This window comes from Vulpes vulpes, chromosome 12 (assembly GCF_048418805.1).
Source record: "Vulpes vulpes isolate BD-2025 chromosome 12, VulVul3, whole genome shotgun sequence".
Lineage (NCBI taxonomy): Eukaryota > Metazoa > Chordata > Mammalia > Carnivora > Canidae > Vulpes > Vulpes vulpes.
Window position 1 is genome coordinate 22,331,201 of NC_132791.1, and position 562,424 is coordinate 22,893,624.

Consider the following 562,424-nt stretch of genomic DNA (forward strand, 5'->3'; position numbering starts at 1 on the left):
CTGTTATCACGTTCAAAGTTCTGTTATCACATCCATAGAAATTCTAGAGGCAGGAAAGGACATCATTCCTTCATGTCCATCTTTCTAATTTGTCATGCTTTTTTTTTTTTTTAAGAATTTATTTATTTATTTATTTTGAATTTTATTCATGAGACACACACACACACACACACACACACACACACACACAGGCAGAGGGAGAAGCAGGCTTCATGCAGGGAGCCTGATGTGGGACTCGATCCCGGGACTCCAGGATCATGCCCTGGGCCAAAGGCAGGCACTAAACTGTGGAGCCACCCAGGGATCCCTTGTCATGGTTTTAAAAAAAAAAAAGATTTATTTATTTATTTGTCGGGGAGAGGGAGAGATAGTCTTAGGCAAACTCTGAGCTGAGCATGGAGCCTGATGCTGGGCTTGATCTCACGACCTTGAGATCATGATCTTTTTTTTTTTTTTTTTTAAAGATTTCATTTATTTTTTCATGAGAGACGCACACACAGAGAGGCAGAGACACAGGCAGAGGGAGAAGCATGCTCCACGCAGGGAAGCCGATGTGGGACTCGATCCTGGGTCTCCAGGATTAGGCCCTGGGCTGAAGGCAGCGCCAAACTGCTGAGCCACCCGGGCTGCCCTGAGATCATGATCTGAGCCAAAATCAAGTCACATGCTTGACCAAGCTGGGCCAAAGGCAGGCGCCAAACCGCTCAGCTACCCAGAGATCCCCTCATGCATCATTTTAAAGAGCATTTTAACTTGCTTACTTTTCTTAGGACCCTGTCTTATCCTGGCAGACCTCCCTTTATTGTCTGGAATGCCATAAGCCCATGCCTCATTAATCACTGGCCAGGGGAACAGGACCACTAGGGTGGGCTCAGACTAATCAATACTCATTCCCAGGGCTGGCTCCAAGCTTCCCTCAAATTCCTGGCTGCTCCATAGAACAACATTAAGGTTCTGTAGGAAGAAGGGAGATGGGGGTAGGAAATAGGCATGCTGTGTGTAACCAGCAGTGTCTGTTACAGAATCCAAAAGTCTAGCTTGTTAACCTTGACACACTGCTGCTTTTCTGTGCTCTCCCTGCAGTTCCCATCTCCATCTAGCATTTATCCCTAAGAGTGAGCCAAGTCTACAACCGTCACTCTAAATAACACATGCCAAGGCCACCCTTGGCAGAACAGTGAGGAACGTGAAATGTATTCCTTGGGGCCCAGTGCTCCTGTGCAATCTGCAGGTCAGTGACACATGCTTGGTCAGCCTGGGTATGTCACACTCAAGTGGGGAGAAGAGCAGAGGCTCTGCCTCCTGGAAAGGAGCTGGCCTTGACTCAGCCTCAGAGTTGAGTTCCAGTCATGCTCCTCCTTCTCTGAGAGCTCTTCTTTCTGGTCCGTACTTCTCTGCCCTTAGAAAAACAACTAGAATTGTTTTTTCTTTTCCTTTTTTTTTTTTTAATTAAGCTCTTGTAGCCAGTGTGGGGCTTTGGGGCTTGAACTCAAGAGTTGCATGGGCTACCAAGTGAGTCAGGCAGGCACCCCCTGAATTATTTTCTTAACAAATTCTAATTTGTCCCCTAGTCTTAAAACCCAGACCGTCTTCCTTTCCTTGAACTCTCACAGTAAGAAAATCCATATCCGCTGAATTTACTAACCATTCACAGATCTCCCATATGTGTTAGAAGCTTAGAGAAAATATTAGACAATAGGGAAGAAAACTTTAGTAGCTGAGTGCCAGGTCCTGAGTAAATTCTTTCCCATACTGACTTTATCCTTAACAGCACCCTGGTAGGTTAGGTTATTTTAATCTTATGTTCAAGTTTAGGGAAGTCACATTCAGAAGGCTTTTTGTTGTTGTTGTTGTTTGTTTAAGATTTTATTCAGGAGAGACACTTAGAGAGGCAGAGACACAGGCAGAGGGAGAAGCTGGCTTCCTGTAAGGAACCTGATGTGGGACTGGATCCTGGATTTGGGATCACGCTCTGAGCCGAAGGCAGACGCTCAACAGGTGAGTCACGCAGGCATTCCGGACATTCAGCGGAAGTTAAGTTGCCTGCTCAGAGAAGGTAAGGTTGGCTCAAGGCCACAAGCTAGTAGGAGCCCATGACGGAGTGACCTCCTGTGCTCTTTCCCCTCCAACCTCCCCTTTCTCACTTCATGGTCTTGACTGTTATAAAAACACATTTGTATATGCTAATTTGAGCCTCAGAACAGTAGTGAGATAAATCCTAGTATCTGCACTTCATAAAAAGTTCAGAGATACTACATGACTTGGCTGAAGTCATGTGGAGCTTAGCTTTTCTGCCTCGCAGAGCATGGCATTATTTGTTGGATGATAATCCAGATGATGGTGAATATTCAATAAATAATGCTTGTCAAATTAAATGATTGGAAATAAACTGAATGTCACTGCTTAAAAGTCTCTAGGTTCCTTTTTCTTCCAGTCACCTCCCTCTGGCTCCCCTCAGAGACCCGCTTTTCCCAGGAAATTTGTCACTTTCAACCAACACAAAGAGCAGCACCCATGTGTCTTCGGGAGGGGGTTTAAGAAGGAAAGGTTGTCCTCCCATCTCCCACCTTAGGACTTCCTTTGCTCCCTGGAACAGGAAGGCCACACTCAGTCTTGTCCCTGCCCCCACATGGTCGACTGCAAGTAGTTCTGGAGCTCATAAACCATTGAGCCCCCCGCCCCCCACTTCTGTTCTGCTGGCATTGGACCTGGCAGTTAGTTCACTAGCGCCTCCTCCCCTCTCTCTTCCCTTGGTACCACCTCCTGCCTCTGGCTCCGCCCCCCAGCCCTGGACACAGTACACACAGCCTACAGCTCCCGCTCCAAGGGTAACAAAGGAACTGCCTGGATTCCCATGGCTGTGGCCAGCACCTCCATACCAGGGCTGAACCCTCAGAATGCTCATTATATCCCAGGGTAAGACTTCTACCCAGAGCACACCCCTGCTTGCTTCTGGGAATAGGGGTATAAGGCCATGAGGGTTGTGCCACCCAGACCTTGGGGGCCAGTACACAAACTGGTATGGTGCACCCTGGGCTGAGATACTTATGGTGTTGGATGGAAAAGGAAGAGCAAGGGGATGGTGGTAGCTGGGCCTGCCATGAAGCTCTGTGTTGTCTTCTCCATGGTAACAGGGTGACAGCAGAGGGGAAGGGTTGAAAACCTAGAGAACTGGGAAATGGCTGCTCCACATATATGCACAGCTGAATCTTGAAAAAAATCAGGCCTTCAGAGGTTTCTGTTCCTATCTCTGGGGGTGATGGAGTAGGGGGAGTCTAGAGGTGAGTGGGTGAGTCCTGTGCCACAGGTACACTGGACACTGCCCCCTACTTCGGTTCAGCATGGGCCAGACCTATGGGCAAATGACCGGTCAGCTACTTCGAGGATTTCCTGGCCTAGCCTGGCCCCCTGCCCATCGCACACTTCTGCCTCCCATCCGGCCACCAGCGTCTCCTGAGGTTCCCAGGGGAAGGCTGCCTGTCAGGCGCCGGCATGAAAGGCTCAGCTCCGGCATGATCCCTGGATACACAGGTATGTACGGACAGTCTGAACAGGTGTTCCCAGCCCAGAATGTGCACCCCAAACACTGATCGGAATCTTCCTGGCCCCCTCCCACCTAGGTTTTGTACCCCAGGCACAGTTCATCTTTGCCAAGAACTGCAGCCAGGTCTGGGCTGAGGCTCTAAATGATTTCACACGGTGGTCTGGGGGACAAGGGAGTGCAGAGCCGCCAAGGGAGGCCAACGGTACAAAAGATGTGGAGAAAGACCAAGAGCCAAAGCTGGAGCCAGAGCAAGAGGCAGAGAAGGAGCCAGAGCTGGGGCAAGAGACAGAACAAGTGAGACCAAGAAGGCTGGAGGGAGTGCAGGGGTGGGGGTGAAGTGGGGAGCCAACCTCTGTGTGGCCAGGCCTAGGGTGGCCATGGGGCATGGCTGGGGGTAAAGGGGATGTGGGCTTGACTGCCAGCTCTACCATCCAGGGAGCTTCTGTTAGAGCAGGGGCTGGATCTGATAGCCTTATTTTTTCTCTGCCGACTTCTCACAAGGCTTCCCCCTATTCCATGGATGACAAAGATCCTCGCAAGTTCTTCATGCCAGGTGAGAAATAGGTGATGATCAAAGGCAGGGGGAGGCCCCCAGGAGGTCCTGACTCAGTGTTCCCATCCCCCCAGGCTTCACTGGTTATGTGCCCCGTGCCCGCTTCCTCTTCGGCTCCAGCTTTCCTGTGCTCACCAACCGGGCATTGCAGGAATTTGGACAGATGTACTCAGGGGACAGACCCCAGAAGGATCCCAGACATCTCCCTCCACTTTCTAGGACCTACCCTCAGGACCTGGGCCTTTTACCTAATTATGGGGGCTATGTGCCAGGTATGGATAGCCCCAGAGGGGACTGGAATATTTTTGTGTGTGGAATGGGTGGAAGTGGTTTTAGGGGCTGGAACTAATAGGTATTGGGGGGGGGGGCGGTGGCTTGGATCATGTAGTTCAGCTTTCTCACTGGGCAGAGAAAGAGCTCACACTGCAAAGTTGGGACCAGATTTCAGAGGGCTTAGGCACTAGCTGAGAAAAAAAAAATGGTTCTCCACACCACTGGCTACAAGTGACAGACTCTTGTTCATACAGGATATAAGTTCCAGTTCGGGCGCACATATGGGCATCTCACCCATGATGCACTAGGTCTCACCACCCTCCAGAAGCAGCTCCTGGTGTAGGTACCTGGACTCCAAAGTCTCTCTTCTCTTTCTTCCTATCCCAGACATCCTTTTGTAAAGAAGAGAGCTGGGCCCGAGGGTGGAGGGGGAGGCACAAAGAGAAATGGTTTGGAGGCCGAGCACCTTTTTTATTAATAGGTGTAATAAATAAATAAATAAATACATAAACAGAAGCCTGGGCTCCTCCTCCCTCTTCTGACCACCAGGCACTGGCCACAGCCTATTTACATTTGGGGGCTTAGGGAGCTGGCCCCAATACTGTCACCTTTCCTCCTCATCACCTGGCCTAGGGAACCCTGCAAATGGGTCTCTGGTCACCTCCCTCCATAGGGAAGTGCTTATCCATATCTATGGAGGGGCTGGCCCAGATGGGCCAGGGAAATCCTGGCAGCCCAGTGCTGCATCCCTTCCCTCCTTTCCTGGGTGGAGGTCTGGATGAGGTCACTGGGACAGTTAATGGGGAGTAATTAACACTGAGCACAGGGATGTATGGCCCCCAGCTCTCAGTCTACTCTCTGTGGCCAAGCCAGAGGGCTTGGGAAGGGCTCTCAGGCTCCAAGTCAGGGGTTATGAGGGTCCCTGAGGCCACCAGCATGCACAGGGCCTCAGTTTTGGCTGCTTCCAGGGGTTGGACTTGGAGTTGGGGTCAAGGTCACATAGGCCAGAGGCACCAGGCCGGTGTCAGGGCCACGGCTGCAGCGCAGCCAGTCTCCTCCAGCTGGCCCCAGCACTCGTAGGATATCTCCCTTGTGGAAGCTCAGCTGTCCAGGGCCTGTGGCAAGATGATGGCACAGGGCCTTCACCTCACTGGGGAAACAACAAATGGAGGTCAGAGAAACCCCACCCAAAGCCAAACCCAGCCCCCCAGTCCTGTCTTCCTGGGCTTACCACGGAGGCTTGGACGGCAAGACTGGAGAGTGTGGGTCCTGCAGGCTCTCCTTGGGCTCCGGCTCTCGGCGGGCACCCACTGTCTGTGCCACTAGTTGGAACATGGACTTGTCCAGGCTCAGCCAGTCGGAGGGGAGCCTAGAGGAGAGCAGCCAGGGCTCTATCTATCCGTGCCCTGGCTTAATCAGATAGGCTCCCCAAATCCCTCCATCTACACCACGGGCTGCCTCTCACCTGTTTGTGGGCCGGGTCTCCCGCTGAGCCTTTCGGGAGCCAAAGAGGTGTCCCCACTTGATGCCCCCAGGGGAAGGCTCTGAGGCTCCTTCCTCATTTTCTGCTGGGGGGGCAGTGGACCCCTCCCTCTCCCGGCTGCGCCTCAGCTCAGCCAGCACAGAATCAGGGGGGCTTCCCATCCAGAAGGGCCAGCCCCTGTCCCGGCTGAGGGTCTCCTCCGGGGCAGGGCAGGCCTCTGCCCCCTCGACGACTCCCTCTCGCGGGGGTGGTCCCCCGCCTCCGGCCCCTTTCTTTTTCTCAATGCTGCTACTGGTGCCCCCACGGGGGAATCTAGAGCCCTCAGTGGAGCCGTCGATGTAGACCTGGGAGCTCTGCATGAGCTGGTACCACCAGCCGGCCTGCCCGCCTCGGGCCCACCTGCCGCGCCCTGAGCCCCCTGCAGCCTCTGCCACCTCTTCTGTCTCGTCTTCCTCCTCGTCCTCTCCACCTTCAGGGGCGCCCACCCCCTTCACCCGCTCCCCGTGGACCACCCTGTCCACGTCTCCGGGCCCCTCCTGGCCCCTGGCCCGGGCCAGCTGCAGTGTCGAGTGTGCAGACAGCAGCAGGTCCTGGGACACCCGCAGCAGCTCCTTGTGCTGCCGCTGCTGCTGCCCACTTTGCAGGAGCCGGTGCTGGAACAGCAAGTCGAGGCTGAAGGGCAGCAGGGCCAGGGGCTGTAGCAGCAGCAGCAGCTCCTCGAAGAGGCCGGGGCACACGGTGTGCGCTGCACTCAGGAAGCCCCACGGTTGGTAGTGGGTCTGGATGATATCTAGGGGAGCAGGAGAGAGGGCCTGAGCCCCACAGAGAAGCAGACCCTGGCCTGGAACGGGCCCCCCAGAGGCCACCCTGGCAGAGCTGCTGGACACTCAGGTGTGCTCCACTGCAACGGAGGCTGCCTCGTGACCTCTGCAACCCTAAGTGGTGGCCCTAAGTTCAGGGGAGAGGTGTGGGGGGTGGTTCTGGCCACCCTGGCTTCCAGATTGCCTGAGTAGCCTGCTGACTCCAAAACTCTAACATAAGTAGAAGCTGGGGGAAGACTGGGGTGGAAGCCCATACTCTGAAGACAAAAGCTTGGGTGGTTGCCCTCCCCAGCTCTACCATCTCTACAGAGCTGTGCCTCCCTCTTCTAAGCCCCTGAAGTCTGGCCTATATTGAATTTGCAAGACAGAGCAGTGTTCCGGGCCTTACCTTCGTGGTTATAGAGGTGATTAAACCAGAACTCCAGGGACCGGATGCTGTAGGAAACAGGTAGAGAGAGCTGAATCTTGTGTGGAAACAGCCAGATGATAAGGTACAAAGGAGAAAGCGGCTCAGACACAGGGCTGAGACATAGGTGAACATTTTCTTTCAATGGCAGGGATGCTACCTGGTTCTTTTTTTTTTTTTTTTTAGTTATTTTTTTTAAGAAAATGAGTGAGAAAAATCAGAGAGGGTGGCTAAACATGAGAGACTCCTAACTCTGGGAAACGAAGAAGGGGTAGTGGAAAGGGAGGTGGGCGGGGGGATGGGGTGACTGGGTGACGGGCACTGAGTGGGGGACTTGGTGGGATGAGCACTGGGTGTTACACTATATGTTGGCAAATCGAACTCCAATAAAAAAAATACAAAAAAACAAAACAAAAAAAAAGATTTTATTTATTCATGAGAGAGAGAGAGAGAGGGGTAGAGACAGAGGCAGAGGGAGAAACAGGCTCCCTGCAGGGAGCCCGACATGGGACTCGATCCCAGGACCCCAGGATCATGCCCTGAGCCAAAGGCAGATGCTCAACCACTGAGCCACCCAGATGCTCTTTAAAAACAACAACAACAACAAAAAAAAACATTTATCTACTTATCTGACACAAAACACTGTCTTCATTAAAAATGTTTATATTTTGGGATCCCTGGGTGGTGCAGCGGTCTAGCGCCTGCCTTTGGCCCAGGGCGCGATCCTGGAGACCTGGGATCGAGTCCCGCATCGGGCTCCCTATATGGAGCCTGCTTCTCCCTCTGCCTCTCTCTCTCTCTCTCTGTGTGACTATCATGAATAAATAAATAAAATTTAAAAAAATGTTTGTAATTTTAAAAAGATTTGATGTATTTATTTGAGAGAGGAAGAGAGAGAGCACAAGCAAGTGGAGATGCAGAGGGAGAAGCAGGCTTCCCGCTGAACAGAGAGCCTGAGGGGGGTACCCTGAGATCATGACCTGAGCCAAAGGCAGATGCTTAACTGACTGAGCCACCCAGGTGCCCCTACTGGTTCATTTCATGTAAAATAGTTCTGGAAAGTCAGTGGGGGGTGGCCCAGGTGGCTCAGTGTAGCGCTGCCTTCAGCCCAGGGCCGGATCCTGGAGACCCAGGATTGAGCCCCACGTCGGCCTTCCTGCATGGAGTCTGCTTCCCGGCCCTCCCCACCCCAGTGTGTCTCTCATGAATAGATAAATAATTTTTTTTTTAAAAAAGAAAGTCAGTGGGGATGTTGTGGGGAGGGGTGGTGAACATGTGTTTCACAAGCCAATGACTTCCCTCTAGAATGGAGCTGGTTTGCATAGGACCCAAGAAGTCAGGGCAGCTACTGAGTGAGAGTGTAGAGAGTTCCGAAGGGAACGACCCAGGCCCAGACTTGAGAACAAAGGATACTATGATATGGATTTCAAGATAGACTTATGGTGGGCAAGATTTGGAAGTCATGCTGGAATTGACTGGTTCAAGGTTTACAATATCCAGAGAACCAGATTAATTTCCAAATAAACCAGAATACAGATTTATAAAAGCAAAAGACCATGTTGTTGATCAGTGCCAGAGGGTTGTGGGTGTAGTGGGAAACCAGGGATGAGAGAGGCTGTAGCTGGATGGGGAGAAAGTGAGCCTGGGCCCTGGCCGCAGATCCTGCAGGTCTGCTTTGCCACTCTTGCTGTCCCACACACTCACTTGAGTAGGCCGAGAATGAAGGCGTTGAAACGCATGGTGTGACTGGTGAGCTCTGGGAATTGGCTGACCTTGTTGTAGAGGCCATGCAGGACCTTGGTGGACGGGCCTGAGGAAGCCAGAGTACACAGTCACATGCCCCGTCTCCTGGATCCAAATCTCAGCCTAGGGTCCTCCTCTTGCCCCCCAGCATTTACCTAGCTGTGTGGAAGCCTCAACCACACTCCACGGCATGTTCTTACGTTGCCCAATGATGACATCTAGCACAAAGGCCTTGAGCCCATCCTCCAGCACAGCCTGGACTGCGGGGCACAGGTACTTCAGAACCAGGTGGCCCACGTTGGGGCTCACAGAACTGTTCCCCAGCTTTGCCTGTGGAGGCAGTAGAGAAGAACAGGGAATCATCCGAGGCCTGGCCTTGGACCTGACTTTCTTAGACCTCAGCATGCTTTTCTTGTGATTCCCTTCCCGATGTACCCAATTCTGGGTTCTAGGTGCAAGAGAGCAGAAGGTGGTAGCACAGAATGGGTGAGGATCAGCAAGGTAGACCTCAGCTCTCCACAGGTTCTTGCCTACCTTCACTCCAGGATCCCGGCTTGTGCCAAAATGGGCCACGATGAGGTCCACAGCAGTGTTAACCGCCTTCACTAGCCCTGCAAGTAAGGATTCCATGATTCGTTCCTAAGTGAGTCCCTGGGCAACTCAACTGAAACTGAGCCGTTGGTGGAAGTGGAGGGGGTGGAACGTTCACTATCTCTCTCTGTCCCTGTACATGGGTCCCCATCTTACCGAGGACTAGACCCTGGCCCCTTCCTGGTTTTGCCCAGTTCTCAAGCCTTGTAATGTTTTCCCCACCAGTGGACCCATCTCAGTGACTGCTTCTTCAAGACCCTCTCACTCTAGTCCTGGATCAAGCTAACTACCCATCTTCTCTGCTCTGAGAAACCAGGCTAGTGGCTGCCAGAGAAAGTCCAGGGCCACTCAGAGCAGTGATGGACAAGTGCATTTCTCGGATATGTGACTTGCGGTACCCTCTGCTATACTCTCACATTGCCAAATCTTCACCCCTTGTCTCAAGCCCTGGGTTCTATTTCCCCCAGAGAACAGAGGCCATTGGTCATCAATTCAACTTCCTTGTCCACCTGAAAGACATAACTACATTCTGCTCAATTCTTTCCCCATCATCTCACTGAAACAGCTCTTTCCCAGTCCAGTGGTCCCTTACTTGCTCAATATCTTAGTAGATGTTACCATCATGCTTGCCCAAGCTGTTAGGCCTCTAGTACTTGGAGCATTAGAGCACACAGCCATTTATTTGTGACATGGCAGTCTCCTCACTCAACTTAGCTCCCTGAGGTAAGAGACTGATGCCTGATTCTTAAGGATTTGATAAATGATCCTCACGCACTCATGCACGCTTGTCATACATAATGCACGGACTTCTATCTCTTGCCCCAATTCCTGTGTTAATTCCTTCCTAGCACTTGGGGTTCTAAGATAGGGAAATATTCTGGAGGGCTAGATAGCAGGGCAATAAGCATAAATAGGTACTGACAACAGAATTCCTGGCCTGAGCTGGGCTTAACATTCACCTTTTTTCTGAAGCAGGTCAATGGAAATGGCCTCTGAGTTGCCATCTGGGGACAGACAAAACTCAGCTGGAGGCTTCTCAGTCAAGGAGAAGGGGTCTTGGAAGTCAGGGCAAGTCAGTGGTAATGGCTTCACTATTTGACCTGGAAAGAAGAGAAAAATCAATCTCAAGCAACTCTCCTTCTAAGAGTTGAAGTTCAGTTCTGTGCCTCATACCCTCTGAGACATGTTCCTTTGGGACTGACCCCTTCTCTAGCCCTGCCCAGCTGTAGTAGAGCCTGCCCTGGGTACACTGGGGACCGGGCCCACACACCATTCAGCCGATAGTTCAGATGGCCAGCAGCACTGAAGGAGCCAGGGAACTCAAAGATGGGGTTCCTTCGGGCCAGCCGAGCTTCCTGTGGCCGTCGGTCTAGGCTCCCTGACAATCCAGGTGGCCCTAACGGGTTCTTTCTCCTGTATTCTCGCCACTTGAGTGCTTGAGGGGATAAGTGGTTGGCTGAAAGCAAGAGATTAGCAGAAGAGAAGGGCAAGAATTAGCAGGAGACAGCATTTCGTATCCACCCCGTGGGCCCATGTAATATACGAGGGCTGGGAGTATGTGGATATTATCCATAGATGCTGGGGAAGGATATGCAAACATGTTAACCCTTGACCCCAGGCTGGAGTATAAGACACCAATCAAGGGGGTGGAGGCTGGAAATGCCTATGGTGGAGGGTAAAGCTCATACCGTTATTGGGCCTGGAGGCCATGCTGCCTTCACCACCTCCCCGGGCTAGACTTTCTGCTCGACTGAGGCTCGATCTCCAGGAGCCCAGAGGAGGCAAGCTTCCTGTTCCATGGAGACGGTACTCAGCCAAGGTCAGTATCTTCTGATCCTCCTTCTGTGGCTGCTGGGAGGTGGCAGGCCGGGCAACAGGAGGACAGGAGTGGCTCCATGGGGGTGGGCTTTCTGTGGCTGTGGCCTGCTCTGGAGGAGGGGAGCACGAGGTGGAAGCAGAAGAGTCGGTGCTGGGCCCAAAGGGGCCAGCACTGCGGATGGGGGAGTAGCTACCCAGGGGTGACGGCCGTGAGGTTTCTGGCTCAGGCCCAGCTTTCCTGGCACCTCTGTTGGTGGGTGCCTGTGATTCCCCAGAGGAAGCTAGGGTTGGGGCTTGAGTAGTGGAGGCAGCCAGTGAGGCAGGCTGCTGTGCACGGCTGCAACCAGAGAGGCTGTAGAGCTGGGAAAGGCTGTGGAGGGCCCGGGCCTTGGCCAACTGCTTGGGGAAGTGGTGCTGGAACACAAAGGGCTGGATGGGCAGCGTGGTTGGCCTCTGTTCCTTGCTGTAGCGAAGGACTGGTCGGCTCTCCGCACCACCCCCTGTGGCAACAGTGATGGAGGAGAAATCAGACAGACAGACCCTGAGACCCCCACGAGAGGAAGCAAAGCAGCAGGCAGACGATGCTCACTGGGGAGAGGGGAAGAGATGGGCAGGACCTGGGTTGTAGGAATAGATTGGGTTAAGGGAGATCCAAGTTTGGGAATATGACAGTGCTCCTCCCATCTAAAACTTTTTCTATTGTTTTCATGATGCTGAGCTCTCTTGTACTCTTAACTATTCACCCCTTCTTCATTTTCTTGACTTCAAGGGTGGGTCTGTCTTAAGGCTCCCTTCGCCCTTTATACTTTCTCCCCTGCATTCAAGTTCAGACATTCATATGGATGACTCCTGAACCTGCAGTGTTAGCCCCAACCTTCCACCTGATCTATGGATCATTCTGCTTGAGGATTAGGCTTTCACTTAAATTTTGCTATTTTAAGGGTGCCTGGGTGGCTCAGTATGTTAAGCATCTGATTTTTGATTTTGGCTCAGTTCATGATCTCATGGGTAGAGAAATCGAGCCCCATGTTAGGCTCTGTGCTCAGCAGGGAGTCTGCTGGAGATTCTCTCTCTCCTTCTCCCCCTGCATGTGCTCTCTCTTTCTCTCAAATAAATAAAATCTAATAAAGAAAAAAAAAAAGATTCTTGCTCTCCCTCTGCCCCTCCCTGCCAATTTGCTATTTATTATTTTTAAAATATTTTATTTATTTATTCATAGAGAGAGAGAAAGGCAGAGTCACAGGCAGAGGGAGAAGCAAGGAGCCTGGCATGGGACTCGATCCCGGGTCTCCAGGATCACACCCCGGGCTGCAGGAGGCGCTAAACTGCTATGCCACGGGGGCTGCCCTTGTTATTTATTTTAAAGCAGTTCATTTATCACCTTTCCTGTGATAACTTCCATTTCGGTCAATGACAGAACTACCATATCCTTTGTTTCTAAGGTCTAAAGAGTTGGAGTTAGAGCCACAGGTTTTCAGAGTAAGATACCGTTTACTTTAAGCTTTTGCTCATCATCGCCTGTCTCCACTAAAGCCAATTCATTTCATTCTTAATCAAATCTAACTGTAATCTTTATTTGCATCTGGAATCAGCATCCCATCACCCCTATCCATCCCGTTCCCATTCTTTCATGATCCTGGCATTGGAGCCTTAGGGCTGACATTTGTTCCCTCTACACAGAGCTGTGGTCCTCAGGATTGGTCCTCTCCTGTTATTTCGGCCAGTCTTCAGGTCAGCGTCTCTCAAGACATGGGGCTTAGAACTAAACACAAAACTCCAAGATACTGCGCAGCTGGGTTGCCTGCAGGTAGGAGTTGGGTTTCTAACAAAACACTGCGCACACTGAAAACATCTGAATGACACAAGGTGGCGCTATAAGCATCTACGGAGCCAGAATCTCTGGGCGTGGCTCGCTACCACAACTCTGGCTCAACACATCAGTGAGACAGGAATTAATATCCTTACCTGACAGATAAGGTATTGGAAATTTAGAGAGATAATGTCGTTTGCCCAAGGGCACACAGGTAGATGGTGGCAGAGCTAGGCTTCTGAGTCAGAGTCTGACTTAGGGCCTAATGTTCTATCACTTTGCACTACATAGGAAATGGTATCCCTCATCTTTTCCCATTTATTTACTCCAGTGAGTTTTTTTTTTTTTTCCAGTGAGTCTTAAGGGGATGGTGATCACAACCCCGTTAGGGAGGGGCTTCACAGTCTTCCCAGGGCGCATGTTCAAACTATATCCTCCTGTCATCCCCAATCTGTGCATGGGAGCAACCTTTGTCATTCTCCCTTGCTTATTACTAGCTCCTTCAGCCACACTTCCTTCTGTTCTTGAACAAGCCAAGTTCATTAACATTCAAGGGTCTTTTGCACCTGCCATTCTGCCAGAAATCATCTCATTATTCAGGCATCAGCTCAAACATCACCTCCTCAGTGGTGCCCAACCGAGTCGTCTCACAAGTCACACTTTGTCTCACTATCCTGTTTTATTTTCTTTTTAGCATTTTATCACTGTTAGAAATGATCTTGTTTATTATCTATTATTCCTCACAAGGGCTCCAAAAAACAGAGTTTTTGAATTGTTCACTGATATATCCCCAGTGCCTAGAATAGAGGCCAGTACATAGTAGGTACTGAATAAATACTTGTTAAATGAATGAATCCTCACTGTCACCCTTGGTTCAGCCTCATCTCACTGCATCCAAATTTTCTTACATAAATCAGATTGCTTCCTAAAATACCAGTTTTATCCCCTGTGGCCCTACTGCCCACAGGATAAAGTCTAATCTTCGCAAATGGGTATCCACACCTGCCATCAGTTAGGCTGCTCTTCCCTCAAACTTCCACACCTGCCATTCTCATTGACACCATTCTTCCCACCCCATTCCCATCTTTAAGCACACAGCTTTTCCTGCTGGGAATGCCTCCTTCCCTTCCTTTCCATTTTTTTAAATATCAAATTTCAAGGCTAAACTGATCCTGGCTATCAGATTAGGCCTTCCCAGCCGTAGCTTTATTATACCCCTGATATAAAGTATCTTTGAATTGGACTGTTTATTTCTACTCTTTAGAAAATCCTCCCCAGGGCAGCCCAGGTGGCTCAGTGGTTTAACACCGCCTTCAGCCCCGGGCTGTGATCCTGGAGACCCAGGATTGAGTCCCGCATCAGGCTCCCTGCATGGAGCCTGCTTCTCCCTCTGCCTGTGTCTGTGCCTCTCTCTCTGTGTGTGTCTCATGAATAAATAAACAGAATCTTTAAAAATAAAAAAATAAAAAATCCTCCCTCAGTCCCCAGGATAGGGTTTGAGGCAGAGGAACGAGAGGAAGGAGGGGCCTTATCTGGGGAGTGGGTCTCAGTTTTGTCCCCAGGGAATACAGAGACTAAGATTTCTCACTTTTCTATGTGACAGCACTTGAGAAAATTGGAGTCAGAGACCACAGTCACCCAAGTCTACTGTTTTGTAGGTGACACAGCTCCAGTCTCTCAGTTCCTTCTTCAAATGGAGAGCCCAGAACTTGCAGGTGAGCACTAACTGAATGGTCAAGGACTATCAGCTTCTCCCTTCTGGAGTCTATCAATGAATATATCATTTTAGCTATTTGGAAGCCCTTCCAAACTGCTGCCTCATTCTGAGTGTGCAATCAATTAAATATTCCAGATCAATTCAAGTACAGCTTATCTATCAAACTTCACAGGGGTCCCTGCTTTTGTTTTTTTCCAGATTTGGTAAGATCTTTTTGAATCTTGACTCTGCTGCTCAGGATCTCAAAGAGATCTCAGCTTCTTTTGTCATTCATGAATTCATTGAATTATCACTCATTCTTTTATTTTTTAATTTTAATTTCTTAAAAAAGATTTTATTTATTTATTCTAGAGAGAGAGAGAGAGGCAGAGACACAGGCAGAGCGAGAAACAGGCCCCATGCAGGGAGCCTGATGTGGGACTCGATCCCAGGACTCTGGGATCACACCCTGAGCCAAAGGCAGATGCTCAACGGCTGAGCAACCCAGGCTTCCCTCATTCTTTAATTTTAAAAAAACATATAGAAAAGAGAGAAGAGCCCTGTGGGAGGTCACTGAAGACTTATGGAACAGAATAGCATCTCTATATGAAAAGTCTTACCCAATAAAACAACACTTTTCATACCTCTTCCATCTCTGACCAGGACTGTTCTTGCCCTCAAAATGCCTGCTACAGCATCGCCTGTGTCTAGAAACCCCCGCCAGATGATGAAGTCTAAGAAGGGAGTGGGTTCCAAAGGACTCCGGCCAATCTGCTGTTTTTGATCCCCTTTATCTCCTTTCATCTGCCACCCTGAGGGCAGCTCCTTTGTGTCTGAGTCTCCCTAATAGCAGAGGTAACACCATTTATGGTTTTTTTAAACTCACTTCCTTTGAGAGGCCAATGGACCCAACCAGAGGCTACAGCACAGCACATTTCCCTCTATCTCCCCTTCCCTCGCTTTATCTCTCCTTCCAAACCCTCTGAGATTTGGCTTCTACCCTCACTACTCCCAAATGTTACTCTCAGGATTCTTCAGCCTTCATTAATGCCAATGATTTCTCTTCAAAACTTTGTTGAACCCAAACTCTTGTTTGAAACTTCCTCTTCCTCCACTGCGTGGGCCTTCATTCTCTCCTAGTTTCCCTTTTCTTTTCCTAATTCTTCTCAGAACCTTTAGGTGTTGTTCTGCTCACCCTTCAATTACTGTATCCTCAGGGCTCTCTGTCCTGGTTCCCTTCACAACTCCATACGTTCTCCCCGGTGCTCCCATCCACTCAAAGCTTCAACTATATCTGTTATTCTGATGACTCTGATCATGGTGATCTCTGGACCCCCGGGACATCCTTTCCAATCCACCTTTCAGTGGAGTGATCTTTCTAAACAACCAGTGAGTGACCTTTCTAAAATGCAAATGAAAACATGCCATAAACTGTTAAAAACAAACAAATTTCATTTCCCTGAATAAAATAGTTCCATCCATACCACACCATGGCTAAACTAAATTATCTGCAGTTTCTGAAAAGCATCAGGTTATTCTGTACTTTGGTGGTTTTGTATAGACTTTTTCTTACAAGTCTCTACAAAGCCTATTCCTCATCATCTTTCTAGGCTGGTTTTAAATCTAAATTATGTTAGTAGTCCTTCTACATTTTAGTCTGTTTAGAGATCCTTCTCACAGACCAGTATTGTACACTGTCATCTCTGGTTTTTGTTTTTAAGTAACCTCCAACTCATGGCTTGAACTCACGATCCTGAGATTGAGACCGGAGCTGAGATCAAGAGCTGGGGGCTTAACCAACTGAGTCACCAGGGCACCCCAGTCATCTCTGTTTTAATTATGCTTCCTTTTCTGTTTTCATCCTTAGAATTCCTTGAGGGCAGAGACTGTCCCTCGTATCTCTCTTATTGCCAGCATTTCACCTAGAGTGTTTATAAAATTACTTAAATGTAATAAAATAAATAGGGAAAGGGCAGGCCCAGGCAGCTTAATGGTCAAGTGTCTGGTTTCAGGCTCTTTGAAGAGCGGCAACAATCACTGATCAAGGAATGAACTTCACTGACAGCCACTGTGGTTTGCCTATGGGACATATTCCTTAAGCGCTGCAAATACCTAAATGTCCCAGACTAAACTTGGGCCTTATCCCTTTTCTAGGAAACCTACTTTACGTTAGTGTTTGCGGTCCCTATCCACGTACCATCATCTTTCCAGTCATCCAGACTTAAAACCACAATCTTCTGTGCACTTCCTTTCCAATATGTCATTCTCTAAGTCCCGAAAATTTCAGTGTACATTTTATCCTCTATTTTTTTTTATCCACCCCCCACCCCCAACTGTATAGGACATGACCTGGACTGGAAAGATGATTGATCTAGACTGAGGAAACTTCAGTGGTTATGGATGGGGTGTTGCCAGGGCCCCAATCACTGAGGAGGCCATGCATATATCCTGGTATTCTCCAGCCTCTAGGTTCCTTACCGTCAGCTCTAGCTCTTGTATCCTTCTGGGTATGGCTGTTGGCTGGGCTCCCTGGGAAAGCAGGCCCTGGATCCATCAGCTGAGCCAGGGGGCCTTGCCCAGCAGCTCTGAGGCTAGCAGGTGGCACCTCACTGGACTGGGGGCCCTGACAGACCTGGGTAGACCAGGGCTCTGGGCCAACTAGGTCCATGCCTGGCCCCAAAGGCATGGGTGGTAGGCTGTGGCTACAGCGAGTGCCCTCATCCAGTGGGCCTACCCTATCTTGTTGGGCTTCTTGGATGGGTGAGAACTCCTGGGAGGAGTCCCCAATGCTCACTCGAAGTGGCGGGGAGCCGGAGCCTGCAACTTTCTTCCGGCCCTTGGCGAGCTCAGCAAAGGAGGTGACCCGCCGAGGCGGGGAGCCAGTCCCAGCGAGGGCTGCAGGACCCTCACTCAGGCGCACCGGGCAACTCAACATGCGTTCCAGTGAGCCCAGGCGGACTGGAGGGCTGCGCGCGAGGCTGCGATCACAGCTTCGAGAGCGCTGGCGTCCAGTGCTAAGGTTGGGGGGTGAAGTGTTAGTGTACACTTGCCCCTCAATCACAGTGGGGCCCACAGGAGTTGCTGCTTCCACTGAGGAACCCACTGCTCCTTGTTCCTCTGGCTGGACTTCTGGCCTCTGGAATAGGTAATACTCAGAGGGCTGGCTGGGGCCAGGGTCTGGGCCTGGGCCAGGTGCAGGGCTGATCTTGGTGTGTTCCTCAGAGCAGCTGGTAATGGAAGAGCCAGCTGGGCTTGGGGATGACTGAGAGGACAGGTCACAGGTGACAAGTTTATAGTAATTCTGTGTGGCCACAACAAGACGGGCCTGGCTCTGGAAGCAGGCTGTGAGGTCAGCCACAGCTGGGCAGGGCTCACAGTGTGGGCGGTAGGAGTTGCAGTTGGCATCGAGCTCAGGAGATGAGGCATGAGGACAGCCATAGCTCCCTTCCCTTCCTCCGCTGTCAGGGTGGTGGGACTCACAAGACATCTTAGACTCGGCTGGAGAGGGCTGCAGGTCCAGATAGAAGGCGCCCGGGTCTGAGTGGCTGCAGAAGGAAGAGTTGCTGCAAGACTGTGGGGCGGAGTTGAGATTGGCACGGGAGTTGCCATGCATCTTGTTGTAGAGGGTGCTGAACGTGACTAGCACACCATCTGAGCTGTTGCAGGAGGAGTCACTCACATAGCCCATGGACTGGTCAGCTGCCTCGGACTGACTAGATGTGCTACTGCAGCGGCAGTGCTGAGGTCCTGAGCCTGAGCATCCTGGGTTCCTTGGCGACTCATCTGAACTGAGCTTCCATTCCTGATCAAAGGAAAAGCCAGAGGTATCACTGGCTCCACCCCCACTGCCACTCCCACCAGGTCCCCCACACTCATCCAGCTCCATGGTCTCTGCTTCCAGGTCTGGCCGGCAGCAGTGGCTAGTGCTGCAGTGCTGGGGATCCACAGTGGCCACTGGCTCCTGTTCCTGTCCCTCCACTACTCCAGCCCGACTACGTGTTGCCCCCCATGGCCTGCCCACTCTAGGGCCAGGTGGTGGCAGCTGGAAAGGGGATAGATGGAAGGTGGGCTGACCAGCCCCATGCAAGTGGAAGGACTGCTGGGTGGCGCTATCACCAATGCTGTCATCATATAGGTCGCCAAGTCCTGGCTCAGCCACACTCTCTTGCAGCAGGAAAGGGTTGTGTCGTTTAGGGGCTCCAGGGCCTCTTCCATCCCGAACTCTACTCTTCGTGCTGTCTGCAGGCCGCGTGGATCCCCCAGGAGCAGAGTGCAGACTGTTGAAGAGCAGTGAGTCAGCTTGTCCTAGGTCTTGATCAGGCTGGGTGATGCCCAGGTCAGGAGGGCAGAAAGGATTGGGTCTTGTGCTCCCACTACCTCCACTTGCCCCTCCACAGCACTGCCTATCTGGGACTTGACAGTGCACCAGGGGGATGTGGTGGACGATGAGGGTCTCTCCAGTCAGCTTTGGGGGACTATCCATTCTGGAAATTTCGAACAAGGGCATCAACAGCACCAGACACTGCCCCCGGAGCCCAGTGGGGCAGAACACATTTCATCAGGAGAGCTTGGTACCTGGAGAGAGAGGGAAAGAAAGGGAACCTAATGTCACCTCCCTGGAAGTCAGGGACATGCCCTTTCCCATAGCATGTTCAGATGGAGAGCCCAAGAGGAAAAAGACTCAGAGTCAAAATGGAGCTTGATAACAACACAGCCTGATGGGGCAGGGCTACCCCACCATACTTTCTGTACTGCACAGGTCCGGCTCTTGAGTACCCCCTTCATTTGGCCATGCATTCACTTGTGACAAAAGGCAAACCCCTTTTTAATGCCACCTACATTGGCGATCTCAAGGACAGCACTTCTCCTTTTCTTTCAAAGACATGTTCTTAGCAGTAAACAATGACTAGTCCCAAGTACAAAAGAGTATGACTAGTACATAACTTAGAAAAATAATCTAGGATGACTGAAATGGTGCTTGGCGCTGAGGGGGATAGAGAGATGCCTTAGACACAGCTACAGCTTGCAGGCTCTCAGATAAGGGGAAAATCATGAATACCATATCATGGACTCATAGCAATATGCTATAATTTTGCAAGAAAACTATTTTAAAATATTCTGTATCATTTGCTCCTATGTCACCTCATTTTCTTTTCCTCTGAGCCCCAGAATTCCTGTCCCTCTCTGATGGCTATGGGGTAACGATGCTCACTCTCCCTACTACTGTCCTGAAGCTTTTATCTATGTTTTCTTTTTTCAAGATTCTATTTTTAAGTAATCTCTACACCCAACATGGGGCTGGAACTCACAACCCTGAGATCAGGAGTCACATGCTCCAGTGACTGAGCCAGCCAGGCATCCCTATCCCGGAGCTTCTTGAATACAGAGACTGAGTTGGGCATTAGAGTGACTACAAGTATGGCTGATGCCAACTTCTTCCTTCTAAGAGGGCCTAGGTGTCAATTTCTAACTCTTTTGTATCACTCAGGCACACAGAAGGTCTAGAAAACATGATAGACATAATATATTCTTGTCCAGCTCAGGATACAGATCTTCTGAAGTGCCCAAATTCTATCCAGTTTCAGCCCAGAACTTCCACTACAGGGGTCCCCTAGAAAGTCTTTCTTCTCAGTTTTTCCTCTGATAGGCTAAGGTAAAGTTCTCTCCTATTCAAGGTCTCCTGGCCCCAAGGACACAGAGCCCATTCTGAGCTTCTCCGGTGTGCTGGTCAGATTACGGCGGAATGGCTCCCTCAAATTCTAGTCTCCTGTGCTACCAAGTTCAAGTCCTAATAGTTCTTACTTGCTCAGACTCCTCATATCTAATTTCTGCTAATTCATTCATTTCTCTTCCTTCCCTTTTTATTCCTGTTGTTTTCTTCTACCCACTGTGAATCTAAATTCCCCACTGCCTAAGTTCTCTGTCATTTAGTTGAATGCTTAATACAACCAATTTTTAAAAATTTAACTCATTTAGATTATAGGATCACAGCTCTTTGTGTAGAGTACAGAAAAGATCTAGGCAAGTCACACATGCCCAAGGATATGAACAGGCAATATATAAATGAAAACATCCAAGTGGCTAATAAATCTGTGCGTGAGGAATACAGTTTAAAGTTTTTTTTTTTTTTTTTTATAAATTAAATTACATCAAAATGAAAAAAGCAGGTATTTATCCTCTTTTTTCCTCCTTTCCTTTCTGAGAGGAAGACTTCTTTGTTGGACTTCAAACCCTTTGTGAGTTGATGGGGGTAATGAGTTGATATGGAGAAAGGAGGAAATCAGAGAGGTAAACTGAGCTTCAAGGTTAAAGTTATAGAAAGAAAAAAACATGGGAATAAATATTTGTTATCTTGGGATTGGGTGATGGTTTCTTAGATATGACACCAAAAGCACAAGGGACAAGTAAGCAAACAGACAAGGTACACTTCAGAAAAATTAAAATCGTTTGTGCCTCAAAGGATACCATCAAGAAAAGACAACTCACAAAATGGGAGAAAATATCTGTAGAGACTTCTAATCAAAATATATGAAGAACTGTTACAACTCAACAATAAAAAGACATATAACCCAACTGAAAACTGAGCAAAGAACCTGAATAGACATTTCTCCAGAGAAAACTTACAAATGGTTTACATTTTGAAATAAAATTTATGATTCATAAAAAAAAGAAAACTTACAAATGGCCAATAAACACATGAAATGATGCTCAACATCACTAGTCATTAGAGAAATGAAAACCACATTGAGATACCACTTTACCCCCATTACGATGTCTTAAGATAAAAGACAATTACAAATGTTGATGAGGATGTGGACAAATTGAATCCTCAAACCTTCCTGGAGGCATTATAAAATGGTACAGCCACTTTGGAAAAACAGTCTGACAGTTCCTTAAAATGTTAGAGTTACCATATAACCCAGCAATTCTACTTCTAGGTATATCCCCAAGAGAAATGAAAACACATGTTCACACAAAAGCTTATATATGAATATTCACAGTAGCATTGTTCACAGTAGCCAAGAAAGTTGGAACAAGCTATTGTCCACTAACAGATGAACGGATAAACATAATGTGACATAGGGGCACCTGGATGGCTCAGTTGGTAGAACATATGACTATTGATCTCAGGGTTGTAAGTTCAAGCCCCATACTGGATATAAAGCTTACTTATTTTTTAAATTTGGTTTTCATTTTTTCTTTTCTTTTTTAAAAGAATCTATTTTATTATTTTAAAAAATATTTTATTTATTCATGAGACACACAGAGACAGGCAGAGACATAAGCAGAGGGAGAAGCATGCTCTCCGTGGGGAGCCTGATGTGGGACTTGATTCCAGGACCCTGGGATCATGCCCTGAGCCAAAGGCAGATGCTCAACCACTGAGCCACCCAGGTGCCCCTAAAGATTCTATTTTATTTCTTTAAATTTTTATTTATTTATTTTAGATTTTATTTATTTATTATGAGAGAGACAGAGAGAGGCAGAGACACAGGCAGAGAGAGAAGCAGGCTCCATGCAGGGAACCTGACATGGGACTCGATCCCGGGTCTCCAGGATCACGTCCTGGGCTGAAGGTGGCGCTAAATCGCTGAGCCACCCAGGCTGCCCAAATTTTTATTTATTTTTTAAAAAAAGATTTTATTTATTTATTCATGAGAGACAGAGAGAGAGAGAGAGAGAGAGCGCGTCAGAGACACAGCAGAGGGAGAAGCAGGCTCCGTGCAGGGAGCCCGAAGTGGGACTCAATCCTGGAAGTCCAGGATCACGCCTTGAGCTGAAGGCAGACACTTAACCGCTGAGCCACCCAGGCGTCCCTAAAGATTTAAAGTAATCTCTTCACCCAGTGCAGGACTCAAGAGTTACATGCTGTATAAACTGAGCAAATGTAGAGAGAGATAGATAGATAATAGATAGATAGATAGATAGATAGATAGATAGATATGTATAGATAGATAAAGCTTTAACAAAAAAACTGATGATAAAAAAATGTGATATATATATGCAATGGAATATTATTTAGCAATAAAAGGAATCAAGTAGTGATCCATGCTACAACATGAATGAACCTCAAAAAGCTAAGTGAAAGAAGCCAGGCATAAAAGGCTTATTTGTATAATGTATGATTCCATTTATGTGAAATGTCCAGAATAGGCAAATCCACAGAAAAAGAAAATAGATTAGTGGTTACCAGGAACTGGGGGACTAGGGAATGGGCAGTGACTTCTAATGATGGAGGTTCTTTTTGAGGTGATGAAAATATTCTGAAATTAGTGGTGTTAATTATGAAAGTCTATGAGTAAAATCAAAACTACACATTTTTATGGTATGTGAATTATATTTTAGCAAAGCTGTTATTTAAAACCTTTTCTTTTAAATAGAAAAAAAGGATTAGGATTTATGAGAAGAGGAAAAGAGAGGTGAGGAAGAGAATGGGTGTTGAACAGTGGAGGAATTTGGCATTTGCAGAGACAAGCTGAGAAAGCGAAAAGAGGGAAAGCTGCCTTAAAGTATGGGATTTTGTTGAGAGAAATAAAGAGGATTTTTAGGAAATTTAGCTATGAGGTACATGAAATAATTTCCCCTTCACTCCTCCCCATCTCTTCTCTTCCTTCACCAAGAAAACTTGGGTTCAAATATGTATGCCACAAGGAAAGTTGGAAACAACTTAAAATTCCAATAATAACAATAAAAAAAGTGCAAAGCAGAATATCATTAAAATAATGTTTAATATGATTACTGACTTGGGAAAACGTTCACAAAAATATTAAGTGAAACTGCAGATTACAAGCAGCATGTAGAGTACGACTCCATTTTTGTAAATAAATATATGTCTATTTTTGTCTTAGTTCAGGCTGCTTTCACAAAATATCTCAGATGCTTATAAACAGCAGAGATTTATTTCTCATGGTTCTGGAGACTGCAAAGTCCAAGATCAAGGTGCAGAATGACTGTATTCTGTCCTCTTCCTGGTTCACAGCTGGCACTTCCTAGCTGTGTCCTCACATTGTGTAAGGGACAAGGGATCTCTCTGGAGCCTGTTTTTAAAGAGCACTAATCCCATTCATGAGGGCTTTGCCCTCATGAGCTAATCACCTCCCAAGGCCCTAGCTCGTACTACCACTACCTTTGGGGGTTAGGATTCAACATATAAATTTTGGGAGACACAAATATTCAGACCATAGCAAATATGCATAAAAGAAAATTTGAAGGCATATACAACAAAATGTTAATAGTGCTTATCTCTGTTGAGTGATTTTTTGAATTACTTTTAATTTTACTTTCTGTTTCATCTGTATTCCCCCCCCCCCCTTTTTTTTAAAGATTTTATTTATTTATTCATGAGAGACAGAGAGAGGCAGAGACATAGGCAGAGGGAGAAGCAGGCTCCCCACAGGGGAGCGAGACTCAATCCCAGGACCTGGGATCACACCGTGAGCCAAAGGCAGATGCTCAACTGCTGAGCTACCCAGGTGTCCCTGTATTTCCTTTTAACTTAAATTCAATTTACTAACATATAATGTATTATTAGTTTCAGAGGTAGAATCAGTGATTCATTAGTTGCATATAACACCCAGTGCTCGTTACATCACGTGCCCTCCTTAATGCCCATCATCCAATTACCCCATCCCCCCCACCATTTCCCCTCCAGCAAACTTCATCAACGTATTTTCTAACTTGTATATAATAAATATCTATTATGTACATAATTTAAAGTTTTGTTCTCTCTCTTTCTTTCTTTTGGAGATGGGGCACACGGTAGAGGGAGAGTGAGAGAGAGAATCTTAAGCAGGCTCTATACCCAGCACACAGCCTGACAAGGGGCTCAATCTCACAACCCTAAGATTATGACCTGAGGTGAAACCAAGGGTCAGACGCTTAACTGATTGAACCACCCAGGTGCCCCATTTTGTTTTCTTTAAGGAATATAGATACTGTGGGTTCAGGGCTCAGAGAGGGCAGCTTCCCCTTCATATAGTACTAGGTTTCCCCAAAGTCCAGGCTATCATCTGAGGCCTGGGTTAAAAGAAGCGTAAAAAACTGTCTTGTACATATAGCAGTCATTTTAGGAGTACCTATAGGCTATAGTCATTACTTGATCTTCAATGCATATCAGCACCTCCCCCGTTTAACGCACCATTTTCTTTTCTTTTTTAAAAAAGATTTTATATATTTATTTATGAGAGACACACAGAGAGAGGCAGAGACATAGGCAGAGGGAGAGGCAGGCTCCCTGCAGCGAGCCTGATATGGGATTTGATCCCAGGACCCCAAGATCACAACGTGAGCCGAAGGCAGATGCTCAACCACTGAGCCACCCAGGTGCCCCTAAAGCACCATTTTCAAGTGGCATTCACAAATAAAGAACTTATGATTCTGATCCACAAAACTATTACTGAGTCATACATGCTTTGAAATGGAAAAACAGTGACACAGAGTCTAGAGGGTTGATCCTGTAAACCAGGGGTAGAGAATAAATGAATACGGAAGATGATGAAGAAACTTTGGCTGGAGGGTTTGGCAGACAGTTATATTATAATGTTTTGTTTATGTATCTGTCCCCCAAACTACAGTGCATTCCCTGAGATCAGAAACTGGAATATAGTCAACTTTGTGTCCCTGGAACCTATACATAGAACTGGGAACATGGTAGGTGTTTGGTCATTTGTGGACTCCTATTTTACCCATTTAAAAACTTGACTGTTTGTCTTTTTATTTTTGAGTTGTAGGAGTTTTTAATTTTTTAATTTTTTAAAGATTTTATTTATTTATTCATGAGAGACGCAGAGAGAGAGAGGCAGAGACAGGCAGAGGGAGAAGCAGACTCCATGCAGGAAGCCTGATGCAGGACTTCATCCTGGGACTCCAGGATCATGCCCTGGGCCAAAGGCAGGTGCTAAATCACTGAGCCACCCAGGGATCTCCGAGTTGTAGGAGAAATTTCCTTTGTCAAACATATCTTGAGAATATTTTCTCTCAGCCTGTGGCTTGATCATTTGTTTTCTTGATGGTGCTTTTTAATTAATGGACGTTTTTAATTTTATAAAATCCCATTTATCTGGTTTTTTCTTTTATGGTAAAAACTGTGTCCTATCTAAAAAATATTTGCATCTCAAGATCATAAAGAAAATTTTCTCCCCCCACTCCCCAAAAGCTGTATAATTTTAGCTTTTACATTTAAGTTGTGTTGAATCCTATTTTAACTGTAATGCTCTTATCGTTGGTTGATTCATTTTATATTTTTGTATCTTAGGTCTTATTCTTCCCTGATTTCCACACAACCAAGGGAAATGCCTGCCAATAGTTCCTTCACAAACAACTCTAGCTCAGTGAACTAAGGTGAAGTTTTGCAGACATCCTGAGATTTTGTACTCATGCCCCCTACCCCCTGAAACTTGCGCATTTTTTGCAAAGCACTTTTTAAAATATATGTCATCTCACTAATCCTCACAACTCACCAAAGTAGACAGAGCCACTTTCATTTTAAAAAACAAGGGAATCAAAAAATAAAAATAAAAATAAAAAAAACAAACAAACAAGGGAATCGACAACCAGAAAAACAAAAGGATTTGTCCAAGATCACGCAGTGAATAAATGACAGATTTTGACAGGACTCAGGAATCTTAACTTTGATCAGTTAAGAATGTAATGACAGTATACTGTATACGTGACTTTATTTCAAACACCACACAGAACATACCTCTTAGACTTCTTTCTTGGGAGTGACTTGTTCTAAAACAATAAAAGTTTAATACTGTGGCCCATGAGCTCTAACGAAGTAGAATAAAAAACAATGAGGTAGAAGAGCTCATTCCAGACTTATCCTGTACCCTGATTAAATGGAGAGACATGGGAGATGAAGACAGGGAAGAAATAGAGAATCCAGAATAGGAAGGAAGTGGAAGAAAGCGCTCAGAAGATGGGCCCTCTAGCTATGGTAGATAGTGGTGGGTTTAGCCAGAATAAATTTATGAAGTCTAACTCTCAGAACCAGGGAAGTTTTCCATGAGAGCCCTTTACCTGGCTGCTATCCCATATGGGTGTCTCCTGGCCTATCATAATAATACAATTTATTAGTGATCATTTATTGAGCTCTTACATGCCAGGTGACTTACATATATCATCTCTAGTTCCATGTAATTTTTTAAAGATTTATTTAAGAGAGAGAGTATGAGGAGTGGGGAGGAACAGAGGGAGAGGGAGAGAGAGAATGCCGAAGCAGACTCCCCATTGAGCACAGAACCCAATATGGGGCTTGGCAACCCTGAGATCATAACCTGAGCCAAAATCAAGAGTCAGATGCTTAGCTGACTGATGCACCCAGGTGCCCCACCACTATAATCTTTTTTTTTTTTTAATTTTTATTTATTTATTTATTTATGATAGTCGCACAGAGAGACAGAGAGAGGCAGAGACACAGGCAGAGGGAGAAGCAGGCTCCATGCACCGGAAGCCCGACGTGGGACTCGATTCCGGGTCTCCAGGATCGCGCCCTGGGCCAAAGGCTGCGCCACCCAGGGATCCCACCACTATAATCTTTTAAAGTAGGCATAATCATTCCCATTTTAACATGAGAAAACTGAAGCATAGCAGGAGTAGGCAGTTTGCCCACAAATACACAGGTGAGATGGGACACAAACTCAGGTCTGCCCTTCTGCCCAGTTCTTAATTCTTTCCACTGCAACTATCTCCCAAAGAAAATGACCAGGGCCACACCCTCTTCCCAAAGTGCCGGCATCTACCCTGCTACTAGAGCGGCTGCTTCCTTCCTTTCCTGTACAGGCCTCCACCCTGGCTTCCACTTACGTAACGTGTACTTACCCACTTCTCTATTCTTTGAACCTATCCATCCCCTCATACTACTGCCCCAGTAATGGGAGTGTTATTCAACACTCTTCAATCCACCTCCTATCCCAGCTCTCAGCCCTCACCTCCCTGCCTCACTGGTAGTCCCCATGGCCTTTCCCCTGTTCTGTAGTTCACATTCTGAGATGCTTCCTGGGAAGTAACACCCTCCCACAACTTCCCAGTGTATTCCCCAACTACACATTTGCACAATGTGGAACCACTGACACCTATTAGCAGGTTTTTGAATCATCCACCAAGGTGGTCAATGGAAATGGGAATTTAAGCAACTCTATCTGCTCAGCAATAGGGTAACTCTGGGCAGGAAAATGTTCTATACTCCAGAAGAAAGGTCTGCCCTCTCTTTGGTCATCAGCATCTGTCTGCCAGTCATAGAACACCTTTCCTCTTTTTTTTTTGGCCTCTTGAAGGAGGACTGGGAAGACAGTGGTACTCAGCTGCCATTCTTTAACAATCTGGCCTTGACCTGAGGTCTAATGAGGAGCATCAGGAGGATTGATAACCTTTTTCCTGTCTGGGTCCTCTCTGGGGCAGGACTAAAGGGAGGGGAGAAAGGGGGTGCATTTGGGAGTATCAGCTTATGCCCAAGTCCCTTCTTGTTAGGAACCTAGGTCTGTATAAGGAGACTGATTATAACAGGTCAGGTACTCTCCGCATCACAGTGATTGCCTCCCCACACTCCCCCAATAGACCAGGGAACCTCTTGGTCAACATTCTTTCTTATTCCATCCTCACCAAGAGCCTGGTGGCTCCCATGGCACCAGAATATGGTATGTGTGTCTATGGGCATGTATGTTTGTGTATGGACAAAGAAGAATGGGCTGGATGCTTCCCAGCTCCTCCTCTCGAAAGCTGCTTGAATCCCTGCATTTTCTCTATCATTAACTTATAATAGCTTTAGGGGTGTCTCCTCTCATTAAGCCTTTGTTCCTAGATCTGACCCCCTCCACTCTGGCCCACACTATAGCAGCTTCAGTAGAAACGCCCAGAACGGAAGAAGGGGATCTTTTGCTGCTTGACAAAATAGCATTGGCCCAAGCCTCTGCACCACAGCCCAAATATATGCAAGGACAAGCTCGGCTAATGTTTGCTCTCCTGCTTGCACTCTCATTCGCTCGCTCTCTCCCTCTCTTTCGGAAAGACAAAGCCAACCCTCAGAAGCCAGGGCCCAAATGTGCTGATCGGTTATCCAGCGGCTCTGCCCTGCCCCTCCCCCAGCTCCGCTGAGCCTTACCTCTGTAAGGAGCCTTGAGCTGTACCGGAGGCTTCCTTTCCGTTTGCACTCCCACCAAGCTCTACCTTGACAGTTCCTGCTGAGGCATTGTTCCACGAGATCACACAGGGGGAACTGAACCGATTTCCTAAGATCTGATTTCTGCTAATACAAGGGCATCGTTGCTAATGCAGGGAGGCTGCGCAATCCCAACCCCAATATTCTTGCTGCCGCCGCCGCCGCCGCCGCCGCCGCCGCTGCCACTGGTGCTGCGGTGACGTTGCTGCTAAGGGAAGGGGGAAGGGAGAGGAGCAGGCATGCCCACAGTACAGCCACTCAGCCTCCCTCCCCGTCAGTCCCCGTGGGCCCTTCAGCCTGGGGAAGGGGGAGGGGAGAGAACGGAGTCAGCCACAGAGGGCAGTCGGTGCTGGAAGACTGAGCACTCTCAAGGCGGCAAGGAAGATTGGGGAGAGAGCTGGGCCTAGCTTCTCTCTTGTCCTTAGGAGTCTCAGGGAAAAAGTCTGGGCAGAGGCTTAGAGCTTCCTTCCTTCCCTTAGGCCCCTCCTTTTAGATCTTAGCCAGAAACCTCTCCCTCCTCTCTTCAACCCACTCTGAATGACTTCTTGTTTTCCAGCTTTTGCCTTTCACTAAGATTCCAGACTAGCCCCAGGGTGGAGTAGCCAGCCTGGGAGGGGGTTCCTGAACCCTGAAGGGAGGTTGCAAGGACCGGTCATCATTCTACTGGCAGGTAGAGTCCTTGCGGATTCCGTTGAGGCTTAGCACTAGGCTTTTTAGGGTGTGCCTCTTCAGAGAAATGAGGTCTGTCTCAGAAAAAAGGGAGACTGGGCCATAGGCAGCCTTCTATACACAGGGTGGTGGTGAACCTTAGGACCAACCTGGCTACGGGCCCCTTCCTAACACAAGGTCCAATTCAGTGTCTGGATTTTCAGAGGGCCTGTTAGTGTGGCTGGAATAGCCACCTTCTTTCACCTACATTAGTTTTTGGACAAGTGCTGAGCGGGGTCCAGCTGGGCCTGTGTTGAGAAAGAATCCATTTGGCCAGGCTGAGGGGCCAGGAAGCTTATTTTCAGAGGGAAAGGAAGGCTAAGGAAAGGGAGTGGTCTCCCCTCAGTCAGAGAAAAATCTCGGTTCTACCTGTAGACCTACAGAGCTCTTCACCCCTTCTAAGCTCCACCATCCTCAGATTCTAGGCCAGTTCTGTGGGAATCAGTAACCAGTGGAGAAGCCATAGGCAGAGCCAGTTGTACCGCAAGCAGCAACACTTTCTGTCCACTTCATGCCACTGCCCCCTGCTTCCACCCTTGAACACAAAGACAGTCACAAGCTAGGGTTGGCCTCTAAGCACTAAACCTGTCTACAATCTCCGCTCAGTGTTGACCAGTATCTGGATTCCACAGCCAAGCCCTTGGATTTCAGGTCCCTAGAAAGAAGCCTGGGGCCCACTGGCCAGGACTATGAAACCACCACTAGGATCCAGAAGAGATATAGTTTCTTTCCCTTATTGCTTCTCCCATTCTCTATGAGACCCATGGGGCCATCGACAATCCGCTGAGATGTACAGAGTTGTAGAGAGTATAGAAGCAGGTGAAGACCCCCAAACCTACCTCCAACCTTGACCTGTTGGAGGGGCCATGGCACCTTGATCCTATAAAGCAGGAAACAGTGAGGAAGAGAAGGAAAGAGGGAGGCCGCTTCCTAAAATGGACAATTAGTGATCCTCAGAGGGAGCTGGAAAGCAGCAGATATGGTGTCACTATACATGCATACCCTTTTCATTAAGCTTCGTTTTACTATGCTTTCAATACTGTATTTAAGATTTTTTTAAGTTTTTTTTTTTTTTTTTTTTTTTTTTTTTACAAATTGAAGGTTTGTGGCAACACTGCGTGGAGCAAATCTATTGGTGCCATTTTTCAAACAGCATTTGCTCATTTTGTGTCTCTGTGTCATATTTTAGTAATTCTCACAATATTTCAAACTTTTAAATGATTATCATTTTTGTTATGGTGACTTGTGGTGAGTGATTCTTGATGTAACTATCGTTAATTGTTTTGGGGCGCCATGTAAGATAGCGAACTTAAATGTTGTATGTGTTCTGACTGCCCTACTGACTGGCCGTTCACCTGTCTCTCTCCTTTCCTGTGGGCCTCCCTCTTCCTTGAGATACAGCAATATTAAAATTAGGCCAATTAATAACCTTACAATGGCCTCAAAGTGTTCAAATGAGAGGAAGGGTTCTCTCTCTCTCATTTTAAATTAAAAGCCAGAAATGATTACGCTACTCAGGAAAATGTGTTGAAAGCTAGTCCTCTGTGCCAAACATTTATCTACATTGTATATGCAAAAGAAAGTTCTTGAAGGAAATTAAAAGTGCTACCCTGCTAAACACATGAGTCATAAGAAAGCAAAACAGCCTTATTGCTGATATGGAGAAAGTTTTAGTGGTCTGGATAGAAGATCAGCCACCACATTCCCTTAAGCAAAAACCTCATTCGGAGCAAGGCCCTAACTCTCTTCAATTCTGTGAGGGCTGACAGAGGTGAGGAAGCTACAGAAGAAAGTTGGAAGCTAGCAGAGGTTGCTTCATGAGGTTTAGGGAACGAAACTGTCTCCATGGAAGTGCTGATGTAGAGGCTGCACCAAGTTCTCAGAAGATCCAGCTAAGAGAATTCATGAAGGTGGCTGCACTAAACTACAGATTTTCAATGAAGACAAAACAGCCTTATATTGGAAGAAGATGCCTTCTAGGACTTTCATAGCTAGAGAGGAGAAGTCAATGTCTGGCTTCAAACTTCAGAAGACAGGCTGACTCTCTTGCTAAGGGCTAACGCAGCTGGTGACTTAAGTTGAAACAGTGTTTGTTACCATTCTGAAAATCCTAGAGCCCTTAAGGATTATGCTAAATCTACTCTACCTGTGCTCTGTAAATGGAACAAAGCCCGGATGACAGCACATCTGTTGACAACATGGTTTGCTGAATATTTTAAGCTTACTGTTGAGACCTACTGCTCAGAAAAAAAGATTTCTTTCAAAATATTACTGCTCATTGACAAGGCATCTGGTCACCCAAGAGCTCTGATGAAGATGTACAATGACATTAATGTTGTTTTCAAGCCTGCGAACAAAATATCCACCCTGCAGCCCATGGATGGAGGAGTCATTTCAACTTTCAAGCCTTATTGTTTAAGAAATACGTTTCGTCAGGCTATAGCTGCCACAGATGAGGATTCTTCTGATGGATCTGGGCAAAATTGATTGAAAACTTTCTGCAAAGGATTCACCATTCTGGATGCCATTAAGAACATTCGTAATTTATGAGAAGAGGTCAAAATATCAACATTACCAGGAGTTTGGAAGAAGCTCATTCCAACCCTCACAGATGACTTTGAGGGGTTCAAGACTTCAGTGGAGAAAGTAAGTGCAGATGTGATGGAAATAGCAAGGGAACTAGAATTCGAAGTGGAGCCTGAAGATGTGTCTGAATTGCTATAATCTCAGGATAAAACTTTAATGGATGAGCAGTTTCTCCTTATGGATAAGCAAAGAAAGTGGTTCTTGAGATGAAATCTACTCTTGGTGGAGATGCTGTGAAGGCTGGTGAAATGACAACAATTAATTTAGAATTTATATAAACTTAATTGATAAAGCAGCAGCAAGGTTTGAGAGAAGGGACTCCAATTTCAAAAGAAATTCTACTATGGATAAAATACTACCAAACAGCATCAAACGCAACAGTGCAATTGCTTGGAGAGGAAGAGTCAATAGATAAGGCAAACTTCATTGTCATTTTATTTATGTATTTATATTTATTTGTTTTTTAAAGATTTTATTTATTTATTTGAGAGTAAATGAGCGAGAGCATGAGCAGGGGTAGGGGTAGAGGGAGAGGGAGAAGTAGAGTCCCTGTTGAGTGGGGGAGCCTCATGTGGGGCTTGATCCCAGGACCCTGGGACCATGACCTGAGTTGAAGGCAGATGCTTAACTGAGCCACCCAGGTGCCCCTTATTTTTTTTATTTTTTAAAAAGATTTTATTTATGTATTTTTTTTGAAAGAGAGGGAGCATGAGTATGAGCACAAGTTGGGAGGGGGAGTGGGTAGAGAGACAAGCAGATTTCCTGCTGACCAGAGAGCCTGACTCAGGGTTTGATCCAGGACCCTGAAATTAGGACCTGAGCTAAAGTCTGATGCTTAACCAGACTGAGCCACCCAAGTGCCCCTTTTATTGCCTTATTTAAGAGCTTGCCACAGCTGCCTCAACCTTCAGCAACCACCACCCTGGTTAATTAGCAGCCATCAACATTGAGGGCAAGATCCTCCACCAGCAAAAAGATTACAGTTTGTTGAAAGCTCAGATGATGGCTAACATTTTTAGCAATAAAGTATTTTTTAATTAAGGTATATACATTTTTAAAGACATACTGCTATAGTATTGCTAATGCTATTACTATACTTAACAGACTATAGTATAGTATAAACATTACATATACACTGAGAAATCAAAATATTCATTTGACTTGCTTTATTGCAATATTCATTTTATTTCAACGATCTAGAACAGAATCTGCAATATCTTTGAAGTATGGCTATACTTCTCTCTCCCCTGATAGAGACCTCAAAGTGGGCTGGATAAGCAGCTTTAGGTTAGGGCAAAATATCCATGACCAAGTGCTTAGAGTTCTAGTTTCTTACTATAAAAGTTCTAGGCCCAGGGTCTTTGTCCTCAAAATTTCTGTGAGGCTAAGCCATGTATCACAGGAGAGCCACTACTTAGGAAATGTTTCTAGTTGCCTGTCGAAAGTGGCAGTTTTCATATTTTCAGTGCTTGGCTTACTTCACCACATCACCTACATTTAACCAACTACTGCCAAAGACCTATAGTGCTTTTGATGAAAGATCAAATTATTTTCTGGCTAGAAGCAATATATAAATATTTCACATTATAAACCTCAACTGGCTACTTATTAGTATTCTCACCTGCAATTTACCTTCCACTACTGCCAGATTCACCTCCTTAAAGTACCATCTTTCTTTCATATGTCACTCCTCTTGCTTCTTTTAATGGTTTCCCATTACCCAGAGAATCAAATTCAAACTCACTTTGGCTTTCAAGGTCCTCCATCTTGGCTATCTATCTAGTCACTCTCTACATAACACCCCACCATGTAGTCCCTTAAACCTATTTCATAATTTCATTTCCATTCTGCTGCCTTTGCTCACATTCTCCTACCTGTTATGCTTGGCTCTATTGAGAATTATCCAAAATCTATAAGGTCCAGATCAACTCCTCCATCAAGTCTTCACTGATTACCCCTGAACCAGAAAGAATCTCTCTGCTTTCTGAACTGTGGCTGCCAAGTTGTTGGTTTTATAGACAAGAAAAGAATCCCACAAAAACTAGTAGATCAATATGGGATTGCCAATTTCTTACATTGCCAAGTAGCATCATTAAAAAAATAGTAATAAAACTTTATATCAACTACAATCATTGCATAAGAGAAAGCATAGTCATTATTTTTCTCATTTCATTGCACATTGATGCAAACTTCATCAAAAAATAGCATCATCAGTCCATGATCAATTTTGATTAAATCATTTGATGTGTTTAAAGTTCTTTTTTCTTTTTTTTAAAAAATATTTAATTTATTTATTCATGAGGGATACAGAGAGAGGCAGAGACATAGGCAGAGGGGGAAGCAGGTTCCCTGCAGGAAGTCTGATGTGAGACTCAATCCCAGGACCCCAGGATCACAACCCGAGCCAAAGGCAGATGCTCAACCACTGAGCCACCTAGATGCCCCTGTTCTTTTTTCATATCTATCTTAATTAATGTCTCTTTTAACCGCAAAGTCCAAGTTAAATTCATCTTTGCTCAAGACAGAATCATTTTTATTGTTTCCTACAAAACCCAGCACAGTGCTTGCCAGATACAATGTGGTTAGTCAAGTCTTGTTGAACAAGAGTAATATAAAAAGGAATGGCCTTGAGAGTAAATGAGAGTGAGAGGTAGGCAGATCTGACTCAAAAAGCTTAGAAGAGAAGACCCCTGCTATTCATGTGCGGAGTGGAGGGGAGGTCTATTAAAAGAAAGCTTTAAAAAAAGGAATAACTTCATAACCTTGAGTTAGGCAATATATTCTTAGACACAATATCAAAAGTACAAGTGACAACACACACACACACACACACACACTCTCACAAAGCAGACTTAAGAATTTAAAGCATTGGGCAGCCCCGGAGGTGCAGCGGTTTAGCGCCGCCTGCAGCCCGGGGTGTGATCCTGGAGACCTGGGAGACCCAGGATCAAGTCCCACGTCGGGCTCCCTGCATGGAGCCTGCTTCTCTCTCTGCCTGTGTCTCTGCCTCTCTTTCGCTCTCTCTGAATAAATAAATAAATAAATCTTAAAAAAAAAAAAAAGAATTTAAAGCTTTGCTTCAAAGGACACAATCAAGATAGTGAAAGCACAACCCATAGGATGGGAGAAAATACTTGCAAATCATATTTCTGATAAGGGATTTCTATACAGAATATATAAAGAACTCTTACAACTCAACAGTAAAAAGACATATAACTCAATTAAAAAATAGGCAAAGTATTTGAATAGATGTTTCTCCAAAGAAGATATATTAATGGTCAATAAGCACATAAAAGAATCCCAACAGCATTTGTTAATTAAGGAAGTAGAAGTCAAAACTAAAATGAGATACTGCTTCACCCTACTAGAATAGCTAAAATCTGTAAGACAAACAGTAACAAGTGATGATGTAGAGAAATCAGAACCCTCATATGTCACTGGGAGGACTGTAAAATGGTGTAATCACATTGGAAAACAGTCTCTAAGTTCCTTAAAATGTTAAATATAGAGTTACCATATGACCCAGGAATTCTACTCCTAGATATAGACCCAAAAGAAATGAAAACATATGTTCACACAAAAGCTTACATATGAAAGTACAGAGCATTATTCATGATAGCCAAAAAGTGGAAACAACCCAGGTGTCTTTCAATACATGGATAAATAAAATGTAGTATGTTCATAAAATGGAATACTATTCAACAAAAAAAAGGAATAAAGTATTGAAACACGCTACAACATAGATAAACCCTGGAAACCTGCTAAGTGAAAGAAACCAAATACAAAAAGTCACATATGGTTTGACTGCATTTATATGAAATGTCCAGATTAGGCAAATGTATGGAGGCAAAAGTAGTTTAGTGGTTGCCAGGGGAAGGGGAAAATAGGGAGTGATTGTTCACAAGTATGGGATTTCTTTGTGGGATGATGCAAATGTGCTAAAATTAGATTGTGTGATGGTTGCTCAACTCTGAATATGCTAAAAACAACTAAATTGTATACTTTAACTGATGAAACATGGTACATCAATTATATCTCTATAAAACTGTTAAATAGAAAAAGCAGGAGCCCAGTGAATAGTGTTGCTCAGCTCCACAGAGATAGAAGTCTTCAAAGGCTCTGTAACTGGGTGGGGCTGGTGGAATTTCAGGTGTACAAAAAGCAGAGGCATTTCTGGCATCACTGGTATGCCAACCAAAGGACCTCAGACAATGCCCTCTTTCCTTTTTTGCCAAACACAATAATTTTTAAAAGAATAGACCATGTTAGCTTTACTTTCTTTTTATTTTTTTTTATTTTTTATTTTTTTGCTTTACTTTCTTTTTAGTCATTTCTTAACTACCAGAAGTGTGTCTTCTTATAATACTTGGCCTGTCTGAAATAGTTTAATTTTGAACTTACACTACTTAAATTTTCTGACACTTAGCCATCTTTTACTATTGAAACCCTTTTCTCCCTTTGGCTTCTATAACACCAATCTTCCTAGTATCTCTTCTTATATCATTTTTTCTTTATTGTTTAACAAAGCAATACCTGGCACACATTTAAATGTAGATTTATAGTAAACTATACTCAAATTTTAAGATTTTTAAAAATAACAATGAAAAAAAAAATCTAGACTTACTGCAAGGCTAAGATCTGAAGTCTTTCCAACTTGAGAAGATGTTTGGCCCTTACCATTGTGCTGCTGGTTTCCACATCTTACATTCTTCCAGAAGTTCTAGAATCAAATCTCTAACAGCCTACTAGACGCTTTTTACCATTACTTCAAGTTCAACATATCCAAAGTCAAACTGAGTTTTCTGTTTTAAATTAGCTTTCTTGGAACTATCAGTAACACAAGCCTGAAAATGCTAAGAGTCATATGGACTCTCTTTACATTCAGACAATCACCAAGTCATGCTGAGTCTTTTTTCCCAAAGTTTTAGGCATTGACCTAATAATTTATTGTACTTTTACTATATTCTAACTATTATGCTAAGCACTTACTTACAGCATCTCATTTAATCTATATAACCACTCTCTAAGCTAAGTATTATTATCTCTATTTTATGGATGAGAAATGAGGCTCAGGGATGTTAAATAATCTTCCTAATGTAACACAGTCAGTAAATATCTAATCTGGGACTCAGATACGGATCTGTCTGATTCTAAAGTCAGTGTTCTTAATCATTCATTATATTGATTTTCAAGTTCCCACCCTTACTTCTATCATTCTAATTCAGATCTGCACTAACCTCTCCTCTGAATTATTATATAGTCTTTCTACTAGTTTTATGGCTTTTATTGTGGCTCTTTCCTCCCAGCTATCCTATATAATGACCCAAGATTAATATCCCCAAAGCACTGCCTTCAATATATCACCTTATTACTAACGTCTTCAATGGCTCCCCACTGCCTACAGGATAATCCAAATTCCTTAATGTGACTTTCAAAGTTCCTTCTTATTTATTCAATCATGTTACATCACATGCCAAATTATTTAGAACTCTGAGTTGTGGCTCACTCACACTGGGAAGGTATCTGGAGTGCCCTCTCCCTATTTCCTTTGCCTTTTTTTTTTTTTTTTTTTTAAGAAGCTAGCTCAAAATCTACTATGTCTAGAAGCTTTTCTTAATCATGGAAAATTTCTTCTGAACTTCTTCAATACGAAGTCTGCATAACTCATTTGGTAACCAAATATTGGTCAGTTTATTTTATTTTTCTCTTGATGACAGTACACTTTTACAGTGTGGGGTTGTCTCATATGTTCGTAAATAATTGTTAGCACAAAGCCTTGGAACTTAGTAGGGTACCACTGATGTTTATTTAATAAAGCTACTGGATGGCAAGCCCAGCAGGCTAGCTGGATCCAAGCTCTTTGGGGAGCTTAGCTTAGCCTGAGAACAGCACATCTGATGAGAAGGGGGAGTGGAGAGGAGAGGAGAGGAGAGGAGAGGAGAGGAGAGGAAGATGAAAACCAAAAAGCTGAGCCTTAGTAAAAAAAATCCTCAATGCCAAGATCTTAAGCTCTTAACCCCTCATTTCCCTCTATTTTCATACTGAGGATGGAAAGATGATTAAGCAGCTGTGTCTCCAGTCAGCACTTCCCTACCCAGTCATGATAGAGCATGAGCTCTATCCACCCTGTCCCTAGAGCATACATTTCGAAGTGACAACCTGACAGTCACATCCTGTGTGTCAACAGGTTTTATGTGGCTTGTGCAGTAAATATGCCACCATAAAAATTTTGGAGATTTCTAAAAAATAATAATAATAAATATCTGGATCTCCTTGTCTTGCTTGAAGAATCAGAACTGACCATACCAGGCCCTCATTTCTAGATGGTAACAACTGGCTGGAGTTAAGAAGGGATGCCCTCATAAGATAGGCATGTGCCCTTCAGATTGACATGTTCCCACCACTTCTTATGGTCTTTTGTACGTAGACAGCTTCACTGGTTCACTTTATTCATTTGCATTATTTTCCAGGATCCTATAAAGCATTTGAGTTTGCAACGCCTGCCTAGAATAACAGTTCTGCTTTTTCTTAATATCCTTAACCCCCGATTTATTTTACATTTCCACAATGATGTTCACTGCAGTATTACTTGCAACAGTAAAAAAAAAAATAAAAATATTCTAAATATCCAATAGAATTGGGTTTTTATGACGGTTGATATAGAAAAAGGCTTAAAAACTAATAGAAAATTAGGATATCAAATTGTACAGAGAGACTACTTCCTGAATATGGCGAACAAGATATTAAAGGAGTCCCTTCTACTGGAAAAACCCACTAGATCTTGTAGAATATATATTTTAATGCATTTCAGGGCTCACAGTAAATAGGAGAAATCTCTAAGGCTAATCCCCCATCCCAAAAAAGGGGGAAAATCATGAGCTGTGGAGTAAGTAAGGAGGAAGGTCAGGGTTCCTTGTGGACCAATTCCCAAAACATTCTAATTGTGGTCAGAATGACAAGACAAGCTTTGGACCGCTAAAAGGTGGTGGGTTGAACTGAGACTCCCACATTAAGTTGAGACCCTTGAAGTATGTTCAAGTGATCCAGGGCTGGTGGTTCCTCCTTAGCTTTTTCATTGGAAGAAACTACCCCAGCTTAAGTAGACAGGATTCTCAAAATTAAAGAGTAAACAAAATTAATTTATATCAAAGATCACAAATACACATAGAAGCAAGACACCACGAATGAATAACAGAGAAAGCACCAAATAACAGATTTTTTTTTTTTTAAAGATTTTATTTGACAGAGAGAGAGCACAGGTAGGTGGAGTGGCAAGCAGAGGGAGAGGGAAAAGCGGGCTCAGCAGAGAGCCCGAGGGTGGGGCCTTGATCCCAAGACCCTGGGATCATGACTTGAGCTGAAGGCAGATGCTTAACTGACTGAGCCACCCAAGTGCCCTCAAATAACAGATTTAAAGGGCATTACTTTTTTTCTTTTCCTCCAAGATTTTATATATTTATTCATGAGAGACAGAGAGAGAGAGGCAGAGACACAGGCAACAGAGAGAGAGAGGCAGAGACACAGGCAGAGAGAGAAGCAGGCTCCACACAGGGAGCTCGTGATCATGGTATCTCCCCTGCCAGGTAAGTATCCACACAGGGAGCTCAATGTGGGACTCATCCAGGGACTCCAGGATCACGCCTTGGGCCAAAAGGAGGCGCTCAATCGCTGAGCCACCCAGGCGTCCCAAGGGCATTACTTTAAGTATTAAAATAGTCAGATCTAGAATACAAATCAACTATGTGTATATGTATGAAATGGTTTTTTTAAATATTTTATTTATTCATGAGAGACACAGAGAGAGAGAGGCAGAGACACAGGCAGAGAGAGAAGCAGGCTCCACACAGGGAGCTCAATGTGGGACTCATCCAGGGACTCCAGGACTCCAGGATCACGCCCTGGGCCAAAGGCAGATGCTCAACCACTGAGCCACCCAGGCGTCCCTGTATGAAATGTTTTAAATAAAAGATAAAATCTCAAAGATAATCAAATAGCAGGAGATTATTACAGAGATCTAGAGATGGTGAAAATAAAACATATGTGAATATAACCACTGGCTACTAAACATTCCTATTCCTGGACCAGGCTGTTTTATGGGGGGGGGGGGGGGGAGGGGGGTGTCACTAGGTGAAAAAAGGAATGTGAAGGTTAAAGGGGGATACATTATACTCCCAGATACAGATGTGAACACTCAAAACAGTGTGTGAAATTGCTCTAAAAATAAGTATTTTATAGAAATGTAAAGCACTGCTATTGCTCTTTAAAAATGCTAGCATTTAGGCACCTGGGTGGCTCAGTCAGTTAAGCCTCTGCCTTCACCTCAGGTCATGATTGCTAGAAGCCCCACATGGAGCCTGCTGAGTGGGGAGCCTGCTTTTCCCTCTTCTTCTGCCCCTTCCCTACCACTCCCTCGTGTATTCTTTTTCAATAAAAATCTTAAAAAATTTTTTAAAATGTTAACATCCATTGATGATTTTTGTCTGAATCAGCTATTATTCTTTCTACTTTTATTAGCTGGCATTCTAAATACAAGAAAAAATTTTCTTTCTTCTTTCTTTCTTTCCTTCTTTCTTTCTTTCTTTCTCTCTCTCTCTCTCTCCCTCTCTCCCTCCCTCCCTCCCTCCCTTCCACTTCTCTTCTTCCCTCCCTTCCTTTGGTATCAGTATAGAATCTTGGGCTTTTTAAAAAAAATTGAATGAGTTGTAACCTATTGTTGGTATTATTGATTTTGATGCTCAGATTGTCCCATATCTGGCAATAGTTGGCTTTTTTTTTTCATTGTGAAGACCTTTATTGCTGTGTATAAACGTTAACTATTTATTTTATTTCATTTTTACTTTTTTTAAAAAAAAGATTTTATTTATTCATGAGAGACAGAGAGAGAGGCAGAGACATAGGCAGAGAGAGAAGCAGGCTCCCCACTCAGCAGGCTCCATGTGGGGCTTCTAGCAATCATGACCTGAGGTGAAGGCAGGAGGCTTAATTGACTGAGCCACTCAGGCAGGAAGCCTGATGTGGGACTAGATCCTGGGACTCTCGGATCATACCCTGAGCCAAAGGCAGATGCCCAATTGCTGAGCCACCCCGGTGTTCTTTATTTTTACTTTTTAAAGTAGGCTCTAGGCCCAGCGTGGAGCCCAACATGGGGCTTGAACTCACGACCCTGAGATCAAGACCTGAGCTGAAATCAAGAGTAGGATGCTTAACTGACTGAGCCATTCACGCTCCCCCAAAATAAACTATTTATTTTTATTTTTTAAAAATATTTTATTTTATTTACTCATGAGAGATACAGAGTGTGAAAGAGAGGGGCAGAGACACAGGCAGAGGGAGAAGCAGGCTCCATGCAGGGAGCCTAATGTGGGACTAGATCCCTGGTCTCCAGGATCATGCCGTGGGCTGCAGGCGGCGCTAAACTGCTGCATCACCGGGGCTGCCCAAAACTATTTATTTTGAAATAATTTTTGAACTATCAAATATAGTTCAGAGTTCCTATATGCCCTTCAACCAGTACCCTGTTACCATTACATAATCCTCATACATTTGTCAAAACAAAGAAATTAACAACGAACATATTACTATTAACTAAACTTGCCAACTATTTAGATTTTGCTAGTCTGCCCACTAATATCTTTTTTCTATTATTTGACTTTTTAAAAAACTAAATGTATATGTAAGTTTCATAAAACATATGTCAATTAAAAACAAAATAGGGATCCCTGGGTGGCACAGCGGTTTGGCGCCTGCCTTTGGCCCAGGGCGCGATCCTGGAGACCCGGGATCGAATCCCACATCAGGCTCCCGGTGCATGGAGCCTGCTTCTCCCTCTGCCTGTGTCTCTGCCTCTCTCTCTTTCTCTCTGTATGACTATCATAAATAAATAAAAAAAAAATTAAAAAAAAAATAAAGCACAAAAAACCCCCAAAGATATTCAATTATATACTGGAGGCTGTAGATAAACAGTTTGGATGTTGTTATAAGCGTAGCTCAGTGAAAAAAAAAAAAAAAATCTGGATTTTCCACAGTCAAGATACTGAATAGTTTTGAAAACTATTTAGGCAGGTAATTTTTAGTGAAAGCAAGCAGTATTTAAACATAGATAGGACTATGCGATCTTAGAAGACCTCTGCCCCCAGCCTTTCCCAATAATACTCTGCCTACCTTTAACCTCAGGACACTCTTCTTTGGAAATTAACTTCTGCTTGTGACCTAGTCAGATATCCTGTACACCAGCAACAACCTATATTAGGTAACACCTTGGGCCATGTTTTCACCATAAACTGCATGACTGATTCCAATAGGAAAGGTCAGAAGTAGTCAAATCATACCAAATTAAATAAACTATGATATACTCTACAGTAGCCTCCCTTTATCTGCAGGGGATATGTTCTGAGACTACTAGTAGATGCCTGAAACCATAGATGGCACCAAACTATATATATATATATATATATATATATATATATATATATATATATGACAATGTGAGCATCAAAATCAGTAATACCAACCTTGTTTGCCTTACAACAACAAAATATATATATTTTCCTATACATACATACCTATGGTAGTTTAATGTACAAATTAGGCATAGCAAGAGATTAACAATAACTGATAATAAAATAGAACAATTTTAACAACACACTATAATAAAAGTTATGTGAATATGGTCTCTTTCAAAATACCTTATTGTATTGCATTTATTCTTCTTGTGAGATGACAAAATTCCTCTGTGATGATGAAGTGAGATGAAAGACATAGGCACTGTGATAAAGCACTACAGCTACTGACCTTTTGACAACTATCAGGAGGAGGACCATCTGCTTCTGGAGGGACCATGGCTAAACGTGCATGGGTTAACTGAAACCTCGGAGAGTAAAACTGTGGATGACTACTATATACTTCTCTCTGATTTAGAAGCATCTTGAAGCAATTAATTAATATCTCAGGAGTTACTCAGCCAAACAAGCAAGCAATCAAACCACAAGCATCCTACTGTGTATAAAGCTGTGCTGGATGTTCAGGGGTAAGAGCCCAACCTCAGGGGCTCATAATTTTGTTAAAATCATTACCAACATATTTCTGCAGAGGGTTAAGACAGCAAGAAAGACAGTTCAGGATGTGAGATAAGGGTTAGAACAGTGGTTTCAAACTTTTTCAGCCCTCATACGTAAAATAGAGCTACTCTGGTTGAAGCAGGGTAGGCCTGATGCCCCTTACACTCCAAATCTCTCTCTCCACTGTGGGTCCCCAACAACACTTCAGAGAACCCTAGGGCTTAGAGGGAGAAATTCTGAAAACCTCTAGGCAAAGGCAAAGGCAAGACTGACCAGCATGCTTTGTTGGGTTGGGGAAATGGAATGTGAAACAAATGATTAACTGATAGAAATCATTTCTTTTTTCTTCATGGCTCCCAAATCAAACAGGTCTGGAAAACAAGGTCTATTAGCTACATTAATAGTAGATTTACTTCTGAGTACAGAAGATAAGTACTTCTCTTTGAAATGTGTGAGAGATGTTCAGAGAATTCAGAGATTTAGGGACATCTGGGTGGCTCAGTGGTTGAGCACCTGCCTTTGGCTCAAGGCATGATCCTGGGGTCCAAGGATTGAGTCCTGCATCGGGCTCCCTGCAGGAAGTCTGCTTCTCCCTCTGCCTATGTCTCTGCCTCTCTGTCTCTCATGAATAAATAAAATCTTAAAAAAAAAAAAAAAAGAATTCAGAGATTCTGAATTGGTGGTGATAGTGATTCCTGTGGGTGTCTGTACTGAGTTACAAGCAAAGAAAAAACAGGCTGTTGGAGGCCTGAGAGCATCAGTAGTCTGATTCCACAAATGAAATAGAAATAGCAGCGAATGCCCAGAAATCATCTTTCTTCCTGGTTTCATGTAGCTACTCCTAGCTGAGGAGGCCACTGTTCTGAACTGATATTATGTTATTTTGGACTCCAAATGAGGCCAGCCAGCATGCTGGGAGCGTGCTGGAAGAGGCCTGAAGGGTTGTCCCAGACACACCCAGCTGCTTCCTTATCAGGACTCCCTAATATAGAATCCTCTTTCGAAGCACAGGGCTTGTTTTGCTTTCAGCTTCTCAAATTATGTTACAGAAAGGTTCAGCTCAAAGTCCATTCCCTAAAGTCGAATACAAACACTAGAGAAAAGGCCTGATTCTGAAATAGAATGGGCTTTTTCCTAGGACCACCTGGTGTGGGTATATCTTCTTTTCCCCAAGTCTATCTCCTCCCTTATGGACTGGAAATATGCAGACACTTTTAATGTAATAAAAATCACTGACACAATGTCCAGAGGTGGAACCTCTGGTAGGCACCAAGCCTTTTCCTTCCCAGGTTCAGCTGTGTCTGAAGCTCCCAAGGCTCCAATTCAATGAATGGAGACTGAAGCACTGGGAATTACAACCAGGAAAAGAATAAACTAGAAGCCACTGGCCCACACTGAGCTGTAAAGGGTTCCTCCTTTCCTTTATTCCATCAAAATCTGGTAATAATAAACCTAGCTTTGTCCCAGGGTCTCTCTTTGCTCAAAAGAGGTAATACCTAGAAAAAAAAATTCTTCTACTCATCCAGCCAGCAAGTGTATAACATTCTCCAGTAGGTCAACTATTTGACTCCTTCCTTAGTTCAACTCATAGCACCTATTTGGCAGAAGGTTCAATCACATGACCTCTTAAGGATCCCTTTCAGCTCTAATTACAAACGAAGCCAAATTAAAACCTTGGGCCCAAGGAAAGGTTCCTATGCAGGGTGCTAATTAATGTCCTTCAGTTCACCCTCTTGCCTTACAACAAAAATACACAGACACAGACACACACACACACACATACCCCTACCTCCAAGTGCCTGCCTTCTCATTCCTACAGTTAGAAGTCTCTAGAGATCGAGGATTTCCTATAAAACTTACCTGTTTTGAGGATGTGGGTTAGGGAGAGAGAAGAAGACTACAGAGAATTAGGAAAGATTTAGTTCCTACCTTGACAGACTAGGTTCTTCAGCTGCGGGGATGAGGATGAAGATAGGGAGATTAAACCTTCCAATTCTGGCTGTAGGTGAGCAGCAAGGGAGGAGCAAACCACCAAAACCAGAGACACTGTGTCAGAGATGGACCATCAAAGGCCCAGCTCGGGGTGCTCTGATAAGAGGACAGCTCTCAAGTGTGTATTTGCAGGAACAAGTTCAATGGGACAAAAAAGGCCCAATGTTTCTTCTTTGGCTGTTCCTTTTGGATCCTAAGCTCCAGGAAGCAAAGTCAGAGTGTTCTCTGCTCCCCCTCCCCCAAGGCAGTGGACTGAGGCACGCAGGCTGGTAAGCTGCCGTCCTATCAGTCTATCAAAAGCTGTATATAAAAGGCCACAAGTGCACAGTGGACTATGAGAAGAATCTAGATTGAATTACACAAGCCAGTTGTGGAGACAGGGTGGGGGAGATAAGAGAAAGAAGAAAAAGAAGTCTAGCTACTCTTCAAGGAAATATTACCATCCAAGAACACTCCTCCCTCAGCATGACTGCTAGAAGCCATCAAAGCCTTGCTCCCTTAGGGAACTAGGTTCCAGTCTGGCCTTTTTCTTAGTAGAGGGGTCCTAGTCCCTGAGAATTCTCTGTCAGAGTCAAAGACTTTTCCCACTTTTATCTTCTGATAGACTTTAGAAAATAGTCTCTGAGTCCAGCTCACCATGCTTGGTGAAGAGCACTGGGACTGCCTCACTAGCAGGTGGCAGCAAAGACCATTTCTGTGTATCAGATACTATATTTGCTTTAGTTAGAAGACTAAAAGGAGAGTAACTGATGTATACTTAAACAAATCTTAAAAGCAGGTTGGCTAGGGGCTGGCCTGAATCCTGAGTATTCAGGAGCGTGGGTTCTGTAATGATTCAGAGAATGGATTTTGATGTTGACAGGGCTGGATTCAAGTGTGACATACTACTTGCTAGCTATGGACTTTGAGAAGTTACTCAACTTCACTAGACTTCTGCTTCCTCATTTGTAGAGCTGTCATATCTTCCTTCAAAGGCTTGAGGTAGAATTAAATAAGATATTGCATGCAAAGTGCCCTACACAAGGTAAGCACTCAGTCATGGTCACTATTATTATACTTTTTTTTTTTTTTTACTATTATTATACTTTTAGCAGATGATCATTGGAATCCTTTCCTCTCTTCTTTCTCAATTTCCCAAAAAACCTACAGGCTCCAGATCCAGGGAACTGGTAGGCAAAACCTCTTAAAAAGACTCAAAGGAAATGGAAAGAGCTATGTTTAATTTCTCCTTCCCCTGCACTAGGACTGAATCAGTCAGCCTGTGCCGATTTCATTCTGGCAGGACTGGCAGGCTGGCCCTAAAGCCTAAAACTCTCCTAAACCAAAGATACTAATCCATCTCTAGTATTACCTGTTGTGGGGCATGCTCCCAGACTGATGGTGCTTCTCCAGGGGCCCCAGATCAGATCCCAGTAGATGTAGCAAGGAAACAGTCTGATCCCAAGCTGGCAGGATAGGTCTGTCCAGGCTGTTGTCTGCCCATCACAGCTGCCTATGAGGCCTATGGGTTAATAATAGCAACTCTGATGCCAACGGATTAAGACAGCACTGTAGGAGGTGTTTATTTTTACACTCTGGCGTCAGTATCAAGTTCTACTGGTTACTGCTCAAATCTAGGACAGCTTCCTGCTATAAGAGTGGCCTCAGGCTTCTCTAGGATGCTAAGTTGGATTCTGAGGGAAGTGAGCCTTGTTGAAAACAGTTCAGAATTCACAGAGACAAGGAAGGGAAAAGGAAACAAACAGAGCTGTCACACGTCCAGCTGTCTGGTCCAAAATTTCTGGGAGCAGGAATACTTCAACTGAGAACTGTTCTTTCTAGCAAGAGTCATACAGGCCCTGCACAAAAGACCTAATACACTGTTTTGGAAGGGTGTACACATATATACGTGATATAAACTAGCTGCACTGAAATGATCTGAATAAAGTCAAGAAAAGACTGTCACTTGGGGCGCCTGGGTGGCTCAGTTGGTTAAACATCTGTTTTCAGCTCAGGTCACGATCCTGGGGTCCTGGAATTGAGCCCCACATCAGACTTCCTGCTCAGCAGGGAACCTGCTTGTCCCTCTCCCTCTGCCCCTCCCCGTTTGTGCTTGCCCTCTCTCTGTCAAATAAAATCTAAAAAAACAAACAAACAAACAAAAAAGACTGTTACTCAACTAACCAGAAGCTCAGCCTTATCAGTCACAAGTCCCAGATAGGTGCTGATATCCGAAACAATAATTGGTTAGGCTGATCCTTAATTGGTTTGCATAGAGTTTTTAGCAGGCAGATCAAATCCCTTGAAAATTTATTTTGCCAGAGCTCTTCCTAAACATGACACAACAGGAGAGAAACACCAAGAAACCAGCCTTCACCTTTCTGGCCTGGAGCCAGTACCCAGAAAATCTTTCCTGAAAGCATTTTTATCCCTCAAGGCCTATAGATTGGGGTCTGTCTTAGGGACCTTGCACTTTGACTACAGTCTCTGGAACTCTGTGGATATCCCACTAGTCTCTCTGAAAGGCAGCTTCTAGGGATCCCTGGGTGGCGCAGCGGTTTAGCGCCTGCCTTTGGCCCAGGGTGTGATCCTGGAGACCTGGGATCGAATCCCACGTTGGGCTCCCGGTGCATGGAGCCTGCTTCTCCCTCTGCCTATGTCTCTGCCTCTCTCTCTCTGTGACTATCATAAATAAATTAAAAAAAAAAAAATTAAAAAAAAAAGAAAGGCAGCTTCTAATTCAGATTTCATCTTGCCCTATTAGGCAGATAGGGATGTGAGAAGTCTGACAGCTGGACAGCCAATGTAAATAACCTACTAAGGGGCCATGTGCACAGCAGACTGCTGTGGAATGATAAAAATGTACCACACACCAGGTAGGAATGCTGAAGTACAAAGAAAGCAGCCAAGCAGCCAAATGCACAGTAACAGTGACTCCATCATCTTCCTGCCTGTGGCTGACTCATAACCATCCTCAGTGACACAACATATTATTACCTTCGGCATCCAGGGTGCTGGCAAGAAGGTAGGCTGGTGAGCCACTCATTCAGTACATTTTTTTTTTTCCCTTTTATTCAAGGCTTATCTACCTGGTCATCAGAACAACAATGCAGTCTCAGAAACAACCAGATTTGATCACTAGAGACATGGGATTTGATCTCAGCTTTATCTGGAAGCTACTCATGCCCAGGATAGTGGCAAGATGCCCAAGGACAGGAACACTGCTTTCATTCTTGGTTTTTCTCAGACCTGCTGGGTCATCTCGGGGCAGAGCACCTATCCTCTCAAAGGTAAAGGGGCTAATTGTATCCATCTTCTGGCAGTTGTGGCAAGGCAAAATATCTAAGAAATTAAAATAATAAGTAGAGGGATGCCTGAGTGGCTCAGTGGTTGAGAATCTGCCTTTGGCTCAGGGTGTGATCCCAAGGTCCTGGGATCGAGTTCCGCATTGAGCTCCCCGCAGGGAGCCTGCTTCTCCCTCTGCCTATGTCTCTGCCTCTCCTTCTGTGTCTCTCATGAATGAATAAATAAAATCTTAAAAAAAAAAATAAGTAGCAACAGGGGCACCTGGGCGGCTTAGTTGGTTAAGCATCTGCTTTTGGCTCAGGTCATGACCCCAGGGTCCTGAGTTTGAGACCCACATCATGCTCCCTGCTCCTGTGAGGAGCCTGCTTCTTCCTTTCCTTCTGCCTGCTGCTCCCCTTGCTTGTGTATGCTCTCTTTATTTCTTTCAAATAAATAAACACATGACCCCCCCTTTTCTTTTAGATTTTATGTATTTATTCATGAGAGACAGAGAGAAAGAGAGGCAGACATAGGCAGAGGGAGAAGCAGACTCCCTGCAGGAAGCCCAATGCAGGTCTTGATCCCAGGACCCCAGGATCAAGACCTGAGCTAAAGGCAGATGCTCAACCACTGAGCCACCCAGGCACCCCAGTAAATAAAAGCTAAAAAAAAAAAAGTAGTAGCAAATGTAAATGCTGTAAATTCTCTGAACCAAAGTATTCTAGAAATATAATTGTCATTCATGCATATAGGTGTGGACCCCTGGCTTTTCAGGTCATGGTGGCCATGCTGGAAAGTGTAGTTTCTTTCCTTCAGGCCTATAACCCCTACTTCCGGTTTGAAGTACAGTTGAAATAGTTAGGAATCTGCTTACCTAGACAGAAGGTATTAATTTCCACTAATGTGTAACGGAGAAAGTAAAAACATGCAAGCAGAAAGAAACACCTAGACTCATCCACTTGCTCCATCTACAAATCTAATTCTCCCAATGCCCAAGCCCAGGATACTGATCTGAGGCTTGTATCCCAGTGAAATAGCATTTAGCAGCAGTACTTAGCAACTGGACTTAGCCTAAGGCCTGAGAAAGCAACATTAATGAAAGGATGAGTTCCACTGCTCAGTTAGAACAAAGGCAACACTATATTCCAAACCCAACACAAGCCTTCCCTCTTTCTAGCCCAGCAATCTCTAACTATGGGGTTAGTTTGCCAGGTCTCCAGAGCTCATGAACAGGAGAACTAGAAATCTGTTCTTCAATGATGCTGACACCTCTTGTTCTGCAAGTGTCTATGCTGGGATTCAAAACAAATGTTCTGACATCCTGCAGCCTCTGGTGAGACCCACCCTCTGTGTAGCACTCTATGTGCAGATATGTAAAGGGCCAAAGAGGAAATATTCAGGCTTTCATGGGCCACGTGTGTGTGTTTTGCTTTGTTTCACAGTTCTTTAAAAACGTAAAAACTATTTTCAGTTTGTGGGCCATAATATGCTGCCTCTGGACCTTAAAGGCCCATCTATTCAAGGTCTGGATCTCCAAATTCTGATCTGCTGAGCCTGCCCAGAGATCCTCTTTCCACTTCCTGCAGGGCTGATGTGTGTATTTCAGAGGCACTCCCCTCTAAGGAGCCACTGAGGAATGTGAAGGAAGAATTCTAAGGTTATTTGTATTGGAGCTAACAGACAGGCTAATTCCTTTTTTAAAAAAAAGCACCTAAAAAACATTTGTGGAATTTAGCGTGTTGCATTAGCATTCTGGAGTGCAGACAGAGCCATAAACAGTCTCATCTTTCTATTTCTGCCTAATAATACTATACCATGCCTCTGCAAGGCCTGTTTTTGTTTTTGTTTTCTTGCTCCGAGGTTACAAACCCACACTTGAATTGGCTGAGGTCCCAAGTCCTCTCCTCCCCATCCCTTCCACTTCTGTATGTGGTATGGTTGTGGATAGCAAGGAAACTATCAACAGTCAGAAGGGTGTAGACATGGTAAATATGGATGAGAGGTGGTGGTGGTGGTGGGGTAGGGGAGATGAACTCATTTTTGATCAAAAACTTAGGGATGACTGTGAATTTAGCCTCTATCACAGCTACAGGTTTTATAAACTGGTTCAAAATGCTACAGAAGCAACCTAAGGACAGTGTGCACAGGGTCAGGAATAGTTGGGAGTTATGCCTCCCCACATAAAATGGATTAGAAAGAAGTAAAAGACTTACAACTAAAGATTTTAGTATTAGTAGCTATTATTTTTTCCTTCTATGGATTTTATTTACTTATTCGAGAGACAGAGAGAGAGCAAGAGAGAGCAGGATCAGGGAGCCTGAGACCATGACCTGAGCTGAAGGCAGACATTTACCTGACTGAGCCACCCAGGCACCCCAACAAAGTAGCTATCATTTCCCCTATTCTGCAGCTGAGGAAACCAAGGCTCTGGCAGACATAACTTTATCCAATGACACTGAGCTAGAAAGTAGGGGAGTTGGGCTTGGAATTCTTGTCAGACTCGCTCCAAAGCCCTTGCTTTCTCTACTGTAATACACTCCTAATATCCTTGGTGGAGAAGAACAATAAGCAAATGTCTTCATCTGAGTCCTGTTTAGTTTTTTGTTCTAAATAGCAGCAATCTGTTGGTCTGCTCTTTTCTTTTTCTTAAAATATTTATTGATTTAAGTAATCTCTGTACCTGATGTGGGGCTTGAACTCACAACCCTGAGACCAAGAGTCTCATGCTCCTCCAACTAGGCCAGTGAGGTGTCCTGGTTGGTTCTTTTCTATAGTCTGAATACTAATGAATGACAAGGTGCTTAAAATCACAAGCATGACGATTTTGTGTGACAGTGATTCAGGTCAAATCAATATAGGTATATTCACCCGTAAACTGGGGCCTTATCTGAACTAACACTTGTTTATTCTTTGACAACAATAAATAGGATTTTACCATGTAAATCTTTGCCTAATTGCCAAATAAGTCTCTTTTCAATAGTGGTATATCTTTGTGTAATCAATGTTATCTTGTAAACAATTTGGCCGAATTGTAGTTCCCCAACTTCCGAAGCCCCAGATTGTTAGTTGCCAGTCAAATATCTATTCTCCCTTTCTCTTTCGAATTAACAGAATCCTGATATTCAGCTGGGTATAATGTTTTCCAACTGAAATTCTTCTTCTCTTAGATAGGAGTGACTATTTGACTAAGTTATGGTCAAAGTGTTGTGAGAATTCTGGGTAATCTCTTTATGATGAACAAAGTATATCCTTCTTGCCTTCCTCCATCCTGATATCAGGAAGGTAGGTATGATGGCTAGAACTATAGTAGCCATCTTGAACCACAAAGATGGCCTAGGTATATTAGAGCAAAAAAATCAGAAGGAGCCTGAGTCTCTCATTTAGACTACAGAGCTGCATACCAGCCTAGGACTGTCTACCTCTGCATTTTTGTTGTTGTTGAAAAATAAACTCTGATATTATTTAAGTCCTTAGTTTCGGGTTTCTGTTACTCCTGTCTACTTCCACTTTATATATTCTACATCCCAATAACCACTAAATCTCTATCCATCCATCTCCACCCCCAGTGCTACTACCCAAGACTAAGCTATACTTACCAATTGTCTGAACTCCTACATCAACCTCTAACCTAATCTCCTTTCCCAGCACCATCCTTTGAAAATGAAGACTATTTGTATCATCTTTTTGCTTAAAAATATTCAAAGATTTTCCAAAAAATTCAAACTCTGTACTCTGACCTTCATAATTTACCTCTCTGGTCTCATCTTTTGCCATTCCTACCTTGCCCTATAGTTACATCTAAATTTACCTCTTTATTGATTGGAACATGGCCCCTCAATTTGGCCAACTCTTATTCATCCTTCAGGTTTTAAGTTGAAACATTACACGTTCAATGGCTTTTCCTAGACCACATTATGTGCCCTGGTTACATGCTCCCAAAGCACCTTGAGCTTCTCTGTACTGTGTTTTATAATTGTTTATTTAGCTTGTAATGCTAGACAGGCAAGCTCCATAGGACAGGAACCTTGTCTATCATTATTTACTATTTTTTTAAATTTTTAAATTTATTTATTCATGAGCGATAGAGAGAGGGAGAGACACAGGCAGAGGGAGAAGCAGGCTCCATGCAGGGAGCCCGATGTGGGACTCGATCCCGGGTCTCCAGGATCACACCCTGAGCTGCAGGCAGTGCTAAACTGCTGCACCACTGGGGCTGCCCTCATTATTCACTATTATATTTCCCAAAACTATTATATCCCCAGACAGAGTCTGGCATACATAAACATTTTTGAATGAATGAAATTTTCAAGAGGGCAGCTAAGCAACATGTATCAGAATTTGAAATAAGTATTCTCCTCAGTCTACTTCTAGAAAATAAATTTAAAAGAAATAACATGATAAAAGTACATTAGGATATATACATAAGGATGATTGCTGATGCACCATTTATAGAAGCAAAAATTTAAAAAAATATTCTAAGTGCTCTGTCATTAGTGTATTGATTAGATAAATTATGAGGTAGCCATAATGAAATATTCTACAACACATTAAAAAATATTGTTTTAGAACAGTTGTTGAGAAGAAACTATGTCCATGATACAGGGTTTTTTTCAGGATTAAAAACATTTTATTTAAATTCAATTTAATTAACATATAATGTATTATTAGTTTCAGGGGTAGAATTTAGTGATTCATCAGTTGCATATAACACCCAGTGCTCATCACATCAAGTGCCCTCCTTAATGCCCATTACCCAGTTACCTCATCCCCTCACCCACCTCTCCTCCAGTGACTCTCAGTTTGTTTCTAATAGTTAAGAGTCTCTTATGGTTTTATTTATCGTCTTATTTTGTTTTTCCTTCCCTTCCCCTATGTTCCATGATATAGTTTTTAAAATTAATTATATCATGATATAGTTTTTTAATAAAGTAACTTATAAGGTACAATTCATGGTGTGATCCCATTTTTATTTTTATTTTTTTATTTTTTATTTTTTATTTTTTTCCATTTTTATTTTTTAAAAATGTATACAGATTTAGTTCTTTTTCTTTATCTGTATTTTGAGTTTTTTGGCAGTAAATGGGCTGATGATTCTTTTAGGCCAATTAGGATCCTTTTAGGCTGGAGGGTCTGCGCCTCATGGACCATATCATCATAGGAGACATGAGGGACCACCCATTTATAGCCAAAAGAGGACAGACACCTGTACTGAGGCAACAAGTATTTATTACGTGCCTAACATCTATTTCAGAGAAGAAGAAACTCTAGGCATGTTCTAGGGCAAATTATAATTCGTTGAGAAAGCTATTCGTTATTTTAGAAGATCTAAGTTATATTCAAAGTTCTAAAATGCCTTACGTTAGCTTGAGAAAATTATGGAAATAAAAACAATTAATTAAGGTGAGAATGTTCTTAAAACTTGTGCCTGCCCCTTTCATGAATAATTTGGTCACATCTTTGAAGAGGGGACATTTTCTTGTATTTTTGTTTATCTTGAATTAGCTAGTTCACAGGTAGACATAAACTTGATGGCTATCTTTACAAGAGTTAAGAACACAAGAATTACATGAAGTACAAAGAACTATAAAGCAAAGAAGTATAGGGACACTTGGGTGGCTCAATCACTTAAGTGTTTTGCTTTCGGCTCAGGCCATGATTTTGGGGTCCTAGGATTGAGCCCAGCATGGGGCTCCTTGCTTAGTGGGGAGTCTGCCCCTCCCTCTGCTCCTGCTCTCTCTCACATGCTCTCTCTCAAATAAATAAATAAAAATCTTAATAAAAAAAAAAAAGCAAAGAAGTATATTATAACTAGTATATACATTTCCTCCCTTCTTGGCTGCAGTTAAGGATAGAGTCTTGCTCATCTCAGTAGTCACTTAACCTAGTATAGAACCTGCCATGTAGCTCAACATGTTCACTGAATTGAACTAAGGAGGAACTGAATCTTCACCAAATTAAACTGGAAAAAAACTTTTTTCTCCAGAGCAGAATTTGGTTTATGACCATGGTAGACATATTTACACTAGTTCTACTTCTTTTTGGGGTGTGGGGTGCTGGGAGGACCAAGTGAGTGCAGTGGCTGGGTTCTGGAAGTGCAGGGTGAGTATGCCTAGGTATAATTCCTCTCCCAGAGCCTCCCTCACACACAGCTCTGAACTCCCTCTACTGCTAGTGAGAGCTGAAGCTACAGAACTAGTACAGCATGTTCCAGCCAGAATGACAGACCACACCCCCTCCTCTTTCTTCATCTCCCCCCTTTTAACCTCACCCGTTGGTCTTCAATTCCGTTCTATGAGCTGCCTCCAGTGGGGCTGCTGAGCATCTAGGAAAGAATGCAGGATGTATCTCTAAGAGTCCAGTGCTAGCTGAGGAACAGTTTGTTTTTTTCCTAAAAATGGTCAGTCTATAAAGTTATGTAAGACCCAGCTCTCTTTGCTGGGAGCTTTTCCAACTCCAGCTGGAGAGATTCCTCAAGCTATTTAGAGTTTCAGGAAAAGAGCTTGGAATTTCCTGACTGGCCAACCTATACTGGAGATATCTCTGGGCAGAGATGGGGAGGTTCCAGCAAAGAAAGCAGGAACTGAACTCCATTGTCCCTGAGTTGTGGACCCACTGAGTTCTCCTGGAAACAGCCTGATCTACCCGCTGTTAAAATCTCAGAACAAGGACAAGCCCCATTGCCAAAACCAGAGCCCAAACAGAATCAAGTCTTTGGGGCTCACTCAAAAGAGGCCAGGTCTGGGAAATCTAATAGCTTGACCTAGAAGCATACCAGCAGAGCTTTGGAAGGGCTTCTTTCTCTATACTTTAGGCAGATGTATAGAGGAATTTGCCTGTGGCCTGAAGAACCTCAGATGCCAAAGTCTTGCACAAGGACTAGATGAATCAGTCAATAAACACTGACTGAATACTATGAAGTGCCAGATACTGTATTATGCCATCAGAACAGACCTGGTGCTTTCCTTCATGGAGCTTATAGTTCACCTGGGGAGACTAAACAAATAACTATGACCAAATGATCTATGAAGTAGGCCTTTGGAATATGCTACATTCAAGAGAAAGACAGCTAATCCATAAAAGCAAGCTCTGTCCAGGGAGGCCAATTAACATATTTGTTAATCAGAGATCAGTTTACACTGATTTGGCAACTGAAATGATCTGTATTTGAACTGAAAACTCTAGTCCTTGAAGGAGTCACTGGACTCTATCAATACTCTGCTCCCAGTTGAACTCTACTTTTATGGCCATTCATTTTGCTAGAGTTCAGTCCCTGCTTACTTCATATTGTTTATGGAAATTAGCTAGAAAATTACTGTCCATTACAGTGAAGAAACAGAGCCCTGGTTTGCTCTTCCTAGCTATAGGCCATTCATTTTTTTTTTCTTTCTGGTCAACAGAGAGAGTTATGAAAAGGTTGGTATGTAATTCTGCTCTTAAGGACTAATTCTGCAGCATGGAGCAAGTTATTTTTTTTTTAAGATTTTATTTATTTATTTACTCATGAGAAACACACAGAGAGAGGCAGAGATATAGGCAGAGGGAGAAGCAGGATCCCTGAAGGGAGCCGGATGTGGGACTTGATCCCAGGACCATGGGATCACGACCTGAGCCAAAGGCAGACCCTCAACCTGAGCCACCCAGGTGCCCAAAGGCAAGTTATTTGATTCTCCTCAGCCTGAGTTTCTTCACTTATAAAATGGGGATAATAATACCTCTCTTATGGGGTGGTGGTGGGAGTTAGAAGTGCAGAAAACATCTGGTACAGTGACTGGTATTTAGTGAGGGCTTGGTAAATGGCAAATATAATAAATGTGAGTCAAGAATCTCTTCTTGAACCCAATCCCTCCTATTACCTTTTCGAGACCATACTACTGTTCAATTTACTAATTTACAACAGGGAATCTTGTCACCATCATACCTGTGTTTTCTTTTCAATAGGTGTAACATCTCAAATTCCTTTAACCTTTCTTCATGGCTCTGTTCTTTATCCCCTAAGTTGTAAAGTGGCTCTGTCCCACGAAACATCCCAAAGGAATACAAAGAAAGAACGTTAGAGTAAGTTTGCAACTTATCTGTGAATCAAGAATTTCCTAACCAGTGAGCACAGTGAATTCAGGCCCTGGACTACCGGAATCGCTCAGTGTCAGCAGAACATAGTGAAAGTGAGTCCTCCACATAAACTCATGGGCTGACAACAGTCTCCTAAAAAGATTTAATTATTTCCAGACATGTACCATCCCCAAGGGTGACTCTCCCCAAGCACTATAGCTTCTGTGGTAGAAAAGTCTTTCTAGTCTATCCTCTCTTTCAATTCCTATAATTATTACTTTAATTCTAGGCTCTCCTTCTACATCATTTTCAAGGGTTATATTCAATCTCTGGGCAAAGATCCCTATGGGCCAGGAATTGAGACTATTGCTAGGAATACAATGGTGAACAAAAGGGATCTTATCCCTGTCCTCACTGAGCTTACAAACTACTGAAGGAAAACAATCACACAAATAAAAATATAATTACTAAGTGTGATAAATGTCATGAAAAGTAGTATAGGGTATTAGGAGGACTTGCTTAAGACTAATTAAAGCACTGGTTAATGGGATCCCTGGGTGGCGCAGCGGTTTGGCGCCTGCCTTTGGCCCGGGGCGCGATCCTGGAGACCCGGGATCGAATCCCACGTCGGGCTCCCGGTGCATGGAGCCTGCTTCTCCCTCTGCCTATGTCTCTGCTTCTCTCTCTCTCACTGTGTGCCTATCATAAAATAAATAAAATTAAAAAAAAAAAAAATAAAGCACTGGTTAAGAAGTCAGGGAAGGCCTTTCTGATAAAACGTCTAAGTTGATCCATGAAAGGTGAGTTAAAAGGAAGTTAAACAGGTTAAGCGTGGGGGAAAAACATTCTAGGCCGAGAGAATGACATGTGTGAAAGGCTGGAGGAAGAAAATGGTTAGTACTTGGGAGTATCTTGGGAAAACTGAAAGGAAGCCACTGTGGCTGCAAGTGTTCATCATATTTGACAACCTGGATTTCACTGGTGATCTTGACATAAATCATTTCAGGGGAGTGGTGGGAAATGAAGTTAGAAGACGGTTCAAAAGTAAATGTAGGGGTGATTGGGTAACTCAGTGGGTTAAACATCTGACTCTTGATTTTGGCTCAGGTCATGATCTCAGGGTTGTGAGATCAAGCCCCATATTGGGCTTTGTGCTAGGCATGGAACCTACTTAAGATTCTCTCTCTCCTCCTTCCCTCCTCCTCCAGCCCTGCACATGCTCTCTTTCTCTCAATAAATGAATGAATGAATAAATGAATGAATGAAAAAAATTGAGTAGTGGAGACAGCACAGATGGCCAAGGAAGGTTAGCTGTTAAAGAGAGTAGAGAAGTAAAAAGTAGAGAGTAGGGAAATGGGACAGTACCACGAGGATGATGTGGGGTCAAAGGATTTTTTAAAAATTAGTATTTATTTTATCTAATTTATAGATGGATATGGTTACAAAGTTAAAGACTATTTCACACTTATAATGAAAAATAACAATCCTCTGCTCTACCTTTCTCACCTGTGTCATTCTCCAGAGACCACTACTTTCAAATCTTTTAGCTGTCTCAGCTGGCATTTATGTCCATGTTTATAAATAATATGCTTATTTAGCTATTTCTTGGTTTTAAACATTTTCTTTTGACTCCTAATATAAAAGATAAAAACTCAGCAATTTCACACCCACCTTCTTCACAATTTCTGGTTAAACTATAATAACATCTGCTTACTGTGACTTGGTAGTCAGTGGACCTCACTATTATTATATAATTTATAGTTTTTATTTTTTAAAAATCTTTATTTATTTATACATGAGAGACAGACAGAGAGAGGCAGAGATATAGGCAGAGAGAGAAGCAGGCTCCATGCAGGGAGACTGATGTGGGACTCAATCCTGGGACTCTCGGGATCATGCCCTGGGCAGAAGGCAGACGCTCAATCTCTGCATCACCTATGCATCCCCTAATTTATAGTTTTTAATACTTGAGACTCTTTTGGTTTAGTTTGGTACACATTTGTCCCTAATTCTTCCCAAATTGTATAGCAGAATAGTAAAAATCCCTCTCAATATAATTTTCCAAATGGTCAAATACAGGTTTTTTGGCTTTTTCCCTGAAAGATCCTCCAAGAACTTTCTGTTCTCCTGATGCATTCTGAATGGACTCCTTTCTGCACTTATGACACTACTATCATGCTGGGCTTCTCTTTATCATCATCCTAGGAATTTCCTTTGCCTTTCTCTTATGCTAGTTGCTCTAGGTTCTAGAACCCACAGTTTTTTTTTCTTTCTTCTTTACTCTCCCCTTTTTGCTGGAGCATATCCTTTAGTAGTAGTCTCCTAAGAAATAATACACAGAAGGAACATTTTTTAAATGAATGTCTGAAAATATATAGCTTAAACTTTCACAGATGATAATTTGGTTGTGCATAAAATCCTAGGCTAGAAATTCTTCTGGGGCACCTGGATGGTTCAGTCAGTTAAGTGTCTGACTCTTCGTTTCAGCTCAGGTCTTGATCTCAGGGTCATGAGTTCAAGCTCCATGTTGGGCATGGAGCCTAGTTTAAAAGAGAGAGAGAGAGAGAAGGGATCCCTGGGTGGCTCAGCGGTTTGGCGCCTGCCTTTCGCCCAGGGCACGATCCTGGAGACCCGGGATCGAATCCCACGTTGGGCTCCCGGTGCATGGAGCCTACTTCTGTCTCTGCCCCTCTCTCTCTCTCTCTCTCTCTCTCTGTGTGTGTGTGACTATCATAAATAAATAAAAATTAAAAAAAAATAAGAGAGAGAAATCAAATCTTTTTTCATTTTTATTTTTTAAGATTTTATTTATTTATTCATGAGAGACACACAGAGAGAAGCAGAGACATAGGCAGAGGAAGAAGCAGCCTCCCTATGGGGAGCCTGATGTGGAACTTGATTCCAGGACCCCAGGATCTCGATCTGAGCCAAAGGTGCCCCAGAAATCAATTCTTCTCAGAAATTTGAAAGCACTGCTCCATTGCTCGCTAATTAGATTCCATTATTGTTCAGCCCAATGCCATTCTGATTCCTGATATTTGTATATATTTTTTTTTTTCTAAAGAAGAGTTTTAGAATTTCTTCATATCTCCAGGGTTCCAAATTGTGATGTTGAGGTACGCTTGGGTAGGTTATTTCTATTTGTTGTATTGGGCACACAGTGGGCCCAGACTTTCAATTTGGAGTCTCATGTTCTTCAATTCCGGGAAATGCACTTATCTGCCTTCCTTCCTTCCTTTCTTTTCTTCCTTTCCTTCCTCTTCCTTCCCTCCTTTCCTTCTTTTTTCTTATTTCTTCCCCACTGATGTTGAAGATTTAAAAAAGAGAGGAATTAAATGATAAGCAATATCTTGAGAAGCAGTAGTAGCTCCAGAATTTCTAAATAGGTTGAACTTAGGATCAGCAAACAGATCAGAAAGGGTGGGCAGGAGTGGGGTGGCATTAGGTAATTGTCTTGATGTTCCATCTATATAGCAATCACACTTTTTTTTTTTACCCAGGATACAGATTTATTTGGGGTAGCTTAAACAATGTATCATTTAGGTATAATACTCTGTGTTGCATGGGCATAAAAAACAATCCCAAAACAGCTTAAACTATGGAGGAAATTTATTAGTCATATCTATCAAGAAGGCTAGAGGTAGAGTTATTGTGGGGATAGTTAACTCAGAGCCTCAGCATGTCATTCAGATATTCTATTAGGATGGCTATCACCATCTCAACCATCATATCCAGCTATGTTAACTTTCAAAGGCCAGTGGGGAAGAAGTTAGATAAACTCTCCGAAATAAACTCTGTTTGGTTTCAATGGGGGAAAGAGTCATGGGGCAGCGAATCAACTGCAAACATTTCAGGGTTCTTTTTTTTTTTTTTTTTTTTTTTTTTTTAACATTTCAGGGTTCTACAATGATTAAAAAGATAATGTAGGGGCAGTCCCCGTGGCACAGCAGTTTAGCGCCGCCTGCAGCCTGGGGTGTGATCCTGGGGACCCTAGATCGAGTCCCACATAGGGCTCCCTGCATGAAGCCTGCTTCTCCCTCTGCCGGTTCCTCTGCCCCTCTCTCTCTCTCTCTCTCTCTCTCTGTGTGTCTCTATGAATAAATAAAATCTTAAAAAAAAAAAAGATAACATAGGAGGATGTGCAATCCAGTGTATCAGGGAGGGATTAGCCTTTGCTGGGACCTGGGATATTTCCTTAATTCCAACTAGTGAAGAGAGGATGGCTGTATAGATATTTGCAGATTGGTAGTAGAAAGTCAGAGAGTTCATGTTTTAGGACTTATTTTTTCTTTCTGCAGTTCATGAGTCAAGATCATCAACTGAGAGAATGGAAAGAAAAAAGGAGGATAAGAGGTTATAAAGGTAGTGAAAGTATAAAATATTTGTTATAAAGAGTGGAGGAACCACTTAGTTAGAAAAATATAGTAAGCTCGCTGGCCAACATAAATTGGGTGATAATGAATTTAAAGTGATAGTAAATCTGCTGGGCTGTACAATTTTCTCCAGCAATGTGTGGCTATTTGAATACAGACAGAGGGAAGGTGAGGGGTTATGTTCTTTCAGGGTTAGGGTTTTACTAGACAAATATATTTTTAAGAGAATAATTGTAATGTGAATGAAATTAAAGGGCTACCATTGAGGATACTCCAACAAATGAATGGAATACACTAAGCCATAAACCATAGAGCCTACATAGCAACATGGAAAAATGCTTATGAAATAATATTAGTTAAAAGAAAGTAGAATACGGGGCACCAGGGTAGGCTCAGTCAGTTAAGAGGTTCCTGGGACTAAGCCTTGCATCGGGCTCCCTGCTCAGTGAGGAGTGTGTGTCTCCCTCTCCACTGCTTGTGCTCTCTCAATAAGCTCTCTCAAATGAATAAATAAAATCTTTTTTTAAAAGATTTTATTTATTTATTCATAGAGACAGACAGAGAGAGAGAGAGAGAGGCAGAGACACAGGCAGAGGGAGAAGCAGGCATCATACAGGATCCAGAGTCTCCAGGATCACGCCCTGGGCTGCAGGCAGCGCTAAACCACTGTGCCACCAGGGCTGCCCAATAAATAAAATCTTAAAAAAAAAAAATTAAAAATTAAAAAAAAGAAACTAGAATACAAAATAATTTGTTTTAAAGATTTATTTATTTATTCATGAGAGACAGAATGAGAGAGAGAGAGAGAGAGAGAGAGAGATTGAGGCAGAGACACAGGCAGAGGGAGAAGCAGGCTCCTCATGGGGAGCCTGATGCGGGACTTGATCCCAGATTCCGGGATCACGACCTGGGCGGAAGGCAGGCGCCCAACTGCTGAGCCACCCAGGCGTCCCTACAAAATTTTAATGCTATAATTACATTCCTAAAAAAATTTATATATGCATGTAAACAGAAAGGATAAGCAGATGGGATTACAGGTGATTTAAATTTATTTTATTATCAATTTATTTTTAAATTGTTTTAATGTATCTTATTTTTTAAAACTTCTACTTATGCTCATGTTCAGCTTGATTTATAGATCTTCTTTTTGTAAGGTCTTTATCCAGCCTACTAGTGTTAATTGACCATTCTATCTTCATTAAAACTTGTTTTATAGGGCCAAAACCAAACTCATCCTGGGGCCAGGCTAGAATTTCTGTAGATGTTTACTAAATTCATGGATCTTTGGTGAAATCAAAAAAGCCTCATGAGGGATCCCTGGGTAGCTCAGTGGTTTAGAGCCTGCCTTTGGTCCAGGGCGTGATCCTGGAGTCCCGGGATCAAGTCCCAGGATCAAGTCCCGCATCAGGCTCCCGGCATGGAGCCTGCTTCTCCCTCTGCCTGTGTCTCTGCCTCTCTCTCTCTGTGTGTCTATCATGAATAAATAAATAAAATCTTAAAAAAAAAAACCCTCAGGAATGTAGATTTGCTTAACAAGGTTTAAGTCAGTTCAGTTACCATAATTCATTCATTACATAAATATTTTTTGAGCTTATATTATTTGTCAGACATTGTGTGAGGTACATGAATATATGACAGAAAACAGCCTAAAGAACAGGGAGACCAGACCTTTGGTTCAGTCTGACATTCACAAAGGGCCTCAAACTTAGCCTTTATCCTTATGTACAAATGAATTTTTATATGTAAATTACATAAATGTAAAATTGTTTTACTGACATATAACTAACATACCATACATCTCACGTATTAAAAATGTACAATTCAATGATTTTTAGCATATTCATAGGGTTGTGCAACCATCACCACAATCTAATTTTGTAATATTTTCATCACCTCTGAAACCATTATGTTGTACACCTGAAACTAATATATAATACAACTAATGTTGTATGTCAACTACACCTCAATTTAAAAAAACGTAGCTTTCAAGAACTGTTCAGTGGTATACTTTCACTTTATACTTGTCTTTATTTTTTAGATTCTCCATGGTGAGCATATTTATCTATAATAAGAAAAAAATATAATATATTTTTCAGAAAACATTCTTAAAAATAGACAAGATTTTGCTTCAAGTTTCAAAGGGAAAATGTCACAATACCTTTCACTTCATCTTTCTCCATAAAAAGACATTTAAGCTTAAATATTTTCTAGGTTAAAGTCTGGGCAATTAATAGCATTTCCTGAGAACTGTTCTCCACAATCCTTTAATCTTGAATGAGTGAGAGATTTATAGTCCTAATCTCCAAAGGAAGAAAATCCAGTGTGGAAATGATATGCCCCAAATAACACTCTTAGACAGTGGCACTATTTGCCTTCAATTCTTGGGTCCTCTACATGGGGCTTCCCCCACCCGCACCCCCCACCTTCTAAAAAAAGCTTTTACACTTGATCAACTCTGAGAACCACTGATTAAGAGGCTGAGATTAGAGTGTGGATCTAACAGTAGTTCTCAGAGTGTGGTCGATGGACCAGTAGAATCAGCTTCATTGGGAATTTATTATTAGAAAGGTAAATACTTGGCTTCAAGCCAGACTTACTGAATCAGAATTTCAAGAGTGATTTAGGTGATTTTTATGCACACTCAAGTTTGAAAAGGACATCTAGAGGAAACTGGGCAAAGAGGCTAAGAGTACTCAAAAGGAAGGAGGTGCAGAGCTGCCCAATGTTCAGTGTATATATTTTAAAGCATATACATTATTATGAAATAGTCTAAAAAACAAAATTTTTTATATACTGGGGATCCCTGGGTGGCTGAGCGGTTTAGCGCCTGCCTTCAGCCCAGGGCGTGATCCTGGAGTCCCAGGATCGAGTCCCACATTGGGCTCTCTGCATGGAGCCTGCTTCTCCCTCTGCCTGTGTCTCTGCCTCTCTCTCTCTCTCTCTCTCTTTCTGTATCTCTCATGAATAAATAAATAAAATCTTTTTTTAAAAAAAGAAGCGGAATAAAAGATATTAAATATACTATAAACCAGAAAGTATGGCTAGAAAAATTTTCCTTGGCTTTGGGCTAAAAAGGGTCAACAAGTTAGCACAGGTCTTAGATTAAGGGGCAAAAGATATCTATAATTCATTCCTAGTTTGATGCAGTCTGTTAAAGCTATCAGTTTCATATAGGAATTTAGGAATCAAATGTGCAGAGCACATTTTGGTTACCCTTCTCTCAAACCATGATTGGCTATTGGTGGGTGGTCAATCGAAGATGATGGGAACTCCTATTCAATCATTTATTTGAACATGTTTCTACTTTGGAGACATGGCTTAGCAGGAGAAACATCTTTATCAGTGGCTTTCAAATTGTGCTTTACAAAGCTCTTTCAGGGGACTGAAAGAAAGGTAGATGAAGGGGATGGAGAGGAAAGGAGGGAAAGAGAGAACCAGGTTAGACTCTATTTCCCCAACTCCTTGCCTTCAACTAAAACAGCTCAGATTTTATCTTTTTGTCTCCACTTTCTTGTGGAATATTTAAACAAAGAACTCCCCTCTAAAACAAGATTGCGATTCTCTACTACAGATCTTCACAAACCAACACAAAGCCACAGCTGTCTTTTGTTCCCCAGAGATCAATGACCCTTGTTAACTATTACTACCACTTGGTTGTTTAGAAAGGACTCACGAATACATAATGAGGCAGGCCTCAGGCTTCCAGGCCTCCTTTTCCAATCACTATCATTAGGGATGAATAAACTAATGATGTTGTAGGTTGCTGTGTTGGATCTCAAGCAAAGCACATTACAGAAATCAGCCTATAAACTGAAATAACCACTACAGAAGTTAACTATAGCCGTAAGTAGAAAGAAAATAAAATTTTAAAAATAAAAAGAAAAAAAAAAAAAAAAAAAAAGAAAATAAAATTTTAAAGAAGTAGACTAGTAGACTAGTACAACCAAGTAAGAGACATGCTTCAAAGTAGTTACCTTAAAAGATTTAATTCATTCCTGTAGGGCTCCTATTCAAAATATTTCTAGAACTCCTGGGGTGCCTGGGTGGCTTAGTCAGTTAAGCATCCAACTCTTGATTTCAGCTCAGACCTTGATCTCAGCTCAGGGTAGTGAGTTCAAGGCCCGAGTTGGGCTCCACACTGGGTGTGGAGCCTACATTAAAAAAAAAAAAATTCTAGAACTCCTATAAAAATTTTAAAAAGTTAAAAAAATATGTTACGTTAAAAGAAGGGGGAGGGCACCTGGCTGGCTCAGTCAGGAGAGATCATGTGACTTGATCTCAGGGTCTTGCGTTCACGCCCCATGTTGAGTGTGGAGCCCACTTAAAATAAAAATTAAAAATATATATATATCAAAATATTTCTAGAACTCCCCTTTTGGAACTGCAAAAAACCCACCAAGCCAACTCACAAAATTGTGGGATGTTATCAATCATTGTTTTAAGTCACTAAGTTCTGGGGTGGTTTGTTATATAGTAATATATAAGTGAGACAGAAAAATTTAAATTATTTTGCTTTGGGGGATATTTAAAGGATATAAAAGGGGGATAATAAAAGGGAGATATTTAAAGGATTAGTCTTATAGAAAAACTCTAGCTTTACAGAACCCACAGAGAATAGGTTAGTTTGGATAAAAAGAGCTCAGCTGTATATATATTTTTTAATATTATTTATTTATTTATTGGAGAGAGAGCAAGCACAAGTAGTGGGGAGAGGCAGAGGGAGAAGCAGAGGGATGTTATCAATCATTGTTTTAAGTCACTAAGTTCTGGGGTGGTTTGTTATATAGTAATATATAAGTGAGACAGAAAAATTTAAATTATGCTTTGGGGGATATTTAAAGGAAATAAAAGGGGGATAATAAAAGGGGGATATTTAAAGGATTAGTCTTATAGAAAAACTCTAGCTTTACAGAACCCGCAGAGAATAGGTTAGTTTGGATAAAAAGAGCTCAGCTGTATATATATATATTTTAATATTATTTATTTATTTATTGGAGAGAGAGCAAGCACAAGTAGTGGGGAGAGGCAGAGGGAGAGGCAGACTCCCTGCTCAGCAGGGAGCCCAACACCAGGCTTGACCCCCAGCCCCAGATCATGACCTGAGCTGAAGGCAGGCGCTTAACTGACTGAGCCACCCAAGTGCCCCCAAACCTGGCTGTATCCTTAAGTAAATGGAACACAACACTTTAAAAAACAAGGAAATAATATTTTGTAAGAGAACTCCATAATGAATGGGATCAGCAGTAGGTCCTCAACTTTCCCTTCTTGAGTTTTTGCTTTCTTTCCTTAGGGTCACCTGAACCCTATCTATTCTGAGTTTAGGAAGACTGCTATCCTTTTTTTTTCTTTACCTGAGTATGGATAAAAATAACTTTCCATTTCTCCCTGAGTACACTAAATAAATATAAGCCTATATTTTATTTTTAAAAAGAGTTGTACAAGAAAAGAAAGTACAAAAGTATAAAAAACAATAAACAAGTTAAATATAGATTTTAGGTTACTAAGATAAGCAAGTTAAGTATAGACTTTGGATCCTAAGATAACTAAAGTCTAGCCAGAAGCTGCCTGGACCTATTTTTCTCTCTACTCAGTTATCAATCCATTGCCCTTGACTATAGGACTTCACACAAATGAAAAACAGCAGATACTTCAAAGCTTGATGTCTTATCTTCCTGGAGGAGATAAAAGACTATCCTGTTAAATCAAGAATTCTAGAGAACAGAGGATTTCTTCTTGAAGTATCAAAATTAATTTTTAAGAAACTTCAGATATTTGTGGGGTGCCTGCGTGGCTCAATTGGTTAAGTGTCTGCCTTTGGCTCAGGTCATGATCCCAGGATCCTGGGATGGAGCTCAACATTGAGGTCTCTGCTCAGCAGGGGGCCTGCTTCTTCCTCTTCCTCTGCTGTCCCCCACCCCCTTGTGCTCTCTGGCACTTTCCCCGTTCTTGAATAAGTAAATAAAGTCTTTTTTTTTTTTAAAAAAAAAACAATACCACTTTAGATATTTTGGTAAAACTCCTTTTATTTTTTTTTACTTATGATAGTCACAGAGAGAGAGAGAGAGAGAGATAGGCAGAGGGAGAAGCAGGCTCCATGCACCGGAAGCCTGATGTGGGATTCGATCCCAGGTCTCCAGGATCACGCGCTGGGCCAAAGGCAGGCGCCAAACCACTGCGCCACCCAGGGATCCCTGGTAAAACTCCTTTTAAAATACACTTTTACTGGAGCACCTGGATGGGTCAGTTGGTTAAGTGCCCGACTCTTGATTTCAGCTCAGGTCATCATCTCAGGGTCATGCAATAGAGCCCTGTGTCAGGGATCATGGTAGGGTCTGCTTGCTTCTCCCCCAGCTAGCACAAGTGCACGTCCGCACATGCGCGCAGGTTCTCTCTTTCTCTCGCAAATGAATAAATAAAATCTTTTTTTTTTAAAAAGGTACATTTTTACTTATACGCTTTGTTTTGTATACAGTATATAGGTTATAACTTAACTTTTGATTTTTTAAAACTTTTTCTTAATGATTCACTATGAATACTAACTGATATACTAGGCTAATATACAGTTTTGTTCTCAGTTTTGTTCTCTTTTGTTCTTTGTTCTCTGTTAAGGACTTGCATAACAAATCATCAAACATACTTCTATTCGAAAGGCAAGAAAAAGATGACATGATCTTACAAGGAAAAAAAACTCTTAGAACTAGTAAATTATCTGGCAGAGCTGCAGGATACAAAATCAACACATAAAAATCTGTTGTGTTTCTATACACCAGCAAAGAACAATATGAAAAGGAAATGAAAAAAACAATTCCATTTACAATAACATCAAAAAGAATAAAATACCTAGGAGTAAGTTTAATCAAAGAGGTAAAAGACTTGTACAATAAAAACTATAAAAAATTGGAGGAAGAAATGAAAGAAAACACAAATAAATAGATATCCTGTGTTCATGGATTATAAGACTTAAAACAGTTAAATGTCAGAACCTGCAATGTATGACAACATAAAGAGACATTATGCTATGTGAAATAATCTAAGTACAGAAAAGAAAACCTGATTTCACTTACATGAGGTATATACAATAGATAATTAATTAATGAAAAAGTGGAGAAAAAAAAAGTGGAATTGTGGTTGCCAAGGGCTAGGGGACAGGGAAATGCGGAGTTGCTGTTCAATAGGTATCAAGTTTCAGTCAAGTAAGATGAATAAGCTCTAGAGATCTGCTGTACAACAAAGTACCTATACAACAAAGTACCTATAGTCAACAATACATTGTTAAGTGTTCTTTCCACATTAATAATAAAAAAATCTCAATACTACCCAAAGTGATCTGCAGATTCAATGCAATCATTTTCAAAATCCTAATAGTATTTTTTGCAGAAATAGAAAAATCTATCTTAAAATTCATATGGAATCTAAGGGATCCTGAATAGCAAAACAAGCTTTTTTTTTTTTTTTTTTTTAGATTTTATTTATTTATTCACGAGAAACACATAGAGCAAAGACATAGGTAGAGGAAGAAGCAGACTTTCTGAGGGGGGCCTGATGCAGGACTTGATCCCAGGACCTCGGGATCATGGCCTGAGCCAAAGGCAGATGCTCAACCACTGAGACACCCAGGTATCCCACAAAACAATCTTTAAAAAGGAGAATAAAGTTGGAAGGCTCCCATTTCCTAATTGTGACACTTACTACAAAGCTATAGTAATCAAAAGAGTGTGGTATTGGCATAAATACAGACATATAAACCAATGGAACAGAATAGAGAGCCTGGAAATAAACTCTGGCATATCTGGTCAAATTATTTTTGATAATAATGCTAGGACTAGGGCAGCTCAGTGGTTTAGCGCCGCCTTCCGCCCCGGGCGTGATCCTGGAGACCCAGGATCGAGTCCCACGTCGGGTTCCCTGCTTGGAGCCTTCTTGTGTCTCTGCCTTTCTCTCTCTCTCTCTCTCTCTCTCTCGAATAAATAAATAAAATCTTAAAAAAATTTCTTTAAAAAAAAAAAAAGAATGCTAGGACTATTTGATGGGGAAAGGGCAGTCTTTTCAATAAATGGTATTGGAAAAATTGATATCCACATGCAAAAGAATGAAGTTGGGCTTTTGTCTTACACTATATACAAAAATTAACTCAAAATGGATCAAAGACTTAACCATAAAACATGAAACTATAAAAAACTTAGGACAAAATATAAGGGAAAAACTTTGTGACACTGAATTTGGCAATGATTTCTTATATGTTGCACCAAAAGCACAGGCAACAAAAGAAAAAACAGATAAACTGGATTTCACCAAAATTTAAAACTTTTGTGCATCAAAGGACAATCAACAAAGTGAAAAGGCAATTCACAGAATGGGAGAATATATTTGCATATGATATATCTGATAAGGACTTCTATCCAGATTATATAAAGAACCCCCACAACTCAACAATAAAGACATGTAACCCACTTAAAAAATGGGCAAAGGATTTTAAGAGACATTTCTCTAAAGAAAATATAAAAGTAGCCAATAACCCCATGAAAAGATGCTCAGCATCATTAACCATTAAAGAAGTACAAATCAAAACCACAATGAAATACCATTTCACAATCTTTTGTTACTAAAAACAAAACAAAAACAAAAACAGAAATAACAAGTGTTGGCAAGGATGTGGAAGAACTGGAACCTTTTATATTGCTGGTGGGAATGTAAAATGGTAGAGCCTTTGGAAAACAATCTGCTGGTTCTTCAAAAAAAGTGAACATAAAATGACCATATAATTCAGCAATTCCATTTTTGGGTATATACCTAAAAGAATTACAAGCAGGAATTCGAATAGATATTTGTACACTCATGTTCATAGCAGCATTATTCACAATAGCTAAAAGGTGGAAGCAACCCAAGTGTCCATTAATAAATGAATGAATAAGTAGAATGTGGTATATATATCAATGACTATTATTCAGCCTTAAAAAGGAAGGAAATTCAGATACGAGCTGCAAAATGGATGAACCCCGAAGACATTATGGTAAAAGAAATAAACTAGTCACAGAAATATAATATGGTTTAATTTATATGAAGTATCTAGAATAGTCAAATTCATAAAGAAAGAAAGCAGAATGTTGTCAGAGGCTCTGGGGAAGGGAATGAGAATTATTGTTAAATGGGTATGGAGTTTCAGTTTGAGAAGATGAAAAAGTTTTATAGATGGATAGTGGTGATGGATGGATAACAGTGTGAATATACTTAATGCCACTGAACTGTACACTTCGGAGTGGTTAAAATTTCTCCCAAGAAGATATACAGATAGCCAACAGACACGTGAAAAGATGCTCAACATCACTCATCAGGGAAATGCAAACCCAAACCACAATGAGATATCACCTCACACCTGTCAGAATGGCTAAAATCAAAACAAAAGAAACAACAAGCATTGGTAAGGATGTGGAAAAAAGGAACCCTCTTACACCGTTGATGGGAATGCAAACTGGTGCAGCCACTATGGAAAACAGTATGGGGTTTCCTCAAAAAATTAAAATTAGAACTACCCCATGATCCAGTAATTGTACTACTCGGTATTTATCCAAAAAATACAAAAACACTAATTTCATGGGATACATGCATTCTTAAGTTTTTTATTTTTATTTTTTAAAAATTTACTTATTTCAGAGAGAGAGGGAGAGCACTCATATGCACAAGCATGAGCAGGGGGAGGGGCAGAGGGAGAAGCAGATTCACAGCTGAGCAGGGAGCCCAATGTGGGGCTGGATCCCAGGACCCTAGGATCATGACCTAAGCCAAAGGCAGATGCCCAACCTACTGAGCCACTCAGGTACTCCCATTTCTATGTTTATTGCAGCATTATTTACAGTAGCCAAACTATGGAAGCAGCCTAAGTCCATCAATAGATGAATGGACAAAGAAGATGTGAGATATATATATATAACGGAATATTATTCAGTTATAAAAAAGAATGAGATCTTACCATTTGCAACAACACGGATAGAGCTAGAGAGCACAGTGCTAAGCAAAATAAGTCAGTCAGAGAAAGACAAATACCATAAGATCTTAATCATATGTGGAAGTTAAGAAATGAAACAAATGAACAAAGGGGAAAAAAAGAGACAACCATGAAACAGACTTTTTTAAGAGACCGGAGTGGGGGAGGGGCAGACGGTAAGGAAGAGAGAATAGGGGATCCCTGGGTGGCGCAGCGGTTTGGCGCCTGCCTTTGGCCCAGGGCGCGATCCTGGAGACCTGGGATCGAATCCCACATCGGGCTCCCGGTGCATGGAGCCTGCTTCTCCCTCTGCCTGTGTCTCTGCCTCTCTCTCTCTCTCTCTCTCTTTGACTATCATAAATAAATAAAAAAAAAAATTAAAATAAAAAAAAAAAAAAAAAGGAAGAGAGAATAGTAAGCAGGCACTATGCCCCCAGTGCAGAGCCTGACATGGAGCTCCATCTCACAACCCTGAGACCATGACCTGAGCCCAAATCATGCTGGACACTTAACTGACTGAGCTACCCAGGAGCCCTGAGACTCTTAACTATAGAGAACAAACTGATGGTTACCAGAGAGGAGGTGGGAAAGGGAATGGGGGGATAAGGGATGGAAATTCAAAAGTATAGTTATTATGATGAAAAAAAAGGATTAAAAAAACAGAATAGTTAAAATGGTAAATTTTATGTTGTGTGTGTGTGTGTATATATATATACATATATATATATTACCATAATTAAAAAAAAGTTAATGCAGTATGAGAGGTTCTGCTACAAGTTACACTTTTTTTGTTAGAAATCTACCCCCCCATCCCACTCTCATCTCCACTCCTAGCTATCTCTCTCAGAGCCATGTTAACATCTGGCCACTCAAAATAATATGGTCATTTTACATGACAGACTCATTTGACAAGTACTATAATATTATATGCCAGTGTCCGAGTAGGTGTTTTTCGGGTAACCCAAACATTGATCAATCATACTATCTCTATAGAGCCTGTCCTTACCTAACGTGTCATGAACCATCCCAGTCAAGTGACTTTTAATAGAGTGCTCAGTCATTGTGTATGAGTAACAGAAGGGTGAGTTATTGTCCTAAGTTTGCAGAGAGAAAATTAGAACACATAGCCTCCCCATGAACTAGGGTTGCCAGATTTAGCAAACAAAAATACAGGACACTTTATTGTTTACCTGAAATTCAAATTTAACTTGGCATCTTGTATTTTATCTGGCAACACTCTGAAGTATTGTAAGTTGAAGAGAAAATAAATTAAAAAATCCAGAGTGTTCTGGGCTGAGGTCTTACTTAATAGGGAGCCTAGACAGGTGAAAGTAAAAAAGCTCCTTAAAAATGTATTGGTTTCCGGCAGCCCAGGTGGCTCAGTGGTTTGGCGCCGCCTTGAGCCCAGGGCGTGATCCTGGAGACCCAGGATCAAGTCCCACATCAGGCTCCCTGCATGGAGCCTGCTTCTTCCTCTGCCTGTGTCTCTGCCTCTCTCTCTCTCTCTCTGTCTCTCATGAATAAATAAATAAAATCTTTAAAAAAAAAATGTATTGGTTTCACCTTCCCCACCAAAAAAGGTATTGGTCTCCAGATGCAATGCCCATGTGGACTCCAGTTTGGGAGCCCCTCCCTGCTTTGGGTTTCTATGGTCCAAGACTTACTTTATAAAAGCAGATCAGAGAGTGGGAAAAAAGAGAAAATGGAGAAGGATAAATCAAAGCTAGAAATGGGTGAGGACATACTCAGCTTCTTGTTAGTCAGGCCAGGCCTCAAAAAAGAACTTTCAACACTTAAAACAATCAGAGGAAATCCGATTTTGACCTGGCTCAAAGTGGAAGAGAAACAAAGGTGGTAAGCGTAAGTGAAAGGAGGAGCATAGGTAACAAAATAGGGATAGTGGTGGGATCTCTCTTCCTTCCCCAAAGCCGTATCACTGTCTCCTAGAAACTCCAAAAATTATTTGTACTTACTAATACTCTGAGCCCCAGTTACAATAATGCCACTACTGGTCAGGCAACTACTTTCAGCTTATCAACTCCTACAGCTTCCCAGCCATTTTTTCATCACTCTGCAGTGTCATCTACTTCCCCTACAGAACCTGGGCCAAAACTGAGGTCTCTGAACCCTGTCTCACCTTCAGGAATCTGAATCTGTTCAGGTTATCCTCCTCAGAATCAACAAAAACAGGTTTCAGGCTGTTCTTTGAGAATTCCATCTTTAAAAGGCTCACATTCTCATATATTACTGATACTGTTCACATAGTGGTGACCCCTGTCTGACTCAGGTCTACTGAGAGGCCATAAATGGCCCCATATGGCCTGATCATACTACAGTAGTATTTAGGAATATTTGATCTTAATCATATTAGGCCTGCCTGGGATGTCTACCACTCCAATCTCTCAGGGACATCGGTGGAGGTATCCAGGAGCTAAAGGGCAAAAATCAATGAGGGATTTTATTCCTCAACCTGTCCTGAAGCACCAGCTGACAGGCTACACTGAGTCAGCTTTAAAGGCTGTGGCTGACCTCCAGAATATTTCCCCACAGGGAGTAGTTAGTCTCTAGGACAAGAGTAGCAGGTCACTTGGGCAAAAGCTCTTTCAAGATTATCTGGGCAGCCTCTAAGGCACTTACCAGTAAGAATTTCTGCAGTACCCAGCCCTGAGTTTTTTTCAGTACACAGAAGGTTAGTGGAAAACATCTGATACATAGAAGGTCCTACCTGAATTAAAATTAGATTCATGAATTGAAAGACTGAGTATATTCAGTTTTAGGCTCCTGATAGGAGTAGCGCAAATAACCCTCCAGATGCTCTTCCCTTTCCCCTCTTCATGTGCCTAGAGACACCTTTCCCACCAAAGCACTCTGCCTTGTACCTTCTGCATTGGGCTCCTTCATTCATTTATCCACCCATCAAATATTAACTGAGTGCAAACGTGTGTCAGGCACAGTGCTCGGGAGCTGGGGTACAAATGAATAGAGTGTGGTCTTTGCCCCCAGGACGGCCCCCTGCTGTCTGCTGGGCCAGCCTGGCAGTCCCCAGCCAGCCCTGGGCGCGGGATCACCATGCCCTTCGAAGCTGGTAAATGCAGTGGCGGCGGGACTTGTCGGGCAAAATGTCAGGCGTTTTCCGAAGGTGAGAGTGAGAGATCTAGCCTGGCTCAGGCGGATACCCGCTAGGGAGGTCAAAGGGGCCGCGGGGGCACACAGGGCCCGGCTGGCACTGGCTGCAAGGAGGCCCCCCATCCCGTCAACAGTCCTGGGGCTCGGTGCTCAGCGCCTGCGCTCCCCCCCAGGGCTGCCACAGGAGATGTGGGTACAACGATGACGGGGGAGTCAGCTGAGGGTGCCACCGAAGGGACAGTTTGAGGAGACGGTTGGGGTGGATCTGGGGTGACGCCCAAAGGAATGTTTGGTCCTTGGTGCTTGAGGGTTCAGCGGATGGTAGAGCAGAAGGGTCAGGAGGAGGGCAGGTTTGGTCGGTCCGGAGGGTGGGAGCGGACCCGGAGGGTGCGGATGAAGGGCCAGCGCGCAGGGCTGAGGGGAAGGGCGGGGGCGCACCCAGGGCTTTCTCCTAAGGGATCACTTGGAACGTGAGGGCAACGGGTCTTCCGGACCCCGCCAACCCCAAAGAGGCGTCCCTACCTCGTTTCTCGCCTCAGCGTGATCCTAAAGTGCGGGCGGTGAGGGTGTTGGCGGCGGCGGCGGCGTCTCACGCCCTCCTGGGGTCGCGCTGCAGCCGGGACAGGCCGGCGTCCCCCTCCTCTCCAGCCGGGGTGGTAATGTCCAGTCCCCCCTGCAGCCGCGGCACCGATGGTCGGATCTGGGTTGCCCTCATGCCGCCCCCGCGGACGGCGCGTTGGTTCGGTCCTCCGGGCCGGCGGTGCTGCCCACCTCCCCCGCTTCTTGCGGCGATGGGCGCAGCGAGTCACGCGCAGTGCTTTCCCGCGAGGGGAGCGGCGAGGCTTCGGCCGCGGCCCCGCCCTCCGCGGCCCCGCCCCCGCCTCGCCCCGCCCCCCCTCGGGCTGGGGCGCCGCCTGCGCCGCTCGGGTGCCCGGGAACCCCGTGGACCGTGGGCGCGGGGCTAGTAGCTTCGGAGTTAGGTGTGTTTGCACACCCACCTTCGCCCAAAGCAGCAATTCTCAACCCTGGCACTCCAGCACAGCCTCTTCGGGAAAGCAGAAACTCACAATAGAGCAGTAAAACCAAGGCCTGACCTCAGCCGAGAAGGTCTCCGTCAGGATCACTGGGATGGGAGTGTAGTGGTCGTTGGGTGGCGCCCAAGCTTTGATGTTTTTAAAAGTACCCCGTGTAATCGCCAGGGTTTAAGAAGCCCTGGTAAAACCTGGAACTGACAAAGACACTCTCCTTGGACCAAAACTTGAGTCAGGCTCCTCTGAGTTCTCTGCTGGACTAGGCCTGACCTTGGGCTTCCCTGTAGAATCCAGTTTGAGCAAGAATCCTGCTAAGTCAGTCTGGTGAGAATCCCCCACCCAATTTGGTATCGATCACCTTCCATATCTTACCACCCTGACCTTTAGCAAGAATTCTGAGACCTTCCTAGCAATTGCTATCCGTGGTATGAATGTTTTGTGTGTCTCAGAAATTCACACACTGAAATACCTCCAGAGGTGATGGTGCTAGGAAGCGGGGCCTTTGAGAAGTGATAAATCTCTTGAGGCACATGAATTGGACTAGTGCTCTTAGGGAAGACATCTCTCAGAGGTCCCTAGCCCAATCCACATCTGGAGAAGGGAGCCTCACCATGCTGGCACTCTGATCTGGGATTTCTAGCCTCCAGAACTGTGAGAAATAAATTTCTGTTGTTTATAAGCTACAGAATCATATTTCATTATAGCTGTCTGCGAAGACTAAAGACTAATTTTGTATCCGCTGACCCCTACTCTGCCCCTTGGCTATAAAATGCCCACTGTGCTTTTTGGTGTTTGAGTTGAGCTCAGCCTCTCCCCTACTGCAAGATCCCATTGCAATGGGTCCCATACCTATTGTGATGCTCCTTAAGGTCTGCCTTACCATCTTTAACAATTGTCAAGAATTTTTTTTTTTTCTTTAAGAGAACCCATGCTCTTCTGCTTCTCATGGCAGGCAGGATGTATGTGGGACTTTGAGGATCTGTTGTCTCCTTCTTCCAGCCAAATAATTAGCTCACTTGGTTCCATGCTCAGTGAAAGAGTTAGAGACTGAGATCCTACCACTCACATAGTTTTGGGTCAAAGTCAAAATGTTATACTGTGTAATGCATCCTCAGGTTTCACAGAAGTGGTGTGAGATGAGTTTTGAAGAATGAGTAGGAGATAAAAGGTGTGGGGAAATCAGCGTGTGCAAAAGAACAGAGTAGCAAAATAACTGATATGATTGAAGTGTGGGATACAATGGAGAGAGCACAGCAGAAATGGTCAGGTGTGTGTTGAAGAACCTCCTATGACCTCCTAAAGAGTTATGGGTCATCCTGTAAGCAGTGGAGAGACACTGAGGGGCTTTACGCAGTCAGAGGAATGACAAGTCAAATTTGAATTTTAGAAATAAAATTCTGAGGGGGACGTGGAGAGGGCTAGGACTGCTAGTAGGGAGACCAGTCAAAAGCTGTATGCTTGTATAGTTAAGTGGTTCAGGGGAGGGACTTAACCCAAACTAGGCCAATTGAATCCCTTCCCTGAGAATTTGGAATTGGGGCAGAGCTACACCCTTACTCATGGTTGGACTTACAATGGAAATTTGAGAGCCGTGACCATCTTTTACTTTCCAAATGGCCTAAATAGCAAAGAAAACCAGTTTGCTGAGAACGATCAATCTGTTGCAAAGAGAGGAGCCAAGTCTAGATACAAAGAGACTACTCCTCAGGTTCTTGGGTGATCTTCTAGCAGTGGGTTCCACTTCTGAGGTTCAGCTTGATTCCTGCCTTGGGTTCATGGCACATCTTTCTATTCTTTCGTATAGTCTCATTTTTGTCTTCAGGAAGCATAGGTTACCCCTGTTATTTGTGTTAAGGGATACTTTTTAACAAGGTAAAATCATGAGTCTTATACAAAAGAAACAAACAAACAAAAAAAACCCCCCACATATTAAATTCACTAATTAGTGAGGAAGCCAGTAAGATACTAAAACTGATTCAGATGAGGATTTGACTTTTGTAAATGTGTATTTTCTACCAGACAAAATTGATTTGCATCATCAGGAACAGGAATCATTTGCATTGTCATGGGCAGAAACATTTTGCATCATTACCAGTACTCAAACAGATTTGAACTTTAGAAATCTCACTCTAGTAGGAGTGTGGATATTGAATTAGAGGAAGGTAAAGAGACCAATTAGGAGATTCTGTGGTAATTATGATGAGAAGTGAGAAGGTCTAAATTAGAGCAGTAGCTGAGGGGTTAGAAAAGAGGTAGATTTAGGATACAGAATCAATAGGACTTAACGGTTAATTAAATATGTTGTTGGAGGCAGGGGGTAAAATAGAGCAAATAGAGCAAATGACTAGGATGACTCCCAAAGTATTCCAGGGCTGAATCTTCTCAAAAACTCTGAACATATCTTAAAATATTTGGGCTAGAATTGCAGGAAAATGTTGGGGCTAAGAGTTGCTCCCTTGTTTCTCTCTTTCTGATGATGGTAAATAAGGTTATTTCCTCTTCAAATTCTTAAAGAAAAAGGTGCAGGGTGAGCCAGTTGATCCTGTGACATTTCCCCATTCCTAAGAGGCTATATAAATGAAGAGTGTAAACCTGGCCTGTGTAAACTGGAATTGTCTCTGTGATTCTGCTATTAGCAGCTATTCAATCTAGTTCAAGGAAAAAGATGACCTTACTGAACCCAACTTACTGAGCCCCTCATGTGAAAGAGTGCCTAGTCTCTCTTTGGACATCTGCTTCATTCTTCTCATACAGGCTGGGTTTTTTGGCTCACTTACCTTTATAAAGCAAATCATGGCCACTTTAAAAGTGGGAGGCCCCACTTCCTGAAACTCTATGACCTTTCAACTACTGTCCTCATCACTGACCTAGTTTCTTGGAGTTATAATTCTAATTTCTAGAGAGACAGAAGCTATAGTGAGTTATATATCCATTCTTGGCCAAGTGTGGCTAGGGGTAGTAGAGTCAACTGGCATCAAACATGACCATCTAAATTCACCCCCCCCCCCAATCAGGAGCTGTATGGGAAGGGTCAGTAATCCATGAATTTAGTACCCTAATTATCTGAGAAGAAGCCATTTCGAAAATCCATAGGATCATTTGATAAACCAGTGCTTGCATCTTTGGTAGTCAATCGATGAAATTCTTTGATTCTACCTTCAAATATATCCTCTATTCATCCACTTATTTCTCTGCTATTCTAAGACACCACCATGCCATACTTGGACAACTTTAATTGCTTCCTAGTTTTCCTGATGTCACTTTTGCACTGAGCAATCTTTCAAACTGCCTTTAAAGCCCTCCACTGTTTTCCATCATATCTATCTAACTGCCCTACTCTCTGCTCACCATGTTTTGTCTACATTGGCTTCTTTTTCATTCACACAAAGCTCCTATCTGAGGGACTTTTAACTAGCTATTTATTCTGCCTATAAGGCCTTTCCATCAGGTTTTTGCAGGGCTAGGTACTTCTAGTCATTTAGGTCTCATTTCACATGCTACTTTCCTCACAGAAAGGGCTTTTCTGATGACTAAAGTAGTGCCCCCTTCCTCTTCAAAGTCCCTCACCGTTAAAGTATCTTCATAGCACTTATTATCTGAATGATCTTGTTTACTTTGTTATTGTCTCTCTTACTAGAATGTAAGATACATGATGAAACCTTTCTGGCTTTCTTTTCTTTCTTTCTTCCTTTCTTTCTTTCTTTTTTAAAGATTTGAGCCCAAGGTGGGACTCGATCTCAGGTCTCCAGGATCAGGCCACGGGCTGAAGGCAGTGCTAAACCACTGAGCCACCCGGGCTGCCCCCTTTTTGGCTTTCACTGTATCTCCACATCTACAACAATGCCTATATCATGGTGGATGCTCAATAAATATTTGTTGTATGTATAGATGAATGTGATGAAGGGAGGGAGTAAGGGAGAGAGAGAAAGAGAGAGAGAAACTGGAACCTTGAAAGAATGGGATTTGTCGGATGACTATAAAACCATTTTATTTTGTCTTCCACTCTTTAAACCCATTTTATGAGACTGCATACTTTGAATTTTCTGGTCATTTTTAGGTAGCAACCAGTATTAATCAATTTATTTTACTTTAATAATTAAAATAGCCAGACCATGAAATAGTTTTTTAAATTTCAAACTTTAAAATTACGGTTTTTCCTATCTCTGAGCTTGGCCCTACTATAGGTGCCCATGTTAGGTGGGAAAAGGGAGTGAGGCTTAGTAGATGTCTATCTCTTCTCCCTTACCCCACTTCTTCAGAGTTTGAGCAGGGTGGAGGGAGAAGAGATAAGGAAGGTTCCTACTTGTCTAATGCTACCACAAACTAGTTTTAGTGGTTGACAGGTATCTAAAAAGCGGACTCTTTCTCAAGGAGCCCTTTTGTAGGTTCTTCAGAGATTCCTTCTCTGTTGGCGGAGATATTTCTCCTATATTCTAATCACTTTAATGTAGGTGAATTCAGCTCTAATTGGTCACTTACAACTCCTTTAGAAATCTCTAAGAATCAGCGGTGCCTGGGTGGCTCAGTCAGTTGCACATCAGATTCTTGGTAGTCTACTTCTCTCCCTCTGCCTGTCCCCTCTGCTTGTGAGCACTCGCTCTCTCTCTAAAATAAATACATGAATCTTTAAAAAAAATTCTAAGAATTAAAAAAAAATCAACTTTATTGAAGTATAATCTACATACAATAAAATTCACAGATATTAAATGTACAGTTTGATGAGTTTTGACAAATACATGTACCCATATAAACACTTCCAAAATCAAGATATAGAAAATTCACCTCAGGCCCCTTCACAGTCAATCACACCCTCAGGCAACCTTTTATCTAATCAGAAATCTCTAAGCATTTGATAGCAGATCTATTGCTTTCTTCTGCTGAGATCTCTTCAACTTTTCAGATGGTCTCTCTAACAGAATAAAGAAACCCTAATTAGGTCTGTTACATGGCCCATATGTGGTCTATGGGGAGTTCCCATTAATCCCTTTGTCCTGAAAAACAGTGGGAGTGTGGGCCAATCTCACCATAGCCACCTCTTCTATCTGGCCATGAAACAGATAGCTAATTGTTCTGCTTTTTAGATTTTCCAGGTACGAGTTAGGTATGAGTTCTCTGTATCCCCCAAACACATTTATTACATCAGTCTCTCCAAATAATATCCTTAAAACCCTCTCAACTTGAACTGAGCTGCGGGTGGGACTCAAAACCCACTAGCAATTCTCTCTAAAGATCCCTTATTAATGTCTGAATTTTTGGCTCTTTTCTCAAAGTGGGTGAGGTGATTAAAAGTTGCATACTTGTTTTTCACATTCCCCTTTTTCAAGTCTTGCATGGTCATCTCACCCCTCAGTTTGGAATGTGGCATGTTCTCCTCTGCACAGATAGAGACTCCTATCTCCTAAGATACATTTAAACCACCAGTAGAGGATGCTGATTGTTCAGGAGCTTTGGCAGATATTGTAGATTCAAACTATTTTCTTTTCCTTTTTTTTAAAAAATATTTTATTTATTTATTTATTTATTTATTTATTTATTTATTTGAAAGGGAGAGAGTGAGTGGGAGAGAGGAGTTGAGGTGGGGGATGCAGAGGGAGAAGCAACTCCCTGCCAAGCAGGGAGCCTGACTCAGGGTTCGATCCTGGAACTTCATTGTAACCTGAGCTGAAGGCAGATGCTCAACCGACTGACCCACACAGGTGCCCCTCCAAACTATTCTCTTACAAATGGCTTATAAGGGAGACCATGAGTGACCATATTTCATAAAAAGAGACCCCTAAAGTATAACTGAATACTAGATATCAAAGGATAAGATTCTTTTTGAAAGGACAGGGTAAGAGGCAAGTTTAGGACAAATGCAAGGTAGTAGATTTTATTAATTTACTATTTTCCTGAAAAACATTAAAAATCTAAATGCGAGTAGTGAATACAATAATGAAACAAAGTTCTTGTCCTTAAGGAGATGACCATGGTCTAGTAGAGAAGATGGAGAAGTAAACCACAATTAAAATAGGCATCTGAGTAATAATACATTCAAATCTTGGGAACTAAAAATAAGAAAAATGTACAAGGTGGTCCATACAAGGAAGGTCTGGAGCAAGGAAGAAGCACCCAACTCAGCATAGGAGGTTGGGTGTCAGTGAAGGCCCCCGGGGAATTGACCAAAGCTGAGAATGAAGAGCAGTTAGAATTCACTAGACAAAGGTGGGAAGCTTATTCTAAGAGGAGAGAATACAAAGAGACAAAGCATAGAGGCTTCTGAAGACAATGAAATCTTTGAAGAATTACAAATAGTTTGGGCAGAAATGAGAACATATGGAGCAGAAAGTGATGATGAAGCTGGAGAGGTAGGCAGCATAGAGGTAGGAAAGCTATGATGAGTCATTAAAGGACTTTAAACTGGCAAATGACACGATGTGATTTGTATTTTGAAAGGTCATTCTCTGTGGTATGGATAATGGATTGGAAAGAAACAGTCCGAGGCAGGAGACCAGAGAGGCAGATGTTGCCATAATCTAGACAAAAAATGATGAAAGCAGTGGGACTGGGGACAAATAGTAAGGGATTTGAAGGGATTGAAGATTTGAGGACATTTCTAAGATAGAGTATATGTAACTTGGTAAAGAATGGGCTAGATTAGAAGAAGGAAAGGGAGGAGTCCAGAAAGACTTCCAGGTTTCTGGTTTGAGCTAGTGGGAGGTGATGCTGCTCAGGAAAAGGATTAAAAAATAATAATAATAACAGGCAGAGAAGCAGATCTCAATGTCCTTTCATTTGTTCATTCATTCAACAACATTTGCTAAAGGCCTATTATATGCTGTGAACAGACAAGTATATCAATGATTCCAATGCCCTGTGATAAGTGTCACTGAGAAAGGTATGCACAGGGAAACAAGTAAATAAAAAGGATAGGTATATAAGTCACACTGAGGAATTAGAGTAAGCTCTTGGTGGAGACTGCCTAATCTGATCTTTCAAAAAAATATTGAAGGGAAATTCAATATAACATACAATTCACCATTTTAAAGTATACAACTCAGTAGCATTTAGTACATTCATTATGTTGGGGTTTGACATGATCAAGTTTGCTGTTTATAAAGATTACTCTGGAAGTAGTACTGGTGATACTTTAGACAGGGGAAAACCAGGAACATGAGTTGGGAGATTTTATGCAACAAGTCAGGTGAGAGATGATAAAAGTCTGAACAAGAGTAGTGATAATGAAGGGAATGGAAAACAAAACATAAAAAAAGATGCAAAGTTTAAATTACTTGATGACTTATTAGACATTAGAGGGAGAATATAGAATGATTTCCATCACTGCCTGGGGTGACTGGGATGATGGTGATGGCATCCTGGGTGGAGTTTTTGGGGAAAAGTGATTAATACAAGTTGGTGGATTGAGTATGAATTTCCTAAGATTCAAATAAATGAAGGATTTCAGAATCAGTTTAATAAATGGATCTGGTTCTAAGATAGAAAGCTCTAAGACAGAGAGTTGAGAATCTTCTTTCTGTTGGTAAATGAACTCATACATTCACTTGGGAAAAGCATACTAAGAAAGATAAGCAGAGAATCTAGTACTAAGCTTTGGGAACCAATATTTAAGGTGTGTAAAGGGGATAAAGCTATATGGTTAAAGGATATGGTCATACTGAGGCCGAGATAGAGTTTAGCAACAAAGGGCAGAAAAGTGAAATGGAGCTGAAGAAGGAGAAAAAGGAGGTGGGAAGGGTGGTGGGGATCTGTGGGCTAGTGATACTGCTTGGACATTATTGTCATTGAGATCCAACAGATCATACACATCTCTCCACTCCAAAATAAGCAATTTATTACTCCATAAACTTCTCTGAAACATTTCCCAAATACATACAATTTCTTTTCAAAGTAATTTTACAGGATGAAGAAAAATGTTCATCAATTGTGGCTTATACCACCCTCAAGAAAGATTTTTAAGCAGTCTCCTCCCAGTTCTGATGCCTGAAAAGGTGTCAATTCTTGGGTCAAAGAAGGGAAGAAGGCGAAATCTTGAGCTGTCTTAACAAGGCAGGAATCAGCTCCTTTTCTTGGGGGGGGGGGGGGGGTCCAGAAACTCTCCTTCAGCTTTTTATGACCAACTTGTCATAGCTGCCTCCTCCTTTTGAGATCCAAGGCCAGTAAAAGACTCACCCTGAATCCCCCAGTTAAACCTGAGAAGGGTGTCTGGGTGGGATATGTTTGTATGGGGCCCTGGCAAGGTTTATGGCTGCTCTGGGTATAGGAAACAGCACCCAAAGTAAGATTCTTAGGTCATATTTTCTTTTCTCTTTCCCACATTGCCCCCTTTACCCACCATTTCCATATTTGCTTCTGGACTAAAACTTGGAAGGGTTGGTGGGAGGCCTGACATCACTTTTTCTTGAAATTGTACAACTCTGACAGATATCTGGGGGCTCTTTCTTTACTGTTCCTTGCCTTACCTGGGCACAACCATCTAGGGAATGAAGAGGCTGAGCCTCTGGAGTGAGAGCAGAAGGGCAGGAGTGTGCTGGTTTCCCTGGGACTCTAATCCATCCTTATTAAGTTGTGTGAATACAAGGGATGAAGAGCAATGATTCCTTTGGGATTTTCCTAAGGGCCTCTACTTTTTAAAAAGATAGCTGCTTTTTTTTGAATACCTTGGACTTCATTGTCTTGCCAGAAGTGATGAGGGCCCCAAAGCCCTGTTTGTGGGAGAATGCATAGGCAGAACGTCGAGTGCTTGCATGTTTTAGCTTGGTCCGCTTAGGGAGTGGCAGTAGAGGTCTTGTGCATTGATGAATTCTGTCTATAATCTGCAGCCAGAGCAGAGAGGACAGGGTTTTTATCCACAGAGGCAAAGGCAAAGGCAAAGAAGGGCCATGAATTATATCTGGGTAGATTCCTTGTTCCACTCACCTTGTCCACGTTGGCAGGCCAGAATAGTGGTTTGAAAAACTGGTAACCAATCACGGGCAAAATACAGAGGACTACACTGAGGACAATACTCAGCCATATTTGTGGCAGGTTCAGAGTGTTTCTGGCCACACCTGTAAACAATAAGGTATGGGAGGGAGGCTGAACCAGAGCCTAGAGGAAGGGGACTGTCAGCCAGAACTTATCAATGCAGAAGAATTATAGTGAAGTCCTTTGTACAGCCAAAGTCTCTGTGAATTCACATACTTTTCTCCTTCTAAAGGCACGTGAATTCACAGAGTTCTACAGGGTTTTGGAGGGGAAAAATGAGTGGCTTGATGAGAGGTGAGAGCTAGATACATCTAATATCTACTTTCTCTATATTTTGTTCCCATCAAAGTAGAATGAAAGATAGGGAAATTAATGTGGGAGATAATAAAGCAGTATGCCACAGTAGAAAGGATATTGGACTGGGAACCAGGAGAGCTAGATTTGAGTAATTTAATTTTTAAAAACCCTCAGTCTCTAAAATGGTGCCCTTTCTACCTCAAAGGATGCTTACAAAGATTAAGTTAGATAAGAAATTTGAAAATATCTTAGAAAACCTAATAGGATAAAATATTTCTCTAGATAGATTTTGAGTCCTTTTGGGGCAGAGACAATGTCTTATTCCTATCTATGAGCCTAGCACATAGTAATAACTGCTCAGTGAACATTTATTAAACAAATATACTTGGTTCACACTTCCCAACCCTAACCCCCACCTCCTTGTCACACACTGGGTGGGCATAGCCTTACCTAGGAATTGGAAGACGTTGGGGAACATTAGGCACAAGCCATCACTGTACAGGAAGAATAAGATGCAAAAGTAGAAACCCAGGCTACCCCAGGTGAAGATGTGGCTTATTATCGTCCAATAGGTTGTATCCAAGGCAATCTGAAAAACACTCTCTTATGTGCAATACTCTACAACCTGGGATATATCAGCTACCTCCCTTCTCCAGCCTCATAGTAGAGGATGATCCCTCCTTCTTTCCCTCCCTTCCAGACAGGCGGCCCACCCAAGCCCCCTAGCCCCCTACTCCCCACTCCCCCAGCCACACCTGCATTGTGACCACCCAGAGCAAGGCGGTCTGCACTATCAGGGAGAAGGACTGGTAATCAGAGATCTCTTTCCCATCTTTGCGCACTGAGTTGTAAATGGTCCCCATAGGGATAAAGAACAGCATGAAGGAACTATAGATCCCATGCATTAAACACTTCACAAATTCCTTCTTGTTGAAATAGAGGTTGTGCTGGCCTGGATCATACAGCTCTGGGAAGCGTAGACTCCATGTTTCATTCACATCCTGGAAGTACCAGAGGGTAAGGAGGAAGGCTCAGGGTCTCTCCATAGAAGGTCCCATCTCTATCAGAGTAGAAGTTTCTCCCCTCACTGAGTCTGCTGACAGTCTGCCTAGGAACTTCCTCATGGATTACTTGAGAAGTGGAACCAGAGAACAGAGCAGTGGCCACAGACCCTTCCTGAAATCCTACACTCTAGGCAATGATCTAAGTAACAGAAGAAAGCTAGGAGAAGGTCAAGATGGTGATAAGGACCTGGAAGCAATCAGAGTTGGGGAGATAGAGGGTAATTAGGGTTGGGGGTAGCTGGAAGGGAGAATGGGAGCTTGGGATGAGGGGGCAGTTGTGACATGAGTCCCCAGTTTTAAGTGTTCCTTTTGTGGATTTTTTTTTTTTTTTTGCCTCAAAAGCCAGCAAAAGAAGAGGGGGAAGCAAATGGGGACCAGCTAATCACATGGGGGTATCCATGTTCTGTGATGCTCCTCCCATTCCCATACTACTAGTGAACTCAGATAACAGGATTCTCTATGTGGATGCCATTGGATCATCTTCATCTCCTAAATCTGAAACTTTGAATAACAAAGCTTGGGGCTTGTTTTTGAGAGGTTGTAGATCATTAGAATTAGCCAACTGAAGCTGCATAGGACACAACTTGTCCCTCTTTTTGCTCTGTGGCTAGCAGCTACCTTGTGGAGAATTTTCCTTCCTACTCTGATGGAGACCAGGAACCATGATTTCACCATGTCCTCTTTTAGCTATTTTATTCCTCTTTGGAGGTTCTTTTCTATTCATTGTGCCCAAGACTAGAGGCTGGGATAGAAAAGGAGGGAGAGGTATGGTACCAGGACCCCCAATACCCAGGAAATTTCTGACAGGGACAGATGATATCCCCTAGACTGACTCCCTATGACTCAAAATATACCCACATTCTCATGCTTGGCCTTCAGAACTCTCAACTAGGCCATCCTGCATTGGCTTATCTTATCATCTATGTATGGGTCTCTCCTTTCTTTGTTTTTGTTTTTGTTTTTGTTTTTTTGGTCTCTCCTTTCTTGAAGCATCTTGCTTTACCTAGTCTTACCCTAGTAACTCTATTTCCTTTTACTACCTTTTATTTACACTTAGTTTACTATAAAGCACAATTTCTATGTTTCTTTTTATAAAAATAAAATTGAGATAGAAAACTTGGATTTCTAAAACTGATGATTATTCTCCGGGAGGAATATTCTTTACTTTATCCCATGATACTTCTCCAGGTGATGAGCTCCCTTCCTTGCTCTATAAATTATTCCATTTACAATTGACTTTGTAGAACTCAGCTCTTGTTGTTCTCCCCACTCTTGAGAATACTCCTCAAGGGCCTAGGGGCTTAGCCCTGAAGAGAAGCTTGCTGCTGGTCTTACCTGGTCAAACAGACTCAAGCCCAGGACAGGGAGACAGGTGTAGACCAGGTTGTAGAAAGTGATAAACCAGGTATCATAAACCGTCTAAAAAAATACCAAAGAGATTTCTTAGATTCCTCTCTTTTCCAAAGTCCCAGCTCCACTTCCCAGGTTCAAGAGAGCCCCTTCTGGCCCCCACTTACTCACCACTACATTAACCTAGAGCAAGATTTGGATTTCAGGAATCTGATAAGGAGGCTGACCCCAGTCTTTATTTGGTCCTACTCTATTTAGAACCCTGGGTTCCAGGCTGGGCCAAAGCCACATCAAGCTTGTTTGTGGCCAACCCTACAAGGTTGATTTGGACCAACTCTTCCATGATCTGCACTGCCCATCCCTGCACAGAGAAGATCTACAGTGCCTGTGAGGGAATGCTAGCTGTATCCCTCCACTCTCAGGCGTATAAGCCTCTGGGTTCTTTTATCTGATTTATGGCATTCAGTAGCTTCTATAACACTGGACACTTTCAAACACAAGTAAGCATAATAGACTCAATGACTCTTTCCCAGCTGGGTGCTCCATCCTGGGGCCCAGAGAGGGCTCCTTTACTAGCCACAAGAGGTCAGCAAAACACATACATACACTTCACCTCTCACAAACTAGAATGGCTTTGTTAGACACTGGGGATATACAAGTCTACTATTTTCTGCTCAATAGTCTGTTTCCCCTGGAGCCCAAGGCAACAGAGGTAATAGGGATCTCCTAAGGTAATCATTCCTGAGGTTTTTTTTCTTGGGAATCTTTGAGAACCCCGAAAAACTTCTCATAGGAAAGAGGAATTCTTATAGAACATCAAAATCCAAGTGCCACTTCCCACGTGGGGGAGATATCATACTCAAATGTGGAGTTAACTCATTAGAGCGACAACAATGTATATTTGGGGCAGGGAGAAGGGCTGTCGGGGTGGGGAAGTAGAAGTAAGGGGAGCTGTATTCTGAAGTATGGCTACAGGTGAACACCATAGCCAGCATGTCTGGCAAGACTCAGAAGCCCTTTGAGACTTAGCCTGTTCCATAAAGATTGCTTTGGATACAAAACAAAACAAAACAAAACAAAACAAAAACAAAAACAAACCCTCCAAGATCCAAGCATTTCCCCATATTATCTATTTTTGGAAACCAGGTCTCTCTGTCAGGTAAAAGGTCAAAATATCTCATGGGAGTTTTGGAGGTAAGAGTCAAGTCTAAGTTAGAGCCAAGCCAGAAAAAGTTAAGGTTTGGAAATCTAAGGTTCAGTTTAAGGCTAGGAGATGGGATCAGCATGGGTAAGGAGTTTTGTGCTTAACCAATTGAGCCACCCAGGTGCCCCCACGTGAGGAGCTTTATGGATGGATGGCAACATGTCTCTAGAAAAGAAACATGAGCTGGCTGAAGTGGGGGTGTGTACCGAAGATCCAGTTGACCAGAGTGGGGAATGCCATCTGACCTCCTACCTGTGCAGAGAACCCGCTGAAGAAGGCATACCAGAAGTGCACCAGGGTGAAGGCAAAGTTTTTGTAAAAGAAGTAGCTGAGAAACTTGCACATGCGATTATAGGACCAGCGGCCATGGACCAAGAGTAGACGCTGAAGATAGTGGAACTGGGAGAAGGCGTAGTCACTGTTGAGCATGGCCTGCATTCCCTCCTGGCCGCTGATGCCAACTCCAATGTGAGCAGCTGAAAAGAAATCCCAGAAGCTTCTCAACCTCAGAGCTAGTCTGCTGGGCTCCCAGGCTGGGAAGTGTAAAAGAAAGGCTGAGATCATGTTGTACAAACTCCTTATTTTACATTTGGAAAACACTGTTACGCTCAGCTCAAAATGGCATTTATTTAGTGGAGCGTTTTCTCTTCAGTGGATTGCTCTTTTCCCTAATGGACTGTCAAAAACCAGCTCCTTCATCTTCACTTTGTTTTGGATGCTGCCACTCAGGAATGCCTGGCATGGCTAGTACTAGAAAGCTCTCCTGGATGGTCTTTGTGCCTACTATAGCCACCTTGGCTCTTTCCTGCTGTCCAGATGCTGAGGTAAAAACCTCTTGTTATCTCTTGAAGCCATTTACATCAATTATAGATACAGGATGGATGTCAATCTAACATAATATTTAATTACCTAAGTTTATCTAAAGAGCTAAAATCCAACTGTTAGGAGGAAATAAGTGATGTTCATACTTTGTTAGTGAGAAGCAAGTTCTCCAGGAGGCCTCACTTTTCTGAATGACTTTTCTGAATAAAACAAGGATTATACTTGATGGAAAATAAGATTGAAGTTCCTAAAAGTTTTAATTAGTATGTTGTAGTGTAGGGTACATTCATTGATCTTCTGGTATATACCTGTGGCATTGCTTAATGGAATAATTGAAGCCTCTAAGGCCCTAAAAACCAGAGAAGTTCTAGAAAGTGGGGAAGAGAGCAAGAACATTTTCTAGAACTAAAGCTGAGGCTAGAATATCTGCTAGTGTTTCCTGGATGGGGAGAAAGTTTAGATTAGAGGACCTCTAGATGTTGTCCGTATTTCACAGAACCACAAGTTGCTGGAAGCTAACAACATTCAGCTAAAATTAAAACCAGCATCAGCCATTGCTTCTATTAGTCCAGGGCATCAGTAAGTCTTCTATTCTCTTCCAGTCAGGGGAGTCAGGGGAAGTACTCATGAACATTGCCTTAGGGAAGAAGAGATCCCTACACTGTGCCTCACAGCTAATTCTCTGGTTGGGCAGTCCTGTCTTTTGCCTAACATTGCTCAGGCATACATCTATCAGAAAAGCAACAGACTGTGACTCCCCCCCAGAGGTTCTTTACGTAGGCTTTGATGCCATCTTAGAAAGATGGTATGGTAGTTGCACATCCGGTTCTGTAAATACATGCATATGATTTTATGGGAGCCATCTGTATTTGTGTGTGTTAAGTGCATGAATTTGAGTGTGTGTGTGTGTGTGTGTGTGTGTGTGTGCATATGGACTGATATATGCATGTGTAAATAAGTGGGAATGCAGGTATAGAGGAGCAAAAATGAAGTTGCAAAACATTATAAACATACAATACATATATGCAGGAGTGAACCAACAACACAATGTCACCCAGGTTGGTCTTTGCCTATAGAGAAAGGAAAGGGCAAGCTCTTGGTTGAAGGTTACTGTTCCCCCATCCCTCACATGCCTTTGATCATGCTGACATCATTGGCCCCATCCCCGATGGCCAGTGTCACCACCTTCTTGTATCTCTTCACCAGCTCTACCACCTGGGCCTTCTGAAGGGGTGTCATCCGGCAGCAGATCACCCCCTTGCACATGCACGCTGTTCTCAGCAGTTCCAACTCCAGGTTCCCTTCTAGAGCATAGGCCTGCAGCACCAGGATACATCCACATTTCAGGTTGCCCAAAAAGGCTCTCAGGACAGGATCCTCCTAAGTCCTTCCCCATCTCTATTCTCTCCTATACTATATAGGTCAGACATAGTGGCTCCCAGGTGCTCCATTCCCAAGGGAGGCCAAGTCCCCAAGTCAGTTCTAGGCATCCTTACATCTGACCCTGACTCCAGTGGGAAACTAGTCAGCCTCTCTCACTAGGTCAAATCAGTTGATTGGGCTATAAGGCCAGCTGACCTTTTTGGAGGACCTGGTTCTGTTCACTTCCCCCTTTCCCCTAAGTGACAGGCCACATCAGTAATAGAATTTGGATAAGGAAGGAACATGCCTTTGGCTTCTCTTTCCTCATTATTCCTGTCTAGAGAAGGATAGGGAAAGGTGTCTGTCAGGAAAGAACCCCAGAAGAGAGGGGAAGGGGTGACTCATGAAATAGAGAAGGGGTCTTAAAATTTCCCTGGAGTGGACTGGACCTAGGAAAAAAACTCCTTGGGAGAAGATAGAATTGTAGCTCTGTGTTGCCCACCAGACTGCAGCCATTGATGATCAAGCCATAGTTGCCATTGGGCACCTCCTCAGGTAATCTGAAGGACATTTGGGGCTTCGTGGTGAGGTAAATGTTTACTGGGTCTGATTCCAGTAGAGCCTCAGGTTTCATCTTGTCCCTTGCCGACCTGAAAGCCAAGAGGAGTGGTTAATATCTGACTGGAAGCTCCAGATTTTAGAAAGGAAAAAGTGTCCCAGAATGAAAATGGGCAAGGTGGTTACAGAACCTCTACTAAACATCAGCCAGGACCTCAAACGCAATTGCCTTCTGAGAACTGCCATTGTCTTAGGTCCCTATACCTGAGTTCTTGCCGAATGGTCTCATCATTCTTGCCTTCCACAATAAACATCCCATCCATTTCATCCTCAAATATGTTACAGGCATAAGCAATGTTCACAGCAGTCTCTGCAGGAAATGGGGAACAAACATCACATTTTGGCCAGGACAGGGACTTTATGAAAGTGTACACATATATAGGCACTAATGTGGGCAGCAGAGCCCATTTGTCCACATTTGTTATGGATGTATCCAAATGTATTTTTCATGAGTCTGTGGAGACCATATTCAAACACACAGGAGACTGTCAACCTAGTGCAGACTTGTGAGTCACTTATCAATAACTAGGATCATTCTGGCTTAGCCTTTCTTTTTCTTTCATTTTTAAATTCATTTTCATGAATTTTTATGTCATCCTTGTGTAGAGGCCATGCTAACCTTTTCTGTATCATTCCAATTTCAGGATATGTGCTCCTGAAGTGAGCATCATTCTGGCTTAGCCTTCCAACAGAGCCTTCCCTTATTTCCTAAAACAATTCCAGTCTGTGTCCACTTCTCCAAACAGTCAGGATATATTTCCCTGTGCCTGTTTTTATGACAGATTTTATGGCAGACTGAGATAAGTTTCAGTTACGGTCTTGTCTTTACATTGAGAACTCTGAAATTTGAATAAATTCATACTAAGGAAAAAATTTACAAAAATTAAATCCTGAAGCCTTGCTGCAAGTGGTATCAAAATTCAGAGGAGAAACTTCAATTGTCATAGAAACTTTCTTGGAAAAAGACTTTGAAGGATGTGTAAGACTTGTTTTGGGAAGGAAAAAACATTTCAAAGGGGAAACAACCCAAACAGAGGCTGTGGAGTAGAAGCTGGATTGTTTGGGACACACTAAAGATAACAGTCACATCAGGATGGAGATAACTATATGTAGGCAGCAACAGATTATCAAGATCTTGAAGACCAGACAGTGGAATCTGACTTTACCACATAGAGCTGCTAAAGATACCTGGGCAGAGGAATAATATATAAAAGTCGTATATTTTAGTAAGATTAAACTGATGGTTGTATGTAGGCTATATTGAAATCAATGAGGAAATGAGACAGATATCAGTTTAAAAGTTTTTGCAAAAGTACAATCAATGGGGGACAAAGGATGAATTAGGGTGATGGCATAGTCAAGGGGATCATCAGAAGATTTGGTGGGACACAGTGAGACAATTAATCTTTGGGACAACAGAGAGGGTATAGTCAGAGATAATTCCAAGGTTTTTAGCAAATGGGTTCCTGGATGACGAGGTCATGTCTGATTGAATCATCTCTATGTCCTTAATACCTAATACAGCATCCAGTATAAAGTGTACTCTTAGCAAACCATGTACAAGACTGGGAAGGAAGGTGTCCTATAAGAACTTGACCTGGGTTATAAGGTATTTGTCAAATATATGGCTAAGAAGAAAAGAATATATAAAATAAAGAAATGGCTAAAGTGGATAGGGAGGAGGATTGGTCATGTGAGAACTCCCCTTTACCTTGCTTATCTCCAGTTAGGACCCAAATTTTAATTTTGGCTTTGTTCAGGGTGGCGATTGTCTCAGGTACACCATCCTGCAGCTTGTCTTCTATGGCTGTGGCCCCTAACAGCTTTGAACAGAGAGAGCAGTGAGTGAGGAAAAGGAAGAATGTCACAGCATTTAGTGCTACCCAACAACTCGACTAGCATCTTATCATCCTCTTTAGCAAGCTGGTTCTATCCTGACATGAGGATCCAAATAGTATAAAATTCAGCATATTCTGCCTCTCAATAACTGTAGCTTTTCAACCACATAAATCAAATTTAGAAACAGAATATTAGGGGTCAAAGAGGGACAAGACTTGCCCAAGTCATACATGAAGCTGTGTGCCACTTCTAAACCATCTTTTTCTCAACACACTTTCACTTCTTTCTTGCTTCATTCACAGCATACTTCTTGGCTTCCAGTGTTGACCACAGGATGGGCATCATGACTCAGTCTGAGGAACTGACGGACAAATAACTGGCTGATTTCTGCTAGGCCTCCAGAAGGACAGACTAGAAATACTAACCACAGAACTGATTATGAAAGGAGATTGACCTTTTGGATCTCTATGTTTTCCCATTTGGTATCAGTTATTTCTCTTCTTATAGCAGATCCAGCCTGTATCAGTCTGCTCAGAAACTTTGGAGTCATCTTTAACTTCTCTCTCTCATATCCTATAATCTAATCCATTAGCAAATTCTGTTGGCTCTACCTTTAAAAAATGTACAGAATTTGACTACTCCTCACCACTTCCACTACTTCTATCTGGTCCAAGCCATCATCATCTCTCACCTGCACTATTGCAACTATCTTCTAATTTGTCTCCCTGGGTCTGTGCTTGCTCCCCTACAGTATAATCTTAACACAGCAGCCAGAGTGATTGTTTTAGAAAGCTAACTCATCGGAGTGCCTGGGTGGCTCAGTCAGGCGACTGACTCTTGATTTTGGCTCAGGTCATGATCTCAGGGTCCTGGGATTGAGCCCTGTGTCTGGCTCTGCACTCAGAGTCTGGTTGTCCCTCTCCCTCTGTTCCTCCCTCTATTTGCACTGACTCTCTCTCAAATAAATAAAATCTTTTGAAAAAAGCTATCACATCACTTTTTAAAAAAAAAATATTTTTATTTATTTATTTGAGAGAAAGAGCAAGAGGATCACAGAGGGAGAGGGAGAAGCTGACATACCATAGAGTACAATATAGGGCTCGATCCCAGGATCCTGAGATCATGACCTGAGCCAAAGGCAGATGCTTAACCACCTAAGCTACCCAGGCATGTATATCACATCACTTCTTTGGTTGAACTCTTCAATGGCTTTCCATATCTCATTGTAAGATCTTACACTGGCTCATGAAGGCACTCTACTACTTCTCTGTCTCATGTCCTTTTATTCTCTCCTCCTTACTTACACCATGCCAGCCACACTAGCTGCCTTGCTGTTCAACTAGTTAGGCCTACTCCTGTTTCAGGGCTTTCACTCATGCCATTTCTTCTGTCTGCTTAGTTTGCCAGACTATTTCCCTATTTCTTTTTTTTTTTTAAAGATTATTTATTTATTTATTCGTAGACACACACACACACAGAGAGAGAGGGAGAGAGAGAGAGAGAGAGAGAGAGGCAGAGATGTAGGCAGAGGGAGAAGCAGGCTCCATGCAGAGAGCTTGACATGGGACTCGATCCAGGGTCTCCAGGATCATGCCCTGGGCTGCAGGCGGCGCTAAACCGCTGCGCCACCGGGGCTGCCCTTTCCCTATTTCTTTAGGTCTCTACTCAGACTAAAGGAAGACTAACCATCCTATAAAAAAATACTAACTATACTCTGCCTTCTCCAAAACATACATGCATATGCTGATGCAGATACATCAGCTTTCTGATGCTTTCTCCCTAGCTTTCTTCCTGGATTTATTTCCTACCATAGCACTTTCATTATCTAACATACTATATGTGTTACTTTTTTGCCTATTTTGTCTGTTGCTGGAACATAGGAAGCACTTAATATGTTGAATGAATGAGTGAGTATTTTTGTCTTGATTATTCTTTTAGTTCATTCTGGATTATCTAATCTGTGCATTCATTATTCAGATCCTCATTTGTCCCAGGTTACTCAGCTTCTGTGAGCAGCTTTGGGATAAAATTTACAACTAGTGCATTATCCTCCCCCGCACCGCACCCCATATGGATTTCAGAAAATCCAGGACATCCTGAATCAGTTTGGATGCCAATATCCTGTATCCAGAGAGAGTCTGAACCTATTGATTTTCTGCAAGCCATTCTCAGAGACCTTGCTCAGTCTACTGACTGCCACTACCCATCCTGCTCCCAATCTGTGCCTGGCTTCCTCATACTAACCATTAAGTCTTTTTCTATCTCTTCATAGACATCTGATATCTTATCTTCCCGATTCTCCAAAGACAGGCAGGCTTCACTGTGCCTCTTGCTCCAGGCCTGGAAGAACGCATTATCCAATTCTCGGTAGGCCACCATGAGGGTGCGGAGGCCTTCAACGGCAAAATCCTAGAAGACATGTGTGTGTGCTGAGTAGGTCTGGGTGGGTTAGGGTTGAGTTTAGGGAGAAGCAGACTGATCCCACCAGCTGAATGCCTACAAAATAGGGTCTAATGGCTAGTACCATGGAGTGGGAGGAATACCTAGCCTAGCCAGAAAACAACTACAGAGCTTTCTCAGCCAAATGTCCTAATGGTGGGGCCGGCATAAGTACTTATGAAATATAACAAGTTCTAGCTTTTACCTGTAGTTAGATAATTTGCTGTATGACTCTGGGAAAAATTAAGCCTTCTAGATTTCTTTTTTTTTCTTTTTTTAAAAATTTATTTATTTATGATAGTCACAGAGAGAGAGAGGCAGAGACACAGGCAGAGGGAGAAGCAGGCTCCATACACCGGGAGCCTAATGTGGGATTCGATCCCGGGTCTCCAAGACCGGGGCCAAAGGCAGGCGCCAAACCGCTGCGCCACCCAGGAATCCCGCCTTCTAGATTTCTTTGTTGTAAAATTGGGATAAAATAATTCACTGCCTACAGAGAGGATAATGATGTCTATGAGAATGGAATACTAAAGTAAAAGGGAGTTGTTATAAAACATAAAGGAGCAACTATTTTTTATAAGCATACATTGATTTTATTTTCCTCTTTCCCTGCCTTCCTTCAAGCATCTAACAGGCACCTCAAAAGCACACACACGTGTATATTTGTCTACAGCTGATTGGCTCAATTGATTAGTCACAGCCAGTAGTGTTAATGATATTTCACTACTGAAATGCTCTCTGGGTGAATTAGTATTGTTTTGTTCTGTGTCCACCAATGTATCCTAACTAACCACAGTTAACTATCTTGCAAGTATAGTCTTGGTCATAAGGAGAACTAGATTAGAGTGAGTAGTTAAAGGGCAGAACTCTAATCCAACTGAGGGTGGGTTAGAAGATTTTATGTACTGAGAACTGCACATGAATAAAAATTCTACATGATCACTATCATAGTGAACTGCAAAATAATTCACTTTAGCATTATAAGAGCAAAGAGAAAAAGAATTTATCATCTTGATATTCTGTATTAGTTCCCTGTGAAACTCCTGAGTGACATTAGCTGTCAGGTAAAATGAACATAAAACAGTGCATGTATGGAATGCCATCCCTTAAACCTCTGTAGTGTTAGCAGATGAAGCTATGAAAAGAAGCCTGAGAGAAGATCTCAGAGACTTCTTAGAAGGAAAAAATATGGCAGAAGCTGCTCTTGCATAGGATAGTAAATGAGATCTTATAAGCTAACAACACACTAATTTTTTTTAAAGATTTTATTTACTTATTTGAGAGAGAGAGAGAGAGAGAGAACAAGCAGGGGATAGGGGCAGAGAGAGAAGCAGACTCCACTGAGCAGGGAGCCTGACACGGGGCTGGATCCCAGGACCCTCAGGTAATGATCTGAACTGAAGGCAGACACTTAACCAACTGAGCCACCCAGGAGCCCCATACAGATTCTTAATCCATTTAACAAATAATTTAGGGATCCCTGGGTGGCTCAGCGGTTTAGCTCCTGCCTTCGGCCCAGGGCATGATCCGGGAGTCCCAGGATCGAGTCCCACAAAGCTCCCTGCATGGACCCTGCTTCTCCCTCTGCCTGTGTCTCTTCCTCTCTCTCTCTGCATTTCTCATGAATAAATAAATAAAATATTTAAAAAACAAACCAAAAAAACCCACATAATTTAGCAGTCTGTGTTGAAGTTATTTCTTACTTACCCTTTACTTGTGTTTTTTTTTCTTTTCTATTATGGTGGGTAAACTAGGGCCCCTGAGGCCAAATCCTGACTGCTCCTTGCTTTTTTTTTTTTTTAAGATCTTATTTATTTTTTCATGAAAGACACACACACACACACACGCACGCACGCACACACACACACACACACACAGAGGCAGAGAGAGACACAGGCAGAGGGAGAAGCAGGCTTCCATGCCAGAAGCCTGATGTGGGACTTGATCCTGGTACTCCAGGATCACTCCCTGAGCCAAAGGCAGGCGCTAAACCTCTGAGCCACCCAGGGATCCCTGCCCCTTGTTTTTATATGAACTGTTTGGTGATTCCTGGCTTAGAGGGCTTAGAGCTGTGCTTTTGTAGGAGTTTTTGAAGCTTGACTCCTAAGTATAAGCTTCACTCTTACAAGTTTATCATCAGTAGTTAACATATTGTAGTGTAGTCAGGCTCCATTATGAGTGTCTATTAAAATGGGTGGCAGGATGTAGGTTAAAAGATCTGAAACAATTTTATGCCCCCTTTGGAGCCAGCCTGCTCTCTGAGAAGACACTCTAATTAATGTGTTGTGGAAGGTTAAGAGATAAGTTTTTCAGAGTAGCCCATAAAAAATACTGAGGCCTCTGGGAACCAGGATAGGACATAGGAACTGTCCTGTATGGAATACTCCATGGACTTTTTTTGAAAACTTGAAATATAATGTATAGATCATAAAATTCACACTTTTAAGGTATATAATTCAGTGGTTAAAAAATTATACTCATAAAGTTGTGCATCCATCACTACTATCTAATTCCAGAATACTTTGATCACTCCCAAAGGAAATCCTGTACCCATTAGCCTTCATTCCCATTTTCTTTTCCCCTAGCACTTGGCAATCACTAACCTACTTATTTCTATAGATTTGCTTATTCTGAATATTTCATATAAATTACATTATACAATATGTGGCCTTTTGTGATTCTCTCATTTCACTTAACATAATGTTTCAAGACTCATACACATGTATCAGTATGTCATTCCTTTTTGGGACTGAATAATATTTGTTGTTTAGACATACATTTTATTGATCTATTTATCCATGCCATTCATGATGGGCATTTGGGTTGTTTCTACTTTTTCACTATTATAGATAATGCTGCTCTAAACATTTGTGTACAAATTTTTGTGTGGATGTATATTTTCGTTTCTTTTGGGACTACACCTAGGACTGGAATTGCTAGGTCACATGATTACTCTATGTTTAACTTTTTCTGCCAGACTGTTTTCTAAAATGGCTGCCTCATGGAGTGCCTGGGTGGCTTAGTCCATTAAAATGGTTGCATCATTTTATATTTCCATCAGCAATGTATGAAGGTTACAATTTTTCTATATCTTTGCCATTAATTATTATTATCTGATCATCTAGCTATCCTGGCAGTTGTGAAGTAGTCTCTTGAGGTTTTGATTTGCAGTTCCCTATGGGCAAATTAAACTGGGTATCTTTTCATGCGCTTATTGACTATGTGTTCTTTGACTTCTGATTAATTGTTAATGTGGATCAAGCCAAGCATTTTCTCCAATCTATTTCTTCTTAAAAAAATTTTTTTTTTCTGATCTGCCCTCCCATCCCATCCCATCCTCGGTACTATTCCCTTAATCCTTTATATACCTAGGTTTCTACTCATGAATAGAAATCCTGGAGGGTATAGATTTAGTTTTCCTTTCCAGTGCCAGAAGGCTGGAGCCACTGTCTTTCAGATAGATCTCAAATCCTACTAACTAGATGGTGGAAGTAGGGTAGGGTAGTCAGGGCGGGAGGTGGGGGGGGGGGCAGTTACCCCTGGGGATTCTAATCTTGTGCTAACAGAAGACAGTGACAAAAAACATTTCCCTAAATAGCCCACATCTGGTGCTTTCTGCTCCATGCCTTCAAAGATGTGTATTCTTATCATAGCTGGTGAGATAGGGCCTCCCATATCAATATGCCCAATTCCAAAGCAAATTCTAGGTCTGACCATGGGACCTCTTGAGCCAGGAATCACAGAGAATACTAGTTGACTGTGGTAAGTGCTCCTACAGACACACTCCTCATCCTGTGTCATCTAACTTCTTGACACAGAAGTTGGCAATGTAGTCAGTAGGAGTACCACAGAATGAAGTAGTTTTTATTATTGTCAATTAAAGAGACATAAACACATCCATACAGAAATACATGGATGTAAAGACATATGTGAACACATAATCCATGTACAAAGAGCCACCCACAGCTTCCCTCCCCTGCAACCTTAACACTTACATCTAAATGTTCCATAGTCACATCTCTGAGGGATCTACAGGATGGATGGAGCAGCTGACAGAGGATGGTGTCTGCACCCTTGCAGAACAACATTACTCGATCTTCAGGTGTCCTCACTAAGAATAAACAAATAAAGCAGAGTAACTATATACATCCATTGTTACAAGAACTTGTTTGGGCCACTGAGGGATGGCATGAGGCTGTTCCCATGATATTTGTTTCTGATTCTTCTGGGGGCTAAGCACTCAATGAGTGGTCACAGAAGGTAAGGGCTGGTGAGAGTGGGAGGAGACCTTACAGAACCAGCTTTTCTATGGGTTTAGTATCATCTGTGGAAGTCTGATGCAGAATCACATTTAGCTTCCCAAGTCCAAGTTCCAGACCAAGGTCCATATCCAGTAAGGACCAAGAATTAAGAATGACCTTCTCCCTCTTCAGTCTGAGGCTCAAACTAATTGAGAGTAAGACAGTATGAATTTCTCTTATATTGTGTGCCCCTATCTCTACTCTAAGTTCAGGGTTTATGAATTTATTCTCTGTTCTTATCTTGGCTTTGGGGGTTCAGACAAGCCATGACTCAGGAACAATAAAGAAGTATATGGTAGCAGACTCCCAAGGAGAAAACATATAGAGTATGTGAGGGAGAAAGTAGGAATGGCTATGTGTTTGTATTTGAGGCATGATACCTTTGAGAAAGCATGTGAGTGGAAGAAAACATTTGTGTGCATATAAAAGGAAGTCTGTATATGAATGTGTATAAAAGACAAATAAGGGGAGAGGACTGACTAGGAGGGACACCTACCAATAACAGACATCCTCTTGCGCACATTGTTGAAGTCCAAAATAGCCAGCAGTTGGTAGACTTTGGTCTCACCCATTTCAACTACCATGATTGTCTCAGATGTGCGGGAACAGAACACAAAGCCAAAGTTCCTGGCTGCAGTGACAAGGGCACCTTCATCTGGGGACTGAGCCTGGTACACCAGGTTACCTGGAAGGAGAGAAGATGGCAACCAGAGCCCACAGAGATGTGCAGCTGAAATCAATCCAGAAGGGACACCAAGGGGCTTATATAAAGATAGAGCCCAAGGGGGGACATTTTTCTTTAAACTTCCTCACAAGTTTGGCTCTAAGAGGCCAGGTTGTATACAGGTCAGTTTTTTTTTTCTCCTTTCCAATATTTTCAGTGTATTTCACAGACCTGAGTCAGTATTACAGAGGTACATGGGACATGCAATATACACAAATGAACAAAAACATAGTTCATTCTCTGATTTTAATGGGTAAAGATGGGTCAGGGCGCTTGTTAAAATGCAAGTTCCTGGGCCCTACTCAAACTTACTGAATCTAGAATCATGAAATTTGGGAGGAGGGAGGAGGAAACTGAATTTTTAACAAATCTCCTGGGTGAGTTTCATGTAGGTTGTTCTGTGTAAATTGTTCCTACATAAGACTGGCTACACTTTGATGAACACTCCTATAAAATAGGACAATAAGGATAGGATATATAGAACATGACAAATGGAATGATGATAATAAGACTGAAAAAAAATATATATATGAGTATTGTGGGAGTAGGAGACCTTACTTAGTTTTGTCTGGTCCCAGGAATTCAGTTAGGTAGCTGTTAAATCATTTTAAACACCTGCAAACTCAACTGGAAATCTAAGAAAAGAATAGCTGCAACTCTACAAAGAGAAAAGCGATCACTTTCTGCAAGGTAGGAGGTGTGAAGAAGTGAATCTGAGGTGATACATGGGAAAATAAACCTTGCGGGGAGGGACTGAGGGGGAGGGATCCTCCATCAGTTAGCTACCGGGACATGACATAGCAGCTGAGTGCAAATCAGAACTTTTAGAAGTCTGCTTCGGTGAGGGACACCCGTGCCTGAAAGGTGCTCAGGAAGTGAAGCAGAGGCAGAATCCTAGGTGGGACTGTGTGTTTCAGGAAGACTGAGGGGTGCCTGAGTGCACAGAGTTCCCAGACATTGGAGCGGGGAAGCCAGCTGGAATCAGTGAGCCCAGAAGTGGGCTCTCAGCTTGTGGCTGCCATAAACCTGGAACTGTCACAGTTGGCATGACTGCTTTCAGAGCAGGGGCCTAACAAACAGCAGAACCAGTGAGACCTCCCTTCCTTCCCTGGGAAGAACGGTGCAGAAGTGTGTTGCAAGGCACACAAACAGGGTTGTGTGCCTGAGAAAGAAATGCTCAGTCATGGGTTGGGTGTGCACAGAGCGCAGACAGAAACCAGGGAGACAGGAGTGGCTGACTGCTTTTCCCTGAGGGTGCACAGAAGGGGGGGGGGGCAAGCTTCCCGCTAGAGGCTAGAGATTGGGAGGCTGCCATTTGCATTCTCATCTTTTAAAGCTACACAGAAAGCCTTTGGGAAACAAAAGCTACATAGAGCAATCTGGAGCTGATTACTTAGCCTGACACCCTAGCCAGGGCAGTGCAATCTATGCTTCCCGCCTCCTCACCCCCATCATGGGCAAAGACACTTGAGAATCAGCGCAAAAGGCCATGCCTTCAGAATATCAGTGAAAACATCCAGCCAAGACCATGTTTGCCAATCATTGAGAACTGCAAAAAACTCCAATGCCAGGGGAATATAGCATATTCATTGTTTATAGAATTCATTGTTTATTTCCCCATGATTCCTTAGTCTTTAAATTTTAATCTTTTTCTCTTTCCTCTTTCAACCAATTTCTTATTGTATCAACTTTAAAAAAAACTTTTTTAATTTCCATTTTTATAGTTATATTCTATCCTTTCATTGCATTTAATTTTATTTTTGTATATATGTAAATTTTTCTTTACAATTTTGGGATGCAGTTTCTTCTAAGAGGCCAAAATTTAACCAGAATCTATTGTATGGCTCTGTTCTCTTCACCTGTCTGATCATATTTGCTTTTTTTTCCTTTTTTTTCTCCTTTTTTTCTGTTTTGTTCAACTTTTTATTTTATTTTATTTTATTTAGATTTTATTTATTTATTCATGAGAGTCACAGAGAGGCAGAGACACAGGCAGGGGAGAAGGAGGCTCCCTGTGGGGAGCCTGATGTGGTACTTGATCACAGGATCCCGGGATCATGACCTGAGCCAAAGGCAGACTGGTCAACTGCTGAGCCACCAAGGCATCTCTAGAGTTTTTTTTTTTTTTTAAGATTTTATTTATTTATTTATTCATGATAGACAGAGAGAGAGAGAGAGAGAGAGAGAGAGGCAGAGACACAGGCAGAGGGAGAAGCAGGCTCCATGCAAGGAGCCCGACGTGGGACTTGATCCTGGGGCAGGATCCAAAGGCAGGTGCTGAACCACTGAGCCTCCCAGGGATCCCCCCTAAAGTCTTTTTTAAAAAGATTTATTCATGAGAGACACAGAGGGAGACAGGCAGAGACATAGGCAGAGGGAGAAGCAGGCTCCCTGCAGGGAGCCCCATGGGGGACTCAATCCCTGGACCCAGGATCATACCTTGAGCCGAATGCAGATGCTCAACTGCTAAGCCACCCAGGCATCCCTTTGTTAAAATCTTTTTAGATTTTCGTCTTTACAGTCACATTTTATCCTTTCAATGTATTTAATTTTATTTTTGTATATATATGTTTTCTTTCTTTACAATTTTGAGATGTAGTGTCTTCTAACAGACCAAAATACACTCAGGATATAGTATATTGCTCTGTTCTGTTCACCTATATGTTTATATTCCTTTTTTGTATTTTAATTTTCACTTTTACAGTTACACTCTATCCTTTCATTGTATTTAATTTTTACGGACATATAAAGGTTATGGACATATAAAGGTTTTGGACATATAAGATTTTCTTTCATTAAAATTTTGGGATCTGGTTTTCTAACAAATGGACCAAAATACACACAAGATCCAGTGAACTGCTCTATTGTGTTCACCTGTCTGATTATATTTTGTTTAAAAAAATTTTCTTTTCAGTTTCAAATCTCTTCTGAGTTGTTTAGTGTATATTTCTCTGAGGTCATTGTTGCCATTTTAGTATTTAAAAACATTTTTTTTATTGGAATTCAATTTGCCAACATATAGCATAACACCCAGTGCTCATCCTGTCAAGTGCCCCCCTCAGTGCCCATCACCATTTTAGTATTTTGTTATCTCATTCATCTATTCTTCTCTGGAAAGAATAAGAAGATGGAGAAACTCACCTCAAAAAAAGAGAACAAGAGGCAGTACTGACTGCCAGGGAACTAATCAATATAGACATAAGTAAGATGTCAGAACTAGAATTCAGAATAACAATTATAAAGATACTAGCTGGGCTGGAAAAAAAGCATAGATGACACTAGAGAATCCCTTTTGGGAGAAATAAAAGAATTAAAATCTAGTTAAGTTGAAATAAAAAAGGCTATTAATAAAATGCAATAAAAATGGAGGCCCTAACTGCTAGTATAAATTAGGCAGAAGAGAGAATTAGTGACATAAAAGAGAAAATGATGGAGAATAAAGAAGCTGAGAAAAAAGAGAGATAAGCAACAACTGGATAATGAGAGGAGAATTTGAGAGATAATACCATAAAGTGAAACAATATTAGAATAATTGGGATCCCAGAAGAAGAGAAGAGAGAAGAGGGAAGAAAGAAAACTGGAGCAAATTATAGCAGAAAACTTCCCTAATCTGGGGAAGGAAACAGGCATTCAAATCTGGGAGTAACAGAGAACCCCCCTCAAAATCAGTAAAAATAGGTCAACATCTCAACATATAACAGTGAAACTTGCAAATCTCAGAGACAAAGAGAAAATCCTGAAAGCAGCTAGGGACAAGAGGTCTGTAACCTACAAGGGTAGAAATAGTAGACTGGCACCTGACCTATCCATAGAGAGCTGGTAGGCCAGAAAGGACCAGTATGATATATTCAGGGTGCTAAATGAGAAAAATACACAGCCAACAATACATTATCCAGCTAGGATGTCATTCAAAATAGAAGGAGAAATAACTTCCAGAACAAACAGAAACTAAAAGAATGTGTGATAACCAAACCAGCCCTACAAGAAATATTAAAAGGAATCCTTTAAGTGAAGAGAGAGTCCTGAAGTAACACAGACCAGAAAGGAACAGAGACAATATACAGAAACAATGACTTTACAGGTAATATAATGGCACTAAATTCATATCTTTCAATAGTGACTCTGAATGTAAATGCACTAAATTCCCCAATCAAAAGACACAGGGTATCAGATTGGATAAAAATGCAAGACCCACTGATATGCTTGTCTGTAAGAGACTCATTTTAGACTCAAAGACATCTTTAGACTGAAAGTGAGGGGGTGGAGAACCATTTATCATGCTAATGGACATCAAAAGAAAGTTGGGGTGGCAATCCTTATATCAGACAAATTAGATTTTAAGCTAAAGACTATAATAAGAGATGAGGAAGGACACTATATCATAAAGGGTCTATCCAACAAGAATATCTAACAATTGTAAATATTTATGCCCTAACATGGGAACAGCCAATTATATAAGCCAATGAATAACAAAGTTAAAGAAACATATCAGTAATAATACTGTAATAGTTGAGGACTTTAACACTGCACTCACTGCAATGGACAGATAATCTAAGCAGAAGATCAACAAGGAAACAAGGGCTTTGAATAACATACTGGACCAGATGGACTTCTCAGATATATTCAGAATATTCCATTCTAAAGCAATAGAATACACATTCTTCTTGAGTGCATATGGAAAATTCTCCAAAACAGATCACATACTGGTCACAAATCAGGTCTCAACTAGTACCAAAGAATTGGAATCATTCCCTGCATATTTTCATACCACAATGGTTTGAAACTGAAAATCACAAAAGGAAATACGGAAAGCACTCAAATATATGGAGGCCAAAGAACATCCTACTAAAGAATGAAAGGGTCAACCAGGAAATTAAAGAAGAATTTAAAAAATTAACAGAAACAAATGAAAATGAAAACACAACTGTTCAAAACCTTTGGGATGCAACAATGGTGGTCCTAAGAGGGAAGTATATAGCAATACAAGCCTTTCTTAAGAAATAAGAACCTTATACCTAAAAGGGCTGGAGAAAGAACAGCAAATAAAGCCTAAACCCAGCAGAAGAGAATTAATAAAGATTTTAGAGCAGAAATCAATGAAATAGAAACCAAAAGAACAGTAGAATAGATCAATGAAACTAAGAGGTGGTTCTCTGAATGAATTGAATGAATTAATAAAATTGATAAACCCCTGGCCAAACTTATCAAAAAGAAAAGAGAAAGGACCCAAATGACCCAAATAAATAAAATCATGAATGAAAGACGGGAGATCACAACCGACAATGAAGAAGTACAAACAATTATAAAAGCATAGTATGAGTTACTATATGCCAACAAATTAGGCATTCTAAAAGGAATGGATGCAATCCTAGAGATGTATAACCACCAAAACTGAAACAGGAAGAAATAGAAAACCTGAGCAGACCTCTAACCAGAAAGGAAATTGAAGCAGTAATTAAGAGTCTTCCAACAAGAGTCCAGGGTCAGATGACTTCCCATCTTGGAATTCTACCAAAAAGGAATTCTACCCAAGGGGAATTCTACCAAACATTTAAAGAATTAATACCTATTCTTCTGAAGCTGTTTAAAAAAAATAGAAATGGAGGAAAACTTCTAAACTCATTCTATACAGCCAGCATTATCTTGATCCCCAAACCAAAGACCCCACAAAAAAGGAGAATTACAGACCAGTATCCCTGATGAACATGTATGCAAAAATTCTCACCAAAATACTAGCCAACATGATCCAACAGTTCATTAAAAGGATTTTCACCATGACCAAGTAGGATTTATTCCTGGGCTGCAAGCATGGCTCAATATCTGCAAATCAATCAATGGGATACACTACATTAATAAAAGAAAGGACAAGAACAATGTGATCCCCTCAACTGATGCAGAATAAGCATATGATAAAGTACAGCATCTTTTCCTCAGTAAAGCTCTTCATAGAAGGAACATACCTCAATATCATAAAAGCCATCTATAAAAAAAAAACCCACAGCAAATATCATTATCAATGGGGAAAAACTGAGAGCATTTCCCCTAAGATCAGGAACATGGCAGGGATGTCCACTACCACCACCACTGTTCAACATAGTACTAGAAGTCCTAGCCTCAGCAATCAGACAAAAGAAATAAAAAGCATCTGAATTAGCAAAGAAGACATGAAACTTTCACTCTCTGCAGATGATGTAATACTCTATATGGAAAACCCAAAAGACTCCACCCCCAAAATTGCTAGAACTCATGTAAGGTTCAGCAAAGTCACAGGATATAAAATCAACGCACAGAAATCAGTTGCATTTCAATACACTGACAATGAGACAGAAGAAAGAAATTACGGAGTCAATCCCAAATACAATTGCACCAAAACCCATAAGATACCTAGGAATAAACCTAACCAAAGAGGTAAAGAACCTGTACTCAGAAAACTATAGAACACTCAAGAAAGAAATTAAGGAAAACAAAAAGAAATAGAAAAACATTCTATGCTCATGGATTGGAAGAACAAACATTGTTAAAATGTCTATGCTACCTAAAGCAATCAATGCATTCAATGCAATCCCTATCAAAATTCCATCCATTTATTTCATACAGTTGGAACAAATAATTCTAAAATTTGTATGGAACCAGAGAAAGATCCCAAATAGTCAAAGGAATATTGAAAAAGAAAACCCAAACTGGTGGCATCAGCATTCTGGCCTTCAAGCTGTATTACAAAGCTATAATCATCAAGACAGTATGGTAGTGGCACAAAAACAGACACATAGATCAATGGAACAGAATAGAGAACCCGGAAATGGACCCTCAACTCTGTAGTCAACTAACCTTTGACAAAGCAGAAAAGACTATCCAATGGGAAAAAGACAGTCCCTTCAACAAATGGCGTTGGGAAAATTAGATAGCCACGTGCAGAAGGATGAAACTGGACCATTTTCTTTCACAGTACACAAAAATAAATTCAAAAGGGATGACAAACCTAAATGTGAAACAGGAATTCATCAAAATCCTAGAGGAGAACACAGGCAGCAACCTTTATGACCTTGGCTGCAGCAACATAGTACTAGGCATGTCTCCAAAGGCAAGGGAACAAAAACAAGAATGAACTATTGGAACTTCATCAAGATAAAAAGCTTTTGCACAGCAAAGGAAACAGTTGACAAAACCAAAAGGCAACCTACAGGATGGGAGAAGATATTTGCAAATGACATATCAGATAAAGGGCTAGTATCCAAAATCTATAAAGAACTTATCAAACTCAGCACCCAAAGAACAAAAAATCCAGTCAAGAAATGGGCAGAAGACATGCACAGACATTTCTCCAAAGACATACAAATAAATGGCCAACAGACACATGAAAAACTACTCCACATCACTCAGAAGCAAGGAAATACAAATGAAAACCACAATGAAATACCATTTCACACTAGTCAGAATGACTAAAATGAGGAAAAAACAGGTATTGATGAAGATGTGGAGAAAGGGGAACCCTCTTACACTGTTGGTTTGAATGCAAGCTAGAGCAGCCACTCTGGAAAACAGTACGGAAGTTCCTCAAAAAGTTGAAAGCAGCGCTACCCTATGACCCAGCAATTGCACTACTGGGTATTTATGCCAAAGATACAAATACAGTGATCTGAAGGGGCACCTGCACCCCAATGTTTATAGCAGCAATGTCCACAATAGCCAAACTACGGCAAAAGCCCAGATGTCCACCAACAGATGAATGGATAAAGAAGATGTGGTATATATATATATATATATATAATGGACTCAGCCATAAAAGAAAGAAAGAAAGAAAGAAAGAAAGAAAGAAAGAAAGAAAGAAAGAAAGAAAGAAGAAATGTTGCTATTTGCAACAATATGTTTGGAACTAGAGGATATTATGCTAAGCAAAATAAATCAATCAGAGAAATACAATTATCATATGATCTCACTCATATGTGGAACTTAAGAAACAACACAGAGGATCTAGGGGAAGCGAGGAAAAAATAAAACAAGATGAAATCCGAGAGGGAGACAAACCATGAGACTCTTAGTCATAGGAAAAAGCTGGAGTGGAGCAGGATGGGATGGCATAACTGGGTGATGGACATTAAGGAGGGCATGTGATGTAATGAGTACTGGGTATTATATAAGATTGATGAATCACTGACCTCTACGTCTGAAACCAATAATACATTATATGTTAATTACCTGAATTTAAATAGAATTTAAAAAATAAATGACTATTTTCACCTTTGAAACTCTTACCCTGGGAAGCTAAATGACTCACTCTGTTGAATCAGTCTTTCAACTTGCTGGGATGAGCACTGGGTGTTATTCTGTATGTTGGCAAATTGAACACCAATAAAAAATAAATTTATTATTAAAAAAAAAAGAATGAGTCTTTCAATCTTATGTTACTCAAGGTATTTCTGTAACTCTTCTTTAATTTTTTTTACAGCAGAGTAAATTAAAATTTATTCTTTCCCATTTTGCCATTTATAAGGTGATTTTTAACTCATAGTTTTCAGTGTCCATAGTTGAAAAAATACTTTCCTAGATTGTGAAGAAACATTTCAGAAAATTAACAACAAAAATCCTTGAATTCAATCCTCAGTTGTGACATATACTACTTTTTTCTCTCACAAACCACTGTATTCTAATAACTGCTTTAAATTATTTTGGTCAAAAAAATTATTTTGGTCATAAAGAGAATGGAATGAAAAACTGCACTGTGGGGATCCCTGGGTGGCTCAGTGGTTTAGCGCCTGCCTTTGGCCCAGGGTGCAATCCTGGAGTTCCGGGATCGAGTCTCGCGTTGGGCTCCCGGCATGGAGCCTGCTTCTCCCTCTGCCTGTGTCTCTGCCTCTCTCTCTCTTTGTCTATCATGAATAAATAAATAAAATCTTTAAAAATAAAAATAAAAGAAAAACTGCACTGATCAATGCAAACAACGTAGCACCGAAAAATGCATAACCCATCTTTTAAAATATCACCACAACCTGAGGTATATTTTGGATCATTTCTCTTCTGAAGGTTAATTTGAGTTTTAAAAACAGTTATGTATCATTATAGTCTTATAATTGTGAATAAGGCACATGGGACATATAATTTAGGTCAGACATAAGATGTATCTATGGGATAATGAGACTATTTACTTGTTTCCTACCTTGTCGCTTAAGGCAATAAACAAGGACAATTCCAAATATAATTCAAATAATAGCAACTTGTTAGACCGTCAGGTCCAGAGACACCTGTGGTGGGGTGGGATCTCATGGTGTCAAGAGACATGAGATTTGGCTTCTTATCTCTGCCTTCTTAACTATAGGATTTTAGGCAAGTCATTTAATCTCTTTTAGCTTCAGTGTCCTTCTCTATACTACTGAGGTCATTTTTCTTGTTCTGTTTACTTAAGAGGGCTGTTATGAAGATTGTGGGATATAACATAAATGCAATCAATTTGTAAAACTCTAAAGTTATATACAAATATAAGGTATTACTAAGGGTAGTATTATATTAAAGGTATATTGACTTTAAAGGATATAATTTATTTGGTTGCCTAAATTCTTATTTGTTACACACACATACACACACACACACACGTCTTCCTAATTTTTTAAAATTTTTATTTATTTATGATAGTCACACAGAGAGAGAGAGAGAGAGGCAGAGACATAGGCAGAGGGAGAAGCAGGCTCCATGCACCGGGAGCCCGACGTGGGATTTGATCCCGGGTCTCCAGGATCGCGCCCTGGGCCAAAGGCAGGCGCTAAACCGCGGCACCACCCAGGGGTCCCCAATTTTTTTTTTAAAGTAGATTCCATATCCAGTGCAGAGCTCAACCTGGGGCCTGTATCCATGACCCTGAGATCAAGACCGGAATCAAGACCAAGAGTCAGATGCTCAACTGACTGAGCCACCCAAGTGCCCCAAAAGCCTTAATTTCTAATCAGTCATTTCCCATTCATTATTTCTAAAAGAGGTTTGAGTAAATTCATGGATGTCATAGTCATATTGATTACTAAAGAAACTAGAAACTAGGATATGTGGGGATACTGTAAAATTGTGAAGCAAGAAGAGGACAACTGAACTCATCCTTTAGGAAGTCTTTCAGAGAAAATGGGGCTGATCTTGGGGACAATTCAGATAGGCTCTGTGATAGAACACTGCTGAATCTCAAGAGCAGAAGCTCTCTAGGTAGTATCAAGTTTGACTCCTATCCAATGACTGAATCTTCTTTAAGAATAAGAGGTTGTCTTCTACATGAATATTTCTAGTGACTATAAACTCACTACTTGCCTATCCGTTTCATTGCTAGACAATGTTCCCTATTAGAAAGCTCTTAGACTAAGTCATTACAAATGATATCAAACCAAGCCCCCTTTAGCCATCCTAGATTCTATGACATATGCTCAGTCAGTGAGGCCTTAGACCCCTCCTCACCTTCCACTTTTTCTTCCGACATCACAGTATGGCACAATGAGAGTGAGAGGAAAAACAGGTGCACCCAGCGGTCTCCTGTTTTCACTGCTTCCACCAAAGTCTTGTCATAAAATGAAAACTTAGGATCAGCCAGTTTGTTGTAGGAGAAGTCGACCTTTTCCCTTTCCTGGAACATAAAAGCCAGAACAAACTTCTCAGTGGCAGTCTGACACTTTACAGAAGACCGATGTGGGGACAACTTCTGTAATATAATGAGAACTCTGAACTCTTAGGAGGAGGATGGGAAGAGAAAATCAAGATAAATGGAGGAAATTCTGTGCTGGTTTCTAAGGCCTTTGTAGCTCTGACCTGGACCATCCATTCACTTGGGCCAGAAAAGATCCATCCCACAGAAGACAAACTGAGCACTGCGTGGCAGACCTTTCTGGTTCACTTTCTTCCCCAGCTACCCGGAATGATCAGTGGCCATCTTTAGGTTCTACTCTTCCAAGTCCCAAATCCATGATAATCAAACCTGAGGATATAAGGGTAGGTAATTGCTCCATAATAGTAAATGGGGTCTGGAAAAAGTTTTTTCTCTAGCTGCCCTGATTTTGGGTGCTGAAAAGGGAACAGAATTTTAAGTACAGTGATATCACTGTGTTGCACTACTTCTATTTAACTCCACGCAGGGTTAGAGAGGAATACTGTATGATAGAGGTAAGGTTGTATCATTTTACTTAACCCATCAGCATACCTGGTTCCTTATTGCTTCTAACCCTCATGGTCATTGCCCTTGTCTCAATCTTTGGACCTAATATTCACTAACATTTTCCTGGCTCCTTTAGATACAGACTCTCATTCTCCATTTCAGCTAGGCTTTTAGGCGCCTTGGGTAAATATTTTTTCTGACTCAATTTGGCCCTGAAACACTATTATCTCCATCCTGGAGTGTCATGTTAGTAACAGACTTCTCCAATCCATACCAGAACTCTCAAGGATATTTTTCCAGTTCTTTGTAGTTGTGGTGCTACCTGTGTTGGGCCCCAATATGTCAAGTACAGTCAGAACTGTCCTCATTCATGCTATGTTGGGAAAAGGGAGTTTGTATTAAGCTATATTGGCTCTTTTCTATATCCCGCCTAGAAGGAGTTTTGTCATAGCAGTGATCAAGTATGGTCAGGTTCAGAGCCAAGCCCCAGACCTGACCAATCACAGAATTGTGAGCTCTGGAAGTTTGTGAGTTCAGTAATTTAAGATAATTCATTACATAGCATCTCCTGAGGCTTTTCTAGAATTGGGCTCTTAAACTGGCATGTTCTTTGAAACTGAAGCTGGTGAGTGATGAGAGAAAAGTTGGAGAGGTAGGCATGAGGTAGATCCTGCATTGCCATTTACATGCAGTCCCTAGTCATAGCAATTTTCTGCTGGAAGTGACATAATCGATTTGTGTCAGAGAAAGTCCTCTGGTAGCAGCATGGAGAATATATTGGAACTAGCAAGATGAGAAGCAGGGAGACCAGTTAGGAGGCCATTCAGTAATTCACAAGAGAAATGATGCAGTAACAATAAATACTAAATTAAGGGGATGATTTGAAAATATAGGAAGGTAGAATTGATACAACATGGTATGAGGGGTGACAGAGGCAAAGAGTTAAGAAAAATTTTTTATTTCTAATTGGGCCCCTGGATAGATGATAACACTATTCACTGAGATAGGATACCTATCAGGAAGAAGTTTTTGACAGGCTGAATTGGAGATACTTGAAGGACTTACAGATAGCAATGAAAGTAGACGTATATAGTTTTGAAGCTTAGGTAAGATGTTTGAGCTGGTTTCTAATCTCCCCTTCCAGACAAGTAATGTTTGAGAACATTGGACTTGGCTGGATACAGGAGTGAGGCAGGGTGGGCTTGGAGCTGCAGTATAGCACAATCTGAGAGGCAGCATTTATGCATAATTCTGAAACTGAAATCAAACATCCAGTTAAGGTTGAAAGGCAAATCTAGGTACCAGACAAAAGGATGGAAACTGGGATATCAGGTGAGAGGAAGGGGATTCAGAATGGAGGGTAGAGGTGGCAACTGAGGAAACTCCTTGAGGTGCTGTGACATAGCTATAGACAGTTTTTATAAAATATTTTTAGTTTTGGCTGCGGGTGGGAGGGAGCTACATAGGATTCCTTGGATAGATGGATTTGGAGGTCATTAGTAAGTAGGTGGTAGTTAAAGCCATGTAAATACATGAGATTATTCAGGGGAATTATACAGATGGGGAAGAGGTTCAATAAGAGAGGCTTGAAGAACACCAGTACCTATGGCCAAGCTGATAGGAAAAAGCAATCAAATAGGAAGAAAAAAAACAAGCGTTATTTAACAGAAGCCAATGGACAAGAAAACTTTAAGAAAAAGTGGAGTTTAAGTGTTAAAATCTGCAGAGAAGTTGGGTAAGGACATAAGAGCAAGGTAGTCATTAGTGACCTTGGCTAGGATAGTTTCAGTGGATATGACAGGACAGAGTCTGATTACAGAGTGTATGTAGGTTGAAGAATGAAAGAAAGGTGAGGAGTTAGAGATCTCTGTAATTGCCTGTTTACTTATATGGCTCCTCCTTGAGTCAGCCAAGTCTTTGAAGGTAGGGAACAAGTCTCTTTTGTTTTTCTCCAACCATTAATATTTACTCAAAGTCTGACATATGGTTGATGCTCAGTAAGTATTTTGGACTGATGGAGACAGGTAATGGCCAGAGGGTAATGCAGGAATCGCTCTAAGTGCTTTTAAAAATATATGAATAAAGTAAAATATAAAAATTATTATTACTGGTTGCCTCTGGCTAATGGACTAAGGGTTATTTTAACTATTTTATTTTAAATTAATAGTCTTTTTATTTTTATTTATTTATTTATTTTTAAAGATTTTATTTATTTATTCATGAGAGACACAGAGAGGCAAAGACACAAGCAGAGGGACAAGCAGGCACCCTGCAGAGAGCCCACCGCAGGATTTGATCCTGGGATCGCATCCTGAGCTGAAGGCAGATGCTCAACCACTGAGCCACCCAGGCACCTCTAAGTTAAATCTTTTTAAAAATAGTCTTAGGTTATAGAAAAATTGAGAAGTACATGGAGTTTGTTATACTCTCTCTCTCCTTTCTACTCCAATATCCCACATTAGTGTAGCACATTTGTTACAATTGAGGAACCAATATTGATACATTAGTATGAACTAAAGTCTATAGTTTACATTAGAATTTATTCTGAATTGTATAATTCTATGGGTTTTGAAACATGCATATTGTAATGAATCCACCATGACAATATCACACAGAATAGTTTCACTGCCCTAAAAATCTCCTGTGCACCAATGCTTCATCTCTCTCTCCACCTCTCCCTAAACCCCTGGCAACCACTGATCTTTTTACTGTCTTTACTGTTTTACCCTTTCCAGAATGTCATATAGTTGGAATCATGCAGTATATATAGCCTTTTCAGTTTGGCTTCTTTCATTTAACAATATGCATATTTTAAAAGATTTTGTTTATTTATTCATGAGAGACACACAGAGAGAGGCAGAGACATAGGCAGAGGGAGAGAAGCAGGCTTTCGGCAGGGAGCGTGATGTGGGACTCAATCTCAGTACCCCAGGATCACAACCTGAATCAAAGGCAGATACTCAACCACTGAGCCACCCAGGCATCCCTAGCAATATGCATTCAAAGTTCTTCCTTTTGTGTCTGTGTGTGGCTTGATAGTTCATTTCTTTTTACTGCTGAATAATATTCCATTTTATGGATGTGCTAAGTATTTTTTAAAGAAAGGGAAAACTTGAACTGAGGTGAAAAAACCACATAGGAAGATAAGTTTCAGGTATTAAGAAGGAGAACATAGGAGGTTCCTGCAGAAGTAGGAAGGGATGGAATCTAGAATACAGAGATGAGTATTGAAAGAAAAAGTGATACCCTTTCTGGGGATGTAAACGTAGGCTATTTATGAATGGAAAAGGGTATTTAGCTGATAGTTGGAATTTTTCTCAGTAAAGTTGAAGACTATCATCTGCTGCATATTGAGGGTAGACGGGGGCATGGTAGAAGGCCTGAGAGTGGTGAATTCTTTAATAGTTAATGTGCAGAATTAAGTATGAAGCTGATCACAAATTAGTAAAAAATCATCCAAGTGGCACTGGAAGCCTAGAAGTTGTTGGAGTCTCCGAGTTTTTAATGAGTCTCTGACCTCCAAAAACTGCTTGGTACTCTGAGATTAGGAACAGAGGTTTGGTTACTTAAAAGATGAGATTTGCTTGGTGATTAAAGAGAACAAGGAGTAGTAAGGTATTGAGAATGTTTATGAGCTTGGTACGGACAGGGGGCAAGAAAGGAAAGGAAGTCAAGTCATGAAGGATTGACAGACTGGAGAAAAAGAGAGTTGAGGGTTTGTAAATCTTCCTAAGATGAGAAAGCAGGCATAGCAGGAGTCAAGTACCAATAGGGATGGACAAATAAAGTGTGTGATCAGAGATCATGACAAGGGAGTACCATTCTGGTAATGGGAGATTAAGGTTTTTTGAGTACAAGAGATCACCTGAAAGACATTTTTTCAGACATCTGAAATCATCCATGGTGATAGATCTTGCATAAAAGAAGCCAATACTACCTAAGATAATAGTAGGGATTGAGTGGAGAGGGAGAATAGGAGCCAAGTTTCAAAGTCCTCAGTGAATGAGGTGAAGAAGCCAGAGGCTGTGTACATGTCAACGACAAGAAGAATGAAAGAGGAGTATTGGCAGAAGTCATGAGCATCACAGGAGGAAAGACTATATGAGGAAGAAAAAGTAATGGTTTAAAAGTGGTACAGGATAATGAAGGCAGTATTTTTAGGCTTTTGGTATGTAGAATAGGAGAGATGGAGGAAAAGGGATGTTCTCAGGGAAATTCATGTTTGAATCAAGGCAGGGAGAAAAAAGCATTTTTTTAATGAAGAGCTAAGTCTATAGGTAAGCTTGTTTATAAGAGAACAAAGATTCCACTGATCCAATGGAAAACATGTTATGGTTAGTCAGTAGTGGAAAGAAGAGGTAGTGGAAAGAAACTCCAGAATAACTACTTATTCTCTACAAACTATAACTTTGTTTATATTACCAAGGTCATTATCAGAGTGGCTGGAAGAAGACTGAAGGCAAAACAAAACAAAACAAAAAAAGGATTTTCTTTCCCCTTTCCAATCTCTTTGGATAGATATGGATGAGGCAGTAGTTGGGAGCTGGAGTTAGCTATTTGGTACATAAGTCAAGTGACTGAGGGTATAGAATTGGTTCTAGAAGGAAAGGGATAGAGTGAGGAGTACCATGAAGGTAACAGAGAAAGCCCTATGAAGGGATGTTAAAATCAAATCCATAAGCAAAAGCTGAGATCCAATACTGCAGAAAATAGTCAAAATGAACTAGTTAGAAATAGAAAATAATGAATAGGAAGATATTTTTATAATTGTGTGGGTTAGGACTATTGAATATGTCACAAATCCTAAAGCTATAAATCCTTAAAAGCACAAATCCTAAAAAGACGGACAGATTCGATCACATATATTAGAAACTTCTACACAGAAAAAAAATATATAAACAAAAACCAAAAGACAAAAATGGGGAAAGTAACTGTAATGTATGTGCCAAAAGAAGAGCTATTATTTTTACTATATACAGAGTACTTTCAAATAAGAAAAAAGGGCAAAGAATATGAACAGGTGACTCACAAAATAACTATAAATAGGAAATAAAGTGGGTAGAGGAAGGAAAATAAACACAAAAAAATGATTCAACCTGATTAGTGATCAAAGAAAGGTAAGTTACATGAGATGCCATTTTGCACCAATTAAATTTCTAAAGATTAAAGGATTATTAATATCCAGTACTGATAAGGATGTGGGGAAAAAAAGAATTCTCATATATTTTTGGTGGGATTATAAATTTATGTAATCTATCTAGAGAGCAATATGGCAATATTAAGTGCATTAAAAATGCAGCTACCCTTTCACAAGTAAACGTCACTTCTAGGACTTTATTCTAAGGAAACAATTATCAGAAGAAGAGACAAAAAATGTATGTACCAGGGCTCTTTCCACAAATGGTATTTATGTTAGCAAAAGAAAATGGAACAAAAATAGGGGATTAGTTAAATAAATTAAGGTACACCAACACAACTAGATATGCCACTCTTTCAAAATGATGTTACAGACCTAAATTTTTTTTATAGACCTAAATTTACGGACATGGAAAGAAGACTACAATATATAACCAGTAAATAAAAAGGAGGCTGAAAACATGCTATAATGTTTCCTCTTCCTTCCTTTTCTTTTTTTCCCTCCTATTTTCTTTCTTCCCACCTCTCTCCCATCCTCCATATATCTATCATCAGATCTCTATGTATACGTGTATGCATATATACACATGAAAACTATCTGAAAGAATATATTCCCAAATTTTACATTGGTTTTCTACAAGGGATTGAGTAATTTAAACTTTTTCTTCATACATTTCTGTATTGTTTGGACTTACTGAGCAAAGATTTTATCTTTTAAACAGAAAAAACCAAGAACATTATTTTCTTTTCTTTTTCTTTTTCTTTTTTTAAAAGATTTTATTTATTTATTCATGAGAGACACAGAGAGAGAGAGGCTGAGACACAGGCAGAGGGAGAAGCAGGCTTCATGCAAGGAGCCTGATGTGGGACTTGATCCTGGGTCCCCAGGATCACAGTCTGGGCTGCAGGCGGCGCTAAACCACCGCACCACCGGGGCTGCCCCATTGTTTTCATTTTAAAACATGAATCCAAATACCCTCAAATAGACATAGGCCACTTAATATAATGCTTTCTGATATTTTGGGGTCAATAAAAACTTTACTATTTCAGGAGCCAAGGGACTCCCAATTTGTGTCAAAGATGCTGCTATGCAGCATGGCCTCAGCAACCACATGCATTTCACAGGGAGCTTTTTTTTTTTTTTTTTTTAAGATTTTATTCATTTATTCATGAGAGACAGAGAGAGAGAGAGAGAGAGAGAGAGAGAGAGGCAGGCAGAGACACAGGCAGAGGGAGAAGCAGGCTCCATGCAAGGAGCCCGATGTGGGACTTGATCCTGGGACTCCAGGATCATGCCTGGGCTAAAGGCAGGTGCCAAACCCCTAAGCCACCCAGGGATCCCCCTTGCAGGGAGCTTTAATCACTCACATCAGAGACATCCACATTCTGTTCATTCTTATAGACACCACCTGTTGGTAAGGAAATAGAACAGGGACTTGGCAAGGGTTTTAGAGAAAGGTTTAAATTTTGTTGTGTGGTAAAATACATATAACATAAAATTTTAATCCTTTTATAGTGTACAATTCAGTGGCATTAATTACATTCACAATGTGCAACAATCACCATTACATATTTCCAAACTTTGTTTAGCATCCTAAACAGAAAGTCTCCAATTCCTCCCAGTCCTTGGTGAACTCTACTTTTTGTCTCTGTGAATTTGTCTATTTTAGATATTTCATGTAAGTAGAATCATACAATATTTCCTTTTGTGTTTGGTTTATTTCACTTAACATAAAGTCTTCAAGAATTATTCATGTTGGAGCATGTCTCAGAACTTCATTACTTTTTATGACTGAATAATATTCCTTTGCATGGATATACTGCAATTTGTTTATCCATTCAACTGATGTTGGAAACATGGTTGTTTTTACCTTTGGGCTATTGTGAAAAATGCTGCAATGAATGTCAGCATAGATCTATCTGCTTGAATCCCTGTTTTCAATTTTTTGAGAGGAATAAACCTAGGAAACAGCTTATTTCTTCTGATTCTATCATCCTAGACTTCCAGTCAAGCTACTTCGAATACCCTCAGGCCACCTAGTCCTCTGTGCCCTGATATGATCTACTCCCCAAGCCAATGGTAAGAAAAGGTCATTTGCTTGGGCCCCAATTCTTCTATCTTTTTTTTTTTTTTTTTCAATTCTTCTATCTTAAGTGCAAGTGAGGTTAGGTTGGAAGTTATTGCTAGATCTTGGAAAGACCTTCTACCTCAGGAAGACTTCCAATCAGAAAAGTTACCTAGAAGAGATATGAAAATAGTGCAAGAATGTTTGGAATTCTTGGCTAGGAGATAATATAGACAGAATGGTGGTGGAAGACAGTCTGATGTCAACCACAGAAACACTCATGGCCCTTTCAACTTTATCCAGTATATTGTCACATCTTACAATGAGCCAAGGAATTAAGTTCCTCACTCAAATCAACTCATCTAAAAATAGGCTTTCAGACTTTATACATATGAAAACTTGTTTGGCAGGGATAACAGGAAATAGTAGAGTGCTCTAGCTTTTTTTAACCTTAAAATTTTAAGTATTTTTTTAATTGAGGTAAAATACACATAACATACAATTAGCCATTTTAAAGGGTACAATTCAGAGGCAGCTAGTGCATCCACAATATGTAACTACACATCTCTCTAGTTTCAAAGCTTTTTCATCACCCCAGAAGAATGTCCCATGTGCTTTTTAGAGGTAATCACCCTCCTCAGCTAGTTAGTGCACTGGGCATGAATGTTCACATACTAGAAGACTTAACATTGTCACAAAAATAAATTTATGCTTAAGGCATGAAATGAATATGGAATTGGTCATCAGAGACACTGACCAAAATGACTATCCTTTGATGGCTTCTCTCAAGACTGATTATTGGTCTAAAGGGGAACCAGGAGATTAGCAGCTTCAACAATATGCTGGTTTCTCTGTCTGATTTCATAAGCGAGTGAACTGATACTCTCAAGACATCAGGAATTTCTTTGAGGACAGAGATTAAGTCTTGTACATCTTGGTATTTCTAATGTCCAACATAATGGATTACTTCTATAAGGTGTTAAATAAATACTTTTTGGTAAGCAACTGAATAGAGTAGGGGATCTTTGCCTAGTGAATAGAGAAGGTTGTGAGAATAAGAGGTAAATGTGAATTTCAGAAGCATATAGATTTAGAGGTAGATTAGTCCTGAAAACAATTTGCAAAGTAGAATTTCCCCAGGACTCAGGGAAATCAGGAAGACATGCATACCGTAGAATATCCCATTAATAGAACACTTATTGAAAACCATGATGTTCTGAGTCAGGGTTCCTGTTTTGTCAGAGAACACGTATTTGACCTGGCCGAGCTCTTCATTAAGAGTGGTGGTGCGAGCCCGTGCTGGTGTGTTCTTTGGTGCATAAAACATCTTCCGATCCCAGTTGATATAGCAACTGTTGCCCAATCTTATTATCTCAACACTATAAAGCAAGCAAGAAAAGAGGGGTCCTGCATTACAACAGATCAAATACATCATCCTGGTTTCCTTCTTAATAGTCCTGTGATAGGTCAGGGTGAGCATCTGAAAATCAGAATATCTTCCTTGGGAACCTACCATGGATTTTGAAGGATCCTCCCCACCAGCCAACCCAATATAATTCTGATTTTGATCATTATTCAGGGCTTTCCTACCAGAGGCATACCTGATTACTTTTGCTGGGGCATAAGCCTCCTTTCATTCTTTCTTCTTTCAAAACATACCCAGGAAAAGTAAAATATTTTGAATTTCTACAGTAATACAAGGCCTGATAGAATTAAGAATTAACTAATAAAAGGCTGCCTAGGTCTAATTAGAGGATTACTGTGGCTGTCATGTTAATCCACTGGTGAGGAAGAGAGGGAAACTTGAAACACTTAGAAACTTCTTTGTTTCAGAAGAAGAGAAGGATCTGTGAAAATCAGAAACAGCTATGGAAGCTGACCTTCTGATAAATTTCCTGGCTGACCTAATCTGCCTGTGGGGTAGCTTCTCCCTCCCTCCCACCCTCAAAAGCATCCTCTTCACTTTATCTGAATTTTCCCTATTGTCTTTGTCAGATTCCTCATCTGTTCCAAATAAGGTACATTATAGATTTTTTATGGTTAACAAGCATTTTAATTTTAAAACAGTTAAGATTTTAAAGGGGCCTCCTTCTTATCATCATTCATGCTTAATGTGTGTTTGTTCAGGTTGCTTCTAAGAGACAGCTGCATTGAGCAACATGATTTTTTAATTTAGGGGAGGCAGGTGGGCTCTAGCCTGCATTATTGACTACTAGACCTTATGCATTGAATCTTGATCCCTCCCTTCCTTTGCTATACTAACCAACATAGCAATTTATCTAAACTCAAAAATTTAGTCATATTATTTCTTTCCTTAGAAAGATCTTTGCTGCTTTTAGGATAAAATCCAAACTGCCTGGCCTGGCATTTAAGGCCATCTAACACTTTAGCCTAGGCTACTCACTTGTTCTATGACCAGATCAAGCTTTTAAAAAATACCAGACCTTCCTACATGCTGATTTTCCTGTTTACAATATTGTTTTGTTATTTTATACTTGGTGAATTCTACTCTTTTCTCAAATACCAGTTTATTACTTTTTCTGTAAACCCCCAAGGTTCCAGGTAGAACCAACCCATTCCTTTTCTAGTCTCCCATAGCATTCCCATACATATTTCTATTACATCATTTTCCATATTGTACCATAATTATTTAAGTATTTGTTTCCATGTCTACATGTTTATCTAGAGAAACAGTTGCCTTATTATTCACATTTCTATTCTAGCACCTAATATAGTGCTTGGCACATAGTACGTGCTTAATCAATATTAAATTAATAAGATAGTCATTTAAGGTACTTTTAAGATTGGAATGTCACAGAGCAGAGTTTAAGAAACTTGGGAAGAAGGATGCAAAAACATGTCTGGGTGTGCGTATGTGAAAGGGAATGTTGAAAACAGAAAAAGGAGATCAAAGATTTCTTTTACCTATTTCAAATTTTTGCTCATGAAAAAGAGGAGGAAACATCCTTCTTTTATTCAACTATTTTTTAAAAAAAGATTTTATTTATTTATTTGAGAGAGAGAGAGAGAGAGAGAGAGAGAAAGAGCATAAGCAGAAGAAGAGGGAGAAGCAGATTCTCTCACTAAGCAGGGAGCTCGATGTGGGGCTTGATCCCGGGTCTCCGGGATCATGACCTGAGCCAAACACCTAACCAACTGAGCCACCCAGGTGCCCCTCTTCTCCAACTTTTAGAAACCAGAATTTAGGTCATAATTATACTTACCTACCATTTGCCACATTGTTTCTTCGGGAAAACAAATCGTGAGTTCTGATGAACTGATTTACAAATGAATGTTTGGAACCTATCTCACTGATTAACTAGGGGCTGCCTGGTTTGTGCTTCAACATCACCAAATTTTTGTGCATTTTTTCTAATTATTGCATATGTTTATATGTCTTATTTAGCCATTTACATTATAAGCTATTTGAGGGCAGGGACAATTTTCTTTTTGTTTAACTCACATAGTATCTAGCACAGTATTCTGGATATGGAAAGTACTTAATACAATCTCTAGACATTTTTTTTAAACCCTTGGACAAGAAGTTTGGCAGTTTCTTATTATCTTTTTTTTAAGATTTATTTATTTTATTTTGTTTTTTTTTTTTTGGAAATCTTGCATAATGGATTTTACTTTAAATCTAGACATGTGCCAGATAAGCATCAGGTAAGGAACTATGTGCACAGAATTAAATCTAGAGGAATTACAAATTTTCATTCATCCCCAAGATTTTGTCTTGGTAGTCCTTGCTTAGTTGTTGTCATATGGCTACTGTTGATGCATAGATGACATATCCCAGGAGAGCAATACAATGGAGAGGAATAACACTGAATAAATCCAGTCTAGGGTGCAGACTAACTGGCTTTATGGTAAGGAGGTCGTGCCCTGGGGAACAGAGGGAAACATCAAGTCCTTTAGGTCCCTCTGGGCTGTGGCTGCCTAGTGGTTACAGCCATCTTTCAGCCGGGCACCTATTTATTTATTTCAGAGAGAAAGAGAGTGAGAGCAAGCACAAAGCAGGAGGGAGAGAGAGAGAGAATCCCAAGTAGACTCCACACTGAGGGTGGAGCCACATGTGGGGCTCAATCTCAGGACCCTGAGATCATGACCTGAGCTGAAACCAAGAGTCAGATACTAACTGACTGTGCCACCCAGGAAACCCTATCTCTAGACATTTCTCAGAGTGTTTTGTACACTCAGCACTATGGAAAGTAAAGAGTTAAGGAGCACACCATCTATGCTTTCTTAAAAAATGTTTCTTAACGCACTCTATTTGGGGAATTAAGCAGGAAGTGTAAAGTCAGCTCCCTCCCCCTATAACACAAAGTGGTCAAAAAAAGCCTACCTGACATAAAGGGAAATGGGCACCATAGTGTTGAGAATAATGAAGTAGGACCAGAATATGAGGATGGCAGAGGCAACTGATGAAGACACATATTTTTTCCATGGCAGAAAACTCTGGAAGTAGTAGCCTTTCTTGTGCTCCCAAATGCCATGTCCAATTGCTAGGATAAAACACATGCTGCCTAAAAACAGGAAAATCTGGAAATCAAAAAAAGAATTAAATTAACATTTCATCCAAGGTATATGGTGCTTCAGATCTACCTTTGGAAACTTATCTCTCAACAAACTTCCCTCTGTTCTAGGCAGTAGTGTACTGGATGAAAAGAAAGCCTAGCAGGAGCCATCTTTGAGATCTTGAAGGGAGATAAAAGTAACTAAACTATATTAAATACCAATGAAGTATCAGGAACTGTGCTAAGAACTTTACATACATTATTTAATATTTATAATACCTATCTTTTAGTAATAGATAAAGAACTTGATATTAAGAGTAGAAAAGTATTTTGCTTCATGTCGCTTAGCTACTAACTAGGAGAGACAGGTTTGTTTGTTTGTTTATTTATTTATTTTAGTAATCTCTACACCCAATGTAGGGATTGAGCTCATGACTCCAAGAGCAAAAGTCACATGTTTCTCTGGCTGAGCCAACCAGGCACACTGAGGAGACAGGTTTTAAAACAGTTCCAGAACCCAAGCTTTCAATCATTCCATTATTGAAGTGAGGTGCAGTTTTAGCCAAAGTCTAGAATACGTAGCAATGGCTTAACAGTTGGAGGTAGGTGGGTGGTAAGGGAATGGATAAAAAGGCTGAAAATATGGCAATTATGTCTCTAGTAAAGATTTGGTAAAACTGGAGGACAGATCATGTGCTTCCTGAGCCTACAGCTCTGAAGGAAGTGGTTAGAAATAATTAGAATATTAGTGTGTGTTGGCTGCCTCTGAACAAAGGCAGTAATTGACCAGTTGATAAGCAGAAATTTTCTGAAAAGGAATAGAGAGAAATTTGGGTCATCAAAGGACTGGAAAGCCTATTGCTTTTAGACACCAAAGATGAAGAGATAAAATTGAGATCTTAAGCAAACAAGGCCTAATAATTATTTCCAATTGAATAAAGTGATTCAGCCTGGAGGCAAAGTTCAGATTAAAGATGACACCATTTTTTTTTTTTTAAGATTTACTTGAGGGAAAGAGAGAGAAGAGGAGGAACGGGAGGGGCAGAGGGAGAGGGAGAGAGAATCTCAAGCAGACTCTGCATTAAGTGCAGAACCTGATGTGGAGCTCAATCTCACGACCCTGAGATCATGACCTGAACCAAAACCAAGAGTCAGCCACTTAACTGACTGTGCTACTCAGGTGCCCCTAAACCTTCTTACCCAAGGTTATAGTCTTACCCAAGGTTATAGTCTCAATCTGCTATCAGGTTGAGAGAAAAGGACATAGAGGGACAAGGAAGCAAAAAAAGACAAATTTGAGAATGATGATTGGAAAATAAGTTTGGGAAGAGGAGATAACTTTTCTGAACTCATTTTACAAGGCCAGCATTACCCTGGTACCAAAGCCAAACAAGGATACTACAAGAAAAGAAAACTGTAAGCCAATATTCTTGATGAATATAAGATGTAAAACTTCTCAACAAAATACTAGCAAACAAATTCAACAACACATTAAAAGGATCATACACCATGATCCAGTGGGATTTAGACATTAATGAGAGAAAGTGAAGACACAAATAAATGGAAAGATATTCTATGTTCATGGATTGGAACAGTAAACATTGTTAAAATGTCCATAGTACCCACAATTATCTATAGAGTTGATGTAATCCTAATCAAGATTCCAATGGCATTTTTTTTTTTTGCAGAAACTGAAAAAATAATCCTAAAATTTCTATGGAATCCTGAAAGATCCTGAATAGCCAAAGTAATCTTGGGAAAGAAAACAAAGCTGGATGTATCACATGTCCTGATTTCAAGCTACATTACAAAGCTATACTAACCAAAATAGTACTGGTATAAACACAGGCATGTACAACAATGGAACATAATCAATCAAGAGTCCAGAAATAAACCCATGCACATATCTCCAATATTGGACAAGGGAGGTAAGAACATGCAATGGATAAAAGGCAGACTCCTCAATAAATGGTGCTGGAAAAACTAGATAATCATATGTAAAATAATGAAACTGAAACTCTATCTTATACTACTCACAAAAATTAACTCAAAATGGATTAAAGACTTAAATGTAAGACCTGAAACCACAAAACTCCTAGGTAAAAAAACAGAGCAAAGCTCTTTGATATCAGTGGCAATGATTTTATGGATGTGACAACCAAAAAGCACAAGAAACAAAAGCAAAAATAAACAAGTAGGATTACATCAAATTAAAGGCTTCTGTGCAGCAAAAGAAATAAACAAAAGGCAATTTATGGAGAGAATATATTTGCAAACCACATATCTGATAAGAGGTTAATATTAAATATATATATCGAAGTCTTACAACTCAATAGCAAATAGCAAAAAAACTCCAAATAATTTGATTTAAAAAATGGGCGAAGGACCTACACAGATAATAGATTTCAAATATTTATTTTATATTTAGATTTCAAATGCCCAATAGGTACATGAAAAGATTATCAACTAATCATCAGGGAAATGCAAATTAAAACCACAATGAGATGTCACCTTAGAAAGGTATAATCAAAGAATGTTAGAATGGGTATAATAATAATAAAAAAAAAACAAGAGATAACACTAGGGAAGATGTACACTGCTGGTGGGAATGTAAATTGGTATAGTCACTATGAAAACAGTATAGATGCTCCTGAGAAAATTAAAACCAGAACTACCATATGATCTAGTAATTCCACTTCTGAGTATATACCCAAAGGAAATTAAATCACTGCCTTGAGAAGATATCTACCTCCATGTTCACTGTGGCATTATTTACAACAGCCAAGACATGGAAGTCACCTAAGTGTCCACTGACAGATAAATAGATAAAGAAAATGTCACACACACACATACACGAACACACACATACTGGAATATTATTCAGCCATAAAAAATAAGAAAATTCAGCCATTTGTGATAACAGGGATGAACTCTGATGGCATTATGCTAAGTGGAGTAAGAGAAAAACAAATACTCTGATAGTCTATATGTGGAATCTAAAACAAAAACAAGGGCAGCCTGGGTGGCTCAGGGGTTTAGCACTGCCTTCAGCCCAGAGCATGATCCTGGAGCCCCAGGATTGGGTCCCACATCGGGTTTCCTGCGTGGAGCCTGCTTCTCCCTCTGCCTGTGTCTCTGCCTCTCTCTCTCTCCTCTCTGTATATTCTCATGAATAAATAAATAAATAAAATCTTTAAAAATAAAATAAAACAAAAACAAAACTTTGTAAAAACAGAGAGCAGACTGGTGGTTGCCAGGTGCCAAGGGTAAGTGAAGAGGAGTGGGGTGAAGATGGTCAAAGAGTATAAACTTCCAGTTTTAAGACAATTAAATTCTGGAGATGTAATGAACAGCGTGGTGACTATACCTAACAATCTATACCTAACAATTTGAAAGTCACTAAGAGAGTAGATCTTAAAAGTTCTTACCACCAAATAAACAAAAGAAATGTAACTCTGTGAGGTGATGGATGTGTTAATATATCCTTATTGTAGTAATTATTTCACTACATATTTGATATACACATATATCAAATCACAGTATGGTACACCTTAAACCTATACAATGTTATATATCAATTATATGTTAAAGATGAAAAAATATCAAAAAAATTTTATATGAATGTAATCATATAGTACATGCTCTCCTTTTGATGAGATTCATATACTCAGCATAATTATTTTGGGATTCATGTATGTTTTTACATCTACTGATGGTATTCCATTGTATGGATACTGCACAATCTGTTTACTAATTTATCTTTTGTTGGACATTTGAGTTTTTCCAGTTAATGGCTATTATAAACAGCTGCACTGAACATATGTGTACAAGATTTTGCATGGATATATTCATTTCCTTAGTGAACATCTAGAAGTGGAATTGCTGGATCCTACAGTAAATTTATATTTAACTTTTTAAGAAACTGCCAAATGCTTTCCAAAGTGGTTGTACAATTTTACATTCCACTAACATTACATGTCCACATACCGCTAGAGCAAATAGATGTGATGTTATTATTGAACCACCTCTAAGTCTAATCAATGGTCCTCACACCTGTGTTCTTTGTCACAAAGTGTGACTAGCTCAAAGCAACACATCCCCACTGTTAGATGACTGGAGTTCTCATCTTTGAGTCACTGACAGGAAAAGTGTTTTTGATGGGAAAGTCTTTGAAAAGAAGAATATAAGAGGCAGGAGGAGTAGGTCTGAGACTATTCTCAGAAAATGAGATTTAAAAAAAAACTTATTATGAAAAATTTCAAGCACATATTAAGTTATATAAATAGTATAATGAATCCCTATGTACCCATCACCCAGCTTTAACAACTATCAATTCAGGGTCAGTCTTATTTCATCCAAGCCCTCTCTTCTCCTTTTGTTTTAAGCAAATTTCTCACATTATATAATTTTTTAAAGATTTCTTTATTTATTCATGAGAGACACAGAGAGAGAAAGAGAGGCAGAGACACAGACAGTGAGAGAAGCAAAGCAGGCTCCACACAGGGAGCCCGACACGGGACTCGATCTCGTGTCTCCAGGATCACACCCTGGGCTGAAGGCAGGCACTAAACCGCTAAGCCACCAGGGATCCCCTCACATTATATAATTTTATCTGTAAACTGTTTAATATATACCTTTAAAGGATATTATTTAAATACATAGCCATGTGTTTAACATTAATTTTATCACTTAAAAAATTAAAAATAAATCTTTAGTATCATTTGATATTTGAGATTTGAGTGTGGAGTGAGTAATGGGATGGGGAAGAACAAAACAGAGGAGGGTTGAGAAAAAAACAGTAAAACCTACCTTTATTTCTAGCCAAATGCAGATTCATACTGAGTAGTTTAGCTATTTGTAATGGTCTCTCTGGGGCCATAAACCTTTCCTTCTTAATCTTATTCCTACTTCTTATCCTTTTCTTCAATGAGTCATGTGGGAGCAAGGCTATCCTCATTATTTAGATCAAACCTCAATGATGAATTTGACAATTCATCAAATTCCTTTTTGGATAGTCTATATGGCCAACATTAAATTGGGGCCCATATTTTTCTACCTGCCACTCTTCCAGGCCCTATATCATCAGCTCTAATGGGAAAAAATGGGACAGGTGAAATGATTAGAAAAAAGTATTATTTATAACTAGAAACTTATTTATAATTTATTTGTTATAAATTATTAAAATAAATTATTTATTTCAAAGTTGTGGGAAAATATTGCAGGGGGACCTTCAGCATACTCCATCTCTGTTGCCTGGATAACTGAGAATTACCCATGATTTCCAGTGATGTGTCCTGCCTTACTGTTGGACCAGATCTTTCTGCTCAGATTAAGCCACCAGAAAGGAAAATTATGTCTATCAGACCAAATCCCTTAGGGCAGGACTTGTCCATCGGTGTGAGGCTACCAGGGGCAGGACACAGTTTGCTCTTTTCTCATTCCCAGAACTTTTCCTGCCATCTCAAGGCTTTCTAAGTCCTTGTGGATGTTCTAGGTCTCTTATTATTGTGATGGAGTTTATTGGTACATAGTTTCTAAAGCTTCACCTCGCTTCCATTCTACAGTAAGAAACAAGTAAGAAATTGGTTGTGGCTACAAACCCTAGAGGTTGCTTGTTTATTATCAGAGCCAGTCAGACCCAAGAAGAGTGGACAGACTTCCATTTAGCAAAAAGTGATACCAGTAAATCACTGTTGACAAAAATGACAGTGAACTAGTAAGGCTGTCACTGTCACAGGGGAGCTCCCAGGCTTCATAGGCAGCAGGTAAAAAGAAAGTACTCCTTGATTCTTTAACTGTGCTTTTCATTGTTCTTCATCCCAAAAGTAGATCCTGGATTTCTGGCACCACTCAAATTTCAAACACTCTGCTTCTTCTTCTTTTTTTTTTTTTTTTTTTTAGATTTTTAAAAAATTTATTTATTCATGAAAGACAGAGAGAGAGAGAGGCAGAGACACAGGCAGAGGGAAAAGCAGGCTCCATGCAGGGATCCTGGGACTCCAGGATCACGCCCTGAGCCGAAGGCAGGTGCTAAACCACTGAGCCACCCAGGGATCCCTAACACTCTTCTTCTTTACCCAACAAACACACTCTTACTTAATAGACTAGGTTTCAGGAAGCATTGTCACTGTGAGCTCTGGTCACTGGGGAGAGAGAGGGGATCAAACTTCAGCTCAGCTCTGGGCTCGTCAGGAAGCAGCTTGGCTAAATACGCTTCTTGTATCTGCCAGATTTTCCCCGAAGAAACATTTCCAAAAATGCAGGAAAAAAATGAAGTGTTTAAGCCAAGAAAGATTTCTGCTGCAGCTTCAAGAAATGAAAGTGCATTACATTTAACTACATTAACAATGTTCTGGTGAAAAATAGCAAAATACTGCACCTCGCTAATTCAAGAATTTTCCTCATTTAATAACCACTCAAAAGATACTTATTGATCACTATTTTGTGTAAGACATTTCCAAGAATATAGAGATGGTTATGATCTAATTTCTACCTTAGAGGCTTATAATTTGGTAGCTCAGATTTTCATTCATTTTTTTTTTTCACTCAACAAATAATAATAAAGCTCTGTTATATGTTGGGGATAGTTCTAGGGGCTGAAGATAAAGTGGTTAAAAAAAAAGACAATGTCTTTACTCTCAAAGAATTTATAATCCTGTAGAGATAGGTGGCCAAGAGGTAAGAAATTTTTAAAAAATTAACTAGTGCTAAGTGCTGTGATGAAAATAAAATAGGTTAATAGAATAAAGAAGGTATTGGTAAGGGTGGCTACTTTAGATAGAAAAGTAGCTTCTCTGAAAATGTGGCATCGAATGACAAATAAGAAATAAGCCATGTAAAGATGTGGATCAGGCACTGTCAGCAAGGGTAAAGGTTTAAAGGTAGGAACAAGTTTGCTTTCTCACTTGATCTGTAGTTTTCCTAGGTATAGATTTCTAAGTCAAATAACTTTCACTAAGAACTCTGAAGGGATGACCTTACTAATTCCTAGGATCCAGTGGCATGGGTAAGAAGTCTAATGTCAATCTATTGTTCAATTTTTGGGTTGATATCTTATTCTTAACCCCGTGAAAATTTTGAGGGACTTCTGAATACCCTTGGAGCTCTAAAAAATCATGAATTCTGGTTGGACACGTTACATTTTCTTCAATTCTAGGAAATATTCCTCTATTTCTCTTTGACAATGTCATCCCCTCCGTTTTCTCTGGTAGATTAATTTGGGGGCTCTTTGTTTGGTTTTATATTAAAAAGAAGTATTTATCTCATATATTTTATCCTTTCATTAGAGAGTTCTTTGACTTTTTTTTCTAGTTCTTTTATTGACTTTTAAATTTCAGCTAATTTTACTTCCCCAAATTCTTTTTTTTTGTCTTTAGATTGCTTTTTTCCTTTCCATTTTTTAGCAACCCTATTCTTATTTTATTTATGCAATTGTGTCTTCTAAGAATAGTGATAAGAATTTTTGGAAGTTCTCTTCTTTTCTCTTCCCTGAATTGTATCTTTTCCTGGGTCAGTTATTCTATTTGTTCATCTTCATCCTCCTTGTTTGTGTTCCTGACTTCCCTCTGGTCCACTTAAAGATGGGAGTAAAAGAGTAGCTTAATTATTATAGGTTGGTAGTTTCCTTTGGTTAATTTTGTTTCCCCAATAGGCCACTCTCCTGAATGGGAACAAGTAAGCACGAATTTTGTATAGATAGGCAGCATGTGTCATTTGACGGGTCTCACCCTCAAGTGCGCAAGGAGCATGCAAGCACATGTGAGCCCCATAAATTAATTAATTTATGATATTATTTATTTGAGAGAGAGTGAACATGCGCGTGTGTACATGCACATGTGTGGAGGGGGGATAGAGGGAGAGGGACAGTCCAAAGCAGATTCCCACTGAGCGCGGAGCCTGATGATCCCACAATCCATGAGATTATGACCTAAGCCAAAATCACCAGTTGGATCCTCAACCAACTGAACCACCCAGGTGCTCTGCCCCTTAAATTGAAAATAAAGTGGGTTTTACTCTGAAGTGATGACACCCACATTAGAAGGCCTTGTTCTCTGAGATGTTCAGAGTCTGCTGATAGTTCATCCTCTGGCAGGACTATTAGGTATTTATTTCCTATTTGTACTTCTCTACAGTCATTTTATTAAGCTTCTCAATGTACTTCTTCTTCTTTTTTTTTTTTTTTTTAAGATTTTACTTATGTTCTTCTTAAACTGGATGCCCCAAAGTGAACACAGGTACCCCAGATAATATTTCATATTTTCTGTATATGTGCTGCCGAAGCAAGCACTATTTCATATTTTCCGAATGAAAGATTGATAACGTGAATGGCCATACAACTATAGGAATTTATAACAGCTACTCTGCCAGCTTTGTTGCCCCAGCATTTTCACTGACTCTCTGTTGCCTCTATCTTGTGAGAACCTGAGCAGAGAACTATATTCTCTCTCTGGAGACCTCCACTGCAGGTACCAGTATGTTCCTGCTCTAATCGGCATTGGAGTTCTCCAGGCCTGCTATTCAGCTATCATCCTAGGACTTCCTTTCACTTGCCCCCATGTTTCCTGGCTTCCTTATCTTCTTTCTTACTTTACTTTCTTGTTTTGCCTGAGTATACACACTAGGAGCTTCCTAAAAGAGGAGACATGATGAATAAATTTTTTTGAATCTTTACACATATGGATATTTCTTTATACTTGAATTTATTGGTAGTTTCACTACATTTAGAATTATAGGCTGCAAATAATTTTCTTGCACACTCGGCTATTCTGACTTTTGATCCTGGTATATGGATATGGAAGCTTGTGGGATTTTCTTTTTAGTCTTATAATTTCTTCATATGTGGCCAATCTGCCTTTTAAACAGGGCTTGTCATGTGTTTTAATTTTGTCCCTGCAGAGAGACAGCAAGTATAGCAGAAAGAGCATTGATTCTGAAAAGTTATGCCTAGATGGATAGATGTGATAATTAAATAAAATTATATATGTAAAGCATATGGCACAAATTAATGCCCTTTTATATAGAGGGCTACACCCAGATCTTGTAAATCTTTATGATTCTCACATCTGGCACATACTAGGCACATAATAGATTCTCAATAAATATGAGTTGATGAGTCATAGATCTGTCTCTGCCATTATTTATGATATTTATCTTTACTGTGTCTTAATTTTCTTATTTGCAAATGAGGAAAATACTTCTTGTTTATTGTCATGGATGCAGTGAGGCTCCAGTAGGTGAATGATGAATATTCTAAAAAGTTAATATCACCCTAACAGATGTCAAGTATTGTCACTGACCTTCAGATAGGTAAATAAGTACATGCACCTCCCTAGGCATATGGGAGACATCCCGTTTTGAAAACAAGCCAAGGCTAAATGACCTAACTTAGTGCTTAATGATACATGTTCCAAATACTCTCAGAGGCATATTTACCTATGTCACCTTCCTGAATTCTCAAATATGATTGTTTTCCTCATTAAGAAACCAGGAAATGTCACTTAGTTTCAATTGCTGAAAGCTATGCAGACAGTAGTAGAAAGAGAAAAAGTGGATACTAGCTTCTGGTCTCAAAGCTGAATAAACTTTCCTATTTTTCTAAAACCCCATTTACTAAATCCAAAGGATTTAGGAAAGAACTGTGATATTTCCCATAATAAATAATAGAGGAGAGGCAGTTTCTAATTCAGATATTAATGAGAGATATACAGAAAGTAAAAGTATTTTTGAAAATTTCAGAGTCTAAGCAATTGAGTAAAAATAAAAATGAAAAATCATTGAGTTAAGTATAGGAAGCCCTGAAACTGCTCAGTTATGCAAACAAGTCTGTATCTAACAAGAATAAAGATAACCTGTATAGGACAGCATGGAAATAAGTCTTCAGTTTAAACTCTTATCAAAGTTATTACTGTCTATTGAGTGCTTTTCAAATTTCATTTCTTAGCAGCGGAAGATCTATTTTCCAACTGAAATCTTATAGTACAGACAAATGTGAAGTTGCTCTTCTGGAAGTAAGAACATCAGAATGAGGGGAGCCAGAACAGAACTCACTTGATCCTCTCTATTTTCCCTACAGCCGACCTTAGACTTACTTCGCTAAGAAAACAGTTTGAAAATCACCCAGCTTAATTAAGTGAAGGTGTTATACTAGTCCAAATAAAGTTTTATTAAAGGGCTCATGGGTAAAACAGGCTATGAGGAAATAAAAATGTGTCAGTTTCTTAGGCAGGGTCCTTGATCCATTCCAGCAGCACTAATCAGAACATGAGATCTTAAACAAATTTTGACTATCCTGTACAACAGAGGTGTAAATTAGAGATTCCTTGTCAATTGGGTCTGTTCTTTTCTGCTTCTGGCATTAGTAAATAGGGTACCAAAACTGCCTGAGTTTTTCAAACAACTAAAGTCTAAGTCGGAAATGTCAGCTACTGCCATGGAGGAAGAGAAGAATGTCTATTTATAAAGAAGCAGAAAAATGACTTTAACTTACCCAGAGCACAAGGACATTCAAGAGATGGTCCATGTGTGTCCGTTTAAAGGTGGACTTTCCACAGTTCTGCATTAATTTGGTGTCTGGTCCTAAGTGAAACACAGAGGTCAGCCCTTAGAATCACTGAATATACTCAGATGATTGAAAATTGATTGAATTATACCTTTATGATCATCTAATAAAACCTCTTGCCAGGGGATAAAGCCCTGGAGAAAGGCTCATAGTTGGTGCCAATAACTCAAAATATAAAAATTTTGTTTCTAAGGATAATTCCAACTATTTACGCAAAGTGCATCAATGCTGACCCATCTTTTTGCAGCACCTTAGAGAGTCTAGTCTTTCATAGATGAGCTAAGTCAGAAGAGGAGCCCACAAGCTTCTTCTTTTTTTTAATTTTAATTTTAATTCCAGTTAGTTTAAATAGTGTCATATTAGTTTCAGGTGTACAATATAGTAATTCAACAGTAGAAGCCACAAGATTCTTTCTCATCATCATCCAGTTTATTTAGTTTAGAAAAGAGATTTTTTGATAAAGCAATCTCTACCTTCTTTTGAGGAAACTCTTTGCTGAGACAGGATCAATTTTCTAGTTTCTAATTGGGAAAGGAAGAACGGAAAAGGCAATGGCAGTGGCTTCTTCTGAGGTGGAAGCTGGGACTTTTCTGGGGCTGAGAGACAGAGGCTGTATTTCTTCATATTAGGGCAAATGGTAAGTAGAAGTAAAGAGTTCTTTTTTTTTTTTTTAGAAGTAAAGAGTTCTTAGTGGCCAATGGGACTAGAGTTGATATTACTGAACAGAGATATGGCTGTAGAGAAAATGTAAGAAGAAGTGGGCAGCCCCGGTGGTGCAGCGGTTTAGCGCCACCTTGCAGCCTAGGGCGTGATCCTGGAGGCCCTGGATCTAGTCCCGCCACCTTGCAGCCTAGGGCGTTATCCTGGAGGCCCTGGATCTAGTCCCACGTCAGGCTCTCTGCATGGTGCCTGCTTCTCCATCTGCCTGTGTCTCTGCCCCCCTCCTCCTCTGTGTGTGTCTCTATCAATAAATAAATAAATAATCTTTAAAAAAAAAGTAAGAAGTTTAGAAGAAAGTGTAAGTAGCAATTTCCTTAGTTTTTACAATCTGAATGTTACTCTTACATGTACTCTAATGAAGGAATTTCATTAATGTTTACACATGAGCGAATTGGAACTTCCCTGACAATGTGGGCAAACCCTGAGAATGGAGGGCATAGCTACACTATTCATTCCTTCTAAGGTATTTTGTGAAGGCCTGAAGTCATGAGAAGTTTGGCTCAAAGCCAGGAAGCTACAAGGGACAGAATCTTCCAGGGATCCTTAGAAAGAATGACCTACCTCATGTTTCAAGAAGAATGTGGAGCTCATGGTAGAATGTGGGTATCATGAGCAGGAAAAGCAACTAAATTCTGCACTGAATACTCAAGATGCTCTTAAATGGTGTCAGTTCTCTTCTGCCGAGTTTCCCAAAGTCCCCAAAGATTTCTCACTACCATGTAAACCAAGAGTCAGAGAGAAACCTTAACTAAGTTTGTGCTTGTTGGCAACCTCACTGCCATTGCTTAGGGAGAAAAATCTTTTGTTGAAAAATGAGCTTTTTTTGAATGGCAATGTGTAGGGGTAGCTGCCAAAGTACAGTGAAGAAAATAAATGTACTTCAAATCTTTTGAGTTTGGGACTAGAAGTTGTCACTATAGCTCAAGAACCAATGAAAAAATTCCACCAAGGCCTCCTTGGACTCTAAAACTTCTTTTTAGGGGCTTGATCCCATTAATCTCCACAGAAGTGAAGCAGCTAGGACTCCCATGTCCAGTAATGAATTCTCTAGAAAGGGAGCTCAGAGTTGGATAGTAGTCACTGTGGTAAATCTTCCCTGATGCTTTCTTCAGTGTTCCCCATCTTCTTCCTACAGTTATGTCATCAATGACCATTATCACCAAGGGCACAAGGTGGCACAGAGGCTTCCTCCATTTTCCCAAACACATAATCCCCCCCAAATCCCTCACTAAGCATAAGGGACTATGGCTCTAAATGACTTCTCAAGAGGGGCCACTGCTAATGATTCACATGTGCCTTTTCTGTGGTATGAATCCCTCACATTTTATTTTATATTTTTCTCCATAGTGAGCATTCTCACCAAGAGCATTCTATGTGTATTCTCTGCTCGAAGTAATCCACATATATATACACTCTCCTCTCATATGTTCCCCTTTCACATGTTAACTCCATGTGTACTCTTTCTATATGTATACCTTCTTTTGTGTCCAGGTATGACTGGAAAGACTCATAAGTGCCCTGTGCTCTTGGAACACAAAGACTGCCTTTAACAAAGGTAGAGCTGATAATGTTAGCAGCTCATTGCTTGGGGGGAAATGTCTTTTTTTTTTTTCTCAGAAGAAATGTTTTTCTTAAACCTTCCATCCATTCATCTATCCATCTACCTCCTTCCCTTTCTATCTGTTTCAAAGCCATAGTGTGTATATATGTGTGGTGTGGTGGTGGTGGTAGTGGTGGTGTGTGTGTGTATCTCCCATATCTACATCCTGGACACTGAGTACCCACAAATTGATCATGAATGGAATCTAGCATATTGGGGGTCTGTCACTGAAAGGAGACTCACCAGTATAAATCACCAAGCCATAGCACCAATCTGTATTCCTGATGACACAGCCTCGGAGTAGCAGCTTGTCATGGTTCAGGAGGTAGTTTTTTCCCTTATAAGTCAGTATTCCTGTGAATTTGTCCAACTTGTTATTGGGAGACTCACATTTCACTTTTCCTAAAGAAAAATGAAGGAGTGAGAATTCTGGTTCTGTAATCTTAGGCCTTTCCTAATAGGAGGCTTAACAGAAAAGAAGAAAAAATCTTCTTTCAAAATACATACACATCTTTTTCCTATCCTCTCTCAGTTGCTGCCCATTTCTCACCAGCTCCCTTTAGAAAGGCAGACAAAGGCTTCTGGGCATCAAAGAAGAGTAATTCTGTATGTGATATGGGTCATCCAGAGAGAGGAAACCCCACATGATAACTTATCACCTATCAGTACTGTCAGATCACATGAGCTCTGAATCTAAAGAAATTTAAAAAACTACTTAACTTAAAGCAAATCTAGAATTTTTTTTCAAAATGGAAATAATTTGGCTTTTTCCTAATCACTGAAGTAAAATATGTCCCTTGTAAATACATATGCAATACTAAGAGGAGAAAGTAAAATTGCCTAGAGATATATGCTATTAATCTTTTGAAGTACATCCTTCAAGTTTTTCTATACATGGATTTGTAAACATGTATGTTTCCAAAAATAAGCTCAGTTTATAGACACTATGCATAGTCGGCTGTAATCCGTTTTTTTTCACTTATTAATATGTTGTGAATATTTTTCCATGTAAATAAATATCAACTTGCATATTATTCTTAATAAGTTATGAAGGATTCACTGTATGGATGTACTATATTTAACCAGTCCTCTACTGATAAACATGTGAGTGGGCAAACTTACCATCAAAGGCAGAGAGCAGCCCCAGGTTATCTTCCAAGTTGCTGGTAACTGAGATGGCCTGCTTCACTTTCAGGTTGGTTTCGCTAGAGCAAAGGGCACACAGTCATCAAAGCATAGGAAACATGCATAATTACAACAGCACAGGGCCAGCTTCTCCCATTTCATCTTGGGATTTTAAGAATATAGATACTGCCTATAGAGCTTGGACTACAGGTTTGAGCTTTAAGAGTCACCTCCACTGTTCTCTCTCAAAGACAGTACTGAGACAGACAGCTCTACAAGGAAGCCAAGTGTTAGCCCACTTGCTCCCCTCTCTCTGCTCTCATTCCTTGAAACACACCACCACTGTTTTAACTGATCCATGAAATCTTGCTGTTCAGGTGCTCTATCTAGAGGCTGAAGAGACACCACAAAACAGCCTGAAGGTGGCACTGCTCCCTTCAAGAATAAGGAGCAGCTCTTGGTAAGAATAATAACCTTGTACACATTTCCAAGTAAAAATACTCCTCATTTCATAAATATTTATAAGACCCATGAAGGAATTCCAGTTAACCATTTGCAGATATAGGAATTCAGAGACAGAAACAAAAATGGAAGCCACATTTCAAAAAGCTTACAGGCAACCAAGAGGAATAGTTGTAAGAATGCAATTGATAGAAAACCCCAGAGGACAAGCTCTCTGAAGATGGCTTCTATTCTCCTAAGACCTTAGCTTTTGCCTGTTAATGAATTTCTACCTTAAATCCTTTATTTATTTATTTTTTTAATTTATTATTTTATGATAGTCACACAGAGAGAGAGAGAGGCGCAGAGACATAGGCAGAGAGAGAAGCAGGCTCCATGCACCGGGAGCCCGATGTGGGATTCGATCCTGGGTCTCCAGGATCACACCCTGGGCCAAAGGCAAGCGCTAAACCGCTGCGCCACCCAGGGATCCCTACCTTAAATCCTTTATAGAACATGGTATTTCATCAGTAAATAATTACCTCCATACTCATCATCCCCATGCCTTTAACCCCCACTGGAAACTTCAGAACTCTATTCTGAAATTTTACATTATATTAACCTCTTTCCTGTCACTCAACATTAGTGAATACAGCCAGAGTGTCTCCATTTTAAAGACAGAGAAAATGGAGTTTATGCGTCCAGATTCTTTACCCAGTGGATGTTTGATTATGGAATGTTAAGAGCTCAGCCTTAGACTTGAGATCCCAAGGGTCTGGCTTCCTATTTTCTCTTATCTGAATATTTCTAGCATCTTTGGCACTTCCATCTGGGAATCAAATTTATTCTCTGCATCATGCTCTCCCTCTCAGTGAGAAATTAAGCTGGATCAATGGTCTTAAATGATTATCAGGAAGAAACACTTACCCATCCAGTTCTGCTGTTTCTATGTATGTCAGACCGTATGGCTCACTGCTAGAGAGTAACAGTACATCAGCCTGTGGTCAGAAAAGCCAGAGAAGATGAGGAAAGCAGGAAAGGGAGTTTTAACATTACAGTGTGACAGAAGCAACTACCTCAGGAACAGATGTTCATCCTAAAACCTTATAGATATTTGGTTTATTTTGTCTAGGGCCCGCTGCTGCTACTACACACTAGTCATATTTTATCTGTAGCTGTGGTAAGAGGCTGGCAAAAACAAGCTTACCACATGTGCTCCTTACCACAGGAGCTGTTGATCTCCACATGTGAAGTAATGCAGATAGAGGTCACCAAAAGCAGTGGCAGCAGAAGTGCTAAAATAGTTCCTTTGTACTCACTCAAGCAAAAAAAGAAAAAAGCCACAGCCCAAAGAGGTACTCACCGTGACAGACTGATTATTTTTTAGTTTTATTATATCTCCCACTTGAATATTCATCCATTTGTCCTCCTTTATCCTGTAAGAAAATGAGCCTTGAATACCTGCTTTGAGAATTTCCCCATAGCCCTGCTTTGAAAATCTAATTAATTAATTAATTAAAATAAAAAGAAAATAAACTGAGATGAAATCAAGGCTTATAGGAAACCCAAACTGGTTTGTGAGGCATCCTTGCTATAATCAAGAATGGGGGTCATTTCTCTTGACTTCAGGTTACAAGGGTTTTCTAAAACTCTATAAAAGCATATGTAGTCATATGTGCACATAATTATTCTTTAAAAGTAATATATGCACATGGTAAAAAAATATTTCAAATAATAAAGAAGTATGAAAAGGAAAAACTCTCTCCCCATATTTTAGTTTTTCTTCTCAAGTAACAACTGTAATTTTTTTCTTTTTTTTTTAAGATTTTATTTATTTATTCATGGGACACACAGAGTGAGACAGAGAGAGAGGCAGAGACACAGGCAGAGGGAGAAGCAGGCTCCATGCAGGGAGCTGGGACATGGGACTCGATCCTGAGTCTCCAGGACTGGAGCTGAAGGCAGCGCTAAACCGCTGAGCCATCCGGGCTGCCTTTTTTTTTTTTTTTTTTTTTTTCTGTCTAGAAAATATCAATCCAAATAATATCCAAATAATACAAGACATACATTTAAAAGTTACATACTAGATACATAATTTGCTGTACTTTCCATTTTTAATGTAATAACGTATCTTGCAGAGCACTTATAGAAAATGGGGCTCATTCTTTTTGATAAATTGTATTCTATAATATGGTTGTAACCACTTTTATTTACTTATACAAAATTGGATTACTTTTTTAAAAAAAATTCAAGTAGTTAACATGTAGTTTATTACCAGTTTCAGGGTAGAGTTTAGAGATTCATCAAGTTGCATATAATGGCCAGGGCTCATTTTATCATGTGACCTCAAAATTGGATTACTTTTGCCTCCTCAAATCCTCACTTCCCACAAATGGCAGCTGGCAATAGGAGTAGATTCCACAATAATACTGGCTCTCTTCCTTTCTTTTTTTTTGTACCTCAATTTCCCCAATTGCACAGGCCATGAAGCTTTCCTTCCTGATAAAGGACTAAGCAGTGCCACAAGCATATTGGAAATATGAGCTACTTCTTTGCAACAATTCTATTATGTCAAGCACCCAAAATGCTGACATAGAGAAGGCATACCTGGACACCATTGCTTGTTTCGCATTTGAATGATGCCTTGTTATCTGTAGGCATGACACACATCACTACTTTACCAGACACAAAAAAGGCATCAGTTTTCCCAGAAAATCTTTTCTGGGAAGATGACTTCTTTAACAAGGGCCAAATTTCTTTTATCAAAAAAAAAAAATTTTTTTTTCTTTTATTTAAATTCACTTTATTTTAGATAATTTTCTTCCAATTCCTGAGCTATATTTCTTCGTGTCTTATTCAATCCAATTTTCTCTGCACATTATTATGTTTTTAAAGATATATTTATTTATTATGGGGGAGAGGGGCAGAGGGAAATCACGAGAGAGTCTTAAGCACTATCACAACCCTGACTACATGACCGGAGTAGAAACCAAGAGTCAGAGGCCCAAACAACTGCATCACCCAGGTGCCCCTTCTTGCATTTTATAATACAAAAGTCTTTCTCGTAAAACCACTATTTATATATCTTTGTATCTCCTTCCCTTGGATTCAAGTGTCATCTCTCTGCAGATAAAATCCGAATATGTTTACTAATTTTTGTCACTAATTTTCAAATCTGCTTTATAGTACTGAAAGGGAGTAGCTGCAAGACTTGAAGAAAAACATCTGAATATCTGTTTTTGCTTTGTTTTGATTCCATGTTCACTTTTGCTAGTTCTCTGGCATTCTGTCTGTCATGATTTTCATCAGTAAAATGAGGTGAGAAGGGCTACATCCTGGCTTCTCCTCAAGATTTAAAGGCTTATATTTTATTGCATAAGGAGGTGTCAAACTATTACTAATCTGTTTCTAGACATTATAATAATCATGTGTCTTAGATTTAAGAGAGGAGAAGATATTTCCTTCCGACTTAAAATATTCAATCCTGTTGTGCCATAAGCATATTTTTAATTTCCACACATTGCATTCTAACTTTTGGTTTAGAAAATACGATCAGAGAGCTAGAGAAGGCAGTCCTTTGACTCCAGAGGAAACTGTTCACAGTATATTGTTTTAATGTGAATGGTACTTCCTGGAATTCTGTAACACTGGTATTTTTCCTACTACAAACACTTAGAAATGCTAGATATACTAAGGCAAACATTCTTTCAAAGGCATGGCTACACTTACCATACAGTAAGGAGCCAGGAGGAGAAAAAAAAAGTCTGAAATCCAGAACAGTCAGCATGTTCTGAAGTTGTTCTTGCTCTGAGTGAAGGAAGGAATTACCAATCTAAATTAGTGACTTGAGTTTTAATTTAGCACACTGAGGGACAGGATATGAAGCCTTAGGATCTTGAGAGGTAGTGAGATGCAACTAAGAACCCCTCATATTGCCAGGACTCTGAAAGGGCAACACCATTAGGGAAAGGGTGATCTAAAACAAATCAACCCACTGGCAAGAAAGTTTGTCTATCTTACTCTGGAGGGCTGAGGGTTAGAGAGTAGAGAACTCTCCTCCAAGAATTTATAACCTTGTGAGGTATGGGATTCAAATTTATAACTCCTCAAAATTAGGACTCATTAGGTGATATCCTTGAGTTATCTGGCAGAAGTAAACACAAACCCCTCAAAAGGGATACAACCTCGACTCGGTACTTTTTAAAAAGATTTTATTTGAGAGAGAGAGAAAGAAAGCACAAGCAGGGGGAGAAAGAGAAGGAGAAGGAAAAGCAGACTTTCTGCTGAGCAGGGAGCCCAATGTGATGCAATGCAGGGTTCCACCCAGGACCCCAGATCATGACCTGAAAGAAGGCAGACACTTCACTGACTGAGCCACTCAGGTGCTCCCAACTCAGGGCATTTAGAATTCTCATAAAGAAAGTTCCACTAATGATATACTTGTGTGTGTGTGTGTGTGTGTGTGTGTGTGTGTTTTAAGATTTTATTTATTCATTCTTGAGAGACACGGGGCGAGAGGCAGAGACATAGGGAGAGGGAGAAGCAGGCTCCCTGCGAGCCTGATGTGGGACTCAATCCCAGGACCCTGGGATCACGCCCTGAGCTGAAAGCAGATGCTCGCTGGTTAAGCCGCCCAGGCATCCCTAATGATGCACTTGTAACCAAAATTATTGAGAAATGAAATGACAGAAATTTGAACTTGCAAAACAGACAAACCTTTTCAATAGCAGCTCTACTCAAAACCACGTGTACTAGGGGATCCCTGGGTGGCGCAGCGGTTTGGCGCCTGCCTTTGGCCCAGGGCGCGATCCCGGAGACCCGGGATCGAATCCCACATCAGGCTTCCGGTGCATGGAGCCTGCTTCTCCCTCTGCCTATGTCTCTGCCTCTCTCTCTCTCTCTCTCTCTCTCTCTCCCTCTGTCTCTCATGAATAAATAAATAAAATCTTTAAAAAAAAAAAACACCACGTGTACTAGAAAAAGAAAGCTACTGAATATGAACTATTTCAACAACAGCCTCATTGAGTATTAAATTGAACACTGGCTTATAAAGTCTAACCAGGGCCCTACTTCTGATCTCCCACCCTAAAACCACTCTATGACAAATGCTTTTCCAAGTTTTTTCAAAACCCAAGTGCTCAAACTACTTGGGGAGTTCATTCACCTAAATCCATTTGGTCAGTGACTCCCTACCCTTGCAAATTTCTAATACACTCAGTTATGTCTTTTCTTTTTCTTTCCTTTCTTCCTTTAAATTTTCTTTTTAATCACAACTGACTTTTTTGTGGTATCTTATGAGAGGCTTAAACAGACCAAAAAACACTTGAGGAAATAATTCACTACAAGTAAGAATCAGCAGCCACAATAAATAACAGGATTAGGTGCCCAAGAACCTCACATAAAAGAATTAAATATGATTAAAACTATAGCACTTGGATGTTCTGTAAGGCCACTGTGAACAAGGACTGGACTTCAATTTTGAATTCCTTCTGGTCTGTACTTATTTGCAATCATGCTACTGTATACACTGGTCATTTTTCCTGTTTTTTAATCTCTATTTGTTGAATTCTTCCCCATCCCTTAAGGCCTAGTACAGATATTACCTCCTCCAGAAAGTCTTGATTCCTTTAATCAGCCATGGTTGCTCATTTTTATTAATTCCTATAACTTTTTGTATCTCTTATGATAGTCTCCATATTTTGTTTTATATAGGAATTATGTCTGCCTCCCACATTCCTGCCAAAGGTAAATTGCTCAAATTTTGTAGGACACCATCAAATACTGATCCATTGAAAACACTTTAGACAGCATGACCAAGCACGACAGCAATGGGGTCAACACCAATACTTCATTTTATTTTATTTTTATTATTAGTTTTTAACCAATACTTTCTTTAGATTGTTAACAAAAAATAACCTGATCAAAAGTTATACAGTAGAATGGGCATAGAAGCCGTGCCAGAATTAGATGATGTTCTAAAGACAGATATCTCCATGCTGAACACTACACTAATAATAATCACTTGTATGTCATAAATTGTTAATTGCCTTAATATCTATTATTTCATTTTAACCTTTACAACATCCTCTAAGGTAAAGAATATTATCTTCAGTTTATAGATAAGAAATATGAGGATCAGAGAGGTCTGAGGTCACATGGCAAAATCAGGGTATACTAGACCTAGAAACAAATTCTTATGTTCAAACTTAAGTTCTTTTCACTTTCCTGAATTACCTTTCCAAAGCACCCAACCCCATGAAGCTTTAGCAAGGACAACCTTCTTCCAGAGCTGGTCCTATCTAAACTGGTTTCCCTATGACTTACCTGCCATTCATCACCACCATAACAGAACGGTTGTTGACTTGATTGTCATTTTGATGCCTTTTCTAAAATTACACAAAAAAATGTTAAAGAAATTGGCAAAGAGCAAATAGCATGTAAAAGGTTAATAAATACTACTCAATGTAGTTCTCTTTATTTATAATTTTCCTTTACCTTCCAAGCCTTTCTATCACTAAAACCAGGGTAAGTGGTTGGTTGTCTCAGAGAAGCTGGGAAAAGAGTTCAGAGAAAGAACCAAGAAAGAAGAGATAAAATCTTCGCTCTGAATTTCAAAAGCCAGAGCCTGGGGGAATGAGAACAAACAACTTAGTCAACACCACAGAGGAGAGAATAAAAAAAATGATAGATAGGACTAGAGTCTCACACACCTTGGTAGGAGCAGGGAAAGTTAAGAATTCTCAAGCATATGCCCATCATAGTCAACATACAGAAGCTTCTACAGTAGATTTACTAAGGAAAGAGCAACAGAGGTCTTTTATTCAAAGACCAAATAAAAGGGGGACAAATACAAGGCATGTCCTGATGCTCACATAGATCTTCTACTTCCAGTTGAGATTACTCCCTGGGAAAAAGGCAGGACTAGGAAGAGGGCAGAAAGAATCTTGAATTTGTCAGCATGTGTATCTAAAGAAATGGAGTTCTAACTCAGGAGTAACTGGGTTATTCTGAATTGGCAAATTTAGCTTTCAGCTCTCATTAGAAAGGTTTGGGAGGGTGGTGTAGTAGTTGTGAGATAGACTGAGTTTAGTTATAGAAAAATAAAGTTAACATTTTTGCACATCTGAGTTGGGACTAAAAATTTCAACCACTACATGGCTAATTCTGAATTTAAAAGAGTTGCAGAGTTAAAAAGCTAGAGGAATATCAAGCTTGTAAACTTTGATCTAAAAATCTATCCTAAAAGAAAAAAAAAAAAAACCACGGGGGAGTATCTTCTGATTCTGTATACTTTAAGTCCCTTGACTTCCCCTGGAACTTGTCCGTCTACCTGGTCTTCTACGACCCAGCAATTGCACTGTTGGGGATTTACCCCAAAGATACAGATGCAGTGAAACGCCGGGACACCTGCACCCCGATTTTTATAGCAGCAATGTCCACAATAGCCAAACTGTGGAAGGAGCCTCAGTGTCCATTGAAAGATGAATGGATAAAGAAGATGTGGTCTATGTATACAATGGGATATTACTCAGCCATTAGAAACGACAAATACCCACCATTTGCTTCGATGTGGATGGAACTGGAGGGTATTATGCTGAGTGAAATAAGTCAATCGGAGAAGGACAACATTATATGGTCTCATTCATTTGGGGAATATAAATAATAGTGAAAGGGAATAGAAGGGAAGGGAGAAGAAATGGGTAGGAAATATCAGAAAGGGAGACAGAACATAAAGACTCCTAACTCTGGGAAACGAACTAGGGGTGGTGGAAGGGGAGGAGGGCAGGGGGTGGGGGTGAATGGGTGATGGGCACTGAGGGGGGCACTTGACAGGATGAGCACTGGGTGTTATTCTGTATGTTGGCAAATTGAACACCAATAAAAAATAAATTTATTATTAAAAAAGAGAGGAAAAAAATAAAAAAAGAGGGAAACAATAAAAGTAAATGTTCTAGAAGAAAAAAAAATTGAAAAAAAAATAAAAATCTATCCTAACAAAATGAGAGGACTCTCTTAGGGAAGCGGGAGGCAGGTCAATAGGTCTGACTTCCCAAATCCCACTAGTAGGCATGGTCCTGGGGCCTCACCTGGCCTTCTATAAGGAGCAAAGGGGATGCCAAGCAGCACTCACTGGGAGCCAGTTTCTCCCTCCAAAGCCAGGAAAGGAGTTGGCCTCTGTTTATGTCCTAAGGTGTTCTAAACCCAAGGGGTTCCTACTGTACATATCTGATGGAAGTGAAAGTTGGAAATAGGGAGAGCTAGAGAGGACAAGGGGATGTGGAAAGGGAAGAAGAAAACTAAGAACAGGACAAAGAGGGAGCAGGGGACAGGAAGAGAAGAGGAATATAAAAATGGGAGAAGGGGGAATGGAGGAAGAAAGATGAGAGCAAACTCGGAGAAAGCCAAGTGAAGGAAAACATGGGTTATTAAAAAGGACCTGGAACCTGCTGGGGATTTATCCCAAAGATACAGATGCAGTGAAACGCCAGGACACCTGCACCCCAATGTTTATAGCAGCAATGTCCACAATAGCCCAACTGTGGAAGGAGCCTTGATGTCCATCGAAAAAAGAATGGATAAAGAAGATGTGGTCTATGTATACGATGGAATATTACTTAGCCATTAGAAATGGCAAATACCCACTATTTGCTTTGACGTGGATGGAACTGGAGGGTATTGCGCTGAGTGAAATAAGTCAATTGGAAAAGGACAAGCATTATTGGTCTCATTCATTTGGGGAATATAAAAATTAGTGAAAGGGAATAAAGGGAAAGGAAAGAAAATGAGTGAAAATATCAGTGAGGGTAACAAAACATGAGAGACACCTAACTCTGGGAAATGAACAAGGGGTAGTAGAAGGGGAAGTGGGCAGGGGGGTGGGGTGACTGGGTGATGGGCACTGAGGGGGGCACTTGGTGGGATGAGCACTGGGTGTTATGCTGTATGTTGGCAAATTGAACTCCAATTAAAAAAAAAAAAAAGCTGGAAGGAAGACTGGGAAAGGGAATAAACAGTGGCAATGGAAGACAGAAAGGCCTCGCACTGCCCCTTTCTGGCCATGCATAGATTACAAATCTTGAGGTTCAGGGAATTACATTTTCTTCTGGGATGGATAAGAAAGCAAGGAAAGGAAACATTCAGTGCTTCTTCCTTACACTAGTTTTGAGAAGTTCCCCCCCGCTACCCCCCACCCCAAACTAGGTAGAGTGAAGGACTAGAAGTCAAGGAAGCCATTTCACCATGTCATCGATGGCATCCTTCACTGCTGTTATGGACAGCACCACCAGCAGGGGTATCACAGTTGTGTACCATGCCAAGGAGGAGATCTGGGGAATCAACTGTGAGAGGGAAAAAGAAGAAACTTTGGTCAGAAAGTTTAAAGGACAATATATTTCCTCCCAGCATCACACCCCCCACCTCTTTCACCGCCACAGGCTCCTAATAAATTCAACTATCCTAGTTGCTTTCCATTGTTTTGGAAACATAAGCAATATAAGTAAATATATAATAGAGAAGTAAATATAGGTAAACCTCTCCAAGAAAGGACGAAAGAATAGGAGATGATAAGTTGCCATCTATCCGTCTTAAACTCCACTACTTTTGTCTTGACAGCAAAGGGCTATTTATTTCTCCTCTGATAATAAATGTTCTGGTGAAAGGTAGGGTAAGAGTGCACTTCGGAAAACCACATCCCCTCCCTCATCCCTCAGCATAAGGGAAAATGAGACAATCTTTCCCTCACTAAATTGGGCTGACCCTGCCCTGCTTCCTTGCCCTGTGCTGGTACTTTTATGTTCTAAACCACTCCCTTTCTCAGAATTCCTGCATATTAACTTTCTCTCAGGGAAGCTGGGACAATGAATGAGAAATGGAGTTGTAGTTGTGGTTGGGGTAAAGAGTCTGTGACCTCCTGTAGTCAACCTGAAGAGTGGCCATGGAGACATGATGAGGGAGCTCCACTTCCTTGGGATTCAGTGACCTTGTGTCCTTCCTCTTATAGAGATTGTTTCATCCTGCCTAATCCTGACCTATTCTATAGGACTGTCATGACACTCCAGTCCATCCACTTGCCTGTTATCTAAAGAGACATTTCTTAGTTTAGGGAGGAGAAGAATCGATTACACAATCAGATCCCAGAGGTATTGATAAAATGCTCTGTGGAAAAGATCCCCAAAGTTAATACCTGTAGGAATAGCAAAATGAGGAAATATGCATTTGCAAGTCTCTGGAATTGTTCGAATAGGTTCAGAGGCAAAAAGTTAAAGACATTATATCTTGAGGTCTTGATGGTATTGTTCTGTGAGTGAAAAAACAAACAAACAAACAAACAAACAAACAACAACAAACCCAAGCACAATTAGAAGAACAAAAGACCCCATCTCCCACTCTTAACAAAAAGCTCCAAAACCCACTCCTTGAAATAGGGAAAAGCCACAGTTCTTCCACCATGGGGTGAAGGTGGGAAGAAGTGTTTGTCCCGGACTTTTCTTGGAGACCTAAAGAATGCAAAGAAGGCAAGGCTGATAAATATGGGATTTTTTTGAGGCACAGAGTTCTTTGTTTATTGATACTATTAATAATAATGATAATAAAATCAACAATAAAAACTTACATTTATTGAATACTACATGCAAAGCATTGTTTTTTTTTTTTTTTAAGATTTTATTTATTTATTTGTGAGAGACACACAGAGAGAGACAGAGGCAGAGACACAGGTAGAGGGAGAAGCAGGCTCCATGCAGGGAGCCCAACATGGGACTCGATCCCGGGTCTCCAGGATCACGCCCAGGGCTGAAGGCGGTGCCAAACCACTGAGCCACCTGGGCTGCCCACAAAGCATTGTTCTAAAACATTTTATATGTAGCAGTTTATTTATTCCTCACAAAAACCCTATAAAGAGAAGACTATATGATTGCTTTTTAAGGATAAAGAAACTGAGGCACTGAGGTTATTTGCCAAAGACCACATAGTCAATTGCAGAGTCAGGACTGTGTTGTCCTGGGTCCAAGTTCACTTGTATAGCTATCCAAATGCCTTCTTATCATAGAATCAGAGATCTTTCAGTATTATCTTACCTCTCACCCATTAGTCCTTCTCAGTCCTAAATAGTAGGCAAGTCTGTCATTTTTATTAGCTCTTTTCCAGAGCTAAGAAGTTTTTCTAAGCCTGGCAAATTCAGTTTGGTCTGCATTTTCATACTGCTTTCAATACTGAAGGATGTCAGATGCCAAAAGCAAATTACTCTTTCAACTTTAGGCCACTGGGGGTTCCTACACTGGTCCCTATCATCACTGGGAAGTCACTTGCCTTTTAATTGTCCTGAGAAGGTCTGAATAGTTTTGGTTTACATCTGAGCTATGATTTTGTTGAGTGAAAATGGGAACTTGCTACCTCCTCAATCCTAATCTCAAGATGTTGACAGGATCATTTTACTTTCTATCCTTGAGTCTTCAATAATTTGACTTAAGACATCAGAGCTTAAATATAAGAGCTCAAGAAAAGCAAAAGAATAAGACCAAACAATTTCCTAAGGACAGGGCTTCTCCCCTACCTCCTCCATCTATAAGGCCAAAACAGAAAAACCCCACATGCAGTCCTAAAGTTTAGATACTGCTCAAGTATTAAGAATCTTGCTGGACTACCTTGGGAAAACATCAGAGACCTTCTCCTGGAGAACCAAAACCATTCAGTCTTAAGGCTAAAACTTGCCTAAGAGGGCTAGCTAGATAGGCTTTTTAGTCAAGACTTACCTGTCTATTTCCCTAAGGAAGAGAAGCTGGTCATAGAGCTTATTAGGAATTTAGAGATCCAAGCTACAACTAAGATTTCCTTGGTGTCTTCTCTATGATTTTCTAGTTAATAATCAAACACTATAGATTTCTCAAGGCTTGCTCTGCTCATAGCCCTATTCTGGGCTATATTAGTAGAGGCTGGAAACAAAATTAAACAAGGTTTCTCTCAGAGAAGCACATAGGTCTGTCTTGAATGAAGTTCTAGCTAAATGATCTCTATCGGCCCTTCTAACCCTGACAAAATGTTATCCTAACATAGAAATAGTTTTCTTTGATCATAAGATACTCTGAATTTGTCAGCTTCTAAGCCCAGATGGTTCTGATACTTGGAACCAAAGACCATTTTTGATCTTTTGCCTGACTGAAGCTCCTGGCCTTTCATTACTGATTTTCCATTTGATTTCATAACTAATTATCATATTTCAGATTTCTACTCACTTGGTAGCATTTGTTTAGCAAACAAAGGTAAAAAAGCCTTGCTGATTTTATCTCAAGATAGAAATATCAGTACTTCTTTACTAACTTGGCAACCAGAGTGCTCTGCTCTATTCTTTAATGTCAAACCAGAAACAATATCCAAAGAATGTAGAACATTCTGCTTAAGTATGAATTTCTTCAGTGTTTAGTTTATTTTTTGGCAGAGCTATAAAATGTAAGCATGATAGAGGTGGTGGATTTTGGTTTGGGCTGTTTGTTTATTTATTTAGATAGTAAAACCTGACCATTGGCTAAATGGGGGAATAGTGAAGAACATAAGGTCAAAGTCGTAATGGGAATCAGAAGTTAGGGGTTGGGAAGAGGAAAAGAAGTAGGAATGGAAAAAAGTAGAGAAATAGGAGGAAAATTAGCAATGGGCCATGGAAATTAAATGGTTGTTAAATACATAAGAAAAGGTCAGATCTGCTTATTTATTCAGGATATATTTATCAAATGTCATTTATGTGCCATATATTGTGATACAAACTATGGATACAGAGATGAACAAACTTGTACCCTTTCTTCAAGGGTCAATGGTTTCCTGGAGAAAGAGAGAGAACATTATTCACAACTATATCTAACTCCTACAACCACCATGTAAGCTGAGTTAGGTTCTTTTCATAAATGAGGAAACTCAAAGGATAGAGAAGTTAAATAAAACATGACTAAAGATGCAAGGTTAGTAAGGAGTAGAGTTGTGCTCAAATTAAGGTCTGTCTGATTGTCAAAACCTAGTTTTATTGCCCTATAGTGCCTCTCACACATGTCTAGAAGATAGAAAGAGGGAAAGAGGGAGTACCTGGGTGGCCTTCGGCTCAGGTCATCATCCCTGTAGAGTCCTGAGACTGAGCCCTGCATCAAGGCTCTCTGCTCTGCGGGGAACCTGCTTCTCCCTCTCCCTCTGTCTGCTTCTCCCTCTGTCTCTGCCTGCTTCTCTCTCTCCCTCTAGTTCTCCTTCTCTCTCTGCCTGCTTCTCCCACTCACTCTGCTTTTCCCTCTCCCTCTGTCTGCTTCTTCCTCTCCTTTTGTCTGCTTCTCCCTCTCCTTCTGCTTGCCATTCTACTTATACGTGAGCTCTCTCTGCCAAATAAATAAATAAATAAATAAATAAATAAATAAATAAATAAATAAATAAAATCTTTTGAAAAAGGAGGGGGGAGAAAATCTGTTCCCATGGCCATACCCTGAACACTGTTACTATACAGAACCTAACTCAGAAATCATAAACTAATGTCTTACAGAGACTACAAATATGTATAGTTATGTATGTATTTATATACCTATAGCTATAGATAGATAGATAGAGCTGCACATGCACAAAATAATGCATATAAAAACATTGCTTGTAATTGTAAACAACTGGAAATAACCCGAAAGTCAATTTTAAGAAACTGGTTACATAAACTATGCTATATTCTACATAGGAAATCCTATGCAGGTAAAGAAAGAAAAGAAGGAAAGACATCTATTATGAAAATATCTTCAGGAGATATTGTTAAGGTTCAGAATAGTGTAGGAAAGTGGATTTATCTGCACAAAGAAACACTGGTGAATATACAAGAAAGTAACAAAAGTAATTCCCTACAGAGAGCAGATATGGGCAAGGATGGGTGCTGGAGTATGAATTTTAAATATCTATCTTTCTTGAGTTATTAATAAAAAAGTGAAAAATAAACAATCTGAAAATGCCCAATAGAAAATGGACAAAGAGATAGTTTCCATAAGAAGAAATACAAAAGGTTAATTAACATGGAGAGATTATTGAACTGACTTGAAATTAAGGAAAGACAGATAACAAAATATCTTGGGGTCCTGAGATGGAACCCTATAATGGGCTCCCTGCTCAGCAGGGAGTCTGTTTCCCCTCCCTCACCCCACCCCCTTTTCCCACTCTTACATTCTTTCTTAAACATAAACTTATCTTAAAAAAAAAAAGGATATATTCACACAAATATGCCAAAATATATGTATAGTGGAGTTCATTCAGAAACATTTATCATAGAAAAAAAAAGGAGATTATTATTTTTTTTTGAGGGGGTGCCTAGATATGAAGGGAAGCATTTTATTTTATTAAGATTTATTTGTTTTAGAGAGAAAGAGTGTGTGCATGAGCCAGGGGAGGGGCAGAGGAAGAAGGAGAGAGAAAATCTCAAGCAGACTCCGCCCTGATGTGAGGATCAATCTCACAACCTGAAGATCATGACCTGAGCCAAAACCAAAAGTTGGACACTTAACTGACCAAGCCACCCAAGTGCCCCTGAATGGAAACATTTTAAATGTTCATCAATAGGATACTGGTAAAATAAACTAAGGTATGTTGAAAATAGTGGAAAACTATGCCACTGTTAGATCTGTATGTATTGCCATAGATGTTGAAGTGGAAAAATATTGTTGAATTATTATTTCATTTGTTCAAGAAAAAGTCACAGTATCTCTTTTCTAGAAGTTATATATGAAACTCCAAATCTGAGATATATTCTCTCATGAGCCTAGGTCACTAGAATCAATTTTGGTTTCTGATCCCTCACTATACCAGCCCCCATTGTATAGGAGCTTGAAAAAAGTAGAATCTATGTTTTAGGATCTACATATACAATGAATTCTTGTCCCAGTCAGAGAAGGGAATATTAGAGGAGAATATCAGCCTCCTTCCGAAGTAACTAGAGGCCTGATACTCACAGGATATCCAAACACAATGTTGAGTTCTCTGCTGTTGGCTTGCAGATATCTCACTTGTTCTGAAAAAGAAGAGAGAAATGATGAGAGGTTCTATAACCCTCTATAGATCAACCTGGGATGCTGGCTGCAGGACAAGAAGCTTTTGACAGGTTTTGTACCATGAATGTCTCTAGTAATCTAGATTATGTTTCCACAGAACACAGGATGGCTGTACCAATGTTACTGCTAAACATAGAAACCCAAGACCTCTTCAATTAGTCAATTCCAGCACCTTATTTTAAGGTATCTGAGGTTCTTTCCAAGGCAGCTTTTCCTAAGTCTTGCTTAATGAAATTTAAATCAATATATCATTATTAGGCATTTATTGCATAGAGGCCAGCGTGTTTGATGCTATGGGGGGATAAAAAGATGAGTAAGACACAGCCCCTGATTTCAAGGGACCTGCGGTTTTGTAGGAGTGAGCGTGATAACTATAACACATGACAAAACCATCACATCAAAATGCTTTGTTCATTCAGAACAAAAAGATCTAGTGATAGAATATATTTTAAAATATATTAGAATATATTTTAAGGTTTTTCAAAACACAATTATGGGCTCACTATTTGTAACAGTTCATAACACCTATGTGTTTTATTTTAACCATCTGAGTGGACATGAAGTAATATCTCATTGTGGTCCTGATTTTCATGTTCTCTAGTGACTAATGATAATGTTGAGTATATTTTCATGTGCTTATTGAATACTTATATATTTATTTATTTATTTTAAAAAGATTTTAATTTATTCATTCATGAGAGAGAGAGAGAGAGAGAGAGAGAGAGAGAGGCAGAGATGCAGGCAGAGGGAGAAGCAGGCTCCATGCAGGGAGCCCCTGGTGGGGCTTAATCCTGGGACTCCAGGATCATGCCCTGGGCCGAAGGCAGGCGCTAAACCACTGAGCCACCCACAGATCCCCTATTTTATATATTTATATAGTTTTCTTTTTTTGGAGATATGTCTTTTCAGATTCTTTGCCTTTTTTTAAACTGGGTTAATTATCTTTCTATCACTGAGTTATAAGAGTTCTTTACATATTCTGCATAGAAGTCACTTATCACATATATGATTTGCAAATATTTTCTCTTACTCTGGTTTTAAATGTCATTTTTATTTTTTTTGTTTTTTTTAATGTCATTTTTATAATGTACTACATTATAATGTATTGAATATGATATTAGATTTTCTATTTGTTCCATTGTTCTACCCATCTTTTAAATTATGTAACTTTTTAAAAATTAGTTTCCGGGGTAGAATTTAATGATTCATCAGTTGCATGTAACACCCGGTGCTCATTACATCAAGTGCCCTCCTTAATATCCATCACTTAATTACACCATCCCCACTACCACCTCCCCTTCAGCAACCCTCAGTTTGTTTCCTATAGTTAAGAGTGTCTTATGGTTTGTCTCTGTTTCATCTTACTTCTCTTTCCCTTCCCTTACATTCATCTGTTTGTTTCCTGTTTGTTTCACTCATTACACATGAGTGAAATCATATAGTATTTGTCTTTATCTGACTTATTTCACTTAGTATAATATCCTGCAGTTCCATCTATGTCATTCAAATGGGAAGATTTCATTCTTTTTTAATGGCTGAGTAATAGTTCAGTGTGTGTGTGTGTGTGTGTGTGTGTGTGTGTGTGTCTTCTTTATCCACATCTTCTTTATCCATTCATCTCTTGATGGACATTTAGACTCTTGCCATAGTTTGGCTATTGTGGACATTGCTGCTATAAACATTGAGGTACATGTGTCCCTTCAGATCACTATATTTGTATCCTTTGGATAAATACCTAGTAGTGCAATTCTGGGTCATATGGTAGTTCTATTTTTAACTTTTTGAGGAACTTCCATACTGTTTTCCAGAGTGGTTGAACTAGTTTGCATTCCTACCAACAGTGTAAGAGGGTTCCCCTTTCTCTGCATCTTCGTCAACATCTGTTGTTTCTTCATTTAAGCCATTCTGATCAGTGTGAAGTGGTATCTTGTTGTGGTTTTGATTTGTATTTCCCTAATGCTGAGTGATGTGGAGCATTTTTTCATGTGTCCATTGGCCATTTGTATGTCTTCTTTGGAGAAATGTTTGTTCAGGTCTTCTGCCCATTTCTTGACTGGATTTTTTGGTGTGTTGAGTTTGATAAGTTCTTTATAGAATTTGGATACCAGCCCTTTACTGACAAGTCATTTGCAAATACCTTCTCCCATCCTATAGGTTGCCTTTTAGTTTTGTCAACTGTTATCTTTGCTGTGCAAAAGCTTTTTATCCTGATGAAGTTCCAATAGTTAATTTTTGTTTTTGTTTCCCTCGCTTTTGGAGATGTGTCTAGCAAGAAGTCACTGTGGCCGAGGTCAAAGAGATTGGTGCTTATGTACTCCTCTATGATTTTGATGAATTCCTGTCTCACACTTAGGTTTTTCATTCCTTTTGAGTTTATTTTGATGTATGTAAGAAAATGGTCCAGTTTCATTCTTCTGCATGTGGCTATCTAATTTTCTCAACACAATTTGTTGAAGAGACTGTGTTTTTTCCATTGGATATTCTTTTCTGCTTTGTTGAAGATTAGTTGACCATAACGTTGAGGGTCCATTTCCAGGTTCTCTAGTCTGTTCCATTGATCTATGTGTCTGTTTTTGTGCCACTACCATATTGTCTTGATGATTACAGCTTTGTAATAGAGTTTGAAATCTGTAATTGTGATGCCTCCAGCTTTGGTTTTATTTCTTCAACATTCTTTTGGCTATTTGGGCTTTTTTCTGGTTCCATACAAATTTAAGAATTGTTACAGTTCTATGAAAAATGCTGATGGTATTTTGATAGGGATTGCATTGTATGTGTAGATTGCTTGGGTAGCATAGACATTTTCACGATAGGTAACAATAGTTGATTCTTCCAATCCATGAGTTTTTCCTCAAATTTCTTTCATAAATGTTCTACGGTTTTCATAGGACAGATAGATACTTTACCTCTTTGGTTAGGTTTATTCCTCAGTATCTTATGGTTTGGGGTACAATCATAAATGGGACTGATAGCTTGATTTCTCTTTTTTCTGTCTCATTACTGTTAATGTAATATAAACAGTATTTACATTACTGTTAGTGTAATGTAAATGTAACTGCATTTCTGTTAGTGTATAGAAATGCAATTGACTTCTCTGCATTGATTTTTATCCTGTGATTTTGTTAAATTCCTGTATCAGTTCTAGCAATTTTGTGGTGGCACATTTTGGTTTGCTAGAGTATCATGTTGTCTGTGAAGAGTGAAAGTTTAACTTCTTTGCTGATTTGGATGCTTTTTTTTTTTAATTAATTAATTTATTTATGATAGTCACAGAGAGAGAGAGAGAGGCAGAGTCACAAGCGGAGGGAGAAGCAGGCTCCATGCACCGGGAGCCCCACGTGGGATTCGATCCCGGGTCTCCAGAATCGCGCCCTGGGCCAAAGGCAGGCGCCAAACCGCTGCGCCACCCAGGGATCCCTGATTTGGATGCTTTTTATTTCTTTTTGTTACCTATGTTGAACAACAGTATGGAGAGTGGACATCCCTGCCATGTTCCTGACCTTAGGGGGAAAGCTCTCAGTTTCTTCCCATTGAGGATATTTGCTGTGGGTCTTTCATATATGGCTTTTTTCTCTTTTTCTTATGCACTTTATTTTTTATTTTTTTAAATATATAGTTTATTTAAAATCAATTTGCCAACATATAGTATAATACCCAGTGCTCATCTCATCATGTGTCCTCCTTAACACCCATTACCCTATCCCTGAACCCACCTTCCCTTCTGCAACCCTTTGTTTCCCAGAGTTAGGAGTCTGTCATGGTTTGTCTTCCTCTTTAATTTATCCCCCTCTCAATTTCCCCTCTTCCCCTATGGTCCCTTTCACTATTTCTTTTTTTTTTTTCCTTTCACTATTTCTTATATTCCACATGAGTGACATTTGTAATTGTCTTTCTCTGATTGACTTATTTCACTCAGCATAAAACCCTCCAGTTCCATCCATGTCAATGTAAATGTTAAGTATTCAACCCTTCTCCTGACTCAGTAATGTTCCATTGTATAGATGTACCACATCTTCTTTATCCATTCATCTATTGATGAATATTGTGGCTCCTTCTACAGTTTTGCTATTGTGGACATTGCTGCTATGAATACCGGGGTGCATGTGTCCTGTTGTTTCACTACATCTGTATCTTTGGTGTAAATATTCATATACAGCTTTTATGATAGTAATGTATGTTTCCTCTATTCCTACACAATGGAGAGCTTTTATCAAGAAAGGATGCTATATTTTGTCAAAAGCCTTTTCTGTATCTGTTGAGAAGATCATATGGCTCTTATCCTTTCTTTTATTAATGTGGTGTATCACATTAATTGATTTGTGAATGTTGAATCACTCCCGCAGCCCAGGAATAAATCTTGCTTGGTCATGGTGAATAATCCTTTTAATGTACTGTTGGATCCTATTAGCTAGTATCTTGGTAAGAATTTTTACATCCATGTTTATCAGGGATATTGGTCACTTTTTTAGTGGGGTCTTTGTCTGGTTTTGTAGTCAAGATAATGCTGGCCTCATAGAATGAGTTTGGAAGTTTTCCTTCCATTTCTCTTTTTTGGAACAGTTTCAGAAGAATAGGTATTCATTCTTCTTTAAATGTTTGGTAGAATTCCCTTAGGAATCCATCTGGCCCTGGACTCTTGTTTGTTGGGAGATTTTTGATTACTGATTAAATTTCTTTGCTGGTTTATGGGTCTGTTCGGCTTTTCTATTTCTTCCTGTTTCATTATTTTTTTTTGGTAGTTTATAAGTTGCTAAGAATTTATCCATTTCTTCTAAACTGCCTAATTTGTTGGCATATAATTGCTCATAATATTCACTTCTAATTTATATCTTCTATGTTGGTTGTGATGTCTCTTCTTTCATTCATGATTTTATTTATTTGGTCCTTTCTCTTTTCTTTTTGATAAGTCAGGCTAGGGGTTTATCAATCTTATTAATTCTTTCAAAGAACCAACTCCTAAGTTTCATTGATATGTTCTACTATTCTTTTTATTTCTATATCATTGATTTCTGCTCTAATCTTTATTAATCCTCTTCTGCTGGATGTAGGCTTTATTTGCTGTTATTTTTTTTAGCTCCTTTAGGGTATAAGATTAGGTTGTGTATTTGAGACTTTTCTTTTTTCTTGTGGAAGGCCTGTATTGCTATATACTTCCCTCTTAGAACTGCTTTTGCTGCATCCCAAAGCTTTCGAACAGTTGTGTTTTCATTTTCATTTGCTTCCATGTATTTTTAAAATTCTTCTTTAATTTCCTAGTTAACCCATTCATTCTTTAGTAGGTTGCTCTTTACCCTCCTTGTATTTGTGATCCTTCTAAATTTTTTTCTTGCAGTTGCTTCAAGTTTTATAGCATTGTGATCTGAAGATTATACAAAGAGTGATCTGTCTTTTTGTACTGGTTGAGACCTGATTTGTGACCCACTATGTGGTCTATTCTGGAGAATGTTCTATGTGCACTTGAGAAGGATGTGCATTCTGCTGCTTTAGGATGAAATGCTTTGAATATATCTGTTAAGTCCTTTGGGTCCAGTGTGTCATTCAAAGCCCTTGTTTCCTTGTTGATCTTCTGCTTAGATGATCTATTGCCGTGCATGGGGTGTTAAAGTGCCCTACTATTATTATATTATTATCAATGAGTTTCTTTAATTTTATTATTAATTGGTTTATATATTTGGCTGCTCTCAAGTTAGAGGCATAAATATTTGCAATTGTTAGATCTTCTTGTTGGATAGACCCTTCAACTATAATATAGTGTTCTTCTTCATCTCTTGTTACAGTCTTTGGTTTAAAATCTAATTTGTCTCCTATAAGGTTGGCAACTCCAGCTTTCTTTTGACACTCATTAGCATGATAAATGGTTTTCCACCCCCTCACTTTCAATCTGGAAGTGTCTTTGGGCCTAAAATGAGTCTCTTGTAGGCAGCATATTGATGGGTCTTTTTTTGTTGTTGTTTTTTGTTTTGTTTTGGTTTTTTTGACCCATTCTGATACCCTATGTCTTTTAATTGGAGCATTTAGTTCATTAAACTCAGAGTAATTATTGAAAGATATGAATTTAGTGCCATTTTATTTCCTGTAAAGTCACTGTTCCTGTAGATTCTGTCTGTTCCTTTCTGGTGTCTTTTACTTTTAGGCTCTCTCTTCACTTAAAGGATCCTTTTTAATATTTCTTGCAGGGTTGGTTTAGTGTTCACAAATTCCTCTAATTTTTGTTTGTCCTAGAAACTCTTTTTCACATCTTCCATTGTGAATGACAGCCTTGCTGGCTGCATATTCTTGGCTGCGTATTTTTCCCATTCAGCAATTTGAATATATCGTGCCAGTCATTTCTGGCCTGCCAGGTCTCTGTAAGACAGGTCTGTTGCCAGCCTTATGTGTCTACCCTTGTAGGTTAAGGACTTCTTGTCCTGAGCTACTTTCAGGATTTTCTCTTCATCTTTGAAATTTGCAATCAGCACTACAAAATGTTGAGGTTTAGACCTATTTTTGTTGATTTTGAGAGGGTTCTCTGTGCCTCCTGGACTTGAATGCCTGTTTCCTTCCTCAGATTAGAGAAGTTCTAATAATGAATCTTTTGCCTGTTTTTCCCACTTCTCATCTTCTGGGACCTCTATAGTATGGACAGACATTATTTGCTGGGTCACAAAATAGTTCTATTTTTTTTTTTTTTAAGTAAGTTCCACACCCAGTGCAGAGCCCAATGCAGGACTTGAACTCACAACTCTGTTGTTTATGGACATTATTTATAAGTCTCCCTTCATGATCTAATAGTTTTCTTTCTCTCTTCAGTTTCCTTATTTTCTATATTCTGTATCACTGATTCACTCTTCTAATTCGTTCATCCTCATTTTTATGGCCTCCACTTGGGACTGCATCTCAGTAATAGCATTTTTAATTTTGACCTGACTAAATTTTAGTTCTTTTATTTCTACAGTAAGGGATTCTCTAGTGTCTTCTATGTTTTCAAGCCCAGCTAGTGTCTTTATAATCATTGTTTTAAACTCTAGTTCAGGGGTACCTGTGTGGCTTAGTAGTTGAGTGTCTGCCTTTGGCTCAGGACATGATCCCGGGGTCCTGGGATTGAGTCCAGCATCAGGGTCCTCACAGGGAGCCTGCTTCTCCCTCTGCCTATGTCTCAGCCTCTCTCTGTCTCTCATGAATAAATAAATAAAATCTTAAAAGAAAAAACCGTCTAGATGTTCAAATATCTTACTTATATCCATATTGATTAAATCACTGGCAGTGAGTACTACCTTCTGTTCTTTCTTTTGAAGTGAATTTCTCCATCTCATCATTTTGTCCAGAAAAGTAGAAAGATAAAAAACAACAATAACAACAGAAAACAAAACAAAAAACAAACAAAAATACTAGACCCTGAGTGTGTTTTGGTCTGCTCGTTAAAAGAAACTAGATCCCAAAATAAGAAAGTAAAACTTACATATATATAAAAATAAAATACAATTAAAGAAAACAAAAAATAAATATAATGTATATATAAAATAAAATTTAAAAATAATTTTAAAAGAACCGGATAAATAGGAAAATAACTGAAAAATAATGCTGCAAGACTAAAGAATAAAAATACAAAGGATGCCATATACTATTTTATCCAAAAGCTGAGGTTTTGCAGCCCTCTGTGATGAGTAAACTTGGTACTATCTAGTTGTTTGTGCTGATCTTCTCATGGAGGTGCCTGTTGCCCTTATTCACCTTATCCTCAGGTGGAATTGCCTTATTAGAAATGTGTCTCTCTTGCAGAGAGGCTAGGCTTAGTGTAAGCAGCTCTGGATTCCACTATGTAGCCTGTTTTGCTCTTTTGCTCCTCTCAGCACCAATGGGCAGGGTGAACATGGAAGTGCCCCACTTTCTAGCCCTGAGCTGGAAGTTCGCACCCTCCATTCTTCAGTGAGCCCTCACAGAAAAGCAATTAATCACTCTTGTCTCCCTGGTTTCCATCAGAACTCTGTGTTCACCTGACTGTGACTTAATGTTTTGATCTCAGGCACACGACTGAATTTCAAAACTCCAAATTTCATGGGTTCCTTTGGTGCAGACTTGTGCTGTTCCTCTGGGGGGAGGAAGGAGGATCTCACTACCCTCTGCCTTATGCTGGATCCTTCCCAGGAAGGAAAGTGAAGTGGGGTAGAATCTCAGGTGTGACAGCATGGTCTCAGGATCCCCAGATCACAAGAAGTTGGGGGGTACCTAGTGGAACAGATTGTCCAGACATAGGAGTGGGGAAGCCATCTGAAAACAGTAAGTCTAGGTGCCAGCTTTCTGCTCTATGTTGCCATAAACTGGGAACTGCTGCATAGTCATGCAGCCACTTTCCTGGGAAGGATCTAACATAAGGCAAAGGTAGTGAGACCCTCCTACCTGTCCCTGGAGGAACATCCCTCACTGTAGGAGACTTGTAAAATTCCCAATTTTGCACTCCACTACTTGTAATACTTCGTAGTAGCCTCTGTAAGCAGGCTCCATTCTCTCCACCATATCCTCAGCTATATCACCCCTGATTCAAGTCTCCACACTTCCTACCTTCTAAAAGGTGGCCATTTTTCTGCTTATAGACTTACAGCATTTCTTTTCTATATCTGTGATTGGTTTTCAGGTGTTCAGAATGATTTGGTAACTAGCTGTATTCAAGGGACGAGACAAATTTAGAGTCCCCTTACTCCTCAGTTATCTTAACTCCTCTCCATTTTTTTTAAGAGAGAAAGGGAGGACAGGAAAGGGGAGGAAGAACCCTAAGCAGGCTCTACACCCAGAATGGAGCCCAATGTGGGGTTTAATCTCATGACCCCGAGATCATGACCTGAGCTGATATCAAGAGTCAGATGCTTAACCAACTAGCCACCCAGGTGCCCCTAAATCATGTAACTTTTTTTAAAAAAAGATTTTATGTATTTATTCATGAGAGACACAGAGAAAGAGAGGCAGAGACACAGGAAGAGGGAGAAGCAAGCTCCATGCAGGGAGCCCGATGTGAGACTCCATCCTGGGTCTCCAGGATCATGCCCTGGGGCCGAGGTGGTGCTAAACATCTGAGCCAACTGGGCTGCCCTAAATCATGTAACTTTTAATACAGGATAGCAAGTCTTGTTTAAAGACTTCTTGGCTCTTTTGTTTATTTTCTCTTCTAGATCAACTTCAGAATAATTCTGTCCAGTTCCGTTGAGATTGGGGTTTTGATAAGAGATAAAGACAGAAAATTGTATTCACTAGAATTCTGGGGATGAGTGAAAGTAGGTTATTAGATGAGGCAGAACTATGTCCCATGAGATAAATAGTCAGCTCTGGGAAACTACATCGCATTTTATTTGAATTCCTGTTAGTTAACACTTAGTGCTGTATCAGTTTCAGGTATACAATATAGTGATTAAACAATTCCATATATTCCGCTAATGCTCATCACCAATTTTACCCATCCCCTACCTACCATCTCTCTTGTAACCATCAGTTTGTTCTCTATAGTTAAGAGTCTGTTGCTTGGTTTCTTTTATCTCTTTTTCCCCTTGCTTATTTGTTTCTTAAATTCCATACAAGTGAAATCATATGGTATTTGTTTATCTCTGATTTATTTTGCTTAGCACATCTGGCCTCCATCCATGTCACTGCAAATGGCAAAGATTTCATTGCTTTTTATGGCTGAATAACATTCCATTGTATATGTATACCACATCTTCTTTATCTATTCATCCATCAGTGGACTCTTGGGCTGCTTCCATACCTTGGCTATTGTAAATAATGCTACTATAAACAAAGGGGTGCATGTATCCCTTTAGATTTGTGTTTTGTATTCTTTGGGTTAATATCCAGTAGTGCAATTGCTGGATCATAGAATAGTTCTATTGTTTTTGAATGAGCCCTGTTTAATGCAGGGCTTGAACTCACGACCCTGAGATTGACACCTGAGCTGAGATCAAGAGTTGGACGCTTAACCTACTGAGCCACTAATGTGCTCCAGGGTAGTTCTGTTTTTAACTTTAAGGAATCTTCATAATGCTTTCTAGAGTGACTGGACCAGTCTGCATTCCTCCTAACAGTGTACAAGAATTCCTTTTTCTCCACGTCCTCACCAACACCTATTGTTTGGATCACAGACTTTTGAAAAATTGCTGAGGAGATGATACGGCAATGATAAGGCAGGGACTTTTATGGTTTGTCATGTAATCTCCTCTGTTCTTCTGGCCATCAGCAAAATTTACTAAACATCATGATGTCATAACATGAGTAAATTTCTTACAGAAAATACCTATGTGACCAAAGTCTGCACATTGGGCAATACAAAAATAGAGAATTATGAGGAAATTTAGGGATTTGCACAAATTATAGGAAAAGGGAAATGGGGATGTCCAGTTACTTTTACCCCAGGATTTGAGAGATTATACAGATTAAGTAGGAAGGAGCTGACATTTTTGCACTGCTAGTCCCCCACTTAGTGACATATTATAAATCCTTGTGAGGAAGATAGACAGTTGTTGGCCTACCTCTGGGTAGCCATTCTTTTTTTTTTTTTCTTAAAGATCTTATTAATTTATTCATGAGAGCCACACAAGAGAGAGGCAGAGACATAGGCAGAGGGAGAAGCAGGCTCCATGCAGAAAGCCTGATGAGGAACTTGATCCCGGGACTTCAGGATTGCGCCCTGACAAAGGCAGGCACTCAACTGTTGAGCCACCCAAGTGTCCCTGGGAAGCCATTCTTTTGTGCATTATGATCATGTCTGTGTAGTTATGTTGCTAGCAATACATATGAGTCTTCCTTGGGCTAGGTTTCCCATCCAGCTATGCATCTTGTAGTATGTTCTACTGAACTAGTGCATTTCTTTCTTAAGGTTTCATTCTAGTGATTACTAGGATTACATGAATAAAGATGGGCAGAGTTGAAAAGGAACTGATAGAATCTTTTGTTGTGCATTGTTTTGACTAGTTACTGGCTTATTTACAACCTTGTGATACAAGAGCTTCAGCTAACCATTGTGGCTTAGGTTACCCAAAGAAGTGGAAGATGTATGGCTCAGATAATTTAGTCACATCTAGGATTTAGAACTGCTAGTTGGCCCTTGCTATTTGTGCAGGGTCTTTTTTAGGGTCCCAGTAGCTGTCTGATTAGGGCAGAGTATCAGGGCAGCGTTGGTATTTCTACCAGTGTTAAGTTTATTCAATCCCTGAGTAGGCTAATCTACTATGTTCATACTCAATCAGTTTAGGCAATGATAAGTGAAATCAGTCTCCCCCATGCCATTTGCCCCTCGAATCATACCCAACAGATCAGCATAGCCTCTCCATTTATCAAAAATATTATTTTAGGGATCCCTGGGTGGCGCAGCGGTTTGGCGCCTGCCTTTGGCCCAGGGCGCGATCCTGGAGACCCGGGATGGAATCCCACGTCGGGCTCCCGGTGCATGGAGCCTGCTTCTCCCTCTGCCTGTGTCTCTGCCTCTCTCTCTCTCTCTCTCTCTCTCTCTGTGACTATCATAAATAAATAAAAATTAAAAAAAATATTATTTTAAAACTCTTCATAAAGTTCTACTATTTTCTTATTGAATCTTACATTTCTTATCAAATTTAATCCTAGTTTTTACTGCTTATTTTTTAATTTACAAAGGTCTAACAGGTTTTTCCAGCAACTTATCTGGGTGTAGCAGACTAGTCTCTCTAAGCCCACCAGCCCCAAAGATGTACATGGAGTCCAACAACTTAATACAAACCTCCCTGTTTGAGAGTAAAGTAAAGCAGATAGATCCCAAAGTTCAGAGCCTGAGTTCATGGAGACAGACTGAGACTCCAAAGTAGGGATAGGAGTAATCTTCATCTAGTTCTGGCTCTTTGATATTAGATCTTCCGTGAAAGAGAAAGGAGAAAAGAAAGTAGGATTTCCAACAGGAAAGGAAGAGGAATTGAGGGCTACAAAGTCAGACTTCTGAAGATGTCTCTAAAAAGGGAAAAACAAGAATGACAAGAAAAGTGGTTAAAATGTCAGTTGGCACAATCATCTAGGAGAAGAAACTCAAAGTTTGAGGGAGACAGAAGACAAGTGTAAGGAAAGAAAGTAGCCAGTCATGTTTGAGATAATAAAGGCAGGTAGACAGATTCCAGACTGGATAATAAAAGATTAATTCAAGATTCACCAAAACAACAATGACAACAACACTGATTTCCTAGGGCTTGTGACTATCATTGAAAAAAGATTGGGATGACTAAGTGTTTTCCCCATTACTTGTTAATTCTGGGTTTATTTCTGTTTGGCCGAGACAAGAGTGACAAAATGTAAATTATGGATGAGAAGTTAGAACTATGAAAGACTAGAAATTAGTTTAGACAAGGAGAGTCTAAAAGATAGTCTAGTTGAAGAGGTCCAGACTATGGAATTCAAGGGCACAAACACTACCTCAGACTCAGGTGACTAGAAAATGCATCCATCTTTGGTAACTAAGGGTTGAATCTACAGCCTATTGAGTAAAGGCCTGGTTTCAAAGGGATCTGTGTTGAGATCAGAATTGGACTGTGGGTGGTAAAATAATTGAACTGAAAGTGCCAGACATCTTGGTGAAGCAAGGCAACTTGGTATTATAAAATGTGCAATGGACCTAGAGTTTAAAACTATGGTAGCCTCCAATAGTGGTTAACAACATGAGCAACTGAGTCAGGCTGCTAGGGTTCAAATCTCAGTCCTCCACTTACCAGTTATGTAGCCTTGAGGAAGTTACTTAACCTCTCTAAGACTCATTTTCTTCATCTGTAAAATTGAAGTGATAATAATACCTACTCATAAGGTTTTTGTGAAGATTAATAAATTAAGGCATACAAAGCATCATTTTATTTATTTTATTTTTTCAAAGCATCATTTTAGACCAACTGTTGATATAAAAATTGCTCAGAAAATTCTGGCTATTCTAGATTGGGCTTTGTGACTAAATTGTTAAGTGATTTAGAGCATGTCACTTTCTGTTTCTGGGCTTTAGTTTCCTCATGTATAAAATGGGGTTGTAAAATGTATTTAATATGCTAATGTGAGGGTTAAATGAGATGTTAATTAGAGTGCCTATATAATTCCTGACACATCAAAAATGCTCACTGACTGATATTTTTTGTCCTTTATCTTATACTATGTCAAGGAGAGTCCATAACCATCACTGATGGTTTATGCCCAATGGATTTTGAACTTCAAGCTATCTCCTGTGGATATACAAAGCTGATCTAGTCAGTAGAGAAGGAAGGGTACAAAAACCACAGTCTGGGGAGAGGAACTCTACTCAATCTCTTGGTGGGATGGTAGTAGAAAGGAAGTGTCAAAATAGAAGAAGCCTCTGTCTAATAGTGTTCTTAGCATTTTGATTCCAATAAAAAAACTTAGTTCTTATGCAATCTTGATATAATCCAATCTCAGGTTTTAAGGGTTAAAACTACAGAAGATTGGAGATTAGTCTAGACAACAAATAGCAGAAACTAAAAAGGAAAATGAGCTCTGTAGGAGGGAACTAGAGAAAAAGGCACACTGAAAAATAAGTAACCAGGAAGAAGGTGGAGGAAGGGAGAAAAAGGGAGGAAGGCCAGTTGGTCAGGTGGCAATCAGGCTTAGAAAGATCTCAGCAAATATCTCCTTGCTCACAGTGGGAACTCAATCACAAATGGAATTTTCTAGCTAAGAAAAAAAAGCAGTAAGATGATTTTTAGGAGTGCAAGTTTCTAGTAGATTCTCCAGGCCCTCTCTCCTTATATCATCAGACTCCCAAATAGAAACTCAATAATGACCCCTTGTTGTCATTCTAGATCAACAGGCCTACCTGATTTCACCCAAGTCACCTAATTCATGTGACTAAAATTTTCCCATCTCTAAAAAGTGAGGATAGTTGACAGAGGAAGGATAATTGGTCAATTTCTGGTCAGATTAGTCAGCATCAGTTTGCTTTACGAATATTGTAATTTCTTAGATTCCAAATGATCACAATTTATCCTTTTGTAGTCAAATAGTATAATCTAAAACATGATAGCTACGGGTAAATTTAGCTAACCATATGACTTCCAGTCTTGGGTACACATAAAAAAAGCTTCTATTTCCTCTCCTCAGACTACATCTCTAAAATATCTGGTGTTTAGCCAACAGATGATATCTCCATCTAAGGAATGGTAAGTAGAATAGCTAAATGATATAGAAGAGAGTCACCACAAGAAAGGTCAGGGCCTGTAGTCCTACAGAATAAACAGTAACTCATTTGTTTTCTCATCACCACTTCATTACATTTCAGGTTCAGTCTATTCACTGCTATGTCTCATGGTTTACATTTAGCTCTTTTATCATATTTATTTATAACATCATCTTCTCCCTCTAAACAAAGAACTACTTAAAGGTAGAGATCCTATCTTTCTTTCTTTCTTTTTCTTTAAATCTCTGTATCCCATTACTTAGAGTAGGCCTTGGAGGGCAGCCCTGGTGGCGCAGTGGTTTGGCGCCGCCTGCAGCCTGGGGTGTGATCCTGGAGACCCAGGATTGAGTCCCACATCGGGCTCCCTGCATGAAGCCTGCTTCTCCCTCTGTCTGTGTATCTGCCCCTCTCTCTGTGCCTATGAATAAATAAATAAAATCTTTAAAAAAAAGAAAGATTAGGCCTTGGATTTAATAAAGATTCATCGAATGAACAAGCACACAAGTAAATGTTTAAAAACATGTTTTGTTAAATTGTGCTCAGACTTCTGTCTAAACCTCTCCAATGGAGGATAATCACCTCCTCCTTGTGGGAGTATCTACACAATCACATAACAGCTGGGCTGAAAGAGAAACCTCAGCTAATTCTTTGTTGATCTTTCTATGCTCAGGTCAGCAAACAGGAGAATATTCAGCATGGTTGAAGAGGATGGTTAGAGTGCAGTGTCAAAAAGGACCTAGAGATTTATTCATTCCATAACAGGAAGCCTGTATTTCCTAAATAAGTCATGGGAATAAAAAGCACAGCATCAGGAATATAGTCAATAATATTGTAATAGCAATGTATCAGGATAGATGCAGGCTACACTTGTAAATATAGCATAATGTATAAACATGTCCAATCACTACGTTGTACACCTGACATTAATGTAACATTGTGCATCAGCTATACTCAAAAAGAAAGAAGGAAAAAAGTTAAAAAAAAAAAAGAGGTAAAACTCTTGAGGACATGAAAAGCAAGGAAAAATAGAGAACAGTTTCGCACTGGAGGAGGCAGAAGAGATAACAGGAATACATGTTTACTGGAAGGTATAGTGTGCCTGAAAGGAAGAAGAGACACTATGAGGGAGGTTGGTAAAATTTAAATGTGGGTGAGGTCAGGGGTATAAGAGTCTATAAATTGTATGATGGTTTTCTAGTAATGCTGATTTCCTAACGTGGAGGGTTATATGGTAGTTAAAGTAGCAAAATGTCCTCGATGTGGAGAAATACACACTCAAGTATTTAGGGGTGGTAAGACATCATGGATGCAACTTGTTCTCAAAAGGCTCAGAAAATGGAGCACCTAGGTGGCTCAATCAGTTAAGCATCTGCCTTTGGCTCAGGTCATGATCCTGAGGTTCTGGAATCCAGCCCCACCTTGGGCTCCCTGCTCAGCTTCTCTCTCTCCCTCTGCCCCTTCCCCCTACTCCTGCTTTCTCTCACTCACTCACTCACTCACTCACTCAAATAAATAAATAAATTCTTTTAAAAAGGTTCAGAAAATAACTAATTATTATATATAGTTATATAATAATGTTACATATAAATATAATATATATGGTATGTATACTCACATACACAGATGGAGCAAATGTGGTAAGATATTAGCAATCAGGAATCTGGATGAGAAGATTCTGGATATACTTTGCACTATACTTACAATTTTTTTGAAAGTTTAAAAATAAAATCAAATTTATTTTTAATTAAGAAAAAAAAGAATCGAGAGGAAGCTCACCAAAGTCTGGAATGTCATGAGAAGTTCAGTTCTTGAGCTACTATAGCTTTTCTGTTACCTCTGCCTCTGCCCATTCCCTCCATACCTTCACTAACTTTCCTATCCAAGTTGAACAGAAACAAGACTAGAATTGCTCAAAGGGTAATCAAAATAGTAACAAAGAAAATAAAATAGCAATAAAACAAATGGAAAATCCAAATTGTAATAAAAGCAAACAAAACAAAATACCCACCAAATCCTAATTTAATAACAGAGTGCCATAGAAGATTGGTCAGTTGGCACAGTTCAGAACATGATCAAAACTAAAGGGGAGGCACCTGAGTAGTTTGGTCAGTTAGGGGTCTAATTCTTGATTTTAGCTCAAGTCATGACCTCAGGGTCATGAGATGGAGCCCAGCATCAGGCTCCATGCTCAGCAGAGAATCTGCTTGAAATTCTCTCTCTCCTCTCTTTCTCTCTGCTCCTCCACCTTATCCCCCCACTCATGCTCTCTCAAATTCTAAAATAAATAAATCTTTAAAAAAAAAAAACAAAGTGTTGGGACGCCTGGGTGGCTTTAAGCGCAGAGCGTCTGCCTTTGCCTCAGGGTGTGATCCCAGAGTCCCAGGATCAAGTCCCACATCGGGCTCCCTACATGGAGCCTGCTTCTCCCTCTGCCTAGGTCTCTGCCTCTGTGTGTGTGTGTGTGTGTCTCTCATGAATAAATAAATAAAATCATTTAAAACAACAACAACAACAAAGTGTTGCAGAAGGGGAGGTGGGGGAATGGGGGTAACTGGGTGATGGGCACTAAGGAAGGCACATGATGAGATGAACACTGGGTGTTATACTATATGTTAGCAAATTGAATTTAAATAAAATATTTTGAAAATTAAAAAAACAACAACACCCAAAACAAAACTAAAGACCCTTCCCACTATTCCTGTTGGAGATCTTTGGTTTCTTTCTTCTCCTATCAAGGGAGATGCTGACAGGAATATTATTCATATCGCTCCACACAGATATAAATGGGGTGGTGGGCTTTGCCATTCTGACATCATTTGGAAAGTGGAATCATGATTTTTTTTTAATCAATATGGTAAAGGTAAAATTAATCATGTTTGATTGAACTGTTAGATATCATTTTCAGGGCTTCCCAATCATAAAACCTTTCTTGGGATAGGAGAGGATAGGTTGGGAAGCTTACAATAAAGGCTATCAGTTAGAAACAAAATGTTAGTTGCACAAAGCTAGATCTAATAGTAAATCATGGTGATGCTAAAGAAGCAACTTCACTCTAAGAGATTCAAAATTTAATTCCCTTTGGGGATGCCAGATTTAGCAAATAAAAATACAAAAATAAAGCATGTCCCAAATATTTACATAGGACATATTTACACTTAAAATTATTCATTATTTATTGAGATTCAAATTTAATTGAGAATCATGTATTTTATCTTTCTACCCTGCTCCTGTTACTGAGGTCAGGAAAAGTTCCTACAAATTCACTTGTTGCTTTAAATTTTCTAAAGAAACATAATTCTAGGGCAGCCCGGGTGGCTCAGCAGTTTAGGGCCGCCTTCAGCCTGGGCCAGATCCTAGAGACCCAGGATCTAATCCCACGTCGGGCTCCCTACATGGAGCCTGCTTCTCCCTCTGACTGTGTCTCTGCCTCTCTCTCTCTGTGTCTCACATTAAAAAATAAATAAAATCTTAAAAAAAAAAAGAAACATAGTTCTAGAAACTAACTCTAAAAACTTTAGATTTTTTTTATTCTAAATAACTTTATTGAGATGTACATACCACATAATTCACTTATTTAAAATAAAATGTAAAATCAATGGTTTGTAGTATGTTCACACAGTTATGTAACATGTATGTCTACTTTGTGTTTAAAAGTGGTATTGTATAGGATTCTATTACTAAAGCTCTGATTAATTTTCTGCTCTAAATGCCATAATATCTATGCCCCTCCTCCTTCATATTTTTTCCTTTTTTTCTTTTTCTGTCCTTTCCTTTTAGTTTCTCCAACTTCTTTCCCTTTATGATTATACTATCTTCTTTAATGATTTTTAAAATAATCCAAAATAACACATAAATATATTTTAACTGTAAAAGATCTAAAATCAGAAATATAAAGAGAAACTAAGTTTCCTTTCCTCTCTTTCTCCATTTCCCAAGGAGAGCACCATTAACAGATTGGTGTATATCCTTTGCATCTCTTCCTTTTCAGGGTATTTATATATATATATATATATAAATGTATATATACATACTTTCCAGAACAGAGGGAAATCTGTAGGCACTGGGCTAGGCAAACAATTTAGTAGAATTATACAAGATATATCTCAAAGAGCAAAGCAACAATTCAAAATAGGATATAAATAAGACTTAAAATGAATTGTAGAGACCTAAGAGAATTGAAATGATATGTTCACAAAAAAGCTTATACATTAATGGCTATAGCAGTATTATTTGTAATAGCCGCAACATGGAAACAACCCAAATGTCTATCAACTGGTAAATGGATAAATTGTGGTATATACATATATTGGAATGGTATTCAGCCTTACAAAGGAATGGAGTACTGATACATGCTACAACATGAGCCTTGAAAATATCAAGTGATGGGATCCCTGGGTGGCGCAGCGGTTTGGCGCCTGCCTTTGGCCCAGGGGGCAATCCTGGAGACCTGGGATCGAATCCCACGTCGGGCTCCCGGTGCATGGAGCCTGCTTCTCCCTCTGCCTGTGTCTCTGCCTCTCTCTCTCTCTCTCTCTCTCTCTCTCTGGGTGACTATCATAAATAAATAAAAATCTAAAAAAAAAAAAATATCAAGTGAAAGAAGCCAGTCACAAAAACCCAGATATTATATGATTCTATTTATGTTGTGTCCAGTATAGGCAATTCGATAAAGATAGAAAATAAATTAGTGGTTACTAGGGGCAGGGGAAGGCAGGAATTGGGAGTGACTGCTAATAGGTATAAGGTTTCTTATTGGGGTGATGAAAATGTTCTAAAATTAAATCATGGTCATAGTGGTACAATTCTGTTCATGTATTTAAAAAAAATCATTATCCAAAAAAAAATAAAAATAAAAATCAATTAAAAATCATTAAATTGTATTCTTTATTTATTTTTTTTTAAACTATGTCTTTTTTTTTTTTTTTTTTTTTTTTTTATGATAGTCACAGAGAGAGAGAGAGAGGCAGAGACACAGGTGGAGGAAGAAGCAGGCTCCATGCACCGGGAGCCTGATGTGGGATTCGATCCCGGGTCTCCAGGATCGCACCCTGGGCCAAAGGCAGGCGCCAAACCGCTGCGCCACCCAGGGATCCCTAAATTGTATTCTTTAAAAGGGTAATTTGATGGCATGTAAATTATACCTCAATAAGGTTATTATTTTTTTTATTTTTGAAAAGATTTATTTACTTGAGAGAAAGAGAGAATGAACAGTGGGGAGGGGCACAGGGAGAGAGGGAAAAAGGAAGGAAGGGAGAGAGAGAGAAAGAGAGGCAGATTCCTTGTTGAGCACGAAGCCCAATGCAGGGCTCAATCCCAGGACCCAGAGATCATGACCTGAACCAAAGGTAGATGCTTAACTGACTGAGCCACCTGGGCGTCCCAAGGCTATTATTTTTTAAAACTGCAAAGGCCAAGCACTGTAAGAATTCAAGATGGAAAGATAATGAGGGGGATGGGACAGAGAAAGTCAGTGGCTGGAATTGCTGGAGAAGGCTTCATAGAAAAAAACTTGGACTAAACCTAAAAAATGAATATAGGTCCAATATAAATATAGGAGACAGGCATGTAGGTAGGAAGACGCACCTAATGAAAAGTTTGCATTGAGATTAGACAAGTTGTATGACAGTACAGAGGTAAGAAGAATCTAAAGGAGGCAGGAAACAAGACTATAAAGTCAGGGTTTTAATGTTAGGCTGATGACCTTAACATAATTAGTAGCTGACAAGGAATCCCAGAAAGATTTTGAGCAGAGAAGAATACAATAAAATTGGAATTTCAGAAGGTTTATATGACAGAATTATAGAGGAACAGATTACAGATATAACAACGACTTGAAAGATTGCTGTAATAATAGTCAACACTTCAAAATGATGACAGCCTGAACTAAGAAAGTGGTGAAAAATAGAAAGGAGAGGGTAGATAAGCAAGATACTAGAACCAGTCTATATTCACTTTAAGGTACTGTAAGTTTTCCAAACAGAATAGGCTGATAGCCTAGATAAGGGCAGAAGCCAAATTACTGTGTTTGCCACTCTTATTTTGTTGACTAAAGTTAAAAGGCCAACATCTTGGATCAACCAGTATTAATTGCTCACTGCTCAAAACAGCACAAGCAATAACTCTACTGTAGTTGGTAGGCCAAGCTTACTCAAAGGGGTGCAGGCCAGGAAAAGTGTTTTCAATTATTTTTCACTGGCAAAACTTTGGACTTTTGAAATAATTTCGGAAATAATTTTATCAATGTTCAAGTTCTTAATTACCTTCCTGAACAACAATAACAACAAAAGCATCAAAGCTCCTATTGACTATTTTTTATATAAACACTTACTTTGTATTTATCATGTACCAGGTACTGTCCTAAGTGCTTTACAAATATTGCTTCATTTAATCCTCACAACATACTTAAGAGGTAGCATTATTATTAGACTGGTTGCATAGATGAGAAACTATAACATAGAAAAATTAAGAGATTTGCCCAAGATAACATAGTAAGTGGCAGAGCTAGGATTCAAACCTAAACAGTATGGCTCCCGAGTCCATGCCCTTAACCACTATGCCCCTCATATGATTTTTACTTCATCGCATTTATTGTAGATATAATTTGATATTTTTCTGTGCTATTACTTGATGTGCTATCACTTAAAGGCTGTCTTTCACTAAACCTTAATTTCCACAAGAATAGGGATTCTGTTGAGTTTTGTTGTCCTTATATTGCCAGCATATAGCACAGTAGCTCACATTAATTTGGTGACCAATAAATATTTGTTGAATAAGTATATCAGTCTTTATTGATGATTGCCACATTTTTCTTCTGCCTTGAATTTACTACTGCCTAGAGTAGTCTGCTCTCCCAGATTTTCTGTTCATAAGAAGATACAGGAGAAACTGGTCAGTTAACTTGTTTTCCCTAGCCTTCTTTCCTTTAGCAGTTCTGAAAGTTGGAAAGGACTCTCTGGTTTTTCCTTCAGTTGGGATGGTCCCTGACTTCTTCTTCCTAGAACTAATGCCTGTACCTGTGGGATGGAATTCTTTCTGGAACTAGGGCTTGTGCTCTTGAAATGAGTTCCCTCCATTTCAGTTCAGAAAATTGCACAATGGCATACAGAAGGTTTAATATGACCCGAAATCAGTGACCTAATTTCATTTTCTACACCTTCTTCATTCCTCAAAAGGAAGCCTAAATATAGAACTACATTCTGGCTTGCTTTTTCAAAGTTTTATGTCAGAATTTTTTTTTTTTATGTCAGGCAGTTCTAAATATAGAACTACATTCTGGCTTCCTTTTTGAAAATTTCATGTCAGAAAAAATTTCTTTTTCTTTTCTTTTCTTTTTTTGAATTTCTTTTTCTTATATCAGGCTTGGGTGTGATTACCCCAGCTCCCTAAGTACTTGCATTCACCACAGGAGAGCATGGAAGTGGTATAGAAATCCTAGCACCATAGTCAGATCTATTTGCTCTAGGCACAAAGAGGCTGCAAAGGATAACCTTACCCATTTCAGCAACCTCTTTTCAAAATGACCACTTCTTTTTAGCAGAAGGCAGTTGTGAAGGATGGGGAGAGGAAAAGGAACACAGACCTTTCTGGTGAACTTCCAAATAAAAGTACAAAATAAAATGAAAATAAAAATAAAAGTACAAAAGGTAAAAGACTGGAACTACTCAAATCGAATTTTCAGATAACCAAACAGTGGGGCTTGTACTTGTAAGTACAAAGTATTTACTTCTGCAAAATATATTTCCTTTCCTGGTAAGTTGTTTGGTAGATTGGTGGTTTGACTGATAGATTGGCCAGTCTTTTTATCTGTCATATGCACACTCACATGCACACACATTTACTTTTTAGAGGCAATAATGACATACAGACTTAGATATTTACTGAGTTCACCTACCTTCATTTTGTCTGTCCTCACTTTCGCTTTCAAATAGAGACATTGCAGAATAGTACCAATTATAATTCCATGGAATTTCTGTAAAGGAAATAAAAATATTCAGAATCAGAATTTCTCATTCCAATACCATTTCACTTAAACATGTGCTTAAGAAACTTGGAACTTGTTCTCTGAAATCCAAAATAATCTACCTCTAAGACATATATGCTAAATTTTAGAATTCATTTCATACATGTTCATCAGAAAGTTATAATTTCAAAGCTTGGCAAACAGATTCCACTTTCTGGCAATCAAATCTAGGCTAATAACTACACTTTGTCAGAAAAATCTGTAACAGATCGTTGGAAACAGGCAAAAGAATTATTGGGTGATCTCTTAGTGCACCACTTCTGGATTTCTGCCTCTGATTTTCTATTTATTTAAGTATCTTATAATTCCGTAGGCAGAGATTAATTTATAGATTTTAATCCCATGGGGATAAAAATATTTTATGTCTGGTGAAAAAGATAACCTCAAAGACTATGATTTAGGCACTACAGGACTTCAATTAGTTTTATGTATGATTCAGAAATCTTTCTTAACCTTTCTTTATAAAACTGCCTGTAAATACTTACCTCCTACATTTTCATTTGAATTGGTCTTAACATCTTACTGATTACCTCATTAATCAGCGAGTTCAATAAAATATTTGACACCTGCTCATTGTATTTATATGAGTCATGTTTTTCAACCTTTTGAAAATTATACTTTATCAAACCCCATGAGTTTGCTACACAGGAAAACTCTTCTCTTTATCCTTTTTTTTTTTTTAAGATTTTATTTATTTTATTCATGAGAGATACACAGAGAGAGGCAGAGACATAGGCAGAAGGAGAAGCAGCCTCCCTGTGGGAAGCCTGATGCAGGACTCAATCCCAGGACTCCGGGATCATGACCCCAGCCAAAGGCAGACACTCAACCACTGAGCCACACAAGTGCCCCTCTTTCTCCTTAACTCAACCCAGAAAAGGTCAATAAAGTATATTTTAATAAGTTTCTTTCAGGTCTCCCAAGCCGCTAAGTATGGATAAGCAAAGACTAGAAAACCTTATAGGTGTTTTCATCTTAATCATCCCAAACAGGATTAGGTGGGAAAAAATTCAAATCTTTAGGGAAATGTAATCTTAGTAAAAGGTTATTTCTAGCCAAAAGATCTTTAGCTATCAGAAAAAAAAAAAAAAAAAAAAAAATATATATATATATATATATATAAAACTAGCTGGACAACTGTGATTTGGAGTAACAATGTATCTTCCAACTAGTTCTGCTCTCTGTGAGGCTCAAGTGACCTCATTAAGGATAAAATTCTTATTTTGGGACGCTTGGGTGGCTTAGCGGTTTGGCGTCTGCCTTTGGCTCAGGGCGTGATCCTGGAGTGCCGGGATTGAGTCCCACATTGGGCTCCCTGCATTGGAGCCTGCTTCTCCCTCTGCCTGTGTCTCTGTCTCTCTTTCTGTGCCTCTCATGAATAAATAAAATCTTTAAAATAAAAAAAACAATTTAAAGGATAAAATTCATATTTTAATAATCTAGGCATAGTTGCATCAAATAACTTTAGAAGCCAGGAAGTTAATAGCAGTTAGATGTAAAACAATTGGAAATGAAATTCTGGCTACTGTGACAAATTGGAGAGTTCCTATAAAAGTACCCAAATGAAAAAGAAAGAAAATTAAATATTGTGCAGGCCAAACAAAATTATTTGTGCTTGTTGGCTACAAGGTTTATCCAACCTAATGTCTGTTTCCTCTGTCAACAGAATCAGTGTTTTCCTAACTAATATTTGCAGCTATAATATCACCATTCTCTAGGCACCCAGTACTATTGTAAGTTGCCTACACCTTCACAGTAGGCTTGGGGTTTCTACAGCTGCCAAGAAAGAAGAGCCAAGGATGGGATGTCCTGAAATTCTGGCTTCTCTCCATCACCTACAGGGCCATCAGCAGCTTTGAGAGGGAAGTCTGGCCAAATCCACACAAGAATCATAGCTAGGAATGTGAAATGGTTATAAGGCACTTAATGGGGCCTGAGTAATGACTGTTTAGCTAGAATCAGGAACTCACCCAATCTGGTGACATTCTCTGCATGTACATCACATTATGTAGCAGCCAACTAGAAAGTATATTTAAGCTGTTAAATTCAGAGGAGGAAAAGAAAAAAACAAAAACAAAAACAAAAACCCAGAGGAGAAGAATGTGAGGAAAGGGAGAAAGAAATGGAATGTGGGAGGAAAAAAGGAAGAGAAGGAAGAAAAAAGGAAAAGAGAAAAAAAATTGGGAGCTAGAGAACCAGGTTTAATTTCAGTCTGCTCATAATTAATGACAATGTGACCTGAAGCAAGATACTAATCATTTGGAAACCAGAGAACCTTCCCTCAAATTTCTTCAAAGTGAGATTTAAAAAAAAGAAACAGGAGATAAATTAGGGAGATACAAGATGGAGAAAGACCCGCTAAAGAATAAATTTGTCAGGGACGCCTGGGTGGCTCAGCAGTTGAGCATCTGTCTTCCGCTTGGAGTGTGATCACGGGATCTGGGAATGAGTTGGCTCCCTGTGAGGAGCCTTCTTCTGCCTCTGCCTGTGTCTCTGCCTCTCTCTCTCTCTGTGTCTCTCATGAATAAATATAGCAGCAATGTCCACAATAGCCAAACTGTGGAAGGAGCCTCGGTGTCTATCGAAAGATGAATGGATAAAGAAGATGTGGTCTATGTATACAGTGGAATATTACTCAGCCATTAGAAACGACAAATACCCACCACTTGCTTTGACGTGGATGGAACTGGAGGGTATTATGCTGAGTGAAGTAAGTCAATCGGAGAAGGACAGACATTATATGGTCTCATTCATTTGGGGAATATAAATAATAGTGAAAGGGAATAAAGGGGAAAGGAGGAAAAATAAGTGGGAAATATTAGAAAGGGAGACAGAACATAAAGACTCCTAACTCTGAGAAACGAACTAGGGGTGGTGGAAGGGGGGGGGGTGACTGGGTGGCGGGCATTGAGGGGGGCACTTGATGGGATGAGCACTGGGTGTTATTCTGTATGTTGGCAAATTGAACACCAATAAAAAATAAAGTATTAAAAAAATAAAATCTTGGGAAAAAAATAAATTCATCAGAAAGACAGAGTTGGGGGTACTTTTGTATTAGAAACTAAGTACATTAGTTTTCATTATAGGACTGAGAAGAAGAGTTATCAGAGGATTAAGTTAAATAAGGCATGAAAATGCCTGCCACAGGGCTTGATCCAAAAAAGTCAGTCAATAAATGGCAGTGTTTTAATTTTTTTAAATTTTTATTTTATTTATGATAGTCACACAGAGAGAGAGAGAGGCAGAGACACAGGCAGAGGGAGAAGCAGGCTCCATGCACCGGGAGCCTGACATGGGATTCGATCGCGGGTCTCCAGGATCGCGCCCTGGGCCAAAGGCAGGCGCCAAACCGCTGCACCACCCAGGGATCCCAGTGTTTTAAATTTTTTTAAAGATTTTTATTTATTTATTCATGAGAGACACCGAGAGAGAGAGAGAGAGAGAGAGAGAGAGAGAGAGAGAGAGACACAGGCAGAGGGAGAAGCAGGTTCCTCGCAGGGAGGCCAATGTGGGACTCGGTCCCTGATCCCGGGATCACGCCCTGAGACAAAGGCAGATGCCCAACCGTTGAGCCACCCAGGCGTCCCGCGTTTTAAATTTTTAATATACATGCCCACTAAATTGGTTTTTAAAAAAGTTTTAATACTGTGCTAGAGAAAAAGTGAAACCAGTGGAACATTTACAAACTGTTGATGGTATTGAAAATTGGACAACTACTCTGGAAAACAATTTGGCTTTATCTTACAGAGTTCATGGGGGCATTTAACCCTCTAACCTCGACAGTCCATTTTTTGTATATAACCTAGGGAGACTCTCATAATATGTCATATACAAGAATATATATGGTAGCATTCCTCATAAGAGCCAAAATTAGAAACCAACCAAATAGCTATTAATGATAGAATAAAGAAGTAACCTATGGTATGTTTATATAATGGAAAGCTATATAGTAGCAAAAATGAATGAACTACAGTTAAACACATTAACATGATTAAATTTCAGGAACACAATATTTAGGGGAAAATTGTAAAAGAATACATATGATATTCCACTTACATGAAGTTAAAAAATTATGCAAAACTCTATCATTAAGGACACATACTTTCAAGGTAAACCTATAAAGAGAAATAAGAGAATGAAAAGTATAAAATTCAGGATAAAAGTTAGGGAGAGAGGGTGGGGCAGATGGAAAAGGCATACTGAGAACTTCAAGCTACACTTGTGTTCATGTTATTGTTACTTTTTACAAGTTACACATTTGTTATAAACTTTACATCCATTCAACAAATAATAACAAAAGAACTGAAAAATTAAAGTGAATATACCAATCATAGGAAATACTCTTCCTATCTTATTCAGGAGAGTAATTTTTTAATAACCCTTATTGAAAGAATAGGCCAATTTGGGTCACCATATTTAAAAGAAAAATATTTTGAGAGAATTTTAAACTTAGGGAAGAGTTGAAAAAATTGTATAGGGAATTTCCATATACCCTTTACCCACTGTATTCTTATGTTAACATCTTACATACCATTATGAAGCAATTATACACTAAGAAATTAACCTTCATATAATACTATAAACTGAAGTCCAGAAATGTTTGTTTTTTAACCAATTCTTTCCACTAATGTCCTTTTTCTTTGTCCCCCCCTCTCCCCCAGGACCCAATCCAGGATCCTACATTGCATTTAGCAGTATGTGTTCTTCAACTTGTGAATGTTCCTGATTCTTTCCTTGTCTTTCATGATCTTGACACTTTTTAAATATACTGCCCAACTGTTTTGTAGAGTGTGCCTCAACCTGAGTTTATCTGATGTGCCCTTCTCAGAGCATCCTATTAGGGGATACATGCTGTCATGTGTATTCCTGGTGACATAAGCCTAGCTTGCGTGGTTAAGATGATGTCTGCCAAAACTCTCCACTGTAAACTTACTTTTTTTCCTTTTGTAATGATTAAATATTGAGGGGGGGACTTATCACCTTTTAAAAAGAAGGTTGAAAAACACTAGAGTCATAAGAAGAGGTATCAAAGAGAAATCAAGGAATAGCATCAGCTTCTATAAACCATAGTGATAGGATATGGGAGCCTAGGTGACTCAATCGGTTAAGCAACCAACTCTTGATTTCAGCTCAGATCATGATCTCAGAGTTATGGGATCAAGTCCATGTCAGGCCCTGAGCTGAGCATGAAGACTGCTTGAGATTCTCTCTCTCCTTCCCCTCCTCCACAACTCTCGCATGTGTGTGCATGTTCTCTTTCTCTCTCTCTCAAAAAAAAAAAAAAGTCATGGTTATAGGATCTAAAACTCTTTCATTTAGACTTGAGAATCAAAGGTAGAAATAACAGGTCCCATCTTCATCTGATAATCTCTAAGCTGCCTAGACCTTAAATGAGTCATATAACATAGAAATAAAGACAACCTTACTGAAACTTGGGGCTCAGGGTGGAGTATGGAACTATCAATTCCCAGTCTTCCAACTGGCAAAACAGTGCAAACCAACTTCGAGTTCCTTTAAGCCCTAGCTGTGATTCTGTGCTGCCAGCATTCTGCATTCCTCCAGTTATTATACACACACACAAAAAAGTAAATTTAGTAAGTATAAAGGTTTGGAAAAAGTCTTTATATTTAGCTCAGTCCAAAAACTACATAAATTATAATAAACACAATCACGTCTGGCAGTGGTGTATTTGTGATACCAGCATAGTTGATGACTCTTAGTACTAGAATGTCATACTGCATGCATATAAGTCATAACTGGCTCTCAGTGAACAAATCTGTCTTTCAGAGAATAGAGTTCTTCACCAGCAAAGGAACAAATTTCTGCATATTGGAATCTGAGGATAGGACTCTCACACAGAACCAGATGTGCCCATCATCCCCTGGTAAAACTAAGAGCTATTTTTCCCCCAACTGTTGTATAAAATCATGAAAGCTTTCAGTCTATTCCATTAAGGTTTCTCAGAGTTAGCTATCATAACCAACGCACAAATCTCGTTACTCCAGAAATCAGGTTCCCTATCCCAATTCATATCACATGAATCTCATCAAACCTAACAAAAGTTTCTTTTTTAAAAGCAACAGAAGCACATACACACAAAAATTAAGTTTACCCCAAAATGCTTTCAAGAGTCACAGTCCAAAACTCAACAGCACTCCATACTCTATCTTTATTCTCAGTTATAGTTCCCACTTCATTTTATTTCAATCACAACTACTTTCTGACAGGAAAACACTTTAGAAAAACAAGAATCTTCTTTAAAATTCTGGGAGGTTGGGCAGCCCGGGTGGCTCAGTGGTTTAGCACCGCCTTCAGCCCAGGGCCTGATCCTGGAGACCCAGGATTGAGTCCCACATAGGGCTCCCAGCATGGAGCCTGCTTCTCCCTCTGCCTGTCTCTGCCTCTCTCTCTCTTTCTCTGTCTCTGTCTCTCATGAATAAATAAATAAATCTTTAAAAAATAAAATAAAATAAAAATAAAATAAAATAAAATTCTGGGAGGGGTGGGAGGATGTTGAAACATCCACTAGTCTATGAGGCCATTTAAATTACTAAATTTCCTTCAGTTTTCTACTTCTAACAGCTTCTTGGCTTTTAGGAACTTGCCACATTGCTTTGTTGTGGATTTTTTTTCTTCTGTTTCCTCTAGATAAGGAAATTGAGTCTTAGTACCATGATTTACAACCTGCTTTTTCCAAAGGTGATTTATGGACCTCTAATAACCTTTCAATTAGCTTCAGGTGGTTTAAAACAAAATAAAGTTTGATATAAAATAAATTTAAAATACAAAATCCTTTCCTGTAAAAAGGAACCTATAAAATACTACAGTTTCTTCCTAAATTATTTGTCTCTAAAGCAAATGGCTTTTTCCTTCAGTTTTCTAATCCATAAAAATAATCACTTCCTTTTCAAAAAAAAAAAAAAAAGAAGAAAGAAAGAAAGAAAAGAAAGAAAAGAAAAGAAAAGAAAAAAAAGTACAGCAGAGATTTTCAAATGGTGTTATGCAAAGCAGGCAGGTTTCTTGCACTGAAATACAGTTATGGGTAGAGAAGAGCAAGGAGGATGTAGAGGACACTTCCTTTCTCTCAACCTGAATAAATCTACTACTTTCTGGGATTTTCCTATATTTTATATTTAAAAAAAGAAATTTCTCCTGCTAAAAAGAAAGTTGGAAAATCATCTGGATGCTTCTAGGATAAGTGTTTGAATAAATTAAAATGTACAATTGTAGATGGAACTCAACCTCTAGCTAGACCAAGCACAGTTCAAAGTCCCAGGCAGCCTTTCTTAATATACCTAGGTCTGCCATCTATGTGGCCTTGGCACCAATTCTTAGCAAAAGCTGGAGCTCCTGGGAGCCATTTGAAGACATTCATCTCCTTACCTCAGTCTTTTCTATCCCATGGACACCATATAGTTCATTTAGATACTTGGTCTTTTCTTTCTTTGTTCTCATGACAATTCATTTTCCTCATTTTTCTTCCCATACCTCTTTGATTGCTTTGCAATGTGATGTAGCAGTTAGGCTGACCTAAATTTAAACCCTCGAGCCAATACTCATTAAATACATAACCTTTGGGTAATGAGATAATCACTCTGAACTTCAGTCTTTCATCTCTTACATGAAGATAATTGCCTCACCTTGGTTGCAAAGATTATATAAAGTATACCAAGCATTTTCTACAGTGCCTCGCACATGGGCTATTCCCCAAAGGATTGTTCTCATCCCTGTTGTCTGTGTGCGCTTTCCCTGAATTATGATATCAAATCCTCTCATTGCATCACTACCCCTGGCTCCTAAAACCATCTTTAGTCCCAAACCCATACTGTTGGACATTTCCTCTTAGGTGCTCACTAGTGTCTCAGGACAATCATGTTCCAAAATGATGTTTCTCACCTTCTCTGATCTTATTATTCTAAAGCGTTCATGAAATCTAAGAATCACCTTCAGTTCCTCCTCTGATTACCTGCCAGGTCCAAATATTCCATCTGAGGATCTCTTGAAGCTATTACTTCCCAACTATACCATTTCAGATTCTTTTTACTTTCTTTCTGGATTCAATACCCTGTTATCTGTTTCTGGCTTTTATAAACTATCCACTGCTGCCCAGAGTAGAACACTGATCATGTCTTCTTGACCAGCTCAAAGCCCACAGTGGCTTCCCATGGATTACTGAATGAAGTCCAGATACCAGCCACACATTCAAGATGCTACTTGAACTCTAACTATTCTTTCATCTTTCTTTTCCACTATTTGTCTTTATTCAAACTGGCCTATGTACAATTCCCTATATACAGCCCAGATTTTCCTGTATCTATGCCATTACTCACCCTCCGAGGGTAATGCCCTTACTCTTATCAGTCAAAATCCTTCAGGCTATCTTAACAAAGATAAGCTCAAATTTCATGAATCCAATGTAGTTTCTACCTTTCTCTTATCCAGAAATAACTCACCACAACTGCCATTTACTTCATTGGTATTATTCTCCTAATCATTTGTTCTTCCTTGTGTCATAATTATTTTCTGAATTTTATCTCCTCTATCAGATTGGCTGGTGTGAACATGTCTAATTAATTTCTGTGTCTTCCAAAGCCCTTGTACAGAGCCTGGCTTCTAAGTAAGGGATTGGATAAACTTGAAAAAAAAGAATGAAGACAAGCAATAGGTAATTATTAAGAATAATAGCCTTTCTGAAAAATACAAGTTATAAGATGTGATAACTTCATCAAGACAATTGCTATAAAGAATACAAAACTTTGTCTAGTGATATTTAAAATAAGCTCTGGGATCTGTACACCTCTCAATTAAAACCAATCCAAAGACACATTAGCTTAGCTTAATTACCTAAGCTGCCCTATATAATTTTTTATTTATTTTATTTTATTTAAATTCAATTTGCCAACATATGGTATAACACCCAGTCCTCATGTCAACATGTGCCCTCCTTAATGCCTGTCACCCTGCTCTACTTTATTAGATATACATGTGGCAGCCATGAAGTGGAGAGTATCTGTGATTCACAGGATCCAAAATTCTAAATTGTGAGGAATTTTCTGGGCCCCACATGTCAGTTCTTTGCTAGTAATTTGTACTCTACTACTCTACTCCATAGCAGAAGGCAGAATATTCTTAATGCCACCAGGTCAACAAGCTGTGGGAGTTTGTCACTCCAGCATTAATTAGGCTTCCTGCCCCTTATATCCCCAGGAAATGTTGGCTTTGAGACTAAACTGGGAATATTCCTGGACCAGAGTACCAACTGGAGTTGCTAAGTGGTTTTCTCATAACATAAGGGGTTTTACTGTGTCCAAGGAGAGTCACTGAATTACCAGAGTGAACTAAATCAAACTAAGCCCAAGTAAAAATAATTACTTGAGCAATTTCAGAATTGCCCTCCACTCCAATAGGAATGTCTGTGCTAGGGCAGCCCGGGTGGCTCAGTGGTTTAGCGCTGCCTTCGACCCAGGGCGTGACCCTGGAGATCCAGGATCGAGTCCCGCATTGGGTCCTCGCATGGGGCCTGCTTCTCCCTCTGCCTGTGCCTCTGCCTCTCTGTCTGTCTGTCTGTCATGAATAAGTAAATAAAATCTTAAAAAAAAATATCTGTGCTAGGAGCCACCTCGGATCTTGGATAGCTTCTCAGAGTTACTCTGTTCCTGGAAATTACAGAATTTCACAACTCGAAAGGGACTGAGAGATACCTAATCATCCTCCCTCCAGAGCAATCATTCCCTGTGTTTAGCAACCCTGGCTGCCTTGCTTAAATACTTCCATTGCAGAAAAAAATCATTCTTTTAGGATGGTCTCTACATTTTCATACAGCTCTATTTATAAATTCCTTTATTCATTAAATTGCTATAGATTCCTATAAGTCTTGGAGGCAAGCGAGAGCCAAAAGCAAAGCCTGCATAAGTTCTATCTTTATCGCTTCCCCGCTGGTGAGTACTGAGATGAATAAACACCTAGTACTTGAGCGTGCTACTTAATATAGTGCCATCATCACCTTCCAGCATATGGTAATTGTGGTGACTGCACTAGGTGTCCAGGGTCCTGAGCCCTAAAAGTGGCTGATCCACTTCCTTACTGCATGAGCAGCAGCCAATAAAATGAATTATGAGCACTCTACTAGTTTCTCTACTAGTTTCTCAGTAGAAACTCTACTAGTAGAGTAGAGTCTACACAGTAGAAACTCTACTAGTTTCTCAGTGTAGATCTAGGACATCTTCCCTTTGCTGCCTAAATGCACTCAACTCCAAGCTTATTCGACCTCATACTCTTTTAGGAATTTCAATTCTCCAATTTATCTTTCAGATATTTCCAATATCATTACTGACATTCACTTTACATATTTTCATTCTAGTTCAAGAATTCCAAATCACGTGGTAGCCCAGTCAGTTGAGCCCAACCAGACAAATGCTGTCTAAAGCAAGAGTAACAGTTCTAACAAAAGATTGAGCATGTGCACATGATTTTTTAAAATTTTTATTTATTTATGATAGTCACACACAGAGAGAGAGAGAGGCAGAGACATAGGCAGAGGGAGAAGCAGGCTCCATGCACCAGGAGCCTGACGTGGGATTCGATCCCGGGTCTCCAGGATCGCGCCCTGAGCCAAAGGCAGGCACTAAACCACTGGCTGCGCCACCCAGGGATCCCTGCTTCCATGATCCCTGCATGATTTTTAATTCCTACAGGCCTCCTCAGTAACTCCACCCTAACAGAGAATCCTAACAATCCCTGAATTTCAGTAATTTCAGGCCGTGCTTAGTGATAGTTTTATAGTTGATGTCAAGCTATGTTATGTTTGATAGGGAGGCTATAGGACCCAAAAAATGTATATATATTGAATTTAGGAAGATTTTTAAACATACCCACCCATGCTCTTGAAAGGCAGTTAACAAGAATCAACATTAATAAATGTCTAACCCATATATGGAAATATTTCTGAAGTAATCTACTTAAGACATGATGGGGTCCCTGGGTGGTTCAGTCAGTTGGGCATCTGATTCTTGATTTTGGTTCAGTTCATGATCTCACATGCTCCACAATGAGTGTGGAGCATGGAGCCTGCTTGGGATTCTCTTTCTTCCTCTTCCTCTACTCCTCCACCCCCAAATAAGTAAGTAAGTAGATAAGTAAGTAAGTAAATAAGCAAGCAAGAAAGCAAGCAAACTGGTAAGATTAAACTATAGCCCAAATCCATTTCAGCTTGCTTAGGGTTCCTCTCTAGAAAGGAAGCCATGAAGTTAAAATAGAGCTAATCTAAGAGAAGCTCTACTCTTTAAAACTAACAGGTTGGTCAGGAGAGAGTGAAGGAATGACAGTTTTTAGAACAAAAGATACTGAAACATTTATCACTCTTTCAGCCTTTGCCTGAGGAAAGGGTTCTCTGATTGTAGTGCTTATCAGAGTTACTTGGAAAGACAGATCATTAGATATTTATGTAATATCATCATTAGAACAGTAAAGCTTATCAGATTATCAGAATACCACACCTTAATGTAAATACCATATAAAACATCCAGTTTCTCTTTGCTATAATTCTGGGATCTCTAATTTGGTCTCCTGGGTAGAGCTAGCCGGGAGAAGACAATGCCCTGGACGTTATCAGATTTCCCATGTTAAACTTCCAATTTAGCTGTCTTGTTGATAAATTAGTCTTTCCAGAAAGAAAGGAGTGAATTGATTTCCTAACCCCTGGTCACTCCTAAGACAAGCTGTATGTTGAATTTCTGAATTTGTAAAGCTTGGATTGGTTATAACCACATCAAGATGCAGATTTGAGAGATCCAACCTTAGTAGGCTGTTGTCTCAGTCTTGCTCCCTCACTTCTTTACCATATTTTGTCAAACTCAATGTCTAGAGATTCATAGGATCTAAGATTTCAATTCAAACCTGTTTGGACTACTCTGAGTCTTATCTGTACATGAGAAAGTTGGACAAGAAAATTTCCATTGCCCTTTCCAATCTTAGAACTATTCCATGACTCTAGAAATTATTAGAAATAACAAGATTTTGGTAAAATGCCCAGTTGCACAATAAATTTACAATGAAATAGTCTTTTTAGATACTTATAATAATTAATTAGAAAAAATAATGGAAGGAGTACCACTTAAATAGCAACAAAATTTAAAATATATAGGAATAAGCTTAAGATACAAAATTTTACTAAGAGCTACAGAAGAAGATCTGAATTAATTTTTAAAAATACCATGTTTCTTTTTTTTTTTTTTTTTAATAGTATCTTTTTTTTTTTAATTTTTATTTATTTATGATAGTCACAGAGAGAGAGAGAGAGAGAGAGGCAGAGACACAGGCAGAGGGAGAAGCAGGCTCCATGCACCGGGAGCCCGACGTGGGATTCGATCCCGGGTCTCCAGGATCGCGCCCTGGGCCAAAGGCAGGCGCCAAACCGCTGCGCCACCCAGGGATCCCCAAATACCATGTTTCTTGATAGGGAGACTCAACATTGCAGAAATACAAATTATCCCCCAGATTAATCTATAAATCTAATGCAATCACATTCATTATTCAATAATTTAAAATTATAAATAATTAAAAAGGTGTCTGTAAAAAGAGCATTCCTTTACTGCCTTTTCCAAATAGGATTTCCTAGAGGAGGCAGAAATTCATAAGTCCTTTGAATAAAGGGAAATACCTGTACACTTGAGGTAAAAAACAATCATAACTTACATTGTTTTAATACATCACTAAGCCTAGCATATACATGTAGTACTGTAAACCTACCATTCTCAGATTTAATGTTTGTATAACTTCTGTAAACAATTTTGAAAGCTCACAACACCCTAAAAATCACTTCATTTTTTGTTATTTTTTAAAGATTTTACTTACTTATTCATGAGCAACACAGAGAGGCAGAGACATAGACAGAGGGAGAAGCAAGCTCCTTGCAGGGAGCCTGATGCAGGGCTCAAACCCCAGACCAGTATCATGATCTGAGCTGAAGGCAGACGCTCAACCACTGAGCTACCCAGGCATCCCTGAAAATAACTTTAGAGTGATTTTGCTGAAGTATAAATCTAAATTGGATGCTCTGTGTAGTATGAAGCATTAAGGTAGTGGGTGAGCCTAGCCAATTGCTTAGGATTTGCATCTCAAATATATATATATAATTTTTTTTTGGTCTACTTGGTATCCTTTGTGTAGTAATTTTCATTTAAGAGCCAGAGGTTACCTACATTTTCAATTACATTTTATCTAAATTATTTTTATTCAGTCATATTGTATTCCATGGGAGGAATTATATATTAAAATGATATTTCACAAACTTAGTGATACCTGACAACCTCATTCATTAATGGATACACATACACACATGGTGGTTTGTTGGTCATACGGCTCTGAAGAAACAGAGCATGACATTCAAAGTGGGGAAAAAGTAGCTAGGGATAAATGTTCAAGGATCAAGAAGGAAGTGCAGATTGGAAGAGATGAAAAGAGACTGCAGAAACTTGCTGGAGTTTAAATGAAATGAATAAAGTTATGAGAGGTTCTTAAATTCATTTAACAAATAATCAAGTATTATACTAAGAGCTAGAGAATATAGAAAAGAATCAGACAATATCCCTATCACTGCCTTGAACAAATCACTGTAGGGAAGCCATATGAGTAAACAATTGCTCTACAGTGCAGTGCAGTATGATAGAGGTAAGGATGAGGTATCATGGAAGTGCTAAAGAGGAGAATCTAAACTAGATTTTTGGGGTCACAAAAAAAAAGATTTTTGGGGTCACGTAAAGTTTCTTGGGGCAGATCCTCAGCTAGTCTTAAAGTATAAATATAAGTTAGCTTAATGAATATAGGGGATAGAATTTTCCAGACAGGCTGAGTAACAACATATGAAACAACATAGTACATTGCAGAATGTTATTAAATACTTTAAAAGTTAATGTAATGAGACTTAGGGTTAAAACAAATTTTTTTTAAGGATTCTATTTATTTATTCATGAGAGACACACAGAGAGAGGCAGAGATATAGGCAGAAAGAGGAGCAGGCTCCCTGCAGGAAGTCTAATGCAGAATTTGATCCCAGGATAACCTGAGCCAAAAGCAGACATTCAAACACTGAGCCACCCAGGTGCCCTGACACTTAGGATTTAAAGATGCATCAGTGTAGAGTCTAGTTTGACTGATGACCAGAAGATGAGCTGAGATGCTATGATTGTAATCCAGAGGAAAAATAATAAACAGATAAATTAAGGCACTGGCAATGGGGAAGGTGTGGAGGGGTTCCTTTGACAATTACATGAGGTAAAATTCAACAAAGTAGAATTTATCTTGTTGAATTCACTGAAGTACAGGATCTAGACTTCAGCTTTTAAGCTCAGAAACTTGGTTTTGGTTCTCTACTGAGATAGAATCCACAATTCAAACTAACATTAAAAAGACTTCAGAGGCTGATATAAAACCAGAATGGTAGATGATTATTTGCAATGAAATAGATTGACTGTCATAGTGAGAATAATATTTGGTATGAAGTTGAGACATTTTCTCCTTATAAAAAGATACACCTGAGTAATGAGTCATAATCAGAAAGAAAGTTGCTTGAACATGGAATCTGTGGTAGGGAAATTAAAGTGCATTTTTCAAAGGTTTAATAGCATCAAGCCACAGATGGGAATGTTCAAGTTGATTGGCTATATTCTCTCCCTTGGACAGTTAGATAGACACAAAAAAATATGTTTCTTGCTTTCCTGTTTGTATGTTGCCACTGCTAACCAATAGTGCTTCAATGAATATTCTTTATATAAATATCTCTACTCAAGTCTTAACGTGTCCAGTTTTCCTGTTTAAGGTGGTTTTTTGATAACTTTGCCTTGATATATGTTAATGCTACAATTTAATTCTCAGTCGCAAATCTAATTTCCCTTATTTCCAAGATCTCTAAGATCTCTAAGATCTTGGAAATAAGGGAATTGACTTTTCAGTCACTATTTACTTCCTACAAACAATTGACTTTTTCCTACAGACAATTCCTACAGACAACTGACTTTTCAGTCACTATTTACTTCCTACAAACTCCAGGTGAAAGATGAAAGACAATGAGATAGAAAGGGAAATGGGCAGGATCCAAACAAAATGTAGTTTACAAAGAGAAGGCTCTTCAAGGTGCCTGGGCCATTCAATAGGCAAAACATGCAACTCTTGATCTCAGATTGTAAATTAAGCCCCATGGAGAGTTAGATTACTTTAAACAAAACAGAAAACAAAAAACAAAACCCAAAACAACAACAACAAAATAAATAAAGCGAAGGTTTTTTTTTTTCTTTTTTAAGAAAGAGAAGGTTCTTAAGGGTAATTAGCCATACCATAGGCTGAATACATAAAATTTATCATTTAAATGAATCAAATCCTAATCCACATTTTACCACTTAGCCATCTGAAGAGATTGTCCTTGGTACAGTCATCTAGCCAGAATCTTTGTCAAAATATACCTTGTTTATATTAACACCTCTATCATTTATTAAATACCCACAATGCCCCAGTCCCAGGAACTATGGGAAAAGTGGAAATTATGAACACATAATCTTTATCCTTAAAAAGCTCACTATTTAGGAGGGAAAACAAACACATAAAGTAATTATACAACAGTGGAATAACAGAAGCTACTTCTGTATATCACTTCTGTCTGGGGAAAGACAGGATGGGGACAGTAAAGAGTTATGTCACAAAGGACATAATGGCTATGTGCTGACTCATTATCACTAAAGTTAAACTTGGCAATTGGTTTATTGAAAAGCTCTAACTGAACGGCTACCGCTAACATAACAGAAGGATTTAAACCACAACCTCTAACCCTGGTCATAAAACACTTCAAACTGTTCTAGCTTTTTCTCAAAGAATGAAGAGATCCGAAAAATTAAATCTATTAAAGTTCACGTTTTAGCTTATTAAAAATGATAGAAATAACAGTAGCAGTCATATGGGATCATTTTAGGGAGTTTGATAAGGGGCACTATACTATCAAAATCATAGTTATAGGACATCACAGCTGCAACAATGATAGGAATCCCTGAAATCTTATTTTCTTCATTTTCTAATTTAATCCTTAGTCTATTAAATGTTCGCTTAGGACCTACTACGTGCACCTGGCAATATATATCATACATCTTAAACTTACACAATGTTGTATGTTAATTATATCTCAGTAAAGCTGGGGACAAACAAAACAAAAACCCTGCCATGTAGGTGTTACAACAAGATACAAAGAGATACAAAAATGAAGACTGTGAATGGGGAAGGGAATTAGACCTAATGGTACTAACAGATATAATGCAAATGGTAATTGCCTTAAGGAATTTGGAAGAGGGGATAGTAAACAAAGTGCCAAAATGATAGCCTGGAAACTCTCCCAATGCCACACAGAATTTCATGGAGGCTTCCTTACCTAGGCCTGACCAATTATTAATTCCGTTTCAACTCTCTGGAGGATGGGGGAGTAGTGTGGAGCTGAAAATTCATGTAGGCCTTACAGAAAAGGTGAGATTCAGCAAAAGCTTGGAGTGGACAAGGGAGTTAGCCAAAGGCCTATCTGGAGGAAGACTGTCTGCAATCAGAAGGAATAATGACAACAAAGATTGTTTAAGGAACAGCAGGAAAGCCAGCATAGCTAGAGCAGTGAGGTAAGAAGCATAATGGTAGGAGAGAAGAGATCAGGGAAGGAGGGGCAGAACACGCTCGGTCTGAAAAGCCGAGGACCTCAACCTTCTTTTTTAATTGAAGCATAATATACAGTGTTATATTAGTTTTAGATGTATGCTATAATGATTCAACAATCCTATACATAGTGTTCATCACACTAAATGTACTCTTGATCCCCTTTATCCATTTCACTCCTCACTCCATCCACCTCCCCTCTGGTAGCCGCCAGTTTGTTCTCTGTATTTAAAGGTCTCGGAGTTGTTTGGTAAGGACTTTGGCTTCTACTCTGAGTGAAAATGGGAGCCACTGTATATCACTGAGGAGCATGTTCTGTTTTGCCATTTATTCAGGCCAACTTTTTGTCCCTCAGTAGTCTTACAATTTTTTTTCACATAAGTTTTGGGCATTTTTTTTCATGCTTAGTCTTAGGTATTTTAAGGTTTTGTTGCTAATATGAATGGAACCTTTCTTGCATTATATTCTCTAATTGGTAGTTGCTATTAAGAAAACTATTGAGGGGCACATCGTTGGCTCTGTGGGTTAAGCATCTCTCTCTTTTTTTTTTTTTTTAAGATTTTATTCATTTATTCCTGACAGACAGAGAGAGAGACAGAGAGAGGCAGAGACACAGGCAGAGGGAGAAGCAGGCTCCACACAGGGAGCTCAATGCGGGACTCGATCTCAGGACTCAGTCCCGGGTCTTCAGGATCAGGCCCTGGGCTGAAGGCGGTGCTAAACCGCTGAGCCACCTGGGCTGCCCAAGCATTTGACTCTTGATTTCAGCTCAGGTCATAATCTCAGGGTCATGAGATCCAGCCCCACAGAGAGCAGATTCAGATACTAATAACCACTTAAGCCAGGGGTAAAGTTGATAACCTCCTTGTGAAAATTAAGAGACCTCCAGATATACAATCAATATACAAATCAGTGTTTTTGTTTTTAAGATTTATTTATTCCAGGGATGCCTGAGTGACTCAGCAGTTGAGCATCTGCCTTCTGCCCAGGGCGTGATCCTGGAGTCCCCGGATCGAGTCCGGCATTGGGCTCCTTGCATGGAGCCTGCTTCTCCCTCTGCCTATGTCTCTGCCTCTCTGTATCTCTCATGAAGAAATAAATAAAATCTTGAAAAAAAAAAAAAGATTTATTTATTCCAGATAGAGAGAGAACACACAAGTGAGCAGGGGATAGGGCAGAGGCAGTGAATCTCCAGCAAATTCCCTGCTGAGCATGGAGCTCAATCCCCAACCCTGAAATCATGACCTGAATAGAAACCAAGAGTTAGTTGTTCCACTGACTGAGCCACCCAGGCACCACTCAACAGGGTTTTTTTTGTTGTTGTTGTTAATCTTATTTTATTTTTTGAAGATTTTATTTATTTATTTAGTGCTTGCCCGCACATGTGCACAAATAGGAAGAGGGGCAGAGAGGAGGAAAAATCTCAAGCAAACTGTGCTGCAAAATCCAATGACCCTGAGATCATGACCTGAGCCCAAACCAAGAGTCCAAAGCTTGACTGACTAAGCCAACCAGGTGCCCCTGCTTTGTGCACTTAATACCTCCTTCCTCATACACTGGTGTCTTAAAAAGTTCTTAAAATGTGCTATCGTCTCAGAGTATCTTTCCAAGTTTTTTTGTCCCAAACCTACTCAATTGCACCCATTAGGATCACTACTATTAAAAAAATAATAAATACTATCAAAGATGAGGCAAAATTAGAACACTTGTGCACTGTTGGTGGGAATGTAAAATGGTACAGCTGTTATGGAAAACAGAATGGTGGGTCCTCAAAAATTTAAAAACAGAATTGCCACACAATCCAGCAATTTCGCTTCTCGGCATATGTCCAAAAGAATCGAAAGCAGGGACTGGAAGAGGTATTTGTACACTCATGTTCATAGCAGCACTATTCATAATAGCCAAGGAGCAGAAGCAACCCAAATGTCCAATAACACATGAATGGATAAACGAAATGTGGTATATACATACAATGTAATATTCAGTCTTAAAAAGGATATTATGACATATGATACAATACAGGTGAACACTGAGAACATTGTGTTGAAATAAGCCAGTCACAGGAAAGATATATCACATGATTCTACTTATATGAGGCACTTACAGTAGTCAAATTCACAGAGACAAAAAGATTAATGGTGACTGCCAAGGACCAGGGGTTGGAGGAATGGGGAGTTAGTGCTTAATGGGTACAGAGTTTCACTTTAATAAGATGAAAAGAGTTCTGAGATGAATGATGGTAATGGTTGCCCAACAGTGTGAACACACTCAATGCCACTTAACTGCACACTTAAAAATGGTTAAGATGGTAATATTATGTATTAAAAATTAAAAAAAAATAAAACTTTTTCCATCAGTAATTTTGTGTTTTTTGTTGCCTTTTTTATTCTGTGAGGCCCAGTTTTATCCTCTGCCTAGTGCTTTGAACTTAACCTTCCTCACTGACCTTTGTCTCTAATGTCACCTCTATCTGGGCCTGGAACTCCTTGAGTCCCTCAACACTCATTTTTGCCTGGATTGTGGTTTGTTCCCCTTTTCTTGGAGCTTGTCAGCTTTTTTTTTTTTTTTTAATCCAATCTTGCTCCTAAGACCCTCAATTTGGGCTAATCTCACTTTTAAAGAAAGATCTGAGAAATAAAGCACACAATTCTAGAATACAGACTATCTGTATTCCAGGTATAACTACAAACTTAATGCTGTTTAATATAAATTGGGAAATAATATTTATGGGGAATTGCTTGAAGGATATACTATTTATCCACTGCTCAGAATCAGTGTTTCCTTATTTTTGTTTTCTATTTTTTGTAAGTTTTTTTTTTAGTAATCTCTATACCCAACATGGGGCTTGAACTAAGAACCCCAAGATCAAGAGTCAAATGCTCAGGACACCTGGGTGGCTCAGCGGTTGAATGTCTGCCTTCGGCTCAGGGCATGATCCTGGGATCCAGGTTTGAGTCCCACATCAGGCTCCTGGCATGGAGCCTGCTTCTCCCTCTGCCTATGTCTCTGCCTTTCTCTGTGTGTCTCTCATAATTAAAATAAAATAAAATAAAATAAAATAAAATAAAATAAAATAAAATAATAAATAAATAAATAAATAAATAAATAAATAAATAAAATATTTTAGAAAGAAAGAAAGAAAGAGCCATAATGCTCTATAGACTGAGCCAGCCAGGCACCCATTTGTTTTCATTTTTTAAGCCAAGGCTCAACAGGTGTGCTCTAGAAACATTGTGAACTTCCAAAAACTGTCTGTAAAAATCTGTGTATTTTTTTTTAGAGGTCCCAAGATTTTAAAAGTTTTAATATGCTCTATTATCTACCCCCCAAAGAGTTAAGAATCTCTCTATATATTCTAAAATTTGTTATCTCTTGGATTGAAACAGATTATCAAAGCCTTACCTCAACTGAAATGTTCTGCCTCAAGCTCAGAATGGCTTTCGCTGAACAATGCTTTGGTACTATGCCAACAACCCACATTGAAGGACATTTAAAGGAAACAGCTACAGGCCTAAAAATCTGTTGAGGAAACTATCATAAAAACAAAGAGAGCAAGACAAAGATGGGCACAGATCTGCCTGGATATCTCAAGATCTTAACCAGGTAATATGTCTGTAAAGGCAGAAATATGCTGATGTTGGGACATCTGGGTGGCTCAGTCAGCTGATCATCTGCCTTTGGCTCAGGTCATGATCCCAGGGTCCTGAGAATGAGCCCCACATTGGGCTCTCTGCTCCGTGGGGAGCCTGCTTCTTCTCCCTCTGCTACTCCCCTTGCTTGTGCCCTCCTCTGTGTCAAATAAATAAAATCTTAAAAAAAAAAATATGCTGATGCTATCATGAGAAGAACAGATTTTGAACAAGCCCAAAGAGAATTACATTCCCCATGTAAGAACTGAGTGAAATGTAATGGCAGCACTAAAGGTTCTTCCTTCATAAACGCAAGCATGGGATTTGGAGAGCCAGCAATGCAGATATTAATGGCAATTTTTAGATAAATGTATATAACATTTTACATATATGTTGAGTATACCTAAGTTAAAGAAAGGTTCAAACTATAAAAGATATCATGTGAAATTTTTAACAATTCTCCCTTCCCAATTTCAGGATAATTTTCTTTTACGTAACTCTCACATTCCTTGATTTAGCTAAAATCCATCCACCCATTCTTCAAAGCTTAGTTTTTTAATTTTATTATTTTCTTAAAGGCTCCACACCCAGAGTCTCATACTTTACTGAGCCAGCTAGACACCCCATCAACTTTTAAGATTATGACAAATCTAGTTCAAGTAGAATTATTTTTGTTTCATTAAACTAAATGGAGCTACTCTCTCCTCCTCCTCCTCCTCAAACACATATACTTATAGCTCTTATACTCTTTAAAAAATTTTTAAAGACATATCCACAAAGAACTATGACAAAAAGTTTTCCTTTTGTTGGAGGTCATCCTCCCAAATAGTCAACAGTCATTTGGTTGAAATTTTGTAGAGAGGAATGCCTGGGTGGCTTAGAGGTTGGGTGTCTGAGGGACACCTCAGGAGGTGGGGTCCTCACCTGGGGTCCCAGGGTCGGGTCCCATATCGGGCTCCCTGCATGGAGTGTCTGCCTGTGTCTCTGCACTCCCCCGCCCCCCCCCCCCCGTGTGCGTGTCTCTCATGAATAAATAAATAAAATTTTTTAAAGATGTATTTATTTATTCATTCAGAGAGAGCGAGAGAGAGGCAGAGACACAGGCAGAGGGAGAAGCAGGCTCCATGCAGAGAGCCCGATGCGGGACTCGATTCCGGGTCTCCAGGATCACACCCCAGGCTGCAGGCGGCACTAAACCGCTGCGCCACAGGGGCTGCCCAATAAATAAAATTTTATAAAAATTTTGTAGACAGTTTAGTTCCAGACCTTGGTAGCAAGTCTGAAATTTCTCCAAATTAGCTGCAACATTAGTCGCAACAGAAACTAACATTAATGAGGCAACCTGTGATATAAGGATACAAAGTATATGTTCTGAGATTAGCAAAATGAGTTATTAAGTTACATCTTTATAGAAAGGGAAACAAATTCAACAAGACTGTTTTGATCATCTTAAACTCATATGGAAAAAGGAAGAATGCTGAGTGTTCAAATCATGATTCATCTTACTATAATATCAATAATTACAATTAAATCAATTAGCCCAGTGAAGGTCCGTTGGACTATTCCTATTTCCCTTTGAAAGTACACAGATGAGATACATTCACTCACCTTTACCTTTTGCTAAAGATACACCATGGTTTTCACAGAACTTTGGCTTTCTGTTTAAACATCTTCAAAATTAAATCACTTACTTGTCTGCTTCAAGTCTTTAGGTAGAATGTTTCTCTCACTGCCCTCTAAAAAAACCACTCAAACATTACTCTTTGAATTAATGTGAACTAGTATCATCTGTTTAAACATCTTCAAAATTAAATCACTTACTTGTCTGCCTCAAGTCTTTAGGTAGAATGTTTCTCTCACTGCCCTCTAAAAAAACCACTCAAACATTACTCTTTGAATTAATGTGAACCAGTATCATCAGTGATTATAACCAAAGACTTTCTATAAAAACCTCAAGTTCAATTTTGTAATTTTTTTCCCTTCCACTCTTGTAGCAACAATAGTCACAAAGCCAGGTCAGAGGGAAGTCTAGCCTGTGTCCTCCCCTATGAAATTTCTTTGAGATCCAAAATTTTAAGAAGCTTCTTGATGGGCTTCAGTCCCTTAATGAGTGATAAGCAACCAATTTCCTGGCTTTGTCGATAGAACATGGTACTGTATAGTAGTAAGCAAAGATCATTATTGATGTTGAACTTGAGAATCTCAGCAGATATAAGCTAAGCACTTACCTGAAATAAAACATTTCATGTATTTCATTTCAGAGAAACATCACCTAAGGATAAAACAAAAACTCCTTATCAGTCCCTGCCCTGCTGATATAATACTATTTATCAAAATTCACTGTGTGCTGGACACTTTACTATGTGTTTTACATAGATCTTGTTTAATTTTCACTAAAATCTGGGCCTAGAGAGTTCAGTTCTTTCCTACAGATGAACACCCTGAGGCCTAAGACTTAAACTGCTTGCTCAGGGTCATATAATCAGAGAGCAGCAGAAAGTCACAGCGGTAGAGATTCAAGTCCCAGCTTGCTTGACTGTTCTTGACCACAATTATCATCTCTCTTGTAGACTTGGCCACAGATGAAGAGACAACTGTCAAGTGCATTTCTAGGACAGTAACTGAGAACTGTGGTCAAATGCTATGGTTCAGAAGTACAATTTAAGGTCTTAAATGCCCACATGCTTCTCTTTGGTAGATCTGGCAATGAGCTCAGGAGAAAATCCACTCTTTCTCTATGCCCCCACATTTTAGCATCCCTTATTTCTTTACTTTTGACTGAGAATATCTTCGAGCAATCATTCCCAAAAGCATGGTCCATGAACCAATTGTTTAAAAAACATGAAAAGTCTTTGTGGAAAATATAGACACCTGGCCCCCACTCTGGAAATACTGACTCAGAATCTCTGGGAGGGGTGGCAACAAGAAATCCAGGAGGTCCTCTTGCCTATTAAATTTTATACTGTTCATTGCCTTGCAGCAAAAGAGCTAGTGAGGTAAACTGAAAGCTAGCCTCCATAATAATCAGTCTGACATTGGGTCAGATTGGTGTTAAGTAAAAGATAGGACAGAGATTTTATGAGAAGGCATAGGGTGATAACACTGATTTGGAGCTGGAAGAGATTTTGGAAATGTTTTTCTGACAGTGTTCTATGAAGCCTTAGGAGTTCTAAAATGGGATATGGGGGAAAAAAAAGATTGGCAGTCAGGGCTTAAAGTGCTAAAAAAAATGACTGCAGAAGCTCCACTCATAACCTGAATTTTTGTGTAAGATTGTATCTGAATAATGGTTTTGCTAATTTAAACAAACAAACAAACAAACTTTGGCTGTAGAAGAGGAGTAAAGAAAAAAATTGAGGTCCAACATGTATCCCAAACCAATTAAATCACTTATGCTAGTTTGTTCCAGGCACCAGCATTTTTCAGTACCAGATGATTTCAATGTGTAACTAAGGATGAGAACTACCATATCAATTTGTTCTGTCCTTCCTCATTTTTTTTTTTTTGTCCTTCCTCATTTGAGATAAAAGAAAATTAAGACCCAAAGAATCTAAAGGAGATCAGGATTAAAACCAGCATCTCGACTTTTAGCTCACTGTACTGTTGTTCTCTCCACTCCAGAATGAACCAATTATTCCTCTAAAATAGTGTATAAACCAAGACTATTTTGTAACCTCACATTTATAGAGTTCTCTGGACGTTTAAAGAGTATTTTACATATATTTCCTTTTTAGATTCTTATAAAGATACTGGGAAGTAGGCAGGGCAAAACTATATCTGTTTCGGATGTGAGGAAAACAGAGGTCAATTAAGTTAACTCAGTGACTTAGCAGTAAAGCCAGAATTAAACTCTTTATTTTCTAACTTCTAGATTAAGTAAATCTAATTTGGCAAGTGTTTGAGTGCCTAGTATGTGCTAGTTAAAACATGGTCAAAGATAAGACATCATCCATGCCCTCAATTAGTGTACAATCTTAGAAAAACAGAAGTAACTAAAATACTGTGCTGTCTGGCTTATCCCTTGGACTAGCAGAAGGGGAAAACACTCCCTGATTGGCCTTGATAACAAAGTCCAATTCTTTTCAAATTCATTCTGTAGCTTCTAATTTCTTTCTGACAATGGTAACTAAGATTACTTAAGGGATTTGTATATAGCCATTGCATCTCTAGGCAAGGCCACATAGCTGAGAAATGTCTTGATAGGGGTAGAGAAGAGAGAAGAATGCAATTTCAGTGAGGTCCATTTCATAATCTCTGAAGCCAAGGGTATGACTCAGCAGAAGACTAGGAGATTCCAAAACAAAGGGCTGAATGGATAAGAGTATTCACATAAATAATTATTTCCTTTTCCAAAGCATTTTAATAACTAGACAATTTATAATTTACATTGAAGATAAATACTACACACCAAAGGGGAAAATAACATGTAGGTAATAGTATTTGTGTTAGTAATTCAGTGGTGGAGAAGGTCATAGACAAGAATGTTCAGTCAGCCTTTTTCATGAGGAACTCATCAGACATTGCAAAATGTTGCCATCCATATTTTACCAAATAAAGGTAAGAAAATAATGAGGAAACCATGTTTTATTTATGAACTGAAACAAGTTAGCCAGGAATGGTCTACCACAGTTGTTCTCAAACTTTAACTTGCATCAGAACCACCTGGAAAGCTGGGTCCCCTGAGTTTCTGATTCAGCAGGTCTGTAATAGGGCCCAAAAATTTATTTTTCTTACAAATTCAGGTAATGCTGATGCTGTTGGTTCTGGTTCCATACTTTGAAAATTGCTGGTTTATCATAAAGTCCATAATACACTAGACACAGAGAGGTGTGCACACACGCTTATTGCAAATTATGATAATTTAATCAATTCTCTGTTATTGACTTTGTAAATGATACTCTCCCCACTAACCTAATGGCCAAAAATAAGACTAAATCAGGAAGAAGTTATGGCTAGTCACTTAAATAGACCATCTATTTATTTAAGAGCACAAATGAATGAGTTTATAAAACGAATGTCTGGGTGTTTGACAGAGGCAACAAGTGAGGTCTATCTAACAACTAGGAAATGACATTGCTCTTTAAAAGCCTTTACTCATCCCGAAGAAGACATGAATTTTAATTCTTGTGTTTAGACTTCTTACTTCCCTTTGGACCTCTCTATACCTTAAATGTTACCCAAGGTTTCATCTTCATTCTTTTCTCACTACTCACTTTCCCTAAGTTTTCTTAACCACTTCCCCCCACACTCCTCCCGGCTTTATTTACTATATAACCATCAGTGGTTAGTAACTTTGTTCAGGTTAAGGAATTCTTTTGAGAGAATTTTCTTCATAAAAATAAACATACATACCTATCTACATTTTACATCCAATTCAAGACATTCAGAGATTTTCAATCAAGTCCAAAGGTCTCAGGGTAAGAACTCCCTCTTTACATAATAATGATTCAAAAATCTATATCCTTTAGGCTGAATTTTTATCCCGAGCTTCAGAATTACATATCCAAATAGCTACTTATTGTCGGTTTTTGTATGTTACACAAATGTCTCAAAATAATAATGAGGAATGACTGCTTAATATGGATGGGGTTTCCTTTTGGGGTGCTAAAAAATGTCTGGAACAAGTACTAGGGATGATTGTACAATATTGTGAATATACTTAATGTTACTGAATTCTGGTTATATTTTTATATGGTTAAAGTAGTAAGTTTCACACGTGTATTTTACAATTAAAAAAATCTACATTTACAAAACTGAAATAATTTCTATTCTCCATCTCTCACACACCCCAAATCTGTGCTTTCTTTTCTATTTCCTGTCTTTGAACATCAGTTACCCATCTTACCATTCACCTAGTGGCCAAAGCCAGTAACCTAAGAGTCATCTTTGACAATGCTCTTTCACTCTCCCATTTGTAATTAATTACAAAGTTCCATACATTCTCCCTCATGAATAAAGAGTTAACTTGAGCTAGTCATCTACTTCCTCTATCCCCAAAGCTTCTACCTAAGTTCAGGCCACTGTCATTAACCTCAGAGTCTCTTTTTATTCCTTCCCACCCTCCATAGAATCCTCACAATCATCCTGGGACAAAGGCATTACTATCCCCATTTCACAGCTAAGGAGACTAAGCCTTAGAATGGATTTTGAATTTGAACTTAGGTTAAACTTTCTTGGGAAGAGCCTATGTGGTGACTTTTCCTCCCTAGATCCCTTGTATGCTGGTTATTCTGTGTGCTGTGTCTCTTCCCACCCAACTCCCCCTGCCCTGTTCTGGGAAGCTGACCTCTATGAACTATGTCACTCAGACTATCTTGCCTCTAGGCTTCTATTTGGCTTTTGCCAATGGAAAGTACTTGTTAGAGACCAGAGAGCAGGAAGAGAGAGAATGATTAGAGAGCATTTATTTCTTTACTTCATTTCTGCTTATAGCAGCTGCTTAGTCCTTATGGCCATAGCTCTTGTCAGGCAGTCCGTCTTCCAGATTGTAGCTGTAGGTAGGCTCTCGTAACAACACTCCCTTCCCTTTTTCTTCAGGTCAAGAAATCCTGCTAACTTGGCACTCACTCTTGGTGTGTTTTGCCATTCCTCTCTAGTTCTTGTGAATACTCATCATCTGTAAACAGCCCTTTGGTTCAACTCTCTACAGTTAAACCCTTTTGAATGCACTAGCTGTTTTTCTCCAAGGATTCTGAAGGATAAACTAGGAAAACAATAAATGGCATGTTCTTGCACTTCCACTCATTCAATTTCTAATATCTACAATAGAGTTTCTTTCCTTTCCTCTGATCCAAAGTTTTCCATCCTTGTGGGACTCCCTGGTCTTCCAAAAAGCCTCTCTATATACTCTGTTACTTACAGAAAAACACTGTTGTTACCACTATTGTGCTGTATCTAGTATGACATTAGTACTCTATTCTCCTACGGTTCTATGATCATTCAGTTTTGTCAGTCTGATCTTCCCTGCAAGGCAATAAGCTCTTAGCAGTTGGGAACTTCAGAAATTAGAATCTCTAATGAATGACAAACATATTTTAGAAGGAAACTTAGAGGTTACCTTGTCTAACTTACTTATTTTATAGATGTGGAGGTTTAGGTTTATGCAGCTAAAAAATAGTGGCAAACCTAAACCCATAGTCTAGATTCTTCCTATTGCCTAATCATACCGTGATACTGCAATGAGTATTAGTGGGCACTCAATATGCTAATTACTCCTAAATTTATACGGCTTTTGTTTTGTTCAATGGTAGGCCCTGTGCCTAATTATCTCACACATAGTATGTGCCCAGCAAATATTTGCTTATTTTGAACCTGCGACACAAGACTAATTTCTTAGAAGTTAATCAGAACTTGAAGGATCATTTATAATAATCATCTCTTATACACCTAGAGAAAGTGTATAGTTTGCAAAGTGCTTTCACATTTAAATGAGCCCATTTGTCCCTCTGAGGCAGACACGGCAGGAATTATTAGTTTAACAGCTGCAGATAATTAAGCTTCTGAGAAGTTAAAAATCAAGGTCCCTTTATTAGTATGTAGTAGAGCTGATACCAGTATTCATCTTTCTTTGACTTCCACTTCAATACCATTTCCATTATTCCATGTTGCTTCTTCAGCTTTGCTATTCTGCTTCTAGGTATAGCAGGTTCATTCAGGGTGTGAGTCTGAATATTCACAATGAATAGGTAGATCATACACTTGTGCTCAAAGAAGTGATTTTACTTCTTTAAAAATCTGTTGAGGCACTTGGGTGGTTGGTTAAGCAAAGAACTCTTGGTTTCTGCTCAGGTGGTCATCTCAGGGTCATGAGATGGAGTCCCATGTCAGGCTATGTGCTCAGCATGGAGTCTGCTTGCGATTCTCTCTCCTCCTGCCCTTCCCCTTCATGTTCTCTCTCCCTCTAAAATAAATATAATTTTTTAAAAATTCACTTCTATTCTACTTCTGTTTAGAAGTAGACTGCAGATTATCACCATTCTTGATTATTATGAGGCCTCTTATTTCCCTCAGGGAGGAAGGAGGGTTACTATCTGCGTGTTTTGGAACAAGGGAGGCAGCACTTTTCAGACATTACTTCCTATACAGACCAGAGTCAGGCCCTTTTATAACTAGGTGTTCAAATAATCTCTTGTCCTTGGCCTGACCTCACCAGAGATGGGTTGGGTACACTGGCTTTCGTCAAGATCAGATGCACCAGAGAGCTACCTATAAATATTTTGATTGAATTCTTACCACAAAGACTTTGGTATAGATTTCACCCTGGGTTTTAGCTACTAGGACAATTTCTGATCCTAATAAAACATTGCAGAAACCAAAAAGAATCTAAACATATATTAGCCATCTTCTTTGGATTTCAGTTTCCATTAAGAGCTCAAAAATACTGGGTCAAAAAAAATGACCCAAACCAAAGTCCTACATCAGGGGCACAAACTCAAATGCCTATCACATGCCAGGCAAATAAAGCAAAGCCTACTGCAAGAAAATGAGTAACGGAGTCTGTAATAAACTACTGTAATTTAACAGTTGCTTCTCAGCTCCAATCACCAGTTACTTTGTGGGAATGTGAGTTAAAAGTTAACAGGTCCCCCCACCCCCTTTAAACTAGAAATCTGCATTTTTAAAATGTGAAATCTGGTTTTAAATAGCTACTAATTCAAACTTGCAAGGCTGTTGCAAGCCATGGGTAGCCAGCCAGAATTGGACTTTTCTTTACCAAGTAGGTCTCCTGTGCCATATGAGGGAAGGATAGCAAACGTGCCACTTTCAATTCAAATGTGGTGTAAGATTGATGCTGCTTCTCAGTGAATCTGGATAGTGCTGGAGAAGTGGACAAACTCCATGAGTTAATAGGAATGCGCCTTAGCTAGGGACTTGGGGGTATCTGTTTCATGAGGTAACTGGATAAATGTGTCCCACTTTGGGAAGTATTTGGTGGAGGATAAAGATCCCCTTTGCTAGGTATCTGGGCAAAAATATCTTCTCTGGGGTGTCTGGGAAACATGTATACTCAAGTACGGGGAGGGAGCAATAATCTCGGGAAGTATCAGGAGTACAGTTACAAGAAAGTAAGAGGCTGGACAGTATTACTGGGAAGTACAAAGAGCTGTACGAGCGTCAGTTAGTATGAGGGTAGTCTCCTCAGTGCTGGGAGGGAGAAGGCAGTAACCAACTCCTCCCGCGCCACCTTCGGGCGCTTCTTGCTCACCATTCCGCGGCCGGCGTCAGCTCCAGCAACCTCCATCTTAACGCTTTCTGCGCTGGCGCCCCAGAGCCCCAGGTTCAAGCCTAGAGCAGAGCCCCGCCTCTGACCACGCCCCTCCCACCGCCACCTCCAGCCACGCCCCACGTCTCCGGCGCCGCCAACGGCCCCTCCCCGCCGCCCCTCCCCTCCGGGGTTTCCCCAAAGGATCCTGCAGCTGTTGGCCCGGCTCAGTACCTGAGTGCCCTCTGTGCTAGCCACTGGGGAACAGAGATGAAATACTATGACCCTGCCTTTGTGGATAGATCACACACAGGCTTATGAAGGAAGACAGAGAATTAAATTATAACTATGTAAAGTGCTCTGTGAAGGGGGATCAGGGTTGGTTGGGTCCTAATGGCAGCCAGGAAGTTTCAGAACTCAGCAGGCCATGGAAGTCTGCAAGGGGAAACAGAAGTGCAAAGGCACACAGGGTAGGAGTGCACAGGGTGGGGGTGCGGTTGGAACTAGGGGTAAGTGCTTTAGAATAGCCACAGGAAAAAGAAAAAAAAAAAAAAAAAAAGAATAGCCACAGGATGGTGAGGGGATTTATGCACTGTCTTGGAGGGTCTTAGAACTTCAGCATGAAGGCTATGATAAGATAACCACCCAGTAGCTTTAACAGGAGGAAGATTAACCAGAGTATGTGAAGAGGGCAGCGGCAGAACAGAGGCGGGTGATTATCACAGTCAAGAGAAACTAAAAGCCACTATTCCAGTTGTGGTACTGTGAACTGAGGTAAGAATGGATTCAACAGGTAGGTTTGAGGCAGAAATGACTGAGGGCAAATGATTTGGGAAAGAAGGAGGAAGTTTAAAAATAACTGGGGAACTGAATTGCAAGGATTTATTTAGCAAGTAAATGGAAATGAGAAACTGGAAGGCTGGAGTTAATCCCCTGTCCTGTGCTCTCACTCAGCCCCCACCCTGCAAGGGCTAAGAAATTAAGTAAGCACTTTTCGTGTGTCAGCTTCTCTGATTCCCATGCCAGGAGGCCTCACTTTTGTCTTGTTTTCTCCAATATCATGGGTGATTTTCTACTCCAGCTTTCCTTCCTTGAATTTTCCCAAATGAAAGGCCAATTTCTACTCCTAGGCCTACTTCTCTGTCCTGTACATGGCAGCTCTCTACCAATCCCCAGAGGCACACTTTTCCCCAGGAGACCCTTACTTTGTCCTCACAACATGGACTAGTTTTCACTGGCACATGACATCTCTTCTCAATCTACTCTTCTTGATCTTCTGCAGGAAGCCGATACCTTGGGTCCCATGACTCTGTTAACTGGGGTGGTGGTCTCCAGTCAAGGCCAAGATACTAGTCCATTACCTGCTTTACTGCTTGGTGCTTATCCAGAGCTGCTTTAGGTTCCATCATTTGTCAGGAGGAGGAGGCAGTGAAGGGCCAGATACAAAATCTACCATTTTACAGGGTTATACAAGATAGTCATTTCTATAACTTTCCACACCTTAACAGAATTACCAGACCCCAGAGGCTGCTATAAGAGAATTTATTAGATACTAGCCAAAAATGTTCTGTAACAATGGCACATACAATAATTAACAACAGCAAAGATGCTTGGTTTGTTGTTTCATGTAATGGCCAGTACAGCTGTGGACAACACAGAGTCCTCAGGAGGTCCAGGAGGCTGCTACTAAGGATATATCCAAGAACCACATCACATCTCTGACCAAGGGCCTGAGAAGTCCATATGACCTCCTGAAAGAGTTTGTCTCTAACTTCCCAGAGAATGTTGAAGCCTCCTCCATCCAGCCTTGTAAAGGGATGATAGATAGTCCAAGCTCCTTCTGTAGGGTTGAACATCTGTGAGGGGAACAGCAGCTGACCTAGATGAAGAGGGGTGAGGCCAAAGACTAGATTCTTTCTGCAAAGTGGAGGACAACCAGAAGGCAGGAGCCTTAGGTAAGGAGGACTGCTTCTAGACTGGTTTCTACAATTTTTGGCTTTGTTCAGAGCCTACCCAAGAAGAAAACACAACTCTCTCTCCTGGATCCTTCAACTAGCCCTTAGGTACATACACAAAGGAACAGCCTCTCGTGTCTGAAAACATTATTGCTCCCCTTCTTACAGGAGTGAGGGAGGGGGCTCCTGGGCAGGGGGCCTCTGGTGCCTGGGTTGCAAAAGTATTCTGCTCAGGGCTCGAAGTACCATGTGAACCTCATTCTACTCATGACATATAATTTGGGGGAAAGGATTAGCACAGCTCATTTCTAGAAAGTATCTTGTTCAGTCTCAAAGCCTTGTTTTTTCTTTCTTTCTTTTTTTAAAATATTTATTTATTCATGAGAGACACAGAGAGGCAGAGACACAGGCAGAGGGAGAAGCAGGCTCCATGCAGGGAGCCCAACGTGGGACTCGATCCCAGGTCTCCAGGATCAGGCCCTGAGCTGAAGGCGGCGCTAAACCGCTGAGCCACCCGGGCTGCCCTCAAAGCCTTGTTTTCATGGAGCTCCACAAAACTAGTGGATCCTGCTCCCAAGGTATGGTCTAAATTCTGTTCTGTATGTTCGTGCCCTGGTCATACTCCCAATCCAGACTATAGGGCTCAGCAACAACTGTAGGCTCAACTGACTATTTAGCTAACCAGGTACACATGCTCCAGGCTCTCTGTGTTCTTCTAATGGTTGATATGGATAAGTCTAACTGGATAATGTATGGCATGGAGAGGGGTAGAGATGGGGTGTGGGGTGAAGGGGTGTCTGCCAAGAATGGCTAACACTCTCAGAAATGCCTGTCCCTCCCTTTATGGAAAACCTCTCTATGCAGTAGTCCCCACAGCCCAGCTCCTAGCACCACAGACCTACTGGTCAGGGATTTGTGACCCTTTCTATGAAAAGACATATTCTGATCACCCCAATTTTTCCTTAAACTGAAGGAGTCAGCCCCTTGACTATGAGGACCCTAAGCTGGCTACATAGTAACTCTCACTGGCCCTGACTTGTGGAACTGATGCCATTTGGTTGGCACAGGAATCTAGGTGCTCAGCTCCCCTCTTCCATGGAACGAGACTCCGATTTGAGCTTCACAAACTCCCGAGCCACTTCGTCATTGCTTCTTTGAGATAGAATCCGGAGAATAGTCATGCCTGTCTCATCCATGTGGATCTTCCGGCCCAAGGGACACCAGCAAGCACAGCTGCCCTTGGCTGCTACATCCCTCAGAGGCATCACAGCCAGCCCCAAAACACGATCCTCACGGGCAAAGCAGTAATCCTTCACACATATTTGCAATTCATAGGCTTCTGGCCCTTCTTCATTTCCCAGGAGGCTGTGAGCACAGGGTAGGAGGAAGGGAGGAGGCCAGAGCTGAATGTGTTCAACTGAATTTACCCCATCCAACCCATCCCTCCTCTCCCCTCTCAAGTCTTACTCCCCAACTCACCCCCACCCCAGAGTCCTGCAGGTTCCCTACCCCATAACTCACAAGTGAAATGTCTCATTGTACTTGGGAGCCCAGTTGTTGCTTTTTGACTTGGTTGTGAACTTCCTCTTCTTTTCACTTTGGTGTGGGCCAACCATGGTCACTTCCACAAAGGGCCGGAACATACCCGCTGTCTGCCACTTGAGGTCATTGGCAGCTACCACTGCCCAAACAAGGGAAGTCTGTCAGAGATCCCACCAAGTGTTCCCAGTTCTGGAGCCCCCAGGTGGCATTCCAAGGGGGCTAAGTTGGAGGACTGGGATAAAGCAGACTCTGCCTTCAACTGTTAAGGCCACTGCATAAGAAAAGATCTGAGACCTCTAAGTCTGTGCCACTCACCTTTCACTGTGACCTTGTGCTCCCCAGTTCCAGGATGTGTAAACAAGTCCACCTGAATAGAGACTTCTCCCACAGGATCATCCACACCAGATCCTGAAGGACAGATGGACAGTTGTTCCTATACTGGAGAACTCTAAAACTTCAGGCCTATTATCCCAGGTAAAACTGAGGAGTTATAAGGCTACCACCTTATTCCCTACAGCCTAAAGCAATCATTCAAAGTAGCCATGGGGAAGTAAGCAATGGGAGAAGGGAAAGCAAGGGGATAAAGAATGAGGCTGTGTATTAAAATGCATTAGGCTGACAACATCTTAGGTGAAATGTTCCAAAAACGCACCGGGAATCTCTTAACATTCCCCAAACCTCTTTTATATCCTAGACTGAAGAATTTTTCATTGGAAGATACTGGAGAAGGATAGTATTGCCATTCTGTATCTTTGGAAATCATGTCCACCCCATGGTATCTCAAGGGAAAAGTGTGGATCCCTTCTAGCCAAAGGCAGTATACACTGCCACCTATCCTCAGATTCCAGAAGGCCTCCAGTTGGGAGGCTGCCTTGCTCAGACTATGTCCTATTCACACCTGGACCTCTCTACAAGCACCTTCCCAGTCCCAATCTCTGGCCAGTTTGTAGGCTCGCCTCAGCAGAGGCTTCAGTCTTTTTTGAGAAAATACCAGTTCCATGCACCCCAGATAAAACTTCTTTGTCCTCAGGTATAGGAGCAGGGGAATCCTGAGGACAGAACTACTGTTAACCTAGTCTGAGACTGTATGAATACATCACTCATCTCTGAGACTTACGATAGAGCTTCTGAACTTTGACACATGGCTCCCCTACTGTCAGCCTAAGCAGCTCATTCTAGTTCACAGGCAACAGTGTTAGCCTATGTTAAATTCACATGTGAAGGTGTACAACATACCCTTTTCCGGCCGAATGTCCTCATTAGCAGTAAACCTAATACCTTTCCCATCATGCACTGAGTGAGAACAGGCAAGTCAAGAGGTAGTAGCAGCAGCAGGACAGAGAAAGAAGAATCAGTTAGAGGTCTAAGGAGTTAACAGCCATTCAGCGCAGCTCTACATATATCCTGAGGGAGCACAGAGATGAGGTGGAGAAAGACAAAGTGCTCGGGTCAAAGCCTGAATGCTCTAATTTAGACTTCATAGGTCAAAGATCAATCAGATCATGGGGAAAACAGAAGAACATACAGAGAGAAGTTATGGGTCAAAGCCTGAATGCTCTAATTTAGACTTCATAGGTCAAAGATCAATCAGATCATGGGGAAAACAGAAGAACATACAGAGAGAAGGTATTTGAGACCAGCAGGGCAGGAAAGAAAAACATAGGCTCTAATCTCCTTGGCTTTAAATGAAAGGGTAAAAAGCTATGTGTATAAAAGGTACACACATACACTCGGATCCTCACTGCAGTACCCACCCCTGCTCTTACTGGATATATGTCCATTTTAGTCTTTCCTCATCTTTACATGTAGCCTAAAGCTCAGGATTTCTAAAGAGTTAAATCCTTTCTGGATTAACTCAGATCCTCCTCTGATGATACAAGTCTTTCCACATACATCTATGTAAAAGATCTCCCAGTCCCCTTGACCAAGGTTTGTAACTTCTTGACCAAGGTTTGTAACTTCTTTACTCTCTCTTCTTCCCACCTAGACTTTAAATAAGAACAGATGTGGAAAATGGAGCAGTACTGCAGGTCCCTTGCATCTTTTCACCTTTCATCTACTCTAACTGCCTAGATCCCTCTTCCCCGTCAGGTCAGCTCTGGATCCACAGCTCAGAAGGCCTAAGTCCTCTTACTCCCTCAATCAGATTCACTACTCCAGGTATCACACCTGGGTTTCCCTGGAAGAAGAAATAACAGATGTGTCTGAATGTCTTTCCTGGGAGGGCCGTGCTCCAGGGCCAGGGGCAGAATTTCAGTCTAAATCAAATCTAGGTCAATGTGTTTTGTTATAGAGAGGCCTGCCTAGAGACAGGGAGGGGTTCTGAGAACTAGAAGTCACAGGGAGAAAACTAGGTGACTGGGTCCCTGTGCATTAGCATTACCCATGAGGCTGGAGCCTCAGCTATGCACAGAGGCCCAGGATCCACATCCTCTCTTCAAATGCTCTCATAGTATGCCTCTTCTAGTCTTTTTTCTCATCCACACTAGACAATCTATAGTATTCTGCTTTCTCTCCCCAGGACAATTTCCGAAAAGATTTCCAAAGCTGAGTTTTCATGAGTGTCTCAACCACTCATTCTCAAGGCTTCCTGACAGACACTTCCTAAAAGATAGGGTACACTCCTTGATAAACATGCACTAGCCAAGCAATGTCTGAGAAAAGAGCCTCAGGCACATTTCCCAGGTCCCTATGATATACCTGTCTGGTATGGGTATGCTGTGAGGGTGAGTACTGGGGTCCCTCAAGAAATCCTGGGGATCAGAGTTTGGCTCTCAGAAGAAGTAGCTGGATCCTCCCTAAAGGCTGGAAGATACTGACTCCCTAGAGGCAGAAATGTTGCAAGAAGCAGAGACAGGGACTCAAAGTCCTTAGGCCTTACCCTGGGCAGTCTGTGAGCGCACAAAGGTTTTGATGAGTGTATCTGTGGTCTGTGTGTAGAGAGACAGGGCATAGCGTAGAGACTGCAGATCTGAGCTCTTCTCCAGGAAGGTTTTCTTCAGCCCATTACCTCCTGCATGAAAGTATTGCTGAAAGACAAAAGAATACCTGCTATAGCCTCTTCCCCTTATAGAGAGGCAGCTTTCAACACCGTTCTTAGAGAAATCACACAGAAGCTCAATGAGGATGCCAAAAGAGGATGATGAGGACAATAAACCATAAACAACAAGATCTGAATGCCACGTAGAATCAGAACCTCTCAGGTGAAGAGTATTACTTAAGTAGGAGCAGTAAGGGATGACCACACTCCTGGATGTGGTCTTTAAAGTATGGATCTACCCAGACAGGCAAAGATATGAAATAGAAGCATTTCAGGCAGAGAGAGTAGCCAGAAGTGCCCTTTTACCCCCCTGAACCCTTAGAGAATATTATACTTATGACATACCTCTCCCAAGTGACCTGCATCACAGTTCATGTGTATCTTCCTTATTACAGCCTTACCAAATTATAAGCTTCTTAAAGCTAGGAACTATATCTGATTCTCTCTGTATCCTTTATAGCACACAGTGCCATGTGCATATGTTGCCTGGTCGAATGAATGAATGGGTAGTAGGAAAAAAATAATTTAAAAACCCAAACAAATTTATACTAAAGTGGAAGAGGGAAATATCTGCCAGATCTGGGGTAAAAGGATATGAAAGATTAATTCCCAGTGGAAAATATTCAGGAATAGCAATGAGGAACTAAGTAAACTGAACTGTACTCAAAACCCAAGAAAAAGTGGTGCTCTGGGTCTGTGGTAAGTCATCTGAGACCATAAAGGAGGTAACTTTTGGTTGCTTCCAAGCAGCAATATGGACATAGCAAAGAAAGAAACAGACATAAAAATCACTCCCTTCTGGATGTGAGGGGGCAAAAGCCCATGGGACACCAGTCTGGCAGACTGGAATGCTAGCGCCAAGAGGTGGTGTTACTGAGGTAGGGTAGTATGACTGTCTGAAGAAGGGGGAGGTCTCCACCTTAATAGTGTCCAGAGCGAGGTCAAGGACTTCACACTGCTTTGGAGTGAGACTCCGTGTTTCCTCTCGCACCATGTGGTCCTGGAACCGCAGAGAAAGCAATAGCATCAGGACAGCTTGGGGTTATCATGGAAGTTTTTCCCCCACCCACTAGCTCACACCACATGTTCCTCTCATTCTCTTCCTCTTCTGTTTCCAAAGCTCACATTTCCTTTCTCCTGGCACCCTGTCACCCTCAGGCTCAGAAGGACTCCATACATCCATATACCTTGAGCTTAGAAAGATGGCTCAGCTCCTTGGCAGCAGTAAAGATCAGCTGGGTGCCCTGGACAGAGAGAGGATCAGTCGAAAGCAGAGGACTCCAAACTCAGGAAGTGTGGAGCAAGGTAGGGGAGACAGAAGGACAAAGTGGAAGGGGAGTGTCCTTACCGTCTGGTCAGTGAGTGGGGGCAGAACAATCATCCTTTCCATTGTGTTCATGACCACCCTCCAGAGCTCCTTCAGTACACGCTTCAGGACTGTCTTCTCACACACAGTGGCAAAGAGTGTGAGGCTGCAGGCCCATGTAACAGGTAAGACTGGGGTGAGGATTTGAGAGCCCTCCCTCCTTGACAGCTCCCCCATCTGATTGCCTCTGCCTTGCTTGTCCCACAGGACAGCTGAATGCTGTACTCACTTGCCATCCAGGAAGTCCATGAGAGGCCGGAGCACACTATCTGCATCCTGAGCCACAGAGGCCCTGGCGTTGGGGGATGCATTCCCTGGGCCTCGCACCTGGCCCAGGATGTCAGCCATTTGTCGAACACACTCATCAATCCGCACCTGAAAACTACACATGTGCCCGCAGTGCAGCCCTTCCCTGCCCAAACACACAAAGTCCTTGGAACAGCACCAGCTATTCAGGCCCATTCCAGCACACTCCTGGTACAGCTCCAGCAGGAACAGCCAACAGGAGGAAAGGGAAGATCCACACACCTGCACTGGATGGAGGGTGTGGAGCAGGGGCTTTGGGATTGGCCAGGGGCCATAGCTGGCTCTTATGACTGTTTGGGGACACTGACCTGTTTCCAAATACCATGCTGAGCTCATCCAGAACTGTATTCAGTTTCACCTGCAGCTCCTTCAAACTGTCTGCAGCTTCAGGGTCCAACTGTATCCAAAGAAGGTGTGCTTGGCTGAGCTGGTTTTTGTGTCTTTTGTTCCCCTCCTGTGCCACTAACTCCTCCCTCCGAGAGCCTTTACCCCAATGCCTACTTTGATCCTTCAGCTTAACCCAGCCTAGACCCTCAGCTAAATTGCTGATGAGTTCTACACCCAGGGAGCCCAGGAACAAAGGGAAAGTGCAGCAATTCCACACCCTGAGACCTACCTCCTTGCCTCCCATGGCCTCAAACATTTTCTCCAGCTGAACCCTCAGTTGCTGCATGTTGTTCATCAGAATGCAGGGCTTTGGGGACAAATGGAGCTGGTGAGTCTTGGCTCCTTTTAACATAGGACCTATCAAGCCTAGGATACCTCTCTCATACTACTTCAAAAGCCACAGGGAATTTATAATTCATATTTTATGCATCTGTTCCTAAGCACTGAGATCTAGAACCAGTTCAGACAGTTCTCCTTGAATGAAGAATAGAAGCAAATGTTTCTGTTTTTAAGCTGGGTGGTGGGCCTCAGGTGTTCATGGTATTATCCTTTATTTACTCTTTGAACGTCTTAAATTTTATTTTTTTATTAAAAAAGAAGGAAAGATTAAGCAAAGCTCTAGCTTAGTAGAAAATAAAGTACCAAATGGAGGCTCAGAGGAACTTCTAGTCAAGTTCTTATTTTGTGACATAATCTCAAAAGAAGCCCCATTGGGAATCAAGTCAGAAGCATCACCCCACCCTCAGCTTTGAGAAGAGACAGCCTCAAAAGCAAGGATTCAAATGTCTTTCACTTCTACCCAAACATCTTTAAGGCCACAGGGCCTAACCCTCACCATTTTCTCCTTTGTGCAATAATCTGGGAAGCTCTTTGATAAGATGTTTGCATACTGCATCAACACCTTCCCGATGGTCTGGAGGGGGGAAAAAAGAAAAGGAAAGGAGAGAACCTTTAGCTCTCCCTACAGGGATCTTGCCTGAGGTCATTCCTCTCATCCCAGAACAATAGGGAAGTAGAGGGGAATCTCACAGTAAAGGACAAAACCCCCTCTCAACCCCAGAACAGCACCAAGACAAACCCACCAGTCTGTCCCAGACACAAGCAAATGAGAATGCTTCATTCATTTGAAAGACTAGACTTCACCTGAAGGCCACCATGGAGAGGAATTGAGCTCAGGCCTATGATGAGGTTGTGAGCATGGTAAAGGCGAATGAAAGGGAGAAAGGAGGGTCATGGTCACCTTAGCAAATCTCCTCATGTAGTGGGCAAGGATGTTGGGGTCTGGGCACTCCAGCTTCCGGATGATCTCAAAGCTCTGGTTGAGCTGTGTGAAGACGTCCACCACAGAGCAGGAAAAGAGTGCATGCTCTGATGTCTGCTGGAACTAAGGAAGGCCAACAACAGGATCATCATCTTCAGCCACTACCCTTTCCCAAGTGTGTAGGGTACACAAGGGCTCTGCCCAGCAGAGATGACTCTTTGGCCCTCAAAAGTCCTCCTTATGAACTCAAAGGGAAGAAAATAAAGCCCTGGGACTTCTGCTGGCTGCTAATTGCTGGGAGACCTGGCCTGACCTCTGTGTAGTCCAAGCCTCCAACTTACCCCATCCTTCTTATCTCGTTCCAGAGCCCCACGCAGGAATTCCAGGGACACATCCTCATTTTCATCCAGCCATTGCAGGACAAACTGCTCAAACCACCTGCAGCCAGACAGGAGAAATGGGGGTAGGAGCCAGTGGCTGGCATATGCCATGTGTCTAATAGCTCCCCCAGACTAAGGTCTTCTGGAAGGTAGGGCATGGTTTGATGCTTTTCTCTTTCTACAACAGGGCCCAGAACTGGCAGTCTCAACACTGGCTTGCTAAACTGAATTGAAGACACAAGTCCTGCCCACCCTGCCCTCTTAGATGGAGGGACCCCCCCCTCTCTTCCCTGTGTAGTGCCCACATGATGACTCACACTGGGTACTCAGGCACCTGCCCCTGCAGGGCAGGCAGATCTCGCACGTATTCATTGTGGAGCCACTTCACCTTGAAGTGCAGGTTCATGTAGTCAGCACTCTTACACAGCCGGTCCTTCTCATGCTCTAGTGATGGGGAATGAGGCTGGGTCAGGTTCCAGCAGTAGAGGCCATGGTTCCTGAGCTTTCCCAAAGCAGCAGATCTGGTCAGGCAGCTCTATCAGATGTCTTAGAACAAGGGTGACTCCCAACCACTTCCTCACAACCATCTCCCCCCTACCAGTACTCTGTTTTCCAAGAGCCTGGCCCAAATCTTCCTTCAGAAACTAAGCCAAACTCCCAGACAAGGTCAGTAGTTTTCTTGCTCTAGCTTCTGGAAGTATCAACTGAGATACTGGCCTCTGGTGAAGAAGAAGAGAAAGGGATGTGGGTGCTAATATTGATTAGTGGGGAGACTGCCCAGGACTAGAGAGGGATGGTGGTTTCCTAGGACTTCTCTAATCCTAGTAGCCTCAAATAGGCTTAGATGCTTCAATGAGGAGCTATACATGGCATGATGGGTCAATGACAACTACACAGAGACAGGAAAAACCAAAGTGGGCCCAAGCGGGTAGCAGTTAAGCAGCCAGAGTTTAAGAGCATCTTGAGGTAAACTGAAAGACCCCAGAACAAAGCTGAGTCACTTAGAAAATGAACTCTCTAAGAGGTATGCAAATAAAATAGTCAGTTTGGAAACCATGGAAACACAGCCAGATGAAAGGGCTATCATGCTGGAAAAAATGGGATGCTTATTATGGACTTTTAAGGTCATGTAGTTGGATCTCAAGTCTTCTGGAGAATCCAGGGCAAACATCACCTCTGCCCAGAATCCCTGGAGCGCTGGCTACAACCACAAGTTCTCTGTACCCACCCCCTTTATAGATAAAACTTTAACTTGAATAATAAAAGCCAACTGTGTGCTTACATATAACGGTAAAAGTAGACAAATGGGAAAGAGTACCGAGCAACAGAGAAATGGTCAGGGTCCTTGTGAACTCTACTGCTCAACTGTGAGTTGCTATGGGTGATGCTCCTTCACATCAAGGCAGAAATCCAATCTGGGGCAGTTGGCCCTTGTGAATTAGTACAACAGACACTTGAGGAGGAGATGGTGGCCCAGGATTCAACCTCAAAAGGCTCCCAGTTCCAGGAAATTTCACCTCCTGGCATGGCAGGCAGCACCACCTCTGGGGACATCAGAGATGCTTCTCAGGGCTTGCCCCTTCTCCTCCACCCCATACTCTACTATCCCTAAACCAGTCCATGAACCTGGAGATATAAAAAGGTACCATGAGGAGGGGTCTCCTTCCTTCCAGTTCAGTAATCCACTAGCAATGGAGGCAGTGTTGCTCTATCAACCCAAAACTCTCTAATTGCTTCCTTCTAGGGACTGTCAAGTTACTGTATTTATATAATTTTCTCTTTTTCTGTCAATCCTTTATCTGTACTCTGGTCCCAAAACCCAATTTCTCTATTAACTTCTGCGGTATAGAAAGTAACAGAAAGACCACTGAAACACTGGTCATACTTTATTCTAACAAGTCCCATACAGTCATGCTCCAGTAAAGTTGCTTGAAGTTGCTGTTGTGGGGTAGTAGTACAGGGGTGGTTAATCTGTCAAAAGGGCCAAGGGCAATCAAGTCTCTAAACCTTCTCTTGGGGACACCTGGGTGGCTCAGCAGTAGAGCATCTGCTTTCTGCTCAGGGCGTGATCCCTGAGTCCTGGAATTGAGTCCTGATCCCTGAGATCGAGTCCTGCATCGGGTTCCCTGCAGGGAGCCTGCTTTTCCCTCTGCCTATGTGTCTGCCTCTCTGTGTGTCTCTCATGAATAAATAAATAAAATCTTAAAAAAAAAAAAAAAAAAAAACCAACAACCACCTTCTCCTGCCCCTGACTTCCACATTCTTCCTTCTATGCATCTTTGATCTTTGAAGAGTTCTTTCAACCTCAAGATTTCAATTATCCAGCTTCCTGATATCTCCCCCAAATCTCTCTTTGGTTCTGGTACTATTTGTCTAAGGTTTTGATGGAACATCTCACTTTGCCAGAATTTAACTCTAGTCCCCATCTTTCGCCATTTAACATCTCCAGCTGAAGCTGAACAGAGTATACACATGCTAATTATAGCCTCTTGTTCAATGCTGAGCAACATCCTCAAGTCTTCTGTTTTGCTCTTTATTCCCATCCAATTAAATCACCAATCCCTATTGATTTCACCTCCAAAACTCTAGAATCTATCCATTTTTTTTTACACAGTCACCTGCTTAGGTCTTGTTCCCACCATCTTTAATCTGTATTACTACAATAGTCACCAATCTGGATTTCCTCCTCCAAACCATTTTCCATACCATAGCCACAATGAGTGGCCTTTCCATGTTATACACTTGATACACACGGGATTGCTGTTCAGTGACTCCAAACTGCCTTAGGATGGAGTCTAAAAGCTTAAACATGGCTTACCACCTTCTTTATGATCTGGCTGTCCTACTTTTCTATCTTCATCTCCTATTTATCTCTTCCCCCTACATTGTAATGTGCCAGTCATACTAAACTACTGCTTCCAGTTCCTCAAGCATGACAGGTCTTTCTAGACCTCACATCTCTGAACATACTGTATCCTCTGCCTAAAATGTTCTGCGTCTCTCCTTCCCATAGCCTACAACTTCCCTTCCCCACTGGCCAAGTCCTACCATCCTTCAGGTTTCAGTTTGTATATCACTCCTCCAGGAAGCCTTCCCAGGTCCTCCTAGAAGCCTTCCCAGATGTGGATTACACTATTCTCTCAGCACCCTACCCTTATTCCTTTTGTGACATTTATAATTTTGAACTAGAACTGCCAATTTATATGTCTGTTGTCTAGACTGGTGTGTGAGCTTCTCAAAGGGCTGGGTCTATGCCTCATTCATCTCAATGGGGTTCCAGCAATTAGCACAGTGCCTGACATAAAGCAAAATATTCAATAAGCCCTTAAGTGAATGGGCTGAGGATCTGCTGCCAAAGGACATAAGAAACTTTGTTCCGTATTTTAATTAGGATAGTGGTTATACAAGGGTGTATATTTGTCAAACTCATCAAATTATACTCAGGGTATTTTCATTTTATGTATGTATATTATACCTCAATAAAACGGACTTAAAAAAATTGGGCGAATGATAGCATTTTCACAGTTGAAGTCAACACTATCCTTTTATCATCCCAGTCTCCAAACTCTTCCCATTCTCTTGCTCTCCACTTTCTGACAATCATGAAGTCTTGTTACAACTTCCAGTGGCTATCAAAACCCATTCTTCCCTTTCCAATTCTCTGCTCTAATCCCAACCCCATTCCCTCAGCCCTAAATTACTACAATATCATTTGCAGTCCCTGTTTCTAATCTCTCCTTGTTCCAGGTGCCCCATTTTCCACTGAGGTGAAATCTTATAAAAATGCTACTGTGTAGGGTGCTTGGGTGGCTCAGTCAGTTAAGTGTCTGCCTCTTGGTTTTAGCTCAGGTCATAATCTCAGGGTCATGAGATTGAGCCCTGTATGGGGCTCTGCACTGGTTACAGAAACTGCTTAAAATTCTCTTTCTGCTTCTCATGAATAAATAAATAAAATCTTAAAAAGAGGGGGAGAAAGATAATTTTTTTTTTAATTTTACTTATTTATTCATGAGAGACAGAGAGAGAGAGAGAGAGAGAGAGAGAGAGAGAGGCAAAGACATAGGCAGAGGGAGAAGCAGGCTCCTCGCAGGGAGCCCAATGTGGAACTTGATCTCCAGATCGGGATCATGCCTTGAGCCAAAGGCAGATGCTCAACCACTGAGCCACCCAGGGATCCCTCTCCCTCTGCTCCTCCCACCCACACACACTCTCTCAAAAACAAAAAAATGCTATTTGGCTCACACTGCATCTTTGCTCATGAGCCTATGGGGTTTCTTACTGTCTTTAGTAAGATGTATTCAGTGCCAAGTAAATGCCAAGCAATATGCTAAGTATGTTACATGTTACTTCGTCAGCTCAATGAAACAGATTTTATGGATAAAAAATGCAAGTTCACAAAAATTGGTCTAAGAACATATTGCTGATTAGGTGATGAAAGTGAGATTTGAAACCAGGTCAACATTATTTTTTTAAAGCAGCTTTCAATCCTTTTGTGTTTGTTGTAAACAATAGCAGAACTCCCCCTTCAAAAGAAATCTCACCTAGAACTCCATGTAAGATTGATAAAAGCAGAACTGACTTAACTAGCACCAGGTAAAAGGCCTGAAGCCTAGTAGTCCTCTCTTCTCTCACCCAGGTATTCCCTTTTCACTTAGCTCCTAAGATACCTGTTTGAAAACCCCTGCCCTACCTCATACTATCTGTCTTGTGAAATTGATTCACTTTTCAGGGGTATTTATCTCCCCCCACCCCCAAAAAAGAAAAACCCCACCAGAGCTGAGCTTCTTTAAGAACTGGGACCATGCTACCACTATACCCCCGCTCCCCCTTTTAGGCTTGCTTAGTGCTACTTGCAGAGGGGACAAGTGACTTCTTCACTGACCTAAAAGGCTAAGTAAGGCCTGGGCTACAGCCACAAGCTTGAACCGGTGTGGGCAAGAGGGAGCCACTGCTCTGGGGCAGAGTTACAGAAGATGCATGTCCAGTCTCTGGCTGTCTCAAACTTAACACAGATCTTCAAGGTTTCTTTAGACCTCAAAACTTACTGCTCCTAAACCTCAGAAGTTTAAGTCTGAGGGTTACCCATTTTCCCTGCCACTCCACCAACATAAAAAATCCTAACTCTGCTTTGTCCTTGCCTCAGACTGCTCCCCTTCCTTTTAGGTCCACTTGTACAGATTGAGGAGACAGACTAACATATAAAGACAACGAGAATGGCAACTAAATAAGTGAACACAGAAGGGTACAAACGGGAAGACTGGATACAGGCAGACTGTGGTATCTTTGTGAACCAAAGTGGGAAATGAATAAAAGAATAAGCTGAATGAACAAGATGAATAATAATTTTTCCATGATTCTGCTTTATATGAGAAGAGAGGGAAGGAGTATCTTTCTGGCTCCGTCATACCAATCTAGAACAGCTTTTAAGGAAAGCCAGGCCAGGCAGTCTCTAATAAGAGAAAATAATCTTATCTGTGTATTAGGTTCTATGATTCTTTAAGACTATAAGGATAAACCTCATAAGATGTTTCATAATCCAGGGAGGGGGCCACTTGAGAATACTCAGCATAGGAAGAGTTGATCTTTGTGCTGGCGAAAGTCTTAAACAGGCACTTGCTCTAAAGCTGGAAGGGAAAATCCATATCTACACAGACATTTCTATTATTAATTTAGCTGAACCTCTGCCTACCTAAGGACTCCTAAGGGGTAGGCCTGAAATTTCTCTTTTCTCACCATACCATGCACCCAGAATTTGTAATTGTCTGGGAGAGTAAAGGGATAGAAAACAAGGTGCTTGGGCTGGAGGCCTACAGCCCATTGCCTTGGGCACACCCTTACCCTCCAGTGCATATTTCATGTCTTGGGCAAAGAGCTGCCACATCACTTCTGCGCTGACTTTTCCCACATTCAATTCCTGAGGAAACCTGGATGATGGAAGAAGCCACAGTCAGAGAAAAAGCAAGAACTATTTGATTTGACTGATTCCAAAGCTAATGTGCCTAATCTCATAGAGGTCAAGTTGAAGAGAGGAGAAGCCTGGGAAACAGGACTAGGCTCAATCTGGAGAAAAGGGACCTAGGAGCCAGTGGAAGGACAAGTGGGGGCAAAGGATTTCCTCAGGCAAGTTGGGTCCAGGGAAGAGGATGCCCAGGAAGTAGGGATTTGAGGCCCAGAGGAGGAGTTGAGGCTAGAAGGCAGGCCCAGGGTAAAGAAGATGGACGAGAAAGTGCAAGGAGGTGGGCATCAGAAAGCCCACTTTATTCACAGTGGACAGACACATACACACATGGTCTCTGGATCCCCTGGGACTCCTATGGTAGCCATTCCCAGGGGCCTCTCACTCCAGGGAGGCTGGCTCAGTCTGGGCAGGGCCCCCCATTACATTTCCACACCTGTCTCCAGAAACAGTTACTCAAACAGATACAAGGACAGAGGGACAGATGGACGTACAGGAGGAAGAGGTGGCACTGCAAACACACAGAGATAGGAAAGAAAGAGGCTGTTAGACAGATCAACAAGCCAACCACCAACCACAGAGGGCCAAGTGGGTTGATACGCACTGGTTCAGAACGAGTGTGTAGGAATTCTTATCTTCCTCTATGATTGACACAATGAGCGTGATGAGTTTGGGCCAAAAATCCAGGTTCCGAATACTGGGTCCTTGTTCCTCTGGAGGTAGCTCCTGTTTCTTGTTCCAAAGGAGATAGTGAGAGTCAGAGTAGAATGCAGAGAATGTCTCCAATCTTCCTCTTTCTCATCCCTTACCCATACCCCTTCCTCTAGAATCAGGTACCATTCTTCTCCTAGGGCCCATCTTCCTCAAAACTGCCTATGTTCTGTCAGAGGGGTGACTGTTGGGAGGTCCTCATACACAGAGAGTCCATCCAAGAGAACTTCTCTCCCCAGCTCCAGGGGAGATATGATATGATAAACTTCATCAGTCTAGGAGACATAAGAATGCCTGTCCCCCTTCCTCATTCTCTCAGTAGCTGTGAGTATAGTGACTCCTCAGCCAAAGTAAGTTGCCCCTCCAACCTCACTAAATAGGTCTAGTTCTGTGTGACCCCTACTGGCAGTCTCCTGTGACACCTCCCCTACATCATCATACACACACATATATATACATCTCATCTTCAAGTTCTACAGGAGCTACTGCACAGACCTAGCATGCAACTGCTCCAACCTTCAGTGGGTTTAGAACTTCCCTTAACCTCATGAATGCTATTAAGAGGAAGAACTATATCTAGGAAGGTATTTGCCTAGCTGGATAAGAAAAGGTCTGAGGAGCCAAGAATATTCAATGGAGACAGGATAGTTTCTTCAATAAATGGTGCTGGGATAACTGGATATTCACATGCAAAAGAATGAACCTGGACCCCTATCTTATATCACTCACAAAAATTAACACCAAATGGATTAGGGACTTAAATACAAGACTTGAAATCGTAAAACTCCCAGAAGAAAACATTGGGGAAAAAGCTCCTTGACAATGGTCTTGGCAATGATTTTTTGGGTATGACACCAAAAATACAAACATCAAAAGCAAAAATCAACATTTGAAACTACATCAAACTAAAAAGTTTCTGTAGAGCAAAAAGAAACAATCAACAAAATGAAAAGGCAACCTACAGAATGGGAGAAAACATTTGCCAACCATATCTGGTAAGGGATGAATATCCAAAATATAATATCCAAAATATTAGCAGAAAAAAAAGATTCTGATTTAAAAATAGGTAGAAAACTTGAATAGACATTTCTCCAAAGAAGACATACAAATGCCCAGCAAGGGGTACCTGGATGGCTCAGTCAGTTAAAGACCTGACTTTGGCTCAGGTCATGATCTCAGGGTTCTGGGAGGGAACCCTGCATTGGGCTTCCCACTCAGCAGGGAGTCTGTTGTCCTTATCCCTCTGGCCCTCCCCTCTTTGTCCACCCCCAACCCCCTCAAATAAACCAACAAACAAACAACAACAAATGCCCAGCAAATACATAAAGAATACTTAATATCACTAAATGTCAGGAAAATGCAAATAAAACCACAAAGAGAGGTCACCTCACACCTGTTAGAATAAATATTTTAAAAAAGGTAGGAGATAACAAATGCTGGCCAGGATATGGAGAAAAGGGAATCCTGGTGCACTGCTGGCAGGAAATGTAAATTGGTAGAGCCACTATGGAAAACAGTACTGGAAGTTCCTCAAAAAATTAAAAAGAAAACTACCCTATGATTCAGCAATCCCACTTCTAGGTATATATTTAAAGGAAATGAAATAACTATCTTAAAGAGATATTAGAACCTCCATGTTTATTGTAGCATTATTCACAAGAGCCAAGACATGGAAACAACCTAATTGTTCACCAGTAGATGAATGGATTAAAAAAATGTGGTATATAAATATAGCAAATTATTGCTCAGCCATAAAAAGAAGGAAAACCTGTCATGTGTAATAACATGATGGACCTTGAAGGCATTATGCTAAATTAAATAAGTCAAGAAAGAGAGATAAATACTGTGTGATCTCATTTCTATGAAAAAATCTAAAAACATCAAACCCATAGAAAGAGTGGAATGGTATTTGGCAGAAGATGAGGGGTAGGGGAAATGATAAGATGCCGGTCAGTTCAGATGAGTAAGTTCTGGGGATCTACAGTACAGCATGGTTGACTACAGCTAACAGTACTGTACTATATACTGGAAAAATGCTATAAGGGTAGAGCTTTAATGTTCTCACTGTAACAACCAATTATGATAATTATGTGAGGTGCAGACCTTACAGTGGTAAACCTCTCACAATATATACTTGTATCAAATCATTACATTGTACACCTTAAACTTACACAATGTTATGTGTCAATTATATCCCAGTAAAGATGGGGGAAGAAAAAAGACTTGGTTGGGTAGAGGTAAAGGAATACAGTGGTGAATCTCAGGAAAACTCTACATTCAGATCCTACACAGGACAAGTAGGGGACACTGCACAGACACTGGAATGGACATTTATCTCTCAGCAGGACAGAAGCAAAGTTGGAACTATCCAGAAGAAGAGGAATAGGACTTTTACGTGGGATGTCATCGCAGTTTCCACAGTCCTTAATAAGCCTGTATTACAAGGAAGTTACTAGAAACCAGGACAGCACCCACAGAATGTGGATTCCGCCTGCTTAATATCACTTAAATACATCTCTTCAACTTTTTCTGCCACTATCTATCCTTATTATTCGATGGTCTCCTAATTGGTCTTTAATCTGCATTCCAGTCCTCTTCCACAGTAGTAATCTTTCTGCAAGAAGAATCTCACAGTGTGACTCCTCTGCCTTCAATGCCCTTCAGTCAAGGCCTTCAATAAGTTTAAACTCCACTCCTTGACACAAAAGGCCTTCAGGATATGACCTCTCTCACAACCCCACATCTTACCAATTCTCTTTCCTTATAGCCATTACCACCCCCCCACCACCACTTACTTAGTGCTTATTAGGTGCCAGGCACCCTAAGAACTTTACATGCATTATTTCATTTAATCCTCCCAACAACTCCATTGGGTAGAAATTGTCATCTTCATTTGACTGAAAAGGAGACTGAAGGCAGTGAGGTTATATGACTTGCCCAAGGTTGTGTAGCTATAAGTAGTAGTACCAAGATCTGATCCCAGATAGCTGAACTCTAAAGCCTGGCACTGTAACTACTCTAATTAAATTGCTTATATTTCTTCAAATTAACATACTCATTCACAATTCTGTGCCTCCAAATGTTCCACTACCTCTATCTGGTATCCCTCTCTTCCCCAACCCCTTTCATTAGCCAACTCCTACTCATTCCTCAAAATTCAGGTTGAGGGATTCTTGAGTGGCGCAGTGGTTTGGCGCCTGCCTTTGGCCCAGGGCGCGATCCTGGAGACCCGGGATCGAATCCCACATCGGGCTCCCGGTGCATGGAGCCTGCTTCTCCCTCTGTCTGTGTCTCTGCCTCTCTCTCTCTCTCTCTCTCTCTCTCTCTGTGACTATCATAAATAAATAAAAATTAAAAAAAAAAATTCAGGTTGAGCTTTACCTTTTCTGAAAAGTTTTTCCTGATACCCCTGGTCTGGTTAGATGCCTCTCTTCTGGGTTCCCAGAACACCCTCCATGAACCTTTGGCAACTACAGTGAAATGCAGTAATACTAAATAAAAAACAATAAATCTAGTAATTTGTGTCCCTACCCCCCAACAAACAATGAGCTTGCCAAAAAAGAGATGTGTCTTAACCAACTTTATATCCCTACATGTTCAATTTGTTAAGGGAAGAGATGGATGAATGAACCAATGACTAAAGGTGAGTAGAAGGGAAAAAAAGACACCAATGGTTAACTTCAGTGTAAATATACTGAGAAAAATGAGTAAAAAAGTTGGTAAAATTCAAAGGCTAAATAAAGTGCCTGAATGGTTTATAAACTCTCTTTCAAAGTCCAGGTTCATCTCATTTAGGGAATAGAGACTATTCAGATAGATCCCTGCATAGTTGAAAAATCAAAGCTGACAACAGTATCTTCAAAGCTGAGAACAGTGTCTTCCCCAACCATAGATGAGTAACAGGAGTCCAGAGTGTGGCTAGCTAAACAAAGGCCCCGGGAAAATCTCCCATGAATTTCAGAATAAATGGTATGTTTTACAAAACGTAAAAGGAGGAAGCCTTAAAGATAGGGTTGGCACAAAAAATACACTTGGGAACAGGAGAAGGCAGTGTGAATCAGATTTTAGTCTTTACTGAGGTGTTCCAAGGAAGCATTACAAACTGGATATATTCACCAAAGGGTAAATAAATGTCCAAGAGATTTAAGTTGTCCTCCCATCATTTCCTGTCCAAGTCCTACTGCCTTTTAAGGTATATGTCAAACGCCTGTGTTTTATGTAGCTTTTCCCAATACCTGATCAAAAGTGACTTCTTTCTTCTTGGAATTCCTTTAATTTTATTCTCCTTTCAAGGCACTTCAAACAGACTGCTTTCATTAGAGTGATATATATGCTTATGGACTTATTGAAGGAGCACTATGCTTTCCTCAGACCTGATTCAATGCAATACATATTTATTGGACTAAAGGAAATCTGTTTTGCAAATGTATGGTCTGCAAGAATTATTAAGACAGAAACCCTAATCCTGTCCTAGACCCAAAAAGAAGTCTTGGCTTTGAAATGAGAAAATAAAAGATACTATTTGGAAGGATCTAGAGAAATAGACATAGTCACCAGGTATTAGGTTAGGATGTCAGCGTAAAACAGGTGAAGCAGCTCAGCCTCACAGAAGGATAGAGTCAGCCTTGATAGTCAGCTGATGGATATATCTCAGAAGACCATGCAGTGCAGAAAGAAGTGGTCAGAGGGAAAATAAAACTTCCACAAGCCAGTAGAGAGACAGCTATGGATCTCAGAGGAAGGCAGCCTGGAACAAATTAAGCTTGGGGGAGAAAACAGATTTTGAGATGGACTGAGAATTCACCTACTCACCCCCTAAGACTGCTGAAATTTTGGTCACTTACATTAGTACCAAACTAAAACTTACTGTTGCCACTTCTGTTCAACTCAGTTATGTCACATCTTGTCCAATGGTGCTTTATCAATCCACAAATGCCTCACATGGTCTTGAAGGTCCTCACTCTACACTTTATTCACCCTCAAGAACATCAAGGACTTTGTCTTGAGCTCCCTTCCACCATAACCACAGTAAAGAAAAACTGAGGATCCAAGAGCTACTGACAGTCCCTCCTGATCTTGAACCTCTTACCAGCTGGTACTGGCGACTATACAAGTCATGGCAGTTGTTGAAGATATACTCATATGTGGAGTTCAAACAGGCCTTCACACAATCCTTTACCACTTGACTGGCTCTTGGAGGGCTCTGCAGTTCTTGTACCTGCCAATTAATAAAAGAAATATGGGCCCATGGTCCTCTTCATCTGAGTGGGATCTCTTCCTAGAATTCCCCTCAAACTACTCCAGATCCCATCATCTCTCGATGGGTCCCTGGACCTTGCCCTAGGATGAAATTGCTAGGATACCAGATTGACAGAAACACCCAGCCCATCCCTGTTGATCCATGGTCTTCTCAGATGTAACCCAGGGGACAGGTGTATGGAAATGTGGACTTAGAGGTGATGAATACCATAGCCTCAGATTGTGCCCAATGATTCTTATTCTCCATGTTCCCATGCCCAGGTGCCCAGTCCACCATCATCTAGCCCAGTTTATCTCTTACCTTCATTCTGAAGAAAGTAATGCTGGTCAGCAAATCCACTGTTGACTTCAAGTCCTGAAGCCGCTCAGGGCTTCCAGCAGGGAAATTATTCTGTTGCAAATCAAGCACATTTAAGAAAGGAACAGAGAAATATGACAGCCTTCCTTGCCAAAAGCAATGACATAAAAAGCTTCCTTAACTGCTACCCACTGGGATTTTCCCCAGTTAAGCTGAACAAAAAAGCTGTAACTACAGGTCTTTCTCTATTTTCTACTGACACAGAGAGGCTCTTGCCAAAACAAGGGGTTAATAATCCCCAGCCCCGAAAACAACATTTACTACACCAGCCCTACTTCCCCTGCAATGTGTGAGCATTTGCACAAATCAACACAGAGACACATATACACTTATATACACACACTTTTCTTGGTTACTTTTCTTGGATGAAGATTCTTATACCCAAAAGTTCAAAAGTTCTTCAAAAGTTACAATGTATCTGTATATTCCACAATATAAGTGGAGTCACACTATAGACCAGACTGAGATCAAGGATATATATACTTTCTATGCAAGAGACCCTATCTATTCCACATTTCAGAGCCAGAAAATGAAAATGGCAGAGCTCTGAGCAGATCTGCTTTGGATTGAGTTCCTTAGGACCTTCCCACCATACCTCACTTCATTCCCCTTGGCAAGAGTTTTAGGAGGAAGCTGCCAAGGAGAGCTGAAGGGAGATATTGAGCCACTCTCCATTTTAAGGGTTGCTTTTTTAAACCTTTAAATGGCTACTTATATGCCAAATATAAGATACACAGTCAACTCTCCATTATTCATGCAAATGGAGGACACTGAAATTGCAGATAATTAAAACTCTACTTCTTTTTGACTTTGAGGTTATTTTTATACTTACTTTTTAATGTGTATATATTGCCTGTTCTGGAAATTCACTTTAAAGCAAGTAACAAAGCCATTCTAAGAAGATCTAACTTAGGAAGAATTGGGAAACTGCCTATTTTCCTGTCCTGCCCTGTCCCAGGTACCCACCCTCCTAGTAAATCTATTTCCTCTCTCCATTCTAGGAATGGACATGACCTCTGCTACAAATAACTTGCCCAAGCCAAGCTACTCTTTCTTTCCCCTTAGCCAAATTCTCATACCTCCCTTGAAAACTAAGGAGAATATGGAAAAATACAAAAAAGAAATATATGTATCTAATTTTTAAAGGGGCATTTCTGGAAGAGATTATCCTCAGGAGACTCCCTAATGAGAATGTCATCAGAAAGTTTGATAAAGAGACATCAGTGTGGTTGGAAAGCCAACTACCCATTAAAAAAAAAAAAAAATCAGCCACACCTGCTACTATTTACACACTGCATGCACGGTCCTTGGAATTTGAAGAACCACAGACATCAGTGGCACTGGCCATTTATGTAGGTGTGATGACAGGGACCAATTTTTCTTGCCTTCAATCTTTATAGCCAAGATTGGACTAGAGTCTCCCTAGACAGAGCTTGATATTATCTGTTTTTCCAACTCACAATCATGTCTTCACTCACCCTGTAGGTAGAGAGGTCAATCCTCAGTGAGTTGTGCAGCTGGTCCAGTAGTTTTACAAATCTCTCTTTCTGAGGGTAGGAAATAATAGGGAAGAGAGAAATAATCTGAGTTCCCTAGACTGTAGCAGAAGCAAAACCATCTCTGGATGAGGAAACAACTCTTTCTATATAAGAGTCAACAGGAGATGACCCATGTACCTTCATCCTTTTGGGACTCTAACTTCTCTGAGTCAAATAAAAGGAAATTCAAAACACATTCTCCAACTTGTTCCTGAGTCTGTGGTCTCGTGACTTACCTTGAGGTAGCTCTTACCAGTTAAATAGCCACAGCCTACCAGTAATGGTAAGAGGAGGAATAGTGATTCATTTGGAAGGTGATCAAGCAGACCTGAGTATCTCTCTAAACCATGTTCCACATCATTTTCCTTAGTTTATACTTTTTTAATGTTAAAATAAGTAATACACACTTTTAATAGTTGATTTTTATAGAAAAGGTCTAATTAAATGTGGAATCACATGTTATATAGGCTGTTGGTATAGCACTCCTAGAATTCATATATTGATTATATTATAGATCATTAGGTCTTAAGTAAATATACATAATGGGATAAGATAATGGAATACATATTTGAGTAGGTTAATCAATGATGTTAATTATCCATAGACTCTATCAAAATAAGAGAAGGTGGTTACTAACAAAAAACAGGGCTCAGAGACCCAGTAGACTTGGGAGTATCAGTAATATTATTCCTAAAGAGGTAATCTTTGTGGTGGGTCAAAGATATTTCATTCAGTTTATACTGAACTTATGTCAGGTGACATTCCAAATAAAGATTCAACTTCTCAAGTGACTTAAAACAAGGAAAGGACATATCCTAGATAGGGTAAATAGTCCAAACACTAGGAGATGGGACAGGCTCAGGAATATACTGGTATCTTCACTTAGACATCAGTTTTGAGTGGTATGAGTCAGAGTGAAACAAAATGATGTTAAGAAAGGTCCACTTGTGGACTTGCAGGACTAAGGACTATGGTGACTCAACCAAATTCTTGGCCTAGAGAGGTTCTGCTTGAGCCCAGGTGGCACTCCCATAACCACAGTGATGCTATTCCACTTTCTCTCATTTATCCATGTCTGAGGAGAATTCATTAGTAGGTCTACCTATCTATAATGAAATAAGGATAGTCTATCAGCATAGTCTACATACCCATAAGGAAACTAGTTAATCTACGTGGCAGCTCTCTGAATTTTAGGCAAATCAAACAACTCTGTAATACCCACTGGGAAAAATCAAATTTTATTAACTGATAACAAATGAGTAAGTATATTTTTACATCACACTCACCCCAAAGTTGGAGGCTGCAAAGCGATCAGATGCAGAGACGTTGGTAGAGGCAGTTGTATGGGCATAGTAGGCATTGATGTTGGCCAATAAGGTGCTCATCACTGCAGGCACACCAGGACACATGTACTTGGATGACAAACATGCAAAGTGCCTGAAAAATAGCATCATCAGCCTCAAAGACTCTTCAGGATTTGCAGCAAAAACCAAGTAATTAAAAGAGCTCACTGGTATGTATAAACTTCTAATCACCTTGGCGTACAAGGATCTTCATAATTTATTCATTCAAATATACAATCAATGAATGCCTACCACGTGCCAGGCCCTGTGCTAGGTGCTAGAATCCAAATATGTGATAGCCTGGCAGAAAAAGCAAGTTTCAGAAAGTCAATAAGCCAAGGCATGCTATACAAAACCACTGTAAAAACATACAAGATGATCACCTCAATCAGAATGGCTGGGGGCTGAAAGGGATTAGAATAAGGCTTCTCAAAGAAGAGAGGGTTGAACAAAGTCTTAAAGGATTAGTAGTAAATAATCAAATGGAGAATATGCAAGCAAAGGCAAACTGAATTGCAAAGACAAATATATTCATGAGGTTGATTCATTTGGGAAACCTTAGTTATGGCTACTGTTCAGGTGTTTGATAGAGAAAGACCAATAAATGAGAGAAGCGAGGCATAGAATAGTTAACAGAAGAGTTTATCCTCAATACCATGGTAAATTTTAATATGAGGCACAGTGTGATCAGATTAGTCTTTCAGAAAGGTCCCTTTGATGATAAATTGGAAAAGAAGGCTTGGAAAGAGATAAGACTAGGAAAGAAAGAGCAGTTGAAGAGTTACTGCAATCATTCAGAAAAGAAACAATGAGGCACTAAATGGAACAGAGAAATGGTTAAAAATACAGACTCTAGAGCAAGAGTGGGTTTGAATCTCAGCTCTACCATTTACTCAGTGACTTTGGATAAATTACTTAAGCTTCTCTATGCCTGTTTTCCTACCTATAAAATGGGAAAGATAATGATACCCCTCATAGGGTTAATATGAGAATTAAATGAGTTAAAATTCATAAAGTGCTTAAGCCAGTGCCTGGGACATAAGTAAATGCACAAGGGAGCCTGTTATTATTACCATTATTATTGTGCTATAGCAACAGTGATAGATTAAAAACATTTTTAGGAAATAGAATCCAGGTTTTAGAGTTTGCATGTTGAGAGTTAAAGAAGTAGTAATTAATATTGAAAAGTTTAGGCTGATTCCTAAATTTGTGTGGACACCTGCACAGAAAATTGTTCCATTTACTAAAATAGGAAATAAAGGAAGATATCAAGTATTTGGTGGAAATGATGTTGATTTGAAATTTAGCCATACTGAGGAAGCAGCTGACAATGATCTGAAATTCAGGAAAGGGTGTGATTTGGAAAAAGAAATTGGGAGTCCCTAGCCCAGAAGTAACGGTTAAGGTCATAGGTTTGGAGGAGATCATACAGGGAGAATAAACAGAGTAAGAATGGTAGTGAAGCCATTCTCAAACCACATCCCTCACCATATTTCTTCTCTCCATCTATAATGAACTTGTAATTCCTTGAATATTCTATGGTTGGCTATATCTAAGTACTCTAGCACATGCACTACCAGAAATGCTTTTCTACCTTTCTTATTCTTCAAGACTCAGCTCAAATATCAACTCTTTAATGGCTTCTCTTACATGCCTCCCCTAAAATTTTGATGCTCTCATAATATCCTGTTATTACTTCTATCATAGTACTTATCAAATTATACTGTAATTGTTTGTTTACTAGTCTCTCTTTCCTACTAGACTGAGTTCCCCAAGCACAGAGGCTCTATCTTATTCATCTTTGTGTTCTCAGCACCTAGCACAATGTATGACACATAGAAGGAACTTGATAAAAGTCTATAGAATAAATGAAGCACATCCAAGGCAATAGTTATCCTCTGCTTACCTGGGGCCGCTTCCTGAGCACAGCTCTAGTGGCAGCCTCAGCAATACACAAACAATACCTCTTCTCATAGTAGGCAAAAATTTCTAGCATAGGAGTCTTGGTCAACTCCAGATACAGCTGCTTTCCCTATAGTTTAGTGACCTCTGTGACATCTGGGCCAACCTATGAAAGCTTGTCTATCACACAAATATACATAAGCACACATGTGGTACTTCCTCAGGCATGTGATGTTTGGGCAAGTTTGTCCTGGCATACTCTCTTATGCCCTCTGCCCCTCTTATCTCTGATCTGTGGGGGAGTCAGATAAATACCTTCTACTTGAATTAATGATAAACATACTCCCTTTATACATATGTTTTTCTTTGCCTTGGGGTATAGATTTGCCTCACCTCTGCTCAGGGAGGAAAGCAGCAAGTCATTGCATTCTATCCCACTAAGGACTTGTTCACTCTCTCAGTGTACCTTCATTAGCCTCCCCAAAAGTTAGCCACCACTTCCCAAAGCCCCAGGAGAGTCTCACGTCATGGCCTGATATATGGACTCGATGCCATAGCGCATGGCAAATTCATCCACAATTTCTTGGGCAGTCTCATCAAAGTACACCTTCCATGCATCGTCTCCGCGAGCCTCAGGGATCAGGACTCCTCCACTACCCTGAATGTCTGTGAGGTAATGGAAAAGGTTCTGCAGGAGACAAAGAAAAGGGAAGAGTTAAATACATATCAAAAACAAAACCAAAATCTGGTGGTAAAGTCCAGGAGAATGTGAATAGAATTCCAAAGAAATTCTGTCTTTCAAGTCATTGATAGTTCCTCCTGTGGACCCAATAGGCTGTTTTTATATTAGTGAAAGAAAACTAAGGCTAGGACTATTACTTGGGCTGTCCAGGTTAACACAGTGAATAAAAAACAGGACCCAGATCTTCAACCATCCAGCAATCTCATAAACTGTCAAGGGCCCTTCCCAGCACAGTTTTCTGACACCCCATCTACCAACAGCTGGCTCACCTCATGGAGACACGTATACTGCACATGATATGGCGCTACTTTCTCCTCTCCCTTGATCTCCACACTGATTTGTAGTCGGATAGCCCCTGAGACAGCTGATTTATCTGTCCTCTTCTCTAGGAAGAAAAGAAGACCCGAGATTGATGCCAATGCAACTACAGATAGCACAGACAGCCTCCATCCTGGCTTAACCCAAACAAAAAGAGGCACTGATCTAAGGGTTCACCTAATAGGGTGAACTTACTTCAGCAACCACATCGTCCACAAATACCCCAAATATTCCCCGTAGAAATTCTCTTATGCCATTAAGAGAATAGGGACCTAAAGACATTAGAGGTGAGCATGAAAATTAGAGGCTTCTGAAATCTGAAGAATGTTCAGCCAGAGTAAGTTCCAGCCATTTCCACTCTTCTGTCCTCCATCTCTACTCATGATCAGTTCTCTGTTGGTAAGGCAGACTCTGTATAGAGGAATGCTGTAGGGACTAAAATCATCATGGTTTTAGTAGATAGGATTTTCCCTAGATTTTCCATTCATGCTGTCCCTTCTCAGCAACTTTCTCTGGTCCTCTTTCCTTACCCAAGTTGTACCAGACGTCCATCTCGCCACTCAGTGTCCGAACCTCAATAATGGTTTGGCCAAGGAAATCATCGGACTCTCGCTTTAGCCGTTGCTTTACTCTTGACTTGATGTCATCATCCTCATCCCATACACGTACCTTAATGCGGTCAGAAGAGTTGTGGCACTCACTGTGAAAGAAACAGGCCGGCTCTGTTAGGGACCTTGATGGAGTTTTGGGAGGGAAATGGAAGTACTAGGAATGGGTGCTCCTTGATTGGTCCCTCTGCAGAGGAAGAGAGGAGTCAGGGAATAGTGGTACTAAAGTCACAAGTGAGTCAAACTATCCTAGTCAGCCTGGTTGGCTCTACATACCATTATCCAGTCCTTATTTCCTTGACATAAGAAGAGTGAGGGGGGGGGTGAGTAATTAGGATCAATTCTGATTACCTCCACAGCTAGCTGTATTAATACAAACAACAGGTGGACAAATGCTATACAGCCCTAGGTAGCAACTGCTAGTTCCCTTCCCAGTCAAGGTGTTATTGGTCATGATATGTTGACCTGGTCATATCTGCTTAGGATTCCATCTAGCTCCTCCCATCTATCTAAGTAAGTGCTTGTGAACTTCAATCATTCTTTAAAACCCAGTTGAACTGTCATTTTTCTCTATGATGTTTGCTATGGAAAAGGAGTTTGGCCAGGTACACCCCCATGCTCTCCTTCCCTCTCAGGTGCTTACTGGGTCTTATTGCCTCATTCAAGAGTTATACTGGATAGAATTTGCTGCTTCTTTCTCTGTGTTCTCATAATATCTTTGCACATTCCATTAAAATAATATAACTAATGGTCTACTGAAAAATGGACAAATCAACAAGGAGCTTCTTGAAGGCAGGAACTATCTTACACATTTTTTTTTTAAGATTTAATTTATTTGAGAGAGAGAGTACATGTAAGCAAGCACAAGCAGATGGAGGGGTAGGAGGAGAGAGAGCAGCAGATTCCTCACTGAGTAGGAAGGCAAACACAGGGCTCGATCCTAGGGCCCCGGGATCATGACCTGAGCTGAAGGCAGATGCTTAACTGACTGAGTCACTCAGGAGCTCCACATCTTACATATTTTAGATACACAATATCATCTAGTGTCTTGTATGGAATAGAGGTTTAATACGGTGTTTGCTAACTGGATAAAAGCAGGCAAAAGTGACTACAGAGTCAATTCATTTAATCATAAAAATAATTCAAGCAGAAACCACTCAGATTCTCAAAGAAACTGTGTTTGCCCCCACCCCCGAACTGCTGCCTCTGGAGTGGAGGCCCATTGTACTAGGCCCCAATCCCTTTCCACATGAGTTCTCCAAGAAGCCAACAGAAAAAGGTCTCTACATAACCAGGCTGCTTAGACTAATTCAGACTCTAAGTCCTGGTCCTAGGCCTTGGTGTAACAAAGCATCTGGATTCTCCAAACATTAGTCCATGTCGTAGACTAGAGCGTGCCATTTTTCAACAACCATCCCTTAATGTCTTATGAACTAGTCTGTAATAAAGTGAAACAATGGAAAAGGAGCAGGAGTCAGAGCTGAGGCAGGAAAAAAAGCAGAGCCTCTTAAAGGAAATGGAAACTTCTCCAGATCCCCGATTTCTATCTTTAAGACAGAATTACCCAGTTGTAGGACATAGATATTCCTTCCCAACTCCCCAGAAGAGTCTAATCCTTCCTAGGCAGGATGGCAAGGCTGAGAGATACACAATAGGTTAGCCGTCATTGAGCAGAAGGAAAATCTTTCTAATACTAGAAAAAGCAGTATGGAGTACCCATGGGCCCCTTTAATAGCCCTAGTTAAGACAAGGCCTGGATAAACTAACCCTGATACAATAGTCCATTCAAAGAAACCCAGGAAATAAATGGTTGCTGTCAATTGAAGCCTGCAAGAAATGGGTTTTCTTCAGTGCCTCTGCCCCATCTCTCTTAGAATCCAAGCCAAGAAAAATAGGATTTAATGCTGCTTCTAAAATACATACAGTCCCAGGTAAGACAAAGCCCTCTGTGACTTACAAATGGAACTTCTCTTCCCAAACAGGATTCAGGTTCCCAAAAATAGTCTTGGTACGCTTCTTGGTTTTGCCCACTTGCACAGTCACATAAGGGTCACTGGATCCTGTCTTGTCCTTGGCTTGTAGGCCCTGGGCACACACCACTGCAACCCAAATAACAGAGGAGGAGGCTTTACAGTATGCTCTAGAAGTCAGAAGTCCTCCATAGCACCACTCATATGTTCTCCACCTTAGAGCAGTCTCTATCTGCTCCTTCAAACGAATGCCAATCTCATTCTTCCACAGCTACGCTTAGTCCTGGGCCACCAGTCTTTCTCTCAAAGGTAGGCCCAGAATCCCACCTCCTCATCAGAGCCCTAACTGACCACTTATCCCTGTCTTGATACGTACATGCTTCAGCCACACCCACTCAACTAGTAAGCACTAGTTTAACTATTTCCTGATCTCCTACCTACCTTCTTTCCTCCACCTTCAGCTCTTGTAATATCAGTATATAACATCAGATTGTTACCAAATCCTTCATTGTCATTCATATTATTTGTAGATGCTACTCTTATTCTCCCAATATCTAATGGCTCCAGGGTCTCGGAGAGGAGGGAGGCCCTCCCACTTCCCTCAGTTCTATCTTCTTTCTCTCTAGCTCCTTGCTCCCTCAAACTCAGGATGCTTCTTCCCTAGGTCCCTCCCCACAACCTGGCTCTTCCTGTCCCCTCAAACTGTGGTCTACTCACCAGTGATGGTAATTTTGGCTGACCATTTGGAGGTGCCATCCAGTACACTCTGCTTCACTGTTTTCATCTGTTGCACATGGGCAACTTTGCTCACGGTAAAGACATCTCGGATAACCTCAAAGATCTCTGGCTTATTCCGCTCTCGGATCTTCATGCGGTCCTTCATCGCCATGATTATGTTCTGGGTCCGGTCCTCAGCTCCATGTTTAGAACTCTTTTCTGCAGCCCCTGAAGGATGGCCAGAGATGGAAAGTAAGTAACAACAGGCCACCGATCAGACCAAGGGTCAAGCTGAGGAATGAGTCCTGGGAGAGGTCACTGAAAAATGGAAAAAGCTTAAAAAGACTGGGATAGCTCTGGGAAAAGTTTTTTTTAAAGATTTATTTATTTATTCATGAGAGACACACAGAGAATGGCAGAGACACAGGCAGAGGGAGAAGCAGTCTCCTAGCAGGGAGCCCAATGTGGGACTCGATCCTGGATCCCGGGATCACGCCCTGAGCCAAAGGCAGATGCTCAACTGCTGAGCCACCCAGGCATTGAGTGCCTATTCTCCCAATTCCATGATAGCAGCACAAATTGTTTAATTGTTTAATTGTTTAATTATTTAATCAGAGCCTTGGGAGTCTGGCACATTCTCCTCTGGGACCTCTCTGCCTGATCCATTTGATGCTTCTGTTCCTGACACTGTTGTCTAAAAGCTGCCTCTATAAGCAAGGAAAAAATGCTGCCTTCTCCAGGTCCTAGAGTCTGTACTTCAAGAAGTTCTTCTGTGAAGCCTGGAACCTCACAGAACTCTCTCTTCTCATTAGTTTTGGTTCCCAATTAATGCTCTAGTCATCTGGGCAATATGGCCACTGCAGTGTGTTATAGTACTCAAGCAGATTCTCGTTCATCTGAATCCTAGAAGAGATCTAGTTCTGCCAATGGCTACAGAAACCACAAAATATATTTTCCTAAAGGAGTCAAGAGTGCAGTAAGACCTGTTATTTGGAAAGGAAATGCCCTTTGACTCAGGACCCTAGTTTCTTTGAAAAAAAAAAAAAAAAAAAAGAACTTCATAATCAGGTAGACCAGAGTAATGACAGTTTAGCCATCCTAGCTCTTTGTTGCAAGACTATTTCAGAGAGGCCCTGCTGCCCCCTGCTCTACACCTCTCACCACAGGGACACTCACGCTGCAGGCAGTCGGCATTGAGCAGATCTTGGCACTTCTCATGGCACTTGACTCCACACTCGCTGCAGCGCATGCCCTGCCGGGCAATGCCCCAGAGCAGACCTTCACACTCATAGCAGTAGGTTGGGGTAGTGGCTGTCCAGACTTCAAAGTTGTGGGGTGTGGTGCACGAGATTGGGTAGATTAAGGCCTGCAGGGTTTTCTTATACACATGGGATTTCTGAAAGACACAGACCCCCATCACCCACCAACAACTTTAGGTCTCTGCTAGAGATACCAGAACTGAGATCCTTGCAGGGCAATCAAGACCCTGGTTTCTCCTCTGGCAATAAAGGAGATACTCTACCCTGGCCCAGCCCATAGCCAAGACTGGAAGAAAAAAACCCCTTCGATGTCATGTGCTCCTTGTCATCCAAGAGTGATCTGACTTGAATGCTATGTCTGAACCTTTTTTCAGCATTCAAACTTCCTAGGGAAATAGGGTACTAGTCCCACCATAAAACCTTCAGTTCACTGGCCACATACTCCAATGTGAGACTTGGGCTTACCTCTGTTCCAGCCCCTTGCCTCTTCCAGTGTGGAAAACTCAGACCCAAAGCCATTTAGCTGTTTCATTAATGATGTGTGTCTAACACTCTAGAATTCTCAGTTAATATGGTTATAAAGATGATAACCAGTTTTTAGGCCAGTGGATTCATGAAAGCCCATGGGTCACTTACCAGCTCTTCATCCTTCAGAGAGGTACGTGTAGCCATTGCAGAAGTAATTCCTGCTTTCCGGGACTGGACCAATGACTGTGAGAGAAGACCTGTTGTCAGCCTCGGCTACTGCCAAGATCTGACAAAGTCCTAGGAAGCGAGTTTCAGTGACCAAATGACTACCTTCTCTCTAATTTTACTGTTCACAGGGACTGCCCATGGGTTATAAGCAACAAGAGTCTCAAGTTAAGATCCAAACCACAAGACCCTTGGGGACTGTTCTAACAATGTTAGAATGGCACTTCTCATAGGGTACTTATCATCCAAAGAGTTTCCCTTTCCTTCCCTATTGGTTGGTTTCCTACCCCTCATTTATAGGAAGGCAACGGAAAATGACAAGTTTAGAATTAGAGCAGAAAATAGATCATTAAGAACAGAATAAATTATGTCAGAATCATACTTAGAACCATCACTGAGAATGATTCCATGCTATCCTTTATCCCTGGGTACCACCCCACACCCACACAATCCCAGATGGTTACAGAGGCCAACAGCTCAAATGAGTAGGACACTTGGAAAGTGAAAGGGGCAATATAAACCTTAGTCAATCAAGGCAGGGGATTAAGTCTGAGAGCTGGGACTGCTTTGCTAGCCAAGCTCTTGTGTAGAGGAACCTAATATATCTGCTAAGCCCAAGCTTTAGGGACAATCCCTGGAAAGGCACATGGTTTCCCTAAGGCAGTAGACATTGGGCAGACAGGAGGTATAGTATCAGCCGAAGCAGGAGAAACAGTTGGGAGGGGCCCAGGTGGTTTGAGATGTGGATTCTTACAGAGGATAGAAAGGGACTCTGGAGACACTCACCATAGCCTGTGCAGAGGACAGCAGAGAAAGGAACAACACAATGTTAAAGCCACCTCCAAGAGCATGAAAACATTTGCAGAGGCAACTGAAAGGTTCTTCTCTGTAGTCTAATTGATGTAGGGAATAACATCCCAATCCCCTCGGCCTCTATTCACTAAAAATTATCTTCAACCCGGTCAGCTGTCCAGGGCCTAGAGCTTCTACTATAAGGAAGAGTTATGCCAAAAAGTGAAATATAGGCAAGGTTAAAAGATGGAGTATGGGCAGGAAATGACTAAGTCACTGTTATCCAACTAGTTAAGCAAAGAGGGGCTGGTGTACAAGAGACAGTGTAGAGGGCAGAGGTTGAGAAAAAGTAGGAAGAGAAGAAAAAGATGGAAGATAATGAGAGAAAGTAATAAAGAGATGACTTCAGAACTTATTTTCAGCTTGATGGTAGGTAAGAGGAATAGGAAGGAGGAAAAAGAGAAAGGAGAAGGTACACAAGCAGTAGGAAAGAAAGGAAGAAAAAAAAAAAAACAAGACAAAATGGCAGAGGATAATTCCATTCAGCCAACTAAGGATAGAGAAACTGGGTGGGAAAAAAAGAACAAGGAATAGAGCAGAAATGAGAAAAGCAATAGGTTAAAAAAAAATAGACTGAAGTGAGGGGGGAAGCAGGAACAGAAAATGGTAATAAGAAAGGAGGTTCAAGTCTTACTGAAATTCTAGCTTTAGAGCTCTAGGACTCTGGGAAAGCCTGGGCCCCGTAGGAAGGTAGTAGGTACTTCATACCTACTAGGCTATGGAAAATTCTTTGAGTTGATCCTGCCTCAGGAGGCATGACCCAAGATGGGATCTTCCAGTCATTCTGGAAGTCCTGAGATCAGCTTTAACTTCTAAGTTTGTTTCAATTCAATTCCACAATTTTTTTATCATTACCTCTTAGTGTCAGACACTAAGTTAAGTACTAGAGACATAGAAATACTCTAGAAAAATCTATCTTAGGAGGAGGATACTGTCACTTTTAGCTAATGAGGAATCCAGGGCTCTAATGAGGGAGTAAGGTAGAACAGGTCTAACTAAGGTCTTATCACTAAGTCTTAGTAAAGCTTTAGATGATAGATCTTCAGACCAATACTTGTCACTAAATGAACCACTACCAGTCCTGATAATATGCCAAGGCCCAATGGGGGATACCTCAAGCCTACAGTGTAAGTCTGCAAAGAGTCACTCACCAGATCACTGACAAGTGGCAGTGGTTTCTTTCTGCGTAGATCTGGCATGCTGTCAATGCCATAGAGCCCTCCAGCAGGCCTGAGAAGAGAAGAAAATATGTCAGGAACTCCAGTCCTATCTTGATACTGGCAGGTTCAGTGTTCTATTCTCCTTGCTCACCTTCTCCTCAGAGGAAGATGAACTGATTCCCACCATGTGTCTCTGAGAGGGGTGAGGAAGACACAAAGTGAAAGAAATAAAGCCATGAAATGATGAGCATTGGAATCTGCTCTCAGGGGGCCCTCTCTAAGTCTCCTATAGTTTTAGACACAAATTGAGAGCTCTTTTATCCCATATTAACACTTCAAGGTACCTCTGTTTATTTGAAGGCCCTTGGGCTCCATAATGCAAGGAAGGAATTGGTAGATAAGAGGGCCCCTCCCTAAACTCGGGCCAGAGCTCATAGGAATGGCTCTACAGAAGAGCTGCTTTGTGACCAAGGCTGCGAATGACATGTAAGAGGTGACCTTCTCCATCCTGAGTAAGAGGGTTCCCAGTTCTGTCCATCCATGCCTCCTGAAGAAAAAGGAGGGTTTCCATGGAAAGAGGAGCCTGCATAACCAAGTAGAGGCAGGGATAGTGGGATAGAAGACTTCTAAAAGGCCACTTAGGAAAAAAAAAAAAAGACCATTCAAGAAGGAAATAACAAAAGGATTCTGAAAGTCTGGCCCTAGCCCTATGGATACATCAACAGGGACCAGAAAGAAAAAATTACAGCTGGAGCACTTGGGTATTTTTAAAACTTTTTACTTTTTCTATGCTTATTAATTTTGTCATTCTTTGCCATTTCTTCCGTAACTATATGCAATAAAAATACAGAGAATGTCCCAGAACCCCATTCTCACAATGAGATAACCTGGAGTTTATCCTACTCTTCTACTAATTCACTACATATCCTCTGCCAAAATTACTTCCTCTCTTTGGGTCTTGATGCCAATTCTACAAAAGGGATGAACTACAAAATTTCTCTAACCTCTTAGAAGCGGTCATTCTGAGCCTCAATGAAAAGAACTCATGTACTTGGCTTTAATGAAAACAGAGAGACAAGGAAGGTGGTAAGATAGTTGGGTGGTACAGCATAACTGGTCTGAAAAGAGACATGTTGCAGGAGAATAAGTAGGTACTGCCAGCTGGCTATGCAGGCAAAGAACAGAGTCACAAATTAGATCAAGGCCAAAAGTTTTAACAGGTAACCTGGTATGTTGATTTCTAGTAAAATAGCCTCCTAAACACAGGAAATGATCTTTGCTTTCAATGAGACTACCAGACCTAGGGAAGTTATAAACCTGTGGCAGCTTCCAAGGACTGAGCTAAAGGAAAGGAAAGATAACAACAGGGAGGCTTTAGAGAATCATTGCAGGGCTCCATTTAAAAATAGCTTAAATAATAAAAATAAAAATAGCTATGTTCCATTGTTATGTATATATTTTACAATCATTAGGGAAAAAAAGCTAATGTTCTAAAGAAGGGCTGTAGAAAAAACAAGTGGTATCACAAGTTTGTGGCTAATTCTAAAAACTATAATATGTACCACTTAAGGTTTTTGCAACATAAATGAGATTCAGACAACAGAAAAAAGGATAGTTCATTCACATAATCAACTCTTGATTTTAAAAAGACAAATCACAAGGAAATGGAGCATGTAAACATAGAGTGGTTAACTTTATGATCTGATTTTATTTCTTCCCTGGGAGAGGAGGCATCCACTGGGAACTTTCATGTCAGAAGGCCTTTATGAGACAAGGAGAGAAGGAAGATCCTGAGAAATAATGGGCAGTTTATGTGCCAGGGAGGGGTGGGGGAAGCATTTAATCTTTTTCCTCTCTTAAGAACAGTCGTTATAGACAGCAGTTGAGCACCTTAAAATGACTCTCTGCTGCAATCACATGATCTGAGACTCCCAAACAAGAAGCACAGAGAGAACACACTGAGCTTATAAGGGATGCTACTTATGTCTTGACTAGAGTGGAATGGAGTAAGTTGGTGGTGATTCACAACAGCTGAAGTTAGGACAGAGCCCAGAGAGTAATCTAATCGACTACACTATCAACAATGGAATAAAAAAAAGTGTGTCAAATGCAGATATTTTTCTAGTTTCCTCTTTCTTCTACCTAAAGGGTATATCATTACTAAGATGCAATCAATCAGAAATTCTAGAGGCAAGGATAGGAAAGCCCCATAGTTCCCTTCCTTGCTCCAGGGAAATGACTCTATAAAGCTCTCTCTTCTATCTCTGAGGAATCAGTCTACAGAGTTCTCTCCTCTCCCCAGAGAACCAACCAATTTCTATAGCAGTCTCTTCTTTCCCAGGATCCAACTTATGGAGCTTTTTCTACTGCTTCCCAGGGGAAAATCTAGAAGTTGCATGACAGACTGTAAATTCACAGAAACCGTGTAGCGAATCACTTACCCTTCCGGAAGCCACTGGGGCAAAGAAGGGTGACCATCATCTGGAATCTTTAAAAGAAGATAGAAAAAAAGTTAGATCCTAGAAAAGATGGGAGACAGCCATCTTTCTTTGGTCAGGCAGTGAGCAGTAAAGTAGGAAGCTCAGAGAAGTGTAGGCCACATACACAATGTGGCAACATCGCCAGACTGATGCCTAAGCCAATGCTCTCATCAGCCAGAGCAACAAGCAGGTTGCTGAAATGAACACTACTTTGTTTTCTTTCTTCCTACTGAACAGAAAGGATATAAGGTCAAGCTCACTGAGATCTCAAGGCTAAGGTCCACTGGGAGTGTGAGAGGTACCAGAACTTACACCCCCCAACACACACACACACACACACACACACACACAAAATCTACTGGTATATGTAACAGAAGCCAAGCCCCAAAGAAAAAAAGCTCCATTTGGGCTTCCAGGCTTCACTTAAGCAAAAGGACAACTTCATATAAAGTCTTTTCTAGTTATGTTCCTAGGTTCCCTTAGCTGTCACAGAATGGTGAATTTCTGTATTCTCATCTCATCTTGTGATTCTTTGAAGCCCTAACTCATAGACACTCTACATTTGATAAGCTCTCTCTATTTAACAAGAGAACCCAGGATAGATTGGATACTTAGATTATCTTCTGGTGGACTTTATGAACTTTATAATGAGAAATTGAAACCTGAGGTACCAAATAATTCAAGCAAGAAACCATTTAGAAAGTTTTTAGAGGTCTCTCTAGAAACAAATACACACACACACACACACACACACACACACACACACACACACACAAATCCTTTAAGCAGTGTACAGAGAAAAGTTCCAAAGTTTCTAGGGCTCTCTCCAGACAACCAATGGTAAATGCTGTTTAAGCTCAATAAACCTAGTGCTGGCAGGTCTGGGGCATCCTGCCCCTTGTTCTTCTCTACCCCACCCCCAAAACTTTCCTACCCCCTGAGACCTGAGCTCCAGAACAAGGGAGGCAGAGGTGAGGTGTTTAACTTTGTACAGGGGGTAACATTTGGGAAAGCCCCAGATGGGAGAATTAACAGACAAAATTAGGCAAGACAAAGTAGAAAAGAGAGATAGGGCAGCCGTGGTATAGGGTGATGTAAAAGTAGGTAAGAATTACCCTGGATTAGCAGTAGGCTCCAGATGAACTTTGGGTTTAAGACCCTTCTCAGGTTGTATTCTAGGCAAGCCTATCTGCCTATTGCCTACAGCCCTTCATGAACCCATTTCACCTTATCTGGCTCTTGCTCTGGTTCTATGGGTGGGATAACATTGGCAAAAGGAGAGCCAGGCCCAAAAGGAAACCAGAAGTGGTTGATACACATCTCCTAAGGTTGCTTCTGAGCCTATCCCCAGATTCTACCACCCAGGACTTAAATTCCCTACGAAAACAGTCACTGTACCGAGCAGAATTTTTTTCCCAGCTAGAATTAGATGTTTGCCAGAAACCACAGAATTAGATGTTTCTTAAAGAAACAAAGTCATGAAAAATCTCTGAGAACCAGGGTTCAACAAGCTCAGATTATACACATATCCTATGCTGAGAGGAGATAATGGGTCTGCTAAAGCCTGCAGACAAAGCATAGAACATACACACAGAGGTACTGGAGGACTGAGAGTGAGAGGAGGTCTGATAAAGTACCTACAGCAGATACATTCATAGACACAACTTACGCCTGAAAGAAATACAAGGTGATCATGGATCCTGCACATAGGGTGATAAAACATGTGTGCACACCCATCTGAAGGATCCAGTGTTCACCAGGGCCTGAATCACGGGCAATAGCAAACCCTCACTGTCTTTAAGAACCAGTGCTTATAGGCACAGAGCATTAGTTATACTGTGCATTCACATGGCATGGGGGAAGCACATCACAGGTTGACAGAAGCTTAGGCTCACAGAGAGACCAAGAAACCTGCTCAGAAGCACAAAGCACATTCACACTTAGGACCCCAGGCAAGAGGTACAAAACGTCCACAGCAACTCCTTATCCCAAATACAAAGTATATGCATGCTGGGCTCAGCCAGGGTTTACAGCAGATGCCAACCTGCAGTAACAAGCAAAAAATGGACAAACACTGTGCAAAGTAGAAGAGGAGGGGCAATCAGTGTTTGGGGTAGTCAAACTGAGTACAAGTATAAGCACACACATGCTACATTGAATGTGCACCATGCTGGCACACACATTCTCACACTGTGCTCCAGGGATGTCTGCAGGGGCACACACAAGAATGGAGCATGCCCACAAACTGCTTTCAGGAAAAACAGACTATCTGCATGAGCCAAAGCTCAGAGATACAGATCATAAATGTGTGTGCGTATGCACACACGCATACGCATACACACACGCGCACACACTCACGCACACCGTGCTCAGGAGAAGGGCAGAAAATAGACAACAAAAAGGGCCCAAAGGGCCAGAGGCACAACCTGAATGGCTCCTCGCTTTCTTTCTGCAAGGAGAGAAAGAGCAGAAAAAAAGGGCAGAAAGGTTAGTAGATTCAGTCCCATTGCACGGAACCCAAAGAAAATGCCAGCTAAATCTTAAGAAACATAGAAGAAAGGAAGAGGTCCAGTTCACAGAGCCTAGTTTCCAGAATCCTTACCTCCTGTATTGGCTGTACCTGCTTTTAGTTTAGATCATTCCCGGTTTGGCTATTCAAACTAAAGGACAAAGCCTACCTGGGGATTTCAGTCACCCCTTTTTTCCCCCTTTCCTAACTGGCCTGCATGCAGCGTCACAGAAACCAGGGCCACAAGCTTTGTTACCAAAGGCCACTCCAACAGACTATCTGAACTGGCTAAGCACAAAGTGAGTTCCTTCCTCAGAAGCTATATGAGCTCACTCTGGGTCTGGGATAAGTTCTCAAACCCCAAAGGCCTGGTGACTGAACCCTTTCCATTTTACAGTGCAGGCTTGGCTATGCATTTGCCCAACAAACCCCGGCCTGTTTTCCCAAAGCCTAAGTTAACTTAGGCCAGGTTCAGGCCTGGTGTTAAGGCTAGGACCAGGATGCTCAAAAGCTACAGATGGGTGCATCAAATGGCCACTGCTCTAACAGAAGTCACCATAATCTAGATGATAAAACCATGACAGCAACCCCAGGCCTGATTATCTATTAAATCCAGACCAATGCACCAAAGGACACCGATGCTTCCAGAAGAACCTTAGCAAGCCACAGTAGAGGAAGATGAATTCCAGAGATTACTCCTTCTCCTATTCATCAGACTACATTGCCTACTAGGCCACATGTGGATAGCTCCACAAGTTTTCTTCTCTAAGGCAGGTTCATTCACCTGGGCCAATCAGCTTCCCCTCCATTTTTTCCCCTCCCTTTTAAAGACCCACTGATATTACATAACAAGTAAAAGGGAGAATCATAGACACTAATTCTTAAGTTTCCACTTTTTCACCTATTTCTAATGGCTTAATGGGTCACCTGACTTGACAGAAGAGTGAACTCAGGAATAGGAATACTTAAAAACAGTGTAGCTACAGGAGTGTGGATGAGATGCAAAAGACACTTATTGGAATGGGGTCATATTGCCTCTGCATCTACTTCCACCTCCCTTACTGTATTCTGTTCTCTTTGAAAAAGAAAATTAGGCAAGGAACACTTTAACTGATCCTGTGATTCAAATTGGAAAGGTTTCTCTCCATCTCCACTATCTTAAAAATACACCCTCTTCAACAAGTCAAACTTACTTTGTGTCTATTCTTCCCAGAGTTCCCCATAATGCCTAAGAATCTGCTGACAAGGCTGTCAAGGCTCTCTACATATATATAATTTTACCCTTGTAGCCTGAGGGCTTAGCATATCTTCTAGCATTTGTATATAGTGAAAGGAACCTGAACTTTCAGGACTTAGGAAACAACAGCTTATAAGAAGAACATGTGTTTTGCCCGTCACCAAAGAAAACATAGGTCTCTTAGTCAATAGTCTGTACCATTTTCCAGACCCCAAGGAACTGATGTACCGGCTCTTCAGTTTGTTCTACCCGTTGGCCAAACTTAACAAACCCTTTTCTTGTTAAGAGTCAAACTTTTTGTGCTTCCCAATTTCCTAAAATGCCTTAACATTTTTCCACTCAAATTGAATTTTCAGTTCAAGTGCAATATATCTATAGGACACTCATTCTGCAAGAAAGAAAAAGATACCTCATCCCTAAGGATGATGGCACTCTTCCAGAGAATACATTTTATAAGGAAGTGACATCCTTTCCCATTATTAAAACAATCTTAACTCCATTGTACTTAGGAGTCAAAAGACTTGAGACACTCAATTTCATTTGAGCCTGCATTTCCTTATCTGTAAAAAGCAGATAAGAATGCTACCTCCCAGGGTTATAGCGAGGATTCATTTCTTCAACAAGTACTTATTGAGAATTTACTGCACACCAGGCAGTGTTCTCAGTGCTGGTAATGAAGCAAAGTGAATGAAACAAACTCCCTGATCTTGAGAAGCTTCTATTCTAGAGGAGGAGCTGATGATTAATAATGATGAAGATGATAACAGTAGTTAACACTAAGTGTTATCTACATATCTAACATATCATGTATCTGATATTTTATTTAAATAAGCTCACTTATTTCTCCCAACAACTCTACTGGGTAAATACTATTATTATCTCCATTTTTTAATTGATTAAACTGAAGATCATCAGAGAGGTTAAGAAATTTGCCTGAAATCACAGCAAGGGGTAAAGCCAAAATTCAAAATAGGCATTTGGTTCCAGGATCTGGAACTATATACACACCATATCACTCGTGATAGAGACTCTGCTGCAAAATTCAAGGAAGGGGAAAAGATAATGCACCCCCCATGGTGATGTTATAGTTACTATTAAAATTCTATTTTTTAAAAAGATTTTTATTTATTTGAGAGAGAGAGTGCAAGTGAGTATGAACAGGGGTGGAGGGGCAGAGGGAGAAGCAGACTCTGCACTGAGCAGGGAGCCTGGCATGGAGCTTGAGCCCAGGACCCTGAGATCAGGACCTGTGCCAAAGGCAGACATTTAACCAACTAAGTCATCCAGGCACCCCACTATTAAAATTTTATAGAAGGTTGTCACAGGGAGCCCTCAATGATAATGTGACATCTAAGCAGAGACCTGAAGGAAAGGGTAAAGAAGCTATTCAGATTCTAGGAAAAAAGTATTCTAGTCAGAACATAGAGCAAGTGTAAAGCCTAAGGTGAGAACATAATTGGTGTGGAGGAACAGCAAGTTTTCAATAGAGCAGCAGTTCAGATAGGGTTCTACGAGCTCATAAGCACTTTGGCTTTCATTCTGAGACAGAAAACCAACTGAAGCTTTTGAGCAGAGAAGTGATATGATCTGATTCATGTTTTGTAAGCATTACTCTGATTACTGTAGGGAAAACAGACTGAAGAGGAACAAGGATAGAAGCAGAGAGACCAGTAAGGCTACTGAAATCACTGGATAAACAAAATGGTGAGTTAGACAAGAATAATAGTGGTGGAGGTAGAGATACTGGTAAGGTTTAGGTTACCTTTTAAAAAAATTCTTTATTAAAATTCAATTTAGTTAACATATACTGTATTATTAGTTTCAGGGGTAGAATTTAGTGATTCATCAGTTGCATTTAACATCCAGTGCTCATTACATCAGGTGCCCTCCTTAATGCCCGTCACCCAATTATCCCATTCCCTCCCCCTCCTCCACTCCAGCAATCCTCAATTTGTTTCCTATAGTTAAGAGTCTCTTATGGTTTGCCTCCCTCTCTGTTTTCATCATACTTTATTTTTCCTTCCCTTCTCCTATGCTCATCTGTTTTGTTTCTTAAATTCCACACGAGTGAAATCATATGGTATTTGTCGTTCTCTGACTGACTTATTTTGCTTAGCAAATACCCTCTAGTTCCATCCACATCATTGCAAATGGCAAGATTTCATTATTTTTGATGGCTTAGTAATATTCAGTGTATTACTCTGTGTGTGTGTGTGTGTGTGTGTGTGTGTGTATACATCTGCTTTATCCATTCATCTAGTGATGGACATCTGGTCTCTTTTCATACTTTGGCTATTGTGGACATTGCTGCTATAAATATTAGAGTTTAGGTTACATCCTAAGTTATAATAAGCAGATTGACTAACTGATTGGATGTGGGCTATGAGAGAAATGGAAAAAACAAGAATGACTCTATGGCTTTGGGCCTGAGCATCTGCAAGAATGGAATTGTCATATACTGGTAAGGAAGATTATAGAAAAAGCAGGTTTGGCAAGGGCTTGGGGAAAAGGACCAGGAGTTTGGTTTCAGATATGTTAATGTAAGGTGCCTATTTACATCCAAATGAGAATGTTAAGATGTAGAGTTTGGCATTCAAGGAAGAGGGCTGGGCCAGAGATATAAATCTGGGAATCCTTATGAAACTCGTGATATTGAAATAGATTACTTAGCCCATGAGTATGAATAAAAAAGATGAAATCAGGATTGAATCCTGGGATTCTATAAGGTTGGGAAGATGAGGAAGAACCAGTAAAGATGGCTAAGAAGGAAAGGTCAGTAATACTGGCGTAGAACCAATACAGAGAGGTCCCATGGAAACCAAATGAAGAAAGTGTTTCAAAAAGCAAGAACTGAGGCATAAGGACAGACTAAAAGATCAGTGGAATAGAACTGAAGGTTCAGAAATAAACTCTTAAATTTACTGTCAGTTGATTTTTGACAAGGGTGCTAAGACCATTCAATGGGGGAAAGAAATCTTTTTCAACAAATGGTGCTGGAACATCCTTATGCATATGAATGAAGTCAGATCCCTATCTCACACCATATACAAAAAATTAACTCAATATGGATCAGATAGATCTAATGAGCTAACACTAAAGAACATTTAGAAAAAAACAGGAGTAAATTTTTATGCCCTTGGATTCGACAATGGTTTCTTAACTATGAAACCAAAACCATAATCTACAAAAGAAAAATAAATTGAATTTCATCAAAATCTAAAACTTTTGTACTCTTTTTCATACCCATTATAACTGTTATTACAAAAAAAAGAGAGAGAATTAACAACTGTTGGCAAAGATGCAGGAAGATTAGAACTTTGTGCACTGTTGATAGGAATGTAAAATGGTGCAGCCACTGTAGAACACAATATGGCAATTCCAATTCTAGTTATATACCTAAAGGGAATGAAAGCAAGGACTCAAAACAGATGTTTATACACCCATGTTCATGCCAGCATTATTCATAATTGCCAAAAGGTAGAAGAAACCCAGATATCAACCTACAAGTGAATGGATAAACAAAATGTGGTATATATACGCACAACGGAATACCATTCAGCCTTAGAAAGGAAAAAAATCCTGACACATGCTACAACATGAATGAACCTTAAGAACATTACACTAAGTAAAACAGGCCAGTCACAAAATGACAAATATTGTGTGGTTCCATTTATATGAGCTACCTAGAGCAATCAAATTGATAGAGACAGAAAGTTGAATGTGGTTGCCAGTGGCTGGTGGGGAAAGGAGAATGGAGAATTAGTTTAATGGGTAGAGAGTTTCAACTGAGGAAGATGAGAAAGTTCTGAATATTGGATGATGGTGATGATTCCAACAATGTGAATGAACTTAAAAAGGCTAAAATGATAAATTTTATACGATGCAGATTTTACCACAATAATTTTTTTTTAATGAAACATATATGCTTCAAAAAAACACCATCAAAAAAGTGAAATGACAACACAAAGATTGGGGGGAAATATTTACAAATGATATATGTGATAAGGGGCACATCTCCAGAATATATAAAGAACACTCACAACTCAAAAACAAAAAGACAACTCAATTTGAATAGACAATTCTCGAAAGAAAATATATAAATGGCCAATATGCACATGAAAAGATGCTTAACATCATTAGCCACTACGGAAATGAAAACCAAACCACAGTAAGATACCACTTACACTAGGATGGGTTGTAATAAAAAAACACAGATATTTAGTAAGTGTTAGCAAGAATGTGGAGATATTAGAACTGCCATGCCTTGCTGGTCAGAATGTAAAATGGTGCATCCACACTGGACATAGTCTGACAATTTCTCAAAAATGTTAAACTTAGAGTTACCATGTGACCCAGGAATTCCGCTTAATAAATACCCAAGAGAATTCTAAATATATGTCTGCACAAAAATTTGTACACAAATGTTCATAGTAACATTATTTGTAATAGCCAAAAAGTAGTAAAAAAAGAACAAACTAAGTACCATCAAATAATGAACAGATAAACAAAATATGGTGTATCCATATGATGGAATATTATTCCACCACAAAAAGAAATGAAGTATTGATACATATTACAACATGGTTGAATTTTAAAAACATGCTAAGAGGAAGAAGGCCACATATTATATGGATCCATTTATATGTAACATCCAGAACGGGCAAAAAACCATAGAAACAGAAAGTAGATTAGAAGTTGCTAGAGGCTGGAAGCAAAGGGATTGGAGAGTGACCACTAATAGGTAAGGCATTTCTTTTTGGGGTGTTAGAAATGTTTTGGAGTTGATGGCTGCATAATTCCATGAATCTACTAAAAAAATCAATTATATACTTTTTAAGGGTGAACTTTATGGTATGTAAATCATAACTCAATAAAGCTGTAGTAATTATAGGAAGGACATAATCATGTCAGGTTGCTGATTGACTGATTAAGAGGAACACTAAAAAAGGATCAGGAGTTTGGCAATATGATGATCACCTGATGGCCTTGACAAAAGCTATTTTGGTAGACTGTAGAAATAAAATAATTGAATTTTCATATAATGCATATAACAGTACTTAAAACAGTACCCCCCAAAAGAGAAGGAAAAGGATGAAAAATAGGAACTCAAATTAACAGTAAGACTAGTTAACTTAGGTCCCAAGCAGAGCAGCAAAAAAAAAAAAAAAAAAAAAAAAAAAAGCTGATTTCTCAAATATTTCATTGTAGTAGTAGCCACTAATACTGAATCAGTTTATTAGCTTAAGGTGACTGCTTTTGTGGGCTCTCCCAACCAGAGTGTGTTAGTGGAAAGCCTGTCCCCTATGAGCTTACCTTGCTCTATTCTTCCTACCTTATGGAATGTTCTGGAGTCAGGCCTGGACCCAGCACCCCTCCACTACTCCCTCTGCAGCCCACAGACCAGACTTGATCTTGGCTAGGACCCAGAACTTTGGCTTGCTTTCTTGTTGGTGCTTCAGAAAACCTACTTTGTCTCATTATCACTGCTGCTGCCACCACCTGCTTACCACAGGTACTACAAGCTCCTACATTGCCCACCAGGATATTAGCTCAGAAGGGGAATTCTGCAAGCTAAGAGCCAGCCCAGTGTGCTGGGAGCTCATGCTAACATCAATTCCCACCAAGGTTTAAGGAGTCAGTAAGGAAGTACTGCTTTGATATTTGTTATTTCCATTGTAATGTAATAATCTCTAAATGCCCAGGGAGAAGGAAAAAGGGCTGCAAAGTTAAGAGGAGAAAGAAATTCCTTAAAGTTGAAGAATTATAGAAAGTTTCCTAGAAGAGGTGATGCTTTGGCTGCATATTAAAGAACTGAATAAATTTTGCTAGGCTGATTTGATTAACACAGCACCTTAGGCTAAAAGAAAGCATGTATATGTGAATATGCAGAGAACAGACAGTACAAGGTGAATTTATGACAGTATAGTTTCCTTTTGGGTGGAATACAGTGGGACAACCAAAGATAAGCCTGGAATTGTAAACTAGAGACCAACTGTAGCAGTCCTGAATGTCAAATGAAGGAATTTAGACTTTTCTGATAAACTATAAGGAATAGCTCTAGGGATATTTGAAAGGAACATGATGTGATTTTAATTTATTTTTTAAACTTAATTTTATGACTTGATATGACATTTATTACTCAAATTCTAAAAAATGTAAAAAAGGTTTACATTAAAAATAAAGTCTACTTTTCATCTCCTTAGTTTTTCACCTAATACCCTTCCTCTGGGCAATCATGAAATCAATCTCTTACATATCTTTGTTAGATATTCTATACACACAGACACTATGCATTTATGTATTCTTTCTCTTTTTTATACAAATGTAGGCATCTTATACATATCGTTCTGTACCTTGTTTTTTTTCATATGGCAATATATCTTAGATATCTCTCCATTTCATAAAAGAGCTATCTCATTCTTTTTATAGCTCTATGGTACTTTAGTCCATTGTTAGGATGTGCCAGTGAATTATTTAACCTGTTTTTCTTTCTTAATTTGAGAAAGAGAGTGAGGGGGGGGGCATGCATGCACACAATTTGGGGGATGGGCAGAGGGAGAGTCTTCAAGCAGACTTCCCACTGAGGGCAGAGTCCTATGCAGGAGGTCTATCCCATGACCCATGAGATCATGACCTGAGCAGAAACCAAGGGTGAAGCTCAACCGACTCTGCCACCCAGCTGCCCCTAATGAGTGTTTCTTAACATTTAGGTTGTTTTCAATCTTTGCTACTAAAAGCAATGCTTCAACAATATAACACACGTCCTTTCCACATGTGAAAATAAAACTGTAAGATATATTCCTGGAAGTGATTTTGGGGCTCAAAGGGTATATAGAATTCTTTTTTTTTTTTTTTTGTATATAGAATTCTGATACATTTTGCAAATTGTCTTCCTTAGAGGTTATACCAATTTACACTCCCTTCCCATCAGCAATGCAGAAGTGCCTGTTCCCTCACACCTTTGTCAACACAATATGTTTCATAATTTTAATTCTCCCTTAGAAACATTAATCAGGTTATATGCATAGGAGGACAATCCCATTTACATTTAAAACTGGATGAATACGGCATATGCTCTTTGGATAAATTTAATTTTGATCGGGAGAAGTAATTTTAAAACTACATATCTCCATGCTGCCTAGAAAAAAAGTACTCTTGTTTCTTAAGTCAAAACCATTCCATACTCCAGTTTAGGTGAGGAGCCTTTAGCTGGAGATGGAAGAAAAGGAATATGTATGACCTATGAAATGCAGAGTCAGGTTCTTGGGTAGGGCAACCACTGGATAGCTTCAAGTTGAAAATAAGGTTCTATGTTAAGTCCAGCACTGGGAAGAAGAAAGGTCAGGATAAGGGAAATTCCCACAATGGCCCATCAGGTGCTGGGGAAATGGCAATCTTATCTCAACAAGAAATGCACAAAGAATAATTTTAAAATGCAGTGTAGGATTGCCATCAGCCCCTCTAGTGCCTGCAAGGAATATGGCCATTCCTGCCTCTGACATGACACCTACTTTACACCAGCATATCCTAAAGGTCCTGCAGCTATAAACTACTCCTGCCCACATGTTCTTCCCTTTTTTGAAAATGTAGTTTCTTAACCTTGAACCCCCTCATAGATTGGAAGCTCCCTGGAGGCAGGAATTTCTTTCCTGTTGCTTTAGAACCCTCTTGCATTTTAATTCCCACAGGATTAGCTTAAAATCTGTATTCAAGTAATTAGACTAATTTAAGCTGTGGACCTCCCGCATCACCTTGTGAAACTCACCACCAACCTGTGTCTCATGCTAGCCTGATAGAGGCCATACCCAGCCAGCTATTACCCCATTAAACATAGATTTTGAATACCTGAGTGTATGTCTTCTACTGAGAGATGGTTTGCCTTCTGTACTAGCTCATGCAAAAGTTTTTTCTGCCTCAGTCTTTTCTCTCTCAGAACATTTTTAAAATTATTGATGCACTTGTTGAGGTAGACAGTCTCTGCACACACTTGCTCTAGGCTTAGTCTGCCCTGCTTGGGAGATTCAGGCCTGGAACAAGTTTCACTTCCCAGACATGGACCCAGAGAAAAACCTGGCAATGAATATGCGATAGGCAAGGAGTTAGAAGCCAGAGAGAAGTTGCTAGGATCCTGAAAGGTTTGGTCTCTCTGTGTAGAAATGCCCACTCCACCAGATACCATACTGAGCAAGCTCTCACTCTCCTGACTCCCAGGGCTCTCCACAGAGAAATCTTGGGCACCTTCTGAACTCATTGTACCAAGAAGTCTATCACTGTTCTCTGACTGAGAACCACTCTCATTGCTTTCCAGGTCCTCAGGACTGATGGACCCACTATTCTCCAGCTTCTGAAACACACCCTGTAGAGCTGAACGAAAATGGTTAATTGCTCGGCCCAGTTTGCTTTTGTAAAATTTAATTTCTACATCTTCATCCTCCTGCAAACCGACCAGCCCACAAGACGACTTTTCAAAGACATCTTTAAGGACCTGAGTAGCATGTTCCTCCTCTTCATTCAAGTCAATATGAACCATGTCACTGAAAGTCTCAGGCCCTATGATAATTTCCTCCATCATACGGTCACAGCTCAGAGTTGCAAACCTTTTGGACTTATCTGTCAAAAGGTCCTCCAGTTGCTTTGAGCTCAGAATATCAAGCCCAGCTTCACAGGCCAGGAGCTTGTCCTCTGTCTTCAGCAATCCAGACAGTGACAGGCAGCTACCAGCCTCACTTTTATTGCTGCAGTTGTTTTCTCTTTTTGCTATACTACATGCTTCAAATCCTTGGCTGGACTGTTTCAAAACCTGGGGTTTCCCAGAACCCTCCTCTCCTGAGATTAATCCTGGGGAAGGTTCCTCAAATTGATGGAAGGTGGACAGAGAAGCCTCTCTCCCTGTCAGTTCACCCAAACTGCCACCAATAACTTGGAAGGCTCCTGATGTTCCTTCTACTTCTTCTCCTGGCTTAGATACACCACTTGGCTTTGTGAAATTATTCTTGGGTGGGAAGCAAAGGCCTTGCTGCTCAGTGGTTTGAGGTTCTCTGTGTTGATTTTGAGATGCTCCTGTTATGGGTCCTGTGTCCCCTGTTTCCATCTGAAGAAGTGGTTCATGGTGGTTTAAAGAATTTGCATTATGATCCTGAAGTTGTTGCAAAAATGACAGAGACTCCTTTTGGGGATTCTTATAGCACTGTGGCCAGCTCGGTTCTTCTTTGGTGGCAATCCGGACTCCTACACTCTGCAAAAGGATGGATTTCTGCAATATGAAATCTCTATGCTCTAGATGGGCAAGTTTCACAACAGTAGGCCTGGGGGCTGGAGCTTTGCCTGCCCTGTAAGCCTCTTTGATGTACCTGTTGCATTGCATGCCATTAACACAGAGGTGCATGGCCAGGAAGCTGTGTACCAGCTCCATGGTATTTTCCCCATCTTGCTCAGGAAGTCCATACAGATACAGAATGGCTTCTTCACTAGGTCTGTCCATATGGGGTTCCTGGGCCATTTCCCCCGCACACACCTTGGCCAGGGAGCCGCTGCCTACCTGCAAGCCTTCTATTTCACTCAGAACTGAGTCTACACAGTTAGACACTTCATCCACAGAACCCCGGACTTGGCTCAAGTGTTGCTGCAGTTCAGCAATTTCAGTTTGGAGACGGCTGATGCCTTGTAGCTCTCTGATTATATAGTCTACTACATCCCCCAAAGGCTCTTGCTGTTCACAGCTGCAGCCTTGGTGAGGGCCTCTGGACAAAAGGGACTTGGCTTGATTCCTTTCTGAGGGCTCTTGACAGCTTGTGCTAATGCTGACAGATGAGAGATCCTGAGAGCCAGATCCCGAAGCACAGGCTGTAGAGCCCAGAGGAAACTGGCTGCCGGCCTGCTGCTCAAAGTTGCAATGCTGGGCCAGGCCCCCATCTCTATCCCCACCAATGGCTGAGGCTGTTGACCCACAGTGAGGGAGCAGGGATCTATCTTCTGGTAAGGATTCAATGGGGCCTGAGTACTTGCTCTTGATGCCACACATAGTCTCTGACTTAGCTTTATCTGGGGAAAGCCTGGAGGGGGGTCCCAGGGTGACCATGATTTCTTCCTCTGACTCTTGCAACAATCGTTTCATTTTCTCCCTCAGGGTCTGAAGAATTCTCTGCTTCTTCCTCTAATTTCTGGTCAGGATGCTTAACAGAGATTGTCTTGGAAGACAATATACTGTCCTGCTCTTTTCAGTCTATTTCTAGCAATTTTGACTGGCTGATGCCTTGGGCTTAGCCCATAGAGATGCCTGGAATGATCCCATGTGTAGTCTCCAAACCTGGCACATGTCCCTGGATCCTAGCTCGACTGTTATCCTGCAGCTAGTGAAAAAGGAAAAGAGTGCACTCAGGTCAGAAAGCCATAGGATAATTTTAATCTGAATCAAGCTGTCAACCAGAAATAGGAACATTACCTTTTAAGATTGTAGAATTCAACCCTGACCTATCTCCCAATGCTGGCCTTCAAAGCTGTGGGCAGTCACTTCTCCTTCCTTGGCTTCTCATCAGAGCACTGATGTATCAATTCCTTGTGTTCTGGGCAAGTACCCAAAGACATCAAGATTAAAACAAACTCCTGGGAAGTAGGTGAATAAGGTCAATGAACCTTTACAAAATTCAACACTAGGGTCTGATTCAGGAATGAACAAATAGATGCTTAACTACCAAAGCTCAAATTACATACACAGTGAAAGACAAAGACAAAGACAAGACCTGGAATGTTTCTTTGTTTTCCCAGTTGGTTTTTCTGCTGAAAACTCAGCAACTCCAAAGTTGGTTCTTGCCTGTGCTTACTTATAGTGACAGTAACCCTTCACTTGGAGAAAAGACCATGGCAAGTATTTTAAACTTGGAGAGAGAAAAAAAAATGTTTCCTAAACCTAATTCTAGAATAAGGTGGCATGGCATGAGCAAAGTCATTGTCCAGACTCAGATGCATTAAGCATGTTTGGATCTAGTAGGGCATATGGCCAAAGACACACATAAGGTGGACTCACAGCTGGGGATGAAGGAAGCTCAGAAACAGCCTGGGTTCTGAACTCCATTTAATAGTCCCCAAGCCCCCAAGGGCTTGGTGCAGCCTCAATGAACACACAGGTTTGGCTTTCCTCCTCCATAAGACCTCTGGTCTAATGCCTCTGGAATACCAGTGTAAGTGATTTTTCAGCACTATCCCCTCCTGGAGTAACAGATGACTGCTCTAGCTCTCTAATGGCCTGGAGAGAACAATGCATGGGACAGGTGAGGAGTTGGTTATATCACAGAAGACTTCAGGGTACTTTGCTGTTCTCCAAAAAGGTCTTGCACCTATACTCTAAGCTGTCAGTTACTACTATAGGGGTAAAGATGACTATTCCCTTATATGGGGTGGGTATCCATTCCCTTTTTACTGGGAACATGCAGAGTGTAGGGAAGGAGCAGAGTAGAAAGTACAAAGGGAAAAGCTAAGGGCCCAGGAATGCACGGAACTGCTGATACTCTCTGGGTTACCCTGGGAGGGGTAAAATTGGTTGGTGGGAGACATGCAATCCTTGTAGAGACATGTTCTCCAATCAGAGATGATTTCCCCCTTTTCTAGATTTGATCTAAACTTCTAAATATTCTAAACTCCTACCTACTTCTCTTTTCCCAATACTCAAGTTAACCCTAAAAGGAGAAAACTGCCTGTGAAGAGCACAAGCTGACAGCTCCCCCAGCAATTCATTTTCAGGAAGGGCCACCATCTACAGTTTATGGGCTTAAAAGTTAAAAGCTTTCCCAGACTAGGAAGAATCAGAAGCATGAGTCACAAGTCTTAGGATAAAGATTAAGCTGACTCCTTTTTACTGGAAACAACCAGGCCAAGAACCAACAGACAGAAACTAAATTAATTCCCATTTCATGTCTTCCTTTTCTCTTTGCAGTTCATCTAAAAACTACTTCATCTAGGAATTCCACACCTAAGAATGCTACCTATTGGGCACTGCCGAGGCCCAATTATTGCTTTAACACTGTTGCTTTAGTCCTATATCTCAAGGGGGCAGGATCAGCCATACCCCTAAATCCAGCCAACTCAGTATAATCGGAGAGAGAAAGAAGATGCTGTGTCCACAACCAGAACTGCTGGGTCTTGGGCTTAGCACCTAGCTGCCTAGAGAGCAAAACCCCCAATTCTAGGACTGAGTCCTCCAATTATTTCTTCTCTTCTTCCACAAGTGCACACTTGAATTTCCAAAGCTACCTCTCTCTTCCCAGCTCCCTCAACTGTGCATAGTCTAGGTTCCCCTGATTTGGCCTTGACACCTGGTATTAGCTTTGAACACCTGGTATATAAGGGCTGGAACTGGTAATTGGCCTTTCAAGTTTGTCTCCAAGGAAAAGACTGCTTACTAAACCAAGATGGAAGGTCTGGGTAAGACCACATGAAGCCATGAGCAAGTGCTACTAGACTGGTAATCAAAACACTTAAGTTTGGGTCTTGCTTCACCAGTGACCTTGGATTAAACACTTGACTTCTCTGTTCCCTTGTTTCCTCATCTATAGGGTGGGGAAGATAGTCACAGGAATGTTGCCAAGCCTGCAACCACCTATGAAAAGAGTATGATTTGAGTAAACCACGACTTTAGCCCAAAACCCATCTTTCCCAGTCTCTTTTAATGGTCTGTAACATTTCCTGGAACCATACGACTGAAGTGTGTCATTCTTTGTTAATCTTGTTTTCTTCTAGAAGTTTTTTTCTTCAGATTAAAAAAAGAGAGAAGCAAACATTCAGTTCCCAACATTTCATTCAGGTGACAAGAGGCTTACCATGCTCCCTCAGGCAGTCTGAAAGCATAAGAAAGGAGCAAATAGCTATTTAGGAGGCAACCTTTCCTTTCCAATGCTGGTGAGGCCCAGAACTCATTGCCAGGTCCTCCAAGACCAGCTCCATTTTGGTCCAGAAAAGGTACCTTTTAGGAGCAAAAATGAAGCTGATTCTCCTGCTGTTGCTTTAGTGCAGGCCAGGTTAACTTCAGGCCTATCTCTGCTTTTCAGACCAATATTCCAGATAGGCTTGGCTTAATTTCCTAGATAGTCTTGCCAAGTATCCCCATCTGAGTGCAGTGCCTTCAACATTGGCTGGCCAGCCATACAGAGGGCAAATGGCACAGTCACTGTGTTTAGAGCCCTTTCCTACCATCTCCTGAAGGACTGAAGGCAAAGCTGCCTGGTTTTCTACGTTACTAACAAATAAAAATTTTTCAACTAGAGCTGCCATAGCAACTTCTCCCAGCCCCAAAGAAAGATGCTTGCTTCCATATTAAACAAACAAACAAACTCCCCCCAAACCTTCTTATGAATTGGTAACCACTGCCTGTAGGTGAACTTAAGAATCAAATCCTGGGGATATGGGTTCCCTAAGTGCACCAAACCCATTCAGTCATCTAGATATTTAGGTTTTGAAGCAGGGGATAGAGTTTAATGTAGAAATTCAACCAGTCAGGCCATCAGGGAAATACAAATCAAAACCACAATGAGATACCACCTCACACCAGTGAGAATGGGGAAAATTAACAAGGCAGGAAACCACAAATGTTGGAGAGGATGTGAAGAAAGGGGAACCCTCTTGCACTGTTGGTGGGAATGTGAACTGGTGCAGCCACTCTGGAAAACTGTGTGGAGGTTCCTCAAAGAGTTAAAAATAGATCTGCCCTACGACCCAGCAATCGCACTGCTGGGGATTTACCCCAAAGATACAGATGCAATGAAACGCCGGGACACCTGCACCCCGATGTTTATAGCAGCAATGTCCACAATAGCTCAACTGTGGAAGGAGCCTTGGTGTCCATCGGAAGATGAATGGATAAAGAAGATGTGGTTTATGTATACAATGGAATATTACTCAGCCATTAGAAATGACAAATACCCACCATTTGCTTCGACATGGATGGGACTGGAGGGTATTATGCTAAGTGAAATAAGTCAGTCGGAGAAGGACAAACATTACATGGTCTCATTCATTTGGGGAATATAAAAAATAGTGAAAGGGAATAAAGGGGAAAGGAGAAAAAATGAGTGGGAAATATCAGAAAGGGAGACAGAACATGAAAGACTCCTAACTCTGGGAAATTAACTAGTGGTAGTAGAAAGGGAGGTGGGTGGGGGTGGGGGTGACTGGGTGACAGGCACTGAGGGGGGCACTTGATGGGATGAGCACTGGGTCTTATTCTATATATTGGCAAATTGAACACTAATAAAAAATACATTTATATATAAAAAAATAAAAGAAAAATTCAACCAGTCAATTGGCTCAGAACTCAAAAGGATACCAGAAGCCAGAATAGGCTGAAAGGACAAGCTTCAAGGCCAGGAAGTCTAAGTCAAGTCCATCTCTTTTCCCAACCTCTCTTTGCTACTACTGTCTACAAAAAAATGAAATTAACAAGGGCTAAAGAGTGAGGACAATTTGATCTCTAAATCAGTTCAAGGCATTATCAGGCACTAAGCTATGTGCCAGGTGTATAAGACACTGTCCTTGCTTTCTTATTTAGGAGGTCTGGAGAGGGGAAATGGCAATATAGACAATCACAAAATTAAGTGAAACATGTTATTAAAAAATCTGTAACAAATCATAAATAATAAGCATTTAATTTCAGTAACAGATTGGAATGAGAAGACTGTGAGAGGCCCAGCAGAAAACCAGGACAGGGAAAGCCATAAAGAAGAAGTAATATTTGAGCTGGAATGGGATAGTGAGGCACTGGGGTCCACCCAGCTCAAAGCTGACGCTCTGGATTCCTTCAAGGGGTCCAGTGCTCTCATTCTGCCCTGTTCTATTAGCCTATCTACTCTAGCCAACTCATCAAATCTCATACATACACCCTCAAAAAAGACCACACCTTTCTGGTGTCTTTTCCTAAGGAATGCCTAACGCTGGGAAAAATAGGGCATCCTATTCAAAGAATATCTATGTTTGAAAAGAGAGCACATCAAAACAAAATTTATCAATCCAAAGGAGTAAGTTTCAAGGACAGAAAGCTGAGAACTATGGCAAGGAGTAAACCCTTAAATCACATCAGCATCAGACTACCAAAAAAAAGTCAAGAGGAAAAAAAAATCCTTCTGCTTTCTGAAATGGCTGATTCCTTTGTTTTCTTTCTCTGACTTATCAAATAAATGTGATTAGGAATATAAGAATTCCTTGTAAAATTGCTTCCGGCCCAAATCTTGGCCAGGAGGAAACAACTGAGGACCTCTGGGAATAGGCCAGGACTCTCTGCACATATATCAAGTGGCCTATCATTTTGTGTGAAACAAACCCAGAAGGTAGAAAGCCAAAAACTCTGTGCATCCCCCTTCTACAAAGGTCAGAACATTCCTGGGCCATTTACCAATTATGCTGTATAGCCAATATGGTGAAAGGAATGGATTTCTAGGGCTACAACAGGTAAGGGTACTTTTAGGATGTTAATCTTTGGGAAAGAATCAATGTTTACAAAGATTCTAGTCAGAGAAAGTGATCAGAGTCACATGGTATGAAAAGTGAGATTAAGATTAGCCAAAGGGAATAAAGAATGCCCTAGATCAAATGCATAGCAAGGCCCTAGTACTTACAGTTCCTAGGACTTGCCATCCCTCCTCATAAGCATTAGAAGGAACCCCATTTATAGACCAGAAGCTGGGATGGTAAAGGGGAAGAAAACCTCAAGCATTATATTCAAGAGGGGAGACAGAACCTCTGGTAACATACACTACCATGTGGGAGGATGCAGCTTTCAGAGGGTTAAGACCTCAAAATGAAGAATGAGAGCTGGGTATTCTTGCCCTGGCCAGGGCTCCCTTTCAGCAGTACCAAGGTTTACTATACAAGAAATATAACCAACCATAAAACAAAGACATATGTACCCAGAATCAGATATTCATGACAAAGAATCTCTCCTCTGACCAAACCTGAGTCTGGTTGCACTAAGTTCTCTTTCTGACTAGGCCCTGACTTTGAGCTCTGTTTAGTCCACTTTTACCAATAATCCTGCCAGGTCAGTTTAATGAAAATTCTTCACCTCTGACATCTGACCAAATTCCTTACCTACCACCTTGGCCTGCCTCCAGCAAAATTCATGTCAAGTTAGTCCAAACTTCGCCTTACCCGTGATGTTTCCTCTTAGTAATTTTCCATCTACTACCTTCAACCTGCTCCTTGGCTATAAATTCTCACTTTTCCTTATATTCAGAGTTGGGCTCAATCTGTCTCCCCATTACAATACCCCAATGTAATAATCACTTTGAATAAAGTCTGCCTTACCATCTTTAACAAACATCACAATATTTTTTTCTTAAGCATTCATCATACTCTTTTTTCCTTACTACTTCATGGTTCTTGTGAGTAGACTAGCATGTGACTAGGAATCTAGCTAGCCTTTGAATACTAGCCCCCCCTCCACAAAACCCCACATTCTCTACCTCCTTACTCTGCTATATTTTCTTCAGAAAACTTATACCACCTATCTGATAGATAATAAACAAGCAAACAAATATATGACCTATCTCTCTAACCACCTCTCTATTCTGGAATGTAAGCAAAGACTCTGTTTTGTTCATTACTCTATCCCCCACACCTAGAACAGTACCTGGAATATATGGTACTCAAAACAAACAAACAAATAAAATCTTGCCATTGAATAAAGAGTCAGAACACCAAATCAGAAAAGTTCAGAGTTGAAAGGGTCTTTTATAGACTATAGACTTCAAATCTCATACTACATTGTGATCTAGAAGTGATTAGAAAGTAGTTTTGTTTACATATCACAGTGTTTTTCTAAATTTTAAATGTGTAAGAATTATACGCAGGACAGCTATTCTAGGTTCTCAGAAGCCCTATTACCCAAGGTTAAGCCCTTGACCTAAAATACCCTTGTTGTTGCTAATCTGTTTTACTTTGGCAGACCCCTGAGTGGGAAGTTCTTCCTTGAGGACCCACAGTGGATATGAATTCCATTACACTGGGATCTGTGCTTTGTTTTTGAATTCCCAAGGCCTAGTACAGGGCACTATTATGCTAAGAATATGACCTGGCACACAGTGAGAACTCAGCACCATGGGAAGAATAAATGAGTGATGGCAGGTCTGCATTAGAATCCAAGTCTCCTAATTTCTAGTCCATTTTTACTCCCATAACAATATGCTGCCTCCAAGTTCCAGGTTTATTTCTAGATTAATGGCATACAAACCCTTTTTATTATAAAAACTAAGTTGGAAACTTCTCCCTCAAACATACTTAAATTTTCCTGAGGACTCACTCAGGACAAATAAAGAAGGTAGTAACAGTGTCTGTGCCATGGTTCCTGTCATTCCCAGAGTTGTTATCATGGGGCTTCCGTGTGCCCTTCAAGCTGGAAGAGCTACCCAATCCTTGTGCTGATGATGGGTCTAGAGTAGCACAGTCTATTAGAAACATAATATGGTCACATGTGTAATTTAAATATTTCCAGTAGCCACATAAAAAGTCTTTAAAAAAGTAAAATTTATTTTAGTATGTTATGTAATTCATTATCCAAAATATTATCATTTCAACATGCAATTAATATAAAAATTTTTTCATCATATATTTGCATCCTTTTTTCATACTGAGTCTTTGAATTCTAGTATATATCTTTTTTTTAAAGATTTATTTATTTATTTATGATATACAGAGAGAGAGAGAGAGAGAGAGGCAGAGACACAGGAGGAGGGAGAAGCAGGCTCCATGCCAGGAGCCTGACGTGGGACTAGATCCCGGATCTCCAGGATCATGCCCTGGGCCAAAAGCAGGCGCTAAACCGCTGAGCCACCCAGGGATCCCCTCTAGTATATATCTTACATTTACAGCACATCTCAATTGAAATCAGCCTGCCTGCCAAATACTCAACTACCACACGCGGCCGGTGGCTACCATATTGGACACACAGGTCTGGAAGGCTAAGATGTGGGACATTCTAGAAAGCCTTCAAAACCTGGCAGCAGATGCTCACTGTAGGCTGCCATCTCAGGGGCAGCAGAATTCTCTGTTCTTATACTCATCTTTTCACCTGCTCACTTTGATCTTAGCTGGAGGTAGCATATTTCCATTTTGTGACAGGTCAATCCTCAGGACTACAAAGAACAAAATATTAAGGCCCCAAACTGCAGAAGATGAGACCTCTTCTCTCTGAATCTTAAGCCTTTCTAGATACTCTGTAGCAATAGGTAGCTTCTTTCCAATACTCTGGACAAATCTATAGGTTAAACATAATTACTTCAATAGAAGCTACCCCTTTGCAGGAAAGACTTAGAGACCTCTCACAGACAAGAGCATAATCTCAATGCAGCTGAGTCAAAAACTATCCTACCTAACTCTCACTAGAGGGACATGTAGCAATAGTAAAATTATATTTGTTCAAGATTTTACAATTTACATGATTCCTAATTTTATCATGATATATTTTATCATCATAACCCTATGAGGCAGGAAGAAAGATTATTCTTATTTCACAAATGAGACAAATGAAGCTCAGAGAGGTTAAATGACTTGACCAAGGTCACTGAGTAAAGCTAGGATTTAAAAGGGGGGCTTCAATCTATAGTTAATGCTTTTTTTTTTTTATCATACATGCATTACAAAATGGAAAGATTATTATGCATGTGTGTATACACCCAAGACTGGGAAAACTCAAGATGACCTTTCTGCCTATATGGCATATGCACACATGAGAGGGAAGAATTAACACATCAGACAGAAGGACAGAATACACACTCACACACTGGAAAAATAGAAAGGTTTCTTAATATATACAGACATACCAAAGAGCAAAGTATATATAATATACATGTATGAGATAAAGAGATTATATCTATACATGTATGCACATGGAGGGAGATATGACTTGTGTATATTCATTTAAAACAAATGAATGAGTTTCTATTTTGTATGTACACACAAGAAAGGAATAGTCAGTTTATAAACATTATGGACACATCAAGATGGAGAAACAGATTATTTGTATATAAGTATGTACACATCAGAGCAGTGGCTAAGTTATTTATATACATTCGGGAGAGTACCAAGGAAGAACGGATAGTCAGATTATCAGCATATAAACACATGCACGTGAAGATTCTACCCTTAGTGCTGAGTATGCTATTTTTCACTCATTCTAATGACCCCCACCAGCAAGTTGGCTCAAACAGTTATGTAATTAATGTAGCTATTCTGTATTCCACCCAGAAATGCTCTGCTTTTGTCTCTGCTTGTCGTTCAGAGTCAGTCATACACTCGATACCACTTACCTTGCTGCTGCAACCAAAATAAGAGTTAAGGAAATGAAAAGAAAAAAAAAAAACGTTAAAACCACAAATTCTCAAGTTTTAGAACGCAAGTGCTGTCTTTAAGCCGTTCAGGAGCACTCCTTGGTTTGACAGAGAAGCCATAGGATGAACTTTCTAAGCCACAGCATGGCTGCTTGCCCAACGGACAAACAGAGCCAAGGAGCTATTATTCTCAATTGCACCAGCTGGCTGGCTCCACGGTGCAAAGTTGATGATAGGAACAATAACCAGCAGAGAAATCCCCTCAGTGAAAGGCTGGGCAGGAGTCTCGCTGGCTACAAATCTAGGAATCCAATCTGGTCCACATGTCTGCTGAGGGGGACTCTGATGACCAGCCTGCTGAAGGCAATAGCAGCCAAACTTCAATGGGATGTGGAATTCTAACCCAATCGATTCCAGGATTTGAGACTGAGACAGAAAGCAGGGCAGCTACTGCTCCTGCTGCTGCTCCTCCTCCTCTCCAGCTGCTTCCTGCCTGCAACCTCCCATAGGGCACCAGCCCTCCTCACACGTTCCTGGCGCACACACCCCCTTTCCCAGAACACTCACGCACATACAAACCTCGCCAGCAAGCTCACTCACACACCCTTGGTGAGTGTCTCTCCCTCTTGCTAAATATAGATCTTACTCTCTCCCCTCCCCCATTTCTTCCTCTCGTTCTTCTCCCTCCCACCTTCTTCTCTCCCTATCTACCTCTCTCATGTCTAGGCTATAGGATATAAAGAGACATAAGACCAAAGACTATACTTTGAGGACCTCCCAGTCTCAGAAAGAAGACAGAACACAGCAAGAAATTGCCAGAGCACAGTACAAAGGAAGTCTTGTCTTCTACTGAAACAAACTCTAGGTTTTTTTGCTTAGTTAGTTGTTCGGGTTTTTGTTTTTCCATATATATGATATGCTTTCTGCATTTGGCAAAGCTGGAAAACAGGTGAAGTACTTAAGTTCAGTTAATATCAAATAGCACTATGTTCTCAGAGTAGATACCTAGTCCAGTTCTTCCTGAACACCCACAGCAAAAAAAAGAAAAAACAAACAAACTGGAAAACAAGAACTCCCTTAGGCTATGCCAAGGCAATGAATAAAGAGAAGTAGGGGAAGCTGGATGGGCTGAGGTAGACCCCACTGCAGAAGTCTGGGCCACAGATTATTTTGGGATCCAGAATTAGGAACTAAACAGACTAAAGTGAAATCACATTGACCAAAAGCTATTTAAGATTCAAGGCCCTGGTTTTGTGATCTCAAATTTTGCAGTCCCTCTTTGCCAATGGCAGTCCCATCTCCGTGGAGACTTGCTAGTCAGGTGGCTCTCACATGGCCCTAATTCCTAATAACTCAACAATTCTACTTAGGACTCATCAGGAAATTGACTGTCCTTATCTTCAAAGAGCACTCAAGTTGCTGACTGCAACATAATGCCAAACATAAGTCAGGAACCCTTGAAGCCATGGAGCATAAAATGCCAGATACATCAAATATATAATATACCTTTCCACTCAGGAAAGGTAAAAACACCCACAGAACAGGAAAAACACTGAGTCCAAAGAATCACAGAATTCTTCTCAATATAGGGCTCCAATTAACTAGTAACAATCCAGTTAAGCCATTTCTATTTCTTCTTCTAGAATAGAAGAATTTCGATTCTGCCTCTTCTGAGCCTGATCTAATGAGAGAAGGTCCTTCTCTTCTTTAGGTCAACGAAAGGTGGACAAGTTTGATTCACCCAGCATATCCATGCCAGGCTCTCAAAACTTCCTACCTCTGCTGCCCTGCAACATTCTTCATGACAATCCACAATAAAACATGGCCTTGTTAGCCAGGAATCAGGCACTCAGTCCATGCAGGCCACCCTAGAAATTGTCACTGCAGAACAGGCAGCCCTATATGGTAGATAAAATAAGCCTTTATATGAAGAATGATTTCCTTGGCTTATCCAAGATCCTGAGGAGAAAGTGTTGATTCCAGAGCCAACATTTGCCTCCCTACTGCCTTTTTCCAATAACATTGCTTCCCCCTCAACCCAGGAAGAAAATTTAGATTCCAAGAGAGCTAAACAACCCATTTTTTAGCCATCCACCTCATTATGCAGCCAACACTAACAGCAGAGCAAATACCTCCTAACCCAGTCGGGAGCTGGCTGGATGACAGAAGAGATAAGGACTGACAGTGCAACTATACCCACATCTAAATATAGAAAAAAAAAAATCACTTGAAAAGTGTCAAATTTCAGTGGAAGTCACAGCCAATTTACTGAGGAGCTTCCCATATTTCAGCCAGAAGAAAAGAGGTAAAGGATTTAAAACAAGAAATATAGGGAAGACTGATTAAGTCAGAATTCCCTCCCACTCATAAAGAGCCCAGAGAAGTGGCTGTCATTATCAGGTTTGGATCTAGGCTTCCTATTCTGAGAAGCTCAAATTCTGAAGAGGTAGGAATGATCCTCAGAGCTAGGACACTGCCTAAAGAATATACTTCTTCTTACCTTATCCACCAGTGTCTCCAGGATCTGGCTGAGGCTTCTAGATGTTATACCTGAGGTTAAAGTGACCCTGTTTTGGTCATTTGCCTACTCAAATGCATGCAGCCCATCTTCTATTCAACTAGGGTTTTCCAGAAAAAGAAAGGCTCAGACAGGAGAAGATGGGTTTATGACACAAGGCACAACATATTTGCAATCTCTAGTTATGGTCTTCAAACTTCACAGGAGAGTTCATGTGGCTTTGATCATAAATTACCGTTGTTACCTTTCTGCTTTCCTATGCTTCAGCAAAAGCATGGAGAGTAAGTGGGAAAGTGATAAACGGCTGTCACTACAAGCTCTGGTAAAAAAAGCAGGCTCCTTCTACCATGCATCAAGGCCCATAGACTGTCAGGTGTCACATGACCAAAGGACAGTTAAACCTCTTCTGTGGACTAGCCTTTTGGGATAAATGTAAAATTTGTTTCCTGAGCCATGTGAGGAACAATGCAGGCCCCTTGTCACAGTGAATCCGGCTCTTGGGAATCCTAGGCAGGCTAAAAGGATGGGGGTGCTTTTTAGAGTTAAGAAATAGCACAAGCACCCACCTCAGTTGGGAAGCTTCCTCAAAGAAGGGCTTTTCAAGAGCTAGCTGGGCAGAATTGGAAAAACAGATTGGGTTAAGAAGGAAAAGGCATTTATCCAGAAGCTGTGAAATGCTCTGAACAGACATTCTCAAGGTCTGGTTCCCAATTTAAATCTTTGCAGGGATCTTCGCCTAGAGATAGATGAGTCAAGATGGAAATTCAACATGAGACATTGACACTCACGCAGAGTTGTGGGAAGGTTCAGAGCTGCAGGAGCTCTAAAGGGGAACCAAATGGGTGGGTTAGTCAGAAGACCACCTGGCATATGAAATTTATCCTTAGTTAAAGTATCTGAGTGGAGTCATAGGGATACTGGAGGAGGGGCTCATCAACTACAATTCTCCCCTTTAATATAAACTAGTCTAAGTCTCCCTCAAGCCATATACAACTGGGCCAAAAGCAAAGAATAAGCCTGCCCTAAACTTGGTCTGCCTTTTCAGATGTCACTGCTAGAAAATGACTGGGTCAGGACCAGCAGGTTCCTACCTCATCTCCTAATGTTGACAATCACCAACAAGGATGCAAAGGATAGGTGGAGCCAAAGTCTGACCTACAGCAGAGTAAGTTTTTGACTCTTTTTCTTCTCTAAGTAAAAGCCAGAAGCAACATGAGAGGCTGACATGAGTCACACAAGTAGAATCTGTTTCATGAGGAAAATGGTTTGTTCTAGTGACTGAGAAAAGTCTTTTTTTCCCCTTAGAATTATGCCCTCCATAAACGACTCAGAAATTGCATACAGAAGAGAATGATGAGTGATGGGAGGTGATTCTCCTTCTTCCCTCAGGTACATGCCACTCTAGGGAAGTGATGAGCCTGGCAGAGATGTGCTGACTTCTGATATGCGGAGGCATAGCTGCTACACAGACTAAATCAGACCTGACAAGCTGCAAGGCAGGCCTACGGAGTCACAAATTGCTGACAAATTTCAGTCCTATAGTCAGGTCAAGCACCAGCCCTGCTTAGCAAACACTTAAAGAAGGATAAACTCAGGACTGCCAAGCTAAACAGGTTTTTAGCCTGTACCTCCAAAGGCTGTGACCCCATTTCCATTCCAGGACCAAACAATTAAAATCTTATAATCGAAGTAGTCTATGTCTCTACCGCTCTCTCACATAAACCTGTTCAAAAGTCACAGCTCTCAGATTTAGAACTAAGGCTGGTCCTGAACTAGATCTACTTATATACATCCCAGTCCAATCCACAAAGTACACTGGCCCTAACTCAATCTCTATACCCCAAGGAAGCCAATTCTCATTGGGCCATTTGTGGAGGATTCTCTAATAGGAATCCAAAATTTGAAATTTTGAGAAAAATTTTATTTAAATTCAATTTGCCAATAACTAGTATAACACTCAGTGCTCATCTCATCCTGTGCCATCCATAATGCTCATCAAAATTTGAAATTTCATGGGGAAATTAACCCTTTGTATTATAAAGAGACTATATTCTAACTGGCTTAATATTGATCAAATACCTCCTTTGGTTCTTTGTAGCTGAGATATACCTGAGGGTAAACCCAAATCTGGAGAATTTTCTTGGTGTTGGACCCTGTTTCCATAAGTTTTTCAAAATGTGTTTTTTAAGATTTTATTTATTTATTCATGAGAGACACAGAGAGAAGCAGAGACACAGGCAGAGGGATAAGCAGGCTCCACACAGGGAGTCTGATGTGGGACTTGATCCCAGGACCTTGGGATCATGCCCTGGGCCGAAGGCAGATGCTCCATCACTGAACCACGCCGGGGTCCCTCAAAATATCTTCTTAGCTAGCATATGAATCTCAAGTATCTTGGGAATCAATGAAGGAACCTCAAAAAGGATGGTTTTTCCTATAGGATTCTCCATATATTCAAAAATATCTGGCATGAAGCACTGAATTACAAAAAGGTAGCTAATGTTCAAAGGGAAAGAGAGGACTTGAGACAAATCTCTTAAGGATCTCTGACAAATAGCAGGGAAGTAGGGTGGGGAGAAAGGGAAGTACTTAACTATTTGAGTCGAGAGAGAGCTAGACTTAGCTTGCAAAGCAAACAATGCCAAGGGAAAGCCTATTGGTGGCAGCAGCACTGGAGTCCTACACTGCCAGCTCAACCCATACCAATCACACAGGGATATGACTTCTCTGCTTAGACACAAGACCCTTAAAACTTCTATATTCTAGTTCTCCATCCAGTGACAGAATCGCCTGCAAAATCTTTTGCGCCCATATCACATGTCACCAAGTCTAATCTATTGTACCTTCTTATCTATAAACTTTGTCCCCTTCTCTACAACCCTTAATCTAGGCTTATTTCTCACTTGAGTTACTGTAAAATATTCATCCTCCCTAGTCTACCCTCCTGCAAAACCACTTCTCTACTCCCAATTCATTTTTAACAAATTGTTAGAGGAATACCAAGCTTTTATATAGCCCTTAGAAGGAATTAACCCTGCTGACACCTTGATCTTGCACTTTCAGCATCTAGAACTATAAGACAATATACTTCTGTTGTTTAATCCACCCAGCCTGTGGCACTTTGTTATGGCAGCCCCAGCAAACGAATACAGTACCTTTAAGGACTACTAATACAATCCTACAAAAAAAATGTTTAGGGATCCCTGGGTGGCGCAGCGGTTTGGCGCCTGCCTTTGGCCCAGGGCGCGATCCTGGAGACCCGGGATCGAATCCCACGTCGGGCTCCCGGTGCATGGAGCCTGCTTCTCCCTCTGCCTGTGTCTCTGCCTCTCTCTCTATCTCTCTGTGACTATCGTAAAAAAAAAAAAAAAAATGTTTAAATAGTAAATGAATACTTATTAAGTACCTAGATGTTGTACCAGGCATGATGAAAAGATATGATCCTTGCCCTTAGGGAGGTCATAACCTAAGAGGGGAAATGTTTGGGCATGGGCATTATTATATCCATACTGTATATCCTAAGGGAGAGCAGTATTAGGTTTTGTGCTTGGGTGACCAATAGTGGAACTGACTGAAAGGATATACAGGAGATGAGGTGGAGGAGAAAGAAAAGACAATGAGTACAGTTTGAACGTACTGCATGTGGTGCTTATGAAAATTCTGGAAGCAAGATCCATAGGCAGCTAGATATATGCATATGGAACTCATGAAAGAAGACTGAGGTGAGATAACAATTTGGGATTCATCAGCTTCTGGGTAAAGCCATGGGTGAGATTATCTAGGGCAGAGAAAGAGGTGGAAAACAGAGCCCTAGGAATCATCAAGTTTTAAGGGGCAGGCAGATAAGGAAAAATGCTGTAAAGGAAACAAAGATGGAGCTGTCAGATATAAGAAAAGGACTTGGAGGGAAAGATACCGCAAAAGTCAAGAAGGAAGACTGTTTTAGGGAGAAACCAGTCAAAAGTTTTTATCTCACCTGTCATAAGAAATGCTCCAGGATGCTCTAAGGACATCTAGAATGACCTTCCTAACCTGTCATCTTTGTCTATTTATGTTTCAATGTCCTCAGGTGTGGACCAAATAAACACATTTCCCTAGCATGCTTGAAGATGACAACTAGTAAAGGGAAGTAGAAGCCTAAGGAATTACGGAAAATTGTTACAATTACCTTTTCCCTTTGGCTTCAAGAAGCTGTATTTTATACACAATGACTGTACTTCAGGATATGACTATTTTGGAATGGTGGTAAATCTCACTGCATTGTTTACAGAAAGAATGTTGCTTATAAGGAACCATGGATCTCCTTAATAACATATGTTGATAAATACAGAAAACAAGTTATCCCTTGATTTCCATCTTTCTAAACTCACATTATTTCATTTCTTGGACATTTTCTGATACTTAATAATTGCTACTTAGTACTCTCTGGGAATTCTTCTGACTTTTCTGACCACCTAACTCACAGGGTTTGCTCCCTCCATTCTCTAAGTGTAGGGGATCCCTGGGTGGCGCAGCGGTTTGGCGCCTGCCTTTGGCCCAGGGCGCGATCCTGGAGACCCGGGATCGAGTCCCACGTCGGGCTCCCGGTGCATGGAGCCTGCTTCTCCCTCTGCCTGTGTCTCTGCCTCTCTCTCTCTCTCTCTCTCTATCATAAATAAATTAAAAAAAAAAAAAAAAGTGTTAATCATTTCTTTTACAACTAATTACTTATACTGCCTTGTAACATCACTTCAAAGTTTAAAGCAAAAAACAAAAACAAAACAAAAAAAAAAAACAAAGTTTAAAGCAAAGCTTTGCGGGCTGTTTATTAAGTATCAGAAGCTAGAAACTCATTATAGTTCCTAGCAAAGGAGTTAAAACATAGATATGGATATGAAAAATCCAAGTAGAAAGTAGAAGTAACAAGAAAGTAAGTGGCCAGGAATAAATCTAAATCTTTGAACTCTGTTTTCTACCTATGTGTACTAGGCCCCCAAGATGATACTCCAGGTGAATATCCACTTGATTCCTAAGACTTCAGACTCCTGTATGCCTCATACCTTAACGTGCCAGGCTGGGCCATAAAGATGTCTTTAACTGAAGATCAATTCAAAATACAGGTTGAGCAGTTTGCAACTTGATCCCTTGTTCCTGGGTCACATCCTTGACTAGACATCTGAATTTCTCCCAGTGCAAGAGGAGAATATACATATAATATCAAAGGCCTAAAGCAGTTTTCTTAACCTGACTTTTCATGCCCCCAGTTTATTTCAACTGGCAGAGCTCCTGCCTCCAGCATTACAGCCTAATTAAAGTGCCTATCTTTTGGGCCTAGAGTGAGAGGGCAGCTTTTAGCAACCCTTTAAAGGTTAGAGTGAATGACTAATATTTATCATAAGAGACATAGTTAAAATGTGGGAGAATTGGAGAGAGGAAAATATTTCTAGCTTTCAAGGTTCTGATTTGGATAGGAATCAGGAAGACTCTCTGAAAGAGGTGATATCTGAGCTTAATTCTAAAGGATAAATAATATTTGGATATGTGCTTAATTCTAAAGGATAAATAATATTTGGGTATGTGGAAACTGCACAGAAGAAAAGGTATTAGGACAGAGGAAACAAGATGAGCAAAGATACAAAAAGGAGAAAAAGGAGGATGTTGTTGGAAAATAAAGGAAATGTATATTTAGTGAATACGAACAATAAGCAAGGCCCTGCTCTACATGTATTATCTTATCTACTCAATATCCATCTGCTGAGGCAAATGATATCCAATTCAGGGATGAGAAAACTAAGTTTCTAAGAGACTAGGTGACTTGGCCAAGCCTAAGGGTATATAGATAAGTAGTGGAGTCATATTTCAAACTCTGGCTCTGGCTCATTCCAAGTCCCAACATCTTCCAACTATACAATACGGCCTCTGGGTTAGCAAAAGTTAGAAACATAAGTTGGACTAAGTCGTAAGTAGTAATGGATGCCAGGCTAAAGAGCTGGGACTCTAATTTAACTACTAACAGAAAGAAAAAGTAACCTTCCTTCCTCCTCTTTCTTTCTTTAAGAAGAAACCTTCAATCATTCGCTCATTTACTCTCGGATATATGTTAAGAGCTTGCTGGGTGACAGGCATTAGAGAGGGAAAGTTAAATAGACCCTATTCTGTATTTCCATGCTATTTTTATTTAGCTTTTATTTAAATTTCTTATTGAATTATAACATACATATAGAAAACTACACAAATCAAAAGTACATCAACATAAACAGAATCCCAGTCAAGAACAGAACATTGTCTGAATTCCAGAAGCCCCCTTGTACTCATATCTTGTCACTACCAACGCCCCCTCCCATTCCCCTACAAAGGTAATCATTGTCCTACAATCTGATCCCACAGGTTACTTTGACCTGTTTCTGAGCTTAATATAAAAGGAATCATACAGTATATATTCTTTTTTTTTTAAGATTTTATTTATTTATTCATGAAAGACACACACAGAGAGAAGCAGAGATACAGGCAGAGGGAGAAGCAGGCTCCATGCAGAGAGCTTGATGTGGGACTCGATCCTGGATCTGGGGATCATGTCCTGAGCCAAAAAGGCAGACACTCAACCGCTGAGCCATCCAGGCGTCCCTACAGTATATATTCTTTTAAGAAATATATAATCTTGAGATCAAATGCTCACAGATTTATTTTTTTTAAAGATTTTATTTATTTACTCATGAGACACACACAGAGAGAGGCAGAGACACAGACGGGGAGAAGCAGGCTCCCTAGGGAAATCTGATGTGGGACTCGATCCCGGAATTCCGGCACCATGCCCTGAGCCAAAGGCAGATGCTCAACCACTGAGCCACCCAGGCATCCCTGTTCACAGATTTCTAGGATAATATGATAAACACCAAAAATGACTTTATGAAATACTATAGAAAAATAGAAAACTGAGTAACTATCTGGGAACTCTGAGGAAGGCTTCAAAAGATGTAACATTGAAGTTGAGCCCTGAGCATAAGTGATAACCATGAGTAGTGCTCTGTTTCAGGAAGACAATGCTGGCAGTGGTATACACAATGTAGTCCAAGATGAATAAATAAAAGCAAGAAAACCTTTGGAAGGCTAACATTATAGACTAAGCCGTAGAGAGGATCTGAACACAAAAGGGAACAGAGAAGAGACATATAAAAGAAATGGAGAGAAAAAGAGCAAGGTCTGGCAAATGATCCAATGTGGGAGGCAAGAGAGAAGGAAGAATGACACCATGATTTTGAGTGGGTGAGTAGCAGAATGACGGTAATTTTAATACAAACAGGGAACAAAGAATAAGAATAGGCCTAGGAGGGAAGTTTCAAACATTGGGAAATTGTGAAAATATCTAGTAGATAACTAGACATGAAGGATAGAAACTAAGGAAAAATGAGGATTAGAAGTATAGATTTGGCAATTATCTGCTTAGAAAAGCTAGCTGGGGGGCACCTGGGTGCCTCAGTGGTTGAACATCTGTCTTTGACTCAGGTCGTGATCCTGGAGTCCTGGGATCGAGTTCCACATTGGGCTCCCTGCACAAAGCCTGTTTCTCCCTCTGCCTATGTCTCTGCCTCTTGTTCTGTGTCTCTCATAGATGAATGAATGAATGAATGAATGAATGAATGAATGGGAGGGAGGGAAGGGAGGAAGGGAGGAAAGGAGGAAGGGAGGAAGGGAGGAAGGAAGGAAGGAAGAGAAGGAGAGAGGGAGGGAGGGAGGGGCAGGCTAGCCAGAAGTCAACTGGCAGCCTAGCACAAAAGCCAGGATCAAGCACAGTACCAGCCATATAGTAGTTGCTCAATTAAGGATTCTGGATTAGAGGCAGATTCGAGATGGGGGGTGGGGTGGAGGAGTCCAAGAGGAAAACTGTAGAAAGAGACAGGCAAGGTAAAAAAGGAAGAGAATGGGAAAATCTAGAATAATAGAAGTCAGGGAAATAGGAAGTTACAAATAGGGAGTTTTAAAACACACACTGGAATGCTGCAGTGAAAAATGACAATAAAAACTGAGGAAAGTATCTGGGGGAAAATGTAAATATTAATTATTTCTATCTCCCCTCTGGCCTATAAGCTCCTAAATGGTAAGAAAATGTCTTAAAATAGCCCCAATACACCCAGTGGTAACGACTTAATAATTGGCTTGATTTAAAATGGATTAGTTTTATCAGTCGCTTCCTTTTGCATAACTTTGGCAACAGGATTTTCTCTCACAGAGGTAGAGTTCTTTCCTAGCCAATATCAAATATTCCCATTGGATGGATAATCAAACAGGCATTAAGAGTCAGAGAAAGTAATAGAAAGCAAGAAGAGCTGCTTTGTTATCTGGAAACAAGTAATTTTAAATTTTATACAGAGGTATCAATCAGAGTTGTTACTCATAAGAATTTACTAAATACCTTTCTTTACTGATAGGATGCCCAGAAAATAGTATCAGCTGGAGCTAAGTCTGCTACCAGTATCTGATAACCTCCTCTGACTCTAGGCAAGTGAACGGTATCATGGCATCCCCAGAGATGTTTTGATATGCACCTCAGAAATGAGAGCCAATCTCCACTCCTTCAAATAAGCTGCCTCAAATCCCAGGCACAGATGTGACATCTTATAATTCACAAGGTCAGTCCCAACCTAGAACCAGATCTAAGATTTATAGAAGACCAACCACTGACAAACACCCAGATCCAGGCCCATAAACATGTCCAGAACATTTTAGGGGGAAAAAATCCCTGAGAAACATTACACATTTCTCCTGAGAAGCACACAAAAGCAGCTCTTGGAAAACATTCCCACCAGTGCCCAGGGTAGCCTTTGTCCACCTCCCCTAGACTCCTCAGGGTAAGGCATTCATTTCACTGACCTCTTCCTGCCAAGCCTCAGAGAAGCATCAGTGTAGTAGATAGATAGCCTCCTCTGAGTGATCTTTATAGTTATCCCAGGAATCCCATGCTACCAAGGAGTCCAGACACCTATAAAAACCTGAAACCCTAGGGCACTGGCTCCTTGCTTCTTTAACCATCAGAAGCACTTTCTCTGTGTTCCTACTCTGTAGCAAAGGCTCCAGCTGTGGGCAACACCTCTGGCAGGTCACTCAGTCCTAGGCTAAGGGAAGTCATGCGAGGGCCCTGAAAACCAACAATTCTGGTAATAGGAGGCTTGTTGGTGACTCTCAAACAATTTTCTAGAGCTTTACACTTAAAAAATGCATTTTTCTATGACCTCACCAGAACTCTGTTACGAGAGGAGAGCTATCCTTACTTTTACAGCTGAGGAGATTGAGAAGTAGAAAATAGTGTTTTGGGACACCTGGGTGGCTTGAGCGTCTGCCTTCAGCTCAGGGCCTGATCCCAGAGTCCTAGGACTGAGTCCCACATCAGGCTTCCTGCATGGAGCCTGCTTCTCCCTCTGCCTGTGTCTCTGCCTCTCTCTCTCCCTCTCTCTCTCTCTCTCTGTCTCTCATGAATAAATAAATAAAATCTCAAAAAAAAAAAAAAGAAAAGAAAAGAAAAAAATAGTGATTTGCTCAAGTTCTCTCAGATTTCAAGATTGAGTACTGCAAGGATCCAGGTCTTTCTATTTCCAGTTTAGCCCTACATTTTAGTAGTAAGAGGGATAATTCTAAAATGGACACAAAAGACATTGTATATCACGAATGGGGCCCCATATACCAGCCTGGCAACCACAATTCCCACCAACTAGATCTCAGGAAACAGATTCACAGGTGACAGACACAAAAGCTTCTATATTATCTTCTTTTCCCTTCTGCCTTAAAGGTATTATTAGTTTGTTAGGGCTACCCTAATACCACAGACTGGATGGTTTAGGCAACAGAAATTTATTTTCTTACAATACTGAAGGTTAGAAGTCTAAGATCAAGGTGTCAGCAAGGTTGCTTTCTTCTGAGGCCTCTCTCCTTCACCTCAGATGGCCATCCACTGTCTTCACAGGCTCTTCCATCTGTGTCCTAATCTCTTTTTATAGGAACACCATTCAAATTGGACTTGGGACCACCCATATGACCTCAATTTACCATAATTACCTCTTTAAAGGCCCTCTGTCCAAATATCACATTCTGAGATACTGGGTATTAAGATTTCAGTACATGAAGTAGGGCGAGGGAGCAGGTGGTGGCACACAATTTACCCCACAACAGAAAGAAAAGGTAAAATCAGGGTTTTGGTGGTACTATGGATTTAAAAGGCAGAGGAAAAAAGGACACAATCCAGAATCAGAAGCCAGGTACCCTGGTGTTTTCCTTTCCTTTGTAAGGAAACTTTGGAATGGAATAGAAGAAACATACTGGCTGGTCACTTTATAGAGAAAAAGAATTAGGCCAGTCTCCACTTCCTTCTCTGTTCTGGCCTGCTTCCTAACAAACGTGGATAACATGGGCAGGACAATCAGGTGTGTCCTTTCTGGGTACTCCTGCTCTGTTCAATGCAGGTGGGAGTAGGAAAGGTAGAGGGCCTGTGTTCATGTGTATAAAAATAAATTTTAAATTTTTAAAAAGATTTTATTTATTTATTCATGAGAGATACACAGAGAGAGAGGCAGAGACACAGGCAGAGGGAGAAGCAGGCTCCAGGCAGGGAGATCAATGTGGGACTTGATCCTGGTACTCCAGGATCACGCCCTGAGCTGAAGGTAGGCACTTAACTGCTGAGCCACCCAGGCATCCCAAATTTTAATTTCTTAAGAATATCACAATTATTACTCACTCAGCTTCATCTTTGGAATTTCTTTCTACCTAAGATTTTAGTTTTACCAAACCAGTTGAATTCCAAGGACTGAGATAGATTTGTGTATTAGAGAAACAGAAAAGGAGGAACAGAGATAGGCTGTAGGAAAAACTGGCAGCTCAAGAGCATGCTTTGTTACTGAACAACTGGGCAAGCTACTTCTATAGCCTGTAAAAAACTTATTTCAGAGGCTTAGATAATATTGCCAATTTCTCCGCAGACAGGCAACAAAGAGAAGAAAGAAAGGTTGCAGGTTAGGGAACAATTAAGGCAGAATGAGGCAAATTCAAGAAAGGTCCAAAGAAGTTTAAAAGGAACAGGGCTGGGAGATAATATTTGCAAATCATATATTTGGTAAGGGGCTTTGATCCAGAACATATTAAGAAATCTTACAACTCAACAATAAAAAGACAACCCAATGTAAAAATGGGCAGAAGGTTTGAATAGATATTTCTTCAAAGAAGATATACAGATGGCCAACAAGCATATGAAAAGATGCTTAACGCTATTAGTCACTAGGAAAATGTGAATTGGATTAATAATGAGATACCGCTTCATATGCACTAAGATGATTTTAACAAAAAGATTAACAGGTATTGGTAAGGATGTGAAGAAACTGGAAAGCTCATATATTGCTTACGGGAATATAAAATGGCACAAGCCATTTGGAAAAGTCTGACAGTTTCTCAAAAGGTTAAACATAGTTACCATATGACCCAGCAATTCCATTCCTATGTATATACCCAAGAGAATCGAAGACCTATGTCCACACAAAAAAATGTACATGAATGTTCTCAATGGCATTATTATAATAGCCAAAAGGTGAAGGCAAATCAAATGTCCAACAATAAGTGAATGGATAAACAAAATGTGGTATATCTACAGAATGGAATATTATTCAGCCATATAAAGGAATGAAGTACTGATAGTTGCTGCAACACAGAAGAACCTTAAAAACATGTTAAGTGAAAGAAGGCAGATATAACAGGCTACATATTGTGTGATTTCATTTATATGACATGTCCAGAACAGATAAATCCATAAAGACAGAAAATAAATTAATGGCTGCCAGAGGCTAGAGCAAAGCAGGGAATGAGGAATGACTTATTATGGGTATGATGTTTCCTTTGGAGTGATGGAAATGTTTTGGAATTAGATGATGGTGATGGCTGTACAACCTACTGAATATACCGAAATACACTGAGTTGTACACTTAAAATGGTGAATTTTATGTTATATGAATTGTACCTCAATAAAAAGATATCTATTACTTAAAAAAAAATAGAAGATTCCTTTTCCTTTTTTCAATCCATTAAGGGGAAACGGTATAGAAATAGGGCTAGAATGAGAAGGCTGGAAGAATACACAAAGCACAGTGTACCTGTCTCTAATTCACCTTAGGACAGTGAAACCATGAGAAACTCCTAATTCTAGGAAATGAACAAAAAGTTGTGGAAGGGGAGGTGGGTGGGCGGATGAGGTAACTGGGTGATGGGCACTGAGGAGGGCACTTGATGGGATGAGCACTGGATGTTATACTATATGTTGGCAAATCAAACTTCAATTAAAAAGAAAAGTACAGTGAAAAGAGATGGAAACCGGCTCTGTATGAAGAAAAAAAGGAGTCATAGTCATAGGTGACTGGAAAGATGAAATCTCGGAATTATAAAATTTCCTCAACCCAAAGTGACCAAGTATGAGTATGACCTCTCCTTTTTTTTTAAAGAAATTTTTAGGTAGGAGAAGCTTTCTCATTCCTCTCCAGGAAACAATTGCCCAGAATGAGAAAGGACTAGCTTCCCTATTCTACATCCTTTGCATTCATCCTGTCAACAGATATTTATGGAGTATCTACTATGTGTACAAGACAGCTACCTATCCTTCCCTCCTTTAAAGTTAAGTGAAACTCCTACTCCTAATTACTCTACATTATAGAAGGGATGGTTCAGCTTTCTCTTACTTTTCAAGAGGCCAATCATATTTAGTAGGTTCAGGGTTGGTTCAGCAAGCATTGAAACAAAATACAGGAGACACAAAATAAGTTTTGAGAGATTATGTCTTTTGGTTAAATGTGTTGGATTTTAGATCTGATGGGACAAGTGAGTGCATAAGTGGCTAGAAACACGGGTCTACAGTTCAGGGACACATCTGGGCTAGATACACAGATAGGAGAGTAATCCACATCTAAGTGGTAACTGACATTATGAATGAGATTTCATAGAAACAATGTAGGGGTTTTATGAAAAGAGGATTGAGCAGAGAATACCAGAAAGACCAATATTCTAGAAATGAGCAAAGAGAAATCAGAAAAAGGAGACTAAAGAGATCAGAGAATAGTGGCAATGGGGATGGTTTCTTAAATTTCAAAATACAAAGGAGTGTTCAGTGTTAAACCCTACAGAGTGGCCCAATAAGATTTGAAAGCAACCACTAATTAGGTAACTATGAGTTCATTGATGACCCTCACAAATGCAGTTTTAATGAAATGATAATGAAATCAACTGAGACTTTCTTCAAATGTATTTCTTGGAAAATGAGTGCTACAGAATGCTTCTCTAAAACAGAATTTCATGGTCAAATAAGTTTGCAATAACATTGTGTACATTATATCCTCCTCTTTAAGAATCATAACAAGCCTACAAGAGAGTAATCTATTGGTGTTATACTCTACTGGAACCCATTGTTTCCCAAATTTCTTTGACTATGGAACTCTATCACATAATAGAGGACCCACTGACAGTTCCAGAAACTGGAGTCCTGCAGAACATTGTTTTCACACTCTGGAAAACAGAGTTCTAAGATTATGGTGGTAATATGGTAGAAAATAGTGTTAAAAACACAGACTCTAGAGTTAAATAGACCTAGTTTTGAATGCAGTTCTCTTACCAGCTAAGTGACCCTGATCAAGTTTCTATCTTTCTAAACCTCAATTTCTTAGTCTATAAAATGGGCCAAATAACAAAGCCTAGTTTGTAAATCATTGTGAGGGATTCATTTTGATAATGCATATAAATAAAGTACTTATGTGGTGATGTAGGTAATAAAGTTTTTGTTCAGTGAGGAGTTATGGAACAGATGGGACATAATTGCAACAAGGAAGGGGAGTATGAGAACAGGTTATGTGAAGATCTAGTAATGGCCTGGGAGTGGCAGAGAGCTGGTGAACACTAAGCCTCACTCCTGACCCAGTAATGGGGCATGAAAAAGGCATATCCTCCTTTAGCAAGGACTTCAGTGGGCTCCTGACTCGCTCAATTGAGTTAGTAGAGCATGTGACTTGTAGACCAACAAGATCAAGAGGACCTTGATCTTGGGACAAGCCCCACGTGGAGGGTGGAGTTTACTTTAAAAAAGGCCAGGAAGGGGTTAGCAAACAGCCAGGTTTCAGTCAGTAAAGAATGTATTGATTCCAGTCTCAGACTCAGTAAGATTTCATAGAATTTGCAATTTACAAATAGCAGGGCAGAAGAGGCCTCTTAGAACAGCTAGAGCCCTTGTCTAAGAGAGCTTTCTCCAGGTTGTGAAGCAGTAGGGCCTGGTCTTGGGTAGAGATGACCATGAAGTTTGAAGAGAGATACTAAAAGTTGTGGTTGAGAGATGTCTACAAGTATTCAGGATATTACTACAGGATTTGAATTTCAACAGTGGAAGTAGTAGCACAAGATAAACAATTTAAAAATCCATCAATAGAGCACACAGTATACAAATTATAATACAATCACCAAGAGAAATATTATGTAGCTATCAAAGAGAATGCAGTAGCTCTATACTAATAAGGAAAAATCTCCAAGCTATAACATTAAATTTTAAAAGGTAAAGGACAATGTATGTAATACACATGCAGGCTATGCACACACACATGCTTATAAATGCACAGATTATCATAGACTGATTCACAAAACATAGATAACAAAGTGATAAGGAAGACAGGGAGACTAGAGGCCTGGAAGTTTGAAATAAGAGGGAAATTTTGCATTATACATGTTTATGTTTCTATTTTTACACTTATTGCTTATTCAAAACATTCTTTAGTTTTTTAATTGTTGAGAGTAGTGATGGTTCGGGAGAGGGCTGACAGATTATGAGAAAAAAAGAGCAAAAAAGGTGATCTCCATGAGAGCAAAGAGGAGAGGTAGTAAAAGGTAGTCATACTCAGAGCAAAATCTTGAAGTTTAAAATTATACAAAGAATGCTTTCCTGATACAACTAAATCTAAGAGATGAGGTCCTCAGAGACTCCCCTTGAGCATCATTTTCCCCAAGGGGAATACCTTTTTCAGGGCTTCAATAATAGCATGAGAAGGAAGTCTCTGGTAGGGAGAGAGTCACAAATACAAAACAGTGCTTTGTGGGAGACAGTCGATTCATTCCATCTTAATGATCTTCCCTGAGAAAACGCTGATCTCATCTCTCAGGCTGACCAGCTGCAATCTTGGATCCCATGAGATTGCTCCATTTAAACATGGGCCTTCTAATCTATTTGCTCAATTCTATCTCTGCTTTCTAAATAAGGCTCTCCTTCTTCAGCTTTCTTTAGCAACCTAAAAGCTTCTGTCAAGGCTTCCTCACGGCCTACCTCCATGTCTTCTCCTTCACTGTCCCTTCCACCTGGAACACCCACCCACCTGCTGCCACCACAGTCTCTGTTTCTAGAGCTAAAAGTCTCACCTCCTCCCCCAGATTTTTCTGCAGCTAAGCCAAATAAGGTACAGAATCATATCCATTCCACCTACACTACTAACATTACTGCAATGTCATCAAACACTTATTAAGTACATATGGCCAGGTACTCAGCCAGCCCAGATACAGAGATGACCTATATGATCTCTCCCCTCAAGCTGCTTACAGGAATAGCATAAGGGGGAGTGGGGAGGAGCAGCCCAGGTGGCTGAGCGGTTTAGTGCCGCCTTCAGCCCCGGGCCTGATCCTGGAGACCCGGAATCGAGTCCCATGTCAGGTTCCATGCATGGAGCCTGCTTCTTTCTCTGTCTCTGCCTCTCTCTTTCTCTCTCTCTCTCTCTCGCTCTCTTATGAATAAATAAAATCTTAAAAAAAAAAAAAAAGGAATGGCATAAGGGTAGCTAGGTTCCTATGGTAGTTCCTCAAAGTCTATTGAATGCAGATACCAGCTGAGAAAGTATGAATGTCCCACAAATTTGTGGGAAATAGTCAAATCACAATCAAAGAAATGCAAATTAAAATAAGGGGATACCATTCTTCTGTCAAATTGGCAAACATTTTCTAAAATGATAATACTCAGTGTTGGTGTGGCACGTTCAAATACCGAAAGTACAAATTGGAAAAATCTTTCTGAAATCACATGCAGAAATTTATCAGAAGCCTTTAAAAGATATATACTCTCAAAAAAAAAAAAAAAAAGATATATACTCTTTAACTCAGTAATTTATTTGAGAATCTACTTTAAGAAAGCCAAGTTAAACAAATAATCAAAATCAACAGATTCATGCACAATGATGTTCATCATAGCATTGTTTATAATTCTAAAGAAATAGAAGTTGTTATAAAACATCAACATAATGGAATAGTACTAATCTATTAATAATCATGAAATCACGTTTTCAAAAAATATTTAATAACCCAGAATAAGGCTCACAAAAATAATCTAAGCAAGAAAAATTTTAATGCACACACAGTATGGTCCAAATTCAGTAACTTTACATTTAATGTATATAAAAGTTATATTAGAAAACATAACTAATGCTAATATTTTATAGTTAGTAGGCTCTGGAAAAAATTAAAAATAGAATTAATTAAAACATAAAGAGGCACACAGAGACTCTGGTGAAAATGCCAACAGAAATGTTGGGGCACCTGGGTGGCTCAGTCAGTGAAGCATCTGCCTCCAGCTCAGGTCATGATCCCGGGATTTTAGGGGATTTTAGGGGATTTAGGATTGAGCCCCATTGTCAGGCTCCCTGCTCAGCGGGGAGTTTGCTTCTCACTCTCCTCACCACCTGCTTGTGCTCTCTCTAGCTCTCTCTTTCTCACTCTCTTTTTCAAATAAATAAAATCTCTAAAAAGAAATGATGACAGACTTTTCTGGCTAGGTAAGCATCCATAAAAGGTTGGCTAAACGCTCTGCCAGGTTCTATACTGGCCTCTAGAACATCAGCAATAAAAAGTATAACCCCAGCAATCAAAGATCTTACAAGTACATAGAAAAGTTAGATCAAAGAGTAAAAACAAGTAATTCCATTACATCATGGTAAATGCCAATCTAGAAAAAGTATGCACAGAGTCTGGAAACTTAACCCCCAAAACTGAAAACTGACTGGGTTTTAAATGTAAGAATTTAGCTAAGTGGAGAATATTCCATGCATGGCAAACAGCAAGTGCATAGTCTCTGAGATTTTGAAAAATATATAGTCCTGTATGTTGGAAATGTTAACTAAATAGAGCAGCAGAAAGAAGTAAGACCAAAATGGTATATAAGGTCTGTATCAGTGCTTTTCCAATTCTTTTTGTAGAGTATCTGGGTGTTTTGTTGCTGTTGTTTTTTTATTCCAACATGTCATGGACTGATATTTTTGGTCTATATCCTACTCAATGAAAAAAGGACATTATCACGTGCATGGTATTACAGCAATCCAAATTGCCTCTAAATCCTCCCCTTAGAGTACTTATTTCACCAAAGTAGAAACAAACAGTTCCTGGACTGGGGTGGTCCATGAACCACACTGGGAGTCGCACTGAGCAAGACAGAGTATGAAGGTTTTATTTTATCATGAAGGCAATATGGAGTCACTAACGTGTATTTTTTCTGATTTCTTCTTTTTTTAAATCATAGTTTTACTAGATGATTCACAATCCTTAAAAAAGAAAAAGGTACTATTATTCTCCCCATCTTGTGGATTAGGAAAATGTAGCTGATTAACGTTAAAAAACTTTCTCACAATGATACATTGAGAAAGAAATATGGCAACCCATATCACAGGCAAGGGTTAACGTCCCTAAAACAATAAAAACTCCTGGGAATCAAAAGTTCAACAGAAAAAAAATGGGCAAAGAATACGAATAGACCATTCACAAAATAGTAAATACTAATAGCCTTTACTTGTATGAAAACATGCTTTACTGTACTAAGATATGCAAACTTAAATTCTACTGAGGCAACACTGCCTAGCAGACTAGCAAAAATCCAAAAGTTCAAACAAATCACTCTACTGGTGGCTTTAGGAAGGAAATAAAGCACCCTCAGGACATTAGCAGGAGTATAAATTAGTACAGTATCTGTGGAAGGCAGATACCCTTTGAGGTAGTCATTAAAGCAGCTCATAAATATCCTTCTCTTTCTCTTTCAAGGTATATTATACTGTTTCACTTGAGGTTAAATATGGTTATACAATTTGCTTTATCCAGGGAAATGTGAGTAAAAGTGACATTGTATCTTCTAGGTGGAAGTTTTAAGAGCTAGAGTACAAGAGCTAGAATGCAATTTGCTATGTTCTCTTTCATTGATCTTTTCTTTCACTATACCATCTATACTGACAATATCCTACATGCAGGCTGCTCCATCACCCTGGACTGCAGAGAGAAGACAACTTAAAGCAGAACTCCTTGACATGCAGGATGACAAGCAGCATAAGCAAAATAAACCTTTATTGTTTTAAGGCACTGACAAATGGAGGAAATGTAGCAATATTTATCAAATTTACAAAGGCATATATCCCCTCAAATATACTTGCAAAATGATGTATGTAAAAGGTGCTCGTTTACAGCATGGTTTGTTAAAGCAAATGACCATGCTGTTAAATCAAATGAACCAAATTAACACCAAGAGAAGACCAGTCAAATACTTGCAGTACCTTCATGCAATGAAATATCTGTAGTTATTAAGAAAAAATTCTCTTAGAACTAATATGGAAGGATCTCCAAATGAAAAAACAAGATATTCTCAGGATGTATACCAATTTCGTTTTTAAAATAAAGTGAGAGGGTTACAACATATATTCATATTTTTTTGGACTTGCACAAAGCAATAAGAAACTAACAATTATTACCTTGGGCAGAGTGTTAAAGCATGACTAGGTGGAACTTCCAATTGCTCAGGAAAAAAAAATTGTGTGCTATACTTAACTTCCTACTGTCACAACCTCGATAAATCAAGCAAATCTCATGTTAAGTATAAATACCATACACTTGCCTCTATCTTAAATCGTTCTCACACCCTTCACTAAACTCTGGCTTATCTCTACCCTCTTGGCCATCTAATCAGCTTCCAGTTACATTACCTGTGTTAAGAATATATTTACTATTGTTCTCTTATTCAATTAAGTAGGAATGGTTCTTAGTTACCCTTAAATAAACCATGCTTTTTCTCTAAATGATTCCAAGCTTTGCCAACAGTTTTTAGCTATTCTTTCTGAGACTCTGAATTGCCTCTTAAAACAAATTGTGTCTGCTCCAATATATTCTTGTTTTTCTCATTCAGAACTTTTGTGTGGATGTTATTTCTTTTACTTTCCTCTATAACAAAGAATTATAAGAAAATTAGAAATAAAAAATTAGTATTATAACATTGACTCCATAAATGTTTACTTTAAATGTTTATTTCATGTAAGTCTAGATCAACAGACTCCAAGTGTTTATGATTAGGCAGCCCAACCCATAGAAATATTTTTAGCATAATCTCTCAAATATATATATTTACTCATTTAAAACCTATATATATATATATGTAACCATATTCGTACATTCATACATTATAAAAATATAAAAAGTTTTTATAAAAGAAACAATCATTTAAGATTAATGATAAAAATATTTTTGCTGTCACTAAAAATATTAGCAGTAATATTTTTAGTGAAAGCAATGTGATACAATATGCCTCATTATTTTTTAAATCTTGTTTAACATTTTGTTATAGAATTATTTGAAAGTTTGGTTCTACATTCAATTATTTCAATACATGGTTTTCAAAGCTGTCAAAAAGATACAGATATGTCAGTCAAATGAAAGATGTGCAGTTGGTTCCTACATAGCAATTTTTCAAAGATTTTGTTGAAATATGTATAAATAAGTTCTCATTTTCTCTGATATCTTATCAAATAGAAATATTTCTAATAAATAAATTCAAACCTCACTGAAATTTTTCATTAGAAATATTTTTAAGTATGTTAGTAGTTTCTTCCCAAGATTTTAGAACATGCAGTTATGAGTTTTTATAGGTAACACTCATTGTTTCTGATTTAAAAAAGAACACACACACAAAAGAAAACATTTTCAAACATCTGTATTTAAAGCAGCTACCTTTTCAATCATTATTAAAACATTATCTTCTCCCCAAGGGTCAAATTAGCAGTGCTTATAAGAAGCTAGAACAATACAAGCAAAAAAAAAAGGCGCAACAAAATAAATGGTAATAATGGATTCTAACTGTAAAATGTAATATCTAGTCCATGAGTCCATACTGATATAAATAAACTGATGAGAGAAAAAAAGAAATCTCTTCCTTATAGAATGCCAACTAATGAATGTAGAAAGTATAATGGAAACAGAAAGTTCCCATTTGGCAACTACCATTAGTGGTGGTAGATTCAGATAGGAGTCATCAATGGATGCTTAGCTTGTAGGTAGGAGGCGATGCGGAGTAAGATATTGGCATAGTCTCAGAGTACACAAAACACTTATCAATTACAAAAGGAAAAAAGGTGCTTTGACAAGTTGGAAACCTGGCCAATAAAAACTTAACTAGGTGATTGAGGTTAACATTAAGAAGGGTAAAACAATTCACTAAAAAGAGCCCAGTGTCAATTTTGTGTAATTCCTGCCAACAAAGCATGTCCCGAGTCTGAACATGAGGAAACATTGGATGGACCCCAAATGAAGAACATACTACAAAATAAAAGCCCTGTACCATCTGTCCAAGATAAAAATGAGGAAGTGTTCCTGATTAAAGGAAACTAAAGAGATATGACTACTAAATGCAACATGGCAGCCTGAATTGTATCCTGGACCAGGAAAGAAAAAAAGATATTGTTGAGACAGCTAGCAAAGTTTGCATAGCATTTTGATGATGGTGTTGCTGTTGTTGATTTTTTCTTGTGGATGGTTACATTGTAGTTGATAGGAGAGTCTCTTGGTTTGTTGGGAAGTACAAATAGGACTATTTATGAGTAATATGACATCTCTCCAACTTTTTCTCAAATGGTTCAGAAAAGAATTAATCGTAATGGAAGGAGGGTTTTGAAGCAATTTTGATCATGTCATCAATTGGGGCATCTTGGCAAGAAAGATTTAAGCATTCTTTATATTGCTATTTTGGCAACTTTTCCCTAAGTTTGTAATTATTCCAAAATAAATTATACTTTAAGTGTATTTATAAATGTGAGCATGCTTGCATTTTTAATATCTGCCTGGTATTATACTACTGACAGCCACTAATCATCATTTAAAAATAACCTTTCTGTGTATATCATAAAGGCCCTCTGTAATAGGCAGTCAGTGGCCTTAAACTGGGTAGCCAAGGGAGACAACAACTAGAGGACTTATAATAACTTAGGCCCTGTCCTAAGTTCAAAATATAATGGCCTCAAAGTGGCAATGGTACTGAAAATAGCATTTAACTTAAACTTCAGGCTCTCAACCCACTAGGTCTATTTGATTTCCATTAATCAGCATAGAAGGAAGCCAAAAGCCAACTCCCATCTCTTAAGACTCTAGCTTACTTGTCATGCATTTCCAGAAGCACACTATAAGAAGATGACTAATCACTGACTGCTTCTTTAGGACCATATGTCTCCCAATTTTAAAGGAAAAATTGTCCCAACTAGTACTAGAAAAACAGATTTCCTACCTCCTGCAGCTGGAGTCGAACCTTGGTAACTGCTCGGATCCAGTGAGCTCTTGCTTGGGTAAATGGTGAAGAACCATTCTCCTCAGGAAAACTTGTAACAAAGAAAAGAATGTTTCTTAAAAATAGCCCAGGCAACAAGGTGACTGCTCAAGCAAAACTGCCAAGTATCTAAAGTAAAATGGTTTGTATTCATGCCTAGACTTATTTTGTGAGTCAGGCCACTAAACAGAATAGTACTGAATAGGCAATGTGAAAAAAAAAATCCTCTCTAAAATGACAACTTTTAGCTTTTTATCCATTTCCTCTCTCCTTTCCCCTTTATTCACTCAACCAATGAGCCAAATCACTAGGATAGTCAAGTTTCAGGATTCCAGTAAGAGTAATGGCAAGGGCCCTGAGTCAATGTTAGCACTGAAATTACATAGACATGTGAACTAACCCTTGCACCTTACCTCTCAAGACCACCGAGTCTCCCTTGGGCATTCTGTATATCATCCATCCTTAGAGCAGAATTTTGTTCTTACAAATCTTTCCTGCTCCACTAAGAATATTGGAAGGCTTATCATTCCTAGACTACATCAAAAACGCTAAGTAAAAAAGCACAGCTCTTTTCCTGCCATGGTCTTTTTCCCTGACCTGCCTTAGGGACACCTTCAATGACACAACAATAATATATAACAAAGTAGCTTTGGGGCAGAAACACTAGGCTGTATTAGAACAAATCATCACCCAGGTTCTTAACTGTGGAATACTGGTCAGTTCTTGGTGATAATGCTTCTCCTCTCTCCCACTGAGGTCTAGTGCCAAGGCAGCAAACAAGCATCCACCATTTAGATATCTGAAATATATGCTAGGCTCTGACGCCATCTAACTGAGTCAACTGTATTAAATAAAATACTGTGGGCACTGCTGACCATGGTAGAACTGGGCCTCATCTGCATAGCTAGGATTTGAAAGGACATAACCATTGGAGGACAAAAACTCATGCTGGGCACTTCTGCTGCTCTACCAAGAACTCTAGACAATAGTATCTGCCAAGTATAAGGTCTACAAAGAGCCATTTCTCAGTGGGTCATCAATCACAAATCTTGGATGTCTTGTCTATTAGATGAGCCAAGAGAGATGACCAAAAATCAGGAAAAAGGAGAAAAGAAAATAAGTTTGCATCTTCAGTGGTGGAGTAGATACACCAACAACCCTTCAAACTTTTACCACATATAACAGCACTTGCTGCTCTGATCTGTTGGTGAGAGGCTTTATTTTTAGACCTTGAAACCTGAGAATCCAAGTCACATCTAGCCCTTATCACTCTACCCCAGTGATTTTCAACTGGGGGCAGTTTTGTCCCCTAAGAGAAATCTGACAAGATCTAGAGACATTTTTGGTTGTCACAACTTAGGGTTACTACTGGCATGTAACATACAGAGACCAGGGATGTCACTATACATTCCACAATGCCCAGAACAGCTCCACATAACAAAGAGTTATCTAACCCCAGATATCAATCATGCCAAGACTGAAAATCCCACTCTGCCCTAACCTATCAGCAAATCTACTGACCAATTTAGCTCAATAACAATAACATTCAAACACTGCACTAAGATTCATTATAAGACTGTTAAAAAAGCAAGTTTAAAATTTTTCTTCTCATGGGTACCAATTAATTCCAGACACACTGTTAGACCTAGGGAGGCAAAAGGGTGAGATCTGGCTTTTAGACCAATTCTTTCTTAACTCTGTCCTGGTGTTCTCAGCCAGGAAAAACAAAACAAAACAAAACAAAACAAAACAAAACAAAACAAAACAAAACAAAACAAATGTTCACATAAAAAGTTTAAACATTAACTGGCTGAGAAGCCTATTTCATCCAAAGCAGCTCCTTTGAATGAAGTAAGTTGCAGGGCTTGGGTTGGTTCTAGACTCAGAGGCTACCATACATAAGTCCTAGTAGGCCAATAACTGCATATTCAAGAAGGCCTGGTACACTGAAGCTAACTACAAAGAACCCAAGTGTTCTTCAGAGATCCTCAGAATATCTAGGGAATTATATACCAAAAATCAAAGGAAGCAGCACATAGCCAAACCTCAGTTTCTTGATCACTACCATACCCAACTATAGCAAAACAAATGAAAAGCACTTACAAAAAAAAAAAAAAAAAAAAAGAAAAGCACTTACATCCAGCAATACCACAGGCAGATACTGAGGAAACCACATGAACTCCTTAAGGAAACTATCACCTACCTCTCCTGGGGGCCTAGGACGTGGTCTTTGGGTAGCACCAGATCTGGGGGAGGATGGGTTGTGGTATCTTCTTTCTTGTCCTTGGGTTCACACACTCTCCCCTTCTCTTCTTCACCTGTTACCTCCAAGGCTTTCTCTTGTTCTCCAAAGCCCACCTGGCCGTCTCTGGAGAAGCTGCCAGAGCTGTGGCATGAATGAATTGAATCCCTCTCCCGACGGTCATCATCTTGTTCATGACACTGGTCTAGTTCACTCAACTGAGAGCTTCCTTGACTCATATTACAGGATGAGCCATACCTACTACTGCTGGTGGGGCTGTGAGAATGAAAGAAAGACAGGTGAGTACTTACATGCAAACAGGGACCAGGACAAAAGTAATGGACAAATCCAGAAATAATGATTCTTTCAGTGGGAAGAATCACAAATAGGAGGTCTCTGGGAAGACAAGACCAAACTTTGTAATCTAGAAGAACTAGTTTCTAGTCAGCAGAAGCACAACAGGAAAAGCAATGCTGGGTTCTCTAATATTAACCTCAACCTGTGACAGACTTTGAAGCATACTTTTTCTTAATGTGATTTTTGTAAGTTGGATTGAGAATTATTAATATTTAAGTATTAAATATAAAAATACCCTCTTATTTATGCCTAAAATTCTTTACTCAGACTTCTAAAGAAACTTGTCCAGTGGCTGTGATTAAAGTTTTCTAATTTCCATAAGGCAAAATGGTGAACTCTACTCCTCTCTTATTTACTAAATTGATGTCCCCTTTTCTTCCTCTGTAATTATAAATGTGAATGTCTGTTCCTTAGGATGAGCAAAGGAGACTGGAGATGTTTCTTTAATTATCTCTCAGCTATCTACATGATGAGATAATGGAAGCCATTGGGAGATGAAGTCTATGACCAAAAAAATTTGTCTGGGGAATGGTCTCATCAACATGAATGTTACAATGAAATCCCTGGCAGCACAGGCAATGTCCCAAAGATGAACTTGCCCATCTGTAATGGAGTTGCTCTCTGGACACAACAAAGTTTTGGAAAAAGTGGACAAAATCCAACTCCAGGATCTGGGTCAGGACCATACTAATGCATTTCTATACTTAAAGAGAGGCCAGCCCAACCCTTTCTCAACCACCTGAATTCCCATACCCAGGGAGGAAATTTGTGCGCCTGTTATGAGAGACAGCACCAATAGCAGAGAAAGCACAGTGAATTATGATTAGAAACCATGATTAGGGCAGCCCGGGTGGCTCAGCAGTTCAGCGCCTGCCTTCAGCCCAGGGTGCAATCCTGGAGTCCCAGGATGGAGTCCCACATTGGGCTCCCTGCATGGAACCTGCTTCTCCCTCTGCCTGTGTCTCTGCCTCTTTCTCTGTGTGTGTGTGTCTTTCATGAATAAATAAATAAAAATCTTAAAAAAAAAAAAAAACATGATTAGAGCAGTATCCACAAGTTACTCCCTTGAGCCATATACTAAATTTAAGAGTCAGTCCTACTCAAGACAGAAGTTCTAGGTGATGATCTTTAAGATCTATCCCAGAATAGTTCACTGAATAGTTCTATCCCAAGTCAGGGGCCCTTCTTTCACTTCTGGTATCATGCTAGAAAGCCTCCATGCAAAAGGACAAAGAATTTCCTTGCCACAGAGTCAAGTCTTTAAAGGGCTTATGTTTACCCTTGGCCAAATGAAGATAAATCATTACTGTTTTCCAGTGATAATCTCCCTATGGATCCTCCCAATTACCTGGTATTTTCAGACTAATTTCTGATCCTTCATCCCAAAGCAGGCTGCTATGAATAGCTCCTAACACATGTGTGTACATGAATGCACACACACACACACACACACACACACGATCTCTAAAACCAGCCCCTTTGGACAGGTTTGGGTGAGAAGTCATGGCAGCATTCTTAAATTGTACAGTACGTGGTGCTTCTCCTTAGGGGAAATAATATTATATTTTCCAAATGGACCCTGCACAATGCTCCAGAATAAAGAACTACAGCAAATGATAGCCCTGAGCTCCCATGACACTTTATTCAAGGCACTTACCAGACACCAGTCTCAAGGTACAAAATGGCAGACTAGAAAGAGCTATATAAATCCATGTGGAGGGATCCCTGGGTGGTGCAGCAGTTTAGCGCCTGCCTTTGGCCCAGAGCGTGATCCTGGAGACCCAGGATCGAGTCCCATGTCGGGCTCCCAGGGCATGGAGCCTGCTTCTCCCTCTGCCTGTGTCTCTGCCTCTCTCTCTCTCTCTCTGTGACTATCATAAATAAATTAATTAATTAAAAAAAATAAATCCATGTGGAATATAGAATATAAATTATCCCAACCTTTGCATCTAGCATTTTACTTAATAACTTCATTGCCACTGGAGAAAGCATCTTAGAAGACTTGGAAAAGCACAGCACAGTAGATCTCTCCCCAGCTATTAGAGATATAAGTGCTGAGGGCCAAGGAAGCATCCTAGCCTATCACATGGTTGTAATTAATAAATGCCACACTACTACTTGCAGCCTCTTTCTGCCCTCCATTCTCCATTTCACTTTCATAAGGCAGAGCAAACCAGAATGAGTAAATCCTAAGGCCCAACCTTTCCTTTAGCAGTAAGTTCCTTCTCCCAATTAATGAATTCCATTTGGTTCTAGAGAGAGGGAACAGGATGAAAAGACCCACACATTACTCCTTGTTACTTAACCCCTAGTTAACATGAAGCGCGGGTGCTAGGAAAGACATAGGAAAAATATAAAGCAGCCTATCATTAAGCTACCTCTAAGTCACTGCATCATAAATGGTCAATTCCTTAAAATCATTTATGATGCTTAGGTTGAAAACAGGCCTTTTGTCGGTCTTTGGTTCCTTGATGTCATGGAGAGTAATTGGTTGCTGTATGTTTGAAAGACAGTCAGTGCAAGGAGGCATCACCTCTTCCTCTTGTGTTTCTGGCTGGTGAAGTAACTCAGTGACAGTGCAGTGTTCTTCCTTAAGACTCCCTGAAGGACAGGTGGAGCTAGAAAGGTTGCTTTTGGAACCCCAGTGTTCGCCAGATGCTGAAATTCCCTGCTGGTTTTCCATTTCTCCTGACCCTGAAAGCTCATGAGCACATATACTTGGCCTGGTCTCCAGATGCTCATAGGTCCCAGAGGGTTGAGTAGCTGGTTCAGCACTAGCCTCAGACATTTGAGAAGACTCTAAAGCTTTGTCAGCCTCACTAAAATGAAGGTTCTGATCACTGCTGATAACTAAAGCTGGAGAAGAGGATTCTGCAGGTACTTGTTCAGGGCCTCCTTTGTTCTCTTTTGGCCGTGTGAATGAAAGATCCAGCTTCTTTCCAAATCTCAGTTTTAGATCACTTGCCATCATACTCCCTTTCCCATCACTACCTCCCTCAAATAGAGTTGACAACTTTTTAAAATTGGCCATTAAACCAGGCTCTGCCCCTCTATTACCAGAGGAAGGAGATGGGGAAAATAAAGAGCTCAGTGGTTTCCCATAGTCAGTGGCAGAAGATGGGAAATGGAGTTTTGGCCAATTGGTCATGTTTGGGATCCCAAAATGAGGTCTTGGCTGCTCTGCTTCCTGGGGGACTGCAGGTGGATCTTTCTGGGTACCAAGTATCCCATAACTTTCTTTGGCACAAAACACAGGCTCCTCCAGTACAGTATGAGAAAGGTATCCTTGGGTTTCTGGTGTGGCACTCTGGCCAGCACTTGCATCACTTAACAGTGGACTACTGGTTTCCAGTGAATTGGTTGTCTGTAGTTCCAAGAAATCTTGGTTTGTGGAGGCTGACTGAATAGCTGGCTTTGCCTCAAGAGGAGTAAGTGGCTGAACTGGAGGAGGAAGCTCTTCGGCAATACAGGTAGGATCTGGATCCAAATGCGATAGCAATGATATATGCTCTGCTTCCAATGATGTCTCTGTGTCTGTGCCCTGCAACAACCCCATGTCTCCTTCATCACTCAGAGACAATACTCCTTGCCCAGTATCGTCCCCTGAGACAGAAGGTGTAGCCCCAATTGTTTCAGAATCTTGGGGTTCTAGAATATTGTCAGGAATATTATTGTTTTCCATTTCAGTTGTTAGTTTAGTATCATCTATCAGGGTCTCTGAGTCTGACTTTGCACTAACTACAGTCATTGTACCACCACTGAGAGTAGATTCTGAATTGAATGTTGGAGAGGAAGCTTCTCTCCACAAATTTTCTGTGGGTACTGATCCTATAGTATCTCTGCAACTACCATTTTGAGGCCTTGCAATAGCTGGGACAGGTGATTCTTGTTTGTATGTCTCTGGTCTGGGACTTTTAAAAATTCCAAGTAACTCACCTTTGAGGGACTGAGATGATGCACCAGAAGAAAGGGAGAAAAAGGAGTTTTTCTTTGGAGGTTTAGGAGAGGAGAAAAATGCAGAGAAAGTTTTGGGAGGTTCAACTAAGGACCCAGAGAAAGACTTCACTTTTGTCACAAACCCGGAAAGCATCTCTACTGAAGAGCCCAACACTGATTTGTCTTCTTCTTTATCTGCCTCTCGGCTCTGGAAGTGCTCTGTATACCCTGGCTCCACAGAGGGAGAGGGTGGTTCTACAATCTCTGTTAAGACCTCATCAGGGACCTTTTCTAATGGCAAGCTCAAAGGGTCACTAGTAATTATTTCAATTTGGTGGTGGTTAGTGCAAGTGTCTGGACTGTTGAGCTTTTCAGTCAAATGGTTATCATGTGAAAAAGACTTGGCCAGTGAGCCACTAGGGAAGGCTTCCTGTATGAAAGTCTCTTCTTCATTAGGAGTTACCCCAAGGGACTCTGGACCAATGAGCAATGTTTCAGTCTGTGCCTGAAATTCTGGTGAATTAGAACCAAAGTCATTTTGCAACTGATTCATGTGGATATCTGCTAAAGATGTCCCTGGTCCATTACCAGAATCTTGTTTTTCCTGATAGTCCTTCTCCACATTGAGCTCATCTGTAAGGGAAGTAACCTCAACGGTGTTGCTACAAGGAGCCATTTGCTGTTCATGAACTCCCTCCTGGACTATGCTAGCTCTACTGCCACTAGAACCTTCTCTAGTCATTGTGCCACCCATGTCTACAAAAGCACTTGGCTTCTTAGAGGGCTGGGAAGTCACTGGAGCAACAGTTAAAAGGCTGTGTTTTTCCCCAGGAGTCTGCTGCTTTCCATCCAAAAATGACAAGTTGAAGAAACTAAAAGAGCTAGTATGAGAGGCATCCTTCTTGCTGCTTGAGTTAGTAGTTGAAAAAAAGGAAGGAAGTGTAAAGAGCCCTTCTGCTTGAGATTTGGTTCTTGGTAGAGTAGTAGAGGCTCTATTCTCAGATTTTTCAGATCCAGTCAGGAAAGAAAATATACTTTTTCTGGTTTGCAACTCTGGTTGAGATGAAGAGGTTGTGGCAGTTGAAAAACTACAGCGTTGATCAGAAAAATGATCTTGTTCCTTTGAATTCCTTTGGCTCGGAATATCAAAAGTTGGTTGATCACTTCTTGAAACTTCTGTCCCCGTAGACACACCACTAGTTTCTACTGAAGAATCTCTGGAAGACTCTTTGAGACAATTTGCTGAGAAAGACTGATTTGGTGATTGCTGGATTAGGTGATCTCTGGAAGGTACCTCTTTTTCAGTCAAATTATTACTCTGTATATCGGTAGTCGATGGTTCTTTTAGCCCACTGTCATCAATAGTAATCTGCTTGTTCAGACTCCTAACTCGAACCTTCCTTTTAGAGGCAACTGGTGTAGCAGGAAAGTTCCCAATATCCTGGCTAATTGCCTGTGGAGGATTAGGACTTGATTTGACTTCATCCTTATTAACCAAGGAAGAAACAGACATATTTTCAGTTGTTTGTATAGAAGATACATTGGTTTTAAATAAATCCCCAAGGGTACCAAAAAAATTGGAAACACCAGGAGATTCATTCTTTTGTTGATAAAGTATCTTTCTATTTTTATCATCATTCTTTTCTAAATTTGGTGATCCTTCTTTATTCACCTGGGTTTTAAAGAGGTTCAAAAATCCAGATGCCTGTTTTCCATTTGATACTGTACTTACTGAAGAGTCTTCTCCCCGACCAAAGAGTTTCAATGCACTTTTAAATAATGTTCTCTCAGATTCTTTGGAAGACTGGTCCTGGGGAAGCTCACAGTTCTTGTGTTCATCCCTACTAAACTGTGATGCAAGAGGAACTGAAATAGAGTCAGCTGTAATGATTTCATTATCTTCCATATCTGATTTAGGCCGAAGAGTTGTTTGGCTTACCTGGACAACAGATTTTAACAAACTTTGTTTTTTCACATGAAAATTTTTATTTGAAGGGAACTCTTGCTTCATATTTTTAGTAAATTCTGGTCGTTGAACACTGGATCCTATTTGTCTTTCTAAATCCTTCTTGAGAAGACATTCTTCTTCATCTTGAGAGTTACTCTCTAATTGCTTATTCAAGATTAATGACTGAAGACCATCATTTGTGAGCTCTGCTAAGCCTGAATGCTGATCCATTTTCTTCATGACCAAAGACTCTAAGGATTCATTCTCAACAAAATTCAAAGTATTTCCAACCAAAGCAGAAAATAATGAAGTTACTTTGTTCAGTGATGACATCTCTCCTGTTTGCTGTGGACTGTTAGTCATATTTTCAGGATGAACCAAAGAGGTAGCTTCTTCAGAAGACTGAACCCAGTGGAAACTAGAAGGGTAAACAGATGAATCCTTTGCTAGAGGCTGGTTCTTATCATCCTCTATAAAATGATTTTTACTTAAGTCATGATTTCCAATAGTTTGGGGCTTATTTCTGAGATCCAATATGTATTTAAAGTCTTCAGAACAACACCCCTTTTCTTCAAAAGATCCAAAATTTCCTTTAAACTTCTGAAGATTATTGCCTGAAAAATCTAATGGTTGATCCTTTTGGTCACAACTTGACTCTTCAAGTACTTGTGAGAAGGTTCCTAAATTTAGATACACTGGTCCTTCACCTCTTGGCAAAACTACAGATAAATCAAGAGGGTCATCAATTGGTTCCTCTTCAACACACCAGACTAATTCATCTTCCTTGTCAAGCACTTTAAAACTATAGGCAGAAATAATGCTGTCATCCAACATAATACTTGATAGATCATTTGTCTGTAAACCATAATTCAAATACTCTTGATAATAACAATCAGGTATAAATAAATATGCATACTGCCCAGTAGAATCAGTGAGGAGATAATACATATACTGACCATCATGGAACATATAATATCCATAATCCCCATCCTCTGATGGCCACCACACTCCATTTTCAAGACATGACAACCATTCCTGGTATTCATAACTAACACTTGAAAAAACAAAGTTTTCATCCATCCTTAATGATTCTTGTTCAACTATGGAACATGTAGTCTTCTTATAACCTGAAGAACAACTTAAGTCAATGGGCAGTTCTTCTAGTGAATTCTTAGTCTCATTAATTGGAAAATGAGAATTTCCATATAATGAGTTAGCTGCCCACATACCACTTCTTAATAAGTTGTCTTCATTAAATGCTAACTGGTCCAATGATTCATATGGTAAGTCATGCCAAATGACACTGTTTGGATTTGTTTTCCATTCCAAGATATTTGCATTTTGAGCCTTTTGGCAAAAATTTATTGCTGAGTTTTCTGAGTCAGGCCACAGGAAAACATCACCTGATGGGAATGTATTTTGATTCCACATACAATAAACTGGCTGAAGTTTTCTGGAATTTTTAGAGAAATCTTTTATATCAGAGTCCCATTTATAACAGAGAGGATTATTCATCTCTTCAAAAGCCTGACAGTGGTTTGACAGAATGCTAGTACTTAATATGGGTGGATTTAACTTGTTTGAATTTTCGTGTATTTTCCCCTTAAGAACATGGTGTGGTGTCAGCCTCTCAGCCATGGATTTCTCTAAGAGGCCTAGCTGAGCACTTGGAGCACAGTGAAGGACTCTGTTCTCAGAAGAGGGGCAATTCTTTTCACTTTGCTGATTTTTCCATGTAGGAGGGGAATGATGACTATCAACCCAAATATCAGATAATGGTGTATTTTCTTTAGGTAAAGATAAAAAGCTTTTTATGAAGCCAGATGTTTCTTCTTTTTCAACATGATTCTTCTGGTTCTCAGGAGTCACACACAAAGTAACAGGGATCTCATCCAAGGATAAATGTTTATTTCCATTCAAACTTTTTATGTTGCCTGAAGACACAGACTTTGCTTCATCTGGTTTACAATCAGTCACACTGTTATTGGATATCAGGTTAAATATTCCAGAGAGTACGCCTGGGATATTACTCTTATGATGAGAATCATCATTTCTCAAACTTAATTCTTGTTGACTAGACAAGTTTTCAAGAGAAGAAAACTTGTTAAGCAGACCAGAAAGTAGGCCTCCTTGGGTTCTTTTCTTCGAAGCTTTATCTACAAGTCTGTCTTCATTAATCTCACTAACCAGGGTGGATTTTGAAATGGGAGAAGTAAATGCTAATGAAGAGTATGATACTGCTAAAGGTGTCACTTGTGCAAGAGTCTTACTTTCTTCTGAAGAATCTGAAGGAATATATTCTTTGGACACAACTTCAGGGATGGCTGAGGTATCTCTCTGACAGGTATCTACTGCTGCATGGTCACTTGAATTTAATTTGTCTATATTCCCAAATTCCCCAAGATCATTATTAATAACTGGAACTGAATTAGACTTTACTTTATCAAGTGTGGCATCTTCAGGACAATTTATTTGATCATTTTTATTAAATGCTTCTGTACCATCAAATTTCCCTAAATTATTATGAATATTTGGAACTGAACTAGATGTTATTAGACTAAGTTTGGCATTTTCACGGCAGTTTCTTTGGATCTCTTCATCAATGGTTACTGCTGAGTCAGGAAAACTCTGGTCATTGACAGTGATACGGCTGTCAGTGAAAGGAAATTTAAACAAAGGAAAAATGCTTCCTTCCTCTCTTAAATCCTGCTGCTTTTCAGAATGACTAAGAACTCTGAAAAATGGAATATGTAGTTTTCCACTAAAAGAAAAGGAACGTCCATCTTTCCTAGGGCCCCTTTCCCATCCATCTTCCTCTAACTGGTGAATTTTCATAGATTCTGACACAGTTTTCTTTGAGCAGGTCTCAGGTGAAGTGAACAAAAACTGGCTAAAAGATTTTCTGAGTGGCTCAAGAAAATCATCATCTCTAGTAACTTTGTCCTCCTCAATCGGTATTGCTGAAGACTCTTTATTTGCAATTCTACTGCCAGTTATACAAGATTGTCCTGGAGTGTCTTTGGCACATTTTTTTGGTTGATCCGGTAACAGAGACAGATCTGTACAGGATTTTCTTTCCAAGAGACTTTCAATACCATTTTTTTTATTTGCAGAACCACCTAAGTTTGAAGGTTCATTGGTCGATTGGGAAGACAACAACAAATCCTTACTTAGGGGCATTTGGGTTGAACCTGTAGTTTCTCCATCATTCCTATCAAAAGTGATGACACTACTGTCATTGCCAAGAGTGTCTTCCCTTTGATTTGACTCTAATCCACACCCAGTGACATTTTCCTTTCTTGTTGGCTTGTTCTGGTCATCATCCTTTTTGGTTTCATCTTTTTCCAAAAAGATCTTTAATGGATTCAGCCTGCTGAAAACAGACTTTATAACTGAACTCTGACTCTGTGGAGGGGAGTCCCTTCCAATAACCTCTGTTGCATCCTGAAAGCTTAAATTTCCAGTTTTACTACCTGTGTGCTCATTTTCAGAGGTTTTGTGATTTCTGCCAAAATCCTCATTATCAACTGCTTGAGAGGATAATGGAGATTGTATGGAAATATCCTTCCCCAGTACTGACTTGGCTCTGGGTTTAGATCCTGAATTAATCGTCTCTACTTGATTAAGAGTTTCTGTTTTCTCTGGAACTAAATAAACCAGCTTTTCCACAGAGGTTGTTAGCTGCTTTGTGCCTGAACCCATTTTTTCTGTGAGTGAACTGAACAGAGAACCAACAGCACATTTCACTCCATTCAGCTCAGGAAAAAATATAGCCTTGTCTTTGTCATTCTCGACAATGGTTGAAGGTGCTTTTTGATCCTCAGGCATTTTGTGCTCTGCGTTATCAACAGTACTATTGTGTTTAAGTGATTTTTTAGTTTTTGGAAGGGAGCCAAATCGATTAATCTCTTCTTCCTTCTCTGCTAAATATTCTGACACTGTTTCTACCAAACACTGAAGCTCATCCATTGTATCAACATACTCCTTCTTGGGTTCCTCAAGAGAGGAAGGGGTCATCTCTTCCATAGGGCACCCAGACTGATCTCCAAGTGTGTTTGCATCACACTTTAACTTTGGTAATGGGAATACTGGATTTGTTACATGATATTCTTCAGGAAAGCCTCCAACATGATGGACATCGGATGGATGATTTGTTGGTGACAATAAACCTTCCTGTTTATCAGTAAGAGGAGAACTCAGAAGTTCATCAGAAGTACTACTGGCAGAATCTTCAAGAATATCTAATGGAGTGAAATTAGTGACATATTGGTTTAAGCCAGATGACTTTTCATAGTTCTTAAAACAACCAGAAAGATCATAATTATGATTTTCCAACTTAGTAGTCCACATGCCACTCTTAACCACAAAACCATTTTTGTAAGGGCGTAAAATTGGATAATTTTGTTTCTTCTTTTCAATGTGGCAAACGTTACAATTTTCAGTGTTAGGATATGTACTTTTGAAGTTAGTCTTAGTTCCTGATCTATCATCATATGGTCGTCTTTCACTGCCTTCAAAATGACGGTATAAGGGTTTGTTTTTCCTTCTCCTATCTATTGTATATTTCTGAGGATATCTGGAGAATACAGAGGTTTCAAATTCAAGGTCAAAATTAAAGGCAGTAGAAAATTCACTTTCTTGACCCAGAGATGGTATCTTTTTCCGATTCTTACACTTCAGTTGTTCTTGTTGGCTGTAATATTTACCAGTTTTTGAAAGAGTTCTAATCTCTTTTGCTTCTGCTTCCTTTAAATTTATGTTACTGTTTTCTAGAAACTCTTGTGATATTTTCTCCTCTATCTCTTTATATATATTTTCTTGCTCTTCATAGTCAGTATCAGAGAAAGCTGAAATAACCTTAATTTTGTCATTTTTAGCCTGCAAGCCTTGTCTGGTGTAAAAGAATAAAATTGGGAGGAATAGTAAGGCCAAGAAAAGAGAAGAAACAGGGAAAGGGAAGAAACAAATTATAAAATTTAGTGCACATTCAATGAGAAAACTAAAATAATATAATAAAAATTACCATTCAGGCTGAAAAAATATGATAAAGAAATCTATATGTTCTTAAATCAGTATTAAAATACTTTAGCCAAAGGAAAAAAAAATAAAATAAAATAAAATACTTTAGCCAAAAAAAATAAATAAATAAAATAAAATACTTTAGCCAAATAGTTTTTTCCACTTCAGAAAAAGAACAGCTATGATAATAACCATAGCTACTTGCTACCATGAACTTTTTAGGATCCTTTTATTTTCCAAGATAGAAACAAAATGAAAATGTTTCCTGGATATTTAGAATGTATTTGCAACACTCAGGTTGAACTGTTAAGTATTTAACAAAAATATATCAAGGGATTTCAAGAGACCTAAGTTTGTTGATTAATATGGGTCTGAAAAGAAGTCAAGCTGATAACTTGCTGAAAGTTATTATTTGAGGTAGTATAGCCAAGAATATGGTCAAACATATTTCTCTTAAAAAGAAAAAATATATAGGGGTACCTGGGTGGCTCAGTCAGTTAAGCATCTGACTCCTGATTTTGGCTCAAGTCATGATCTCAGAGTCGTGAGATTGAGCCCCGAGTCAGACTCTATGCTCAGCATGGAGTCTGCTTGAGATTCTCTCTCCCTCCCTCTTCCCCTCTCTGCCTCTCTCCCTGTTTGAGCTCCTGTGAGTGCACTCTATCTCTAAGAGACAGATAAACCTTAAAAAAAGAAGGAAAAAAAATACATAATAAAAATAATCTTTGTCAGAAGTCAAAACCTTACGGTATCGACAAGAGCAAATTATTTAAAGCATTATAATATGCAAAATCTAAAAGCTATATATGCATTGAGGATCACAGGGAAATGAATATCTTTTCCTATACTAACACTAGAAGCTGTATTCCAACTTAAGTCCATAAATAAGATACCTGACCTTTCTTTCAGATCAGAAACTGCCTGCTTCCTGTGTACTCAAGTGGGGGTATACAGAGGACCTGTAGACTAAGTGCTTGTCGACTCATGTTCTTTATAGATTTAACATCCAATTGTATTTATATAGGAAATACAAACAAGATCATGGTGGTCACTTAGTCACTAAAAATCTTTAAGAGAGAGAGACTTGAAGAGACAGTAATAATAAGCTTCAAGAGATATTCTTTTGACCCCCTTCAACACTAGAGACACTTTGGCTATATATCTAACAAAGTCCAACTCTATTGTCAAACCTCAAATTACGTATTTTTATATAATTTATGTAAGATCCCAGTTATTTTGGACTCATTAGGCAAAAGCCCATTTGGTTGAGCAAATCCAATATAACATTTTTTTACATGCAATTTCATTATCCTGCAGTATCCTCAAAAACTCAAACCAAACTAGCTTCAGCCTAGAAGTTTTTATACTTCAACTTAAATCAATACATAGCCATTGCTGTAGTGAATGAAACTATTTATTTTTATACTTCTAATTTAATGGAAGATACTAAGAATGTGTTTGTTCCCTTAGGATTTTAAAAAACTAACTTAAGGATTTAGACCATCTCCAAGAACTTGGCATCTACAGTAAGAGAGAAGTTTAAAAATCAATGTTAGTGACAAATCAACTTCAAATATTTTTAATGGATATTTTCAAGAATTTTAGTTAAAAATGTCTATGATAAAAGGTTACTTAAAAGTCATGTAATTTTTGAAATGCCTGGGTGAATCAGTTGGTTAAGTGTCTGTCTTTGGCTCCAGTCATGATCCTAGGATCCTAGGATTGAGCCCTGCATTGTGCTCTCTGCTCTGTGGGGAGTCTGCTTCTCCTTACCCCTCAGCCCCTACCCAGCTTGTGCTCTCTCTTTTGAATGAATGAATGATCATGTAATTTTCTTCTCTGCTGGAGATAAAAAAATATTTACTCTTTAATCTCATTTCATATACTGATACACTAAAATCAAATTTATAGGGGATCAATTAAAAAATTTCTTAGGAAAAAATTTACAATTTAAAGTATATCACTAATGCTCCTCTAAGTATTATTATAGTGGTAGCCCAGGAAATAATCAAAATAATAATAGGGTAATAATTAGGTAAAATGAAGTACTCTAGAACAGTATGTAGTCATTTAGGTTGATGTGCCATTATTATTGCTGGCTTACACATCTAATACTTGCAAAGGAGGGAGGGGAAAAGGAAGCTAAAAGTAGTGGGGGTTTTGCTGTTATGTTTTTTTCCCCTAAAGTAGGACAATATAAACCACTAAAATCAAAAACATAAAATATACAAACATTAAGGGGTGTCTGGGTGGCTCAGTTGGTCAAGAGTCTGCCTTCAGCTCAGGTCATGATCTCCAGGTCTTGGGACAGAGCCCCACATCAGGGGAGTCCCTTCTCCCTCTCCTCTCCACTTGTGCTTTCTCTCACTATCTCTGTCATGATCTGTCTCTCTCAAATAAATAAGATCTTTCTAAAAATATGCAAATATTCAGTTAATAAACCAGCAAGGAGTAGAGACTAACTATTGTAAGATTCCTGGCATGTTTCTTCTTAGAATCAGATCATAAACAGTAAAAACTCTGTGATGGTTGATATAGGAAAAAATTCACTGAAAATATTCTCAGAGATAATAGTAAACTGAGACAGGAACTTTAGTAACAAAAAGTATGAGCTAAATTGGAATGGTTTTTAAAATATTAACCTCCAACCAATACTTGATTCAAGCTAGGATTATCAATGGATGCTAAAATCAATGGGGAAAATGTTGGGGAACCTGAATAATGATACAATAAAAATAAAATAAATAATCAATGTGATAGAATATTAACCCAGCTGAATCAAGGCAACATGAATATGGATGTTGTTGATTATAATATTTTTCCAAATTTTTTTCGAATTATTTTTTAAACAGGGGGAAAGTCGGGTGAGTATATATTTGTTTCTATACTCATAAACATATGACAGTAGTCTATAGAAGGATACATAGGAAACAAACAATGGTGGGGTGAGAACTAGGAGATAGGAAAGAGACCAAGGAGGACACGTACAGGTGGGAGATTCTTCACTATATGTTATACTGCACCTTAACATTTTTTAAACCATGTTTTCTATATTTAAAAATTTTCTAAAGTTCCAGCAAAAGTATGGAATCTGCTTTGAAGATATCATCTGAAGTTCCCAGGGAAATATTTAGGTAGGAAAGGTTATCCAAACATTTAACACCTGTGATTTTCTTTTTTTAAATCTTGGTAAAGAGTGTTTCAGAATTGCTGGGCTGGGCAGAGGCGTGTGCTGGTTTTGTTTTTTTGTTTTGTTTTTTTCAGTTATCTATCCTAAGTGAGCATGCTCTCACCCGTTGAGAATCACTGATCACAAAGAGAAATATTAATGACAGAAATATCTAAATGTGAATGTATAGCAGAGAAAAAAAAACTGAGATTCTAGACAAAATGGCTGTAGCTTGGACTATTATACTGCTATACTTCCACTACCACCTCAGATGAAAGCATCTATATTCTTAGTTACATCTTGGAAACTACATTCTAATAAGAGAAAGTGCTTTGTTTTCAATACCCACCTAAGGGCCCGCCGCTCTGGATAATCAAGATCGTAACTTTGCATGGAGTCATTGCAAGAATCCCGGGAATTGCCCTGAAGTAGCAGCTGCTGTGGCAATCGCATGGGCATGGGAAACTGGTGCACAGAAGCATTGGGCTGGGAAGCTGTATGGTAAGGAGGTGGGATGCTATTGCTGGTCTCACTGCGATAGTCACTATCCCGGTCATCAACGGCACTATCAGGATCTTCAAAAGCTGTGGAATAAGCACAGTCAATCAAGACATCCTAGCTTTACTTAGTTTTTTAGAATTTTTTTCTGCTTCTAACTCAAGTAGCCACAAGCCTGGACCTTGAGAACAAGAGCAAGCTGAGCTGAATGTGAGCCAAGTGACCTCAAACCCATGTGGAAACCTGTTTCATTAATACCCACAAGTTTCTTTCCTTATTTAATAAGACAAGAAACTTGCTTTCATTTTAGTGTTGATTCCTAGAGGAGTTCTAAACTGTATTTTCCCAATGCAGAATTTCCTGGAATTTTTATTCTCTAGCTCTCATAACTCTAATGAACGATCTGCTTTTAAATGTCATAGATTCTAATCCTCTATTATTATCAAAATGGGCAGAAGAGAAATTTTCATTTAGAGTTGGCTTGCTGTTTTTAGACTTTAAAAATACATGGCTAGGGACGCCTGTTTGGCTCAGCGGTGGAGTGTCTGCCTTTGGCCCAGGGCATAATTCTGGAGTCCCAGGATCGAGTTCCACACCAGGCTCCCTAGATGGAGCCCACTTCTCCCTCTGCCTGTGTTTCTGCCTCTCTCCCTCTGTCTCTCATGGATAAATAAATAAAATTAAAAATACACATGGCTGAACCCAATAAGCAAGTCCAACATCAGAAGGTGGCCAGAGAATCAGGAAGTTCAAAGCCAAGCCTCTGAAGAACCAAAAGCTCTAGATACAAATAAGAATAGTGGCTGCCTTTATTTAAAGTACTATGACAAATTTTATTTGTATTTTTTAAGGTAAGCTCTATAACCATTGTGGGGCTAGAACTCATGACCCCAAGATCGAGTCACATGCTCCACCAACTGAGCCCATCAGGCACCCCAGAACAGTAGCATCTTCCTGTCTTGCTGCAACAACAGATTTTTCTAACAATTCCTATCAAGTACCTACACCCAGGGTCTCAGAATTTCCATCCAAAGTCTGGGTTGAAGGAGAAGAGGAAAATATAAGCACTAGCAATGGGATCTTGTTGACAATGCAGCCAAGTCTATCTAACAACAGTGACTATAATTTCAAAGAATTATTTCTGCTTTTCAGACCAGCACCTGCCTGGTTGGTTTTAGTCTTGCTCGATGATAGCTAAAATGACCACAGTTACAAATCCTGCCCCAAACAAAAATAAAAATATTTAACACTGTACTTAGAAAGGGAGCTCAACCTTATAGTCTTTAAGGTTTATTTTATAGAGAAGCCATTTCTGACACCAATTCCATATGTGTATAATTAACAAGGTCCCAGATGTCCTGTCTTGCCAATTTCCTATTTGGTTCAGTGAGGAAAAGGAACATTCATTATCCCAAAATGGAGATACTTTTAGCAGATGATGAACTCCTCATATTAGTAATTAAAAAAAAAAATCTTGGTAAATTATGTAGGCAGTGAGAGCCTTCTGAAGACCATAAGATTAGGCTTTCATAATTGCTCGTGTAGGAGATAAGAACCGGCATCCATGTAGTAGAAATGGAAAAGAGCTGATGAAAAAAAAAAATCTAGACAAATGATAAAATGTGGGGACAAATGGAAGGTAACAGGAAAATGACATCTTGGCTTGCAAATCAGACTACCTGGTAGATAATAATTCCACTAAAAGAGATGAGGGGGCACAAACATGTGGGTTTTACAAGCAAGGGAGAATATGTGAACACTGGATTCCAGACAACATTTGTGAGTATAGCTGGGAGTACAGGTAGATCTCATGAGCTTTTCCCTTTTGAGTTTAAGGCAACAATGTGAACATAAGAAGGAGAGTAATCAGAACCTCAGGAGAAAAAGTCAGTATGAGAAAAAGGCTAACCTTCAAGTGGTCAGGAAAGGTACTTGTCAAACAATAGGGGATGCAAGGCATTCTGCTCAGAAAATATTCTGGTCACATATTAGGGGGAAAAAAAAGACTTCAGGGGCATTGGTTTCAGATCTTGATGTATTTGTTGTTCTGAACACTAGAAAGAAAGGATCAAGGGACAAAAACCAGTATGTCTTTCAGACTTAATTCTTTCTGAACCCACAGAAGGAGTCAGTGTGAAGAAGTCAGATGGATTTTTCATGCACACAGATGAGAGAGCTGGGGCAACAAAGGAGACAAAGCTGAAAGTCTTTTTAAATTCCAGCAGAAGTATCAACACATAACCCAGAGAACCAAAGAGGGAGCAATGATAGGCAATCCCACTGATTATGAGGCCAGTCAGAGTTAGGAGCATCCATGATCCAGAGCCATAAACTATGATGGATGGACCCTTAGTTTTTCACTGCATCTAACCTGTTACTCCTAAATAATGCTCTGCTTTTTTAAATTTTATTTTGCTAAGGTAAGGGGATAATACTCCAAAACTTTCCTAAAAGCTGACATTTTTATACTAAAGAAATAAAGGGCAAATATTAAGAAATAAAGTGTTCAAGGAAAGAAGAGGTTAAGAGTAGAAGAGAATATGAAAAGTAGAAGAGGGGACAGGAAAAAAGGAAATACAAAAAAGTGAGGTGAGACAAAGAGAAACAAAAAAAAGTAGATGAGGGCAAAGACCAGATTTTTCTCCCCTGACATCATCCCTGAACTCCCTAGAAAGTAACCCTCTTGGCACCACCAAGGCTGATTAGAAACTAACAAGGGAAATTAAGAAAGAACCTTGAATGAAAAAATTGTGCTTTTACGGCAGCAGTAATAATCCCTTACTGGCTCTACTCTACTCCATCACACCACTACAGTTAAAACAGAAAAATCCTGGCTTCACTGAAAAAGAGAATCTGAGTGCAGGTTTGGTTATTCAGTCTAAGAAGGACTTGTGAGCTAGCTTGAAGGCGAAAATTAAAAAGCCCTTGGAAAATTAAAAGGCTGGGAAAATTAACTCATTCAAGTATTTATTGGATGCCTATAAGTACAAGGCTAAACACAGAAGATTCAGAGTACAGAGTTGGTCTGAAAGGAGAGAGAAATGGATACAAATACAAGAAAGTAACTATCATGAGTACAGTATAAATCAAGTACTATGTGAGTTGAAGGCAAGGTCACTTCCAATTACGGTAAGCAGGAAAAGCTTTATGGCAGAGACAACTTTAAAAGATTGGTAGGTTTTCAACCGGTGAAGTTCAGAGGGGGAGGGGAAATACCTTCTAGGATCTAGATAAAAACAATGGCGTGAGTAAAGACTCAACGAGGTCTTCTTTTTTTAAGAAACATTTTGTAGCTCATCTGGCAGGTGCATAAAAGGATATGGAAGGGAATGCTAGAAAATAAACCTGGGGAGAGTAATCTAATCTGGGGCAAAAACGGGCCCCAAGTATAGTGCAGTCACTCAAACAATACTGAATGAAATACTGAATAATGAAGCTTTCTGGTATGTCCTGTTCCTGGATTGAATCCCTGTCTTTAAATCCAGAGTACAGGTAGAACTTCATCAGCCTGAGAAAAAAGGCAAGAGAATTCAAACCATTCTTTTCTATGGCTTAGTTATTTTTTTCCTACTTGAAACCCTTAAGTTATCTCAGCTCTCTTAGGCTGCCTTTCAGCAGGTTCCTAGTGGAAACACTCAGGATGCAAATCACAGAAAGTACACATTCATAAGAAATTCCAGTGACAGAACAAAATTTGGCTCCTCTTAGCACCTGCTGGATACCTAAGAACTGGGACTCAACCAAATTCCCTGTAAGATGGGTAACACAGCCAGTAATGTCAGCCTAACGTTGTGTATCTTGCTGGAAAGAACTGACTGCCCACTCAAAGCTGTAGAATGAAGAGACCAAAGGAGACCAAAGGAGAGGGTTCCCTACACTAGGTGCTGATGGTATCACTTATCCCTGGGAAGGAAAAAAATCAAGAGATACTGCCAAGATTATAATTGGGACTTGGGTTGAAATCTCTCTCTCTCTCTCTCTCTCTCTCTCACACACACACACACACACACACACACACACACACACACACACTGTCTTCAAAAAACCCAGCCTAAAAGGATATAACATTCCTTGCAAGTAATGGTCTTTGAGTTTTAAGTAGGGGAGGAGAAAGGAGTGGAATTATATATGCTTGTATGCATGAAAATCTAGCTTCATAGTTCAGAGGGAGTGTGTTAAAGGGTAAAATCAAGAAAATTATAAGGAATTCAATTTCTTACGTACTCTGCTGCTCTCCCCAGCCCAAATAGGTCCAGTGACCTAAGAAAACCGCAAATGGTAGCAAAAAAAAAGAGTAACAGAGACAATTTTAGTAATAATTCAAAGACTGTTTCCCCATCCCACCAATGACTATACACCTTACCATGCTTGAACCTACCCTACTTGTATTCCATTAATTTTACAGAACATGTAGAGAGCCTTCTGCAAGGCTCTATCTAGCATGAGCCTTCTACCAAGCATGAGACAAACCTACAAAGTACTCTTGTTCTAATTTACTATATAGAGAATAACAAAAAAACTGCTTTTACACTCTTTTTAAAAAAGTTTTCTTTATTTAAGTTACCTCTACACCCAATGTGGGGCCCAAACTCAGGACCCTGAAATCAAGAGTCACACACTCCTCTGGCTGAGCCAGCCAGGCATCCCTGCTTTTACACCCTTAAAACTCCTTCTAGCCTAGGACTCAGAACATTATCATTTAGGAGCTGATATACTCTTCCCTGTTCAAAATGACAAAAATTCGACCTGTCTTTAAGAAATCCTTCCTGTATATCTTTGGTCACCAAACCAAAGAATGAGAATCTCAGACCTGACACAGTGGAAAAGAGAATGATTCCCTTGTCTAGGAGCAATGAATCTAATTTTGATGCTCTCTACTGAAAATTAAAAGGCCAAAGAATAGCTTTAACATCTAATCTCCCAATATGTAATAAAACACTGTAGCATTCTGCTCAGAATCACTTTTTTCTAACTGCCTATACAATTAATAAAATCCAATAAATACAGAAGCTTTCAATGACAAGAGAAAATTGAACACTTTCTACTCATTTTTCAAAATAAAAAATTCAGTATTAATTACATTTAAATCCTATTCCATACCCAAAACTGAATTTGAGGCAACTAATGTCACACACACACACACACACACACACGCACACTAAAAATAGGCCTTTATCCCAAGAAACCAGGAGTAATTTAGCTTCATAATTAAGAACATGAGTACTCAAGCCAAACTTAAGTTCTTCTAGCTCTGTCACTACTAGCCATATGGTCTTGAAAAAATTACAGATATTTCTTCAATTGTAATATGAGAATATTATGAGTCTCAGCTACCAAAGGATTTTAAGAGAAAATGCATGTAAAGTACTTAGTACAGGTCCCTGGAACAGGGCAAGCAATTGGCATTTTTGTTTTGTTTTGTTTTTTTCATGTTGCCATGTTTTTGCTTGCCTTACAGGTTCTTTAAAAATAGGTAACAGGAAGATCCACACACTAATATCTGTTGAGGGATTGTCTATGTCTGGGTTAGAAAGTCCTCAGAGCTCTGAGGGTGCAGTTCCCTTCAAAATTTGCAGTTAAGACTCAAAATTCTGGAAGCACTGAATAATGCCAACATAGGCTGGTTTCATTACCTGAGCCAACTCCCAAACCTGGGGATATAGGACTACTAATCGGTCATAGTCCATTTAATGTAACTATACACTAAGAGTTTTCTTCCTATATTTACCTTCCTCCTACTACCTCCATCTCTTCCTATCCCTCAGAAAAGATATGTTGACTTACTGTGCCATTTCTTAAATTTTAATAATTTATCTAACTTCCTAGCCATAGAAAAAGAAGGAGTTAAAGAGAAAATTCTCCCAGGCTACAACATAGTTGCCATAACAACTCTGGGAGAGTAATTACTTTGCTTCCTTAAAAAGATAGAAAAAAGAAAAAAGAAAGAAAGGGAAAGAACCGAACTTTAGAACATGCCTAGCAACCTAGATTGCTCCGGGCAAGTGACAATGCTGCTTCTCACTGAAACTCTGGACCCAAAGAAGCCTCTCATTGCAAGACATTGCCTCATCTTTGAATGCATCACAGTACTGCACAGCAGTTCCTTATACATAGTAGATGCTCAATAAGTATCTTATAGGACTAAATCAAATGATCTGATTCCACTCCCTAGATCCAATCCCAAGCCATGAAAATAACATGCTCTCTGACCAACCAGTTCCCTATTGTCACTTCAGTGTGGTACCCATTATAAGAGAAAGAACATCAGTTTAATTAAGCAAGTTTCCTTCCTCACTCTAAAAACACACTAAAACATCTCACTAGCCAGAAGGACAATTACTGAGGATAGATTTTGCTAGGTGTTAAGTACCAATAAGGGGGTTGAAGGATGATGTTCCAGGAAATGTAAATCATACACACAAAAGCACATTCAGTGAACTTGCAAATAGTTATAGCATATCTGAATAGGACACTGAAGGGTTATGAAAGAACTTAATCAAAGGAGGTCCTAAGTAATGGTTAGAAATTTAGTAATGTTAGGAATTTGATGTTATCTGGAGGTTAATGCAGAGCCATCACAGCTTTTTTTTTTTTTAATTCCAGGATGGTTAATATACAGTGTTATATTGGTTTCAGGTTTATAATAAAGTGATTCAATAATTCTATACATTACCCAATGCTCATCATGACATCAAGTACACTCTTAATCCCTTTCGCCTACTTCACCCATCCTCCATCCGCCACCCCTCTGGTAACATCTGTTTATTCTCTATAGTTAAGAGTTTGTTTTCTGGATTATCTCTTTATTTTTTCTTTGTTAGTTTGTTTCTTAAATTCCACAAATGAATTGGTATAAAGCATGGGAGAGATGAATCAGATTTGTCATTTTAGAGGATCATAGTACAGTGTGGCCACAAGTTTGTAGGATAGGTGGACTGGAGACTGGTGTCAGGGAGGCTGATAAGGAAGCTACTGTACTCACCTAATGATGGATTGAACTAGGAAAGTGGTAGAGGGAGTAGAATAGATACATTCGTGAGATAAAATCAATAGGATTTAATAAGTAACTCAATGTGGGAGCTGAGGAGAATAAAGATGAGGAGAATAAAGGAGAATAAACAATTTTAGCTTGAGCTATTGGGTGGATATGACACCACTCATCAAGAAGAGAAATACAAGAGGGGCAGGTTGAAAAAAATGATGAATTCAGTGTAAGATTACTGGCTGTGAGTTATCTATGAGGTATTTCAAATGAGTATATCTGGGAAGACAGCTGGATATATGGTTGTAGACCTAAGGAAAGATATGTGGAGTTTTAAGGTTTCAGAATACAAGCTGCCATGAAGACAGATTTTTCTGCTTTGTACCCTGCTGTATCCCTACTGCCTAAACAGTGCTTGGCACAAAATAGTAACTCAACAAATATTTGTAAATTAATGGATAAAAATTAAAATGTAAATATAAAAAAAACCAATGAGGCAGGGGTTCCTAGGTGACTCAGTTGGTTAAACGGCCAACTCTTGATTTCAGCTCAGGTCATGTTCTCAGGGTCCTGGGATTGAGCCTTGCATCAGGATCCACATTCAGCAGGGAGTCTTCTTGGGATTCTCTCTCTCCTTCTACATCTGCCCCTCTGCCTCTTTTCTCTCTCCAAAATAAATAAGTCTTTTTTAAAAAATTTTTTAAATGAGGCAGAATGCAGGATAAAGAAAAAGACTGTACAAAGGGGATCAGGGGAATCTACAGAGTAGCCATATTTAAAAAGCAGACAATTTTTTTTTTTTGACAATTTTTTTTTTTAAAAAAAGCAAAGAAAGAAAGAAAAGAATAAATGAATGAACTGACAAGAGAAAGTGTTGGTGAGGCTGTGGACACACTGGAATTCTCATACATGGTGGGCAAGAATGCAAAGTGGAAGGCCACTTTGGAAAATAATCTGAGCATTTCTTATTAAGTTAAATATATACCATAAAACCCAGCATTCCCTCTCATATGTATTTACCCAAGGGGGGGAAACATGTTACATAAAATCCTATACATGAATGTTCACAGTTGCTTAATTCATAATAAACTGTAAACAAAGATGTCCACCAGCTGAACAGATAAACAAACCATGGTATATCCATATAATAGAGTGGTATTCAGGAATAAAAAGTAATGAATGGACACACACAGATGAATCTTGGATGCAATATGATTAGTGTAACAAGCCAGACTCAAAAAGCTAAATATAATATGATTCTACTTATATGACTTTCTGGAAAAGGCAATACTACAGGGGCAGAAAAAAATTACAGTTTTCATGGGCAGGAGTGGAAAAGGCTGACTACAAAGGGGTTTAGAAAATTTTAGAGTTGACAGAACTGCTTTATATCTTAACTATGGTTGTAGTTACAAAACTCGGTTGTCAAAACTCATAGAACTGTATACTAAAGGGGAGAATTTTATTCTATGTAAATTATACCTTAATAAATCTGACTTAAAAAAAAAAAAAAAGGAAGAGTCTATGAAGGAGGCTGGGAAAAAGCCAGAGACGAAGAAAACCATAGTGATGTGATCTCTGAATCAGAAAAAAACCCAATGTTTCAAGGAAGCAGTGGTTCAAAGGCAAAAGAAACAAAAGCAAAAATGAACTATTGGGACTTCATCAAGATAAGAAGCTTTTGCACAGCAAAAGAAACAGTCAACAAAACTAAAAGACAACCTACAGAATGGGAGAAGATATTTGCAAATGACGTATCAGATAAAGGGCTAGTTTCCAAAATCTATAAAGAACTTATTAAACTCAACACCAAAGAAACAAACAACCCAATCATGAAATGGGCAAAAGACATGAAGAGTAATCTCACAGAGGAAGACATGGACATGGGCAACATGCACATGAGAAAATGCTCTGCATCACTTGCCATCAGGGAAATACAAATCAAAACCACAATGAGATACCACCTCACACCAGTGAGAATGGGGAAAATTAACAAGGCAGGAAACCACAAATGTTGGAGAGGATGCGGAGAAAAGGGAACCCTCTTATACTGTTGGTGGGAATGTGAACTGGTGCAGCCACTCTGGAAAACATTGTGGAGGTTCCTCAAAGAGTTAAAAATAGACCTGCCCTACGACCCAGCAATTGCACTGTTGGGGATTTACCCCAAAGATTCAGATGCAATGAAACGCCGGGACACCTGCACCCCGATGTTTCTAGCAGCAATGTCCACAATAGCCAAACTGTGGAAGGAGCCTCGGTGTCCATCGAAAGATGAATGGATAAAGAAGATGTGGTTTATGTATACAATGGAATATTACTCAGCAATTAGAAACGACAAATACCCACCATTTGCTTCGATGTGGATGGAACTGGAAGGTATTATGCTGAGTGAAATAAGTCAATCGGAGAAGGACAAACAGTGTATGTTCTCATTCATTTGGGGAATATAAAAAATAGTGAAAGGGAATATAAAGGAAGGGAAAAGAAATGTTGGGAAATATCAGGAAGGGAGACAGAACATAAAGACTCCTAACTCTGGGAAACGAACTAGGGGTGGTGGAAGGGGAGGAGGGCAGAGGGTGGAGGGGAATGGGTGACGGGCAACTGAGGCGGACACTTGACGGGATGAGCACTGGGTGTTTCTTTGTATGTTGGTAAATTGAACACCAATAAAAATTAATTTTTTTTAAAAAAAGGAAGCAGTGGTTAATAAATGTCAAATGAAAATGGTGTACTGGATTTAGAAATAAAAAGGTTACTAAAAACATTATTAGCAATTGTAACGAATGAAAGCTGGAGTATAGACTACTTAGAAACAAATGGAAGCACATACAATAGAATAAGGAGAAAGAGATTCCACAATTCACACAGTAAAACACTGAATGTGAGCAAGATGGTAGACGCTGCTTATCAAAGGATGCCAAAAAGAAGCAAGCAGAGAACAGACAATGGCCAAACGTATTACACACAAAACTCAGTACCTTAAGAGCTTCTTACAAAACCAGCAACATACTCAAATTGGGTATTCACACATATCAAATGTGTGTCAAACTGACAATTTTAATGAGCATGCTAATGTTTCCCACCTCCCTAGAGCCTCAAACCTCTTTAGTTCACATATTAACAAGTGAATAACCAATTACTCTGCAGCTCAGTGGCATCCGATGCTTAGAGTCAGGCAGTCTAGAAAACTAGAGCTTCCAACTGGCAATGACAGTGTATTTACAATGTTGTGAGTTCTGTGCAGATTAGCTTTGCTAAGTGTACCTCAAAAGCCCAAAACTCCAACACTTAAAACTCCCAACACTTCAAAACCAGAAGCCACAAAACCATTCCAAAAGTCCTCTCTACTTTATCTCCCATGTCCAATCCATCAACAAGTTTAATAGTTAATTCTACTCAAGTCTCCTTCTTCAGTTGAAGACAAAAATGAAAAAAAAAGAAAAAAAAAAAAACATACAAAACAAAACATCTCCTTCCTCATAGGTTTCGCAGTCCTTATCAAGAACTTGTTACCTCATGCCTGAATTATTGCAGATTTTGGCAGGCTTTATGACCATCTAATCTCTGTCCCATTCAATCTACTCAGCACATTAGCTGCTCTAATCTCAGGAACTAATTTTCCTAAATCCAGCTTCTAATCACATTATTACATTAAAATTTTTTTCTTTATTTAAATTCAATTAATTAACATACAATATATTATTGGTTTCAGAAGTAGAGGTCTGTGATTCATCAGTCTTTTTTTTTTCTTTTTTAAAGATTTTATTCATTCATGAGAGACTCAGACAGAGAGGCAGAGACATAGACAAAGGGAGAAGCAGGCTCCTCACAGGGAGCCTGACACAGGACTCGCTCCCCAGACCTGGGATCACACCCTGAGCCGAAGGCAGATGCTCAACCACTAAACCACCCAGGTGTCTCCATCAGTCTTATATAACACCCAGTGCATCATTACATCATTACATCACATGCCCTCCTTAATGTCCATCACCCTATTACCCCTGTCCCCCCATCTCCCTCCCTTCCAGAGACCCTCAGTTTGTTTCCTATGATTGAAAGTCTCTCGAGTTTGTCCCCCCTCTCTGATTTCATCTTGTTTTATTTTTTCCTCTCTTCCCCTATGATCCTGTTTTGTATCTTAAATTTCACCTAAGAGTGAGATCATATAATTAGCTTTCTCTGACTTATTTCACTTAGCATAATATCCTCTAGTTCCATCTATGTTGTCGCAAATGGCAAGATTTCATTTTTTTTATTGCTGAGTAGCATTTCTTTATCCATTCATCTGTTTTATTTAATTTTTTAATTTAAATTCAGTTTTCCAACACATAGTATAACATCCAGTGCTCATCCCATCAAGTGATGTCCATTCATCTGTCAATGGACATTTGGACTCTTAGTCATAGTTTGGCTATTGTGGACATTGCTGCTATAAACAGTGGGGTGCAGGTACGTTTTCAGATCACTACATTTGTATCTTTGGGGTAAATACCCAGTAGTGCAATGGCTGGGTCCATCATTACTCTTCTGATAATTTATAACCACTATGCATAAAAGAGTATATTTATCTTCCCGGTTTTCAAAGTCCTCTATAATCTGATACCAAATAAATATCAAATCACACTGCCAACCATTCCCCCAAAACAAAGTCGTTATTTGCAAACAGGTATTGTCACAGTTTCTGCCACACTTGGGAGATAGAGGAACGAGCCTGATTTCCCCTATTTGAAGCTGGAATGTCCTTCATTTCCATTCCTTGTTGGTATAATGGAAATGGTTTTGAGTTTTGGAACCAGATAAACCTAGGTTCAAAGTCATCACTTACTAGCTGTGTGATCCTAGGCTAGTTAACTTCTCTGCCCTTGTATTCATCATCCATAAAAAATGAAGAGTAATACCACTTACCTCTCAGATTTGCATAAATCTTGAAAATCGTGTATGTAGTATTTAAAATCCATGTGCTAGACAAATGATAATTACTCAGTAAATGTTCCTTATTCTCCCTTATTTGGCTGGTTACCCAATCTGAAGTTCCTGTTAAGCATTTTTCCATAAACAATGCTCAATGATTCTAGTACAATGTCTCTTAACAAAACAAAAATTATCTGCCCATTTCTTAAAAAGTTAAACACACATCTACCCATATGATCCAGCCATTCCACTTCCAGGTATCTAACCAAGAGAAATGAAAACATAAGATCATGAAAATGTTCATATTATTCATAATAACTAGAAACAATCCAAGAGCCTATCAACAGGTGAATTGATAAATTACAAAAGGCATGAGAAAACATTTAGAGGTAAAAAAAAAAAAAAAAACCAACAACAGAGGTAATGGAAATGTTCTACATCTTGACAGTGGTGGTAGTTTCACTGGTATATACATCTATCAAAACTAATGCAACTGGACACTTCACATAGGTGTTTTTTTGTGTGTATATATTTCAATAAAGTTGATTTTTAAAAAACACCCACTTTAGAACTTATTTTATTGCTTGCCTTTATCCAATCCATCCATTCCTAGCCTTGGTTGTAAGTTTTTTGAGTGTAAGATTTAAGTTTTATACTTCTTTTATATTCCTCCTAATGCCTGGCACAGAAATCCTATACTAAAGGAGATAATAACTGAATAAAAGCAGGTTCCTCTTAATCTTACAAAGCAGGGTCTTTAAATTTTAATAAAAATTACTTGACTGGATGCCTGGCTGGCTCAGGCAGTGGAGCGTGCAACTCTTGATCTTGGTGTTGTAGGTTTGAGCCCCACGTTCAGTGTAGGAATTACTTGAAAATAACATTAAAAAAAAAAAGAAGAAGAAGAAGTGGTGCCTGGGTAGCAGCTCAGTCAGTTGAATGTTTGATTCAATTTTAGACCAGGTTATGGATCTAAGGGTCATGAATCGAGCTCTGTCTAAGCTCCACACTGGGCATGGAGCCTACTTGAAATTCTCTCTCTCCCTCTTCTTCTGTTCCTCCCCACTCATGTAGTACTCTCTCTTCCTAAAACAAAAATAATAAATAAAAATAAAAACACTTTAAAAAAAAATTGAGACTCGTTTATAAAATACAGATACCTAGACCCTAAACCCAGAGATTCTAATTCAAAATGCCTGAAATGGCTTAAGAATCTGTATTTGTTGTTGTTATTGGAATCTGCCTTTTCAGTAAGAGGCTGAAGACTCTCCTGCCAATGATTTTGAATTACAATTTGAAGAATACAGCTACAGAATTTCCTAGATGAAAAACGCTTCTCAGTTAAAAGCATAGCGGTGATCCTGCACCGATGGAAGAAGAAGAGCCAGATGCATTATCCCACTGACTAGTTCAATGTGAGCATACATGTAAAGTGAAAAAATTCTAGCAGGTCTAGGACCCAATTAAAAAGGAATCCTCTTAAAATTTTGAGTGGGAAATGTCAGTGAGGGTGACAGAACACGAGAGACTCCTAACTCTGGGAAACAAACAAGGAGTGGTGGAAGGGGAGGTAGGCAGGGGGACAGGGTGACTGGGTGATGGGCACTAAGGGGGGCACTTGACAGGATGAGCACTGGGTGTTATGCTATATGTTGGCAAATTGAACTCCAATAAAAAAATATACAAAAAAAATGAATCCTCTTCCATAAGAAGGCAAAGCTTCCTCACTTATCCCTGTTGACTAGGCTGTAACAACATACCCAAAGGCTTCTTGTTCTGCTTATTTCATCTTGCTTCTAGTGGAAAATACAAGGAATCAGAAATAGCCACATTAAAAAATAAGGTCTATAATTACCAAACAAAATACCCCTAGGCAACTATCGTATCATCAATTAACAATCCAGTACTGGTCAAATTTTCCAAGACAATGGAATGATAGGGTATCTGAGCCTCAAACTGCAAGTGAACAGCCATCCATCTAAGTAATGACAGGACTCACCTATCAATTACTAAATTGTAGTAATTACCAGGTAGCTCACAAAGGACAATAAAGTTAACCATTAGAAATTATTTCCTTCTCCTTTTCAAGACAGATTAGATAAGTACCACAGAACTTTTCTTTCCATTGAAAATGGTAAACACAAAAACAAAACCTAAAAACCTATAATTAAGAAAAGTACTTCAAACCTAACATAAGGAAGAAAAAAAAAACAACTATTGATCAACCTTCTTTGTGAACATATGTATTAAAATACAAGCAAATTTAACCTAACATCATAGTAAAAGAATAAGTTATCAAAAAAAAAAAAAAAAGAATAAGTTACCATATCAAGTAGGACATGTTACAGGAAAACAAAGATGATTTATTAATAGAAGTTGATTAATGAATTCATCAAATTAAAAGTCAAAGGAAAATACCCATGAACAATGGGTAAGTCTTACTGAGCCATTTTGAAATGTTCAACATCCATTCCTTATTTTTAATATAGAAGCTCTACTGAAGTATAAGATGCAAAGTACACAAATCCTAAGTGTATTAGTCAATGAATGAATACAGTGAATCATGTAAACAGAACACATGAAGAAACAGAACAGACCAACACCCAGAAGACCTCTTCCTACTCCCTTTGCAGTCATTCAACTAGCCTTTTTGTTTTTTTTAAAGTAGGTTCCCCCCAAAAAAGAAAAAGTAAGTTCCATGCAAAGCATGGAGCCCAATGCAGGGCTTGAACTTATAATTGCTAGAATGAGAACTGAGCTGAGGTCAAAAGTTGGACGCTTAACCCACTGAGCCATCCAGGTGCCCTACAACTAGCCTCTGAACCAGCTATTTCCTCTGCACGGCACGCTTTCCCCAGGAGCCACAGCCCTAATTCCCTCATCTCCAAGTTTTACTCAAAAGTCTTCTTCTCACTGTGGCTTAAACACTAACCATCTTATTTATAATTACAACTCAATTTCGGTTCTAGCATTCCCAATTGTCTTTCAGTATCTACTCCTTTATTGGTCCCCTCTCTAAATTCCTATATAATTTCCTTATTCATTATATTTACGGTTTCTGCCCATCCAGGATCTTGGTGTCTTTTGCTTCCTGATATATCCCAAGTACCTAGAACAGAATAAAGAATGTGCCAAAAAATATTTGTAAGGTGCCTGGCTGGCTCAGTCAGAAGAGCACTCAACTCTTGATCTTGGGATCATGAGTTTGAGCCCCACAGTAGGTACAGAAATTATTAAAAATAAACTTTAAAAACAATGTTTGTAGAAGGAAAGGATTAAGAGATAGAGGGGAAAATGGAGGAGGCAAAAAGGGCAGTGTGGCTAGATGTGAGAAAGAGTATCAGCAGTAGAAATAAAAATAGATACAATCTTTCTAGAATATAATTCGAGGGATGTCTGGGTGGCTCAGCGGTTGAACATCTGCCTTCAGCTCAGGGCATGATCCTGGGGTTCCAGGATTGAGTACCACATTGGGCTCCATGCATAGAGCCTGCTTCTCCCTCTGCCTATGTCTCTGCCTCTCTATCTCTCACGAATAAATAAAATCTTAATATATATATATATAATATCTATAGATATTATACAATATCTAACAAAACTTAGAATGTGTATATTCCTTAACTCAGTAATTCTACTTATTAGAACTGCACTAATTCAACTAATATTATTGAGCAAAGGTACTGAGAATACTTTTCCTTACTTCTAAAATTTATGGCTTAGAGAAGAAAAATATTAATCGAATAATCATACATACCAAGTACTATGAAGGAAAGGTACATAAAAATACTTAAAGGAATATATAATAAGGAAGGGGAGATCCATTTACACATTTACCAAAAACATATTTGCACAAAGTTGCTCATTATAGCATTGTTTTAGTAGCAAAAATTTGGGGAAAATCCAAATAGCTGCCAATAGGGGAGTTTTAAATTACATATTTCAAATGGAACATATCAAATTTGAATTTCATCAATCTTCAGGTGCAACTACCAATTTATAAAAAAATTTTAAAAGACAGAAGAGTAAATTTCACTATGGAATATATGGAGTGAAATTCACAATATGGGAAACTATAAAGTCAAAGACATGTAGTTAAATGGCCTCATTGCCTCAATAAAAAACTGTAAGGAAAAATTAAGAGATGGAGGAAGAACCCATATATTTAAAAAAAGAATGATAAGCTATATCAAAAAGATAAAACAGGCAAAAATAAATTCTATTTTTTTTTAAAGATTTATTTATTTATTCATGAGAGACACAGAGAAAGAGAGGCAGAGATATAGGCAGAGGGAGAAGCAAGGCTCCTCGCAGGATCCTGGGACATGCCCCGATCCGGAGGCAGACGCTCAACCACTGAGCCACCCAGGTGTCCCAATAAATTTTAATGTTTAGTGAGGCACACCTGAGTGATAAAACAAAGCAAGGAAGTCATTGTCATAAAGGTTGATAGGGCAGTTACTTTTAGAGAGAAGGAGATTGGAATTGAGATTGGGAAGGGGCATATGAACAGCTTTCTGGGGCGCCTGACAAAGGTTATTTTTTGCCTATCTTATATGAATTCATTAAACTGTTCATTTTATGAATTTGTGTATCTGTGTTACATTCTACCACAGATTTTTTTTAATGTATAAAAAAAAAACTGGGTATATCACTCTAATTACCACCATCTGATTATTTCATTCCCCTGAAGTCTTCAAATGCTTCTCACAGTCTTTGAGATAAAATATAAATAGCTTGCTACTTTCAAACGATGCATGATATGAAAACTCTATGCCTTATCTATAACACCGCCCCACAGTTATCTCCCCTGCCCTCAAGCCATCCAGAATTTTCAACATGTTTGTAAATCATGCTTTTTCATGTTAGTGTCCTAGTATCATGAACTCTTGTCTCCTTTATTTGACTGAATCCTACTCATCTTTCAAAACTTAATTTATGCCAGAGGCTTTGGAGGAAGGAAGGATGAATAGGTAGAGTACAGGGAAATTTTAGGGAAGAGAAACTATTCTGTATCATAGTAGTGGGTGAAGGCATTTGCCAAGACCCACAGAACAACAATACAAAGAGTGAACTATAACGCGACCTATGGACTTTTGTTGACTTTTAAATTCTTTTCAATTTAAATATCATTTTCTCTGGGAAGCCTTTCCTAACCATCAAGAAATGGGATTAAGTTTTCTTACTCTACTATTCACTTAATCACATGATAGTTAAATTGTTTTTCCTCTCTGAGCTAAGCTCACTAAGATCAAAGACTTTCATCTCTACACCCTCAAGTGCCTCGCATGGTTCTTGGCATGAGGAAGAGGTATCCAATAATTACTTGTAAATAAATAATTCTAACAATTGCTGATTTCAACAGTATTTCTGTTAATCATGTTTTACTAATCAAATCTATTTCTTACCACTCTGAACCAATGAAACCAATAATAAGAAACCATAAGATGACCATGTTTTTATGGGAATAAAAGACTGTTGGATTTATACAACAAATACTGTGCCCAGGTTAGACACTTAAGTACTGTAATCAAATGAAACTTTAAGATTTTATTTTTTATTTTTAAAGTAATCTCTACACCCAATGTGGGGCTCAAACTCACAATTCCAAGATCAATAGTTGCACAGAATGAGCCAGCCAGGCACCTCTCAAACTTAATACATTTATCTGACATTTTTAACATGCGTAATTTTGTGTTGTAGTAATTGAACAGAAATGATAATAAGTTGATGTAATAACTACAATTAGCCACCTCAAATTCTTCCTGGAAAAAGATAGGATAGAAATAAATGAGTCAGAAGACTACAATTAACATTATTTTCAGCCAAACCATATTGTTAAAATTTCTCTCTTTTCTTTGTTAGTTTGCCAACACCTATAATCATCATCAATATCAACTGCATATATAGATACCACATGTACAGGATAAAACTCATTACCCACTCTTACTGACAGAAGTCTCAGACTCACTGCACTGCCCTATTACTAAAATAAGACTCCCTATACACTCTGTGGAGTCTATATCCAGTATATTTTCCTGACTCTGAGAGTCCTAGCCCTGGAATAAAGGTTGCAAAACTATGAACTGACTATCCTACTACCCAGGGTGAATGTTCCAGCAAGTTATTGGCCAGGACTGAGGGAGTGGAGTGGGCTATCTTCTGAATCCTCCCTTAATACTTTTCTTTTATCCTATGATGAATATCTTTCTTTTATTTTAAGATTTTATTTACTTATTCATTAGAGACAGAGAGAGAGAGAGGCAGAGACACAAGCAGAGGGAGAAGCAGGCTCCTCACAGGGAGCCTTACGCAGGATTCGATCCTGGACCCTGGGGTCACGCCCTGAGCCAAAGACAGATGCTCAACCAGGTATCCCTGAATATCTTTCTTTTAAATCAATACATTCTAATTAGCTTTTTCAAAAGTCATCTCTAAACTCAGGTCTTCTGGAAAGCCTTCCTAAACAAACTACACGCCATTTGCTTCTTTTTAACCATTTGCTTCTTCTTCCTCAGCCACCTCAACACTTCCCTCTCTACTTCCAAGGTATTACTATTGAAAATAAGTTGAAAGGAATTGTCCAGAATTAAAATATAAGCAGAAAAACAGGTTGATAAGAGAGAAGTGGGCATCCCTGGGTGGCTCAGTGGTTTAGCACCTGCCTTCGGCCTAGGGCATGATCCTGGAGTCCCGGGATCGAGTCCCATGTCAGGTTCCCTGCATGGAGCCTGCTTCTCCCTCTGCCTGTGTCTTTGCCTCTCGCTCTCTGTGTCTCTTATGAATAAATAAATAAAATCTTTAAGGAAAAAAAAAAGAGAAGGAAGTCTGAACAGCACACCAACAAAGAGTAAGGCCTACTTATCAAGAGTCAAAACAGAAAGAAAATAAAAGGACCAGGATGGCAGATAGGGAAAGACATGTTAAGCAGGGAGGAGATTCTGAGTGAATCAAGGAACAAGAACTATCACTTATGGCTGTTTTCATTAAGCTTTCCGCAATATGATTTGTAGGAAGGCTGGCTATACCTCAAAGCCAAGAGAAGAGAAAACAGTCTCATGCTTTGCTAGTAAGGGCAAAAACAGTATAGCCTTTATAGAAGATAGTTTTGTAAAATTTTCCAAAATGTTAAATGCATTGTTAAATGTACAATGCTATGACCCAGTAATTCCACTACTGGCCATCATCCATATGTGCACATGTAAGAAATTATACATGTAAAATACATCAACTTGAGCAATGTAATAGCCAATACTGAAACCAACTTAAATGTCCATTAATAGCAATTCTAATCATTAGTATGTACCCCAAGGAACCAAAAAAACAGATATTCAAAACAAATATTTGTAATAGTCATTCATAGCAGCACTACTCATAATAGCCAAAAGCTAGATATAACCCAAATATCCATCAACTGATGAATGAATAAACACCATGTGGTATTCCCATGCAATGGAATATTATTCAGCCTAAAAAGAAAGGATATCTTAATTAAGAAAAAAAGGAAACAAAGACTCTTAAATAAAGAGAACAAATTAGTGTTTACCAGAGGAGAGGTGGGTGAGGGAATGCACAGGATAGGTGAAATAAGTGAAGGAAATTAAAAGCACACTTATTGTGATGAGCACTGAGTAATATATAGAATTACTGAATCACTATATTGTACACCTGAAACTAACACAATTAGTATTATGTTAATTATACTAGAATAAAAAAATTTTTTTAATATGGAAGATTTCATGAATTCACAGGTCATCCTTGCACAGGGGCTAGGTTTACTGGAATCAAGTTTTAAAATAGGGTTGCCTAGGTGGCTCAGCTGGCTAAGTATCTGCCTCAGGACATGATCCTTGCTCAGGAGGGAGCCTGCTTCTCCCTCTGCCTCTCCCTGTCCCTCTTCTTCTGCCTCTGCTCGTTCTCTCTCCCTCTCTCTCTCTGGCGCACAGTCTCCTTAATAAATAAAATCTTAAATAGTTTTAAAATAAATAAAAATATAAAACAAAAAAAGGAAAGATATTTTGATATATGCTACGACATAGATAAACCTTGAAAGCATTATGCTAACTGAAGAAGGCAGTCATAAAAGGTCACATATTATATGGTTCCATTTATATGAAATATCTAAAATACGTAAACTGTAAAGCCAGAAAGTAGATTAGTGGTTGCCAGGAGCTGGGGGTGGGGGAAGAATGGGGAGTGACTGTTTAATAAATGCAGAGTCTCGGGACACCTGGGTAGCTCAGCAGTTGAGTGCCTGCCTTTGGCTCAGGTCATGATCCCAGGGTTCTGAGATCGAGTCCTACATAAGGCTCCCTGCAGGGAGCCTGCTTCTCCCCCTGCCTATGTCTCTGCCTCTCTCTGTCTCTTGAATAAATAAATAAAATGTAACAAACAGGGCAGCCCTGGTGGCGCAGCAGTTTAGCACCGCCTGCAGCCCAGGGCATGATCCTGGAGACCCGGGATTGAGTCCCACATCAGGCTCTCTGTATGGTGTCTGCTTCTCCCTCTGCCTGTGTCTCTGCCTCTCTCTCTCTCTCTCTCTGTCTCTATGAATAAATAAAATCTTTAAAAAACAAAAAAAAAAAACAAACAAATAAATGCAGAGTCTCCTTTAGCAGTGATGAAATATCTTGGAATTACATAGAGATGATGATTACACAGCACTGTGAATATACTAAGCATCACTGAATTATATACTCTAAAATTAATGTAAAATTTTATGTAAATTAATTTCATCTCTATATTTAAAATGCCTATTAATAGAGACTGGTTCCCTACATGTAGTATATATTAAATATATTAAGTGAAAAAAATCAAGGCATGTTAACACTGTGCAAAGCATACTACCATTTGTGAAGGGGTCTTTAGATTATGTTTGTGAATGCATAAACTCATTCTAGAGAAATCCACAATAAATGGCAATAGTGGCTGCTTCAAGGCAGAAACTGATGGCTAAAGGACAGGGTAGAGAAAAAAAAGTATTGTTTTTCATACCATACACTGTATCTTTTGATATAAAAATGGGTTCCTTTAAAAAATAATAATAAAGGAGCAAGGAGGGGGTCCAAGGTTCAAGGTAACCAAGAATCAGCTATCTAGGGAACACCAACACGATTAGGATACTTTAATGCAAGAGCCAGAATAGGAGAAATAAAAGTGATAAACATTGGAAGAAAGATGGCAAAAAAAGAATATAAGCTCCAGATCTCTGCCTTCTGGGATTTTAGAAATGAGAAGGGGGAAAATAAAGGAAATTGATGAGGTAGGAGAATCTGCAGGAAAGAGGCCAAGTGGTCAAGCACTCCTTTTTCCTGAAGGGCTTGTGGTTCTAGATAAATAAGTTGAAGCAATTAGTAACAGAACACTTGCTCTTTTGCTTCCATTGCTCACAGTAATAGGCTGTCAGTCATAAGCCACAAAATTTTAAGTGGCTTCAATTCTGTCACAAATTAAAAAGGATAGAGGGTAATAGGTGACAAGAAGGACACTGGGTTCCTAAAGTAAGAAAGGGTTCCCCCTGCCCCCACCAAAAAAAAGGAAGGAAGGAAGGAAGGAAGGAAGGAAGGAAGGAAGGAAGGAAGGAAGGAAGGAAGGAAGGAATATATATATATATATATATATATATATATATATATATATATATATCTCAAGAGATAAATAGATAGATACAGATATCGAGAGAGAGGGGGGGGGGCTCCCAAAGGAGGGAATCTGCCAAATTGGGCCAGCCCTGTATATCTTCACTCTTTGAGGAAGACGATGTACAAAAGAAGGATTCATTTCCTTCTGCAGAGTAGCAAGTATAACTTTGGTATCACTCTATTCTCTCCAAGCCAATATGGTTGGCATATAATTTGGCATCTTTTTAATCCTTTCTCCATACTTTACATTTATCCTACTATGAATAATCTTTCCTTTCAATCAACATATTCAATTAGCTCCTTAAATATCATCTCTAAATTCATCTCTCTGGAAAGACTTCTTGAAACTTTATGCTATTCTTAACTATTTGCTTATTCCTCTGCCACCTGAGCACTTTCCTCTATTTCTAGGTTTCTGCTATGCACCTGAAGACCATCACATAAATAATATACTCAAGTTGCTGCATTTGTGTATCTGTCCTCTTCTGACCTATATATATGTTACGAGCTAAATCTTCTGATTCTTTCTCCATTCTCCTGCCCTTCTTCCTTGAACCCCACAAATATATTCTCTGGACTATGTATCTACTCATTAAAAACAAGAATACTCCATGAAAATATAGAAGCCTTTGGAGAGGAGAACAAAAAAAAAGTGTCATGTATAAACTTATACCCAGAAGTTTGAGTTGCTTCTCTGTAATGTTTGTCTGGAGTTTCCCAGGAGAAGTTAAGAAAAATATGACAATTCTTTTTCTGTTTGGCATCTGCTAGTAAGTCTTTATTTCTACTAAAAATAAACGTGAACACTTTAATGCTTATAAATTACCTTATAATACAATTGACAAAGCTTTAGTTATTGCCAATATCACCTATCAGTTGCCGAATTATGAGTCTTAACACCAGCCCTAAGTACAGACGCACCCTAGGAAATCTACATGCTCTGAAGCTAGATTTTCAGCTGAAAAGAGTACTCCTTTCCAAAAAATACTATAAATTACACTCTTTTTCAATAATAATTTTTCTTTTTTTCTCTCCAGAAAAGTCTTTCCCAAGACTTTCAGCCACATAGACTGAAGTCTCTCAGAGGCCAACAACCAACCTTCACTCCCTGCTATCCAACACATCAGAGAGTGAGACATAGCTGCATAGATTCCAAAAGAAAAAAAACAAAAAACAAAAAAACCCAGGGGACTAAGTCCTTGTTCCTGCAATTCACCAGTCTAGTGAAGAAAAAAAATCGATAAACTAGGAAGGAAAGTCCAAGAAAACATTTACAGTACATTATACTAAATTCTACTAGAGATAATGATGGTGGTGGGCTCATGGGTATTATCTCCATTCTTCTCCAAAATTAAGTATGTTACAGGTATTCTCTCACATATTCAGATACTGCATAATTAAAATTCAATTAAAAAAAAGAAAAATTAAGACGTTAGAAGAGTACACACCAAACTATGAAAGTTGTTATCTTGGAGTGGACTGGAGAGAGAGTATCACAGAGAACTATCACTTTTTATATTATACATTAAAAATTTTTACAGTGAAGAGGATACATATTTTAGGTTTTTAAGTTTAGACTAAAATGGGACTGATTTAGTATGCTGTGGCGGGGGCTGACAATTCTTTGGAACACCCGGCAAAGGAACCACAAAGTTTCCACACTAATTTTGAATTCTAGCATGTTATCTGGACATAAACAGTCAAAATTTCTTAATCCAGCAACAGATGTGTGAAACTCATTCTAGCAGGGTGAATGAGGACAGAAGAAACATTCCTATTGTATTCAGGGCCAGGATTTCAGGGAAACATGTCTTTGCCATGGGAAGGAACCCAAAAAATAATCTATTTCCTATGGCTTCAAAAAAATTTTAAGGGCAGTCCGGGTGGCTCAGCAGTTTAGCGCCGCCTTCACCCAGGGCCTGATCCTGGAGACCCAGAATCAAGTCTCACGTCGGGCTCCCTGCGTGGAGCCTGCTTCTCCCTCTGCCTGTGTCTCTACCTCTCTCTCTCTGTCTCTCTCATGAATGAATAAATAAATAAAATCTTTTTAAAAATTTTTTTAACATAATAAGAACCCAAAAGGGACACTGATGGAGGAGTAGTCAACTCTGAAATATGTTAGCTATGAATGTTGTATTATAACAAATGGTACTCTAAGGCCAAGTCAAAGGATGGAAAAAATAACAAAAAAAGTATCTCTGATGTATGCACACATATGTTTAGACATGTGTAAAATCTCTCAAATGATCCATAAGAAACTGCTAATGAGGACTACTTCTGGGGAGAAGATCCAAGTAACTGGGTAAAGGAATGGAAGGAAGACCTTTTACTGTATTCCCTTTAATATTTTAAAGTTTGTGTTTTCCTACTTAATGAATTAATTTTAAAACAAAAGGCAAATAATAAAAGTATTTTTATGAAATTATATCCCATGACATTTTTGTCATCAAAGGGTGTTAACAGTGAAAAGAACATGGACCTTAAGAGTCAAATAGACAGAAGTTTTAACCCCAGTTCACCACTTCCTAGAAACAAGTGATACAAAACAAAATAATGGGTGGGAAGACCTGACAAAAAGATTCTGAGCTGCTTTCTTCATGATACCATGTGAAGTGGCCACCAAGATTCGTAATAAGGAAAGCAATACATTGCCCAAGCCCAACTTTTTTTTTTTTTTTTTAGATTTTATTTATTTTTTCATGAGACAGAGAGAGAGGCAGAGACATAGGCAGAGGGAGAAGCAAGCTTCATGCAGGGAGCCAGATGTGGGGACTCAATCCCTGGACTGGGATCACACCCTGAGCCAAAGGCAGGCGCTCAACCCCTGATCCACCCAGGAGTCCCCACTGTCCAACTTTTAATCATAAGTGACTTGAAATTAGACCAATTTTAACTTTTAGGATATTGAACAGAACCCTCAAAATTCATGATATTGTATTGAAAACCACATTATGACAAAAAATAACTGAGAAAGTTATGGAGCTAGAACTTATGAAGGAGTACCACAATGGATGGAGCTAAAAGCCAGCTAGTATAGGGAGTAAAGAGCCCCCTTATCAGGCTTTGAATTTAAGTCAACAACATAAGTATTATGGCTTTGAGGAGAGGATGTATTTGTAATTAAATACAAAGTGGCAGTGTCCCAGAGGAACCTGGGACAAAGGACCTCGATAATTTCTCAGGTCTCCCAGGACTATCTTGGGTATCTACCACCCAATTTCAATGCAGGGAATTGTTTAAGAGAGTTATCAGAAGTCCTAGTACACCATGCTAATATATTGAGCCTGCCCTGCAACAGCAACATGGCATTGCAAAAGGATACAAAGGACCAGCTGAGTTCTGTCCATTAAAAAGTTATGGTGAGGGATTCCTGAACTCTTCAAGACACTGTTGGAAACAAGAATTCACCCCGTATATGCTCCTAAAAGGATGCTACTCCTTAATTGAGACTGTAAGGCCACAACATTCTCTAAGACTTATATCTCCTGATGGGTAGGGGCTATTAGCATGGTGACTACTGTAATCTGGACATAGCAAAACAGAAAAGAAAATTACTGGAGAACAGGCCACAGGATCTAATGCCAACCATGCTTCCTTTTTATCTGGAGCTGTGCAAGGTGGTTAAGTTTTATGGTCAGGAAGTGTAAGGTCCTCTCAAGTTGGTATAAAATGGTATAAAATGCTGGAGTGACAGTCTTATAGTCTCCTCATATGATCACACCCTGACAACACAGTAAGTACTTTTTCTTTTGAAAATACATATTCGGGATCCCTGGGTGGCGCAGTGGTTTGGCGCCTGCCTTTGGCCCGGGGCGCGATCCTGGAGACCCGGGATCGAATCCCACGTCGGGCTCCCGGTGCATGGAGCCTGCTTCTCCCTCTGCCTATGTCTCTGCTTCTCTCTCTCTCACTATGTGCCTATCATAAATAAGTAAAATTAAAAAAAAAAGAAAAGAAAAGAAAATACATATTCATTTATTCACTCCAACTAGATGATAATATTTACATGTAATCAAATTTGAAACTATTTTTTAAAATTTATTTTTTATTGGTGTTCAATTTGTCAACCTATAGAATAACACCCAGTGCTCATCCTATCAAGTGCCCCCCTCAGTGCCTGTCACCCGGTCAGCCCCACCCCCCGCCCACCTCCCCTTCCACCACCCCTAGTTCGTTTCCCAGAGTTAGGAGTCTTCCACGTTCTGTCTCCCTTTCTGGTATTTCCCACTCATTTTTTCTCCTTTCCCCTTTATTCCCTTTCACTATTTTTTATATTCCCCAAATGAATGAGACCATATAATGTTTGTCCTTCTCCGATTGACTTACTTCACTCCGCATAATACCCTCCAGTTCCATCCACATCGAAGCAAATGGTGTGTATTTGTCGTTTCTAATGGTTGAGTAATATTCCATTGTATACATAAACCACATCTTCTTTATCCATTCATCTTCCGATGGACACCGAGGCTCCTTCCACCGTTGGGCTATTGTGGACATTGCTGCTAGAAACATCGGGGTGCAGGTGTCCCAGCGTTTCATTGCATCTGTATCTTTGGGGAAAATCCCCAGCAGTGCAATTGCTGGGTCATAGGGCAGATCTATTTTTAACTCTTTGAGGAACCTCCACACAGTTTTCCAGAGTGGCTGCACCAGTTCACATTCCCACCAACAGTGCAAGAGGGTTCCCCTTTCTCCACATCCTCTCCAACATTTGTGGTTTCCTGCCTTGTTAATTTTCCCCATTCTCACTGGTCTGAGGTGGTATCTCATTGTGGTTTTGATTTGTATTTCCCTGATGGCCAGTGATGCAGAGCATTTTCTCATGTGCTTGTTGGCCATGTCTATGTCTTCCTCTGTGAGATTTCTGTTCATGAAATTGCCCATTTCATGGTTGGATTGTTTGTTTCTTTGCTGTTGAGTTTAATAAGTTCTTTATAGATCTTGGAAACTAGCCCTTTATCTCATACGTCATTTGCAAATATCTTCTCCCATTCTGTAGGTTGTCTTTGAGTTTTGTTAACTATTTCTTTTGCTGTGCAAAAGCTTCTTATCTTGATGAAGTCCCAATAGTTCATTTTTGCTTTTGTTTCTCTTGCCTTCATGGATGAATCTTGGAAGAAGTTACTGTGGCCAAGTTCAAAAAGGGTGTTGCCTGTGTTCTCCTCTAGGATTTTGATGGAATCTTGTCTCACATTTAGATCTTTCATCCATTTTATCTTTGTGTGTGGTGTAAGAGAATGGTCTAGTTTCATTCTTCTGCACATGGCTGTCCAATTTTCCCAGCACCATTTATTGAAGAGACTTTTTTACAGTGGATAGTCTTTCCTGCTTTGTCGAATATTAGTTGACCATAGACTTGAGGGCCCATTTCTCGGTTCTCTATTCTGTTCCATTGATCTATGTGTTTGTTTTTGTGCCAGTACCACATTGTCTTGATGATCACAGCTTTGCAGTACAACTTGAAATCCAGCATTGTGATGCCCCCGGCTCTGGTTTTCTTTTTCAATATTCCCCTGGCTATTCGGGGTGTCTTGTGATTCCACAGAAATCTTAAGATGATTTGTTCCAACTCTCTGAAGAAAGACCATGGTATCTTGATAGGGATTGCACTGAATGTATAAATTGCCCTCGGTAGCATTGACATTTTCACAGTATTAATTCTTCCAATCCATGAGCATGGAGTATTTTTCCATCTCTTTGTGTCTTCCTCAATTTCTTTCAGAAGTGTTCTATAGTTTTTAGGGTATATATCCTTCACCTCTTTGATTAGGTTTATTCCTAGGTATCTTATGCTTTTGGGTGCAATTGTAAATGGGATTGACTCCTTAATTTCTCTTCCTTCAGTCTCGTTGTTAGTGTATAGAAATGCCACTGATTTCTGGGCACTGATTTTGTATCCTGCCACATGGCTGAATTGCTGCATGAGTTCTAGCAATCTTGGGGTGGAGTCTTCTGAGCTTTCTATGTACAGTATCATAGTATCATGTCTCTGCGAAGAGGGAGAGTTTGACTTCTTCTCTGCCAATTTGAATGCCTTTGATTTCTTTTTGTCTGACTGCTGAAGCTACGACTTCTAGTACTATGCTGAATAGCAGTGGTGAGAGTGGACATCCCTGTCGTGTTCCTGATCTTAAGAGAAAGGCTCCCAGTGTTTCCCCATTGAGAATGATTTTTGCTGTGGGCTTTTCATAGATGGCTTTTAAGATACTAAGAAATGTTCCCTCTATCCCTACACTCTGAAGAGTTTTGATCAGGAATGGATGCTGTATTTTTTTCAAATGCTTTCTCTGCATCTATTGAGAGGATCATATAGTTCTCTTTTTTTCTCTTGTTGGTATGATCTATCACATTGGTTGCTTTACGAGTGTTGAACAAGCCTTGCATCACAGGGATAAATCCCACTTGGTCATGGTGAATAACCTTCTTAATGTACTATTGGATCCTATTGGCTAGTATCTTGCTGAGAACTTTTGCCTCTGTGTTCATCAAGGATATTGGTCTATAATTCTCCTTTTTGGTGGGGTCTTTGGTTTTGGAATTAAGGTGATGCTGGCCTCATAAAATGAGTTTGGAAGTATTCTTCCCTTTCTATCTTTCAGAACAGCTTTAGTAGAATAGGTATTGTTTCTTCTTTAAATGTTTGAAGAATTCCCTTGGGAAGCTATCTGGCCCTGGACTTTTGTGTCTTAGGAGGTTTTTGATGATTGCTTCAATTTCCTCCCTAGTTACTGGCCTGTTCAGGTTTTCTATTTCTTCCTGTTCCAGCTTTGGTAATTTGTGGTTTTTCCAGAAATGCATCCACTTCTTCTAGATTGCCTAATTTATTAGCATATAGCTGCTCATAATACGTTTTTAAAACCGCTTGTATTTCCTTGGCAGTGGTTATCTCTCCTTTTTCATTCGTGATTTTATTAATTTGAGTCTTTTCTCTTTTGTTTTAATAAGGCTGGCTAATGGTTTATCTATCTTATTCTTTCAAAGAACCAACTGCTGGTTTTGTTGGTCTGTTCTTCTAGTCTCTATTTCATTGAGTTCTGCTCGAATCTTTATTAACTTTCTTCTTCTGCTTGGTGTAGGTTTTATTTGCTGTTCTTTCTCCAATTCCTTTAGGTGTGAGGTTAGCTTGTGTATTTGAGTTTTTTCCAATTTTTAGAGATCTTGTATTGTGATGTATTTCCCTCTTAGGACTGCTTTTGCTGTATCCCAAACATTTTCAACGGTTGTATCTTCATTCTCATTAGTTTCCAAGAATCTTTTTAATTCTTCCTTAATTTCCTGGTTGACCCTTTCATCTTTTAGCAGGATAGTCCTTAACCTCCACGTGTTTGAGGTCCTTCCAAATTTCTTGTTGTGATTTAGTTCTAATTTCAAGGCATTATGGTCTGAGAATATGCAGGGGACGATCCCAATCTTTTGGCGTCAGTTCAGACCCGATTTGTGACCCAGTATGTGGTCTATTCTGGAGAAAGTTCCTTGTGCACTTGAGAAGAATGTGTATTTAGTTGCATTTGGATGTAAAGTTCTGTAGATATCTGTGAAATCCATCTGATGCAGTGTATCATTTAAAGCTCTTATTTCTTTGGAGATGTTGTGCTTGGTAAATTTGACATTTGCAGAAAGTACCATATTGAAGTCTCCTACTATTAGTGTATTATTATCTAACTATGTCTTTATTTTGGTTATTAATTGATTGATATACTTGGCAGGTCCCACATTAGGGGCATAAATATTCATGATTGTTAGGTACTCTTGTTGGATAAACCCTTTAAATATGACAGAGTGTCCCTCTTCATTTCTTACTACAGTCTTTGGGATAAACTTTAATTTATCTGATATGAGGAATGCTACCCCACCTTTCTTTTGAGGACCATTTGAATGGTCAATGGTTCTCCAACCTTTCATATTTAGGCTTGAGGTGTCCTTAGGTCTAAAATGAGTCTCTTGTAGACAGTAAATAGATGGGTCTTGCTTTTTTATCCAGTCGGATACCCTGTGTCTTTTGATGGGATCATTTAGTCCATTCACGTTCAGAGTTACTATTGAAAGATATGAATTTAGTGTCATTGTAATACCTATTCAGTCTGTATTTATGGATTATTTCTTTGGGCTTCCTCTTTTTTTTTTTACACAGCCCCCCTTAATATTTCTTGCAGAGCTGGTTTGGTGGTCACATATTCTTTCAGTTTCTGCCTATCTTGGAAGCTCTTTCTCTCTCCTTCTATTCTGAATGAGAGCCTTGCTGGATAGAGTATTTCTGGCTACAGGTTCTTCTCAGTTAGGACCCTGAATAATCCTGCCAGCCCTTTCTGGCCTGCCAGGTCTCTGTTGAGAGGTCTGCTGTTAACCTAATACTTCTCTCCATAAAGGTTAGGGATCTCTTGTCTCTTGCTGCTTTAAGCACTTTCTCTTCATCTTTGGAATTTGCAAGCTTCACTATTAAATGTCGAGGTGTTGAACAGTTTTTATTGATTTGGCGGGGGGGGGGGGGGACCTATCTCCTGGATCTGAATGCTTGTTTCCCTCCCCAAATTAGGGAAGTTCTCAGCTATGGATTTGTTCAAATATGCTTTCTGGCCCTCCGTCCCTTTCTGGAACCCCAATTATACATAGATTTTTCCTTCTGAGGCTATCATTTATTTCCCTTAACCTTTCCTCATGGCCTTTTAATTGTTTTTCTCTTTTTTCCTCAGCTTCCTTGTTATCAACATGTCTTCTGTCACTCATTCTTTCTTCTAACTCATTAACCCTCATCATTAGGACCTCCAGTTTGGATTCCATCTCATTTAGTTGATTTTTAATTTCGGCCTGAATAGATTTAAATTCTGCAGTCATGAAGTCTCCTGATTCCTTTATGCTTTCTTTCCAGAGCCACCAGTAGCTTTCTAATTGTGCTTCTGAATTGGCTGACTCGAATTGTAATCCAGATTCTGTAACTCTGTGGCAGAGTACAGTTTCTGACTCTTTCTTTGGTGGTGAGTTCTTCCTTCTAGTCATTTTGCTCAGTGCAGAGTGGCTGTATGAGCAAGCTGAGTCAAGAATATCAACCATGACCTAAGTAAATTTCACCCTAGATGATTCTGCCAGGGTCAGGGACCAGAAATTAAAAACAAAGATCAGAATGAAATAAAGCAAAAGGACCACTAACGTGAAAAAAAAAAATTTAAAACAAAGTAGTAAAAAATAAAAGGCCAAGAATCCCAAAGAAAAAGAGAAAAAAAAAAAAAAGAAGAAGAAGAGAAAAAGGGGCAGACCGGGTGATGGTGGTGAAGAAGTTGTAGTGGAGGGAGAATGTAGTCTACCTGAGGGTTCTAGAGGGTGATCCTTGTTTCTGAGTATATTAAGTTCTGTATGTTAGAAGATGCTCAGTCCCAAATTTACTGCACACAAGGCAGCAGGGCACAGACCCCTCTACCCGGAGCCCCCACCTAACCGACCCGCTTCTCCTGATGCCCCGCCGTGGGCATGCTCCAGCCCTTTACCAAGATCAGCCCACAGTCTGTGGCGTGCTTTACCCCAGGGCGCACTTCCTCTATTAGTGACTCCAAGAAACTGGAGGCACTCCACTGCCCCTCCTGCAATTCTCCTTGATTTCCCTGTTAAGTGCCTTTCCCAGGATCCAACTTTTTAAAAATAAATATCACATAAATATCTCCTTTATCTCGAGCTATTTAAAAGCCTAATACTCCATCACATGGAAATGCCACAATTACCCATTCTTTCAATATTTTTGCAACATTTCTTCACTATAAAGTCTATACACAAATGTTCCTTTGCATCTCAAGTTCTTTTCCTTGAATATCTCCTAGAAATGAAATTATTGAGTTAGAAAGGTTGAGCTAATTTAGACACCCAAGCAGAATATGTGGATAGTCATTTCATCAAATCCTTGCCAGATACTAAACCACTTTTGATCCACTTCTCAACTGCAGCAGCTGATACCATCATCAATAACACAGCAGGTGGGCTGTAACAAACAAACATGTATAAAAACTGAAAATAGCAGGGGGTGCCTGGGTGGCTCAGTCATTTGGGCGTCTGACTCTTAATCTCAGTTCAAGTCTTAATCTCAGGGTCATAGGTTCAGGCCCACACTGGGCCCCATGCTGGGTTATGGAGCCTACTTCTAAAAAACTGAAAATAGCAGAAAGTTGTAGAAATTAGTAGTCCTAAATCCATTTTATGTGGTAACATGGTATGCTGTTTCATTCTTTAAGGATTAAATATCCTTATATTCATATTTAAGGATTAAATATCCTTAATGAAGAGTGAAATTTGAATACATTAGAAAAATTAAATATCTCTGGAAAAGGAATAAACCAGTTTCTCTCTCTGTACTAACTTCCTATTATGTTTAGCTCTGTGGCTAAGGTAAACATTCACATTGTACCATCTGCTACATGTGAGGTTTGTATCTTATATGCAGACCAAATTGCACAGCCTCAGAATTATCTCAATAAATTGAGCAAAAATTACATAAATATGAAAAAGCTGGCATGCAGATGAGACCCAAACAAGTAAATCTGAGGTTCAAGCATGCAAAAAGCATGCAACTATTGATATCTGCCACCAAATCTCAGTTGAGTTTAAGAAAGTATATTCATTCGCTTTTATGTGACTCTTTAAAATTAAATCTGCTAAAAAGTCCTGAAACAAATATAATAGACTATTAGGGTGCTAATGAGAATGATTTGAAAGATATAAAGATATAAAGGCAATTCAATGGGGAAAAAATAAGAGCCTTTTTAACAAATGATACTGGCACAATTGGATAGCCACATGCAAAAATAAATGATCTTAGACCCTTAAGATACACCACATATGAACACAATGAATGAACCTTAGTTGGATCCTAAATTAGGACAAAAGGGCAAAAATCTTTTTGGGAAAATTGGAGAATTTTGTATAGAGAGTAGATATCAGAAGCCACTATGAAATTCTGTCAAATTTTTAGGTGTGATTATTTTGTCCTATGTGAGCTACATCCTGAGGTGAAAAACAACTTTCAAGAACCTTGAACTTTGGGATGCCTGGGTGGCTCAGTGGTTGAGCGTCTGCCTTCGAATCAGGGCATGATCCTACAGTCCCGGGATCAGATCCCGCATCGGGCTCCTTGAGGGGAGCCTGCTTCCCCCTCTCCTCTGTATCTCTCTCTCATGAATAAATAAAATCTTTAAAAAAAAAAAAAAACAACAAAAAACCTTGAACTTTAATTAGGAGGCCTATTGTTAGTAATAGCATTGGTATATTAATCCTGAAATTTGCTTATGCACATTATAGGACAGAACAAATGAGTACATAATTTGGTATTCTTGGGAATAAGGATTCTCGTTGAGAGAAAAAGAAACATACAAATATGAAATGGGAGAAGGTGAGGGAAAAACCTTGTGGTGAGAGTGTTAGTTGGTAATAACAGTATGAACATATGAGTTAGGTATGTATGTTTTCCTAGCTCTGTGCATTCAAAGAGCCAAAAAGCAATAGTACTACAGTAGCAATGAGCATGACTACTTCTAAGATCTTGATTTATAAATACCATTTTCCACTAAAAGCCCAGGGCTCACTGGAGAAGTAACTTATTCTAATACTGAGGCCAGGAAAGGACAAGAGGAGCCTGGAACATCTAGCACCAGGAAAGGAAGGAAGTATTAAAGAATGATGAGGCCATGTCAAAAGTACACAGGATCTAGTTTAACTGGACTCCTTGGCCGTATTTGGGACCATCTGAGCAAAGACAGTAACAGAACTATACTAAAAACACTAAAAACCAGCAAGGGATAAAAAATATATATATATTCAGGAGGGATACCTGGGTCGCTCAGTTGGTTAAATGACCCACTCTTGATTTCAGCTCAGGTCATGAACTCAGGGTTCTCAGATCAAGCCTTGCATTATGCTCCACACTAGATGTAGAACCTGCTTAAGAGTCTCTCTTCCTCTGCCCTACCCTGCCCTCCTGTGTGCTCTCCCTCTCTTAAAAAAAAAAAAAAGTATATCCAAATAATTGGAGTCAGAGAAACCTTCAAATCAAAGCTAAAGGTAAGGGCTTCTTTAGAGGTGTAGTCCAGTCATTTGTGAAAATACTTTGAAGACATCTCACAAGTAACTGCAAAAAGACTGACCCTAAAACAAGGTAGTGGAAGAACCATCCATGTGAAGGTATCTCAGGACTAGGAAGTTATGGGGTCATGTGATATGACAGCTAAAGGAAACATAGAGACCATTTAGACCAACTCTCCCTTTTTATAAATCAAGAAACTGAAATAGACAGTAAAAAGACTTCCAAAGTCACTCAGAGAGATAGCAGCAAACTTAGATCTAAAACAAGGACTCAAGGAGGGCGGGGCAAGATGGCGGAAGAGTAGGGTCCCCAGTCACCTGTCCCCACCAATTACCTAGATAACCGTCAAATAATCCTGAAAATCTACGAATTCGGCCTGAGATTTAAAGAGAGAACAGCTGGAATGCTACAGTGAGAAGAGGTCACACTTCCATCAAGGTAGGAAGACGGGGAAAAACGAAATAAAGAAACAAAAGGCCTCCAAGGGGGAGGGGCCCCACGAGGAGCCGGGCTGAGGCCGGGGCGAGTGTCCCCAGGACAGGAGAGCCCCGTCCCGGAGAAGCAGGAGCTGCACCAATCTTCCGGGAGGAAAAGCGCTGGCAGGGAGTTAGAGCAGGACCCCAGAAAGGCGGGGATGCCCTCAGGCTCCCAGGGGCACTAACAGAGCAACTGCGCCCGGGGAGAGTGCGCCGAGCTCCCCAAAGGGCTGCAGCGCACGCATGCATTGACCCGGGAGCAGCTCGGAGGGGCTCGGGCGGCGGCTCCGTGGAGAGGGAGCTGCGTACCCCAGGAGCAGCTCGGAGGCGGCTCCGGCAGAGGAAGAGGCTCCGTGCGGAGGGGGCTGCGCAGCTCCGGGAGCAGCTCGGCGGGGCTCGGGCGGCGGCTCCGCGGAGAGGCGGCAGCTTGGCCAGAGCACGAATGCAACAGCGCAGGGCCGGGAGCACTGGGCGCCGGGGACACAGCCCAGGATCCGGCCTCCCCCCGGGGCAGGCAGAGGCCAGGAGGGCACAGGACCGCAAGGACGCTCCTGCCCCGAACTGAGCAGATCAGCGGCCCCGCCCCCGGAGCCTCCAGGCCCCTGCAGACTGAGAGCTCCGCAGTTACTGCGGAAGCTGAAGCCAGGGCTCCAAAAAGCTGAAGGCAGGCTCCAGAACCGCTGCCACTGCGGTTGTTCCTCCTGGGGCCTCACGGGGTAAATAACCCCCACTGAGCCCTGCACCAGGCAGGGGGCAGAGCAGCTCCCCCAAGTGCTAACACCTGAAAATCAGCACATAGGCCCCTCCCCCAGAAGACCAACTAGACGGACAAGTTCCAGGGGAAGTCAATGGACTTAAAGTATACAGAAACAAAAGATACTCCCCCCTCTTTTTTTTTTTTTTTTTTTTGATTTTTGATTTCTGTTTGCTTCCCCCACCATTTTTTTCCTTTATTTCTTTTTCTTTCTCTTTTTTTTTCTTCCTTTTTTCTTTTTTCTTTTTCTCTTTTCTTTCCTTCTTTCTCTCCTCTCTTTTTCTCCTTTTCCCAATACAACTTGGTGACTTCAATCTAGCGCTTTCTATACTCCAGGTCTTTCTATACTTAGGTCTTCTAAGCACAACATCTCAAAAGAAACAAGAGCTTTAAATGATACCCTGGACCAGATGGATTTCACAGATCTCTACAGAACTTTATGTCCAAACGCAACTGAATACACATTCTCCTCAAGTGCACATGGAACCTTCTCCAGAATAGACCACATACTGGGTCACAAATCAGGTCTGAACCGATACCAAAAGATTGGGATCGTCCCCTGCATATTCTCAGACCATAATGCCTTGAAAATAGAATTAAATCACAATAAGAAGTTTGGAAGGACTTCAAACACGTGGAGGTTAAGGACCATCCTGCTAAAAGATGAAAGGGTCAACCAGGAAATTAAGAAAGAATTAAAAGGATTCATGGAAACTAATGAGAATGAAAATACAACCGTTCAAAATCTTTGGAATACAGCAAAAGCAGTCCTGAGGGGGAAATGCATCGCAATACAAGCATCCATCCAAAAACTGGAAAGAACTCAAATACTAAAGCAACCTTACACCTAAAGGAGCTAGAGAAAAACAGCAAATATATCCTACACCCAGCAGAAGAGAGGAGTTAATAAAGATTCGAGCAGAACTCAATGAAATCGAGACCAGAAGAACTGTGGAACAGATCAACAGAACCAGGAGTTGGTTCTTTGAAAGAATTAGTAAGATAGATAAACCATTAGCCAGCCTTATTAAAAAGAAGAGAGAGAAGGCTCAGTTTAATAAAATCATGAATGAGAAAGGAGAGATCACTAACAACACCAAGGAAATACAAATGACTTTAAAAACATATTATGAACAGCTATACGCCAATAAAAAGGGCAATCTAGAAGAAATGGATGCATTTCTGGAAAACCACAAACTACCAAAACTGTAACTGGAAGAAATAGAAAACCTGAACAGGCCAATAACCAGGGAGGAAATTGAAGCAGTCATCAAAAACCTCCCAAGACACAAAAGTCCAGGGCCAGGTAGCTTCCCAGGGGAATTCTTCAAACGTTTAAAGAAGAAACCATACCTATTCTACTAAAGCTGTTCTGAAAGATAGAAAAAGATGGAGTACTTCCAAATTCGTTCTTTGAGGCCAGCATCACCTTAATTCTAAAACCAGACAAAGACCCCACCAAAAAGGAGAATTATAGACCAATATCCCTGATGAACATGGATACAAAAATTCTCAACAAGATACTAGCCAATAGGATACAACAGTACATTAAGATTATTCACCATGACCAAGTAGGATTTATCCCCGGGATGCAAGGCTGATTCAACATTCGTAAAACAATCAATGTGATTCATCATATCAGCAAGAGAAAAAACAGGAACCATATGATCCTTTCAATAAATGCAGAGAAAGGATTTGACAAAATACAGCATCCATTCCTGATCAAAACTCTTCAGACTTTAGGGATAGAGGGACCATCCCTCAACATCTTAAAAGCCATCTATGAAAAGCCCACAGCAAAAACCATTCTCAATGGGGAAACACTGGGAGCCTTTCCCCTAAGATCAGGAACAAGACAGGGATGTCCACTCTCACCACTGCTATTCAACATAGTACTAGAAGTCCTAGCCTCAGCAATCAGACAACAAAAAGAAATCAAAGGAATTCAAATTGGCAAAGAAGAAGTCAAACTCTCCCTCTTCACCGATGACGTGATACTCTACGTAGAAAACCCAAAAGCCTCCACCCCAAGATTGCTAGAACTCATACAGCAATTTGGCAGTGTGGCAGGATACAAAATCAATGCCCAGAAGTCAGTGGCATTTCTATACACTAACAACGAGACTGAAGGAAGAGAAATTAAGGAGTCAATCCCATGTACAATAGCACCCAAAAGCATAAGATACCAAGGAATAAACCTAACCAAAGAGGTAAAGGATCTATACCCTAAAAACTACAGAACACTTCTAAAAGAAATTGTGGAAGACACAAAGAGATGGAAAAATATTCCATGCTCATGGATTGGAAGAATTAATATTGTGAAAATGTCAATGTTACCCAGGGCAATTTACACGTTTAATGCAATCCCTATCAAAATACCATGGTCTTTCTTCAGAGAGTTGGAACAAATTACCTTAAGATTTGGTGGAATCAGAAAAGACCCCGAATAGCCAGGAGAATTTTAAAAAAGAAAACCATAGGTGGGGGCATCACAATGCCAGATTTCAGGTTGTACTACAAAGCTGTGGTCATCAAGACAGTGTGGTACTGGCACAAAAACAGACACATAGATCAATGGAACAGAATAGAGAATCCAGAAGTGGGCCCTCAACTTTATGGTGAAGTAATATTTGACAAAGGAGGAAAGACTATCCACTGGAAGAAAGAGTCTCTTCAATAAATTGTGCTGGGAAAATTGGACATCCACATGCAGAAGAATGAAACTGGACCACTCTCTTTCACCATACACCAAGATAAACTCAAAATGGATGAGAGATCTAAATGTGAGACAAGATTCCATCAAAATCCTAGAGGAGAACTTAGGCAACACCCTTTTTGAACTTGGCCACAGTAACTTCTTGCAAGATACATCCATGAAGGCAAGAGAAACAAAAGCAAAAATGAACTATTGGGACTTCATCAAGATAAGAAGCTTTTGCACAGCAAAGGATACAGTCAACAAAACTAAAAGACAACCTACAGAATGGGAGAAGATATTTGCAAATGACGTATCAGATAAAGGGCTAGTTTCCAAGATGTATAAAGAACTTATTAAACTCAACAGCAAAGAAACAAACAATCCAATCATGAAATGGGCAAAAGACATGAACAGAAATCTCACAGAGGAAGACACAGACATGGCCAACAAGCACATGAGAAAATGCTCCGCATCACTTGCCATCAGGGAAATACAAATCAAAACCACAATGAGATACTACCTCACACCAGTGAGAATGGGGAAAATTAACAAGGCGGGAAACCACAAATGTTGGAGAGGATGTGGAGAAAGGGGAACCCTCCTGCACTGTTGGTGGGAATGTGAACTGGTGCAGCCACTCTGGAAAACTGTGTGGAGGTTCCTCAAAGAGTTAAAAATAGATCTGCCCCACGACCCAGCAATCGCACTGCTGGGGATTTACCCCAAAGATACAGATGCAATGAAACGCCGGGACACCTGCACCCCGATGTTTCTAGCAGCAATGTCCACAATAGCCCATCGGTGGAAGGAGTCTCGGTGTCCATCGGAAGATGAATGGATAAAGAAGATGTGGTTTATGTATACAATGGAATATTACTCAGCCATTAGAAATGACAAATACCCACCATTTGCTTCGATGTGGATGGAACTGGAGGGTATTATGCGGAGTGAAGTAAGTCAATCGGAGAAGGACAAACATTATATGGTCTCATTCATTTGGGGAATATAAAAAATAGTGAAAGGGAATAAAGGGGAAAGGAGAAAAAATGAGTGGGAAATACCAGAAAGGGAGACAGAACATGGAAGACTCCTAACTCTGGGAAACGAACTAGGAGTGGTGGAAAGTGAGGTGGGCAGCGGGGGGCGGGGGTGGTGGTTTGGGTGACGGGCACTGAGGTGGGCACTTGACGGAATGAGCACTGGGTGTTATTCTGTATGTTGGCAAATTGAACACCAATAAAAAATAAATTTATTTTAAAAATAAAATAAAAAATAAAACAAGGACTCAATTATTCCATTACTCTTCCTAATAAGTTTTAGCTATTAAAAGTAGTACATTGTTGGGAGAGCCTGTCTGGCTCAGTCAGTAGAGCACATGACTCTTGATCTCAGGGTCATGAGTTTGAGCCCCACGTTGGGTGTAGAGATTACTTTAAAAAAAAAAAAAAAAAAGCACATCGTTAAGTATTTAAAAAATTTAAGATGCAAAAAGAGGGTTAAAAAGTCATTAATACCATAGATGAATGGATAAAGAAGATATGGTATACATATATAATGGGAAACTACTCAGCCATAGAAAAAGAATGAAATCTTCCATTTACAATAACATAGATGAATCTAGAAGACATAATTCTAAGTGAAATAAGTCAGAGAAAACAAACACCATATGATTTCACCCATATGTGGAATTTAAGAAAATGAACAAAGAGAAAAAAAAGACAACAAAAAGGAGACTCTTAAATATAGAGAGCAAACTGGTAGTCACCAGAGGGGAGGTGGGTGGGGGAATAGGTAAAATAGCTATAGGGAATTAAGATTACACTTATCATCATGTATAGAACTGCTTAATCACTATACTGTACACATGAAACGGATGTAACATTCTATGTTAATTATACTGAATTAAAAGAAGAAAGAAAAAAATAGGTAGTACCATATAAACGTTATAAGTTTTTGAATCCTTCAAAATAACCTGCTGGAATTTCATTTCGAACTACTTATTGATCTTTTAGATTAGAATTGGAAGGGGGCACCTGGGTCACTCAGTTGATTAAGCATCTGCCTTCGACTCAGATCATGATCCGGATCCTAGGATTGAGCCCTTCATCAGGCTCTCTGCTTAGCAGGGAGTCTGCTTCTTCCTCTCCCTTTGTGTTTTCTCTTTCTTTCTTTCTTTCTTTCTCTCTCTTACTCTCTCACATAAATAAATAAAAATCTGGGCAACCTGGGTGGCTCAGCAGTTTAGCACTGCCTTCGGCCCAGGTCGTGATCCTGGAGACCCGGAATCGAGTCCCATGTCGGGCTCCCTGCACGGAGCCTGCTTCTCCCTCTGCCTGTGTCTCTGTCTCTCTCTGTGTCTCTCATGAATGAATAAATAAAATCTTTAAAAATAATAATAATAATAATAAATAAATAAATAAATAAATAAATAAATAAATAAATAAAAATCTTTAATTAAAAAAATGGGAAGAACCAAAAACACATGTCAATCCCACATACCAGAGACAAATTTGATTAATATTTTGGTACTTTATTTCCAGATATTTTCCCCCTAAGTATATAAATACATTTATATACATATATATGTGTATATACGTGTGTATATATATATATTTTTTTTGGTCCACTAAGGCATTTTACTTGCACATATGAATTACAACCTTAGAAAAAGAATCCCAGGATTTTCCCTCCTGTGTGTTTTTGTCTTGCTTCTTCTGATCCATGATCCCAGCTGAGGTTGTCAGTACAATGAAACCAAACTGGCGGGATGAGAGCAGGTTATTCTGCCATTTTTCTAGATCTTTCAGTTGTACATCAAATTTGGGGATGATCACTCCAAACTGTTTAACCTGCCCGTAAGGTTCACAATCTTCCCAGCTCTGTGATCATCAATGATTTCAAATCCGCCAATGTAACCATGCTTTATTATCACAGTGAGAAACCAGATGATGACTTTGGAGCATGGCCTAATAAGAACCTGGCATTTGTCTCTCTTTTCAGCATTGTTAATGCTCTTGAGAGCCTCTGCCAGGACATTCATGCACACCATCATGATGGCACAGAAAGATGGCAGTTATACACATAGATTAATCTGCCTGGGCTGCCATAATAAAGACTGGGTGCTTAAATAGTAGAAATTTATTTTTTCACATTTTCTAGAGGCTTAAAAGTCAAAGATCAAGGTTCTGGCAGGGTTCAATTTCTAGTGAGAGCTCTCCTACCTTGGAAACCTTCTTGCTGTGTGCTCATATGGTAGAGAGCGTTCTGGTGCCCTATTAGACTAGAGCCCCTCCCATGACCTCATTTAACCTTTAACACCTCCTCATAGGTTCTCTCTCCAAATACAATCACATTGGGGGTTTAGGGCTTCAACATATGAATTTTAGGGGACTACAATTCAGCCCAGAGCATTCCACCTCTGGTCCCCCCAAAATTCACATCTTTAGCACACACAAAATACATTTTTTCCACCCCATCAGCCCCACAAGTCTTAAATCCAGTTCAACTCTAAAATCCAAAGTCTCACTTAAATATCTACTAGAGGGATCCCTGGGTGGCGCAGCGGTTTGGCGCCTGCCTTTGGCCCAGGGCACGATCCTGGAGACCCCGGATCGAATCCCACGTCGGGCTCCCTGTGCATGGAGCCTGCTTCTCCCTCTGCCTATGTCTCTGCCTCTCTCTCTCTCTCTCTGTGACTATCATAAATAAATAAAAAAATTTATGCACAAATCTTTATCTGCCTCTTGATTACTTACTTTAATAAACTTCCAAAAATTTGACTACTGAATTGAATGATTTTCTAATTGGAAAAAAATAGCTATAATTTTAATGTAAGTTTAAAATATTATTTACCAAATGTCATAAATGTCCAAAACAGCAAGGATTCTTTTGTATGATTATTAAAGGATATTAAAGAATCAGGACAACCAAATAAAGTGTGCGATTCCTGACTGGATCATACAGTGGGGGGAAAAATAGCTATAAAAATATTTGGGGGACTGGGACACCTGGGTGGCTCAGCGGTTGAGCATCTGCCTTTGGCTCAGGGCATGATCCTGAGGGTCCAGGGATCGAGTCCCACATCGAGCTCCCTGCAAGGAACTGGATTCTCCTCTCTGCCTATGTCTCTGCCTCTCTCTCTGTCTCTCATGAATAAATAAATAAAATCTTTTAAAAAAATATTTGAGGGACAACTAAGGAATTCTTAATATGCACTAAATATTAGATATATTATTGGGTCAGTGTTAAACTTCTGGAGTCTGATCATGGTATTTTGGTTACATAGACTGTCTTACCTCCAAAGAGATACATGCTGATGTGTCATGAAGTCTGAATATTATATGATTCAGAAAATACATATAGTTTTGTGTATGTATATACCGAGACAGAGATAAAGACATGAGAGAGAGGTGGGAACAAGTCAGACTAAATGTGGCAAAATGTTTACCACTAAAGGGTAAATGGGTGCTCATTATATTGTACTTTCAACTTTTCTGTTGTAAATTTTCAAAATAAAAATATATGAGGGAATAGTCAAAAGACAGGAACAGACCATTCATAGAAAAATAAATTAGCCCACAAGCTTATGAAAATTAATAAACTTGTTGATTATTTATGGCCTTTTATTTCCTCCAGCTCTCTTGGCATTTGATCTCTAATCACTTCAACTGCACTTCATCATATGGGTGCAGGACAGAATAGGAAGTAAAATCTCAATCATTCCATTTATCTCATTAGCAGTCCTGGAAAAAGGTTCAAAAGATGAAAAAGCTCAGGGTTGCCTGAGCGGCTCAATCAGTTAAGCGTCTAACTCTTGATTTTAGCTCAGGTCATGATCTCAGGGTTGTGAGATTGAGGCCCATGTCTCAACCAGCTCTGGGCTGGTTGTGAAGTCTGCTTAAGATTCTTTCTCTCTCCCTCTGTGTCTTGTTCTTACTCTCTCTCTCTCCCAAAAATAAATAGATAGATAGATAGATAGAGATTTAAAAGTTCAAAATTAGCTCATTTCAATGTATTCTGGAAAGGACCTATAGATTTTAATTTATAACCTGGTTTTCAATTCAGATTCTTCTGGTCTCCTATGACCCTAAATGTTTGATAAATTCTAAGTTCTATCTATAAGGAAAGGGGAAAAAAAAGTGAGCAATAAGTCAGAAAAAACAGAAAATTTTCTTTAAAGAAAGAAAATATGTTGAAGTCTGCCATTGGTCTTACTTTTATCAAGAAAGTAGCCTATAAAATGGAAGACAACCCCAGCTCCCAGCTCCCAGCGCTGCGCTCCCCCGCCGCCGCCGGACCGCTGCGTGCCCCTCCCGCGAACACATGGCAAAAATGTCCAGCCCTACGGAGACTGAGCGGTGCATCGAGTCTCTGATTGCTGTTTTCCAGAAGTTTGCTGGAAAGGAGGGTAACAACTGCACACTCTCCAAGACAGAGTTCCTAACCTTCATGAATACAGAACTGGCTGCCTTCACAAAGAACCAGAAAGACCCTGGTGTCCTTGACCGCATGATGAAGAAACTGGACCTCAACTCTGATGGGCAGCTGGATTTCCAAGAATTTCTTAATCTTATTGGTGGCATGGCCATAGCTTGCCATGACTCCTTTACAAGGTCTCCCCATTTCCGGAAGTAAATCGGAGGGGTTCCTGGGCCTGGCCTCCAGACCACCTCTTTCCTTCAAAACAGCTTCCCAATCATCACATCCTTCTCACATCCTACACAGACCTGAGCCCACAGTGTCCACCACCCTGTGCAGGCCAGTCCTGCTGGTAGTGAATAAAGCAATAGCATTTTTTTTAAAGCACACACACACAAAAAAAAAAAAAGGAAGACAACCGATGGGATTTACAAACCATGAACGGAGGTTTTCCTTTTCACTATGAAGGTTATAATGGTTGCAAGCAAAGGATATGGAATCAAGTTGTCTGTGTTAGGATATTTACTCCACTATCTACTACCTATATGATTTGTGGCAAATTACTCCGTATCTTTATGCCTCAGTTTCCTCATCTGAAAAATGGGACAACAGTAAAAACTGTCTTAGGGTTATTGTGAAGATTAAATAAGTCAGTACATAATTTTAGTTCTAATAGCAGCATCTGGCATATTGTAAGACCCCAAGATATGTTAGTTACTATGGCTCTTATTTTTACCAGTATTACTACAATAACTACAACTACAACTTTCAAATAGCAGTTGTTAAGAGTTTAGCATCTGGTTCAGAAAAACTATAGTAACACAAAAGAAAAACATACACAAAAAAAAAAAAAAAAAAAAAAAAAGAAAAACATACACACGCTCCCAGAGGTTGAAAAAGTAAAGACAACAGATACCAAGTCAATTCGTTAGTGTCACCTCAGTCTATTTTGAGAGAAACTGAGAAGGTAGAAATATACCAACAATACACAGCTCCTTTCAAGAATGAATTTTTGAAGTCTGGATAAATTAATTTCAAGAGAAATGACAAGTTCTCTCAATCATTTATCAAACTTCATTGAGGCTTACATTACTATGTATCAGATATTGAGAAAGACACTAGAAATAAAATGGAAGAATGTCTATGCCTTTAAAAACTTTGTGTTCTTGTCAAAGAAATATACATAGATTATAATGTATAAGGGGTTATATGATGAATGTATGTACAGGATACTATGGAAGCAGAAGAAAGACACCTAAGCTAGACCTGGGGGAAGGAGGAAACAGAAAGAAGACTTCCCAGGAGGGATGACATTATATTGACATTTAAACTGAGCTTTAAAGAACAGTAACAGGTAAAGGGGATAAAATTAGGGGAAAATAAAAAAAAAATGGGGGGAAAATCATTCCTCCATGGGTAACAGCTTGCAAATGGAGATAAAAGATGAGCATCATTGCCCTGCCTACAGCCACACAAAATCAAAAGGACTCTTCTAAAGCTATGGTCAGATAACCACTGGAGATATAAACCTGAATAGGTGTGCTTCCAGAATATCTTCTGTTTACATCTCCAACCTCCCCAACTCAAAAAAAGTCATTTGGAGAACTGACAGAAAGCTGTGATTAAGGACATTCAGAGACAAGTTTCTCACTTACAACACTGGGCGGCAGCAGTGGGCAATGGCTTCCTCTGGCTTTCTTCTTGAATAGAATACTAGAAGCAGAAAGGAGAAAGAAAAAAAAAACACAGATAAGAGGTCCAAGTTGGTGGGGGGGGGGGGGGGCGGGATCACAACAATATGTAAAAGGTTTAGCTTTTGACTAGAGTTAAATTTTTACTGAACAGAAACAGATCATCGTGCTCATTCACCTACGTGACCCTGACATAGAGGCCAGACTATGAAATGTGGCCTTTGCCCAATGCAACAGGCTAAAGCAGGATAGCAGAGATTGTTCCAACCAAGGGCACCTGGGTATGTACCAGCTCTGCCAGGCAGCTGTAGAAGGCTTAGAGGAGCCTTAGAAAGCTTGAAGCTCAGTCCTCTGAGTTTTCTTATGGATCTTGTATAAATTTCTCCATTTGGGTGATGGAACTGAAAATCTCTCTAAAAGTGAGTTTTCTCATCTTTAAAAATGTAATAGCACTTCTCTCACAAGGTCATGTGGGAAGGGAAATGACTTAAACACATAAAACAATATCTAAAACCTACTAGAGTCCTCTTCCAACTTATACTCTAGTCTCCCCAACCCAACACCACCATCACAACCATAAAAACAGATTACTGAAGCCATTTAAAAAAAAAAAAAAAGTTCTATAAAAGAGATCAGAACTGGGCAGCCCTGGTGGCGCAGTGGTTTAGTGCCACCTGCAGCCCAGGGTGTGATCCTGGAGACGGGGGATCGAGTCCCACATCGGGCTCCTTGCGTGGAGCCTGCTTCTCCCTCTGCTTGTGTCTCTGCCTCTCTCTCTCTCTCTGTGTTTCTCATGAATAAATAAATTTTTTAAAAATCTTAAAAAAAAGAGAGAGAGATCAGAACTAAATGCAAGTCTTAAGGATGAGCAGGTAAACAAGTTAACACAGGGGTGCCTGAATGGCTCAGTGGTTGAGCATCTGCCTTTGGCTCCGGTCATGATCCCAAGGTTCTGGGATCGAGTCCTACATGGAGCTCCCCACAGGGAGCCTGCTTCTCCCTCAGCCTAAATTTAAATTTAAAAAAGAACAACAACAACAGGGGCGCCTGGGTGGCTTGGGATGTCTGGGTGGTTCAGCGGTTGAGCGTCTGCCTTTGGTTCAGGGCATGGTCCCAGGATCCAGGATCCAGTCCCACACTGGGCTCCTTGCAGGAAGCCTGCTTCTCCCTCTGCCTATATCTCTGCCTCTCTCTGTGTGTCTTTCATGAATAAATAAATAAAAGGAAAAAAAGAAAGAAAAAGTTAACACAGGTATAGAGTCTGAAAAATAGTTTGATTCAGAGCCTATTGGAGGATTCAAAAAATATAATTTGGTCCAGCAATTTGTAAACATGAGATCTGGAGTTCTCATCCTGACTCTGTCACTTATTACTACACTCTGATGTACTAGGCAAGACAGAGCACTCTAACACTGCCAATGAATGAGCCACTCATTCAACAGATACCTCTTGAATACCCCATTATACACAAAGGCCTTGACAGAGGTCATGGTAAGGAGTCTGGACTTTATTCTAGTGTACTGGGAAGTCATTTATAATTGTTTTTAAATTTTATTTATTTGACAGACAGAGAGAGCACAAGCAGGAAGAGCCACAGAGGGAGAGGGAAAGGGAGAAGCAGACTCCCCATTGAGTAGGGAGCCCAATGCGGTGGATCCGAAGACCCTGAGATCATGAGCCGAGCCAAAGGCAGACATCCAACTGCCCAACTGACTGAGGAATCCAGGCACCCCAAAGGAAGCCATTTATGCTTTTAAACCCAAGAGAGATATGACTTGACTACACTTTAAAAGTCCTGCTGCTCAATGTCCACAATAGCCAAACTGTGGAAGGAGCCTCGGTGTCCATCGAAAGATGAATGGATAAAGAAGATGTGGTTTATGTATACAATGGAATATTACTCAGCCATTAGAAATGACAAATACCCACCATTTGCTTCAACGTGGATGGAACTGGAGGGTATTGTGCTGAGTGGAGAAGGACAAACATTATATGGTCTCATTCATTTGGGGAATATAAAAAAGTGAAACAGATTAAAGGGGAAAGGAGAGAAAATGAGTGGGAAATATCAGAGAGGGTGACAGAACATGAGAGACTCCTAACAATGGGAAACAAACAAGGGGTGGTAGAAAGGGAGGTGGGCGGGGGGATGGGGTTACTGGGTGACAGGCACTGAGGGGGACACTTGACGGGATGAGCACTGTTATGCTATATTTTGGCAAATCGAACTCCAATAAAAAAATATATACAAAAAAAAAGTCCTACTGCTGTGTGAGATAAACTATAGGGAACAAGAGGGAAAGACTAATTACTGCAATAATCCGGACAAAAGTTTATGGCAGCTTACATAGGAGTATTAATGGTACAGGGCACTACAGGTAGTTGAATCCAAAACACAAAACACTTTTTATATGTAAATACACTTTTATATGTGAAATACTTTATAAGCAATAAACTATGATACAAGTATCAGAGGTAGATACTGCTATTACTAATTCCAATAAGGAATAAAAGACAGATCCTACTGCTGGTGGGAATGTAAACTGGTGTAACCATTGTGGAAAACAGTATAGAGGTTCCCAAAAAGTTAAAAATAGAACTACCATATGATCCAGTAATTCCACTATTAGATATTCACCCAAATGTATAAAAACACTAATTTGAAAGGATGTATGTACCCCTATGTTTAAAGCAGCATTATTTACAATAGTCAAATTATGGAAGTAACCCAAGTGTCCATGGATAGATGAATGGAAAAAGAAGATGTGGTATATATACACAATGGGATATTAATCAGCCACAGAAAATAATGAAATCTTGCCACTTGCAACAACATGGATGGATCTAAAGAGTATATTAATAAGTGAAATAAGTCAGTAAAAGACAGATATCATACAACTTCACTCATATGTGGAATTTAAGAAACAAATGAACAACAATAAAAAAAGAGACAAACCAAAAACCAGATTCTTAAACATAGAGAACAAACTGATAGTTATCAGAGTAGGGGAGATAAACTAGGATGAAGGGGATTAAGAGTACACTTATCGTGATGAGCACTGAGTAATACAGAGAACTGTTCAATCACTATATTGTACACTTGAAACTAATATAATGCTGTAATTAAAATTATACTGTAATTAAATTTTTTAAATTGCTGAATAAGATCAATACTAAAAATGAGCAACAAAGCTTTGCCTTATAACAACAATGAACTATTAGAAAATGTAATTTTTTAGAATACCATGATTAGGAATGAATATCTAACAAAAAAAATGCAAAACTACCTGGAGAAAACAGGTTTCCTCCCATAGCACTTCTCAAACTTTAACACTTACTATATTTATTACGATCCTACTTATTGTCTACCTCCTCCTATTTGATCTATGAGAACAGGGCTCTTTGTTTAACCTTTGATGTTTATCAAGCATCTAAAACAATGCCTGGTATTTAGTGTTTGCTAAGTAATTCGTCAAATAAATGAATGAATGAATGTTATCAATAAACAGAGAAAAACAGATTAAAACAACAGTGGTTTAAACTTATTAAATTAGCAAAATTTTTTAATCTGGTAATATCAAGTATCAGTAAGTATACAGAGAAGCAGGAAAATGGAATATAAATTGGTAGAGTTATTTTGGAGAACAATTTACAATATCTAGTATGACTGAACGGGGCATACCCCACAACCAAGCAATTCTACTTCCTGGGTATATACCCAAAGAATATTTCATACATAAACATGGAAAAATAGACTCAAAAATGTTCACTGCATACATTTGTACTAGTGAAATTTAATTGCCCATGAGTAAGAAAAGTAATAAATGAAAAAAAAAAAAAAAAAGAAAAGAAAAGTAATAAATGGTGGTACAATTCAACTCTATCAAGTGGGAGATCCCTAAGCTAGTCTTAATTTAGTGCGTCTGACCCAAGGGGTTCCTGTGTATGGGAACTGCTATATACACATCAGAGAATAAAAAGATAAGATTCTACATTGTGTTTTTTAAATGATTTTGCAGCCAAATGTGACAAAATCTTGATAATTACTGAATCTTAGGAGTAAGTGTACAAGTTTCATTTTATTATTCCCTCTATTTTTATATCTCCTTAAAATTTTTACATGATTAAAAACAGGAAAAAAAAAGCACACAGAATCCAACTTGAGGGTCGCCTGGGTGGCTCAGCGGCTGAGTGTCTGCCTTTGGGTCGGCGTGATCTCAGGGTCCTGGGATCTAGTCCCACATCAGGCTCCCCATAGGAAGCCTGCTTCTCCTTCTCCCTCTGCCTGTGTCTGCCTCTCTCTGTTTCTCTCATGAATAAATAAATAATATCTTAAAAAAAAAAAAAAGAATCCAACTTGAATATCCCACTAACCAAAGATGAGATGATTTTAGTATCAAAAAGAACAATGACTTCAATGGATTAAAAACAAATCAATGATATCAAAATCCATAATTCATGGTGATACACCACTAAAAAAAAAAAGAGAAAATGTATTTGCTGACTCCAAATGCACTTATGTTCATGTATCCAAACTCTATGCCTATAGCTCCTCACCCTATCTAATCCTGACCTTCATATTCTTTAATGAAGTTGCTTATCAGACATTTCCATTGAAATATTTGCTGGCACTCCAAATTCTACCTTATAATCAGACCAATTTTGTAACAGCCCAACATGTCCAAAAATGAAAATCTGATCTTTTCCCTATACCACCAGTAACAAAAACATTCCCCATTGCTGATGGCCCAGACTGAGTTCCCTACTGTGCACCAGATTTATCTCTGGAGATAAGACAGGACCAAGCATTTAATAGACCAAGCATCCCTAAAAAGAACATACAAATAACAATATACAGTTGACTCTTTTTTTTTTTTTAATTTATTTATGATAGTCACAGAGAGAGAGAGAGAAAGAGGCAGAGACACAGGCAGAGGGAGAAGCAGGCTCCATGCACCGGGAGCCCGATGTGGGATTCGATCCCGGGTCTCCAGGATAGCGCCCTGGGCCAAAGGCAGGTGCCAAACCGCTGCGCCACCCAGGGATCCCCTACAGTTGACTCTTGAACAATGGGGGACTAGTGGCATTGACCTTCCACACAGACAAAAGTTCACATATTAACTTCTGATCCCCCAAAAACCTAGCTACTAATAGCCTACTGTGGACGGGAAGCTTTACCAATAAACAGTCAATTAAAGCATATTTTGTATGTTTTATATATTACATACTACATTCTTATAAGCTAGAGAAAAAAAGTTAAAATCATAAGAGTAAATACATTTACAGAATTATACTGCATTTATCAGAAAAAAAAAAAATCTGTAAGTGCACCCACACAGTTCAAATTCCTGTTGTTCAAGGGTCAATTGTTTATCCAAAAATCTGGGAATTGGAAGAAATGCCGTCTGTGTAACAAGAGGACAGTTTCCCTAGTATAAGTTCTCACTTACTAGAGCCAGACTAAAAGCCAACTCAGCCATTTATGGGGGACAATGAGAAAAATAGAAAAAGTGGGAGTTAGATCTTTCTAATGAATGATTCCTTCCAGCTCCCTTTGTTCTTTAATGTAGCTTAAACTCTTTCATTTTTCGTTTTTTTTTTAATTCTTCCATTTTTCAACATGTTTCTGGGCCCCTCCCTTGACAAACTATAAAGTATCCTAGAAAGAAATTTTCTCCATCTCTCTGTATCACAAGGCAATTCCTACCTCACTGTCAGCTTCCAAGACATTGATTTGTTCCAATTTGTAGGTCCAATATCTGGCTTCCTCCTCTGGGATATCTACCACAAAAAAGAAGAAACTATGTTACTAGGTTATTAATTTGTTTGTGGGTCAATAATCCTTTTTCCATCAAATAATCAAAATTAGAAAGTAACGGACTAATTTTACTGGTGACTTGGTTCTTGCCATAAACATGATCTTGAATCTTCACAGAAAACAAAGTAATGTACTATTATTTCCATTGGATTAGGACACTTAATATTGTTAAAATGTCAACACTACCCAGTATGATTTACATAATGCATCGCTATCAAAATCTGTTTTTTTGCAGACATAGAAAGTCTCATTCTATGGGAAAAGAAGATGTGGTGTGTGTGTGTGTGTGTAATGGAATATTCCATTATACAATGGAATATTACCCAGCCATCAAACAGAATGTAATCTTGGGGCACCTGGGTGGCTCAGTCAGTTAAGCATCCACCTCTTGATTTCGGCTCAGGTCATGATCTCAGGGTTGGGCTCTGAGCTAGGCATGGAGTCTGCTTAAGATTCTCTCTCCCTCTGCCTCTTACCCCCCCCACCCACCCACCCAACTCACATACATGTATACGTTCTCTCTCCTTCAAAAATAAAAATAATTTTTAAAATAATAAAAAAGAATGAAGTCTTGCCATTTGCTACAATGTGGATGGAGCTAGAGTATATTATGCTAAGCAAAATAAGTTAGAGAAAGACAAATACCACATGATTTCACTCATCTGTGGAATTTAAGATGAACATATGCGAAGGAAAAATAAAAGAAAGAAGGGAACAAACCATAAGAGACTCTGAAAGATAGAGAACTGAGGGTTGATGGAAGGATGTGGGTGGGGGATGGGCCAGACAGATGATGGACATTAGGAGGGCACTTGTTATGAGGAGCACTGGGTGTTTTAAGTAACTGGTGAATCACTGAATTCTACTCCTGAAACCAATATTGCAGTGTATGTTAACTAACCAGAATTTAAAATAAAATTTTGAAAAGAAAAAGAAAATAAAGTTACCCATTAACTGGAAAAAGAAAAAAGAAAGGAAAGAAAACCTCATTCTAAAATTCATACAGAATCTCAGTAACCCCAAATAGCTAAAACAATCTTGAAAAGGAAGAACAAAACTGGAGGACCCAAATTTCCTAATTTCAAAACTTACTACAAAACTATAGTAATCAAAAGAGCATGGCACAGACATACAAAGCAATAAAACAGCCCAGAAATAAACCTTCACATACACAGTCAAATGATTTTTTTGACAAGGGTACCAAGAACACTTAATAGGGCAAAATGTCTTTCAACAAATGGTGTTAGGAAAACTGGATATCCAGATGCAAAAGAATGAAGTTGGACTTCTACCTAATACCACAGAGAAAGATTAATTCAAAATCAATCAAGACCTAAATTTAATACCTAAAACTATAAAATTCTTAAAAGAGGGATCCCTGGGTGGCGCAGCGGTTTGGCGCCTGCCTTTGGCCCAGGGTGCGATCCTGGAGATCCGGGATCGAATCCCACGTCGGGCTCCCGGTGCATGGAGCCTGCTTCTCCCTCTGCCTGTGTCTCTACCTCTCTCTCTATCTCTCTGTGACTATCATAAATAAATAAAAATTTAAAAAAAAAATAAATAAATAAATAATAAAATAAAATAAAATAAAATTCTTAAAAGAAAACATAGGGCAAAAGCTGCATAACTATGGATTTGGCACTGATCTCTTAGAACACCAAAGGTACAGGTCACAACAGAAAAAACGGACAAACAAGACTTCATGAAAATAAAATTTTCTGCATCAAAAGATAGTATCAACAGAACAAAAAAGTAACCCATAGAATGGGAAAAAATATTTACAAAATGTATCTGATAAGGAATTAATGCCTACAATGATAGAGAACTCCTAAAACTTAAGGACAATAAAACAAAAACTCAATTCAAAAATCACAAAGGACTTGATGGACATTTCTCCAAAGAAGATATACGAATAGCCAATAAGGGGCAGCCCAAGTGGCTCAGCGATTTAGCACCGCCTTCAGCCCAGGGCATATCCTGGAGACCCAGGGATCGAGTCCCACCTGGGTTCCTTGCATGGAGCCTGCTTCTCCTTCTACCTGTGTCTCTGCCTCTCTCTCTCTCTGCCTCTCTCTCTCTCTCTCTCTCTCTCTTATGAATGAATAAATAAAATCTTTAAAAAAAGCAGCCAATAAGCACATGAAAAGACACTCAATATCACTGATTATTAGGGAAAATACAAATCAAGACTACAATGAGCTTCTACTTTACACCCATTAGGATGGCCACTCTAAAAAAAAAGAAAATAACAAATGTTGATGAGGATGTGGAGAAACTGGAACCCTTGTATATGGTTAATGCGAGTATAAAATGATAAGCCACTATGAAAAACAGCATGGCGAATCTTTAAGAAATTAAAAATGGAATTACTATATGATCTAGCAATTCCATTTCTCAGTATATACACAAAAGAATTGAAAGCAGAATCTCAGAGAGTTACTCGTAGACCTAAGTTCATAGCAGCATTATTCACAATAGCTAAAATGTGGGAGCAACTCAATTGCCCATTAATGAATGAAAGGATAAGCAAAATGTAGTATATACATACAATGGAATATGACTCGGCCTTGAAAAGGACACATGCCACAACATGAATGAACCTTGAGGAACTTACACTAAATGAAATAAACCTGTTACAAAAGGACAAGTACTATATGATCCCACCTACAAGAAATACTTAGAGCAGTTAAAATCTGAGACAGAATGTAAAATGGTGATTGCCAGGGGTTGGAACAGGGAGAGGGGAGAATGGGGAAGTTAGTTTAATGGGTATAGAGTTCCAGTTTTACATGATCAAAAGAGTTATGGATGTGAATGGCAGTGACAGTTGCACATCATAAATGTGTTAATATCAGTGAACATTACACTTAATGATTAAGACAGTTAATTTTATGTTATGTGATTTTACTACAATAAAAAAAAGGAGTCAAGAAAAAAATTATAGTACATCCTCATTTCTATATGTTTAAGACTGACTGTAACTTAAAAAAAAAAACCCACTTCTAAAAACATCAAGTAAAAAAAAAAATCAAGTATATTCCATATACCTAATACAACACTGAGGCAATATATGGATCAGATCAACTTTGGAGACATTTAAACAGACTTTCCAGTAGTCCACATGAAGAAATCAAATTCAGCCCCTCTCCTTTGTCCCTCTAATCCAAAATTTCACCTCCTTCCGCTCAAACAGCTTTTCACCAACTGGTGCCAATATCTTCGTGTTTTGTAATAAAACCTTCAAGTAATGGATAACCTAATTTATATAACTCTACCTCATCCACAAAATGTGTATTCTGCACTTATTAAAAAGAAATGACGGGGGAAGAAGGGCTGTTTATATGTTCTGATGTAGAATGATTCTTAAGGTACATTATTAAGTGGAAAATAGCAAGATACAACAAATATCCTACTACTGTATTTTAAAAAGAGGTTGGGGCACCTGGTGGCTCAATCAGTTAAGCACTGGCTCAGGTCATGGCTCTCTGCTCAGTGGGGAGTCTGCTTCTCCCTCTGTTCGGCCCCTTCCCCCTGCTCATGTGCTTGCACGCTACGCTCTCTTTCACTCTCAAATAAATAAAATATTTTTAAAAGTAAATAAATAAATAAATTTAAAGGTTAGAATTTATATATGTACTTATATATTCAAAAATTGACTGAAAAGATACACAAGAAAGTACTAATCATGGTAGTCTATAGGGAAGAGAACATATTTGTGAGGAAGACTTAATTTTTTTCCCCAATGGGTAACTTAAAAAAAAAAAAAAAGACCATTGTGCATGTATTATATTGCCTCAATCCTCAAAATAGTTTTTTTTTTTTTAAATGTGGAGCTACAAGGATGTTTCTTGTAGTACTATTTTTTTCCAAAAAGATTTTCTTTGAGAAGAGAGAGCATGTAAGCCCACACACAAGGTTGGGCTGAGTACCAGCTGAGCAGGGAGCTGGTGGCAGGGCTCCATCCCAGGACCCTAGAATCATGACCTGAGACTAAGGCCAATGAAGGCAGACGTTTAACTGACTGAGCCACCCAGGTTCCCCTTGCAGTACTATTTATAACAGTACAAACTTTGAACAATCAAAATCCACAGCAAGAAAAATGGTTAAATGTATTATAGTTTAAATTAAAAGCCCAGTTTCCAAAGCCAAATCATTCAAGTTTAAATCCTCACTTTCCTACTTACTAGCTATGTGATCTTGGGCAAAAGATTTAAATACTCTGTGCCAACATTTCCTCGTCTCTAATCAGATGATAGTTGGATCTACCTCGAAGGATTGAAATGAGGATTATATGAGATACTACGTAAAAATGTTTAGTGATATACATACTGGCACACAGTAATCGGCCAACAAATGTTATTATTATTATAAGTTCATACAATAAAATAAAATCAACCACGAAAAGTATTATAGAGGAATAGCATTTATTTTGTGAGCAATTATTTAACTATGTAATTAGTGAGTAAAACAAGTTAAAATATAATATATTTGTACTATTTTATAGGAATAACTATTAAGTGCATTAAAAAAAAAAAGAAACATATCAGGGGTGCCTCAATGGTACAGTTGGTTAAGCATCTAACTCTTAGTTTCAGCTCAGCTCATGATCTCAGGGTCATGAAAGCAAGCCCTATGATGTACTCAGCGTGGAGTCTGCTTGAGATTCTCTTTGCCTCTCTCTCTGCTCCTCTTCCCCTATCTCAAATAAATAAATAAATAAATAAATAAATAAATAAATAAATAAATAAAAGAAACATATCAACACATTAAAAAAATCTCCAGTTCGTGAGATCATATTTTAATGTTTTTTTTTTTTTTTTTTTTGCATACCTGTATTTTCTAAACTTTGAACATAATAAAAAAATCACGGGACACCTGGGTGGCTCAGTGGTTAAGTGTCTGCCTTCGGCTCAGGGCATGATCCTGGAGTTCCATGATTAAATCCCACATCGGGCTCAATGCATGGAGCTTGCTTCTCCCTCTGCCTATGTCTCTGCCACTCTCTTTCTGTGTCTCTCATGAATAAATAAATAAAATCTTTTTAAAAAATCACATTACTACTTTTAAAAGTTAATGGTATATAACTGAATAAAATATTTCATGGGCTTCTGAATTATCCAAAAGAAAATTTCATTGCCAAAATATGGCACACTGTAAGCTGAAATTCTTCCTTTAGAAGGACTCTTTATTTTTTATTATTTTTTAAAACTTTTATTTATTTATTCATGAGATTAGAGAGAGGAGAGAGCCATGCTTATGTCTCTGCCTCTCTCTCATGAATAAATATTTTTTAAAAATTAATTTCAAAATTTTAAAAAATTTAAAAAACCATTTATCAGACACTATTACATGCCAAGCAAACTCTAAAGATACCAAAATAAGGTACACAAGAGCCCTCATGAAACTCAAAATCTAGATAGAAATGTATACTGCCACCAATGACACAATATAAGTGATACAGTATTGTAAGAGAGGAATATCTGTTTAAAATGCAATGGTGGGGAGGGGACGCCTGGTTGACTCAGTTGATGAAATATGCAACTCTTGATCCTAGGGTTGTGAATTCAAGCCCCATGATGGACATGAAGCCTACTTAAAATAAAAACAAATAGGGCAGCCCGCGTGGCTCAGTGGTTTAGCACCACCTTCAGCCCAGGGTGTGATCCTGGAGACCTGGGATCAAGTCCCATGTCAGGCTTCCTGCATGGGGCCTGCTTCTCCCTCTGTCTGTGTCTCTGCCTCTCTGTGTGTCTGTCTCATGAATGAACGAACGAATGAAAAAAAAATAATAAATAAATAAATAAATAAATAAATAAATAAATAAATTTAAAAAGATAAGAATAAATAAATGAAATAAAATGAGGGATGGACTAACAGTGTGTGGAGCTCCACAGATCTACTCTCCAGCAAAACTATGTATTTTTTTAAAAGCCTATTTTTGCCATGAATATGTATTTTTTTGTTTTCTAAAAATTGTTTTTAATTTATTTAAACTCAATTTAGTTAACATTTAGTGTATTACTAGTTTAGGGGTAGAATTTAGTGATTCTTCAGTTGCATATAACACCCAGTGCTCATTACATCAAGGGCCCTCCTTAATACCCATCAACCAACTACCCCATCTCCCCACCCACTCTCTCTCCAGCAACCCTCAGTTTGTTTCCTAAAGTGAAGTCTCTTATGGTTTGCCCCCCTCTCTGTTTTTAACCTTATTTTTCCTTTATTTCCCCTCTGTTCATCTATTTTGTTTCTTAAATTCCACATATGAGTGAAATCATACGGCATGTGTCTTTCTGACTTAAAAATTATTTTCAAATACTTTTCTATTTATCAATGCTATTTCAATATTTAAATTGACAAATCACAAGGTATATATTCACTTTAAGCCAATGAATGTTAAATTATTAAAAGAACAAATTACTGATGTTCTCTAACAAGCATTTCCTAAGTTATTAAAATAGAGAAACCTAATGACTTGAAGAGAATGTACTTAGTGTGGATTCTTTACTGAGTACCATTCTACAGTTTGCACCATTCCTAGGGACTAGGGCAGAAGACAAAATGCCCTCAAAGGAGATAGATGACAAAACAAAAAATACAGTAATGAGACTAGCAAACAATTGTTAACCATATGGTAAAAAGTATTAAATGGTTTTCAAAGTCCAGTTCAATAAACTCACCAAAAGGCAACTCAAATCTTGTATCAAGCAAAATCTTATGAGGAGTTGGGTTTTTAGTTCCACAGATCTCATCATCTTTCATCAATGTCTCTGCCTCCAACGTGGACCACTCCCCAGGCCCTTCCTAAAAAAAAAGATCTAAGATTAAACTTAATTTCTTTATGCCTCCCCTCCTCCTGGTTTAAGAGCTGGTGTTTTTCTCTGAATGTCCTTATTGGAGAGCTCCTGGGGACCACTCACATCCTGATGAGGCAAATATACCACTGTCACCACCTGCTTCTACAGCCAAGTGGTTTCTGTTCTCCCTCTTTGGTAGACAATTAGCTATCACTTTGCTCAGCTCTCTGAAAGACCACTGAAGATAGAATTCTGAAGTACCAAACTCAAAAACCAAACATCTCCATAAATTAATATTTAATCTGCACAATTTTTAAAGACTGTGTCACTTAATATGTATTGCTACTTCTAATCAGTAAAGAGCTACTAACATTACTAGTTAAAGTACACCTGAACGGGAGCCACGATAAAAATGAACTACCCCTCAGCCTGGGGAAGTAGAGACTTAGCCAGAACTAAAAGAATTTAGGAAAGGGAGGCACACTTGCAATATCCATACTCCTAGAGAAAACACGCAGTCAATGTTAAACCCAAACAAGAATACAATACATTTTTTCCAAGTTTAGAGTAACTGTCTATCGGGGAAACGATGCTGAGTTATGTTTTGATCTGGGAAAATGAAGTAGAAAAGCACTCTTGGAATAATGTATAGAGATAGTACAAATAACAATTGCCCCACATATTAATTCCTTAAACTCTGTTAGGGTTATATATGAAGGACAGAAGATTGAAACCAGTTCCCTGGGAATTGGTGATTCAAAGAAATAAAGAAGAGAACAGGATCCAGGCTGAGGAATTTTAATGGGATCCCTCCCAGGATAGTATCTTAGAGGGGAATACAGAAACCACAGGTATCCTAGATCACATACACAAACATACTCCCCCTCTTTTTTCCTTCTCCCTCCAATCCCTCTATCCTTCTCTCACACACAGTCCTGAGAAGGGGATATCTATCTGATATGGCTAAAAAAATGTTCTGGAACCTCTGAGTTCAGTCATAGGACAGAGAGAAGACAAGACTTAAATAAAATCCATTGAACCTCTGACTGAGGTTCATGCTCAATAGGCTGGTTGCATACTCACTAATTAGAAAGGGGGGGCAGAACAATCTAAGATGCATGGATGAATATTAGCTGAATGCAGCTAGGATGGGGACAAGCATGGGCTAGAACCATACCTCCAAATTGACAATGCATTGACTGACCTCATCCGACTGACGAACAGTCTTCAGTGCAATCCACACAGTCCCAACCATGGTGTCCCAGATCAGTCCTTTGTTCCATACTTCCACACTTAGACCCAGGTCCAGGCGACTAATCTCACTGAAGGAAAGAAGAAAGCCCTTAAAAGAAAGCCAGATAAGGATGCCAGGCAAGGGATCCCTGGGTGGCGCAGCGGTTTAGTGCCTGCCTTTGGCCCAGGGCGCGATCCTGGAGAGCTGGGATCGAATCCCACGTCGGGCTCCTGGTGCATGGAGCCTGCTTCTCCCTCTGCCTGTGTCTCTGCCTCTCTCTCTCTCTGTGACTATCATAAATAAATAAAAAATTATTAAAAAAAAAAAAAAAGGATGCCAGGCAGGCTCAGTAAGAACATGTGACCCTTGGTATCAGGGTTGTGAGTTTGAGCCCTATGTTGGGTATAGAGATTACTAAAAATAACTAAAACTTGAAAAAAAAAAGCCAGATAATATGTAATATACATCTCCTACATCTATATCTCCTGTTTTACTAAACCTTGAATACTTTCTCACAAGGATCCGTTCTTAGGGAAAACCAAAATGTCCCAGAATGCGACAACCATTCTTTAGGTTCCTAGAAAACTATTTAAGTATCCATAAAAATTTCCTTTGTTCATCCATCCTCTCTCCTCTGGAGCTACAAATATGGTTAGATTAATGCATTTTCACACACACACACACAAATAGGGGTAAGTAATGAGGGCATTACTGCCAGGCGTGCAAGCCTAACATTTCTACCCTTACTAAGAAGTTTCATATGTTTATTATTAATAGTAACACTACCCTCAATTTATATTTACAAACTGTACATAGGAAACTTAGGGAAAGTCAAGGCTTCTTTACAAGATTTATGAAAGGGGGTTCAAGCAAAAGTAAAAGGGCTCCTGCGAAGATCCAGGTCTGACAGGAACTTGCGGTCAGAGCCAGGTAAGGGACACTAGAGTGTGCCGGTTCACTCCACTCAGCTCCTGGAGAACCCATTACTCATTATCAGTTAAAAGAGACACTGTCACTTATAAACAAAATGTTTGTCAGAAGATAGTGATAAACACAATGATTTTCCTGTAATAATTTGGAAAAAAATTTTTTTAAAGAAATCATTCCATGTCTTTTGCCCATTGCATGATTGGATTGTTTGTTTCTTTGCTGTTGAGTTTAATAACTTCTTTATACATCTTGGAAACTAGCCCTTTATCTGATATGTCATTTGCAAATATCTTCTCCCATTCTGTAGGTTGTCTTTTAGTTTTGTTGACTGTATCCTTTGCTGTGCAAAAGCTTCTTATCTTGATGAAGTCCCAATAGTTCATTTTTGCTTTTGTTTCTTTTGCCTTCGTGGATGTATCTTGCAAGAAGTTACTGTGGCCAAGTTCAAAAAGGGTGTTGCCTGTGTTCTCCTCTAGGATTTTGATGGAATCTTGTCTCACATTTAGATCTTTCATCCATTTTGAGTTTATCTTGGTGTATGGTGAAAGAGAGTGGTCCAGTTTCATTCTTCTGCATGTGGATGTCCAATTTTCCCAGCACCATTTATTGAAGAGACTCTTTCTTCCAGTGGATAGTCTTTCCTCCTTTGTCAAATATTACTTCACCATAAAGTTGAGGGCCCACTTCTGGATTCTCTATTCTGTTCCATTGATCTATGTGTCTGTTTTTGTGCCAGTACCACACTGTCTTGATGACCACAGCTTTGTAGTACAAACTGAAATCTGGCATTGTGATGGTTTTCTTTTTTAAAATTCCCCTGGCTATTCGGGGTCCTTTCTGATTCCACACAAATCTTAAAATAATTTGTTCCAACTCTCTGAAGAAAGTCCATGGTATTTTGATAGGGATTGCATTAAACGTGTAAATTGCCCTGGGTAACATTGACATTTTCACAATATTAATTCTTCCAATCCATGAGCATGGAATATTTTCCATCTCTTTGTGTCTTCCACAATTTCTTTCAGAAGTGTTCTGTAGTTTTTAGGGTATAGATCCTTTACCTCTTTGGTTAGGTTTATTCCTTGGTATCTTATGCTTTTGGGTGCAATTGTACATGGGATTGACTCCTTAATTTCTCTTCCTTCAGTCTCACTGACTCCTAATTTCTCTTCCTTCAGTCTCATTGTTAGTGTATAGAAATGCCACTGTTTTATGACAATCACTGTTGATTTTGTATCCTGCCACACTGCCAAATTGCTGTATGAGTTCTAGCAATCTTGGGGTGGAGTCTTTTGGATTTTCTATGTAGAGTATCATGACATCGGCAAAGAGGGAGAGTTTGACTTCTTTGCCAATTTGAATGCCTTTGATTTCCTTTTGTTGTCTGATTGCTGAGGCTAGGACTTCTAGTACTATGTTGAATAGCAGTGGTGAGAGTGGACATCCCTGTCTTGTTCCTGATCTTAGGGTAAAGGCTCCCAGTGCTTCCCCATTGAGAATGATATTTGCTGTGGGCTTTTCGTAGATGGCTTTTAAGGTGTTGAGGAATGTTCCCTCTATCCCTACACTCTGAAGAGTTTTGATCAGGAATGGATGCTGTATTTTACCACTCTCTTGCACCATACACAATGATGAAATCAAAATGGATGAAAGAGGGGATCCCTGGGTGGCGCAGCGGTTTGGTGCCTGCCTTTGGCCCAGGGCGCGATCCTGGAGACCCGGGATCGAATCCCACGTCGGGCTCCCGGTGCATGGAGCCTGCTTCTCCCTCTGCCTGTGTCTCTGCCTCTCTCTCTCTCTCACTGTGTGCCTATCATAAATAAATAAATAAAAAAAATTTAAAAAAAAAAAATGGATGAAAGATCTAAATGTGAGACAAGATTCCATCAAAATCCTAGAGGAGAACACAGGCAACACCCTTTTTGAACTTGGCCACAGTAACTTCTTGCAAGATTCATCCATGAAGGCAAGAGAAACAAAAGCAAAAATGAACTATTGGGACTTCATCAAGATAAGAAGCTTTTGCACAGCAAAAGAAACAGTTAACAAAACTCAAAGACAACCTACAGAATGGGAGAAGATATTTGCAAATGACGTATCAGATAAAGGGCTAGTTTCCAAGATGTATAAAGAACTTATTAAACTCAACAGCAAAGAGACAAACAACCCAATCATGAAATGGGCAAAAGACATGAACAGAAATCTCACAGAGGAAGACATAGACATGGCCAACAAGCACATGAGAAAATGCTCCGCATCACTGGCCATCAGGGAAATACAAATCAAAACCACAATGAGATACCACCTCACACCAGTGAGAATGGGGAAAATTAACAAGGCAGGAAACCACAAATGTTGGAGAAGATGTGGAGAATCCTCTTGCACTGTTGGTGGGAATGTGAACTGGTGCAGCCACTCTGGAAAACTGTGTGGAGGTTCCTCAAAGAGTTAAAAATAGACCTGCCCTACGACCCAGCAATTGCACTGCTGGGGATTTACCCCAAAGATACAGATGCAATGAAACGCCGGGACACCTGCACCCCAATGTTTATAGCAGCAATGTCCACAATAGCCCAACGGTGGAAGGAGCCTCGGTGTCCATCGAAAGATGAATGGATAAAGAAGATGTGGTTTATGTATACAATGGAATATTACTCAGCCATTAGAAACGACAAAAACCACCCTTTTGCCTCCGGACTTCTCTGGGGCCAGCAGCCACCCGACCAGGGGCCCGGGGCCTCGGGCTCAGCCGACTACCATGGGCTCTGTGTCAAACCAGCAGTTTGCAGGTGGCTGCGCCAAGGCGCTGGAGGACGCCGCCCGGGCGGCAGAGGAGCCGCAGCTGCTGCACGGTGCCGGCATCTGTAAGTGGTTCAACGTGCGCATGGGGTTCGGCTTCCTGTCCATTGAAGGACAGGGGTCGCCGGGGTCGCGCTTGACCCCCCGGTGGATGTCTTTGTGCACCAGAGCAAGCTGCACATGGAGGGCTTCCGGAGTCTGAAGGAGGGTGAGGCGGTGGAGTTCACCTTTAAGAAGTCTGCTAAAGGCTTAGAATCTATCCGGGTCACCGGACCTGGTGGAGTATTTTTCATTGGGAGTGAGAGGCGACCCAAAGGGAAGAACATGCAGAAGCGCAGATCAAAGGGAGACAGGTGCTACAACTGTGGAGGTCTAGACCACCATGCCAAGGAATGCAAGCTGCCACCCCAGCCCAAGAAGTGCCATTTCTGCCAGAGCATCAGCCATATGGTAGCCTCGTGTCCACTGAAGGCCCAGCAGGCCCCCAGCTCACAGGGAAAGCCAGCCTACTTTCGGGAGGAAGAAGAAGAGATCCATAGCCCTGCCCTACTCCCAGAGGCTCAGAATTGAGCTACACTGGGTGGGGGTAATTCTTTTTGTGATCAGGAAGTTTGGAGGAGCAGGCATCAATCGGCAGAGTGGAGAAAGTGGGGACAAGGTGGGTAGGGGGCAGCTGGCTCTGCCATATATCTCAGGCCAGGGTCCCACAGCATCACCCCCTCTTCCCTCTTGGCAGGGTAGGGGGGATGGGGTGAGGCAAATGAATTACAACTGTGCTCTATCCAAATGCTTGTGGAGAGTTCTGAAGAAAATCCCTCCCCGTGTGCTTTACCTGAGTCTCCACCCTCAGATCTCCAGCTTTTGAAAGTAGCGTGGATAGGGAAGTTGTTTTCCTTTCAAAGAAGGACATGTAATAATAATTTTTCCCATGCCAGAGTGTAGAGATGAAGCATGAGACCAGATTGATGGGCCCAACCCACGACCACTATATTCTATGGGGAGGGAATCTCTAAGGGGTAAGGCAGGGTTTTTCTACATCTTGTCCCATAACCCACTCTTGGGATAGGGTGCTGAGGACTGTCCCAAGCAATGGGTTGTGACAGTAGCCACAGGGATTGTTGTGTTGGAGCTATAGACCTCCTGCTCCTAAGCTTAATCCCACCCCATTCTGGGCTGATAGGATTTTATTTATTTGCTCCCTTGGACAACCGCACCTTGGGCCCCACTTTCTCCAGGATGCCAACTGCACTAGCTGTGTGCGAATGACGTATCTTGTGCATTTTAACTTTTTTTTTTCATAATATAAATATTCTGGTTTTTGTATTTTTGTGTATTTTAATCTTAAGGCCCTCGTTCCTGCACTGTGTTCTCCGGTACATGAGCAATCTCAGGGATAAGTCAGCAGCAGCTCCAGGTCTGCACAGCAGGAATACTTTTTTGTTTTATCACCAGGGAGAACAACTATTTGGAGCGCATAGCCTATTGAACTACCTCATTTTTGCCAATTAGAGCTGGCTTTTCTGCCATAGTGTTCTCTTGAAACCCCTCTACCTTCAGTGTTCAATGGGAGATGAGATTTTAACTCAGTTGCTCCATGACTTGATCTCCTTCTAGTGGAAGATTGGAAATTGGTCTAAACAGGAAAAGCTGGTATAGGAAGTAACGTTAGGAGAGGCCGCACCAACTAAAAGGTGCGGAGGGGAAGCCAGGATTAGTTGAGGGTTGTCTATACATGTAATAAAGGATTCCTGTTCCAGACTTCTAATCCCAGGGCACGGGACTCACTTTACATACCGGATCCATCCTTTGCTGGATTGGGCTAGGCCTACCATGCACAACAGGGTGTATGTGTGTGTGCGTGCGCGCGCGTGTTTTAAAGATGAGTTGGTAAGGATAGGTTTAAGAATAGTAACTCTGGAATCTATCTTGAGCTGCCCAGGGATGCGGTGTATGAAGCAAAGGCTAACTTTCTTAACCTTTATAAATTCTGGGCTTTTCTTGTTGACTTCCAGAGAGACCATAAGCCATGGCTTCTTTGCAGTGTCCAGAGCCAGTGTCCTGCCCTGCTGCAGCAGTGATTAGTGTCGTGGTAGCTAAAGGATAAAAGAAGGTTTTACTTAATACGCTGTGAGATCACCACAAACCTACCTCACTGTGTTGAAATGGGGCAGATGCAATAGAACACATTGGGTGATGTGTGTCTGATCCTGGGTTCTTGTCTCCCCTGCTTGCTGCCCCCTCTAGTGATTGTATTTGTCTGGGTTTTGTAGGTTTTCATGAATAGCTGATTGGGTGATTGCTTGGTGGCCTGGTTTGTGTAAATATAATGTGTTGGTCTTCTCCATGTTCTTTTGGGGTTTTATTGTTTACAAACTTCTTTTTTGTATTGAGAACAATAGCCAAAGCATCTTTGACAAAAGGTTCTGCACCAGGAAAAGAAACTGGAACATAGCTTGGTGACCCCTCTTGAAGTGTGGCGGCCTTGGACTATCCTTTTGTGTTCCCTTCCCGTATTTCCTTTTTTGGGCCAGATCTTCTGTCCTAAAAACTTAACTCCTACCCTACCCTTCTCCTATCCCTCCTTCCAAGAAAAAGCCCCACACCTACACATTTCACGTTCTAAAGAAGCGAAGAACACTTCCTCCCTTGTTCCCAATCTCCTGTGTCAAGACCATTCCTTGATGCGATTCATACTAATACACTTGTATTTGGATGGAACAAACCTACTTTAATCTATCCAGGCTGAGGGTAGAGGGAAGCTGAAGCAACGAGGGGGGCCTTGAATGTAGAAAGTAGGGTCAGGAGACCAAGAAAGGAAGATGAATGTATATCCAAGTCACTCAGGAACTTTTATGCAGGTGCAAGAAACTTCTGTCAAAGTGGCCACAAGATTGTTTAATAGGAGACGGACGAATGTAACTCCATGTTTACTGCTAGAAACCAAAGCTTTGTGAAATCTTGAATTTATTGGGGCGGGGAGGAGGGTGGTGGTAGGAAAGCTGTACCTATCTGTTCTTAACCTGATCCCTTCCCCTCATTTCTGAACTGCAGGAGACTGAGCCCTCTTGGGCTTTAGTGACTCCATCTCTGGGAAGTGTTTATTTGATGGTTGATGTTGCTGTGCCGGGTACTTCCTTTCCCACTTGCTATTGTCTTGTAACACACATGCTGACCTTTTTCCCTTCTCTCTTTACCTTGGGAAAATACAATGAATAAAAACTTATTGGTACTGAAAAAAAAAAAAAAAAAGAAACGACAAAAACCCACCATTTGCTTCGATGTGGATGGAACTGGAGGGTATTATGCTGAGTGAAATAAGTCAATCGGAGAAGGACAAACATTTCTTTTTTCTTTTTTTTTTTTTTTTGGAGATTATGTTGTGCTCTTTATTGCCAAAAATAAAAGCTTTTAAAAAGACAACTCCTGTTAAAAAATATCCCTTCCTTTCTGTACCAGATCTCTGGTTTGCTCCTGGCTTCTCCCACCGACTAATTAACTACTTTAGGCTACAGAGTCAAGGCCAGACCTTCAGTAAGGGCCTCACTCCCCAACTCCCAAACTTAAATCAGGCCACTGGCAGTGAAGCTCATAACTGATGAGTAGAGAATGAAATACAGTGTTTATCTGGGGTGGGGGGCAGCCAGAGTCTATGGTCTCATTCATTTGGGGAATATAAATAATAGTGAAAGAGAATAAAGGGGAAAGGAGGAAAAATAAGTGGGATATATCAGAAAGGGAGACAGAACATGGAAGACTCCTAACTCTGGGAAACAAACTAGGGGTGGTGGAAGGGGAGGTGGGCGGGGGTGGGCTGTTCTGGGTGACGGGCACTGAGGTGGGCACTTGACGGAATGAGCACTGGGTGTTATTCTGTATGTTGGCAAATTGAACACCAATAAAAAATAAATTTATTATTAAAAATAATAAATAAATAAATAAATAAATAAATAAATAAATAAATAAGTAAGTAAGTAAGTAAGTAAGTAAGTAAGTAAGTAAGTAAAATAAAGAAATGATTCCAGAGGGGGATCCCTGGGTGGCTCAGCAGTTTAGCGACTGCCTGCAACCCAGGGCCTGATCTTGGAGCCCCGGGATTGAGTCCCACGTCAGGCTCCCAGCATGGAGCCTGCTTCTCCTTCTGCCTGTGTCTCTGCCCCCCTCTCTCTCTTTCTATGTCTATCATAAATAAATTAAAAATAAATAAATAAAAATAATAAAAAGACAAAACAGAATTTAAAAAAAGAGAAAGAAAGAAAGAAACAAACCATTCCAGAAAGAGCCACATAACCACTAAGCAAAAGCAACATCACACATGGTGGAATATCAGTGGAAGGGCCAAATCAAACGTAATTACAGTCTTAGAGTGGAACAAGTAAACACTTATATTATGCTAAAAACATCCCCCAGAAAGCTCTTATTGAAATATAAGATTATTTGAAAGGAAATCCGAGAAAGATGAGAAAAGGCCAATTCTAGCAGAAAAAGCAGGAAGGTATTCTCAGGGAGACAACAGCTATTCATCACATGAAGTTTCAAGTTCACACTTTAGAGAAAGCTTGGTTTCCCTGTTCTATTAAGATACATGTTCTCAGATTCACAAGTTTAATATGTGGCATAACAGCCATAGACTTCTCATTAAGTGTGTTGAAAACAAGTGAAGCAAAGAAAATCCACCCCTTTTACATAAATACAATAGAACAGAGAATGTACTAATGAGTTCACTTAATTAATGTTTCCTCAGCACATATAATATGTACGGTTTGGTACTTTGAACAAAATACACAGTATAGGACCCAGTTCCTATTTCTAAAACCTTCCAAGCTATCTTGAGAACTGTTCAAAGCCACAAAGTAGGTGACTAAACCCAGCCAGTAAGTTAAGGTGTTCACAGTGTGAGAAAACTAAGCTTTTGTCATAGTTTCATTCAACCTAATTAATCAATTAGCCCTGGAAAAGACATCTGACAATCCCAAATCTTTTGAATCTGGAAAAGAAAAAAATTGCTTAGGAATACATACATAAAAAAAAAAAAAAAAAAGGAATACATACATAATGTTCCTCAAGTAAGTCCTAAGCAACATCTCAAGCCAAGAGATGAAAGAAACAGCCAGAGGTCTTTACAGCTTGAATTGGATAGAAAAAAAGTTCTTAGGGAACTCTGGGGAATAAAACTCAAACAATGAGGATATCTTCTGTAAGAAGCTTCTTTATCTAAGAAAGACAGAACATGAAAGACTCCTAACTCTGGGAAACGAACTAGGGGTGGTGGAAGGGGAGGTGGGCGGAGGGTGGGGGTGACTAGGTGACAGGCACTGAGATGGGCACTTGATGGGATGAGCACTGGGTGTTATTCTATATGTTGGCAAATTGAACACCAATAAAAAATAAATTTATATAAATAAATAAATAAATAAATAAATAGAAGCATCTTATCTCATCTATGTGTGTTCAGCAGGCCCAATTTAAAATAAGTCTGAGATGGGACGCCTGGATGCCTCAGTGGCTGAGCATCTGCCTTCAGCTCAGGCTGTGATCCCAGGGTCTAGGATTGAGTCCCACATCAGGCTCCTTGCTTCTCTCTCTCTGTCTCTCAGGAATGAATAAATAAATAAAATCTTGGAGAAAAAAAAAAAAAGAAGAAGAAGAAGAAGAAGTCTGAGAGCTCTCTCTTTATGCATCATCCCCCAGAGCTCTGGGGAACTCCTATCCTCTATGAATCAATCAATAATATATGTGCATAAACATATACAACATTTTGGGCTAGGCAAATTCACAGTAAGTAAAGATGCCCTACTTTCCCTTAAATGAATAATCTAGTCCTGGAAATAAGATACAGAAATATTAAAGATAAATAATGAGAAATACAAAACTGAGTATTAGATACTGCCACATAATATATCAGAAGAAAGAAAAAAGGAGAAAGGGAGACAAGAGACCAGCAATGGAGCTGCCAGTGACAAAAGAATAGAGTAGGAGGAATAAGGAATAGGAGCATAAAAGAGGAAAATGTAGCTAATAAAATCTATGTGTAACAGGAGAGAGCAAAGTCAAGGTGGGAGACGAAAAAAATTCACACAATCACAGAAGGGTTGAAAGAGGAAGTGCTATGGGAAATTGAAAAATAAGCACATAAGAATAAAGAGCTAGCTATGCTGATGAGAGGCTGTAGAAGATCACTAGGTTTCACACAATGGAACAATTGTAACAGTAAGTGATTATTATTGCCAACTGGAAGTCAGAAGAAAGTTGGATTGCTGGATTTTATATGTCAATAGCCATGGGAAGAGACTTGAATAAACCACTCATAGCTGACTTTGCCATTACAGGTATAGAGAAAGGAACACACAGTCTTCCTCTCATGTCACTGTAACTGAGAAAGGGAATGAACGAGGTTTATAATCTTGAGAGGCAACCAGTGGAGAAATGTTGACAACACTAGCCCTCTTTCTTCTTGAAGCCCTAGTTCTCTCAGTTTCCTGTTTCCCCTTCTCTCTCTGTTCCTTCCTTTTTAGCCCCCTCTGTCCCACTTTAAATGCTGGTGCCCTCCAGACTTTACCCCAGGCCCTGTTCTCAATTTACTCACACTCTCCCTAAACTTCCTCATCTAAGCCTACAGCTCCAACTGACCAAAATATTTCTCCAATCCAGGACTTCCTTCCTGAGTGCCAGATTCAAGTCCCTAACTATCTTCTGTACCTCTCTTCCTACCAGTCCTGTAAGAACCTCAAATATAAGCTTATTCATTACTGATCTTATGTTGTCCCCTATCCTAATAACTAGCACAACAACTACCCAATCATGCAAGACAAATCTACCTCCTCAACACCTTCTTTCCATCCTTTTCTATCTATAGCTTCTGGTACTGTCCCTCATGTTACCCTTTAACTACTTATAATGTAGTTTCTTAAATGGTACTATAAGAAGCAATATATTAAAAGCCCAAAGGAAAAAATAATAATAATAATAATAAAAGCCCAAAGGACTGGAAGGAATCTACATGAAAATAATCATCTCTATGTGTCTCTGAGATGCACCACAAAACTTGGAAAGCAATTTCACTTCCATTTCAAAACTCACAGCAATTTTAATACATTTTCTTGTTTGGCACTCTCATGCCTAACTTCCCAGAAAACAAGCATAACCTCGTAAAAAAGATAGACCTTTACAGGTAAAGTAACTGCCACTCAGAGAAGCTCAATGATTTGTATGGTCTTTCAGAATGATATTCTACATTTTTCTCCCCTTTTTTAGAGTAGAAAAAAATTCCTGAAACTTCAGAGGAAAAAAAGAAGTGTCAAGTTTTTAAAGCCAGAGCTTACAATCATAATATACTACATTTTGTGTTATATGTGAGAAATTCTATTAGTGGTCACTCATTTTTATTAATTAGAGAAAGTCTGACATTTCACTCCATAAAGCAAAAAGATTTTAAGCACAGAAATCCTCATCTTCTATAGCAGGTAACCTGGGTATACATACATGCACACACTCAAATTCTCTCTCTCTCTCTCAAACACACACATACATACACAGACACAAACACACACACACACACACACACATAACCACATTCCTTCAAGGAACCTTCTGGGAATCAAAGATTTAAATTATGTTTAATATCATGCCAAGTATATTGTACTATATCCTAATTCTGACCACTGGGAAAATCTTACTAGACAGTGTATTTACCCACATAAATGAATTGGGAGTTTACTTGTATTCATAATTCACATAATGTAGAATCAATTACACATCCAGGAAAGAACAAAACTGCAGATGTACTTCACCCACCTCACATCTCACTTGTTCCTGCAACTCTGTAGTTTTCATAAAGAATATTGTAGGCTGCTGCTGCTGCTGCAAAATACTTACAACATAAAATCTTGTTCCCAAGAAGGTTGATCACCACGAACTGCTACAGTTGTGCTCTTCACATTCTGCACTTTCAGGGTCACATATGTGTTAAATTTATCTTTAAAAAAATGCAAAATGAAGATGTAATACTTAGTGCTCAGATTGTTACTCAATCTCACAAAACCTTTGGAATTGAGTAACCCAAACTAAAGTATTATATGCTGAAGAAAAATATAAAACTATATTGTGATATGGCATCATTCCTAAGCATGCAGAGCTATAAAAAGTTATAAAACACATTCTAGTCTCAAAAGCATAGGCTTTAATAATCTTCCAAATTTTAGAGATAAATATTTGACCCTGTAGACACACATATACACAAATGAAAACAAAAGTTCATGAAATACAAGATATGATCATTGGTATTTCCTATTCTAATTTATTTAAACTATTACATTAATCACAACCAAATTGATTTTATAGCCCATCTTCAGTTTGAAAAAAAAATCTAATTGATCTAGTAGAAAAGTTAATAAAATGATGAAATAAGTCTATCAAATAAAATATTTAAAAATATATAAAATAAAATAAAATAGAAATAAGTATCATAAGAGAAAGAGAAAAGTGGTAAAGGATCAGAGAGGAAAGGGTTACCTCTAGCTGTTGACAGGGACAAGAATTGAGAAAAGGTCCTCATAAAGGAAAGAGATTCCAAGCTTGATCTATTAAGGCTGGACTAAGCCACAACTTACATAAAAAGCAATAGTGGGACACCTGGGTGGCTCAGTCCTTTTAGCATTTGACTCCTGATTTCAGCAGGTCAGATCAAGCCCACCTACCCAAAGCTTCTATGTTCAGAAGGAGTCTGCTTAGGATTCTCTCTCCCCCTCTCTCTGCCCCTCCCACACTGTGTACTCACCCTCTCTCTCTTAAATATATAAATCTTTAAAAAAGAAAAGTAGGGGTGCTTAGGTGGCTCAGTTGGTTAAGCATCTGCCTTCAGCTCAGGTCAAGATTCCCAGGTCCTGGGATCAAGCCCTGCTTTGGGCTACCTGCTCAGTAGGGAGTCTGCTTTTCCTTCTGCCCCTCCTCTCCCTTCACTTGCGCACACACGCACTCTCTCTCTCTCTCTCTCTCGCTCTCTCTCATAAATAAATAAAATCTTAAAAAAAAGAAAAAAAAGGCAGAATCCGACCTACAAAAACAGAGAATAAACTGATGGTTGCCAGAGGCATGGGGAAGGGTAAAATGGGGAGTGAGAGACAGAGGCTCCCAGTAATGGAATGAATAAGTCACAGGAATAAAAGGCACAGCAAAAGGAATATAATCAATGGTACTGTGATAGTATCATATCGTGACAGATGGTAGCTACACCTGTGAGCACAGCATAATGTATATACTTTACAATCACTATGTTGTATGCCGCCAACTATAACATTGTATGTCAACTACATTCATTTTTTAAAAAATTTTAGATTAAAAAATTTCATACTACCTAATATTGATAAGGGTTTGGATAAACAGTTATATATACTTTAAGTATAATCTTCCCAAAACTTTCAGAAATAGAATGTGGCAGCAGCTACCATATTTTGTTTTTAAATGCATACCTTTGGCCCAGCAATTCTCTATTTTTGGATTCTAGTGTATAAATACACTTGCAAAATCAGATAGTGATAAATGCACAAAAACATGTATTGCTTCTAATAGTAAAAAAAAAGGAAACAACCTAAATATTCATCAATTAGGAACCTAGGGTACAAATTTATAACAAAATTCTGTACACTTAAAAAGAAAGAAGCAGAGGAGTTCCTGCCTGGCTCAGTTGGTAGGGCATGGGATTCTTGACTTCAGAATCATGAGTTCCAATCCCACACTGGGCAGAAGGTTAACTTTTTTTTTTTTTCTTTTTAAGATTTAATTATTTGAGGGATGCCTGGGAGGCTCGCAGTTGAACGTCTGCCTTTGGCCCAGGGCGTGATCCTGCGGTCCTGGGATCAAGTCTCATATTGGGCTCCCTGTGGGGAGCCTGCTTCTCCCTCTGTGTCTCTGCCTCTCTCTGTGTGTCTCTCATGAATAAATAAATAAAATCTTTTAAAAAAAGATTTATTTATTTGAGAGAGAGAGAGAAAGTGAGCACACATGCAGGAAGAAAGGTAGAAAAAGAGGAAGAAAGAAACCCAGTACATGATGCTGAGCATGGAGCATGATGTGGGGCTCAATCTCACAATGCTGAGATCATGACTTGTGCTGAAACCAAGAGTCAGAAACTTAACCAAAGTGCCACCTAGATGCCCTCAAAGTTAACTTGAGATAAAGAAATAAAAATAAAAGGAAGAACTAGATATATGTACCCATACACACTCAAAGTGATCTGTTGGAATAAAAGCAGGTCAAGGGGATCCCTGGGTGGCGCAGCGGTTTGGCGCCTGCCTTTGGCCCAGGGCGCGATCCTGGAGAGCTGGGATCGAATCCCACGTCGGGCTCCCGGTGCATGGAGCCTGCTTCTCCCTCTGCCTATGTCTCTGCCTCTCTCTCTCTCTCTGTATGACTATCATAAATAAATAATAAAAAAATTTAAAAAAATAAAAAAATAAAAAAATAAAAGCAGGTCAAACAAAGTTAATCTATTTGTTTATATAGGCTTATGCACAGACAAAACCTGAGAAGGTATACACAAACCTCTAAATAGTTACTGCTGAGAAGTAGAATTGAGTTGTCCAAAAAGTAAGGGGACTTTAAGTTTTCACTAGATATAGAGATAGATTTCCTTAATGTTTTACAATAGCATTGATTTTTTCCAGCTTTATTGAGGTATAATTGACAATATAAAATTGTATGTATTTAAAGTGTACAACTTGATTTGATATACATTGCTAAATAACCACCATAATCAACCTAATTAATATGGTCATCACAACTCACATAATTACCATTTTCCTTTAAAGTGTGTGTATACATTGACAGCTTGAGATCTACCCTCTTAGCAAATTCCAAGTATACCATACTCATTAATTATGAACACACTATATGTTAATTCTCCAGAAATTATTCACTTTGCATTACTGAAACTTTGTACCCCTTGACCACATCTTTCTATATTGATTTTTAACAATAAATTTTGTGAATTTATGTAATCAGTGAATTAAATGAAATTAATGACTGATTAAACATTCAGTCATTCATTTATTTGACAGAGAGAGGGAGCACAAGCAAGGGGAGTGACATGTAGGAGGAGAGGGAGAAGCAGGCTCCTCGCCAGCAGGGAGTCAGACTCAGGGCTCAATCCCAAAACCCCAGGATCACCACTCCAGCTGAAGGCAGACACCTAAATAACTGAGCCACGGAAGCACCCCTTAATGACTGTTTAAAAGATTGATTTTTAGGGGCAACTGGGTGTTTCAGTTGGTTAAACATCTGCCTTTGGCTCAGGTCATGATCTCAGGGTTCTAGAATTGCCCCACAACAGCCTCCCACCTGGGCGGGGGAGCCTGCTTCTCCCTCTCCTTCTGCTGGGTGCACATGCTCTCGCTCTCTCTCTCTCCCTCTCTCTCTCTTAAATAAATAAATAAAACATTAAAAAAAAAAAAAAGATTGATTTTAAATCACAGCAAGTAAAAAAAAAAAAATCACAGCAAGTATGAAGGGAAAAGACATAATAATTAAAGACTGGCCTTACCTGGTGAACCCTGGAATTTGGCTCTTTTAACTGCAAGAGAAAAAAGAGGACACCATAAAGAACTTTTGCAAATTCATTAACTAAGCAAACTTTTCTTTAGCACCCACTATATGCCAAGATTAGAGTTAGAACTAGATTTGTAAGTCTAAGTCTAAGAGAAAAGAAGCTGGGACCTCCGAACAAAGCTTGAAGGCAAAGTTAGAAGGGCCCTTATGAGTAATCCAATCTAATCTCATCCTCAATGCAGAAATCTCCTATAGCCTCTTGACAAAGAGGTAGAGGAAATTAAATTACTCCTATGGCCAGCAAACAGTTTCATGTCACATATCTAAGGTTTAAGTTATATATGTTTTTCATTTAAAGCCCATGATAGAAGGGCACCTGGGTGGCTCAGTGGGTGAGCGGCTGCCTGTGGCTCAGGTTGTGATCCTGGGGTCCTAGGATTGAGTTCCGTATCAGGCTCCCCGCAGAGAGCTTGCTTCTCCCTCTGCCTATGTCTCTGACTCTTTCTCTGTGTCTTTCATGAATAAATTAAAAAAAAAAAAAAGCCCATCATAAAAACTCCCTCCATTTCATTTATGCCAAAAGAAGAGTTCAATAGTCCAGATTTAGATAATAGGTCTTAAACAAGGATGAGAAGTAATTTCTTCTAGGAATAATAAGATAACAAGAGAAGCTCCTATCCAAATGACCACAAAGAGCTATTTACAAAACATCAGTGAAGAATTGCAAAAGAAAGAATCCCACACTAGGATTGCAGCATGCCAGCTTCTAGAAAAGGTCAAAGACCACAAAGATGCAGGAGAACTGCTAAATTCCAGTAAACACCAAATATTTTCCCATCAATGAAGATTAGGACTAAGTGTGCAGGGGTGGGGGGAGAAAAGAAAATCCCAAGACAATGCCTAAAAAGAATACTTAAGAGTACAGACCTGCCACTCTCCTTGTGCTACATTACAGTTCAAAGCTCCACCTTAGCTGACATCCAAGCCCTGCCCAATACATCCATGAGATGGGTAATTCAGTACATTTTTACAAGACTCTCTCCACTTTCAGGGAACACTTAATGCTAAAATCTATTTTGAATCAAAGTATGTTTCCCACTGGACTGCCCCTTGTAGTCTCACATCAATTCCTCTTCCTAAGTATTTTTTAATGATTTCATTTAATCTAAGACTTACTGTAAAACTACAGTAATCAAGACAGTGTGGCATTGGCATAAAAATAGACACAGATCAACAAAATTGAAATATATATGAAATATATAAATATAATCTATATATTATCCTTATACTTCATACCAAATGCAAAACTTGAAATGATTCATGAATAGAACTAAATAGACTGAAACTATAAAATATCTAAAAGAAAACAGAAAATCTTAGCGATCTTGGGCTAGGCAAATATTTCTTAAATTGAATACAAAAATCATGAACTTTAAAAAAAAATGGATAGACCAGACAGAATTTAAAACGTGTATTCAAGGAACTGTTAAAAAGGCAAGTATGGGGTGTCTGGGTGGCTCAACTGGTTAAGCTTCCAACTTTTGATTTCAGCTCAGGTTGTGATCTCAGGGTCAGGGCATCAAGCCCCACATCCAGCTCCACAATACACATGGAGTCTGCTTGAGATTGTCTTTCTCCCTCTTCCCCCCACTCCTACATGCATTCTCTCTCTCTCTCTCGCTCTCTCTCAAGTAAATGAGTAAAACCTTAAAAAAGAAAATAGTTGGGGCGCCTGGGTGGCTCAGTGGTTGAGCATCTGCCTTTGGCTCAAGGTGTGATCCCAGGTCCAGAGATCAAGTCCCCCATCAGGCTCCCTGCTGGGAGCCTACTTCTCCCTCTGCCTATGTCTCTGCCTCTCTCTCTAAATAAAATCTTTTAAAAAAGAAAGCAAGTTTAGGAGGAAATATTTGTATGGTCAGTATGATCAGACTGATAAAATTGAAAGAAAAAAAATCTCACAACTCCGTATTAAAAAAAATCAAAAACCCACATTTAAAACTGTACAAAACAAGGGTACCTGGCTGGCTTAGTTGGTAGAGCATATCAACATCTCAGGGTCATGAGTTCAAGCCCCACATGGGGTGTAGAGCTTACTTAAAAAAAAAAAAAATTTAACCACACTTATCATTTACATTAGCACCAAAAAAAATTTTTTTAATACTTAGGTATAAATCTAACAAAATAAATACAAAATCTAGATGAGGAAAACTACAAAACTCTGATGAAAGATATCAAAGAAGTGATTAGAGAAATAACCCATGCTCATGGACAGAAAGACTCAATATCGTCAAGATGTCCATTCTTTCCAACTTGACCTAGAGACTCAAATACAATCCTAATCAAAATCACAGCAAGTTAATATTAAAATTTCCTCCATCACTTGAAACAAACAGTTCAAGGGGCAGCCCGGGTGGCTCAGAGGTTTAGCACGGCCTTTGCCCCCAGGGCGTGATCCTGGGGACCAGGGATGGAGTCCCATGTTGGGTTCCGTGCATGGAGCCTGCTTCTCCCTCTGCCTGTATGTCTCTGCCTCTCTCTCTCTGTGTCTCTCATGAATTAATAAATAAAATCTTAAAAAAAAAAAAAAAGCAGTTCAAAAATACTACTTTACACCACAATTTTGCAGGATTGAAATTTTGAACATCTAAATTGATGGTTTTTACCCATGAGTTATTCAATATTGTTAGCACTATGATTTACTTATATTTGTATTATCATGTGATGAACTGTAACTATGTAATTAAACAGAATTCTGACAATCATAGTCTGCTAACCTTTAAAATGTCACTCATTCCTGCATTCATTGGCTATTTTCAAAATACAGTAAAAAGTCCCTTTCTTTAAAAAAAAAAAATCCCAGAAAGTTATCTTGTGGATATGAACAAACTGATTGTAAAGTTTATATGGAAAAACAAAAGATCCACAATAGCCAACTCGATACTGAGATTCAATACTACCCAACTTTCAAGACTTATTATAAAGCTAATAGGAATCAAAACAGTATGATTTTAGCGAAAGAACAAATAGATCAATGGAACAGAGAGCCAGAAATAGACCCACATAAATATAGTCAACCAAATTTTTTTTAAGATTTTATTTTTAAGCAACCTCTGCATCCAATGTGGGTCTCAAACGTACAACCCCAAGAGACACATGCTCCACCAACTGAGTCAGCAAGGCGCCCCAGTCAACTAATGTTCGATGAAGGAGCAGAGGCAATATGATGAAGCAACAACAGCTTTTTCAACAAATGGTGCTATAACTATTGGACATGTACATGGGGGGGAAAAGAAGAACCAAGAGACCTTCACAAAAATTAACTCAAAAGGGATCATAGACCTAGATGTAAAACACAAAATCATGAAGATAACAAATGTCTAGAAGATAACACAGGAGAAAATTCAGAAGACCTTGGATATGATTAGGACTTTTCAGACACAACACCAAGGCACAATTCATGAAAGTAGCTGATAAGCTGGACTTCAGTAAATTAAAAATTGTTCTCTGAAAGGTCATATCAAAAGAACGAGAAGATAAGCCACATACTGGGAAAAGGTATTTGCAAAAGACACATCTCATATAGAACTGTTCTCCAAAATACCCAAAGAACTCCTAAAATTCAACAGTAAGAAAATACACTACCTGATTTTAAAATGGGCATAATACACTAACAGATACTTCACCCCAAGAAGATATACAGATAGCAAGTAACCCCATAAAAAGATGTTCAACATCATATATCATTAGGGAATTACAAATTAAAACAGGGTTAAGCAAGAAAGAAGCTGCCTAAGAACTGAATTAAATGGATAGCTAGCTATTTGTCTTTTGGGCTCGTTAGTATCAAAGCACTCTTCCTCTTCTGAAGGAATCCTAAGAGAGATGGGAGGCAGGATCTAAAACCCACTACAGAAGCCAAAGGCAGCAGACTTAGATGCAGTAATCACATGGTCCCAACTTCAATTTTGAGGGAGTGAAACTAAAATGCAGGGTTGGTTAGAGAAAACTGCAGAGAAGTTGGTATTCCAATGGAAAGGCACGAATGTCTAAGACAGTAGAGTTCTAAAGGACAACAGTATGTTTCTAGTGGTTTTAGAGTACTGCCATGAACCCTTCCTGTTAATAGGTGTTGGGAGCTTATGCCAATTTTCCTTTTTATCTCCATTTTATAGATTAGAAAAGTTAAGCTCAGAGAGTTTCTGTGATTACGAAAACATTTTCTTGAGAAAAGAAACATAAGAAACAGCATTAAAAAGCCATGGAAAGAATCATAGAGGAGCATGTTTTTCTACATGTTTGTCATGAAGATAACAGCACCTAAAATCTGAGCGTTTCCCAACCTTCCAATGAAAGGCAAGTCCACTACCCCCACAAAATGTCCAAGAGTTTGGGTACAGGTATTTGGGGCTAGTTAGACACAGGGCTAAAACAAAGGAATTATAGTATCTTAAATCAGAGCTTTTCCTATTTATAAATAAATGTAAAAAAAAGAAACCGTTCTAAATCTCCTTTGGAAAGAAAGCACAAGAGGATAACCAGAAAGTCCAGAAATGAAATAGATACATTTTGTTCACTTTTCAGTTCTTCCTATGCCCAGTCCTTCTCTATTATCACTTGCTCCTTCCTGAAACTGTGCCAACATGCCTTTCCTCCCATCCTGTATTACTGTAAATCCTTAACCTTTTAAAAGTCAGACTCCTTTGATAATTTAACAAAAGCTACAGATCTGCTCTCCAGAAAAATGCACAATCTACAAAACAGTGTGCATATCAAGGAGAAATCCATGCAGTTTAAAATCATCTGCTAATAAAATTCCTTTTTCCTAAAGTTACCAAAGTTGTTGCTCTCCCTAGATTTTTCTGTTTAAATCTGCAGAAGTTTATTTTTATTGATTAATCTTATGTTTATTTGCTCTATTAAAACAAGCTAATTACATGGTGTTTACCCAATGATATTTGCAAGTATCTCTTTGGAGTTGGATGGAATCATTGCTAATCCAGGGTCTACTCTAGCCCTAGTAATAATAAACATAGGCCCCTGAGAAAAATCAAAATCTATGTTTTTTTAAGTTTTTGTCATGAAGATACAGTGCTTAAAATCTGAGTGTTTCCCAACATTTCAATGATAATTCTTGAGATATTACATTAATCCTACAGAAATGAAGCAAAAATAGCAGCAGCTAATGCTACAAAAGCATTGCAGTTATTTGGGAGAAGCACAGGACAAGGAACCAGGTCTTGATTCTAGACTTGGTTCTGATACTTCATTAGTGGGCCCTTAGACCAAAAGAAAAAAAGTAATTATCTTAGCCCTTGGGTGTTTTAAATAGAAGGCAAATATTATGTCTGTTCTGGAAAACGAAGGTTTTTATCTATTGAGTTTCCGTGTAAATGGGGGGAGGAGGAAATAAAAGAATTGATGTGAAAGGACACTGAAATGTAAAAAAGCATTCATTTCAGTTCCCATTTTTAAATTAACTCCTATTTTTATAAATTAAAATGTTTTCATGACATGCATCAGGTTTTAGTAAAAAGAACCGCACAGAAATTCACTTGAAAAGTCAAACTGCACTGATGTTACCTGAAAAATAAAATCCTCAGAAGTCTTATTTACCTAGTTTTAATGATTTATTCTGGAATTTGGATACTTATACCAGAGAGTAACAAAGACTGCTTCAGGTATCATTATTTTAAATCTTAGAATACTATATTAAATTTGACTTCCTTTCTATTTTTTACTTTACTTGTCATAATATATGTGCATATTTGTCACATATACTTTTATTTATTTTTTTTAAGACTTTATTTATTTATTCATGAGAGACCCAGAGAGAGAGACGCACAGACACAGGCAGAGGGAGAAGCAGGCTCCATGCACGGAGCCTGATGTGGGACTCGATCCGGGGTCTACAGGATCACACCCTGGGCTGAAGGCAGTGCTTAACAGCTGACCCACCGGGCTGCCCACTTCTTTTATTTTTAAAATCTTGATACGGTGAGAGACTCCTGCCTACTTCTTTAGTATTTGGCTTACTCTTTGTGTGTGTGTGTGTGTGTGTGTGTGTGTGTGTGTGTGTTGATATGATCATAAGATTTTCCCCATTAATTTTTTTAAAGATTTTATTTATTTATTCATGAGAGACACAGGCAGAGGGAGAAGCATGCTCCATGCAGGGAGCCCGATGTGCAACTCAATCCTGGGACCCCGGGATCAAGCCCTGAGCCAAAGGCAGCGCTCAACCACTGAGCCACCCAGGCTTCCCTCCCAATTAATTTTTTTTTCCAATTAATTTTTAATGTCGCTATTACATAAACAGGTTTTCAGATGATAACTAAACCTTTATAAATTTTGGAATAAAATGGCAAGTTCCCAAAATCAGTGTTAAGATTGATCAAAACTACATTTAACATCTCTAAATCAAATGAGGAAATTACATTTTAAAAATATTTAGGTTTCCGCTGGAGGATGGCACAGGAAAAAAAAAATTTAGGTTTCTTACACTTGAAAACAGCATGTCTATTTATTTAACCCTTCTTTAATGTCTTGGTTTTCAATTTCCTACGAAATTAACTTATTTTGGCCCCATACATCTTTTGCTATATTTCACAACAGCACTTTTTTTGTTATTATTGGCAATGGTATTTGTACTTCATAGAAATGCAGCTAACTTTTGAAAATTATCTTAAATTCATTAATCCTGTTATACTCTTTCATTTTTAGGCCTAGATTCTCTAGTTTTCTATATAGAAAATCATATCATCTACCATTTTTTTCTTTCTTTTCAAAACTACAATCTTTTCATTATTTTTCTGATCTTATGGCATAGGTTAGGACTCCCAAAAAACTACTCAATGTAAGTAATGAAAGTTGGCATTCATGAATTAAGTGGGAAATTTTAAAATATTAACTCCCTGAATTTAAATTTTTTATTGAAGTATAGTCGCACAGTTACATTAGTTTCAGGTATACAACAGTGATTCAACAAGTCCATATGTTCACAAGTGTAGCTACCATCTGTCACCATACAACGCTATTACAATTCCATTGATCATATTCCTTATGCTATATCTTTCATCCCTATAATTTATTCATTTATTCCATAAATGGAAGTCTCTATCTCCCATCCACTCCTCTTCACTCATTTTGCCTATCTCCCCCCACCCACCAACTAGCAACCATCAGTTTGTGCTCTGCATTTATGGGTCTGTTTCTGCTTTTTATTCATTTATTTTTTAGATTCCACTTATAAGTAAAATCATATGGTATTTGTCTTTCTTTCATATACCCTTTAGATCTATCCATGATGTTGCAAATGGCAAGATCTCATCCTTTTTTATGACTGATATTTCAGTGTATGTATATGCCTGTGTGTACAAAATGATTGTTTTTAATGTTTCAGCATTGAATATAATGCTTACTATAGTATTAACTTTTTATTTTGAGATAATTATAGATTTACAGAGTTGCAACAATAATAGAGGGGTCCAGCGTACCCCTGCACCCAGTTCCTCCTAAGAGTTAAATCTTACGGAAACCCTATATAAGCTTACATAACGAGTACAATATGAAAACCAGGAAATTAACATAATGTTAATTTATGTTAATGTTAAACAACATATATGTTGTTCTATGGTATTACATATGTAGATCCACATAACTACCATTGCAATAAAGATCTATAAATATTCCATCACAAGATATCCTTCATATACTGCTTTATAGTCATGCTTACCCCCTCCTTCATCATCTCTAACTCCTGGCAACCACTTATCTGTTCCCCATCTGCATAATTTTGTCATTTCTAAGAACATTATACAAATAGATCCATATAGAAAGTGGCCTTTTAAGAGTGCCTTTTTCTTTCTTTCTTTTTTTTTTTTTAAGATTTTGTTTATTTATTCGTGAGAGACACAAAGAGAGAGAGAGAGGCAGAGACATAGGCAGAGGGAGAAGCAGGCTCCATTCAGGAAGCCCACGCCCTGGGCGGAAGGCAGGCACTAAACCGCTGAACCACCCAGGCATCCTGAGTGCCTTTTTCTAATCAGCATAATGCCCTCAAGGTCCATCCAAGCTATTATGTCAATATAAAGTTATATTTTTATATCCACTACTTAGATCATTTACATTTAATGTAATTCTTAAACTGTTAGGGCTTAAGTCTGTCATTTTTTGTTTTGTTTTTTCTCAGTTTTTTTTTTTTCCTATTTTCTTTTTCCTGCCTTCCTGTGGGTTATTTAAACATTTTTTTGGAACTCCATTTTGATTTATTTATAGTGTATTTTAATGTATCACTTTAGTACAGATTTTTTTAGTGGTTCCTCTTAGTATTACATTCTACAGATGTAACATCACAGTCTAATATCATCAACATTTCACCAGTTCAAGTGAAGTATAGAAGTTGTTATGTTGCCTTTATGTCACCTTACTATTTCTCCACTTGTAATATAATCATCTTAAATATTTCCACTACAAAGAGGAAAACCACATAGGACAATATTTCAATTGCTGAACATAATTTAGAAACTCAAGAAGTATATTATATTTACCCATATTTTTTTTCTTTCCATTGTTCTTTCTTCTAATGTCCCAAGATTTCTTCTTTTATCATTTCCTTACTGTTTCAAGAATCTTCTTCATCTAAGAACATCTTCATTCTTCAAAGATACTTTCTCTGGATATGGAATTTTGAGTTAACTGTCTTTTTCTTTCTGCACTTGAAAAATTTTGTGCCACTTCCTTCTGGTCTCCAAGGTCTCTAATGAGAAATCCATTATCATTTAAATTGTTTTTACCCCAGGGACACCTGGGTAGCTCAATGGTTGAGCCTTTGGCTCAGGGCGTGATCCAGGGTCCCTAGGATCGAGTTCCACATGGGGCTCCTCGCAGGAAGCCTGCTTCTCCCTCTACCTATGTCTCTGCCTCTCTTTGTGTGTCTCTCATGAATAAATAAAATCTTTTAAAAAATTGTTTTTTACTCTATAGATATATTTCTCTCCTGCTGCTTTCAATATTTTTCTTCATCTTTAATTTACTGAAGTTTAATTATGATGTGTCCTGGTGTGGATTTCTTTAGGTTTATCATGTTTACAGTTTTTTCAGCTTCTTAAATCTGTAGATGTATGCTTTTTTGCTTTTTGCCAAACTTGAAAAGATTTCAACCATTATTTTTTTGAATACTTTTTCATTCCCATACTGTTTTTCCTCTCCTGAAATTCTGATGACATGAATATCAGATATTTTCCGAACAGGTTCTCTTCATTTTCTTTGTCAGTCTATTTTCTCTTATTTAAACAGAACAATTTCTATTATCCTATCTTCAAGTTCACTGCATCTTTGCTTTCTCCACTCTCCCACTGGGCTCATCCACTGAGTTAATTTTGGTTATGTATTTTTCAGTTCTAAAATTCCACTATGTTCATCTATAGACCTCCTATTTCTTTCCTGAGATTTTCTAGCTATTCATTTATTTCAAGTGCATTTGTAATTATTAAATGAAGCAGTGTTATGATGGCAGTTTTAAAATCCTTGTCAGATGACTCTAATCCCCATATCATCTCAGTAAAGTTTGCACTTGTTAATTATGTAAAACAAAGCAACAAAAATATTCCCTTGAAACAATCAGAGTGATAGTCTAACTAGTATGAATGGTTTCTATAAAAGGGCAAATATGTCTTAGATTGTGCCTCCCCAGTAGTATTTAACTCTACAAATAACGATGTTTTAGTTGATCCCAAAATAGATACATTAAGAGCCTGAAAGCAACTGGTTTAAAGTTTGGCTTTGAACAGAGTTTGGATCAATACTCAGCAGGCAAGGGTGACTACAGGTAGACTCATAGGTATCATTCATTACTCTAGAAAGGGAAGCTTATAAATTAAGAAATTATTCAGATGTTTAAAAATACATAAAGATATACTTGACCAGAAGAGATAGCCAGGATGTATTATCAAGTAAAAATATTAATACATTTCATGTGATTCGGTTTTGTAAAAGCAAACCAAAACCTCATATCATATATAAAAAATAACTCAAAATAGATCAAAGGCCTAATTGTAAAAGCTCAAATTATGAAAACTCATAGAAAACATAAATATTTGTGACCTTAGGTTAGACAATAGTTTCCTATATAAAAGACCTAAAGCACATGCAACAAAAGAAAAATAAATTTAACTTCACACTTTACTTTTTCATGTCAAAGGACACAATTAAGAAAGTGAAAATATAACCAGAGAATAGGAGAAAATATTTGTACAGCATATATAAGGGTTTTTGTATCTAGAATATATAAAGAACACCTACAACTTAATAAAAAGAAATAACCTGATTTAAAAATGTACAAAGGGGGACACCTGAGTGGCTCAGCAGTTGAGCGTCTTCCTTTGGCTCAGGGCATGATCCCAGCATTCAGCATCAAGTTCTGCATCGGGCTCCTTGCCGGGAGCCTGCTTCTCCCTCTGCATATGTCTCTGCCTCTCTCTCTGTCTCTCATGAATAAATAAATAAAATACATACTGGGCTCCCTGCATGGAGCCTGCTTCTCCCCTATGTCTCTGCCTCTCTCTGTGTGTGTCTCTCATGAATAAATGGATAAAATCTTTTTTTTTTTTTTAAAGGAATGCCTGGGTGGCTCAGCAATTTAACACCTGCCTTCCACCCAGGGCGTGATCCCGGAGTCCCGGAGTCCCGGAGATCAAGCCCCACACCAGGCTCCCTGCATGGAGCTTGCTTCTTTCTCTGCCTATGTCTCTGCCTCTCTCTCTCTGTGTCTCTCATGAATAAATGGATAAAATCTTTAAAAAATAATAACAATAAATTGTTTAAACAAAATATTAAAAAATGTGCAAAGGATTTGAAGATACTTCTCCAAAGAAGATATACAAATGACCAATAAACACATGGAAAGATGCATACCATCATTAGTCATTAGAGAAATGTTTATAAAAACAAAAGAAAAATGTAAATCAAAATTAGTATTCACAAATGAGATACCATTTCACACCCACTGGGATGGGTAAAATAAAAAAATACCCTGATAACTAACTGTTGGCTTGGATGTGGAGAAATTGGAATCCACATTCACTGCTGGTTGAAAATGTACAATAGTACAGGCACTGTAAAAAAAAACAGTTCACAGAGTGGCACCTGGGTGGCCTATTGGTTGAACGTCTGCCTTTGGCGCAGGTCGTGGTCCCAGGGTCCTGGGATCAAGTCCCACATTTCTCCCTCTGCCTATGTCTCTGCCTCTGTCTCTCATGAATAAATAAATAAATCTTTAAAAAAAAAAAAAAACAGTTCACAGAAAAAAAAATTTTTTTAACTAAATCAGTTCACAGTTCCTCAAAATGTGACAGAGCTACCACTTGGCTCCTAGGAACAATTCCACTCTCAGGTATACATCTAAGAAAAATGAAAACATATGCCCAAACCAGAACATGTATACAAATGTTTATAGTAGTATTATTCATAATGTCAAGCAATATTCATAGTACCAACCCAAATGTCCATGAACTAATAAATGGATAAATAAAAAGTGATATATCCATACAGAATATTATTAAACCACTGAGGGGTACCTGTGTAGCTCAGCCAGCTGGGCATCTGCCTTCGGCTCAGGTCATGATCTCAGGGTCCTGGGATCCAAACAGCCCTACACTGGGCTCCCTGCTCAGCAGGGAGTCTGCTTCTCCCTCTCCCTCTGCCTCTGCCCCTTTTCTCACTTGTGGTTTCTCTAACTCAAATAAATAAATAAAATCTAAAAATAAAATTTTAAAAAGAATAAAATACTGATAAATGGTACAACATGGATAAAATATGAAAATATTTTGAAAATATGTTAAGTGAAAAAAGCCAGTCACAAAGGACTACATACTGTATAATCCCTTTTACATGATACAATATATCCAAAATTAGAAAATCCAGAAAGACAGAAAGCAGATTAGTGGTTACCAGAAGATGGAGGAAGAGGGACTGATTACTTAATGATTATGGAGTGTTTTTCTAGGATGATGAAAAAGTTTGAAAACTCAAGAAAGGTGGTGATTGTACAACATTTTATATATACTAAATGCCACTGAACTATAATTTAAAATAGTTAATGGTATAAGGGTATTACTTCAATTAAAAAAAATGCCAAAAAAATACGCCTACACAAAAATTGTATGAATGTTCTTAGCAGTATTATTCATAATAACTCAAAAGTAGAAACAATCCAAACATCTATTAACAGATGAATAGGTAACAAAATTCCATTGGAAACAATGGAATCTTATTCAGTCATAAAAAGAATAAAAGCATTGATGAAAGCTAAAACTTGGGCAGCCTGGTGGCTCTGTGGTTTAGTGCCACCTTCAGCCCAGGGCATGATCCTGGAGACCCAGGATCGAGTCCCATGTCGGGCTCCCTGCATAGAGCCTGCTTCTCCCTATGCCTGTGTCTCTGCCTCTCTCTCTCTCTCTCTCTCTCTCTCTCGGTCTCTCATGAGTAAATAAATAAAATCTTAAAAAGAAAGAAAGAAAGAAAGAAAGAAAAGAAAGAAAGAAAGAAAGAAAGAAAGAAAGAAAGAAAGAAAGAAAGAAAGAAAGAAAGAAAGAAAAGAAAAGAAAGCCAAAACTTGAATAAACTTCAAAACCATTATGCTAAGTGAAAGAAACCAGCCACAAAAAAAAACCAATTATATAATTCCATTTATATAAAATGTCCAGAAAAGTAATTCTATGAAGAGAAAAAGTGGATTAGCAGTTGCCTAAGGCTAGGGAGGTTGGGGAAAAAAAGCAGAGTAACTGCTAATGGGTAAGGCATTTCTTTTGGGGTGATAATATTTTAGAACAGATTGCACTGATGGTTGCACAACTCTGAATATACTAAAAACCACTGCATGGTACACTTTAAGTGGATGAATTGTATGGTGTGTGACTTATCTCAAAAAAAAAAAACTGTCTCTCTCTGTGTCTATCATGAATAAATAAATAAAATCTTTTTTAAAAAAGCTGTTATTTTTAAAAGGAAACAAAAAATCTAATATATGTGTATATATGCTTGTATATTATAAATAGGAAGAAAGGCATGGAAAGATACATATCAAGTGGGCTATTAGTTACCTTAGGAAAGGAGATAGGGAAAATTGTGAGGTTACTGAATTTTTAAAAGTTTTTAAATCTTTATATATCTTCATATGTTTACTTATTAAAACTAACAGGTAGGGGATCCCTGGGTGGCGCAGCGTTTTGGCGCCTGCCTTTGGCCCAGGGCGTGATCCTGGAGACCCGGGATCGAATCCCACATCGGGCTCCCGGTGCATGGAGCCTGCTTCTCCCTCTGCCTATGTCTCTATGTCTCTGCCTCTCTCTCTTTCTCTCTGTGTGACTATCATAAAAAAAAAAAAAAAAAAAAAAAATTACTCTCTTATTAAAAAAAAAAAACTAACAGGTATTAATTTGGAAATCTGAAAGGTTTAATGTTTGAAAAACATTAGGTATGCATTTAAAATAAAACATACAGCTCTACACTATCAACTATTTCCTCAAATTGTTAAAAAAAAATTGATAAACAAACCTGATATCTAATTATGAAATTTAAAAGTAGTATTCTCACAGACAAAACTAGGAACACTCCTATTCCTTTTACCATCTAATTCCACACTATTATATATTTTTAAAAAGGAGAAAAGATGTGAAGAAATAGTCATGACTGAACACTTATTCTCTTTAATACTCCAGCAAACATGGAAACCCTGGAAGTCAAGGCTAAAGAGACAATGCACAGGAAGAGCATTTGATCCCAGACTCCTTATAAAAATAAAAAAAAAAGGAGAAATAAGAGAAGATCACTGCACCTACCCCTCAAACTGTTAACTTCAGCTCATCAGTTTCTCTGACCTTGCTGAAGAATCAAATCTACAACTGGCACCCTTGAGATTACAGGAAATAATCCTATTCAAACTGACTCTGCATCCAGTGACCTGGTTCCTCAGACATAGGGAATAGCTAACCTGCCTTGCTGAAGCCTGTCCTACTCAAGAAACAATTTCTAAAGCCTTGCAGCACTAGAGTTCCCTATTTGCAACCCTCCTAACTCAGAATCTAGCATTAAAGTGTGTCAACTCTCAAATATAGAAACCACAATTTCCTTTTTATTTAAAAGTTAACATTTTAAAAGATAGGAATCATATAATCCCACTGTTGCTTTCAATCTGGCACAGTACATATTTCATGCACCTGCAATTATTAATTTGCATATTTTGTTGTATTATACTTTTACATTTGTCAAATACTTGGACATAAAATTGCACTACTGTGACCTCCCTCTGTCAGCCAAATGACCATAAAAGTTGAATCAGCTGTTATGACCAGCTAACAAGATGTCTTTTCCTTTTCCTCTCCTTTATGAGTAACTATCAAAGTTGAACACTCTAAGAAAACTATACAGTGAAAAATCATTTTCCTCTCAAAATGACAGCAAATATTTTTTCATGTTTATTCAGTCTTTACTAATGGTTCCCTAAAATAATCATGTTTTAGGTACTATATTATATATTGTCATTCTCCCATATATCACACATTAATTTTTTTACACATATTTCTTAAGCTATTCATTTTTATGAGAGAAAATAAAATTTGGTCCTGAAGTAAAAGATGATTTCCCTCTTTGTTAAAAAAAAAAAAAATTTCTCTGTAGAAGATACTTAAGATTAAGACTTCTTGGGATCACAGACTGAAAATGCAAGTCTGACTCCTCGTTGGCCCTGATAAATTCTTAATGAAATAAGCAAAGATGTACAAAAACGGGGGAAAGCTTGCACTAGCAATCGAAATAAGGGAAAGGTACGATATGTCTAAGGCTTTTTCGAATTTCTGACAGATACCACGCACATAGAACTAACAAGTTAGCAGGATTTGAATAGAATTGTAGACAGAAGCCCAAAGAGGAGCTTAGAGTTGGAAGAACATTCTTACTCAAGAGATGGGAGGGACCCTCCTCTCATAAGGTAAGGTACAGAACCTGGAGATTAATTTGGCAGAATCTTAAGAGTAACTGTACTGGAAAGCCTGGGACATGAGAGTTAGTTGCACCGGTGGCAAGCCATTTTCCAATGTAGCAAAGGTAGCTACATAAAGCAGATCAATTCTCCAGGAGAAAGCAGCCCTAGTGTAGTACAAGCAGCAGGGTGGCCACAGTAGAGCTGAACCTGACATAGCATCTTTGCCACAAAACAAAATCCTATACAAAGATAAATTTCCCCTAAAAGAGTACCTTGCAGCCAGGGCTCCCTCCTCGCTCCCTTGAGTTTGCTGGATCACCTAACTTAAGGCAATAAGGACACTATGTTAAAATCTAAGAGGAAATGGAAGTAAAGTCATCAAAGAAATGGTCATTCACCCTGTTTTTTAGGGAGGAAGAGGGAGGTCAAAAGCCACAAATGAATGAAAATCTCATTATTCGTGGGAGGGAAATAAAACACCATTTATATTGTTTCTGTTTGTTTTTAAAGAAGGAGAGGAAGAAATAAAGGGGGAGACAGAATTTTAAGCAGGCTCCAAGCCCAGCATGGAGCCCAACGCATAGCTTAATCTAAGAACTCTGGGATCAAGACCTGAGCTGAGGGATCCCTGGGTGGCGCAGCGGTTTGGCGCCTGCCTTTGGCCCAGGGCGTGATCCTGGAGACGTGGGATCAAATCCCACGTCGAGCTCCCGGTGCATGGAGCCTGCTTCTCCCTCTGCCTGTGTCTCTGCCCTCTGCCTCTCTCTCTCTCTTTCTCTGACTATAATAAATAAATAAAAATTAAAAAAAAAAAAAAGACCCGAGCTGAAATCAAGAGTAGAACACAACCAACTGAGCCACCCAGATGCCCCCATTTAAGATTTTAAGACAAATAAATAAATAAATAAACCACGAAATGATTCCAAAACAATGTAAGAACATAGCATTCAAAGGTAAAGGAACACTTTGAAATTATGGATTGGAAAAAAAAAAGATTTTAGGTAGTATTTCATACCTTCTCAATTTTTTTTAAAATGGAGTCAGAGAAGCAAGAGAGAAAAGGTCAAACAAAAGACTAAGATACTAACGAAGCTTGCTGAGAGATAAAAATAAAAAAAAAACTCAGTGAGATAAGCATATTGAGGTAAACACAAGAAAAAATTTAAGACTTTTTTTTTTAAGTAATCTCTACACCCAATACAGGGCTTGAAACTACAACCCTGAAATCAAGAGTCACATGCTCCACTGACCAATCTTAAAAATAAAATCTTAAAAAAGAAAAAAAAGCACCATCTATCTACATTCTTCTCTTGACAAAATATTACAAGCCAGGAACTCTACGCCCAGCCAGTTACCATTCTCATATGAAAAAGGAGTCCACTAAAAAAAAAAAAAAAAAAGAAAGAAAAGAAAAGAAAAGAAAAAGGAGTCCATTATGCTTCCAGTGCTTCACTAAATTAAATACCTTATTATTGGCCCTGAGCTAAAGCAAAGCAGCCCAGTGTAATTCTTCACATTTTTAAGTACTTGTGCCCACAACCTAACCCCATCATCCTGTCACCTTTTGATCGTATCAAGGATGATTCTCAGGCCCAAAGCAACCAATCAGTAGGCTACAAAGCAGTTCAACAAATGTCCTAAAGAAAACACTGTGCCAAAAGTAAACATTAAAAGGGGCAGTGACTGACCAAATATTCAGCAACTTACTTGGGGGAAAGAAATGTAACTCACAGAGACAAGTCTGAGAGTTGAGAGTAAGGTCAAATTAGGACAGAAAAAAAAAATAAAGGAGAAGAACAAAACACTATGTCTCTGCTCCATATTGACAAATTCCTGAGGCGAAAGGGGTAACAAGATATCCTGTTTATTAGAATTGCATTCATTCCTGAACAACCTTTCAGTTCTCAAAGTTTTCTATACTCTGATGGCCTGATTCTTGTTCTTCCTAGGAAACCTAGTTATGTGGCTTTGTTGGTCTTCATGAAGCTAGACTGCATATTTGACAGTTACCTTCATACTTTTACTTCTGCATGCATCATCAAAGGTGTGAGGGGAAAACAGTACCTTTGAGGAATCACTGGTAATTTGATTTTAATCAGAACCTAAAGAGTGGTGGTAGAAAATGTTCTAAGTTAAGGAGAAAGCCAGAGACAATCATGAAGGGCCTTGTAAACCAGACTAGGAATCTAAAGGATTTTTTGCAAGGTAATACCCTGATCAGATTTACCTTTTGGAAAACTTTATCTGGCTTCAGTTTAGAGAATAAACTGGAGGAAGGCAAGCTGACCAATAAGAAGGCTATTGCAGAATCCCAAGTTAGAGAGGATGACAACATGTACCTAGGCAATGAGAACTAGAAGAGAGGTGAAGCTAAGGAGGAAAAGGTGAAGTTCTTGACAGGAAAGCTGAGCAACTGCTGCAACCCATGGCTGGCATCTCCTTATAGAACTGGAGATGCACTGATGTCAGCCACCCTATACCCCAAGATAAAGTATAGCGTAAGGAAAATAAGCAGTGATGATCTGATGGGGAAAGCACAGCAAATATACCACTTTCCTTCCAATACTTTGCTTGCAGTAGCAAGCACTAAACTTAAAGAAACTTCTAATGGGAAGGGACAGGGGGTAGAGGAGTGGGGAGGGACTGATGTTTGTCCTAACATTTATAACATTTACTAATTGACTGTTCAAATTATATGAACATATAACCTTGATAAAATTGTAAAAGAAAAAAAAGCAACATCTAGCAGGAAAGAAAAAGGCAGAAAAAAAGATTATAAAGAGAAAAAATTTAAGGGCGCCTAGATAGCTCAGTCAAGTTGAGCGTCCGACTCTTGGTTTCAACTCAGGGCATGATCTCAGGATCCTGAGATCAAACCCTACATCAGGCTATGCACTCAGTGCAGAGTCTGCTGTCCACTGTCCCTCTCCTTCTCTTTCTTTAAAAAAAAAAAAAAAAAACTTAAAAAAAAAAAAAGAAATAGAACTAGAAAGAGAGAACATCTAGCTTGGTAGTCAGTTGTAGTTTGCCCTAGAATCTTACTACAGAGGTTGGAACCTAAGCTACTTCCATTTATTACTGTGTGATCTTTGGCAATTACTTAATCTGTCTGGGTCTCATGTCTCATTTCCTTTAAAATGAAGATAACAAATATGTGAAAATTGAGTTAATAAATGGCAAGCACTTAGAACACATTCTGGCATAAAATAGGCAGTCAATAAATGTCAGCTATTATGATGACTACTAATGCTGTTATCAAACAGGCCAAAAACGGGGTGCCTCCATGATTGAATCAGTTGAGCATCCAACTCTTGATTGTGGCCCAGGTGGAGATCTCAAGGTTGTGAGAGTGAGCCTCCATGTAGGGCTCTGTGCTCAGCAGAGTGTCTGCTTAGGATTCTCTCCCTCTTCTTCTGCCCCTACCCCCCACACATGTGTTCCCTAAAATGAAAGAAAAAAATCTTTTTTTAAAAACAGCCAAGAAATAGATTACATATTATTAATAGGACTCCTGTCCTTGAGGACATTCACAGGAACACCTGGATGGCTCAGTGGTTGAGTGTCTGCCTTTGGCTCAGAGCATGATCCCGGGGTTCCACAATCAAGTCCCACATTGGGTTCCCCACAGAGAAGCTGCTTCTCCCTCTGGCTATGTCTCTGCCTCTCTCTGTGTCTCACAAATAAATAAATAAAATCTTTAAAAAAAAAAACAACAAAAGAACATTCACAATATACTTTATTTCCACATGTTCAAAATATTCCTCATTTTTCAACACCAAACATGAATATTATCTCTACTAAACTTCCCAATTTTTCCCCAAATACTATCAGTCAAAAATACTGTCTGTTTGGACACCTGGGTGGCTCAGAGGTTGAGCATCTGCCTTTGGCTCAGGATGTGATCTCCGGATCTGGGATTGGGTCCCACGTCAGGCTTCCTGCATGGAGCCTGCTTCTCTCTGCCTGTGTCTCTGCCTCTCTCTGTGTCTCTCATGAATAAATAAATAAAATCTTAAATAAAAATAAAAAATAAAAAAACCTACTTGGCCCTTCTAGCTTCAAAAAAAAAAAAAAAAAATACTGTCTATTCCAAATTCCCACAGCAGTTTTTACATACCTCTTGCTTTCTATCTCGCCCCCTGCCCAGCTGTTACTTATATCAAAATCTTAATTCCAATAATGAGCAAAAGCTCTTCAAGGTCAAGATTCTTTTTTTATTCATCATACTATTTCTCTAAAATTCCTTGAGTATAATCTTGGTAAGAAGTCCCTCAGAGATTTCCTTTTTTGGAAACTGTAACACTTCCAAATAACATAAATACCTTTTTGCCACAAAACTTTCTTTAGTAACCCAACTAAATAATTCCCTAACATAATTAGAAATCTATGGGCCTTACATATAAAGTTGATTGATGCAACCTCGTTATAAGAAAGCAGTTTTGGGCAGCCCGGGGGGCTCAGTGGTTTAGAGCCATCTTCAGCCCAGGGCATGGTCCTGGAGACCCGGGATCAAGTCCCACATCGGGCTCCCTGCATGGAGCCTGCTTCTCCCTCTGCCTGTGTCTCTCATGAATAAATAAATAAAATCTTTTAATAATAATAATAATAATAATAATAATAACAATAAATCAGTTTTGAGTTTAGGTGCCAATGCTACATATAAAATATAAACATACAATTGGTTTTTTATTTCCATATTTTTCAAGAAAAATGGGATTATCTGTGCCCAGCATCTGCATGCCTGCATCTATTAAAGAGCCAAGACCACATTTAGTCAGCCCTATAAAACAAAAGGACCCATGGCCATTTAATTGGAATAGCCAGAGACAATGGAGCTGGTAGTTGAAGGGCTCAGGTCCTCTGGAGGTCCAAAGGCTGTCAAAAGAATTCTACTTATCCTTCTTTGATGCCATTATACAACAAAAAAATAATAACCCTCAATTTCCGTATTTAGCAAAGGAACTATCCCTTTCTTCCCCACTAGATCTTAGGAGGCAGCATTAAAGCTTGTTTTATCCATACTGTGCAAGTCTGTGTACTCTGTATAAAAGTCCGCTAATTTAGGTCAGCCCTGGTGGCTCAGCGGTTTAGCGCGGCCTTCAGCCCTTGGCGTGATCCTGGAGACCTAGGATCGAGTCCCGCATCAGGCTCCCTGTATGGAGCCTGCTTCTCCCTCTGCCTGTCTCTCTGTCTCTCATGAATAAATACATGGAATCTTAAAAAAAAAAAAAAAAAAAAAAAAAACACTAGTTTAGAGGAACTCAAACGTTAAGTCTTTAAAACAACAACAACAAAAAACATTAGTCTTTAAAAAAAAAAAAAAAGATTCCACTCATTCACTCATGAGAGACACAGCGAGAGAGGCAGAGACACAGGCAGAGGGAGAAACAGGCTCCACGCAGCAAGATCGAAGTGGAACTCGATCCCGGGAGTCTGGGATCATGCCCTGAGCCAAAGGCAGACACTCAACCGCTGAGCCACCCAGGCATCCCTCAAACATTAGTCTTTATTTAGATTAACCCAAAAAAAGATGGTGAGTCAAGTTTACTAGGCACTGTGTAATACAAGTTTTAAAATGAGTCCCTTTAAGTCAATTGGAAACTAAATGTAGAAATACAAAGTTACAACACAAATGCTGTAATGGAAATAAACACAACACATTCCTTGGAAGGGGATAGGATTATAGTGGTAATAGTGAGAACTGTGAAAACAATAACTACAACTAACATTTTTGAAAATACACTAACTACACTTAACCGCTTTTTTTTTTAAAGACTTTATTTACACATTAATGTAGTAGAGGTAGAGATGGCAAAATAATAATAATAATAATAAATAATAATAATAATAATATCTGGGAAAATAAATTATTTGAAGGATTATGAATTTGTTCCTGGAGCCAAGGCAGAGCAGATGAGCATTAACAGTCTCTGATACACAGAGGATTTTCCATTTTCGTTCTTCATTTTTCATTCTTTCAATATTGAGTGCCTACTGTCAGGCAATGTGCCACGTAACAGAATAAGGGAGATAAGGACATTGTCTCTGCCCTCAAGGGTCTCAGAATCTAATAAAGCAATGACTGCACCAGACACTGTACTGTTTCATCCCCAAATTGTTTGACTCTAACCACAAGAGCTGAAGGACATTCTTTTTCCAGTTTCAATATCAAATCAATAATTAAATTGGCACTCAGGACCACAAAGGGCTCAAGTAGCCAAGCGTACTTTGAAACTCAAAAAAAAAAAAACAAAACAAAACAAAAAACACGCAGAGTGTCAGGGGCCTGACTGACTCAATTGGTTAAGCACCTGACTCTTGATTTTGGCTCAGGTCATTATCTCAGGGTCATGAGATCAAGCCCCACCTCAGGCTCCACACCCAGCAGTGATTCGGCTTGAGATTTTCTCTCTCCCTCTGCCCCCTTACCCTTCAAATCACATGCTCCCTCTAAAACAGACAGACAAATCTTCAAAAAAAAAAATAGCAAAGGACCTGATATCTCAATTCAGGCCTGAATTGTTTGCTAGCTTCATCTTAAATTTAACTTCCCAACCTGTAACAGTTCCTTGGCTCCTTTCATATTTTCAGATATTCAACTCATTCCTACAATTTTTTGTCTTTTTCCTTTATTTTTTTTTTTTAGTTTTTTTTTTTTTTTTTTTTTTTAGTTTTTTTTTTTTAGTTTTTATTTTAATTCTATTTGGTTGGGGTGCCTAGGCAGCTCAGTGGTTGAACATCTGCCTTTGGCTCAGGTATGATCCCAGGGTCCTAGAATCAAGTCCCACATCAGGCTCCCCACAGGGAGCCTGCTTCTCCCACTGCCCATGTCTTTGCTTCTCTCTGTGTCTCTCTCATGAATAAATAAGTCTTAAAAACTAGTAATAATTCCAGTTGGTTAACATACACTGTTGTATTAGTTTCAGGTATACAAAATAGTGATTCAACACTTCCCTACATCACCCAGTGCTCATCACAACAAATGCACTCCTTAACCACCATTAAGGATTTCACCCATCCCTATTGGGTTTCACCCATCCCCCCACCCACCTCCCTCTGCTAACCATTAGTTGGTTCTCTATAGTTAAGATTCTGTTGCTTGGGTTATATCTTTTTCCCTTTGCTCCTTTCCTTTGCTTCTAAAATGACACATATAAGTGGAACCACATGGTATTTGTCTTTCTCTGACTCCTTTCATTTCACATTATACTCTGTAGTTCCATCCATGCTGCTGCAAACAGCAAGATTTCATTTTTTAAATATTTTCTTTATTCATGAGAGACACAGAGACAGAGAGAGAGGCAGAGACACAGGCAGAAGGAGAAGCAGGCTCCATGCAGGGAGCCTGGTATGGGACTCGATCCCCAGTCTCCAGGACCACGCCCTATGCTGAAGTCGGTGCTAAACCACTGAGCCACCCGGGCTGCCCAAGATTTCATTTTTTATGGCTGAATAATATTCCAATGTGTGTGTACACACCACACACACACACACACACACACACACACACACACACACTGCATCTTCCTTATCCATAGACATTGGATTATTTCCATATCTTAGATATTGAAAATAATTCTGCTATGAATATGGGGTGCATGTATCCCTTTGAATTAATGTTTTTGTATTCTTTGGGTAAATACCCAGTAGTGCAATCGCTGGATTATAGGGTAGTTCTATTCCAGAGTGACTGCACCAGTTTGCATTCCCACTAACAGTACAAGAAGACTCCTTTTTTCCCCACATCCTCACCAAAACCTGTTTGTGTTTTTTAGTTTAGCCATTCTGAAAAGTATGTTGAAGTGATATCTCATCATGGTTTTGGTTTGCATTTCCCTAATTAGCGATGATGAATATAATTTCCTACTTGGCTCACTGGAGAAGGAAAGCAGATAAAGGATCAAAGCAGATGCCCTAGTTTAGAATAAAGAGTGTTCATTAATCTGAATAACCTGCTGGATGTGTCTCCCCAAACACAGTAAAAAGCATCTAGATGGAGAGCACAGAAATGTTCAAGACAAAGGAACACTAAAAGGAGAAGAGTAAAATGCTAAGAACTTAGAATACACTGGAAAGAGGAGGAATAACTAGCATAAACTCAACACCTAAAAACCAGCTTGGAGGGGTGTCTGGGTGGCTCAGTCAGTTAAGCATCTGACCTGTGATTTCAGTTCAGGTCATGATCTTATGGGATCCAGCCCCACACTGGGCTCCATGCCCTCAGATCAGAGTCAGCCTGAGATGCTCTCTCTCCTTCATCCTCTACCCCTCCCCCTACTCGCACATCCTCCCTCCCCCCCCTTCCTCTCTCTCTCTCTCTCTCTCTCTCTCTCTCTCAAATAAATAAATAAAAATAAAATTTTTAAAAAGTTCAAATTCTGGGGTGCTTCGCTGGCTCAGTCCAAAAACCATGTGACTCTTGATCTTGGGGTCATGACTTTGAGCCCTACTTAGGTGAAGAGATTACTTAAAAAATAAACTGTAAAAAAAAGTTCAAATTTTTTTGCTTTTAACCTAGCAATTCTACTCTTAGAAATGTATTATGGTTTTTTTCTATTATTGCAAAACTGGTTTATATTCACTAAAAACATAAAAAAGGATTAATATGGTAGAACTGTAGAAAATGCTGATCTTAACAGTATCATGTATATATCTTTACCCTTTTATCAATATGCATTATTTTTGTTTTACCCAGCTAGTTTGGAACTTACTATACCTAGCTGGTTTTACAATCCATTTTATGAAACATTTTTCCGTGTTACTAGGCATTCATTCATAACATGATTTTTTTTTCATAACATGATTTTTATTAGCTATTACAGACTGAATGTGTCCCCTCAAAATTCCTATGCTAGAAGGCTAGGCCTCAATGTGATATTTGCAGGGGGACCTTTTAGGGTAATTAGTTTAAATAAGGTCATGAGGGCAGGGTCCTCATAATGTGATCAGTATCCTTATAAGAGACCAAAAAGCTAGCTAGCCAGCTCTCTCTCTCTCTCTAGAGTATGAGGACACAGTATGAAAGTAGCTACATGGAAGCCAAGATGATGGTTTTCACCAAGAACTCAACCATGCTAGAAACTTATCTTGGACTTCCCAGCCTCCAGAACTGTGGTACATAAACGTCTGTTGTTTATGCAACCCAGTCTATGTATTTAGTTATGGTAGCACAAGCTAAAACAGCTGCATAAATGGCATTTATATTGTTCACTCCTTCAGGACTTTCACAATAATATTTGATAATCAAAAGCAAGGTGAAAAACAATCTACAAAATTGCAGTCAAATAAGAAGTACAGTTTAATGGCTCTTAATAGGTAATATCCCATATGATGTCTTTTCTCAAGAGGCTTTCTTTTTAACATTTCCCTAGGATCCCCAGAGGTGGTTAGGGCAAGAATTATTAGTTGCATTTGACACACAGGAAAACAAGTTCAGGAAATTCACTAATGTGCTAGTAATCAAATCTAGCATTTTTTTTTTAAGATTTCATTTTTAAAGTAATCTCTACACCCAACAGGGGGTCCAAATTTATAACCGCGAGATCAAGAATTGCACGCTTTACCAACTGAGCCAGCCAGGCATCTCAAACCTAGCATTCTTTTCAACAAACTAGAGCTGCACTGTCCAATATGGTAGCCAGCAACCCTAAATGGCTATTTAAACTAAGCAAAATTAAATTAAATTAAAGATTCAGTCCCTAGGTCATACCAGCCACATTGCAAAAGCTGGATGGCTTCATGTGACAAGTAGCCATCATACTGAAAGAGCACCAATGTGGAACATTTTTATCATTGCAGAAAGTTCTATCCAATAGCACTAGACTAGAACATACCAAGAATCTAGAATGTAGGCTTACAATGCTCGGTTCAACAGATCTTTGAGTAAGTACTACAACTAGATAACTAGGATCATCAAAAAATTGCTTATGACAATTCAGCAAAGGACATATGTGCCATAGTAAGAGCTGGAGCCAACCTAAGACATACTGAAGCATAACTATAACAAAAGTCTATCTGAAAAACTACAGGGGCCTCTCAAGGATAATCACAAATACTGTGACTCATGCTTGAAGAGCAATGGGCAAATAATACGCATAGGAAGAAGAAGAAGGTAGATTCACACAAAGAAAAATGTCTAGGTTGAAGCTTTGGTTCCTTATTATGGAAATACATCCAATAATTCTACTAGATATATTTTTACCTATGTCTACACTGAACTGAAATTTACTGGAAAGCCTGGAAGATCACCTAAGTAGGTTAAGTCCTTGTTCTTAAAAAAATTCACTATTCTCGGGATGCCTGGGTGGCCCAGAGGTTGAGTGTCTGCAGGCTCTATGCAGGAAGCCTGATGTGGGACTTGATCCCAGGACTCCAGGATCATACCCTGAGCCAAAGGCAGACACTCAATCGCTGAGCCACTGAGGCATCTCTATTTTGCCATATCTAATTCAAATATTTTTGTCTCTCCAAGATTTATTTCAGATACAACTAAAATCTCTACTTAATCCCATTCCTTCCCTCCCTTTAGGTATCCATCATCCTGACACTATCATACAAGTCCAAATTTTTATTTTTATATTTGTATCCATAAGCAATACATGGTACTGTTCTTCAATGATTTTAAATGTTAAATATCTAGTGTTGGGGTGCCTGTGTAGCACAGTTGGTTGGGCATCCAACTCTTTGGTTTCAGCTTTGGTCATGGTCTCAGAATTGTGGTATCAAGCACTCTGTCGGGTTCCATGCTCAGTACAGAGTCTGTTTAGGATTCTCTCTCCCTTTCCCTCTGCCCCTCACAGTCATGTGCATACTTTCTCTCGCTCTCTCAGATAAATTTTTAAAAATATATATATAGTGTCATATTGTATCTGTCTGCAACTTGCTTTTCTACCCATTTTGATTTGAGATTGATCATTATTTATAAATAAAGCTTATTCATTTAACTTAGTTTAGTTTAGCATTTCATTTGATTAACATACCACATTTATTCAAACTTCTACCATGGGACTCTTGTTTCCAGGCTCTTTCTATTACAAACAATGCAGCAATGAACATCCCCTGCATGTCTCCCTTGACACAACCACAAGAATTGAAATCACTAGGGTGTAGTGTACCATATATTTTCAACTTCACTAGGCATTGCCAAATTGCACTCCAAGTGGTCATATAAACTTATCCTCCCACTTACTATGTATGACTTCCCAAACAATACTTTCCCAAAACCTTTGTGTCAAACAATTTTCTAAATTTGAAGTAACAGATCAGTATATTTCGTATCTCTCGGAACAAAGACCAAATCTGCATAAATAAAACAAAATACAAGAAGGCCAAAATATCCAATAAGACTTCTCCGAGGCCATCTTTCTCTCAGTGCCTATGTTAGGCACTTAATCCTAACTTTATAGGAAAATATTTTTTAAACTTTTTTTTAACCTTGCCTATAGTAAGAAATATACCTTACAATGCAACAGAATTTCCGTTTACCCACATATGCATTGTGTATGTATGTATATTATGAAACAAAAGTCTCACAAAACATTATTTTCCCCATATTAAATGCAAATCTGTATCCTTTTTTTCTGTATCCTTTTTTTCTGTATCCTTTTCTCCTTTCACCTGCTAAATTGATTTCAGAACTAATAAATCAAACCTACAGTTTGAAAAAATACTGCTATTACAGTACACAATTTCCACTTTACGGATTAAAACAAAGATGTTAAGTAACTTGTCCAAGGTCTCAGACTTAAAACAATGGTATCTGAAATGCAAAGTCAGATTCAAAAGCCTATGTTTGTAGTCGCAGCTTTCTCACTGCAGTATTAATGCCAAAACCACATCAAACAGGTAAAGCTTTAACTTATGCTCACATAAACCAAGGCAGAGAAAAATAAATTCTGTAAACTATGGTACAGAGTAAGAAAAAAAATCAAAGTTGCAAACAAGTAATATACCTATGATTTCATTCATATACGTTTCTGGAAAAGTCTTTTTTTGGTGGGGGGGGAGGGCGTCTCTGGAAAAGTCTTAAAAATATCACTGCTAAGCCTCTACTTTACTTCATAGCTATTTATCATAAACAGAATACTAATGAAGAATACGTACATATGCCACCACCCGGTCCTTGAAAAAAAATTTCAGCAAGAATCAACAAAATTTACTACCTATAAGCGTCTTCTCAAACCAGAAGACAAACAAGTACTTACGTCAAACTTCAACTAACAAAGCCAATGACTAATTCTAAAGTAAACACAGTCCAGGTTATAACTGAGCACATACAAGTGCTCAAATATACCTTTTTAAATGTTTTCTAAATAAATAAACCTTGGATGGAATAGAGTTTACATTAATGTACAATCAGATTTCTATGGTTACTATTTATCAGAAATAATTTAAGCTTAGTTATAAACGGAAAGTACAAGGTCAGTCCAGCCTTTTATCCACCTAATTCCTTCATTAGGCAACTGTCTTACTGGCTAGAATAGAGTATAAAGAAAAGTCAAACATTATTTAATTCACTCAGCTTAACATTATAATTTCAATAGCTAAAACCATTATAGTAATATACCTTATCTTGCTCATAACTCGTAACTATTTCTTGATCTTTATTAAAACCCAGTAATTGCCCTACAGAGAAGTCCACAGGATAATTGCTGATACATACATATATTAAATCAAATCACATGTTTATTGAACATTACTTATTCTGTAAAAGATTTCCTGATCCTGTTTAAGATACTTCAAATTAGGGGCACCTGGGTGGCTCAGTGGCTGAATGTCTGTCTGCCTTTGGCTCAGGTCGTGATCCCAGGGTCCTGGGATCACAGTCCCACATCAGGCTCTCCGCTTCTCCCTCTACCTCTCACTCTGTGTCTCTCATGAATAAATAAAATCTTAGAAAAAAAAAAAAAAAAAACGTCAGGGACGCCTGGGTGGCTCAGCAATTGAGCGTCTGCCTTCAGCTCAGGGCATGATCCCAAGATCCAGAATCGAGTCCCACATCGGGCTCCCTTCGAGGAGCCTGCTTCTCCCTCTGTCTGTGTCTTTGCCTCTCTGTCTGTCATGAATAAATACATAAATCTTAAAAAAAAAAAAAAAAACTTCAAACTAGCTACAAGCTAGAACTCAAGTCATCAAAGAGTGTGTGTGTATGTGTGTGTGTATGCACGCACATGGGGCAGGGAGGAACTCATGTCTGTGTTGTATGTGTGTGTGTGTGCTTTTTTTATATTTAGTTTAGGGTAATACCTTGAAATGTTGATGCCATGTAAAAATTATGAATAAAATTCAAAGGCAAACTACAAAATGGAAATGTTATTTGCAAGTACTATATAAATATGTCATTAACATACTGATTAATCATCAAAATATCAATAATTAATAAAGAGCTCTTACAAATTACTAATAAGTTAATATAAAAGATTAGGCAAAAGGCATCAATAGGTGAGTCACAAAGAAGATAAATGAATTTCCACTCTAACATAAATATTTCTTTAACTTCATACATGTATAAGGTACTTTTAGAAAATTCGTGAAATTTACAAAACAAAAATAAATCATGAACAATAGAGACAGAAAACTGGATGCCAGTGAGGGTTTGATGAGATGCGAACTCTCTTACACAACTCAGGAAAATATAAATTGATATGAGGTAGTACATAAAACAAACTCCTTTTCTTTCCGCAAAGTAATTTGACAAATTGTCTAAAGAACCTTAAAAAATATTCACTGAGATAGAATAATCCCAAACTCTGGCACTTTGTCCTTGAGATATAAATAGAAATACAACCAGAATTTTATTGACAAGGATTTTTTTAAGTTTTTATTTTTAAGTAATCTCTACATGGAACATGAGGCTCAACTCCACAACCCCAAGATCAAGAGTTGCACTTCTACCAATTGAGCCCACCAGGTGTCCCTTGACAAGGATTTTTTTTTTTTTGAGTGATTTTTTTTTTTTTAGTAGCTTACCTCCCTTCTCCAGTTGCAACAAAGCACATATAGACCTAGATCTCAAAAAATATAGAGAGTAAGTTTTCTGGACATTATAAAATAGTATTCACAGATCATAGCAAGAAATACCTGTTACTGCCCTGAACACCTAGAGGTTGTTAGTGACTCTAGACTGCAGTTCTGCTAGGAAGGGCTGGGTCATTCCAACCAAAGCAACAGATACTGAGACATCAAAGACTTGTTTGGCATAATCCTTAAAGATCAAATATTGGTACCTTATTTCACTTCAGTGATTTGTTGTGGTTTATTTCATTACAGTTATCTCTTAAATTAGAATTAGAATTATTATCTAATTAATAGAATAGAATTATTATTTATCTTATCTTAAATTAGTAAACTAGAATTATTGATATAGCAACTAATACATGCCCTTGTCTACTTTGTTTATTTTTCATATACATTCTCAAACAGCTTATAAACTGCTATCATAACTTCAATAAATCATCCCATTGGTATATTCTAGCTTACTAGAGTTTTATCTTACTAGGTTTCTAAAAATCCTTTCCAATTTCCAAAAAGTAAAGATACAACCTAGAGAAGCTATATCAAATCCTAATCTATAGGATAATACTCCACAAGGAAAAAGAAACCAGGATAAATTGTACATAAAGTATGATCCAATTTCACATAAAAGAAAAAAGTTTATATATGCTCATATCATACACAGAATCATACAGATGATTCTGTATGTATAATACATACCATACACATATCATACACGGAAGACTAGTGGAATTATCATTTTTATTTTTCTCTTGATGATATATTTCCCCAAATTTTTCAAATGGCTCATATGGGAAAAAAACAACTGTCACCAAAGAGCATTTCCTTATCACTCCTCAGATGAAATCTATTCTATTTTAGTTGTTTCTCTATAATATCACTTATATTCCGTTCTGTGTCAGGCATATTCTCTCATATTTGTCTTCCCTGTTGGAGTGCAAACTAGTTGTAGGATGAACCACATGGGTTTATCTTTGTAAGCAACAAAATATGGTGTACACAATAAGGCTTCAGCTGAAACAGGCATATGAAGTTAACTTCACAGAGAGCATTTAGTCTAGAATAAACTACTGGATCCACAGCAACAAAAACTTTCATAGATAGATAGATAGATAGATCTACCAACATGACAGTTCTCTTAACTAGATATGTTCAAGACTAGTATCATTTGCTAAAGCCAGCAAACCAGCACTTTGCCAAACCTAGTCAAGTAGGAAAGTCTATAATTTTATCTCCTGAGTTACTTGGTATGGAATGCCCCAATATAATGACAACCTTTCTCATTTTACATGAAAGGTGGCTATATTTCAGTGGAAGCCAAATTAATTCCCAAGTATTTCTTATACCTTAGGTCAGGCTTTATTTTTTAAGATTTATTTTAGAGAGAAAGAGCACACATGCATGGAAGTAAGGTAAGGGGGGGTGTGCAGAGGGGGAAGGAGGGAGAACCTCAAGCAGACTCCACACTGAGCATGGAGGCCGACAGAGGCTTGGTCCCACAACCCTGAGATCATGACCTGAGCCAAAACCAAGAGCTGGCGGCTCAACATGTGCCCCCTAGGTCAGGCTTTATGAATAGTTTCCAGCTCCTAAACTTTTCAGAACAATTATACCTACCACTTGGCACCATCTGAGTCTTTTTTAAAACTGCATAATTCTTTTTTTACCTGTCATTTTGACCTTCACTCCAATCCAGTAAGACTGATACAGGTATCATCTTTCCCATGACAGATAATTCTTTTTTTTTTTTTTTTAAGATTTATTTATTCATGAGAGACACAGGAAGAGAGAAGCAAAGACACAGGCATAGAGAAAAGCAGGCTCCATGCAGGGAGCCCAATGTGGGACTCGATCCTGGAATTCCAGGATCATGCCCTGGGCTAAAGGCAGATGCTCAACCGCTGAGACACCCAGGCATCCCTGACTTGACAGATAATTCTGAATGAAGTTAAAAACTTATAGGTAAAAAAATTTTTTAAGATTTTATTTATTTATTCATGAGAGACACAGAGAGAGGCAGAGACACAGGCCGAGGGAGAAGCAGGCTCCCTACAAGGAGCCTGAAATGGGAATCGATCCTGGATCCCAGGATCACACCCTGGGCCAAAGGCAGACCCTCAATGCTGAGCCATCCAGGCATCCCGTAAAAAAACATATAGATAAAATTTTAGTCACTATCTAGTGAGACTCAAAGCAGTGTTTTACTGAATCCAAAATCCTGGCTTTTCCATTACATCACATGCTGTCCCAAGAATAAAAGGAATTCAAGTTGTGAAAACTATTACAGTAGAGCCATAATGAACTCTCCAATCTATAAAACACCTGTTATTATACTGCCCCTGAATACATCCTAAGCAAACAGAAACCACAGCTATAGTGACACTCTGATTCACAGCCAACAGTGCACCAAGTTATCTTCTCCTAAACATTATTTATAAGGATAAGTATTTTTCATGCTCCGAAGCACTACCTTGCATTATTAATTTTTAGTTTATAATAAGGCTAAAAAATCTAAATTCAGCTTTACACTATGTTAAAATAGTAACTTTGGGACACCTGGATGGCTCAGCAGTTGACCGTCTGCCTTCAGCTCAGGTCCTGATCCCGGGATCAGGTCCCACATCAGGCTCCTTGGGGGAGCCTGCTTCTCCCTCTGCCTAGGTCTCTGCTTCTCTCTCTCTGTCTCTCATGAATAAATAAATAAAATGTTTTAAAAAATAAAATAAAGTAGTAACTTCTGTGAGTTCAGTTCCCTCATCTATAAAACGAGAATAAAGATAATTCAATTATTAGAATTAAATTATTGGGGGATCCCTGGGTGGCTCAGTGGTTTGGTGCCTGCCTTCGGCCCAGGGCGTAGTCCTGGAGTCCCGGGATCAAGTCCCATGTTGGGCTCCCTGCGTAGGGCCTGCTTCTCTCTCTGCCTGTGTCTCTGCCTCTCTCTCATGAATAAATAAATAAAATCTTTAAAAATAAATAAATAAATTATTAATGCTTATCTACTTATCGGCAGACAGCCTTGCAAAGAGAAAAAGGCTCATTAAATGTTAGCTTCAGTATTTCATTGATCCTAAGATGATGGGACATATTCTCATTTAATAACTGAAATCAAAATGTGTCTCAAAATCAATTATGTCCTGGTTTTTTTTTCCAAAGATGATACAGAGATGACCAACAAACACATGAAAAGATGCTCAACTAGTCATTAGGGAAATGCAAGTCAAAAACGATGAGGTATCTCCTCAAACCAGTTACAATCGCCACTGTAAAGAAGATAAGAAATAGCAAGTGTTGGAGAGGATATGGAGAAGAAAGAACCTTCCTGTACTGTTGGTGGAAATGTAAGTTGGTACAACCACTATGGAGAACAATATGGAGGCCCACAAAAAAATTAAAAATAGAAATACCATATGACCATTTACTGGGTAAATACCCAGTAATTCCACTATTGGGTATTTACCCAAAGAAAACAAAAACACTAATCCCAAAAGATATATGCATCTCTGTTTACTGCAGCATTATTTACAAAAGCCAAAATATGGAAGCAACCAAGTGTCCATGAATCAATGAATGAATAAAGATGTGGTGTATATACGCATAATAAAATATTACTCAGCCACAAAAAAGAATGAGACTTTGCTATTTGTGACAATATGTATAAACCTAGAGGGTTTTACGCTAAGTGAAATAAGTCAGAGAAAGATAAAAACCATATAATTTCATGTATATGTCGAATCTTTAAAATTAATTACAACAAAAACCAGAAACAGACCCTTAAGTACAGAGAACAAACTGGTGGGGAGGGAAGGAGGTAGGATGGGCAAAATGGGTGATGGAGGTGAAGGACAGTGGGAGGTACAGGTTTTCAGTTACAGAATGAATAAGTCACAAGGATCAAAGGCACAACATAGGGAATACAGTCAATGGTATTGTAATAGCATTGTATGTGACAGATGGTAGTGTAGCTATGATAAACACAGCATAACGTAAAGAGTTGTCAAATCACTATGTTGATACCTGAAACTAATACATCATGTGTATCAACTGCACTTTGACTAAAAAAATAAAGAATAAATTAAAAAGATTAAAGCAAAAAAAAAGAAAGTCAAAGAGGTGGGACGCCTGGGTGGCTCAGAGGCTGAGTGTCTGGCTTTGGCTCAGGGCATGATCCCAGAGTTGCAGGATCGAGTCCCACATCGGGCTCCCTGCATGAAGCTTGTTTATCCTCCCTCTGCCTGTGTCTCTGCCTCTCTCTGTTTCTCATGAAGAAATAAAATCTTAAAAAAAAAAAAAAAAAAGTCAAAATAAATAAATAAATAAATAATTTTTAAAAAGTCAAAGATGTGCTGTAGCTCAATCAATACAATGATGTATCTTATGATCTCTGGCTTTGTACAGTCGATGAAATGGAGTATGAGTAAATGTTTACCCTGAGACCATTCCTCCACCCAACAGATCCACAAAGACTAGATCCAATCCACACTTCTAACCATGATCTCCCTAGTCATGTTTCCAACTGTAAAACACAGACTGCAAACACCTCAAATTTAATTTGTTCAAAACCAAAATCATCTCTGCCAAATCTGTTATTCTTTGTTTCACATTCCAATTAATGACACTACAAGGAAAAACCTGACTCCACTTTTACCTCCTTCCTCCTCTTCCTTCCTGAGCTGAGAGGCTTTTCCTGTCTCTCAATTAGAATTAAACGCTCCATTTCTATACTCCATTTAATTTTGTACCTGTATTAGAAATTACCAAACTGTATCTTGCAACATGGCTATCTCACCATGTTGGCTGTTTCTTCAGGCCCATTTCTTATTGACTTTTATACACCTAGGATGACTAGTTCAATGCCTCACCCATAGTTAAGTGTTCAATAAATGTTTATGGAACTGATCATATCCTCTTTGTTTTTAAATTCCAGAATACTTAGAGGTGCCTGGGTGGCTCAGTCTGTTAAGTGGCTGCCTTCGGCTCAGGTCATGATCCCAGAGTCCCAGGGTCAAGTCCGCAGATAGAGTCCTGGCTGGGGGGGGGGCGGGGGGGGGGGGGGGTGTCCCCTGCTCAGTGGGGAGTCTGTGTCTCCCTTTCCCTCTCTTTCCCTCTGGCTCTCTCTCTCTCTCTCTCTCTCTCTCAAATAAATAAACAAAATCTTTTTTAAAAACTCAGAATACTTATTAAGCCTCTATGGAAAAAAAAAAACATCTATCCAAAAATAAAAGTTACTATAATTTACAAGGGACTTTCCCACATATGATCTCATTTAAAGTTTAATTGAGGTACACTGAAGAGAGTAACACTTTATTTTTATTATTTTTTTAAAGATTTATTTATTTATTTTTATTAATGAAAGAGAGAGAGAGAGCGCGCGCGCGGCAGAGACACACGCAGAGGGAGAACCAGGCTCCATGCAGGGAGCCTAACATGGGACTCGATCCCGGGTCTCCAGGATCACACCCTGGGCTGAAGGTGGCGCTAAACCACTGAACCATCCGGGCTGCCCAACACTTTATTTTTAAATTGTAACTTAATAGGAGCGCCTAGGTGGCTCAGATCAAAAATCTGCCTTCCGCTCCAGTCATGATTGTTCCAGTCATGAACCCAGGAGCCTGGGAAGCCTGCTTCTCCCTCTGCCACTCTCTCCTGCGCATGCTCTCCCACTCTCACTGGTTCTCACTCTCAAGTAAATTAATAAAATATTTTTTAAAAATAAAACAGGGATCCCTGGGTGGCTCAGCGGTTTCGCGCCTGTCTTTGGCCCAGGGCGTGATCCTGGAGTCCCGGGATCGAGTCCCACGTCGGGCTCCCAGCATGGAGCCTGCTTCTCCCTCCTCCTGTGTCTCTGCCTCTCTCTCTCTATGTCTATCATAAATAAATAAATAAATCTTTAAAAAAATAAAAATAAAAAATAAAACAAATTATAATTTAATAGTCAAGAGGCTTACTGAAAGTTCTCAGTGATAGAAAAAAGAATTCAAATTCAAATCTAATTACAAATTCCATGCTTTCAATTTATAAACCTCTTCTGCCCCTCCCTCAGTTTCATTCCCACTCAATTTCCACCCTAATGTGGCCTACAAGGGCCCTATAGTTGGGGCCTCATTTTTTTTTTTTTAAAGTAGGCTCCATGCCCAATATGGGGCTTGAACTCATGTCCCTCAGATCAAGACCACATGCTCTACTGATTGAGTCAGCCAGGCACCCCTCTCTTAGCCTCATTTTGACCCATGTTTTCTCTTCCTCTGTGGACACCAGCAATACTTGCCTTCTTTCAGCTCCCCATCCGCACCACAAGACCTTTGTACATACTATTTCCTCTGCCTAGAATAGTTTTCCCCTCCCTTGTCAGAGTAAGGCTTCTTCCTCCAGATCTGAATTCAATTTTCATTAGTTAAGCCTTTTCTGTACTAAGTAGGTAACTTTCCTTATCATATGTCTTATAACATTATGTACTTGCATTTGTAGTACAAATAATAGCTGTATTTTTCTCTAGCTGTAATTATATTTTAATTGGTGTAATTCTTCTTGCTTAATGTCTAGCTCCCTCACTAATCTGTATAACTGCCAAGAAAGCAAGGATTTTGTTTCATTTTTTAATCATAACTCTGCCCCAAGTTCCTTGCACAATGGCTCCTGAAAGAGTGAATGAAACTTTTAGCACTCTTCTCAAGCTTGCAAAATCATCCCCACCACCTCATTTTCAGCTGATAATCTTGTATCCCATTTTATAAGGAAATCAGTCATCATCTCTTCTTTACCCTCATCTCATCTTGATTTTCCCCTTCAGGCTCCAAATATCCAAGTTTTCTCTCTTTTAAAACTACACTCAAGCCACCTCTTTATTGTAATTCTTCTGAATGAGTAGCCTATACTTGCTAATTCCAATTCTTCACTTCCCAAATACTCCAGAATGACTGTAATAGGATGCCTACCCTTCTACTACTCTAAAGAAACTGCTCTAGTTCTCAAATCCAGCAACCTTCGTTTGTTTATTCTCAAGCAGTATCAGTCATCTCTATCATCCAACCATTTATTCATGAAATTCCCTCTACTCCAAGCTCAGGCATTGACATTCTGACCACCCTATCAACTCGTCTTCTGCCCATTCCTTTAGCTATAGCATTAGCTCATTTTTCTCTTTTATCCTCTATACAGATACGCAATTGTATTCAAGCTAATGGCTTTACTACCAAATACCTATAACTCCCAAATATTTATGTCTAACAAGACTTCTTTTTTTTTTTTTTCAATTTTTATTTATTTATGATAGTCACAGAGAGAGAGAGAGAGAGAGGCAGAGACACAGGCAGAGGGAGAAGCGGGCTCCATGCACCGGGAGCCCGACGTGGGATTCGATCCCGGGTCTCCAGGATCGCGCCCTGGGCCAAAGGCAGGCGCTAAACCGCTGCGCCACCCAGGGATCCCTAACAAGACTTCTTAATTAAGGTATAGATCTACATTTTCAGGTACTATTTTCAAGGGTCATCTGCAATGAACCTGATACATTCATCTCAACACATCTTATAGGTTACTGATAGACACCATAAACTCCACTGAACCTAACAACTTTTCTTCTCTGTATTTTCTTCCTCAATTGAGAAATTTAGGACAACTTCCAGCTTTCTGACTTAGATGAATAGATGGCATAGAGCTGGATAAGAACTACTAATACTATTTTTATAGTAAAACAAGTGCTCATTCTAGGCCTGGGATGGTGCTAATCATTTTCACAATCATCTCAGTAACACTTTGCTATATATATTTTCACCATCTCTCGTACTGCATCCTAGTCCACGTCACTATCCATCTCTTATCTGGATGCACCAAGTGGGCTCCTGCTTCCAGTGTTGCTAGCCATGGCTTCCCACCCAAGTTCATTCACCACAAACTTGTCATTACTAAAACATAAATCAAAGCATTGAACTTGGGATCCCTGGGTGGTGCAGCGGTTTGGCGCCTGCCTTTGGCCCAGGGCACGATCCTGGAGACCCAGGATCGAATCCCACGTCGGGCTCCCGGTGCATGGAGCCTGCTTCTCCCTCTGCCTGTGTCTCTGCCTCTCTCTCTCTCTCTCTCTCTCTCTCTCTCTCTCTCTGTGACTATCATAAATTAATTAATTAATTAATTAAAAATAAAAATTTAAAAAAAAGCATTGAACTTGCTTAAAGCTATAGTTAGGTCCAATGCTATTTAGAATAACATCAAACTCTGGTACAAACTAGAGGATCCTGTATGATTTAGTCTCTGCCTACCTATCACTCTTCCTTCCAATAATCCCTTCTTTTTCTCCTTCCCCTCAAAATATTTGCTTCCAATTCCCTCTGCTTAAAAAGCTTACCTCAGATCTCCGATGACTCCTGCTTATTATTCAAGTCTCAGCTCAAATGCCACCTCCTTAGTGAGACCTTCCTGCATAATCCTATTTCAAATAATTCTTCCATGCAAATCACTCTTGGTCCTTTACCTTACTTTCTTCACTGTACTTATCATTATCTGAAGCTTAATTATTCATTTATTTTATTCCTTTATCTTAATAGAATAAAACTCCATTAAAAACAGGAACTTGATGGATGCCTGGGTGGCTCAGCAGTTGAGTGTCTACAGAGCCTTTGGCTCAGGGTGTGATCCTGGGGTCATGGGATCGAGTCTCGCATCAGGCTCCTAGTATGGAGCCTGCTTCTCCCTCTGCCGGTGTCTCTGCCTCTCTCTCTCTCCCTCCCTCTTCCTCCCCCTCATGAATACATAAATAAAATCTTAAAAAAGAGAGAGAGAGAGAGAGAGAGAACAGGAACTTAAGGAGCTCCTGGCTGGCTCAGTCAGTATAGCATGAGACTCTTGATCTCAGGGCATGAGTTAAAGCCCCATGTTGGGCCTAGAGCTTAATGAAAAAACAAGGAAAAAAGAATAGGAACCTAATACTTCTGGAATGGATAGATGAATATTAAACATGTGGAAATTAAGATTCAATGAGATTACTATATGTAAGGACACACAATTCATAAGTGGTAGAGATGTATATTTACCAACTCGGTTCTAAAACCAAAGCTTTTTAACATCTACCCTATATTATAGTAGTAAAAACACACTGACACTGAAAACTAGAAAGACAGATATGAGAATAAGATCAGACAGGTGATGAAATTTAAGATTCCAAAAGCAGAGCATCATTCCAAGGAGTGACATGCTTCATGATGTGATCATGGGTGCGTGTGGATGACTGAAATGAGACGTACATAGGTGTTTTTATCTTTATCATTACCCCCTTTTACTTAGCAAACAGATTTCCTTCACCCTTTTGTACAAGAAAGCCCTACAAATCTGAATCATAATAGACAGAAATCATGTAAGTGATTAGCCTTTGAATAAATCACTTTCATCCCTTTAACCACATATGAAAGCAATTATCTTCACATTGTCCAACTACCAGTCTCTCCTTAGCTTCTAGGCAGATCTTAACTCACTGTCCTCTAGCCTCTTTCTTAAAATCACTCACAATAAAACACTATAAAAATTATTAAAGCAGAGGCACCTGGGTAGCTCAGTCAGTTGGGCTCAGGTTGTGATCTCAGGGTGTGAAATTGACCCCCACATGGGTGGAAATGGATCGTAATTCTCTCCCTCTGCCCCTCCCCTCTGCGCTTTTGCAGGCTTGTGCATGTGCTCGCTCTCTCTCAAATAAATTTTTTTTAAATTAATAAAGCAAACAGTTCAAGAGAAAATTAACAGCCCAGCATCAATTCAAAAGCCTATCTGTTCTCCAATCACAAGTAAGTACTTACTGCACAGAAATAGAAGCAACAAAAGCAGCAATAGAAAACAAAACAGGTTTTTCTTGGAAAACTTTATTTCCTAATGACTCAGAATGGCTCTTCCCTATTTATAACATTCTTTTTTTTTAAGACTTTTTTTTTTTTTTAAGATTTTATTTATTTATTCATGAGAGACAGAGAGAGAAAGAGAGAGGCAGAGATACAGGCAGAGAGAGAAGCAGGCTCCATGCAGGAAGCCCGACGTGGGACTCGATCCCAGGTCTCCAGGATCACACCCGCGGCCCGAAGGCGACACTAAACCGCTGGGCCACAGGGGCTGCCCTATTTATAAGATTCTTTAGGAGAAAAGTTTGTATACATACACACTAAAACAAATTTGTTCCAGGCAGCCCCGGTGGCGCAGCCATTTAGCGCCGCCTGCAGCCTGGCGTGATCCCGGGGATTCAGGATCGAGTCCCGCGCCCGGCTCCCTGCATGGAGCCTGCTTCTCTCTCTACCTCTCTCTCTCTCTCTCTCTCCCTGTGTCTCAATAAATAAATAAAATCTTAAAAAAAAAATTGTTCCTGTTATAATATCTTGACCACATTTTTATCACTCTGGGGTTCACACAAAAAAAGAAGCCCTCATGACTCTTCCTTTGATGCCATGCACCTCTCTCACATGGTCAGTGGATAGCTGCTTTTGGAGATAACACTTGAGAAGGAATATTCTATTTTTATTGAAGAAGATAAATAGAAAAATAGTTTCCTTGCTAAATTGAACGCAAAAACTCTACTATATGCCAACATTTTTATTCCATTTCTCAGTAATCACAAAGAATCTTAACAAAGCAGGAAATGCAAAGCTGGTTATCTTAACTTTCCTCATCTAGAGCAGCTACACCTAAGTATTCCATATAGAAGGAAACAGGACTTATTCTTAAGAGACCTAGAGGGCACCTGGTGGCTCAGTGGTTGAGCGGCTGCCTTTGGCTCAGGGCATGATCTCGGGGTCCTGGGATCGAGTCCCACATTATGCTCCCTGCAGGGAGCCTGCTTCTCCCTCTGCCTATGTCTCTGCCTCTCTCTCTCTGTGTGTGTCTCTCATGAATAAATAAATAAAATCTTTAAAAAAAAAAGAGAGAGAGAGACCTAGAAAACTGACTCTCACTGCTTTTCTGTAACAGTTCAAATCTCATTGAGAAATTTTAATTTACATTTAATCTAAATTACTCCTCCTATGACTTAAGTGCCTTTAATTGCTCCCCCACTTAATCCAGTATACACACTGTTACCAGAATAATAAAATACACTAAGCAATACTTTCATCATGTCAGGCAGACTCAAATTTAACAAACCCATATGCATGACACTGCCTTAGCCACTTGGACAGATACTGTTCTATTTAGTCCTTAGTTTTTTCTTTTGTTGGAAGTAGGCTCCACACTCAACATGCGGCTTAAACTCATGACTCTGAGATCAAGAGTCACATGTTCTACTGACTGAGCCAGCCAGCATAGCGTCCCTGTTCTATTTAGTCCTTATATTTGAATGGTTTTTATGCAGAATACTTGAATGGTTTTTAAGGATCTTCTAAAAGATACATATAAGTTTGAGGGAGCAGAGAGGACACAGGAGAAAAGTCAAACAATATTTGACCAGGTAATCAAAATGTATATCACCAATGAGCATGTATTTTCTAATGTTGATACCCTAAGAAGGACAAAACATCAACTACATAGTACTCCAACTCAAGATGCCTAACATCAGACAAACCAAAAATGATGAACATTCTACTGAAAAAGGAGAGGTGATTATATTTTTTTAAATGCCGTTACCAAAAAAAAAAAAAAAATTTGTTTTAAGGCTATGGAAATATTCCGTATTGAAGGAGGCTATAGAGACATGACCAGTAAATGGAAAGCCAACTCTTAGTTTGGATCCCATACTGGAAAAGAAAAGTTATAATGGATATTTGACAACTAGGACAGTGACAAAAAAAAAAGAATGTAACTGACAGTTTAAATTATTGTATCATTGGGAAATTTACTATAAGATACAACTGCATTATGGTTATGTCAGAGACCATCTTTATTCTTAGGAAATATACTATGAAGTATTTAGAGGATAGAAGTCAATGTCATCTAAAACTTGTTGCCAAGTAATCGTTCTTTGTATTATTTTTATTTTCACAACTTTTTTTTAAGATTTTATTTATTTATTAGAGACACAGAGAAAGAGAGAGAGAGGCAGAGACATAGGCAGAGAGAGAAGCAGGCTCCATGCAGGGAGCCCGATGTGGGATTCGATCCCGGGACTCCAGGATCATGCCCTGAGTATAAGGCAGAAGCTCAACTGCTGACCCCCAAGCGTCCCTATTTTTGCAACTTTTCTAGCAGTCTGAGATTATTTCTGGATAAAAAGTTTATTTTTTTTAAGATTTTATTTATTTATTCATGAGACACACACACACAGAGGCCGAGACACAGACAGAGGGAGAGCAGGCTCCATGCAGGGAGCCTGATGTGGGACTTGATCCTGGGACTCCAGGATCAGTCTTGGGCCAAAGGCAGGCACTAAACTGCTGAGCCACCCAGGGATCCCATAGATAAAAGGTTTTAAAAAAAAATTATTGACATGGAAAAATGGATGTGAAAACTGAGCTAAAAAAAAAAGGGGGGGGGTAGAAAGAGTAGCCAAACAATATGGGGGGGTAGGCAGGGCTAAAAGGATACACAATAAAATATGAACCGTAGGAAGCTCCCAGTGGCCAAGATAAACAATTTGTATATCAATAAGATATACAACCCCACACAGATGGAAATATGCTTAAATCTATGACTTCATAATAGTACTGAAAACTATTAATAGCAACTAATTCGTCACTGGTAGAGGATGCTAAGGGACCAAATCATTATTTTGAGAATTGATAAATAAAAGGAAAGAACCAAGCATTTCTTCTGACTTTCCTGTTAGAACCCACTGAGTAGCTAAATGGTAAATATGAGGAAGTTTCTTGGGGCGCCTGGGTGGCTCAGTCAGTTGAGTGCCCAATTCCTGTTTCAGGCTCAGGTCATGAACTCAGAGTAATGGAATCAAGCCCCCAGTTGGGCTCCACACTCAGTGGGAAGTCTGCTTCTCTCTCGCCCCACCCGCACTTTTGCCCCCTCCACCACTCATGCTCCATATCTCTAAAATAAATAAATAAATCTTTAAAAAAATATGTGGGGAATTACTCTTTATTGAAATATTCCAGCTAACAAATGAAGGAATTATTAAATTAGAATATCACTATTTTGCAGCCCCTAATGAATTGACTAGATATTAAGCATCAACAGGCACCAACATCACCAAAAAAAAAAAGAGACAACCAGACACTCTGAGCCTTCTAATGAAGAATACATTACCCATGATGTAGCCTACACCAAAAAAAAAAGTAAAAGAAAGGAAGAAGGAAAACAGTATGATCAAGCCTCTAAATCTAACATCAACATTATAGGAAATATATATAGTTTAAGACTCCAGAACACTTTAAACTATGCCATAGGGATACAACCAGCAAAATCCAGACTGAGAGACAAGACAATGATCCAGTTTCTTCAACAAAGAAGTTGCAAAGAACAAAAAAAAAAAAAGAGAGAGAGAGAGAGAGAGTAGGAGAAATGGAGATAAAACCTAAAGATTAGGGGATCCCTGGGTGGATCCCCTAAGGCAGTTTAGCACCTGCCTTTGGCCCAGGGCATGCTCCTGGAGTCCCGGGATCGAGTCCTGCGTCAGGCTCCCGGCTTGGAGCCTGCTTCTCCCTCTGCCTGTGTCTCTGCCTCTCTCTCTCTAGGTCTATCATGAATAGATAAATAAAATCTTAAAAAAAAAAAAAAAAAAACTAAAGATTAAAAGAGGCACAAAAGAACTAACAACCAAAAGCAATGTGTAGACCTTATTATGGTCTGATTCACACACTCAAACTATAAAAAAAAGAATTGTATTTATGAACTATAAATTCAAACATTGGATATTTGATAGAATTAAGGAATTTTCTAAAATGGGTTATTGGTTTTGTGGGGGTTTTCTAAGTTTTAATTTAATTTTCTAAGTTTTAAATTCGCAACAGTAAGTTTACAAAGCAAACAAAAGGGGCTCCTGGCTAGCTCAGTCAGTTAAGCATCTGACTTTGGCTCAGTCATATCTCCAGGTCCTGGGATCAAGCCCCATATAGGGCTCCCTGCTCAGTGGGGAGTCTCCTTGTCCGTCTTCCTCTGCCCCTCCCCCTGCTCATGCTCTGTCTCTCTCAAATTTTTTAAATCTTTAAATAAATGAATATTAGAAAAACAGTTACTAGGAGAATAAACTAGTAGATTTTGGAAACTGTTTTATGTTACTAACTATAGCTAAACATAATCATAACCTGTGACCCAGAAATTTTAATCTTGGACACATATATACCATATATATAATCCAACAGAAATATACACAAGGTAGGGCCAAAAGATATAAATGGTAAGATGGGGAAAAAATGTCCAAAGATAAATAAACTGTGGTATACTCATACTATACTCATACTATACATAGCAATTAATAAAATCAATGAACTACAGCTATACATCCAGTGGAAACATCTGACAAGCATGTTAACCAAAAGCAGCCAGTCCAAAAGAAATACTGTATAATTCCATTTATTAAAAGTTCATTGTTGGGACACCTGGGTGGCTCAGCGGTTGAGGGTCTGCCTTTGGCTCAGGGCGTGATCTCAGATTCCCGGGATCAAGTCCCGCATGGAGCTCCTTGCATGGAGCCTGCTTCTCCTCCCTCTGCCTTTGTCTCTGCCTCTCTTTCTTTTCTGTGTCGAAGAGAAGAGAGAGAAGAGAAGAGAAGAGAAGAGAAGAGAAGAGAAGAGAAGAGAAGAGAAGAGAAGAGAAGAGAAGAGAAGAGAAGAGAAGAGAAGAGAGATCCATAGTCAGGGTCCTGGAATAGAGCCCCAAGTTGGGCTCCCTGCTCAGCAGGGAATCTACTTCTACATCTTCCTCTCCCTGCCACTCCCTCTGCTTGTGCTGTCTCTCCCTCAAATAAAATATATGTTTTTAAAGTTCATTGTCGGGATGCCTGGGCGGCTCAGCAGTGGAGCATCTGCCTTTGGCTCAGGGCATGATCCTGGAGTCCCAGGATCGAGTCCCACATCTGGCTCCCTGCTCAGAACCTGCTTCTCTCTCTGCCTGTGTCTCTGCCTCTGTGTCTCTCATAAATAAGTAAATAAAATATTTTAAAAAATAAAAATAAAAAATAAAAGTTCATTGTCAAGCATTTTTTTTTTTAAGATTTTATTTTGGGGACGCCTGGATGACACAGCAGTTGAGTGTCTGCCTTTGGCTCAGGGCATGATTCTGGGTCTGGGGATCGAGTCCCACATTGGGCTCCCTGAAAGGAACCTGCTTCTACCTCTGCCTATGTCTCTGTCTCCTCTCTCTCTCTCTGTGTCTCATGAATAAAAAAATAAAATCTTTTTTTAAAAAAAGTTCACAAGCAAATTTTATGTTCAATTTTGCTATGAAGCTAAAACTGTTTTTTTTTTTTAAGATTTTATTTATTTATTCATGAAAGACACACAGAGAAAAGCATAGACATAGACATAGAGACATCCCTCACAGGGAGCCAGATGCAGGACTTGATTCCCAGACCCGGGATCACACCCTGAGCCAAAGGCAGATGCTTAACCGCTGAGCCACCCAGGCGTCCCGCTAAAACTCTTAAAAAATGAAGTGTTAGAGTCAGATAATGTTAGCTTTGGGAAAGTAGAAGGAAGTAATGACTGACAAGAATGTTAAGATGGGCTTCTGAGGTGTTAGTAGTGTTCTACTTATTGACCAAAGTAATGGTCGCATAAGTATGTTCAATTTATGATAATTCAGTGAACCATACACTTAAGATTAGGGTACTTTTCTGTACATATACTATAAATCAATTAAAAAATTCTGCTATACAAATAGCAAGTCTTCCCTGACCTTTATTTTTTTTTTAAAGATTTTATTTAGGGATCCCTGGGTGGCGCAGCGGTTTGGCGCCTGCCTTTGGCCCAGGGCGCGATCCTGGAGACCCAGGATCGAGTCCCACGTCGGGCTCTCGGTGCATGGAGCCTGCTTCTCCCTCTGCCTGTGTCTCTGCCTCTCTCTCTCTCTCTCTCTCTGTATGACTATCATAATTAAAAAATTTAAAAAATCTTAAAGATTTTATTTATTGATTCATGAGAGACAGAGAGAGGCAGAGACACAGGCAGAGGGAGAAGCAGACTACCCAGAGGGAACCCGATGCGGGACTCGATCCCAGGACCCCAGGATCATGACCTGAGCCAAAGGCAGTTGCTCAACCACTGAGCCACCCAGGTGCCCCTTCCCTGACCTTTAATAAAGAAAGTCCATTACGGTGTATAAAACATTACCCAAACTTAAAGAATATTGCTTTGAAAGTTAGAAAAAATAGTGCAGTATCTCCCCACTCCCATAAGAACTTATTCTGCTTATCCTAGGTCAGAGTCAATAGTCCGAATTCTGGCTTTATCTAAGAGAAGATTTTTGTTTTGTTTTTTAACTTTCATTTGCATTTTGTGCAGATTTACCCCTGGACCATTAAGTTTCTGTTTCTTCAGAGATATCATTTTTTCTTCTGTGCAACCTCCTCTCTCACTTTAGGAACAACCTGCTCTTTTCAGTAAGAATCATCTCAATGCAGCAGGGAGAGTTCATGTATGGGTTAACCCTACCATGAGCTCTGTAAGCTCTGCATCTTTGTTTACCAGAGCTTTGTTCACCTGGATGTGCTCAATGACCAGAGAATCTACATTGAAACCCTTAAGTTCAGCATCACTCTCTGCATTTTTAAGCATGTGCAGTAAAAACTCAGCACTCTTTTTAGGCCACAACCCTGTGTCCAGCCCCACTGTTTGGCCTGAGCATATCTACCAACTCCACCTTTCTAGCAATGAAATGACACACATTTCTTCAGTAAAGTGACATTCTTCAGGTACTTGGTGGCTTTTCAGATATGCATACCCTTGATGGCCTGGGCAGTTTCATGTATATTCTTTTTTTTTTTAATTTTTATTTATTTATGATAGTCACAGAGAGAGAGAGAGAGAGAGAGAGAGAGAGAGAGAGAGAGGCAGAGACACAGGCAGAGGGAGAAGCAGGCTCCATGCACCGGGAGCCCGACGTGGGACTCGATCCCCGGTCTCCAGGATCGCGCCCTGGGCCAAAGGCAGGCGCCAAACCGCTGTGCCACCCAGGGATCCCCCAGTTTCATGTATATTCTTAAAGTGAACATGAATACTTGAACCTCTTGATTTGCATGATTTTGTAGGGTTTTCTGAGTCAAGGGAATAGCAAAACATATTCAGAGATCACCTCAGGCTGCTTACAAGAAAAGAAAGACCAATCTAGATTCCTTGGGCTCTTATCTACTATATAGATATATATCATAATCAGGCAGAGAGAAGGTACTCAACAAATATTTACTAATGATAACAGGCCAAACTTTAAACAAATTCACATAGCAAAGTCTGAAATACATAGCACAAGCAAAATAGGATAAAAACTCAGCTTACTGGCCTACAAAGTACAACTTCCAGAAACCCTACTTCTAGAAACTAAGAAATTACAGGATGTACTGCTTTTTAGGAAGAGAACAATTCATAACAATAGCTATCCATGGCAGAGGAAATTGGTCCTTTCCCCATTCACTACTGCCTGGCTCAGACAAGGCACTATCAACTTCCTAACGCCATAGCTAAGTGAAAGGAACCCAACAGCGACTCTGCTTTTAAGGGCAGGGACTACTCCAACCATGATGTAATGGAAATACAGCAGCAAGCAGTTAGCAGAGGCAAGTAACAATTAGGGAAAAAATAAGGTGTGAAAAAAATACTTGACTAACCTGTTCTTATGCCTGAAAATTCTAAAATCATTACTATTCTGGGACACCTGGATGGCTCAATCAGTAGCATACAAATCAATCTCAGGGTTGTGAGTTCAAGCCTTATGTTTGGTGTAGAGATTACTTAAAAATAGATAAAATCTTTAAAAAAAAAAAAAAAAAGGAAGGAAGGAAATGAAAACAATTACTACTCCTGCTTTCCACAGTGGTAGTAAACCAAAATATATCTGAGGTCTTCCTAGCCTAGAATTGACCTACAATCAATGTGTCCTGAAAGTCCATCAGAATTCACTTGCTTTTTTTTATTTTTAAGATTTACTTGAGAGAGGGAGCGCGAGTGAGCACCAGCGGGAGGGAAGGGAAAAGCAGACTCTCCATTAAGCAAGGAGCAAGGAGGCTGAATCCCAGGACCCTGAGATCATGACCTGAGCCAAAGGCAGATGCTTAACCAACTGAGTAACCCGGGCACCCCCAGAATTCACTTGCTAATAGTTTCCCTGTAATATTCTTTGAGTTAGTTAGGTAACTAATAGGTGATGATAAATACAAGCTTTTCTAAGGGCAAGTCAACATAAATGAGTTGGTATAGTTCTCATCACTAGTGACAGTGTTCTGTTTTAAAAACACAATGTTCAACAGGGAAAATAATTTTGCAAGAAAAATTTTGGCAATTATCTTTTTAAGTTTTTGAATTATTTTAGCAAGTGTAACATTAGTTTCAGGTGTACAATATAGTGATTTAGCACTCCCATACATAACCCAGTGCTTATCACAATAAATACAACTCCTTAATCTCATCACCTATTTTACCCATCCCCCCCACCTCCATGCTGGTAACCAACTGTTTTCTATAGTTGAGAGTCTGTTTCTTGGTTTGTCTTTTTTTTTCCCCTTTGCTTGTATGATTTCTTAAATTCCACATTTGAGCGAAATCATATGTCTTACTCTTATTTTGTTTAGCATAATACTCTCTAGCTGCCTCCATATTGTTGCAAATGCCAAGATTTCTTTTTTTTTTATGGCTGAATAATCTTGTGATTGTGTGTATATGTGTGTGCTTGTGGGTGTATACACTACATCTTTATCGATTCATCAATCAATGGACACCTGGGCTGTTTCCATAATTTGGCTATTGTAGATAATGCTGCTATGAACATTGGGCATATGCATCAAGATGGAACACAAAGAAGATTTTTTTAAAGATTTTATTTCTTTATTCATGAGAGAGACAGAGGGAGAGAGAGAGGCAGAGACATAGGCAGAGGAAGAAGCAGGCTCCACTCAGGGAGCCCGATGTGGAACTCCATCCTGGGTCTCCAGGATCAGGCCCTGGGCCAAAGCCGGCACTAAACCACTGAGCCACCCGGGCTGCCCAGATTTTTTTTTTTTTTTTTTTTTTTTTAAGAAGAGTAGGGTGGCTCAGTCGGTTAAGCATCTGCCTTTGGCTCAAGTCATGATTACCAAGGTCCTGGGATCCAACCCACTTTGCTCCCTCCTCAGTGGGGAGTCTGCTCCTCCCTCTCCCTTTACCCCTCCCCCCACTTGTGTTCTCTAATAAACAAAAAATTTTTTTTAAAAAAGGAGTCCATGGAAATCACAGGTCAAACTTACAAAACCTGAGGTCTTTGGTCTTCTTCATAGGCATAAAATATTACCTACTGGTAAGGATCTGCCTCTATAGAGGATGCTGATCTGAGAGATGGTGAGGCATTTGATTTGCTAATGGATCCAGCTGAGTGTAACTATGCCAGGAAAACAGCAATGAGCAAATCACACACAAATCACAGTCTCCAAGCATAACAAAACTACCCACAAGGATGTTCATGGTAGTATTGCTTTAATAGCAAAATGAAAAAAAATATGATTGTCCATCAACATAAAACTGGTTAAATTATGTATGCTTGTAAAATGTAATTCTCTGCAGCTATTAGAAAGAATGAGTTAGGGACACCTGGATGGCTCAGGTCATAATCTCTAAGTCCTGGGATCAAGCTCCACATGGAGCTCCCTGCTCTCTGGAAGTCTGCTTCTCCCTCTCTCTCTCTGCCTTTCCCCCCTTAGTGCTCACATGTACACTGTCTCAAAAAATAAATTTAGATTCACAGAAGCTGACAGGAAAACATTAAATGTTTTAACAAGTTGAATATTATATACATCCAGTCGTAGAATGTGTGTATTCATTTGTAATGAAAATTTCTAGGATATGCAAGAAACAGCAATGAGTAGTTACCTCTTAGAGAACAGAGAATAAGGGAGAGGACCAATTTCTACTTTCACTTCACATCCTAAACTGTATGAATTTCCTATCATGCATATTTATTACATTTACAATTTAAAAAAACAAAGAATGGTATGCCTGGGTGGCTCAGCAGTTGAGCGTCTGCCTTTGGCTCAGGGCATGATCCCAGGGTCCCAGGATCAAGTCCCACACTGGGTTCCCTGCATGGAGCCTGCTTCTCCCTCTGCCTCTCTCTCTGTGCATCTCTCATAAATAAAAATATACATTAAAATGTTAAAAAATAATAAAAACAAAGAACAAAAAAGTTAACCATGGTGTTAAGGGAGTGGTAGGACTATGGTGATTTTTATTTTCCTTTCTAAACTTTCCTTCATTTTGCCAGTTTTCTATAACAATATATTGAGGCACCTGACTGATTTGGTCAGAAAAACATGTCACTCTTGATCTCAGGGTCCTGAGTTTGGAGCCCCAAGTTGGGTGTAGAGATTACTATTAAAAATAATAAAAATAGGGGATCCCTGGGTGGCTCAGCAGTTTAGCGCCTGCCTTTGGCCCAAGGTGCGATCCTGGAGTCCCAGGATCGAGTCCCACGTCAGGCTCCCTGCCTGGAGTCTGCTTCTCCCTCCTCCTGTGTCTCTGCCTCTCTCTATGTCTATCATAAATAAATAAATAAATCTTTAAAACAAATAAATAAATAAACAAAAAAAGACAGTATATTAGCATATATTGCTTTTTATATCCCCAAGACTACTTTTCGGTTTTGATTATTTCATAAGTGTAGTCACTTCTGGTTCAAAGGGTATGGGGGGGCAGCCCCGATGGCGCAGCGGTTTAGCGCCACCTTCAGCCCGGGGTGGGGTCCGGGAGACCCAGGATCGAGGCCCTCGTCGGGCTCCCAGCGTGGAGCTTGCTTCTCTCTGCCTCTCTCTTTCTCTCTCTCTCTCTCTGTATGTGTCTCATGCATAAATAAATAAAATCCTTTAAAAAACAAAAAACAAAGGGTATGGGGGGTGAGGAGGATCCATACATAGCTCAAATTGTCAACACTGTGGCAATTAAGAAATACAGAAAGGGGTGACTGGGTGGCCAGTCAACTGGTGGCTCAGTTGGTTAAGCATCTGCTTCAGCTCATGTCATGATCTCAGGGTCCTAGTATTGAGCCCCATAGCAGGCTCCCTGCTCAGCAGGGGGTCTGCTTTTCCCTCTCCCCTGCTTCCCACCCACCCCCCACCCCCGCCAACTCAGGCCCTCTAATAAAGAAAATCTTAAAAAGAAAAAAAAAAAATAGGGGAAAGACTCAATTCTCAAAATGCTTATAACTTGCTCGGAAAAACTAGTAAAAAATATCAAGACATGGGCAACCAGGTGGCTCAGCGGTTTAGCGCGGCCTTCAGCCCAGGGCCTGATCCTAGAGACCCGGGATCGAGTCCCAGGTCCGCCTCTCTGCACGGAGCCTTTTCTCCCTCTCCCTGTGTCTCTGCCTCTCTCTCTCTCTCTGTGTGTCTCTATGAGTAAATAAATAAAATCTTAAAAAAAAAAAAAATACCAAGACACTAAAAGTTAAAGAAAATCCCTGATTTAGTTTAGTGGAGTTGCTTATGTGGTATTGGCCCCTATGAAAGCAAAAAGATATGAGTATTATGAGGAAAGTTGTGCCAAATTTTTAAAGAAAGACTAAGTGAATTCTGTGAAAGGGTGGTTTCTTAAAATTCATCAAGTCTAACCTCCCACTCAATGCTGACATCTCTTTTAGAACATCCTTACCACTCATTCAGTTTCTACTTAAAATGTCCTAAAACAGGACACCTGGGTGGCTCAGCAGTTGAGCTTCTGCCTTCTGCCCAGGGCATGATCCTGGAGTTCCAGGATGGAGTCCCACCTCAGGCTCCCTACATGGAGGCTGCTTCTCTCTCTGCCTCTCTCTCTATCACTCTGTCCTCTCATGAAAAAAATAAAAAACAAAATCTTAAAAAAAAAAAAAGCCCTTAAAAAAAAAAAAAAAGAAAGAAACCCTGAGTAGTCCATTTCATTTGTTAAGAACAACTAATTTAATATTCTTCCTTACAATAAACTACAATATAGTTTCTTATAATCTTCATTCACTAGTCAACTTGCCCCATTCATTAGGAATGAAATTTTGTGTTTAAGTAATCTCAACACTCAACGTGGGACTCAAACTCACAACCCCAAGATCAAGAGTAACTGACCAACTGAGCCAGCCAGGAACTCCTAAAATGTTTTTTTTTTTTTTTAATAATAATAATAGTAAGATTTTCATCTATTACAATCCTACACTTCTCCTTTTTTTTAAGATTTTATTTATTTATTCATGAGAGACACAGAGAGAAGGCAGAGACATAGGCAGAGGGAGAAGCAGGCTCCCTGCAGAAAGCCAGATGTGGGACCTGATCCCACAATACTCCATCCCGGAACTCCAAGATCACACCCTGAGCCAAAGGCAGACGCTCAACCGCTGAGCCAGAGGCATCCCAATTCTCCCCCTCTGAGAAGAGGCGTCCCAATTCTCCCCCTCTTAAATCACCTCAAAACTAAACCTCTCGGGACACCTGGGTGGCTCAGCAGTTGAGCGTCTGCCTTGAACTCAGGCCGTAATCCTGGAGTTCCAGAATCGAGTCCCGCATCCGGCTCCAGAGCCTGTACAAGACAAGTTGCCAGGCAGTACACAATTCATTGCCAAATTTTAGTGGTACAATTCAAACCATAAGTAATTTATATTTTTTTTTAATTTTTTTTTTAATTATTTATTTACGATAGTCACAGAGAGAGAGAGAGAGGCAGAGACACAGGCAGAGGGAGAAGCAGGCTCCATGCACCGGGAGCCCGACGTGGGATTCGATCCCGGGTCTCCAGGATCGCGCCCTGGGCCAAAGGCAGGCGCCAAACCGCTGCGCCACCCAGGGATCCCCAGTAATTTATATTTAAAGGATTTTAGAGTTTAAGACTGCGTAGGGGAAAAAGATCACTGAGGACAGAACTTAGGAACTTTTCAACCAAAAAAAAGTAGACTGTATGCTAGGAAAAGAATATATTTTTGACAAGCATAAAATTCAAAAAAGAATATTTCAGGGAGTACGAATGCAGAATACTGGTACAGAGGCAGGAACGAGCAGAGTTAGTGCTAGAGCTAAATATCTGTATAAAGATAGGCAAGAATATAGGGCCAAAAATGAGGGCTAGAATCAGACTATTGAAAGCACTTAACCTGTAGGCAATAAGGCATGATTAAAGGGTTAAATCAAGAAACTGACTTCTTGAGATGTTTGGGGATAATTCAATACCAGTTTGCCAGTTTCTACATCAGTTTCTACTACTGTTTGAACTCTGACTACAGGGAAAAAGTTTCTAATTCAATACTACTCCAAGATGAACTGAAATTGAGTTATATAGTATTCTTACACAAGCTTCTCTCATAACATGAACATTCCTAACTCCAAAATATAATGCAGGAATATCATTTTAGAAAGACTTATTTTGATCCATTTCTGTTAAGTTTTCCCAAAATGGATACTTTGCCATTTTATATGAATACTTCTCTCCAAGGTACCTGCTAGTTTCAGTAATTAATCATCTTCAGAATCTCCACTCAAGGGCAGGCAGCCCAGGTGGCTCAGCGGTTTAGCGCTGCCTTCAGCCGTGATCCTGGAGTCCCAGGATCGAGTCCCTCGTCAGGTTCCCTACATGGAGCCTGCTTCTCCCTCTGCCTGTGTCTCTGCATCTTTCTCTCTCTCATGAATGAATAAATAAAATCTTTAAAAAAAAAAAAAAAAAGAATCTCCACTCAAAAGACAATGACCTACTGGTCTCCAGTCCCCCAGGTTCAAAAGAGAGATTCAACTAATACAAAATAAAAAGTGAAAGAGGTTAGCTAAATAACAGAATTTGTAGACAATGAAAGTTGCCCAATATTAGAACAAGTGAAAACAGCAGCAGCTCCTTCTCTGAAATTATTTAAATACAATTAAATAGGAATTTCTGGCTTAATAGTGTTCCTACCTAATAAAGAGTCTTCCATGAGGACTAGCACCATAATACAGTATAGCAGTAGAGATTTAAACTATCCAAGGGGCATTGCAAAACCCAACCTCTCCCAAATCCTGCTACTCAACAGCAGGGATCTAAAGGAATAAATAGATTCCCAGCTGCTAAGAGAAAATGTCTTACTAAAAGCAAAGCAAAATTCTCATTAATGAAAAATCAACCATGAAGAAAAAAATTGTCTCGTAATCCCTAGAAATAGCCAAATCCATTTTGGGTTAATGGAGATTTAACAAAACAGTGGAGGACAACAGTGCAAAACAGTTACCTTTGCCAGCAGCTGGGGGAAACACCCATCAGAGAGATCACAAGTAACAATGCTGCTAATCCACAGAGCCAAAAGAAACATGAACTCTATCCAGTGAAGGGTACCAGGAAAAGGCTAAGGAAAGATAAATTCTCTCCCTCACCATCAAGCCACCTTATCCCATCTTGTTGAACCCTGATATGATAGGCTGTAACTTTAATTTTCCAAGATCAAATTCAATGGGTAATCGAGACCCTGCTTTTTCTGATCAGATAATCTCTAAAATCACAGTCCTCACATGCATTTATTCAAAGCCAGTACTGAGCTTCTCTGTCAGGCACTAAGAATACAAAAACTAGTAAGAAACAGTCTCTACCCTCACAGAGCTTAATGCATACACCTTGCCTCATCTTAAACCCCAAAGCTCTTCCCTTAAAATATCTTCTTAGGTGGGTCAACTGTCCTCAGTGAAAAAGCAATAAAGGCCTTTTACCTACTGTAATAGAAGCTAAAAAATAAATACACGTATAGGTTATACGACTTATGTTCTCCAAAAGGAGAGAAGACAACACACTTTTCCAAGTCGAATATTAGAATAATCTTAGCCTAGACTACAGAGAAGCCGGGAATCAGACAAGCAACAGAGGGTGCAAGCCAAGAAATACACTGGAAGAAGGGATGTGACAGCTGTACCACGTCGCGTTCAAATAACGATAAAAAGAACCTTCTACTAATCCGCCTGCAGTTTCACGGTGCAAGGAAAAGGAAGAAAAGAAAGGGAGACTGCCCGCTGTTGACACCCAACTATTCGCGGTCTCCTAGCTAGTGTACTCTCACTAGAGAAGAGCCCCGGTCACTGTTTAATAGGATCTGGGCCTGCCGGCCAACAACTCTGTCACATGGCCACCGAAATGGAGAGAGGTTAACAGCCCCTCACAGGAGAGTGAGGGAAAACAAGACAGAGTGAAAAGAACCTCCTTAAACGTTTATAAATGAGTTAACACAATCGCCACCGAGGCGCAGAGGAGAAGTGAAGTTTGGAAAAGGTGGTAACCCGACGCCCACTGGATGCGTGTGGGGACCCCTCGGCGACCCCCGCCCCCCCCCGCCCCACGTCCACACACTCACCGCGTACACAGAGCAGCGACATGGCCGAGGCACTCGCGAGCCTCCGTCGCACCCCGCCGCGCCGCCGCACCCGGCGGCTCCCTCTTTCCTCTCAGCAGGTGCCGCGGCTGCTCCCGCTCTCGGCCGCACAGGTCTGAAGGCTCCTCATGGTCCCCGTGGCATGCAGCGTCCCGCCGCTCCCTCGGACCCGCTTCAATCCTCACCGTCTGACCGTGCTCCCAATAGCTGCGAGTACGGGCGGACAGACAGAAGACTGGGCGCGGCACAGCGGCGCCATCGCTGGGAGGCAGGAGCTACCGGGACTACCCCCCTCCTCCCGCTGCACCGGGATCCCGGCGAGCGCCTGGAAGGAGCCAACCCGTGGCGCCCCGCCTCCTAGCCAATCAACTCACGCCCAGTCCGCCGACCCCGCCTCCTACAAGCACGTAAGAGGCGGGGTTTCCTTCCCCTTTCCTTACGTGCAAGAATGAAGGCAGCTCCGCCCACTAATAGGTCTTGGAACGGCGAGGGCGGACTTGCCCTCACCAGTGTGAGGAGGTAACTAAAGTCTTCTGCTCCTCCCACCCAAGAAGATTCTTTTCATTGAAGAATTTCCGTCGGACTTCCTTAGTCTGTCCCTTACAGCTAACGGAGATCCTACCTGTAATAATTTAACAAGATTGTACCACAAGGCAAGCATGTTTTACTCAGCAATTACAGCAAAACAAAGGAAAATAACTGAGTGAGCATGAAGTAAAATGTTTGGAGACTTCAGTTCTCATCTAGACCTTTTTTTCTTTTTAAGATTTTATTTATTTATTTATTTATTTATGAGAAACAGAGAGAGAGAGGCAGAGACACAGGCAGAGGGAGAAGCAGGATCCATGCAGGGAGCCCGACGTGGGACTCGATCCTGAGACTCCAGGATCACGCCCTGGGCTGAAAGCGGCGCTAAACCGCTGAGCCACCTGAGCTGCCCCTAGACTTTTTTTTTTTTTTTCTTGCATGCCATTGTATCTCCAATTACTATAATAGTACCTGGTATGTAAAAATCAGTCCGTTCATATTTACTGAATGAAGGAGAGAGGGAACACAGGTCTTTTAAGCTAGGACTTCTGGTAAGATGACAAATGCACATGTGAGGAACTAAAAAAGACCAGAGCAGAAACCCGGAAGATACATAGTGTATTGTACAGATGCAACATCTCTTCCAAGACACAATTCTACTTTAATTGGCTTGGAGTAAAGCTCAGGAATCCGTTTTAAAAGCTCCCCAGGTGATTCTATTGTGATGCCAGGGCTGAGCACCATTGGAGGAGATGCTTTCGAAGGCCTCATTAGCCCACCTCAGGTTTCAGCATTTGCAAACTCTTGGCCTCATGGGATTCTACCTGCCAGACTGGGAGGGTCAGTCAATCTAACAGGGTCTTTGCTCTCCAAAAGCAAACCTAGCTATCATATGATTTCTTTCACTGGAATGGTTGCAATGAGAGAGTGACACTCCAAATGCAATAGCAAGCAATAGCAAATGCAATGAAAAAGAAAACTTGATCCTTCCAGGTTCATCCAAATTTGGAGCAATACCCTGAGGAAGATTTTGACTAGGACGATTCAGCCAGCTTAGTCAATAGAGATGTTGACCTAAAAATATGAGCATTCTCTGGGCTGCTGGAGGTTGGGCTACCTAGCTGTCCTTTATAAAATTGAGAAAAGCATGAACTTTGAAGCAAATCAGATCCATCTTGTGTATTATCAATTATGTAATAAATTACTCCAAAATTTTGTGGCTTTTTTAAAAAAGATTTATTTATTCATGAGAGACACAGAGAGAGAGGCAAAGACATAAGCAGAGGGAGAAGGAGGTTCCCTGTGGGGAGCCTGATAAAATTTTGTGGCTTAAAACATTTATCATCTCACTGTTTCTGTGGGTCAGGAATCTGAGTATGGCTTGATTGTATCCTCTGTTTCAGGGTTTTTGTTGTTTTTTTTTTTAAGATTTTATTTATAGGGATCCCTGGGTGGCGCAGCGGTTTGGCGCCTGCCTTTGGCCCAGGGCGCGATCCTGGAGACCTGGGATCGAATCCCACATCAAGCTCCCGGTGCATGGAGCCTGCTTCTCCCTCTGCCTGTGTCTCTGCGCCTCTCTCTCTCTCTCTCTCTCTCACTATCATTAAAAAAAAAAAAAAAAGGATTAAAAAAAAAGATTTTATTTATTTATTCATGAGAGACACAGAGAGAGAGGCAGAGACATAGGCAGAGGGAAAAGCAGGCTCCCTGTGAGGAGCCTGATGGGGCACTGGATCCCAGGACCCCGGAATCATGGCTTGAGCCAAAGACAGATACTCAACCACTGAGCCACACAGTTGTCCCAGGTTCAGGGTTTTATACAGACTGCTATCAAAGTGCCAGTTTGACTGTAGAAGGATTCACTTCCAAGTTCACTCATGTGATTGTTGGCAGAACTCAATTCCTCCTAGGCTTTTGGACTGAAAGACTCAGTTCCTTATTAGCTATTGGCTTGTCTCAATTCCTTGTCATTGGGCCTCTGCAGCATGGCTGGTTGCTTCATCAAAGCATGCAAGCTGAGAAGGCAATAATGTCTATTAGCAAAATGGAAGTCACAATCTTTTTAACCTAATCACAGAAGTGACATCCCCTCATTTTTACTGTATTCTATACATCAGAAGCAAGTCACATTCAAGGGATGGGGATTACACAAGGACATTAATACCACCAGAGCTGCTTCATTGGGGCAGCCATCATTGGCCGGCCATCCTAGAAATCTGTCTGCCATATCTGGATTTGAGTTCTAGCTCTGATACTTTGACCTTGGGCAAGCTACATGGCCTCAGTTTCCCAAAGAATAATAATAGAAACTACCTCATAAGATGATTTTGAAGTTTAAATGAGGAACTGCCTTTAAATTATCTAGAACAGGGGATCCCTGGGTGGTGCAGCGGTTTGGCGCCTGCCTTTGGCCCAGGGCGCGATCCCCCACGTCGGGCTCCCAGTGCATGGAGCCTGCTTCTCCCTCTGCCTATATCTCTGCCTCTCTCTCTCTCTCTCTGTGACTATCATTAAAAAAAAAAAAAAAAAAAAAAAAAAAAAAAATTATCTAGAACATAGAAAAATGCCCGATACATGTTTGTTGTTACTTAGGTTGTGGATATGAAGGGAGGAATGTGGCCTGGGAGATACAGGGAAGGTAAGCAGAGCAAGAGTCACTGTCTAAAGGCTATGATGTAGGGGCATCATCTGCCAGTTAAGCATCTGCCTTCAGCTCAGGTCATGATCCCAGGGTCCTGGGATTGAGCTCCAGGTCAGGCTCTCTGCTCAGTAGGGAGCCTGCTTCTCCCTCTGCCTGCTTGTACATAGACTTGCTCTCTCCCTGTCAAATAAACAAATAAAATCATTTAAAAAAAAATAAACAAAAATAAAAGTTGTGATGTAAGCTCTGAAGCATCCCAGTTTCCTAGTCAAAAGTTCAAAGGAGGGATCCCTGGGTGGCGCAGCGGTTTGGCGCCTGCCTTTGGCCCAGGGCGCGATCCTGGAGACCCGGGATCGAATCCCACGTCGGGCTCCCGGTGCATGGAGCCTGCTTCTCCCTCTGCCTATGTCTCTGCCTCTCTCTCTCTCTCTCTCTCTCTCTCTCTCTGTGACTATCATAAATAAATAAAAATTTTAAAAAAAAAGTTCAAAGGAAAAAGGGGAAAAAGGCAATGATGTCTTCTGCCCTCTAGGCACTTGACCAGCACAAGTTCTACTCATCAGCAAGATAAGTGTATCTTCAGAAGCAATTCGAACAGACATAGAAAACCAATCTTCCAGGATGCCTGGGTGGCTCAGTGGTTGAGCATCTGCCTTCAGCTCAGGGCATGATCCTGGAGTCTCGGGATTGAGTCCCACATCGGGCTCCCTGCATGGAGCCTGCTTCTCCCTCTACCTGTGTCTTTGCCTCTCTATCGGTGTCTCTCATGAATAAATAAATAAAATCTTTAAAAAAAATAAATCTTCCATGTCTCACAGTCTTCATTAGTTTTTCCAGTAGAGTACTTGAAAGTTCTTTAGTATTTGAATGGAATTCATACTTAAGGTTTAGCTGTCAGGTAGCTGAGAGCTAGGACTCTGAAATCAGGAAATGAAAAGGAAGGTGGGGGGGATTCAAGGAAAGAATGTAATGAAGAGAACCCAAGAATCTCAAGAGGTTAAGAACAAAATACCAGGTTTGGCTCTGTTGCTGCCTTTTTTGGAGCCCTTAGGCAGAAGAGAAGGAGACCAGATAAGAACCCTCTATCAACTTTATGACTATCTGTAAGCCATGCTCCAAGGCCATTGAAAGTTTTCTCTTCCAGCAAGTTCCTTATCTCTTGGGAAATGTCTCCTAATGCCTCCAAAGAGAAATCTAATATAAATAACTAAATTAACAAATATTTACTAAATATCTTCTAGGTCAGTCTTAATGAGAGGATGCAAAAGTAAACAAAGCACAATTACTATCTGTAAATAGTTTATAAATGATAGGAAAGATCTATGAAAGAAAGAGAAACTAAACGAGGACAGTGAATATGGAACTGAGGAGGAAGAAAAAGGACAATCTCTTTAATACTTTTCAATGTTAAGGAACTAATGTGATAGAACTTGGCACAAAATGACCATGAATATAATAGAGAATAAAAATTTCCTTTCTTTAGCAAACCACTAGAGGGAGAGAGAGAGTTTTAAAGTCAGCTTTACTAAAAGGATGATGCTACAGTTTACTTTGGGGAGAAAGATGTTTCCTTTTGGACACATACATTAAGTTTGAGACTGTCAGGTATATTCTTGCATATAGAACCATTAGACAGATAATGTGGACTTGAACCCTAAGAAGGCAGTCCAAGCTAGAGACAGAGACTTCAATACATTTATTGAGCATCGGGATCTCTGGGTGGCGCAGTGGTTTAGCGCCTGCCTTTGGCCCAGGGCGCGATCCTGGAGACCCGGGATCGAATCCCACGTCGGGCTCCCGGTGCATGGAGCCTGCTTATCCCTCTGCCTATGTCTCTGCCTCTCTCTCTCTCTCTCTCTCTCTGTGTGTGTGACTATCATAAATTAAAAAAAAATTTATTGAGCATCTACCAAGTACTATACATGGTGCTACAAAGAAGAATAAGACAGTCCTTCAAAGAAAGCACAGTCTGGAGATAAACAGCCTATGAAAAGTGCTAATGATCATGTTTAAGAGGAAGAAGTGGGATGTTTGTATATAAACCTGGAGGTTTCAGATTGTTTATACTTAGTAAGTTTTGGGGCATGGTTAACTTAGCAAATACATAATCTTCATTAGGGAAGGGATGTGTGTTTCTATCCAAGACTTGCAAACAAACAAAATTACTGGGTGTTCTTGCAGTTTTAGTACTGAGCAGAGACCAGCAAACTTCTATAAAGGACCATTCAGTAAATACTCAGGTTTTAGGCCAAAAAAAGCAAAATTGAGGCTATTGTATAGGTATTTGTAAACAAGAGAGAAAACAAATTTCCACAAAATTTTAATTAGTACTATTCAAAATAAACCAATAATTATTAAATACAAGTTTTGGTACAATAGGTTTACTAATGAAAGGGATAAAATTCCTTTGGGGAGTATGCATTTTGCTTAGTTGGGTTCCAGCATTATCAGAATCAATTGCAAATGTTCAACTATTAATGTTGATCTGTAATGAGATTTTATGTATCTCATCTGTCTTTTCACACAGATAACTACTGCCAAATACTGCTGTCAGTCCACAAGCATGTGATTCAACTGAGCATATTCATTGCTTGGAAAGCATTTATAGAATTCTGTTAGCTTCTCCTCTGGATATTTGCTCAATTTTTTAAATTAACTTTTTATTTATTTTTAAAGTAATCACGGGTTGCCTAGGTGGCTCAGTCAGTTAAGCATCTGCCTTCGGCTCAGGTCATGGCCCAGGAATCCTGGGACTAGGGCCTGCATTAGGATCCCTGCTTAGCAGGTAGCTTCTCCCTCTCTCTCTCTGTCTGCTACACCCATGCTTGTGCCCACTCTGCACGTGCACTCTTTCTCTATCAAATACATTAGTACAAAATCTTTAAAAACATAAAATAAGGGGATCCCTGGGTAGCTCAGTGGTTTAGCGCCTGCCTTCGGCCTGGGGCGTGATCCTGGAGTCCCAGGATCGAGTTCCGCATCAGACTCCCTGCATGGAGCCTAATTCTCCCTCTGCCTGTGTCTCTGCCTCTCTCTGTGTGTCTCTCATGAATAAATAAATAAAGTCTTTAAAAATAATAATAATAAAATAAAATAAGGGCACCTGGGTAGCTCAGTCTGTTGGACATCTGCCTTCGGCTCAGGTCATGATCCCAGGGTCCAGGGATTGAGCCCCCTCTCAGGTTCTCTACTCAGCGGAGAGCCTGCTTCTCCTTCTCCCTCTGCTATTCCCTCTGCTCATGCTCTCTGGCACACTTTCTCTCTCTTAAATAAAGTCTTTTAAAAATTAAAATAAATAAGGGATCCCTGGGTGGCGCAGCGGTTTGGCGCCTGCCTTTGGCCCAGGGCGCGATCCTGGAGACCTGGGATCGAATCCCACATCGGGCTCCCGGTGCATGGAGCCTGCTTCTCCCTCTGCCTGTGTCTCTGCCTCTCTCTCTCTCTATGTGTGACTATCATAAATAATAATAATAAAAAAATTAAAAAAAAAATTAAAATAAATAAAATAATCTCTATGCCCAACATGGGGCTCAAACTCACAACTCTGAGATCAGGAGTCATGGTATACCAGCCAGGCGCCCCCCCCCCTGCCCAGTTTTTGCTCAAAAACTCGTAATAAAACATTACCAATGCTAAGCCATCAAATTGCTGTGTAGTGGGGCAAATCAAGATATTCAGCTTCTATTTCTGACAAAAAAATAAAAAAATAAAAATAAAACCCAAAAAACTGATGCTGGTTGTGTTTATGAGATTGAATGAAGTCAACTATTGACACTAGGACTTTATTTTTTTTAAAAAAGCTTTTATTTATTTATTCATGAGAGACAGAGAGAGGCAGAGACATAGGCAGAGGGAGAAGCAGGCTCCCAAATATATGACTGGGAGAGAGGGGCAGAGGGATAGAGTCTTCAAGCAGACTCCCCACTGAACATGGAGCCTGATGTGGCTGGATCTCACCACTCATGAGATCATGACTGTCATGATGAGTTGAGTCAACCAACTGAGTCAACTAGGCACCCCGTGAATAACCATACACTTTAAATATATTACATTTTCACAAGACTTGTAAATTTGTTGAACTAAGCCCTTTTTCTGCTCCACATATATTTTTGCCACCATCAATTGTGAAACAATTTAGCAGATTTCAGGTTGTGCTGAATTAATGTTTTCTCAACTTTCTTAAAAACATTTTTACCTGTAATTGTTTCATGCAGATTATTCAGAGAGGCTAATTCTTCAGTGGCTTCAAATTCAGCATTAACTTGTCAAATAACAACTAAACACTATTGGCAACTATGGACTATCAAGAGCCAAGGAAAACCACTTGAAATCATTTGCTTTGGTTTTTTGTTTTGTTTTGTTTTGTTTTTTTGAGTAATCTCTACACCCAGTGTGGGGCTTGAACTCACAACCCTAAGATCAAGAGTTGTGTGCTCTTCTGACTGAGCCAGCCAGATGCCCGTAAAAATAAAATTGTTAAGAAAAAAAGACATTCTCAAATTTTAAATTCTTAAATCTACCAAAAGTAGATTACAATGCATGATCACATAAAATGAACTTCACTTCAAAGCATCACAAACATTAGAATTCAAAAAGCCCAAAGATGGATATTACAAGTAATGTACAAAATAAATTTTCTTAAAAATAATTTTTAAAAGTTTTATAATTGATTTTCCCCCCAAAGTCCAAATAACTGTGGTCTATCTAGATAACCATTAAAGCCTTTATATGACCCTTCCTTTGATAAGATTAAGTTTATGCAGGGGGGCCTGGGTGGTTCAGTTGGTTAAACGTCTGACTCATGATTTCAGCTTAGGTCATGATCTCAGTGTCTTGAAATCCAGCCCTGCATCAGGCTGCATGCTGGGTGTGAAGTCTGCTGAAGATTCTCCCTCTCCCTCTGTCTCTCTTCCCTCTCTCCCCACACCCAACACTTTCTCTAAGAAGAAAAAAAAAAGTTCACGCAGAGCTGTATATCCAAGTGTGTGTACAAGAGACACTCACATGCATCACACACACAAGCACATACATCCAGAGCGGCAGAAACACAGTTGAGTTTTCATTGTTCTGGGCACTTCCTATCCACATTAAGTCTGCCACCTTCCCATTACATTTAACAAATTCCTTCTTTGGAGGCAAGATATTTTCTTCAAAGAGGCCTAGTTGACAACATTCCCTGCTAGGAAGTATCAGGCCACCATGAAGGAAGACCCCTCACTTGCAAGTGCCTTCCCTACTCCCATCTTCTTTGTGTTCTTTGATATCATGGCTGTAAAGTACCCAGTCCTGGAGATGAAGTCAGGCTGGTGAAAGTTGTAGTGCTTGATTTCACTGTACCACCTATCAGCCATCTCCTTTTCTGTCTGATCATAGGAAGCCCATGCCAAGTTCTCTCTCCAAACTGGCTGTGACTGGACTCTAGGCTGGGCTTGAGCATCCTTGGGTTGGCCAGGGCTTCTGAATAATGCTAAGCCTCCTGGTTGATCTTCTTGCAGAGCTTCAGTGCAGGGGGACACCATGCTACTGTTAGCAATTGAGGGTCTTCAGGACCTCATTATTAAACTGTTGGAAGCTGACTTGCTCGTGGCCCACTGGGTGCTTTCCCCAGCTCCCACTGCTGCTGTACTGTGCTTTCTTGCCTGGATCTGGGCTGCTGGAAATCAATTCCTATCTTTATGAACCTGGGCAGATGAGCAAATCCAGGTACCTAGAGGAAGTCAACCTTACTGGCAAAAAGAGGACAGTTGCTGATTCCAAGAGCCAAAACACACAAACGGCCAGGAAAAGGAGTAGAGGATTAGGGGTTAGGGGGTTAGTGGAGGATGTGGTAGAGAGAAGGAACTTGGAATTAACATAGCCCTGCCCAGTGGTCAAGGCACTATAAAAAGCTCTATGGAGCAGACCAAGGCCTGCCTACACCCCAACACATATACACACGAGATCTAGGTGCCCTTGCTCCTTAATCTACTGTTACTCAGGTTCATTTTCCTCCTCAAATTAGTTAATATAGACATGAAATAGAGCCCCAAGTTTCTGTGTACAGCCCATTTTTTCCTTCACAAACTCTAACCTTGCCCATAGATATTTGCTATCTATATATATCAATAGATTCCAAATCTATATATTTAGCTCAGACTGTTCTCATTAGTTTCAGACCCATATGTCCAATAACCCGCTAGATTTCTCTACCTGAAGACTACTCTGGTACCTCAAACTCAACATATAAAATGTTAAAACCATTGAAATATATTAAAATATATGTTCAATTTGTTGACCCATAAATTCCTCTAGGCAAAATTAAATCTCCTTCAATGTTTTGTTTTAAAAGAGCAGTGTACTTAGAGCCGCCAAATTATTATTTTTCCTTTGGGCCTAAAGTGAAAAGATTCCCATAAAGTCCTACAACCTCTTTATTAAATAAAGGAAAGTTAATATTTATTTGTAACAGCAAAAAACTAGAAACAACCTAAATGTTTTTTCTATAAATTTAACACATTTTTTTTAATTAAAGATTTTATTTATTCATGAGAAACACAGAGACACAGGCAGAGGGAGAAGCAGGCTCCCTGAGGGGAGCCCGATAAGGGACTTGATCCCAGGATCCTGGGATCAGGACCCAGGCCAAAGGCAGACACTCAACCACTGAGTTACCCGGGGGTCCCTAGATTTAACACAATCCTAATGAAAATCCTAGTAGATAGGTGTGTGTGTGTGTGTGTGTGTGTGTGAGTGTGTGTGTGAAAATTGATAAGATCTTAAAATTTATACAGAAGGGCACCTGGCTGGCTCAGTCTGGAAAGTATACAGCTTTTTCTCTTTTCTTTTCCTTTTTTCTTTTTTAAGATTTTATTTATTTATTGGCAGAGAGAGAGAACACAAACAGAGGGAGAAGCAGGCAGAGGGAGAGGGATAAGCAGGCGCTCTGAGGAGGAAGGAGCCCAATGTGGGGCTCAATCTGAGGACCTTGGGATCACAACCTGAACTGAAGGCAGATGCTTAACTGACTGAGCCACCCAGGCATCCATTATATAGCTCTTGATCTTAGAGTTTGCCTCCACATTGGATATAGAGTTTGCTTAAAAATTTTTTTAGATGGAAATGGAATGGCCAAGAATAGTCAATATAATCTTTTTTTTAATCTTTATTTTTTTAAAATTTTTATTTATTTATGATAGTCACACAGAGAGAGAGAGAGAGAGAGAGAGAGAGAGAGAGGGAGGCAGAGACATAGGCAGAGGGAGAAGCAGGCTCCATGCACCAGGAGCCCGATGTGGGATTCAGTTCCGGGTCTCCAGGATCGCGCCCTGGGCCAAAGGCAGGCGCTAAACCGCTGCGCCACCCAGGGATCCCTAGTCAATATAATCTTACAATCTTAAAATTGGAGGCCATACACTACTAGATATCAAAATTTATTACAAAATTATAGAAGTGACGAACACTTGTGACAAACACTTGATTTATGAAAAAGGAGATACTATAGAGCACTGGGAATAAAGATTGTTTTGTTGACACAAATCATCCACAACTTGGAAATGCTACAAAGAAGAGTCAGTAGGGCTAGATAAAGCTGATCTTTTTTTTTTTTTTAATTTTTATTTATTTATGATAGTCACAGAGAAAGAGAGAGAGAGGCAGAGACATAGGCAGAGGGAGAAGCAGGCTCCATGCACCGGGAGCCCAACGTGGGATTCGATCCCGAGTCTCCAGGATCGCGCCCTGGGCCAAAGGCAGGCGCTAAACCGCTGCACCACCCAGGGATGCCGATAAAGATGAACTATCAAGGCAATATATTTCTCCTTAACTCATTCTCTATTTATTATTGATTAAAGGCTAAAACTGTGAAGTCACGTGATAACTTACAGATTTTTGTTTGGTAATGATGCAAAGGATTTCTGATGAGTGGAAAAGGTTATGGGGAACCTGGCTGGCTCAATCAGAAGAGCATGCAACTCTTGACTGGGGGTTGGTTGTGAGTTTGAGCCCTATGTTAGATGTAGAGATTACTGAAATAAAGAAATTAATTATTTTTTTTAAAAAGGTGGAGGTGCCTGGGTGGCTCAGTCAGTTAAGTGTCTAAGTCTTGATTTTGGCTCAGGTCATGATCTCAGAGTGCTGAAATTGAGCCCCATGTCAGGCTCTATGCTCAGTGAGGAATCTCTCTCCCCTTCTCTCTTCCTCTCTCCCCGTGCCCCCCCAACTCGTGCTCATGTGCACTCTCTTTCTAAAATAAATAAATAAATAAATCTTAAAAGAAAAGGAAAGGTTATGGTGTTATTATCCTGTAGACATTAACCAGTTTTAACTAACTTTTATCTAACATACCTTTTTCAAATGCCTATAAATACCTGTGATGGTTAATTTTTTGTGTTAACTTGACTAGGCCACAAAGTGCCCAAATATTTGGTCAAACGTTATTCTGGGTGGATGTTTCTGGATGAGATTAACATTTGAATAGACTGAGTAAACCAGATTGCTCTTCCTAGGTGGGTGGGCTTCATCCAATCAGCTGAAGCCTCACTACAACAAAAAGGCTGAGTCAGAGAAAATTTCTCCAGGTGCTCAGTTAGCTGAATTTGTAAGGTATGTGACTTGCTCTCAGGGCTATGGGTTTGAGCTCTATGTTGGCTATAGAAATTACTTAAAAATCTCTAAAAAACAGAGAGAGAAAACATTTCTCTCTGACCGGCCAGTTGTTTCAATTGGGACATTGGTCCTTTATCTTGCCTTTAGAGTCAAACATCAGCTCTTCCTGGGTCTTCAACCTGCTGGCTTTCAGACTATAATCATACTGTCAGCTTTTTATCAGGCCTTTGGATTGGGACTGGAACTATACCATCACCTCTTCTAGGTCTCTAGTTTGCCAACCTGAAAGATCTTGGGACGTGTTAGCCTCCATAATCCTGTAAGGTAATTCCTTATAATAAAATCTCTCCATCTCTATGTATGTGTGTATGCATATATATGCACATATGTGTATGGTTATGTATATATATATGTGCATATATATGCATACATATACACATATTGCCCCCTGCCATACTCTAATACAATACCTAATTTGCTTAGGAGCCTTGGTGTCCATTGAAAGATGAATGGAAAAAAAAAAAAAAAAGAAAGATGAATGGATAAAGAAGATGTGGTTTATGTATACAATGGAATATTACTCAGCCATTAGAAATGACAAATAGGGGATCCCTGGGTGGCGCAGCAGTTTGGCGCCTGCCTTTGGCCCAGGGCGCGATCCTGGAGACCCGGGATCGAATCCCACGTCGGGCTCCCGGTGCATGGAGCCTGCTTCTCCCTCTGCCTGTGTCTCTGCCTCTCTCTCTCTCTCTGTGTGTGTGACTATCATAAATAAATAAAAAAAAAAAAATTAAAAAAAAAAATAGAAATGACAAATAGCTACCATTTCCTTCAACATGGATGGAACTGGAGGGTATTATGCTGAGTGAAGTAAGTCAATCGGAGAAGGACAAACATTATATGGTCTCATTCATTTGGAGAATATAAAAAATAGTGAAAGGGAATAAAGGGGAAAGGAGAAAAAATGAGTAGGAAATATCAGAGAGGGAGACAGAACATGAGAGACTCCTTACTCTGGGAAACGAACAAGGGGTGGTGGAAAGGGAGGTGGGCGGGGGGTGGGAGTGACTGGGTGACCAGCACTGAGGGGGGCACCTGATGGGATGAGCACTGGGTGTTATGCTATATGTTGGCAAATTGAACTCCAATAAAAAAATTAAATTAAAGTAAATTAAAAAAAAAACTAATTTCCTTGAATGCTTATCAAACATGCTTTATCATCTTCCTTATTCCTTCAGTAATGAGTTAAATGAATTTGTCATGCATTCATTCCATATAATTTTTTAAAAAGATTTTATTTATTTATTCATGAGAGACATAGGCAGAGGGAGAAGCAGGATCTTTGCTGGAGATTCGATCCCAGACCCTGGGATCACGCCCTGAACCGCAGGCAGACACTCAACCGCTGAGCCACCCAGGCATCCCTCATTCCATATCCTTATTAGAATCTTGCTTTTAACTTTTTGAAAGTTGTACTTTGATGACGTTTTTTAACAAAAAGTGTTGGATCAGTTCCATAACCATATGGGGAAAAAAAATGAATCTTGACTCCTACTTCACACCATACACAAAATCTATTGTAGATGAGTTATAAAAGGTAAAATAATAAAGGTTCTAGACAATGACATAAGAGAATATATTCATTAACTTGGGATAGGCAAAGACTTCTTTTTTTTTTTTTAAGACTTCTTAAATAGGTATAAAATAAAGTCATTATCCACAAACAATGAAATAAATTGGACTATATTAAAGTTAAGAACTTCTCAGACCACCTAGGTGACTTAGTTGGTTAAGCATCTGGCTTCCCCTCAGGTCATGATCTCAGGGTCCTGGGATCAAGCCCCACATCAGGCTCCCTGCTCAGCAGGGTGTCTGTTTTTCCCTCTTCCTCTGACCTTCCCCCCCTGCTCCTGCTCTCTCTCTCTTTCTCAAATAAATAAATAATTTTTAAAAATAAAGTTAAGAACTTCTGTTTATTGAAAAACACTACTTAGAAAATAAAGAAAGCTACAGAATGGGAAAAGTTATTTGCAATAGATTTCTCTAACAAAATAATCATATGCAGAATATACAAGGAGCTCTTACAAATAGAAAAAAGACAGACAACCAAATATAAAAATGGGCCAAGGGGATCACTGGGTGGCTCAGTGGTTTAATGCCTGCCTCCACCCAGGGCGTGATCCTGGAGACCTGGGATTGAGTCCCACGTGGGGCTCCCTGCATGGAGCCTGCTTCTCCCTCAGCCTGTGTCTCTGCCTCTCTCTGTGTGTCTCTCATGAATAAATAAATAAAATCTTTAAAAAAAGAAAAAAGAAAAATGGGCCAAGGACTTGACCAGGCAAATCACGAATGGTAACCAGTAGGCATACGGAAAGGTGCCCAAATTTACTAGATATCAAGGAAATGCAAACTAAGGCCACAGTGAGATACTTCTGCATATACACTAGAATAGCTGAAATTAAAAAGACTGACAACATCAAGAGTTAGCAAGAAAGTGGAGAAACTAGACTTCACATATATTGTAGCACTGTGAACTGTTGTTACAATCTCTTTGGAAAAAATATTGGCAATATCTATTGAAGCTGAACATATACATGCCCTATTACTCAGTACTTCTAAGTATACATCCAATAAAAATACATGTACATCAGTCAATAAATTTATTTTTTTTAATGTAGAGGAAAAATAAATACCAATTTGGAATAGTGGTTACTGCTGGAGAGAGAAGATGAGAAGCAAAGAAGAGAATGGAATGAGATTAGGAAGGACTATATATAAAAGCTCAACTTATCTGAAATATTAATTTTCTTGAGAATTTAAAGCAAATGTGGTAAAATATTAATATTTGATAAAGCTGTGTGAAAAGAATGTGGGTGTTTGTTATAGTATTCTTTATAACTTTCTCTATGCCTAACATATTTCATAAAGAATTTTATTTATTTCCTTTAATTTTATTTTTTTTATGTGAGCTTTATACCCAACATTGGGCTTGAACTCCTGGCCCTGAGATCAAGAGTTAATATGCTCTACCAACTGAGCCCCTCATAAAGACATTTTTTAAATCTTGTAGAATACTCAGAGAATGTTTAAGAGCCATTGATTTAAAATAAAAACTTGTAATATGAATATACAATGTAATACCAATATTGTGTATATAAATATACTACATACACACACACATAGGTTGATATGATGTGATAAAACTGGCACTTTGAGCACCTGGGTGGCTCAGTTGGTTAAGCGCCTGCTATCGCCTCAGGTCATGATCCTGGAACGCCAGGATCCAAGTTCCAGGATCCAGCCCTGTGACCAACAGCTCCCTGCTCAGCAGGGAATCTGCTTCTCCTTCTCCCTCTGTCCTCCCAGCTCATGTTCTCTCTCACTTGCTCACTCTCTCTCAAATAAATAAACAAAATATTTTTAAAGGAACGAAAGAGATACAGAAAGAAAGAAAAGAAAGAAAGAAGCTGGCACTTTAACTCATGAGTCTTCCTTCCCAAAACCCATAACCCCAGTCTAATCATGAGAAACACATCGGACAAATCCTACTGAAAGATATTCTGTAAAACATCCTATGGTAAAACCATCAATGCCATTGAAAACAAGGAAATCTGAAAAAATGTTACAGTCAAGACAAGTTTAAGGAGACATGACAACTAAATGCAATGTGCTATCCTGGATGGGATGCTGGAACAGAAAACTGGCATAAGGAAAAACTAAGGAAATTTCATCAAGGTATGGACTTTAGTTAATGATAATGTATCATTTAAAGTCAAGTAATTTAGCCAAATTCATACAGCTAGTAAATATCCAATACCCAAAGTTCAGAGGCCTATGCTTTTTCCACTACTCCAAACCCTTCCACCTTTACTCTCTGTAGGATTATCAAGCTATTTGACAACTTAAACAAGTTCCTTGAGGATAGAGAAAAACTTTTTTTTTCTTTGCATATCACTGGTGTTCAGTAAACCAGCTTAAGTTAACTACTTACCGAAAAAAAAAAAAAAGTCCCAGAAACCTAAAGAATCTGAGACTTTCAGAGAACTTTATCAGGTTTGATCCACAATCTATATCGCCAGCTCCACGGAGAGAGGCCGGATAGACCCTGGACTCAAAGCCCTTCAGTTCTGCAAGGGTCCTGTGCTGCCATCTACAGGTAGCTGGTGAGCGCTGACTTTCCCTGCAGTATCTCGGGAAATAGTGAGGCGAGTGTAAATCGGAGAGAAGACTCAAGCGCTAATTAAATTACAGAACATTTGTAACTGTCACATAGTTCACTTGACATTTGTACAAAGCAAAGGCCCTACTTCTCTCCGGCGATTGCAGGCTCTTCTACCTCTGTATTAACACGTACGCTCCTAAAATTCACAGAATTCCTTACTGACCCACCACCTTCCAAAGGTACAGATCTGGCTGTCATTGCCCATCTCCCAGAACTCAGATTCTCCTGCACAGCGTAGGCTGCAGACATTTGCTCGACCTCACAGACTTGAGACCCTAACAACCAGATTCTCGCATCTTCACAGACCCCTGAGACTCCTCGCACTACCTTGCAAACCCCACAGCCCTCCCCCATTAGGGCAAATGCATGCGCTAACCCAGACGTCTCCATAGAAAGGCTCGAGTTCCGCAGGCAGCTCACACTAGCCGGAAAGCCCGGGAGAGCCCCAGTCAGGCTCGGTGCCCTCAGGCTAGCGCTTTGATGCCAGCTCGGGCTCTCTCACCTCAAGCCCGATCCGGTCAGCCTAGGCCCGCACCCGGCGGACCAAGGCCCCGCCCTCTAGACCTGTCATCACAGAAGCCGCACGTGGCCGGGGTGGGACCTCAGGCGACCTGCAGCCATCACTTTGTCTCCTCCGCCATCCATTGGGGCCGCAGCCGCCAATCAGAGCCAGCGGATCCGGGCTGGAGCACAGGCGCCCGGGTGAGGCGAGCGAGAGGAGGGGCGGGGGTGGGTGAGTCTCTGAGCCCGACCCGGGCTCGCGGTGGAAGAGGGCCAGGTCCTGGGATCTGCCAGGCTGGAATCCGAGGGGCGGGTCCTAGCGAAAGGCGGAGAGACCAGAAGGGGGCGGGGATCAGGGAAGGGGCTAGGGACAAGCGGATGTTCCTGGGGGGACGCTGAGAAGACGAGAAGGGGCGGAGCCATGGGGGCGGGGCCTGTGTCACAGGGGAGGAGCCAGAGGCATTAAAGAAACTAGGAAGGGGGACGAACCCCGAGAAGGTGGGAGGTGGGACAAGGGAGGGGGTGGGCCTGGGCGTTGCGGGGGCGGCGCTCGGACAGAAGGGGTGAGGTTTGCAGGCCGAGGCTGCTGCTAGGGCCTCTCTGTAACTGCCCCAACCCACTACCTCCTCAGGTGCAACGGGACTCACGGAACTACAGGTGTGGGGTGGGGTGCGCGTGGAAGAGGGACAAGGATGGGGGTGCGCTTGGGCAAACGAGAAGGTGGGGGCACGTTAGAGAAGGAGAGAATCTGAGGATTGCTGGGGGTGGGGAGGAAGACAGAGTTGGAGGAGGTCTTGGGGGCTCAAGCGTGTGGGTAAGCAGGTGCATTCTCCAGGGGCTCTTGTGGGGGAGACACAGGAGTGCTTTGCAGAGGTTGGAGGTACAGTGTGAGGGGGCGAGGTCGCTGTCTGACGTGGAGGGTTGGAGGCTGGCTATACTTGAGGGGGAGGGGATCTGAAGTTGCTTGGGGGGAAGCAGGCGCTGTATGATGGAGAAGAGTTGGTGGTCCAGAGTGTGGGAGAGACGGAGGGACACAAGGATTATGTACAGAAAGAAAGGATGGGGTTTTGGGCACTGTGTGAGGGAAAGGGGTTGTAGGCCCCGATTGAGGGCGGAAGAACCCTAGTCCTTTGAGAAAGTCTTGGGGCTTTGTAGAGACTCCAGGGAGGGGCTTGTGTTCTGTTTTCTAGAAATGGCATGATGGAATTGGTGGAGTAAAGCCAGTCCGTAGTGCTCCTGGCTCTTTGGCACCTAATTTCACCTTCAGGCTTGGGGACTGTGAGGGAGGATCCAGGCCCCACTTGCTACTAGGTCTTCTGTGACTATCCCCTCAGTCGGCTTTGGATATGTCTGGCTGAGACTAGAGTTTCTTCCCCCAGCTGGTGTTCCTGTTAACCCCCACTCTAGTTCCTGTTCCTCCCAGAAGCCAGCCTTGGTCCCTGTCTTTCCCCTCCCCCACTTTGCCCTGCCCTATGCTCTGGGTGTGCTCATTTCCCACTTCCTTCCTCGCCCTGGGGCCTGGCCTGGGACTTGCCCATCTAAGAGCTGTGCCCTGCTCGGAACTTTGTGCTCAATGGCCACAGACCCTAGTTACCAGCAGTAAGGCCCAGACCTCACCCCACTACTACCAAGATCTCTCCTAACAGCCCCCACAAGTGACTGGCTGCTACTTTTTTGCCACTTGGCATAAACTTATTTTCCCTACCCTTTTCATTCTCTTGGATGGGGAACCCTAGGAGCCTAAAAAATGGGCTTCTGTGGGAAGGGTGAAAATTACTGAGTCTTTGATGTATGTTTTGAGACATGGGCTACTATGGCAGGGTGAACTCCAGAAAGGATAGGAGGTTCCAGCCTTAGCTGGAAGAGGAAGAGAGAATGGCTCCCCACATTCCTGGCTTGGAAGCTGATGGTCAGAATCCGAGACTATGGCCTAGTCCTCTAGGGAGTTCCTTGGGTTCCCTGAGGGGCCTTGATGTAGTGCCAAAGTTCTGTTTGCCCCTGGGCTGGCTAGGAGAGGGTGGAAAAGGCCTGCCTTCCACACAGTGGCTGGATGAGTGTGACAGTGTTACTGAAAGGGGCCCCTAGCCAACCTCCTTCTAGCTGTGACTGGCTGGGGAGGGGGGGTGCTGAAGCCAGACAAAGCCGTGGGGTAGGGTGGGGTAAGGGAGGGCAGGCTGAAGCCTTTTGAGGAGGAGCTGATTGCTATGGCAACACAGCTTCCCAGACTGTCTCTCAGAGAGGCGGGCCTAGGGCAAACACTCCAGCTTCCTCAGGATTGAGGCATTTGTGTGAGTGGGTGGGGCGTGAAGAGAAAGGGCATCAGTTTGCTGTGCTGAGGCTGAGTATATTGCCTCTCTGCTTCAATACAAGCAGGAGGGCATTCAGACATTTGGGTCCATCCTCTGAAAATGGATTTGAGTGAACAATAGCCATTAGAATCATAGCAATATAAGGCCAGAGTTGCAGAGGCCCTCAGTGGCCATCATCTATACAAACACCTCATCTTACAGAGTTGAAAATTTACAGCCAAAGGAACTCTGACTTTCTCTAAGTCTCACAGTGAAAGAGCAGGAATTAGGACCCAGGTCTTCCGAATGCTGTTCACTCAGCCCAGGGCTCATCATTTCTTTCAGCCAGTGTTTATTGAGCACCTATTATGTGCCAGGCATGGAATACCACCATGAACAAAACAACACTGCTGCTCTCATAGAGCTTCCATTTTAATAGGAGGAGAAAGAAGTGTGTATGTGTATGATGACAGAGAGAGAGACAGAGGCAGAGAGAGGCCAAGTGGTGATAACTGCTATGAAAAAAAAATAAAGCTGGGTTACGAGTTTGGGGCAGCTAAGTAAGGCTCTTGACTATACTATGCTGCTTTCCTAGGGTACACCGTGGCCTAGAACGTCTTTGATCCTTCCCACTGAACTATTGCCCCTCTGACCTTTGCAAGTAACTGAGGCCTGGGCCTATATTAATGGCAGTAAAACAGAACTTACTGCCTGTTCTGTGGTGTCACCAAAGGACTATTAATTTCCAATAGTACTCTGTGTCTATTTGTCTTCCCAGTAAGCTTTTACTAAGGGAAGTAGGTTCTTATTTTGGTACTCTGCAATTTTGTTCAGGATTTTGAAAATTTCCTGAATCCTATTCTTTAGCCTCAGGGAACCAATGAAGAAATCAATCCAGGGCAACTGGGTTCTTTTTTTTTTCTTTTCTTTTCTTTTCTTTTTTTTTTTGCAACTGGGTTCTTTTTCAGGGTTTTTCTCCTGGTCTAAGGTGAGGAGAAGGGAGCCTAGGGGAAGGGTTACTTACTTATCTTCCTAAGTCTAGGGTACAAGGAGGAAGTAGGGGGAAGGGAACCTTTTCTTTACTGTCCACTGATAACATAAGGGCCCTTGGGGCCTATAGCAAAGGCAAGGTAGAAACAAGGGCCTTGGGCCTTCTTTTGTAGGCTCTGAACTATGGAAAAATGGAACTCCCCTCTTCTGGAGGCACAACCAGGGAGCCTAACCCTGGCTAATGCCAGTTCTCCAGGCATCATTTTGAGTTGTCCCTCTTTGTTTTTTTTTTTTTTTTTTTTTTTGTGGTGGTGGTGGTTGTTGTTGCTGTTTCAAAATTTTATTTTTAAGTAATCCCTACACCCAACCTGGGGTTTGAACTCACAACCCCAAGATCAAGAGTTGCACCCTCCACTGACTAAGCCAGCCTGGTGCCCTCAGTCTTCTCTCTTTTGACTCTGGTGTTTGCTTGCTTCTGGGGATGACTGACAGAAAAAGCTTCCTAAGTTTAGAAGCTGATTAGGGATACCTATTTTTCTTAGCTTGCCCCTAAAGCAGCCCCTCTAAAAAAGTGTCTTTTAATGCCTCATCCTTGCAGAAGTTTCCATCCTGGTCGTTTAAAGAATAGGAGGACAATAATTAGGATCACTGATTCTGCTGCCACTTAATTTGGCTGGTTCTGGCCTGAGCCTGGAGCACAGTGACTCAGGGGGAGGGTGGAGAGTTTCGAGGGAGCTGTGAGTCATGGGAGTGAGCTCCCTCGCAAGAGTTGGGCACATCTCCCCCACTAATGGTAGAAGCCTTTGTATCCCACTTCCCCTGGATCCTTGGTCTCTTATGAAGAGAGAGTACTGGTAGAAGGGATGAAGCAGCCTGATCTCAGAATGGTAGTTCTGAGACACAAAAGATGTTTAGGTCCCTGAACTAAAATATCTCCCTATCTCAGGAGTCCTTTGGGGCCCCTCTATTGAAGACAAAAGAACATCAATATAGAGGAAGAAAAGGAAGAATACGTTTCTCAATGGAAGGAGATAAGATCCCACTTCTGGACTATTTCACCTGCTGTGGAATGAAGGAAGCTTCCTAGACTTCAACAGTCCTCTGGTCTCTGAAACTCTGGTCTTCAAGGAAAGGAGAGAGAAATGGGAGTGGGGATATTTGGGGTTTGGTGTGGGAAGAGCAGGCTGACTTTGGAGATTGTCGGAATTGTGTCTATGAAAGCCCTAGGGCGTCCTATTAAACACCGTCGGAAGAGGAAGGGCGGAGATGAGAAGCGGGAGGCCTACGCCTTTGAAAGGGTTAAAAGGCAGGGCTGGGAGCTCCTTGGGATTCCGGCAGATGAGGGGTTAAGAAGATGGGCGTGGTCGTCCCCGGGTAGGCCTGCCCCCTTGTGGACCAATGGGCCTGCGTCTCTTGGAAGGGGCGTGCCTCACACTTGAGGTCGTGGAGAGGCTGGACTCCTAGGGGCCAATCAGCATGACCGCTGCCCACGGAGGGTGTGGTCTTAGGGGGGCGTGGCGGCCGCGGGCGCCGCGGCGGGGGTGTAGGGGCATTGGGCGGGGCGGGCGGCCCCATCAGCTGGTAGGAAATGGCCTGTGAGTCAGAGGGGCAGCGGAGTCGGCAGCGCGGAGCCGGGGCGGCCACGGGGAGGGACAGTCGCGCGGAGGGGTGCGGCAGTGGCTGGGGGGCTGCGGGCTCCAGAGCCCGCTAGTGTTGCACACGAAGCTGAACAGAGAACAGCCTAGCAAAGCAGGGCTCTGTCTGAGCCACCCTTTGTCTGGGTTGGGGGCCCGTGGTGGGGAGGACCCGAGATTCGAGGGAGGGACCGGGACGGGACGGAAGGGCCTGGAGCAGCGGCCGCCGCGGCGGAGCCAATTTAAGAGCGGGGTGAGTGTGCTAGGGGGAAAGAGCAAATCTCCGAAGCTCCAGGAGGGAATGGGGCCTGTCCCAGGCTCTGGGGAGGTGAGGGGTGAGAATGGACCTGGGAAACTAAGTAGGGGGTGGGGGGATCGTCCAGAACCAGGAGTCCAGGGGAAGGGGTGAGTCTGCCTGGCTCAGTTTGGAGAAGGTGCTGACATCTGCTCTCTCTACAATGATGATAGAGGGTTTTAGGCCAGCGGTCAAGGGGTTGGTGAGAGTGCAGAGTTTGACCTTCCTACCCACAGTGGTGGTCCAATGGAGTAGCCCCCCTAGCTTGTGTGGACATGTTTAGGGACAAACTGTGGAGCAGCTGGCAGTTCTCTCTGAACAGGATGAGGGTGGAAAGCACACGGAGAGGAATTCTCCTTCCTGTCACCCTCCTTGATCAGTGTAGAAATGGTATCTTTAATACTGAAAGGAAGGGGAGAGTGAACCTGGAAGCTTGTACTTATACCAACACCCACCTACCCCACCTCCCAGGCCTAGCAGGTGTCTGAGGTACAGAACCCATGGTATTCTGGGACTTGTTGTTTTTGCTGGCCTTGCTCCCTGGGCATTTTGGGAACTGTAGTCCTTGCCAGCCACAGCCTGGCACAGCTGTTTGACGCCAGCTGCTGCCCATCCCCTGCACAGGGAATGAGATTTGGCTTACCCTGCCCCCCCCTCCACAGTCCTGCCCCATGAGTCAGCTTGAAGCCATGGTCTAGAGCCAGACAGACTGGGTAGCAGGGAAGTGAGTCTTAGAGCTTCCAATTGACAAGGCAGGAACTGAGAGGGCCGCGGGGTAATGAACAGATGCCAGGCATGCTAGGGTCAAGAGGCATCATATCATCACCTGGCTTCCCCAGGGCAAGGGCTCAAGAGGGCAACTTGGATGACCAGGGGGTGGAGTGCTAAGGAAAAGGCCCTTTCTGAATCTGTATGGCTTGGGTAGAGGAAAGGAGGGGTAGAGATGAATACAGGTTGTATCTCTGACAATGCTGTCATTGGAGTTCTGCCCTTTCCAGACACCCCACCCACCTGAGGGAACCAGAATTTTCTTAGGGGTCTCACTTCTAATGAGAATTTGGTGAAATAGGGTAGTGTGGGGTGCAATGATGGGAACTTGGTATAGGAGAGCCTCCCAGGGGCTACTCTAACCCTTTCTCCCTGCCCCCTACTTCCACCTCTGTTGTTGCCAATTCTCTCTATACAAGTAATCTCTCTGCTTCTCTCATTCTGGGAGTTTTTCTCTGCATTGCCAGGACTGATGCTGAGCTCTCTGGGACTTCCCATTCTACCTTTTTGAGCCCTGCTATGTGCTTAATCCCTATACCTGGAGTTTGGTGGAGGAATGGACCACAGACCTATCCTTAAGAACCCCATGGTCTGTGTAGGAGATTTCTTTTCCCATTTTTTTTTAAAGATTTACTTATTTATTAGAGATAGAGAAAGCACAAGCAGGAAGGGCAGAGGGAGAGAGAATCTTAAGCAGATTCTGAGCTGAGCACAGAGCCCAACACAGGGATCCATCTCATGATGCTGAGATCACGACCTGAGCCAAAACCAAGTCAGACGCTTAACTGACTGGGCTACCCAGGCACTCCTGTCTAGGAGATTTTTTTCCTATAAGAGCAAGCAAAATTGTCACTGGGTTACAGTAGATAGTGATACTGCCTTAGGTGGAATCTCAGAGGAGAGAGAGATTTATGGTTTAGGGTGGCCAGAGTAGGGTTCCTGGAGGGAATGGCATTTGGCTTAGCCAAGGAGGAAGGACAGGGCTTAGGTAGGCATGCAGGGGACATTCTTTGAAGGGGAAAAAGACATTATAGATGGCAGGCAGTACAAGCTACTGCCCAAAGGAGAAGCTTGATCTTGGAGGCAGTATTTCCTCCCTTAAAGGCAAATGGCCTTCAATTTGACATTCCCCTCACCCAGTATGGGTTCCTGGAGGTGAACTAGTCAGTAAAGACCATCTTGTACTCTGGCAGAAAAACAGTTTGGGGGTTTTGTGTGTTGAACATGTTGTGGCAAAACAGAGAGGTAGTTCTAGTCACTTCCAGCTGTCTGACTGCCTCTGGCTTATCTCTAGTTTGCAGTGCCTAGGGGGAGGGTAGGTCCTGGAAAGTGCCTTCTGGCAGTGCCTCCTCCACTCCCCCTCTACTCCCCCTCCACTTGTTTTTGATTAGATTTGTTGCCTCTCCTTAAAGGGATAGACTGCTGGGGGCAATTAGGAATTTAAGTCCGAAGGGCTACTTTTGAACTGACCTGAGGTTTGTACCTCTGAGGAGTGTTCAAGGGGTGTGAGTTTCTGCAAAACCTCTGTCTTTAGGGCTTTGGGGTGGCACTATCCCTTGGGAGATAGACAAATGGGAAGGAGTTATACAACTCCATGGCCTTGACTAGGAGGGCTGAATTCTTGCCCTGACCAACTCTCAGGCAGCATGATCTCTTGGATCCTGGGGTAATGCACCCCCCGCCCCTCGCACTGAGAGCAAAGTTCCTCAGCTGGTGGCTCTGATAAATGGACATCCTGGCACAACTTACTTCTCACATCCTATTCCACTGAACCGAGACCCACCTCTCTCTGACTCCTTAGGTAGCCCATCTCTGCCCTCTTGGGCTCTGGATCCCAAGACTGCACCTTCTGTTTCTGAAGAGCTTTTCACATAAGGGAAGAGTATCCTAGGAGGATACTCTAATAGCCCACAATTACCACTGGGTCCAGGGATCCTGGCTTATGTCTGTTCTTCTTTCCTCAGGGTCCAGCTGAGCCCAGGAGCTGCACGGAATGGTGGCAGTCACCTTGCCAGTGCAGCAGGAATGGACCAGACTGCAAGCTAGGAGAGCAAGGCATCAGTCAGGAAGAGGGAACACACAGCTAGGCTTAAGGCCTCTTCATCGGGGTGAGTGCTAGGGAAAGGGAGGGGAAGCAGGTCCAGTAAGAAACCTGAGCTAAACATGTAACTCTATTAGAAGTTCTGGGACTGGTCTATATTATTAATGGGCTGATATTCTGTTAATCTTTCTGGGGACTTGGACACCTTCACCCCCAGGAACCCCATAAAGTCACCTCTTCAGGTGGGGGGAGGATCTGAAACTCAGGTGGAAGGGAGAAGTCTCATTGCTTCCTCTAACTGCCTTTTCTTCTCTTCTCTTCCACAGATGTCCCCAGGCCCCCCAGCCCAGGCCCAGCATAAAGGCTGTGTGGGGGGGCCCCCCTGACCCAAGGGGGGGCTTCATGCGCCACGTGCAGGCGGAGCCGTCTCCATCCTCAGAACCAGAGGCTGGCCCTTCGCAGCCTGCAGTCAGGCAGGGGGCCTTCCAGGGTGGTCTGCTCATGGGCTACAGCCCAGCAGGGGGGGCGACATCCCCCGGGGTCTACCAGGTATCCATCTTTTCCCCTCCAGCTGGTGCCTCTGAGCCTCATAGGGCCCTGAAACGACCAGCCCCACCCACTGAGGTTCCCAGGGAGCTGAAGAGAGGCCCTGGGCTGGGGGCCAGAGAGGGACTACCCCCTGAAGAACCATCTACTGTGAGGCTACTAGGCCCAGAGGGACTGGGGCTGGGACTGGGTGTGACCAGCCAGCATTTCTGCCATCATGGCCTCTGTGTTGTGGAACAGGGAGGTAGCTCCACCTCACCTTGGACTTCAGGGGCCCAGAGTACCCCTTGTCCCCCATCAAATGCTTCCTGCAATAGTTTGCACACCAGAGACTGGGCTTCCCCAGATCCAGGGGGACAGGGGTCCTTGGGGGAGTCCCCAGGGCCAGCCCCTCTGGGCCAGCTGCACACATTTGACACTGATTTGCACAGTCTTGCACAAATAGGGGGTAAGAGCCCAGTGGCTGGGGTGGGCAATGGGGGCAGCCCTTGGCCTAGGGAGTCCCCTGGCACTGCCAATGGGCATAGTCCCGAGCACACACCCCCTGGCCCTGGACCTCCAGGCCCCTGCCCCACCAAGCGAAGGCTGCTTCCTGCTGGAGAAGCCCTGGATGTCAGCTCTGAGGATGAGGGGCCAGCCCCTCGGAGGCGCCGGGGAACCCTGGGCCACCCTCCTGCTGCCAACAGTTCTGATGCCAAAGCCACACCCTTCTGGAGCCATCTGCTGCCTGGGCCCAAGGAGCCTATGCTGGTAAGCCAGGAGAGGAGATGGTCTATTCTTAAGTAGATATGTGTGTGGGAAAAGGTGAAGGCCTAAGGGGATGTTCCTATGAGAGCTTGTAATGAACTCCTGCTTGCAAACATACCTGGCCTCCACCCAATCTCTTTTTGTAATCTTTTCTCTCCATAGGACCCAACAGACTGCAGTCCCATGGGGCGGAGGCTGAAAGGTGCCCGTCGCCTGAAGCTGTGAGTGATTAGCTTTTCCCTCAGCTCTGTCCCTGCAAATGGGGCAAAAGTCTGTAATCCTTTTTCCAATTCCAGGGTCGGGGACCTCAGGGCAGGAGCCCTAGATAGTGGCAAAGGGTGAGCCCAAGGACATGAGTAAGCATACCAGAATTCTGTAAGCCAATGTACTCACTGTGTGTCCCCTTCTCTACCAGGAGCTCCCTTCGAAGCCTCCGGAAGGGGCCAGGCCTGCTGAGCCCCCCCAGTGCCTCCCCTGTTCCCACCCCTGCTGTCAGCCGTACCCTGCTGGGCAACTTTGAGGTAGTTTCCCTTGGATTCTGTGATTGGGGGAAGTGAGATGATGGAATGTTGATTGGATGAGTAAGGAAAATGGCTGGCATCTGTCTCCTAATACTCTCCCCATCTCCACCCCAGGAATCATTGCTGCGAGGACGCTTTGCACCATCTGGCCACATTGAGGGCTTCACAGCAGAGATTGGAGCTAGTGGATCCTACTGCCCCCAGCATGTCACCCTGCCTGTCACTGTCACCTTCTTTGATGTTTCTGAGCAAAATGCCCCGGCCCCCTTCCTGGTATGACCTGACCTCAACCCTAAGTTAGCTTGTGAGGAGGATGAGGGGTTGGTGCCAGGAGGGATTCTTTAGGTGTTCTCATGTAGGAGAGGGTTCAGGACCAGGTGGGGAGAACTCTAGTGTGGGGCAAGAGCCAGGCCCAGAGTGAAAGATGATGGAGATGGAGGAGTATTCAAAGGTTTCCTAGATCCCAACTTAGCTGATGGCTTTATGGCCTTCCTAGGGTGTCGTGGACCTGAACCCCCTGGGGAGGAAGGGTTACAGCGTGCCCAAGGTGGGCACCATCCAAGTGGTAAGTTTTCCCTGAGGGGGAGTGGGAGTAGAGAGAGGAAAACAGTCACTAGGCCCTACCAACTTTGTTCTGTCCTGCCCCCAGACCTTATTTAACCCCAACCAGACTGTGGTTAAGATGTTCCTCGTGACTTTTGACTTCTCGGACATGCCTGCTGCCCATATGACCTTCCTGCGCCATCGCCTCTTTTTGGTGCCTGTGGGTGAGGAGGGAAATGCTAGCCCCACCTGCCGCCTCCTCTGCTACTTGCTGCACCTCAGGTAAGGACAGGGCCCAGGGGTAGCTGGGAAGGCCCAGGGAAAGGATTTTCCCCTCCCCATGTTATCTCTTCCCTGAGTAGTATCTCTCCTGACTTTTCTACTGTCTGGATTCTCTCTTTGATCACCCTGTCTTCCCTCAGGTTCCGGAGCTCCCGTTCAGGCCGCTTAAGCTTGCATGGAGACATCCGCCTGCTTTTTTCCCGCCGGAGCCTGGAACTGGACACAGGGCTCCCCTATGAACTGCAGGCAGTGACTGAGTCCCCTCACAATCCACGTTATTCACCTTTGCCCTGATTGTCAGTGCCCTGAACCCATGTGGGCCAAATACCAGCCCATCTTGCTCCATTCTGAACAGAGCAAATACGTGGAAAGGTGGCGAAAGACCCTTCAGGCTTGAATTAAAGCCCTTATCATGCTCATGCCCAAATTGATTATTTGGGTATTTAAAGCTTCTGATCCTTACCACACTCTGCTCTACTCTGGGTACTCCATGTGCCTCCCCACTCCCTTGGATTTCCCAGGTCAGCTTAGGTAGTGGGGAGACACCAGAGCTACCCTGAGGTTGTCCCAAGTTCCCAGGCAAGTCATGCCAGCGTTGCCTCCCTGTCCTGGGCAGGGGCCACTTATTATTTTATTTATTTTTAATTTATAATTTATTCAAATTGGATTGCCTTGGTAACCTCCCAAACCTGATAATTGGCATCGCCCCTCCTCCATTCCCACTCTCAGATACTGCTCCAAGCTCAGGAGTTGAAGAAGGGGTTGGGGAAGAACTGTTTTTCCTCAGCTGAGGGCAGAGAGGTTATCCCAGAAGGACTGAGTCACTAGCCAAAGACTCAGCTTCCCTTGTCCTACCCTGTACCTTTCACTTCCCCTACCCTCTGATCCCTCTCTGATAGTCAACTCTGTGTGTGTGTTTGTGTGTGTGTATACACGTGCACACGTGTGCGCATATACAAGCATGGATTTGTGTAGTATGTGTGAGAAAGAGCTTGCAAGCATGCACACACACAGAGGTTAACTACCCCTCATCCAAGTCTCCAGATTCCACTTGTCCCTCCCCTCCTGCCTGTGTCTTCTTGTTTTGGGGTCCTGACTGAGGAAGGTGTTCAGGGGGCAGAGTCAGGGCCAAAGACTGGGGTGCCTCCTCTCACCTGGCCAGACTCTGACCCACCTACCTCAGCTGGGGTGAGGGGCACCCCTCATACTCAGTCATGTGATTCCCAACTACCCTATTCCCCACACCAGACTCTAACCCAGCCTTAGCCCTGATTCCTGGGGCTGGGCTGAGGGAAACAAGCAATTGCTTGAAACTTGAACAAAAAGAAAAAAAGAAAAAGAAAAAATTGTACCTGGTACTTTTTTTCAAGAAAAAAAAAAAAAAAAGAAAGAAAGAATAAATTCTTGTTTGGAAACTTGAGCAAAACCTACTTTTTCTGTTGGGGAGAGGAGTATGGGAATGGGGATGGAGGGCCTATGTGGAGCTCAGACTGCCTATTCTCCCAAAGAGGCCTGAGGCCTAAGGCTATGAAGTCTTAGGCAAGGCCTTAATGATTTTTAGGAGCTCTTTTCAGATAATGAGGTGGGGTGGTGGGAAAGATTAAGCCATAAAAGCTGAACTCTGTGAATGTGGACCTGCATTTCTATACTGGTTCTATTGTTAACTGATTTTAGCCCCTCTGAACTTAAGTGTCCTGAGATGTAAAATGAGAGTGATTATGCAAGTCTCTTAAAAGATGTGCCAGAGCATCAGGGATGTGTGCAGAGTGACATGATCCAGAGAAGGCTAAATATAGGGAGCTGTGTGCTGGACTTTATGCAAGGGGACCAGGCCTGATAGACCCTGATTGGAAAGAGGTAGAAAACAAAAAAACAAAAACAAAAACAAAAAAAAAAAGAAAAGAGGTAGAAAGAGGTAGAAAAAGCTATGGTGCCTTGGGAAAAGAGGGAGGGGAAATCTCAGTTCAAGCACCAGGCATTGTTAGGCCCTGGTTACCATGGCAACGGGAATGGGGTCAGTCCCTAGTGGGAGGGCTGGGTACAACACAGCAGGACTACCTGACAATGTCACTATGGTAACCGGGGCAAAGAGTCCGCTCCAATCCCCCGGTCGCTATGGTGACGGGCGTTTACAGGCTCGGAGGAGTAAACTGAGTCTCGGGTGGAGGTAAAGAACTCGGTGGGAGGTGCTTCTGGGCTACTTGCACGTGGAAAATAGCTTCTATGATCACCATGTCCTGGATCTTGGGCTTGATCAACGGGAACTAGAACAAGTTTCAGCCTCCGGCCTTCGCTAGAAGGTCTGCATATCCAGGGAAACAACTTGATACACACTTTAGCCAAGTAACGCTGATTGGCTGAGGTTGGGGGCGGGGGACACACGGCCGGAAGTACGTCTGGGGGAGTGGAAATACAGGAGGAAAGGCTCCGGTCCCGGCTACTAGAGCGTCCTCTCTGCTCCCCGTCTCGTTGGTTCCGGAGGTCCTTCGGCGTGGGAAATGCTGGCGCGCGCGGCGCGGGGGACTGGGGCCCTTTTGCTGAGGGTGAGTGCGAGGGGAACCTTCACCAAGGGTCGGGCCAGAGATCACCTGGGTGCTTACCTGGGAAGAAGCGGGATTCTAAGTTTGGTGAGAGAACTGGGGTCAGAGGTCATGGTTCCCACGTGAATTCCTCTCTGAGAACCCTTTAGGGTCGCGGTTAGGGGAGATGCCCCTGGATAGGCGCCAAGAGGGGCAGCGTGCCCCGCCTGCCGGGGGTCTCAGCTAATCCTTGTCTTCTCTTTAGGGCTCCACACAGGCCTCTGGTCGTGCTCCGCGTCGCACCTCCTCTGGATTGCCCCGAAACACCGTGGTACTGTTTGTGCCGCAGCAGGAGGCCTGGGTGGTGGAGCGAATGGGCCGATTCCATCGGATCCTGGAGCCTGTGAGAATCTCTTCTGCCCACCCAAGGGCAGCCTGATGCCGAATTGCCTCTTGCCTCTTTTAACCACTCAGGGCCAGCCTGATGCTGAATTCCCTCTTGATGTGGGCGTATGGGGTGGGATCTCCTTTGAGCTTGCCCCCACCTTTGGCTTCCAACTCCCCCAGCCAGACCTTGCAAGCCCCAGGCTGAACTTCATACACCTGTTACAACTTTCTCCTATTTGCTCTGGCATCCTGCAGGCCCCATTCATGTATCTCCTGAATCCACTCTCTCAGGTCCACCTGTCTGCTACTCTGGTGGCTCCCATTCCCTTGACTCTCCCCTCCATTCAGTTGTGCAGCCTTGTATGCCTATCCTCTCGGGCTTCCTTACCATTGACACCCCATCTTTCTGCTTTACTTGAAATGTTCCATATGTTGATTCCATACCCACTCCAGGCCTAGCTTGGATCCCAACCCTGCAACCCCCATCCTTCTGAGGACCCCATGACTCCTCTTCCCAGGGCTTGAACATCCTCATCCCTGTGTTAGACCGGATCCGATATGTGCAGAGTCTCAAGGAAATTGTCATCAACGTGCCTGAGCAGTCGGCTGTGACTCTTGGTGAGGGATGCAGGGTGACACGGGTGCTCTGAGGCCATTAGGATTTGGTTGCAGGAGATCCAGAGCCCAGGAGAAAGAGTTGATTGGAAATTGAAGGCCTGATTTTCTTCCTTTTCTCTCCCATTATTGTACCTGTAGACAATGTAACTCTACAAATTGATGGAGTCCTTTATTTACGTATCATGGACCCTTACAAGGTATCTGCTACTTGTTTTATGCCGCTTCTGAGTTGCTTTTCTCACTGAAATCCTGCACTCAAGCTTCTTACACTATCCATGCTCTTTTCAGGCAAGCTATGGTGTGGAGGACCCTGAGTATGCTGTCACACAGCTAGCTCAGACGACCATGAGATCAGAGCTTGGCAAACTCTCTCTGGACAAAGTCTTCCGGGTAAGAGGATCTGAGCCAGAGTTAGTGTTGGAAGACACATGCCTCGCTCTCTCTGTCCTTTCTAGGAGTCAGAGGCACTTCTTAGTTTAGACCCTTGATGAATGGATTGAAGCCATGGAATTTATACCTCTCTTTCTCCAGGAGCGGGAGTCCCTGAATGCTAGCATTGTGGATGCCATCAATCAGGCTGCTGACTGCTGGGGAATTCGCTGCCTCCGTTATGAGATCAAGGATATCCATGTGCCACCCCGGGTGAAAGAGTCCATGCAGATGCAGGTGGGGGCCAGGGAAGGATGGGGAAGAGGACTTCAGGATGCTCCAGTCTCATGGGGACCTGGACTCCCTTCCCTAACTTGATGGGTACAATTGCAGGTCTGTGTAAGAGTTTACTTTGGCTTCTTGTTGATGGGGCTTGTTGGGGGCTTCTAGGTGGAGGCAGAGAGGCGGAAACGGGCTACAGTTCTAGAGTCTGAGGGGACCCGAGAGTCAGCCATCAACGTGGCAGAGGGGAAGAAGCAGGCACAGATCCTGGCCTCCGAGGCGGAAAAGGCTGAACAAATAAATCAGGCAGCAGGTCCGCAGAGGGTAGAGACTGAGGGAGGAGCAGGGTTGGTGCTGCGACAGGAGCTTTGAGGTACCCTGACTTCATGAGTTAAAGCTTTGTCATTTTTCTTCCAGGAGAGGCCAGTGCAGTTTTGGCCAAGGCCAAGGCTAAGGCTGAAGCTATTCGGATCCTGGCTGCAGCTCTGACACAACATGTGAGAGTCCCCTGGGTGGGAGTCGGGGACAGAAATTGACAGTGGAAGAGGTTTTCTCATCTGCCCTTGGGAGAAGTTCTTGTCTTTGGGTTCTGTTGAGCCAGATTACATGATCTCTTGTATTGTGATCTGATCCTCTTTCCCAGAATCTGACTTCTTTTTACTCCTCTTCCACCACCTACTCCCTGCCCCACTCTTCTCCCAAGTCTGTGATCTGTGATTTTATCTCTTCTGTGGCCACAGAATGGAGATGCAGCAGCCTCGCTGACTGTGGCTGAGCAGTATGTCAGTGCGTTCTCCAAACTGGCCAAGGACTCCAACACTATCCTGCTGCCTTCCAACCCCGGCGATGTCACCAGTATGGTGGCTCAGGTTAGAGTGCCCTGAGGATCCAGCACAGAACACTAATGCCAGAAACTGAGACCCCACCACTACCATCAGCACACACCATAGAGGCCTTCAGAGTGAGGCCTACACCTCCTGTTAATCTCTGTAGAGAATAAATCTCTAAGAATGAGACATACACACACCCCACCTTTGGAGATAGGGGAGCTCAGTTCTTGAGATGTCCTTTTTTGGGGCAGATACATGTACCAGTATTCTGAGGGTGACCCTGCCCTGATAGTTTATAAGATTTCTAGAATCAACTCTAAAGTTTAAGTCTTGAGAGAGAAAAAAGGAAGAACAACCTTATTGGCTTCAGTTCCACTTTGTTTTTAGGCATTGGTGGGTTGGGCTATCCTTTCTGCCATGTGTCCTCATGGCTCTTTCTCTGTCCGTCTTCTTAGGCCATGGGTGTGTATGGGGCCCTCACCAAAGCCCCAGTGCCAGGGGCCCAGGACTCAGTCTCCAGTGGGAGCAGCAGAGATGTCCAGGGCACAGATGCAAGTCTTGATGAGGAATTTGATCAAGTCAAACTGAGTTAACGGAGCTGGGCTTGGCCAGGGAGGCTGAGGACAGGAAAACAACACTCCCAGACTCTGGCGCTAGCTTCCCTGCCAAGATTTTGTTATTTTTTTATTTGAACTTTAATCATGTAATAAACTTGCCAGTGGCAAATCAGAAACTGTCCTCTTTGATTGGGGAATGAAGTTGGGAAAGTCACCAGTGTTTTCCCCGGATGTCCACTTCCATCCTCCAGTCCCCTCAGTACTTGGAAGCTGATTCCCCCACGAGTAAGAATGAACCTCATGTAAATGAGATCATCCTTTCTGTCTTCAGGAGAAGTTTTGGGATAGGGTTGAAGGATTAAGCCACAGATCTACTAAGCTGCCAGCTGGGGAGTGTAGTTCCCCCTCCTGCTAAGTATGGGGATGTGAATTTAGCAGGTGTTTGGAGGGATTGGTTTTAAGTAAGCTCCATGCCCAATGTGGGACTTGAACTCACAAGCAGAAGATAAAAAATCACTTGTTGAGGGAGGCTAGATGGCTCAGTTGGTTAAGCATCTGCCTTCGGCTGAGATGATCCTGGGGTCCTTTTCCCTCTCCACCTGTCCTTCCCCTGCTCGAACTCTCAAATAAAATCTTAAAAAAAAAAAAAAAAAAAGTCACCTGCTCTGAGCCATCCAGGAGCCCCTGCGGGGATTTCTTATGGGTGACAGAACTACCTTGGCATGATAGTACTGCTGAATACTTAAAGGGTTTTCAGGGACTGACGACATTTATTCATTCAAAAATGTCAATGATGTCTACCATGTGTCAAGCTCAGTGTTAGATGTAGGTTACAAAAGCAATTTAGACCCTGCTTTCACAGACTATCAAGTTGGGCAGGGAAGACAGACAGAGGGAAAGTGATAAGTGCTAGGATGGGAGAAAGTTTTGATTGAGGGATCCTGGAGGGAGGTGCATGTCAGTTTGTGGGCAGCAAGGTGGCTAACTCTGCCATTGAGCTTGTGCTGGAAAAATTCCTGCCTTTGCCAGGCTAGAGTTTGGGACTAGAATATGCAAAGGCCTACAGTTCCCGAGAAGTTGGAACATTCAGAGTTTGGTGAAGCTGAAGGGTGGGTTATAGTTACACACTCCGATGGCGAGGTCTACATCACAGGGAGAGGAGTACTGAGGAGTTTGGACTTTAGCCTTAGGGTAGTGAGGGATCTGTGAAGGGTTTTTTCCCTCTTACCATGAATTCTTTTAGGTAGATTAAGGTTTTAGTATATGTGTTGCCAAAGAGAGGGGAAGATTAAGGTTTTAGATACAGCTGTCCTGTTGCAATGTGGACAGGGTATTTGAAGGAGAAATGGGAGGCTGAAGGACTGTCAGAAGGTGGCCTCTATAATCCAGAGGGGGTGGGACGCCTGGGTAGCTCAGTGGTTGAGTATCTGCCTTTGGCTCAGGGCATGATCCTGTGGTCAGGTATCCAGTCCCGCACTGGGCTCCCTGAGAGGAGCCTGCTTCTCTCCCTCTGCCTGTGTCTCTGCCTTTCTGTTTCTCATGAATAAATAAATAAAATCTTAAAAACAAAAAAAAACAAAAAAAACATGGGACAGCCCGGGTGGCTCAGCAGTTTAGCCCTGCCTTCATCCCAGGGCCTGATCCTGGAGACCCAGGATCAAGTCCCACGTCGGGCTCCCTGCATGGAGCCTGCTTCTCCCTCTGCCTGTATCTCTGCCTCTCTCTCTCTGTCTCTCATGAATAAATAGAATCTTTAAAAATTTTTTTAAAAAGTTAAAAAAAAAAGGGGGGGATCCCTGGGTGGCTCAGCGGTTTAGCGCCTGCCTTTGTCCCAGGGCGTGATCCTGGAGTCTCGGGATCGAGTCCCACGTCAGGCTCCCGGCATGGAGCCTGCTTCTCCCTCCTCCTGTGTCTCTGCCTCTCTCTCTCTCTATGTCTATCATAAATAAATAAATAAATAAATAAATAAATAAATAAATAAATAAATAACTCTTAAAAAAAAAAAGTTAACAAAAAACAATCCTGAGGGGGTGATGAGGCCTGAACCGTAGTAAGGAACCATTAGGATGGATGTGGAAGGATGATATTTTTCAAAATATATCTGAATTAAAATTTATTCATGTATCCATATGATAACTATTGAACCCCAAATACTTGTCAGGCATTGAGGATATAGTAATGAAGAACTAAATTCCCTGTTCTCAATGAATTTAAGGTTTTTTTTTCTTTCAAGATTTTATTTTTATTTTATTTTTTTAAGATTTTCTTTTAAGTAATGTCTACACCCAAACTGGGGTTCAAACTCAAAACCATGAGATCAAGTCACACGCTCTACTGACTGGGTCAGTCAGGTACCCCTCAATGAGTTTTAAGTAATGTTTGGAAGGGACAAACCATTAATAAGATGTTTGGTATTTCACATGCTGGTTAGTTGTGCTGTAGAAGCAATTAAAGAAAGGAAGGGAGGTGGGGAGTTGGGGAGGGGACTGTAATCTGTAACATTAAGTAGAGAGTTCCAGGAAGACTCTAGATGTTACATTTGAGCTTAGATATGGAGATGAGGGGAAGACCCATTTGGGCACCTGGGAGTAAAGCTGACTAGAAGTACCCCTGGGTGCCTCAGTTGGTTAAGCATCTGCCCATCTGCCCTCAGCTGAGGGTCATGATCCCAGGGTCCTAGAATGGAGCCCCACATAAGGCTCCCTGTTGGTGAGGAGCCTGATTTTCCCTCTGCCCCCCCTCCATGTGTTCGCTTGCACCCTCTCTCTCTCTCACAAATGAATAAAAAAATCCTAAGCAAGCTAGCTAGCTAGCTGACTGGAGATTCTAAATGCAGCAGCCTTGGGATCCCTGGGTGGCGCAGCGGTTTGGCACCTGCCTTTGGCCCAGGGTGCGATCCTGGAGACTCGGGATCGAATCCCACGTCAGGCTTCCGGTGCATGGAGCCTGCTTCTCCCTCTGCCTATGTCTCTGCCTCTCTCTCTCTCACTGTGTGCCTTTCATAAATAAATTAAAAAAAAGATTACCTTTTAAAAATAAAATAAAATAAAATAAAATAAAATAAAATAAATGCAGCGGCCTTGAGGTCATTATAAATGGGAGAGCAAAGAAGCTACAGTAGTTGGAACAGAGTCAAGAAAGCAAAGAAGTGACAGCTAGATAAATCAGAGGGAAGCCCAGAACTGGTGTATAGATTTGTAGGGCCATGTAGGACTACTACAAGAGCTTGGGCTTTACTGTGAAATGTGAGACCAATGGTGAGGGATTTTGTTTTGTTTTGCTTTTAATAGTTTTACTGAGATGTAGTTCACATACAATACAATTCACCCATTTAAAATGTAAATTCAGTAATTTGTAGCATATTCAGGTTTGTTCAACCAGCACAATGTTAGAACATTTTCATCATCTGTCCTCCATCCCTCCCCACCACCAAAACCTGGTACCCATTAGCAGTCACTCCTCTTTCCCCAGGCCTAGGAAACCACTAACGTACTGTCTCTATAGCTTTATGTATTCATGTAAATGGAATAATATAAAATGCTGTTTTGTGATTGGCTTCTTTCATTCAATATTTTTAAGGTTCATTCATGTAATAGCATGTAGCGGTACTTCATTACTTTTTATGGCCAATAATATTCTATTGTATGATATACCATATTTTGTTTATCAGTGAAGGCAATTCGGGTTGTGCTGCTATGAACTGTCATGTGCAAGTTTTTGTGTGGACATATGTTTTTCATTTCTCTAAGATATATGTCTAGGAGTGGAATTGCTGGGGCATGTGGTAACTCTATATTTAACCTTTTGAGGAACTGCCAGACTATTTTGCAAAGCACCATTTTACAATCCCAAAAGCAGTGTATGAGTGTTCAAATTTCTCCATATCCATGCCAATACTTGTTATTTGTCTTTTCTATTATGGCCATCCTAGTGAATAAAGTGGTATTTCTAGTATTCCCCTTATGGCTAATGATGTTGAGCATCTTTTCCTGTGTTAACTGGTCATGTGTATATTTTCTTTGGAGAAATGTCCATTCAGATCCTTTGCCTATTTTACTTTAAATATGCTTTTGTTTTAAAGTATTTATTTAAGTAATCTCTACACCCAACATGGCTCAAACTCACAACCCTGAGATCAAAAGTCATATGCTCTTCCGACTGAGCCAGTCAGGCGCCCCTCCTTTGCCCATTTAAAATTTTATTATTTTTTTTAAAGATTTGATTTATTTATTCATGAGAGACACAGAGAGAGAGACAGGTAGACACATAGGCAGAGGGAGAAGCAGGCTTCCCCCAAGGAGCCGGATGCGGGACTCCATCCCAGGACCCCGGGAGCACGACCTGAGCCAAAAGCAGACGCTCAACTACTAAGCCACTCAGGTGCCCCATTATTATTTTTTTAAAGTAAGCCCTATGCCCAATGTGGGGCTTGAATTCATGACCCCAAAATTAAGAGTTGCATGCTCTACCAGCTGAGCCAGCCACGTGCCCCACCTTTGCCCATTTTTAAATTGGATTATTTTTTAAATCACTGAGTTGGAAGATCTGGTGAAAGACATGAAGAGGAGGAATAATAAAATCTATCAGTTGGTGTCAGCTAACCAAAAAGGAGAAAGTAAATATTATTTATCCCTATTTTACAGATGAGTTAAGCTCCATAACGCCAGCGAGTGGCAGAGTTAGGATTCAAACTAAGTTTGATTCCAAAAGGCCAACTCTTAGTCTTAACCAAGAATGACCAATGCTTCTCTGAGCTCTTCTAGCTTGCTTCCCTGCCCCTAATTCTCCTAAACCATGATCCCATCAAACTCTGTGTCTGTGGCCAGCGCTGCGCTCCTTGGCGAACTTCTTCGGAGGCGCCGGCAGATGGCGATGGGGCGCCGGCAGATGGCGATGGGGCGAGGGGGCCCTCGGGCCGCTCTGTCCCGCGCGTGCTTATCTGTGGTGTCCGTGTGCAGGCGTCGCCGCCGCGCTTCCGGGCGCCGTTCAAGGTGAGCCAGGGTCTTCGAGGAGCTGCTCGCACTCCGTACTCTTAAGTCCCCTTTCCGGAAGGGACCCATACCCCGCAGCTCGCAGCCTAGCGTGCCAAGTGCCCAAGCCCGGGTGCCCAGGAGAAGGCCAGGTAGCCACCAGAGGAAGCAGAGCCGTGGGACGTGTGGGTCCCGGCGAGGCCCAACCGCCTCTAGACCCTGCGAGTGGGCTTTGCTGCGCGGGGTAGGTCGCGACTCTGATCTCCTGGCGAGCCTGGCCATCCGGAAGCGGAGCGTGACTCCTCCCCTTGGTCCTCTTGGCCCCCACCAGGCGGCGCCGTCAGTCCAGCCCGGGTTCCCCGGTGCCTGCGAGCCCTGGCCACCCCAGGGGTATTGAGATCGGCAAGGGAGAGGGAGAAGTGAGCTGTCAGAGAGCATTCTACACTAGGAACAAGTTTCCCTGGAGAACTGTGCTTTTCATTATTAGAATCTCCTGCAGTACATGTGCAAATCTCTATGCTCCCTCCCCAAACATCCTGATTAAGTAGATCTGGGGTTGCGCCTGGAAATCAGCATTTTAAACAGCTGCTCTAGGTTGATGCCCATAGTCTGCGGACTTCACCTTCAGAAACACTGATACAACTGGTGGAGAGGAACGTTCCATTGGGTTGGCGAAGGGGCTGTTTATCTTCCGGAAAGCTTCCAAGAGGAAGTGATTCTAGCTTGGCTTTGTATTGAGGGATAAGAATATCCATTGGTTCTTTACCCCCACAGTGATGAATTCCCTCCCTGCTACCAGTAGGATGCAGAAGATCTCAGTGCTGCTCTTCCTGGCCTGGGTCAGCTTCCTCTTCTACGCCGGCATTGCCCTCTTCACCAGTGGCTTCCTGCTCACTCGTTTGGAACTCACCAACCATAGCAGCTGCGAAGAGCCCCCAGGCCCTGGGTCCCTGCCATGGGGGAGCCAAGGGAAGCCTGGGGCCTGCTGGATGGCTTCTAGATTCTCTCGGCTTGTGTTGGTGCTGGTAGATGCTCTGCGATTTGACTTTGCCCAGCCCCAGCCCTCACACGGTCCTGGAGAGCCTCCTGTCTCTCTGCCTTTCCTGGGCAAACTGAACTCCTTGCAAAGAATCCTGGAGATTCAGCCCCACCATGCCAGGCTCTACCAATCTAAGGCTGATCCCCCCACTACCACCATGCAGCGCCTCAAGGCCCTCACCACAGGCTCACTGCCTACCTTTATCGATGCTGGCAGTAACTTTGCCAGCTATGCCATAGTGGAAGACAATCTCATTAAACAGCTCACCAATGCAGGTTAGTTTGGGCCTCTTTGGAGGTCAGGAATACCTTAGCATATTTTCTCTTTAGAAGTCAGAGAGCCAGAACTTTGTGTGCCCAGCTGCATGCTGGACTATGCTGTGGGAGGACAGGGGAAGAAAAAAAGACCAGGGCCCTGCCTTGAGCAAGTGCAGGGTTGGGCTTTGTCATTCTGGAGTTTCTAATATGCATGGAGTGTTGATTTTTACATTTGGGGAGCTCTCAAGTAAGGGACAATAGAGCAATGAAGAGAAGATATGAGTCTGGTATCCTCACAAGTGTGGAGGAGAGAGCAGAGGATCCACACCCTGTCTACTCACTGACTTGGAAAAAAGTAACATATACCCAGGAAGAACAGAGTAGCAAAGATAGCCAGGGACTGAGAACTAGCAGAGCCTCTTGTAGAAACAAGAAGTCTGGTTATTGGGAAGAGTAGGTTATCAGGGAAAGCGTCCTGGCAGAAAATTTTAGGCCTTGAAAGATAAAGAATTGCTGGATGGAATTGCTGTGCCTTAGAGTGCATGTTGGAGATTTCTGATAAGTCTTTAAAGGGCCTCCTCTTTTTCCCTGCTTTGATTCCTGCTCGGGCTCTGACCAGTCTCATTTCCCTGCAGGAAGGCATGTGGTCTTCATGGGAGATGATACCTGGAAAGATCTTTTTCCTGGAGCTTTCTCCCAAGCTTTCTTCTTCCCATCCTTCAATGTCAGAGACCTGCACACCGTGGACAATGGCATCCTGGAACATCTCTATCCAACCAGTGAGCACAGGGCCAGAGGCAGGCCCGACTAAGACTGGGAGCTGAGGGCTGCTTCAGGTCACAAATTCTGAGCCTCCCATGGGTGCAATGGCCTGGGCTTGTGTCCCTTCACTAAGCATTAGAGCTGAGCCAGGGTTGAGGAGTGGGCCTTAGTCCCCTACTGTGCTCAGTGTTCTTCCTTTCGCAGTGGACGGTGGTGAATGGGATGTACTGATTGCTCACTTCCTGGGTGTGGATCACTGTGGCCACAAGTATGGCCCTCACCACCCTGAAATGGCCAAGAAGCTTAGCCAGATGGACCAGGTGATCCAGTGAGTGTGGGATATTGGCTGGGCGAGTGGGTTTGTGTCTGAGAATCTTAGGATATATTGGCCCAAAAGAAAAAGTCTTTATCTTGGAGCCTTTTTCCTTGCTGAATTCTGTCTTTTCTAGGCCTTTTTCTGCAACTAGGGGCCTCATCCATCTTGAGTAACTCAGCATGTGGCTTTGGGCAGTAGGGTCATGACTGTAGAGGTATCTCTTTGCCAAATGTCTAGGCCCTCCTAATGGAAGTTATGGCTGGGGGTGAATGGCTCTCCCAGGAAAATCTTTATCCGTTCCTACCTCCTGACCTATTTCTTGGCCGTCAGGGGACTTGTGGAGCGTCTGGAGAATGACACACTACTGGTCGTGATTGGGGACCACGGGATGACCATAACTGGGGACCACGGAGGGGACAGTGACCTGGAGATCTCAGCTGCACTTTTTCTGTACAGTCCCAAAGCCCTCTTCCCCCGTGTCCCGCCAAAGGTGAGGCCTGGGTGTGCTTTGTCTGGTTTCTTGGTATTCAGTCGAATCACGATCACGGCATTCTTGTGGATCCCTCCATTTTAGGCCCCCAAATTCATGACTATGGGCATCCCCCACTCACTTCCTACCTAGGTCCCTATGTGTTCCATTCCAAATCCTGACCTCAGCTCTGTGGTGAACCCATTGGCTCCTCTCCTTTTCCTCTAGGAGCTGGAGATAGTTCCTCAAATCAGCCTTGTGCCTACACTGGCCCTGTTGCTGGGCCTGCCCATTCCATTTGGGAACATCGGGGAAGTGATGGCTGAGCTGTTCGCAGAGGCTGAAGACTCTCAGCCTCATTCCTCTGCTCTGGCCCAAGCCTCAGCTCTCCATCTGAATGCCCAGCAGGTAGGTGATGGGCTGTGCTTCCAGGTGACAGAGCTAGGGTGGGCATAGGAGAAGCGTAATGATCACTCCATTGTTGTTTGTTCACTCTTAGTCCCACTTTACATAGCCATGTCCTCCTTCCAGTATCCCTCCCTTCACCCCTGTCCTGGACAGAGTTTAGGTCCCTGATTTCCGGATTCCCCTCTTGGTAACACCTATCCTTGCCTCTGTCCTGGTTTATATCTGATGTGTTCTCTTGGTCTCTAACCATTTTTGCCAGGTATCCCGGTTTCTTCACACCTACTCAGCTGCTGCTCAGGACCTTCAAGTGAAGGAGCTTCATCAGCTTCAGAACCTTTTCTCCAAGGCCTCTGCTGACTACCAGCGGCTTCTCCAGAGTCCCCAGGGGGCTGAGGCAGCACTACAGACTGTGATCACTGAGCTGCAGCAGTTCCTGCGGGGAGTTCGGGCTATGTGCATTGAGTCTTGGGCTCGTTTCTCTCTGGGTCGCATGGCCGGGGGTGCCGCTCTCATGGCTGCTGCCTGCTTTCTTTGTCTGCTGGTATCCCAGTGGGCAACATACCCAGGCTTCCACCCCCTCCTCCTAACACCCATGGCCTGTGGTCTGGCTGGTACCATAGTGTGTGCTGGACTCCTGGCGACTACTGGGCTGAAGCTGGATCCAGTGGTTCTAGGGGCCATGGCTGCAGTGGGCTCACTCCTGCCTTTTCTGTGGAAAGCCTGGGCTGGCTGGGGGTCCAAGAGGCCCCTGGCAGCTCTGTTTCCCACCCCTGGGCCTGTCCTGTTATTCCTGCTCATTCGTTTTGCTGCTTTCTTCTCTGATAGCTTTGTTGTAGCTGAGGCCAGGGCCACCCCCTTCCTTTTGGGCTCACTCATCTTGCTCCTGGTTGCCCAACTTCACTGGGAGGGCAAGCTGCTGCCACCTAAGCTTCTCACAATACCCCGCCTTTGCTTTTCAGCCTCGACAGGCCAGTCACGGCACAGTGGCACACATGCCCTAGGACTTGGAGTTGGGTTGCTTTTATGTATAAGGCTAGCTGGGCTTTTTCATCGCTGCCCTGAAGAGACACCTGCTTGCCATTCCTCTCCCTGGCTGAGTCCCTTGGCATCCATGGTGGGTGGTCGAGCCAAGAATTTGTGGTATGGAGCTTGTGTGGGGGCTTTGGTAGCCCTATTAGCTGCTGTGCGCCTGTGGCTTCGCCGCTATAGCAATCTCAAGAGTCCTGAGCCCTCTGTGCTGTTTGTGCGCTGGGGGCTGCCCCTCATGGTACTGGGCACTGCTGCCTACTGGGCACTGGCATCAGGGGCAGATGAAGCGCCCCCACGTCTCCGGGCCTTGGTTGCTGGGGCATCAGTTGTGCTACCTAGGGCTGTGGCAGGCTTGGCCGCTTCGGGGCTCATGCTGCTGCTCTGGAGACCTGTGACAGTGCTAGTGAAGGCTACGACGGGTACTCCCAGGACCAGGACTGTCCTTACTCCCTTCTCAGGCCCCCCCACTTCTCAGGCTGACCTGGATTATGTGGTTCCTCAAATCTACCGACATATGCAGGAGGAGTTCCGGGGCCGTCTAGAGAGGACCAAATCCCAAGGTCCCCTGACTGTGGCAGCCTATCAGTTGGGGAGTGTCTACTCAGCTGCTATGGTCACGGCTCTCACCCTCTTGGCCTTCCCGCTTCTACTATTGCATGCAGAGCGCATTAGCCTTGTGTTCCTGCTTCTGTTTCTGCAGAGCTTCCTGCTCCTGCATCTGCTTGCTGCTGGGATACCCATCACCACCCCTGGTAAATACATTTCTCAGCCCTGATTCATCCAAGGACAGTAGTGATGTGACTTTGGCCCTTCTTGTCTTCAGGGAAGTGTTGCTCCTCAGATTCTTCACACAGTTGGGAGGGTCTTCCTGATGTCCTCTTACCTTGCTATAGCCAAGCAAATTGATCCTTGCCACTGGCTCTTAAGGCCAGCAAGGTTCACAAAGGAGGGAGACAGAAATACTCCAAGACTCATTTCTTACGGAAATGCTGCATCTTCATGAGTGCATTTCCTGATTTTCCAGTGATGGGAGTGGTGAATTATGAGTATGTAATGTCATAATGAGCTGTAGGTATATGAGATGGAGCATAGTTCAGATTAGAGAAATGGAGGCTTAGTGCCACAGAGGGAATTAGAATAGCAGAGTGTTGAATATAAGGAGGTTGGGGTGATGGGCATGTATGTGTATGCAACATTGAGGTAGTAGGAGTATATGACCATGAAGCAGTAGGCTATGGATTAGGGAATGGGATATGACTGTGAAGTATCTTTCTCCACTCCCCCACCCCCAGGTCCTTTTACTGTTCCATGGCAGGCAGTCTCTGCTTGGGCCCTCATGGCCACACAGACCTTCTACTCCATGGGCCATCAGCCTGTCTTTCCGGCCATTCATTGGCACGCAGCCTTCGTGGGATTCCCAGAGGGTCATGGGTCTTCCACCTGGCTGCCTGCTCTGCTGGTGGGAGCCAACACCTTTGCCTCCCATCTCCTCTTTGCAGGTACCTTATTCGTCCCCTGCTTCCATCGTTTACTCTTTCTGGAAGGAGAGGAAACTCCTGGATTTGAGTGGGGAGATGTGGTTTTGTTGGCCCTTTGGCACCCCGTAGCCAATGCTAATTGGTGCCTCAGTCAAGTAGGTTGGTTGGGGGCCAGGGTGGCCTGGTTCCTAGGTCCTCCACTGATTCTAGCCCTGCCTTTCTCTGAGGCAGTAGGTTGCCCTTTGCTTCTGCTCTGGCCCTTCCTCTGTGAGAGTCAAGGGGCCCGGAAGAGGTGGCAACACCTAGGGAATGAAGCTGAAGCCAGAGTCAGGCCTGAGGAGGAGGAGGAGCCACGGATGGAGATGCGGCTCCGGGATGCACCTCATCACTTCAATGCAGCGCTGCTACAGCTGGGCCTCAAGTACCTCTTTGTCCTTGGTATTCAGGTGGGTACAGGGAGAGGTCACTGAGTTAGTGACCTTTTCTCATGATCACATTCCTTCTTTCATACTTTGCTAACCCAACCTCCCACCCCCTCCAGGAGAGAGCCTTGACTGAAATACAGATAAGCAAAATGGTTGCCCAAGGCTGTGGCCTCAAGGGGCTGTATGGAAACTTGAACCTGGGTCTCCATAATCCTATCTTGGACTGTAACCTCTCTACAAGCTAGGTCTAGACCCTGCTGGTTGCATTTGGGGATTCTTCCTTTAGTGGACAGACTGGAAAAACTGAGGTGATAGACAGGATTCTTTCCCAGGCTATGGTCATGGCTCGTCCTTCTCTTCAGAGGCAGGAGGTGTGACCCTGACATCTTCCTCCATCCTGGGAGGCAGAGCCTGAGTGTAATCAACACAGATGGATAGTGCTTGACCAAGGTCACACAGTGAATCATGGTGGGGCCAGGAAAAAAATTAGTTCTCCTAACTCCTCACCCAGGTTTCTTTCCACTGACATGCACTACTTTCCTACTCCTCCCTTCTTCACAGGGGCCTACAGCAACTCTCCCTTTGACCTGTTTCCTCCTCCTTCCCAAGTAACTTGACCTTTCCTATCCTCCCTAGATTCTGGCCTGTGCCTTGGCAGCCTCCATCCTCCGCAGGCATCTCATGGTCTGGAAAGTGTTTGCCCCCAAGTGAGTGGGTTTGCTTGAGAAGTATTGGTGTTGGGGAGGGGGAAGCTTGGAGGTAAGAATAAACATCAGGATGGGCAGGTTTTGTCTCATCAGGGAAAAGGCTCTCAACCTACTCTGTCCCCTGAGAATTCTCCACCTTTCTTTACAGGTTCATTTTTGAAGCCATGGGCTTTATTGTGAGCAGTGTGGGACTTTTCCTGGGCATAGCTTTGGTGATGCGAGTGGATGGTGCCGTGAGCTCCTGGTTCAGACAGCTAATTCTGGCCCAGCAGAGGTAACCTAGGCTGCAAATGCTGGCTTGTGGCCACAAGGAGAGCTGGAGAACAATCTAGTCTGGCCTATATAGGTGTTGGATCATCTGCAAGAGAGGCTTAGTCACACTTCTGACCACCGTGCGGCCAAGAGCTACTGACATCTGGGACTTCATTATTTTATAATTCAAAATCATAGTGGGGCCTGCTCCCTAACTCCTGCTTTGGAGGGTAGCCTCCAAAGGAGAATAAAATAATAATGTAAATACGTGTTTCTGAGAGGTGGGGGAGCCCCCACTGTCCTACAGGGACTGAGGAGGGTTACTCTCCCCTCCCACAAAGCACAGATGACACCAGCCATCTTATGCAGACCTAGCTACACCTGAAAATCTTTGGGAAGTCGTTGAAGTTGTCTGAATTCGTTTCCCCTACTTCTTCTCAAATCACTCTTGTTAAACCACCTGTGGGGTTTTTGTTTTGTTTTGTTTTGTTTTTTTTGCCATGTAACACATTTTATTAAATTCTTATGCTTTGGCTGATAGTAGAGATGGCTGGAAAGACAAGCCCAGGCTCATGAAGTATACACACTCACTGTCTAAAACCCCAAACAGTGCTGTATTCCCTCCTCTATTGGGTTCTTTCACTCCAGGACGCCCTTTGCCCTTCACTTCTGTGGAGGCCACCCTAGTTTTCCAACCTTTGCTGTTCATTTATGAGACCTCATTGCCCGTCTTACATAGCATTGCATCTTGTCCCATTGATTATTCATGATTTGAAGCCACAAGTATAAATCTAATGCATGTCTCTTGTGTTCTCCATCTACTGTGTCACATTGAAGTGCTGCCATGAAATTCTCATGGAAATGTTCATCAAAGGAATGTATTGGGGGAGGCTCTGCAAAGGGTCAGGCCTGGGATTTGATGTTTGAGAATGCCCAGGACAAGAGGAGATGAAACAACTGAAAGAGAACAGATGGCACATTGGAGAATAGCACTTTTACTTGGCAGAAAGAAGTCAGGCTGAGTAGTAGTGATTATGAAGGAAAGATGTTCACTGCTATGGTAGCTAAAGGAAGAGTTGGAATTATTAATGGCTAAGGGTCTCTAGGGCTACAGAGGCCACAGGGAAAGATGATGAGACGTGTATACTGTTTCAGGCAGTTAGAGGATTGGACATTGGTATCCCTGGCAGGAATAGGTTTCATAACACGAGAGAAGTTAGGCCCCAACCAAGACTGAAAGATTAGAAAAAAGTCCCTTTGCCTCCTTCAGTCTGGCAGACATCATTCCCAAGCATCATTTAATAAGCACACTACCTCTGTGAGAAGAAAAGACACTTTTCCATTCCTAGGACCCAGGGAAGGATTTCAGACTCCAGTTCTTCACCCTGTCTTAGGTTCCATTCCCTCCTTTTTCTTTTTGGCAGAGAGCCTCCTCTGGAGCCTAAGGGAAATCTGCCGATCTGCCAGCCATTGGCTATTTCCTTTTCTTCTCGTCTAACTATAAGATCCTTTTGCAGAAAGATATATTAAAAATTCTTATCCCTGCCTCTTCTTGACATCAAAGTGCCCTTTCCACACTAACTTACTTTTTTTAAAGCTTTATTGGGGTAAATTCACCATAAAATTCAGCCATTTAAAGTGTATAATTTAATAATTTTTGGTATATTCTCAGAGTTGTACAATTGTCACCACAGTCAATTTCAGAACATTTTCATCACCCCCAAAAGAAATTATCAGTACGTTTTCCTATCACCCTCCAATCCTCTCCACCTCCAATCCCTAACCTTAGGTAACCACTAATCTGCTTTCTGACTGTATTTTCTATTCTGAACATTTTATATAAATGGAATCCTACAATATGTGTCCTTTTCTGTCTGGCTTCTTTCACTCAGGCTAGTGTTTTCAAGGTTCATCCATGTTGCATTATGCATATTTCATTTCTTTTTTATGGCCAAATATTCCATCCTATGGACATATCACATTTTGTTCATCCATTGATGGCCATCTGGGTCCTTTGTACCTTTTGATTTTTACCAATGCTGCTATGAACATCAATGTACAAGTTTTGTTTGGGCACATGTTTTCATTTATTTTTGGCTTATACCTAGTGGTATATTGTGTAATTACTAGGTCATATGGTACATCTATGTTAACTTTTTGAGGAACTGCCAGTTTGTTTTCCAAGGCTGCTGCATCATTTAATATTCTCATCATTGGTGTCTGAGGGTACTAATTTCTACATATCCATGCCTTTACTTAAAACCATTTATTTTTGATTCTGACCATCCTAGTGGGTATGAAGTGGTATCTCATTGTGGTTTCGGTTTGCGTGTCCTTGATGACTAAAAATATTGAGCATCTTTCTTTTGCTTATTGGAAAATTGTACATCTAGCGACCTTCTCTGTTTATTGACTGTTCTTCTAATTTTTTTTTTTTTAAAGATTTTATTTATTCATGAGAGACACAGAAAGAGGTAGAGACACAGGCAGAGGGCGGAGAAGTAGGCTCCATGCAGGAGCCTGATGCGGGACTCGATACCAGGACTCCAGAATCACACCCTGAGCTGAAGGAAGATGCCCAACCACTGAGCCACCCAGGCATCCTAAGTGTTCTTCTAATTTTTTAGTTATAAGCATTGTTTATATATTCTAGATAGAAGTACCTTGTCAGATACATGATTTGCAAATATTTATTCATTTATTCACGACTTGAGCCAAAGGCAGACGCTCAACCACTGAGCCACTCAGACATCTTATCTTTTCATCTTCTTGATAGTGTTCTTTGAAGCAAATTTAAAATTTTGATGAAGTCCAATTCATCCTACTTTTCTTTGGTTGCTTATGCTTTTGGTGTTTGTATGTAAGAAACCTTGTCTAGGGCAGCCCAGGTGGCTCAGCGGTTTATGGCCACCTTCAGCCCAGGGTATGATCCTGGAGACCCAGGATTGAGTCCTGCATCAGGCTCCCGGCGTGGAGCCTGCTTCTCCCTCTGCTTGTGTCTCTGCCTCTCTGTCTCTCATGAGTAAATAAATAAAATCTTAAAAAAAAAAAAAAAGAAAAAAGAAACCTTGTCTAATGCCACAATTTAGTTTTAGAAAATTTTCATCATTACCACAAGGTCTCTATCCTTTGTTTACAATCAATCCCCAATTTCACCTTAGGCCACTGATCTATTTTCTGTTTTTCTAAATTTATATTTTCTGGACATTTAATACAAATGGAATCATCAAATATGTGGTCTTTTCTTTGACTTAGAATGTTTTTGAGGTTCATGTTGAAGCATGTATCAGGTTTTGCCCCTTTTTATTGCTTAGTCCTAGTCCACTGTATAGTTATGATCAGCTAAGGGACATTTAGATTTTTACGGTTTTTTTTTAAGCTATTATGAATATTTTTGTAGCTGCTATGAGCATTTCTATACAACTCTTGGTGTAGACATATATTTTTGTTTTTCTTGAGAGGATTTCTTAGAGTGGAATTGCTGGGTCATAAGTAAGCCTATGATTAACTTTTTAAGATATTGCCAAATTATTTTCCAAGGTAACTATAACACTTTATATTCCCATTATGTATGAGAATTCTAGTTGCTTTTATCTGTGGTAAGGGTCACAGTTTTGTTTTTGCATATGCATGTTCAATTCTCTTGGGTCCATTTGTTGAAAGGGGCAGCAGGTAGTGCGCGAAGCACAAGCCCAGGGCTGTGTCGCCAGCAGTCACACTGCTTGGGGTTGAGTAGAATGTGGTAGCTCCATGGTGAGCAAAGAAAGGATGGGTTGATAGCCTGGGTCATCAGGAATCTGTTCCTCTTGGAGAGAGTTTGTGCCGGGGCTGGGCTTTCTGCGGCGGCTGTGGGCGTACTACGATTCCCAGGATGCCCTGCGCGGGCCCGCCCCCTGCGGAGGGGCAAAGCTAGGCCGACCTGGCAGCGTGGCTGCGAGCGAAGGGCTGGGACACGGTTTCCGGTACCGAGATCGATTGCTCAAGGTTTCGGCCTGCGCGAGGGACTGGCAAACCGAACCGTGAGAAGTACAACCTCCCCACTCAGACGCGCCCCCATCCTCTGGTCCGCTGTCGGCTCCCTTTTCGGATGGAGAACCCACACGTTTCTTCCTCGAGTTTCCCGCGAGGACTAACCCTTGAGGACGACCAACCGCAGCAGAGAGTTTTGTCGGCGGGGCCAACCAGAGGCGAGATGGAGGAGGCGGGGGTGGGAGCCGGCACCGAGTCCCCGAGAGAGTCCATTTCTCCCGAAAAGGCCGATTCGCCTCTGCGGGGGCCCTCAGGGGAGCAAAAGAGTCGCGGGAGGGTGCGGAAGCGCAGGGACCTTTCCCCGCTCGAGTGGGGACCGCGGCGGGACCGGGCTTACCCTTCAGACCCTTCCAGGTGTCCGGGTCCAGCCTCGGCCACCATATCGCACCAGACCCCTCTGAGCTCCTCAGGGCCACATACCAGCTGCCTAGACCTGTGGAGGGAAAAGAATGACCAGCTAGTTCGACAGGCCAAGGTAACACGGTTGCTGGGACCCTCACTTTGGAGCGCCAAAATACCGGAAAAAGGGTTTCCAACGGACTTAGCACAGTTGATGCGGAGGGGTGGAGTTTGACTTCTCTCCATCAGGAGCCAGGAAAGACTGGAGAATGACATACCTTGCCACAGTTGCAAGGGGAGAAATAAGGATTGAACCCTAATGATAACCTCATCCCACATTTGTCAGGTGGCTCAGGACTCGCGTCTGTATGTGAGGCGACAGCAGTTGGCTCAGGATGCACTGGAAGGGTTCAGGGGACTCCTCCATAGTCTGCAGGGTAAGCAGGATCCTCCTCAGGGTTGTCTGTTACCTTCCTCCACAGCCAGAGACCAGTTCCTCTTCTGCATTTCTGGGACTGAGAAAATTACTCAGGGGGCGAGGGAATCCTATTTAAGTCACAGACGGGATTGGAGTGGAATTCTTTTTGGTACTGGTGAATCTCTACGCCCTGCCACGCCGCCCCCACCCCCACCCCCAAGTGGTTTCCGGGATGGTTCAATCTAGAGGACTTTCTGCCCTTTCCAAACTGTGCAAACGGTGATTTCTTTATTGAGGCCATTTTGGTTGGGGTGAGATGCTCTTTGAGTTTGGTTCTTATTTGGGGAATCTTTCTGGAAGGGAGTGGTCTATAAGGCCAGCATGTGTTGCTCCAGGACTCCCTGCGGCTGTTCCTGTTCTCCCCTTGGAATTGACTGTTACCTGCAATTTCATTACCCTGAGGGCAACCCTGGCCCAGGGTTTCACGGAGGACCAGGCACAGGATATCCAGAAGGGCCTGGAGAGAGGTGAGGGTCAAAGATTGTTTTCCATGTGTCTGCCAGCCTGACTAGGTTTAAGTCCTTGCAAAGCGGACAAGAGGAGCAATAAAATTTGTCATCTCTATGGAGAGAGATGCCATTTTTTTTTTTTTTTTTTTTTTTTGAGATGCCATTTTTTAATCCTCCAAGTGCTCCTCAGACCAGGAGCACTTTTTTGACTTTTGGGCTCCTGTAGAAAAAGAAAACCGGAGATGAGGACCCAACCTCAGCTATGTGTGTTTCCTCTACAGTGTTGGAGACCCAGGAGCAGCTGGGGCCCAGACTGGAATGTGGGCTTAGGGGGCTGTGGGACTCTGTTCTCCATTATTCCTCCCTTCTGCTGGAGCTGCTCCCTGTCCTTCACCATCTGGCTGGCCTGCAGGCTGCCCTCTGGCTAAGCACTGACCATCTTGGGGACCTGACCTTGCTATTGCAGACCTTGAATGGCAAGCAGGTAATTTGGGAAGTAACCTAGATATAAGGGTCTCTTCTCATCTCTTACCTATCTTAGCTGCAGTAGCATTTTGTGCTGGAAAGGCTCCTGGGTTGGTGGTCAAAAGACCTGAGTTCTCTCCAGGACTCTTTGTGACCTTGCTCTGATTGGTCCTTCATTGGGGGAATTCTCTTGAGTGTTTTTTTTTTTTTTTTTAATTTATTTATTTGAGAGAGAGTGAGAGAGTGCATGTGCAGGTAAGAGGGGGGCGAAGGGGCATAGGGAGACTGAGAGAATCTCCAGCAGACTCCCTGAGTGTAAAACCTGATGTGGGGCTTGACCTCAGGACCCTGAGATCATGCCCTGAGCCAAAATCAAGAATTGGATACTTAACTAACCAGGCTACCCAGGCGCCCCTTGAGTTGTTGTTGTTGTTTTTTAATAGCTTAATGATCTCTGATAAGGCTATGGCTTTTACTGACCTTGCTGAAGTCATCTCCCAGCCTCAGTCTTCTCATCAGTAACCCACACATGGTCCTTGCCTTGTGTCCTCATGAGCATATACTGGATGAGGAGGCACACTAGAGTAGATCGTCAGTGCCCCCAGTTTTTTTTTTTTCCTCCTTTATCCTTGTCTCATACCTATCTATCTTTTCGAATTGAGCGAACAGGAATCAGGAGGACCCTTGATTTATTTCAAAATCCAGCTAGAGTAGATTGAGATAGAAGAAGAGATGATTATAGGCTTACAGCCTCTAATCACCCTTCTTTCCTCAGAGTGAGGCCTCTGAGAATCTGCTGCTGCTTCTGAAAACTTGGAGCCCCCCACCTAAGGAATCAGATGCTCCATTGACCCTGCAGGATGCCCGGGGCTTAAGAGATGTCCTTCTTACAGCTGCTGCCTATCGCCAAGGTCAGCTAGCAGTCTTATTCATCCCCACCTCCCCACTCCCTGTCTTAAGGGGTCTTTTGGCTCATACCTTCCCTGTCATGTCCCATTGACCTCAGTGGAGCTTCTCTGTACTCTTGTTCCCTATCATGTCACCTGCCCCATGGGCCTCTATAAGTTTATACCCTGATTGTCATCAGGCCTCCAGGAGCTGATCACAGGAAGCCTGCCCAGGGCACTGAGCAGCCTGCAAGAAGCAGCCTCAGGTCTGTGCTCACGGCCTGTGTTGGTCCAGGTGTACACGGCCCTGGGGACCTGTCTCCATAAGATGGTAAAGACAGTGCTAGGGTGGGTTAGGGAAACTATGGGTGTTATAGACAGCTTTCTGCTTTGTGAGGGTAGCTGAAGCCTGTGTCCTCTCACCCCTCTAGGGCAATCCACAAAGAGCTCTGCTGTACTTGGTTGCAGCCCTGAAAGAGGGATCAACCTGGGGTCTTCCGCTTCTGGAAGCCTCCAGGCTATATCGGCAACTGGGGAACACAGCAGCAGAGCTGGAGAGTCTGGAGCTGTTGGTTGAGGTAAGGAACTGAAGATATAGGGATTGCTAAGGTGCTTGTGTTAGGGAGGCTAATCAAGTTGTAAACAGAAGAAAATATGGCTCCCAAAGATATATAGATGTACTTTTTTCTTTTTGTCCCTTTTAGGCCTTGAATGTTACTCACAGTTCTGAAGCCCCCCAGCTTCTCATTGAAGTAGAGTTACTACTCCCCCAACCTCACCCAGGCTCACCCCTTCATTGTGGCACACAGAGCCAGGCCAAGTACCTGCTAGCAAGCCGAAGCTTACAGGTAGGAAGGTAAGGTTCCACTGCCTTGATCGTCTGAGCTTCTCTTCCCATTTCTGATGTCTTCCCTGGGGTGTGAGTCTGCTTCTATTCTTGCAAGTGAGCTATATGGACAAGTCAGTGGTAGATCATAGGTTCCCATTCCTCAATCTCCTGGTGGACCTGAACTTAAGACTCTTCACTCAGACACCAAGCTCTTGTATCTTTAAAATTCTGAAATCTCCTCCCAAATCCATTCTGTAAGGAGGGTGGATCTATATGAGCTGGGATTGGAGCCCCAAGACCCCACTCTCCCCATTCCCCAGGGCCCTTGAGCATCCCTTTGTTAGCTAAGAGCCCTTGGAGGACCCTACTAAGAGCCTAAGGTGAAGCTAATGGGCTGACTCCTCAGGGCTGAGGACGCTGCAGAGCATTACTTGGACCTGCTGGCTCTGTTGCTGGATGACTCAGAGCCAAAGGTGAGTATATCGTCAAGGTTCTCTATAATTGGGTAGGAGGGTTGGAGTCTCCTTTGGAGTACAGCAGGACTGCTGTTTTCTCTTTTTACTTCTGCTTTTCTGTCCAAGTTGGAAGGCCAGACCAGGAAGGTTCCCAGAGCAAAGGGTCCAGTGTAGCAAGCAATGGGTGGTCTCTGTGTGGTACCAGAGCCTGGTTAAAGAGGTTGGGAATGGCTAATGCCTCTTTAAGACACTGCATCCTCCTCCCACCCCAGTTCTCCCCACCTCCTACCCACCCAGGGCCCTGTATGCCTGAGGTGTTCTTAGAGGCAGCAGCAGCGCTGATCCAGGCAGGCCGAGCCCAGGATGCCTTGACCGTATGTGAGGAGCTGCTCAGCCGCACGTCATCTCTGCTTCCCAAGATGCCCCAGCTGTGGGAAGATGATAAAAAAGGAACAAAGAAGCCACCACACTGCCCATCCTGGGTTTCTGCCACCTACCTGCTTCAGGGTCAAGCCTGGGTGCAGCTGGGGGACCAAAAAGAGGCAATTAGTGAATTTAGCCGGTGAGCCCAGGAAGCCAACCAGGATCCGAGGGGAAGTATGGTGGGATAATTTGCTGATTGGGACCTGAGTTGGTAAGCTGCTCCTTACCTACTCACCCCAGAATTTCTGAGGTTGACTCCTCTTCACCCCTATTCTGTATCCCACTTCAGGTGCCTTGAGCTGCTTTTCCGGACCACACCTAAGGACAAAGAACAAGGTGATCTAGACTTTTAATTTTCCTCTTCCCTCTCAAAGTGGGTATGGCGAATGTGTTGCCTTTCCATGCATCCTAGCCTACCAGGAGACTTAAAAGAAAGGGACTCCAGACACAAGAAGAATAAGAGGAGTACTTGGGGTTTCGGTGATTATATGGCAGGGACACATTTTTTTACTTTTGGGGTGGTCCCTAGGGCCTGCTTCCAACGGTGAGCAGAGGTGTATGTCAGATGTGGCACTACCACAGCTTCGGGCAGCTGCCCTGATTAGTCGTGGACTGCGATGGGTAGCCAGTGGCCAAGACACCAGAGCCCTACAGGACTTCCTCCTTGGTGTGCAGATGTGCCCAGGTATGTATATTTGTGTGGCATCAGCTATGCCCAGATGCCCAAGGGCAGAGAGGTCCATGGGGGAGGTACTTGGGAATTAGTGGGAGAGTGATGTTCCCAGATAGAAGGGGATGAATGGGGTTGTACTGTATGTACCTAGGGATATACCTAGGTTTGAAGACATATGCAAGTGTGTATGAAGGTTCTCAGGAGTTCCTCAGTCTTCTCAATGTCCTCAGACACAAAGATCATAACTGCGCTGGGAGTATGCTGGGGAGAAGCAGAGTCAGCTGAGCCCTTTGTCTTGGGCAGGCAGTATGCAAGGATAAGAATGGTTGGGACTGATCTACCCCCTGGTTTTTATTTTTAAATAAGATTTTATTTATTTATTCATGAGAGACACACAGAGGCAGAGGAAGCGGGAGAAGTAGGCTCCCTGTGGGGAGCCTGATGTGGGACTCGATCCCCAGACCCTGGGATCATGCCCTGAGCCAAAGGCAGATGCTCAGGTGCTGAACCACCCAGGTGTCCCTCTACCCCCTGGTTCCCTTTTTTTTTTTTTTTTTAAATATTTTATTCATAGAGAGAGAGAGGGGGGCAGAGACACAGACAGAAGGAGAAGCAGGCTTCATACAGGAAGCCTGATGTGGGACTCGATCCCGGGTCTCCAGGATCAAACCCCAGGCTGCGGGTGGCGCTAAACCGCTATGCCACCGGGGCTGCCCTACCCTCTGGTTCTATGTGTGACTGTAGAAAAGATACTTCCCTGCTCTAGGCCTCAGTTGCTCCTTTTATAAAATGATGCTTAAGGCTGTGTCAAGTTCTTTTTTTTTTTTTCTTTTTTTAATATTTTACTTATTTGAGAGAGAGATAGTGAGAGAGAGCACAAGCAGGAAGGAAAGGGAGAAGCAGGCTCCCTGCTAAGCAGGGAACTTAATGAGGGGCTTGATCCCAGGACTCTGAGATCATGACCTGAAAAGCTGTGTCAAGTTCTAAGCCTCTCTACCCTGGGGTGGGGCTACAGGTAATCAAGATGCTTCATTTCACCTGCTTCAGACTCTGAGGAGGATGGATCGGAGGGATGAGGCCACTGCTCTCTGGTGGAGGCTAGAGGCCCAAACTAAGTTGCCACAGGAGAATGCTGCATGGTGAGCCTGAAGCCTGAGGGCTTGGGGCTCTGGGCAGTTGGCATCCTGGAGTCCTGGAGTCTGTTGGGGATGGTGATGAATGAAAGGGAGGGAATGTTTGTCCAACCTTTTGCCTCTCCTTCACCCTTAGACATTACTCTTTTTGTTCTCCAGGTCTCTCCCCCTGTACCTAGAAACCTGTTTGGGCTGGATTTGTTACCCTGACCGTGAAACCCTTCTTGAGGAGTTTCGGACATCTCTGCCGGAGCCTTGTGACCTGTAGCTGCCACATTTTAAGAGCCTGAGCTGGGGCTCCAGTGACCCTTTTCTCCATGGGGAGGGCTTTCTGCTTTACCATTCTTGGGGAATGTGGGTGAAACTAATCATTCCTGTATAATTCTGGCATTGGAGAGATTGGTAGTAGTCCTGCAAAATTGGCCTAGTTACTGCCATTCTGGTTCCAGAGGAAGCCCCCTTGTCACCAAAAAAGCATTAACTTTGCTTATGACACCTTTTTCCTGTTTTCCCTTTTCTCAAGTTGAGTAAAATCTCGTATTTATCTCTTGTTTGCCTACTACATATACTTGAGTGGGAAGGCTCAGAGCTGCCTGATTCAGTGCTGGTCATCTAAGATGTCCTCTCCGAACATCATCTACTTTATGAGATTGAGTTCTTGGTAGAAGAAGGGGCCAAAGGAATCCTTGCAATGGCTTTGGTTCGGTCTGTTGCCTAAAAGCCAGAGCGCCAAAGCCCAGGATCCTGTGCAAGTTGACAAAGAGTGGAGCTGGGTCTGGAAGGTAGTCTGGACAGGGCTTTCAGGACAAGGGCAGGTATTTGATTCGTCTTTAGAGGGGAAGGACAAGCAGACTTCTGAGTCTCTGAGTGACTCCCCACTCCAATCCCAAATTTCTGCCTTCAGTCAACCATGTCAGTGTGATTAGGGGATGAAGGATGGATTAATTTAATCAGTGTGGTGTCAAAGATTATTGAATTTAGGGCTAGCTCACCATTTGGGGCCCAAGGATTTCAGGTCTCAGCATGCAATTTTATTGCTGCTTTGGGTTCTATGGCATCTACTGTGTTCTGTGGTTGCCTTTTGACCTTTTTTTGGACTTGAGTGCCCTCCCCCTCAAGCCATTAACTTAAAGGCTGAGTGGTAAGAGGAAGCATATACCTCCAAGCCCTGAAGAACTGTAAAGCCTATGGGATTAGAGTTACCAGAGGGTGCCAAAACAATAGGGTGGAGTGGATTAAGAGTTGGGTTGCCAAAGTGTTCAGAGTAGGGATGGCTAGAGACAGTTTTGGACACAGGAGAAGGGTAAGGGTAAATCCTTAGGTTTGAGAAGAAAATGGGTGTGTAGGTTATCACTGCGATAGGAGTAGACTAATACAAGGGTTCAATCTATTGTGCCAGGTTCTTGAACAGGATAAGATCAGGAGCCAATGAACTGGAGCCAAGTGGGAGAGTCCGCCTCCCGGGGATTAAAGGCCCTTCTTTCGCCAGTCGCTCTGGCTCTATCCTTTTCGTTGATTGGTCGCGAATCCCAATCCGTCGAGGAAGCGTAGCGCTGCGACCAATTGACGTGGCGTTACTAGGCGTGTTGCATCCCTGAGGCGGGAGCCAGGCCGCAGGCGAATTTCCTGATTGGCTCTGGTCCGCGGGTTGCTGGGGAGAGGCGCGGAGAGGCGGGCGGGAGTCCCCAGGGCAGGCGCTGATTGGCTGAGGTGAAAGCACCTCTCCTTCCGATGATTCGGCTCTTCTCGGTTCAGTCTCAGCGCAGCGTCTGCAGCCGTCGTTTGAGTCGTCGCTGCCGCTGCCCCCTCCCGAATTAGGAGCCAGTGTATACCGCCCGCCCACCGCCCCGGTGCCTCTAGGAGGAGGCGAGAAGGAGGCCGCCTGCGGGTTTGTCGCCGCTGCTCGCCCCCCTGCCAGGGAGAGCCGAGCCCCGGCCCAGTGGGTCGCCTGCCACCCCTCGTAGCCGTTACCCGCGGGCCGCCACAGCCGCCGGCCGGGAGAGGCGCGCGCCATGGCCTCTGGAGCTGAGTGAGTGTGTGCGCGCGCCCGCCCGCCCGCTGCGGGTGCGCGCACCTGGGGACTCGCCGAGCTGGGTAGGCCCGGCCGAGCCTGGCCGTGGGCGCGTCTGAGAGGTGGAGACAAGGAAGGAGGGAGAGAGGGGAGAAGCGGGGGGATGAGGGGCCGCGGTCCGGTCTGGGCCTGGCTGCGCACCCGCGCGCCCCCTAGGCCGGGCTTGCGTTGGGCCTGGGTCGGGGCCTGGGCCAGATCGTGCTGTGTCATGCAGGCCCGGGCGGTCTGATTGGCTCCCTGGGAACCACTCTCCGGTTCTTGTGAGGTCTGCGGGCCCACATTGCCAGCGCGGAGCCCCGGGGCCTTAGGGCGCCCACCTGCGATCAGGTCTACTATCCGTTGAAGGCCTTTGGTCCCCGGAGAGAGCAGGCCCTGCGGGCCCGACGCCCGAACTGGGCCCAGTGGGCGTGGACTTTTGGCCACGTGAAGGCCTTAGGAGCCGGGAGCCAGGCGGAGGCCGGAGCGGGGAAGACTCGGCGAGCTCGGGGAAGTTCACGACGGCCTTTTTGGAGCTGGGTCGGCCTGGCCCTTGGTTGACATCTTCACGACCTGAGCAGTGAGGGGCTGTTAGGGAGAGGGCGGGCCCTGCGTTTCGTTTTTGGCCTCCTTCGTAGGTTTGTTGTTCTTCACGTGAGAAAGCTTTGGTCAGTTTTTCTTAATATTATGAAATGGGGGCGGAGAGTAGGAACTTTACTGTTTGGGCTTTTGGTAAAGTTCGAATCTCAGTTGGTAATTTGCAGGGCTTTCTCAATTTCAGCCTTTGTGCTGAGAAGGTTAGAGTAGCCCTGACTCTTTGAACACACACGCTCTTTTCCCCAAAATGCTGTGTTGAGAAATCTTGGGTTCTCCATCCCTCAGGAAAGCATCAGATAAAATCCTACCACCTCTGCCCATCCTGCCCATTAAATTTAGAATCAAGAGCTTTAGCTACTGAGGAAAAAAAAAAAAAAAAAAGACAGCCATCCTGTGGAAACTCTTCTATGCAAATCACTTTCCTGACTTGAAGAAAATTTAGTTTTTTGAGGTGTGTTCCCTTTTTTTTTTTTCCAAGTTTCTAAAAGGAGATTGAAGTATTACCTGGGTGTCTATTTAAAAGGACCACTATTTACTAATACTTACTCTCTTAGGTCTAAAAATAAAAATTCAAAATTCTTGGAACCTGGCATCATAGATGGTTTCTAACCTCTAGGTCATCTTGATGACTCTTACCTGAACTCCCTCCAAGTCCCCTGTGGCCCATTGGAGTTCTGGAAAGGGCCTGACTCATGCAGAAGACAATGGGGATGTCCCCAAAGAGCCTCCAGGACTGCTGTTGGCCCACGATCAGGCTGAAGCTCTCTTTTAGAGGTTACTTCCTTTGATCTTAGTAGATAGATTTGGAAGTAAAGGTCTTTGCTTTAAGGGAAGAGCATACTACTCATCTCCATTGCCAGGGTCAGGAATGGTAAGCAGTCAGGAAGTTTTTCTAGAATGCAGCTTTGGGGTTAAAATACAAACTATGCTGGCATTTTATTTTTCTCTAGCCCTAATCCTATAGATTAAACAGGAAGGTGCGTAGTCCTTGGAGGGTATTTTGATGTGTGAGAGAAAGGGAGAGTTGATGGCTTTAAATTGCCTTCAGCTGCCACATTGACTATGCTTATTCTCCAGAGTGTTGATAAACACTGGAGGAATCTGCCTGTGATGGAACATTGTGACCGGAATGCTACACTTTTTAGGTTGAGGAGGCAAGTTTAAGCTGAGGAAACTCTACTCTTTGAAATTAGTTTTAAGGTGATGATTAAAGACGCAGCCTTTGTGAGAGGATCAGCAGAAAGCTTACAACTTTGTTAGATGAATGGAATTTATACTTCTGTTGGGTAGATCAAGACCAAAAGATGGAGAAACACCACAACTTCCTAGCTAGTATTCTGGAGTATAGGCATCTTTTTTTCTTGTAACTTGTGAAGATATATTTTTTTTTTCTTGTTTGTTGATTGATGTATTTCCAGATTATAGGATGGTGCCTGGCCTGTAATGTATACTTGCTAATCTGTTAAGTGAAGGAATAGTTAATGGAAAATATTCTTTTTTATTTCTTCATTTCCTCTGTTATTTGGCCTCCCTGTTTGTTAATGTTCAGGTTTTCCCGAGCCTTAGTAAAAGGAAGTAGTTTTTTTTTTTTTAAAGATTTTATTTATTTATTCATTCATTAGAGATAGAAAGAGAAAAAAAGAGGCAGAGACACAGGCAGAGGGAGAAGCAGGCACCATGCAGGAGCCTGATGTGGGACTTGATCCCGGGACTCCAGGATCACACCCTGGGCCAAAGGGAGGCGCTACTGCTGAACCACCCAGGGATCCCGGAAGTAGCTTTTCAAAGGGAGAGCCCACTGAGTCTAGTTACTGAAGGTTGGAGAGAAGTTAGGTAAGAAGTTGGTGTCAGGTGAATGATCTTCTAAGAAATTATTGAAACTATTTAGAGGGTTTAAACTGAGCTTGGACTCAGCTTTGGTCTGGGTGAGGGGTTTGGATTGGCTCCATGTCTCAGCATTTCTAGGTTTTGACTTTCTGAACCAATATTGTGGAATTGTATGTCTTTGCACAGATTTGTCAAGCTCTTTTTGAGCTTGGGCCTCTTTCTGAAGGTTTCAGATCTATTAGTTTAGTTTTCCCCAAATGTCATAGTCTTTGTGCTTGGCATTTCTGTGGTATATAGAATGCTCTGGAATTTAGCAGGTTTAGCCAGTAAGGATGGTAGTGCTAATGATTCTACTTCATTGTCCTCAGGCTTGGTGGGACTTGGGGCCTCCCTGAGTCCTACAGGAAGTTGTCTTGCTCACTTCATTCTCCAAGAAGGTTAGCAAAGAAGAGTTTATGCTTTCTTCTGCAGCGGTAATCATTGTGACCATTAATACCATGTGCCAGGCATTGTTGCATTCATTATCTCACTTAAAATAATTCTCTAAGATAGGTACTACTGTATTTGCTTCTTTTCAGATGAGGACATCACCATCCAGAGAGGTTAAGTAACTTGCCCAAGATGACAAACAGTGGCAGGGTTGGGATTCAGACCCAGCAGGTCTGACTGCATAGCCCCTTCTCCTAATCACTGTTTCTTTCATACTAAGATTATTGTCATTTCTCTAATTGTTACTTAGTCTCTGCTTTAAAAAAATTTTTTTTATTTATTCATGAGGGGCACAGAGAGAGGCAGAGACACAGGCAGAGGGAGAAGCAGGCTCCCGGTGGGGAGCCCGATGCAGGACTCGATCCCAGAACCCCGATCCCAGGACCCCAGGACCATGACTTGAGCTGAAGGCAGACGCTCAACCCCTGAGCCACCTGGGTGTCCTACTCAGCCTCTACCTCTATTTAGTCTTCTCAGGCCATAGTTTCCTGACTCTGGGGCAAGATCACTTGGGGCCTTAACAGCTAGGATACCAGTGCTCAGAATACTAAGAGATGCTGGAATGGGAATTGTATGTGCTAAATGTTACTCTTCGTGACTGTGGCTGAATATCCTTTATCTGACCTCTCTGGCATAGGGACAGCTTCATATATCCACTATTTCTTTCGTAAGTGTGAATTTTAAAGACTGGTGGGGCCCCTGGGACTGGAGTATGTATTGGGACTAAATTCATTTTCTCTTTTTAGTTCAAAAGGTGATGACTTATCAACAGCCATTCTTAAACAGAAGAATCGTCCCAATCGGTTAATTGTCGATGAAGCCATCAATGAGGACAACAGTGTGGTGTCCTTGTCCCAGGTAAGTTGGGTCAAAGGTTCAGTCTTTCCTTATTGCACTTAACCTGAGGGCTTTTCCCAGGTTTCTTTCCTCATTTTTTTTTTTTGCAGTGACCACAGATAGAGTGGGGTTTACTGGGAATTCCAGCCTCCAGGGCTGCTGCCTACCCCTTGGCCCAGTGACCCAAAGGCCTTAACCTTCTTTTCTCAGCCCAAGATGGATGAACTGCAGTTGTTCCGAGGTGACACAGTATTGCTGAAAGGAAAGAAGAGGCGGGAAGCTGTGTGCATTGTGCTTTCTGATGACACATGTTCCGATGAGAAGATTCGAATGAATAGAGTTGTTCGGAATAACCTTCGCGTACACCTAGGGGATGTAATCAGGTGTGTGTGGGGTTCTTAGCCCCTCAGGGATGGGAGGCCAGAGACAGCCTGAATTATAGACAGGACTAATGAAGTTCTTGGCAGCTACCCGTAGCGGAATCCTTCTAGCCATGGGAAGACTTAATATAGCAGGGCTATCTTTAGGTTTTGATTCTGCCTCCCTGGGACTTCAGAATTTACTTCTGCATGACCCTTGGGACAAGTTGCATTTCTGTGACTTCTGTGATACCTTTACTTATTTTTTTGCCAGCGGTATGATTTATAACATGCTGGACGCTGGTTTAGGATACCATTTGAGAGTGTTTGTCTGTGAAACAATCTCACTGTTATGTTGAAATAGTGGCTTGTGTTGGGACCAGAATGAGGTCGGAGTGTGGGCATAGAAGGTGAATTTCCGAGTAGGGTTTTTTTATGGATCAAAGTTAATATAGAATAGAAGCATAGTTTGAGTCAGACCCTGAATAGCTTCAGCTTCAATCTGAGTGATTTTTTTTTTTTTTTTTAAGATTTTATTCATGAGAGACAGAGAGAGAGGCACAGACACAGGCAGAGGGAGAAACAGGCTCCATGCAGGGAGCTCGATGTGGGGCTCAATCCTGGGACTCCAGGATCCTGCCCCAGGCCGAAGGCAGGCGCTTAATCACTGGGACACCTAGGGATTCCCAATCTGAGAGATTTTAAACTTAACTTTAGGCAAGAGGCCTTCCCATCTTGGAGTCATCACTAGCCACAGCTATCCAACCCCCTGTCAGGAACATCTGAGACTGGCCAGGAACATCTCAGACTTCTGATTATTTTTAATGGATTCTAGATTTCATGTAGCCTTCTGGAGGTGCTTAATCACGTCAAGTTTCTCTGACCACCTGGCTGAGATGACTTTTTTTTTTTTTTTCAGTTTTATTTTTTTGATCCTGATACTTGTCCCACTACGGCCTCCGTAATTTTGGGTTACTGATATTAGCCAAAATGGGTCATCTTTGGATATCTCTCACTGAAGATTCTTGCTCCTGTTTCTTCATTTTGGGGGCTTTACATGTGTGGGTCTTCCTTTTGGCTCACTGCTTGGGAGTGAGCAGCCCCAGTAGCTTCTTCTAATGGCTTCTACTACTGCCCTTCCCCCAAGTATGACTTGGTCTTAGTTCTGCTTGGCTGCTCTTTTGTCCTCACTCCCACTCTACCCTCCTTCCTCTCTTCACCTAAAGCCATCCCTACCTTTTTTCTTTTACTTGCCGTCAGCTCTCTGTGCCCAGTGTTTGGGGCTACAGTGTGGTTGGTAATGTGGAGTCTGCTTGTCATCCTCAGCATCCAGCCGTGTCCTGATGTGAAGTACGGCAAACGTATCCACGTGCTACCCATCGATGACACGGTGGAAGGCATCACTGGCAATCTCTTCGAGGTATACCTTAAGCCATACTTCCTGGAAGCTTATCGACCCATCCGGAAAGGTGAGAGATAATTCTAAAGACAGCTTAAGGATAGTTGTTTGTAGGGATACCTGGGAGTAAATCTTGGAATGTCTTTATCTCATTCTCATATGTGTGCTTACACACACATTCTGCATACACGCTCATGTGAACTCTCCTTCCTTTCTCCTCCTTCCCACTCCTCCATTTCCCTACTATCACTCCCTGCTTCAGTAGAGTAAGCTCTCTTCTCCTTTGTCCCAGAAGGAGGACTTGGGCACTTTTTGGCTGTGTCACAGTTCAAAGTGTATTTAATATTTAGCACAGTCTGACCATCTGTGGTTGTTGTGAAAGCTTGGTTACCTATAGCCCATAAGATTTTTTGTTCAGTGTCCTCTTGAATGGCAGAGGGACACTTCACAGTTTAGCTTTCTCCTCTTGCCTGATGCTTAATAAGGTAGAGGTGGGAAGGGGAAAGGGGCGGTATCTAGTGAACTTGGCATTTTAGACAACAGGTTCTGGTGAGGAACTCTCACTTGCTCTGGTATTCGACATCTCTGACTGCACTTGTGCTAATTACTCTCACAGGAGACATTTTCCTTGTCCGGGGTGGAATGCGTGCTGTAGAGTTCAAAGTAGTGGAGACCGATCCCAGTCCTTACTGCATCGTTGCCCCAGACACAGTGATCCACTGTGAAGGGGAGCCTATCAAACGAGAGGTGAGTTCTCTCCTTTATCCCAGTACCCAATTTCATGATTACAAAGTGGGGCGGTCATATGGTAACTACTAACTGTGAGTGCTCTTTGGGGGCACCTGGGTGGCTCAGTTGGTTAAGCATCTGACTCTTGATTTCAACTCCGGTCATAATCTCAGGGTTGTGAGGTTGAGCCCTGTTTTGGGCTCCATACTAGGCCTGGAGCCTGCTTAAGATTCTCTCCCTTTCGCTCTGTAGCCTGCTCCCCCCGTCCCTGCCCCCACCCATCTTTGTCTTCCTCTATTAAAAATAAAACTGAGTGCTCTTTGGAACTAAGCTTTTTTCCAGAGGTGGTGAAAATCTTTCAACTATTCATTTCTGGGCCTGTGTGTTTCTTAGAAGTATATGATACCAGTAATTTTTAAAATCCAGATTGAACTCAAAAGATCTAAGTGGTTGGAATAATTTTTGTAGAAGTGACATTGATGATGGCATCCAGACCTCTGTCTGTTTCCCAGAGTTTCTAGCTTTAGGTCTTAGGGTGGTTCTTTCCAGTAATACGAAGGGCAGTGTAAAAGGGAAAGACTATGCTGAAAATCTTTGCTTTGGGATTTTTAGAATTGTTCTTTGAGTCAGGATCCCCCTTAGAGGAGAATCCTCTCGTAAAATAGGTTTCTCTATACCAGATTGTAGAAGGATTTGGCGAAACTCAACTTTTGCTAATAATAATAATGTTCCTGCCTTTTTTTTTTCTTTGTCTTCTCTGTATTCAGGATGAGGAAGAGTCCTTGAATGAAGTAGGCTATGATGATATTGGTGGCTGCAGGAAACAGCTGGCTCAGATAAAGGAGATGGTGGAGCTACCCCTCAGACATCCTGCTCTCTTTAAGGCGATTGGTGTTAAGGTGAGTATCCTGGGACATAATGTAGGCTGGTAATTAACAAAGACTCGGGTCAACTCTTGTTGCATTATTTTTTATATTATGGTCATTTAAAAATGTAAAAACCATTTTTATCTCACGGACCCTATAAAAACAAATCTCATCATAGTTGCCTACCTGTATGTAACAGTGTCATCCAAGAGAAGTTAAAGGAAATTTGCAGTGTGTGAAGGGTCCTGAATCCAAAACATGTGAGAACTGCAGACCTACAATGTGACTTCCTAACTGTTCCATATCATGGGCACAGTGAAGATGAAATTACCCTTTTCTCTAGTATGTACCATACAAATAATTTTATCTTCTATATGGGCATTTCCCATGTGCAGCCTATGGATAGGCCATAAAAAAGACAGCTTCAAAGAGAAAAACTTGTGGTTGTTGGTGGTAAGGAAAAGCATTCAAATATAATAAATCCTAGAGGGTTGTGATTATTGGAATGAGTGAGCCTCTGGCAATACTCTTCCTTAGATAGCTAAAAACTAGTCCTGGCCCTTGTCTGTCCAAAGTCAAAACCTTGGCCTATTGGCCTCTTGCTTTTTTGTAGTCCCAGGATCTTCAGACTTAGCCATACTAGAGTTTCTTAGGGTGGTTTCTGTGCTCTTAGTCTCCTATGCCAAGGTATAATCATAAATGTCAGTTTTCTAGGGATCCCTGGGTGGCTCAGCAGTTTAGCGTCTGCCTTAGGCCCAGGGCATGATCCCGCAGTTCCAGGATCGAGTCCCACATTGGGCTCCCTGCATGGAGCCTGCTTCTTTCTCCCTCTGCCTGTGTCTCTGCCTCTCTCTATATATACTTCTCATGAGTAAATAAATAAAATCTTAGAAAAATGAAATAAAATAAAATAAAAGTCAGTTTTCTGACTGTATTTTCTCGGCTAATAAGAGGAGTGAGTATGGCCTGAAGTAAACTTTCTTAGTAGTTTATGCTGAGGGCTCAAAACTGATTCTCACTCTCTCTAGATAGAGCCACATTCAAACCATTTTAGAGTGGGTGGGGTTGGGAAAAGGTAGGAGTCTGAACCTAATCACTCTCTGTACTGGTCCTTAGCCTCCTCGGGGAATCTTGCTCTATGGACCTCCTGGAACTGGGAAGACCCTAATTGCCCGAGCTGTAGCAAATGAGACTGGAGCCTTCTTCTTCTTAATCAATGGTAGGAGAATTGGTTCACCTTGTATTTGGCTGGATCTTACACTGAGCTGAGCATGATCCAGTCTCACAAGCTGGAGAACTCATGGACACATTTATTTGCATACATACTCTCATGTATATTTCATCATCTTTCTTCTGCTGGGTTACATTATGGACAGATAAGCAATAAGGGGAAGGTATTGTACTCTGGTGTCCCTGATCTATCCTCCCTTGAGAGAGAAAGGCTGAAGACATTTAGGGGTAGCAAGTTAGAATGAGAACTCAAAAATTTTGTCTGCTAGTTTATTTGAGAGGGTTTGGGGGAAGATTGACATTAGCTGCCTCTTTGAAAATGATAGAGATCCATCTGGTGTGCTGGTTCTCTTGCCTTGGCCTGAGGGTCCGGGGTCAAGTGCTAGCATCTTGACATTTAGAGCTTGACTGAGATAGGTGTGAGTTCCCTTGTGGTTTCCCTCCAGCCTAGTTTGGTGCCTATCCTGGGATAGTATCTGGGGGAGTCTGTGAGAAAGTAGGCAGAGGTTACCACATGTTCACATAGCACCTGTTTCTGGACCAGCCAGATCTGATTTCTCTTGGGATTGAGGGAAGGATGTATTTTTGTCATTGTTTCTATTCTGTATCCTTTCAGGTCCTGAGATCATGAGCAAGCTGGCTGGTGAGTCTGAGAGCAACCTTCGTAAAGCCTTTGAGGAGGCTGAGAAGAATGCTCCGGCTATCATCTTCATTGATGAGCTAGATGCCATCGCTCCCAAAAGAGAGAAAGTAGGAACTTGCCCAAGGGGATAGTGGGGGTTAAAAGGTCCTCACTTCACTTCTGACCAGACATCCTGTCCTGACAGACCCATGGGGAAGTGGAAAGGCGTATTGTATCACAGTTGTTGACCCTTATGGATGGCCTAAAGCAGAGAGCACATGTGATTGTCATGGCAGCAACCAACAGACCCAATAGCATTGACCCAGCCCTTCGGCGATTTGGTAAGGACCTCAAATTTCTTCCGACCCTGTTCTTGCTCATAGGGAGTCTATAGCTCTACTAAGCTTAATCTCTTTTAAGAGATTCTGTTCTTCATCTGAGTCCTAATCTGAGGATTTCTTGAAGCTCCTTGCAGTGATAAGGCCCAAGGGTCCTTTCCCTTATCTCGTGTCCTATCTAGAGTGACAAACCATCCTGGTTTGTCTGAAACTGAGGGGTTTTCTAGAACATGGAACTTTCAGTGCTAACACCAGGAGAGTCCTGGACAGACAGGGATGATTGGTCATGTGAGACCTGTCCCTTCTTTCCTGTAGCCCAGAAATGAGCCCTGTCTATGTTCACACCCTGTTCTGCAGGTCGCTTTGACAGGGAGGTAGATATTGGAATCCCTGATGCTACAGGACGCTTGGAAATTCTTCAGATTCATACCAAGAACATGAAGCTGGCAGATGATGTGGACCTGGAACAGGTGGAGTGATGATGAGAGATGGCCCTGAGTTAGGATATCTATTTCCAGGCAGTTAAAGGGAACTAGCTAGGGACATAAGCTTAAGATGTAAAGAGACTGATTTTGATTCTTGGGCAGGGGAAAGGAAGTGATCTGAGATTGAATCCAGGAAACTGGAGTTGATATCATGTTAGAGTAAACTTCGGGGTCAGCTTTATTTCCAGGCCCTAAGTCTAGGCCTCACTACTTAAAATCTAGCCAGTGAAAGAACTCCTAGTATGTGGTCAGGTGAAGGGGGCAGGATTCTAGTCTCTGAGCCTCCTAAGGCAGCTAGGTCTTAGAGACAGAGTAGTAAGTAGATCTTCTCCCTGCAGGTGGCCAATGAGACTCATGGGCATGTGGGTGCTGACCTAGCAGCCCTGTGCTCGGAGGCTGCTCTTCAAGCTATCCGTAAGAAGATGGACCTCATTGATTTAGAGGATGAGACCATAGATGCTGAAGTCATGAACTCTCTGGCAGTTACTATGGATGACTTCCGGGTAAGGACTGCACCCCCATCTCACATACACAGACATGCATTTTGACCTTTCCCTTGGCAAGTCTCATCCCCAGTTTTTCTTTTTAGTGGGCCCTGAGCCAGAGCAATCCGTCAGCACTGCGGGAAACAGTGGTGGAGGTACCACAGGTGACCTGGGAGGATATCGGGGGCCTGGAGGATGTCAAACGTGAGCTTCAGGAGCTGGTCCAGGTAGGATAACTTGGTCCAGAGTGAGTCACTGCCTCAGTACATTGTAGGTGGCTGGGGGTGTTGGCAGTTCAGTGCAAGAATTGTGAGAGCATACTTCATGAACCTGCTATTCTCAATTTGGAGACACTAAGGAGCCTGCCCCTAGAAAACCTTATCTTATACCATGGGGTGATTAGACGGGATACTGCTGTTTTGTTAGGTTTGTTTCAAACTATGGGGGTATGCTGAACCCTCTTTCCTTTTCTTCCTAGTATCCTGTGGAGCACCCAGACAAATTCCTCAAGTTTGGCATGACACCCTCCAAAGGAGTACTCTTCTATGGACCCCCTGGCTGTGGGAAAACCTTGCTGGCCAAAGCCATTGCTAATGAGTGCCAGGCCAACTTCATTTCTATCAAGGGTCCTGAGCTGCTCACCATGTGGTTTGGGGAGTCTGAAGCCAATGTCAGGGAAATCTTTGACAAGGTGAGCTACAAGCAGCTGAGCTATCTGTTCCCTTGCTTGGCAGCAAGGTAGCTAGCTGTTTCTTTGGGAGATTGAAACCATCTTGTTCTGGCAGCTCAGCTGGAGCAGTGAAGGTCACTTTAATTTCCTTTCCTTCTCAGGTTTGAGAGACCCAGTTGTGTTAATACTTGAGTCCATGTGTCCCTTCCATAGGCCCGCCAAGCTGCCCCCTGTGTACTGTTCTTTGATGAGCTGGATTCAATTGCCAAGGCCCGTGGTGGTAACATTGGAGATGGTGGTGGGGCTGCAGACCGAGTCATCAACCAGATCCTGACAGAAATGGATGGCATGTCTACAAAAAAGAATGTGTTTATTATTGGCGCTACCAATCGGCCTGACATCATTGATCCTGCCATCCTGCGACCTGGTCGCCTTGATCAGCTCATCTATATTCCACTTCCTGATGAGAAGTCACGTGTTGCCATCCTTAAGGCCAACCTGCGCAAGTCCCCAGTTGCCAAGGCAGGTACAAGGGCATTGGTGCTGAGGACTTCTATGAGTGCTCAGCCTAGTGTGGTGTTTGGTTCCTGGAAAAGATTCCATTGGGGATTTCCAGGTTTAGGGTTGTAAAGGAAAAATGGAAGATTTGAAGGCATTAGGAAAATCCAGAATCAGGAGTAAAACAGTGGTGAAAGACACACAAGCTGAAATTAGGAGTGTTTTGGTGGATCAGAGATCCGTGTATTACAGGGGAGGAGAGGCTAAAAAGTCTTAGGTAGCTCAATTGCTTCCTTTAGGATGTGGATTTGGAGTTCCTGGCTAAAATGACTAATGGCTTCTCTGGAGCTGACCTGACGGAGATTTGCCAACGTGCTTGCAAGCTGGCCATCCGTGAATCCATTGAGAGTGAAATTAGGCGAGAACGGGAGAGGCAGACCAACCCATCTGCCATGGTGAGTCTACATCTTTTCCCCATATGTGCCAGTTGTGGGGAGCCAAGGGCAATCTCTACCATGCTCTAGAGTTAAGACTGTAGGGTTTTGGAAAGATACCTGACAGATGCCCTGATAGGGCATCAAAGAGAAAGAATACTGAGGGTTAATCTTTTCAGTCTGGGATTATAAAGGCTGAGGAGATATGGGTAGTCTATATGCTCAGCCCTCACAGTAGACTCTGTGAGGTGAAATCAAAATACAATTTTGCACATAAATAAATAGGGCAGGTTTAGAACCTAGAATCCATGGGCCTGTTGTTCTTGCTTGGTGGTCCACGACCTCCTGTAATTAAAGTGTGTGTGTATGTAATAATGTATGTGTGCATGTAAGCTTCATAAAAATAGGGAATCTGTATCATCTTGCATGTTTTCCAGTGTATTTTGGCACCATGTTAAAAAATGAAAAATGAATAAATGAATGAATGACTTTATCTTTTGTAGGAGTTCTGAGACATTCCTTCTCCCTCCCATAAAAGCTTAGAAACCATTGATAACACTTATTCCTACGGAGCAACCTCATAAGTCACAGCAATTGAAGTGGCTTTTTTTTTAAATTAAAAATTTTTTTAAATTGAAGTTCAATTTGCCAACATACAACACCTAGTGCTCATCCTGTCAAGTGCCCTTCTCTGTGCCCGTCCCCTCACCCATCCCCCCACCCGCCTCCCCTTCCATTACCCCTTGTTCGTTTCCCAGAGTTAGAAGTCTCTCATGTTTTGTCACCTTCTCTAATTTTTCCGTGGAGTGGCTTCTTAGTGGAAGAGATAGGGTTTGAGCTGATTTATGAAGAGAGACTATAAGGGCTAAGGACATAAGCAGCTCAAATAACTGGCTCAAGAAATAGGATTGTGGGAATTGGGGAAAACCTGGGTAGATTTTTTTTTTTTTTTTTAAAAACCTGGGTAGATTTAAGAGGGCATGTGTTACTAGAGGTGAAGCCACTAGGTAAGGTGTAATCCGGGTTTGGTAAGCACTGAAAGTTATTTTATCTTTTTAAAATTTAGGTGGTTTAGTTTATCTTGTTTTAGAAACTTTATTTTTAAAATTTAAGTTTATTGATATGATTCACAAATAGTAAAATTCACCCTTTTAGGTATAGTGTCTCCATGCATCTTGACAAATGCATTTAAGTTCTATAACTATTACCACAGTTCAGATAAATTTCTGTCATCCCAGAAAGTTCCCTTATGCTACTTTAGTCACCTTTTTTTTCCACCCTAAGCCCTTGGCAACTACTAATGTGATTTTGTCCATACAGTTTGGCCTTTTCCATAATGCATTGACAGGTTTTTAAACATAGTGCACTGACTTAGTTTTAGGAAGATTGGCCTTGCAACTTATTCAGGTTGGTTTAGAGAGACAGGAAGGCCAGGGGAAGAATCCAAGCTGGACTTCAGCCCTGGTGGTCTGTGTTTACCAACCTTATAGGAGGTAGAAGAAGATGATCCAGTGCCTGAGATCCGCCGAGATCACTTTGAGGAAGCCATGCGCTTTGCCCGCCGTTCTGTCAGTGACAATGACATTCGGAAGTATGAGATGTTTGCTCAGACCCTTCAGCAGAGTCGGGGCTTTGGCAGCTTCAGGTAATCATGTTATAGTGGGCAATACTTAAGTTGTCTTGGGTAACTGTACAGCCAAGGTTGTGGGAGTCCTAAGGAGGCTGGGGTTAGTTGTGAAAATCCTACATAGGCCCTATCCTAACTCTCTTTTTTGGCTCTGCTTTTGTGCATGCAGATTCCCTTCAGGAAACCAGGGTGGAGCTGGCCCCAGTCAGGGCAGTGGAGGCGGCACAGGTGGCAGTGTATACACAGAAGACAATGACGATGACCTGTATGGCTAAGTGGTGGTGGCCAGCATGCAGCGAGCTGGCCTGGCTGGACCTTGTTCCCTGAGGGTGGGGGCGCTCGCCCAGGAGGGACCAGGGGTGTGCCCATGGCCTGCTCCATTCCTCAGTCTGAACAGTTCAGCTACAGTCAGACTCTGGACAGGGGTTTCTGTTGCAAAAAAAAAAAACAAAAACAAAAAAAAAAAACAAACAAAACAAAAGAGATAAAATAAAAGCGATTTTCATTTGGGAGGCGGAGAGTGAATTACCAACAGGGAATTGGGCCTTGGGCCTACGCCATTTCTGTTGTAGTTTGGGGCAGTGCAGGAGACCTGTGTGGGTGTGAACCAAGGCACCACCGCCACTCCCCACAATAAAGCATCTGCACTTCACTCAGTGCTACCCAAGCCCTCCCTTCTTCCCTCTACCCAACCCGGGCAGTAGGACGAAGGGCCACAGTTGCTGGGTGTTTATATAGAGAGTAGGTTGATTTTATTTTACATGCTTTTGAGTTAATGTTGGAAAACTAATCACAAGCAGTTTCTAAACCAAAAATGACATGTTGTAAAAGGACAATAAACGTTGGGTCAAAATGGAGCCTGAGTTCTGGCCCCTGTGCCTGCTTCTTTTCCTGGGAAGGGCCTTGGGCTACCCCTTACTGTCAAGGCACTCTTCAAATGTGAAGTACTGAAAGCAGGATTGCACCCTCTTCCCCACCTGATTAACAGTGGTATGAACTGCTGCCTTGTGCCTTGCCCCATGACTGCATGGGAGGTGGTGCAGCCTGCCCTGATGGAGCTCTAGTTGTGGAGAATATGGTATTCCTCACCCATGTTTGACGTGGATGGTAAGGCTAGGCCTACAGAGCTCTCTTTTCCTGACCAAGGACTGAATTGGGGTGCCCTCCCAAAATAAGGATTGTAGAAAGATAGAACTTCTGAGGTGGGTGTTCTTTTCATGCATCTAAAAGTCCTAAACATTTATGCTCTGGTTGAGGATCACTTATAATTATGTCCACCTTTACTTTATGTAATTTGTATTATAAAAAAAAAAGCATTTTTTTTCTAATATGAAATTCTAGTATTGGATGTGTTTTTTTCTAAACTTTATAAACATCCTCCCCTGCTCAGTTTTTCGGATGATTGCTTCCGTAGTCTTGTCCATGTCCAGGTATAGAATATCCTTCTTGTTCAACAGGTAACAACATAATTACCTAGTGCTTTTGGGATTAATATTGTGATGCCTTACCCAGAGAGAAGTGTGGTATATAGAGAAAACAACCCCTAGACAAATTTTTATTGGTTGTCCTAGTACTTAAACCAGTAGCTGGTATGGATTACAAAGATAAGATAATCTGTAAGGATACAAGATAATTATATTGGCTGATGAAATGGGCTGATGAATTTTGAATTCATGTACTGTGAAATAGATTTTTTGCACATTGGAGATTGAGTTACTTTCCCTCATTTTTCATGACAGACACTTTTTCTCTACCACATTCTGCCTGGTCTTCTGGTTTTCCCACCATTTATGTGTTCTGATTGCTAGCCTTCAGTCTTGTCTTTTTTTTTTTTTTTTTTTTTCTTTACGATTTTATTTGAGGGAAAAGAGGATGAACAGGGGAAAGAGCAGAGGGAGAAGGAGAAGCAGACTGCTGAACTAGGAGCCCAATGCAGGGCTTGATCCCTGGACTCTGGGATCATGACCTGAGTCGAAGGCAGATGCTTAACTGACTGAGCCACCCAGGCACCCCTAGCCTCCAGTCTTGTTTCCACTTTGGACACTATTCTTTCATCCATATGGCTCATATAGGTTGGTGGCCTAACCTCACTGTGGGCCGAAGACGATCTTTTGAGGGAAGGACATTTGGTTGGTACCTCTGTGTTAAGCTATAGGAATAGAATAGAAGGCAAGTGGTATTTTCCTACAAAATATTGTAGGGATACTGGTTGATAATGTGAGAAATTTGTGTTGGAATGATTGATTTGCTTTTGCATGACATGCGAAATGTGTCTGTAGATGACAGTTGGAACTTAGATCTTTTAGGAAAAACCAAGAACAGACTTGTAGTGAGAGGTCTGGTTTTAATTCTGGCATTTGAGCTTATAGCAGTGTAGCTTTGAACAAGGCACTTAGTTCTTTTGGGGCCTCTGATAAAGTAATTGACAGTGCTTTGTAAACTGTAGAAAACAGTGTGAGGGACTGTTATCTTACACCTATAGACATCTGCATACTGAAACCAAGAGGCAAGTTATATAGAGAGTCCTTTTTTTTTCACTTCCAATGTTCCCAGAAAGAAACTGGATTTTATTTTTTATTATTTTTTTAAAGATTTTATTTATTTATTCATGAGAGACACAGAAAGACAGAGACGTTGGCAGAGGGAGAAGCAGGCTCTGCAGAGAGCCCGATGTGGGACTCAATCTTGGGACTCGGATCACACCCTGAGCCAAAGGCAGACGCTTAACCACTGAGCCACCCAGGCGTCCCTGGAAATGGATTTCTAACCAAGAATATGGCATGAAAGATTTTAGAGGACCAACATCATACCACAGATGTAAAAGCAAAGATGGAGCTATAAACCTAACATCTTAAAATATATGTTTTTTTGTTTTGTTTTTTAAGTAGCCTCCACACCCAGCATGGATCTCAATACAGGGCTTGAACTCATGATCAAGAGTCAGACACTTAACCCTAATAAGATCAAGAGTCAGACACTTAACCCACTGAACCAACCCAGGTATCCCAAGATGTATTATTTATATTCCAAGATACTGATCCTATAAGAGTCTAGCCTAGTGCCAATCATAAATTCAGCTGAACTGAGCAAATGTTAAATGGTTTGTTTCTGTTGTCCATGGAGGGCTTAAAAAGACTTAAATAGAACTTGGATTTTTCATAAAACTACCCAGATATGCATAGACTTGTGAAATGTTCCTGTGTCAAGTAGAAATTTAGAATTGCATTGTGTTTGGAGTACCTGACTGGTTTGGTTGGAGCATGCAACTCTTGGTCTCAGGGTTGTGAGTTCTAATCCCACAATGGCCATGGAGCCTACTTTAAAAAAATGAAAAAAAGAATTGCAGTGTCTTTGAGACTATTTAGTGGGACAGGGGGGCAGATAGGTCGGAAGAGGGAAAACACCTTCCGTTTCACTTCTGGCCAGCAAGTGGTGAGTTTTGGACTAAACCCTCTAGACAGGTTTGGGATAAATAAAATCTTTGGAACAGAAGAATAACAGAAGAGGTAGAATAACAGCATTACTTTGTTTTTCTCAACCATATATATGGAGTAGAGGGAATATTGAAAAAGAGCACTAGATTGGGAATGTGGATTTGACCTCATAGAACCTCAACTTTTTGAGGAGCCTGATAGCCATACTATTAGGAAAATGGTGCTGTCAACAAGGTACAAATTATGGGGCTGCCAAGGAAGGGGACTCCATATCAAGACAAGAATCAAAGGCTCTGGAGGTTGTCTGAGCTGGGCATTAAAGGAAGATGGGAGATGACATGAGAAGTAGGGGAGAGCAATTTGAGCAAAAGGCACAGAAGTCAGAAAATATAGAGCATGCTTAAGCATCAGGCTCACTAGCAAGGGAGTATATTTGAAGAGGTCAACCACATCATGAAGAACCTTACATTCTAGGAGTAAAGTTTTTTGTTTTTTTGTTTTTTAAAATTTTTAAATATTCTCTATACCCAACCTGGGGCTTGAACTAAAAACCCTGAGATCAGGAGTCACATACTCTACTGACTGAAAAAGCCAGGTGCCCCAGGTGAAGTTCATTATTTTTCCTCCTACATTTTATAAAAAATGTGTTTAGGAGTATGCATGCGCACACTCGTGTGCAAATGGGGGAGGGGTAGAGGGAAAGGGAGAGTATCACTGCCTGCTGATTGCAGAACCTGATGTGGGGCTTTGGGGCTTGATCCCATGACCTCGATCATGACCTGGGCCAAAAGTCAAGAAGTGATTGAGTGAGCCACCCATCCAGGAATGTCTCCAAATGAAGTTTATTTTAAAAGTTGTGGGTTTTCTGGGCCATTTAGGCAGGAAGTGACAGATTTCAGTGCTAGAGAGTTCATTTTTTTTTCCTTTTAAATTGTAGCAAAAAAAAAAAAAATCAATTTCTGAATGTATATAATACTGTCACCTATATGTGCATTATGCATAGATAATTCTTTTTTTTTTTTTTATAGTAATGCCCAGGGTACCTGGGTGGCTCAGTCTGTTCGGTGTATGCCTTCTGTTCAGGTCATGATCCCGGGATCACCACTGGTCAGGCTCCCTGCTGAGAGAGGAGACTGTTTCTCCCTCCCTCTGCTACTCTCCCTGCTTATGCTCTCTCTCAAATAAGTAAAATCTAAAAAAAAAAAAAAAAGTAATCATGTCCAATATGGGCCTCAAACTCATCACCCAGAGATCAAGAGTTACACCCTCTACTAACTGAGCCAGCTAGGCACTCTGACAATACACTTTTTAAAAACCTTTTATTTTTAGAGAAGCAGTAAGGTGTATTGTAGAATTTTAGGAAAATATAAGCAAATTTTATGGGGTACCTGGGTGGTGTAGTTGGTTGAGTCTTGACTATTGGTTTCAGTTCAGGTCAGATCTCAGGATCGTGAGAGTGAGCCCTGCATTGTGCTCTGTGCTCAGTGCTAAGTCTACTTAAGACTCAACTCTCCTCTCCCTCTACCCCTCCCTCTTTCCTCCCTTCCTGTGCTCTTTCTAAAATAAATCTTTAAAAAGATATAAAAACACATTTTTAATAAGTTTATTTTTTATTGGTGTTCAATTTGCCAACATATAGAATAACACCCAGTGCTCATCCCATCAAGTTAAAAGCACATTTTATTTATTTTATTTTATTTTTTATTTTTTTAAAATTTTTATTTATGATAGTCACAGAGAGAGAGAGAGAGAGGCAGAGACACAGGCAGAGGGAGAAGCAGGCTCCATGCACCGGGAGCCTGACGTGGGACTCGATCCCGGGTCTCCAGGATCACGCCCTGGGCCAAAAGCAGGCGCTAAACTGCTGCGCCACCCAGGGATCCCTAAAAGCACATTTAAAAAAAAGATTTTGTTTATTTACTTGGCAGAGAGCATAAGCAGGGGGAGCAGCAGGTAGAGGCAGAGGGAGAAGCAGGCTCCCTGCCAAGCAAGGATCTGGGTGTGGGGCTTGATCCCAGGACCCTTGACCATAACCCCAATCAAAGGCAGATGCTCAACTGACTGAGCCACCCAGGCACCCCGTAAAAGCAAATTTTTAAAGTTCATGTTCCCAAGGATCATCATCCAAATAACTTCATATCTTTCTGTGTTTATATGTGTAATATTGTTTTTTTTAGGAGAATGATTAATAAGATGGAATCTTTTAATACTTTAAAATGTTCATGGAGTTACATGCTTACATGTCATAGAATCATTGAATCCTATTTCAAGAAAGGGTTTGGTAATTAAACTTTGACAAAACATTTATGTAAGAAATAGAATCTTACTCTATCCTGAAATAAATACACTTAGTTATAATACATAGTCTTTATTGTTAACAGTCTTCACTGTTAATTAGAGCAATCTCTATAACAAAAAATTTTGCAGTTAGGGATGACAGGAGACTCCTTACCATCCTTAGCATATATATATATATATATATATTTTTTTTTTTAAAGATTTTATTTATTCATGAGAGAGGCACACACACAAAGAGAGAGAGAGGCAGAGACAAGACAGAGGGAGAAGCAGGCTCCATGCAGGGAGCCTGATCGGGACTTGATCCCAGACTCCAGGATCACTCCCTGGGCCAAAGGCAAGCGCTAAACTGCTAAGCTACCCAAGGATTTCCCTTAGCATATATTTAATCAGAACTGTATTTACATTTACAACAGACGGGTATGCATACTATTCTGCTACAGGAAGAAAGTGGTCCCACTTGGTCCAGTGGCCTTTGTCCATTATACCCTTATGGTGTACATTTGGTATTTTAAAATCAAAATGCGATCATACTGGGGATCCCTGGGTGGGTCAGCGGTTTGGTGCTTGCCTTCGGGCCCAGGGCGTGATCCTGGAGTCCCGATTGGGCTTCCTGCGTGGAGCCTACTTCTCCCCTGCCTGTGTCTCTGCCTCTTTCTCTTTCTCTCTGTGTGTGTGTCTCTCATGAATAAATAAAACCCTTAAAAAAAACCAACAAAAAGATCATACTGCTTTATGTCTTTTTAAGTTGATCTCCACCTTTTCCTTTCAGTAAATTTTCATTTAATCTGATACTCCTACCATACTCAGTTTCTCAAGTGATCTGAATATGTCATTCACAATTTTTGTGTGTGTGCAAAGGGAATTTAACCTAAGGACATTTATTAGTGGGTTTTGTTATTCATAGTTCTTGATCAAACCAATACCCAGTCTAGGACCCAGGTTGCATCTGGTACGTTCCTTTATTCAAACGTCTATGACACTTGTTGAAGAGTGGGTCAGCTGACCTCCAGAGAATTGTAGCCATGTGGAGGATGGACTAGAAAGAATAGGGCAACCAGTCTGATGAGAAATGACTGAACTAAGACTGATGGTGGAGATGGAGAGGCGAAGATGGATTTGTTGCAATACATTTCATAGGTATAACTGACAGGGTTCTAATTGATGACTAGATTAGGAAGTGAGGGGAAAGGAGGAGTCAGGGATGAAAGGCTCTGACTTCAGTATTGAGCCTTCAATAGGAATGGGCATATTGGGAAAGGAGCTTAAAGGGAAAATGATTTTTGGACAAATTGAATATGAGGTGATATCTCATAGACTATTGTATACATAGGTCTGAAGTCTACATAGATGCTTTTATTTTTTTTTATTTTTTATTTTTTATTTTTATTTATTTATGATAGTCACAGAGAGAGAGAGAGGCAGAGGCAGAGGCGGAGGGAGAAGCAGGCTCCATGCACCGGGAGCCTGATGTGGGATTCGATCCTGGGTCTCCAGGATCGCGCCCTGGGCCAAAGGCAGGCGCCAAACCGCTGCGCCACCCAGGGATCCCTACATAGATGCTTTTAAAATGACCCATATTTTGGAATATGACACTTAATGGGATGAGTTAAAGACACTTTTTTTTTTTTTTTTAAGATTTTATTTATTCATGAGAGGCAGAGGGAGAAGCAGGCTCCCTGCAGGGAGCCTCACGAGGGACAGTCTCCAGGATCATGCCCTGGACTGAAGGTGGCACTAAGCCGCTGAGCCACCAGGGCTGCCCAAGTTGAAGACATTTTTAATGGTATTGGTAAAAGTGGACCTATATTTTGGGGTGGAGGTAGTTAGGTTCTCACATCACACCATACTCAAAAAGTAACAATCTAAACATAAATATATGAAACTGCAAAAGTGCCTGAAGGAAGTATTTAAGAAGCCATAAGGAAAATGTCAGTCGATTTAATTATATAGAAGATTTTCAAGTTTGGTACTGTAAAAGCCATCTTAAAATTCAAAAACTACAGATTGGGAGAAAATATTTGCAACCTATATAATAGGATAATATTTGTGGCAAGTAGGATAATGGCCCTTCCAAGATGTTCACATCCTAATCCCTAGAACCTGTCAATATATTATTTTACATGAAAAGGAATTAAAATTTGCAGTTGGAATTTAGATGGCTAACCTTAAGGTAGTTAGACTTTGGGACTCCTGGGTGGCTCAGCGGTTGGGTGTCTTGACTTGGGCGCAGGGTGTGATCCTGGAGTCCTGGGATCGAGTCCCGCATTGGGCTCCCTGCATGGAGCCCACTTCTCCCTCTGCCTATGTCTCTGTCTCTCATGAATAAATGAATAAAATCTTAAGAAAAAAAGATAGACTTTAAGATAGGAATGGTATCTTGAATTATCCAGATGGACCCAATGTAATTACAGGAGTCCTTAAAAATTGAAGAGGGAGGCAGAAGAGATCAGTGACGTGGAAAAAAGTTGCCTTCCTTTTGCTAGCTTTGAAGATGGAGGATAAAGGCCAGTAGCCAAGGAATGCGGGCAGCCTATAGAAGCTGGGAAAGACAAGGAATGAATTCTCAGTGCCTACAGAAACGAATGCAGCCCTGCCAACCTTGATTTTAGCTCCATGGGACATGTCAGACTTCTGACAAATTTGTGTTGTTTTGTGGTAATTTGTTAGGGCAGCAGCATAAAAGTGGGTAAAGGATATGAATAGGCAATTATAGAAGAAATCCAGATGGTCATTAAACATATGAAAAGGCACTTGTTTTTGTGGTCTTGGGGATGGATGAACTGACCCAGGGAGAGAAAAAGAAGAGGGCTGAGAAGAAATGGTCAGACGTGTAGGGAACTTGTGGATAAGTGGGCGAAGGGACCAAGAACAACTGCCTAGCCTCAAACCAATTGTGTTCATGTGAATGGATGTATTTTTCTTCTGTTCACTTGCTGTGAAGTTTTTCTCAAGGGCAACATTGGACTCTGTTCTGGCCTTACAGCTTCACCCTGTACAGTAGGGGTGTGTGAACTCCAGCCTAATCATTTGTGAGGGGCTTTTTTTTTAAGATTTTATTTATTTATTTATTTATTTATTTATTTATTTATTTATTTATTTATGAGAAACACACACACACACACACACACACACAGAGGCAGAGACACAGGCAGAGGGACAAGCAGGCTCCATGCAGGGAGCCTGATGTGGGACTGGATCCCAGGACCCCAGGATAATGCCCTGGGCTCAAGGCAGGTGCTAAACTACTGAGCCACCCGGGCTGCCCTGTGAAGGGCTTTAAAAGGTTAGCCTGCAGAATCTTGTAAACTCTATTTCTCTGTTCCTGAGGGAATACAGCCATAGCAGAAGTTAATAGGGAACTGACATTACTAGTACCTCAGACTAAAGATGACATGAGAGATGCTTGTCTAGTTTAGCTAGTTTATTATTTCCACCCCACAACTGGTTTGGCTTCAGGTCTTGGGTTATGGGGTGTCAGTAGTACCAGTCTTTCCTCTTCTTACTGGATTTAGTTGGCAGGGGCCATGGGTACCCAGAAACTTGGCTAACATTCTTTGGAGACTCCTGGTAAGGGGAACCCGAGGTGTGGGGGAAGAGAGATGCTTTTCCATGTGGGCCCAATGGCAGTGCTTACAGTGTTGAGGGGTCAGGATGTCACCAGCTCTCAGCCCTGCCCCTTGCTGAATTTGGGGACCTGCAGCCTTAGAGTGAAGCTGCTGAGGGAAAGCAATGTGTCGAGAGCTCTGGTCCTTATGCTGAGATCTTTGGGAAAGTCTGTTTAAAGCACCTTCCACTGGTCTTCTGGCCTGGGCTGGGTGGCTCTTCCCTGTAACTGTGGATGACCCCAGTCTTGCATCCCCTCTTCTGTGGTCTCCTGCTTTGGGTTTCCTGGGGCTCTCTCTCTTTTTGGCTGAAGATAGGGTTGAAGCCTTGTTCTGTCCATTGCCTGAGGCCGGAACCTCAGGGTTTAAGGGCTTGCTTAGGTCTGGGCCATTATCACCAGTCTGTATGCGAGCACATGGCCCCTGGGATGAGACCTGGGCCACCATCTTCACCTTCACTCTTTCCTCTTTCTGAGACCCTTGTTCGGCCCTGCCAGACCCTTGTGGCAGAGGCTGGGAAGAAGAGTGGGAGTGATAACAGTGGGAGATCTGGACAGGCTGAGCTACTGTGCTGTGAACTTTTGGGGGATGACAGCTTGAAGAGTGGGGGCACAAATTAGGGGGATTATTCTGCTGTGGGGGGCACGTAGAGAGTCTCCAGGAGCCTGGAGTTGTGGAGCTCAGGGCAGGGGAGCTGCCAAATGATTGACTTGGGTCAGGGGATCTGGAAGCGGGGCTCTGCTGTAGTTTTTTTAGCCTGAGTCCCAACTCTCTACTCCAGTGCCAGGCCTGGATCCCAGAGGTGGAGGGCATCTCTGGGACGGCCTCTCTCTGGGAGGATGGAGTCTCTGCCTTTGCCCCTGGGAACAACTCTCTCTTGAGTATGTCAGACTGGTTGGGCTCAATCTTCAGAGCTTTAGCTAAGGTGGGAGGCCAGGGTATTGGATGCAGGAGATCCATTGCTGGAGGGCTGGAGTCCTGGGGGATCCCTCTTGGTTGCACATTCCTCCACACAAACTCAAGGTCAATATGTGGATCTAGTAGAGGAGCAGAGAGAGATCTGGGGGTTGAGGCTGGGAGCTCAGTGGCCCAGCAGTTGTCTCTCTGCTCCACTGCTTTTCCCTTAGGCTTACAGGTACATTGGTCTCTAGGAGGCTCACTTATGTGAGACTTTGACTTAGAGTTTGGAGGTGGGCTGGGGTCCCACAGTGGGGACCCAGGAACACAACATGTTTCTTTCTGCTTGTTCCCCTCAATAGGTTCACACTCAGACAGGGCTCCCAAAGATCTGGTTCCATGTGGGTCTTGGGGTGAGCTGCAAACTGGAAGCTCAGAGGTCCAGGAGTTCTTTCTTCTTTTTATATCCCCATATCTAGCCTCAGAATCAAACAGGACCCCTGCGGGGCTAGCTATGAGGGGCTCCAATATAAGAACTGGGGGTGGGCTGAGGGCCAGAGATGTGGGCTCAGAAATCCAGGAATGCCTAGAATGTTCAATGTCCTTCCATGCAGCTTCTGATCTAGTGAGGCCTCCCATAGGATTGATTCTGCGGAATTCTAGAATGGAAGCTAGAGATGGGCTATAGGCAGGGGCTGGGGACTCAGAGGTCCAGAGGTTCTCTCTCTGCCCTCCCAAAGTTTTGGACTCAGACAAGACTTCCTGGGAACTCATTTCTAGGGATACCAGCAGAGAGGATGAGGGAAGGCTGGGAGAAGAAACTGGGTCTGCAGAGACCCATAGATTATCTCTACTCTGCTTACCTTCCCATGGAGTCTCGGATCTTGGTGGGACACATTCAGGCCTGGTTCCATAGAGCCCCGGGCTGAGGTCTAGGGCTGAGGGCTTAAAGGCCCAAGGGTTTCCTGAATTTTCTCTGTGTCCATATTGGAGCTTATACCTAGGTGAATCTCCCAGAGAACTGCCTCCCTGGGGTTCTGGCAGGGGATCTAGGGGAGGGTGAGGGGATGGCATTGGAGACCTAGAGGTCTGTGGGCTCTCTCTGTGACTCATGGTTTCCCAGAAGTCCTTAGGTGCAGAAAGTCTTCCTTCAGGGATGACTTTCTGGAGTTCTGACAGAGCATCTGGGAGTTGGCAGAGAGCCGTCATTGGAGGCACAAAGGCTTGAGAACTCTCTTTACAAACTGTGGTTCTCCACTGAGTCTTATATCCAGGTGGAGCTCCCAGGGGGCTAGGTCCTTGAGACTTTGTCATGGGGTCTACAGATTGGCAAGGGACCAGGATTGAAGGCTCAGAGATCTGAGGATGCTCTCTTTGTCCTGTGGTTTCCCAGAGGACCTGGGATCCAGGCAGCCCTTCTATTGGGCTGACTTCCTGGAGTTCTGAAAGGGAGGCCAGGGTTGAGCTGGGAGCTGGCTTTGCAGGCGCAGAGGCCTTGGGGTCCTTGTTTTGCTCCATAGCCTTCCATGGGGCCTCAAACCTTGTCAGGAATCCCAGAAGGCTAGAATGATATAGCAGAGAGGCAGAGAGTGAATCTAGAATATGTTGTTGGAGTCTGGGATCCTGTGGTACATCCCACCAGACCTCAGAGTAGGGGGAGAGCTTGGAGCATCTGGTTCTTTGGAGTTCAGGTTGTAGGTACAGGGTTTGATCCTCAGAGACCCAAGGGACTTCTTTCTGCTGCATAAACCATTGTGTATGTGCCTTAGCACCAGATAGGACTCCCTTGTGGTCCATGGGAAAGGACTTGGGATGAAAGGGTAGCGATGGGACAGAAGGGGAAGGTGGAGGAGAAAATTGCTGAGGATCAAGGGCCATCCCTTCCCTATCTTCTGTAGTATGGATTTCACGGGTAGGAGGCTGAGTTGGGGAGCAGTACTGGGGAGGCATAAGGTTGGATCTAGGCAGGAAGGCAAGCTTGTTGAAGAAGGCAGAAGGACCAACAGACAACTTTAGGGGAGAGGGGCCACCTGAGCTCAGCAAGATGGCCTCCAAGGACTCACTATGCAGAGAGGGGAGACCCCAGAAGAACTGGATTTTTCTCTGATGTAGACAGTTTCCTGATGCTGTTTTGTGCCTCATAGGCAGGTTGGCCAGGATCTGAAAGGTGGGGAACGATCTGGAAGGGCTTGGGGTGCATGTATGTACTTGCTTTGGTGTCTGTATAGCTTTTTGGAGGTCCTCAGGACCACAAGGTGGTTGAGATGGGGCTGTGGTGGCTTCTTCTCCAAGGGAAGCTTCTTTGGGAAGAGAACATGGCTTCAGTGGATCCAGAGACACATCCTCTTCTTCCTCCTCTTCTTCCTCTTCATCCTCTGACTTCTGCTTCCATAAGTGATCAAGGAAAGCCACATGGTACAGAAGTGGTAGGCTCTGAGGAGTAGAAAAAGATACTTCAGGCATGAAACCTTTCAAAGACACAAAGTGTGTCATGAAGCCCTCAGTCTTTTTTCCAAATTCAGAGGGAAGTTACTCACCTGCTCCATATCTGTAGCCAATAGTCACTTATGCATCTGATGTCAATGGCCATTACCCAGCCCATATTTGGAGATCCACATTCCCTTACATAACTACATCTAGGGTCAGTAATTACCCACCTGTCTTCAAATATGGTATCAATAGTCATCATCCAGCCTCACAGGTAACACTTAGAGTCATTCACCTGGGTAATTGGCTTCTAGTCATTCCATATCAGTGATTTTTCACCTGAACTCATATGTGGTATCAATAGTCATTCATCCAGCTGTATATCCATGTCACCCACCTTGCTTTGCATCATGTCCCCAGAGTACCAGAGTTGAAGCTGTCGCCAGCTCCCAAGTTGCCACCACCTCCGAATCTGCCAAATCATGAACAAGAATAGTGTCACCAGATTCCCTGGACTCTGGAGGCAGCTGCTGCCACAGTGTCTGCAGGCCAGGGCATGGGTCAACTGGCTCCAAAGAAGCCCCATGTCCCCTTCAATCCCAAGCAGGCCTTCTATCAGCCATTCCATTTTCCTCAGCCTAGTGGCAGTTTATCCCGAGGTCATCACTGCATCACAGAACAAAGAACTCCCATCCCCCACATGCCTAACAGCCTTTTCCCTGAATTTAGAGTAAAAAAATTGCCTGTACCAGGCAACTAATACTTCATAACACTGAAACCTGAGTGATCTCTTTTGTCTTTGTCTGGCCAAAGCCAGAATTATGCTTCAGGCCTTGTCATTAAGGACATGGATTCTAGCATCAAACTGCTTTATTCAAATCCTACCTCTGCCACTTCCTATCTGTGAAATCTCAAACTAATCTTCTAGTGCCTTAATTTTCTCACCTGTAAAATGGGAATGATATTATTACTTACCACATAGAGTTGTTTTGAGGATTAAATGAACAAATTCATATGATTAGGATAGTATATAGTATATGCTATATTAAAAAATTATTTCTTGGGATGCCTAGGTGGCTCAGTGGTTGAGCATCTGCCTTTGGGTCAGGTCGTGGTCCCAGGGTCCTGGGACGGAGTCCCTCATTGGGCTCCCCACAGAGAGCCTGCTTCTTCCTCTGCCTTATGTCTCTTCCTCTCTGTCTCTCACGAATAAATAAATAAAATCTTTTAAAAAATTATTTCTTTTGGGGCAGTTGGGTGGTTCAGTTGGTTAACTGGCCGACTCTTGGTTTCAGCTCAAGTCATGGTATTGGGGTCCTGGAATCAAGTCTTGCATTGAGCTCCACACTCAGCAGGGAGTCTACTTGTCTCCCTCTCACTCTGCCCTTCCTCCCATGCTCTTTTGTTTGCTCTAAAATAAATAAATCTTTTTAAAAATTGTTTAAGGTTCCTAATTACAAGACTTGTTCCACCTTTAATATATGGAGTCTGTTCTCACCCTTCCCCCTTTTTAAATCTCATGTCAGCTATGAACTGTCTTATTTGACTTTAGGTTGCTTGAGATCTTTTTGGCAAGCATTAATGTTAAAGTTGACAAATTAAATGCACTTGAGTATTTTTCCTCATTTCCCTCTTTTCTCCTAAGACCACCACTCTGTTCCACATTGACTCTTTCAGGGTCAACTTTAATCTCTGCCTTCCCAGTACATTTTAATGCCTCTCTTCTCACCTCACCCCCATCAAAGGTCAGTTTAGGTCTGATTGAGCACTGAGCTAAAATTAAGATTTGGGTTCTCTAACTCTAAGCTATGTGTTTTTTTTTTAAGAATTTATTTATTTATTTATTTATTTATTTATTTATATTTTATAAATTTATTTTTTATTGGTGTTCAATTTGCCAACATATAGAATAACACCCAGTGCTCATCCCGTCAAGTGCCCACCTCAGTGCCCGCCACCCAGTCACCCTCACCCCCTGCCCACCTCCCCTTCCACCACCCCTAGTTCGTTTCCCACAGTTAGGAGTCTCTCATGTTCTGTCTCCCTTTCTGATATTTCCCACTCATTTTTTCTCCTTTCCCCTTTATCTCCTTTCACTATTTTTTATATTCCCCAAATGAATGAGACCATATAATGTTTGTCCTTCTCCGATTGACTTATTTCACTCAGCAGAATACCCTCCAGTCCCATCCATGTCGAAGCAAATGGTGGGCATTTGTCATTTCTAATGGCTGAGTAATATTCCATTGTATACATAAACCACATCTTCTTTATCCATTCATCTTTCAATGGACACCAAGGCTCCTTCCACAGTTGGGCTATTGTGGACATTGCTGCTATAAACATCGGGGTGCAGGTGTCCCGGCGTTTCATTGCATCTGTATCTTTGGGGTAAATCCCCAGCAGTGCAATTGCTGGGTCGTAGGGCAGATCTATTTTTCACTCTTTGAGGAACCTCCGCACAGTTTTCCAGAGTGGCTGCACCAGTTCACATTCCCACCAACAATGCAGGAAGGTTCCCCTTTCTCCACATCCTCTCCAACATTTGTGGTTTCCTGCTTTGTTAATTTTCCCCATTCTCACTGGTGTGAGGTGGTATCTCTTTGTGGTTTTGATTTGTATTTCCCTGATGGCAAGTGATGCGGAGCATTTTCTCATGTGCTTGTTGGCCATATCTATGTCTTCCTCTGTGAGATTTCTGTTCATGTCTTTTGCCCATTTCATGGTTGGATTGTTTGTTTCTTTGCTGTTGAGTTTAGTAAGTTCCTTATAGATCTTGGAAACTAGCCCTTTATCTGATACGTCATTTGCAAATATCTTCTCCCATTCTGTAGGTTGTCTTTGAGTTTTGTTGACGGTATCTTTTGCTGCAAAAGCTTCTTATCTTGATGAAGCCCCAGTAGTTCATTTTTGCTTTTGTTTCTCTTGCCTTCATGGATGAATCTTGCAAGAAGTTACTGTGGCCAAGTTCAAAAAGGGTGTTGCCTGTGTTCTCTAGGATTTTGATTTTATTTATTTATTAATGAGACAGAGAAAGAGAGAGAGAGAGGCGCAGAGACACAGGCAGAGGGAGAAGCAGGCTCCATGCAGGGACCCTGATGTGGGACTCGATCCCGGGTCTCCAGGATCAGGCCCTGGGCTGAAGCCGGCGCTAAACTGCTGAGCCACCCAGGCCGCCCTAAGCTATGTGATTTGAGGCCAGAAAGATTTCTCCCCTAGGTATCATGGGTTGGACTTGATTTATTTATTCATTCATTCATTCAACATGTATTTATTGAGTACCTACTATGGATCAGATATTGTGCTCAGTCTTGAGGAGATAGAAATAAGACAGTCTCTGCAGTAATTAGGTCTCATTTCAGTAGGGTGAAAACAGTCAAGTAATAGACAAAATAGAAATATGCATGGGGTACTATGGGATAAGAGGAGGATATCTAACTAGCCCAGGGAAGGGGTTTGCTTCTCAGGGGCTGCTTTTTATTTTTATTTATTTTTTTAAAGGTTTTATTTATTTATTCACAAGAGACAGAGAGAGAGAGAGAGAGAGAGAGAGAGGCAGAGACACAGGCAGAGGGAGAAGCAGGCTCCATGCAGGGAGCCTGACATGGGACTCAATCCTGGGTCCCCAGGATTACACCCTGGACTGTAGGCGGCGCTAGACTGCTGAGCCACCTGGGCTGCCCAGGGGCTGCTTTTTAGAGGAGATGATTAATGCTTGGTTTGAGGAACCAAGAAAATGAAAGCATAAGGAGCAAGAGAAAGACAATTGAAGCAGGAGGAACAGCCTGTATTAGGTGCTAGGGCAAAGAAAGCATGTATCATTAGGGAAACTGAAGGCATTTCAATGTATGGGGGTTGGGGAAGTGGTAAAAGATGGATCTGGAAAGATAAGTTCACCAGGGCCCCTCAATATCAGTCTAAGAAACTGAAATTTACCCTGAAGATGATGGAAGTCATTGAAAAGTTTTGAGCAGGAAAGTGACAAGATTAAGTTTGTATCTTGGAAAGAACACTGGCTCTAGTGAGGGCAAAGAGATTGAGGTGAGATATTAGTTAGGGAATTCTTTCTTTAGTTTAGGCAAAACAAAAGATGAGGCCTAAACCAAGACAGTGATGGTAAGAATGGAGAATAATTAATTCAACTAGAATATCAAAGATATAATTGGTTAGGCTTCATTACCAATGGGATAGAGGAGTATGGGAATTGAGAATGACTCTAGGGTTTCTAACTTAGGAAACAGGGTGTATATATTAGCTCCATTTTACTGAGATAGAGAACACAGACCTGGGAACCAATTTATGGGTGGGGGTAGGTAATGAGCTCCATTTAGACATTTGTATTTGAGGTTTCTGTGACAAGGAGAAACTAGGTAGGAGGCAATTAGATATGCGGATCTGAAGCTTGGAAGAACAGTCTATGGTGGAGATGTAAAATTTTATAGCCAGTAGCATATATGTAGCAGCTGAAACCATAAAAGGGCTTAAAATGATGTACTGATATGTAATATTTGGCTCGATGTGGCCAGCATTAAAAACTGGAGTAGCCAACACTGTAAAACTAGTAGATTGTACATAATAGTATTTCAAGTTTAAAACCTGGCAGTACTAGACTCTCATTTCCACAAAATAAGAGCTAAGTAGCAGTGGCTCCCCTTGTAGTGTACATGTGCCCTTCAGTTCACCATGGTTCTTACCATGTTCTCATCATTAATACCAAGCCTAAGGCTAGTTGTGGTTTATCATTGTGCCTATGATTTTGTCTTCTTATACTTGTCTACTTTTACTCATTTGATTACCTGCCTGGTATTTGAGGTAGCAGTACCTCTGGATGAAGAAGGTAAGTTGAACCTAATAGGAAACAGGGAAAAGAATGTTGAATACCTATATACTTACATTTATGGTAGACATTTTACCAAGCTATTAATTGTTGTCTTCTACTCCTTGCCAAAGGAGACATCTGGTAGGATAAAAAGGTAACTTAGAACTTAGCTCTCCTCTCCTCCAGGAATTCTAGATTTCTTGTCTCATGGAATTGGTAATAGAGTTTATGTTTTCTAGTCCCAAATCAAAGTTTCAAGACACCTAGTCTACAACCTTATCCAGGCTTTTGTGTGGGAGAGGAATTTAATTTAGCTAGGTGTTCTTGAGAAGGAGAAGTTGGAAGATGATTGAAAGAAGCAATGCCAAGGATAAAAGTGTGTCTAGGAGTTTGAGAAAAGAGATATAGCAATGGGTTCCATGAGTGTTAGGGTCTGTACAGAAGAGGCAGCAGGACTTTTTTTTTTTTTTTTCCAGCAAGACTTCTAATGGGGAGAACCTATTTAATGGTTAGAGCACTATAGATCCTGCCACAGTCTTGGGAACTGCTGCAAAAATGCTGGTGTGCAGAGATGCTGTGGAGCCACCTGCCTTTGAATAGACCATATGCATTTATACGATGCACATCCCAGTGGCAACCATGATAGACTTAAGACCAGAGGTTATTTTCTAAGTGTTTCGGGTTTTTTTGGGGGGTGGGTGGAGAGTTGTTTTGTTGGTCAATGTATATCATTCTAAAGAAGAAAAAAGCTCCCTCCTGCCACATCATGATTTAATATTGGACATCTTCCAACACTAGTAAATGAGATTTTTGAACCAGATTTAATTTAGAAAAATTAAGTAATGTGATGTATCTTTTTCCTCAGTATTGTTTTTTTTTAAATTTTTTTACATTTTTATTTATTTATTATAGTCACACAGAGAGAGAGAGAGGCAGAGACATAGGCAGAGGGAGAAGCAGGCTTCATGCACCGGGAGCCCGACGTGGGATTCGATCCCGGGTCTCCAGGATCGCACCCTGGGTCAAAGGCAGGCGCCAAACCGCTGCGCCACCCAGGGATCCCTTTTCCTCAGTATTGTGGAACAAATTTATACTCCAACATTTATAACTCCATTTAATCTTTACAACTCTTTGAAGTAGGTATTGCCACTTTTTTCACATAAATGGAAACTGAGGCACAGAGAAGTTAATATATATTATATATTAATATATTAATACATATAGATTATTAATTTATATACACACAGAGCTATCCCAGAAGGCAGGGCCAGAGTTTGAGAACCCCCTTGCATTGTGATGAATTATTTGGATATGAGTGACAGAAAATAAAATCCAACAGGTATAAGCAAAACGTGTATATATTGACTCATATCTGAATAGTCCAGGATTAGGGCTGGTTGGCTTGAGGTAGTAGGGTTGATTCGGGGACTCATTCCAATGTCATCAGGATTCAATTTCTATTTCTTGGCTCTCTTCTGTGCTGACTTTATTCTCAGGTTTTGTGTCCTAGCAGGTTCAAGTGAAGCTGAAAATGTGGTGTTGTTCTGACAACATTGTGCTTATGGATTCTAGTTGGTCATGAATCTATCCCTGAACTCCTGAACTGCTCACAGGTCAGAGTCATACTGTACTTGCACATGGACTGAGACTCAAGAAGCCCGGATTTGGTGGTAGTCCCTTCACAGGAAATAGACATGTTGTTTTCAGAAAAGTGTATGCATATTTATTTTGTATCAAAACAAAATAAAACAAAATAGATGTCCACTATGGCCCTCTCTAACTTCTCCATTCTGTTTTCTGGCTCAGCCATGCCATTACCATTTTAGGATCTAAGACTTAAATTGAAGTGTAATTGCAGATCCTCTGAAGATTGGGGAAGGGGCTGGATGGACCCAGGGCAGCATCTTAAAGAGGGGGAATCTATGGGATATCTAAACATCTGAGTGTATAGCCCATTTAGTGACTCTCAATTCCTAGAACTTTTCATCTTAGAGTCCTTTACCTTGGCTCCAATCCAGTATGGCCATATCTGAAGCCTCATCATTAGGAACTGTTCTGTCTTCTGAAATAGTTTGGCATCCCACCCTCTGACTTCAACCTCTAGATTTGTCCAAGAGATGCCAGTTCTTCAGCCTTGTTAGGACATCTATTCCACTTTCTCCTTGTCCATCAACAACCTCTTGCCTTCATTTCCTCCTTCTCTATGCTAGACTTCAAGGTCCATCACTTAATCACATCCTAAACACTTCTCAGTTCTTCCTTTCATCATTTTTACCTGGCAAAATCCCAATTCTGCCTCTAAGACCTGCCTTTAGGAAGCGACTCAGCCCAATTGGATAAAATCATATGCGTTGATGTCACTGTTAATTAATTCATGGTCTACAATTAATGGTCAGCTCCTCTATCACTTGAAAAGCATTTATTCACACATTCCATTTATTAAGTGTGTACTATGTGCTAGGCACTGAAATAACTAACCACATGAGTACCTACTGACTACCTGAGAGAATCTACTTTAGAGAATAACACACATAGTCATTAAAAATGATGATTAGGGGGCAGCCCTTGTGGCGCAGGGGTTTAGCGCTGCCTGCAGCCGGGGTGTGATCCTGGAGACCCAGGATCGAGTCCCAAGTCGGGCTCCCTGCATGGAACCTGCTTCTCCCTCTGCCTGTGTCTCTGCCTCTCTCTCTCTCTGAATAAATAAATAAATAAATAAATAAATAAATAAATAAATAAATCTTTTTAAAAAATGATGGTTAGAAAGGGTGTTCAGTGTATAGAAAAGGTTTACACTAAAATATTAACTGCTTTCCTACCCGTTCTAAATACTTGGAATACATGAGTATTCAAGACAGGCAAAATTCCCTGGAGCTTACTGCATTTATTCCTTAAAAACTCTCCCATCCTACTCAAAATCAGTTCAAACTTTTTCACTTTCTTCAACTTCTCTTGTCCCTGCTCCTAGCAGATGTGCCAGATCTCCACTTTTCAAAGGAACCAGAAGCCATCGTATGGAACTTTTCATCATTAAAAACTCTTGCGTTCAGTCCTCTATCTTTCTGCTACGTGAAAGTGGCCCTCTGAGAGTCCTTCCTTCACCTTCCTAAGCTGGGATGGTTGCTCTTATTCTCCCCTCCCTCACCGACACTGTCCACACCAGATTGTAACTAGTGCTTTAAATATCTGAGGGCAGAGATCTTGCCTACCCAGCCCATTGCTTTAACCCTAGGAGTGGTCTAATAGTATTTGGTTAGGGTTCAGTATCATGAACCACGGGCAGGATTTCTTGGAATGGCTCTGCCTAGGGCCTCCTCCGGGGCTTCCGAACTCTCCTCAGGCTTCCTAGTAGCTATCTCTTGAGGCATCACCTTCAGGCTGAACGCTTACCTTCTGATCAGCCTCCATGGCTTGCGTGAGAGGTGAGCGGGGCAGTGAAGCTCACAGCCGAGATACTGGTGGGGTTCTTCCCACGCCCCACGCGCTTCCCGCCGCGGGATTACCCCACCTGGACTTCAGGTGAGGCCTCTGGGTGGGGCGGCTGCGCGGAGGACCCGCCACGGTGGGAGCGTCGGCGTGGCCTCCGCAGCGTCTTCACCTTCGCTTCCCAACTCGCAAGCCGCCTCGGTCTCCTTTCCCCTTCCCTTCTCTTTGCCCTCAGGTCCCTGCCTCCGCGTTACGGAAGTCTTGGTAAGGGCCCCGCCAGCAGCCCAGCCCCACTAGCCTAGCCACGTGGACATGGTCTGGTCCAGTGTCCCTGATAGGGGACAGTGGGACCTCAAGGAGCCACTCCTCCAGGAGAGGTCATTTTCACAAGCTACTCTTGGCTCAGACTCATCCACGCGAGGGATGATGCCGGCCCTGGCCCCAGGCAAGTTGTTTCAGAGGAGATGAAGGGAGCTGTGAGGCCGCGTGGGGGTGCCAGTGGGAAGGATGGGAAGGAGCCAGGCACCCGCCCACTATGGCAGAGTGTCTGGAGGACTGGGGTGGGGCGCACTGATGGAGGGGCAGAGGCAGACCCGGGATCCCTTCTGTGGAGGCCCACCATGGAGAGGCCTCTAGCAGACAAGCAGGATCTGGGGTGCCTGGCTGGCTCGTCGTTAGAGCATTCGACTCTTGATCTTGGGATTGGGAATTAGGAGCCCCACGTTGGGTGCAGAGACTCCTTAAATAAATTTTTTTTTAAAGGAAAATCTGAGGCATCTGCCTTCAAATTCCAGGTATTGATACTTTACTGCATTTATTGAGGGGCTACTATATGTCTGGTCTTGGGTTTGATAGGAACTTTAGCTATATTCTCATTAGAAGTAGGAAGAAATATTGCTTTTTTTTTTTTGTCTTTTTTTTTTTTTTAACAGTTGTTCTGATTATGCTGGTATTATATACTGACCTTAGAAGATATGAAAAACTAGAAGAAAGAATCCCGTAGAATTCCAATCTCAAAATAATTTCCATAGCGTTTTGACATATTTCTTTCCAGACTTTGCTATTTATTGCTATTCATTCATTCATTATTAGTCAATTTTTATATTGACTAAATAAATATAAGCTTTTGTAAGGTAGGAAAGCAGTTAATATTTTAGTGTAAACCTTTTCTACACACTGTACACTTTTCCTAACCATCATTTTTAATGACTATGTGTGTTATTCTCTAAAGTAGATTCTCTTAGGTAGTCAGAAGGCACTCATGTGGTTAGTTATTTCAGAACTGACTTCTATGGGCTTCAGTCTAGTAAATTCCAGTTGCTTGCTAAACATTCCCAAGCTCAATTTCCCACAGGTATGCCAAGCCTATCATCTTTGTAACTACATCATTTTCTCCTTCTGTCCCAATCTGCTCTTCCTGTTGTGTTCCTAAAGCAATCAGTATCACCTACTCACCCAGGCAAGAAACAGGAGCTATTCCACACTGCTCCCCCTTTATTTTTTCCAACTTTTGCTAATTTTATCTGCTATTTCTTAAATCTGTCTCTCTGCTCCATTCTTATTGTCGTCACCCTGTTAGGTCAGGCTGTCATCATTTCTCCCACAAACTGTGCAGTTTCCTCCTAGCTGATCTCCATTCCTCCAGCCTTGTCCATCTTAAATCCTCTCCCCTCATTACTCCCAAAGCAATCTACCTAAGACAAAAATGACCATGGTATCACGCTCTTTAAAATCCTTCAATGAGGCCATATTTCCTACATGGTATAGAGAACCCTCCATCTACAGATCTCTCTACTTCTTTAACCTATCTTGCCATTACCTACTTGCATTTGTTGTTCTAATAACAGAGGAATGTTTGTAGTTTCTCCTCAGCCCCCTGTGCTTTTCATTGCTTTCAAATCCTTGCCCATCAGGATTCTGATTTCTCTATCTAGAATGCCCTCACCACTTTTTTATACCTGGCTAATTCTTAAGTGTCCTTCTGTCCTAATTCAGGCATCATCTTCTTGGGTTAACCACCCTGAAGGTCCAGGTTGGACTAAATGTCCCTTCTCTCTGTTCTACATAGTGATTATCTCTGTCTCTTCAGTTAAAACATCCTTAAAATACTTTAAATCTATTTACTTGGTGTATTTTTTCTTATAATTTCAGTATTTGCAGTCTGAACATCTTATTTTTCTGTTTTTAATTTCTGTAGACTTTTGCTTATGGAGGTCTGATTCCTTGTATGTTTGATATGCATATTATTAGGAGCTTGTATTTGGTTACATTTTAACTTTGTGAATCTTGAAGAGCCTGGATTGGGGTGATTTGTTTTGGTTTCTCCTTGGTGTTAGAGGACACTACCAACCTAGAACTGTTTCTATTTATTTCTAGTATTGGGATTTCTCAGTCTGTGAGCATGGTATAAATTCAGATCCCAGGACTGCATGAGACTAGGACTATGATTATAAATTATTAGAGAAAAATATTAACATTAATGTTGTTAGCCTTTCCACTCAGTTTTGCTAATTTTCTCTATTTTTCAAATTGGTCCCTCCTCCCAATTCTTAGTGTCACCAGAGACAGATTGGTTTTCTTGTTGGTTCTTATTGCCAGCATGTAGATTTTTCTGGTCACTTCTTCAAGACACAGTCTTTTCAGGTGCTTGGCTTTATGTGCTGTTCTTGGATTCAGCCCCCTTACTTTGTCAAATCTAAATACTAGTCCTTAGTGAGGCTGATAACCAGCAAAGCTTTAGGTCTCTGGTTAGGGCATATTTTAAGGCAGCCCTAGTGTCAGTGTTGGCTTTCCGTCTAATTTTGGCTCTAGAATTTTTTTTCTTCCTTCCTTCTTTCCTCTCCCTCCCTTCTTCCTTTCCTTCCTCTCTAAGATTTTATTTTATTTATTAAAATTTTTTCATTTATTTATTCATGAGAAACAGAGAGAGAGAGGCAGAGACACAGGCAGAGGGAGAAGCAGGCTCCATGCAGGGAGCCCAACATGGGACTTGATCTGGGGTCTCGAGGATCACACCCTGGGCTGAAGGCAGTGCTAAACCGCTAAGCCACGGGGGCTGCCCTAAGATTTTATTTTTAAGTGATCTCTACACCCAGTGTGGGGCTTGAATTTAAACCCCAGAGATCAAGAGATCTTGATCTACCCAGAGATCAAGACTCACGTGCTGAGCCAGCCAGATGCCCCTCCCTTTCTTTTCTTTTTCTTTTTCTCTTTTCTTCTTTTTTGTTTATTGAAAGCTTCCCTTATTTTCTTTTGAGCTCAGGAATGCATTTAAAAATAGGATTTGCTCTAATTTATCCAGCATATGGGTGTTTTGCAGTGGAAGGACATTTCATAATATCTAGCCGAGCTAAATGCCAGAAATGGAAATCTTATAGACTTCACTTTTTAAAAGATTTTTATTTATTTATTCATGAGAGATACAGAGACATAGGCAGAGGGAGAAGCAGGCTCCCTGTGAGGAGCCTGATGTGAGACTCCATTCCAGGATCCCAGGATCACAACCTGAGCCAAAGGCAGACGCTCAACCACTGAGCCACCCAAGTGCCCCTAGACTTCATTTTTATTTTATTTATTTATTTATTTATTTATTTATTTATTTATTTATTCATTTATGAGAGACAGAGAGAGATTGAGAGAGAGAGAGAGAGGCAGAGACACAGGTAGAGGGAGAAGCAGGCTCCCTCTGGGAGCCCGATTCGGGGCTCGATCCTAGAACCCCAGGATCATGACCTGAGCCATAGACAGACACCCAACCACTGAGTCACCCAGGTGTCCCATCATTTTACCTTTTTTGACTCCACCTGACCTTCATCTTTGCTCCTGGATCTCTGATACTAGACCCTACCTTCTCCTGCAGACTTTTTTCTTTATATACTCAAGACCGGGCTTCTCTTTGTAACCAGTTTTTTTATTCCTCTCATCAAAAGGTTCCTTTAGCCACCATCCCTTTTTGCCACTGAATCCCACTTTCTTATTGGATTGTCTTCTACCACAAACACTTGTCTTTTCCCCTCTTCCTTCAGAGCACAATCAGATCCTGTTCTCCAGCTGGACCTTGTGTCTGGACCATATTACCTCACCTAACTTCACCTTTTCTCAGGATACCAATCTCTCACCCATGGCTCCCTCTTACTCATGTAAAAAAAATATTATTTTAAAAATAATTTCCATACCATAGAATTCACCCATTTCCATAGTTTTTAGGTTGTATAATAATCACCACTAATTCCAAAACATTTTCATCATCTAAACAAGAGGTGTACCCATGAACACACTCCTTATTCCTCAACACACACCATAAGATTTTGAATGTTCATCATGTTGTACCATGTATCACTATTTCATTACTTTTTGTAGATAATATTCGATTGTATGGATATGCCACATTTTGTGTTTTCATTCCTCAGTTGGTAAACATTTGAGTTGTTTCCATCTTTTGGTTCTTATGAATAATGCTGTTCTAAACATTCATGTATAAATTTTTGTGGGAATGTATGCTTTCATTTCTCTTGAGTGTGTGCCTTGGAGTGAGATTGTTGGGTCATAATATAATTCTATGTTTAAATTTTTGGGTGACGGGCACTGAGGGGGGCGCTTGACGGGATGAGCACTGGGTGTTATTCTGTGTGTTGGCAAATTGAACACCAATAAAAAATAAATTTATTATTAAAAAATTTTTTTTGAAGAACCACAAAATTGTTTTCCAAATTGGCTGCATCATTTTTCATTTCCCAGCAATGTATAAGGGTTTCCTAATGACCAATAACATTGAGATCTTTGCATATGTTTGTTGGTCATTTCTATATCTTATACTTTGGCAAAATTTCTATTCAAGTCCTTTGCCTATTTTTATTTTATTTTAAAAAAGATTTTATTTATTTATTCATGAGAGACACAGGGAGAGGTAGAGACACAGGGAGAGTGGGAAGCAGGCTCCCTCCAGGGAGCCGGATGTGGGACTCGATACCCAAACCCCAGGATCACTACCTGAGTCAAAGGCAGATGTTCAACCGCTGGCTACCCAGGTGTCCCCCTTTGCCTATTTTTAAATTGATAAATAGTTTTTTTGTTATTGAGTTATTAGAGTTTTTAAAATGTTTTCTGGGAGTGCCTGTATTGTTCATTTGGTTATGCGTCTTCCTTCGGCTCCGGTCTTGATCCTGGGGTCTTTGGATCGAGCCCCACATCGCATTGGGCTCCCTGCTCCCTCCCTCTACCCCTCCCCCATGCTCTTTCTCTCGCTCACTCTCAGATGAATAAATAAATAAATAAAATCTTTAAACTAAAACAAGATAGGGCAGTCCAGGTGGCTCAGAGGTTTAGCGCCGTCTTTGGCCCAGGGCATGATCCTGGAGACCCAGGATCGAGTCCCATGTCGGGCTTCCTGCATGGAGCCTGCTTCTTCTTCTGCTTGTGCCTCTGCCTTTCTATCTTTATCTCTCTGTGTCTCTCATGAATAAATAAATAAATAAAATCTTAAAAAAAAAAAAAAAAAAAAATAAAATAAAATGTATTCTGGATACTAAACCTTTATAAATACGATTTGCAAATATTTCCTTCAATTATATGAGTTCTCCTTTCACTCTTATTTTTTTTAGATTATTTATTTATTCATGAGACACACACACACACACACACACACACACACAGAGGCAGAGACACAGGCAAAGGGAGAAGCAGGCTCCACGCAGGAAGCCTAATGTGGGACTTGATCCAGGATCAGGCCCCAGACTGAAGGCGGTGCTAAACCGCTGAGCCAGTTTCATTCTTCTGCATGTGGATGTCCAATTTTCCCAGCACCATTTATTGAAGAGACTGTTTTTTTTCCAGTGGATAGTCTTTCCTCCTTTGTCGAATATTAGTTGACCATAAAGTTGAGGGTCCATTTCTGGATTCTCTATTCTGTTCCATTGATCTATGTGTCTGTTTTTGTGCCAGTACCACACTGTCTTGATGACCACAGCTTTGTAGTACAACCTAAAATCTGGCATTGTGATGCCCCCAGCTATGGTTTTCTTTTTTAAAATTCCCCTGGCTATTCGGGGTCTTTTCTGATTCCACACAAATCTTAAAATAATTTGTTCCAACTCTCTGAAGAGAGTCCATGGTATTTTGATAGGGATTGCATTAAACGTGTAAATTGCCCTGGGTAACATTGACATTTTCACAATATTAATTCTTCCAATCCATAAGCATGGAATATTTTTCCATCTCTTTGTGTCTTCCTCAATTTCTTTCAGAAGTGTTCTGTAGTTTTTAGTAGATCCTTTACCTCTTTGGTTAGGTTTATTCCTAGGTATCTTATGCTTTTGGGTGCAACTGTATATGGGATTGATTCCTTAATTTCTCTTCCTTCAGTCACATTGTTAGTGTATAGAAATGCCACTGACTTCTGGGCATTGATTTTGTATCCTGCCACACTGCCAAATTGCTGTATGAGTTCTAGCAATCTTGGGGTGGAGTCTTTTGGATTTTCTATGTAGAGTATCATGTCATCGGCGAAGAGGGAGAATTTGACTTCTTCTTTGCCAATTTGAATGCCTTTGATTTCTTTTTGTTGTCTGATTGCTGAGGCTAGGACTTCTAGTACTATGTTGAATAGCAGTGGTGAGAGTGGACATCCCTGTCTTGTTCCTGATCTTAGGGTAAAGGCTCCCAGTGCTTCCCCATTGAGAATGATATTTGCTGTGGGCTTTTTGTAGATGGCTTTTAAGGTGTTGAGGAATGTTCCCTCTATCCCTACACTTTGAAGAGTTTTGATCAGGAATGGATGCTGTATTTTACCACTCTCTTGCACCATACACAAAGATAAACTCAAAATGGATGAAAGATCTTAATGTGAGACAAGATTCCATCAAAATCCTAGAGGAGAACACAGGCAACACCCTTTTTGAACTTGGCCACAGTAACTTCTTGCAAGATTCATCCATGAAGGCAAGAGAAACAAAAGCAAAAATGAACTACTGGGGCTTCATCAAGATAAGAAGCTTTTGCAGCAAAAGATACCGTCAACAAAACTCAAAGACAACCTACAGAATGGGAGAAGATATTTGCAAATGACGTATCAGATAAAGGGCTAGTTTCCAAGATCTATAAGGAACTTATTAAACTCAACAGCAAAGAAACAAACAATCCAACCATGAAATGGGCAAAAGACATGAACAGAAATCTCACAGAGGAAGACATAGATATGGCCAACAAGCACATGAGAAAATGCTCCGCATCACTTGCCATCAGGGAAATACAAATCAAAACCACAATGAGATACCACCTCACACCAGTGAAAATGGGGAAAATTAACAAGGCAGGAAACCACAAATGTTGGAGAAGATGTGGAGAAAGGGGAACCTTCCTGCATTGTTGGTGGGAATGTGAACTGGTGCAGCCACTCTGGAAAACTGTGCGGAGGTTCCTCAAAGAGTGAAAAATAGATCTGCCCTACGACCCAGCAATTGCACTGCTGGGGATTTACCCCAAAGATACAGATGCAATGAAACGCCGGGACACCTGCACCCCGATGTTTATAGCAGCAATGTCCACAATAGCCCAACTGTGGAAGGAGCCTTGGTGCCCATTGAAAGTGAATGGAGGGGATCCCTGGGTGGCGTAGCGGTTTGGCGCCTGCCTTCGGCCCAGGGCGCGATCCTGGAGACCCAGGATCCAATCCCATGTCGGGCTTCCGGTGCATGGAGCCTGCTTCTCCCTCTGCCTGTGTCTCTGCCTCTCTCTCTCTCAATCTCTCTGTGACTATCATAAATAAATAAAAAAAAATTAAAAAAAAAGAAAGATGAATGGATAAAGAAGATGTGGTTTATGTATACAATGGAATATTGCTCAGCCATTAGAAATGACAAATGCCCACCATTTGCTTCGACATGGATGGGACTGGAGAGTATTCTGCTGAGTGAAATAAGTCAATCGGAGAAGGACGAACATTATATGGTCTCATTCATTTGGGGAATATAAGAAATAGTGAAAGGGGATAAAGGGGAAAGGAGAGAAAATGAGTGGGAAATATCAGAAAGGGAGACAGAACACGAGAGACTCCTAACTCTGAGAAACGAACTAGGGGTGGTGGAAGGGGATGTGGGCGGGGGTGGGGGTGACTGGGTGACTGGTACTGAAGTGGGCACTTGATGGGATAAGCACTGGGTGTTATTCTATATGTTGGCAAATTGAACACCAATAGAAAATAAATTTATAAAAAAATAAATAAACCGCTGAGCCATCCGGGCTGCCCTTTTCACTCCTTTTTTTTTTTTTTTTTTTTTTTTTAGAAAAATTTATTTATTTGAGAGAGAGAGAGAGAGAGAGAGACTGAAAGCAAGCACAGAGGGAAAGGAAGAAGCAGACTCCCTGCTGAGCAGGGAGCCTGACACGGGGGCTTTATCCCAGGACCCTCAGATCATGAGCTGAGCCAAAGGCAGACACATAACTGTCTGAGCCACCCAGGTGCTTTCTTAATTTCCTTTTTGGATTGTTCATTTGTGGTAAACAGAGACACACAGCTTATTTTTGTGTGTTTAGCTTTGTTGAATTTATTTATTAGCTCTACTAGCTGTCTTGTGGAATCTTTGGGATTTTCTATATCTAAGATCATATGATCTATGAATAGAGATAGTTTCACGTTTTTCTCTCCAATTTGGATAGTTCTATTTCTTTTTCTTATCTAATAACTCTAGCCGGAACTTCCAGTACAATATTGAATAGCAGTGGTTAAAGTTGGCATCTTTGTCTTGTTCCCTATCTTAGGGGGAATACTTTCAGTCTTTCACTGTAGAGTATGATGCTAGGTTTTTCATAAATACCATTTATCATGTTGAGGAATTTTCCCTCTATTCTTTGTTCTCTGAGTTTTTATGAAAAGTTTGGATTTTATCAAATGCTTTTTCTGTATCAGTTGAGATGATCATGTGTTTTTCCCCTTTATTCTACTAATATGATGTATTACATTGATTGTTTCTTTTATGTTGAACTACCCATACATTCCAGGAACAAATACCACCGAGTTTTGAGGAATAATAATTCTTTTAGTGTGCTGTTGAGTTCAATTTGCTAATATTTGGTTGAGGATTTTTGCATCTATATTCATGAGGGATGCTGGGCTATAATTTTCTTTTCTAATCTAATTTTACTATTTAAATTTATTTAGAATAAATTTATATTTAGAATTTCTAATTTTATTACTCTAACCTAATTTTTCTTATCTGGCTTTAGTATCAGGGTAATTCTGACTTCATAGAATGAGTTGGAAAGATTTCCTTTTCAATTTTTGGGAAGAGTTTAGGAAGGATTGATATTAATTCTTCTTTAAATGTTTGGTAGAACTCACTGGTGAAACCTTCAGGTCCAGGACTTTTCTTTATTGGAAGATTTTTGTTTGTTGATATTATTTATTTACTGAAGTATAATTAACATACAGTATTAATTAGTTTCATGTGTACAGTATATAATGATTCAACAATTCTATACATTTCTTAGTGTTCATTAGGATTAGTGTATTCAGAATCCCCATCACCCATTTCACCCATCCTCCCCTCCTACCTTCCCTCTGGCAACCATCAGTTTGTTCTCTATATTTAAGAGTCTGTTGTTTTTTATCTCCTTTTTTCATTGTTTGTGCATTTGCTTTCTTTCTTATATTCCACATATAAGGGGTGCCTGGGTGGCAAGTCAGTTAAGTGTCCCAACTCTTGGTTTCAACTCAGATCACAATCTCAGGGTTGTGGGATTGAGCCCCACATCGGGCTCCATACTCAGTGTGGAGTCTGCTTGAGTTTCTCTCTCCCCCTCCCTTTGCCACTCACCCTTAGTGCTTGCTCCCTTTTTAAAAATTCCACATAAAACTCAAATCATATGGTATTTCTTTTTCTCTGACTTATTTCACTAGGTGAAATAAGGTCCTCTAGGTCCATCCATATTGTTGCAAATGTTCCTTGACTAATATTCTATTATATATATATATACATACTATGTCTTCTCTATCCATTCATCTATGGATGGACACTTGAGTCACTTCCATATCTTGGCTATTCTAAATAATGCTTCAGTAAACATAGAGGTGTGTATATCTTTTTGAATTAGTGTTTTCATTTTCTTTGGGTAAATATCCAGTAGTGGAATTATTGGATCATATGGTATCTCTAGTTTTAATTTTTTGAGGAATCTCTATATTGTTTTCCACAGTGGCTGCATGTGGGTTTCTTTTTCTTTCCACATCCTTGCCAACAGTTGTTTTTTCTTGTGTCTTTTATTTTTAGCCATTCTGACAGTGTAAAGTGATATTTCATTGTGGTTTTAATTTGCATTTCCCTGATAACTAATGATATGGACCATCTTTTCGTGTATCTGTAGGCCATCTCTATGTTTTTGTTGAAAGGTTTTGGATTACTGATTCAATCTCTTTACTTGTTATAGGTCTGTTGAGATTTTTGTTGTTTTGTCTTGTTTTGAGACATTTTAGGTAATGTGTGTATTAGTCAGGGTTCTCTAGAAAAACAGAACCAATAGGCTGCATATACATAAACATATATATGTATATATGTATTATATACACATACCTATATAATTATTTTTTAAAATATTTTATTTATTTATTCATGAAAGACACACAGAGAGAGTCAGAGACATAGGCAGAGGGAAAACTAGGCTCCCCGGGAGGAAGCTGATGTGGGGCTCAATCCTGGATTCCAGGATCATGCCCTGAGCCAAAGGCAGAAACTCAACTGCTGAGCCACCCAGGTATCCCTACATATATAATAAGGAATTGGCTCACACAATGAGGGAAGCTTGCAAATCCCAAGATCTACAGAGTCAGTTGGCAAGCTAGAGAGGCAGAAGAGCTCCCAGTCCAAAGACCTGAGAAACAGGAATGCCAGTGATGTAGTTTTAGTCCCAAGGCTGGCAGATTTGAGACCCAGGAATAGCTGATGTTTCACTTCAAGTCTGAAGGCAGGAGAAGAGCTGCTGTTCTAGCTCAAGGGCTTTTAGGCAGGAAAACCTCTCTTACTCAGGGCAGAGTCAGCCTTTTCATTTTTTTCAGGCCTTCAACTGATTGGATGAGGCCCATCCACATTAGGGAAGGAAATCTACTTTACTCAATCTATTGATTAAATGTTAATCTCACCCAAAGAAACATCCTCAAAGGGGTGCTTGGGTAGCTCAGTCAGCTGAGCATCCAACTCTTGATTTCAGCTTAGGTTATAATCTCATGTGGTGGGATTGAGCCCCACATGGGGCTTCATGCTCAGTGTGGAGTGGGCTTCAGATTCTTTCTCCCTCTCCTCTCCCTACACCTTTGCCCTTCCTCATTCATGCCCTCTCTCTCTAAGATAAATAAAATCTTTTTTAAAATCCTCAAAAAACTTCCAGAATAAAATTATTTTTAAATTTAAAAATAATTAAAAAACAAAACTCCCAGAATAATATTTGATCAAATATCTGGGCATCCCATGGCTTAGTTGTGCTGACATGTGAAATCAACGATCATGGTGTGTTTTAAGGAATTTGTCCCTTTCTTCTAGGTTATTTAATTTGTTCATGTACAGTTGTTCATAGTATTCTAATGCTTTTTATTGCTGTAAGTTTGGTTCTACTGCCCCCACTTTCACTTCTGATTTTAGTAATTTGAGTCTTCTCTCTTTTTTCTTAGTTAATCTCACTAAAGATTCATATTTTTTCCTTTTTCAGACAACCATTTTTTTTGTTTTTTTATATTTTCTTTTCTTTTTTCTTTCTTTTTTATTATTTATTTATTTTTTAAAGATTTATTTATTCATCACACACACACACACACACACACACACAGGCAGAGGCAGAAGCAGAAGCAGGCTCCATACAGGGAGCCTGATGTGGGACTTGATCCTGAGTCTCCAGGGTCACGCCCTGAGCAGAAGGCGGCGGTAAACCCTTGAGCCACTTGGGATGCCTGCTTTTCTTTTTTAAAAAAGATTTTATTTATTTATTCATGAGAGACACACACAGAGAGGCAGAGACATAGGCAGATGGATAAGCAGGCTCCCTGTGGGGAGCCTGATGTAGGGACTTGATCCCAGGGTCCTGGGATCACAACCTGAGCCAAAGGCAGACACTCAACCACTGAGCCACCAAGGTGCCCCTTTATATTGTTTTCTATACTCTGTTTTATTTCTAATCTATTATTTATTATTTCTTCCTGCTGCTTGCTTTGGGTTTACTTTCCTCTTCTTTATCTAGCTTCTAAGATATAAAGTCAGATTGTTGATTTGAAATATTTTTTTATTTTTTATTTTTTTATTTCTTAAAGATTTTATTTATTCATGAGAGAGAGAGAGAGAAAGAGAGAGAGAGGCAGAGACATAGGCAGAGGGAGAAGCAGGCCCCACGCAGGGAGCCCAATGTGGGACTTGATCCCGGGACCCAAGGATCGTGCCCTGGGCCAAAGGCAGGTGCTAAACCGCTGAGCCACCCAGGTGTTCCTGAGATATTTTTTTAATTTGGGTATTTACAGCTATAAGTTTCCCTCTGAGCACTGCTTTCATTGCATCCCTTTTTTTTTTCATTTGCCTCTAAGTATTTTCTAATTTCTCTTGTGAATTTTTCTTTGATACATTGGTTATTTAGGTGTTAATTTGATACATTGGTTATTTAGGTGCTGTTTAATTTCTACACATTTATAATTTTTCCTAATTCCCTTCTCATTGATTTCTTTCATTCTGTTGTGATCAAGGAACATACTTGGTATGATTTCATTTCTTTTAAGCTTATAAATACTTGTTTTAAGGCTTAACCTATGGTCTAACTTGGAGAATGTTTCATGGGTACTTTTTTTTTCATGGGTACTTAAAAAGAATGTGTATCTTGCTATTAATCGATGGAATGCTCTATAGATCTCTGTTAGCTCTAGTTGATTTACACTGTTTTTCAAGTCTTCTATTTCCTTTTTTTAAAAAAAGATCTTATTTATTTATTCATGAGAGACATAGAGAGAGAGGCAGAAACACAGGCAAAGGGAGAAGCAAGCTCCACACAGGGAGCCCGGGTCTCCAGGATCACACCCCGGACCCAAGGTGGTGCTAAACCGCTAAGCCACCAGAGCTGTCCTCAAGTCTTCCATTTCCTTGTTAATATTTGGCCTGGTTGTTTTTATACATTATTGAAATGGAGTATTGAAATTTCTAATTATTTTTGGTGAATTATCTATTTCTCCCTTCAGTTATGTCAGTTTTTGCTTTATGAAGCTCTTTATTGGATGCATGTATGTTTATAATTGTTATATCTTCTTAATGGACTGATTTCTTATCATTATAAAATGCCCCTTTTTGTCTCTGATAACAGATTTTCTTTTCTTTCTCTCCTTTTTAAAAAATATTTTATTTATTTATTCATGAGAGACACAGAGAGAGAGGCAGAGACATAGACAGAAGGAGAAGCAGGCTCCATGCAGGAAGCCCGATGCAGGACTTGATCCTGGGACTCCAGGATCATGCCCTTAGCCAAGGGCAGAGCTCAACCACTAAGCCACCCAGGTGTCCCCAGATTTTCTTTTCTTTTCCCTCCCTCCCTTCCTTCCTTCCTCCCTCTTTCCCTCCCCTCCCTCCCTCCCTTCCTTCCTTCTTTCTTTCTTTTTTAAGATTTATTTATTTGGGACACCTGGGCACATTCTCTGCCTATGTCTCTGCCTCTCTCTCTGTGTCTCTTGTGAATAAATAAATAAAATTTTTTAGAAAGGAGAGAAAGAAAAGAAAATCTGTTATAAGAGACAAAAAGGGGCATTTTATAATGATAAGAAATCAATCCATTAAGAAGATGTAACAATTATAACATACATACATGCAAAAAATATTTTTTAAAGATTTTATTTATTTATTCACGAGAGACACACAGAGAGAGATAGAGGCAGAGACACAGGCAGAAGGAAAAGCAGGCTCCATGCAGAGAGCCCGATGCAGGACTCGATCCCAGGTCTCCAGGATCACACCCTGGGCTGAAGGCAGCACTAAACCGCTGAGGCAACAGGGCTGCCCAATAAAATCTTAAAAAAAAAAAAGATTATTAATTTGAGAGAGAGCGTGTGTGCACACTTGAGTTGGGGTAGGGGCAGAGTGAGAGAGAGAGGGAGAGAAGCAGACTTCCTACTGTGCACGGAGCCTGACATGGGGCCGAATCTCATGACCCTGAGATCATGACCTGAGCTGAAATCAAGTGTCTGATGCTCAACTGACTGAGCCACCCAGGTGCCCCAACAATTTTTTTAAAAGTCTATTTTGTCTGTTATTAATATAGCTGCTTTATAGCTTTCTTTTTGGTTATGGTTTGCATGATATATCTTTTCCCATTCTTTTACTTTTAGCTTGTATCTTTTTTTTTAAAGATTTTATTTATTTATTTATTGATGAGAGACACACAGAGAAAAGCAGAGACATAGACAGAGGGAGAAGCAGGTTCCCTGTGGGGAGCCTGATGTGGGACTTGATCCTGGGATGCAGGGGTCAAACCATGAGCCCAAGGCAGAAGATCAACCACTAAGCCACCCAGGTGGCCCAGCTTGTATCTTTAAATGCAAAAGTGGGAACGCCAGGGTGGCTCAGCAGTTGAGTGTCTGCCTTTGGCTCAGGGAGTGATCCCAGAGTCTCGGGATGGAGTCCCATCATCAGGCTTCCTGCATGGAGCCTGCTTCTCCCTCTGTGTATGTCTACTTCTCTCTCTCCCTGTGTCTCTCATGAATAAATAAATAAATAAATAAATAAATAAATAAATAAATAAATAAATCTTAAAAAAATATAAATGTAAAATGTGTCTCTTATAGATAGCATATAGTTGGATCATATATTTTTAAATCTTATTTCAGTGTTTGCCTTTTAATTGGAGATTTTAATTCACTCATATTTAGTGTAATTACAGATACTAGGGTTTATGTCTACAATTTTGCTGTCATATTTTATATCTTATGTTTTTTTGTTTGTTTCTCAGCTGCTCCATTACTGCCTCCTTTTTTGTTAAATTGACATTTCTGGTGTGCCTTCTTAATGACCTGGTTGTTTCTTTTACTATATTTTTGAATTGTTTTCTTATTGGTTGCCCTGGGCATTATAATTATCATAATTTATATTAGTTAATTTATCCTAATAAATCTTATGTTTATCTTGTTTTATCATTTTATCTTAATAAATCTTAATTTATGGTAACCTACTTTGCTCCTATACAGTTTGCTCCTATAAACTTTGCTCTTAGTTTCATTTTCTTTTCCCTCATTTGTGCTCTCACAGGCATACAGATTACATCTTTATACATGATGTACATGAATTATACATTCATCAACACAGATTTATTAGTATTGCTTTATGCAGACATCTTTTAAATCAGAAGAAGAAAGGAGAGAAAAAAAGGAGTTATAAATATGCATTTATACTATCTTATATTTTCCTTTGTAGTTGCTTTTATCAGTGCTATTTATTTATTTATTTTTATTTCTTTATTTTTTAAAGATTTTATTTATTTATTCATGAGAGACACACAGAGAGAGATAGAGAAATAGAAAGAGAAGCAGCCTCCCTGCAGGGAGCCCATTCTGGAACTCATTCTTGGAACTTCAGGGCCATGCCCTGAGCTGAAGTCAGAAGCTTAACTGCTGAGCCACCCCAGGTGTCCCGAATGCTCTTTATTTCTTTATGTGGATTTGAGTTACTGTCTAGTTTTCTTTATTTTATCCTGAAGGACTCCTATTACCTTTTTTTTTTGTAGGGAAAATTTGCTAGCAATGGATTCTCAGTTTTTTATCTGGTCTTGATTCCTCCTTCATTTTTGTTGGATAATTTTGTTGAGTATGGAAATTCTCTTTCAAAAGTTAAGTATGTCATCCAATTCTTTCTGGCCTTCATGGCTTCTGATGAGAAATCAACTGTTACATCTTATTGAGGATCCCTTGTGAGTGATGACTCACTTTTCTCTTGCCTCTTTCAGTATTCCCTTTTCATTTTGTCTTTTGACAGTTTGATGATGATGTGTGTTAAGTGTGGATCTCTTTGTGTTTTTCCTGTTTAGAATTTGTTGAGCTTCTTGGATGTATAGACTAGTCTTTCAGTCAACATAGGTGGTTTGGGACCATTGTTTCTCCAGATATTATTTCTGCCCCTTTCTCTCTCCCCTCTTTCTGGGATTCCTGTTCTTTGTATATTGTTATTCTTGATGATGTCCCACAATTCTTCTAGGCTCTATTTTTCTTCGTTATTTTTTTCCTGCTCCTCACATTGCATAATCTCAATTATCTTTAAATTCATTAATTTTTCTTCTGTGTTCTCAGATCTGCTTTTGAAATTTTATTGAGTTATTTATTTATTTATTTATTTATTTATTTATTTATTTATGAGAGACAGAGCATGTGTGCAAATGAGTGGGAGGAGGGGCTGAGGGAGAGAGAGAAGCAGATACCCTACTGAGCAGAGAGCCTGATGCAGGGCTTGATCTCAGGATCCCAGGATCATGACCTGAGCCAAAGGCAGTCACTTAACCAACTGAGCCACCCAGGTGTCCCTATTTGATTATATTTTTTAAAGTAACTTCTGTCTCCTTATTGATAATCTATTTGGTGAGTTTTTGTTTTCATACTTTCCATTAGTTCTTTTAGCCATAGTTTACTTTGAACTTATTTTAAACAGGTGATTTAAAGTCTTTGTCTAGTAAGTTCAATGTCTGGGCTTCCTCAGGGTCACTATTTATAATTGCTGTTTTTTCTTCTGTGTATGTGTATGGGCCAAACTTTTAAAAATTTCTTTTATAGTTTTTGTTGAAAATTGGGACATTTTAAATAATACGATGTGGCAAGTCTAAGAATCAGATTCTCTTGAGTTTGTTGTTGCTGTTGTTTGCATAGTGACTCTTCTAAACTAATTCTATCCAGTCTATATTCTTTATTGTGTATGGCCACTCAAGTCTCTGCTTTTTTAGCTTAGTGGTCAGTTAATGATTGGACAGAGGTTTTATTAAATCACTGGAACTAATGAGTCTCCTAGTTTTTGCTGAGGGAATATATGTTTATACTCTTCTGAGACTGTTTTTGAGTCACTTGCTGTCATGCAGGACACCATAGGCTCCCAACCATTGTGGAACACTGAAGATAAACAAGAGCAACTGCACAGTCTTCAGCAGCTTCCACATTCCCAAACCTGGGGAGACCATTGCAGCTCTATTAGGATCTCCTCCTTCTGCACAGTGAGTCCCTTATGGCTACTGGTCCGGTTTTCTAGTGGTTGTTTCCCACTGGAGTCTTCCTTTATTTTATGCAATATAATTTTTTTCTTTTTAAATATTTTATTTAAAAGGGGGGGAAGCAGAGGGAGAGGGATAAGCAGACTATGTGCTGAGAATGGAGCCCAATGTGGGGCCGGATCCCATGACCCTGAGATCATGACTTGAGACAAAACCAAGAACTGGATGCTCAACTGACTGAGCTACCCAGGCACCCCATTTCTAATCCCTACTCCTCCACCCCTCAGTTTAAATTCAGGCTAAAGATTCCCCAGTGTTTCTCCAGCCCTGAACCCTGCTTCATTACTAACCCCTCCCTCAGGCCAAACTTCAACCCTTGCTCCCACTCCTACTACCTTCTTTTCTAACCCAAATTAGGATCTCTGGGGCATCCTTTCCTAGAACCTAGCATGAGGTACAATATCTCACCCCCACTGAAATTTAATACCTGTTTTAGAAGTAGTGTGAAAATTTGTGAGTTTTAATCTTTTTAGTATAGCCTAGCCTCCCATGCCTATGTGCCAGTTTCCATTATTCCTAGAGAATTTCCTATAAGTAATAATATTTGGAACAAATGAGAGCACCACCTCTGAAAGAGTCCCATGTGACATTGTGGGACTTGGCTTACAGGACCCAAGAATCTCTGGTAATGATGCAGCCTCATGGCAACCAACAGACAAATCTCAGCTAAGGAACACTCATAGACTTTCACAGCCCTCTGTGTTTATGAGCTAAAGTAGGAAGGATCTAAGAAAGATTGGATTGTAACATCCAGGATGTTTCTATGTGAGGGGCCTGCAAAGTTCCTGTCAGGGAATGACTAAGGGAAGAAGTGAGGCATAGTCTGAGAAAAGACCTATCAAGAATTCTTACCTATCCAGGAATTCAGAAATCTACCTAGTGAAGGCTTTGGGGATTGGTTCTGTAGAGGAGATAAAAAATGACTTGTTGAGTCACTCAGAGTATTGGCATGAAAGTGTTTCATTAATGTGTTCAAAAGAGAACCTAGACTGGAAGCAACTGGAAAATGCATTGGTTTACTTGGACAAGAAGCTGGGGCAGGTATATCATAGTGGGATCCCTATAGGTGTGTACTGCTCATGGCTTGCTGCCAATTATACATTGCCCCCTCCTGAGAAGTCTTACAGCTGCTTGGAAGCTGGAAATTTGGTACCCTCAATGATTCAGGAACACTGCCTGAATATCTCTTGGAAAATTCCCTTCCTTGATCTAGGCATTAGATAAGCACTAGGAAGCCCAGGTTATATAGTTCCTGGTATGGTAGAGGTAGAGCTTACCTTGCCAGGTCTTTGAATCCATGAAACTGTTAGGTTGATAGAGACCCAGTCATGTTTTCTTCCCTGGTCTACTTTTCTCTCTCCGCTACCCTTGTTTTAGAGATGGCTAAGCCAAGGTTGCTTAGCTCTTTTTTTTTTTTTTTTTTAAGATTTTATTAAATTGAGAGAGAGAGCGAGCACAAGCAGGAGGAAGAGGCAGAGGGAGAGGGAGAAGCAGACTCCTCGATGAACAGGGGGCCTGATGTGGGATTCTATCCCAGGACCCTGGGATCATGACCTGAGCTGAAGGCAGATGCTTAACCAACTGAATCACCCAGGAGCTCCAGTGACCAAGGAATGGCCCCTACCACCAAGAGTGATGGTTACCCAAGATTCAGAATGGCCAACCCTTAAAGAATATGTTACTCTCATACACACCCACATACACATGTGTGTAAAATGATTCAGGGGCTTCTCAAAGTGAGTAAAGACCCCACTGCCCAGGCCTGGCTGAACTAGTCTTTCCCTTAGCTCTTTTACCATCTTGACTTTTTATGTAGGTAGGGACACACTCGCATGTGTGTGTGTGTATGTGTGTGTATAGGGTTACACAGGCATCAGAGGACCACAAATCCCATATGCAACCTCTAAGAAGGGAAAGGTTCAAATTGCAGGTAGAGTTGCAGAGTCAACTTCACGGCTTTCTCATGGGAGTGTCCCTGGCCTTAGATAGCCTGGCTTTTAAGGACTTATAGGCCCATCCCCAGATGCTCAATGGAGATACAACAGTTTCCTGGGTCTTACAGGTACACACTAAAGCCAAAGCAAGTAGTCTGGCTCAGCAGACCTGGATCCCAAAGCTTCAGGCCTCAGGAAAGAGCCAGGACAATAATTTAGTCCCAAGTGAAGAGAGGAACAACCTAGGGGATCCAGAACAAGAAAGCACAGAGTAGTGGATGCAGGATTGGGGATCTTCCTGCTCAGGCCAGGAAATTAGCAGACATTTTTGTGAGCAAGACCTCTTGGTTTCTGCAGTGGAAAGAACAGGCTCCTTTCAAAAGTACCTTAGGTAAAAGGATGAGAAGCTTTTTCACTGGCATCATACCAGGAGAAAAGGCAAGGGCAGAAATTCCTTTCAATAAAGCTTAGTTAGTGTTAGGCTCTGTATGGAGGCTAGGCCCAGGTGAAGGCAGAGATGTCTTCATGACATTGTGGACACTGAAGTTTAGGAGGGCATGGTCCTTGTGGGTTTGATCTTGAGGAGGAATCTGGGGCTCAGACATGGAAGAAAGTCAGTACAGGAGGAAGTCCAGGCCCAGGCATAGCCTACAGATGGGCATTTCTATGACTACAGGGCTCCCCCTTACCCTGATCCAAGGAAAGTGGCAAGTGCATCATGCAGTCAGCATGCAGGCCCCAAGGATCAGAGTTGTCTTAGTAGTTCAGAGACAAGGACAGACATCCCCAGAACTTAGTAAGATTTAAGGATTGGTAACAGTGTTCATGCCCTCCAGGGGGCCTGCATCCCCAGCCAGGCCCTGCCAGCATGGCCCCAAGATGCCAAGTACCTCTAACAGCTCTTTCCATTGCCCCATGCTCTGTCTTTGGGGTTGTAGCTCTTCTAGTTAGCCAGAAAGTCCTCCTTCATTCCCTCCTAGGAGGAAAATTTTTCTCCAAGGAAAATTCCAGTCCATGTAGAGAAAATCTATTAGTCCTCATGCTTGCACATCCTTCAAAGAGGATAGTCTGTATTTCTCATAACAAAGGATATTTATTCTTTCTAAATAGATTCGTTTCTTCTAATAGCTGAGTGGTATCTTCTGTCTCTGCTGAGTTTGGGGTTTATGTTTTAGAAATCCCAGGAGCCTAGGCTTAGAGGAAGGAAGGAGTCCAAGTCACCTTATATATTGAGGGACTGCTTGGATTTCTCAGAGGTGACCAGGACCCTGGTGGGAATTGAGTAGTACTTCACACCTGCCCCCATCCCGGGTTCATTGCTCCTGCTCAGATGCCTTATTTTTAAAATACTTTATTTATTTTCCATAATACTGTCATTACAAAAAAATACAAAAAAACTACTATAAAAACATTCAGGGGCTTGTCAAAGTGAGAAAACCTAAAGACCCCACCCCAGGACCTGGCTGAAGCAGTCTTCCCCTAGCTCCTTCACTATTTAACCTTTATACAACTGTGGGAGTGGGGTGGGGTCACCCAGGCATCAATGGGCTGGAAATTCCCCACGCAGCCTCCATGAAGGGTAAGAAATAAGTAGCTTCACATATCACAAAAGTGGGATTTGGAAGTTTGGGGGTGGCTAGGCCCTGAGTTCAGAGATGTGGGGAGAAACCTGTGACCCTGAATCTCTTGGTGGGGAATAGCTGCCACCTGACCCCAAAGCCCTTTCTCTTCCTGATGAAGGCTGGGAGATGGACCCTGCTCCCTCCCTCTCAGCCTTAATACAGAACGCCCTCTTCCCCTCCCTCCACCCTTGCACACTCCCGAGAGCAGCAGGGAGGACAGAACTTTCAGCTCTGTGGGATCTGGGCAGGGGAGCTCTCTGGGAGGCTGCCAAGGGCCCTGTTCACCTTCCTGCCCCAAATGAAAAGTGTCTCGTGCTCAATGGCCCGGTTCATGGGTTACGGACCTTCCCTTCCTTTCTCAACTCCGGAGAGGCGCAGATAGCTCTAGGTGAGTGCTTGTGTGCGTCAATATGTGTGCATTAACCTTAGACACTGTGGACCTAGGGGTGGAGTGGGGGTGGGAAAGCAGTGTCCTTTCTATCTTCTTCCTCCCCCAATAGGAGGAAACTGAAGAGAAGGGAGAGGAGAGGTATTAGCAAAGCTGAGAGGGGAAAGAGGACATGCTATTTACAGGCATGGACAGGAAATCTCTGTATCTTCAAGTAGCACTCAGGTCACTCTCCAGCCACTGGAGTGGGAACTGGATTCAAAGCTAGTGACATGAAAATTAACCCCTGGCCTGGGCTAGGCTCTCCCCACCTCCCACCCACTTCCCCAAGGCAGCCCAGCTCTGAAAGGGGTCAGGGACAGGAACATTTTCCTGAAATCCAGTGGCTTTTTTTTTTTTTTTTCATTTTAGAAAAAGTTGCCAGTGTCCAGTGGACATCAAGCTGGGTGCACATTGGGTGGGGTGAGTGTAGGGGGTATTGCTGTGGAAGACTCTGGGCTGGCTGGGGCAGAGCCTAGGAACAGGGTAGGTGCTGCTTAAGGATCTGTCGTGTCTGTGGTGTTAATCTGTCTGGGAAGCGAACTTTGAACTCGACAATGAGGTCTCCTCGCTGGGTGGGCACTTTGGGGAAGGGAAGGCCCTCCCCACGGAGTCTCTTCACGGTGCCTGGCTTGATGACATCATTGCAGGGTAATGGGATCACCCGGCCATCAATAGTGGGAATGTTCACAGTGCAGCCACACAGCGCCTGGTGAAAATGAGGCAGAGGGAGGAAAAGGTGGGGTAGAGTGGGAAGGGAGGGGAAGATTGACGTGAGGAAAGAATGTCCCCATCATCCCTCCCCTCCCCAACACATACCCAACCCAACCCAGGCCCTACCTCCTTGAGGCTAATCAGGGCACTGTAGAGCACGTTGGTGCCATCTCGACGGAAGTGCGCATGGGGCTTGTCTTTGAGCACAAAGACTATATCAGCAGGGATGTTGTCAGGTGTAGCATCACCCTCTTTGGGGAAAGTGATCTTGGTGCCTTCCTTCCAGCCACGCTTGATGACAATGTGCAAGATCTTGTCCTCTGTGCGCACAGTTCGCCCATCAGGGTTGAGGCGCCGCCTTGTGATCTTCATGCGCTTGGTGGAGCCGTGGTAGATCTCCTCCAGGGACACTCGCAGCTCATGCACCACAGGTGGGTCCTGCACCTTGCGCCGAGGGTACAGTGGTTCTGGGGGTCGCCTTGGACCCCTACTCAGACCATTGAAGCCAAAGCGGCCAAAGGCGCCAAATGGATCCTCATCTTCATCCACATCCATGTCATCTGGGTCAAAGCCACTGAAGGGTCTAGTGGACCGGCTGCTGGCAAAGAAGATATCGAAGGGGTTGGACCCACCAAAGAAGGAGGCAAAGGTGGCGTGGGGGTCCCCATGAAAGGTGTAGTGAAAGGAGCCACTGGAGCCACCTGATGAACCACCGCCGGTCTTCAGGCCTGGAGGGAGGAGAAGTTAGGGACAGTGTGGCTGGTCTTGACCCCACCCCATTCCCCACCCCCTGCCCTCTAGCTCCTAGTTCATGGGCCTTTAACTGCCCTATATAGGGCTGGCCTAATAGAGTAAGAAAAATCTCTGACAAGATTCATTTCTATTCATAATTATATGTTTAATAATAAAGCACAGCATGAGAGTCAAAGAGGCTGAGTTAGCCAATTGGTAGAAAAGCCAAAGTAGTAGAAGACTTGGAGGATAGGACTTCCAGTCCTAGGTCTCCTCCATGAGCCCATGACCCAAAGATGTTTCACAAGGCCTTGAGTGGCTGGCTTGGGATCACATTACAGTCATACATGACTCCCAAATCTTTATTTATCTCCAAAGACACACACAGAGAGAGGCAACTGGACAAGATTTAACTACACAGGAAGCTAGTAAGTGACCTGTTCCAAATAAGGTTGGGATACAGTCCAGGAGGAAGCCCACTCTCATTCTGTTTCTAGTATAGTCCCCCCTTTTCCTGACTCCTACCCAAATGAGAAATCAGGAGGGTCCAGAAAAGCAGGAAAGCTCATTAGCCTGGAGATGAGGAGCTATTTCTTAATTTTTTTGGAAAGATTTTGTTTATTTCTATGAGAGAGAGAGAGAGAGAGAGAGAGAACGCGAGCCCATGAATGGAGGGACAGAGGGAGAGGGATGAGCAGACTCCTTGCTGAGCTTGCTGAGCTAGAAGTCCTATGGCAGGGGGGTGGGGGGGTGCTTGATCCAAGGGTAGGACTGGAGGGGTGGAGGAGACTGGACAAGGGGGCTCCATCTCAGGATCATGACTAGAGCTGAAGTCAGATGCTTAACAAACTGAGCCACCCAGGTGCCCCAAGGAGCTATTTCTCTAGAAAAAGTTTTCAAATGCTTTGTTTCCACACTCAGAGCTCATGGCATTATATACTCCGGGATGCCATTCACACACTGGACAGATGGAGAATACAATGGGAATAGAGCTTCTTGGACTTAAATAACACCAAGCCCTACACCCCATACCTAATGTCAGAGCAACCAAAATGCATGAATGCACTGGCACGTTGCAGGTGGTAGCCCTAGCTGCTCTCTCTCAAGTCAGGTCCTAAGGAGCTCATCAGATTGCTAGAGGCAGCCTTCATCCCCTACCCCCTACCTGCGACCTCCTCCACCAAGCCGACCTCCTCCACCAAGCCAGGAGTGGGGGAATGGGAGTGGTGGTGAGGGGGAGGGGTGTGGGGAGGAGTGAGGGAGGTGTTAACACTGAGAAATTATTTAGAATATGTAGACTCAGGGGTGGGACCCAGACTAAGGGAAGGGACTCTTTTCTTTGAGGCTTTTTATCTAGGATTTCAATTGACCAGGGAAGTCTCGGTCTAAATTGAATTAACCTCTTATTTCCTGGGACCACAAGGATGGATTTGGGTTTCATTAGAGAGGCCAAGTGGCAGGCAGTTCAGAGACTTGTAGCAGCTGCCTTTTCATCCCTCTCCTAAGACTCAGGGTCTGTTTTTTCCTTTTATTGAAGATCTGATTATCAGGTGACTTCAAGAAGCTTGGCAGAGCTCAGGGAAAGAGGGAGGCTGGCCCATAACAACAGGAGGGGGTAACTTCTCTGTAGGGATTCCTGTTGTATCACTACCACCCCCTTTCCCCAGCTGGGAACAACTTGTCCCCAGCCAGGGTTGCATGGAGAGTCTATGTGCACAACCCTTCCAGCTGGCTGTTGGGGAGGGGGCAGGGCAGTGAGAAATAGAGCCCACATTTTCAAGGCTGCTTCTCCTTCCCAGAGCCCTGGGTTTCTCCTTAAGGTTGTGTTGCATTCCTTGGGGACCTCCTGGGATGTAGATCGATGTTAGAACCCAGTGTCTGGGCCTAGGGGCTGAGCTTTGTCCTTCACTTAGGCTTGGTCATGTGGAAGGGGTAAAGTTTCTGGGTAGTTCTCCAGCCAGGGAAGGTGAGGCTAAGTGGAGAACAGAGTGCAATTCCCAGACAGGTCACACGGTGGCATGGTGTCTGCACTGCTTCCCTCTTCCCACCGGTTCAGCTCCCACCCCTCCACTCCAGAGAGAAGAATGTCTTAGCTGAGAGCATACTGGGGATTCCAGCAGATGTCTGTGAGTCTGGGAGTTGGCAAGTCTAGTAGGTGAGCAGGGAAAAGCTGAAGGAACTAGCGGTGCGGAGATTAAGAACAGGGGGTTGGGAGGACTGGGGCATGCAGAGGATAGCGCAGGACACAAAGCAAGGAGGACAGGAAAAGAACACTCTCTTGAGCACCTATCTACTCTGCAGCAGGTCTAGTACATATCTAGTTTTGAGGCTGGAGCGGGAAGACTGAGGAGGAGAATGTGGAAGAAAGGTAGATGCTGCTGGGCAGGAAGGACAGTTCCTCTTAGGAAGGAGAGTCCTCAGCTGTGGCAACGTCTCTTAATATAGCCTGACAGGTGCCTGTGGCTGGCGGGTGGCAGGCGGCCCTGAGGGGCAGGCCCAGAATTAGCAGCTACATCATGCCTGTGGGATGTACTGGGAGGGGCCACCCTCTCAGAGGCTTTATTTGGGCCTTTCCTGCCACCCTGTGCATGGCCACCAGCTACCTCAGGGAGGGGGGCAAGATGCCAGCAGCGGTTCCTTCTGTCCTTGGATCCCTGCCACTTCCTCAGGAGGCAGACTCCCCCTCTGTTCTGCCTGCCGGTCTGAAGTGGGCAGGGAAGGGGAAGATCATCTCTGTCTCCCAGAGCTCCAGTGGTTAATTCCCAGGCTGCTTAAGGGCCAAACTTTTATGCTGATGAATGTAAATGCTCTGTCCTCAGACAGCCAAGCCACAAGCTCCTTTTGCCTAACCTTCCCCATCAGCCAATGAAGCAGCAGGGACTTCAGGCTGGACTAATAAGGCTGGGAGGGAAAGTTGGGAGGGGGAAGGCCTCCAGTTCTGACTTCAGATGTCTCTAAGGCTTGAATTTGAGGAGAGAGAGGGGCAGAGAGAAGCAGGGGTAACTATGGTAAGCCAAGGCTGGGTAGTGGGTGGTCTCTTCTCTCCTCTGGGTGTAGGCGCTGAGAACACTTGCCTCCCCTCACCCCCTACTCAGCCTCCAGTTGCCTGCTCTGAGAACTGGGCCACCCGGCACCCCAGACAAGGACAGGGGTCCAGTATCAGGCTGGAGCACTGCCCTCTTACCTTCCTCCCCATACTGGTCATACAGGCCCCGTTTCTTAGGGTCACTCAGCACATCATAGGCTTCTGCAATCTCCTTAAACTTCTCCTCAGCATTGGGTTCTTTGTTCTTGTCTGGATGGTACTTCAAGGCCATCTTCCGATAGGCTTTCTTGATCTCATCCTCGTTGGCTCCCGATGGGATCCCAAGAATCTTGTAATAATCCTTTCCCATTACAGCCACTGGACCGGCACTTGTCTCCTTGTTTCTGAAAGAAACCCAGGGCCAGTCCTTGAATTCCCTGTTCCCTCCTGACCCAGCCCTGCTCCTGATGATCCTGCAATCCCTAAGTGACTCACTGTGATTTTCAGCAGGTCATGCCTGTTCTGTAGGCCTCTGTCTCCCCATCAATGAAATGAAAGGTTTGGACTAGATGATCTCTTCCAGCTCTGACATTCTAGGATTCTGTGAATCTTTTGTCAGCTCCTGGATTTTCCCAGCAGGAAACTGGGGGCTGTGGCCTCCTGGGGGCTAGGCTAAGGCCCAGTTCCTGGGGCCAGGCTGAGGACCCCTGAGAGCCCTGCTGCATGAAGTGGCACCATGGACTGACAGGCCCACACATAGAAGCTGGCAGAGATCAGTGTGCTGGGTGATGTCACCTGAGCGTCGTGGTCTTTTACGCCATGCCTCAGGCATGATGCCCAGACTAAGGGCAGCTGGGGCAGTGGCCCAAGACTAGGGACAGGTCTGGGTCTTTAGCCAGCTGTCCTGGCCAGCCAGGCTGAGTCAGGGTGTTGGTGCCTGGAGTTCTCTCTGCTAGTGAAGACCCCAGGTCTCCTTATTCCTGCTCCCCAGACTCTGCTAAGCCTCACGTGTGACTCAGACCAGGGGATGACTCACAGCCTTTGGAAAGTGCTGTTTCTAACTCCCTCATTAGTAGGGGGCGACACTGTCCTTTTTCCAAACAGGGCAACAGTTCCCTTTACTCACTTCCCACCATCTACACATGTGTGTGTACGAAGACATATCTATGCCTTCTGAACACTAGTATTAGTGAAAAAAAGCATCCTGGGCACAGGGTCTTTCTTAATCTTAGTTGTTAGAACAATTAGGCACTAGTCAACATTTCCTTCATACCTTCCCTACCAGTCCCTCCTGCTCACCTGTCGGGTGGTTAGGATCTGGCCCAGGGCCAGATCCACACTCCTCTGATACAGTTCTTTCTAAGCTGGATGCAGGGGCATTTGTTTTGTGGGGGAGAAGCATAGGGTCCTAATTCTTCCATGCCAATCTCTTCACCACTGCCTCTGTGGTGGGTATGAAGGGAAGGGGACTTTCCTGTAGTTGGGCTATTTGGGGAGATGGCCAGAAGCCATCCTCTAGCCCTTCAGAGGCTTAGCCAACCCCTACCAAAGCCCAGAAAAACCAGAGTCTTTCTAGCAATGTCCTGGGCTGGCAGCCACAGCTGAGGCCTGCTTTCCTGCCTCTGACTGTGAGGTGTGCAGGGTTTCCCAGCAGGAGTGGGGGATGTCATGGGGAAGGGGAGGCTGTAGGGCCCCAGGAAGACAGAGACAATGGCCTTAGCTGCTGCCCCCACAGGGCCTGTTGCAGGTGGCTTAGTTGACTCATGGTTCTGGGAGTCACCTCGCTCTGATGAAGAGAAGGCTCCATAAAGGCAGGTCCTCCCCCTTCTCCCCCTACCAGCATGTCACGCCTGGTGGGGGAAGCTGGGGTTGGAAAAGTGAGAGAAGAGCATCTGGGGGTGGGCAGCCATTTTCGGAAGCAACGGTAAAAGCCGTCTGAGAGGGAACTGGGGGTGGTCTGCCATTTCTGCCTCGGCCCACACCGTCTCCCCCCACCCCAGGGCTGGGAAGGAACCCTGGTATACCATGAAGGTGCCCCCAGAGAACCACAGCAGCTTCTAGGCAGAGGGCAAGCAGAACAGCTTGCCAGTGCTCCCAGCATCCTCCTGCTGTCCCTGTGTTACCCTCCTGTCAGGCCAGCTTCCTTCCTGGCACTCACCTGATAACCGTTCTATATCTACAATTCCCTTGTCTCCACAGACAGGGCAAGCTCTTTCAGGAATTGCCTTTTCCCTCCTCCTCTCCTCCCTCTCTCCCTCCCTCCCCATACCCACAAGCCACGTGTTGGAATGACAAAGGAGCCCCATGGCATGGCACTGCCTTGGATGGAGAAGAACATTAACATGTCGAGGCAGGAATGGAAAATGCGAAATAGCAAGAAGGCCTGTAAAGGGAGGGGGATGGTTGACACAGAAAATGAAGTACTGGTGGAAGGGACAAGGGATGACAGATGGAGACGGCTGAGGTGGAAAATGGGTTACCGATGGATTGAAAGAGATGCAGAGAGTTGAAATAATGATGTTTGTGGGAAATGGATGGATGCCTGAAGGGTTTGGTATGGGAACTGAATGACGGGTACAGTTCATTCAAAGGTAAGGGTGAGGTGGAAGGGGGGGGCTCTCACATGTAATGGGGATGAGATGAGGATGACATGGTAGGCAATGGAGGGGATGTGATGTGGAGGATGGGACGGTGGTGGGGATATGAGTGCCCTTCTCCAGAGGGACTTACCGGAACTTTACAAACCCATTCAGCGTCCACGCTCGAAGTTTTAAGGGCTCCAGCTGAATTTTAAACATCAAGCTGGCTAAGAAGTCTTCTCCCCAGAAGTGTGGGAAGCTCCGGAAAGCTCCTCGGGCCTGTAGTGGGGGTGCTGCTGGGGATGGGCAGGAGAGCACTGTGCGCTTAAACATGCCCAGCCCAGCCCCTCACCTCTGATCGCTCCACTGGAGCCTGCTTGGAAAGCTGCAGCTCTGGAGGCCACCTCCTCAGGTTGTCAGAGGCACTTGCCCAGCAAGGCCTGTCCGGTGCAACAGGAGCTAGACCTGATCCCCAGGTGTGGAGAGTGAAGGAATAGGGTCCAGCGGCCACCTGCTCTCAGGTGCAGCAATGTCTGTATGAATGGCTGTATGGCAGTGTGACAGTAAAGCTGGCAGTGGCAAGCGTGTGCTTGCGAGTGGCAGCCTGTGTACCTGTGACAGGTGTGACTGTGAGAGCCTGAGAGGCAGTGAGTTCCTCTCGCGTCTCTCTCTCTCCGGGGAGGATCCGACCCCAATCCCCAAGAACCTACTCAATGAAGTCACTGACCCGGAGTCTCCTCCCTCGCAGATGGGCGGGGAGGGGCGGGGCAGAGCCGAGCTGCCCGGGACAAAAGGCGCGGCGAGGAGAGGAGGGAAAGGGAGGGGAGGGGGCTCGGGCGGGGGAGGGTGGTCGGTGATGTCACCGGCGCTGACGGGCTGGGCTGGCTCAGAAACGCCTCCGCCCGCGGAACCCAATCCGACCCGACCCGGCCCGACCCTCCCCCAGCTCAGGCGCTGGCTGCCCTGTTAGAGGGTCGCAGACCTCGAGCACCTTGCAGACCCCAGTCCCCGCACCACCGCGGCACAAGGAACGGTGGGCCTCCAGTGCCCCGCCGCCTCCCCGGTCTCCCCCACCCCCTGCACCAGGACCCCCGGCTTCGCGACGCCCCCGCGCCCCCTGGGTCCTGGCTCGGTGCCCTCACCAGTGAGGAGCTGCGGGCGCCACCGCGGTCCGTCACACAGCCGCTGCCCCCTCCCCTGGCTCCGGCTCCGCCGCCTCCACTCGGGACAGGAGTCGCCTGCCCGCCGGCCGCAGACAGCGGGCCGGGGAACCCGCCCCCACGGCTCCGCCTCCGCGCCACCCATTGCGCGCTCTGCCCGTCACTCAGCTCAGCGTCCTCTGTAATTGGACAGCCTTCAACGAGTGCCTTGGTGATAGCCGCCCATTCTCCGCCCCCGTCACCCGGCCACACGCGCACACATTCCGGCAGCGATTGGTGTCGGTCTGATTGGTGCACCTGGGGATCAGTCAACCACACCTCTTCGCTAGCTCGTCGCGTCATTGGTGAGAGGGACAGAGGGCGGCAACGCTACGCGCCCTTTGATTTTATTGGTTGGTCTGTGGGGCTCAGACCCGAGACTGGGGGCAACTATATTAGTCCAATCTCGGGTTTGAGAAGGTGGGACGTACTGGCCACCGCTCGAATCCCGGGAGAATCTTCTGGAACCTGTGTAACGTCAAAGGCAGCCTTAAAGGAAAACTGCCTACCAGTTGGCGGTGACTCTGGGCATTCTTTCCTTTCTCCACGTAGGAGGGTCGGGGAGAGAATAGTGCCCTTTGGGAGGTGTTAGTCCCTCGACCAGGGTCAGAAGGCCACCCCCTACTTACCTGCCTTCCATCGGAGCCGTGGGTCGACCTCCACTAGACCTGATTCGGCTTTACCTTATCTTGACCCGGAATTGACCTGAGGTGACCTAACAAAACAGACCCCACTAGACATGCAGAATTTAAGCACCTTTCCGCTTTCTCCTTTGTAACCTGGTACTTCTCCCCAGGGTTAGCACGTCCTAATTCCCTTTGTGAGTCTCCTCTTCGTGTCGGTATAATCCCCTCATCCCAGCTCCCTTGTGAGCAGCCCCTCCGAAGGAACCCCCACAATCCTCATTAATGTTCTCTCTGTAACCCTTCATCCTACTTCCCCCTTGATTTCCCAAATGTTAGCCCACCCTCTCTTCCCCATCTTCGTAGCTGGGTCTGATCTTCTGCCTACTCCCCTCCCCCATCTTCTGTCTTTTTTTTCTTAATCTGTTATCTATTCCTATGGTCTCCCCTATGCTAACTGCCCCCTTTAACCCTTCATCTCAGGTCCACATGATTTCCTTAACACACTCAGAATGTCCTATCTCCAAGTCCCAACCCCCTCTCTCCCCTATTAAATCTCAGCCCCAGTGTCCCCGTTGTTCAGAGCAGGCAGGGCTGCGGAGGCGGTAGCCAGCGGAAGCCGACGCTTGAGCAGACACGGTGCCTGGCGCCCACGTCACTGTCTCCCAGGCCCATCTGTGCTACAGGGAACGGGGGTGTGGAGGGGGTTATCCGGGGGTGAGGAGGAAGAAGGAGTTCTTGGGGGGGTTTGAGGACAAAGGAAGGGCCAGGGCAGAAACTCTCACCTCTCTTTCTTTGCCATTTCCCAGAAACAGTTTGGACATCCATGAGATCATGCAATCTGGATAGATCTGGAAACTGAGGCTTGGCAGACATCAGTATCTCGGCCTCAGAGCAGAGGAGAGCAGGACAGAGATCTAGGGGTTCCTGAGGTCAGGCCTGCATGTTCTCCATTATCTGCCTTCTTTCTAGTACTCACTGACGGGATCCCAAGTGTAAAGGGGTGTGAACTGTGAAGTGAGGAAAGGATGTGGGGTAAGGAGAGGATGAAGAAAAGGTGGGATGAGGTAAGTGAGGAGAGGAGGAAGGAAGATGGGGTGAGGGGGTGGGAAGAAGAGGGGAGGGGAGAGAGAGTAGGAGGTAAGGAGGAGGTTTGAGAAGGGTGGGAGAAGTGGGGGAACAAAGACTAGAAGGGAAGGGAGATGGGATGATGAGGGAGTGGAATATTAGTGTGACATGGAGATGGCCACGGTAGGATGAATGGGCCCAGGACAAGTGCTAGCTACTTGGATCTGGGGGATCTCACTCTGCCACCTCCAGACTGATGGGGGCCTGGGCTGTGGGTGGCTCTACTTCTTCCTATTTCAGTTCTGTCTATTTTGCCTCCTCCAGCCTTGCCTGTGCCAACACGGAGGCAGGGGATTTAGTCACTGGCCCTTACCTGGTCCCTGCTGATGCTGTATTGTGGGCTTAGGCCTTGGGGGGTGGCGTGCAGGGCCAGCCTTCAGGTGCTGATAGCATGGATTCCATTGTCTGCTGGGTTGTCTATTGCCACCCTGTGTCATGTTGCCCTGGGTGGGTTAGGAAGCAGAGTGTGGTTAGGAAGCAGGTGTGCACAGTGTGGCATAGGTGTAAGAATGTAGGCTCTGTTGACCTAGTGAGATTACTTGCCAAATCTCTGCCTCATATCTTTCTTTGTATCATAGGTACAGCTCTGTACCTCATAGAGTTGTTGTAAGGGTTAATTAAGGTATCACATGCAATGAACCTAGTTTTGAGCTTGGTATGTAGTTACTGCTTGGCAAAGTTAACCATTATTCTGTGTGTTCACAGATATCTGGATGTGTGAGTGCATCTGATGTTCAAGTCTGGGAATTATTTGTACTGTTACATCTGTAATATGATTTGGAAGTGAGAGTGTATCTGTGTGATATTTTTGTGTGGTAGTATGTCTGATTCTGTATTATTTGTTGTATATGTGATTTTTGTGTTAGTATACATGTGTGATTAAATGACTGTGTAGGTCTGTGTCTATGTGATGAACAGCTTCATGGATGTTGACATGTTGACTGCCAGTGTGTGCATGAATCTGTGATCCTGTAAGTTCTGAACACCTGCGTTCCCCTCCCTTCCTATAGAGACGTCATAACCCTAGGTGTCCCTCATTTTCTCACCCTGAGAGAACCGGAACCCGGGGGCAGGGGTAGGGGTGGGTGCCAGTGAGGAGGTGTTTAGACAGGAGCACATGTTCCCTCCCAGACTGTGTATGGGAGGGGGAGCCCCCTATCTTGCACATATCCTGAAGTCTCCAGAGGAAGTGCTCCCCCCCCAAGCCCATTCTTAGTTCTCTGACTTGTTGCCATGGCAGCAGTTGCCAGGGGCTCCCACGGTTGCTAAGATCTGGGTGTGGGAGGCTGGTAGGCCCTGTTGCCAGTGGAAACAGAGAAGGGGAGGGGAGACTACTCCCACAGCCACCAGCTCTCTGCAGTGACAGGACTGGTCCTTGGACCTCTCCTGTTCCCAAATTGTACCTATGACTTGTATGTGGCAATACTATTGTTGGGGTGGGGGAAGCTTTGACAGGAAGTTCCAGCTAGAATACAGGGTTCCACCTTCTGAGGAGACACTATGGCTCAAGCTTGCCCATTACCATCTTTAGGTTGGGAGGCCCTTAGAAATTACTACTTCATTCTGTCCCCCAACCCTTATACTTCTCCTGTAGCGATGTCTCTGCTTGAGTTCTCCGTGGCTGGTGCTTATTACCTGATGTTTCCATCTAGTACAGGAATGTTACAGGGACCCTGAATGCAGACTGACTCCTTCCTGAGGAGTCACCTCGATACATACTTCAGGCTGGCACTTGGACCCAGAATTCGGTTCCACTCTGGGTACCAACTTTGACCTCAGCCTGAGACACTAACCTTGGCCTTAGTCCTAGACCAGACAGTTCCCCAAACTCAGCCTTAGCCTAAGCCCTTCTAGACATGGATGAGCCCTAATATTACTTGAATTCAACTAAAGATTCAGTTCTGATCCTGTCTGCTGACTGGACACTGACCACAGTACTCCCTTGTACTCACCTTGTTCTAAACCTCCACTGGCCAGTACCCTAGGTGTTCAAAGGGGTTATTTCTTGCCTTGGAAGTGAGAAGATAGTGCTAGAAATGACCAGCAGAGGGCGTGCAACATCAGGTTCTAGAGGCAAGCTTTCCAGAGCTCATCTGGGAAGTTATCAGGTGTCTTGGGACCTTGGCTCTTTTCTCTCAGATCAGGACCTAGAGCCAGAGGCACAACAGTCAGTCTATGAGGTAGAACTAAAGACATTAAGTTTTCCGACCCAGTTATTCTACTGTTTTGTGGTCATGTGGGTCTGTACAATCTTGAATCTGCCTCTAGCTCAGCTGGGCTCAAGGCTGGGCAGGCACTAGAAGGTGCTTAACCATTTACAGGCATCACAGATCTCAAGAGGACTGTATACCTGATAAGGCATCCCATTCTCAACTCAGCATTTGTGTCATATGCTTATACAGCTTCACTACCTTCCCTGGAATCCAGTTAACTTTTGGTCCTATTGAGCAAAAATCTGCCTCTCCTCCACCTTTGGTCTTAACTTTGTCCTTGAGGTCACATTGGCCTCATCAGTCCCATCTGTCAGACATCAGTCATCTGCATACCTCAAGTCTGCTCCTCTCTAGAGTGAGACACTTCTCAGGCCTTCATGGGTTCCTCCTCTGCCTTTTTCCATTCTAGCCCCTAAGACCATGCTCCTTTGGCTGGATTTCAGTTCATGGTGCCTGGCTTTGATTAGCTTTTTTTCAGGAGTGCTGGTGCAGTGTGCAAATGAGCCAGCCTGCCTCTCTCATCTGACTCTGAACTTCTTCCTACATAGCCTCATGTTACATCAGTTTTTTGGTAGCTACCTCATACTGTTTCTCCATATCAAATGAAGACTATACCCTCCTCTTCCTGAGCTGCTGGATCCATCTTCCCATTTGTACAACTGCCCAAATGTTACGATTTTGAAAGGAGTGTTCTCTTTATTTTAAAAACAAAGATACTTGAAATAAAACAAACGTTTTTGCAATACCTTCTGCATTTTAGAACAATCCTTGGGCTTGGAAATCTCTGCATTTGTATTTACTTAAAGGTGGGACAGGAGGGACTGAAGTGCTTGCTTTGCAGCACATATGCTAAAATTGGAACCATATAGAGAAGATTAGCATGGCCCCTGCACAAGGATGACATGCAAATTCATGAAGCATTCCATATTTTGGTTTTGATGAATGTTAAAATGTAATAATGTAAAGTGAATGTATATATGAATAAATTAGTATATTACCAAAAAAAGAAAAGAGAGACCGAAGATCCCCAGCTGTCTCAGTGACTTCAGCACTGTGGACAGAGACCATTGGTGGTACCCCGGCTATGCCTGTGATTGTGGGTGGGTGGAAGATGATACACACACAGCTTTTAGATATCTAGGGGCCAGAAATCCTTGCTGCTCACTTAGTGCCTTATAGTGTATAAAGCTCTTTCCTCTTACCAAACTCACTCTGTCCTCACACAGCTATCAGCCCAGGACACAGGAGAGGAATGGTTTCCCTGACTTTTACAGAGAAGGAAACTGAGGTTCAGCAAGGTCAAGCTCCAAGCAACCCTTTGGATGAGGTGGGAAAGAGAACACGATTCCATGTTTAGCAAATTTAGCCGCTACTCTTTCCCCTTTAAGGAATGGCTTACTCTAGAGATAAGAGGAATGCATTTCAGGGGATCCCTGGGTGGCTCAGCAGTTTGGCGCCTGCCTTTGGCCCAGGGCACAATCCTGGAGTCCCGGGATTGAGTCCTGCATCGGGGTCCCTGCATGGAGCCTGCTTCTCCCTCTGCCTCTCTCTATGTCTATCATGAATAAATAAATAAATCTTAAAAAAAAAAAAAAAAAAAAGAGGAATGCATTTCAGCCAAAGCAGGGCAGGATGAGTGGAAGTTTGTGTGGAACTGAGGCTCCAGCCAGCCCTGGGAACAAGTGGCAGGAGGAAGAACAGTCCTAAAAGGATCTAAAGTCCATCAGGGGATCCCTGGGTGGCGCAGCGGTTTGGTGCCTGCTTTTGGCCCAGGGTGCAATCCTGGAGACCTGGGATTGAATCCCACGTCGGGCTCCCGGTGCATGGAGCCTGCTTCTCCCTCTGCCTGTGTCTCTGCCTCTCTCTCTCTCACTGTGTGCCTATCATAAAAAAAAAAAAAAAAAAGATAAAATGAAGTCCATCAGGATTGCCAGACTGAGGATGGGGAAACCTTGCTTTTGGATTAGGCTCCAAAGAGGCCCAGCTCTTATGTCTCTTTTTCTGTCCTTATGCTCTTCACTGAGCTTGGAGAAGGGACCCTTACGATCTTAAGCTGCCTCTGAGCCTGATGGACCTCCATTTGAAAATTCCAGGGAAGAAAAGTATGGGAGCAGTGTGAGTGAATGGGTGAGTTGTGTAGGTTGTAAGAAATCCTGTGACATGGCTACAGGACTGGTTGCTTATGTGCCTGTTCCCAGGGTGGAAAGAGGATATGCTAGACCACACAGTAGCTGTTTCCTTGAGATGTCCCTGACAGGCAGCACAATAAAGTGGTTAAGAACATGGGCACTGAAGGCAGTCTACCTGGTTCCCCTGCTTCCTATAGGACTGTGTAGCCTTGAGAAACTCTCAGCCTCTGTTCTTCACTTTTCTCATCTGTAATACAAACCTCAGGGTTGTTTTGAAGATGATTTTATTTATTTTTTTTTTGAAGATGATTTTATATAAAGCATTTAGAACTGCCCAGTGCATAGTAAGTGCTCAAAAATATTAGCAATGATTTGTATTTGGCCCCTACGGTTTAGAGGTAAAAGTATATGCCTCTGATCCACACTCTAGAGATGCTTTCTTTGCCTATAGGTACTGGCTCTGTTCTTATCAGGTAAAAGAAATGAGACTTCGCAGTCCTCTGAAAGCTTCTCTTTTAAAAAAGATTTATTTACTCATGAGAGACAGAGGCAGAGACATAGGCAGAGGCAGAAGTGGGCTCCCTGCAGGGAGCCCGATGTGGGACTTGATCCCTGACCACCCCCTAAGCCAAAAGCAGACGCTGAGCTGCTGAGCCACCCAGGCGTCCTTGAAAGCTTCTCTTGACCTTAGTTTACCCAACTCTATAATATCACATTAAAACACTGCAAAAATGGGGAGAAAATCTTCTACCAAGAAGGACTCAGAAGACGAACAGAAAACAGACAGCTAGCTTCCTTTGTCACCCAGCAGGAACTGGGAAAAGAAATGTGTCTAAAACTGGCCCGTGGTGGTAGTGGTGGAATACACTGCA

General features: G+C 41.4%; 12 protein-coding genes, 2 non-coding genes and 2 pseudogenes across 93 annotated transcripts; 9 read left to right on the forward strand and 7 right to left on the reverse strand.

Moving 5' to 3' along the window:
* The first annotated feature begins 1,882 nt into the window (after positions 1-1,882).
* Positions 1,883-4,886, forward strand: CIMIP2B (ciliary microtubule inner protein 2B). 5 transcript variants are annotated; one of them, XM_072727987.1, is made up of 7 exons: positions 1,883-1,998; positions 2,787-2,916; positions 3,308-3,531; positions 3,621-3,838; positions 4,046-4,097; positions 4,172-4,369; positions 4,625-4,886. In XM_072727987.1, the coding sequence occupies exons 2-7, from the start codon at positions 2,855-2,857 to the stop codon at positions 4,711-4,713; spliced, it is 843 nt and encodes a 280-aa protein (XP_072584088.1). In that variant the 5' UTR covers positions 1,883-1,998; positions 2,787-2,854; the 3' UTR covers positions 4,714-4,886. The 5 variants fall into 5 exon arrangements, with proteins under 5 accessions (XP_072584088.1, XP_072584089.1, XP_025869096.1 ...); XM_072727988.1 differs by lacking the exon at positions 2,787-2,916 and having other exon boundaries at positions 1,909-1,998; XM_026013311.2 differs by lacking the exon at positions 1,883-1,998 and having other exon boundaries at positions 2,740-2,916; positions 3,621-3,870; positions 4,046-4,096; positions 4,239-4,369.
* Positions 4,821-74,921, reverse strand: RUSC2 (RUN and SH3 domain containing 2). 6 transcript variants are annotated; one of them, XM_026013307.2, is made up of 12 exons: positions 74,556-74,921; positions 17,217-19,313; positions 11,103-11,732; positions 10,685-10,870; positions 10,374-10,514; positions 9,358-9,434; positions 8,979-9,153; positions 8,785-8,890; positions 7,063-7,109; positions 5,836-6,643; positions 5,602-5,739; positions 4,821-5,520 (listed from the first exon to the last, which is right to left on the reverse strand). In XM_026013307.2, the coding sequence occupies exons 2-12, from the start codon at positions 19,243-19,245 to the stop codon at positions 5,319-5,321; spliced, it is 4,539 nt and encodes a 1,512-aa protein (XP_025869092.1). In that variant the 5' UTR covers positions 19,246-19,313; positions 74,556-74,921; the 3' UTR covers positions 4,821-5,318. The 6 variants fall into 6 exon arrangements, with proteins under 6 accessions (XP_025869092.1, XP_025869091.1, XP_025869093.1 ...); XM_026013306.2 differs by lacking the exon at positions 74,556-74,921 and adding an exon at positions 28,840-29,435; XM_026013308.2 differs by lacking the exon at positions 17,217-19,313 and having other exon boundaries at positions 74,556-74,883.
* A 4,791-nt stretch (positions 74,922-79,712) lies between these two features.
* On the reverse strand, positions 79,713-204,171 carry LOC112930834 (phospholipid-transporting ATPase FetA-like). 9 transcript variants are annotated; one of them, XM_072727978.1, is made up of 30 exons: positions 204,055-204,171; positions 197,078-197,121; positions 174,415-174,492; positions 152,276-152,334; positions 147,511-147,624; positions 146,567-146,665; positions 143,652-143,713; positions 138,691-138,763; positions 138,255-138,325; positions 136,884-136,966; positions 136,005-136,163; positions 133,370-133,458; positions 122,712-122,908; positions 119,537-119,745; positions 117,669-117,709; positions 110,474-110,639; positions 99,818-100,006; positions 99,016-99,131; positions 94,826-94,990; positions 92,454-92,565; positions 90,947-91,052; positions 90,627-90,774; positions 89,896-90,079; positions 88,193-88,416; positions 86,722-86,805; positions 85,078-85,323; positions 84,773-84,911; positions 83,978-84,108; positions 83,719-83,874; positions 79,713-79,973 (listed from the first exon to the last, which is right to left on the reverse strand). In XM_072727978.1, exons 2-30 carry the CDS (start codon positions 197,103-197,105, stop codon positions 79,953-79,955), a joined length of 3,549 nt encoding a protein of 1,182 aa, XP_072584079.1. In that variant the 5' UTR covers positions 197,106-197,121; positions 204,055-204,171; the 3' UTR covers positions 79,713-79,952. The 9 variants fall into 9 exon arrangements, with proteins under 9 accessions (XP_072584079.1, XP_072584082.1, XP_072584080.1 ...); XM_072727979.1 differs by lacking the exon at positions 79,713-79,973 and adding an exon at positions 178,600-178,658 and having other exon boundaries at positions 82,871-83,874; positions 204,055-204,155; XM_072727981.1 differs by lacking the exon at positions 197,078-197,121 and having other exon boundaries at positions 204,055-204,155.
* On the reverse strand, positions 91,304-91,410 carry LOC112930899 (U6 spliceosomal RNA). The gene has a single exon (XR_003237232.2). It is a non-coding gene; the product is annotated as a U6 spliceosomal RNA (small nuclear RNA).
* Positions 204,172-205,579: 1,408 nt separating the features above from the next.
* UNC13B (unc-13 homolog B) lies at positions 205,580-451,307 on the reverse strand. Of its 33 annotated transcripts, none has more exons than XM_072727994.1 (42): positions 434,554-434,934; positions 380,218-380,247; positions 376,557-376,656; positions 364,926-365,043; positions 363,605-363,728; positions 356,814-356,887; positions 351,071-351,128; positions 310,699-310,734; positions 306,326-306,560; positions 291,509-291,823; positions 289,267-289,357; positions 242,116-242,162; positions 239,826-239,867; positions 239,666-239,744; positions 237,606-237,680; positions 236,887-237,106; positions 235,711-235,938; positions 234,981-235,122; positions 232,946-233,115; positions 232,367-232,482; positions 231,880-232,043; positions 229,397-229,547; positions 228,051-228,119; positions 226,516-226,605; positions 226,045-226,173; positions 220,849-220,976; positions 220,127-220,212; positions 214,606-214,732; positions 214,250-214,346; positions 213,888-214,031; positions 213,483-213,560; positions 212,877-212,954; positions 212,569-212,657; positions 212,184-212,336; positions 211,937-212,060; positions 211,776-211,832; positions 211,508-211,588; positions 210,430-210,577; positions 208,785-208,841; positions 207,864-207,956; positions 207,528-207,687; positions 205,580-207,371 (listed from the first exon to the last, which is right to left on the reverse strand). In XM_072727994.1, exons 1-42 carry the CDS (start codon positions 434,573-434,575, stop codon positions 207,086-207,088), a joined length of 4,911 nt encoding a protein of 1,636 aa, XP_072584095.1. In that variant the 5' UTR covers positions 434,576-434,934; the 3' UTR covers positions 205,580-207,085. The 33 variants fall into 33 exon arrangements, with proteins under 33 accessions (XP_072584095.1, XP_072584101.1, XP_072584100.1 ...); XM_072728000.1 differs by having other exon boundaries at positions 376,476-376,656; positions 434,554-434,871; XM_072727999.1 differs by lacking the exons at positions 239,826-239,867; positions 434,554-434,934 and adding an exon at positions 451,048-451,153.
* Positions 349,036-349,765, forward strand: LOC112930859 (protein S100-A11-like). The gene has a single exon (XM_026013305.2). It carries the CDS (start codon positions 349,320-349,322, stop codon positions 349,629-349,631), a length of 312 nt encoding a protein of 103 aa, XP_025869090.1. The 5' UTR covers positions 349,036-349,319; the 3' UTR covers positions 349,632-349,765.
* Positions 368,644-369,283, forward strand: LOC112930858 (protein lin-28 homolog A pseudogene; annotated as a pseudogene).
* On the reverse strand, positions 442,700-450,794 carry LOC112930810 (Golgi-associated plant pathogenesis-related protein 1 pseudogene; annotated as a pseudogene).
* ATOSB (atos homolog B) lies at positions 451,127-463,121 on the forward strand. 6 transcript variants are annotated; one of them, XM_026013220.2, is made up of 9 exons: positions 451,127-451,247; positions 458,986-459,129; positions 459,389-460,358; positions 460,518-460,576; positions 460,771-460,876; positions 460,991-461,149; positions 461,373-461,441; positions 461,526-461,701; positions 461,842-463,121. In XM_026013220.2, exons 3-9 carry the CDS (start codon positions 459,465-459,467, stop codon positions 461,993-461,995), a joined length of 1,617 nt encoding a protein of 538 aa, XP_025869005.1. In that variant the 5' UTR covers positions 451,127-451,247; positions 458,986-459,129; positions 459,389-459,464; the 3' UTR covers positions 461,996-463,121. The 6 variants fall into 6 exon arrangements, with proteins under 6 accessions (XP_025869005.1, XP_025869007.1, XP_025869003.1 ...); XM_026013222.2 differs by lacking the exon at positions 451,127-451,247 and adding an exon at positions 451,476-451,544; XM_026013218.2 differs by lacking the exon at positions 451,127-451,247 and adding an exon at positions 451,503-451,703.
* Positions 463,122-463,743: 622 nt separating this feature from the next.
* Positions 463,744-467,439, forward strand: STOML2 (stomatin like 2). The gene is made up of 10 exons (XM_026013234.2): positions 463,744-464,244; positions 464,486-464,623; positions 465,126-465,225; positions 465,364-465,422; positions 465,514-465,615; positions 465,757-465,891; positions 466,045-466,189; positions 466,294-466,373; positions 466,617-466,745; positions 467,162-467,439. Exons 1-10 carry the CDS (start codon positions 464,200-464,202, stop codon positions 467,297-467,299), a joined length of 1,071 nt encoding a protein of 356 aa, XP_025869019.2. The 5' UTR covers positions 463,744-464,199; the 3' UTR covers positions 467,300-467,439.
* Positions 467,440-472,133: 4,694 nt separating this feature from the next.
* PIGO (phosphatidylinositol glycan anchor biosynthesis class O) lies at positions 472,134-482,606 on the forward strand. Of its 12 annotated transcripts, none has more exons than XM_072728026.1 (12): positions 472,144-472,254; positions 473,008-473,547; positions 474,165-474,308; positions 474,496-474,619; positions 474,938-475,097; positions 475,305-475,484; positions 475,744-476,598; positions 477,214-477,265; positions 477,806-478,012; positions 478,223-478,437; positions 479,053-479,123; positions 479,272-482,606. In XM_072728026.1, the coding sequence occupies exons 2-12, from the start codon at positions 473,010-473,012 to the stop codon at positions 479,399-479,401; spliced, it is 2,676 nt and encodes an 891-aa protein (XP_072584127.1). In that variant the 5' UTR covers positions 472,144-472,254; positions 473,008-473,009; the 3' UTR covers positions 479,402-482,606. The 12 variants fall into 12 exon arrangements, 10 of the variants coding, with proteins under 10 accessions (XP_025868969.2, XP_072584123.1, XP_072584127.1 ...); XM_072728029.1 differs by having other exon boundaries at positions 472,192-472,254; positions 473,033-473,547; XM_072728027.1 differs by having other exon boundaries at positions 472,230-472,477.
* A 128-nt stretch (positions 482,607-482,734) lies between these two features.
* On the forward strand, positions 482,735-490,084 carry FANCG (FA complementation group G). 2 transcript variants are annotated; one of them, XM_026013316.2, is made up of 14 exons: positions 482,735-483,879; positions 484,090-484,180; positions 484,557-484,688; positions 484,952-485,154; positions 485,911-486,046; positions 486,223-486,353; positions 486,454-486,600; positions 486,727-486,878; positions 487,258-487,324; positions 487,579-487,868; positions 488,019-488,065; positions 488,259-488,414; positions 489,418-489,541; positions 489,695-490,084. In XM_026013316.2, exons 1-14 carry the CDS (start codon positions 483,463-483,465, stop codon positions 489,801-489,803), a joined length of 2,202 nt encoding a protein of 733 aa, XP_025869101.2. In that variant the 5' UTR covers positions 482,735-483,462; the 3' UTR covers positions 489,804-490,084. The 2 variants fall into 2 exon arrangements, with proteins under 2 accessions (XP_025869101.2, XP_072584138.1); XM_072728037.1 differs by lacking the exon at positions 484,557-484,688 and having other exon boundaries at positions 483,062-483,879.
* Positions 490,085-490,980: 896 nt separating this feature from the next.
* On the forward strand, positions 490,981-505,931 carry VCP (valosin containing protein). 8 transcript variants are annotated; one of them, XM_072728032.1, is made up of 18 exons: positions 491,612-492,250; positions 492,796-492,953; positions 495,242-495,353; positions 495,543-495,715; positions 497,018-497,160; positions 497,707-497,837; positions 498,587-498,718; positions 499,802-499,904; positions 500,532-500,665; positions 500,743-500,878; positions 501,233-501,345; positions 501,699-501,863; positions 501,950-502,072; positions 502,324-502,536; positions 502,729-503,037; positions 503,313-503,468; positions 504,938-505,092; positions 505,244-505,931. In XM_072728032.1, the coding sequence occupies exons 4-18, from the start codon at positions 495,549-495,551 to the stop codon at positions 505,347-505,349; spliced, it is 2,286 nt and encodes a 761-aa protein (XP_072584133.1). In that variant the 5' UTR covers positions 491,612-492,250; positions 492,796-492,953; positions 495,242-495,353; positions 495,543-495,548; the 3' UTR covers positions 505,350-505,931. The 8 variants fall into 8 exon arrangements, with proteins under 8 accessions (XP_025869099.1, XP_025869100.1, XP_072584131.1 ...); XM_072728034.1 differs by having other exon boundaries at positions 491,727-492,220; XM_026013314.2 differs by lacking the exons at positions 491,612-492,250; positions 492,796-492,953 and adding an exon at positions 490,981-491,564.
* Positions 505,932-514,220: 8,289 nt separating this feature from the next.
* Positions 514,221-518,363, reverse strand: SPATA31G1 (SPATA31 subfamily G member 1). The gene is given in 4 exon segments (XM_072728038.1): positions 514,221-514,333; positions 514,336-516,613; positions 517,040-517,741; positions 518,133-518,363. Coding segments are annotated over 4 exon segments (3,261 nt in total). The 3' UTR covers positions 514,221-514,283.
* A 28,133-nt stretch (positions 518,364-546,496) lies between these two features.
* Positions 546,497-555,778, reverse strand: DNAJB5 (DnaJ heat shock protein family (Hsp40) member B5). 7 transcript variants are annotated; one of them, XM_026013171.2, is made up of 5 exons: positions 555,403-555,778; positions 554,412-554,553; positions 551,841-552,085; positions 548,051-548,652; positions 546,497-547,919 (listed from the first exon to the last, which is right to left on the reverse strand). In XM_026013171.2, exons 1-5 carry the CDS (start codon positions 555,563-555,565, stop codon positions 547,686-547,688), a joined length of 1,386 nt encoding a protein of 461 aa, XP_025868956.1. In that variant the 5' UTR covers positions 555,566-555,778; the 3' UTR covers positions 546,497-547,685. The 7 variants fall into 7 exon arrangements, with proteins under 7 accessions (XP_025868956.1, XP_025868954.1, XP_072584144.1 ...); XM_026013169.2 differs by having other exon boundaries at positions 554,412-554,556; XM_072728043.1 differs by lacking the exon at positions 554,412-554,553 and adding an exon at positions 554,613-554,725 and having other exon boundaries at positions 555,403-555,528.
* Positions 555,779-560,249: 4,471 nt separating this feature from the next.
* LOC112930897 (U6 spliceosomal RNA) lies at positions 560,250-560,355 on the forward strand. Its single transcript, XR_003237230.1, has one exon. It is a non-coding gene; the product is annotated as a U6 spliceosomal RNA (small nuclear RNA).
* The last annotated feature ends 2,069 nt before the right edge of the window (positions 560,356-562,424 follow it).

Bases quoted from the DNA above. Each gene is read 5' to 3' on its own strand.
- ATOSB (XM_026013220.2), top strand. From the start codon at position 459,465: ATGCGCCACGTGCAGGCGGAGCCGTCTCCATCCTCAGAACCAGAGGCT. The intron at 460,577-460,770 runs GTGAGTGATTAG...CTTCTCTACCAG, and splicing joins GGTGCCCGTCGCCTGAAGCT to GAGCTCCCTTCGAAGCCTCC. The intron at 461,702-461,841 runs GTAAGGACAGGG...GTCTTCCCTCAG, and splicing joins TGCTACTTGCTGCACCTCAG to GTTCCGGAGCTCCCGTTCAG.
- FANCG (XM_026013316.2), top strand. From the start codon at position 483,463: ATGGAGAACCCACACGTTTCTTCCTCGAGTTTCCCGCGAGGACTAACC. The intron at 484,689-484,951 runs GTGAGGGTCAAA...TTTCCTCTACAG, and splicing joins CCAGAAGGGCCTGGAGAGAG to TGTTGGAGACCCAGGAGCAG. The intron at 486,879-487,257 runs GTAAGGTTCCAC...CTGACTCCTCAG, and splicing joins CGAAGCTTACAGGTAGGAAG to GGCTGAGGACGCTGCAGAGC.
- VCP (XM_026013314.2), top strand. The intron at 495,716-497,017 runs GTGTGTGTGGGG...TGTCATCCTCAG, and splicing joins CACCTAGGGGATGTAATCAG to CATCCAGCCGTGTCCTGATG. The intron at 502,537-502,728 runs GTGAGCTACAAG...TCCCTTCCATAG, and splicing joins TCAGGGAAATCTTTGACAAG to GCCCGCCAAGCTGCCCCCTG.
- STOML2 (XM_026013234.2), top strand. From the start codon at position 464,200: ATGCTGGCGCGCGCGGCGCGGGGGACTGGGGCCCTTTTGCTGAGG. The intron at 465,892-466,044 runs GTGGGGGCCAGG...GGGGGCTTCTAG, and splicing joins AAGAGTCCATGCAGATGCAG to GTGGAGGCAGAGAGGCGGAA. The intron at 466,746-467,161 runs GTTAGAGTGCCC...CCGTCTTCTTAG, and splicing joins TCACCAGTATGGTGGCTCAG to GCCATGGGTGTGTATGGGGC.
- DNAJB5 (XM_026013169.2), bottom strand. From the start codon at position 555,565: ATGGGTGGCGCGGAGGCGGAGCCGTGGGGGCGGGTTCCCCGGCCCGCT. The intron at 554,557-555,402 runs GTGAGGGCACCG...GCCCATCCCCAG, and splicing joins GCGCCCGCAGCTCCTCACTG to CAGCACCCCCACTACAGGCC. The intron at 547,920-548,050 runs GTAGGGCCTGGG...CATTTTCACCAG, and splicing joins CCCTGATTAGCCTCAAGGAG to GCGCTGTGTGGCTGCACTGT.
- RUSC2 (XM_026013307.2), bottom strand. From the start codon at position 19,245: ATGCCCTTGTTCGAAATTTCCAGAATGGATAGTCCCCCAAAGCTGACT. The intron at 8,891-8,978 runs GTAAATGCTGGG...TGGCTTCCTCAG, and splicing joins TGAGGCTTCCACACAGCTAG to GCCCGTCCACCAAGGTCCTG. The intron at 7,110-8,784 runs GTGAGTGTGTGG...TGTTTCCTACAG, and splicing joins TTCATTCTCGGCCTACTCAA to CATCCGGTCCCTGGAGTTCT.
- CIMIP2B (XM_072727987.1), top strand. From the start codon at position 2,855: ATGGCTGTGGCCAGCACCTCCATACCAGGGCTGAACCCTCAGAATGCT. The intron at 3,839-4,045 runs GTGAGACCAAGA...ACTTCTCACAAG, and splicing joins TGGGGCAAGAGACAGAACAA to GCTTCCCCCTATTCCATGGA. The intron at 4,098-4,171 runs GTGAGAAATAGG...CCATCCCCCCAG, and splicing joins TCGCAAGTTCTTCATGCCAG to GCTTCACTGGTTATGTGCCC.
- PIGO (XM_072728022.1), top strand. From the start codon at position 472,136: ATGGGGCGCCGGCAGATGGCGATGGGGCGAGGGGGCCCTCGGGCCGCT. The intron at 474,309-474,495 runs GTGAGCACAGGG...TTCCTTTCGCAG, and splicing joins GGAACATCTCTATCCAACCA to TGGACGGTGGTGAATGGGAT. The intron at 478,438-479,052 runs GTGGGTACAGGG...TATCCTCCCTAG, and splicing joins TCTTTGTCCTTGGTATTCAG to ATTCTGGCCTGTGCCTTGGC.
- UNC13B (XM_026013293.2), bottom strand. From the start codon at position 256,014: ATGAAACGATTGTTGCAAGAGTCAGAGGAAGAAATCATGGTCACCCTG. The intron at 226,174-226,515 runs GTAAGAGATAAA...ATTAATTGGCAG, and splicing joins TTACTTTCTTCAGAATGAAG to GTACAAGAACTGCAGAGCCC. The intron at 212,337-212,568 runs GTCAGTGTCCCC...GCACATGTGTAG, and splicing joins AGCATGGTATTTGGAAACAG to TTTTCAGGTGCGGATTGATG.
- LOC112930834 (XM_072727977.1), bottom strand. From the start codon at position 197,105: ATGAAATACATGAAATGTTTTATTTCAG. The intron at 138,326-138,690 runs GTGAGTACCTCT...TTCTGACCACAG, and splicing joins AAAATAATCAGTCTGTCACG to GCTGATGTACTGTTACTCTC. The intron at 94,991-99,015 runs GTAAGTGTTAAG...CATGTCTTCTAG, and splicing joins TGACTATGGAACATTTAGAT to GATTTTGCCGTTGAAGGCCT.
- LOC112930859 (XM_026013305.2), top strand. From the start codon at position 349,320: ATGGCAAAAATGTCCAGCCCTACGGAGACTGAGCGGTGCATCGAGTCT.